At 32.0% G+C, this 508,418-nt stretch overlaps 63 protein-coding genes and 4 pseudogenes across 104 annotated transcripts in view; 34 read left to right on the top strand and 33 right to left on the bottom strand.

Moving 5' to 3' along the window:
• Positions 1-326: 326 nt before the first annotated feature.
• LOC102669148 (uncharacterized) lies at positions 327-2,056 on the bottom strand. Its single transcript, XM_006584934.3, has 2 exons — positions 1,675-2,056; positions 327-1,491 (listed from the first exon to the last, which is right to left on the bottom strand). The coding sequence occupies exons 1-2, from the start codon at positions 1,912-1,914 to the stop codon at positions 1,273-1,275; spliced, it is 459 nt and encodes a 152-aa protein (XP_006584997.1). The 5' UTR covers positions 1,915-2,056; the 3' UTR covers positions 327-1,272.
• A 9,007-nt stretch (positions 2,057-11,063) lies between these two features.
• Positions 11,064-16,302, bottom strand: LOC100806745 (uncharacterized). The gene is made up of 5 exons (XM_003532584.5): positions 15,004-16,302; positions 14,178-14,467; positions 14,005-14,094; positions 11,908-12,648; positions 11,064-11,805 (listed from the first exon to the last, which is right to left on the bottom strand). Exons 1-5 carry the CDS (start codon positions 15,107-15,109, stop codon positions 11,785-11,787), a joined length of 1,248 nt encoding a protein of 415 aa, XP_003532632.1. The 5' UTR covers positions 15,110-16,302; the 3' UTR covers positions 11,064-11,784.
• A 6,203-nt stretch (positions 16,303-22,505) lies between these two features.
• On the top strand, positions 22,506-25,758 carry LOC100806213 (uncharacterized). The gene is made up of 2 exons (XM_026129545.2): positions 22,506-23,757; positions 25,045-25,758. Exons 1-2 carry the CDS (start codon positions 23,161-23,163, stop codon positions 25,126-25,128), a joined length of 681 nt encoding a protein of 226 aa, XP_025985330.1. The 5' UTR covers positions 22,506-23,160; the 3' UTR covers positions 25,129-25,758.
• A 1,568-nt stretch (positions 25,759-27,326) lies between these two features.
• LOC100795213 (SEC1 family transport protein SLY1) lies at positions 27,327-29,777 on the top strand. Its single transcript, XM_003531015.5, has 2 exons — positions 27,327-27,489; positions 27,605-29,777. The coding sequence occupies exons 1-2, from the start codon at positions 27,459-27,461 to the stop codon at positions 29,440-29,442; spliced, it is 1,869 nt and encodes a 622-aa protein (XP_003531063.1). The 5' UTR covers positions 27,327-27,458; the 3' UTR covers positions 29,443-29,777.
• Positions 29,778-31,290: 1,513 nt separating this feature from the next.
• On the bottom strand, positions 31,291-34,297 carry LOC100805139 (pentatricopeptide repeat-containing protein At1g62260, mitochondrial). Its single transcript, XM_003532581.5, has 3 exons — positions 31,992-34,297; positions 31,823-31,878; positions 31,291-31,648 (listed from the first exon to the last, which is right to left on the bottom strand). Exon 1 carries the CDS (start codon positions 34,146-34,148, stop codon positions 32,205-32,207), a length of 1,944 nt encoding a protein of 647 aa, XP_003532629.1. The 5' UTR covers positions 34,149-34,297; the 3' UTR covers positions 31,291-31,648; positions 31,823-31,878; positions 31,992-32,204.
• A 9,014-nt stretch (positions 34,298-43,311) lies between these two features.
• LOC100804610 (probable helicase MAGATAMA 3) lies at positions 43,312-56,682 on the top strand. Of its 2 annotated transcripts, XM_006584933.4 has the most exons (21): positions 43,312-43,526; positions 43,703-43,842; positions 43,935-44,091; positions 44,673-44,806; positions 44,899-45,108; positions 46,524-46,715; positions 47,824-47,859; positions 48,684-48,769; positions 48,991-49,035; positions 49,686-49,797; positions 49,871-49,976; positions 50,402-50,499; positions 51,861-51,977; positions 52,066-52,158; positions 53,198-53,251; positions 53,652-53,710; positions 53,811-53,895; positions 54,784-55,152; positions 55,633-55,755; positions 55,847-55,933; positions 56,193-56,682. In XM_006584933.4, the coding sequence occupies exons 2-21, from the start codon at positions 43,738-43,740 to the stop codon at positions 56,409-56,411; spliced, it is 2,487 nt and encodes an 828-aa protein (XP_006584996.1). In that variant the 5' UTR covers positions 43,312-43,526; positions 43,703-43,737; the 3' UTR covers positions 56,412-56,682. The 2 variants fall into 2 exon arrangements, with proteins under 2 accessions (XP_006584996.1, XP_040873947.1); XM_041018013.1 differs by lacking the exon at positions 47,824-47,859.
• Positions 56,683-63,591: 6,909 nt separating this feature from the next.
• BZIP10 (transcription factor bZIP10) lies at positions 63,592-67,280 on the top strand. 2 transcript variants are annotated; one of them, NM_001248045.1, is made up of 4 exons: positions 63,611-64,211; positions 64,840-64,911; positions 65,316-65,345; positions 66,733-67,228. In NM_001248045.1, the coding sequence occupies exons 1-4, from the start codon at positions 63,678-63,680 to the stop codon at positions 66,814-66,816; spliced, it is 720 nt and encodes a 239-aa protein (NP_001234974.1). In that variant the 5' UTR covers positions 63,611-63,677; the 3' UTR covers positions 66,817-67,228. The 2 variants fall into 2 exon arrangements, with proteins under 2 accessions (XP_014633786.1, NP_001234974.1); XM_014778300.3 differs by lacking the exon at positions 65,316-65,345 and having other exon boundaries at positions 63,592-64,211; positions 66,733-67,280.
• A 2,229-nt stretch (positions 67,281-69,509) lies between these two features.
• LOC100794686 (probable U3 small nucleolar RNA-associated protein 11) lies at positions 69,510-72,964 on the top strand. The gene is made up of 8 exons (XM_003531014.5): positions 69,510-69,656; positions 69,737-69,827; positions 69,906-69,997; positions 70,090-70,183; positions 70,289-70,368; positions 71,332-71,415; positions 72,388-72,487; positions 72,577-72,964. Exons 1-8 carry the CDS (start codon positions 69,601-69,603, stop codon positions 72,667-72,669), a joined length of 690 nt encoding a protein of 229 aa, XP_003531062.1. The 5' UTR covers positions 69,510-69,600; the 3' UTR covers positions 72,670-72,964.
• Positions 72,965-75,080: 2,116 nt separating this feature from the next.
• LOC100794159 (sugar efflux transporter) lies at positions 75,081-77,631 on the bottom strand. Its single transcript, XM_003531013.5, has 6 exons — positions 77,455-77,631; positions 76,893-76,929; positions 76,518-76,731; positions 76,052-76,213; positions 75,649-75,768; positions 75,081-75,528 (listed from the first exon to the last, which is right to left on the bottom strand). Exons 1-6 carry the CDS (start codon positions 77,501-77,503, stop codon positions 75,286-75,288), a joined length of 825 nt encoding a protein of 274 aa, XP_003531061.1. The 5' UTR covers positions 77,504-77,631; the 3' UTR covers positions 75,081-75,285.
• A 7,268-nt stretch (positions 77,632-84,899) lies between these two features.
• On the top strand, positions 84,900-93,284 carry LOC100804082 (protein FAM135B). 5 transcript variants are annotated; one of them, XM_006584932.4, is made up of 15 exons: positions 84,900-85,528; positions 85,615-85,700; positions 86,995-87,149; positions 87,569-87,630; positions 87,779-87,973; positions 88,387-88,441; positions 88,591-88,806; positions 88,904-89,040; positions 89,459-89,651; positions 89,792-89,851; positions 89,937-90,182; positions 91,172-91,430; positions 91,629-91,732; positions 91,967-92,017; positions 92,434-93,284. In XM_006584932.4, exons 1-15 carry the CDS (start codon positions 85,344-85,346, stop codon positions 92,722-92,724), a joined length of 2,295 nt encoding a protein of 764 aa, XP_006584995.1. In that variant the 5' UTR covers positions 84,900-85,343; the 3' UTR covers positions 92,725-93,284. The 5 variants fall into 5 exon arrangements, with proteins under 5 accessions (XP_006584995.1, XP_003532627.1, XP_040873946.1 ...); XM_003532579.5 differs by having other exon boundaries at positions 91,527-91,732; XM_014778741.3 differs by having other exon boundaries at positions 85,501-85,528; positions 87,026-87,149; positions 91,527-91,732.
• A 2,455-nt stretch (positions 93,285-95,739) lies between these two features.
• LOC100793640 (protein ROH1) lies at positions 95,740-97,949 on the bottom strand. Of its 2 annotated transcripts, none has more exons than XM_003531012.5 (2): positions 97,775-97,949; positions 95,740-97,354 (listed from the first exon to the last, which is right to left on the bottom strand). In XM_003531012.5, exon 2 carries the CDS (start codon positions 97,242-97,244, stop codon positions 96,066-96,068), a length of 1,179 nt encoding a protein of 392 aa, XP_003531060.2. In that variant the 5' UTR covers positions 97,245-97,354; positions 97,775-97,949; the 3' UTR covers positions 95,740-96,065. The 2 variants fall into 2 exon arrangements, with proteins under 2 accessions (XP_003531060.2, XP_006584993.2); XM_006584930.4 differs by having other exon boundaries at positions 95,740-97,339.
• Positions 97,950-106,960: 9,011 nt separating this feature from the next.
• LOC100793109 (nodulin MtN21-like transporter family protein) lies at positions 106,961-109,783 on the bottom strand. The gene is made up of 7 exons (NM_001252813.3): positions 109,435-109,783; positions 108,989-109,051; positions 108,792-108,908; positions 108,121-108,364; positions 107,737-107,895; positions 107,416-107,567; positions 106,961-107,318 (listed from the first exon to the last, which is right to left on the bottom strand). Exons 1-7 carry the CDS (start codon positions 109,632-109,634, stop codon positions 107,171-107,173), a joined length of 1,083 nt encoding a protein of 360 aa, NP_001239742.1. The 5' UTR covers positions 109,635-109,783; the 3' UTR covers positions 106,961-107,170.
• Positions 109,784-111,193: 1,410 nt separating this feature from the next.
• On the bottom strand, positions 111,194-116,379 carry LOC100803545 (uncharacterized). Of its 2 annotated transcripts, none has more exons than XM_026129383.2 (7): positions 116,118-116,379; positions 114,620-114,682; positions 114,391-114,507; positions 113,025-113,289; positions 112,626-112,784; positions 112,014-112,165; positions 111,194-111,614 (listed from the first exon to the last, which is right to left on the bottom strand). In XM_026129383.2, exons 1-7 carry the CDS (start codon positions 116,309-116,311, stop codon positions 111,467-111,469), a joined length of 1,098 nt encoding a protein of 365 aa, XP_025985168.1. In that variant the 5' UTR covers positions 116,312-116,379; the 3' UTR covers positions 111,194-111,466. The 2 variants fall into 2 exon arrangements, with proteins under 2 accessions (XP_025985168.1, XP_040873945.1); XM_041018011.1 differs by having other exon boundaries at positions 113,064-113,289; positions 116,118-116,371.
• A 4,352-nt stretch (positions 116,380-120,731) lies between these two features.
• Positions 120,732-121,562, top strand: LOC100527608 (uncharacterized). The gene is made up of 2 exons (XM_003531010.5): positions 120,732-120,974; positions 121,266-121,562. Exons 1-2 carry the CDS (start codon positions 120,825-120,827, stop codon positions 121,368-121,370), a joined length of 255 nt encoding a protein of 84 aa, XP_003531058.1. The 5' UTR covers positions 120,732-120,824; the 3' UTR covers positions 121,371-121,562.
• A 900-nt stretch (positions 121,563-122,462) lies between these two features.
• Positions 122,463-125,988, bottom strand: LOC100792053 (aspartate aminotransferase superfamily protein). 5 transcript variants are annotated; one of them, XM_006584500.3, is made up of 6 exons: positions 125,854-125,988; positions 124,598-124,887; positions 124,273-124,504; positions 123,995-124,188; positions 123,765-123,901; positions 122,463-123,288 (listed from the first exon to the last, which is right to left on the bottom strand). In XM_006584500.3, the coding sequence occupies exons 2-6, from the start codon at positions 124,872-124,874 to the stop codon at positions 122,722-122,724; spliced, it is 1,407 nt and encodes a 468-aa protein (XP_006584563.1). In that variant the 5' UTR covers positions 124,875-124,887; positions 125,854-125,988; the 3' UTR covers positions 122,463-122,721. The 5 variants fall into 5 exon arrangements, with proteins under 5 accessions (XP_006584563.1, XP_006584565.1, XP_006584562.1 ...); XM_006584502.4 differs by having other exon boundaries at positions 124,598-124,865; positions 125,854-125,966; XM_006584499.4 differs by having other exon boundaries at positions 124,598-124,929; positions 125,760-125,904.
• Positions 125,989-130,332: 4,344 nt separating this feature from the next.
• LOC100791523 (vacuolar iron transporter) lies at positions 130,333-131,341 on the top strand. Its single transcript, XM_003531008.4, has one exon. The coding sequence runs from the start codon at positions 130,484-130,486 to the stop codon at positions 131,171-131,173; it is 690 nt and encodes a 229-aa protein (XP_003531056.1). The 5' UTR covers positions 130,333-130,483; the 3' UTR covers positions 131,174-131,341.
• A 2,735-nt stretch (positions 131,342-134,076) lies between these two features.
• LOC100803012 (vacuolar iron transporter) lies at positions 134,077-134,761 on the top strand. The gene has a single exon (XM_006586289.3). The coding sequence runs from the start codon at positions 134,081-134,083 to the stop codon at positions 134,759-134,761; it is 681 nt and encodes a 226-aa protein (XP_006586352.2). The 5' UTR covers positions 134,077-134,080.
• A 3,707-nt stretch (positions 134,762-138,468) lies between these two features.
• LOC100802489 (vacuolar iron transporter) lies at positions 138,469-139,692 on the bottom strand. Its single transcript, XM_003532576.5, has one exon. The coding sequence runs from the start codon at positions 139,488-139,490 to the stop codon at positions 138,825-138,827; it is 666 nt and encodes a 221-aa protein (XP_003532624.1). The 5' UTR covers positions 139,491-139,692; the 3' UTR covers positions 138,469-138,824.
• A 5,465-nt stretch (positions 139,693-145,157) lies between these two features.
• Positions 145,158-146,167, bottom strand: LOC100790996 (vacuolar iron transporter). Its single transcript, XM_003531007.5, has one exon. The coding sequence runs from the start codon at positions 146,029-146,031 to the stop codon at positions 145,339-145,341; it is 693 nt and encodes a 230-aa protein (XP_003531055.1). The 5' UTR covers positions 146,032-146,167; the 3' UTR covers positions 145,158-145,338.
• Positions 146,168-147,613: 1,446 nt separating this feature from the next.
• On the top strand, positions 147,614-148,352 carry LOC100527486 (vacuolar iron transporter-like protein). The gene has a single exon (NM_001249794.3). The coding sequence runs from the start codon at positions 147,649-147,651 to the stop codon at positions 148,279-148,281; it is 633 nt and encodes a 210-aa protein (NP_001236723.2). The 5' UTR covers positions 147,614-147,648; the 3' UTR covers positions 148,282-148,352.
• A 4,574-nt stretch (positions 148,353-152,926) lies between these two features.
• Positions 152,927-156,026, bottom strand: LOC100526902 (uncharacterized). 2 transcript variants are annotated; one of them, XM_014778335.3, is made up of 4 exons: positions 155,870-156,026; positions 154,857-154,973; positions 154,034-154,563; positions 152,927-153,071 (listed from the first exon to the last, which is right to left on the bottom strand). In XM_014778335.3, the coding sequence occupies exons 2-3, from the start codon at positions 154,965-154,967 to the stop codon at positions 154,144-154,146; spliced, it is 531 nt and encodes a 176-aa protein (XP_014633821.1). In that variant the 5' UTR covers positions 154,968-154,973; positions 155,870-156,026; the 3' UTR covers positions 152,927-153,071; positions 154,034-154,143.
• A 2,150-nt stretch (positions 156,027-158,176) lies between these two features.
• LOC100790476 (tRNA (guanine(10)-N2)-methyltransferase homolog) lies at positions 158,177-161,669 on the top strand. The gene is made up of 6 exons (XM_003531006.5): positions 158,177-158,545; positions 158,651-158,862; positions 159,479-159,796; positions 159,947-160,021; positions 160,141-160,215; positions 160,998-161,669. The coding sequence occupies exons 1-6, from the start codon at positions 158,329-158,331 to the stop codon at positions 161,550-161,552; spliced, it is 1,452 nt and encodes a 483-aa protein (XP_003531054.1). The 5' UTR covers positions 158,177-158,328; the 3' UTR covers positions 161,553-161,669.
• Positions 161,670-173,149: 11,480 nt separating this feature from the next.
• Positions 173,150-174,065, bottom strand: LOC100789948 (60S ribosomal protein L44). Its single transcript, XM_003531005.4, has 4 exons — positions 173,887-174,065; positions 173,631-173,810; positions 173,476-173,550; positions 173,150-173,382 (listed from the first exon to the last, which is right to left on the bottom strand). The coding sequence occupies exons 1-4, from the start codon at positions 173,887-173,889 to the stop codon at positions 173,323-173,325; spliced, it is 318 nt and encodes a 105-aa protein (XP_003531053.1). The 5' UTR covers positions 173,890-174,065; the 3' UTR covers positions 173,150-173,322.
• A 3,230-nt stretch (positions 174,066-177,295) lies between these two features.
• On the top strand, positions 177,296-181,055 carry LOC100789418 (uncharacterized). The gene is given in 6 exon segments (NM_001255638.2): positions 177,296-177,531; positions 177,608-177,683; positions 178,223-178,318; positions 178,646-179,162; positions 179,513-179,648; positions 180,549-181,055. Coding segments are annotated over 6 exon segments (1,143 nt in total). The 5' UTR covers positions 177,296-177,414; the 3' UTR covers positions 180,750-181,055.
• A 4,000-nt stretch (positions 181,056-185,055) lies between these two features.
• Positions 185,056-186,960, bottom strand: LOC100788893 (NAC domain-containing protein 104). The gene is made up of 3 exons (XM_003531003.5): positions 186,420-186,960; positions 185,836-186,107; positions 185,056-185,603 (listed from the first exon to the last, which is right to left on the bottom strand). Exons 1-3 carry the CDS (start codon positions 186,580-186,582, stop codon positions 185,466-185,468), a joined length of 573 nt encoding a protein of 190 aa, XP_003531051.1. The 5' UTR covers positions 186,583-186,960; the 3' UTR covers positions 185,056-185,465.
• A 10,924-nt stretch (positions 186,961-197,884) lies between these two features.
• Positions 197,885-199,885, top strand: LOC100801966 (L-type lectin-domain containing receptor kinase S.4). The gene has a single exon (XM_003532575.5). It carries the CDS (start codon positions 197,885-197,887, stop codon positions 199,883-199,885), a length of 2,001 nt encoding a protein of 666 aa, XP_003532623.3.
• A 468-nt stretch (positions 199,886-200,353) lies between these two features.
• On the bottom strand, positions 200,354-207,481 carry LOC100788365 (dynamin-like protein ARC5). Its single transcript, XM_003531002.4, has 15 exons — positions 207,076-207,481; positions 206,494-207,003; positions 205,342-205,475; positions 205,154-205,246; positions 204,981-205,044; positions 204,611-204,659; positions 204,374-204,456; positions 203,572-203,729; positions 203,406-203,466; positions 202,666-202,728; positions 202,186-202,286; positions 201,666-201,723; positions 201,154-201,486; positions 200,730-200,894; positions 200,354-200,633 (listed from the first exon to the last, which is right to left on the bottom strand). Exons 1-15 carry the CDS (start codon positions 207,391-207,393, stop codon positions 200,568-200,570), a joined length of 2,256 nt encoding a protein of 751 aa, XP_003531050.1. The 5' UTR covers positions 207,394-207,481; the 3' UTR covers positions 200,354-200,567.
• A 274-nt stretch (positions 207,482-207,755) lies between these two features.
• LOC102665928 (uncharacterized) lies at positions 207,756-211,290 on the bottom strand. Of its 3 annotated transcripts, none has more exons than XM_006584928.4 (4): positions 211,153-211,290; positions 210,299-210,904; positions 209,047-209,106; positions 207,756-208,968 (listed from the first exon to the last, which is right to left on the bottom strand). In XM_006584928.4, exons 2-4 carry the CDS (start codon positions 210,899-210,901, stop codon positions 208,645-208,647), a joined length of 987 nt encoding a protein of 328 aa, XP_006584991.1. In that variant the 5' UTR covers positions 210,902-210,904; positions 211,153-211,290; the 3' UTR covers positions 207,756-208,644. The 3 variants fall into 3 exon arrangements, with proteins under 3 accessions (XP_006584991.1, XP_025985327.1, XP_025985328.1); XM_026129542.2 differs by having other exon boundaries at positions 211,144-211,280; XM_026129543.2 differs by having other exon boundaries at positions 210,299-211,222.
• Positions 211,291-211,368: 78 nt separating this feature from the next.
• LOC102666151 (uncharacterized) lies at positions 211,369-215,956 on the bottom strand. 2 transcript variants are annotated; one of them, XM_026129541.2, is made up of 3 exons: positions 215,803-215,956; positions 214,641-214,792; positions 211,369-213,855 (listed from the first exon to the last, which is right to left on the bottom strand). In XM_026129541.2, exon 3 carries the CDS (start codon positions 213,512-213,514, stop codon positions 211,595-211,597), a length of 1,920 nt encoding a protein of 639 aa, XP_025985326.1. In that variant the 5' UTR covers positions 213,515-213,855; positions 214,641-214,792; positions 215,803-215,956; the 3' UTR covers positions 211,369-211,594. The 2 variants fall into 2 exon arrangements, with proteins under 2 accessions (XP_025985326.1, XP_006584992.1); XM_006584929.4 differs by having other exon boundaries at positions 215,700-215,858.
• A 12,191-nt stretch (positions 215,957-228,147) lies between these two features.
• LOC100787298 (N-carbamoylputrescine amidase-like) lies at positions 228,148-232,719 on the bottom strand. Its single transcript, NM_001253233.3, has 9 exons — positions 232,378-232,719; positions 231,434-231,482; positions 230,409-230,500; positions 230,077-230,228; positions 229,955-230,001; positions 229,800-229,833; positions 229,379-229,545; positions 228,952-229,048; positions 228,148-228,665 (listed from the first exon to the last, which is right to left on the bottom strand). The coding sequence occupies exons 1-9, from the start codon at positions 232,461-232,463 to the stop codon at positions 228,490-228,492; spliced, it is 900 nt and encodes a 299-aa protein (NP_001240162.1). The 5' UTR covers positions 232,464-232,719; the 3' UTR covers positions 228,148-228,489.
• Positions 232,720-233,255: 536 nt separating this feature from the next.
• LOC100786744 (beta-xylosidase/alpha-L-arabinofuranosidase 2) lies at positions 233,256-238,666 on the bottom strand. 2 transcript variants are annotated; one of them, XM_003530999.5, is made up of 7 exons: positions 237,813-238,666; positions 236,634-236,921; positions 236,335-236,504; positions 235,925-236,022; positions 235,287-235,637; positions 234,288-234,698; positions 233,256-234,016 (listed from the first exon to the last, which is right to left on the bottom strand). In XM_003530999.5, exons 1-7 carry the CDS (start codon positions 238,218-238,220, stop codon positions 233,445-233,447), a joined length of 2,298 nt encoding a protein of 765 aa, XP_003531047.1. In that variant the 5' UTR covers positions 238,221-238,666; the 3' UTR covers positions 233,256-233,444. The 2 variants fall into 2 exon arrangements, with proteins under 2 accessions (XP_003531047.1, XP_040873944.1); XM_041018010.1 differs by having other exon boundaries at positions 236,634-236,934; positions 237,813-237,949.
• Positions 238,667-247,230: 8,564 nt separating this feature from the next.
• Positions 247,231-251,504, bottom strand: LOC100786219 (serine/arginine-rich splicing factor RS2Z33-like; annotated as a pseudogene).
• Positions 251,505-253,699: 2,195 nt separating this feature from the next.
• LOC100801433 (BRASSINOSTEROID INSENSITIVE 1-associated receptor kinase 1) lies at positions 253,700-261,402 on the top strand. Its single transcript, XM_003532574.5, has 11 exons — positions 253,700-254,054; positions 254,819-254,948; positions 255,026-255,097; positions 256,770-256,913; positions 257,268-257,339; positions 257,431-257,502; positions 257,696-257,769; positions 258,972-259,106; positions 259,197-259,538; positions 260,012-260,406; positions 260,754-261,402. Exons 1-11 carry the CDS (start codon positions 253,949-253,951, stop codon positions 261,060-261,062), a joined length of 1,851 nt encoding a protein of 616 aa, XP_003532622.2. The 5' UTR covers positions 253,700-253,948; the 3' UTR covers positions 261,063-261,402.
• Positions 261,403-263,242: 1,840 nt separating this feature from the next.
• On the bottom strand, positions 263,243-270,001 carry LOC100785702 (F-box/kelch-repeat protein At1g22040). Of its 5 annotated transcripts, none has more exons than XM_003530998.4 (2): positions 269,759-270,001; positions 263,243-264,948 (listed from the first exon to the last, which is right to left on the bottom strand). In XM_003530998.4, the coding sequence occupies exon 2, from the start codon at positions 264,893-264,895 to the stop codon at positions 263,450-263,452; it is 1,446 nt and encodes a 481-aa protein (XP_003531046.1). In that variant the 5' UTR covers positions 264,896-264,948; positions 269,759-270,001; the 3' UTR covers positions 263,243-263,449. The 5 variants fall into 5 exon arrangements, with proteins under 5 accessions (XP_003531046.1, XP_006584988.1, XP_040873943.1 ...); XM_006584925.3 differs by having other exon boundaries at positions 263,243-264,951; positions 269,759-269,997; XM_041018009.1 differs by lacking the exon at positions 269,759-270,001 and adding an exon at positions 269,414-269,752.
• Positions 270,002-272,771: 2,770 nt separating this feature from the next.
• Positions 272,772-275,111, top strand: LOC100785162 (protein SODIUM POTASSIUM ROOT DEFECTIVE 3). Its single transcript, XM_003530997.5, has 3 exons — positions 272,772-273,267; positions 274,263-274,338; positions 274,661-275,111. Exons 1-3 carry the CDS (start codon positions 272,962-272,964, stop codon positions 274,783-274,785), a joined length of 507 nt encoding a protein of 168 aa, XP_003531045.2. The 5' UTR covers positions 272,772-272,961; the 3' UTR covers positions 274,786-275,111.
• Positions 275,112-276,988: 1,877 nt separating this feature from the next.
• Positions 276,989-277,791, bottom strand: LOC100784637 (J domain-containing protein). The gene has a single exon (NM_001254697.2). The coding sequence runs from the start codon at positions 277,634-277,636 to the stop codon at positions 277,049-277,051; it is 588 nt and encodes a 195-aa protein (NP_001241626.1). The 5' UTR covers positions 277,637-277,791; the 3' UTR covers positions 276,989-277,048.
• Positions 277,792-280,947: 3,156 nt separating this feature from the next.
• Positions 280,948-283,307, bottom strand: LOC100784108 (non-specific lipid transfer protein GPI-anchored 31). Its single transcript, XM_003530995.5, has 3 exons — positions 282,736-283,307; positions 282,004-282,030; positions 280,948-281,332 (listed from the first exon to the last, which is right to left on the bottom strand). The coding sequence occupies exons 1-3, from the start codon at positions 283,088-283,090 to the stop codon at positions 281,148-281,150; spliced, it is 567 nt and encodes a 188-aa protein (XP_003531043.1). The 5' UTR covers positions 283,091-283,307; the 3' UTR covers positions 280,948-281,147.
• Positions 283,308-292,989: 9,682 nt separating this feature from the next.
• Positions 292,990-294,328, top strand: LOC100783223 (chlorophyll a-b binding protein CP24 10A, chloroplastic). Its single transcript, XM_003530993.5, has 2 exons — positions 292,990-293,319; positions 293,628-294,328. The coding sequence occupies exons 1-2, from the start codon at positions 293,093-293,095 to the stop codon at positions 294,175-294,177; spliced, it is 777 nt and encodes a 258-aa protein (XP_003531041.1). The 5' UTR covers positions 292,990-293,092; the 3' UTR covers positions 294,178-294,328.
• Positions 294,329-294,489: 161 nt separating this feature from the next.
• LOC102664023 (3-hydroxyacyl-[acyl-carrier-protein] dehydratase FabZ) lies at positions 294,490-296,505 on the bottom strand. The gene is made up of 4 exons (XM_041018424.1): positions 296,392-296,505; positions 296,180-296,295; positions 295,937-296,081; positions 294,490-294,909 (listed from the first exon to the last, which is right to left on the bottom strand). The coding sequence occupies exons 1-4, from the start codon at positions 296,503-296,505 to the stop codon at positions 294,658-294,660; spliced, it is 627 nt and encodes a 208-aa protein (XP_040874358.1). The 3' UTR covers positions 294,490-294,657.
• A 1,569-nt stretch (positions 296,506-298,074) lies between these two features.
• On the top strand, positions 298,075-299,655 carry LOC100782682 (uncharacterized). The gene has a single exon (XM_003530992.5). The coding sequence runs from the start codon at positions 298,325-298,327 to the stop codon at positions 299,477-299,479; it is 1,155 nt and encodes a 384-aa protein (XP_003531040.1). The 5' UTR covers positions 298,075-298,324; the 3' UTR covers positions 299,480-299,655.
• Positions 299,656-308,903: 9,248 nt separating this feature from the next.
• On the top strand, positions 308,904-312,099 carry LOC100782147 (3',5'-nucleoside bisphosphate phosphatase). Its single transcript, XM_003530991.5, has 5 exons — positions 308,904-309,457; positions 310,024-310,148; positions 310,343-310,657; positions 310,748-310,917; positions 311,602-312,099. The coding sequence occupies exons 1-5, from the start codon at positions 309,107-309,109 to the stop codon at positions 312,015-312,017; spliced, it is 1,377 nt and encodes a 458-aa protein (XP_003531039.1). The 5' UTR covers positions 308,904-309,106; the 3' UTR covers positions 312,018-312,099.
• A 1,199-nt stretch (positions 312,100-313,298) lies between these two features.
• LOC113002495 (uncharacterized) lies at positions 313,299-313,434 on the top strand (annotated as a pseudogene).
• Positions 313,435-315,188: 1,754 nt separating this feature from the next.
• LOC100781612 (endoplasmic reticulum-Golgi intermediate compartment protein 3-like) lies at positions 315,189-324,561 on the bottom strand. Its single transcript, NM_001255116.3, has 13 exons — positions 324,245-324,561; positions 323,082-323,155; positions 322,533-322,616; positions 322,270-322,350; positions 320,804-320,884; positions 319,398-319,490; positions 318,924-319,103; positions 318,721-318,788; positions 317,546-317,597; positions 316,923-316,976; positions 316,729-316,815; positions 316,185-316,251; positions 315,189-315,709 (listed from the first exon to the last, which is right to left on the bottom strand). The coding sequence occupies exons 1-13, from the start codon at positions 324,384-324,386 to the stop codon at positions 315,618-315,620; spliced, it is 1,155 nt and encodes a 384-aa protein (NP_001242045.2). The 5' UTR covers positions 324,387-324,561; the 3' UTR covers positions 315,189-315,617.
• Positions 324,562-327,711: 3,150 nt separating this feature from the next.
• On the top strand, positions 327,712-331,517 carry LOC100780521 (uncharacterized). Of its 2 annotated transcripts, none has more exons than XM_003530989.5 (4): positions 327,712-328,136; positions 328,223-328,349; positions 330,607-330,775; positions 331,176-331,517. In XM_003530989.5, the coding sequence occupies exons 1-4, from the start codon at positions 327,909-327,911 to the stop codon at positions 331,396-331,398; spliced, it is 747 nt and encodes a 248-aa protein (XP_003531037.1). In that variant the 5' UTR covers positions 327,712-327,908; the 3' UTR covers positions 331,399-331,517. The 2 variants fall into 2 exon arrangements, with proteins under 2 accessions (XP_003531037.1, XP_006584987.1); XM_006584924.4 differs by having other exon boundaries at positions 327,721-328,136; positions 330,613-330,775.
• A 58-nt stretch (positions 331,518-331,575) lies between these two features.
• Positions 331,576-340,611, bottom strand: LOC100800895 (protein LNK1). 2 transcript variants are annotated; one of them, XM_006584923.3, is made up of 7 exons: positions 340,458-340,611; positions 338,685-339,038; positions 338,224-338,572; positions 336,546-337,235; positions 335,798-335,946; positions 334,116-334,251; positions 331,576-334,024 (listed from the first exon to the last, which is right to left on the bottom strand). In XM_006584923.3, exons 2-7 carry the CDS (start codon positions 338,900-338,902, stop codon positions 333,932-333,934), a joined length of 1,635 nt encoding a protein of 544 aa, XP_006584986.1. In that variant the 5' UTR covers positions 338,903-339,038; positions 340,458-340,611; the 3' UTR covers positions 331,576-333,931. The 2 variants fall into 2 exon arrangements, 1 of the variants encoding a protein (XP_006584986.1); XR_001389415.2 differs by lacking the exon at positions 331,576-334,024 and adding an exon at positions 334,449-334,533.
• A 2,268-nt stretch (positions 340,612-342,879) lies between these two features.
• Positions 342,880-346,422, top strand: LOC100800358 (adrenodoxin-like protein 2, mitochondrial). Of its 5 annotated transcripts, none has more exons than XM_006584919.4 (8): positions 342,880-343,019; positions 343,136-343,221; positions 343,337-343,383; positions 344,347-344,462; positions 345,267-345,373; positions 345,878-345,927; positions 346,046-346,128; positions 346,225-346,422. In XM_006584919.4, exons 2-8 carry the CDS (start codon positions 343,164-343,166, stop codon positions 346,337-346,339), a joined length of 576 nt encoding a protein of 191 aa, XP_006584982.1. In that variant the 5' UTR covers positions 342,880-343,019; positions 343,136-343,163; the 3' UTR covers positions 346,340-346,422. The 5 variants fall into 5 exon arrangements, with proteins under 5 accessions (XP_006584982.1, XP_025985325.1, XP_006584985.1 ...); XM_006584920.4 differs by having other exon boundaries at positions 342,930-343,049; XM_014778738.3 differs by having other exon boundaries at positions 343,013-343,055.
• A 340-nt stretch (positions 346,423-346,762) lies between these two features.
• Positions 346,763-352,709, bottom strand: LOC100799294 (pumilio homolog 1). The gene is made up of 5 exons (XM_014778737.3): positions 350,607-352,709; positions 350,358-350,520; positions 349,303-349,466; positions 348,410-348,668; positions 346,763-348,134 (listed from the first exon to the last, which is right to left on the bottom strand). The coding sequence occupies exons 1-5, from the start codon at positions 352,250-352,252 to the stop codon at positions 348,027-348,029; spliced, it is 2,340 nt and encodes a 779-aa protein (XP_014634223.1). The 5' UTR covers positions 352,253-352,709; the 3' UTR covers positions 346,763-348,026.
• A 9,699-nt stretch (positions 352,710-362,408) lies between these two features.
• Positions 362,409-364,735, top strand: LOC100779998 (ribosomal protein L32-like). Its single transcript, NM_001255842.2, has 4 exons — positions 362,409-362,628; positions 362,790-363,007; positions 363,194-363,267; positions 364,397-364,735. Exons 2-4 carry the CDS (start codon positions 362,792-362,794, stop codon positions 364,488-364,490), a joined length of 384 nt encoding a protein of 127 aa, NP_001242771.2. The 5' UTR covers positions 362,409-362,628; positions 362,790-362,791; the 3' UTR covers positions 364,491-364,735.
• A 575-nt stretch (positions 364,736-365,310) lies between these two features.
• LOC102663278 (pentatricopeptide repeat-containing protein At5g18390, mitochondrial-like) lies at positions 365,311-368,382 on the top strand (annotated as a pseudogene).
• A 1,298-nt stretch (positions 368,383-369,680) lies between these two features.
• LOC100779456 (uncharacterized) lies at positions 369,681-370,541 on the top strand. Of its 2 annotated transcripts, none has more exons than XM_003530987.5 (2): positions 369,681-370,131; positions 370,235-370,541. In XM_003530987.5, the coding sequence occupies exons 1-2, from the start codon at positions 369,786-369,788 to the stop codon at positions 370,366-370,368; spliced, it is 480 nt and encodes a 159-aa protein (XP_003531035.1). In that variant the 5' UTR covers positions 369,681-369,785; the 3' UTR covers positions 370,369-370,541. The 2 variants fall into 2 exon arrangements, with proteins under 2 accessions (XP_003531035.1, XP_040873942.1); XM_041018008.1 differs by having other exon boundaries at positions 369,735-370,157.
• Positions 370,542-372,424: 1,883 nt separating this feature from the next.
• Positions 372,425-373,996, top strand: LOC100798244 (heavy metal-associated isoprenylated plant protein 28). The gene is made up of 3 exons (XM_003532569.5): positions 372,425-372,868; positions 373,517-373,589; positions 373,685-373,996. Exons 1-3 carry the CDS (start codon positions 372,863-372,865, stop codon positions 373,879-373,881), a joined length of 276 nt encoding a protein of 91 aa, XP_003532617.1. The 5' UTR covers positions 372,425-372,862; the 3' UTR covers positions 373,882-373,996.
• A 2,433-nt stretch (positions 373,997-376,429) lies between these two features.
• LOC100778928 (serine/arginine-rich splicing factor SC35) lies at positions 376,430-380,600 on the bottom strand. Of its 4 annotated transcripts, none has more exons than XR_005892530.1 (11): positions 380,413-380,600; positions 380,248-380,326; positions 380,080-380,159; positions 379,928-379,994; positions 379,249-379,317; positions 378,224-378,433; positions 377,916-378,132; positions 377,671-377,809; positions 377,201-377,406; positions 376,934-377,094; positions 376,430-376,842 (listed from the first exon to the last, which is right to left on the bottom strand). XR_005892530.1 is itself a non-coding variant. In XM_003530986.5 (8 exons), the coding sequence occupies exons 1-8, from the start codon at positions 380,486-380,488 to the stop codon at positions 377,804-377,806; spliced, it is 804 nt and encodes a 267-aa protein (XP_003531034.1). In that variant the 5' UTR covers positions 380,489-380,600; the 3' UTR covers positions 377,528-377,803. The 4 variants fall into 4 exon arrangements, 1 of the variants encoding a protein (XP_003531034.1); XR_005892531.1 differs by having other exon boundaries at positions 376,983-377,094; XR_005892529.1 differs by having other exon boundaries at positions 376,430-377,094.
• Positions 380,601-383,631: 3,031 nt separating this feature from the next.
• On the top strand, positions 383,632-389,879 carry LOC100778388 (potassium transporter 7). Its single transcript, XM_003530985.5, has 10 exons — positions 383,632-384,191; positions 384,485-384,713; positions 384,803-385,051; positions 385,247-385,297; positions 385,689-385,949; positions 386,569-386,621; positions 386,727-386,841; positions 386,948-387,202; positions 388,017-388,539; positions 388,969-389,879. The coding sequence occupies exons 1-10, from the start codon at positions 383,925-383,927 to the stop codon at positions 389,507-389,509; spliced, it is 2,544 nt and encodes an 847-aa protein (XP_003531033.1). The 5' UTR covers positions 383,632-383,924; the 3' UTR covers positions 389,510-389,879.
• A 776-nt stretch (positions 389,880-390,655) lies between these two features.
• On the bottom strand, positions 390,656-406,070 carry LOC100777857 (copper-transporting ATPase PAA1, chloroplastic). The gene is made up of 17 exons (XM_006584918.4): positions 405,552-406,070; positions 405,408-405,461; positions 404,636-404,789; positions 402,415-402,489; positions 401,992-402,269; positions 400,868-401,101; positions 400,382-400,480; positions 399,938-400,087; positions 398,867-399,013; positions 397,203-397,253; positions 396,942-397,114; positions 396,085-396,217; positions 395,636-395,733; positions 395,140-395,380; positions 394,331-394,534; positions 392,727-392,807; positions 390,656-391,279 (listed from the first exon to the last, which is right to left on the bottom strand). Exons 1-17 carry the CDS (start codon positions 405,969-405,971, stop codon positions 391,058-391,060), a joined length of 2,814 nt encoding a protein of 937 aa, XP_006584981.1. The 5' UTR covers positions 405,972-406,070; the 3' UTR covers positions 390,656-391,057.
• A 2,244-nt stretch (positions 406,071-408,314) lies between these two features.
• On the bottom strand, positions 408,315-411,412 carry AOX2 (alternative oxidase 2a). The gene is given in 4 exon segments (NM_001248837.1): positions 408,315-408,589; positions 409,308-409,796; positions 410,579-410,707; positions 411,009-411,412. Coding segments are annotated over 4 exon segments (1,002 nt in total). The 5' UTR covers positions 411,333-411,412; the 3' UTR covers positions 408,315-408,529.
• A 1,221-nt stretch (positions 411,413-412,633) lies between these two features.
• On the bottom strand, positions 412,634-415,059 carry AOX3 (alternative oxidase 3, mitochondrial). Its single transcript, NM_001251531.2, has 4 exons — positions 414,651-415,059; positions 414,278-414,406; positions 413,279-413,767; positions 412,634-412,960 (listed from the first exon to the last, which is right to left on the bottom strand). Exons 1-4 carry the CDS (start codon positions 414,951-414,953, stop codon positions 412,901-412,903), a joined length of 981 nt encoding a protein of 326 aa, NP_001238460.2. The 5' UTR covers positions 414,954-415,059; the 3' UTR covers positions 412,634-412,900.
• Positions 415,060-421,527: 6,468 nt separating this feature from the next.
• Positions 421,528-432,800, top strand: LOC100797717 (calmodulin-binding transcription activator 2). Its single transcript, XM_003532568.4, has 13 exons — positions 421,528-421,790; positions 424,108-424,227; positions 424,661-424,776; positions 424,948-425,036; positions 425,338-425,380; positions 426,043-426,220; positions 426,370-426,495; positions 426,892-427,202; positions 428,368-428,874; positions 429,297-429,988; positions 430,425-431,004; positions 431,950-432,273; positions 432,358-432,800. The coding sequence occupies exons 1-13, from the start codon at positions 421,751-421,753 to the stop codon at positions 432,469-432,471; spliced, it is 3,240 nt and encodes a 1,079-aa protein (XP_003532616.1). The 5' UTR covers positions 421,528-421,750; the 3' UTR covers positions 432,472-432,800.
• A 1,263-nt stretch (positions 432,801-434,063) lies between these two features.
• On the bottom strand, positions 434,064-437,934 carry LOC100777331 (tobamovirus multiplication protein 1). 2 transcript variants are annotated; one of them, XM_003530983.5, is made up of 11 exons: positions 437,644-437,934; positions 437,112-437,202; positions 436,970-437,022; positions 436,094-436,186; positions 435,923-435,994; positions 435,732-435,804; positions 435,496-435,541; positions 435,350-435,413; positions 435,135-435,188; positions 434,973-435,050; positions 434,064-434,291 (listed from the first exon to the last, which is right to left on the bottom strand). In XM_003530983.5, exons 1-11 carry the CDS (start codon positions 437,809-437,811, stop codon positions 434,199-434,201), a joined length of 885 nt encoding a protein of 294 aa, XP_003531031.1. In that variant the 5' UTR covers positions 437,812-437,934; the 3' UTR covers positions 434,064-434,198. The 2 variants fall into 2 exon arrangements, with proteins under 2 accessions (XP_003531031.1, XP_006584980.1); XM_006584917.4 differs by having other exon boundaries at positions 434,184-434,291; positions 434,973-435,019.
• Positions 437,935-441,071: 3,137 nt separating this feature from the next.
• On the top strand, positions 441,072-449,242 carry LOC100776795 (probable protein phosphatase 2C 9). 2 transcript variants are annotated; one of them, XM_003530982.5, is made up of 6 exons: positions 441,072-441,394; positions 441,570-441,666; positions 444,051-444,290; positions 444,535-444,811; positions 447,335-447,489; positions 448,694-449,242. In XM_003530982.5, the coding sequence occupies exons 2-6, from the start codon at positions 441,631-441,633 to the stop codon at positions 448,832-448,834; spliced, it is 849 nt and encodes a 282-aa protein (XP_003531030.1). In that variant the 5' UTR covers positions 441,072-441,394; positions 441,570-441,630; the 3' UTR covers positions 448,835-449,242. The 2 variants fall into 2 exon arrangements, with proteins under 2 accessions (XP_003531030.1, XP_006584979.1); XM_006584916.3 differs by lacking the exons at positions 441,072-441,394; positions 441,570-441,666 and adding an exon at positions 443,234-443,332.
• A 3,513-nt stretch (positions 449,243-452,755) lies between these two features.
• Positions 452,756-458,292, top strand: LOC100796640 (metacaspase-1). 8 transcript variants are annotated; one of them, XM_041018003.1, is made up of 10 exons: positions 452,756-453,047; positions 453,154-453,300; positions 453,422-453,479; positions 455,224-455,265; positions 455,356-455,486; positions 455,596-456,165; positions 456,861-457,191; positions 457,282-457,399; positions 457,474-457,656; positions 457,935-458,292. In XM_041018003.1, exons 6-10 carry the CDS (start codon positions 455,619-455,621, stop codon positions 457,992-457,994), a joined length of 1,239 nt encoding a protein of 412 aa, XP_040873937.1. In that variant the 5' UTR covers positions 452,756-453,047; positions 453,154-453,300; positions 453,422-453,479; positions 455,224-455,265; positions 455,356-455,486; positions 455,596-455,618; the 3' UTR covers positions 457,995-458,292. The 8 variants fall into 8 exon arrangements, with proteins under 8 accessions (XP_040873937.1, XP_040873940.1, XP_040873934.1 ...); XM_041018006.1 differs by having other exon boundaries at positions 455,224-455,486; positions 457,489-457,656; XM_041018000.1 differs by having other exon boundaries at positions 455,224-455,486.
• Positions 458,293-460,461: 2,169 nt separating this feature from the next.
• On the top strand, positions 460,462-463,008 carry LOC100796113 (metacaspase-3). Of its 2 annotated transcripts, XM_006584912.4 has the most exons (5): positions 460,462-461,046; positions 461,154-461,487; positions 461,775-461,898; positions 462,016-462,198; positions 462,633-463,008. In XM_006584912.4, the coding sequence occupies exons 1-5, from the start codon at positions 460,608-460,610 to the stop codon at positions 462,699-462,701; spliced, it is 1,149 nt and encodes a 382-aa protein (XP_006584975.1). In that variant the 5' UTR covers positions 460,462-460,607; the 3' UTR covers positions 462,702-463,008. The 2 variants fall into 2 exon arrangements, with proteins under 2 accessions (XP_006584975.1, XP_040873933.1); XM_041017999.1 differs by lacking the exon at positions 462,633-463,008 and having other exon boundaries at positions 461,775-461,902.
• Positions 463,009-463,724: 716 nt separating this feature from the next.
• LOC100795586 (metacaspase-3) lies at positions 463,725-466,814 on the top strand. The gene is made up of 3 exons (XM_014778731.2): positions 463,725-464,861; positions 465,531-465,867; positions 466,320-466,814. Exons 1-3 carry the CDS (start codon positions 464,609-464,611, stop codon positions 466,369-466,371), a joined length of 642 nt encoding a protein of 213 aa, XP_014634217.2. The 5' UTR covers positions 463,725-464,608; the 3' UTR covers positions 466,372-466,814.
• A 1,226-nt stretch (positions 466,815-468,040) lies between these two features.
• LOC121172597 (spermidine coumaroyl-CoA acyltransferase) lies at positions 468,041-468,688 on the bottom strand. The gene has a single exon (XM_041017853.1). The coding sequence runs from the start codon at positions 468,686-468,688 to the stop codon at positions 468,041-468,043; it is 648 nt and encodes a 215-aa protein (XP_040873787.1).
• Positions 468,689-468,837: 149 nt separating this feature from the next.
• Positions 468,838-469,500, bottom strand: LOC100795051 (spermidine coumaroyl-CoA acyltransferase). The gene has a single exon (XM_026129845.1). The coding sequence runs from the start codon at positions 469,498-469,500 to the stop codon at positions 468,838-468,840; it is 663 nt and encodes a 220-aa protein (XP_025985630.1).
• A 21,327-nt stretch (positions 469,501-490,827) lies between these two features.
• On the top strand, positions 490,828-492,368 carry LOC100776258 (protein EXORDIUM-like 2). Its single transcript, XM_003530981.5, has one exon. It carries the CDS (start codon positions 490,931-490,933, stop codon positions 491,843-491,845), a length of 915 nt encoding a protein of 304 aa, XP_003531029.1. The 5' UTR covers positions 490,828-490,930; the 3' UTR covers positions 491,846-492,368.
• A 7,216-nt stretch (positions 492,369-499,584) lies between these two features.
• LOC100794527 (ABC transporter G family member 2) overlaps positions 499,585-508,418 on the top strand; it is a 22,669-nt gene continuing 13,835 nt past the window's right edge. Inside the window, exons 1-9 of the mRNA XM_026129538.2 lie at positions 499,585-500,643; positions 504,337-504,416; positions 504,533-505,003; positions 505,102-505,188; positions 505,326-505,457; positions 505,559-505,750; positions 505,875-505,961; positions 506,397-506,983; positions 507,104-507,111. Coding sequence (XP_025985323.1) covers positions 500,298-500,643; positions 504,337-504,416; positions 504,533-505,003; positions 505,102-505,188; positions 505,326-505,457; positions 505,559-505,750; positions 505,875-505,961; positions 506,397-506,983; positions 507,104-507,111 — 1,990 coding nt within the window. The 5' untranslated portion in view covers positions 499,585-500,297. The remainder of the gene's footprint in view (positions 500,644-504,336; positions 504,417-504,532; positions 505,004-505,101; positions 505,189-505,325; positions 505,458-505,558; positions 505,751-505,874; positions 505,962-506,396; positions 506,984-507,103; positions 507,112-508,418) is intronic.
• LOC121175251 (protein ABSCISIC ACID-INSENSITIVE 5-like) lies at positions 500,884-504,291 on the top strand (annotated as a pseudogene).

Genomic DNA, 508,418 nt, shown 5'->3' with positions numbered 1-508,418 from the left:
GCGTATGAAGCATAACCACCATAAGTAATCGCGAATCTAATTAAAAAAAATTCACTTAAACTTTACCTTCAAATTTTAGTCTAACAAATCAAATTATTATTTCAATTAAATATTTGTCAATGATACAAATATAAACTATTTATTTGCTTGCTCTATTAAACTTAAACTACACATTCATACTTTATTCTAAAAAAAATTAATCTAATTAAATAATTTATGAAAAATTCTTCAACTTTACCAAAAATTTCAGACACAAAATAAAAGGATTATAAATGAAAGGATTACACTTAAAAAAATTTTAGACGGAACATAATTAAAATTACAATTTTTTACACGGAACATAATTAAAATTACAAATTTTTTATTAACTTATACTATATTTTATAATTAAAATTACAATTTTTTTGTTGTTAACTTATACTATATTTTATCACAAGTAAAATGAAACTTCGTTTTTAACTCTAAACAAACCAGAAAATAGTTAAGAAATAGCATCTAATTAGTTTTTGTCTTAAATTAAATTATATTTCAAATAATACCAAAACAATTCTATATGTCAAATACGGAAATTAAATTCATTCACAAAAACAGTTAAAAAAAGGCTTACAAATAATTACTGCTAATAATTTCTAAATTAAAAATCTAATTTACAAAATTAATGCAATTTGACCTCCAAATTTTATTACTTCAAAATAAAAAATTTATACATGACAAATAAACAAAACTAAATAAGACTTATTTAAATAAATATAAAATACTTACTATACAATCAGCAAATTTCAAACTTCAAACGAACCTCTTTCTTCCTCTCTTCAGTTTCTTACTCTCTTTCAGTATGAAATTTTGCAAGTATTCAATGTCATTGCAAGTGTTCTATTTAAACAAAATTTACAAGAAGAAAGCTGAAGCTATCTCTTAATTTACACGCCATTAAACTGTATGCATGTGAATATGGTGTAGCATCTCTGAACCCCTAACCTGTGAACATTTACAGCTAGTTATAAGCCCTATTTCAGACCTTATGTTTAGTCTCATCATGAACAAGGAGAGCATGCGCAACCTACAGCTAGCTTTGAACCCTATTTCAGACCTTATGTTTAGTCTCATCATGAACAAGAAGAGCATCTGCAACTTCATACGTTGAGTATCATGCAACTGCTTTATTTAAACAAAATTTACAACAACAAAGCAATGCATGTGCCTCTTAATGAACAGCGCCAATCCCGCCAGAAGGGCTAGCGGCACCAGTCAACAGGGAGCATCTCGCCAATGCTAACGGCGAGATTGCCCTTGCCCTATCTCGCCATCACGGTCAGCGAGCCTCTCTCCACCTATATCGCCACTACCAGTAACGATACCAGCCTCTCTCCACCTTTGCCGCCATTGGCAATGGCGGGTTACACCCAAGAACAGACCCCCTCCGTCATTAGTTTTAAAACAAACCCCAATCCGTAAATAGTTTTTAAAATAAGCCCCCTTACGTAAATTTGCCTGCATATACACATAAACAAACACTGATAGAAATTAACATGAGAATATATAGAGAAAAGAGTTGGTCAAATAATGCAATTTTAGCTGTTGATTTACTCAAATTAAGGAGGTAGAAGGAGGTAAGAAAGTGGTTATATATGCTTTTGGATCTGCTCATATTGATAATGAAAAATATATAATTACCGCTTTTGCTTTTGTGTTATCTTGCAAAGATGTTTCTACCACTGATGCATCGTCTTCTATTTCACCAGCTGTGGCTTCATGGACTTCTAATTCCTTGTTATTATCTGGAGTCTGTGCCATTTCTTCCTCGTTATCCTCTTTCACTCTCTCATCTACTTCTTCATTATGCTCATCATCTGTATCTATCTTCAAAGAGAGATCAATTTCCATCTTTGAAGGTTTTTCTCGACTTCTACCCATGATCAATATTTGAGGCCAAGGTTGAGCTTTTGGAGAATCTCTTCCTTTGTCCTCTCTTGTGATTATATATAAAAAGTATATACGCTACTTTTAAGGCACCAAAGTCAATTCCCTCGTCCCAAAGACGTTTCTTATCTTGGACACACAAGGACGCATCTATGATTTGACTTTAGTTGGCTTCTTAATGGAACCTCCAATTAAATTAATCAGTCTATAAGCTTCTATTTTAAAATTTAATAAAATAGGCAAGTGGGCACCCTACTATAATTTGATAAATGAGCCCTCGCATTACCAAAAAGACAAAATTAACCATTGATACTAAGTGAAGTTGAAGGTGGGTCATTGACCTTTTTTAATTGCCCTTTGTGTGATTAAGAATCAAATCAAGGTCTTATATAAAATCTCCAGTGCACTGAAAAAAAAAAGTGAGCTAGAAGCATCACATCACCTTCAATTGTTTGGAATTATTATTTACATAAAATAACATAGGCTTTTTTATCCTTTTAGACCACGTAATTAAGCCGCCTAAGATCATGTTTAATTGATGCCATCGTGCTAATTCGCCCCTACTGCATCGTGATAATAATAAAAACTTTTTCATTTCTAACACTAGGGCATACGCTAGGGCATGCACATCTTGGCACTCCTAGCATGAATTGCATGCTTCTCATTTTATCTTGGCACTCGTGCTACATGTGCCTGCCTGCTAACGGAGAACAATTTGACGAGATTCATTTGAGCTTTTTTATAAAGTGGAAATAGAGGAAAAATATTCCAAGGCTTAACATGCAGCTGATTATAATATATGAGTTAATATGACATCATCTATTACCATGGAATATGAGCCCCGTACGAAAGCCCATACATCTCAACTCCTACTTTATAGTTTAGTTGTATTTGTATATAGTTGTATACTACCTCCCACGTTATATAGTTTAATAATGAACAAAAAAACCTAAAGAAAAAGAACCCATTTTTTCGTAGTAAACTCTTTCAGTGTGTAAACGAATTTGTTTATGTTAGAGTATTCATATTAATAGTCTAAAAGTTTATACAACAAATTCATACCACATTTTTTATGATATTTTATTTCTACCTCTTTTTATCACATCAACAACTATCGTATATACTCTGTTTTCTTTTCATCGAACCTTAACTGGAAAGAGAACTTTCCCTTCTTCTTTTGGCAAATTATCTACAATTAGTCTTGAGTAGGGATTACTTTAATTTCTGCTTTAGTTAATTTTAAATGCCGTAGACCCACAACATCCGAAGGATTATTATAGTTATAGGCTGCAGAAGTTACAAAGAATTATTATTTATAATTTCAATGATATAAAAAAAACAAATATTTCTCCTATACGTGGATGCATATTTTTATAAATAAAACTTTATTAAGAAAAGAGTACAAGGGGTATTCTAACCAGAATACATTAGTCTAACAATGCATAATAAAAAAGATAAGAGAAGTGTTTGCAACATATTTTTTAACAAATTCTTTTATACCACACATCATGCCAAAAAAATATGTGGAACCGGACATAATTATTTTTCTTCTTATAAGAGAGCCAAACGAAATATATATGATAAAATATAGGTTTAAATATGTTTTAGGTCTATAATGAATGATCGATTAATTTTGTTTTTGGTCCATGATAAAAAAATTGTTGCATTAGATATTTGAGATATCAAAATTTTTATTTTGAATTTGTGTCATCAATTAAATGATTACATGATACTATTTCAACAATTTATGTATTAAAAAATTTATTCACTAGATATTACATTATTACTTAATTAATGATAGAGACTCAAAATAAAAATTTTAATATTTTAAAAATTTAATGCAACTAAATATTTGTATTAAGAACCAAAATAAAATATTGATCCTTTATTAAGGATTTAAAACATATTTAAGTCTAAAATATGCCATTAGGCAAAGCCATGAAAAAATGACATATCATATCTAAAGTGTCACCAAGAGATAAAAATAAGTGATTAATATTATTTTTCTTAGAAGAGAAACACAACATATGTCTTGTAACTAACTGAGACAATATACTTTTCGTAAGCATTGGTTGACTCATGTTGACAACCTTGGCTTGACATTTTTCTTTGTGCAATGAGGTATTAGTTTGTTTGTATGTAGATTCATGTTTAGGTGGTTCTTGAGATTTTTTTGATTCAAGACTTTTGGCTTTCTAATGAAAAAATGTCTAATGGTTATATGTTATTATGTGCCAGAGTATTGAATTTGACATATTTTGTGCTAATTTTATGTATATTTTTAATAAGGTAGATCGACTTAAATATATTTTTTATTCTTATAAGTTGATATTTTTTCACAATATCGTTTTGATATATTTAATTTCATTTGAAATAACTTGATGTCATTTGACTTGAAATTAAATAAATGGGAAAATTGCATATTACACGACCAAATTAATATACAAATCACTAGGTATATGGATCAACTAACATAAGGTTATTTTAACTTAATTAAATGTCTTGAATTTGAGTTTGATATTAAACAATTGTATTAATTAAATATTTAGAGAAACAATTTTGTTACATATAATAATCCTACTCGACTTAAAATAAGATTGTATATGATAAAAAATACATGTATTCTAAAAAAAATCACAAGCACGTGTACATGTGGGTCATTGAATTGGTGTGTTTTAAAAAAAATAAAAGTGGGAAAGACAAAATGAAAGATAAAAATAATAGTTATTTATAATATGACAAATCTCTTTTTAGTGCATGAAACATCACATAAAATGAAAGACACGAGAATAAAGAAAGGATATTCTGTCATCTTTGGAGCACTGCAAACACACATGGACCACCATTCCCAGAGTCTTGAGAAAAGCAAATGTTCTCATTATTTTTGTTAATTTGATTCCACGTCTGAATGATTTCTTGGCTTAATTTCCTACTCATTCAAAACTCAAGGTAATTTCAAGTTCTATTTCAATCCTTGAGTACTTACTTTTTAAGGGCGGGCGTGTTTGTATGGGGATATTATCAAAATTTGTCCATCATAGTCCAGTAGAGATTTTTTTAATCTTAACCATTCATCATGAGAAATAGACCCTAACTAATCCAAAATTCAATCAAATAAAATCTAACAAAGAATTATTTTTATTAAGGATCGAACTTAGATAATACTCAAACAATTTAATCTTAATTTCAGCACATTAATTATTTGTGTCCAATCATTTAGTTAGTCTATTAGAGATTAACACAACAATATATAGGATATATGAGTAGTTAAGGTATTTGAAATATTGCACAATGCAAATAAGCATCTTTATATAAAAATTAGTTAATTTTTGTATTAATTATTTTTATAGAATAATTAATAAATGAGTAGTTAAGGTATTTGAAATATTACAATGCAAATAAGCGTCTTTATATAAAAATTAGTTAATTTTTGTATTAATTATTTTTATAGAATAATTAATCCCCCAATGGGTTTTTTTTTTCCTATAGTAGAAAGAAAACTCTAAAGAGAAAGGGACGGGAGTGATAGGAATGGTTGTGTTCAGAGAAGATGGGGAAGTCAGCTTTTGGGGGTGTATATTACACTAGAATTGATATTGACATGGTGAAAGAAAGAGACGAAGGGGAGATTTTTTTTTTTGCTGAGCAATTAATGGTGAAAGAATTTTCAAGGTTTTGGGGGATTAATCTTAATTGTGGCCAAGATTTTAATTTCAACATAAGTAAATCTTGGTTAATTATAAACATTGATTTTCAACATAGTAGATAAAATTGAGTCGTGAACATAAATTTTTCAAGTTTATGTGTAGATTTTTTTATTCAACTTTATAGGTTTCAACTTTCATTCGCCTTCATGCATGGTTGGGACCATCCATGGACTCTTGAAATTAATCTAAACATTGCCAAACTACCTTGACTTCGTTAAAGGGTTTTATTGGAAAACCTCTTCTGTCGGCAGCAACGAATAAGAGCTCGTATTGAACAGATTTTTTTTTTCCTTCTTCATCACACACCGTTGTCGGGGGTGGGAGGAACAACCAAATGACTCATACGACATTAAACAAGCTAAAAAGTAATAATACTGGGTGATTTTACCAGGTACAACAAAAGAATGTTACTCATGCAATATACAAGTTTGGCTTGATCTAAGATTCGTGAGGAATTATGGATTTTTTTTCCAGTATGGGTATGTGATTTGGACATATAGAAACCAAGTAATCTTTTAATTCTAACAGTGAAACTCTGAAAAATCTCACATTCGATTAGATATGAGTAGAAGAATGTATATCATGAGTAGAGCAACCTTCAAACATGAATTATTCCCTCTGGACATAAATATAAGTAAAATTAATTAATTTTGTATTAATAAAAAAATTAATTAATATTATTTAATTTTACTAATCATATTTAAAAATAATTCTTTTAGTTAATATTAGAGCTAGTCTTCCGGAAATCACAATTGTGTGATTTTTTATAAAAAAAAATTATACAATTGTAATACCTGTGTGTTTTATACATGTGTGTTTATCCTTGATCCATACACAATATGGTTAAGAATTATGTGGAGCTGATACGAATCAGCAAAATGAAATATTTTTTTGCTAACTGACTTGGTCGGACCTGTTAAAATTACAAGCTAATGCAAATATAGTATAAACCGATTGAGCTATAGTTGTATATCAAACTATACCTATAACCAATTATTTTCAATTGCTCCATCATAAATAATTTTAGTTCTTCCCCACCCTAAGGTTTACTTTATTTTATTAGCCAAAACATGTATTAAATTGAGTGCAAGGCTGCTCAATTCTTTTTCACACAAAAGTAAAAAAAAAAAAAAAAAAGTAACATTATAAACATTGTGAAAAGTCACTATTTCTTAAGCCAAGTAATTCCAATTTCGTTCAGAACGTAGCCAAGACTTGCTCATTTGCATGTACTTAGAAATGCCTGTCAATGGTTGGAAACAAGTATCAAACCTAATGTTAGCGAAACGCTCCAATCTTTTTCTTGAATATATAGTTGAATAACCACACAGATCGAAAAATTATTAAGTATTTATCAAAACAAAATAAAAATATTATTATATGTCACATATATGGAGATTAATTAAAATCATAATAATCTTGAATTACATATTAATTTATCTCACAAATCCGTTTATTAATTTTGTCTTTTAAGATTAAAAAATAATTTTTTATCAGACTTTATTTATTTTATAGTCAAATTCTGAATTAATTAATTGCAGTATTTTTCTCATGATGAACCGGATGGTTAAAAAAAATTATCAAATTAGAAGAAGAATTGTCTGCATAAAATATAAGATTGGATCAATGAAAAGAAAATAATTTTTTTTTATGAAGTGTTTAGATCGATTCATATACATCCCTCAAGACTCGATAGTCAAAAATAAGATCATAAAATACAATGTCAAGCAATTGAATAAAGCGATAAGCAAATATACTTGGGTTTTTTTTCCCACTGGTTTTATTTATATGTGAGGAGAATTCAGTTCATAAGTAGTATATATGAATAATGATGCAACAAGAGAAATGGCTGCGGCGCCGCTTGCTGCCATTGCCATATAAGTCCACGCATGCACGAGCTTATGAGCTGTGGTGATGAATGATGTTAAATGCCTCACATGTCATTGTATAAACCTAGCTACTTATACAAATAAACCCCACAATTTCCGTTTTTGATGGAGACTCTTCATTTAATTCTTGGTAGGTGATGAATTTCTTCTTATTATTTTTTTTGGTGTACATTAGCGAGATCTACGAATCCATAGTTTGTGAGGTTTAAAGATTAGCAAAAGTGAGTTTGATTTCTCTAATAAATATTCCTTGTATACTCTCCATCAAGAGTCGAATTCTAATTTAGAGAACCGACCAATTAACTTTGTAAACTTAATTTGTTAAAAAAATTAGACTCTATGCAAATAAAGTTAATGTCACAGGCAATAGAGTCTATATATGCAAATTAATAAAGTTAATTTTAATTTATTGAATGTGAAATTGGAAATATCATCATTAGATAGTGGGAGGAGGGAGTATGGTGATGGAGATGGAAATAGAGGAGATTAGTTTTCAAATGGGAGCTAGGAATAGGATATGGTGAATGGGTGGAAAGCTTGTTGAACACTGCAATATAAACATGAGTGAAATTGATAAGTGTGTTTGAAAGGTGGAATCCAGTGAGGTTTTCTCAAAAAATTAGTATAAAGTGTTAAAGAATTCTATTATGTTTTACATTATTCTTTAAAAATCTCTAGGAGAGGATTATGTCAACAAAGGTAGAGGAATTTGTTCGGAAGTTAGCTATAAATTGTATTCCCTCTTTGTTGAATTTACCTGATAAAGCTCGATCAAAGACATTGTGTAAAAGGTATGAGACAAAAGAGGAATTAATTCACCTATTTTTTTAATGTGATTTCTTAAGAATTTTGTTTGCAACACACAATCCAAAACTGAAGAAACAGATAAAAAAATAAAATATTATTAATAAATCTCACCCCTGTATCGGTTAGTTTCGAGTATCCTGGTTCCCATCCCGTCCCCGGTTCAGATTTGTAAAAAAGTTTTTTTATAAAAAAATTATATTGAAGATTTGATTTTTAAAAAAATATGATTGTTATACATTTATTTTTAACTATTTGTATTTACATCTCATTTGTCTACAAAAATTATCAAAAAAAGAATCTTAAATTATGTAAAAATTATAAAAAAATAACAAATAATTAATAAAATTTTAATAATTTCATTATCAGAACAAATACGGGAATGAATATGGGACGAGTGATGACATCTTCGTCTCCGACCCCAATTAAAAAGGTTGAGTAATTCCCGAACCCGAACCCATATCCGGTAAACTTGAATATTCTCCGTCAAAATCGGGATGAATTTAAAAGACCACAAATACGAATTTCATTGTCATGCCTAGGTAAATTAGGTAAATGAGGGTTTTAGAATTTGAATAATGTATATGAGATCCTAAATTCAATATTCATTATGATTGTAATTATTGTAAAAAAAAACAAATAGATAGAATAAACAGACCGTTGAAAGATATTGTATTTTCAATGGATATTTGAATAGATAAGAGTTGACTATACTAGAAATCATTTCTACAATTTGCTATAAATTGACTTCTAATTTCCACTTGGTTTGGTTGCGGAATGTTGACACGTTTAAGAGCAGTATGTAAGCACATGGTATGAACTTGGTTACTGCAAAATTGTTAATGATGAATGAGAAATTATTTATATAATTTCTTTATTAATTAAATATATAATAAAGAGAGAAAGAAAGAAAAAATATATAATAAAATAATTAATGTAACAAAAATAAAGAAAAATAATATTTAAAAATTGTATAAATAATGTAGCTTCATGTAAATTCACGTATCCCCACGGCCTCCACCCTACCTAATTAAAGAAGAAAATAATAGTTTAATTCAAATGTCCTTATATTCCCAGGTATAATATATATTCTAGATTTTTTTTTTACTTTTTAAGTAGAATATATGTAAAAATATAAGTATATCTCAATTCTCAACCCAGTAACCCTGAGTCCCTGACCTAATAAATCAGTTCGAGATCTGGATCGAGTTTTTAGTAAAATACTAATTTAAAAAAATGAATCCAATTTTGACCCAATTTTGTTATTTTTTTATGTTTCAACTATAATTTATTTGAAATATTAAATTGATCTTAAATCTCTACAGACTACAGTTTCATTAAATTTTATATTTTTGTTGATAAATCTTCATAAAAAATTTTCTTGACCTAGTATTTGTGACCTGACAACCTCTATTTCTTCCATCATCACTTTCGATCTCTCTCATTTTCTCACAACATTGTTTCCTGAAAGCATTTGTCACGAAATCCCCACATCCTTGTGCTTAATTTATTCACGAGAAAGATTCAGTATGCCTTGGTGTCGAAGCATGAAAATTGAAAAGGAATTTTTTATCTACAACACAAGTTCCGGCATGCTTCCTACATATTGCACACTGCTGGATCTTATTTGAAGATAATAGATTGCATTTATTTAAAGATGTAAGATACGTCAACATTTTCTTATTTCTAATTCTAAATTCATCATAAATACTTAAGAGTTAAATTAAACAATGAGATGATCATCCTAAAATATTTTGTCCTCAAATGTTGGATCTTACCTAGTCATCCGTGGTACTATATATATTACTGTATATACAATAATTTTTACTTTATTTATTTTTTTGTCTTGTTTATATACATACATTTCTAAAATATATTTTAAAAGAAAAAAGGACAACCATATATCACCCCATTCTAATGTTCAGAGAACGTTTTGCTTTACCTGTCCCACATCCATGTCAACGTGATTAGAGTCAATATTGGCATCAAACTACGGTTTCCTTGAATTATTTAATCCACTTTCATATTAAGGACACAATCACATATTCAATTAATTATACGTGTATTCAGTTCATTTGGCGGCTAACCAAAACTAGCAAAGTTTGAGTTCCCGGTCTATCATTGGAGAATAGTTTCTTATGGATAAATAATCAATTTTATGACATAAGCTGAAAATGGATCCACATAACTTGGTAAGTCTTATGGCTTTGACCGTGAAATGTGCTTTTGCAATCACGACATTGGAATTTGGAGGAGCAAATGGAATTCTAGTTGGGGTAGGTGAAACTCATTGTTGAGAAGCTAGTACCATACTTAGTGTACTATACATAAATGAGGAATAATTTTCATCTCACAATTTAGCTTTTTAGTGTCCAGTTGAGTTGAAATCTAAATTTTAAAATTGTGTTCAATTAGTTAGAGACATGAATTCAAGAAAATCTATTTGGAATATGATTCCAAGAGTGTGGCATAAGGTTTTCTTACTTTTGCTGTCCGAACACTCATTCCTTAGCTTCCCATTTTACATCAGATAACGAACATGCTAATCTGTGATTAGGTGGTTTCGTGCTCTAACTAACATCTTCAGAGAAAAGTAATTTAGTATACATGATGAATAAAGCAGCTCAGGAGTCTTACTTTTGGTAACGAAGCTTGTTTTATGGTAGTATTAATAAAATGATTAAGAAGGTAGTTCTGGTTCATGATATAAAGATAAAAATAAAGAAAACAAAATAAGGCACTGTCACCATAAAAGTCTTCCAGATATGGATAAGGTGATGGATTACCAAGAGTATTTCAGAAGAAAACAACAATAAAGGAGACTAAAGGCTAGGAAAGAACAAAACCACCGAATTTATTGACCTTTTTCCTTTTCTAATGATAATGAAGTATGGGAGTCATTTCTATGGTCCTACTTGAAACTGTAGCACAGTGTATATCTTAAAACAAATATCAATAATCAGTAATAATAAAAGGAAAACAAAGTAAAAGATCAGAGAGTAAGAGAAAAAAGAACTCTCATACTCTATTTCTTCTTTTTTGTTTCACTGTATACTATTCTACTAGCAGGGTCCTATTAAACAACAGGAAGTTCATCTTTGGTATCTTCATTTTCTCCTCATGCTCAGAAATTATATCCAGCATGATTATTTCACTAGTTCTTAGTAAAGAGTCTATGCTTTGCCTGTATATTAGTAGCTTTTTTCTGATAGAGCTTTCCAATTAACCAAAAGGAAAATCTCCTTATCTAACAGCCACCTTCGCCTAATTTTAACACTCATGCCCCTAAAGAGATATATTTAAAGCACATTTTTTGTCTCATCACTTTCATATTCCAAATCCTGCAATATCATAATTCTTAATTCTAAACATAACTCATGGAGCTCCAACACATCCCCCAGCATTCAAGTCAAGTGGCTGAGTAATGAATAATGTTTTTGACGTATATGTTGGAGAATATTTGATCACAGTTTCAATTTCATGTACTGCATGAGGAAACAAATGCATAGGTCATAAAAGCAATCATTTAACTGCAAACATCATTCCAAATTAAGCATAGCAAAAGAAAGTTCCAAAAGAATAATAACCTTCTCATAGAAGTCTTGTATCTCCTCTTCAGTGAGGCCTTCATCATATTCTCCAGCACTTTCCTCCCACCCAAGCGAACGTAAAAATGCAATCTCTTCCTCATCTGGATAAGGAAATGGGTTTCTGCTATCTTGCTTCTCACTGCTGCTTGAAAGTTTCAAAGGTTCATTGGCAGCATTGCCGTTCTCAGTAATTGTGGATCCGTAGTCAGTCAACATGTTCAAACCAGAGGTATCCACTAAAGAAGCATCTCTAGACTCCAGAATGGGACAACTAGAGACATTCCTCATGCTGGCTTCAGAATTCTCCAAGGCACAAGACATGTCAATAGACAAAACATCAGAACAAGGTTTTTCCAAGGAACTCTTCCTTGAAAGATTCTTGAAGAAATCATTCCTGCTCTGGATAGGAAAAGTAGGCCTCTTCTCCAATGTTATCCATGCAGAAGGGGTTGAATTGTTACCTAAGTTCCTAGAAGGAGCAGATAGAGAAGTGGATCTAGTGGCACCAACTGGACTAAGCACAACTCTACTATTGGGACTTAAGTTGTCCTTTGCAGCTGAAGAGACACCATTCCACTCTCGGGAAGTATTGACACTAAGGGAATTACCAGAACTAATTTTCTGTATATCTAAGTTCGGATGAGCACCATGTAAAGAATGATTGGGTCGACGTGAATGGGAGAAGGAATACTGCTGCTGCCCTGTCTTGACCTTTGATTTCTCTGAGGAGCTAGAAACCTACAAGATATATATGTATATTCCAAAGTTAGAAATATATCAAATACTTCCTACTATAATTAACTGCTAGCTAGTGATGCTAATTTTCCTTACAGCTATTGAACTTAAACTGCAAAGCAGGCCATAAATTTATGGATGTCCACAAGTTTTAATTGCTTAATTTCTTTTCTTTTTTGGAAAAAGACTTGTCTAAAAAGTTGTTGTTTACTTCTAAGAAATGAGTATCAATGCACCAAGTATGGGTCCTCAATCACCCTCTTCCAAAAATATTTGAAAGGTACAGTAATCAAATTTTCTCACCACCTCCATGCCTAAATAATTATGGCACTAAAACCTGTAAGTGCTCCCAAATGGGAGATTAGAGTACACCACTGAGTATTTGCCTTTATGCAATGGATAAGTTCAAACATTGCAATCCACACCAATAGCAAACATTTTATTACACAGAATTGATTCAGATGATACTCCTAAACTTTTCATGGTTAAGCTATTTATTGATTAATCTTCTAAAAAAATTCTTCTTACCTAGTGTTGATTGAAAATAAGCATATGCATCAAAGTAGACTGAAATTTAGAGCAATTACAATCCAACTGGCCCACATTGTCTTTTTAAGCTCCAACCTCAGTAAACAAATGTCTTTTGATGTATTATCCCATCATAGTTGGGTCCTGATTCCTTTTATTTTTCTTTCTTATTAATAAGTGAAAGGTGGGAAGGGATTAAGAAATGCAGGGCAGCCTTCACGTAGTCTTATTTATTCATTTTAATGTGTTTACTCTTTCTGTGCAAGTGTGCATTGAAATGAATGAAGTATAAAGAAAAAAAATTAAGGATTTTATGTCATGTAGACTACAACTACCAATTCCACAATAGAACAAAATCAAAGATAATTGTACAAGCCAATATCCATAGTATCTGACATCACATACTTCCCCTTACAGAGTAAAGAGAAGAATGACATCATCTATCCACAGTTTACTAATAAGAAAAATAATTAATTCTAGTAAGGCAAATGGCAATAAATTGAGTTAAATAAATCTGAACTAAAATATTCAAAAGTAAGCACCACAAATGGATACTTATGCCTTTAACACTCCCAAAATAATTCATCAATTAGTACAATTAAAACAAAGAACAAGAAATATACTTTACACATGACATGTTGCTAGTTTAGCAGATTCTCAGGAGGAACATCAATCATGAATCATGATGCAACATATAATAGTACCATGAAATTTTCTATAGCACATAAAACTCTTAAGGAGTAGAAATAATAAATCAATATAAATTAAAAGGGAATGTCTTTCATAACTATATTAATAATTAAGAAAAAAGAAGCAGAAGAAACCCCTTACCAGGGATCTTGGTGTGGATGGTGTCACAGGGATTAATAACCTGGATTGCTTAAGGGCCAACGCTTCAAGCTTTTGAGTACTAGCAGATAACTGTATGGAAAAATATACCATAAGAGTAATGAAAACATTTCAACAGAAAAACAATTTAAAATAGAATTCAACATCAAACACACTTGTGGTGAGTGAGAGCGAGGTGGACCCTGAGCCAATGTCTCAGCCATACTGAGGCCCATTGTGCCAAGAGTAATAGAAGATGTGCTTGTAGGAACATTATACCGATGCATCATCATAGCCTTGCTAACTGTCATAGGAATATCATGTGATGCTGAGTTCAGGCCATCACTGCCAATATCTTTCTCCCAATATGTATCCTGCCAGCTTCTCTCAGAACTACTATATGACCTTGAGTGGCCAGGACCTTTGCTACTAGAACTCCATTGGCGACCAGAATAAGTAATATGATCTGGCACAAGATGGATATTTGAAAACATCAGAACTGTTCATAGATGTTTATTACCATGATGCCATATATTGGATGACAATATTTGCCAGACACAACATTTGGTGACTAAAAATATCATACATTGATGAATCAAAGTACAAGATTTCACTTTTTGGTATAAAATAGGCCACACTTCGAAATAACATCACTCATGTGTAGGAGAAAAAGAAACAAATGTGCATAAAACCAAAATTTATATTGAAGAAAATAAGATCGCGACGAAATTTCCTTTCTAATGCCCTAGCAAGCATTAAAGTATTGTAGAGAATTTCCCTCTTTTTCCAACATGGCCGTGGGAATGGATGGAAAATTGGATACAATCATGAATCATACTTGAAGTTACTTCCCACCCCATATTATTTCTTTTATTTTTAACTAAAGGATAGAAAAGAAAAATGGACTCTCAATTTTGTCTTCCTTACTTTTCCTACTTTTTTTAAAAACAAAAGAAGATGCTATTAACTATCAGGTATTCACCACTAAGCATAAATAATTACCAGAGTATGACGATGATGTGAATTGGTTGTTTATACCAGCCACCCTACTGTCATTTCCACTGCCTTTCAGCCATTGTGGTACTAATGAATGATCACTTCCTTCCATTACTCATATCAAATACATCAATCCTTTTTCAGGGATGGAGTCAATTTGTGTTTCACGTTAAGCATCTGAATTATCCGAGCAATTCCTTTCTCTTTTTCTTAATGACCAATCCAATATTTCATAATATCACTCTGTTATAATCGTTGTTGCTAAAATAACCCACTTCTCAGAATTATTCACAAATTGAGGCCCTCCAATCCAAATTCCCAATTTACAGGTGATCAAAACTGTTGTTCTGCACACTGCAATAAGAACCAGTTCACTCTTTCTCTATGTACACAACTCACTGAAGGCTTGGTGATGATGATGGAACTTCAACCAAAAGCAACATCCCCCATTCTATACACACTTAAACAATTGTGCGCTCAAATAATCAAGGATTTGATTTCAGTCTCAAGTTCTTGTCACATGAAGCAATTTGGTTTACCAAAAAGAAAAAAAGCTAATGGAGATTTCTGAATCAGAGACACAGAATACAACAAAAAAATCATATTATATTATAAGAATTCCCTGCTCTATGTAATCACAAACCTAGTGTGTAATCCAATCTAATTAATCCAAAATTGAACCCCACAAAACCTTCAAACAATCAAGGTTAAATAAATCCTCCAAGAACCTAGAGAGAAGAATAGCAATAAGGAGCAGCAAGCCAGGTATAACAAGCAGAAAAACTGAACTAATAAACCAATAAACCGAAGGATTAAAAAGGGAAAAAGAACAAAAACAAAAGAATCAAACTTGTGGGAAACACAAGTCAAACGTTCTCAGCCATCAACAAAAACCAAGTAAGCACGACCCAGTTGCTCAATTTGAGGAATTAGACCAAAGAAGTGACATGGGGCACATATTGTACGGAGCTAAAGTGACAAAGTTAAAGCCTTTGGCAGGCAAAGAGCGAAAGAGGGCTAAAGGGGTGTCCCAGTTTCACGCAGAGGAGCACGCAGTAAAGAGAAAGAAGAAGGTTTTTTTATTGCTCGGAGAAGAGGACAAGGATATAATCAGAAAAGGGTGACAAAAAATTGAACTTGTGTGAGGCTGGGGCTCTGAAAACAGAAAAGTATTAAAAGGGCGGTGTTGAATTTGGTTTTTGGTTTCATGTGGTGTGCTTCTGCTTCACCCACCAGTCACTACTGCCACCTTGTATTGTTGTTGTGTTGTAAATTGTAATTGTAAACGTCGTTGGCTTGTGCATCAAGTATTGGTTTGGTTTAGGCCTTTTCCTTTCCGCCGAAAAGATAAGTACACACTAATTAATATCTAAACCTCGTGGACTTCGTTCCATCCGTTGTCTCTCAATGCATGATTAGTTCCCAACAAGATAAACAAAACGTTTGGTTAATAAGTTGGCCTTGCACCCAATTTTTAGTTTTTATATGAGTAATGTTTTTTTATTATGATATTGGTATAAAATAATGAGAACTTTGAGTGCATATAAATATTTTTTTATATGATTTATTTCATACTTAATTAGATCAGAATTCAAAACCTAAACCACTTAGTTGAATAGATATAAACTTTTTATCACTTATGTTAACTATGATTCATTTTATATTTTATTTTTTGTTGTTAAATTTTTAATTATATGAAATTGTAATGGAAGCATAAGATTAAAATATAGTAAAAATTATTCTTACAAACACTAAAACCTAAAAATTTTAGGTATATAGACTAAAAGAAAAGTTGATGCAAACATAAGAAAAAAAATCATTAAACCTAAACAAAATCTATAAGAGTGTATTTATTAAGATTTTGAAAGATTATTTTATGATAAAAATATGTTATGGTGTCTAACTAAGATTTTAAAATATTATGTTTTGAACTTAATATAGTGATTGGTAGGATGAAAATAAAGGAAGATAGAAGGGATAAAATGATTTTTTAAATTTTTTATTGTTTGGTTCAATAGTAAAATTTCTTTTCATCTAGTTTTTATTCCCCTCCAATAATGGGAGAATTTCAAGGGGGAGAAAAGGAAATTAAAACATTACAAGTATAATGATTACAATAATTTTATTTATGTTTTGAAATTTAAAATTATAAAGATTAATTTCTAAAATCTTTTTTCTTGTTTTTGTCATCCAAATATAATGTATAATCAAAATCTCTCTTCCTCCTTTTTCTTTTCCTCTCCTCCATTAAAATTTCTCTCTTCCTTTAACCTAATCAAGCCTTGATTTCACTACATTATTGGGTAATCATATCAAAATATTATTTGTTTTAATGTTAGTAGAAACTTTATGATTTGATCTTTAAAAGAAATCTAAAAGGATTAAAAAAACAATTGTATTTATAAACTACTATTGATCTTAAAAAAAAGTTAAGATTTAATATCATGTGAATTTAAAAAAAAATGTGACTTTTTAATATTAAACTTTAATATTTTATTTATGATTATACTATTCATATTTAATTATTGCATTTTCATATAAAATATTTTTTCTCATAAGATATAAGTTATATTTATATATAAATTGTGTAACGTGCTAGGTGTTGTTGTTAGATACACTATAGAATTATTTTTTATTTTTTAAATTCGGTCTTTTATTTTGTTTTTTCAATTTGATTTTCTTAAAAATTGTGCAAGATAGGGCCGCACCTAGTTTAAATTAAACATAAAATAAGGATAGATAAGTGTTGCATTTATCACTTTTCTTATGCTCAAATGACTTATGCATGACAGAGGATGATATGAAAGAGACATTCAACAATCAATCAACGTCATGCTTGGTAAGTTTGGACTTTAGTTTTGACGATGCTATAGCGTAAAATTAGTTTTCTTGAGATGCTTTAAGTTCATTCCATAGATAAGTTACAGCATTATATTCACACTTCTTATTTTGAAAAGATTAACTGCTGAATTAGGCCGGCCTTGACTGTTATCTGTTTTTTGCCTTTGACTCACCTAATGCTAATAGCTTCGTAAGCACTTTCTAACTCATAATTTTTAATCCATAGATCACTAAAGACAGGGAATGGGATCCCCTGCAGTTTCAAAATGAATTGCAGATGAATTTATAATTAAACTTTTAAAAGATGAATTTATCATAAAATAAATTAAATCAATGGATCAGATTGATGCAATTTTTTTCACAACTTGAGACTATTTTGATCCCTAGAGAAAACTATGTGTTTTTTAAAAACTTAAATGAAGTATTAATTTAAAATTGTTTTATATAAAATGGTGATAATAATAAGGCTAAATTGAAATTTTTGTTTCTTATAATTTCAAATATATAATTCTAGCCTTCTTATTTTCTAAAATAAGTAATTTAGGTTTTTTCATTTCTTGACCATAAAAAATTTATTGACATAATATGCAAAAGAAGATTAAATGAAATAAAAACATCTTAATAGGAATTAAACTCATAATTTTTTATTCACAGACAAAACAATAAATCACTAAGACAAATATTTTGTTTAGTTAGTTACATTAACATTATTCTTTTATGTATTATTAGTCAACAATTATTAATTTTTTTTAAGTTATCAAAATTTATAAATTAAAAAATATTTTTAAAAAATATTTTTAATTTTTTATATCAATTTATATATTTTTATTTTAAATTGTTAACATATTTTTATTCTTAACTTACTAATTTATAATTAAATTTCATAAATAAATATGTAAATTATTTACATAATTTTTTTCTAAATTGATTTTAACGTACACATTATTTTTACATTGATTGTTTACGTAAAATTATTCACAGATAAAACAATAAAACACTTACTTTGTTTACTTAATTATATTAACATTATTTTTTATGTACAATAAATCATGAGTTATTAATTTTTTGAAATGATCAAAATTTATAAATTAAAAAATATTTAATATATAAATCTTATTAATGTTATGTAAATAATTAGAGTGAAAATAATTTGCATATTAAAACCAATTTACAAAAAAAAGAAAATTATTTACATATTAATTTATAAAATTTAATTATAAATTGGTAAAATAAAAAATATGTAAACTATTCAAAATAAAAACATATAAAATGATATAAAATAAAATTAAAAATATTTATGATTTAAATATTTTTTAATTTAAAAATTTTGGTGATTTGAAAAACAAATAGTTCTTGATTAATGAATGATACATAGAAAATAAAGATAATATATTTAACTAAACAAAACAAATGTGTTATTAGTTATTGTGTTATCTATGAATAAATGATTATAAGTTCAATTTTTATTAATATAATTTTTATTTTATTTAATTTTTTTCCACATAAAGTATCATGTCAAAAACCTAAGAAGCCTTTTAGTGAAAGCATATATACTAATAGGAGTGTTTGCAAGGATCGGTTTTAAAGAAAAAAACCATTCAATTCAATTATTTTGGTTTTGTTAATTTATCATCCAATTAGTTTAGTTCAACTTTTAATTCAATCTAATTTAAAGTAGTTTGGATTGGATCAATTTTTAATTTTATTCCTACTTTAATTTTTTATTATAAATTATTACATAAAAGGTAAGATATATGATAAATATAATAAAAAATAATTTAAAATATCAAAAATTTTATTTATATATAATTATATAGCCAATAATATAATATTTGAGCATCTTAACTCAAACAATTAGTAAAAATATCTTTAGTTAAATACATTTTTCATAAATAGATATAAGTTATATATATGATAATTTCATAAATATAGAAAAAATAAAAATAAAAATGAATGATATTATAAATTTATGATTAAAAATATATACAAGTTCAGTTTGAATTAGTTTCTAAAATCAAATCAGAAATAAAAATTTTTGGTTTTACAATCTTTTGATCCATTTGATTTTTGGCTTTTTGGATCATTTTTTCGGTCCATGTTAAATTGAGCCAGTTTATGAACCAGTTTTCGGTCTTGGAACTTAAGTTGGAACTTTCAAAACTATTTAGAAGTTGCAAATAGAAAACAAGGAATGCCAAAAGAATGGGGCTTCCTTTTCACATGGAGTCACATTTATACATATATAAAAAAAAAAAAAGAGCTAGAAAGACGGCAGGCCCATTCCCTTCGGACAGACACATGTTTAATAGGTTCTTGCCCTAGTAATTTAGTAAACACGCTCCCCTCATCTCTTTCTCCACCTGTACCAAGTAAACATACTTCCTCATCTCCTCCCTCTATACAACTCGTTTCTGAAAAGAAAAAAAAACACTCCACAACGATCAAATTCCAGGTAATTCCAATCTCAATATTCCTCACTTGGATCCATGTTTCTCATTATCTCTGAATTACATTCTTCTCATTTCACGCTTTCAGTAGGGATGCTGATAAAAATTCCAATTGTCATAGTTAAAGTCAAATGAAAAGGAATACACGGGTTAGAGGTGTAAGGTAAAGAGTTGTTCAAGAGTCAGCTTGCTCATAGAGACTTATTTGCGCTGAAGGGTGAAATTAGAGGGCATGCAATGGAGTAAATTCAGGAAAATGGTATTTGGGGGTGGGGGGAGGGTATCAAAATTAATAAATTATGAAAGTTGTGTGTACTTAGTAATTGGGAAAGATTGTTTAGCAATTTCCTTCACTTTAACCACTATACATCTATAATTTGATTAATTTCTTACATCATGACATGCTTTATTTCTTATTTCAAATTATGGTCCAAAGATATCCATATTTACATTTTCGTGAGACTAAGATAAGTTTTTCATGCTGTGTTGTAACTTGATGATTAGGTAATTAGGTATTCCCTGCTAATTATTTTAGGTAGAAATTAAATATGGAAGCTTTCGTTTGATAAATTTTGAAACTGTCAAAAGTAATAATTCTGCATGATACAGATTACAAAGAAGAATATAGAGAAAATCAAATTGTATGAAGATCTTGTATCCTATGATCAAAATTTATGGGTAATTTTTACTTTTAAATCGATTTTGTGGGATTTAATTTAATTTAAACTCAAATTGTAAGATGATATCAGAATTTATTTTAATAATTATTGTTAGGTTTATATATAATCACTTACTATTAGACCATTATCAACTTACCCACAAATATTTAGTCTTATAAATTTTACAATTGAAATATTCCGTCCACAAAAATGTGATTTAATCCTTAAAAACGTTAAAACTTGAAGTGATTATCAAATTTACGTATACTTTAAGTTTTAATTTATTATGCTCTCCATATATGTTACATATATCATAAGACCATCTTTTGTAACCTTTCAGCCATTTACATACTTTTCCCCTTGTTTTCATATTAAAATTAAGGAGAAATATACAATTTATGCAAAAGAAAAATGCTAACAAGTGTCGGGCATTGATTAACATAATTAAAAGAAAAATATTATTATTGTGAAACATAAAATGCGTTTCTCTATGCCTTTTAAATACACTCTCATATGATTTTTAATAAATAAAAAAATTATCTTCTAATTTTTTATCTTGAATCTTAAAGATATTGATTAAAAAGATCCTTTGTAAACCAATAATAGTGAATCTTTATTTGACATATTTCTCTCGTTTCAATATGACCATGTTATATTGGTTAAGTGAAACAGATCAATAGCCTTATAAATAAAATATAATTTGTGGGTTATACACTCAATCAATTCTATCCTACAGAAAATTTAAATTATTCACCTAATAATAATCAATTCTATCCACTACGTAATTGATTTTGGAAACTGAAAAATAAAATGCCAAACAAAATATGATACCGTAGGAACTAGGAATCAATTCCCATTTCCCACCACTACTTCTAGCTTAATTTTGGAGCTAGCAAACCAAAGAGCTGAGGCACAAAGTCTTTAGGGCACAAATAGAGTTTCGAGCAAAATATTCCTCGGCGCGCCTAGTCTTTCCCTAATGGATAGCTTAGTCATGGAAGGTGCAAAGGCATCTAGTTCTTCAACACACCCTCTGCTACCCGCTCATGTAGCTTTCAATATACTTATGGGATTCTTTCATCATGCACGAGATGACACACAAAAAGAAAAGAAAAGAAAAAGACAGGAATTCTTTCATACTTGTATATTGATCTCATAGGTATGGCTTTAAATGTATCCTACACACACACATATGGCTTTTCCGGAGAATTCAATTCATTTCTTACACTTAATAAACTGAAAAAGGATCGACACACACCTTGGTCACGTTTGCATTATTGTTGGGTTTGGATTTCTATATATATGAGCATGGACTTTTTTTAGTAGGTTGCACGTTGCAGCCATATTCCTCTAGCTAGACCCAAAGGGTTGTGTAAGAAATAAGAATCAATGTTTTAATTTAGACCGGGGTTTGAAGAGGGGATGAGGTAATCATACTTTAATTAACTTAGAAAGCAGTCTAGAGGCAACAGGTGGAAAGGAAGAAAAAATGTCTCGCTGGAAAGTTAGAGAAGCCACATTATATCAACTGGCTATAGTTTCAGTCTATAAATCATTATGCACCTGTATGTTAAAATTGATACGACTAAAATTAGCAGGAAATTATAGCAAAATATGGAGTTGGCGAAGTTTAAACTCGTAGCTTCAGCTAGTCAGGCGCATTATGATGACACTAAGATTAGTATCTAAAATTTCGTGCAAATTATTTAAATCTCATTGTTAGGCTGACCCCATTTTATTGGACAATGATATTTAGATATTTTTATATATCAAATAGGATTAATGTTTTTTTCTTCTTCTTATGCATCATAAATCATACAATATTTATGTTTCTTTCTTACGAATTTTTCAAAAATGATTTGACACATTTAAAATATTTCTACAGAATAATTTTAACGGTTAAAAATATCATAAAATATAGTGCCTCATCATTTAGTGAAAAAACTTAGCAAGATGGATTAAATACGAGGATCAAAACTAGTCTATATTTTATTGAGAAACTTAAAAGAAAAATCGTAAATAGTTATTTTATAATATACGTTTGATGTTGCTCTTGTTTTATACCTTTCATTTTTTTAAAAGGATATTTCTTCATTAAATATCTTCACTCTTGATAGTAAGGTATCAGAACAGCAAAACACGTTCAGTTTTGTGGTTATTAGAGCAAAGAGCAGAAGAAAGAAGAAAGGGAAGCGCGCGAGTCATATAAGAAAAGTATGAACACAAGAGCGGGAGCTAACTCAGAATCCCAGCCACAGCCATCAAGACGACAACAGCACCTCCACTACGCCAGCTCCCCAACGACGTCGTCTCATTCTTCATGCTGCTGCTGCCTCTTCCTCCTCTTCTCCTTCTTCGCTCTCTTAGTCCTCGCCGCGCTTCTCGTAATCGTGCTCGCCATCAAGCCCAAAAGCCCGCACCTGGACCTCCGCCAAGTGGGCCTCCAGTACATGGCCCTCGTGCCCAACCCAACTCGCCCAGGCCCATCGACCGCGAAGCTCTACCTCGTGATCCGGTTGGTGCTGGCGGTGGTGAACCCGAACGAGGTGGGGATCAGGTGCGGCGAGTCCAGAGTCACGGTCGTGTACCGGGACACACCCTTGGGCAGGACCTCCCTGCCCGCGTTCTGCCAGCGCGCTCACACCGTGAAGGAGGTGGTGGCCACCATGGCAGTGGATGACGTTAACTTGTCCAACGCCGATGGTGCTGACTTCGCCAGAGACGCGTTGCTCAATGACAGGGTCGAGCTGAGGGTGTTGGCCCATGTCGCCACCAAGATTCGCCTCTTCAACCTACCATCTCCTCCACTTCAGGTACATTTTCAATCCTTTTTTTTTTTCTTGACCGTATCACACTGCTATACTCCTCTACCAGACTAAATCCTATTCAAGTCAAATTAATGAGATTATGTAGATATTTTGGATACAAGATATAAGATATAAGTATTTTTGAGAATTTTTTCTATTTAAACATACTCATACTATGTAATATTCAAAGAATTTCTAATCTATTTTAAATTAAAATACTTTTTCAAATTAATATATCAAGTCTTACTCTCTTGTTCTACCCTCGTGTGCTAATAGCTAGATTTTAGCAACCTCGAGCAAACTTTATTCAAATTTAAATTAAAGTAGCTTTTAGTATATTATTTGTGATGATTAACTTCTTCCACCCATTTCATAACATAACCATCACGTTTTTTTTCTCATTGTATTGGATGCACATTTTCTTCCTTTAAGAAAAAAACCTAGTTTCTGCTGCACCACCCTGATCAGTCATGTACACGTCCACATATTCTTTCATATATCCTTAATTCGGTCATATCCCTTTCCTTTCCACTTTATGTTTTTGGCTCGGTTCCTCTTGGGTTTTAATTTGTTTCTGCTTCCTATCTTTGGGTTTGTGGTTCTCTTTTGTGAATGGAATCAGAATTAGTTCATGTGGTGCACCCGGCTATACACAAATTTTTACCTTTTCATTATAATTTTTTCTTCACTCGTATTGGGTATACACATAATAAGTAAACTTCAACTTCAAGTTATACTTTCTGCAATATAAATTTATAACAATTGCGTTTTTTTTAATCAAAAGTGCACGTCAGATAGCACTAACATCTTTTTTGTTCTTCACTTTAATCATAAGATAGTAAGTTTCAGAATCAAATTCTAGATTTCTATGCAATGCTTTCTTTTCACGCTCCTTTATGCATTTGGTCTACAATATACCGTGGTGAAATATTCCAAATTTCTAATAGCCTCACTTCTTTACATTATTAGATTTTTTATTTTTACTTACCCAAATTTGAGTTTTTAGTTTGGTTATTTTAAGTTCAACTTCATACGGTTATATCTTTAATTTTAATTTTCAAATACTTACGTGTTAATTCAATAGAGAGGGTTAATTCAAATATTGTTTTCTTTTTACGTTGAGAAATGCAACTTTTTTTAGTGTTCTAAGTTTTTCTGGTAAGATGACTTAGCTGTGGTTTTGGTGCTAACTTATTTGCTGGAAGTTGTTGTGTTCTTCACAGTAACAACTTTTTTCTCATTCCTCTTTCTGTTTCAGCATTAGATCAATGATAATGAAACTCAATTTTACAGGTCTCAGTGAATTGTGTAATAGTGATAAGTCCAAGAAAGCAATCTCTAACTTACAAGCAGTGTGGATTCGAGGGATTGAATTAATGTTTAATGAGGGGTGTTCATCGATCTCATCTACTAAGACTTGACAGCATCAGTAAAATTCCTTATTTTTCACTCAATTTCTCATTTGACTCTCATTTCTTCCAGTAATTAACTTGAGGAAGATATTTGAATGCCAAAGGAGAAATTCAAAGATTGGATGGGAGAGGGGGAGGATTAAGGTGAGTTTGAATAGTAACTTAAGGAATTTACACAAAAATTGATTAACTGGAAAGGTGAGGAGGAAGATTTCAGAAAGGGTATCAAATGAAGATGTTCAGCAGTTGTCGAAGAATTTTGTTACTTCACTAGCTACTTGGAAGGAAGACCAAAAACTGAGGAAAGCTATGATGATGTGTATAATACAACCCAATGAATAGCTGAGGTATACTTTTCTTTCTTTATTTTGGGTCAGGCTAAGGCATTGCTGACTTTGATTCTTATGCTCTCAACTTGCTTGGACTCCTCGCTGAATGCCTTGGACATGCCCTCAACTTGAAGTATATTCAACGAGGAATCAATGTAAAGTTAAATGACTAGTGTTTATAATTCAAGATTAAATTTTATGTATTGTTAAGTGTAAAACATTTTAACATACACTTAATTGGAATTCACCTACTTTTACTTTTTTCTTACCGAGTTCTACCTTGTTCGATCTCCAAGATACTGGCCTCCGATGATTGGTCCAACGTGTACTCTCTGTTCTAATTCTCTTGCTTTGAGCGAGGTGTGAGACACCTGCAAGGGACTATGATGCATAAGTCTATAGGTGTTTAAATGAGTATTTGATCTATTGAATAGTACTTACCTTTCTCTTCTAAGAATGTCTTGTTTATAATGACAAAAGACAAAAGTTACTCAGTTGGTAACCATCAAGTAACGTTTATTATGAACGGTTGTCAGCAAATTATTATTGAGTAGTATGTGGGTCCCTTATAAAATATACACCTCATATTAATGAATTAGATGTGGTAAAATGATCAAATTTCACCAAATGTTTAATTGTATTCACATTAAATTTTATTGTATTTTTTATTATTATGAAATTAAAATAATTAAATAATATAGTTCTTGAATAAAAATATTCCCGTTGCAGCAATTCTTATTTAAGAACTTCAAAGCACAGAGGTTCTTAAACTGTTTTTTTACATAAAGTATAATTTCCAATAATAAATAATATTCATATAATGTGTAATGTGCAGTAATGAGACTCATTTAATGTGTAAAAAGTATATAAAAAAATGATGGGTTGGAGAAATTGAATACTTATAATAATTTACTTAAATAAAAAAATGTGAAAATGAGAAATATTTACAGATGAGAGATTCATTTAAGCATCCAAAGAGATACTCGGTTCGGATGCTCTTGGTCCCTCTTATCCATTTAACAAAAAAAAATGTAATGAGTTACATTCAAACAAAAAAATTGTCTAGTCCATTTTGTGATTTTTAATTTGACAGCCCAAAGTATGTTAAAAAGTATCTTGTTTGGTTTTTAGTTGAACCTGATTTTGAACTAAATTTTGTTACAACTTTATTTTGAAACTTGGTTTGAAATGGATGTAAAGAGAGAAACAAACTCAATTTGTAAAATGAATTTATTTCAAACTTTTTTCTAAAGGAATTTTATTCCAAATTTAAGTTTATAAATTTTAATCCAACAATAATAACAACAACGCCTTAAAAACTAATTACCAGCTTGAGAGGAGAATTTAAATTTGATCTTTCTAGAATATATTATTAAAGAAAAATGAATTTTTTTAAATGTGAGTAAATATCAAATTAAAAATCATTTCTTGAAATATGTAAGATTTATCTTGAGATTTGATATTTTCATCAAAGACTTGAAAACTCTAATGACAATATTTAAAACTAATTAACAAAAAAATAGATGTATTTATTAAAAAATTAACAGCCTATGTAAGTTAAAAAAAATTATTTAAATAGTATATTTCATCAGAGACAATCATATTCAAATAACATATAATCATTATGAGAAATATAATCCTCTCTTTAAAGAGATAAAGGTAAAGAGTACTGATACTTAATTAAGAAAAAATCTCTATAAAAGTTTAAGTAAAAATATACTTATACAACTTGTCTAAATTTTCTTGACTAAAAAAGTCTTAATCTGTAACAATATTTTAAAAGAAAAAAAAAAAGAAATTTCCGAATAATTGGGTGCTACTACTGTATTAGGAGTTTCATTGAGTAAAATTAAAATTAAAAAAAAAAAGATTACATATCTGAATCCCAGATCCACCAAACTTCACTGATTCACACACCACCGTCACCACAATCCCAATTCCCCATCGCTCCTCCAACAACACCGCCATGTCTCTGAATCTCCGTCAGAAGCAAACAGGTAAATAATCACTAATCTCTCTCTCTCTCTCTGCATTTCCCAAAACGCACCGTCGTTTTCCATATTCACACTAACTAATGATCCCCTTCCTTCCTTCCATTGCCGTCGTTTCCAGAATGCATCGCGCGCATGCTGAACCTGAACCAGCCCTTAAACGCCGCCGGAACCGCGAACGAAGATGTCTACAAGATCCTCATCTACGACAAGTTCTGCCAGAACATCCTTTCCCCATTGATCCACGTCAAGGACCTCCGCAAGCACGGCGTGACCCTCTACTTCCTCATCGACAAGGATCGAAAACCTGTTCACGACGTTCCCGCGGTTTATTTCGTCCAACCCAACGTTTCCAACGTGCAACGCATCGTTTCGGACGCGTCCAAATCGCTCTACCAGAGCCTCCACCTCAACTTCTCCACCTCCATCCCGCGCCCCCTCCTCGAAGACCTCGCCGCCGGAACCCTAAATTCGGATTCGATTCAGCGAGTCTCGAAGGTTCACGATCAATATCTGGAATTTGTAACCCTAGAGGATAACCTTTTTTCACTGGCCCACAAGCCTTGTTATGTTCAACTCAACGATCCTTCCGCTGGGGACAAGGAAATTGAGGAGCTTGTTGAGAAGATCGTTGGTGGGTTGTTTTGTGTGTTGGCCACTCTTGCGGTTGTGCCGGTGATTCGGTGCCCGCGTGGCGGTCCTGCGGAGATGGTGGCTTCTGCATTGGATCAGCGGATTAGGGATCATTTGTTGTCCAAGAATAACTTGTTTACTGAGGGTGGGAACTTTGTGAGCTCGTTTCAGCGTCCTGTGTTGTGTATTTTTGACCGGAATTTCGAGTTGCCGGTGGCGATTCAGCATGATTTTCGCTACCGGCCGCTTGTTCATGATGTGCTTGGGTTGAGGCTGAATAGGCTGAGTGTGCAGGGGGAGAAGGGTGGGATGAGGTCTTATGAGTTGGACAGTGCTGATTCGTTTTGGGTTGCAAATGGGTCGCTGGAGTTTCCGGAGGTTGCGGTGGAGATTGAGACGCAGTTGAATAAGTATAAGAAGGATGTGGATGAGGTGAACAAGAGGACTGGCGGGACTCATGGCGCGGAGTTTGATGGGACGGATTTGATTGGGAACACGAAGCATTTGATGAATGCTGTGAATTCTCTGCCTGAGTTGACTGAGAGGAAACAGGTGATTGATAAGCATACCAACATTGCGACTGTGTTGTTGGGCGAGATCAAGGAGAGGTCTCTTGATTCTTATGCTAAGAAGGAGAATGACATGATGGTTAGAGGGGGCATTGAACGGGGTGACCTGCTTGGTGTGCTCAGAGGGAAGGGAACGAAGATGGATAAGCTTAGGTTTGCCATCATATATCTCATTTCATCGGAAACCATTAATCTGTCGGAAGTGGAAGCTGTGGAAGCGGCACTGAGAGAGTCTGAGGTTGATACTGCTGCTTTTCAGTATGTGAAGAAGATCAAGTCGTTGAATGTGTCGTTGGCATCGGCAAATTCTGCCAGCAGAAGTAATATTGTTGATTGGGCTGAGAAGCTCTATGGGCAGTCAATTAGTGCAGTGACGGCTGGTGTCAAAAATCTTTTGTCTAATGACAGGCAGCTAGCATTGGCAAGGACAGTCGAGGCCTTGATTGAAGGGAGGACAAATCCTGAAACAGATGTGTACCTTTCGTTTGATCCTCGTGCTCCGAAGTCTGGTTCGGGAGCAAGTAGCAGCCATTTGAAAGGGCCATTTAAGGAAGCAATTGTGTTCATGATTGGTGGTGGTAATTACGTTGAATATTGCAGTCTGCAAGAGCTTGCACAACATCAGCAACCTGCCAAACATATTATATATGGAACAACAGAAATGCTAACTGGAGTTGACTTTGTAGAGCAGCTAACATTGTTGGGGCAGAAGATGGGTTTGGGTAATGTTGGTTCTAGTTCTACCCCAGCTCAGTAGTTCAGAGGTGAATGTAATTCACATTTCAGTTTGCCAAATTATTCTTTAGTGTGCAAAGAAAATCTCTCTGACATCGAGATAACACAGGCAAAGTCAAATCTGTGTTTGATGTTCATCGTCTAGAAAAAAACAATGAAGGAATATAAACCTTCACTGCCTTCTTGATTATAAAGTTAGGGGGTTGCTTCTTGGTAGTTTCTGGTAGCACAGTGGTCTATGCTTTATCTTCATTGTAGTGAAAAGTTTTTTGAAAAGCATGATTTGCCATTTATGCTTTATTTTCACTCTGTAAGTGAGATGTTTTGGTTATTGAAAATCATTTTGTATTAATTAAAGATAGTCTGTAATTGGAGATATTTTGCTGCTCTTCCTACCATTCTTGAAGTGTCTGGTACTCTGGTTTATAGATTGATCTATTTGACAGAATAGGGAGTTTTGCCTAAATCATTAATGTCCATTCAACTCTGATCACAAAGATTGTTTATCAAGCTGATGTCTTTTTTATCTTTTTCAACCTGAGCATGAAGTCGAACTCTATAAATCTCAATATCATATTGTTCTGCTATCTTGTGTGTTACCAGTTGTGGCATCAATGTGTTATCATCTTAAACAGGTGACTAGCTTTTAGTCACAGCAAGCATAAGATACTATGATTCCACAAGGACCTGTGGTTCGATTTGATTATTTCTTGAGTTTTGTCTTGAAAATGACTTGTGTAAAGGTCTTGTTTTGTATGTATTGAATGCCTTATAGTTAAATCAGAACTTCCTCTCACCCCAAAAGAAAAAAAGAACTGTCTGATTTGTTTGTTTAAATTATAAGAAATCTTTTTCCGTGTAAACATTTTCTAAGTGAAGCCCAATTTTGAAAATGCTTGTTTTCAACGTTGTCCTTGTAATTTGAAAATGAAAACAAGGAAAATGCAGCTGTAAATTTGTAATTAACGTGAAAAGCTTCAGCCTCCATCTTTGTTTCATTCATAACACACCAAACTCTGCTGTGGAGGATTCCTGATAGGAAAGGTTTTTTTCCCTCTGATTGTTTGAATTGAAATATGTGCATTTTTCTGATGTTAAAAAAAAAGAGGACAATTGCATGTTTTAAAGTTGTGGTGGTTCAGTGGTTGTTGCATTGCACTTTAAATAATAGGGAAAGGGTTTTGTATGGCCATCTGATTGATTAAAGGATGGAGATAGCTCAATCTGGGATTTGGTCCCAGACAACTAGGATTTTGAGTTAGGTTTTTAAATTAACGAATATTTCATGTTTGACCCCAAAAATAAGGCCACGCTTAGGTATGGGATTCTTTAACAGTATTCTCTTTCGTCTTACTTTCTTTCATCTATTACTCTTCTGGTTGGATCCTTTTGCTATAAAAAGAGGTAATCAAGTGTCCAATTGAAACTATTTTAAATCATGCAAAAATTAAAAATAAACATTTTCGCTTGACAAAGAAATTATGAAAAGTATTTTCGTTTGCGAAGGTCAACCGTCAATTTGCCTGAGAAGAGTGTGATGCTTATTTTCCATCCAAGAATTTACTATCTGTTATGAGCTGCGCACAAGCTTAGGGCGTTTTTAGTTTAAATGTTTTTATAATTTCTTGCATAAATATTTGAAAACGAGATACAAAGTGAAAATAATATAATATTTTTGTTATTTGAAAACAAAAAATGAAAATAGAAAATAGGGGTTAAAAAAGATTTTATCCCGTAGAATCTCAAATTTCGGAAGTTCATATAGGCTAAGTTCCCTTATTACCATTAGTTCTGTCTCCAATTTAAAGATCCCACCCCCTATATATTAAAAAAAATACCAGGGAATTCCTGTCAATTTCAAAAGCATATCTATTCAGTCTCATCATACTTCATTGATACGGGAATAGTAGTATTTGGTCGGGATACTTTCCCAGAAATAACATCGAGGACAGAGTAGTTATCTTGCAACTTTTTCTCTACCAAAATAATGAACCTAGTTGAAGAAAATTGTTCATTGCCCTCCATATAAAGTTCTACCATTTTATACGCTGGCAAATCTAGATTGTAGATCCTGTCACTGTGACCTTGTACCATGCTCCACGGGCAACTTCAGCTGTCTCCATTCTCCAGTGTCCAGTGATAACCCGGAGCACTCCATTCTTGGTCCAATGCCATGACATTCTGCATCTCTAAATCGATGCATGGGTTGGGATTTGAAGTTTGATCTCCTTCAAGAAGCAAAAATTGAGTGAAAAATAGTTCTAATAATTGGCATCATATTAGTAATCCATCCACTGACATGAAAAAGAAAAATATGCACAGGCACGTGCACACACAGTCACACACATATCTTAAAAAGAAAAAAAAAACATTTGAGGAGCAATTGAAAAATTGCAACTTACCAATCTTCCAGCCATCCAAGGTTGAAATCACGTATTGTTGACACCAGCGAATTGATCTATTAAAAGCAACATGAAACGAGCTATGAGATTTATGACAGTTGTTTGTAAGGTACAAATTCACAAAGTTATACACCCATCCAAGAATAACAAACAACTACTACTTTCTTACCTCTGAATGTTTGCCAGAAGACACAATTTCTTCCATGTCAATTGTCAAACCAACGGTTACAATTTTACATCAATACTTAACCAGTCAAGATCATTTTTCCTATCTGACAGTATAAACATGGTTAAGTTGAATGCAAGCATCTCTAACAATGGCATGATCTGACATATATTGCTGATTGAAGTCCTTCAAAAACAGCAAAGTTCTCATTGGCAATCAGTCTACCCAACTATACCCTGCTTGCTTCTTGACATTCTTTTCTTCCATCAACACTCTCACACTCTCGGCATCATCCCATTGTCCTAAATTAGCATAGATATTATATAACAACACATATGGTGCTGAACTTTCTGGTTCAAGTCGGATCAAAGCATCAGCTGCTACTAGGGCCAATTCTACATTATTATGCACTCTACAAGCACTTAGTAGTGCACCCCACACAGCCTTATCTGGTTTAAATGGCATGGTATTTATCAAATCCATAGCTTCCTGAAGCTGCCCTTGCCGTCCCAAGATGTCCACAAGGGAGGCAAAGTGCTCAACCCGTCGCTCAATACCATAGTCATTAATCATGGATTTGAATTGCCTCCTTCCTTCTTCAACTAATCCTGCGTGGGCGCATGCATTCATAACCGAAATAAAGGTTATATAGGTAGGATGAATTTTAAGCCTTTTCATCAGTTTGAAAAGCTCTAGGGCCTCTGCAGCTAAGCCATGAGATGCATAGCCTCCAATCATTGCATTCCAAGTGATCACATCTTTATAAAGCTTTATCTCATTAAATACAGTGCATGCATCAACTATTGCCCCACATCTCGAGTACATGGTAATTAGGGAATTATTTATTGGTGAATCTGGAATGACAATCTTTGTGACAAGCTGATGTATCTGCTTACCAAGGTAAAGATTCACTAACCCAGTACACACACTCATAACTGAAGATAATGTGTGTCTATCTGGCCTCTCTCCCTCAAATTGCATGCGAGAAAATAGCTGAATAGCCCCCTTATAGTCTTCATTTTTCTCGTAGCCAGCTATTATCGAGTTCCATGAGATCAGGTTTTTGAGTGGCATCCTCTCAAAGAAATCTTTTGCAAGATTCAAGTCACCCTTCTGTGCAAACCCAGATACTATCAAATTCCATGAAAGTACATCAGGAATTGGCATTTCCCTGAAAAGCTTTGAAGCCTCTTCCATGTTGGAGATTTGAACATAGCCACTGATCATAGTGTTCCAAGAACACGTATCCTGCTCCACCATCCTATCAAAGAGTTCCCTGGCTGAAACTATATCTCCCGCTTTCACATAGCACATCATCATCGAATTCCAAGAGACCACATTTCGCCTGAATCTCCTTTGACCTTCATCACCATCACCGCGATCATCTGGAATCCCATCAAAAAGGCGCCGAGCCTCTTCCACGTGCCCTCTTTGGCCATAACCCGCAATCAGGGTGTTATAAGCATGCACCAAATCATCATCCCCATTCCCACATTCACACAGAATCCCAGCAGCCATATCCAATTCACCATTCCTAACAAGCCCCGATATAAGAGCACTGAGTGAGGTTGAATAATGCTCAGGCATCGTCCTGAAAAAATCAACAGCTGAATCCACATCACCATTCAGCAAGAACCCAGTGATCAGAGCGTTGGAGGACACAGCATTACGCTCTGGCATGGCGTTAAAGAGCTTCAAAGCCTGGTCCATCCTTCCATTCTTAGCATACCCACTGATGACCGTGTTCCAAGAGACACAATCTCTCTGGGGCATCAGCTCAAACAGCCTTCTTCCTTCCTCCACAAACCTGCTTCCGCGACACGAAAAGTAACCCGAAACAATGAGGTTCCAAGACACAACATCCCTTCGGGGCATTTCGTCGAACAGTTGGCGCGCCCTGGCGATCTCTCTCCGATGCACGTACCCAGTAATCATGGAATTCCATGTAACGGTGTCTCGGTGCTTCATGGAATCAAATAGTGCTCTCGCTTCGCTTAGTCTACCACTTCGAATCAGATTCGATATTTTTTTGTTGGATCGGTTTAACGGTGACGAGTTATTGTACTTATGGGTTGGAGAAGCTGACGCATGACAATAGCGGATACGAGGTAGTTGATGGAATATGTTTCTCCTACTTAGTCTTCCGTACAAAGTTGCCATTAACAAAACGGAGATACTGTCACCGATTATTAGAGCTTCTCTGGTTTTCCTAGGTAACGATTGTGTTTGAAGTTTTCAGGTTTTACTAATACGTGTGACCAAACCGAAGAGATACTAGGCGTTCTGTTCCATATTGGACTGGACCAATCAAAAGTTTCAAATAAATTAATGGAATATTTATTATATCACAAATGACAAATCAAATCATGAAACTTGTTTAAATAACTCATTGATAAGCTTTAGCACTAACTAGTAATTTATTCAAATAAATTAAAACAAAAAATATAAAGAAAATACATATTGTTTTCATGTATTCAAATAAGTTTTATAAAATTTCATCTAAACATTTTCTTAATTTTATAGAAATTATTTATAATCTTTTTATAAGTTCTTTAAGGTTTATTTTTATAAGCTCCAAATATTTTTTTAATTTATTTTAAAAACAATCCCATTTAATAACAAATTATTAAATAAATGTTTGATTAAATTAGTCATCAAGATTATTCATTTTTTCTTTGAAATAAATCCTACTACAACTCAATTTAGAAGAAAAAACACGTGTAAAATTATTTTATATTTTTTTATCTATAAATGTTAATGATTAATTATTGTTTGAATATTATTAAGGAGATTAAAACTTGTAACCTTATTTCACTTCTTCCTTCTACTCTTAAACTTTTATTCTCAATCATCAAGTTAATTTTATAGTTTTATTTTGCCAAAAAAAAAAAATATTTCTTTGTTTTTTTCAACTTCAATGTCTCTTTGAATATATTATCCCTTACAGTTCAAGTTATTCATGTATATATACAGAACCTGTTTGACATGTTGTAATAGACATAATAAGTTAAACTAAATACAATATAAAGTAGCTTTATTCATTTAGCAGAAAAAAGTAACTTTATTCGTTATTTGTACGAGTATTATATTGTATAAGTTTATCCACAATTTTTTTTATATACTAAAACAATAATTCTGTAAAAAAATAATTAAATTAGGCATTGGACGGTGGAAGTAAGCCTAATTGATTTTTCATGTGTAAGTTTAATTACGTGCAAACTTTGCAACCCTAAAGGCTTAGCACAGACCAACAAACCCTCACACTATTTAATGGTCGGTGTGCAACTACTTTTAGAGTTTTAGTTTATAACACTTCATATTTCTTACCCTGTTGTTAGGTTATTTTTCTCCATCCCTGAGTCATTCATGGCATTTTTTTAATGGTTTTTTCATGTTGTAATTCAATGGTAATATTTCTCGTATATATTCATTTTAACGTTTGTGAATTAAAATTTCTAGTATCTTGTACATTTCCCAAACGGCATAATATATTCAAATCCTATATTTTTTTTTCAAGGAACTCACATTTAGAGTCAAACATTTTTTTTAATTGCACTAAGAAGATCGAGGAACTAAAAGTCTCTAGGAACAAATTTGAGTTATATCAGCTCATCCATTCTCAAGAACAAGTTAGAGATGAAATCAAAGACATGGAAATTAAAATCTTCCTCCATAGCGTGTTTTGTCATACCATTTACTACTTGATTGACTTCTCGAAAAATATGGTTCCAAGTGATGTCTCCTCCATTGCTGTGAATCTGTCCGATGAGTGCATGGTATGGATGCAACATACATAGTGTGCTTTGCCACACCATCTGCTACTTGGTTGGCTTCTCGAAAAATATGGTTCCAAGTAATGTCTCCTTCATTGCTATGAAGTGAGTGAATTTATCTGATGAGTGCATGACATTGATGCAACATATAACACCCTTTGGACAAAAGCTTAACCGCCAACTGTGAATCAGAGTCCACATGAATCTTCCAAAATCCCCTAGACCAGGCTAGAGTAAGACTAAACCAATTTGCCTTCAACTCCTCAACAAGGACTAAACAACCACCTAGATCAGCACCAAATCCATAGATAAAGGAGCCATTGTGGTCCCACAACACACCTCCACAACCATATTGCAATCCCCCTTCCTCGATAGATCGCAATTTAGAGCAACTTTCCCTTCTATTGAGAATTTCCACTTGATACATTCGATACTGGCCTTTACCTGATTCGAGTTAGCAAGAAGTTTATGAACAATTATACTAGTATTATATGAGCGAGCTAGATGACAAACTTTATCAATAACCCCCTGGATCATCGACTTCTCATCCTGGAACACAATTCTGTTGCGCTTCCACTGTTACGATCTTATTTTATATTAGATCCAACTTATAGGTCAAGTATAATTTAATCATGATATAGTAATTAAATTATTGTCCATGTTGTCTCCCAAAGAAATAAAAAAGAGATTTTATGTAATTATTTAATTAAGAACTAGATTTTTATATTTTTGTTTTGTGATTGTTACAAAATAAATAACATAAAATAAATTACAATAAAAATTAAGTAACAATAAAATAATTAAGTAAATATAAAAATACTAGACTTGGATGGTGACGTCGATCTTTGATGAATAAATTTTTAAGTTTAGACTTGAACTTCGCTCAATGCATTGTAACTTCACAATTCTCCACTCATCTTTCTTGTTCATCCTCAATTTATTGATGTATTCTACCCCCGTTGTCACATGGTTAAAGATTTTAAACTACTTGCCTGATACCTAATCCATTGAACATACTGACACAAGTAATCAATATTAATCAATATTAATAGTCAAGAATTAGTGAGATTTAATCATGATTATTCTATCCTTAGAGATAATTCTAATTAAGTACTTGATTCATGTTTGTGTTTTAACAAGGTTTGCCAAAGTGCAAGTCAATTATTAAATTCATCTATAAGATAACAAATAAAATAAAAACATTAAGTACGAAAATAAATAAAGAACTCAAGATGAAATATTGAATCGATAGAATTAAAGCAAAACAAGATTCATATTTTGCTCTCCTAAGTGGAAGAAATTACACTAATAAAAATAACATAGCAAAATCTAGAGTGTCTAATGGAATAATAGAGACATTTAGTAGGTGAAAGTCTAAAATATAATTTTAAGAATTGTTCTGGACTTCTACACTGTTAGAATGAATCAATATTAATAGTCAAGAATTGTAGTTGGATTTAATTAAAGAGATAATCATAAGAAATTACAAACAAATAATATCCCTAATTAATTCAAGTAATTATCTTTTTCTTTAGTTGATTTATCTTTGAAAAATATCTTGCTCTTGATTTTTCTAATTTTTATTTCAATTTTTGCAATTTTTCTTTTTAGAACTTTCTGCTAATTTTGGACATCTAGAACTCTTGTCATAATAACTTATTTTTGCTGAAAAACTATCAAAAATTTATTAAAAATAACTAAAACATAAAATTCTTTTAAAGTTATTTTGTTTCAATACAAAGCCTTAAAGTTAACTAAAATATCAAATAAATATCACAAAATACATATTAAAATCCGATAAATTTGACTTTTATCAACCAAATATAATTTAGAGCCAAACATGTTGATAGCAATTGAATAAGTTTGATTTTTAATTGTTAATTAATAGATATATCACTTTCTAGTCACATTAGAGAACAACAGCAAAAGTGTGTGAAGAACTCCTTAAACAGAGAGGCTCTATGCACTTCCTGCAACAATCTCTAACCATAAACATGAGGAAGGCTACACTTTCCTCCTTATATAATGGGTTCTCTATAATGATTTCGCTAGACATTGTCCTATGTTTCATTCTTTTGACGACACATCCATAGGGGATGTTTGTTGGTATCCTATGCGTCTCGTCAATATTCTCTTGCATGAACACTTTCTTATGTTTTTAAATAAATATTATTGGTGGTATATATACCACAATTTTGTATGAAAGTCTCTTGGTTATAGTATATTGATTATGATTAATTGGGAACAAAACCTTCATGTAATGTGCATTGTGCAACCACGTCAAAATTGTTGTTGTACTGCATTTTCTTATGTTTTTTTCACCGTAGGTAAAAAATATCTTATTCTATTTCTAATATGACTTATTGTTGAATTTGTGTATTTCAAATAGAAGGCGTTTGAATATATTCTAAGTCTTTCTTGAGGCCCGAGACTTTAATTTTTGTAAAAATAGGACCTTGACTCTCAAATGATTAGTGAAGAAACTAGATTCCAGTTTCTGATAGAATATGTCTTCATGAAAGAACTTTGTTAAGAAATAGATTGCAGAAAAAATATATCATATTTGTATAATAAAATTATATATTTTATATTTATAATATACCTTTTTATCTTTTATATTTTTCCATCACATAGTTCATCATATCTCACATGGAATGCTATTAATTTGCCGAAAAGCCGTAACTGTGGTATTCACGTGTGGTAGCTTAAACACATATACATGTATGTTAATACTTAATACTGGCTACGTGGCATGCATTAATTTACACCTTATTTCGTTGTAATTAAGTAATTGTTGAACAATTAATTACTTGAATTGAAGCCTTTCTCTTGGGTATTGGCAAAGCATTGTTAAACTTACATATCATAACTATAAGTGCTTTTGAAGAGGATTTTGAGTCTCGTTATATAAACGTGTTAAAGATTGTATCATTAGTGTGTCCTCTTTCTGACAAGTTAGTACGAGTCTTTTTGTAAGGTGTACTGTAGGTGATGATATCAATGATTTACACTTATTATCATTTTAATGTGATCTATTATGATTCCATTAGCATAAGAATATGGAACAGCAAATAGTGGAGTTTTAGTGCTCAAAGTCGATCCCATTGCCATTACCATATAAAAAGAAAGGTAACACTCTACTTTCTTGTATTAAATGAGTAACCGCAATGTCGTTCTCGTACAGAACCGATAACATTGAGATTTGGTAAATGTCAATTGTCACCCAACATTATTAAGCTGGTAAACGGTGGCGTTTAACGTGTGAAATCCGTAGTCTTTTAATTATCACTTGTACGACAACGATCGTAACTAGCATATCGACCAACAAAATCTATTCTAGCAAATTTTTAATAAGCAAGCTTTCGAACACAATTGGTCACTGTCCTAATCGCCCTCTTGAACTGTTCAAAACTCAAAATTGGGGGTTTCGATCCCCAATTACCCTACATAGAATGTTTTATTCTGATTTCTGAAAATGAAAATTCCAAAAGGATACGCGATAATAATAGGACACAAATACACAATGTTATTCACTACCCGTAAATTCTTTTCGGTAATCTTAATTGCATCCTCCTCTCCGATTATAGGATAGTAGAAACACACTTTTGTTCAATACCCAAAACAAGGTTAATCTTAACTAAATTCTTTTCTGCTATATGAATTCCAAAACGATTCTGAATTTTTCAAGGGCGATCTATCCCGTTTTCATGTTCAAATCAGCTATTAGATAAAACACTATGGACTTGATGAGGAATTATGATTCAAACTATAGTTGAAAGCATAGTATGAAAAAATTCAGATTAGGGTGAGACACACTTCTTTGTAAGGTCAAGGAAGATCACTAACTGCAGTTACGATTTATAGTGAAATTTACATATAGTGTATCATCAAACTCAAGTCACAACTAGTGTAAGCGGAAGACTCGATATGATATGCACACTAAAACAACTATTCTATTACTTAGAAAGAGAAAAAAAAAAACAGAATAAAATTTGAAATTTCAGCCCTACTTCTTGAAAATTCCAGAGCTTTCTCATTAACAAGCATGCAAACAGTCTTAAAAGCAGTGGAAAATTACTACGTACAACTTCACAACTTGCTTGCAACCTTGGACAGTTAGATTATAAGTTATTATAACACTAATCAACATGTTAACATCATCACTTCCTAGTTCCGACACACTTGTTCCTCTTCCTCTTCGCTTTCACCACAGGAGTTGTAGCGCTATACAAATCTTTAATACAACGATACCTCTTATTCTTTCTCGCAAAGCTTTCATCTTCGGACTCCACCGCAGTGGTAACTGCGACGGACGAAACATCGCCGCCGGAATCAACCTTGCTCTGTTGGGGTGGTTTCCCTTGCACCACGCTGTAGCTGCAGCTGTTGCTGCTGCTGTGGTGATCTTCCTCAGAATCTCCGCTGCTGAGTTGGATGAGTTGCTTCGCGGCTTCGATCTCCGATTGGGAAAACGGAATTGGGTTCTGGGTGGGCTTGATTTGGCGTGCAGAGAGAGATGTGGCCATGGTTTATGGAACAGAGAAGAGAACGTACGATGATGATGAATCGGAACTGCTCTTTACGAGAGATCGATGTTTTTATATTGTTTAAAACAGTAGGTCGGTTAATTGCTATTGATTTTTTTTATTTTTTATTTTTTGGATTCTATTTTTTTTAGATACTACTTTATTTGTATTTTTAATTGGGGCAATTTTTTTTATAATCATAATTAGGGTAAATTGTTTGGATTTATTTCATACCCAAAGACTAATAATTAAAAGTAAATTTTATGCACTTGATAGCATTATAAGATTCCTCAACTCAACAAAAAAAACAAATCAACATCAACCAATAATGGAGGAGATCAATAAAATCAATATTAAATCATTATTTATTACAAAAATTGAAGTTGTACGGCCAATATTAACCAAACAAATAGAAATTTTAAAATCATTACAATATGAAGAGGAAAAAAAATAAAAGGCAGCTTTAAGAAAAAAAAATATAACTCAAATCTAAGTTGTGCCAATTCACTTAACCGCATAAACTACTATTGTGTCACCACCATTTTGTGTTAGTTGGCAATAAAGTCTCTAAAAGATTTTGTTGAACAGTGATTTTGTGGTGATGCCTTGAGTTTAGGTTTTGTGGTTGTGTGTGGCATTGGTCGGCATGGAGCAAGATGTATCTCGTAGATTCATTGCTTCTGTGATTGGTTCGATGGAAAGCAATCTTGCTCAAGCACACTAGCTTTGCCACCACGCTCTTTCTCGTTGGCCCCCCACCATTGAACACCATGCACCATTGACCAATGATTGAAGCTCAGATCCACAAATTAGCAAACATCGTCACCATCAAAATATCATCGATTCTTCACCACCATCATCAGTTGTCACCAAAAAGATGGGGGAGGTGTTAGAGAGGGAAGGGTGGTTGGAAACTATGAAAGAGATAGGTGGATGAGAAAGAAAATAAAGTGATGACAAAGAGAGGTGGTGGTAAGAGTAGCCGAGGAGAACAAAGGTGGTGATAAGGTGTGAATGGTACACAAATTTTTTTTATGCAAGATCAATCTAAAGGTCGTTATTTTTTGTGCAACATGCACAAAAAAATTTACTTTTCCACTATATGTAGTCTACACTTATAAAAGAGTTCAAAATAATCAGTCAACTATTTAAATATATTCAACTTTAATTTTCAAATAATGTTCATATAAAATACCATTTTAAATATATTTAAATAGTTAAATGATCATTTTTAAAATTTTAAATAAGAGGAGGTACCAAAACAATTTTTTTAAAATATAAATGATCATTTTAAACCTTTTAAATAAGATAAAATATTAAATTGAATTTTTTAAAAATGAATAACCAAACTGAAGAAAAAAAAGGATAAATTACAAAAATAATCATTTATGGTATATTTGATTCGCTAAAAAGTAAAAAAGATGGACAACACAAAAATACAATTTCTTTCTTGTTACTCAATGGGACAGAAAATTGTCCCAGGTACAAACTATTAAAAGAGACAAATATCATTTTTAATTTCCCACTTCTCTATACTCTCTCCCCACTCCCTCCCCTTTCTAGCCTCCCACTCCCTGACTCATTCTTAATTTATTTTGTAACCGCTGATCTTGTGTTTTTTTTTTTTAACATAATGGACTAGAAGCCCAAACTTAAAACCACGAAACATCTGCCAACATAGCAATATGAATCCATGTATGAGGATGGAGGAAGACATGCAGACCATCCATCATAGACAATTTAATTATTCATCACAACTTCAAAAAAGACTAAAGCAATTCATAATGTACAATAAAGACTAAAGTGGGTGCATGTTTTTCCCAATAAATTCTTGCATCAAGCACCATTTCTTACAATCACTCTTGCGTCTGATTCTCCTTTGTGTTGGCGAAGTATGCTCAAATGGAGGGACCTTCTTTGTAATGACTCCTCATCCAAGGGTTGGACAACCGTCGTTTTGGTTCTTGGATTGGATAAGTATAGGAAGCCTTTGTTATGGAGGTTCCTCGGAATCCGAATGGTTGTGACATTGTTGCATGGCCAGGTGAGTCCTTATCATTCTACAAATGGTTGCTTAATGAGGATACTTTACTTTCGAACCCTTTGTGGAGGAGAATTTGGAAGTTTCCTATTTCTTTCTGTGGCAGGTTACACATGCAACATTCCAAACGAAATTCCAAGAGATACCATAATCATTTGTCAACCACTAGGACTTGCTCAGGGACTCAAGTAAATTAAGGTGTAGATGGTAGTTGGATCTCATATTCTTGTCAAATGAGAGTTGGAGGGGTCATTCAGGACTCATTGTTAGCTGAAATTCGGGATATCAATAAAGAGCTTCAACATTATTGCAAGTCATATATAGATAACATAAATGACTGTGTTGCTCTCTAGATTATTAGAACCTGGGTTTTGAGGGAGGGAAGTGAATACTGTGGTTGATTCTCTAGCCAAAATATGCTGCTGATATGGACGCTTTATAGTTGGCTCTGGAGGATAGAATTCTGGACCATTTTAGAAAGGACCCCTCTTTTAATTTTGCTTTGTTTTTCCTTTCCCATGTAAAAATACATAAATCTTGTACAATAAACTCCACTTTATGATTTTATTAATTTTAAGAATCAATTTAATCAACTATTATAATTACTAAACTAGTAAGTCACTCATTTAATTAATAACTATAATTCAAGCCTTATCTAACGTGAAGTAAAAGTCAAGGACTTATTTACAATAAAAAATATATTATAAATAATCTTATTATCAGATGTCTATATCTTTTATCATATATATTATTATTTATTTATAATCTTTCTTTATTTATGTTTATCTTTTTGTATCTTATTCAATTATTTTTTTATTTATAAATAATATATTTCTTTTGAAAATAATAAACACAATAATTATTCTCTTTAATTTTTTTTATTTTATCTCTATTATTTTTTCGAGTCATTTTATAAGAATAAAATTGTATTAATAGTATTTCTCCATATTAATTAAAAACAAATACACTATGTAAAATTCCATCAATTCACACGTAAAAATTCCCGTGAAAATTAATAAGAAGACATCAATATTCAGTACTACTTCTAAGACTGAAGTCCCGCGCCGTTGCACGACCACAACCTCCAACCGCCGTCGAAGCTTGGTCGTCCTCCCACCGCCGTCGCACGAGGGAGCACCCCACGCCACTGTACGTCGTCGCGCCAACCACCAGGCCGCCGCCGCCTTGATTTTTGCAGGTAATCACACTCTCAAGTCTCAGGAACCGTAGTGTTTATGTTGATTGCACGTACTGTAGATAAAAAAAAAATTCTTTCTTTTACATTGACAATAGTATTGGCTTTAGTTTTGTTTTAAAAGGGTGTTTTTTTTTTTTTTAGTCTTAAACCCTGTCTCTCTCTCTTCTCTCGTTCAGTGATTGTTACTGCTGCTGCTGCTGCTGTTGTTGTTATGGCAGTGGTGGAGAAGGAAAAGCTTCAGGAAGAATCTGTAATCCGCCGCTTCTACCAGATTATTCTTAGTTGGGACTACTTTGCTCTCCTCAAGGAATCTAAGGCAAATTCACTTCTTTCCCTTACTCTTTTTCCTTTCTTGGTTCCTTTGTTTTTTGCATTCAATAACAAGTCTTTCAAATTTGATGCTTTCAGAAGCTGAAAAACAAGGAGAAGAAAGGGACTGCGGTGTCGACACTCGTGAAGGTGAAGCAACGCTACAAAGATGTTGATGATTACATTGCCACATACGAACCCCTCGTCTTTGAAGAAGCCAAATCCCAGATCATTAAGGAGAAAGAGGAGGAAGAGGGTATTTTTTAATTTCAAGTTTTCAACTATTTTCGCATCTATTTTTTCAGTGAATTATTATTCATTCTAGCAGTAGCAATGTAGCATTGTCAATAGTTAATGGCATTGTAGCACTTGCCAGTGGAGAGTGGACTATTAAAGCTCTCGGCCAGTGGAGATATAGGGCTGGTTGGGTGGATAAGAAAGAAGGGAATGAGGAAAAGGTTGCGGGTTCGATTCTTCCAGCTAACAAAAACTAACAAACTAACAATTAACATTTGCCGATAAAAAAAAAAGCTCTGTCTAAATTGTGGTTCTCCCTTTCAAAAAATGGGTATTCCTTTCGATGTTTTAAAGTTTGGAGGGTTAACCAGTATGGTGTGGTATGGTTGAAATATAAGTATTCTGCTTTAGCATGTAGTTAGGAGTTTGACCTCAAGTCTCTGTGTATGTGAGAACACCTAATTAGGAGAGACTAGCCCCTTAAATAAATCTCTATATTAATCTCCAGCTCTAGGCTGAGATACCCAGGCACCAAAAAAAAAGTTTGGAGGGTCTCTTTTTGTTGTTGCTAAAGAACTTTTTTCGTTTGCCTGACTACAGTGACTGAATGGAAATTGGGGGTGGTAAAAAGTTGGAGCGAGGCGGACGATTTTCACTTTATAGAATTTCCGTGTGAAATCAATGAGGGAGAATCAATATCACAGAATGATCTTTTGCTGCTTTCGAAAGAGAAGGTACTACTAGTGATAAGAGATTTTTTGATTTCGGACTTTGAATTGTTTGCCTATTTTGAACTGATTTCCTATCAATATTTGTCACTGCACAGTTTTTGGATGACAAAAGATTACCTACTGTTTATGCATTTGCCTTGGTGGAACATGTGCGGAAATTTTTTGAAACAAGGCTTCTTCGAGTTAGACTCTATCTTGCCGGAGAGTTCTCAAATTTTAATACAGATAATGTACAATCTTGCCCCAGACTGTTTAACATGCGTTCTCATATATGCGAGACAGAGAGACAGTTATATTTTATGAAGGTAACTTGTTCTATCTTGTATTCTTGCCAGAGGAAAGATGTAGTCTGCCTATCAACTATGAATTTTAATGTTTTTATTACCATGACATTTCTTGGATATTATTATTTTCATTTAAGAATAAAAATATTCCTTTGTAGACATGTTTGCAAATAATAATATTGATGAAGTTCTGTGGCATTGTTCTTTGTTGTATATGCATTCTTTAGTTTTATCTTGAGCAGTGCAATTAGATGTAGACTTTACATGTCAGGTACTATTATGATATTTGGTTTTTGTTCTATTCAAGGGTGCTTGGAGTTTCACTTGATAAAATCAGGCTACAAATGGCAAAAAGAACATATTGATTTCAAATACATTCTTTTATTCTTGGCAGTTGCTTCCATTGACAATGTGTGTGTGTTTCAATTACATGAAAATAATTAAATTTACATTTTTATATATTTCAAATACATGTAAGCATTTTTACACATATTAGGTGTAATTTGAGGACCGAGAAGGAAGGGATTAGCTACTCTAAAAAAGATAAAATATCATTATATTTAATTCCCTCCTCCACTTGATATTTCATATTTGATTGTTTATTATATAAAAATGGTCGTGGATTTGATTGATCCTCCATTGGCAGGTTATTCACTTTTCTGTAAGTACTGCTATATGTCCTTGTTGAGGCTTGTGTTGTGGTATGCTTTGACATAGGAAATGGGGCAACCTCCCTTCCGACTTAACTTCTTTGTTCACATTTTTTTAAAATCTTGTCAGTATAAGGTTTAGTGTTTAAAGAAAGTGGAATTTTAACATTAACTTTTTTAAATGTTTATTTCTTTTTTTTTATTAATCAACCAATCACACACATATATTTCACATTCACTGATGTAGACTTGTAGCCTTTTTTTTAAATGTTAATTATTATCCCGGTGAGACTTGGTTGTTGTTGTAATGTTAATTATTATATTTTTTTTAACATTTAAAACACTTTGTTTTCTAGTTATTTCAAGTTTTCTCGTATTAGTAGCGATTCTAGCGAATGGTATTGAATACTTAGTGTGACTCCTTGTTCACTACTTCACTCCTATGTTATTATGTGACTCCTTCTTACCTGTTTCCTTCACTTCTGCTATTTGATAAAGTTTTGAAATTCATCCTTTTCTATTTAGCCGTGTTTAATTTTACAGGGAATAGATTCCTCAAGTTCATGTAGTTCCACTTTTTTGGTCTAGTTTCCCCCCTTTCTTTGTATAGAATTAAGTGATATCAATTGTGTGCTTTTTATACTTGGGGGTTTCATCCTTGACTAATGAATTGCTTTTATTAATTTATAAAAGAAGGTATAGAGGTTTTCATTATTTTTTTCTTAGCAGCAGAAAAATGGTTCTTATAAATTAGTTTGGCCTTTGATCCAATGTGAAACCATGCAGCTGTGCAGCTTATCTACCATTGCTCGTGAGTATTTGGCTGTACGAACTATAAGCTGTCTCCCATACAAGGATTTAATATTAAATGCAGTTGGAGAGAATTTTGGCACAGAAGCCGAGGGTTGGAAAATCCCAATCCCTTTGAAGGAATATGTTGAAAGTACTTTCAATCAGTACCAACGTGAGGCCATAACAGTAAGTTTTTACCTTTGAAGTTCAATAAAGTAACAAAAACTTATTCATCAACTGAGTTTCAGGTTTATTAATTATCTTTTTGCCTTTTTCTTTTTTGCAATCCAGTGTTCTTTATGTTTGTATCCTTGTTAGATGCTGATATATTGTTTGGAAAGGATAAATATAGGATTCTGGCAATTACTTAAGATGACATATTTTCAAGTTTGGATTTGGCATTCAGTCATAATTAAAATTCAGGATGTAGTACTTAAGTTAAGGATGCTATAATTAAAATTCAGGATGTAGTACTTAAGTTAAGGATGCTATAATTAAAATTCAGGATGTAGTACTTCAAGCGTATTATCATATATAACATCATTCAGAGTCCTGTTTCTCATTTTCTTGCTTCCAAGTTTTCCCTATTTGAACATGCTCCTTGTTTTCCCTCATTTTCTTTTCTTCTGTACATGTTAAAGGCTTAGATTCTACAATTTCAATCTCATCTCAATCAATTATACCAAAAAAATCTCATCTCAATTTCTTTTTGTTTTGATATAGGAGTTAAAAAACAAATGCAAGAGCAAGTGACCTCTAAAGCCAACAACCTAAAATCAATATTAAAATGAACAGTAACACAGAAACCTTTAAAAGCTCACCAATCTCTTCCCATCTTCGTGTGTGCTTTCTTTATCATTTTGTTTTATGAAACTCAGTGCTTAATTGAAAGAGAAAATACCTTTTTGTTGATGAACCTGTTAGAAAGATCTTTTGAAAAAAAGTAAAAGCTATTTTACATTTGAAAGCTATTTTACATTTGGATGCAATTTTCAAAAAATACTTTTTAATGCTTGAATAGCTTCTCCTTTCTCGATATTAACTTTTGTAAGGTCTTTCCAGAAGCATAAAAGTTTAGCTATTTTTTGCTTTTTTAGTTTAAAGCTCTTCCAAGCATGCTCAATTATAAGAAAAATCTCCACTGAATTATTTATTCAAACAACTAAGGAGAGAAAAAAGGACCAAAAAATCTTTATAAGAGAGTAAAGATCGATCAAAAGTTTTTATTCTTTTACAACACATAAAGCTCATCTAGCATTATTTATTCAACAGTAACATTTTATTTCTGTTGCAGGCTGGTCTATCATCAAAAGCCTTTGTCTTGATACAGGTTGGCCTCTATGTCTGGCTTTTTTTCTGCTGTAAAATTTGTTTAATGTTTTGCATACTTGCCTTTTCTTTTAGGTAATATTTGATGTTATGTTTATCAGTGTATGCTGAATTATTTTGTACAAAGACTTATTTTTTATAGTTGGGAATTGGGAGAAATTTATTACAAAGAACTGCCGATTTCAAGCTTTCATGCTGCCAGTTTTTTCTCTGATTTTAGGCAAAATTAGTTGTGATATTCTTTTTGAGCTTCAAAAAGCCTAAGCATTATTTTTTTAAAGTTCTGTAAGAAACAGACTAACTAGTTAGACTGGTTGAATTGTGAACTGGTTCAGTTCCTGATTTCTTGTAAAAAACTTCGTACCCCATTGTCTAGAGGCTCTTCGCTATGCGAAGGTATGGGGGAGAGATGTTGTACGCAGCCTTACCCTTGCATATGCAAAGAGGCTGTTTCCGGATTCGAACCCATGACCAACAAGTCACCAAGGCACAACTTTACCGCTGCACCAGGGCTCGCCCTCTCCTGATTTCTTGTAATGAATATAATTTATCCTTTGCTATTTTGTGTTTCTTATCATGCAAAGCTTGAAAGCTAGGCGATTGAGTTAGAGTTTGTAATTTTTTACTACACAAAAACAGGTTATAATGTCCATTTATATCATGTCACTAGGTCCTTTCCAGATTTTTTTGCTGGAGCATTATCCCCTTGCTAGATATCTATGAGACAGATATCTGGGTTGTTATCAATGTATAGTAGTTTTTTTTAATATATATATATATATATATATATATAATTGTAATTGAGCCTAACCAACTCCCATTCAGGGGCCCCCAGGGACTGGGAAGACTCAGACCATACTTGGGATTCTAAGTACCATTTTGCATGCTACTCCTACAAGAATGCATTCAAAGTAAGTATAATATTTTTATATATTTCTGTAGTCTTCTATGTCTAAAAATTCTGTTTTTGGTTTTGATTGTTGTCTTGAGCAAAGCATTATAAGAGTGTGCCTGGTAGAGGTGAGATTTTGAAGCATTTTTTGCTTCTACCAAGCAATTTATGGTCACATTTTTGCCTAATGTTTCTCTTTGCTCATACATATGTTTATTGATATTTGTTTCTTGGAAACAGGACCTATGAGCTAAGGCAGGGACCACAATTACCTATTGAGGAGAAGTAAGATTTGCTTTGAGAATATCTAGGCTTCACTTATTCTAGACAACCTCATGTCATGGATGTTGGTTATTTCCTGTGATTCTGATATGATATTTCTTTTTATTCCCCATCTGGAACATCTTTAAATTTTTTGTTCTTTACATTATTGGTTTCTTCTAGCTTCGTGTTGTACATGTTTCCTCTCTGGCTGTGCCTATCTTCCAGTAGTTCATATTTAAATAGTTTTAAATCAAAGTAGAAGTGCAACAAGGAGGGTAAAAATTGATATTTATATTATATCATAAAGTAAACATCAAGAAAATAGTTGTAATTAAGTGCACATTTTCTTGGTTTCTCTTCACATAAGTTGGTTTAACTTTACATTGGCATCATAAGAAGCTGGGAGGATTGTTTAAAGCTAAGGGCATGATATCTGGAAGTGATCTGGATGATTACTTATTTGATATCTAAAGTAGAGTTAAGCCAGTTGTTTTTCAGATCTTCTGTTATATTGCTGTACCATCTAGTCTTATTCATTTATAATCAATTTGGATTGTGACCATTCTTCCCCGAGAACAAAGATGGTTTTTATACTAGCTTTGTTGCACTTTTCATATTTCATCTTGGTAGAAGATTTTTTTGATTTTTTCTATTCCCTTTTCCTTTGGCAGACAAAGGCATTGGGCACTAGCGTCTCCATGGCTTAATGGTATTAATCCAAGGGATAGTTTGATGCCGAAAGATGGCAATGATGGTTTTTTTCCAACCACTGGAAATGAACTAGTAAGTACTTTTTCGTTGGCTAAAATTGTTGATTTTGCAAAATAATATCTTCTCTAATGATGGGTTTTATCAGAAACCTGAAGCTATAACTTCAAATCGCAAGTATCGTGTAAGAGTGTTAGTATGCGCCCCATCAAACTCTGCCCTTGATGAGATTGTGTTGAGGGTTTTCAATGGAGGTATGAAGTTTCTCTAATGCATTTAATATGGGGAAAAAGTTTTTTCTTTTGCAATACATTTCCTTGCATTATGCAACAATGCTACTAGAGCAAAAGAATGCCAAGGATTATTTGTTTAGATAGCATGCAGAATTTGGCAATTAGTCAGCTGAAAGTATTTCTGTAATAAATTTTAATGCTAAAAGTTCTGAAGCTTGCAGAATCGAGATTTCTTATATAAAAATTAAAAATGATGCATTTAGTGCAGTATGATGTTTGTCCCTCTTATTTTTCTATTTGGGGTGGGGGTTATAAGATTTCAACTGGGGCATCTTTACTAGGGAGATGTCATTGTCATCTTGGTTGTGTGGCCTTATTTCTATGCTATCTTAATCTTATAATGATTGCATACTTATTTTTTAACTGTTGTTCATGCATGTTCTCAGGTATACATGATGAAAATGACCATGTTTATTGCCCTAAAATTGTGCGGATTGGTCTCAAAGCACATCATTCTATCAAGGCTGTTTCCCTGGATGAACTTGTATGTGGAAGATTAGACTGAATGTGTTTTAATTAGCTATGCTGCCACTGTTGTTATTTAATCTTCCATACCACTTCTGTAAAATTTGGTTATAATGCCATAATCATGCCTGGCAGGTCAGAGGGGAGCTTAGCTGTTAAATTAATGGTTTTATTAACATCAACACTTGGGGCTGATTTATGCATCTAAAAGTGGTTAGTTTTTATTGAGAAAGAAAACATTTATTGATTTGAAAATATAAAAAATTAATGTTTTTTTTTCTTTTTCAATAAAAAACTTGCCACTTTTAGATGTTAAAAATCAGCCTAAGGGGATGCTAACATTTTCCTTAAATTAATGAAGAGCCGTAATATAATGCATGATGTAAAATTAGATGAAAAGGCTGCAACATTTGTTACTATAAAGAATATCGATTCTTTGGAGTTAATTATGCTGGTGAATGTGTTGCAGGCATCTGTGAAGGAGGTTATATTTCATTTCATTTAAGATTACTTTAGCTTCTCACCATCCTTAACTAGGTTAGATATCCTATTTCAGCCTTATTGTTAAGTGTCTGTACGGATGTCCAGAGTGACAGTGATAGATGACCCCATTACTTAGTTGTAGGTGCCAAGGGATGCAGTGGACTAATCCACGGAAACAAGGGCAGAATGGGGAACATGGAGAATAGTTGTGCTAATATAGCTGAGCCTAACAGATTGCTGATGTGGCAGGTGAGAGTGGGGAAGGAAATAATTTAGAATAAGTGAAAGGGAGAGAGAGGATTTTGATGGGGTGCATTATTCTGTAGGCTTTTGACCAATAGGTATCCATGTAGTGCATCTTAGGTCAACATTGAGAACTGTGCCAAAATTGCATTGGCACTTGAAGATGTTTAAGCTTCATCACTTCCCTAGGACTGAAAACTTATTTACATCTTTTGCTTTTGGCTAGGATCTCTGATCACTGAAATGATTTTAATTTGTGTTCAAGCTTCATATATCTTATAATTGGGCCATCCAATCATACTGTATAATTTACTAATTAACCCAAAACACATTAGTATGTAGATTTCAAGCCCAAAGCATATTCATCACCCCTAGCTTTATTTATGATGTGTATCAACCAATGAAGAGATGGTGATGACTGAAGAACTTTTATGACCTTTGAGGAAAATAATGTTGTTAAAGAAAATAAATTGAGCTTAATACATATTTCTTGAACTTGGTTCAAACCTGCCAATTTTGACTGTAATTTTTTACTAATGAATTAATAGTCTAAATTTTATTTACAGGGTATCTGTTTATATTGCAATTTGTATTGTTAATCTGTACTTAAATGTAATTTGGGTCAAATTTTGATGTTTAAAATTTTACGTGCAGATGAAACAAAAACGTTCCAGTGCCAACAAATCATCTACCAATAAACAGAGTAACAACGGTCCCGCAGGAAGTAATGATGATAGTCTCCGGGCTGCAATTTTAGATGAGGCCACAATTGTATATATTTCATGCTTATATTGATTGAATGCAAAAGGAATAGCAAAAAACAATTTGATTTTCTTAGTCTTTTCTTTGTGCTTGGCAGGTCTTCTCAACTCTCAGCTTTAGTGGTTCCCATGTTTTCAGTAAACTAAACCGCAGCTTTGATGTTGTGATTATAGATGAAGCAGCACAAGCTGTAAGTGTGAAATCTTCTTCTTCTTCAGTTTAGTTACTGAATCACTTGTTAGATGCTTGTATTATAAACTAACTTGACAAAGTTTGGTCTAAAGAAGTTTCTGCGGTTCCTGAAAACATTCCTGCAACTAATTTTGAATTGTAGTATGCTGATGGAATAACTGTCATCCACCATTCCTAAAACTTAAGCTATTAGGTGAAGACATATGATTAATTTTATGTTATAAATATAACTTGTCCTCAACCCCTCTCACAAGAGTCCTTTGGGCTTGAATCCTGGATAATGCATGTCCCCAGCCATATTGTGCTATAATTTAACTTTTTTATTAGAAAAGAATAGGGTAAGTCAGTGTGAGATTCAGGTGGGGACTAGAACAGGTGAAGACGCTTAAGCAGGAGATGAATCAATAGACTATAGAACAGGGGCAACTTCTGGAGGCATCTGATGAGGATGACACTGATAAGAAGTGAGTGGGCAAGGAGAGAACTGCTGTGGTTGGGAAGAGGTTGTTGACTTTTGAGGATTCAAAAGCTGAGGATTAAAATAGGGTTGCTTAGATAAGGCAGTGATAAGCCCTAAGATCTTGAATCTGGTTCCACTTGTGTACTGAAGAAAGGTGTATCCTTGAAAAAGGTGACATCAACAGAACTGAAGAATCTATTTGTAGGAGAGTTAGTAACTCCAGTCTCCCAAGTCAAGAAGGCCCAAGAAAGATATTTGATAATATGAGCAAATAATTTATCTTTACTTTGAGAAAGATCATACATGAAACAAGTAGAACCAAATACATGAGGAGGGACTTCGTAAAGAGATTCTTTAGGAAGCAGGATTTATTTCCTAAATTAGACTAATAATTCTAACACTTGTTTCCTAAGTTACAATGAAAATAGGCAATCTTGGAATGTTGAAATGATTTAATATTATGTGGTTTCTAACAGTATTCTTTACTTGTTATTATTTGTAATGAGAAGATTAAGGATTGTCAATATCTAATGTAAAACTGATGTTGCTTATTTTATTTCAACTCTTTATATGACAGGTGGAGCCTGCGACTCTTGTTCCTTTAGCCAATCAATGCAAAAAAGTTTTTCTGGTAATTTCCATCGCTGATCCTTGCATTATGGAGGCCTACACTATTTTACTTTTTACTGTATTTAAGTTGCAGCTATGTCTTAATTTACATGTTAACTATCCATCATTTATAAAATACGAATTTCAAGGGAAAAGATACCGTTTTGACAGCATCTGTAAAGAAAGCAAATTCATTATTCATTGTAACTCTCAATTCAAAAGATATGAAATGGTATACAGGAATGAGATTGATAATTCATGTCTATTGATTTACTAATTGACTAGACAAGACCTGGAAAATGGAAATATTATTTTAAAACAATTATTGAACCCTTTCAAAAACATGTTGGACTGAAACTTTTCAAATCATTTTGGGTGAATGTTGTCCTTATTGATGCTACATTTTCTTGCTATTTTATAAGGTTGGCGATCCAGCTCAACTGCCAGCTACTGTAATTTCAGACGTTGCTAAGAATCATGGGTAAACTATATTTTGATGATGGTTATCAATTAATACATTAAACCATTCTTTTGGCTAACATCAGATTTTTTTTTTTTGTCTTTTGTTTCATGAATTTAAGATATGGCACAAGCTTATTTGAAAGATTGAAGCAGGCTGGTTATCCAGTTAAAATGTTGAAGACTCAATACAGAATGCATCCTGAGGTTGGTGCATATTGTTAAGATGTTCTATATTGGTTAGGAATATGGCTAAAATACTGTTTAGAAGGCTTGGGCTATCCTTCCCCCCTGAATTAGGTTTTAGAGTTGAGTTAGGCCTTACTCAACCCATTTCTAATGCATATGCTAAGCAGAATCTTGCAAAGTTAATTTGTTTAATATGTGTGATCTTTCTGTGTCCAAATAAGTATCAAGAGGTTGAGACTCAAGGGAATTGCCTCTGAAGCAAGAGGTTGAAACACAACAGAATTGCCTCCAAAACTAACTAGATACTTCATACTTATAATTTATTTTTTGGGCTTGTCATTTTGTTGCATCAAGGTAAAAAATAGGGATTATATAATTCTCATTTGGATTTGAACCTTGAGTACTCAACGTTTTTCCTTTTATAATTATTTTAGATTTTTTTTCTCTTTTAAGATTATGATGCTAGGTCTATAAATATAAGTTCTTGAGATGAGAAGAATCACCCAACCTGAAGAAGAGGTCACCATCCTAAGTGAGAAAGGAGGGTCATGTGAAGGGAGGATTTACAAGTTTGTCCAGAAAACATGTGATGAGGTTGTTGATGTAGAGATGAAGGACCGCACCACGTTAAACAAATTTGTGTTGTGGATGTAGGGATGAAGGCCTGAACCACGTTAAGCAAATAAATCATTGTGGATATAGGCATGAAGGGCCGAACCACGTTAAATAAATTTTTAATCTTTTCTATTTTTCTTTATGGTGATGCCTTCTTAATTTTATTGTGTGTTCTTCAATCATTGTGCATGAAGTTTTGTGTTGTGTTCCTTTCTTCTATTACTGTTATATATTTTTTTTAATTTCCTATCAATTTTGCTAAGAGGGTTTTATCTTGTTATGATCAAACAGATAAGAAGCTTTCCCTCCAGGGAGTTTTATGAAGACTCCTTGGAAGATGGGGATGAGGTAAAATCACGAACAATACGTGCATGGCATGATTACCGCTGCTTTGGCCCCTTCTGCTTCTTTGACATTCATGAGGGAAAAGAGGCTCGACCACCTGGGAGTGGTTCATGGATAAATGTTGAAGAAGTTGACTTTGTTCTATTTTTGTATCAAAAACTTATTTCACTTTATCCGACACTGAAGTCTGGTAACCAAGTTGCAATTATATCACCCTATAGTCAACAAGTCAAGCTCTTCCAAAAACGTTTTGAAGAGACCTTTGGAATGTCAGCTGAGAAAGTAGTGGATATATGTACTGTTGATGGTTGCCAGGTAAACTAGCTTAATGCTATTTATATGATGTCCTTCATTTTCAATTTTGCTTTTAATATTGATTATTTAATAATAAATTGTGAAAATATTAAAATAAGGTTTTGATTGTTTATCATCTGGAATACAATAAACCTGGCATTTGCAAGACTAAGATTCTGAGTGTTCTAAATAGCTGGTTATGGATATACATCCACATGAACTGTTGCACACTTGCACTGCACCATAGACGACATTTTTTGTGTAGTTTCACATGATTAAATTATAAAAAAATTCAAAAATTGGGCAAATAAATCATGGTTAAATAAAGTGTATATTTTATAATACGATATAATATAATATAATATAATATAATATTTCTTTCATTTCAATGGGTTGCTACTTTAAGGATTGGCCTGTAACTTGGGCTTCTCTCTCTAAAGATGATTCTTACATGGTTGGCACATTAGGTTTGATATTAAAGAATACTCTCCTCTCTTTCAGGGACGGGAAAAGGACATTGCAATATTTTCATGTGTCAGGGCGAGCAAAGATAAAGGTATAGGGTTTGTGGAGGATATCCGGCGAATGAATGTTGGGATCACTAGAGCAAAGTCTGCTGTGTTGGTACTGTATCTTTTGGGGTTAATGTGATGATTTCGAGAATTTTATTTGATCCATACACCTGAACGTGATCCATTTTTTGTTGTTGATATAGGTGGTTGGATCTGCCTCAACATTAAGGAGGAGTGAACAATGGAACAAGCTAGTGGAAAGTGCAGAGAAAAGGAACTGTTTATTCAAAGTAAATGCGCTGAGAAATCTTTTTATGTCTACTATTAGCAATGCAGTGAATTTGATCCAATAAGCTAAGAATTTTATTTGAGGCCAATTGATCAAAATTTGCACGCTCTATTAGTACATGGTCCTTTTATCTATAATGTTTACATAAATATTCATTTGTTGGTCTACCTGAATCTATGCATAATACATTCATAATTAGATTATGGACCCAACAAATTTTGCACCGAGCTGAAGACCAACTAAACAACTTTCATCTGCAGGTTTCACAGCCATATTCCTCATTCTTCAGTGATGAAAGTCTGACATCCATGCAAACAAAGGTGGCTGAACCATCACAAGTGACTGGACCTGATGATATGGTAGATAATGATGTGCAGCCTGACAATGCTGCAGCATTTGATGCTCAAGCACAAACTGAGGACAATGACGATGGAGAAGGCGACATCGACATGAATGATGCAGGTTTTGACGACGATTAGGATTTAGATATATGTTTCACATTATTTGATCTGCATCCATTCCAATGCCTAGTGCTGTAGCTTCCACGTTTTTATCTTTGATTGGACGTGGAAATCTTGTTTTACGTGCATCTTTGACACCTGCCCAAACACACTTGTTAAATAGATGTGTAGTTGAGCAAACTGGTATAATTTATGTTTTTTTTTCCTGTAATGAGGACAAGGAAAATTGTAACCTGCACCAGCTTGAACAGTGGATACTGAGAAATGATAGCATGTCATATTTAATGCAGAAAAGGGTACCTGAAATATTGGTCACCAAAAGTAAGAAACTTCTCATCCCTTACCTCTGATGTCTACTGGAACTGGGGTTGTTAAAAGCAAATTAAACCAAACTGAATTGTTAAGAATTGAACCAAACTGAACTATAAAAATTTAATTGAGATCTTAAAAAAAATTGAATTGTTTTTGTAAAATAGTACGGTATTCATTAATTTCTTAATCAGAGCATTGATTAACTAAATCAGGTTTTGTTAATTTGCAATAATTGTTTTACGTTAAAGGTTAACCAAACATGAATTATGATGATCAATCATAATCATTTCTTTTCAACCTTTATTATTTTGGTACGAAACCGTGCTAAGCCTCACAACTGGACCTTTATTTATGGGTAAAGGAATTCTTTTTGTTATTGATGTGTGTGCTCTACTATTCTTTCCTCATGTTGTTTACTTATTTTGCTCAATCTTTGCATTACTTAAGTATAAAGTTGATATCACTTCAACATCATTTTCACATTAGCTAATATTCATAATACAAAGTTGCAAATTGCAACATCCTTTTTACTATTGAAAATGCATGCACTATCAATAATTCACCTTAAGATATATAATTTGTTCATTGATAATACTAGCCGTGTGAAGAAGTTTGAGTCATTAACCTAACCACATGATCTTTCACCTCTAAAAAGTTCCTTAGACGAATCAAATTTTAAATTGAAATTTGAATATAATTTAATGTATTTTTTGTTTTAAGATTTTAAAAAGTCTAGAATCACACTTTGGTCTTAATAATTAAGCCTGTGATTAATTTATATTTTAGCTGGCACAAATAGATGCGGCTTTTTTAAGGCAAATTCTTGCGTTTCAACGATGCTTCATTGACGAAAGAAATTCATCCTAAAAGATTTAATATATCGGCATAAAAAAGATGTGATATATAGAAATAATTTTGAATTTTTTAAAAATTTTGTAGTCAATATATATATATATATATATATATATATATATATATATATATATATATATATATATATATATATATTAAAAAGAATTTCTTAAATTTATTAAGTATCAAAAAAATATTTTTAAATAATGAAAAGTATTCACATAAATATTTTAAAAAAATGTTCAGTTTATATTCTAAATAAAATTTATTCTTTCTTAATAAATATAGAATCTTTAAAAATCAAACATTAATTTATATGCTCTATACGTAGTACTACTATTATTCATGAGAAAAATATTTGCGTGCACGCATTTTCATACACATGTATACATATATCTTGAAATCTTAGAACGTCTTGAACATAGACATAATAATTGGCTAAATACAAAGTCAATTATTGTGTTATACATATGAAAATGAAATTAATGTTTTTGTATTAGCATGTGTTTTTACATTGAGTTGCACAAGGCCAAAAGCAACCAATGGTGCACAGGGGAGAAAGTAATTCACAAGAATAGAAGCAGCATGAAGAGGAATACTCATGCATAGGAGTTTTCAAAAGAAGCAAATTCCTTAAAGCACGTAAAGTGAAAAGGATGGAAAAGCTTCACTAACTCTCTTTTTTCATTCTTTTGAAGAAAGGACAATATGTAAAATGCATTTATTTAACTACTTTTTTAATTAGGTTTGACATAAAATTAATGTGAATATGAACTTTCTTCGTGAGTAAGAATGCGAAGGTATGGAGGAGGGATGTTGTACGCAGCCTTACCCTTGCATATGCAAAGAGGCTGTTTCCGGATTCGAACCCATGACCAACAAGTCACCAAAGCACAACTTTACCGCTGCACCAGGGCTCACCCTCAAGGAGTGAGAAGAGATCATAAAAAAAATGATAAATGGGGGTTGTAGACACAATTTGCAGACTCAATTGAAAAAAAATATAATGAAAGAAGGAAGACACCAAAAATTTAAAAAGAAATATTTTGCATCGAAAAAAAAGAAGAATAAGTACTTAATTGAAACAAATTGATACGAATGGCGGTGTAGATGCATAAAATTTAATGGGAAAATTAAAGGAACACTTAATTGTTTTCTTTTTCTTTTCACATTTAATTTTGTATCTATAAACTTTTTTTTCAAATATAATTTTATAAATTTGATCGACCCATTAACTTTTGTTATATAAATTAATAATGATGTGAACTTGATAATTTGACATCATTACGTGACTTATAATGTAACTTATATATTATGTGATATTATAATCTGACTTATGATGTCTCACATAAAAAAAATTAATTACACTTTTATTTTTTGTGATTTCACGAATTTGATTCTTTTTATATTTTTTTAATTGTGCAAATACAGGTTAATTGTTAACTGTATGTTAACTGAGTAACAAAGATGATAATATATCATATTTGTCTTATGTGTAATTATGTGACGTGAATGTGTTTTTTTAAAATTGAAATTAAAATGAAAATTGACTGGCAGTGTCTCAAAGACAAATTTTATCCATCTTAAACTTTATTTAACTTCAATCTGACAATTTATCGGCAAATATAGGATCCTTAGTATTCACTTGTCCTTTTCTATCTTTGACATTGAAAGTTTCATGCAATATAACCATAAATCTTGAACCATACACCATGACTCATTGAACTTGTGCCATCACCTTAGTCAAACCAACCATACTCCATACACATTACCAGCACATACCATTCCACAGAGTAAGGCAAAACACAAAAATGAACTAATCCAAATCCAAAGGGTATTCATCCCTCAAATTAACTTGGATCCATGAAACCGCGAAGTTTCTCCCTAATATTCTTTCCTTTGAGTCATTGATTATAGTTGTTGATAGCATCTTCTCCTCATTCCATTTTTGTCCCCACCATTAATGACTTCTTCTTCCAAAATAATAAAATGGTATATGGCCAATTAATTAATTAAGGTGGACGTGATGAGAAGGTAGGGATCGAGGAAGAGAAGCATATTCTCTCGCAAGAATAAAAGGATGGAGTTGGTGTGTCATTAGGGTTTGTTCTCTTTCCAATTCTGTTGCATTTCCATAATTAAATATTAAGAGAGGATTCTCAAGCATTTTAAGGGTAAGGTATCCCTAAAAAGAATTGAGTATTTAACTGATGAGGTATCACAAGATTCATCAGGGTGAAATATAATGTCTTAATTGTAAAATTGATTATTTTAGTGGAAAATCCTAACTTTTTTTATTGGAGACTAAATGTAGTTCTTAGTGGAAGAATGAACTAGTGTAAAATCATTTTTTCAATTTTCTCTAAACTCTCATTCTAATATATTTCTCTATTTTTGTTGAAATTGATTCCAATCTTGAATTTAATTAATCATATTATGATAATTGGATTGATTATTGATATTGGATACATGTTGGTATTAAAATTGTGGTGATTGATTGTATTATTGATTATCTCATTGATCATATCATTCATATATATTCACTGCATATAATTCCTTTAAAGATCTTTGCATTTTAAAAAAAAGGCCGATATTCATCACAATTTTGCATTAGAACAATCATTAGAGGCTAGAACATACATTTTGTGTATCAATATCACAACCTAAAAAAAATTGTTTTATTGATCCATTTTTTATATCAATATCATGTTTTGGCAAGAAGGGTTTAATATTATGATCTTATCAAAAAAGGTTCCATGTGAATAGTAAGGATGAGTTGTTGGATATAATTGACTACTAGAATTATGGTTGGAAAAAGTTTAAGTTATAAAGACTTCATTTCCAAGATATTGCCTTTTTGGTTAATTATAATTGTAATTTTATTTTTTAAAAAACACATCCACCATGTCACATAATGCCACATAAGACAAATAAGACACGTAATCATCTATTCAACTAAGTTACTTATTTCACAGGCAATTAACAATTGACCTTATTTGCATTTTTAAAAAAAACTAAGGGCTAAATTTGCAAAAAGAAAAATAATAGAGAGATTGTAGCACTCCCTTCCCCCAATTTTGGATAACAAAAATAAGGTTATATTAAATGGTCAAAGATGTCTTTAGGTATTATTGATTATAGTTACCATTACATTAGGATTCAATATCATGATCTTATCAAAAAAGGTTCCATGTGAATAGTAAGGATGAGTTGTTGGATATAATTGACTATTAGGATTATGGTTGGAAAAAGTTTAAATTATAAAGATTTCATTTCCAAGATATTGCCTTTTTGGTTAATTATAATTGTAATTTCATTTTTTAAAAAACACATCCATCATGTCACATAATGGCACATAAGACAAATAAGATAAGTAATCATCTATTCAACTACGTTACTTATTTCACAAACAATTAACAATTAACCTTATTTGCATTTTTAAAAAAAAACTAAGGGCTAAATTTGCAAAATGACAAATAATAGAGAAATTGTAGCACTCCTTTCCCCCAATTTTGAATAACAAAAATAAGATTATATTAAATGGTCAAAGATATCTTTAGGTATTATTGATTATAGTTAACATTACATTAGGATTTACAAAAAATAAAACACTAAGATTCAATCAATTTCCACCATCAACATTAGGTTCGAGTCATGTGTTGAATCGTTTGTACAAATGAATCGGTAAAAACTAGTGTAATTTAGGCGGTTAGCTACCGAATTAGTGAACCAACGCGTTTTGTGACTCAGTCCGATTGTTGCATAATTCCAAGACCATCTCACGTTTTCCAATGTTAATTGTGATGTGTGTCGGTGCATGTCCTTTCATGGCTGATGTTCACATCCTTTAATGTCCATTTAATTGCTTGTTGCATCGTTACATGTCTCAATTAAGAAGGAAAGCTAAAAAGATTTGTGCGGCATAATTAATTAAAACTAAAAAAAAAGTACCATCAATGCCCCATAAGTTAAGTGGAGGACAATTTGCCATTAGACTACTAAGTTGTTGCCATAAATTGATAACACATGTGTTATAATATCTATACCATGTTTATTTTAATTTATTTAGCATCATGTAGTTTAATCCTATTTTTATAATATTGATGAATAGTGATGAGTAACTTAAAAAAAAAAAAGATTGAGTCATGAAATAGGAGATGTTCAAGAGTCTGAGAATGAGTAACATTTTTGAAATGTATAGTGAAAGTAAAGAGTGATGAGTAACTACAATCAAAATTGTCAATGGTTTTTTATGCATAAATTGTCAATACTTAAAAATAACTTTATGTCACAAATTAATATAAAAATATATTTATTCTATGTAATGTATAAATAAAATACTGAATATGAAAAAATAATTCAATCTTAAAAGAAAAATTCCTACTCAAAAATCAAAATTGCAAAAAAAGAAAGAAAGAATGAGACCCTGTTAAAAAAACTTACAAATAGAAAAACATTGAAATAAAAATGTATATCTGGTAAGCAAGATCAATAATATGGCATCTTGCAATACGGATGGAACATTAATCTTCAAGAATCTATTAAGATATCAAAATAGATATAATCTAATAAATGAACAACATTTACAATCTAAAAAAATAACATTTACAAAATACTAATATTTAGTAATAGATAGGAAGAGTAGTAACACAACAAAAAGGAAGTTACGTAAAGAGAATGACCGAGTAAATGCAAAAAAAATATAATAAAGGATGAATGACATAAGTAAAGAAAATTAAGTATTCATTAGTTTTGTTCTCTGATTTTTTATCATATCATTTGTGTTCAAAAAAGAGATCAAATTCATTATCATTCAGATTGACAAGTTATTAATCAAGATTTTAAATTATAAGCACAGTTACAATTTTATTATATTTTTTATACTTTAGAAAATTATGAACAATGTGATTATAACTATTGTCATATTTCTGTAAAAAACGCTACCTTGTTGTATATATTTAAAAAATATCGACGACAATAACTAAAAATACAATTATAGATCATTTTATAAATCTTGTTGACGACTAAAATAATGAGTTAGTGATTTTTTTAGTTTCTTTTCCTCACACCTAAAACTAAAATAGTTGGAATTCAATGAATTTTTTTTTCTTTATGTCACTTTAATCTAATCCACGGTGATAAAATAATCATCACATAATTTTAATAAATACTAACACAGTATGAATGGTAAACATAAAATCGTTATATTAAAGATACTGTTCTTTCACGTGTATATATCTTCATAAGAAATAGAAACATGTAAAAAAAGTATTAGTTACTCTAAGAAACAATATAAAGAGAATGATAGGTGAATCTAAAAATTAAAATCGAATGAGCAAAGTAGTAAAACAAACTAGAGAACTAAATCATTAGAGACATGTGATTGGAAAAAAAAAAGAATTAGAATAATTTATTTACGGTATATATTATTATGAATTTAATGCATTTAATAATATAAAAAAATTTACATAATTATTCAATCATATAATCATATAATGTGTATAATAAATTTGTTAATTTTTAATATAATTATTTTAAAATAATTTTAAGGATAATTTATGATTAAATTACCATATAAAATTATTTTACTTCTTTAAACACTTAAACATTAAAGTCTTATTATATATAAAGTGAAAGAAAAGATAGGTATCATTCATGACTAACTAGGAAATACTCCACGTGGTAGATGAGTTCCCGAGACTTGTTGGTGATGATGGATGGTTCCATACGTTTTTTTTCCTTTTCCTCAAGCCAAAACTAATACTCTTGGTTATCATACGAATTATCTATTAATTTTTCAATAATTAATCTCTTTTAAAAATTTATTTATTTTTAGTAAAAAAAATTCAGTAACATTTTTTATTATTCACGAGACTAAAAAACCAAAGCTTAATAATTATAACATCTTATTAAGAAGAACGTATTTAATATCATTAAAATCACCTACTTATTTTGGGAAACCCAAAACTAATATGAAACAGTTCTAGTGTGAACTCAATTAATAATAATAATAAATAAAAACGGAGCATTGGAGCTAATTCTTTGGTGACAGTTGAAGTCGAAGAAAAGCAAAAACAAAAAAGAAAAAGAAAAAGAAAAAAAGACGGCTAGAAACGCGGCATGGCGTCGTCGAAGGTTGTCTCGACGAATCCGGATCTGCCACGAAACTCTTCTTCGTCGTCGTCTTCTTCATCAACTTCTCCTATATCTCCCCTTTCTTCTCTTCTCTCCGATCTGCACCCAATGGACGACATTCTCAAGTCCATCAGCCCCAAGTCGGTCGACGACGTCTGGAATGACATCGTTACCGGCGCCACCGTCCACGACGCCGTCTCTGCCACCACTACCGACAATGCCGACGCCGCCATGACCCTCGAGGATTTCCTCACCAAGGCCATAAGAGAGGAAGACGTCAGAGGGGCTCCTCCTCCTCCTCCTCCTCCTCCTCCTTCTTCCTTTCTCCCCTTCCCTGCCGATGGCTCTTCCTCCTCCGTTGAGCCTTTCGCCAATGGCGTTAGTGCCGCGCCGTCGAATTCGGTTCAGAAAGGGAAGAGAAGAGCCGTGGAGGAACCGGTTGACAAGGCAACGCTTCAGAAGCAGAGGAGGATGATCAAGAATAGAGAGTCTGCTGCTAGGTCCAGGGAACGCAAGCAGGTGCCTAGTGCCTACTCTCCTCACTTTCAATTCAATTTGGTTTTTCTCAATGTGGGTTTCTAATTAAAGGGTTGGATTTTTCTCAGTTTTTAGTTGCTGGGGGGAACCAACTGGATTAAAGTTAGCATTTTTAATCTTCCGGGGTGTGGTTAAATTCAGTTTGGTTTTTCTCAATGTGGGTTTCTAGTTAAAGGTTTGGATCCTGAGTTTTTAGTTGCCGGGGGGAACCAGCGGGGTTAAAGTTCGGATTTTTAGTTTTCTGGGGTGTAGTTTCTATTCAGTTTGGTTTTTCTCAATGTGGGTTTCTAGTTAAAGGGTTGGATTCTCAGTTTTTAGTTGCTGGGGGGAACCAGCTGGGTTAAAGTTAGCATTTTTAATTTTCTGGGGTGTGGTTTCTAGGTGCACTTGGTGTTGTTCTAAAATCAAAATTAGACTTTTACCTCGGTAATTCGTATTTTATTAAAGTTAACTTAGATTATTGAGGTGAAACTTCAATTCTGATTCGAGAAGAATGCTGAAAGCATTTACAGAATTGTATCTAAGCTTTATTGTTCATTTAGTGTTTTTAATTTTTGTTTTATTGGATTTTCTTCTGGAGCTTATTGGTGGGGTGTTGTTTGCTTTACAGGCTTACACATCTGAGCTTGAGTATCTGGTTCACCAGCTAGAGCAAGAGAATGTGCAGTTATTAAATGAAGAGGTGAGACTTTAATGCTGTTGTTGGGTTGGGAATCAATGGTGTTAGTTGATGGGGTTGTAATTTTGCTGTTTTGGCCTTGTGGTTTGTGTTGGAGGAAGTGGCGTTAATGGTTGAAAGCATAGAATTGGTTTCATTGGAAAAATTCTCTTCAATGGGTATCATTTGAGTGCACTTGTGGATTGCATGATTTGGCGTTCTGTAAAATTGTCTCATTGCTGGTATTTGACTGATGATGAAAGTTTAAAACTTCCTTTAGTTGGTTAATGCAATTTTGTTTGTGGGCAGTCAATTTTAGTTACATCTTTTGTTGCAACTGTTTTTTTTTGCTGGTTGAAGATTTTTACATTTTGTTGCTGGAATCTGATTGTTTTATTAGTTTTTGAAACCTTGGGTCTTGAATGCAGGCTGAGATGAGAAGGCAGAGGAAAAAGCAGGTATGTACTGTGTAACATATCTGCTGTCTTTTTGACATGTTAATTTGCATGTTCATGTGTATTTGATCTGGTATACTTGAAACTATCCTGTAATGGCATGTCTTTAGTAAAGAAGCCAAATTCCATTTATAATTTTCTTTTAATAACGTGGATTTAATGATAGGCAGAAGCTCAAGCTTTAGATTAAATAAGTAGTAAATTCCAGCTTAATGATGTTATCAAACATCTAGTTCTGATAGACAGGTGTTGTTAAAACTATAGTATTCACACTGATAAATCATGAAAATTGGGTAATTGAAGTATCTTAAGAAGTGTTCGTGTGTTGTAGTCTTTTTTTTTATAAATAATTTTTGGGTGGGACCAGGGGACTCTACTCATCATGATTTCTCGGTTAAGTGCATACAATACAATATATAATTTGGATAAAGATACTATTTATGTCTTAAACATACATAAGTGTCACAAATAACAAACAAATTAAACATCACTTTCGAAGTGTCCTTTTTCCGAATATCTAGAAAAAAAGAGGAAAAATGAAGGAATACACTACAACTTGAATATTGAACTTTCTGAGAACTATCAGTAGAATATGTGCAGTGTCCAAAATGCCAGAAATAGTTTTTTGATGGTTAATTTATACTCCTATCGTAATCTCAATTACTTCTGTTACTATGATCAATATGTTAATTGCAATTTATGCTCTGTTTTGGGATGAGTTGCTTCTGAGTCATTCTTTCTTGCTTCTTGAACTTGTCCTTATGAACTAAACCCTCTAATACTCATTACTATTATCATTCATTACAGAGCATAATATTACGCTTTCTAGATTTTCCTGACTATCAATACTTGTTGAATTGTGCTACCTCACTTGATTAGACTTCATATATCCTTAAATTACATTTGTTCATGCCATTTAGTTGAACCTGCAGTTTGAGATATCTTGGGGAATCTTTTTAGAGCTTTTGGTGAACTTTTATGTTTGTATTACTTCAGTGCCTAAATTTTATAATCTTGGTTGAATTAGGAAATCAGTAGTAGAATTTCTATATATGAAAGGATCTGCATAATTCTTACTGTATTTCTATATATAGTCTGACAACTTTGTTCTATATCATCTCTTATGATGAAATGGTCTCGTTTTCATGCTTCTGTTTTGCTAGCCGAATTGGTCAGTTGTTTCGGATTACAAAATCAACTTGATAACATAGTTATTGCTTGTTAGTTGTTACCTCTTGATTGTTACTCCCATTCTTTTGGCACATGAACAGCCTCATGTACCGTGGATGGCCTCAAGTCTGGCCTTTAACTGTGTTCAAACCATATAGTTGCTTTTTCGAATACTAGTTGTCAATTCTAATCTCTATTTCTTTAATTTCATTTCTTGCAGCTTTTCGAGTGCATCATTCCAATTGAGGTGATGCCTAAACCGAAGAAAAAACTTCGAAGAGTAAATTCAGCACAATCATTGTGATCTGTTTGTCATCACTAATGGACAGACTAGGCTTTGTGGCCTGGTGTAGATATAAGGAGGGAAAGGTTTGAGAGATTGCATGCCATTGCAGGTTCTCGGAGTTACATTGTTGTATAGAGAAAATAGGTGCAGCCAAATAATTCCAAGTAATTTGATTCAGCCTGAAAGTATTCTATTGATCCACTGCTTGTGGAAGATCCATAAGAAGATCCATGGTTCTGGGTGTGTTTTGCCCGGATTTGGCCTTGTAGGAAAAGTTGAAATAATAATTTGTGTTAACTTGTGCAATTTGAATGCCATGCTTGATTTGGTAGGGGGTGAGGTACAGGTGAGAGGAATGGATGAAAAATGATCGCTAGATTCGACATAATCTGTTTTTAGATTAAAAGATCACCTATATGTCACATGATTCATTGTGACAAATTACTTTTATAAGTAACATGACTTGTGATTTAATTTTATCATGTTGAGCTCTCATATGATAGTTTAATAGTTTCCTGGAGTTTTAGAGTGGTTAAATCTTTTAATTTTTTCGGTACATTGAGAATATAAAAGCAAAATCTTTGAGTTTAAATATATATATATATATATATATATATATATATATATATTATTTTTCTTTTTTTGATTAATGAGAAAATTACAGGAACAAGCGGAAAGGAAGCAAACTGTTACATTATAAAATGGAAAATGGATTAGCAGTAAATAAATAAATAACTGTTACATTACTAGCGAAATAATAAAGGATTTGTTAAGGATTATATAACTAGAGAAGAAAAAAAAAGACTATGCAGTATTAACTTTAATCACAAATTATCATATAATAAGCTTATTAATTTTTATAATAAGTAGCTTATAAGTTATGTTGTCATGCTATTTGTAATTACATGTAAATATAAAATTTTACACTAGTGCATTATTATTAAATTCATAATGAATATATTTACAAATTTAAATAAGTAAGATATTAATATACAGCCTTAAATTTTTTATCTTTCATGTGCGATTTTTTGCTAGAAAGCTTGCTCTGCAAGAAAAACTTATGTATTGCTATCTAGATATCAAATTGAATGTTGGGTTTTAATATTTAAATATTAAAAAATTGAAGAGTGCTGTGATAATTTTTTTTTGTATACATATATCTCAAAAAACATTAAAAAATTAAACAGAATTTTTTTTAGTTCATAAAACATTACCCACTTTAAAAGTGACAAGGTTTTTGAAGAGTGCTGTGATAAATATTTTAAAAATGAAGTCATCGGGTTGAAAAGTCTTTTCTTTAAAAATCTTGATTTCTTATTCTAAAATTAATCTCTTTATATTATTTGTATTGTTGCTGTTTGAATTTATATTCGGTTAAAATAGTTTTTTTATTCCTGATTTATTTTTTAGATTCATTTTATTTTTTTGTTTAATTTGATCTTTTAATTTTTTTAAATCAATTTAATTTAATCATTCAATCTAAATCATAAAAAATCATATTTTGTAACAGTTTTAAACCGTTATTAAATAATTTTAAACATGTTTTTCATAAAGAATAATCGATTTTAAAAATTAGATAACGAAATTGAATTCAAAAAAATTAGGGAATCAAATTGAATTGATTTTAAAAATAAGATTATATAAAAATTAAAACAACAAGTTAAACTTAAATAATGAATTAGAAGAAAAAAATTAATTTAACCATTATAATCGCTAAAATTACGTTATAAATAAAAAAGTCTCTAAAATTATGTTCTTTCTGTAGTCTGTACTGTGGATAAAAGAATTGTAACTTTTGAAAAGATGAGAGTGAGTTGATTTTTCAGTTATTTATGCGGTACATCAATATGAAATTATACACTCACATAAGGATGCACAGGTACGTAGTTAACCTCTCAATCTAAAACTTAAGAACATGCGATTTTACTTTTTGGTCTTGAGAGGGGGGATTGGAGGACGGGAATGGGGTTTGGTGGTTGGTGTTTTTTTATATGTGGGGATCAAAACCATAAATTTAAGGGACATGAACCCATGAAACTATACATTGGTAGGATGGCTTAGGCCTAGAGAAAGGAATTAAAAAAAAATAAAAAACACCTGACAATAGGGGGAAAAATCACAAACAAATTTTCTCCCTAGTCAGTCGGGTATTAAATATGAAATATATTTCTTAATAGATATTTATATCTCAGTTCACTATATTACGAGAGATTACCCAACACAGCATAGCAAGATTCAAATTTTACATTAGAAAACATGTCCATAGAATATAATTGCCTTTGAAAAGATACATGTAAAATTGAGAAATCACAAATAACATAATACACACATGAAACAAGTTAATATTTAAATATATTTGTTGTCGTACTTTTTTATACTTTTAGTAATTAAATTTTATATTTTTATCTTTGTCAGCGGAATGAAAAGACTGAAAGTCAAAAAAATATTATAACAAATATGTCCTTAGGCTGTAATCGATAATTATTTCAGTGACAAATTTATCCTTTCGTGTTATATAAACTATTTTATTAAATATTTTTATTTTTTAGAACACATTACACATTAAAAAAACAAAAGTAATTATCTAACTAAAAGATTATCTCCCATAAAAAACAACATTGTTATATAAAAAAAATTAGGGTAACATAAAAATTTAAACCCAATGTGATTGGGCCGGCCCGTTTAACCCAAAGACTAATAGGGCCAGCATGGTTACTATCATGCAAAAAAGCAAACGCAGAAGCCAGCATCGCTTGCAGAGGTGAGAGGGAATCGCCGTCGACGAAAACAAACAACCCAAACATGTCTTCTCTTCGAAACGCCATTCCCAGGCGTGCTCACAAAGAGCGTTCTCAACCGTGAGTCTCTCTCTCTCCCTATCACGTCTTTGCTTGCAACTTCAAAATCGCTTATTCTTTTTTATTTTTTCATTCATTAGGTCGTCGAGGAAAAAATTCGGCCTTCTCGAAAAGCACAAGGACTATATCCAGCGTGCTAAAGCATTCCACAAGAAAGAAGACACTTTGCGGGTACCCTTTTACTCTCTCCTCTTCCTTCAACTTCTCATTCCTTCCCCTGTTAACAATTTTTAATTTTTTGTTTAACAGAAACTTAGGGAAAAAGCAGCGAATAGAAATGAAGATGAATTTTACTTCAAGATGGTTAGAACAAAAACCGTTGATGGAGTTCATAAACCAGAGTAAGTGATGACTTTGCTATATGCCTATATGCACTTTTCGATTCTCTGTTATTTGTTGTTGTTGTTTTACTCTGTTGTGTTGAATTGTGTAGGAGTGAAGCGAATAAGTATACTCAGGAAGAGCTTATGCTGATGAAGACTCAGGACATGGGTTACATTCTTCAGAAGATTCAGAGTGAGAGAAATGTGGGTCCTTTGCTTTGAATTGCTTTCTTGTTTTTATTGGGGTTTTGTGTCAATGTTCTAATAATAATGTAGGTTTAATTGTGAATGTTTTGATCTTTGTTGCAGAAAATTGAAAGGCTAACTGCCTCACTGCACTCTATCGATAATCAGCCGGCGAACAAGCATGTTTTCTTTGCTGAGGACAGGTGTGAGTTTCTGAGATATCATTCCGTGACCAGCGTTGATTCCTTTTTTTTTTTAAATGTTAATATGTAGTATTTGATTGGTGTACTTAGACATGAAAATTTGACTGGTTTGGTTATGCAAAATTTAAAGGATGATATTTCCATCGTGCATTAAGTCTGTGATTACTGCTTACTTGTTTTTTAGATGATAAATTATGTTGAATATATCATTATGGCTATTATGATACAAAAGGTATGTGGTTTCAATTCAAGTGATTGCATTGCAATTTGTGTGAGCAAATGTTATTTTTGATATATTATAGGGTATGCTTGGAGAAGTAGCTCAATGTAAGGTTGGTATTCATAGAGAACAGGGAGAGAGAATTGTGTTTATCAAATTAACAGAAAGAGAAAATGATTTTCATTCATTCATTTACCAGAGGGCATTACATAGGTATTTATACAGAGGAAGGAGTAATTTTAACTGCTTTTCCTTACTGAATAACTGAATGTGCTGACTTAGTACATTCAGTTTTTGATTACACGCAGTATACTAGCCATACTATACCCTTATATTTACTGAAGTGTTTATTCAAAACAAGCTTGTCACATGTGAGCTATGTTATAAGTGCTGAGTTCAATAGCTTGATAAGTTTTACCATAAAGCTTATTAAATAAGTTAAGTAGAGCTTATATGATGATCACTAACCTCACACCTTCAATTTTCAAATTCAGTCTTTATATGATAAGATAACCCAAATAAACTTCATAGGAGCTTTTCCAAATGCACACAGTCATTTTATAAGATCTATATGGTGCCATTTTCTATTTATTGATTGATATGTTACTTTTCCGTCCCTACTCCCATTCCTGATATTCTTTCTCTTTATAGTGTTACATTGTGTGCATGTAATTGTAGATTTCATCCTCATTCCACAAATTTATTCTGAATGGATAGCTTTTTTAATCATTGTCCATGTATAGGGAAGAGGCTAAAGAGTTAGAATCACGACATCAAAAAAGTAAAATTCCACTTACTTCTGGTGATATTCCTGCTGGCATTAAGAGGTACATCCCTACATTTGGCTTTGAAGACTTGGATCAATTCCCATCTTGTTTTGTTTGACATCTTGTATGAGATTAAACTTTTTTTGTTAAATGATATGTCTTGGCTTTAAAGGCTTAGATCAAATGCTTTTTTTTTCTTGTATGATGTCTTCTGTGAGATTAACATTTTTTGTTAAATGATTTGCCTCCACTGAAACTTTTTCAGGGATCTTTTGTATTGAATAATTTATAATTTATTTATTTTCTCTTTAATGTGCTTTAAGATTGTTAGTTTGAGTAAATATCTTTATTGTAGTAAATGCCAACCGTATTAAGATGTTTTGCAGTAATGTGGTGTCCGTGTCTTGGCATTATTTTTCATCTGTATCCCAGCCTGTGGGCTCATGGGAATGAATTGTTAACACAATTACTTTTGAAAATTTGTTTAGCTTAGTGATTTCTTTGGCAAAGAAAACATAGTTCTTTTGATAAAGTTCCACCAAGGATTTTAATTCAGAAATAAGATTACTATAGATCTAAACATTCAACAACCATCACCCTTTTATCCAAACACAAGGTTTGAGGATGTGATCATGGGTGACAAATTTAATGTTTATATATTTGCATGCATCTTATTGTGGCATTTTTTTTGACAACTAACAATCATGATACCTTGAAGTCTTGAGAACTGGAGTTCTATTTCAGTTGCGATGATTTATATTTTAACCCAACAAATAGAAAGAGAAGAAAAAATAGCAATGAATAACAATTATGGTCAGATTGACTGCTATTAGTTCGCTGCCATTTTGGCCTTATTGAAGTGTTTCTGTTTCTATGTTGGGTTGAATCTGTTGTAAAATTGCGTATGGAAAGCTGACATTGTTTTGTAATCTATTGTCATTTCTTGTCTATAGTACTACGGTTATCTCCATTGCTTTGTGCTTGATTTCTAGCACGATATCAGATTGATAGTAAGGTTTTTTCTTTTATCAGAAAAACAGATCGGTCTTACCAAGAGTTGGAAGCAAGGAGGGGTAGACTCAGCCAACTAGAGAAAATCTACATGGATATGACAATGCAGAAGGAGTTGCAGGTATTTTGATATTTTGCATTGCTTATTGTGTTCCTGTATGTGTCTTACAAATGTAGAATGCTCAATAAGGATATCCCATCTATGAACAGAAAAAAGGTAGGAAGCGCAAACTACGTGAAGACGAGATTGTTTGTCCAACAACTAAACCGGTATACATGTGGCGTGCTGAAAGAAAGCGTTGAAAGAGTTAATAATCCTGAGGTTCTTTTTTGCCTTTTCACAATTTTGCATGATGATTTAATACTACTGGGTTGGGTCCGGAGTTGGACAATTTACATGTCTTAGATGAAGCACCAACATTCCTAGCTGCAGAGTCGAATGTGGGATCACTGTCGTTGCCAACAACTGTCGCTTTCTTGTTTAGAATTCCTTTATCATGTAACCATTTTCTTTACTCTGTTGAGTATTCTTCCTTGTACCTCTGATGTTCTCCGACTAGATTTTGTAAGTCTTATAAATATATTCAGTTTTTTGTTATTTGTATCGTGTAACTGTTCTTGTGGTATCCTAGTAACCTAGTTCCACTGCAAATTCTCTAGACATGATTCCAGAACTTGTGCTAGTACAATTTACACGACAATTTTTTTTTTTAAAAATCATGTTTTTTAGACACAGTTTTTTGGTTCACAAGATTTTTAGACTTGAGCTCATTTTTACCTAACATGATGGTATTTCTGTATTAGTATAATTTGTTTTAAAATGTAAAATGCAAGGAATTCCTTAATTTTACTTTTATTTCTAAATTTTTTGCTATTTATTATTTTCCAAACATAATATTAAGAAATAAATAAATAATAAAATCAATTTATTATAAATAAATTAATATACATTAACTGATAACATTGAATGTTATATTTTTTATTTGTTAATTTCTTTACCAATGACTTGTTGCTATTAGAGTAGGAGTTTGAGTGATTTCAATTTTCAAATGTAACGTCAGGCAAACATCGACTCTAATTAGCATCAGTCAACTTTTGTTACTGTGCGCCGTTCAACAATTTTTTTTTTGTCCCTAATTAAAATTTGACTGGTAAAAGTTTTTTTTTTTTTTTTTCTGTTACAACTTGAACTTTTAGTTAAGTTCCTAGAGTGTGCAGTTGAATAATGATGTAGCTCATATGAGATCTCCACATCTCAATTTTTTAAAATTATTTAATAGGTAGAATTATAATTTTGATTTTCGTAGTTTTTTAAATTCATAATTTTGGTTATTTTAATTTTTAATTGTAATATTTAATTTTTTTAATTTTATAAATTTATAATTTTGATATTTCTGATAAATTATTAATTAATAATTATGGTTATCAAAGATTATGATTATTAAAGATATTAAATTAATTATAAATTAAATAAAAAATATTATTTATTTAAACACTTTCATAAAAGACTATTAAACTTTAATACTTAAGTTGAAAATAAAACTTGGAAAGAAAAGATCCATTCCCTCCTTCCAATTGTAGCTTCATTATACCTTATTTTCGGTTAGCAAAAATATCGTAGGAGCGGTTAGCTTTCCTAGGACACTGTCCCTAAAGAACATTTGCGTAGTAGTGTTGTCATCCCCATTGGGATATGGGGATTATGGTGGTGCTTGGTCTCAACAAAGCTTGGGAGAGAATGCCCTAACTTAGCCATCAATTGGAAATCTCTCTTATCATCACGCGAGATGTTTCTTCATTAAATACTAATCACTATATATTGATATAATTTTCTCTATTATTTTTGCACCTTCATTTATTCTTTGTACTCTTACGCCTTAATTATGTTAATTTAATTTAATTTTTAACTCAAAATACATTTTTTTTCTTTAATAAATTAATAAATTTTGTTTTAAGTTTCGATCTAATAATAAAATATTTATTTTTTGTTTTTATCCTTATTATTTTGTTATAGTTATTTTAATTTATTTATTTTTTCATCTTAGTCCTTATAATATTTATTCATTTTATATTAATTTTTTTAAAAAATATTTGATAAAAACTAAAAACAAATGATTTACATATTTTAGGGCCTAATAAATTTTTTTATTAGATCCAATTTTTTTTATTAATTTATTAGGGACCAAAAATATTTTTAAGTATTTATTTTATAATAAAACGTCAAAAAATAAAATAAAATTCAATTAATTTCAATAATTTATTTTTATGTACTTTAAAAAGATCTTGCCATTGTACAGTTAGATGTAACTACTTTTCGTGCAACTGAAGGTTTTTTGGGTAAAAAATTCTCTTATTTTTTGCATATGCATTTCTTAGTCCACCACATGATAGATATGAAAAACATATTGCCTTTACTTAACATCTTTAAGTTTTTAAAACAATTAATTTAGGATATTACACAGGCATTTATAAGTTGGGGTTTAAATTTAATTAAGGTAAAAATGTCATTTATAATTTATGACACGTAATTTATACAACTCCATTTGGTTTCAATCAATATTTGTGTGACATTGAGTTTTTTTTTTTTGAAAAAAAATATAAAGTAGTCAAGTTAACAAAAGGTACTGAAAAGTGAAAAACATTCAAGAATTTTCAAATAGGTCAAAGACAATGAGTTTAAAAGATAAATATCACCACATTTTTCTTGAGATAACTAGAGAACGAACATGATTCATAATAAATTACTAGAATATTTTAACATAACAGTTGATCACCGACATAAACGGGTATACACATAATATATCAATATTATTATAAAGAGAAAAACCATTTCCTAGTATGCTTCGAAGTGCTTCTGTCTGTAACAATTGCACTGAGCATATATATATATATATATATATATATAATATTAAAACCATTTCACACTGGGCATTCCTTCTCTTTGGCACCTTCTATTCCTTGTCCATTGTTATTCTCTTTATTGATAACTGGGTACACTTCACACGTTCCCAACGGGTTCACCACAACAACGTTTTTCATTATTGCCTCTAGTGCTTTCTCCTCCTTTGTAGCAACTTCCTTATTGTTAGTTTTACCATTTCTGTAAATTGCATAGAGCAACATCTGAAGCAGTCCCAATGTGAAGCCAAGAATATTTGGGATCTGCTCACATGTAAGACCAAGCAAAAAACAATGATAAAAAAACCCGTCAATATATCACAGTTTCAATGTTAAATTAACTATATGTCACTCAATATTAATTTTGTGTATATGTATACTTACAGCAATGCATATGTCCTTGAGTAAGAGGCCATAGAAAAACCACATTACGGCACTTAGGGTGAGGAAAAGTGACAAGTTAAACGGCATAAACTCGACATTCTTGGTTCGAATAACCTGAGCCTGCATGCAGGTCAAGAAATCAATTGATAAATTAAGAGAGTGGGTAAGATGTCAGAATGGAAAAATTATTAAGTAGTCTCTAACTACATTATGTTTTCGGTCTCAATCAATTTTTACACGACATATAATTAAGATGTTTCATTTATAAAAAAAGTTAATAACACTTAATTATATATCACATAAAATTAACTGAGACTAAAGTGTTTTAGAATTACATAATAATTTTTCGGGGAAATGGGACCGATGAGAGTTCAAGCACTCAATAATTAGATTTTTCACTTACCACAATGCTGAGAGGTGCCGCAAAAACACCAACTGCAATAGATACACAAACCCATCCAACGACTTGGACACGTAGGGAGCCATGTATAGCAAAGTAGGTGACGAGGAAGATCAAGGCGAAGGAACCCACGTTCATCACCATAAATAATTTGACGGTTAAGTTCTGCAGTTAAAAATCACCAATGCTAATCAGTGTTAGAGAATTTGCAAACAAAACTAATTATTAGTGGTATCCTAATTTTCTTTACAACTTCTTTATTCAATAAAATTTGTTAAAGATTACAAAATTATGAGTAAAGTATATTAAATAAAGAGTGAATTACCCAAGTAATTAAGTAATTTTATAATTTTTAATAAATTTAAACCAATAAAAGATTGCGTTAATTACTACTATTTATCGTTTTATTAATTTTATTAGATAAGATGAGAATAAAGTTAGTATTTGAGTAATTGGTTGGAGAATATACCCTGGCATCCTTGGTGGCATAGATTGTGAACATGACAATGTAAACAATCTCAATGACACATCCCAATGAATTAATGGTAATGAGGAGAGTAGCATCAGCTGGCTTGAGTGAGGCATAGTATAGCCAAAGCATGGAACTGAAGAGTGCCACCAGGTAAGGCAGTGATTGGAAACCTTCTGTGGATTTCTTTTTGTATATTCGGTAAAATGTTGGCCTACATTTAAATTAATTAGGAAGAAAAGGAAAACGTACATATTTAGTATTAACAATATAATAATTAAATAAAACAGGTTGTATATTCTTTTTATTGAAAGGAAAAATAAGAAGTGTGTCCCTTAATTGGGTTGAAGTTACACTTTGTGTTCAGATACTTACAGGGGTGCCAAGTACACCATGAAGGAAATGACGTTTCCTACGCATCAAAAGGAGGATATTTTAAGTTCTTGGATTTTGCAGAAATAAAAGAGGTTATAACAGATAAAACATTGTGCATGAAAACAAAAAAATGTTATAAGAGAAAATGATTAGTCAATTACTTTTAAAGGTACATTGTTAATTAAATCACCTTATTATAAATTATAACTCAACTATGATTATGTATGATAAAACAAACTACGATTATGTTACTGGAATTAAACATATTCCGTACTTTAAAAAGAACAAAAAGGGCTGTTAAGTAGGAATTGGTTGAAGGAAATGAAGCGAAAAAGTTGTTCATGCATTAAAATAATTAAATGGAAAAGGATGGAGGAAAAAGAAAATTAAGGAAATTCACAAGGAGAGAAAAGGCAGGAATATCAAGATCACGAAGCAGCAATTACATTTGCTTGAACAACTTTTGTATAATACTCGAATTAGATATGTTGTGGGGAAAGAAACAAAAAGAGAAAATTGTATAGCAACTGAAAGAGACCGATGAAGACCCTTATATGTTTACCTAGCATGCCAAAAGCTAAAGCCAAATGATTGTGACTGTTCAGAGCCATGACCTCTCTTTGTCTGCTTTAGGGTTTTAAGTAAAATTTGACCAGAAGGTTTAGGAGTTGCTTGGTTAAGAAACCTTTACAGGGTTTCTTGCTATCCAACCCCTAAATCACATGCAGACACTGAAGCTGGTGAAGGGTTGAGCAACATGCAAGGCCTATATATACACAAACGATACGTAAAAGGGGCAAGAAAATGATGAAAAAAGATTAAAAAAGACAAAGTTAAAATATTATTATTATTATAACCGATGAAGGGAAATGAGCACTTACTGCGCATGCATGTTTCATGGAGATCTGATTGATCTTTTTAGAAGGTAGTGTAGCACCAAACCATTTTTACTTTGCAAATTTAGAAACGTTCACATGCAACTTGCATCATGATTTTGGCATTCTACGAAATTGTTATTTTCACCGAATGCACACACTTAGCTAATGGACACGGCACGAAAGCTAAAGTTGCATATAGTGTACTTTACTGGACTATACCATATATGTCTGCATTTGCTTAATTAATTGTGTTGTTTTTGTTGACATGTGTTTGATATTGGTGTGACTCATTTTGCACAAGAGACATACCTAGAGAAAGGAAAAAAACGTGAGGTAGCTAGGAGGTAATTAACATTACCTAATTATTCATTATTATTAATATTGTTAAATATTCTATGATTCTAAAACTTTGTGAAGATTATTTACGTTATGTGATACGGTTTGGAAACTAAATTATGTGCTGGATATTAACGTGACCTTTTTCCAAAAAGCTATGTAGCGGTTTCCCTCGAACACGCCTTGCCGCATAGGGTCTTCAACAAACCGTTGTCATTTCCACGCCTTTCTTTTTGTTGTGGCACACTGCTTTGCAATTCCACTGTTACATTGTTTGTTTGAGCTAACTGGTTTTGGTGCGAATGAAGGTTTTCCGTGTTACACTAACATCTTGCTGACCTGCTCTATTTCTTGCTAATGCATTAGGTATTGCTTGAGATGTAATATAAAATTATTAATATACAATATGATTTCTCCTCTCAACACACACACACACACATATACATAATATGATTTCTATAACATTCTTTTGCAAGACTTCCTTACATCATTCACCTTATCCTATATTATTTTCTATTTTTCACCCTGTCTCTTTCTTTATTATAGAAATTATTGTGAAGAATAATGTGAGAATATTATTGCTTTAAACAGTTCAAGTTTGTTGTTTAATTTGTTTTGTTGTTCTTAAAAATTGAACCAAACTAAGGCTTGTTTGGATAAATTTACTTAGAAACACTTCTAAAACACAATAAGAAAAAAATGAAATTAAATGAACATTTTCATAAGTTAACATTAACTTGTGTGAGTTAAAATAATTATATTTTCGACACACTAATATGATAGAGCTTCAACAAAATAGCTTCTGTTTAAACTAATTTTAGTTTATGAAAAAACTTATTTTTTATTCTTCTTATTTTCTTCTTTTAAAAATATTTTTAGAAAAAATTATCCCAACAAATTTGGTTAAACTTAAATTGATTTAATTTGGGTTTTCAATCAGGTTAAAATGAAAACACAAATTGTAGTGTGTATTGTTTTTAGTTTATGCTTACATAATATTTTCTTTTCTAGTGTCTTTAAATATTGATTTCTAGAGTAGTTTTCATTTTTCAAGTGAACTTGGTTTAAGGCAGAATATAAGCTAGCAAACATAATCTTGATAATAACAAAACATATCAAGAACTGATTTAGTTAATTTACTCCCTAAACCGATTTTGGAGCATCCAAATGGCAACCCCAAACATACTCTTACTCTTCCATATCCTCGATAATCCAATTAATTATAAAGATATTTTTATTACATTTCACTAACATTTAATATTTTTTCTTTATTTTATTTTTTATTCAAAATATGATGATAAAATTGAATATTATAACACAAATTATTTAACTGAGGGGTGTAACTCAATCGGTTACACAAAGTGTTGTGTAAATATTGTTGTAAATCATTTGGTATATTCTTTTTTATTCTTACGAATAAAAATAAATAAAAAAATTATTTAGCATGATTTATGACTTCTAAAAATGTTAAAATAAGCGAGAAAGACCAAAATTGATGGGACAAATCATTATAAAAATCAAACTTTGAAAACTTTTATATATATATATATATATATATATATATATGTGTGTGTGTGTGTGTGTAAAAGAAAAGATTGGTTTACAATTTTAGGTCTCAGCTTGAAAAATAATAAATCCAAAAATATAATCAATAATAGTATTTTTCTATTTGGATATGAAACAAAATAACCAAATTAATTATCCAAAACAATTTAAAAATAAACATAATTTCGGTCCCTGGAAAATTTAGAATTGGTGATAATATCATCCATAAAAAAATAGGAAATCATGATTTCTGTTCTTGAAAGATGAAAATGTCAATTAATTTAGTTTTTTTTTCCTTTTTAGAATTTAATTAGTGTGGACTAATTAATTTGATAAACTTTTTTCATCTTTTTTAAACAAGACAATTTATTTATATAATTCGAGGACAAATGTGACTCTATAACCCCTAATTCTTGAGAGAGCAAAATTATATTTCAATCGATTAGTGTTTTGTTTGGACTACTGGTGTTATGAGTAGAAATTCTGCTATATGAATCCTAGTGTTCGAGAAAAATAAGGTAAGGAAAGAAATCGAATATTATTTCTCTAATATTTATTAGAAATTAAGCATCCCTTTATATAGGACCATGACCGGCAGTGCTAACAGGGAATAAAAGCTGCTAGAGAATAACAGAAAATGGGATATTTGCGATAATGGAATAAAACAAAAACGAGATGTGGAGTGCAGCGTTGCATGGTGCCGCAGGATGGGGAAGAAGGGCTGATAGTATATTTTTCAGGAGCCAATCCCTCCCTAGCAGCTCAGTATTCTTGTAACAGAATGGATTTACATAAAATCCCTTAGGTGTTGTGGTGGTCCTTTGATGCATGCTGGTGCTTGTCGCGCTTTCTTGTTTTATGCCTTCTTCATAACAACTGGTTTCAGATCAGTTGGACTTAATAAACACCAACATGATTTTTTTAAGATGCAAAAAAGAAGCAAAAGACAGCCCTCCAAAAAATAAAAATTATTTCCTAAAAACACATCCATCTCATTTGCCAATAGAAGAGCTCGAAATATAGTAGTTGGGGTCAATCGTTATTTAGGGTGTTTATTCGGATTTCAGTCTAACTGAGACCAATCTAAACTAAATCAATCAGAATTGATGGTGATTTGTTTAAGTATCAAATTTGTAATTTAAAAACCCAATTGACCAGAATTGATTATTATTACTTAGTTGTTGTAAACTCCATTTCATCATTCCTAGCACTCCTTATTTTCTATGATTAAATTGCACTTCATTCACCATACTATCATTCTCCTTACTAAAATCAGGGGGTTCAGTGTCATCCAAGAGTATAAGTTTAATAGGAGAACAACTTCAACATTCAAGGCAATCTTAATGCCACGAGGGTAACTTGTTGGTTATGGCTGCAAACCCATGTTTTGTTTTTCGATGTACACAACACATGCACTTATGCTAGCCATATCATACAATTTAGGTATTGTGGCTTCGTTGTTAAAGCAACCTACACAATTTAGTAGCTACAGTACAATTATTTTAAGAGATATAGCTTCAATTAATATTGAAGGAAATTTTAATGTCATGAGGATAACCTGTTGGCTGTGGCTGCAAAACACACGACTTGTTCACTATGAGCTCCCTTTACGTCATTGCCATCTGCATTTGGCGTCTCCTTCAGTGCCTTTGGAATCATGTATTGGGATGACTTTTTAGCTTTTTTTACATATAATATACACGTATAATTATAAGTTGTTCCTCTAAATTGAAATTTACTAAAAAAAAATTTCCATAATGAGTATTTCGCCCACAAATCCACTTTTAGTCTCACTCTTTTCATCCTCTCAGTTAGATATTTTCAATATTTTCTTTATTCTATTCTTTGGACGTGCATTTCACATACTAAATTCTTTTTTTTAAGAAGCAAAACGTTATATAAACATAACTAGATCAAAGCACAAACAGTGCCAACCTAGTTCATATATAAGAAATACAAGTGTAAAAAGTGATTACTCATTCAATATCACAGATCCAAAAATACACCTAAAGCTTTCCACTACCCAGTTTTCATAAAACAAACCCAAAGACCATATCCAATCAAAACCATGCTGCTTGTGTTCATCTTTAAATGATAACAACATTCCAAATACTTCTCTAGCAGTTATGACTAGATGCTAAAAGAATAATGGGTCTAAAAAAACCCATGAGTTTGGAGGTTAATTAAAGCTAAATTAAAGGGGTGAAAGGCAAGACATTATATATAAAAGTACATTCCGCAACAGAAACTATCCAGCAGATGATACCAATACGGCCATTTAAGTGCATTTTGCACACTATCTTGACAACTAGTTAAATAAGTTCTTTTTCCATCATTTCAAACTACCTTTTATTTTATCATTATCAGTATACTTGAAGTTTTTAATCATTTATCTCTTTGGATTTATTATTTTTATTTCTATCTCTAATTTTTGTTTATATTTTAATAGAAAATATCGATAGTGAAAAATAATCTTATATTTATAAATCTAAAATTTAATATATATATATATATATATATATATATATATATATATATATATATATATATATATATATATATATATATATATTGCCTATTACCCTTCCCCCAATATAAAATTTCTAAATCTGTCCCTGACTATGTGTTCATATTTACAAACCACATCTCTTACCCAACAAATGCAAGCCTTCATGCTCGATCTACATTGAACTGTGATTCTTGAACCAAATTCTTCCCACCACAAACTGGTTTAAATTAATTTCTACAGAAGCCCTGGTAAATTTTTCATGTGAATCATTAACAGTTCGAATATCGATTTTAATCGATTTAGCTACGACTGCTACAAGAGCCAAAAAAATTGCTTTCATCCTAATAGTCCATACATAGGCTTAGAAGATAAATCCATACCAGAGGGCTATCTATTTTGACTTTTTGAGGAAAAAAATCCAAGATCTATTGCTAGATAGTAATAAATAAAAAAATGATCCAAGGACCCTAGCAATAACTTAAACTCTATCCTCTAATAAATTAAACTTCACCATATATAGAAGAAATCAGACACAACATTTACAACATCCATATCTCTTGTAGGCTTCCACACCGCCATCAACCGATCTCTCATCATATAAAAGTTCATTAATATTGTTCCCATGCTAGATGGTGATTACTATCCCCCCTCAAAGAAAAAAAAAAGGAGGATATGAGGGAAGATGGTTTATTTTTTTTTGGTTTACTATATTTTAGGTCCTAAACTTTTTAAAAAAATTGTTTTTAGTTTTTGGACTTTTTTTTATCTATATTTAGATCCTTAATTATTTTTTGTTCTTTTCTTAAATAAATTCTCACTTTTAGTCTTTGTTAATCAAAGACCAAAAATAAAGATTAAAAAAAAGTTAAAGGAACTAAAACTACAAATAAAAAATTCAAGGACTAAAAATAATCTTTTTAAAAGTTTAAAGATTAAAAAGGAAGTAAACTTTTTTTAACACTAATATTATTGTATTAGACATTTTATATTGATGTGAAATAGAATTTGATATCCTCACCACTCTTTATTCTAAAAATAAAATAAAAAGTTGAATTAATTTTAACATAAGGTATGTCATGAATCAACTATCCGAACACTTAATTTAACTATTATACACAGATAACTGTATTACTAAACAATTGTGTTTAGTGACATAATTAAGCCGTTTAACTAGCATATTGTATCATGAATAGTGTGCATATGAATATGGCTGGACAAGCAAGATATATAGGAAGGATGAAGGCGATCATCTTTGTAGGGTAGGGGATGCTACCCAATTACGAGTCTTTCCTTGGTAGCGTAGGGATGTGTAGTTTGCACTTGTATTAGTAAGTGCCCTTTAATGGTTTATTTATATTGTGGCATATATATAGAATTATTAATTATAGGTACATATAAGTCAATTCAGCTATGATATTGTATCATGATTGGGCATGAAGATATGATTGAATATGCAAGGTACTTACTTAGGAAGGGGGAATCATGAAGAATATGATTGGATAAGCAAGATACTTACTTAGGAAGGTGGGACGATGATCTTTGTGGTGGACAATTGTGAATCATTCCAGTCAATCAAACACCAAATTAACATTTGAAAGCACAGTGAAAACAAGGAAAAAGAAAAGAAAATTTGATTTTATATATCCTTAGATTTAATTATTTATTGAATAGACATAAAAATATTATTTATTAAATAATGGTTTTAGAACCCTTTTAAGCTTAATATACAAGATGTACCAAAAAAGCTTAATATTATAATATTTTTCATTAACTTTCTTTAATATTATATTATAAAATAAATCAAATAAATAAAAAATAACCGTGGTTAACTATTTAAAATCTATAAAATGTATTTAATATTTTTAATTTAATAGATAAGAAAATTAGTAAAAATATGTTGTAAGAGAATTAAAGAATACATAAGGATAGTGTATAAAAACTCAAGATAGTATTATTTCTCAAAATCTTACTTTTAAAAAAAAATGCAAATTCAAATTGTATAAAGCAATTGGTTTGCATCACTCTACACGAGAAGGTAGAGAGAGATAATCGTTAAATGCAACTTACAGAAGCAACATTGTAATTGTCATTTAATCAAATTCGTATCGTATTTTCGTACAAAAAAGGATTACACTAATTTATAGTACTAAATGCATGCCTTCTCGCGGCTAAGTTTCAAGCAAATTTGTCTTATGATTTTATTACTTAGGAGCTAATTAAAAGTGTTCACACATTGTGTGAGATCAGTAAGTATCTGCATATGAACCCGGATGTGTACGTATGCTGCATGTTATTTTGTTTTATTGTTCAAGAGTAGCACCATGTATTAAATGGTACTTTTGATATTTTAAAGGATTTTCTTTTGTGTAGGAGAATTGTAAAAAAATTACACAAAAAAAGGTGATTTCATTGTTTTTTTTTTTACTTCCTCTTACACAATAAAAATATGATTTCATTATCTATTTTGTCAATAAAATCCTATTTCCATGAAACGTGTATTTTTGGAATAGCAATTTTTTAAAGCACATGGGGTGTGAGTAGCAAAAGTTTAGGTGAGAATAGTAGTAACTCCTAGATACCAATCTCAGCGTACATGCCTACATGGCCCATGGTTTTCGGCCTAAGGTCTTCACCGACACGACATCCCATGTTACCATTTTCCATTTTTTTCTTTTTACACAAAAAAAGAAAAACAAAAAAAGATTCATTAATAGCGGTACCTGCGAAAAGGTTTGACGAACGTGATATTACGCAGTGCCAACAGGCATATAAAATCATGAATTATTACAACTCATCATGAACAAAGTTGCGTCTTTGTTCTTCTTGTTTCCACATGCTTTTTCGATTCATTCACTTTTTATTATTTATTATTATATATTTTTTTCCATCTTGGTCCCAACTTTTTTCCCTTACTCCAACCAATCAATCGCTTCTTGAACCCAGACCCACGTCGCAAATGACTTAAAGTTTGATGCTTTCAAGCATGAGATAGCATTAATGGGTTTGGTCTGCATTGAAAGGAAGGTGGGTGAGTGAGAGAAAGTTCGCTCCTTTTGGGGTTCAGGACTTGTGGGTTTTTTTTGCTTTTGCTCCACTTTCCATTGAAGTGATGAGTGATCATTTGGGGTTTAAGTATTATTATTATTGCTGCATCGGTTGCTGCTAGTACTAGTACTACTCCTTATGTTTCGGAGACTCAGATGGTTTGTGGGTCTAAATCAGAAGAATTGGTCAACCAAAAGGTTGGTCAATGTTGATCATCAACCTGGCCCTGGAACGCCAAATAAGTTGTTGCCTGTGCTTGATGCTGTGCATGAGGTTGCAATTTACATTCATAGGTTCCATAATCTTGACCTTTTTGAACAAGGGTATGCTCCACTTTTTGATGTTCTTTTGTTTACTTTTCAGTTTTCTTTTTTAATTCTGGTCTTTTATTCTTATTGCTGTTATGCAGATGGTACAAAATCAAGGTTACCATGAGATGGGAGGATGGTGAAGGCTCCTATCCCGGGATTCCGGCGCGGGTTGTTCAGTATGAAGGTGACTTGTATTCCTGATCTCTTTAAGTGTTAGTGGTTAAGTGCAGCTATTTCTGTAGTTTACTAGACTAATTTACTTTATTGAAGACATGAATTTCGGGTTTATTGTGATCCTGTGGTTGTGCCATCAAGGGTGTGTCATGTGTGTGTCAGATCCGGGCAAAAACATGTTCTTTACATGGAAATTACAGTTGGTATTTCAAGGCAAACTTATCTTCTTTTCATGTATTAAGTTGTAATAAGCACGTGAATAAGTTTTTCTTACTAAATGAATGTCTTATTGATGCTAGTTTCCAGAGGTTGCAGAAATGGTTTATTTAGCTAATCTCAAATATTTAACAACCAAGTTGTCTATGTACACATGAATTTTTTGTGGAACTTGTGGCATTTGATATTTTAAAGCCTAGACAGTCATCCAAATTTTCAGGGGTTACATAGAAGTCTTACATCTTGATTTAAGTTCATGTGGTGCAGCTGCACTATACAATTTTTGTGTGGTGTTGACTGACATTAGTCAAGCCTTTTAAATATGAAGAATGATGCATACATATTCTTCACACTCACCATCCCCCAAAACAATAAGTGACAGAAATTTGGGCTAGGTGTAAACTCAAATTTTAAGTTTCAAATATTGATATAATGATATCTAATGAATTCTTTGTTGAGTGAACGATGCATTTTAGTAAACATACATTTCTAATTTTAGGATATCAGAAGACAAACTTGTATCAAATGAACATCAGATTGTTGTTGGTTATCTCTAATTCAGTCCTGGTAATATGGAATCAAACTCATTTTGAAGTTTTTCTTCTATTGTCTGCTTCTATTATTTATATATAATTTTTTACTATACAACCAAATAGGGCTTGAAATTCTGAGAATTTGTTTTAGTTGTTGTGAGAATTCTACCATTTTTCCCTTTCTATAACGAGTTTTCCAATGTTATTTGCTGTTAGCCATATTCAGAATTAAGTTTTCTGCAACTGAATGGATGCCTGTATGCAAAACAAAATTTGAGTGGACCAGTCCTTATGGTACATTTGCACATAGTTTTACTCAACTTTGTGGTTCTCAATAAAGTGGATTGTATTGTAAATACTTTCTTAAACTCTTAATCTTACTATTTTGAATTGCAGTACCCTTTCAGTATACGTGAGACATTGATACTTACAAGCTTGATATGCTGAATAATTATTTTGTTCTTTTAGTTAGTTTGTTGTATTGCTTTATATTTGTGTTTGATGTTTTAAATATAGAGTAACATCTTAGAATCCATCCTTTTCTTTGAGCTGCAGCTCCTGAAGTGGGTTCTGACAATTTATGTAGAGTCTGGATGATTGATGATACAGACAACAGTTTTTCAACACCACCTTTCCATATTAAATATGCAAGACAGGATGTGTTTCTTTCTATCATGATCTCATTCTACCTGTCTTTTGGTGAATGTGAGGTCAGTTTTCCTCGCTATTTTTATGATTTCTTTATATAACCCTTTAATGCATGTGTATGCAATGGAGGAGGTTCTTTTTCGTTTAAACAAACAAACAATTTAAGGATGTCTTGTTATTTCATAACTATTGGATATGTTTTCTTCATGAGCTCATGGTTATTTGAAATACATTTCTACTTCTGTCATGCAAAGAATTTGGACAAATTTGTTGTGTTTTTGAGCCACTTAGGATTATTTTCTATTCATTTGCTTTCCAAGGGGATTTTAATCCTTCTCCCAGTTATACTTTCTCTCCTTTCTTTCTAATAAATGTTTTATTAAAAAAGAAAACTGTTGCGACTTCTGCTTTATTGATGTGCACTCACTAGCTCTAACTTTTTTTTTCATGTGTCATAAATTTCTAATAACTATACACACAGGGACAATCCTCTGCTGTTATCTTGAAGTTTGAACTCATGCATGCTCCTATAATTGAAACTGGGTTAGTTGATGATTCTCTTTCCCGTTTTGGGTGCAATTGTGTACTAAACACATTAATATAAAATAATATTAATTTTGAGTTAGATTTTATTATTATGATAATGTGAATTTGAGGTTTTGAACTCTGAACTTATTGCATCATTGTGCAGGCCTGAGTTACTAGGTTCACTGGATGCATATGCTGCTTCAGTTCATGAATATAAAATCCCCCCTAAAGCTCTCCAGGGATTACATTCATATTGTCCTGTTCATTTTGATGCTTTCCATGCTGTCCTTGTTGAAACAAGCATTCACATCAGTCTACTAAAAGCTAGTTATCACACATCTCGACAGAAGGTATCCAGGTTTGTCAGAGTTCCAGTTTTTGAAGTTCAAATATATGCTCTAGTTGCATCATTACTGTTAGAATATCATGAATATATAACAAGAATCAGTTAGTCCTCTAAGTGAGGAGTAATCTTTGAAGTTGTTTGATTAGGGTTAGGTGTTTGATTGTATTATTTGGCTTGGTCTAGCACTACTTATGTTATACCTAATTATTAGTTTAAATAGGCATTGGTGATTGACTGCTTGATTTTGTATATACATTAAATCAAATCTAATCTCATATTTTTCATTAGTATTACCATGTTCTCTTCCCATTCACTATCTAAACCTTATAATTTTAACAGCCATAACTTATATATGTTTTTTTTTACTGTTGTACATAATACATTGTTTTAACTGTTGAATGATATGATTATTTGAATTATACCAGTGATTCCAGAGGTTCAGAAGGTGCTTATGTTGAAGATTATGTTGGGTCAAACAAGGTATGGTGTCTTGTGTATAGTATAAGTTACATAATCACAGTTTCTTGTTTTATCTATGTTGTTTTATGTTGATAAGCTTAATTTTTTTTTGAGAAATCTCTTTGCTTACTATTGTAACTTATTCTTCTGATTGTCAAAACTCAAATCAGGTTATGCTCATCAAAGCATTGATGGCTGCATATGATATCCTGCTTGAAGATTTGAGAAGAATAAGCACAGGCATTGGCAAAGCTATTGATTTGACTGAAATGACTTCTGAATCAGATGCTACAGAATTGTTTGCTTCTACTCCTCCAGCATGCGTGAAAAGTATTGATGTTCAATCATCTCTTCAACTGTCTGACAGGCCACAAGTCAGTGCTGAGGTATTTAATTCTGGCAATGTGAACATTTCATTATTTGCTTTAGCTTCATTGTGTTTTAGACTATTTGCTGATTTACTACTTTCATTGTTCTAAACAGAAAGCTGCTCATCATGTCAATAATCTTTTCGAGAAGTCGCCTCAACCTTTTTCTTGGGATGACCATCTGTTAATCTCTTTCCAGTCTTTAGGAAATCAGCTCTTATGTCTCTGGAATATATTTCTAAAATTCCACAGGTTTGTTCTGATATATAATTGAAGTAATTTCATGTCCAAATAATTATTTAAGTTTGGAAGCTTTAAGGTCCTTCTAGCCCCTTTTTTTTATATATATTAATGCTTCTACAGTTAAACATCCACTCTGATCATTATAGCATAATGAAGAACTATTTTGCTTAGTTTTTTCTATTTAAGGTTTAATTTTTGCCTAGTGTTGTTAGCTAAGCTTGAGCCTGGTTGACCAGCTAAGTGAGATTAGCTTGTCCAGAATGAGGCTGCTTTTAGTTATACGTATGTTGTTGTATGGTTTCTCTTGGTAATGTGAGTACATAATTAAACTGTTATGTTGTAGGAAAAGATGCACAATTCAAGCATAACATTTTAGCTGTACATTAAGTCGATATCATCTCTTTTTCAACCTTATCATTTTACTCAGGGAAAACAAAACAAAAATACTGGAATTTCTACGTAAATCCTGGGAGATTGATAGGAGAACTGAATGGTCAATATGGATGGTGTACTCAAAGGTTGCAATGCCTCGTCAAAATATGAGCAATGGAGTTGAGGGGACATCATTGTCCCATGGCATGCATAGAAGTTCAATAATTACAAGGAGGTTTACTGATGATGTAATAATCTATTATGCAATATTCATAAAATTCATCATTGTCTGCTGTTTTTAAAATATTGGTACTCTTGTCATATGGATTTTCTTTACTGAGTCATTTTCTTCAAATATGTTATATCTCTATTCTCTTTTTCTATTCAGCCTATTCAAACTGCAGCAATGCGTGCAGAACTTCACAGGCGAGGAATAGCTCAAATGAGGGTAAGTGATTGTATTTTTCTGGAGTGCTTTGTAATCTTATAGTTTTGGCTGACTGGGATTTATGACATATGTGAATCTCATGCAGATCAACAATCGGTCACTTCAAGATATGTATATATTTGGAGATCCTCTGCTGGTTCCTATTATTATTGTAGAACGCTTGACAAACGTGTACCATTCTGCCATTGTGAACTCAAACTTCATTCCTTTGGAGGGTGAAGGGAGGCATATCCTAGAAAATGGATCCAGAGCCACAAAGAAGTTGTGTGGTAGTAGTCCACAGAAAAATGAACTTGTTTTGAGAATAGTTGTTTTTGTTCATGGATTTCAGGCATGTTTCATATTCTTGCAGTTGCTTTTATCTCCTTGATCTGTTTTGGGTTCTGTCTCCTTATTTATTGTTACTTCTGGTCTTCAATCTTTTAGACATGTCATCATTCACTGTCACTGTTACATCTGTGTACAATTTTGAAATTTGAATCCTTAATCTTTACAAAAATTATGTATACAACTTTGAATAACTATTGATGCTAGACTTTTAAGAATTTCATGTGTTAAATAAGTACTATTAGCCTTGCTTTATTGTTATGTATGTTGAAACTCCTGAAATAATATTTATCATCTCGTGTTTCCCAAAAAACATGAATATTACAAGTTTTGTAGGATAATTTGAATTATCTATAGCTTAGTTGTAGAATCTACCATTATTGGAATGTGATCCTAGTAGTGGACGTATCCATGTGGTGACATATGAAGAACAGAAAACTCACTGTTCTAATAAAAGCTACCTCTGAATTAATCTTACCAATTACTATATCAAATATTATTATACTAATATGTGCATGTATTAGTAAGAAATACAGCTGTTTCCTTTAAACAAGCATTAGCTTTTGCTCTCAATTTCTAGGAGCTTCCTTTTGTCTGCTTCAATCATTCTGCTCAATACAACTTAATTTTCTGAAAATATTCAGCTTGTTTTTGTTTAGTTTCTCAACTATTTTTTATATCAACCCTGAATAGGTAACGTGGATCTACCTTCACAGAGAAAGGCAGATATATGCAATAATACAATGTCCTTTCTTTTACTTTCCAGTCTGGTCTGATTTATTTTTTTATTATGTTTTCCTCTTTACTTTTTTGTTGATTTATTTCTGACAACTTTTAACATAAGTTCAGTTCCAGTATAAAGAAGCTGAGTATGTATGCTACTTGTTTAAGTTAATGGGGTTCCTGCTCTAATGTGTTTCCTTGGATCAGTTTTGATGGTTACTGTTACTAACTAGGTTTTGTCTTGTTTTCCATCAAACTCAAACATAACAGGGAAATCATTTGGATTTACGGCTTGTTCGGAACCAATGGCTCTTAATAGACCCCAAGATACAGTTTCTAATGTCACAGGCAAATGAAGATAAAACATCTGGAGACTTCAGAGAAATGGGATTTCGGCTTGCCCAGGAAGTGATCTTGTTCCTGAAAAAGAAGATGGATAAAGCTTCAAGAAATGGAAACTTGAAAGATATCAAGCTTAGCTTTGTTGGTCATTCTATTGGGAATCTCATTATCAGGACAGCCTTGACAGGTATCTAAGCGCAAAGTTTTTAAGGATAACTACTATTCACAAAAATTAAACTAGGGAAAGTAACATGCTTATTTTATTTTATTTAAATAATTCCAGAGAGCGTCATGGAGCCATATCTAAGATACTTACATACATATGTCTCCATATCGGGTCCACACTTGGGTTATATGTATAGTTCAAACTCTCTATTCAATTCAGGGTTGTGGATATTGAAGAAGCTCAAGGGCACACAATGCATTCACCAACTTACCTTCACAGATGACCCTGATCTTGAGAATACTTTCATCTACAATCTTTCCAAGGTATTGAATGCTTAATATTTTGCTCTTGATTATAAGTTGTCTGATCCCTGACCCATTATCTAGGTCTCCTTTTCTGCAGTCATGAAAATAATGGGTTTTTTGGGCTTTGAAAATGGAGATAAATTATTGGATAAGTGGTTACAGGGATGTTTTGTTCAAATTCATTTGCTATATCTTAATGAAGGGAATATAGGGTCATAAGTGCTGTTCAAATGCTAGTCTTACTGTTTACAGGAGAAGACACTGGCTAACTTCCAGAATGTGCTTCTTTTGTCCTCACCTCAGGTAACCTTTATATGCTTATGATGGGAATTATCATGGTTTTTAAGACCTATATTTGAACTTCTAGTTCCATTGTTTCAAAATATCCTGTATTCAAATGCTGGATCATTTCCTAAAGGGTGAAGATTGTAACTTATGTATCAACCAGAGTATAATAAATTAGATAGAAGTCTACATGGTGGAAAGCTTATATTGATTAGTATTCAAGGTAATATGGATATCATGACTATTTAGTGACTCTCTCTGCCTTTCTGCAAGGGTCTATTATCTTTTTAAATTATTTTTGTTGACTCATGATAAGGGGTCCTGGGCAAGTGATAGGATCTTGTTATATTTTCTTCTGCATAACCTTTAATCTGGCTATACTTTACTTTTATTATTTCAAGTATATCATAATGCTTCCCTTCTCATTACATCAGGATGGCTATGTTCCATACCATTCTGCGAGAATAGAACCATGTCCAGCAGCTTCTTTGGATTTCTCTAAAAGAGGGAAAATCTTCCTGGAGATGCTGAATAATTGCTTGGACCAAATCCAAGCTCACACTAACGATAGGGTGGTCATGCGCTGCGACATCAACTTCAACACCTCTTCCTATGGCAGGAACTTAAACACACTTATTGGACGAACAGCTCATATTGACTTCTTGGAATCTGACATTTTTGCAAAGTTCATAATGTGGTCTTTCCCAGATCTGTTTAGACAGTAAAGAAGGAATCTACATTCAGGCAACATTATTGATTTAGATAGATAGTGAGATTGGGACAAGACTTTAAGAACATCCGAACTAAAAACATGGCACTGTAATCAAAACAGTTCAGAGATGCTTCCAACATTGAGTTGGTAAACTTCCAACACCATCTCCTCGGCTCCTCACAGGAGGAAAAAATGGTGAATCTCATCCCTCCCAAAAATGTGTCCTCATGCGAGGCAGCAAATTAGAGGAATTTGCAGAGCAGAAAACTTGCATGGGACCTTAACCATTGTAAATCACTTTTTTTTTTTAATATAGTTATATAAATTTTCTTTTCTCAGTTATGGATGGGGATACAGCCTTTTGGCCAGTAGGCAGGGTGTAGGCATGTATGTATAATTAAAAATTAATATTCAAAGAATCATGAGTTTACCATGTCTATTCAAGTTTATAGAAGTCGCTAGTTCTTTAGGCTTAGGAACCTAGAGAAAATGTTGTACACTAACAGATGATATTCTAAGAACTTTCTAGAGAACTTTCATCCTTTTACATCAGAAAACACTTTCATTTGTCAACTGTTTTGGCACGAATGATGTTGCTGTTGTCTACTGTTTATTTCTGTTCTCTCTTCCATATAGTTAAATGTTACTACGGTTAGTATTTCTATGCTAGGGTGCAGATTAATTACATCATACTGTTCTGATTCAATATAAACAGATGTTCAATATTAAATGAACTTGTGCTTGCACAAATAAAGATTTAAAATAACCTATAAATACTTGAAGTACTCTCTGGTTAACATGGAAATTACTTTTGTGGAATAGAGGGAGTAGTTTCAGCTGTTAACAGAAAGTATTTTGGGTGAGACATAAAAAAAAAGAAGAAGCAATTTCCTTAACACTAGTCGTGAGTATAAAGACACGATTACAAGAAATTAGACATGGTAACAGAATGAGGGCGGGTTAAGTCTCCCCACGCCCTGCCTCCCCCCCCAAGTCCTTCCAGTCCCCGCCTCCAATTCTGTTGGAATCCAAAAATTAAACCCATTCCTGCCCTCGCATAGGGATTGGATTTTCCTGTCCTGCCCTCGATCCTATCTTGTTTTTTTTATTGATAAAAAATTGATAGCTTTGAACAAATCCGAATCAAAGTGTAAGGCAAGAGCACTCTCTGCCAGATTTTATCAAACAATTTACAATTAGCTCACAGGAAATGATAACTTTGACAACAGTTTCCTTTTAAGCAAATCTATTAACATAGACAGTTTTCATTAAGCTGTCTATACTTCTGCCTCTAGTACATTCCTAATATCTTGCTATATTTGAGTAAATTGCAGTTTGGGAATAGTTGGGTTAGTTCAAAATAGTTTACCAAGCTCTCATGTATTCCTCAAAGTTTATCTTCCTCATTTGATTCAACTTTAAACAAAAGTAATTGTGGTATTAGTGAAAATGGCTAGTCTATTCACTGGACATGGCAAGTCTATTCTAGTTTATTCTGTGTTATTATTTCTATCAATATTGTTTTTTTGCACAGCAAAAGGAATATCATTAATAGAACAAGGATACTGTGTCACAAGATGTGTACACAGTCCCCTGCAAGAACAGAAAGACAACCATAACTCCATAAGCAGTGAAAAAATAGCAAGTATCAAAGTGAATAGCAACTGCAGGTTGCCTTCAAGGTTCAGGGAACCTTGGCTTCGAACCAAGCATATACCCTTGACCCTTCGTTTCTGCTTATTGTGTTGGTACATTATTATCAGCATGTATAGTGAACAGGGTTTGTTAAAAAAAAATATTCAGGACTCCAAAACCAACCGATTAAGAAACACGTATTCATCATCATCTTCCCGGAATGCCATTAGAACTTGTAAGCAATGAACCATCGGGCACCATCATCGACAAAACCACAGTGCCCTCTATGAACCACGATAAATTTCAAAGAACCCAAACAACTCAGTTAGACAAGGAACAGAAAGGTCATAGCTGGTGTCATTGGCGCCGGCGACGACGGGCTCTGGTGATTGCAGCGAGACAACGACGATGGCATCCGTGCTGCGGTGAGTCTGACGACGACGACGACGAGTGCAGAGACAGAGCCGCGATGTGGGTGCGTCGACGGCGGCGCAGGGAGTCTTGAGTCTTGAGAATGCGATGGATATACTATGATAGAGTTAGTGGGTAATAGTAATATATTAGAAATTCAGAATAACAGTGGGATGGGGTGAGGGCAACTATCCGATTTCATCCACAAACTCGACTTTTTTTAATTGGAAAAAATTTAAATCTAAATTCGATCCAATGGAGACCGTACACTTGCCATGCCTACAAGAAATCAACTTCTGTAAAATCAAATAAAAGCAACATTCTAGGGGCTATAAGCAAGTATAATGTCTATACACAACCATAATGAACAAACTGGAAACGTTTATCAAATAATGTCTATACCTTGGAACACCCCAACGCAAAACAATAGAGTAGAGGGAGCAATTATAACACGAAGCCTCCCTCCCAAAATGTGTTGGCATATATTATTTTACATAAATAAGAAAATTTAATAAATAGATGAATGCAAGTAATGATTTTACAAAATTAATCTTAATATTAACATTATATTGAAAAATTAAAATGACACTTATTTGAGATATTAATGAAAAAATAATTATTACATTGAAAAACCAATGTGATATTTATTTTGAGAAATTTTTTTCCCTAAAGATTGACCCTTATTTTATAACAGATTAAGTATTAACTATGCAAGAATATATGCATATATTCAAACAAATATAGAAAGATAAGACTAGTTTATTCTATCAGCTGCCTAAAATTCCGCTCGTTCCCCCATTAATTTATCATCATTCTTCATTTCTTTCCACTGTTGTCGCTATACTTACAAAAATATTGAATTGAAAAAAAAATGACAAGAGTATTAGTCAGATTTGTAACTCATACAAACCATCTAAATCCCTTCATTAGCATCCCCACGTCCAAGTTCCCTTCTAGTTTTGATCAACAACACGAAAAGACATACTTCCAAGGCATAATACAATTTCCTTCTAATTGAAGTTCTGCCTGCTGCCTTAAAAATTACCTCATACATGTGCAACAAAAACGCTATTTTATATAATAAAGCAAAGAAACTATGAACTATTTAACACGTAACCTGACCATTCTTTTTTTTTTTTTTTTACACAAGTACTGAGATTAATAATTTAATACAACGCATCACAAGAGTCCTAAAAGATTTGTCTGCTTATCTTGCCGAGTCACTCCTCAGAAAAAGATGGTAAGATGTAAAATGTACACAGTTCCGCAAATTTGTACATCTGATAGCTCATCAACAACCCACCATTTTCATTGCTCTGTATGGCTTGGCGTGCCAAGATAATCGAGCCCCTCAGTTCGACATGCCATTATCTTCTGGAAGACCTCCCTCACTTGGCGCTCCAACGGATCCGATCCATTTCTGAAAGCTTCACAAACACGCATCAGCTCCATCACATTGCGCTCAACTTCTGTTTTCTGGTCATCTGCCAACGGAAACTGAGCTGAATCTATCAGGTCGGTCAAGCGGCGGCTGCTTATCTCAACTTGATATATCTCCTTCAACAAACCATTTGAGTTTCGGCGCTCTCGCTTCTTTGACTCTTCCGTGATTCGTTCATGAAGTGAGGTAACCGGAGTGCTCCAGGATAATTGCCGTGGGACTGAAAAATGAATGTTTAGACCCCTATCCTGACAAGGAATGGCTGCAACAAGGGTCCACAAAACTATCAGGAGAATACAGTTCATTGTATAAACAGGAGTCGCAAGCCCACTTGTTGCAGCAACCTCAGTAGCACGGGGTGGAACAAGGTTATTCGCAATGGATTGTAGTTGCTTGGCTGCAGACCAGGAACGAGAGACACTCCACGAATGCGATCTTGAATGCCCTGATGAGGAGTGATGATCCTTGCCAGAGTTATGTCGCCCAAAAGACCTATTACGCTGAGAAAAAACTGATCCAGACTCTTTTTCATCAAGCATTGCCAATGCTAAATCCATCAGTGCCTTTCTTGCCCTCCGGAAATGGCCTTCAGTTAACGCTCTCTTACTCGAACCCAAGGCACAAAACACAATTTCCAGATGCTTTTGCCATGTGCGAATCTTCTCAATCCCATCTCGGCTAGCATTACAAATGTCAAGCGCCTTCACTGACCTCTCAAAGAATTCAGAAATCATGCGATCAAGGGGGGGTTTTGTGACCTGCTCTTTGTTATTCAACAGGATGGCTCTGAATTCCTCTTGGCAGCAGATAAATGCTCCGAGGAGCTTCTGAATCCAATCAATTGAGAGAAATTGCTCATCACTAGCTACAGAAAGGTCTTGAAATCGATCGGTAACACGCTTTTGGAATGACCCGAGCTCTAAATTACAGGAATCAGATTCATTACTTGCTTCCACAGAATGAACCTGCTCCTGCCCGACACCAAATATGGAACGGCCAAACGAGGAAAAGGACAACGAAAAGCCCTGATTTTCTGTAGAAGGCATTGTCACAGAGTCACAGCCTTCTGCAAAAGCCCCCTCAAGATCCTCAATAAACCGAACCAGAACCACAGAAATCACTTGAAACTCCTCAGAAACAGCTGCATTGAATTTCCCTGTTTCAGTTTTGCTTCCTTTAAGTAACTGAATCCAAGGAATTTAAAACACCCTCAACAGTCCAACATAAATTAATTAACACCCCATACCCACCCAATTGAAAACCTTACGACTATCAAAACATCAATCTGAGTAAACAGATCAACCAAATCCCAATACTGAAATCGAAGAAACCCAAATCACAAAAGATCCCAACTTTCAATAACATGACCCTCATCACCTTCAAATTCAAAAACTAGCAAAACTCAAATAAAATTTAAACCTTGATCTCTAACATAGATACCCATATGCTCAAACAACCTTAAAAACTTGTCGGGTTTCTTAGAACTTCATCACCACTTGAATAAAACAATTAAAACAAAAGGTGCAGGAACATCTTGTAAGAAAGCTTAAAGAAATATAGAGAATAAAGGAAGTACCTCTGAAGTTGAGAAGTGTAGAACCGAGAGAAGAAGATCATTGGAAATGGTGAATCCCCGAACCCTAGCGAAGGACCAAAGCCAGAGGGCTTTGGTTTACGCCAGTTCAGGGGAAGCAAAAGCGATGTAGTTGGAATATTATTATTGTGGAGAGTTCTGACAAGACAACTTTTTTTTTAAGGTTAATTAGAAAAATGTAGGAATGTAGAAGATTTTTGTCTGAAGGCGATGTTTTCTTTATACTTATAAAATTATAACACGTAATATATGTCTTTTTTTAAAAATAAAATCTAGCAGAAAATATTCCCCGTTTTAAGGGTATGAGAAAAATAATTTGGTATTAAATTTTAGTAGTGTGTATCGAGTCAATGAATTTGATAATTTAAAATTAAATTATTAAAAATAATTTTGTTCTTTTTAAATTTGAATTAAATTAATTATAATTTTTTTATTAAGCTTATTTTTTGAACTTGAATTAATCTTATCACCTGATCAATTATTTTAAATTTTAGAATTTAAATTTATATTTTACTTTTTGCCTTTTTTTTATTATTATTATCATAAGGTAAGTGTGGTAATCTGTACATGTTTGACATATAATATTTTTATCATATTTTGAATGAAGAATTTAATGAAATAACTAGCTGTTAAAAAATAAGAAAATGTTCACTTTGAATTAATACAAAGCTAGTATTTTAGTTTGTACACATGATAAACTTTCCAAAAAAAATGCACATCATAAATTGTTTACTTTATATAATTAAAATTTATGATAAAAAATATTTTTAAATATATGAATTATATTATAATTAAAATTTATGATAAAAAATATTTTTAAATATATGAATTGTATTATAATTAAAATTTGTAATAAATAAATAAATATTTGTAAACATGTAAATTATAGAATATTATAGTATTCTAGACTTATGAAAAATATTTTATATTACGAAACAAGTTTATTTTAAAATATTAAATTTATATTAAGAAGCAAAGATGAAAAGGATAAATTGAAAGAGATGAAAGGTTAAGAAAAAGGATAATTTAATTATTAATAATTTCTTTTATGCACATCTCGTCTGGTCTTTCTCTGCTGACAAATAAAAATGTTCGGCTGCAATTGTTTTTTCATTTTCATTTAATTTTCTAGTAACATCATTTTATTAATTTTTTTGAATAGACATCATTTTATTAATAACACGTTGTGATCTCACGTCACGTTTAAAAATCCAATTTAAATAATGAGGACTCAACCTAAAATAGAGGCCAGCACCAAAGAAAAAACAAAAATGGAAGGGGTAATGAATAACATTTTAGTAGTGCTTGTTAGACATAATTTGTCCTCTTATTAATGTTTACATCAGCACAGCTGCTAGTATTTAATTGCAACCCAGAACTTCTGTGAACATCTGTATTTTAACATGCCACGCATGTTAGCTTCAACAAATGATATATATAAACAAACCTTATCCTTGTGAACAACTGAAATGAATTAAAAAGTATAAACATCAATTAAAGAAACCAGAATGAAATTCCAGGCATCAATGAGTGTGTTATTGTCTGATGCGATAATTTTCCGTTTTTAAATGATTGCGTGAAAAATCATGCATTACCAACCCGTTGACATTTTATAGTTAAATCTTATTTATATAATACTTCTGTATAATTTCCTTATAATAACAAAAGATAGTCATGAAATATAATAAATAACGTGACAGAGGAATATAAATATAAATCATAAAAATATTATAAAAATTGAGAAAATAGATTATATGTTAACAGTATAATATAATTTTATATTATCATTTAATCATAATTTACTATATATAATAAATTATCAGCGTAAAATTATTTTATAGTGTTAGTTACTATATGAAAATTAAATTTTATAAAAATATGTGTAAAACTAATATAACGCTATAATTTGTTTTTCACTAAAAACACACATACTGTATCCAAAGAGAGAAAGAGATAGTCAGATACTCAATTTAGAAAGCGATCTTTTTATTTTAAGCCATTTAAAAATGGTGATTGAATGGTTTCAATCATTATAAAATTCTACTAATTCACTCCATTCTCTTTAGCTCAATTATGAGCAGAAATTAATTTGCACAAAATTATAATATAACAAAAAGATTAAATCTCCAATTTGTTCCTTCAATAAATTATTATCGTTAAATTGATCATCAAATGATATTTATTCATCAAACAAGAATATCAAATTGATCATGCGGTAAATAATATTTGTTTAGATTTTCTTGATTTTAAAAATTATCATGTAAAGATTAAATAGATAAAATGATATTTTATAGACAAAAGTAAAACAACTACTAATCTACTATAGCGGGGTAAAAATCTTTTAAAAAAAATTGAGTATCATTTATTTATTTATTTATTTATTAATAATGTTTTCCTTTATAATCATTATTGTTATTTTAAAAGTTATAAATATTTGTATTTATAACAAATGGCTCCATGCATTAACTTTCCCTTTAGTAATATATTTGATAATAAATTCACATATTTGACATTTTTTAGATATTAAAATCTCATTAAATAAGTTAGTGAGCCAGATGATACTCTATTCATCTAAACGTATATTTTCAAACTTCAACCAGAAATATCACATGGACCAATTCATCTTAAATAAAAATTTCAAAAATAAAAATAATTATTCACTTCCTTATAAAATATAAATTTAAAATTGGTTTAAATATGTTAAAGGTCTCTCATATATGATCGAGAACTCTAATAAATTTTAAGGTTGTTTTGAGTTCTTAAATATTTTAAAATTTTTATTTTGAATCACAGTCATTAGTTAAGTAATGACGTGATCTCATCACTAATGTTAAAAAGTTGGAATGATATCATAGACTTAAAACAAAAGTTTTCATATATCAAAAGCTCAAAACAATAACAAAAATTATTAAGGACGTAGAAGAAAATTCAACCATTTTTTAGGGATCTTAAATATATTTAAACATGTACATGGAGATGCTCTTAGATAGGATTAGTTAGGATGATTCAGTGGGTTAAATTTCAGATCAGGTGCCCCACTTTGTATCTAAAGAAAGTGGTCAAGAAGTCTGCTTAGACAGTTGCTTGTATTTGCAATTTGTTCAACTCATCTTAACACTAGAGTTTTGGAAGTAATTGTTTGTGTGCCCAGTTAATAAGGTATATACAACATAAAGCACAAGCAGCACCAATGGTGGTGATCATAAGCAATACCCAATTCCCAAACAAGCACTAGACAAATGTATCATGCACATCATCAGAACTAGTTAAATGATTCTCTGTTCGCAGGTGATATTATGTCTATGATCCATATGCATCCTCTGTGCATGAAACATATATAGCAAGTTAGCATCCATTACAAGAATTCAACAACAAAAAAATAGCAACTTTACAAGTTAAAAATACTCCAAACCCTCTTACATCAGCCATTTACTAGAGTTACAATGGGTGATATAATTGGCCTATGATGATACTGGTAACAAGACAGAAAAAAAGGAAGATTTTTTTAAAGACTCTTTGACATATTCAGAACTAGTTCTTAAAGAATGTTGAAAAAAAACTCTTTTTTCAATATTCAAATTCTATTGTTAATAGTCTTACATTAATCAAGAACCCTAAAGGAATAAAGTGAAGGCCACTATTAAAATAAAACATAAAATGTTTTTGGTGTACATAAAACATATAAAAGGTTTCTTAAAAATATATATATATATATATATATATATATATATATATATATATATATATATATAATGATAGCAATACTACAGCAACACTAGGCATGATAACAGCAACAACATGATGCCCAATAGCAGGCCCTAAAGATCCACTAGGAAGCCCACCGGTTTCAGTGATTACGGACAACAATGGATAGGCAGCATCCATTCTGTTATTTCCATTATGTATCCATTCTGTTGTTTCCCTTAGTGCTTATCCACTAATTCTGTTACTGCAAAATATATCCATTCTGTTACTAGTGTTAGCACAGCAGGACAATGATTGGCGGCCTTAGCCTTGAGCTCAAGTTCCAGTATAAATGTAAGATAATGGAAATAATAATACACAGGAGAGAATTATCCCGTACTTATCTTAGTGTAGTTTAACATAGCTAGCATAGTTTGGTTCTTAACATAAAAGCTCAAAACTAACTATTTCCTAAATGACTCAGACATCATTATTCCTTATCGTGATCTTTATTCTAAAACATGGACTACATTGAGAAGCTTGTGATCGATATTCCCTGCCCTTGTAAAACTTTTTTGCCACTAGATCTTTCCAGTTTCCAAAGCTGTCCTATAAGCCAACTCAATGCTTCTTTAATTCTCTTAGCTTGTGTAGTTATAACTAGCCAACTGCCGTATTTACTGACACTTGGATTACATCATTCTGGAATCATAACTTTGGGAAATAATTTTTTATCTTGATTTTGAAATCCCATGTCTTATCCACATTATTACTTTCATGGGCAGGTCCGTTAGGAATGATAACTTTAGGCACATAATCAATGTGATGCTTAATTCTTCAATTAGGTGACAGTTCACTCGGGATATCTTCAAGACATAGCTGAATTTTTTTTCTGCAAAAAACGAAATAGAAACATACTCTTTTTCCTTTATTTTTCTCTCCAAAATTTGTGCCCTTTTTTCTCCTTTAGAAGCCATAATAAAATCTTTTTATAGTGTAGTGTAGGTACACATGTAAATGCATTCTACAATTCAAATCAGTGAATGAATTAGTAGAGTAACAACGTATGAAAAGAGAATTACTCTATTTATAGTGCTCAAATGCAGATATGTTACAAATCATGAACATCTTAGTACAATTATGAGATTCCCTTCAACTATTAAATATTTTGGAACTTCTAGCGTGAGGGAGTCTGCAGGGGTTGAGGATTCTTTGATTTGTTTGGAGTAGGCTGAACGGCGTAATGAGCCATAGATTGGGTCCTCAGCCCAAGATGGAATGTTCTTGGGCTTGGTTTTCAAGTTAAATGGGCTTAATCATGTAGCCCATAAATACTATTAATTCTTGGTGTTAGTTAGGAAAAGCTTCCAAAAATAAGGAGTTTAAGATTTGAGCTATCAACGTACAAGAGTTGAGGATTAGTTAAATAACTAGACATAGACCCGCCTGATGCACGGGTTTATAAATAATTTAAAATATATTTAAATAAATAATTTGATTGATAAATAAAAATTAAAAATATAATTATTAATGATATTTTATATCATTCACGGTTAAATGAATTAAAAAAAATTATGCATAAATTAAGATAATTTGTATTTATCCATATATTTATAAGAAAATATTTTAAAATTGGAGTATGATCACTCAACTAAAGTTGAGTAACGTAAAAATAAAAGTAAGTGTTATGCATAAATATTATAAGAGTAATAAAAGAATAAAGTGAAATTGGCATAATCAAACACATAATTTTAAAACACATAATGTGAAATATATATAATGAAAGGAAAATAATCAATCATAATATTAAAATACATAAAAATTATGCTAATAAAACTTAAAAAATTGTTTGTTTAAATAGATTTTTTGTATTTATTTCCTTTTGTTGACGATCTGTTATTGAATTTTGTTTTTTTTTTTTGTGTGCTTCTTTTTAAACTTTGAAGTAAGATTGACTCTTCATCATCAGAGGATGTTAGAACAGTTTGTTTATTCGCCTTTCTCCTTAATGAACTTTTTGAGATTAAATAAACATTATTTAATGATGAAGATGCATCTTTTGACTTCTTGGATGCTTATAGCTTGGAACTTTTGCTTATGCAATTTTTTTTTCACATTTTTTTTAATGGACTTTCTTCTTCTTTTGATGATGAAGATACATCTTTTGACTTGGATAGTTGTAACTTTGGACTTTGAGTTGTGCCATCTTCTTTATTTGCCTTTTTTTTTAAATGAGTTTGTGAGATTTCATAAACTTCTTCATCAGATGATAAAGATGCACTTTTTAACTTGTAGGAAGAGACAAAGTTGTATTGCTACACTTGGACCTATTATTAGAATTTATGAAATTAAGGAGGTGAAATGAAATTTCATGAAGCAACATATATAATAAGCATGCGTATACATTAATAAATATGGAGATAAATAAATTAACAAAAATATATAATGACTTTATTTGTTAAAATTAGTGTATTTTAAGTTTCTGGGTGATATCTAATCGAGACTATTATCCTCCAAGACAAAGGCGACATTACAGGTTTGTTATTACATACAATGTTTATACTCACCTTTATTATGATTAAGGTCAATCTCACCAAGGGATAGAAAGTATAGGGATCGATCATACTGTAGATCACTTTATGCGTCAAGAAGCCGCAACAGAAGTAGGAGTTATAGCATAAGCAGGAGTTACAGTAGGAGCTTGAGCCAAAGTCTAGACTACTCTAGGTGATTAACTTGGTAACCATAGTGGTGGATGCGCTGGAAAATGCTTTAGTTTTTCATATATGCATTTTGTTAGAACAAAAACAAATTAAAAGAAAAAAGAAGGAGCATGGATACTAAGTTGCATACAACATGATCAAACATGGTCTAATGTTATGATAGCATTAATACTAATTATAAACAAAGTAGTGCATGCTTGAGTCCAAATTAAATTATAGACAAAATTACAAAATAATCATAATTTCACCTTTAACATAGGGTAGTGGAAGACCAATAGGCCAAACCAACAAGTGAACATCAACCACTATTAAGTATCATATGCCAAAATATTAAAATTAGATCATATTAGCAAGCACACCCATGATATTGTATATTCATTTAAAAGTAACATTTATGCAAGTCTTGTGTCATGCTTGTCATGGTTAAATATAATATAATGCACATTACCTTGCTATGAAAATAGAGGATAAAAAATTGACACTCAACAAGTAAATAATTTATTTGTATTATAATAAAAAAAAGAATAATTTAACCTATATCAAATAGCTACAAGATGAGAGGAGATTAATTACTTGAAACAGGTGTTCCATCAAATTATTCTCACAACTACTCTCCCTCTTTATGCTTATCCCGTTGGCTAACCAAATGATCAAACATCTCCAAGACCTTTTTCATGTTGGTCAATTATCTTAATATTGGGAAAAGATTATGATATTCATAACCAACTCCTTGAAGTCTTTTTTTTTACCTGTAGGCAACGAACAATTAAGCATATCTTATTTAAGTTAAAATTTATTCATAAATTGTGAAAAATATTGTTTAACTATAAAGTTGAGTTAGAAAAAAACTTCCTTATAGATTATAGTTGCAAGTCTGTATTAAGAGCATTCTCTTTTAAAAGAGGAAGACGAGTCTTAAGTAACCATGATTGTATAATTTCCTTGGAAGAGGCAAAGTTGTGTTGCTACATTTGGACCTATTATTAGAATTTATGAAAATATTGTCATATTCATAACTCCTTGAATTATTTTTTACAACGGAAAAATCTACGCATCAGAAAAATAAATATATCACAAAAGTGAAAATAAAAATCAACAAAACTCAGTATCAGAAGTCTTGCCTGTGTGTAGGACCAAAACTTTGAAGTATGTGATTGTGGAGAGGCTCTCACGATACAATGCAATATGCGATTGGGGGAGTGTCCTGCGATTCGGTCTTTCATCTGAACATGTTTGCACATCCCCAAATTCGTTTGACCGAGTTTTCGTCGAGTGACACGCGATTCGAAAGGTTTGACCGAAGTTTCATGGAGAGTTTGCGATTGGGAAAGTGTCCTGCGATTCGCTCTTTCATGTGAAGATGCTTGCACATTCCCAAATTCGTTTGACTGATTTTTCGTCGAGTGTCACGTGATTCGGAGGGTCTGACCGAGGTTTCATGGAATGTCATGCGAATCGGGGTTTGATGCGAAAAGGCTCGCACAACCCCAAATTCGTCTGATTAAGGTTATCGTCGATTGTCATATATGATTGGAGGTCCTGCGATTTGGTCTTTGATGTGAATATGGTTCACGAAATACTGTTGCTATAGCATCATCATCATCATAATCGCGAACATAGAATCTCTAATATTGACGAAAATCTAAAGAAAGCGAAACGCGAATGAGTGAAGCGATCGAATTTCAGAAGGTTCTTATGCGCTGAAGATCTGGGAAAGGACGTAGTTGTATGTAAAAAACCTTGAGATGAAGAGCAGGTACGTAGAAGGGAATATAGAAGACTAGGTCATTTGGAGATGAGTATCACTCAATTGAAATGTATTGTATAGGATTTTGGAAGATTGTGAGTATTACTTAATAGAATAATGTTTTTCTTCTTCCACATCATCATTTTTGCTGATGTGGCAACGTAATATGGAATAGCTGAGCTTTTATATACTATAAATGGATAGGCTTAATTGAAAATTTTACCATCAAATTTTTATTATTTTGTGAATTTTGTTACTCAAGTTTTATTTTCACTAATTTTACCGACTAATTTTTATAGTTTTTGCTGATTTTACCACCGAAGTTTTTTTTTTTGCAAATTTTACTATTCATTTTTTAAAATTTTTTTATGTATTTTTCCATCATGTCGGCAATAAAACAATGTAAAAAGTCATTTTTCTAGATTTTTGTTCATCGATTTTAGTTATAAATGATTAATCGATGTAAATAAGTCATTTTTCTATATTAGTTATAATTATAACTGATGTCATAAGTCAAAATTATCTATCTTTAGTAAATAGTTTTTGAGATCACCTAGTTTGGTATATAGTCTTACAATATCACATAGTTTTGTAAAAAAAGTCCGTCTGAGTGGTAAAATGCATAACAATTGAAAACTTAAGTGATAAAATTTACAAAAAAAACTTGGATGATATAATTTCAACATAACTAAAGTTAAATGGTAAAATTTGCAATTGAGAATAAATAATACTTTGATGGCTATGTACTAAATATATTGCAAATATTATTATTTTAGCTATGTATTCAAGATGTGAGTATCCTTCATTATATACAACATTGTTCGAGCCATATAGGACTATTACAAGTAATAAAATTCTTCCTCTCAATATGTAACACAACTGTATATCTAAGATTAAAATTCAAGACCATTGATTAAGTTTAAATAATCTCACCATAGTTGATCCATTTTGTTGATGTTATTGCAAATATTATTTAAATATACTCCCATTTAAAAGTGAATTACTGGAAGGCTCTACCATTAAATCAGAGTAGTAAATATCGAACTAATATGAATTGTTATCCTCAGATGTTCATTGTTGAATTTCTTTTTGTGGTACTAAAATTTCATGTAAATTACTCAAACTTTTAACAAGGCTGACCGTAGTGGTTCAATTGTTGAATTTTTCACATTAAGAATAGTTGCTACAATATATCTTCTCTTCATGCTCATTTTTACTACATGCCTAAGATGATGGGTCGGTATTGTGAATTGCTTCACATTGAAGAGTGCCTTTTGAGGACACTATATCACTATGTTCCATCCGTTTTTCCTTGCTTTTACCCCACAGCAACATGTACAATCCCCCCACAATTAACACTGATCCTGTTAAACTGCACAAGTACATCCACAAACCATAATATATATAAGGCATTGACACTTGGGAAAAAAAAATGAAGTTGAAGGTTCACAATTAAATAGCTTTTTCACCTTCCAACGCTGAGACACTCATCTAGTACCAATGTCTCGGAAAGGGTCACTATCACCAACATTAGAGGACAAAAAGCAGATGTAAACAGAGGTCCCTTCCTACGCACACACCATGCTAAAAGGGGGTAACACACTCCAGAGGCCAAGATACCCTTCAAAACAAAATTAGAGCCACCAATTATGTCTTGTTACTAACTTCATTTTAACAATGCATATTTTGGTTATATGTGTTACTTACTCATGACACATACAGCCAAATATGTAGACTCAAGCAAATTGAATACACATACTATTCTCTATGGAGAACATTTAATTAGTTACCGCAGAAGCTGCTGTTAGAAGCCTAAAGTCCCAACCAAGCTTCCACTGGCTCCAATCTCTCTCCGTAGAAAGAGCAAATATAACGGATAGGATTGAGGCCGTTGCAGAGGTTAAAGCTGCAATTGAATAGTGCCACGGAAACTTTTCGCTCATCTTTGTCTGGGCTTATCCAAATTCATCATGTTACAAAAATTCAATTATTGGGTGAGTTTAAGCAAAAAGTTGTCTAAATTTAGAGAAATTCATGTAGGGTAGCTTCAAAATTTAAAGGTTTTTTACTTTAGTAATGTCATTAAGAAACTCTCTTTTTTAAGTACACCATAGTTTTTTAACATTTTTTTATAAAATCATCAAAAAGTTAGTGAAGACGATTATGACTCTAACCTGGATTATCAACCACACAGAGTAACTCAGAGCGGCTGCAAAAGCTAGTATGCAGCCCAACAAGAGAGAACCTATGGGGGCATCGTGTGATGATGGCTCACGGTGCAACAAGGCAATGTTTGTTGACCAGAGGCATAGCCTTCTTCCTTTGTAGAAAGTGAGGATCATGGCACCACCGATTCCTGTTAAAGTCCCCAGCAACTTGGTCATCCCACCTGCTGTTCCAAGATTTGACTTCTCAAGTCTGGGGATGAAACCCCCACCATTGGGTCAAATGGTATTCAATATTATCAGTGGTGATTTATTGAATGTGGAGTGTTTGTAACATACTTTTTCTAATACACATCCTTATGAGTTAAAATTAGTGAAAACTACAAAATCATGAGTGTAGATCATTAAATAAGGGGCAAGACTCCCACAATATTGTTGTTTTTTTACAAATTGCAGTCAACAATAAAGAGTGTATTAGAATGAGTGTGGTAGAAGGGCAATTATTACATGATCTCAGGTCAATCTCTACATGCTATAATCGAGTATTATTAATTTTTTTCTCATAAAACACTCAATCATGTATCATGTAGAGATTGGTTAGGAGTAATAATTTCTCGAGATAGAAAGCTGTATTACTAGCATTTCTCTTCAATGATTAGATACAAAGTTATGGGGCATACCTTAGAGTAACAGACAAGATGTAGGTGACAGCGGGGATGAGGTTCAACATGGCTGTGACATATACTGCAGTTGTCAAGGCCAAGGATTTAACATAGAAACCTTGTAGTAAGGATCCCCTGCAAATTTTTAAATCATCATCTCACACTTATTTCTTAAATTGACTATCTTAAATAAATTAAGGCATTAAATATCTTACCCAAATAACCCACAAAGAAGACCTTGGAATAGAACTTTCCCAGTAACATATTGCAGGCTTTTCCTAGGGAAACACATGCCAAAAAATTTGCATATAGATTCAGATTAACATTAATTTTTGAAGGATGTTTGCAGCACACTCTCTCTCTGACAGACTCTTTTGAACACACTCTTTAGAATTGGTTGGAATTTATTAGAAATCACAAATTTTTGTAGGCCTCACTTGATATTTAATGAGCCTCTATTCTGATTTTTCAGCTTTCAATAAATTCTAATCAATAATAGAGTGTGTATGTGTGTGTTAAAAGAGAGTCTATTGCTACACCACTCTTAATTTTTTAATGTGTAATGTGCATTAGCTCTACTACATATGTTATGCACATGGGAAAGGCAACTAACTATATTTCCTAACTCTTTAATGGGAAACTTATGCAAAGAGAGAAACACCTTTCAAAGATGAGAGCAAGCGGAACGATGAAAGCAGAAGCAAAGAAGAACCGGTAGGCAACAAGAACACTTAAGCTCATTCCATCATCTGCCACAATCTTTAACATGATATTCACCACTGCATACAGTGTCTGGACCGCAATCATTAACAGTACAGGCTTCACATTACCTGTGGCTTCAACTTTGTATAAATTCTCCATATTTCAGTCCCTATGACCAAAATAAAGTACAAATGTTTTAGAAGACTTATCAATGCAGCATGGAGAAAAACAATAAGTAACAGCTTCTGATTCCCCTGTTGTTTTTGACAATTTAAACTTTAGCTTGTTATTGGAATGAAATGGGGAACAAATTCATGGACTCTTTTTGTGCGGCATATATATATGTATCAGTATAACTATTTAAGATATTTATTTGTGTCCCTTTGCTATATCAAGCAAACATGCAGTTTAGCATTGACAAGGAGGCAAATGACTTCAAGTTTGTGCTAGTTTTTTTAATTATTTTGTGTCCCTTCCTTTCCCTTTTTTGATCTTTTATATTTTTTTTTTCTCTTTTAATATCTGTAAGTGCAACCTATAGTTTGCATCGTGTAAAAGGAGAAAGCTTAAGAAACAAGGTTGCCTGTTAGTAAGTTTCAAAAGGTCTGCAGGCGACAGTTGTTGATTTTGCTAGCATATACTTAATTATTGATTTTATAATCGTTTAGAAATAAATTAAGCATATGAACCGAATATACTTGACAATTTACCTTTAATACCAAATCATACCAGATCCAATAAAAAATACATGGATTCTGATAGTCCAGGGGATTTACTTTAAAGAGCAAGATAAGAAGTCATAGGTGTTGATTAGAAGAGATGTAACAGAAGAAAAAAAATAATTAAAATGAACTTATAAACAAGTTAATTATGTTTTATATTCAACAAGTTAAATTTAAACTTTAAATTTAACTTATTTAAATATAAAAAAATTAAATATAAAGTCTTCTTACAAATCAAACCTAATTTTCAGGTGTTAGAATTGGCTTGTTTATAATTTATACTCTTACATACCATAATGTCCCAAACTAACTTGTAGGATTAGTGGCATCAAACATTTGCACTAGCGTGTAATCAGAGAGCTAGAATGATGTGTGTGGAATATTAAACCATTGCATCAAAAAATGGAGAATGCTTAAGAAACTGGGCTACCTGTTGGTAGATTTCAAAACGTTTGCTGAGGGAAGTTGTGGACTTTGCTAGCATACCATCTTAAAAATTGTCTCGTTAAGAATGATGAAGCTCAATGTGTAGCAAATCCCTATAAGTTTGGTAGTTGGTATACACCTTGAATTGACTTGTATCAAGCATTATTAATAATTAATTCTATAATGATGAATTCCGTAAAATATTGATTTATTTCTAATCCGTTAAAATATATTTTTATTCGATCTAATCCGTTAAAATTCAAATGTAAATATAGCCATGCATATTTAATTATTTTAAGCAAGGTTCACCATTGAAATATTTTTACTACTTATCTGTAATATCGTAAAGACGGAAAAATAAATATGGAGCCATGGCCACTTCTAATTAATGTCCCAACTTGGGGTAATATTTCCTCCGTTCACAAACTAGATGTATATATATATATATATATATATATATATATATATATATATATATATATATATATATATATATATATATATATATATATATATATATATATATATATATATATATATATATATATATATATATATATATATTTCCGAGAGAAATAAGAAGAGAAAATATAATATTCTTTCTAGCTTTAATACTTTAATCAATATTGACATGAAAGGGTGTAGATCAGAAACTTAGACACAAGCAATATCTGAAGGCGGGGGCAAGAGTAAAAGAACTTGCTATTGCTATCCACAATGTTAGCAAGGATGTATATCTTTCCCCCTATAGAAGAAAATAATCATATTGAATATCATGTTCTTCAAGTTATTCATTTTTCCATTAGCAGTCTTTGACCTTAGCAACATTCAAGGTTGTTGTGATCAAATGGCTGGGCTTACCACCCGATCATTTTCAGACTCTCCTCTGGTGTTTCCTAATGGCACTAACTGAGACTTCTTTTTCAATTCTTGGGCTGTACCCCAAAGCACCGTGTATAGACCGCACACAATTATCACTGCTCCAAGCACACTATACAATTTAACAAAATTGGAGAAGTCATATCAACTCATGAACATGACCAAAACCAAGACAAAATACGTCATATACTAATCTTATCCTCTCAGTCAATCATAACTAGATAAATTTGTTGACTTGTCTCAAATATCATACCCATAATAATTTGTGATTAAATAATTAAGTAAAATAATATTACATTATTTTTTTATTGACAAATATTAATTATTGATTTGTTAATTTTTGTTAATAAGAGAGATCAAATCTGTAAAAAAAAATTATCTTTTTTAACCACTCAATCAACCTTATATATATATCTTTACAATTTTATAATGTTAGTGTATGACCATTAAATTTAATAAAAAAAAATAGGCATATTTATGTAATTAATTATATGAATGATTTAGAGAATACCTTCCTAAATACAATTTCTCTTCCAACATTAAATAAGCAGCGATATCTACCAACAAAAGCTGTAGTGGATTGAAAACAGAAACAAATAGAGGGCCTCTCTTCTTTATGCACCAGGCAATGATCACGACCACTACTCCAGAGGCCACCATTCCCTGAATCAATAAACATTTACTCACATGAAACAAACTTCCTTTACTTTGAGCATTTATACACTTGAGCGTTCAGTGCGTCGTTGTTCTTTCTTTTAATTTAGAGTTAAATTTGTTTCTGATTCGTGTAAAATGAACAAATTTTGATTTTAATTTCTGCAGAAGTTTTTTTATTCCTCCAAAATCTAAAATCAATTAATGTTTTTTGTTATTAACGTTATATGAAATTGATTAATTAAATGCCTATGTGTCTAATAAAAAGGTGCTTAATATATATAATGCATAATGCATAAATTTTAATATTCATCTTATGTATTCACGATTTTTAATGAAGATTGATCACTTATGTCTTTTGATAAAAACTATTTCATATTATGGTGAGAAAAAAAATTGCGCCACCCTGTGTATATGTATGCAGTAATTAATTTCAATGTCCAAGACATAGTGTAATTGAAGGGCATACCGAATAAGCCACCGTTAGAAGCCTGATATTGAAACCCAGCTTCCATTGGCTCCAATCCCTTTCGACACAAAGAGTAAAAATATTGGCCTGTATCGCTCCCATTATGCTCATTAAAGCTGCGCTTGAGTGAGGGCTTGGATATTCTGCATTCATTTTAGCCTGTGCCGTATTAACATAAGAGTTAGGGCATGTTTAATTAATCTTCTCTACACTCTCACACATAAGAATAAGAAGAAAAAAAGTTTTCTTTTTAAGTTAAAATTTATATGTAAATTAAAAATATTTTTTTTAGAGAAATTAATATGAGAGAGCTTTATAAATTAACTTATAAAAAACTTTATTTTATTTTCTTTTCCTATAGATGTTTATTTATGACAAATTATATCTAAAGAAGCTGACCTGAGTGATGTACCATAAAGAATAAAAGCAGCAGCTTACTATGGCACATGGAATACCCAACAGTTTATTTCGAAACTCAGTGTGGTGAGATGCCACATGCCCATTTTGGTTCAGATGTGGATGCAGAAGGTTGATTTTATTAGACGACCAAATATTAATTTCTACGCCTTTGAAAAAGGTCATCAGCATTGCTCCACTAATTCCAATTATGGTGCCTATGACCTTTGCCCTTCCTTCTGCTGCTTGCAAATTTAACTTCTCGAATCTATATATAAAGTCAAAAAGTTAATTAAGCTAAAGTACTGTATATAAAATAAAATGGCAGTGCCCAACATATCTTTAAATTAAATCTCACTTCTTATAGTGCAATTTATATTATGAACAAAAACATTCTAAATTGGAGCAGTGTGTACCTTTAATTTCTATAATTTAATATTTTATAGCTACATCGCATGCCTAATAATATTATTGTATATTGATAACAGGCACAAGAAGTACCTAAACCCATATCCATAAAAAAAGTTTCTACACACACAGATGTCAACCAACATTATGTGTCGGTTTAAATGAAAGGAAATTGTTATTTTTTAAGCATGTAGTTCTTGATCATAGTTAAATCTCAAGGCTAATGAGGAATTTTCTTTTGAAGGGATCGGAGTTCAAGTAGAAGGTAAAGAAAAATGAGAAGTATTCAAAGATTATTTGGTGAAACTAACATTATAAATGATATATTTTGTTATTTGTTGTTGACAGTAATAAACTTTCAAACTTTGAAAATGACATGAAAAAATAAATCAAAATCATTGAGAAGGAGTTCCTATGCCTTTTCAAATATTGTCAAATAATTGGAATCAAATTGTATTTAAAAAAAAAATAGATGATCGGATAGTGAAGAAAAAAAGGTGGGAAAGTGTGGTTCAGTGACGCTAAACAATAAGAAGAAGTATGCATTAATTCCAAAAAAATTAAAGTATATTAAGGTCGATCATTTTCGAACATTACAAGCATGAATTAAAAGAGTTATTGTTGTGGGGATAATGAAAAATGGAGAATCGAAGTGGAGCATAGTTGTCCAAACTTGATTCATTCAATTATTAATACTTTTAAGATTTATACTATCATTCTTATAGAATCATCTTTTTAGTTGTCCTGTATTGTATTTCTCATTATATCTTATGCAGTAAGAGTCTTGTGTAATATAAATAATTATATACAGAGGTGTTTATAGAAGTAGAAAGGAAAAAAAACGTTATGACATATGTGTCTTTCTTGAGCCAAAATATATAGAATTTTTTAGTTCATCAGCTAAAACTTTTTAAAATAATATGAAGGCTTGTAAGAAGATATATGGGAGTGGTGTGAATACCCGAAGGATATGGCAAAAATGAAGGTAATGCCAGGGATAAGGTTGACCATGGCCAACATAAACGTTGCTGACGTCAAAGCCATGGCTTCGAGGTAAAGGTTACTAAATAAACTTCCCCTGAAAAATCAGTATCGTTCATTAGTTACGTACGTTATACCATTGAAAATATATAATCCTGAACAATCTAATTATGATATGACGATAAAGGTGAAGAATTCACGTAGCATACCCAAACAATCCACACAGAAATGCCAATAAAAGCACCCTCCAAGTAATCTTTGGTCTCTTCTTCCTGATGGCAAATTAAATAACTTTAGCAAGCCAAGTTAATTTGATGTGCAGGTTTGCATGTTCAAAGAAGCTACCATGCTAGTCTAGATCTCTCCTCTTAAACGGTTGAGAAATTTTTATTTTTCTTCAAATACTATAAATATTTGGTTTTTTTGAGAATGAAGTTGACAATATTTGGTTGTTAAAATATTAACAAAACATCTATCTATATGAATCAAACCATGACCTTAAGGTTGAACTTGGTTAATAATGCATGCTCTGAACCTAACCTAACAAACATATGCATGCTACCCTCGCCCTTTCTAGTTGTTACAATTTCATATCGGACTAAAAGGTATTTTATGAATTACAAAAACTAAGAAAAAATAATATTTCAAAGGATGATCTGGTTACCAATTTTTGCTCACTTATCTATTTCATTTTTTTTTAGTTTTATGGATGATTGATTTAGTTTAATCTAAAAAATAATATTTTTTCTGTTTCTTAAAAATCTTAAAAATAGTTATTTGCATTAAAATTATATATTAAAATAAAATAAAAACCGAAAAAATAGAATAAATAAAATTAAACAATTAAATTAAACTTTTAAGACAATTAATATCTATATTCACGAGTAATATAATACTAGTTTGAAAACAATTGTTGATCGTTCACGCTAAAATAAAATAAAATAAAAATAATTGTACTAGGGTTTACATGCTACCACAAAGGTTTTAATATTTTCAGCAAAAAAAAAAAAAACAAAGGTTTTAATATTCGCTATTGGTTTGACTGTGATAAATAATTGACAATCATGATATCAAGATTTCAGCAATTATATGCCACGATAGACGACACAGCCAAGGAAAGGGCGTAGTGGGATGATGCTAATTACTTATTTATGTTGTCAGTTTATATTAGATTTGAATCTTGTGTGATATGATCGTCTTGTTCAAAAGAGAGAAACATAATAACTTTCAATATAACCAATATTACCAATATTTTTTCCATTGCTGATGCAATATTTTTTCATTTTTAAGATTTTTTTTAATTTATCCTATTTACTAGTACATAAAATAGAAATTTGTCAATAAATATTACCTTACATAGACATGACCGTAAAGAAAAAAAATAATATATAGTTTAAATTTTTTGAATAAACTAGTTGTAATTGACTTGAGTAATGAAAAATAAAAATAAAAAAGATTATCATTACTATACTTTTAAATAATTTTTTAATACACTTTTATCATTAATTTATTTTTAAAGAAAATAATTTAAATATTTCACAAATACATTATTTTTTAATTATTTAAAATGTCAAAATTAAAAATATATGATATTTACTTTATCACATAAAAATTCACACAAAGGAGAAAATATTTCACAAACCAAATCCCCGTGAGTAACAATGTATTAGTAAATAAAGAAACTAAAGGCATGCAATAATCATGGACCTATCAAAGACGAGAGCCACAGGGACAGTGAAAGCCGAAGCAAAAGCAAGGCGATATGCAGAAGCTACCCTCATGCTCATTCCATCATTTATGGCCAGCTTGTACATCACATTCACAGCAGCAAATGCAATCTGCACAAACACCATTAAGATGTCTGGTTTCAACGTATGCAACAAATTACTTACCTTCTTCATGTTCGTGAATTACTATGCTAGCTAGCTGCATTAATATTTGGCAGAAGATAATTAATCTTATGGTATGGAAGCTCGACTCAAGGTTGAGCTATTTTTATATGGAGAGTAGATTCAGTTTCTAAAGTGCTTATCTCCACGTCACCATAATATATGCATATTATATTAAAAGAGGAATGCACATTTTTATTGTTTTATATAATATATAACTAATTATAATAAGTTAGGTGAATCAGGGGGAATTGTCAGTTTGACTTTCCGGTTTGCCTTGGTTCTTGTCCGCAAGTGAACAATTTTTGTTTTTTTAAATGCTACCAAAGGGAGCAATTGAGCTTTATTCAGACAGACGAGGGTGGAGGCCATATAGGACCACAATAAAGTCCATACCATAATGCATTATTATTCAATCAAATACTAAAATAACTATGACAAATTTATTGTGTGGCTAGGACCGTCTGCCTATAAGTGGCGGGTCCCTGTGTTACTATATTTATAAGTAAATAGTACTAGCTAGTATTATGGCAAGATAGCTTAATTTATCAAAAAAATTAATTTTTAAGTTAGAAATTAAGAAAAAAAATACCATTTTAAACCTTCATTAATTAACTAAAAATGATTATATAATTTACTCAAATTGAATTTCAATTCTATACTACATGTGAAGTTTAATATTCTTGTGTGTCTTCCTTCTCAAAACTTCCCCCTCATTATTACTGTCTTGAAAATGGTTTTCGCTTAACGTGGCTTCTTTGGATTCCAATAGGTGCTAGAAGGATTCTGATCACACTTAAGTCAATATATACAAGAGGGAATCAAGATATGAGAAAATTAGCAAATGAAAAACATGCTTTTGTTGCTTTACTGCTTTATATTGTGTTCATCCCACTGCTAGTGTCATTTTCATTGGCAACTTATTGATATGTTCTTTTCCTTGCCTCTTGTGATTTGCAGGAGGCTGTTATTTAATATTTTCAGTCTTGATTCAGTGCTTCTTATGTAATTGTTTCGATGCTCATTTGGTTTCTAAGAATTTGGACCCCAATGTTCAAGTCAATAGTGATTTTGAAAGAGTGGTGATATACAATAAATGCATATTCGATACTATTGAAGTTTTGTTGTCTCTATAAGGCATTTGAGATGATCGAATTGGATTGTCTAGCACAAGGCCTAAGGTTTCTGAAAGGCAATGTTAACCTATTACAGAGTACAACATTAACGATTTACCCCTAGAACAAGGGGTTCTCTCCTATACTTAATTAGGTGTATTGTAGTAGTCTTATACTTGGTTATATGAAGACTGTGGATTGTATTTTCGCCTTTTTTTTTAGCGAATTTTTTTCAATGAAAAAATAAAACATCTTTTAAAAGTATCGGTTAAGGATTGTTCATATATCTTATCATTCTTTAAGTATACTTTCATATATTATGTTAGATATTAAGGAAAATCCATTTTGATAATGATTTTGAAAATGTACCTAATAAATATAGTTCATAAACTAAATAAGTTATTTAATCATTTAGTATATATCTTAACAAGATCTATTAAATTTTTTATGATTTAACGAAAGCATGTGGTGAAAAGAAATTAAAACAGAAAAAATGGTTAGGTGGCCGTCATATTCCTTTTTTTCATTTTTTCATGCATGATGCAAGCATGATTTCTTGATGTTGTACTTTCGGATCCATTTCAAATTTCATATCAGCATGGAGAGATTTACATTAACGTACACATAAAAGAAAATTTGATATCACATCTTAATACAAAACCTTAAAGTTTAGGTTAATGGATTTTTTTTATATTTATACCGTATTTAACTTTTTTACTTTTACTCAATATGATCCGTCGAAGCCACTTGCAAGACGACATAAAACACCTAGCCATTCTCTTGCACAGTCAGCATGCGATGTTCCTATGTAGCCATTTTGATTTTTATTCCAAAGATTAATGTGAAAGTTCCAAATGTTTATTTCTGGCCCTTTGAAAAATGTCAGCACCATTGACCCACTAATTCCAATTATTGTTCCCAACACCTTCACCCTCCCTGCTGCGGTTTGCAAATTTAACTTCTCAAAGCTAAAAGAAGAATGAAAAAATTATTGGATGCAATTTCTGCAAGTTCAGTAATAATCTTTCTTTCTAAGTACCGAAAAAAAGTAATAAATATATAGCAGTGGTGACTACGTACGTACCCGCACAAAACGGAGAAGACAAAGGTGGCACAGGAACGAGATTATAAATGGAGGTAGCAAATGTCGCTGATACCCAAGCCAAGCCAATGAAATAAAGTTTTTGTGCTAAACTTCCACTGCTTGAAACAAGAAAAATATGAAATAAACTTTTTTTATAAAGTAACATTAACTTATATATAAGTCAAAAAAATATTTTTTTTGAAATAAATATGAAAAAATATTTAATTTTGTGATGTATAAGTTAATTTTAATGTATAGTAAAACATTTTTTTCTTATGTGCGTTTTAATTGGAGAAATTTATTCAAATATGCCTATATTAATTTTTCTATTCACTTTAATTAATTAATAGGTCGAAAATTTAGAAATGTAGATGCCAAATAAACGGAAAAAGAAAAATAAAAATAAATTACAAAGATCGAAAATCTCAGGACAAAAGGGTGAAGACTGAAAAATGAAGAGTTTACATCAAGTCGTCAACTCATCAACTGATCAACCATATACCCGAATAGACCGCAAAAGAATGACATCAAAAGCACCCTCCATGTCAACTTTGGTATGTTCTTTCTGTTTTAAATGTCAAAATATAAAAAGAAATTAGCATGGGTAAAAAAAATTCACAAATTTAATTCGGCTCTTAATATTGATAGAAAACATAACAAGTTACGTACGTGGCTGTGAATGAATAAATACCTTTCGAAAATAAGAGCAAGAGAAAGAGAGAAAAAAGCTCCGAAAATGAGAAGGTAAGTAGTGACTACGCTAATGCTCATTCTATCATTTATGGCGAGCTTGTACAGCACATTTGCAAAAGCATATGCAACCTGCACGTCAGCACCATCAGAATTGCAGGTTTCAACTCTTGCACTACTTTCATCTTTGCTTGGTTGTTTTGTAATAAATTGGTTTGATTTTGAATCAGAAGGAAATAGAGAAAGATATGGATATATAGAGAGAGGTTATGAACACCAAACAATTAGAGTTTAATCACTAGGGGATTATTGTTGATTAACCTGACATGGTGGTGTTAGAGAAGAAGAAGAAAAATAAGTTGTATTAAACAAGGATCCGTGCATGCATGATTAGTTGTAAGATGTAATAATAATATACTCCATCCACTCATTTTATTTGTGGTTTAACATAATGCACATATTGTAAGAAATTAAATAATTAATTATTTTCTCATGATAATGGATATTAAAATTATGTTAAAAGTATCTGTGTGTTTAGTCATTAGTGTCTCAAAAAATCATCATCTCTTTTTTATCTCTTGTGTTTTTAGATGTGTATGGTATGGTCATTTTGTTCATACAAAATAAGATTTAAATATATTTTTATTCTTAAAACATACTTAAATTTTACTTTTAATCATTGATAAAAAATTTCTTAACTTGTAGTCCCGGAGAAAAAAAAAACTATTTTGCATTTAGTACCGTTTACTACATAGCCTTGGTTAACCAATGACATGTTCGTGAAGTGGGCGTGTCACCGTTCAACATTGTTATGTTATTTTTGGATGATTTAAGAAAAATAATTTAAGAATTACTTAAAATTATATTATTGAAACAAAATATATTTAAATTGTTTAATTATGATGCAATATTATAAGGATCAATTAAAGTAAATAATTTAAAATGGGTTTCTTAGACTGCACCCACTGGACATGTTTTTACAACTTTTAAAATTTTTTACAAGACTTTCTATATCAATTATACAAATAATTGATCGAAAAAGTTACTTTTTAAATTGATATATATATATATATATATATATATATATATATATATATTATTTTTAAAAAATAATTTAAATTTTAAATTATAATTCTTTCAAATCAATATATTATATATATTTTTAAAAGTATATATGGCCTTGAATAGACAAGATAATCTCCGTCAACATTGTTTCAATTACTCCAATACACTATAATTAACATAAATAATTTATTTATTAAAACTAAAAATCGGTCAGAGTTAATAGAATATTTTTAATACTTTATGATAAAAAAATAGTAGAAGGTTTTAAATTCTAGTTTTAAAAATCTATTTTGAAGAATTATAACTCTGTTGATTGGTTCGTGGGGCCAAAACAGCTTTGCAAACCAGCAGGTGATTTACCGATACAAAATCTAACCCGTGCACAAAATGAAAAGCCAGAGTTGCTTGTGTTGGTGAATAAGCGTGTATTTCATTACAAGCCAATAGTAATAGCACCCCAAGAGAATCCAGAACAAACGTGAAACAACCCTTTATAAACCCTTTCAACAAGAATTAACTAACAATAACAATATTCCTTTTTTAACGTAGAAAGAAACTTGGTTCATTGAAGATGGGAAACTGTGGTAGCAATCCCAAGACCAATGAGGCAGTGTCTGAACCTGTGACCGAGCAGGTTAAGGTTGAGCAGAATGAGCAGACTAGTGAAGCAAATGTTCTTGAGACCCCCGAGAACAAGTCTCTAGGCACCTTGCTCAACCAGGTATTGCATTTTTCCTTCAAATTATATACTCTACATTAGCCTTGTGGGATTAGACAAGATATATACCTAGTTTTTTAAGTAATTTTAATATTATATTTTTGTTAGAATTTGAGTTTCCCTTCAATATAAGTAAAACAACACATATTTCATACTTATTAAGAAAATTAGTTAATTTTATTAAATTATGTTATTTTTAATTTAAAAAAAAAAATATATATATATATATATATATATATTCTCTGCCTAAACCTGTTTTATCTGCTTATTAATTTATCACCTATTTATTTGCAGAAAGTAGAGGAGGAACCAAAGACAGAGGAAGTAAAGGCTGAACCCAAGCCAGAAGAGCCTCAAGAAGAGAAGTCCAAAGCAGAAGAAGCAAAGAGTGAGGCCTAAAGCTAATAATAATAACGTGCAAGCGTTCTACCTGAGAGGGCTTTTATATTTATCTTAATATACATTTGTTGCTTTTCTGTTCAATGGTACGACACAATTTAACTAGTTCTGTTATCCAAATTGACTATTTGGATATTGGCTTCTTGGTTTCATGTGTTTTTATAAATTTTATCAAAAATATTTTGGCATAAATTTTTTTCCTGTTTTTTAAAGTTATTTTCTGTAGTGAAAAAAAATTATTTTCTAACTTCTAAAAAATATTAAGATCATTATTTATGTGTTTCATTAAAATATTATCTAATTATTACAAGAGTTTAATAATAAAAAGATAAAAATTCAAACGAAAATATTAACAATAAAAAGAAGAAGAAAAATTAAACATACAAATACTATTTAAAATATTTCTAATAAAATGTAAACATAAATAACAATAACTACATCATTATTATCTATTTATTATTGACCGAACAGTATTTTGATGTTCATAAAGACAAAATATAAATTAAATAAATAAAATATTATCAATATCAATGTCATTCACTTAAATGAAACTAGGTTTAAATCCTTTAAGAATTAAGAAGATAGACTCTACTAAAAGTTACAAATTAGATTTTTGACAAAAATTAATCCTCAATTATTTTAAACCAATATTATAATGAGCCAAAAAATAAATACAACAGCAGTCTAAATATTACTTTTCATTATTATTTTTTATTGAAAGTAGACCTTGTGTACTTTTTCATTTTTTTTTTGTTACAACTACTTTGTTAGTGTAACAACTACTTTTCATGATTTTTTAAAATTAAGGACATTAGATGTTTTCTTAAAGAATAAAAATCCCTGATTACAACATGTTTTCTTGTCGTATTAAGTGAAGTGAATCAAAAGGGCTATTCTAACTCAGGCTGAACAAAAATGGGATAAATGGATTGGCCTTGCCCGTGGAAAATTCATTTTGCCTCCCTCGGATCATGATCCAATTGCTTTCGATAGTTTTGTCGCTGATTTCAAAGTTTTTTTTCGAGTGCCTTCAAATAGAAAAACAAGCCTTTCTCATTTTTATTTTTGTCAAAACTCTTTTAGTTTCTTCTCTAAAAAATTCCAAAAAAAAAAAAGTCCACTTTAAAATCGGTCCTAGAAAGAGTAGAAAAACTATAAAGAACTTCTCCACTGGTACGAGGAAATGAGAAGATATACATCAGATAGAAACATTTCTAAACCAACAAGTGACTTTTAGCAGTTTTTATCCATCAGTTTTTATTTTAGCAATCATAACACTGATCAATGAAGACAGAAGCCACAAACACTCAAAAAAACACATTACAAATATAGTTACTTAATTACACACAAGTTACCTGTGCAGAGCACAGAGGCAATTTTCCTGTCCTACATCAGAAGCTATACAATAGGGTTGACAGTTCCCATCTCTAAACCACACAGCACGCTTCTGCACAAGCTCATTGAGAAAATCATCAAGTTTCTCAATGGTGACATTAGGCATCACCACAACATGTGCAACGTTTCCTTGGCACGCAAGCTGCCACTTGTGCACAAACCCTTCATCGTGAGGCCTCTCAAACACAACGGTGCTGCTGAGCTCATTCAGCATCGCTCCAATGCCAGCATCCACAAGGCGATCTTTGAAGTAGTGTGCATTCCTCAAACACTTTTGCACCTCTTTCTGGAAGCCTCTGTAGCCTTTCATGTTGAGGCTGTACCAGAGGAATATGGGGGCGTGCCCGTTCCTGCTTCCCATGATTGTGGCGTCCCTTGAAGCCAGGTATTCGACGTTTCTGGAAAGAGCGTTGACGTGCTCCAACCGTGTTATCTGCACGCCACAGGGCATGGGGCACCCCACGAATTTGTGGCCTGAGACACTCACACTACCAATTGGTTTCTTGAATGAAATTTTTGGAGCCTGCCATTTTGAAAAACATCATCAACTCAATCAATAATTCAACATGTAAACATCATAGAAACGTGACCAGATTTACATGACTAAAGGGACTAAGTCTTAATATTTTTTTATTCATAAAAATCAAATGAATATATACTTAACCAACTAAATTAGACTCTTTTGATTGAACCGATCTTAATTTGTTTGCTTTTGCAAGTAAACAATGATAAATACATTTTTAATTAGTTTTAATTTTCATAATTTTTTTTAATAGTCTCTATTATTATTTAATGACAATTTAACATGTATCTAAACATGTTACATAAGTGATCGCTACGACATGATATGTAATATGGCATGTATAGAGGAATGTGTCATGACATTGCAATACTCTTCAATTGGAAGGTTAACATGTAAGAATCGAAATGTTGTGTGTCAGAAAACACGAGGATAACAAGGAAAATTGAACAATAAAAAAGTGACATTTCAAGACTTACACGTTTGACAAAAGGCAGCATGAGACCAAACAAAGCCCCATCACAATGGATATAGAACCTGTCTTGTGAAAATCCTGCCTCTTCTAGTTTCTTTATTACCAGATCAAGGTCATCCACTGCTCCCTTCACAGTTGTACCTGCAATGTTTCAGTGTGAGAGTCAGAATCAAAAAGAGAAGAGAGAGGGCACAGGGAAGAGTCAGAGAGAGAAACAGAGGAGGAGAAAGTTACCTATGTTCACATTCACAATTGCTGGCTTGTCCTTGTGACAAAGAAGCTTGGCCTTAAAATCATCACAATCAATCTCACCAGACCAAAGAGTGTTAATCTTCACACATTCCATTCTGTACATTCTAGCAGCTTTGAAAACAGAATAATGTGATTCCTGTGAGGCATATAAAATCCCATCAGGGAAAACCTCTCTCCTACAAACAAAAAGTCATTTCACCACATTAGACCTATTTCAAGTTTTCTACAGCAACATACACAAAACTAGCAGAATTACTAACCCCACTAGGATGCCATGGAGATTGCCTTCTGTGCCACAGTTTGTTATATAGCCCCAATACTCATCTTTCTCGAGTTCCCACAACCGCGCGAACCAGTCCAAAACACCAACCTCAAACTGCCTAGAGTGGACACCATAATTGCTTTCAATGAAGGGATCCCCCAGGTTGTTGATGGAAAAATGCTGAAGCTGAGAGAGTGCATCATAGTCAAAATTCAAATTATAGGGGTATCCTGTAATAGATTTTTCATACACATTAGTATATGAGATAGAACATACTAATTCTAGAAGTTAAGGGAAGAAAAGAAATAAATGTTGTATCATACCTAAATGATAGTTGGTCCTTTCAGTCAGAGATTTTTTGTATTTAGCCAACACGCCTGCCATATAAGCTTCCCTTTCCCCAGTAACCTCATCATCTATATCAGGCTCAGTGACTTCAAGGCACGTGGTGTGAATATTTCTTCCAAGCACTATCTTTCTTTCTCCATTTTCTGTACCATTCTGAACAACCCCATTGCCAATGCCATTCTCTCCAATTGTGAGTGTCACATGATCTCTCATAATCGTCATGGAACTGAAATCTTCAGGCCACTGTTTCATTGTTCCATTAATGCTGGAATCATGAGCTAGAACATCAACACTTCCTACCATTTTGCTATTTGCAGCACAAGAATGACAGACAGAACACACAAGGGAATTATCAACAAATAGAAAAATCTAAGTGCAAACAAAATAAACTATGAACATAAAACTCAATTATCACTCTTTATCAAACATTTTTCTGGAAATCGCCATTCTAAAAAAAAGAAATGAAACAAGTCTAACCAAAAAGCACGAACTGCTATACATGTTGGTCTACACATATCCATGTTAGACATTTCTAATTGCATTGAATAGTATTCATTTCACTTTATTATTTTTTAAGCTTTTCCCGCTATCAAATCAAAGAGGCTGTTTTGTCAAAAGGCAACAACTGTATCCATGCGCCACACACCCTCAATCTGTAATAGCTCATACTTACTTTTAAAACAATAATTCTAACTTTTAATTTAAGATTTGTGTTTTATATTAATTTTATGTGTCGTATTATAAGCCCTTTCATGTCTTACAATCTCAACCAACTTTCATTTAAATATCCTCCACGAAAAAAAAAAGCATTTACCAAAAAAGGAAGTAAGCTCAGAAGGCTTGATTCCAAAGCAGAAGAAAATAAAAACAGATTTACCAGAAAAGGAACTAATTCAGCATATCTCAAGCCAAAACCAAAGTAACATGATGAAATGCTCTGTTTCGGAGATAATATACTCAAATAGTCAAATGAAAGAACAAAAATTCACAACTATAAGTAAAGAAGAATAGGCACAAACACAATGAACTACAATTTACAAGCAAGAGCAACATCTCTCTGACCATAAAACCAGAAAAACTCATTAAGTAATAAACGAAGCGTAGAAAAGTTCAAAAATCCAAGTATTTGGATCATACAGGAAGCAATCACAATTCACCAAACTTGCTTATGAAAACTAGAGAGCATGGAACAAGAGTTGAGTATATAAAACATTCAGGGTAGGAAGCACACCAGAAGCAACTAGAGTGTGAACTACAAAAGCTGATATTTTTATCTCAGAAGCAGCTTCTAATGAAATTGAGTGAAGAATCATAAAAGAATGAAAGGGAAGGCTCGTGTGGTTAATGAGGGAGCATGGCCCTCATTTATAGTTGCCACATTTCATGAATTTACATGCAAATTATTAGGAGTAATACAATTGCCCTCCCATCTTCTTATGTTCACATGAGAAATGTTAGTTACAACTTTCAACTAAAAAAGAGAAAGTGAAAAAAGAGAAGTATATGATGCAATAAATGAAGTAATAAATAAAATAAATGGAAAGAAATAAAAAATTATTGTATAACTTATCAAATATAAATTGTTACTATCTCTGTTCACATTAATTTTGGAGTATAAGATGCCTTTCAAAAAAATAAATGCATGGAATACAAGATACTCTGTTCACATTAATTTTGGAAGAGGCGCTCTTTGTCCAATTTTTAGTGCTTTTCATGCTTTGGAAAGGATTACTTTTCATGAGAGATAGATGTAAAAAATTAAAAGTTACTGCTTTATTTTATTTATAAAAAGTTATAACATTTATGTTATAAATGAAAATATAATTCACTTCAGCTTATTTTAATCTTTAATAAATATCTTAAGAAAAAATAATATAAGGGTGTGTTTGATTTGCATTTTTTATTATTTTTTGTTTTCATTTCTTGTTTTCATTCTCAAAAGATTAGAATTCTGAAAGACATTTTATTTTTTGCTTTCAAGAAATAAAAATACTAAAAATATGTTTTCAAAAAAAATGTATATTTATATTTGCTTAAAAACGATGTTTTTATTTTACCTAAAATGAGATTTCTGATTTCAACTGAAAATGAGATTTTATTATTTTCAGTTTTTGGTTCGTTTGAGAAAATATTTTATTGAAAATGTTTTCAATCCAATCAAACATATTTCTATCACCATTTTCTATTTCCAGTGAAAATGAAAACAGAAAACAACTAAACCAAACACCCTTTAAGTCTTTCAAGATTATTTTTTATTCCAAGCGAGTGTCATTAATATCTTACCATTTTATTTTTTATATTATTATCGGTCATTTATGATTAGTTAACGGTATAAATTTGAATTCTAGTGCATATATAATTATTAAATTGTTTATTTATTTCTTTAAACATTATATAATGCTCCTAAAAAATAAAGATTTTATCACCTTTTGTTATCTTTCTTTCGGTAATTTAATTCTTAAAATGCACGTTTTGATATCCCACAATAAAAAGGAGAGATTTTTTATTAATATGAAAGAAAAAGTGTAATAAAAGGTGGTGGGACTTATATTACCGGTAAAAATGGTTTTCGTTGGGGGCCATGGAGGAGATGCCTCCAACGAACGTGGGGCTACCCACGTGATTCTTCTGCATTCTCGAATCTTTCTAAAGGGTCCACTCACTCATATCTTCAATTATCCAATCACAATTGCTCACGGAATGTCTTTAGGTACAAACTCATTTTTTCCAGTTCAAATTATTAGTTTTGAATATTTATTAAGCACGTGCAATCAATCAAAAATAGTTAAAATAGTAAATTGTTCATAATTTGAGCAGGATTTATTTATATTTGCTTATACTTTATTTGATTATCATTATTATACATTTAATATGGCTCAAATAAATTGAAACAAAAACTATTGTTCTAGACATATATTTGCAACACAGTGTCCCCAGCTCGATTGAATAACGATCTCACCAAATTAAAGATAAAAAAATGTGATTGTCTTTTGTTAAATTTTTACATATGTCGGTGAATCTGAGCTAACATCATTAGTACTACAAGTAGGTTAACTGCTAGAGTTAGAGAGACAATGAGGTGAGACTATTGCAAGTAGTATGAATAAATAACTTTAAAACATATATATTTATAATATAAATAAATAGATTCAAAATATATATTTACACTAATATATAGCAAATTAGAGAAACTTATATATAATTAGTAATTAATTTTAAATTGCGAATATCCACTGGTACAAGTACCTTATTACTTGTCCTCGTCCCATTAATATATAAGTGGATACTGATTAAGATATTCATTTCTAATTGGTATTTACTCGCGGGTATCCCATGTACAATTTTTAATTTTTATTTTTCTCATCCCTAGTTGAAGCTTGTAGAGCTATATATGCACCAAGGCTTGAGCAACTTGTGTTAACCTAACAAAGAGCCATTGTTTGGGACTTCTAAGTGAGGAGGTCTTAATTTACGCTGTGTTGGGTGATGGGTGTCGAGCATTATTTAAAGGTCATATGACGTTGGTTTTCTTGGTCATTTTTGGTTTGATAACTATGGGAGGTGTGACACATGTTATCCCGTACCTAATTATTAAATAATACATTGTGAAAAAAGAATAATTTTTAAACTTTTATTAATCTTAAAACTTTCATATCATAAATCTCATAAATAATTAAAACTTAGCTCTCCAGAAGGCCATGCAAAATGTCTACAAAAATAAACAATCCAAACATAAGAATTCATATTATTAATCTAGCTTCCATGTCACAAACTATTAGAATTTTACAATCCCTAAATAAACAATAATAAAAGACATAAACAAATATTTATGTCTCTCTCTAGTGTCATCCACATTCTAGAGGGCATCACCTGCCACAAACATATACACAAGATAACATAATTGCATTTTCAAGAGATTATAACTTTAAAGGAATTTGTTAATGTACATGTATCTGTTAATTTTTTTAAAAAGTACATTAATTTATATATTTAATGGAGGCATTAAATTTGCGGTTTTTTCCTCCTTTCTTCTCTCTTCACTATTACTCTTAAATCTCATCCTCCTATAGGTCAATCTTATATCTAAAAAAAGTGTATTAGTTAACCAAATTATATGCACATGTTTATAAAATATGTTTGGTATACTAGTTTTTTAGAAGTACGTTAGCAAAGTCTTAACTTTAATTTTCTTAAAATACACCACCGAATACAAGATACAACATTCAAATGAAATGGATGTATGCTATATATATATATATATATATATATATATATATATATATATATATAATGACATATATGAAGTAACGGAGCGAGTAATAACGAATAGTGAGAATTAAAAACAAGCAAATAAATCACTACATATTGCATGTGTATTAGCTACTTCCACTAAAATGTTGAATTTTAATTTAGAAGTTGTCATTCGGGACTAGTTTATGCCTTTATGGGGTTAGAACTACTTCTAGAGGCCTTTGTAAATATATTAAATTAAATTTATAAATATATTAAAGGCACATATAATTTGACTTTTTTTTTCTTTCCCCATTCAAAATTTGATATTTTTCTTTACCACTAAACATTTTGACCCTATTTTTTGCCCATTCACGATGGCTTATGTATATAAAAATTTATAATGGTGAAAGGCCACAAACATTTAGTAATTTATTTTTAATTTACAAATTATTCCTAATCGGATAGATTTCGTCCTTTTGAAAGAGACTGACTAATGATGAGTTTGGATGAAAGAAAAAAAAAAATTATAAATAAAAATATATTTTCCCTTGTTTAATTAAAGAGAACATTAAACTGGAAAAATAGTTTACTTTTATAAATCAAATTTTTTTCTTTCTATTTTTTTTTTCATTTCAAGTTTTTATCTCTCTTACCACTTTCTTTCCTCTCAACCAAAAAGAGTCTAAATGAAGAATGATCTATATATAGCTCTATTTGGAGATGAGAAAACAGGTGAAAATTTATGTACGGTTGATATCATTTGCAATGTTCAAAGATTTAAGATATGTTTCTGTAAACAAAGCATTTAATATATATTATTTTTAACAACTTTTTAAGTATGAAGCTGCATATTTTTAATTAATCTAAATCTATTATCTACTTATTAAAATATACTAAACCTAACTCAATTGCAAAGATTTAAAAGGAAAAAAATATCTAAGCCTAGCTTATAATTAAAAAAAGTATTCTGATCATATTTTTAATTGATGCAAAAATATCTAACAATACTTCATATAATTTACATTTAACTTGTCTAATAAAAAATTTATTTAAAAGGGTCGTTATAGAAAGCATATTGCCAATATTTTTCTTCCCAATTTAAAATCAAGCTGAAAATTAGTTGTTTTTTTATCATATAGTATTGATAAAGAGTATATACTGATTTTGTCATTAACTTTTTTTCATCCGAAAACTTTCACTGTAGTGATATTATTATCTCCTTCTAATCATATTTTTATCTATAATATTTAAATTTGTAATTATATTTTTTTTATCTATAATATTTAAATTTAAGATTTTATTTAAAAAAATCAAATCTAAAATCACTTAGATCAACGAGTATTGGTAATTGAAAATTAGTTTATATTTTACTGTCAAGTATTTTTTACTTTTGCCCCTTCAAAATATCCAAATTATATACATATTTTTTTATCGTTTGGCAGAATAATAAGTACCCATGCAAGACAACGTGTAAACATGGCGAATCGTTAACTATTTATCCCTTTCAATCTCCATTATATTCTTTTCTTGTTGAGGAGCCTTGAAATCTCACTAGTTATATTTCTTTGTTCTAGTCTTGTCTTCATTTTTTCGCTCTCCCTCCTTTTTTGGTTGTTGTGCCACCAAAAATGGCTAATGCTACACCTAATGGTTCGGTGCCACACAACCACGTAGGAGCAGTGCTTCCAACAATTCCCACAATCAAAATTGATGAGAAGCAAACCCTAGCCACCAGCGAAGACCACACCAGCATTGACTATTTACAAAGGGCACAGTGGCTTCGTGCAGCCGTTTTAGGAGCCAATGATGGGTTGGTTTCGGTAACATCATTGATGATGGGTGTAGGAGCTGTTAAAAAAGATGCAAAAGCTATGTTAGTTGCTGGTTTTGCAGGGTTAGTTGCAGGGGCTTGTGGCATGGCAATAGGAGAGTTTGTTGCTGTGTGCACTCAGTATGAAGTTGAGCTAGGTCAAATGAAGAGAGAGATGAATATGAGTGAGGGAGGAGAGAGAGACTTGGAGACGGAGAAGAGAACATTGCCTAATCCATTGCAAGCTACTTGGGCATCTGCACTCTCCTTTTCTATTGGTGCATTGGTGCCTCTACTTTCTGCTGCTTTCGTAGCAGATTACAGAACTAGGGTTATTGTGGTTGTGGCAATGGCTAGTTTGGCTTTGGTGGTGTTTGGAAGTGTGGGGGCTCAGCTGGGAAAAACTCCTAAGTTAAAATCTTGTGTAAGGTTCCTTCTTGGAGGATGGATAGCCATGTCCATCACTTTTGGGTTAACTAAATTAATGGGTGCTAGCGCTTTAGAATAATAATGAATAAGGATGTGGATTTTAGTGACTAATTACCACTCCATTGTGTTTTAGGAACAAGATTAGTTTGTCAGCTGAGAACCTTAATTACTACTAGCTTTGTTTTCAAGTAGTTCTACATTTCTTGTTTGAGATAAGTCAATAAGAAAAGTTAAAAAGATTTATATATACCTCACCCATAAATGCCATTAAAATACAAAGATGAAGTGCTTTCTTTTTTGAAAGGAAGATGAACTGCTAACTTATTGTAGTAATTTGTAAGGAAATTATTGCAAATAAATTTGAATTTGAATTTTTAAAATTATCAGCTGGCTCGGTCATTTATGGATGAAATAAACAAATAAGTTAAAGAAAATAAAAAATTAATTTTTAAAATTATTGTGTCTCTCCTTTTATTTTCTTTTCAGTAAGAAAAAAATAATATCATTATTTATAATTTTTTTCTTTTATATTTTCCTTGAATAATTCTAAATCTTCCTATATCATCCTCTTTCTTATCCTATTAATTATTACTTCTTTTGTATAATAAGTCTTGAATGTATTTTATATTTATTATCATTATTTTATAATAATTTGTGGTATTTATGTTTATAGTTTTTTACGTGTTATACATTATATTATTCTATTACATATTAATAAATTATTGTAATTTCTTAAATATTAATTAATTAATACTATTACCTTAAATAATTTAAATTAGTATTCATTAATCTATTATTTATTTAACCATTTAGGTTTATAATTTACTTTTTATAGCATATTTGTCACTAAAGAGAACTATGTTATATATAATTTCATTTTTTTAAAAATATAATCAATCATTTATCAGTAATTATATTATATTATTATATTCTATCATTTATCAGTAAAAGATTTATATATATATACACTATAAATATTTATAAATTTTAATTATAACCATGATAACAAATTAAATATATAGGAAATATAAACTTATAAACAAAAAATATATATTAATGATATTAAATTCATTATATTATTCATTTATAAATAAAAACCTAAAAGAATTATATATATATATATATATATATTAAATATTTATATATTTTAATTATAACCATGATAAAAAATATATATATATATATAAACTAAGTATAACCCTGGAAATTAAACTAATATGTTTTTATATCAATGCAAATAGCACTTACAGAAGAGGCTGTCTGGCATGAAGAGGGCCAGAAAGCGTGAATTTCAAATGTCGTAATTTTTTGTTTTGAGGAAACTGGAACCGAACCTTGGTCAGTACCGTGGGAGATTACTATCTTACCACTACACCAGAGGCGCTTGACCCTGTGTTCATAATGCTGTTATGAATCAAAATAAAAAAATGAAGCGGAGGTTTTCATCATAATTACAGTTTTGCCACTGCGTTTCATCGTTTTCATTCTCCCAAGTTTAACAAAGGAAGCCCTGAAAACAACTTTTGGGCGTTTTCAAAATCGGACTGGACTTTAATTTAAAAATGTTTTTAATAAAAAAATTCTCTAAATTTTAGATAAACATATTTTATTTTTATTTTTTATTGAAAATGATCAAACCAAGTGTCATCTTATTTTTATTTTTATTTTCATTCAAATGAACGAAGGACCATAAGGATGACCTTAATAGGCTTATTAAAATGACGCCAAAACAAAAGCTACAAGGTTTCTAGGCTTTGGATTAAACCAAAGCCTAGAATCAGAACTCATCTCACTTTTTTATACTTACTCGAGCCATAACTTTATGTTCTAACCCAAGATAAAGTTCAATTGTCTCACATACTTTGTTTATGGCCTAAATTTAGTCTTTTTTTTAACTCATTAAAATCCTAATAATTAATATCAATAATGACTAACAATTAAAAAAACACCTAAGTGTCCTAATTCCCTCATGGTTGTGACACCCCCCATACATAGCCAATCAATTTTTCATTCAAATTTTTAAGTATCAACTGCATTCCTAATAATCTCTCAAATACCTTTATCAATTGAAATTAACTTTGTTTGAGCATTTACAACATTAAACCGATAAATATTAGTTACTGATGAAAATTACAATAAACCCATATATAACTCATTTTCTCTCTAAGGCCGAAATTACATACATGCCAACAAAGTCAAGATTTAGAAATAGACTTGGATTGGTATTAGATTTAGAATAATTTGAGAGCAAGAAGGTATATTACTCATATATTTGACGGAGTGTGCACTCCACATGATATAGTGACAATTAAAGTGTGTAATTAATAAATTTGAAGGGAGTGTGTAATCCACACTGCCAAAATAATTAAATCAATCCATATTAATATACTAAAATAGTTGAAAATTTTGACTTCTTGAAAGCATTTTGGTTGGACCAAAATTACTTCATATTTAAGACTAGACGGTTGTAAGATAAAGATTAAAAGAGTTAGAGTCGCACCGCAAGTAGTAAAAAGTCATTCAAATTTTGATTGTAGGCACCGTCTGAGTCCACTAAATTGAATTGAATGCAGATAAAATTCAGTTTGACACCAATTTTATGAATGAATCAGTAAATTGAAGTTTGAGAGAAAAAAATTATTCTTCTCTGACTGTCCGCTGCATCTTTGTGCATTGAGTGTGTGTAGTGTGTAACAAAAAATTATTCTTCTCTGACTGTCCGCTGCATCTTTGTTATGTTTTTTTTTTGGGTGTCTCACTAATATCAAACACGAAAGCACAAACAAACAAAACTCGGCGGTTAAATTTATCTTTTGGCCGAATGAAGATAATGTCTAAACAAGCGAATCTTTTACTATTTATCCCTCTGAATCTCCACACTTTTCTTGTCAAAAAGCCTTGAACCTTCACTAACACTCTTTGCAAGTTTGCTTTATCCTTGTCTTCTTTTTTTTTTGCTCTCTTTCCTTTGTTGTTGTCACCAAATATGGCTACTAGTACACTCAGCCATGCAGAAGAAGCACTTCCAAGTCCAGCAAACCAAACCGATCAGAAGCAAACACGAGCTATTACTGAATACCATAGCAGCATTGACTATTTACAAAGGGCACAGTGGCTTCGTGCAGCGGTTTTAGGAGCCAATGATGGGTTGGTTTCGGTTACATCATTAATGATGGGTGTAGGAGCTGTTAAGAGAGATGAAAAGGCTATGCTACTTGCTGGTTTTGCAGGATTAGTTGCAGGAACTTGTGGCATGGCAATAGGAGAGTTTGTTGCTGTGTGCACTCAGTATGAAGTTGAGCTAGGTCAAATGAAGAGAGACATGAACATGACTGTGGGAGAGGAGAAAGACTTGGAGATGGGGATGGAGAAAAGAGCATTGCCTAATCCATTGCAAGCTACTTTGGCATCTGCAGTGTCCTTTTCAATTGGTGCATTGGTGCCTCTACTTTCAGCTGCTTTCATAGAAAACTACAGGAATAGGGTTATTGTGGTTGTGGCAATGGCTAGTTTGGCTTTGGTGGTTTTTGGAAGGGTGGTGGCTCAGCTGGGAAAAACTCATAAGATGAAATCTTGTGTGAGGTTCCTTCTTGGAGGATGGATAGCCATGGCTATTACTTTTGGGTTGACCAAATTACTTGGTGCTAAAGCTTTAGATAATGAATAATAATCATGTGTGGCCTGTGGATTTTACTTAATTATAAGAGTAGCCATGCCTTTATTTTGTGTTTTATGAATAAGTTTAGTTTGTCATCTCTAAGAACTTTACTGGCTTTGTTCTCAACTAGTTGTACATTTCTTGTTCTCAATAACAGAAGTTCAAAAATGTTTATATTTCACTGATAACTGCCATACAAATACAAATTAATTCTGAAACAGCTAGCTAATATGTGTTGTTCTTGTGTCCATAATCACGATCAAACACGAGCTACCATCCATCTCAAATCAATAAATCACTGACCACGATTCATCTTCAAATTACACATTTATTTTATGACAACAAAATTAACTTGAGATATTTTTATTGTCTTCAAAGAAGTTGTCTATGTGGTGCGATGGTCCCCAAAATATAGCAGACTTGTTTCAATGGTTGGGGCAACAGAAATACAAGTTTCTTTTGTTTTTTTTTTATCAACAAACAACTTTTATATGTGTATAACAGGCATCAGAAATGCCATATTGAACTTACAAATATAAAAATATAATCCATCCATTGAACTGCAAGTTCTTTAGTGAGAATTAATATATATAACGTACCGTTGAACTCAAAGAAAGAAAATTTGTTGGAGAACTCTCTAAAAATCATTTATACACAAAGTAAATTAGAATATAGAATTTCTAAAATTACCTAACATCAAGTAAACTAGACCGAGTCAAATGAAATATTTAGTTTTTTAGGATAAACATGAATAAAATTAAAATGTTTTTTATATTTAATTAAATCGATATTATAGCATTTTGAAATATAAAAAAAAATATACAACAATGTCTTTCTGATTTCTGAAAAAACAAGTTAACGGATTACAAAGATGAAGTGGGTTATTTAAGTATTGTTCTAATGAAATTGTATAGGCAGAATGATCTCATTTTGTTTACATGCTCAAATTAACAGAACATATGCCGCCTTGACCTTTAATTAAGTAGCTTGCGTGAGTGAATTGGGCATGGTCGTGTGGCCGATATCAATTGTCCAAAACAAAAAAGTCAGACAAAAGAGAAAACTATCCTAGCTATCATATTACATTTAAACTGACAAGTAAAAACAAAAAGGAGTTAAAGATGCCCAAAAAAATTTAGAATTGCGAAGTTATAATATTTCTTTAATGATGAAGACAAAGCAATAGCAAATTAACAAATCTGATATACCATTTGGGCTTTGGGAAGTTCAATAAAAACGTACTGAAAGAGAAAGTAGCACCACCCAATCGAGTATCGATCGCCACCTCGGTGAAAATTTTGTTTTTAGTAAATTAACAAATCTGATATATACCATTTCATTTGATTAAGAATAGATGAAAAAGATAGACATGAAAGGGTAAACAGATAAATGTTTTTAGCGTTGGTTTTAAACATAAATAAATCTCAACTATTTTTACTTTATTTAATAAAATTATTTTTAAAATACTCTTTTTTAGTTGAATATTTTCAGATTTTTTCTCTCTTAATTTATTCTTAATATCAAATTTCAAAGAATAATAGTTTAAGAAAGAACGTTTATCTTCTAAGAATAGTGCAATTAAATTGATGCTAACTAGTTTATTTTTTAAATAAATAAATAAGCTTTCGTTTTTTTCTTTCTTTTTTGTTTATATTCAAGATAAAGAAGAGGATCTGGGTATAATGACCGGGTAACCTTACTTTAAAGTCGAGTAATGATTTACTGTTTATGAATCTATATTAGGAATCTTATATATAGATGTTTTCAGTTGATATTTGCAATTTGGATTGATTTGGGCCAAAGTAACCTTTTACATGATTTGAACTTTGCGAAACAAATAGGCAATTGTTTTGGGCATCCATTATTTTTGTTGAGACACCCAACAACACAGATAAAAAGATTAAAATATTCTTCACTTTTTCTTTAAATACAGATTAACAATCCATATGTCTTATACGGATTGATAATCTATAAGGTTTTTTTAAACTTATACGTATCATCAATATGTATGATTTAAAAAAAAATTAAAATCAATATTTATAAAAATGTTAAAATTATTAAAAAAATTACACTACAAAATAAATTAAAAAAATATATTTATAATTTTATTTTTAAAAAAATAATCATGTGATCCGTATGTTTTTTTTAAAAAAAAATTAAGAGAATAAGATTTTACGAAAAAATGACACTACAGACTTGAAAAACAAAATCTGTTATTTATAACCAAAAATACTCATAAAAATATTTTGGACATTTTGAAAATCTGTTAGATGTTTCGACAAAAATTTATTAGGTTGAATATACTTTCTAAGAGTATATATATATATATATCAGAATTGCGTGAATTAATAAACTAAATTGGCGTCAAATATATATCAGAATTGCGTGAATTAATAAACTAAATTGGCGTCAAATTGGCCAAGAAAAACGTTTGTCACTGTTCTGTCGTTAATTAGAGACGGGATAATGAAGGCATCTGACTCACTCGTTAATCCCCACATAGCTGGGAAATAATTTAGCGAGGAAACGTTCCCTGGCAAGATCCTCACTAAAGTGAAAAAAATTGCAAACACAAAATTGATTCTTGGCAGGGACATATTTCTCCTGCTATTCCTCGCCAAGTGACAAAGAACATATCTGTCGCAAATCCGTCACAAAGTACATCGAAAAAACAAATTGTTTGTAACGAGGGAGCATTTCCTCGCAAAGTTGTGAAGGATCATTCGCAAATACGTCACAAGTAGGTTTTCTCAATTTGTGAGAAATATTTACCCTCGCTAATCCCTCCTCACTCCGTTGCTATTGAATTTTGTGAAAGTTTGATTGTTTTGTAGTTAGATCATATCATAATTTAAAAATTCAATTTAAATTATGAAATATATAAAAGAATAATATAAAAAATTTCGTATATAAATATATTTATATTATTATCATTTGATATAATACATATGGCACTTAATAATATTATAAAAACTGTTTTTGCAAATATATATATATTAGAAAAAAGAAAATAATCCATAAAAATATAATTTCTAATTTGATTAAGGAGGTCTTAATCTGTATATGTTTATATTTGAAAATTTAAAAGCAACGTGTTTTATTAAAAAATCTGGACTAACTAATTAACTATTGTTTTATTAAATAATTATTAATATTTTTGTATATTTCCTCAAAAAAAAAAAATGTGTATACGCATATGCATAAAGGGTGACACTTGAACAACCATTCATAAGCAATAATATTCTGAGCTTAACAAAGTCTATCAAGAGTAACAACAACTTATATATTTCCTGGTTTTTTTCTATTTTAAGTTTAATTTTGAGTTGTAGAATATATGTTTTATGGCGTGTGGGAAAGTAATTTCCCTCTATTAGATCTTTTTATTTTTGAATCTATGGCTGAAATGTTTCTTCTTCTTATTTTTCTTTTTATTTTCATTCTACTCTTTCCTCATTTACGATCACTTTTATAACACTATTGCTAATGACCACAAGGGAGGTTTCTTACAGCGGTGCTCCCCTTTATCCGAATTGCACCATGAACCTTGAGGTAGAGGGATGGGAAACAAAGGGAGACATAGACTTATTTTTAAAATTTGTTTCATAGTAAATCTGATGCCCATATATTCTACGTACTAAAGGACTTAAATCTAAATTTTGAGATGATTATAGAGTATAGCTAGCTAGAGAATTAAGATATATTGATACAAAAATATATAATGCATTAATTCTTTGCATATGACAGTTCCACATGCACGTTTTACACTTCTATTCGGTAAAAAGAGACACATACATGACAAACACTCCAAATACAGATCTAAGATATCTAAGAAAACGCAACGAACCCTAAAATCCCTGGGGACAGCTATGTAGTGTGAAAACACACTCATGTTCATCACTTAAACAAAGCAGCCACAATCTAGTAATTAAAGAGTAATACTAGCATGAGTAAACATCACAACCAAAACCAAAATGAAAAACATTACTAATAATTAATATGGGATTGCACTTAAAACTAAGGTACCCAGTGCATATGCAAGAGACTTAAATGACTAGTAATTAGTTAATGACACTCAGAGTTCAGCAGAGCCAATCAATTTGGTGAGACCAAATGTTATGGCCATTGCCATCCAACCTCCAATAAGAACCCTAAGACAAGACCTCTTCACTGGAGTGTTTCCAAGAACTGCTCCTACCCCTCCAAACACCAACAATGCCAAGCTAACAGCAGCAGCAACAACTCCCATTCTAACCTTGTGACTCCTTATAAACACAGCTGCTAGCATTGGCACCAAAGCACCAACAGAAAATGCCAGTGCTGATGCTAGTGCAGCCTGAAATGGTTTTGGAAGCTTCTCCCTTTGAGCTTCTTCATTCACTCCTCTATTGTTGTTTGACTCACTCTCTCTTTTGAGCTGAGCCTTCTCTATGTCATACTGAGTGTACACAGAGACAAACTCTCCAATTGCCATGCTACAAGCCCCAGCAACTAGTCCTGCAAAACCAGCAAGAATCATTGCACTGATGTCTTTCTTAACAGCTCCAACACCCATCATCAGTGAGGCAACAGAGACTAACCCATCATTGGCTCCCAACACCGCGGCTCGAAGCCACTGAGCCCTTTGAGAGTAGTCTATGTTGCTCTCTTCACCTTGTTTTGGCTCCACACCATTTACATGCATAGGAATCTCAACTTGATTTGATGAAATTCCATTAGTTCTAGCTCCAAGGTTGGCCATGAAGGACAATTAATGAAGGTAAAATGAAGTTGGGGGAAATACTGAAATGGAAAAGTAGGGAATTAGTGGGAATTGTGTGATATTAAGAGCTTGTGGAGAACACACGCTTCTGATGAAGGATATTTATAGTGAGGGATGGTCAAGTTTGAGGTGTCAATATTGGACCTAAATATTGATAAAGGAGTGTGATGGTGATTAGTACAGCACTAGCTACAAATTAGTGACTAGCTTCTTACAAAATATATGTGCTTCAAGTTTAAAAATTCACCACCAAAAAGTGGATCCAATAGTCTAGATAGATATTCCGCTTTAATGTAATGTATATTATTCATCTTGGTTCAGTCATGTTTTTTGGTTTATTAAGTTGAAAGTTATAATGAGGAAGATTAAGAAATGAATAGTTGTAGGTTTAGCTTACATGTGTTCAGAGGTATAGTAAATAAATTTGTTCCTGTTGGTTAATTTGAAAATCAAGACAATACTGAATAAATCTGAAGTCGTGTATAACACTTTCAGATTGAATCAAATTTCGGGGTTCAACCAAAATTGTTCAATCGGATAAAATCAGAAAATTATAATTCAAGAATTTTGTTTTGGTCTTGTATGTTTTGTCACCCGTAATACTTTCTGAACCAGAATGATTATTTATAATCAAAGAATAGGTGGTTTTTGGCGGTTGATGAACAGGTGGTTTTTGATGGTTGATGGAAGTTTTATCTTTTTAAAAACTGTCTTTTCCTGAAAGTCACTTCCATGTAATTTCCAAAATTTGTCTAAACCGAACATCTCGTTATTACATTAAAACAAGTATGCACTCTTATTTTAACATAATAAAGAGATCAATTACACTAAAATGTCCAACAAACCTCTCCCGTTTTAGTGTAATTACCGATCAAATCACCAAAGTCATAATAATACATCAAACTACAGCTCCCTATACACCACAACAGAATGGTGTAGCCGAAAGGAAGAATAGAACCTTGAAAGAAATGGTGAATTTCATGTTATCCTATTCGGGTTTAAGTGAAGGATTTTGGGGTGAGGCTATGTTGATAGCCTGTTACTTGTTGAACCGAATTCCTAACAAAAGGAATAAGGTTACCCCATATGAAAGAGATCAATTACACTAAAATGTCCAACAGTTACCATAGATATACAAGTTTTGGAGCCATTTGATCACTTTTCTTAATGATCCCATCTGACACATGAGATGATCATAGGTTGCCAACTTAAGGCTATGGGAGTTTATATAGAAATTTTGTCTATGTGAATATTCACTGCAAGTGATTTTGCTGCATATTCAATGTCTAAAGGCAATAGATATGGTAGTTAGCCAAAGATTCGTTTCTACTTGGGGGATATTTAGTGGAAGATTGAAGTAAGCTATTAATTTTGATCATATGACCGTATGTATTAAGATGTTTAAAATTATTGTATTTATAAATAATTAAAATTAAATCTTCTTCTTGTCAAAAAAAAATAATAAATCTTTATATGTTTATATTATAATGTATATGTATGTCATATGTTAAAGTGAAATTAAATGTGAAAGTAAAGTTACACATTAGTTAAATATAAACAAGTTGAGTTATATACAAGTGAAAAAATCTATAAATCTAATATATTTTGGATTAAAAAGTAATGTCAAATTTATGGTTGTTTGGTATATTCCTAACCTATCGGTAAACATTTCCTTGTCCCCCTCACATTTCCTAATTAACAATATGTATGGAGAATGTCGACTTAATTATCATTTCTCATCGGTAAGACTTTCTTTGATTTCGTTGCGTAAAGATATCAAGCCTAGAAACAATAACGATAAAATTGAAAAAAAAACTTTTTAGTTTTCTAAATGAGAAATAATTTAAAATAAACTAAACTTGTTAAAATTATAATTATTTTGTAATCGAGTGAATGTAAAAAAGATTTTCATACTTAAAGATACAATGACAATTTCAATTCTGAGAATATAAAAAACATGTGTACAGAAAAACAGGCACAAACAAAAGAGTCAATCAAATCGAAACCTATTTAATTAATGTTTATGTCTAATTGTCTATATATGTCTTTCTTTACATAAGATCACATACAAATTTCATGAGAAGATCCATTACTGATAATTGTTCCACTGTACAAGCCAAACGTAAATTTTGAATTTTTTTTAGTCTTCGATGAATATATATAACTTTAGCAGTACCAGAAGCAAATGATATATGCAAAAAATATCTCGGCAGAAAATGAAACACTAGGCTTGATATATATTAGCAAATTAAAGATTCCGGCAGATTTAGAATTAATGATTTGAGTCTTGAGAGAAAGAGGGTATGTATATATTAGTATATTTGATGGAGTGTGCACTCCACAGGATAGTGGCAACTAAAGTTTGTAATTAATAAATTGAATGGAGTGTGTAATCCACACGAAAGCTACTGGCTGCCCACTTTCATGAAGCGAAAACAACCAAAACTCGGCGGTAAAATTCATCTTTCTGCAAACTTTTCCCTGAAAGTGACTTATTAAATAATTAGTGTGCTATCATTATTTTTTGTAATTTTTCTATATTAATAATTTGGAATGAGTGACATCCATCTAAGTGTGGAGTCATATATGCTTTTATTAAGTACACACTAATTTCTTGAATAATATCCTCCCTATACTTGTTTGGTTTAAATGTTAGTCTTATTATATGGTTACATTAGATAAGAGGAGGTTAGACCTATATCATATGTACTTATGGCTTTTGCATCTTGATCATTAGGGTAACTCCACTAGAAAAATGCCTGGATTGATTGTGGGAGAGTAACTAGTTTCATTTAGGAGCAAGAAAATTATAATTGAAGTCTACATATTGTAACATATATAACTTATTCAAGATAATTATGTACTATGAAAGAAAGTATATATGTATTAATATGGAAAGCTAAAAATCAAAAACATTGATTTCTCCTTAATATTCACAGACGATAAGCCTTTTCTGTTAGTATAATGTTAACCAGTTACTCAATTGGCCTGAGATTGGTTTTGAGCGTGTGGAGGCCATCCCAAAAAGAACTTGTCACAAATATGGCTGTGTGAAAGGAAAGAGAAAGGAATTCTGATATCAGTGTACGTACCTAACAAAATGAAATTCAACTCGTCAAAAATTTAAAATAGGAGAAATTTGAATTGGCAATTTAAGTACAAGATCACTCTATATCCTAAAAGCAGAAAAAAGTACAATCAGACAAACCCACTATGGAAAATTAAATTAACAATAACAAAGCAATAATGCGCATTTCCACTTCAAAAAAATTTCTTATTAGAAGGAACTGCAAAGAGAAGATACTGATTTTTTTTCCCGTATTCAGTGGGTATGTGGCTTTCTTGTGGAATACACACTCCCCTGAATTATTTAATCTTAAACATTTGGATCCTCAAATCCATAAAGTTATGTTCTATTATTTACTTTTATTAATCAATAGGAAGGCTGCTACTAACCTAGCACGTGGAATGAAACTCTCCCTAGTCCCTCCTATTAGATAATCCCGGAACATTTACCAAACCATCTGTATTCGCCAAAATCATTCAGAACTTTTGAGTGGTGTCTGCAGGCATCAATTTTTTTTTAACCCTCTGGTTCATTAGAGAAAAGGGACCCTGATTAATTTAAAGTTCGACTGGGAGATAAACAAAGTCTAACTGTCAAAGATCGAACTCGGATAGTATCTGAACAATTCAACCTTAAGTTCAGCACATTAATCACTTGTACATGCTCAATCACTTGGTTCTAGAGGCACCAATTTAAATTTAAACACAGCAAGAAACTTGAATACAGAACAAACTTACTGTGAGAATACATGCAGTATTATATCAATCTTGAGACTACAAAAGAGACTTAGGACAAGTTGAATGAAGGAGGAATTCTAAGGGAGTGAAAGAACAAAAAAAGAAATGAAGGTTCTAAAAGCTAGATTGGTACTAAAAGGTTGTTTTCAGCGACATGGTGTTGATTTTTTTGCACATTTGCTCCAATCACAAGGCATGATACAATCAAATTGTTTGCGGCCTTGGCAGCCATGTTGGACTAGAAAGTATATCATTTTGATGTAAAATTGGCATTTTTAAATTGTTTGCTTGAGAAATACCCTCTATGTTGAACAACCTGAAGGTTTTCAAGTTCTAGAAGATGAAAACAGTTTACAAGCTTCATAAAGCTTGTTGTATGGTATAAAACAAACACCAAGGACATGGTATAGCAAAACTGATAATTATTTTTGCAATAAGGCTTTACAAGAAGTGAAAATGAAACCACTTCGTATGTGAAGTGGTCAAAGAAAGAAGTTCATATATCAGCTCATTATTTCCTTATCCAGTTGATGATTTATTGTTGATAAGGAGTAAATCAAATTTCCTAAACTAATTCAAGAATGATACAGAGAAAGAATTTCAGATGATAGATTTGGGCCGGGTGAAATGAAATATTTTATTGCAATGGAGATTTTCCCGTCAAATGCTAGAATCTTTATTTCACAAAATATATATGTATTGGAGATATTGAGGAAATTTTACATGGAGAGATGCAAGCCTATAACAACTCCAACTGTTGTAAAAGAAAAAATATCAAATAACAATGATGATAGTGGAGCAAATGCTTTAGTTTGTTGTGTCTTCGGCTACCAAACCAGATATTTAATGTTTGCTGTAAGTTTACTATCTAGGTTTATACATTCTCCAAGTCAAATTCATCTTGGTACTGCAAAGAAAGTACTAAGATATATAACAGGTTCAACTAATATTATAGTTTGTAGTTTTTGAAAAATAAAAGTGGAGAGCTTCAAGGATATACAAATAGTAATTAAGCAGAAAGCTTAGTCGATGCCAAGAGTACCTTGGGATATGTTTTTTCTCATTTAGCAGTTGTGTTTTCTCATGGAATCTGAATAAATAAGATGTGGTAGCCCAATTCGCAGCTGAAGCTAAGTATATTTCAACTGCAACAGCAACAAATTAAGTCATTTGGCTAAGGAAAAAATTTATCATATGTTGAGCAAATTTAAAATGCAATGATGCTGGCTGGACAACAAGTCACTTATTGCTATAACGAAGAATCCTGTTCATCATAGAAGGACTAAGCACGTCAAATTGAGGTATCATGCCATTAGTGAAGCAGAGTCAAAGGAAATTAACCTGAAACATTGCAATTAATTCAAAAAATCAGATTGCAAAAATTACGACAAAGACCCTTGCGAAGAGCAAGTTTGAAGTGTGGACATTAAAGCTTGGCGTATTGAAGAAAATTTTCAAGGAGAAGTATTAGAAATTGAGATAAAGGTTGGTTGAAGGTTGTTTGTGCTAAAGATTAGCAACTGGATGTAGGCTAATAATGTTTACTTTTGCATATTAGTCATTAATGATTTATGCTTTGCACAATCAAGGCCTTTTATAGCATTTGTATTTAAGCAACTCGTTGTAACACTTATTTGTGTGCATAATTGAAATACAACATATCAGTTTTTGCTCCTTTCTCCGTTAGTCTGTGTAGTTGTTCTGTTTACTCCTGCACCATTTCTAAGAAGTCCTATATCTTTTCATTTTTATTTGTCCTATAGCCATATCTGTTCAGTCTTATACCATGTTGTATGTTCGTTCTTATAACAAAAGCACAAAGATAAAAAAGAAAACACGATGAACTCCAAAAATCCTTGTGGAGAATTAAGCAGCGTGAAATCACACTCATGTTCACTTAAACAAAACAGCCACAATCTATCAAAGAGTAATACTAGCTACCGTGATTACTCACAGCACAACCCAAAAAAAAACATTACTACTAATATGGGATTGTACTTAAATAACTAGTAAACAACGGCATTCAAAGATCAGCAGAGCCAATCAATTTGGTGAGGCCAAATGTTATGGCCATAGCCATCCAACCTCCAACCAGAACCCTAAGACAAGACCTCGTCACCGGAGTTTTTCCAAGAACTGCTCCTACTCCTCCAAACACCAACAATGCCAAGCTAACCGCAGCAGCAACAACTCCCATTCTAATCTTGTGATTCCTTATAAACACAGCAGCTATCAGTGGCACCAAAGCACCAACAGAAAATGCCAGTGCTGATGCTAGTGCAGCCTGAAATGGATTTGGAAGCTTCTCCCTTTGAGTTTCTTCATTAACTCCTCTATTGTTATTTGCTTCCCTCTCTCTTTTAATCTGAGTCATCTCTATGTCATACTGAGTGTACACAGAGACAAACTCTCCAATTGCCATGCTACAAGCCCCAGCAACTAATCCTGCAAAACCAGCAAGAAGCATGGCACTGATGTCTTTCTTAACAGCTCCAACACCCATCATCAGTGAAGCAACAGAAACCAACCCATCATTAGCTCCTAACACTGCAGCTCGAAGCCACTGGGCCCTTTGAGAGTAGTCAATAATGCTACTACTCTCTGCAAGTGCAACCTCTTGGATTGGTTTTAGCTCTACACCATTTGAAATATGGATAGGGATCTCAACATGGTTTGTTGAAATTCCATTATTAGTTCTACCTCCAAGGTTGGCCATGAAGGATGATAAAGGTAAAATGAAGTTGGAAAATACTGAGAGATGGATCAAAAAGGAGGGAGTTAATGGAAATTATGTGATATGAAGGGCTTGTGGAGATCACATACTTCTAATGAAGGATATTTATAGAGAGGGATAGTCAAGTTTGAGGTGTTAATGGACCTAATATTGATAAAGGTGATGAGACAGTGATCACTGATCAGGATGGCACTAGCAACAAGTTAGTGACTTCTTAAAAAATATATATATATTGTTCGTGTTTAAAATTCACTGCCAAAAGGTGGATCCAGGTCTCCGATTTTCCACCTTAATGTGTATGTAGTTATGTATATTATTCATCTACTTGGTTCAATCATGCTTAGAGTTTTGGTTTATTAATATGAAAGTTATAAGAAATGAATAGTTTTGTACGTTTAACTTACATGTGTTTAGAGGTATAGTAAATAAATTTGTTTGTGACGTTTTGCTTTAAACACTCGTACAGTCACAGACAAATCAATATAACTTAAGCTAGCAGTAGAAGCAATTGATATAAGCAAAAGATATCCCAGCAGAAAATGAAACATTTGGCTTGAAATTAGCATTAACTAATAGACATAGATTTAGAATGATTTGAGAGAAAGAAGGTATATATTAGTATATTTGATGGAGTGTGCACTCCACAGGATAGTGGCAACTAATTAAAGGGTGTAATTAATAAATTGAAGGGAGTGTGTGATCCACACGAACATTAGAAAACTGCCTGGCATGCATATGATTGTGGGGGAGTAATTAGTTTGACGTTGGAGCGAGAGAAAAGTACGTCCAGACGAACCCACTATGGAAAAATTAACAATAACAAAGTAATAATGCATGGACATTTAACATTTTTTTTTCTAAATTAGAAGGAACTGCAGTGAAAAAATATTAATTTTAAACTTTTAATTTTTTCATGTTCAAAGTTGCTTGTGGCTTTCTTGTGGAATACATACTCCCCTGAATTATTTAATCATAAATACGTAGATCCTCACATCCATAAAGTTATATGTTTTATTATTTATTGTTATTAATCAACAGAGGGGATGCCACTAACCTATTAAATAACCCCGCCACTACATCTGCCTTCCTATCTCTATTCTCCAATATTATCATTCAGAACTTGAGTTTGCATGATGTTTACGTTAACAGTAGCCTTGATTATTTCATACTAACTAAATAGTGTTATAAGTTATAACCTATTAAGTTAAAGCATAGTAAGAAACTTAACACAAGACAAACTTTCATTATGAGAAATTGAGAAAGAGCTGAACTGATTCTCCCTGATTAATATAAACATATACCATGCTACTTAGCAAAATAAAGTGAATCATACCAAACATCCATACAGGTCCATGAAATAGTTAATTCATTGTTAATTCAAAGTTTGAGGAATTATTAAAACAGATGGCCACCCTTTATAGTGCTTTCCAGACAATCACCACTGAGGTCCATTATCATCAAGCTTACCTAACTGTAATCTTACTTCTATGTTCTATGATTCTATCTATATAATAATATCCATGAGGGGAGTGTGTCCTCCACAAGCAATCTTTTTCTCATTTTTCCCTTTATCATTGTACCTTACAATTCTTGTGCATTATGGCTTCTCTGGGCACTAGTAGCAATGAAATGTCAATTGACCATATTGAGATTCTCATCATACATTCTAATGATATAGAAGCAAAGCCTAGCCAATACATTGAAGAAAACAATATTGAGTACTGTCAAAGGGCGCAGTGGCTTGGAGCTGTGTTTGGAGCCAAAAATGGGTTGGTCTTAATCACCTTATTGATGATGGCCGTTGAAGCTTTGAATGAAGACATCACAACCATGCTTCTTGCCGGCTTCGCAGGACTAGTTGTTGGGGCTAGCGGTATGGCAATTGAAGAATATGTGTGCGCTCAATTAGACACAGAGGTAGCTGAAATGAAAGTCCACAATAACAAACACAAAGAAGTGGAGGAAGATGACGAACAACTTAACCCTTTTCAGGCTTCCATAGCATCAGCAATTGGATTTTCTGTTGGTGCTGCTGTGTCAGTGCTAGCAGCTGTTTTTATAAGGGACTATAAGATCAGGTTATTGGTTTTTGCTGTGTCCATCTTGGCATTTTTCGTATTTGGAGGTGTAGGAACAGTACTTGGTGAAAGTAAAACACCAGTGAGAAGGACTTGTGATTGTGATAGTGCTGATTGGAGGTTGGATGACTATGGCTATTACTTTTGGCTTTGACCAAGTTTATTGGCTATACTAGACTTTGAATGTGATTACTATACAAATAAATAACTTCAGTTGTTTTAATTTCTCTTCCTTTTTCATAAACTTCGAAAATAAATGCAGTAGACTGTGGTCAGCTTGTATATATATCCAATAGCTAGGGAACTCAGGAGACAAAATGACCATAGACATACCTCATTTTCTCTAATATGCAAAATCCATGGTTAATAATTAAGAATCATTTTAAGGCAAGCACATTTGGAATCAAGTATTAAGTGAGTCAATATGATGGCCACATGACCAAACCAAGAAAGTGGAACATTTATGCCTTCGGTAAAATTAAGGAAAATCGAAAATTATTTTGAATTCTTTGGTATTGCTCTTTAATCGAAAATATCCCTAGAACAAATCAATTCGACAGTCCTGAATTTAACTATCTATTTTTGGTTTAAGAATCAATCTTGAACTGCAGTGATATGTGAACTATAACATCAGACACATATCATCAGTAAAAGATTATACTAGAATTCAAACTACCCTGTTCTAGATGTATAGTAAGTATTATGGTATACGACGGAAGGCTCAAGATCACCCCCATGAAGAGGACACGCATGGATTAAGGCCCAAAAGGCTGAATCCAGAACAGAGAGGACTATTAAAAAGACCTTTGTCCTGTGAATCTGACCTTACTCTCGTTTTCACTATGAAATAACCAACTCACTTCAAAGACGATTCTGGCGTGAACTCATTCTTGGTTCTCACATTACACCACCATATCCGATATCACACCGCGGTATCGGAGCTCGAAGTCAGATTGCTCGAGTTAAGATCACATCAGTAAGCAATATTGTCAAAATGATACTTGAATAAGGACTAAACTAATACTAATATACGTTTAGAGCTTAATTCATGCATTGTTTTCATTTTCTAACACTGAATACAAAACCATTTATATAGATAGTCGCAAAGTATAGCTGAAGATGTATTTGACAAAGATGAAAATTGGCCGAATAGATGAAGAAATGAAAATTGATTTGCATATTATATTTGCTTTACTGTATGGATTTACTTTCAATTTTAAGATATTTTGCTCTGTCATCAAATCATTTGTTGTTGCATCATTAAAAGTGTCTGACAATGATAATGCTTTCAGTCTTTTGTATTACCACATCGGTTTAACTAATATATTGTCAGTGTAAAATATATTTTTACAAAAAAAAAAAAAAAAATTAATAAGATGAGCAACCAACCAGGTTTGGAGGAAAAATTTTATCAAAAGTGGCCAACTAAATTTTTTGACAAATTAATCATCAAACTAAGTTGATAAATGCTTTACACTAATAATCATTTACTTTCTAGATGTTATATTAATAAATAAAAATTACACTATCATCAAACCATTTGTTGCTGCATCATTAAAAGAGTTTGAGTATGATAATGCTTTCAATCCTCTGTATTACTAAATGCATTTATTTTATATACGACTATCAAAGTAAAATGTTCATTATCATATTATATTAGATATTAGTAAAAAAAAAAATGTTTTATATTGAGAGTGTATACAAATTAAACTCTTATTAAATCACTATTACTTTTTCAATGTGCATTTTCAACTAGTTACTCTAGCATTATACTTGAGACGCCATAAAACTGTCATGTTACTTTCCTTTTCCTTCATTCACGCCAGCTGAACTTATCACATATGACAAAGCTCCATGCATTAACTAGCATTTCTATTTGCACTGTGTTTAACAGAATATATGGTTCTTTAATTTCAGGGTGTTTAACCCTTAAGATAAGCCTTAAAAGTAGAGAAGATAGAAGTACATTAAGACCAAGTTAATAAGCAATGACCACCCCACCCAAAGAAAACTAACAATGCGATAACGCATGTATACATACACTGAGTGGAATATTTCTAAATTATAAGGAATATTGCATGAAGAGATTGCTACTTTGTTTTGTTTATTGTCAAAGTGGCATGTGCCCTGTGGCTTTCGCGGTATCATGTTATTCTTTTTTTTTTTTTAATTTGTATACTACTCTTGGAAAAAATTGAACTCAAGACCTTCTTTCATGATCACAAAACTCTTTAATTGGTCGGCCACTACAATTCATGTGTCATTTGCCTTTTTTTGCATAAACGTCCCAATTCATCCTGCAAAATTTAGGGTCGTTACTTTGAGAATAATAATTTTTTTTTCACTTTCTATTTTTTTTTCTAGATCACAAGACTCAGCAAAACTCTCTCCTTCAATGAACACAGCTGCATATCTGAACTCGAACCGAAACTATTGGTTAAGCTAGAACAAATAAATCTGAATTGTTACCAAAACACGCAGGGATTTTTCATAAGTTCTCTTAAATAAAAATAAATAAATGATTATTTCTCAAAAACAAGTTCAACAAAACACGCATGCACCCGTCATCGATTATCTCAAATATTAATCTGAGAGTTGTATACCAAAATAAAGTTTAATTACTTCACGTCGTCCATAAACTAGTTATAATTCGGTGTTGGGTTCATTTCTAAATTCTGATGAATTATTAAAAAAAAAAAAAAAGAGTTAAAGAGTTACACATATCCTCACAGCTAGTTCTCTCCACATTATCACCATTATTTTAGGTCTATTATCATCCAAAGAATACCCAATGTCTTCAAAATCCAACCTAAACGTTTAATGATGAATGATTAACCTTGTCGAAACTTCCACAAGAAGAGTGTCTTGCACAAGACAGATCTTTTTCTTATTTCATCCTGTATCTGTTGGTTGTTCATGGCTTCCCCTGAAGCTAGCAACTTCGAAAGGTCACTTTATATCTAGTGCTGGTTGTTGTGGGAGTTATTTTGGCATGAGGCTGCAAGGCTATATAACCTAACTGAGTTAACTGGATTTATTTTCATTTTATTTGATATTTCTTCTATAACATGCAACATGTTCCTTAGCTACTTGACGTTGCTTTCTTCGAAATATTTGGTTTGGCTCTGTACAACTTATGGTTTTTTGTTAAAAGGTGTAAATATGATTGACATCCAGTAAATATAACAATTTTTGTTAGTCTTTTCGTTGTAAATTCACCGTTAACAAGTTTGACATCCCTACAACCATATTTACACCTTTAACTTAGACTTACTTTTACGTCCCTGAAAAATATAGTTTCTGCTCTAAGCCCTTGCTGTAACATCGGAGATCAAAGTAAGGGTTCATTAATATTATAGGGATCAAAAACTCAGAATATGGAAATTCAAACCATAAAAAAAACATTATTAAACCGAAAAAAAAGAAAGACAAATTTAAGTTAACAAATCATAAATAGATCCTTACATGAAATTGTGTTTCTCAGCACAGCAAAAGAAATTTAAAATATGCATAAATCTATTGCTTACTAAAAACTGTATTTTTTATAGCTAACAAGCATCTAAAAATTCAACCAGGAATACCAAGGTTCAAAGTAATATAACATCTCCCTGATTAAAAGCATGAAAAGGCGATAGACCAGAAAAGATTAAAGCATGCAACAAAACCAATTAATAAATCACCAAATCAATTCAACTATGAAAATCGGTCAAATATACCACATGGCAAAACAGAAAGTGAATGAACACAATTGAATAGAATTTGGCATTCAACATGATGACAACAGATATAGAAACAATAATAAATTTTAGCACACAGACCATGATAACCGAATTATAAATATCTAAGGGTAAACACAACCAATTTCCTTTCATAACCTTAGTGAGAAGGTTAAGTAAGGCAGCAATCTCAAATCTGATACTAGCGAGCCCAACCTTGAGGCTCAAGAGAATGCAAAATTGGGACCAAACTTGGTTTTCACTATCCCTCTCCTATGGTAAGGACAAACTGGATCTCAGCAAACAAAACATCACATGCAGGCAGGTAAAATGTTCGATGAGAGCAATCTTCCACCACATAGAGCAACAATGTAAAAACAGCAATGGATCGTAGTTGCTCAACGCATCAAGATCTCCCAAACAAAGTGCCACAATCATAGAAAATGGAACCCCTTCAATCAGTGCCCCCCGTGAAGAAAACAAGAGTGGTATGCATATTTGAGTGCAATTGTAGGTAAGCCATTTGCAGCTGAAAAGATTTTTTAAGTTTTAAAAACCATGCATGTCCAGTTAGCAACAAAAGAACCCAATGATGAATCCAAAAAGACCACATTTAGCCAAGCATCCTGCCAAAAGGTCAATAACATTAATAAAGAGCAGGCCAGAGCAGATATCTAGCAAATAAGAAAGTAGGTATACGAGACAAATATTTAATAATTTACCCGCTTGACTACTTTTTACTCAAAGATCCTGAGACGGGATAATAGCCAAATGGGCATTCTACTTTTAAAACTTCCTTCTCCCAACGAGAAGAAGCAAAACTCCACATTTGGACCTCCATCTTGGACTTTCCAAAACCCACCCATCCAACACCAACAAAACTTTCCAATAGGTCTTAAACTGAATCAGGTAATCCAGCAGCAAATATGTCACATGCAACTCCCCATGCATGAAAGTCACAATTCACAAGATACCCAGCAGCAAATTATAGATAGCATAGAGCACAACATCGAATTTGACCTCAAGTCAAGCATGCATAAGATTTCACAAGACCAAAAGATCAGCATTTAGGAACATAAAGAGTTTGCATAATGTGCTGAGTATTGCATATCAAAATACTGGTATCAATGATCCATCCAAACAACAATCCCAGAAGTCCACAGAGCATTGTCAAGTGCGAATGAAAAGGAAAGTTGAAGCATTAACAGCAACCTCTTCAATTTCACATCTGCAAAAAATCACATTACAACTTCATTAGAACCATAAAACATGGTTAGCGAATCGAGATTCGAATCGTGAATCGGAAAGCTATTTTACGAATCGTAAGATACATGATCAATAAAATATATGACATTTTTAGGTAAAAATGAGTGACTTGAAAAAAATAAAATAAAAATATAACCTAATATATCATATATTCAAGTCATAAATCAAAAGAACGAAAAATAGTAACTACCCAAAGTGTTCAACCTCTTCTAAAGTAAAACCAATAAGAAGAAATAAGTCTTGTACCTCAAAAAACTGAAAATGAAAGTAACAAATAAGAGATGAGAAATTAAAAAAGAAGAACCCATAAAGCTGACAAAAAGAGAGTGAGAGAGGAAATTATAAGTTACAAGAAATAGACTCATGGGACATCCACAAGAAGACAAAAGACAAATAAAAATTATAAAAGGCACAAGCGGTCAAGCAGCAAGTGACTTTGCACAGTTGCACTTCTCCTCACGATGAAATTGGTTGAAAGATTAATAAGTTAATAACAGAGCCTCTCCTTCGAATAAAAAAATAGGCAATTGAAAATTGAAAACTAAAATTAAGTATTGAAATTTTAGTTTGGGCACATGCAAAACTGAAAGTGGCAGTTCTCCTCTTTTTCCTGAAAAAAAATTTGCAGAAAAAGTGATCTGAAATGCTTTTTCCAAAGTCGGATCCCGCAAACCCGACCCAATTTGTTAGTGACCCACGTTTTTGGATCGTGCAAGACAGCTCCAGAATCACAAATCATCCGATACAGAAGCAATTCATGCGATACAGAGAACAATTCTAGCTTAAAAACGAGTCATACTATGATTTGTATCGCTGGACATGATTTTTGTTTCAAATAGGGATACGATTCATACAATACTAATAACTACGCCATAAAACACAAGGACAGAAAGCAGAGACAAGAGATCATTACATGATGCATACCTCATTGAAAGACTACATGATATCAACGAAAGCCTCCTGATCCCCGTCGCTCTCGCTCATATGGTCCTGAACGATCACGATAAAATCGATCACTTCCAGAATCTCCATGACTACCACCATCCCCTGCTGCGCCCCCCTGAAGAACGATCTGCTCTATCTGGTCCATAACCACCACCACTGCTTCCACCATATCTACTTTCCCTACCACCATACTTTCCTCCCCTGGACCCTTCACTAGGGCACTCCCTAGCAAAATGACCAGGTTTTCCACACTTAAAGCATTCACCACCATTAGATCCTCGGCCACCTCCACCTCCATGATCTCGGTCACGATCACGACCACGATCCCGGTAGCGATCACCATCACCTCTAGTTGATCCTTGTTGAGGCTGAGCTCTATCAACAGTAATAGTTCGCCCGTCTAAATCCATCCCATTCATAGCATCAATAGCCTCGTCCATTGCTTTCTTGTCATCAAATGTGACAAATCCAAAACCACGAGAACGCCCAGAGAACTTGTCAACAACCACCTGTTTCAAAAATATGATGAAAGAGAACATTAACAATCTCCAAAAAAAATAATGCTTAGATTCGTAATCATATTACACAAATTTCTTTTTATTTTGTTTACTTGATTTGGTTATAAATGAGTTCAGCAGGTATTGCAATTTTTTACTCCAAAAATAAAAGGATAAACTGTAGATCTAAGCCAAAAAGTACAGCATAAATCAACTTCTACACACAAACATGAAATGCGATACTGACAATAATAAGCTTCGCCTAGAATAACTAATGATTACAGTCATAATACGATACTGATCACCTTTGCCTCAATAAGCTTGCCAAACTTTTCAAACGTATCCTTTAACTTTCTATCAGATGTTGACCACGCAAGGCCACCAATGAAACAACGATACTCTTCCACGTCAGACATTTTAAACTACATAAATGCAGGAAGACAAGCATTAGCACATAACGTTTGAATTAACTATGCAGGATAAGCCATCCCACCATCCACACAAATAAGTGGCAGAACTATCCCCTGTTAATAAAAACAATTAACTTCCAAAATTTTAACAAATGGGATTCTTTCTTTATGAAACAAAAGACAGCATAACATAAGGATTAAAAGTAGAAAATAGCAAAGAAAGCAAAGCTGCCACCCAACTTCCTGATTATTAGCATCTACACTTCAAAGGCATAAAAGTATGCAAGTCCATGTCCTAGAAGCTAAATGATAAAATATTTGGCCCATAAAGCAATTTTGTGTATTCATGTATTATTGATAAAGGTTAAAGATTGATGCAAGAATTCTTTCTCCATGAGATATTTTAAGGGTACGGTTCGTCACTCAGAGTCAATTACTAACCCTCTTTTAAAATTGGGGATGAAAATTTCAGATACAATTTTACATGTAAAGTTTATCACTAACCCTCGGAGCAAACGATAGAACACAACTCGGGCAAAAAAAAGGTACACCAGGCACACCTACTACAATTAGAAGCAGAAAAACTAAGCAAGACATAACAAAAATTAAAGAATCAGTGAAATTAAAGATAAATTCACATTCTCCCTTAATTAAATTTGTGAATATTAGGGTTGGTCCGGAATTGAGGCAAGCCCAACAACCCCATGACTTCAAAACACGAAATTGACTAAACCCATGACCATATCTAGCTTCTAATCGATGTTGCTAAGTGAATTATCACAATTTAAAAATATAAAAAAATCAATCGGGAACAGGGCGAATGGTGAAGATCAATTGAATTGAGTATACGAAAGAGGAAGAAAAACGTGGAATGATAGACATCAGCTAAAGGAAAGGGAGAACAGTACCGAAGAGTGGAAGAGTAGTTCCGAGTAAACGCACGGAAGGAAAACCTAAAGGAGCCGAAGCGAACAAAAAGAGAAGAACGGAAAGCTAGCGAAACATAAGTACTTCATATACACAGCACTAGCCACTTCTCTAGGTCACCCGCAATCTGACGTATCATTCTTATAATTATTTTATATTTTTTCGTAGCCGTGTACTAGTAAGATATTTCTATTTCTAGTATCCTATAAACATGACTGATTATCTTTGATAGTTTAGTTCTACTCTTTTAATTATATTTTCTATCAACAAGTTTTAAATCAAAGACCTACTTAAGAGAATTAAATTTACTACTCAAACCGAAAATTTTTTGGTTATATAATTATTTTATATTATAAAATTGACTAATAAGTATTAAAATATATTTTTTCGTCTTCATAAATATAAAAATATTTGAGTTTAATTCGGCAAAATTTTGAATATTGATGTCATACTTACATATCATTTCTCATTGGTACCATCATTAGATATGGGAGCAGATAATTTTTTAAATTAAAAATTACCACAAAATATAGAAAAAAATTACCAAAAATTTTTTAATTCTTCTTTTCTAACATTCTTCATCTTCTTTGAACTCAGTTAACCACCATAACCAATAAGAGAGTACTTTCACCGGCACAATTAAACACTATCAAATCTAGCAAAAATAACATACAAAATCTCCCTAACAATAACAAAAATAAAAAATCACTATGCAAGTAAATTTTTAGAAAGTTGTTCATTTTAGTTCTACTACCTAACACAAACACATAAATAAGCGAGAGAAACTCAAAATTAGAATCAATGAGAAAGAGAAAGGTAAAATACACTAGTCAATCTCAAGAAATTTCACATAGCACACTTGTATGTATAATTTATAATTTGTACAAGCTATAGTTAGGCACTCATTTATCTTACCAAAGTCAGGATTATGCGCACCAAGTACCAAACTAATGACAATATATCAAATTCTCACACACATCCTACCTATGTATAGGTTGTCATTATTCAAAATTACATTTTACATGTCTAGAGTCAAGTCTAGACATTTTAAGGCTTAAGGCAAAATTAAATAAATGAGAGAAAATAATTTTATTAATTAAAATAAGGGTTTCATAATATTAGAAAATAAATAGAGTAGAATGATGTTTAAAAAATAAATGAATGTTTGAATTGAATATTTATTTAATGAGAGAGTAAAATATTTTTTTTTATAAAATAAAAAAAATAGAGTAAATAATAGTTTCAGAATACCCTAACTATAAATAAAAATATATTAGGTTAGTTTTTACAATTACGATAAGTTTTATACTCTTTCTTCCTCAACTAGTATGAATGTTTTGATAAGTTTTATACTCTTTCTTCCTCAACTAGTATGAATGTTTTGATTGGAAAAGAAAATCGAGAAGGAAAAGTGGAAGAAGATCATGAATCAAGCAATATCAAATTTTGGCGGCTTGGAAACTATGAAGGAAGAGAAATAGGAGAAGTGCAAGGGGCGTGTGCTTATATGGTGTCGTGGATTAAAAAAAAAAGACATTGTGTGTTGCTCAGTTGTGGTATTGCTTACAGTTTGTGGAAAAGAAAAATTATAAACCGATGTGTGTCTCATGTGGTTATGTTAGCAATTAAACTTATATTGAAGTGAGAATGTTGGTTATCTTTAACTCAATTTATAACATTCAAAAACATCAATTTTTAATAAAATAAAATAAATTATTTTTATAAAGATCAAACATCATATATAAACCATCCTAATTATTTTTTTTTTCTGAATGATCCGGGGAAAAAAGCCCCAAAACCAAAATCCATTCCAGTTAATATATACATAGAAATAAGTACAATTGTACTAAAAAAAATACATTATTTATTAGGTTAAAAATTCAAAAATCTCATCTCATGTAAAAAAGAAAGACAAAATTACATTTTTATCCTCTATTTGTCTCTAATTTTGATTTTGATTTTCCTTTAAAATTATTGACGCATTTAGTCTTTTAATTATGTTAAATCCTGTAAATGGTCTCTAAGTTCAAATTTAGACACGATTACAAATGAATGTTGGATGTCACGTGTCACCTTCTGATTATGTGATATGTGTCGGTCATTATTCAATCAGAATGTGACGCGTACTAGTCAATATTTTTTGTAACTGTTAACGTTTAAATTTGGACTTGGAAATCACATTAAGTAACGGAGGATTAAATACGTCAATAATTTAAAAAAAAACCAAAATTGAAATTAGAGATAAGTAGGGGAAAAATGCAATTTTGCCAAAAAGAAACAATAAAAAGTGGAAGCATTCGAGGGTTTTGGACTTTGGCCTGGGTTTAGCACTTTCACCTTCCTTCTCTTTCTCTGTGATTTGCTCTCCGCTCTTCTCCAACTTCCTTCACTGTCAAACTCGTTTTTGTGTTGTTGTTGTTTTCCGAAGAGAGAAAAAACCATGTGGTACTTGTGCGTTTTCTTCCACAGGTTATTGGATTACAGAAAACCCGAAGTGGAATCTCTGGCACAACTCTTCGGAGCAACCGAGGACCCCCAAAACGGCGACGTTTCCTCGCAATTGCAATGGAAACTCCCTCATCACTACCACGCAGATTCCCCTTTCCATTTCGTCAACCTCCCTTCGGAACAACTCGCTCGAAACATCGCTACCCGAAGTCGGTTATTTTTCCCTCGAATGAAATTTTCGTTTTTGATTTGTGGGTCTGTTTTAAGTTTTGATTTTTAATGGTTTTTGGTTTCTGGGGTGGAAATTTTTGCAGGCATACTTGTGAAGGGGATGTATGAGCTGTGGGGTGAAGGGAGTAGCTATGAGGAGTTGAAGGAGTCTGTGTTGAGTTACCCTGATGAAAGGAAGTTGCCGTACTTGGATTCTGATAGCACTTTCAAGATAACCGTTGATTGCTTTGGGAAGGTCATTAGCTTGGAGGAGCAAAAGGAGCTCATTCAAGGGCTCTCTTATATCCCTTTCAAGGTGGGGTGTTCTTTTAATCTCATTGGTGTGAAAATTATGATCTTGTGAATAGCTTTGGTTGGTATTGGTTTGGGAGTGTTGTGAAATTTGATATGTGACCTTGAATGTGGCAAATTATTAACTTTATGCCTGCTCTTGTAGTTACGTGGTTCAGCAGTGCTTTTTTAGTGTTTGTTGAGTAGGTTGATTATAAATAATCTCTTGAAATGGAATTTGTATCATTGCTGTTCACTGCCATTTCATTGGAATGTTTTCTAATCTGGATGAGCATGATGGAAACTACATTGCAGCTTCTGCTAGATTTTTGTCTTTTTTGACTGGATGCTTTTTAATATCTACTAAATTTTCAACAATATGTACCTAGATTTTTTTTCTCTGATTTATAATTCATCAAGGTTTTTGAACTTTTCTAATTCATTGAGTATCGTTTTACTTTTTTCATATGGGCCCCTTGTCTTCCCCATTTGTTTTCATTCAGGCTTGCCAGAGTCGTTTTATTTTTTAGCTTATGAAGTCAGATGTGTTACAATGAATGAAATTTCTTGTCATTTATTGAACGGATACTATTGCAAGAATGTATTCCTTATCTTTCATTGTTTGGTCACTTTGTTCTCAGGGCCGAGTAAAGTTGAAAAACCCGGATCACAACTTCTGGCTTATAGAAGTTGATAACTATGGAGGTAATAATGGTCTTCCTCCAATTGTACAAAAGAGAGTCTTCTTTGGTCGCGAAGTTGGTGGGGCAGATAGGAAGCTTTTACCCACATATCAGTTGAAAAGCCGTACTTATCTTGGGCCAACAGCCATGGATGCTGAAATTGCTTTTCTAATGGCCAATCAAGCACTAGCTACTTCTGGGAAACTAGTTTATGACCCTTTTGTTGGAACTGGAAGTATTCTTGTTGCAGCAGCTCATTTTGGAGCAATGACCATGGTCTGGTTCTCCCTTCTTTTGGGTGATCTTTTTTGCAACTTATCCAGTTATCCTACTTTATATTATTTTTACAATTTATTACTTCTAGGAAAGTTCATGCCAAAACACATTCTGAAGATTTTCTTTTAACAACTGAACTAAATTGTTTAGGGTGCTGACATTGACATTAGGGTAGTCCGTGATGGACGTGGTCCCAACTGTAATGTTTGGAGTAATTTTAAGCAGGTAAATGTGCCGAAAACTATAACTATTGTTATTTGGTTTTGTATGAAACATTGTGTTTGGATAGTTGGAATTTAGATTTTAGAACCACTTATGGTAACCTGAAATTGTACATTTTGTAGTATGGATTGCCAATGCCTGTTGGTCTTCTAAGAGCAGACAACAACCTTCCTCCCTGGCGTTCTACGCTGAAAGAGGTGATTATTTGAAAAGAAAAATCTTGCCCTTGTACTTTTGTTCTTAATGATTTGTTTTATTTTTTTCAATCTGAAAGGAGAGCATCCAGCTTGCTTCTCGACTCAATATTTTTTCCAATATCAGCAATTTTACTGGTGTTTTTGCTATCTAACTAAGATAAAGTATAAAATATGTTTTGTGGTTTCTGACTTTCTTTTCAGTAATTGTGCTGCTGATTCTGGCTTTGTGTTATTTTACTAAATTATGAAGTAATAGATTGGTATTACTGGTGATTTGAAATGCACCTTGTGTACTGATAGTTAGCAATAGATTGAATCATGGAATGGGTATCCCACCAACCCCAATACTTTTTTTTTATGACCTGGCTCTCTGTAAGCCTGCCAGATGTGCTTGGGGGCTTAGCATTTGATTATTGAATCCTGATCAAACTTCAAAATTACTGTTTAACAACAACCAAGCCTTATGCCCTTATCCCCCTAGGTGGAATGCAATCTACCAAATCTTAATTGTTTCTATTACCACATGATAGCAGTGGACATTAGTAGGAGGTGAATAGTAATATCTGGATAAGATGCAATTGGGTATTAGATAGAATTATATTAATATGTTTGACTGTCATGTTCTGTCACCAGTTGATATGTACTGGATTTGGCAAGATATCTGGGAGCATTATCTCTAATTTTGTTTAAAAGGAAATACTACAATGTGAAGTTCAAAAATAATTGCTGGATGCAAATTTATCGCTTTTACAAAAATTGTTGATATATTTGGTATTTGTTAGGTATTTGATGCCATAATTTGTGATCCTCCTTACGGAGTGCGAGCTGGGGGACGCAAATCTGGTGGTCGGAAGCTGCTAAAGGGGGCTGTGGAACCTTACACTGTTCCTGATGAAAAAAGAACAAATCACATACCATCAACTGCAGCTTACAGTTTAGTTGAGTGCGTGCATGATTTGCTTGATCTTGCAGCCAAGATGCTTGTAATGGGGGGCAGGCTTGTGTATTTCTATCCTGTATTGAGAGAAGATGGTTTTGCAGAAAACCATTTCCCAGAGCACCCATGTTTTAAACTGATTTCTTCATCGGAGCAGATCCTTAGTTCACGATATAGCAGGGTGTTACTGACAATGGTCAAGACAGGTCCTTACACAGAGGAAATAGCTGAGGCGGCTAGGGAAAAACACATTGAATTTAAGGAGAACCATGTAAAATGGTTAGAAGATGGTAATCTTCATTCTGCAGTTTTCAGTCCTGCTGATGCTCAGTTAACGGAGGCTGGTGATCCCAAGTTAATTAAGGATCCAAAGCCTAAATACAGAGGAAAGTATGTTTAGAGTTTTAAGGTGATGGTCTTGTCCCTCACCATTACAATAGACAGCACTGTATTTTTCAATGTCCAAGCGGAAAACGTATTTCACTCTATGGAAGCCAATGTGCCCTTTTTAATTCAATCTAGTGATATTTTTCAGATGTTTTTTTTTTAATATTATTTCATAGATATGTCCTTTTCTTACATTTTAAGCAGTGTAAACCCCATTAGGTCTCAAATGCAGTGTAAACAGTCAATAAAACATATAGTTCCAGCAAAGTTGAGAATCCTAATAAAAATTCAAATTTCAACAGATTTCAGAAAAAAGAAAAACAGATGTCTGAGCTCCGAAAGAGTGTTAAAAAGGAAGTAGAAAATAATCTTTTTCATGAATCAATGGAGACTTGTATATCAGAACTAGTAATGATATCAGAAACAGAATTCTACTTGCTAATCTTTCTATCCGGATCGATATTAGTGTGATAGCATATTAAACAGATTGGTGTGCACTAAATTTACTCTCTCAATTCACGTTGGAAAGGCAAATTGAGCACTAAATTTACTCTCTAAATATATATATATATATATAGTAAGAGGGAAAACTTTGCTTTCATGAGTTGCCTTACGCCCTTACCTGCTGCAGTTTAAGATCAGTAATAAATCAACAATTTAAAACGATGCAATTTATTTACAAAGTATTTAAAGATGGCTATAACAGCGAGAAGTAAGTTATATTGCCATGAGGCTTCCCTTTCTTGCTGTTACTTAGTGTTCTTGTGCTTTCTTATAAAAGATGCTAAAAAATAACTTACGTAAAACCAGAAAAAAGGATAAAAAGTAATTATAAAATATTATTTTATATAAAAAAAAACTAAAAATGAAATTTAATAAATATTCAAAATCGACAAAAGAAAGTAAATATAAAATGATATTAGGTAATGTTTAAAAAAATATTATTTGAAATAAGATTTTAATAAAAACATTAGAAAGTTATTAAAAAACAATTATGATCAGTACATATTAATTAAGATAATTCAGATGTTTTTTAATTAAGTTGATATGGTTAATTTAAATTAATTAGGTTGATTACAACGAATATATATATTCTTCTTCTTTTGCTTCAACAATCTTTGCATGTTAATTTTATTATTTTGTGTTTTTTTTATCCCTATTATTAGCTCTTTTGGAAAAGTTTATCATTAATGACCAAAATTGAGGAGACATTAAGGTAAGTTGATGTCTTCAAAACTATAAAAAAAAATAAAAAATAGGGAAAACATTTTTTATTCTTCTAAAATTTTAAAAGTTCTTTTTTTTGTTCGTTTTTATTCTTTCTAATTTTAAAATGTTTTTTCATCCCTCTCTATCATGAAATTTGAAATATATCATGTTTGATCCTCAAAGTGTATTATGAAGAGGTGAAAATGGTTTAAACAGTACGTAAAATGAAAAAAAAAAAATAAACATTTCCAAATTAGAGAAACTAAAAATAGACAAAAAAAAATTTAGAGGAATTTTAGAAAGATTAAAAAAGAATTACAAAAATTTTAGAGGAACTGTCCAAATTTATATTTTATCCAAGAGAAATATTTATCTTAAAAAATTAATATCTTCATAAAAAATGTTACAAAATCAAGTAAAATATTTTTTCCAAAATTAAAATTGATAAATAATGCTTACCAATATTATTTCTACAATTACTTTCTCAAATAAAAGTAACTAAGGATTATAGGGTAAGGGGCAGAACTGGCCGATAGGGACAGTCACCCCTTTAAATTCACAGAATTTCCCTTACATTATTTTAATAGTTGTAATAATATGATAATATATATTGGCCCCGCTCCTATTACACCAGTCAAATATGCTATGTCAGGAGTATTTTTACAATATATTTTTTTTGGAGTAAAAAAACATTTCAGGTCTTTAATTTAATGAAAGATCATAATTTCGGAACTTTATTTTAGTATATAAAAAGAACCCAACGATATTGCCTATTAGGCTGTCAAGTGTATTTTTCTTCTTTCGCTTTTTTTCATTTTTATAAATTATATTTATAATGAAAATTTTATAAATATACGTTAATTGCTTTTAATTGCTCATATCACTTTTAGCTATAATTATTTTATTTTATGTTAATTGATTTCAAGTGTACATTAATTGTTATATAAATTATTTTTTATATTAGTTATTATAACTATTTTTTTGTCATATATAATTTTAGCAATCATATGCCTTAATTGCTTTGCCTTTCAAAAAAATATATACGTTAATTGCTTTTAATTATGTTTTTTTACAATTTTAATTAAATTTATTGTTTTCAAAGAGGTTTTCTCATTTATGTGTTAGATTTTAAATCATTTTTCTAATTTTATAGATAAACTAAATTATACATAAAATAATAATTTTAACTATAAATCATTATTAATTTAGTGTTAAATTTTGGCCTCCCAACTCATTTTCCTGATTCTACCCTTGTATGGATTAGCTTAGTGGGAAAGTAAGAAAGGAGAATAAGAAGGTTGTGAGTTTAATTCTTGGAGTAACAAAAATTAATAAATCAACAACTCATATTTCTCCATAAAAAAAGATAATTATCTATTAATAAGATATCATTTAGATTATTAAAAAAAACAATAACAGGGAAAATCAAATTCTAATAAGTACGTAGTCCTGCACCTATGATTTATAATATGATAATTAGCATAAACAATGACAAAAATGATTTGGTGGTTCATTCCCAATAACTTTGCAATGGCCACCTTTGATGCAGTTGATTTTACAAATGTCATCACAAGTCTCGTCGTCACTTGAGCCAGGAACGCAGCTCCCTATATGGTTGTCAAAGCAGCACTTTACACTATTTGTGTTTTCTATCAACCCAGTAAGTAAATCTACAAACAATATATAATATTGTTGTCATTCTCTACTTCACCATGAAATACAATATGATTATTATAATTGTTGAACAATTTTTTAATGCAAGATATATGCATATACCAGTTTAATTGATAATTAATCTTCACTATACAATCTAATGCATTTGTCATTACTTTTCAGGTACCATCAACTTATTGGTAAATATATATATATATATATATATATATATATATATATATATATATATATATATATATATATATATATATATATATATTTCAACCACAAGGAGTTGCATATTGGATGATCATAAAATTTGAGTTTCCATTCGATAAAATAAATGTAACTAAGTACCTGTGAGTGATATTTGAACTTTTAGATTTTTCCTGCCTTGAACTGAGATGTGGTCTTCTTTTCCTAATTTTTTTCCAAGGAAAAATGAATACAATTTTCAATACTAAATAAACATAAAATATTAATATATACACTAATATATGCAATATAAAGAAATCCGTGCATATATGTTCATCAGCAGCATATTCAGATTAGAATGAAATTTGAATTTCCACTCGATAAAACAAATGTAATTAAATACCTGTGAGTGACATTTGAACTTTGAGATTTTCCCTTCCTTGAACTGATATGTGATCTCCTTTTCCTAATTTTTGTCCAATAGAAAGGAATACAATTTTCAATACTAAATAAACATAACATATTAATATACACAGTAATATATGTCACTATAAAAAAATCCGTGCATATATGTTCATCAGCAGCATATTAAGATTATAATGAGTTTTCTTAGAGGATGAACCTATGAATAAAATGATGATGATGCAGACAAGGAGACCAAGTCCTCCCACAAATCTGGCCATCTTGATATCGAATTGGTTTAATTAGATAACAGGTAACCTTTTTATGCACAATTTGAGGGGGAGTTTCCTTTCATGAAATAGAGGAAATTTAATGGCTCGAAACGGAAATTTAAAATCCTCCATAATCACATGAAAACTGCAAATTAAATCTCATTTATGACTTATATAAAATTTATGTGTGTGCATAAATAGAATCACAAATCTCAATTATGATTTATATGAAATTTAAAACTTTAAAAAATAACCGCTCTCGATCATCATGTGGCTTTGCGATTGCTGTAACGGAAACAAAATCATGAACACTCTGTGTCTATGCCATTGTTATATAGTAGAAAATTGTAATTTAATTAAAATAAAATCATAAAACTTTGCATAACCCCATTTTTGCATGGACCAGGAGAAATCAGTGAATTTGCTAACAAAGCTTATGCATGCAAGACTTTCTTATCTTCAAAGTCACTTTAATAGCTCATATTATAAAATGACATACAAACATATGAGTCCAGCTAGCTATCTTAAACAATATGAAACTTAATTTTTTGTGATAGCCTTCAAACTACAACAATGATTATTATCTTCTTTTTTAACAAATCTATATTTTTTTATTACAACGTAGCTAATGTGGTTTATGTTGAATTCAAATTTCTAATATCAATTTTTAGGATGTTTTAGATTTTAAAGATACTATCCAATCTTTTTAAGATGTTTATTTTAGAAATTAATGTGTTTTTTATGTTAAGTTTATGATTTGTTATAAAATAGAGGTTTTATAAAAAAAATTATCAAGCATGGAATAGATAGAAAATTTACAAATTTTACACGAAATATTATAAAAAAAATAGGCTTAATTAAATATTTTTTAGTCCTTCAATTTGGAATAAATTTATTTTTTTGTTTTAAATTTAAAATTGATTTTTTAATCCCTATAATTTGAAAAAAAAAACTCATTTTAGTTCCATTGTTCAATTTTTTTATGTACAAATGACTTGTAATTCGTTACTTGAGTGAGCAAAATATCTAACAATGTTTGGATAGGGAGACTAAATCAAACTTTTTATAAATTATAGGACTAAAAAAACCAATTTTAAATTTCAAGACTAAAAATAATTTAATCCTAAATATTTTCTAAAAAAATGTATAGTAAATAAATAAATTGTAAAAACATATTCAATAAGTTTTAACAAAAAACTATATGCATGAAAGGAAGTAGACTACAGGGACAAACTTACATACTTACATAGAGGCATGGGGGCAATATTTTTTAATATATTATATATAATATCAATTTTTATTTTTTTAGAGTTTGATTATAGAAAGAATAGCATGTAAGTACTAATTATCTATTTTATTTTATTTCTTGGCAAAATATTGTGTTTCTCTTTTTAGTTTTTATAGTATATATTCATTGTAAAAATAATGACATCCCCTTTTAACAATATACTTCTTTTTATAGATACTATTTTTCTTTTTATAGTCTTCATCATAAAGATAATAGGATTTCCCCCTTAAATTCACAGAATTTCCCTTACATTATTTTAATAGTTGTAATAATATGATAATATATATTGTCCCCGCCCCTATTACATTAGTCACAATATGCTACCCATAAGTATTTCCGCAAGAAATTTTTTGGAGTAAAAAAACATCTCAGGTCTTACATTAATCTAATGAAAGATCATAATTTCAGGATTTTATTTTAGTACCTGACGTACTAAGAACCCAAAGTTATTGTCTATTAGGCTCTCAAGTGTATTTTTCTTCTTTTGTTTTTTTTTCCATTTTTATAAATTATATTTATAATGAAATTTTTTAACATTAGGAAGTAAAATATATGTTAATTGCTTTTAATTACTCATATCAATTTTAGGTATAATTATTTCATTTTATGTTAATTGATTTCAAGTGTACATTAATTGCTATATAAATTATTTTTTTATATTAGTTATTATAACTAATTTTTTTATCATATAATTTTAGCAATAGTATGTGTTAATTGCTTTGCCTTTCAAAAAAATATGTGTTAATTGCTTTTAACTATGTTTTTTTTACAATTTAATTTAAATTTTTGTTTCAAATAGATTTTCTCATTTATATGTGATTTTAAATCATTTTTCTAATTTTATAGATAAAATAAATTATATAAAAAAATAATAATTTTAACTCTAGATCATTATTAATTTAGTGTTAAATTTTTGCCTCAGGTTCTAACCTTGTATAGGATTAGCTTATTGGGAAAGTAAGAAGGGAGAACACAAAGGTTGTGAGTTTAAATCTTGGAGTAAAAAAAATTAATAAACCAACAACTTATATTTCTCCATAAAAAAGATAATTATTCATTAATAAGATATCATGTAGATTATTAAAAAAATAAAATAACAAGGAAAACCGAATTCTAATAAGTACGTAGTCCTCCCACTATGGTTGATAATATGATAATTAGCATAAACAATGACAGAAATGATTTGGTGGTTTCTTCCCAATAACTTTGCAATGGCCACCTTTGGTGCAGTTGATTTTACAAATGCGATCACAAGTCTGATCGTCACTCGAGCCAGGAACGCAGCTCCCTATATGGTTGTCAAAGCAGCACTTTGCACTACTTGTTTTTTCCATCAACGCAGTCCGTAGCTCTACAAAAAATATATAATATTGTTGTCATTCTCTACTTCACCATGAAATACAATATCATTATTATAACTGTTGAACAATTTTTAACTAATCTTTACTATACAACCTAATGCATTGGTCTTACTTTTTAGTACATCAACTTGTTGGTAAGATAATATATATATATATATATATATATATATATATATATATATATATATATATATATATATGCACTATAAAGAAATACGTGTATATACGATTATCAGCGGCATATTCAGATTAGAATGAAATTTGAGTTTTCAATAAAAAAAATATAATTAAATACCTGTGAGTGACATTTGAACTTTGAGATTTTCCCTGCCTTGAACTAATATGTGGTCTCCTTTTCCTAATTTTCGTCCAACAAAAAGAAATACAATTTTCAATACTAAATAAACATAACATATTAATATACACACTAATATATGCATTATAAAAAAATCTGTGCATATATGTTCATCAGCATCATATTAAGATTAGAATGAGTTTTCTTAGAGAATGAACCTAAGAATAAAATGATGATGATGCAAACAAGGAGACGAAGTCCTTCCACGAATCTGGCCATTTGATATCAGATTGGTTTAATTAGCTAACAGGTAACCTTTTTATGCACAATGAGGGGGGAGTTTCCTTTCATGAAATACAGGAAAGTTAATGGTTCGAAACGGAAATTTAAAACTCTCCATAATCACATGAAAATTGCAAATTAAATCTCATTTATGACTTATATAAAATCCATTTGTGTGCATAAATAGAACCGCAAATCTCTATTATAATTTATATGAAATTTAAAACTTTAAAAGATAACCGCTTTCCAGCCGTGCAAGATGCGAGGCAAATTAGACGCCAACAAAAAAAATAATTTTTTTATGTCCCTATTTTTTTTATTATTAACTATTAACAAATTTGAACTGATCAAAATAAAATAATTTAAAATCTCTTTCTTCCCTAAAAATTAATCAATCAATATCATCTTTTTAAAAATTAACCAATATCACAATTAATGTCATTTAAAATATTTTATTTATCCCAAAAAAGTAAATCCCTATTAACTTTCCTTTAATATCACAACTGATCAAAATAAAATAATTTAGAATCTCTCTCTTCCCTAAAAATTAGTCAATCAATATTATCTTTTAAAAAATTAACCAATATCACAATTAATGATATTAAAGTATTTAATTTATTTCAAAAAAGTAAATCCATATTTTATTTAGAAGACCCCTTTTTATATTATCCCAAAAAAGTAAAATCTGACAATGTCATGTGCTAGAGGCACTCTACATTTGCGCTCTTAGTTCGTTCTGTTACTTTGTTTTATTTTCTGACTCATAAAAAAAAAGTCGATTGAGGTACGATTCTAACCTTGCATGAAAATTCTTGTTTAAATACATAAAAATTACACATATAGTCATTCAGTTGATAAGAATTTCTCTATCATGCCTATATAGATAACAAATTACACATATTGTCTCACTAGGGATTTAATAGGAATAAATATTGATAGCTATATGGTTAGATAATTATTCAAACCTAAGGACATATAAGAAATTTATTGGGCTGTTTATACTACATTATTTGGTCTATATCCTTTTCGAGAAAGAGAATTGAGTTGGCAATATCTTATATATATATATATATGTGTGTGTGTGTGTGTGTGTGTGTGAGTGATAGAGTTGGATAATCATATGTATTTTCTCAAGAAAATAAAAAATTAATTATATTTTTATTTCTTAAAAATAATGATTTTTTAGGGCCCCTAAGGAATCTTATTTAACCAATATCACAATATGCAGCTAAAAAAATTAAAAGATTAATATAAAGATTGATATTTTATATAATATATTAAATTTCTTTAAAATTCTTGTAAAAAAAAGATCCCTTTAATATTTTTGACTTAGGCCCCAAAATGTCTATACACGGCTCAATCTCCATCATCACGTGATTTTACCATTGTGGTAACGGAAACAAAACCAAGAACACTCTGTCTCTCTGCCATTGTTATATAGTAGAAAATTATAATTTAATTAAAATAAAATCATAAAACTTTGCATGACCCATTTTTGCATGGCCGAGAGAAATAAGTGAATTTGCGAACCAAGTAATCCAAGCTTATGCATGCAAGACTTTCTTATCTTCAAAGTCACTTTAATAGCTCATATTATAAAATGACATACAAACATATGAGTCCAGCTAGCTATCTTTTTAAACAATATGAAACTTAATTTTTTGTGATGGTCTTCAAATTACAACAATGATTATTATGTTTTTTTTTAACAAATCTATATTTTTTTATTACAACGTAGCTAATGTGGTTTATTTTGAATTCAAATTTCTAATATCAATCTTTAGGATGTTTTAGATTTTAAAGATAGTACCCAATGTTTTTAAGATGTTTATTTTAGAAATTAATGTGTTTTTTTATGTTAAGTTTATGATTTTTTATAAAACAGAGGTTCTATGAAAAAAAATTAAGCATGGAATAGATTAAAAAAATTACAAATTTTACATGAAATATTATTAAAAGAAATAGGCTTAATTAAATATTTTTTAGTCTTTTAATTTGGAATAAATTTATTTTTTTGTTTTAAATTTAAGTCCTTATAATTTGAAAAAAGAAACTCACTTTAGTTCCATTGTTCAATTTTTTTTACGTCCAAATGATTTGTAATTGGTTACTTGAATGAACAAAATATCTAACATTGTTTGGATAGAGAGACTAAATCAAACTTTTTAAAAATTATAGGACTAAAAAGACCAATTTTAAATTTAAAGACTAAAAATAATTTAATCCTAAATATTTTCTATAAAAAATGTATAGTAAACAAATAAATTGTAAAAACATGTTCAATAAGTTTTAACAAAAAACTATATGCATCTAGGAAGTAGACAACAGGGACAAACTTACATACTTACATAGAGGCATGGGGGACAATATTTTTTAATATATTGTATATAATATCAATTTTTTTTAGAGTTTGATTATAGAAATAATAGCATGTAAGTACTAATTATCTATTTTATTTTATTTCTTGACAAAATTCCTCTTTTTAGTTTTTATAATATATATTCATTGTAAAAATAATGACAATATACTTTTTTTGTAGATACTATTTTTCTTTTTATAGTCTTCATCATAAAGATAATAGTATTTTCCCTCTTAAATTCACATAATTTTCCTTACATTATTTTAATAGTTGTAATAATATGATAATATATATTGTCCCCACCCCTATTACAATAGTCACAATATGCTACATCAAAAGTATTTCCGCAAGAAATTTTTTGGAGTAAAAAAACATTTTAGGTCTTACTTTAATCTAATAAAAGATCATAATTTTAGGATTTTATTTTAGTACCTGACATACTAAGAACCCATTAAGCTGTCAAGTGTATTTTTCTTCTTTTGCTTTTTTTTCATTTTTATAAATTATATTTATAATGAAAATTGTATACATTAGGAAGTAAAATATACCTTAATTGCTTTTAATTGCTCATATCAATTTTAGGTATAATTATTTCATTTTATGTTAATTGATTTCATGCGTACATTAATTGTTATATAAATTATTTTTTTATATTAGTTATTATAACTAATTTTTTTGTCATATAATGTTAGCAATCACATGCGTTAATTGCCTTGCCTTTCAAAAAAATGTGTTAATTGCTTTTAATTATATTTTTTTTACAATTTTAATTAAATTTATTGTTTCAAATAGATTTTACCATTTATATGTTAAATTTTAAATCATTTTTATAATTTTATAGATAAACTAAATTATATAAAAAATAATAATTTTAACTATAGATCATTATTAATTTAATGTTAAATTTTTGCCTCCCAACTCATTTTCCTGGTTCTACCCTTATATAGGATTAGGTTAGTGGGAAAATAAGAAAGGAGAAAACGAAGGTTATGAGTTTAAATCTTGGAGTAACAAAAATTAATAAACCAACAACTTATATTTCTCCATAAAAAAGGATAATTATCCACTAATAAAATATCAGGCAGAAGAGAGAGGGAGGAGGAGTCACGGACAACCCACAGTGGTGACAGTGGCACGGCAACTTGCAAGAATGGAGAACCAAGTCAAAAACAAGAGAGAGACACCACAAGTTTAAAACTCACCTCCCAAATCCTAAAACCCATCTTTATTGTTTTGTAAATATAGTAAAAAGTGTTTTAAAAAAACATTAACTCAACAAAATTATCGGAACAAGTTTTGGGTTAAAAATAGCTTTTCAAAACTGAAAACTTACCACCACCCTGAACAAGACCTACATTTCCTTTTCCAAAGGAAAAAGCCTAAGGTGCGATTCACTGGTGCACTTGGTAGAAAGCAAACTCGATGGAATTGCAACAATTGAAGGTAAGAAACTAGTCACTGGTACTACAATAGTTCTCAAACAAAATAAAATTGCAAAGTTAATGTGACAGCAACAAGGAGTGGCATTCACAAAACTACAACCCTAACAATACTTTCATTTTAACAATATCAATTTATATGATAGTATCCACAAAACTACGGGCATTATTAACATTAATTAGAAAAACTCTTCCCTTAGATTGCAGTTGCACTGACCCATGTTGAAATGCTTGTTCTAAACTCCTTGCAGTTTAATCACTCACAAAAGTGTAATGTAAACCCCCACAAAAAATAAAAGAAAAAAAATCAACCTATTGGGGTTTGATTTCATTTCTTATGCGTTTAATACTGCATTATTTTTCACAATGCCTTGCTTAATTGAACTTTTAGGTACTATTGTCAAAATTAAACTTTGATCCCCTCATTTTTATCACAAATTTGGTTCACTAACCGTACAATTTTAAGTCTATTCGTTAATCTCTAATATTAGTCAGAAATGTTCACATGGCAATACAATAAAATGCAGCATGTATGTGCATTAATGGAGTAAAATGTTTCATCAAGTTACAAGAGAAAAAATAGGGAACCAGATTTGAATTTCGTCAGATGAGACCAGAAGGGCAAATTAAGGCATTCCCTAAATTCAAGAGCAGTGATAACTGTTTCATGGCAACAACAAAGCACAACTCAAATTTAGAACAAATTTACACAAAATCAATTGATTGAAAACCATTTACCAACAGCTAAATTGCCATTGCCATTTTCTAAACGAAGAAGCCTAAGGAGAATGAGCATTCACTGGTATGCTAAAAATAGACGAAGGAAAACTCGTTAGAAAATTGCAACACTTGAAGGAAAGGAAGAGAAACTAGTAATTAATACTATAATCAGTGCTTAAACAAAACGAAATTGCAAATTCTAATATCCTCAAACACAAAACATTTCTGCAAAATCAAAAGCCGAAGATGACAATAAAAACTGAGAGAGGTAGAGAGAGTGTGTGAAATGGCAAATTCTAATATTCCATCTAGAACAGAGAGGTTCCTTTTCCCTTCTTGTCACCACCGATCTCAAAATGCTTGCACCTCTGCAGGCAAAAACAGAAGGAGGAAAGCAAGCATCAGCCACGCGATCAAAACGACAAAAACAAAAACGAAACGACGGGAAGAGACGCTTATACCTTGATAGCGTGCTGCGAGACATGCTTGCATCCCTGACACTGGAGCCTCAACACAATTTTCTTGGTGGTTTTGGCCTAATTAATTAAAGGTAAATTAGGAACAAAAATCAAAAGGCAGTGTTTGGGGGAAGGGAAACAGTAGTAAGGCGACGTACCTTTTTGTGGAAAACAGGCTTAGTCTGGCCACCGTAACCGGACTGTTTGCGGTCATAACGGCGTTTTCCCTGAGCGGCGATGCTGTCCTTGCCCTTCTTGTATTGGGTGACCTTGTGGAGCGTGTGCTTCCTGCACTCCTTGCTCTTGCAGTAGGTCTTCTTTGTCTTCGGAACGTTCACCTGCAAACAAACAAACCATAATTGAAATCAGAAATTGTGCAATCAAACGGATGAGAGTTGAAGAAGATGAGGTTACCATTGCTGCGGAGATCAAGGCGGAAGCACAGTATAGGGTTCAATGGCGAATTAGGGCTAGTTAAATGCGCTTTCTATTAGGTCGGGCCTTCCAGTTACATACTTGTCCGGGTCGAATTTTGTGGCCCAGATCCTTAACCAATTTTATTTTATCAATATCAATTACTCATTGTGTTTTTCAGAGCATGGCTGTCAAACACGAATTAAAATAGATCTCACATTTTCTTTAAGTTTAAAATTTTGATAAAAAAAAGAAAAATATTTTTAATTCATATCTATCCATCAATCAATATCGGCATTTAATTAATATATATATATATATATATATATATATATATATATATTATTTATGTATTAATCTTATCATAATAATATTCTAATAAGGTGATAAAAAAAACTTTGAAAATATAACAAGTTAATATTATACAACAAATTAATTTATTAATATTTTAAAAGATAATATCTTACCATAACTTTTCATTTTATATTCTTAAATAAAATTATATATGATATCTTTTTTTTTTACATTTTCAAACAAAATCTAATATAATATACTTAATACTATAAAATTTGTGAATAATTTTTTGGCTCAGTGCCTACATGATGATCAACCAGATCTCCTAATTTAGAATATATATGACGACTAGAAAAAGGCTCGTAGTCTCTAATTACAAACTATATATATTAATTAATATTAATTTATGAAAACTAATTACACTCATGAGCTATCAATCAATCACCTATATTGTTCCAATTTATAAAGAAATTTAGTAAAAAATTAATTTAAATTAAAAAATTATAACCTATCGAAATTAATTTACCAAAAATAAGTCATTGAAATTTATGTAATCAAAATTCCCTTGGACATAATTATTGATTATGTGCATAAAATTGTAAATCATCAAAATTAATTTCCAAAATTATAACCTATCAATCAGCTCATTTCAAAAATTCGAAAAATGAATTTTACTTGTAGATCAGTCACATATATATTGTTCTAATTTATGAAGCAATTGATTTAAACTCAAAAATTATAACCTAACAAAATTAATCATTTAAAATTCTATCAATCAAAACTTACCACTGCATCATTTCTTCATTTTTTTTTATCATAAATGGGTGAAAAAATAATTTAAATTCAAAAATTATAACCTCTCAAAATTTACCAAAAATAAATTCTACCAAAATTTACATGATTAAAATTTTCTTGCACATAAGTATTGATTAGGTGCCGAGAAATATAACCTACAAAAATTAATTTACTTGAACATAATTTACCAAGCTTTTACCGAAAGTGATTGAAAATTTATGATATTAATTAATTTAATAGATTGAATTTATATATATATTAAAAAATTAGTTATCACCAATTTTATTTGTATACTGGTCCATTAATCAATCAATCATCAACAAACACTCTTTTTATTCTTAATTGATTGATGTTTGATTGAATCATTCAAATTTAAAATTTTAGGAAAAGAATAGAATTATTAATTAATGTTCAATTAACTTTTATTGTTCAATTTTTATTGCCAGATAATTAGTGTCCAATCAAAGCACATAATTAACGTATATAAACTATAAATTAACATGAGAGAGAAATAGTAGTCACAACTTCTGAACTTTTGGAATCCATAACAATACTTTCATGCTGCAACAATTTTTAAACCCAACCAATACTCGAGTTAACAGAACCTAAATTACTATTTCCATTTGTAAAACTATGTTTGTACAATACTTCTGTATTGCTTGGTTAGCCTTATGTTTTTTGTTTCTTTTTTTTTCTGTTGAATTGTTGGTTACCCTTATGTTTAATACTCTACATATAGGCATAGTTCTGAAAACCATGGCTTTTGAAGTAGTGAATTTATTCATTTGACTTCAAAATAGGAAACAACAGATCATCCTGAGATATGGGAGGATACTCATAGACAAGTTGACATATATTTGTTATAGGTATAGGTAATGGTGGAGGCACATCTATCGACGGGATAATATCTTAAATCCAAAAGGACTAAGGTTATGTTATTCCAACTGAACTGTTAGATACACTCATCAAATCCCTTTAATTGATTTTGGTTACATTAGGTATAGAGTGCAGTCAAGTGAAATTAAGTAATGTGGTATATGGTGGTAGCCCATGCTTTTTTTAAAAAAAAATTACTTTTTATATGATAGTTTCTTCTTGAATGTTATAAAATTAAAAAGGATGGGCACACAAGACTCTAAAAAATTTCTCCAAGAATTGGATTTCTTGTTCAACTGTAAATTAATCATAAGGTGCAAAATATCAAAAATTATATTTAATATTCAAGTTGACAAATGAACTCAAAAGCAAGGTGCCACAGGAGTGTCAAAAGCAAGACCCATGGAACTTGTAAGTGGTACAAAACAAAATAATAGGATAGAGGAAGATGCAATCAGATATTGGGAGCTACCTTATACTACTGTTAGAAATAGCAATATGTAACAGCTTTTGATCTGAATAATTATATTTTAATGTCAGTAACAGTCAACGTATAACTAAGGAAACATTACAAATTGTATTGAATTTTATTTATTACTATGTAATTAAAAATACAGCGTCTCTGTGGTCTGAAATATTCACAAAATTCCATAAACCTTTTCTTTTACATGTACAAACAGCCAAAATTTAAAGAAGGGATTCTAAGCAAAACGAGTCATGATGGGGATGCATAAATAACAATTTTTTTATGACTTTTCTATTTACAAGACTTAGGAGTTGGGTATGTTGGAGATTATTTCGTTTGCTATTTAGCAAAATCAAGTTGCACAACTCATTTGTAAGTTGTATTGACCCACATTGAGCAATCTTCATTACATGAGTAAAATAAAATAAAAATGCATGGTTTCCTTATCAAGTTTGTTGACATCTTAACAATTCGTCGGTTTGAATTTGAATCCTATTTAGCCATGTTTTTTTTTTCTTTGCATGAGTTATCTTTATATAGATCATTCTCTTTTATCTATCCCTTTCATGCCTGTTAAATGACTAAAATTAATGTGGACAAAGAGCTATGAGACTTACTTTAGGTGCATTTATGCACTAAACTAATTTAGATCGGGGAGTTTAAATGAATATCATATTAATTTTCATTATGTGTTCTAAATATTTCATTGATTTCATTTTTCATTTTCTTGTAAGTCAAGATAATATTTATTTGCATAAATTTTAGGTAATTATTTTTGTTTAGTTGCCGCACTCAGATCTCAAACAACAAATCTCAAATCTATTCTTCTATTTTTATCAAATTAAAAGGTAAATCTATTTATATATTTAAAAATAAATAATCATTTTTGTCCAACATGTATAATGTAATAAAAATTTAAATTTAAATTTTCAAATATAAAAAATACTACAAATTGATCCATGTCTTATCACTAATTCCAACCCTAGTTAAAATGAAGAAGCAGAGAGTATGTAGGGTTTAAGATCGCGTTCCGAAACTCTGGCGAAGTTTCTCCATTAATTCTTCTTGTGCGTTTCTCCCACACTTTAGATGTGAAGATGAAGGAGTTATCTCAGACCCAGAGTGTTGTTGTCCATGGGATTGCTGGTGCTGGTTCAGTGGCTTTAGCCACTGCCTTCACTTATCCTCTCGACAGCATCAAAGTCCTCATTCAGGTTCTCACTTTTACTTCATTTTAACCACTACCTATCTATATCAATTACTTCAATCTCGTGTTTTCTTTATTCAAAGGTTGGTTCCAGCACCGGTAAAGAATTGGACCCTGCCCAGGCTTTGACGAGACTACTCTCTGTGTCCGGCAATGCAGGTAATTGTAAAGCTACTCTTTTCTTCTTCTTCTGGGGACTTAGGCTTAGTCCATTGTCTGGACAAATTTCTTCGTAAGCACTTATTGAAGTAGAAAATACAGTAAGAAAAAATAAATGTCTCCCTTGAGTTAAAATTAGCTTATGCATTTGTTAAAGTCAGCTTTTTGGATAAGCTAAATGAGAGAAGCTTCTCCAAAAAGCTGATTTTAACTTGTGCATCTGTTAATTTTACCTTATTGGAGAAACTTATCCAAACAGGCCTGTACTGAATGATAAGTTGCTTAGGAGAAATGCTCAACCTTAGATGTGTGTATGCGTAATAGACAAGAGGATGCAGCGTGATGATGGACACAGTTTACTAATTCTTAGTAGTTTGTGCACTGGATTAATAGAAAAGGGCTTTGTTTTGGCGTTTAGATTTGGTCTCATGGTACAGGTTTTGTGAAGCTAACTGCATGTTTCTGTTGGTTTCTTGATGCACAAACTGTATATACACGGTATGTTAACTCAGTTGTCTTGTTGTATTTGGGCATTTTAGGTTTGTTTAATGGTTTTGGCTGGTTGTTGGCTGGAAGGATTTTTGGTCTGGGAGCACGATTTGGGGTTTACGAAATCCTGACTGCCTTTTATAAAGGTAATTTCTAAGTTTTCCTTTGAATTCCTTTGTGATTTTTCATGAAATAAAGTGGTACTACTTTGTTTTAAATGCTTATGACATGTTTCTATTTATATCAGTCATTCAAGATTGAAGTTTCGGAATGTCTGTAGATTGCGTGGCATTGTGTGATTTTGAGATGACCTTTTGATTGTTTGACCTAAAGTTCATTAGTTTTTTTTTTCATTTTGATTTTCTCTATACCTTTTGGAGTCTGTTGTTTGCAAATTACAATTTTATAGTACACTTCTTTTTTGGTGGAGAATGATTTGGGTGCTCAGACGTATATTTTTTGTCACTTGGCAGATGGTCGGGAAAATAATTATTTGTTTGCTTCTGAGGCTCTTTTGGCTGGCGTGGTAGCTGGTGCCGTTGAGGCAGTCATAAGCTCTCCATTCGAACTCATCAAGCTTCGTATGCAAGTTACTGCTGCTTCATATGTTCCAAGCTCCAACTTTGCTTTGGAAAAGGGGGCTCGTTCACCTTTAATTGCAAGATTACTTCATGGCCGTTATCCAGACAAGAGGGCATTGGACCTATATGTTGGTCTCATCTCCATCCTAAAAACCAAAAATACAAACGTGACCAGTGCCTTGCTAGAGTATCCATGGACAATGACAGGATCTGGGAGGCCACCATCAGTTTCCAATGTCAGGAGACCATCTGACATTATATCTTTGGAAGGATGGAGGACATTTTGGAGAGGACTCCGTCCTGGAATTGTCCGAGATTCTGTGTTTAGCGGCATATTTTTTTCGACCTGGCAATTTCTGCACCAAGCAATGCTAGATTGGAAGGCTGTAGGGATGGATCCTCCACCCAGGTTCATATCTGATTCAATAATTAAATGGACATTTATTTTGTATTATTCTCCCTTTTATTGTGTTTTAGTTATATTTTTTAGGAAAAGTAGCTTTGTGAAAAAAAAAATTTATTGTGTAGTGGTCTAACTACAGCTGATTACTTGTACTTCCAATTAAATGAGTAATCTGCATCAAAAGAACCAATTAGGAAATTCCACATGCTCTGTTGTTTGTTTGATTGGGTTTCATGTGATACTTGATGCATTAAATTATATATTTTGTCATCTGCTAGTACTTTTAGATTAATTAGTTTAATTGCAAGTGAGTTTAATTATTGTTTTTTGGTCTAAGCGTGCTTGTCCTGACCCAGGTTAAATGAAGAAGTCGGTCCATTGTCTCCTTTGATTGTTAGTCTTACTGCTGGATTCTCAGCTTCAGTTGCTGCTACTGCTTCACATAGTTTTGATACTACAAGAAGTAGATCACAATGTACTGTGCTGCCGAAGGTATGAGTAATGCTGGTTGTTATTGAAAAGTTTGAAACCATGTGGATATTGTCTTGTTTTGATTACTCTTACATGTCAAGGCCTTGGTATTAATTAGAAAATAAATAGTTTTTTGTTTTAATATTTTCTATAGATTTCAGTATTTTACAGCAATATCTTTCACTGAGAATTGCTTTTCTTTTCTGACAAAAAAAAATATATTTGAAGGACAGAATGAGTACAAAGGACAAGGAGGCTAACATAGTCTACTTAAACTAAAGAAAAGTTAACACAACTTGAATACAGAGTAACTCTTTAAAGTTTAATCCATGCATTTCAACCAAGGTGAAGAAAACTGTATGCTGATGATTCTGTAAAAAAAATCATTCTGTCCCATATTAGGTACAATGTCAAAACTGTTTTCTTTATTATCCAAGAACTCAATGTGTTATTAAAAAAAATTCTGTTTTGCCTTATATAGGATGAAGTGTTTTCCTCTTTCCAGAGATGTTCCTCTATAGTTCCCACAATTAACTGTAGGATTTTGTCCTGACAGTCATCAAGCTTTGTGTTTCCATTCTTGCTGCCCAAAAATTTGGTACTGATATCTAGTTGGTAAAGTCACTTTAAAACTAAGATAGTGGGGGCAAAATGCTTGAATGACGTCCGACTAACTACATTAAGCATGGCGTGGGTAGGTTAGTTTGGGAAATTTGTGTCTTCATATTTCTGCAGTGACCCACAACTCACTTGTGGATCATACCAGTGTTCTTTGCTTAAAGTATATATGCTAATTTTTTACGTTGTCATGCAAATTTTGATTAATATTAATATCTCATTTAAGTAAAATAAATACAGTAATTTCATGTATTTCCCAATTGCAACCAATCTGATAGCAATTCACACTTTGTATGGTTCTAGTACATCTCCATGGAGAGAAAGATTCTGAAGTGGAAACGACCAGGAACCAAGTTTGAAAGAATTACTGGCATCCATCCTTCTGACAGAGGTGTCTTGTTCCGTGGTATTGGTTGGCGAATGGCTCGCTCTGGGCTGGCATCATTCATTATTGTAGGAAGTTATTTATTTGTTGCTGATCAGCTTGGTTCTAGTTTGACTTAATTACCACATATTCATACCCCGATTTTGGTTAATAAGTAATTGTAATGTTTAATATATTTTTTTCTGGAGAAGTCATGTAATTTGGGATGCTGCTCTGTGCTAGTTAGTAAAGAAAAATAGAGCGGAGACAGTACTTGATGTACCCGGATTGTAGTCCAGATAGAAAAAGATAATTTGTTCAATACATATAAATGATCCTTGATGTGGGGATTCACAATGGGAATTTGATTTTTTAATTCTCTTGTACAAGAGTTTGTACCTTCCAATGACTGGTAATTAAATAAGAATATACATTTTCTGCTTGTTCATGTATTATTGCATCCCTTTCTTACTTTATTTGTTTCTTTGTTTCTTTGAGTTCGAATATGAAAGTAACAGGCTTGATGTGGTCAATCTTTAAATTATACACTGACCTTCATATTTTGCCTATTTACACCACCCACCCACACATCCGTTTTTTGGCCCTCTAAGCTATTGTTGTATACTTGAATCTAACCAAACTTGTATTTATACAGCATGTTCTAGTGTTCTGGTAATACAAAAGACAAACTATTTGCTTATGAACTTCATATCCCTATCCCGTTTATGTGGACCCTTAACTGGTTAGCTTTCTCTTGAGCCCTCATGGTGCAAAACCACAAGACACTTTTTTTTCTTCCTCTTTTTGTTTCCTTCATATGTTAGGACCTTTGTCCCTTGGGCGACAAGTTCTCCCCCTTTAGCACATTCAATTCTCACTCAGAATTTTCACCTTTGAACGCCCTTTTCCCTTTTGAGTAATCCCTTTCTGTGGGGTTGACTTATTTTGAACTTTTCTGTTGACTTGTGATGGTTGCATGGGTGGGTTGGTATAATTAACTTCACACAAAAGCTACCAAGGTATTGGCCTCACAATCATGGTCTCTTGTTGTACTTTTTGCCATTGTAAGGGGGAGAAAAATAATTCCTAGAAAACAAGCAAGCCAAATGGCCAATATGGTTGGGTTAGATGAGTACTTTCTCAAACACCTGCCTTCCACTTTGTGGCTTTCAAAACACATAAATTTTGTTGCAATTGCAAACAACCAAAGCTTTATGAACAAGGTGAAAACCAAGGCCCATTTGAGGAGGGTTTTCATGACAGACAATCATAATGACTTCCAATTCCATTTGGCATTTTCAACTTTACAGGTCTAAATATAGTTTCTGTGAGATTGAGAGCCACAAAGTATAATTATGTGGTTCTTCTAAGTAAATGACTTTTGGTCTCTTTGAAGTTGCCACCGAAAATCACACCTCTTTCTCTCTCACTCAAGTCTGTGTTATGTTGATAAGCAAGCACGAGTGAGATGATTAGGAGGTTCAGTGGTTACGAGCTGATTAAGCAATGAAATAGTATTAATTATTATTATTATTATAAGAAACAGTGGAGGGAGGGTAGAGTTGTTTCGTAACCGATGGACTCGTGGACACGAAGATCGAAGGGAAACATACTTTAGATAAGACAAAACCTCCGCTCTTTTTTTTCTTTTTTCATTTAAGTAGTACTAAGTTTCAGATGATGGATTCTATCTTAAGATTTCAAACCACGTTATGACTTGTGAGAAGAGCCACATGACTTTAAATTACCATTTTAATCGAAAACCAGGAAATATTTTTTTACAATAAGATTGTGCAAGATTTTCTACAGCCATATAAGAGATAACAAAATAATATTATAAGAAAGTGTTATATGAATAATCAAACTAGTTAAAAAATCACTTCACAGGGTGACTTGAAAGAAAAGGTTTACTATATAGTTGCAGCTTTTAGTAGTAAGTTAGGACTGTTTTATTCCTAATTATGAAAGTGTAAGAAGACAATCCTAGTATGGTATTGTGGTTTGGTGCTGCCAAGTACTTTTGTTTTATTTCTAACTAAAAGCAGTGACTAAGTTGTGGAACAAGATTGCTATGAATATTTTGTTCCTATATATGCAGAGCCATTTGGGTAGGAGAGGTCGAAGAAGAAAAGTTATTAGAGAGAATAAAAATGACTAGATGTAGTAATTGATTTTCTCTTGTTAGTGGATTTAATACACCGGTCAAATAGTTTCATCCTTTTTCTTAGTAGCTTTGAGATGTCAGTTATTACATTACTTTAGTTAATTAGTATAAAGCGGAACATAAAGGTAATGCTATAAAAGCTTATGTCTGTAATATCATAATCTTGAACTTTAAATGAATATATTTGTCGAGGGGAAGTGTGATAGCTTTTATTCTTACCAAAGCATTTCGTTTTTGTATTACCTTTTGTTTAGTTTTGTATTTGTTTTTACTTTCATATTTTATTTTATTTTAGTCTTAACGCTCTGATTTATTAGAAAAAAAGATTTTAATTAATTCAAAATTCGATCAACATATAAATAAAGTTAACTTGATAGTATCTAAACAATTCAATATTAATCAATTATGTCATTCATTTGATTCTTTCATATCTTTTAGCATGACCATAACTCAGGTTTGAATTTATAAAACCTACCCATCAAACAAACAATGGTTGTTTTTTCTAAGTGTTAAATGTCATGCCATTTTAAATATAAAACAGACAAGCTATTAGTATCCGCTACACATCAATATTGTATCTAGCACGCCATTGCAAAAAGAATCATTGCAATAAGTTGACTTCAACGATGATGTTGTTTATTATACCATTTGTTTCACTAATTAACTAAACATACTACTGGAAATTATTATAAGTATTATATATTCTAAAAAATAACCCTTTTTATTTCTCAGAGTATCTTTTTACTCTATATATGAAGGATTTTTTTTTTTTTGGAATACATGACACTAGTTAAAGTGAGGACTCCTTTTTAACAGTTTTTCTTCCATACATAAATTTTTTGGAATCGAAACAACATACTTGAATGATTCGAGTTCTTTCTATTTGAAAGAATACATGTATGACAAAATCTTATTGCCCTTTTTTTTCCTATTTGAAACAATATATGTATGATAACAAAAGCTATAACTTCTATTTTTCTCTTATTGACCCAAGCATTTTTACCATTAACTACGGCGTCAAATCATGTCAACTATAAGTAACCTTCATCATATCATTTTGTATTTGAGATAGATGCTAATTAATGACGAAGATACCCAATAATGGAGTTCTAAAATTTGTGATTATTGATTTTTATCCATCATTGTATTCGAAGTATTATGATAAAACTTACAAAGCTTCTGGTCATTATCGTGTCTGTTCTAGTGGATATGTATGGGGAGAGAAGAAAGAACCTCATGAATGAGGTAAGCATCATGAACTGGTGTCTCACTCTTTTTGTGATGACAATATATGGATATAATATAGTGCTCGTGTTGGTGCTTTAAAGCATGCGAATGCTTGCATCACACATGACTTGATGCTTCCCTAAGCAGGAACCCATATATATGCCATAAAAACAGAACAAAATAAAAGAAAATAAATAAAATAAAATGTTCCTTAGCATTGTGACACAAGACAACTAGCTAACAAATACCATCAAAGTAGGCAAAAGCTATAAAAGCCTAATAGGACTATTGCCCAATGTTCAGATGGAAGCATTCCCTTACAGTGCTCTATGGGCTCCACAATCCTCCTCAAGTTCCATGAATATAAATCTCATTTATTCTCTCAACACTACCCTTGCACGTGAGGATCCCAACTCCCAAATGAAATAAATCTCATGCCTTTCAATTTCACCACTCCCCCTATCCCAAAAGATTTTTTTTTTCATTTTGTTCTATATAAACATAATCCATGAATAGTATAACAACTAATTTACATTGACTTCTGAGAGTCTATATAATATCATCCATGTAGTTAACTTCATCTCATGAGATAAAACTGTTTTTTAACCAAAAGAATTTGCAGAAGTAACAAGGTAGGAGCAAACATTCCAATTACGCTAATACCCTTACCTCAACCTAAATTCTGCCGCACCACAAGATTATAAAATTATGGGGCATCACAAGGTATGAATTCAATGTGTAAGCACTCATAGTATAAAACAGTTTTACACAATCATCTAATCACAAATTACTGTTTGAATTATTTTAAAATAATTATTTTAAAGTCAACAAATTTATCATACATAATAGTTATAATTGAATAACTGTGTAAAACTCTTTACACCATCAATATATAATTCTTTTTTTCTCTATATAAGGAAAAGAAATATTAGGTATAGGAGAAGGGTTTTTCGTTGTTATTCTATGAAAAGATTTTAAGTGCACAAAACTTTCATGCAACAGTAGTAAAATGTAGATTATATGCTAAATTAATGATACTTGTAAAATTAAAGAAACGAGAAATAGACCTTTTGCATATCTTATCTTGAATTGGAGGATTAAAGACTCCTATATTAATGGCTGAGAATAGATACTAGATATGTGATTATCCACGTGTTGGAATAAGGAGTAAAGAGCATAGAATTTTCCAAGATTGACCTGTGCTGCTAGTGAATGGGATCTTTGAAAGCATAACGTCATATTGCATATTGTTTGGCCATGAATTTCATCTAGTGCCCCACTTGAAAGGCTGCTATATAGAAATCTAGCTATAGCGACTTCACTGATTACAATGGCAGCTAAAAACTGCTAAAGGATTTAACTACAACCAGTAAATAACAACATTAATAATAATGATAACAACAATTAGCTTAAATTAATATCCTATTTGGATATATAATGCAGCTAACTAGATCAGTTGCATCAACTAATTTGGCAAACTTATTTCGTCAAGATCATCCAATGACAAGAAAACTTCATCCAAACAAGAGAGCTCTGTTCCATCACCATCATCTTCATCGTTATCCCGTTCATAAACTCGACATATCACCCATTTACTATGGTCCTGAATCAAACAACAAAGTAAAAAAATTTAGAACATAATCAACTATCAAAGATAGCTTTACACATCTGAATTTATTTTTTGGGGTAAAATTTTCATTTACTATATACTGTGTGCATTACGTTTAGGGAGGAGAGGAGGAGAGAAGGTGGATTTAAATTCCTCCACTAATATTTCAATAAAAATTAACAATTAATATTAGCTGATAAAAAAAATGGGTGCACTACGTACTAACCGGTTTAGGTTGTGATCTTCTTCTGGATGATATGCTAGAGGAAGCAGAATCTAATAGACGATACTCTTGCATTATCCAATTGGTTGTGTTGCCATCAGGGGCTTCTCCCAAATGGAACACATAATATTTCTTCATGCCAACTCTCTTGTTGCTAGAGTTTGAAATCACTGGCTCTTCCATTCCCATTGGCATCCAATAGCCATTGCTAGTGACCCTATTTTGTGTCCTTCTGCTGTAGTAGTACCATTGCTTTCCCTCTGCCAAAGCTCTACCTGCAGCAATGCAACACCACCACAATTGATTAATACACACCAACTTCAATTTAATAATCTCTACCTATTTGTCATGTCAATCTGCCATGAATTTTTCTCTATGTATGTATCGAGACTTTTTTTTTTCGCTCCAAAGTTATCCTCATTCAGAAACATTCTTGTTCAAGACACTGTTGCGCATTAAACATAGGCATCTCTCTCATTGGAAATTTGAGCATTAAATATAGGCACCTCTCTCATTAGAAATTCGAACCTTGGTTACTAAGACATAAATTAATAAAGAATAGTAGATATGCATATATATAGATGTACCATGAAGTTCCCAAGGATCATAAGGGTAGAGTTCAAGATCAGGGATGACATCTGGATGGCAAGGAAGAAGATTTGCCTTTCTTTGAAGGAAATGAACAACAAGCTCTTCATCTGTGGGGTAGAAGCGAAACCCGGGTGGGAGGTTGACATTGTTATCTCCCATTTTTTGGAGCAAACAAGGAAGGAAGGAAGGTTTGGAGTGAAAGAGCAATGGAAAATGAAGGTGGTGGGTGACAAGGTATATATGGTGTGGTATTTATAGAATTGTGATGCAAAGAAAGAGAGGGAGAGAATAAAGACTAAATGGAGATATAAGAGACTGACGTGAAACTGAAGTTGGTGTTTATCACATACAAATACAATACCACAATACTTCTTATTCATATCTCAATATTTTATCAAGTGTTTGATAAAAAGTTTTGAGTACTTTCAGCACTCAACATCAAGCAAGCCAAGGCGGCGGATAACGGAACGTGATGTACCACTTAGCCAAAACGAGATCTCCAAAACTATGTTGGAGAGAGAGAGAGAGAAAGAGGCTTATGTGTGAGAGAGAATGTTGCAGCTGATTCTTTTAAAGTTTTTTATATTGTTTTTTTCATTTTGGAATTGGCACAGTTTTATTCCAATTTTTAGAGAGGAACATGTGAAAAATTCTTTTAGGATGGTATGTTAGGTAGATACCCTTATATGCATTATTTTATATTTATACTGTTACTGTTTTTAGATATAAGTTTAAATTTTGAATATATTTGTATCTTAATTTTTCATTATATTTTTTTTGGTCAACTAGAGTTAAAGATTAATTTTTTGAAATATCAAAATTTATTTGAGTTAACATTTCCCAACATATGTTTTACTATAATACGAATCAATAATAAAACGCATAATCACATGCTTAAAAAATAAAATTATCTATTAATCATCATGTTATATATTTATTTGATTATTTGTATCTTAATTATTTTATCTTTGTATTAAGGTCATATGGTGTATATATAGTTGAAGTTTGTAAGACATTTATTCTCTCTTTTGGGTTATCATCACACTTCATGCTGATATCATCTATGAGCATCATACACGTGGCACAAGAGTATGGTTTAGGTATTGGGCGAATTGAATTGGGGTGTGACCGACATGTTGGAGTATACCTATATATGCTTCATAATTATTAGCAATTATCATAGGATTTTTAGATTTAAATAAAAGGTCTTTTTGTTTGCTTTCTACCCATATGCTTTTGCCTTGCTTTGTAATCAATGGGTTAGTAGTAGGAGTAGCACAGTGGGAACTGCACATACATTCCACATGAAACAAAGCAATCAAGTGAATCAGCTAATTTTCTTTTTTTGAAGGCTAAGGGGCCACGAGTTTAACTGATTTGCTTGGGTCATTGGCGGGGCCGAAGAAGCCCCCACATTATTTATATAATTAATCAATTATTAATCTTGCATAAGAAAGAAACAAACATATAAAACTCTACTAGGAACGAACTACTTTGCTTATAACTTTTCCAACCATAAATTACATTTTGCAGCTCTATTATTATATAATTTCTTCTGATTTAGGAGGTCAGCAATTATAATTCTTCCATTAAAGTAGACAACATTATTCTGTTTCTGATGGCTAACCTTAAATTTTGTAGTACCATTTGAGTCCAATTATAACCATGTTGAGATATAAAAAATGTTTGAAAGTTACTATTTGCAGTACAAGGTGTTACAGTGTCTTTCTTTTATGTCATTATCTCCCTTTAAGGTGGTACCAACTTCCGAGAGACTACAACCAAACTATAGGCATCAACAACATAAAACATCAAGTTTTAGTTTCAAAATCTTGGTGCCATATCATGTTAATTTAAATTCCCAAGGCTTGGAACTAGGTTCGAAAGTTACTTGCACCAATTTTAGGTGTAATCTATGATCCCCTCCCAAGAAGAAAAATTGAAAGAAAAAAAAAAGATAGAGATCCGAGTATATTTCAAGTGGATGTAAAAGCACTACCATCTGGTAAACCTTGCTATCTATGGCCCATTTCTGGGCTCTCGTGGACCAAGATTTCAGAAGCAACCTTCGATTTGTAAGGCAAATTTTATCCATCAGGCCCAGTAAGCAACATTCCCCAAGTGTATTATGAACTTAGTTTTTCATCCCCATTTCACATGATTGACTTTGGTACAGGTACTTTTACCATAGTCATCAGATTGGTTGTCGGTGCTTATTCCACAAAGAAATTGCTCATGCATGTTGAAAATATGCATAAATATTTAGTTTAGATAAAGATTAAAATCTTATTCTTATTTAAAGTTATTATCATTTTTGTAAGACTGATATGTTGATATTTAAATTTCATATTATACTTTAGCTCTATATACAGAACTTAGTTTTAAAAGTTTAACAAGCTCATTGGAATAATAGATCTTCTCTTCGTTTAAAAATTGATTTTTTTTTTCTAACAATGCACGCCATAATGTTTTCTTATTTACTTATTCATCTATGCAAACAGAAATAGTAATAATACCAGTGAAAAAAATTAACTTGCAAATGTTGCAATTCTATTTCATACTTCTGCAAGTGTTAGCATATTAACACACTTTTCTAATATTTTTTTTTATTATTTGTTGAAATTTACTAGTATTCATAAAGTCGTGTATAAGACTCATTAAATAAAGTGATCGATTTCATAAAATCTAATAATTTTTAGTCAATAACAAGTACTTGTGTAGTTGTGTTTGTAAGTATATTGTTAGTATTTCTCTCCATTCCATATATTGGAGGAACATATTTCAAAATCAAACGGCACTGACACATAGTTGTGACATTTTGTGACCTAAAAGTTGTGAGTATAGCATTTTCCTAGAGTGGAAGATAACGTACACAGAGTGGTTCTATGGTGTGGGGTTTTCATCAGAAAGAATGCTAGTAGGTTTTAACAAGGACAAGGACTAGAAAGCACATAGCATCCATCTGTTCCTGCTAAACTTTACTAGGAAAACATCAATCCTTGTATGAGAAAGACACACACAACAAAAATGGATAATTGCTGGAGCATTCACAAGTTACAGTCAGATTCATAATGCAAAAATTTCGGTACATTTCCATTTCATTTCCACATTCTGAACTAATTAGTCACTTTTTAGATGATCGAGACATCCAAAAAATCCCCAATTATATACTAATACTTTCCTCTTTTCTTTTTTAACTGTTATATAATACACTTTGAAGCTCAATTAGCAGCAGTGGAAGTATGCTAAAAGAGCATTATCATGCTCCAAATGGAATATAAGCACGCAAGTTTTGCTGACTAATATGATGGTGTTACGGTAATTGAGTGGTGGGTCTGAGTTAGGCATGTTTGGCTCTCATACTATCTTATTCCTTTATCCTTTTCTTATTATTGGCCAACACCAAAAGGGTAGGGAGAAAAATTAAATAGAATTATTTATACATACATACCAATATTTTAGTATTTTAGTGTGTCCAGTAGTAGTTGTTACATTGAGTTGTGAAGTACTGCACTACCATCGGACAAGGAAACAACTTAAGAGTCTTTGTCTCAGATCTTTTTTCACCTTTTCAACAGCAAACCGTTTAACATCTAAAATATGTAATGGGGAAATCTAAAATATGTAATGGGGAAATGAGAGTCTTCTAATTTTCAATTCTTTTTGTATTAACCACAAGGATAAAATACCATTTTAATTTCTGAAAGTATAAAACATTGTCACATTAGTCACTGAAAGTATGGAATTCAACATATGTCCCTTAGATATCAAATTAGTCCTTAAACTTAAGGGTAAATAGTTATTTTTGTTCTTGAATGTGTAATTCATTGACAAATGCGTTCCTGAAAGATAAAAATATAAAATTTAGTCCCCAAAAGTGTAAAAAGTGTTGGCCGTTAACTTTCATCCGTCATCGTTAATAAAATAGCTTATGTGATATAGAGGGATGAATTTGTCACTGAAATGATTGTTAATATGGTCATTTCTAATTGTCAACATAGGAACATATTTGTCATATAATATTTTCTTGACTTTTCGTCTTCTGACTCCACTTCTGGTAATAGGAATGGGTAGATAGTCACTTTTGTCCCTAAATATGTAATTTGCTGACAAATGCGTCTCTAAAAGCTGAAAATACATAATTTAGTTCCTGAAAGTATAAAAAGTGCGACAAATATATCTGGTTGTTAACTTTTGTCCGTCACCGTTAATAAAATAGTCAAGTTTCGAATAAGTGAAATATGAGATATATTTATCTTTTATTTATAGTAGATTATGACTAATTATTATAATTTGAAAAAATTTGTAATGATTGATACACTATTACAATGTTTATTTTTGTGAATTGGTACAATGTTTATTTTCGATAATCTATTGTGATAGACAAATTATGATTGATAATTAATATTATTGTTATTATTATGTTTGTTTTAAATTATATTTGACAATATATTTTTTAAGTGATTATTGTAATGTTATGTTTGTAACGATAAAAAAATGACGAAAAATTATCTTAAAATTATATTTTACCCTTGAATGAAACAAAATTTTGAGTCTAACAAATTAGTCCAATAGAAACATACTGATATTTAGGTCCAACAAAAAATTACTGATATTTTCATCCAACAATGATAACTTATTGATATTTTGGTCCAATGGAACGAAATGATATTTAGGTTCAAAAAAAATTACTGGCATTTTTTTCAATAAAAAAAAATAGTCATCTTCGTCCAATAAAAAATTATTGACATTTACGTCCAAAAATAGTATTTTATTGACATTTTCATCCAATCTAATTAACATGATCACCTTGGCAATCATTTCAATGACAAATTTGTCTCTCTGTACCACGTAGACTATTTTATTAACGATGAAAAACAGAAATTAACGGCCGGATATATTTGTTGTACTTTTTACACTTTCAGAGACTAAATTTTATATTTTTATCTTTCAGGGACGCATTTATTAGTGAATTACACATTCAGGAACAAAAATAACTATTTACCCTAAGCTTAACTATTTAGTTTCACTTTATTTCAACATGTGTTAATATTATCCCTTTTAAGTTACCACTTTTTGAATTTTGGACTATGATCAACAGATAGTACCTCTTCAAAGTTTTATTTAAGTTCCTTATTTTAAGAGACTAATGTGATAATGCTATATACTTTCAATGATTCAAATGTCATTTTACCCAAACTAGAACCACTCATTTACAAATAACAACTTACTCTGTTCTATGTAAAAGATCACTGGATGTACCAAATTTTCTGTATGAAACACAGCCTTAATTTGTATTCTTCCCATCATTTCCCACCTTAATAGGGTGGTATTGAAGCATAGCTCTAAAGCAACAGTAATTTGACTAGTGAAGCTTTAAACGGCTGCATGTGAACTAAAAATTATTTTGTTGTTAGGAGTCAATTTTGAAGTGTCAACATATAATGGTTTTGGGGATCTGACTGAGAAAGAAGGAACTTGTAAAGTGTAGAATAATTCACTCAAGAATTCTTTCAAATCCACTTCAACATTAATCAGCAATAACAACCAATAAACAATTTTATTTTGACCGTAACAACCAATAATATATTGTACAATATGTGTGTTTGATATTTTTATTGCTTGGATCACCGCCAAGTTTGGACTCTGGCCGCTACATTTGTTGAGAAAAGAAGCAATGGCAAGCGTAATTTAAAATAGCAGTTAGGCCATCTTTATCATTCATCAAACCTTGTCGTGAAGACAAGACCATTAATAGTACTATTAATAGAACATGCTGAAAGCCAAGAACAAAAAATAACATATGCATGCTCTAAGAAAAAAAAAAAAATGGGAGGAGAAGATCGTACATGTCTCATCAACATCTTGAGGTGTTAGTGTCATTGGTATTAGGTTGAAAGCGATCCAAAGTGCTACACTTGTTTGATTGACACCATGATTGTGTATGCATATCTCATACCTCCATCTAATGCTGAAATTTGGGCCGTGGATTTTGACCCACTTGACATACTTTGACTCACAAAAATACTCTAGCAGTGATAGCTACGCAACCATTATTACAACACAGGAATGTAATAGCTCCAATAACACCGGATTAAAATTTGAGTTCAATCAGAATGCACGGTCAGTGCAATTTTTTTTTACTCTCAACCAGTCAAAAATCACGTTCAGTATGACTTAAGGTAGTTAATATTAAAATCAATAAATTTATCATACATCATATTTTATAATTGAATTATACTATAATTTTGTAGGCACATTAGATTTTATCTTAAAATTTTGAAACTTGAGGGTAGTTTTGATGTTAAACCTTAAAAGTTGGATTCTTCACTATATAAGTATCTTTTTCCCCTATTAAAGTGTTTATAACTCTTATGCAATAAAAATAAAATAATTACAAGTGGAACATAAAAGACAGAAACTGGTCTTAATATTAATATTACTTAGAAGAAAAAAAAAACTATATTTGTCTTGCTACTTGCCTTAAAATTATTACCATAGTGACCAAGATGATCTTTTAATTAGTGTCCATCGCTTGCTCCGCGTCTATGGCTGCGTGTTGTTTAATTTGTACCTTTGAAAGTTGAAACATGCTGATCCGTTACAGGTTCAATAATAGGAAATTAAAGACTATTATCCACCACAGATTTTGAAGGAGGCAAAGGAAGAAAAGAGGTTGATTGATATGACATGGGAAAAAACTTAAAAGGTATGCCATGCGTTTTCCTTGTGGAGGGCATGTGTACCAACTTGAGAAAGAAAAAAAAACTGCTCTGTGCCAATATCTATAATCCTGCAGACAATTTTCCACTGTGTTTTCTTGAATTATCAAATATATTGGTTGTTATGTGTAGATAATGAAATTGAAATGATAAATAAATTCCAATGGTTCTCCTTTTTTGGTATTAATTAATATCATAATTAAATTGTTCAAAATAGGGCTAAAAGATGTTAGCAATGATTAAGTTTCAACATTTATACCGCAGCTTCACTTTGTTTTTAGTTTTGCCCAAATCATTGTAACGGGAGCGTTTGATTGCTTATTTGTGCACCAGTGTTAATTATTTAGAATAGACTCTTTGAATTAAGTTTTTGGTAGTTGTTATTGTAAATATTAGTTGTTAATTATTGTTGGTAGTTAAATTTAAACCCACAACTTTTTTTTCATTCTCTTTTCATTTCAGCAGCATCAGTTAATCTTATATCTCCTATGATCAAGAGAAAAGGTAGTAGGTCATGAACAAAACTTTTTTCTTTCAAACTCGATTCCTAATGCTTTATTCAATGAAAGTCCAAATTCTTTGTGCATATGTTTTGATAATTGATTAGGTTGTTATTAAAACCTTTTTTTGTGTATATGCATAATTTCTTCCATGTCAAATTTCTCCCAAATTTGCAAACGTTTGTTAAAATTGATAATAATTTTGTTTCTGGATAGAGTTTGCCTAACATACCTAAATTTCACAAGATTTCGTTGAGTGGATTGTGAGAATTGGTTAGGTCATTCATATATAACTCATTTGTGTAGGTTATAATTTTACTTGTTTTTTTTTTTTATCGCTGATGTAACTATATTTAAAAAATAAGATATTGAAAAGATATCTTTAGTTGACTACAGATGGTTATTTTTTGGGGAAAAGAATTAAAATTTTATATAAAGTTGTCGTGACATTCAGTCTATTGTTTTTCGAAGGTAAAAATTGCAAAACTGTATTTGATAAGTTTGATATATGTTGACCCCTAAAGCCAGAGTGCTTTTAAGTGATATATTTTTAAGGTGTTGTAGTAGCAAAGAAATGAAGAACAGAATCAAAGGTATTTTTGTATTTTTCTGTGTAAAAAAGGATATTTTTATATTAAAAATAAAAAATATATATACCAAACGAAAATTAATAAATTTGTTATCTCGTTTAATTTAGAAATTTACTAATGAGTATGTGAATTTTATGTTTCAAGTTTTACAAATGTTAATACATGTATACTTTTTAACATTCTTTTTAATATATTTTTTATTATTAGATGAAAATTAATAGAAATTACAAAATTTTATTGGTATCACTTTTGATTTAAAGAGTTTTAATCAAAATTATATAATTTTGACACTTTTAATCCTTTATATTTTCAATTATATTATGTTTTGACTTTTTATCTTTTAAAAAGATTGATTTAATCCTTTAAAGTGCATCAAAATAATCATTTAAAAACAATTATTATTTTCGATTTTGAGATATGATTTTAAACTATTTTTTGACTGATTCAAGAAGTAAAACTTTTATATTAGATTTATATACATGAAAATAATAGAACTCAAATGTTGTTCAAACATAAAAGATCATAAGTATAATAAAAATCATGTGAAAAGTAATCTAATGAGCAACCAAAAAATTAAAAAATCAAATATAATATTCTTTTTCAATTGTTTGTAAGATTTATTCAAATGTTGTTCAAACATAAAAGATCATAAGTATAATAAAAATCATGTGAAAAGTAATCTAATGAGCAACCAAAAAATTAAAAAATCAAATATAATATTCTTTTTCAATTGTTTGTAAGATTTATTTTTTTTCATGGGATTTTATCATTTTTAGGTCCTTTTTAAATTCAAATATCAATTTGATTCCATAGTTTTCTTATACATGAGTCAATAAATTAATATGAAATATCTTCTATAAATTAACTTATACGTAAGCTCTTTTTTTCGAGAAACTTTTTTATTTTTTTATTTTCTTTTTCATAAATATTTATGGATTTTTTTAAAAAAAAAAAACTCACGATTTAGCTAACTTCACAGCAAATCGATGTAATAAAGTAACATAACACATTTGTATTTGGTTTTTGTATGCTTTGATAGATGATAAAGGTATCCCTTTCCTTTTAAAATAGCTGCATCGAAAGAATTGAAACCTATGAATAAAGTTTAATGTGAGCTTTGGGATTGAGAAATTGGAAGAAATAAAATTTATTTATTTTCAACGTCTCTAGAAATCTTCAAAGCTTCCAAGTGGGGTCTAATTTATAACTCGGTTAGCCCATTTGTATCCCAAAAGCCATACATTGGGGTCAGCTATTCCTCTTTCACATTGAAGCAATTGAAAAGACTATCTGATTTGAACATAATTATAATTATGCGTTTGACATTAGTTGTAAATTGGAACATAGAAGATGATTTCAATCATAATTTTTTTGTAATCATGCAAATATCAACTTGATCATGCAATTAGAAGCAATAATTTGTCTCGAGGAACCTAATTTGCTCACATAGCTCTTATTCCACAGTGTTCTTGTTATTCTTAACTAATGGGAATTTGCCTCCGTTTAAAGCCTTCTAAACAAGTTGTAAGTTGTTAATATAAATATCCAATTGCTATCGATTTAGGCATTTAGCTACCTTAAATGGATAAGGTTGAAACTAACTAGAAAATTGTAAAGGAGAATTGGAGAAACAATTCATTGAAGGAAATGACGTGAATACCACCCCTTTCTGGTCAACATTTGAATATCAACTTGTCCAACCCATTTGTGCATGGTTTCAGACTCAAGCTCCATAGCTGCCACTCCCCAGTGGTAATAATTCATTGAAGAGTCATAACTTCTTTTTTTAAAACAAATTTAATCCAATGTTTATCGACGTTCAAGATTATAACTGCCTACGTATGAAGGTAATATTGTAATGTCTTCTTACGGAATGTTGTAATGTCATTGTCACTTATCTTGTTTTTTTTTTCCTTTTTTCTTCTTCTCCAACACTTAATCCACTATAATAAAAGGATATGTTAGTGCATGTTTGATTTCTTAGAAATGACGTGACATGTATTCTAATACAAATTCAACTGATATATACAAAATGAACACAAAAATAAAAATTCTAATTCGTTGATAAAATTACACTTATTTCCAACAAATATTTGCGAGGATAACACTTTTACTATAATTCTTTAGATAATGAGAGGTTTAGATGTACAATTGATAAGTTACTTTATTACTAGTATTATTTACGATCTATAGCTATTATAATGGTAATACACACTTTTCATCTCTATATATTTTAAATTATTTCTTCGCTTAACTAGTATTATAAACTATATCACTATTATATTTTAACATCATATATAAAACTATTTCATTATTTACATATAAAGTCTAATTTTAAAATAATTATACATTCTCATTTTTTATTTAACTTTCATTATCTCTATTCTATTTTATTTTTAGAAACATATAGAGAGGCACGTTCCTTGTTTCTCACCACCTATTTTTACTCATTTCTTCTCTGTTCCTATTCAACTAAATACCTTTCTTCCTCACTTTATTTCCTACATATTTTCACTCATCCATTTTATTTCCATCCATCTTTGATCTATGAGCTTCTACCGGGTCAGGTTTCTCTCTCCAGGAACATAAGGCCCGTGATCCTAGAAAATTACTGTTGCCTGGTTTCGGTACAAAAGAACATCTGACACTTGAATAACCATACTGCTATTCCAGAGGTCCCAGATGGATTTAACGTGCTTGCTAATCTAGGACTATATGTATATGGATTCAAGATGTTGGTGTGTGTGCAAACACACAAGTATAAATAATTCATCGACTATTTTGTTGTCTACTTTAAACCATGTGTTCCTCTCAGAGTTTCTAGGTAGCAAGTCGCTTGAATTTGGCAGATGCAGAATCAAATTTGAGGATATTTATCTTATTAGGAGGAAAGTTCAAAGTAGTAATAAACCAGAAGTTTAACTGAGTTTTAATTGAGTATTTTAAGAAAATAAAATAGAAATTATTGAAAAAGAGTGACAATAGATAACAATAAAGAGTGGTAACACTGTATTAGGCACTTCTCACTTGGACTTTATCTTGTTTATATAAGTATTCAAACGTTTTTTTTTTTTTGGTCGGCTATAAGTATTCAAACGTGATTGATTAAATTTGTATAAGTAATTTATGACCATTTTGTACATTTTTTAATTTATTAAATCGCGCTGTTAATTGTTCTAGATGGTCTTCACATACATGTTTTACCGGTATCCTACAATAATCACGTGATCAAACACGTGTTATCTTTTTCTTAAAGGTTTTATTTCAATTCTAACTTCATCCCTTGATGTATTCATTTTTAATCTTATATTTTTATAAGATACATTTATTCTTTTTCTCACTATTCTAATGAGCTACACTTAATATTTTTTTACTTCAATAGATTTTTATTTTAGTACTGGTAGGCATTTTTCCGTTACAAATCATGTCTGAAGCCTTTCTTTTCTTTATGTTTATTTCATTAATATCATTCTGAGTTATAAAAATGATACTCGCTTCCAAGGTGTATAATTCCAAATGCAGTATTTATAGGCTCTTTCTGCAATGCTGGCGATGCTGTGTACCACCAAAACTCCAGAGAAATTATAATCCCTTTCTCAGAGTGCAGTGGTCTTATCTTTTTCAGCAACCAAAAACCAACTTCACAAACATGGCAATGCATGCATTTGGCATCCTTTTGGGTGTTCTTTACTCTCTCTTGAGCTTTGTATCCTCAGATATCAATTTTGTAAAATATGGGTTTAAGCAAGCAGGCTTGAAAATGGATGGAGCTTCTTATGTGAGGCCGAATGGCATACTTACCTTGATAAATGATTCCCCCAAAATCCTTGGCCATGCATTCTATCCATCTCCTTTGCCATTCAAATCTAGCAAAAACAAATCCATTGTTGCAACCTTTAGCACTACCTTTGTGTTTTCCATTGTTCCCAAGTACCCAGAACTTGGTGCACAAGGCTTTGCATTCGTCCTAATATCCACCAACAAACCAAAAGGGTGCCTCATGAATCAATATTTAGGCCTCCCAAATGTGACAAGTAGCCTAGAATTCTCAACCCGGTTCCTAGCCATAGAGTTTGACGGGATACAGAACCTGGATCTTCATGACATGAATGATAATCATGTGGGGATAGACATATCCAGCCTCATCTCTAACATATCTAGGCCAGTGGCATACTACTTGTCAGATCACAGCAAGAACATTTCTTTCAGTCTGAAGAGTGGAAAACCCATTCAAGCATGGGTTGATTACAATGAAGGAGAGATGTTGATGAATGTTACAGTTTCTCCTTTTGGCATGCCAAAGCCATATTTTCCTTTGATATCATTTCCCATAGACCTATCCTTGGTGTTGAATGACTACATGTATGCGGGTTTTTCTGCTTCCAATGGTTTGCTGGTAGCTGAGCATAATATACATGGTTGGGGCTTTAAAATCGGAGAAGCAGGACAAGAGCTAGATAAATCAGCTGTTCCACTTATTGGGTCAAGTACTAGTACTTCTAGTAAGGTGGTGCACAAAAAAGACTTTGCAGTAGGTATCACTTTAACAAGTGCAACTCTTTTTATCTTGACAGTTATAGGAGCTTTTCATGTCCTGCGCAGATTAAGAAATGGGGACGAGATATTAGAAGATTGGGAACTTGAATTTGCCTCCCATAAATTTAAATATTCTGAGCTCCATTCAGCTACAGGAAAGTTTGGGGATAGCAACCTTATTGGGTATGGAGGATTTGGTAAAGTCTACAGAGGAGTAATCGCAAGCACAGGACTAGAAGTAGCTGTAAAGCGAGTTGCTCCTGATTCAAGGCAGGGAATCAGAGAATTTGTTTCAGAAATAACAAGCATGGCACAACTAAAGCATAGAAATTTGGTGCAGTTACATGGGTGGTGCAGGAAGAAGGATGAACTCCTCATTGTTTACAACTATGTACCAAACGGGAGCCTAGACAAGCTTCTGTTTGAAAATGAACATCAAAAGAAGAAACTACTAACTTGGGATCAAAGATACACGATCATTACTGGTGTTGCTCAAGGGCTGCTGTATCTCCATGAAGAATGTGAACTGCAGGTTGTTCACAGAGATGTAAAGCCAAGCAATGTCCTTATAGATGAAGATCTCCAACCAAAGCTTGGCGATTTTGGTCTTGCAAGGACTTACGAGCATGGAATTAATCCACAGACAACGAATGTTGTGGGAACACTAGGGTACATGGCCCCTGAGCTCACAAAGACTGGGAAAGCAAGAACAAGCACAGATGTATATGGGTACGGCATACTCATTTTGGAGGTAGCATGTGGAAGGAAGCCAATAGAGCCACAGAAAAATCCCGAGGAACTGGTATTGGTAGACTGGGTTAGAGAACTACATCACCAAGGGAAAATCAGCAGGGCTATTGACCCCAGTTTAGATGAGTATGACAAAGATGAAGCTCGGCTTGTGCTTAGTCTTGGGTTGTTTTGTGCTCATCCCAATCCTGATTACAGGCCTAGTATGAGACGGATTGTCCAGTTCCTTCTGGGAGAAACCAGCCTTCCTCCGCTTCCTCCGGACATTCACTGTGAAGATCCAACAGCAATAAGAAAATGCCCAAACAACTTTGCAGATGATTCAGGCTCTTCAAGTTCTATGGTGTCTTCATCAAAATATTGAAGTCTTACATGCTTTGATGAGGTGGTCTCAGCTACTGAAGCCACTGGGTTGACTTCATAGATATTGTTGTAAATAGCAAAGCATATTAAAGAACCACATTGTTTTGGATAATGATATCTCTACTCAGGGAAAGCAATCCCAAATCTTGCTCATTCTATGATTCTATTATCCATGATTTTTTTATATATATAAATATAGAAAACCACTCCCCTATATACCACGTTCTATTCATTTTGAGGTGGATAACAGACATATTGGTCAGTCCAAATCTTTCATAATCACAACCTAGTTTAGGGCTAGAATCAACAGCATACATGCCATGATTACTGATTCAACTCAATATGTGCTGATCCAATGTAATTTGCTTCTGTTAACTTGTAGGCATATCTTAAAATTATTCTTGAAACTCTTGAAAACCAGATATTTGTATGTGTAACATTCAATAATAAGAAATTCTAACCCACAATCTATTCTACAAGCACAGGAACTGACTTGAGACTTTGAGGAAAAAATATTCAGTTAACTACAGCAAAGAGTCCTCATAATGAACATCTAGTCATCCTTCTTCTACAATAAGCCATTATGTAAGCACGAATATAGGAAAATGAAAAATCATAAATCTATAAACCTCATGCCTTTTTCATTTGAAAATTATACTCAGCAGTTCCAGCAGCTCACATATTCACATGGTTTGATTTTGAATTAGCTGCTCATGTATCATTCTAAATTTCTCTTTGAGCCTCTTGATCTGTAAAACCAAAAAAAGTTTAACATTATGGACAACAAAGTTAGCATATCTGGAAATTGTTCATGAGAAAACCATGTTATATGAATTAAGAAATACCCTTTTCAGTTCAATTTCTGTCTCTCTCTTTTGCTGCCCAAATGAGTGCTGCAGATTGGTTATGTCAAAAACATTATCCAGGTCATCTTGAAAAGCAGATTCTAGGTCTTCCCGGAGAAGAGCAGGCAATTTGTCCACAATGGGCATCAAAAGGAAACAATTGAACTGCAAAATATTAGGTATAAGTAGTGCATAAAAGATAGAAGAAAAAAACGGTGAGTCTAAATTATTTTATTTTTATCATAATAATCAATAGCCCCAAATTAATGTATTGTTAGTGTCTTGACATATTATTATCTTGTAGTTGTTAGTTGTAATCAACCTGAACAACAAACATAAAATTTGAAAGAATGAAAAAAAATACATGTAAAAGCAGGGCAGGAGGAAATTCATAGGCCAACCACAAAAAAGAAACATCAGAGACCTTTAATTCTGTGGAAACCAAGAAATATTCTCTAATGCCATGAAATATCTGTTGTACCAAGCCATAAACAATTCTTTCAGATGAAGGTGCAAGCCGCCTATTCCAGAGTGTACTATCTAGAAGATCAGCAAGCTTTGTTTCTGTTGTCTGAATGGATGAACTAGAATCAGTGCCAGAGGCCACATGGCTGAGTTTTACATCCGGTTGTGACTTTGTGTCTTCTTTCTCATGTGCACTTGTTTGTGATAGAACAGTTGCTGTAGGATTATTACAAGCATTGGAATGTTCTGTTCCACCAAATGAATCTAAGAACTGACGTAACCCAGCCCGACTCTACAAAGTTGACAGTGACAATAGAATGAAATATAAAATGAGCCATGAAAACTTAGCTTAGCAGATAATATATTATTCATTTGCTCTTACAGTTTAAGTGGTGGATATAATTATACAAGCCTAGCTAAAATTCAAAGTAGGGAGCATGTCTCTGTAAATGCCCCTTAAATCAAGTATACCTTATTGTGGAGAGACCATGAAACATATCTTGTGGTGCTTACCAAGTCCTCCATACATCTGTAGCAAAGAAGCATGGAAAAATGGAATTTAGAAACTAGCAAATTAACAAGCTGCAATACTAATATTTAACATGTATTATGAAAAGGGATAAATTATGGATGAGAATGCGAAGATGAAACATATATGATTCGTGGTTGCAAAGTTAAGTTTGGCAATATTATCACATCACATTTGGTACAAATCAAGTTCATTTTTTAAGATCAAGGGAAAAAAATGCACCCTAATATCAAAAAAGAATAAGCGTGAAAAAAATTAAGCGGAAAACACAAAATCATGATATAATGCAAGACTTCCATACATTACACTTGATGTTCTCTTTTAAAAGCCAAATTATGCATCATATTCCTCATACTCAAATTAAGCCCATGATTATTTATTTTGTTTTTTTTTTTTTCATTAAAAGACTCATTTGCCATATGGAAACAAACTTGTAGCAAATGGGGACAAGTGGTGGTTAACTTTTCACGGCATGATTTTTCAGTAGATTCTGCAAAGTTGTTGAAGGCAGAGGCAACACGCCTGAGGAACACCTCATGGCCACTTAGATATTCACTATCTTTCTGTCAAACAAAATACATAAATAAAATAAATTTAGGAAAATGACAAACAAATAATTGCACAAAACTCTTAGGATATTGCAAAAGCATAAACAACTGATTCATAAAAATTGTCAATAACAGACTATCTCAAAAGCATAAGCTATATACACCCCATGAAAGAGCCCTTCAAAATTGAATAACTGATAATGAGCAGACCCACCCCTACCTTGTGCTAAAATGCACTTTTATTTAGAATAATAGGGCCGGCAAGGATCAAACTTTAGGAAACTTGCTCGTGGATACTCTTGATATCATGTCAAGAACTAGGTATCCTAAAAGCTGAAGCTGTTACGCTAAGATTCAAATATTTTATATCTTACAAAAAATCCAAAGAGAATACCTGAAGAAGAAAAACAGAGATCGGAAGCAATCTCTTGAGTATATACAACAGTCTGGACCCCAACTGTGTCAAGAATAGAGAATTAATCAATTAGTTAGACTTGGAATATGAGGAAAAGTGAATATTTATTTTTCTGATAATTCAAAGAGTACAACAAGGATCACTATATATACAGCTTTGATCATAAAAACTATGCTATAATTATTGGTGTCAAATCAAACCTGATTACTATAAATAAGGAAACCTTGACCAATCAATCTAATTAAATCATGTTGGGAGGGGAATATCCATCTTGTGTGCTCTCAAGGTCCCCGACAAAGATTTGTCACTGCTTTCAGCGGGGACAACTTCGTACCAATATCATGGTTACAAAAAAAAATCTAATTAAATCAGTACTAAAAGAAATGATGCACATGTTTCATATTGTATACATGTAACAACACTCTCCCTCAAGCTAGTGAATGAATATCTAATATCTATCATTCCTAGCTTGCCAGTATGATCTCAAAATTGTTCTGCAGGTAGTCCCTTGGTTAGAACATCTGCCAACTGACATCCAGAAGGAACATATGCTATCTCTATAAGGCCATTGTCTAACTTTTCCATAATGAAGTGTCGGTCTATTTTTATATGTTTTGCCCTATCATGCTAAACCAGGTTATGAGCAATGCTACTGATGAATTTGTTGTTGCAAAAAAGCTGCATCAGAACGTCATACTTAATTTTTTAGCATTAATCACCTGATGAAGAAAAGGTTCAAATGTGTCACGAGCCTTCGCAACAGCAATTACACAAGCAGTCCTGGTTACTCAAAATAAAAATTATTTTAACATTTAACAATTAGTAGTATACAAGAATGAATAGGTAAAATACACACAAGAATGAATAGGTAAAACACAGAATTACCTAGAGTAGTTTGTTCCATCATGAATGTCTTCAACTCCACATGCGTTTACAATTTCTTCCCGAGTAATTGGGGGACACTTGATTCCTCCAACCAAAAAACGAAATTCAGCCATTGCCCGATGATATTGTGCACCACCATAAAGACGCATCCCTGCATTCTGTATGCATGGATAGACTGGCTTGTCAGATTATAGAGACAAAGTAAACTGAAAATATAGGACTGTGAAATGTATGTATTATTTATGTATACGGGCATGACCAATGAAATCAGAATCCCGTGTATAAAAGTGTTTTCAGTAGCAGCAAGAAGACAAATCTCTCTTGGGTCCCAATTCTAAATTCCAGCCCCCCCCCCCCCCCCCCCCCTTTTCTACCTCCCCTACCCTGCTTATACCTCAATTCTGTAACAAATTTACCCCCCACACTCCCTCCCATCTACTGCCAACTAGCCAGTTAGTTGAGCCATTCTCTCTCCAAGGTGCATTGCTCCTTTTAACTCTCCCAACATGCACCTTAGTGGTGGACTTTGGGCCTGTATCATCATATGTTTGCTAAACAAGATTCTGAGAACATGTTCACCCACGCACAAATATAAAATTCTTACAAAAGTAGTAATTAACAGACATAACTCCATAGGTTATATAAATGAAATCATCATCCAAATGAAAAATAAAATGGCAATTATGAGTGTTTTTAATAAAGGAAAATAGTAAAATCAAGAGTAGTTAGTTTGTTATCCTGTCCTCTGCAATGAAAAACTAATGCAGCACATAAGTACAGTAAAGAGTAGGCCAAAACTTACAGGTATTAGCTTGTGAGGGAACTGAACACCATCAGCACCAATAAATGCACCTCCATTAATTCGTTCGTCTTGCAGTGTTTCACCTGTAAAAACAATAAATAAAAAGTCAAGCAATTTATTTGCCAAGGGAAAGGGGATATCCAAATATGGTAAGCTTGCTTTTCAATTACTGTGCATTATCTACTGTTGAATAGCTTATCCATAAAAAAGAGCTAAGGTGAAAAATAGGAGATTTACCAAACTTATCAGGAGGTGCAACAACTGTCCCTTTAAGCAACAATGACAACTGCATAATAGAAAATATGCAAGTGAGGGAGGAAAATATAGGAGTACATCTTCAAGGTTCATGCATTGTGTATGAACTCAAACAGCTGGAAAAAATTAATTAAAAGCATGCATATGCAACTCCATATTGAATAAGACAGACAAACAGTTCTGCTCCACAAGCTAAACATCCCAAGATTAAATGCCCCTTCCCTTGGTAGAAGTTCTAATATCCACCAACAAAGTAAATTTACCCAATAAAGAAGGGTCAGATACAGATACTGACAATAAAAATGAATGTATGACTATTAGAGTATAATATATAGAAAGCATATTAAGAAACCTTGGTCAAGAACATATCATGGAAGGCTCTTCCTTTCTCCTTCAGTTTGGCTTCATCAAGTGTGCTGTGTATAATGTGAAAAAAGAATAAAACAAGTGATGAAAGGAAGATAGATAACAGTTATACTATGCAGATCAAGTACAACAGAAATAGTATTTAACTTTAATACATACCTCAATTCTTGATTAATGTCACTTAATTTCCTTGTCACACTCCGGTACTCCTTCTCGAGAAGTGGAATGATCAATGGTACATTATTTATATACCTAGCAGGATCATTATTAAGGGCTCGGCCATATATAATATAAAAAAAAAAAAAAAAACCAGACAAACATAAAACCAAACTATAGTGTATATGAACCTCTTTTGTAGCAATTCTTCCAGAAACAGCCTAAGTTTGCTCACGCCTATCCTACTCCTTTCCTGCTTTGACAATGCCCTGCCCAACTTCTCCTCCAAAGATGCAACATCTTCTATCTCTCTGAAGCAAACCGCCTGCATCCATAAGTACAACTAAATAGATCAAGGAAATGAAATTCTCAAGTATCAATACACCAAACTTCTTAACTCATAAATTATGAATTCCTCCAAGGGAATTACAAACAAATAAAGAATGAAATCTAAGGTCTAAGGCAGTGGCATTATTCTGTTTATTTATTATTTGTTTTAATTACATTTTTAGTCCCTTAAGTATCATGATGTACAATTTTAGTCTTCTAGGTTGCAATTGCACCAATTAGGTCCCTCTATCTCAATTTCATTCAATGTTTAAGTCATTAATTTGCTCAAGATGGAAAAAGAAATTTATTTTCTTGTTCATTGTTGTTATATCATAGCCACCTCTCTAGGTCATTGTAATTCATATATTATGTGTTTCTTAGCTTATACATTGTATTTACTCATTGTCATGCCATGTCAGCTAATTTTGTTCGTATAATTGCATGGAATCGTGACAGGGAGACTTGATTGTAAATGGGAGAAAACTTGAGGAACCAAATTACTGTAATTGAAACATGGGGACCAAAATGGCACCTCACGATACCTGATATACTAAAAATGTACTAGTTACCTCTTTTACCACATTATCCGCTATTTTTTTTAGCCATTGGACAGGCATGTAAAATAATGTAATAAAAAAAAGAAAAAATGGTATACACTCGCAGAAAAGAAGATAATGCACAATACTTTTTCTTTTGTCTTAACCCTCTGATTTATCGGACAAAAGAGACCCTGACTAATCCGAAATTCGACTGGGAGAGAAGTAAAATCTGAATAAGAATTGTTTCTGTCAAGGACTGAACTCAAGCAGTACCCAGGCGATTCAACCTTAACTTCACACATTAACCACTTATGCTCATTCACTTGATTATAATGCACACATACTTGACACCCAAAATATTAAAACGAAACAAAATAAAAAGCAACTTGAAGGGAAAATGAGAAATCCTAGAGAAACCATATATATATATATATATATATATATATATGAAGGGAAAAGGAGCATAGGCTTAACCTGTTTGAACTCATCATTGGAGCTATGGAGATAACCACTTCCACACCCAACTCTTCCAGAAGGCACGGACGTGAAGAACGGAGAATCACCAAGAATGCAGCCGTCGAGCGTCGACGGCGGCGGCGAGAGGAAGACCTCAACATCAGAAGGACGTGCAAACTGAGGAATCCTGGTGTCCAGCTTGGTGGACACGATGACTGTCCTGGCCAATTCGGGATCGACCTGCATGACGACGCGCCTCGTGGTGGCGTTGCTCCAGTCGCTGCAATCTTCAAGGCAGAGGATGATGAACTCCTTGTGCTGCATCTTTTCCCGCACCAGCGACTCCACGGCACGCGCCTGCGCCTGCAGAGCACGGTTCTTCCGGCCCGGAGCCGGCGCGATGAGGCCGGGAGTGTCGATGATGGTGAGGTTGGGGCAGTACTTGTATTCAACTTTGATGATGATTTCTTTGGCAGAGAATTGGCTCGTGTCCTGCTCCAACCTCGCATTTTCCGCTTCAATATATGCCTGCAATGCAATTAAGTAACTAGTTTAAATCAGTTAAGTTCTTACTAGTCAATGCGAGATTAAGGTGTGGACCTGGATTTGGGGGAGGGATTTATGGTGGGAAAGAGAAGGGTCGGAGTCGGAGACGAGGTGGCAGGAAGGGGACTCGCATTGAGGGTCGTATTTCATGTGGAGGGTGATGGGGCGGCGGGTTTTGGTGCCGCCGCCGACGTGGTTGAACTGGAAGCCCATCAGGGCCTCGACTAGGGCGCTCTTGCCGTCGGTCTGGTGGCCGACGACCAAGACGGCGGGGGCGTCGAAGGGCGTGTGCAAGTCCTGGGCCAGCGCGTGGAGCTCATTGTAGCCTTCGTATAGCCTCCACTCGCGCTGCTCCTCCTCCTCTTTTTCCATTTCCCCGCTCAATTCAGATAAGTGCCCACCACACAACACACTGCTTCATTGTGTTTTACTTTTTTGACTATTATTCTATTCTGTGTTCCAATTTGTTATTTACGATTTTACCCCCTATAGTAATATGATGGACTGTATCTTTGTGCCCTAAATTCCCAAGTGGCGGGAAGAGGGAGCCGTGATTGGATGCGTCACCAACAGTCAAAAGAGTAGCTGCGTCATTCACGTGGGATGCTTGTCTCTCTGTATAGAAATCATTAAAGCAAACCAAAACAATATTCTTTTTATATATAATACAATTGGATTAATTATATTTCGAGTTAAATTCGATTATGAGTTCAAGAGATTGGATTTGATGTATGTATGTAATTGTATATATAAATCAACTTAACTCAAGTCACTTATAGTATGTTCGGTAAGCATTGGGAAACCTTCAAATTCAAATTTTTTTCACCAACCAAAAAAAAAATAGACACTTGCAAGTTACAACTCTTTAAATTCGATGAAGAAAAACAAGTGGTAGTTAAAATATTATTTGTGACATTCCCTTTTAGATTTTGCTGATGGCAATTCTCAATAAGATATGCGTGATCAACATATATTACTAGCTGCTTGGCACAGTTGGCAATGTGGTTTTTTGTTTCGTTTGTTTCTGACGCCCGTTACTGTCCCTACTTATCCTTAATGATGAGTTTCGATTGACCATGGGAATTACTATAAAGAAGAAAGATTTTCTTCATCGTATAGTCGTTATCTCAATTTTTTTTCAGTTTTAGAATTTTTATAATTACACGAACCATATATCTCAGTGATTCCCACTCATTCATATGCAAAGTCCAATAAATATATTTTCAGTTTTCTAATAAAACAATATATATTGCAACTATTATTGTTAGCAATTAGTTCGTGAAGCATTATACATGAAAACCGTAGTATATACATCACTTACTGACGACTAATTAGTTCATGAATAGGTTGAATTTCAAAAAAAAAATTGTAAAAATTAAATTTTGATTGGATTAAGTTTTAAATTTGATTAAAAAAAAAACGTTAAAGTGCACTAGAGCACGAGGCAACAGACCCAAAGGGATATGGGCTCCATTTGAAAGGTTATACTTTCCAAAACGCCCCAACCATGACTTTATTTATTTTAAAATTGGGAAAAATTATTTAAATGGCAGGAAAAAAAAAACAGGGTTTTACTTTTGAGTAACTTGGATCAGTGAAGAGGCGTATTATGAATAATGGGGATCAATCCCCCTTGCAAATTGCTTCAAACACTGGTAATCTCTTTTTACCAGTCCGGCCATGCTGAATCCCAGAAATATAAGCATCAACTTCTTCCCTTGATGGAGCTTTATCCGAAGCTGGCAGAACAACCTCAGTAATATCATCTAGGGGTGACCAGTCATTGAAAGCGTTGGAATCGGTAAGGGCATTATGAGGTTCAGCTGAAGTTGGTTGGGATGTTACGACTACGGGATCAGATTCAGCTGCTGCATAGTGCTGATGAACATGGCTGCTTGGGTCATGCATGCTTGACCCTGCTCCAACAGAAGAGCTGCTTGTCTCTTCCTACACAACTCATGAAGAAATACTCAATAGCTGATTAGGTGTTTATTATATATTGAAGGATATCTTTTGATCGCTTACCTCAGATTTTCTTTTCCTGGCCAAAATAATGCTACGATACTCTTCTGGTACGCGTCCATACTACAAGATATTGATACTGTTAAGCTATCAAAGACCACCAAAGACAAGCAATTTATTTCCTATGACTTTTAATCAGACAGGGATGCTACTTGCTTGTTTCTCAGTAATAGTCCAACTTACCAAAATAATAGAATATACTGTACACGTTTTCCATAAAATGCAATTCCTTAGTTGTACTTTGCTACCCTTTTTCTTAATTTTTTCATGCCAGACCAATATCAGAACTTAGAAGGATAGAAAGAAACAATGAAATTGACGGAGTAACGACAGAACATAACAGGAGTCAAAGATTTTAGCATAGTACATTTACAACAAAGATTTTGACATTCCTCATCCAAGAAAAGGAACCAAAACGGAAAGAAATCACACGGGTTGCAGAATTTCAAACACTCCATTGGTTATGGTAAAGAAAAGTAAGAAAAAAGGCCTACTACTTTCTTTTTTTTTCTTGAAAGAACCAAAGAAGCTATTCTATAATTTGAATATTTACAATTTCATTAAACTCAGTAACCCAACTGTGCAAGAAATTGGTTTGGAAAGTTTCTTGGATTATAAGCCAACCCAAAATCAGAAATACTCTACCAACGGGCGAAGTTTACTAATCGGACTCAATTAAAGATAAAATTAGAGATATGTACATAGCTGAAAATCTTGAGATCAATCAATAATCGTATGTACAACTTATAGCTCTAGTGGAACTTTTGCTAAAGATGCCTATAGATAAATTTTCTAGCAGAAGATAAAAACAGCAAAGAACAGCTATTAACCATGACTTACCTTGATTACATACGTAAAAAGCCAGTCTTTCGTTGTAATTCCCATCACAACCCACAAAAAATTATCTACTACGGCCAACCAGAGAATTCAATGCGGAAGCATCTTGTTCAATAATTACGACTTGACGAATGTAATAATTCTAACGTTTTCTTTACAAATCTTCTTATATATATATATATATATATCATGCGAAGCAAGTATTTCTAAAATATTAAATTTATTTACTTCTTCGTTTAATAGAATATTAGAAGCATAAAATAGAAGAAGTAATAAGTAACCTACTTAATAGATAACAAATAATAACTAACTATGCAATTTTTAATTAGCCTAACTTCAATTTTAAAAAAGTTTCATTATCATATGATGGAGAAAATATCCGATTTTAAATTCGTAATAGTGTGGTTATGGCGCGAACCTGGCTTTTGGAGTTGTAACGACTGTTACCAGATTCTTCTCGCGCTTTGCAAATCTCCGTCTTGAACACGTTCTTCCCCGTCGACGACGACGATGAGAAAGAGCCGCGGCCGGAGGAAGAGGAAGACCTTCCGCTCTTTCCGCCGGACACTGGCCTCACGAGAATAGCATCCATCACGATGACGTCATCGTCCCCCGTAGACGGCGTTCGGTACACCGGAGGCGACAGGAGCGGCGCGAACTCCATGTTTTCGAGTGACGAAAGCGGCGAAGGCGTCAACCTACCGCGAGAACCGAAGCTACTGCTTCCTCCCGAACTGGTGCCGCAGTACTGAAGCGCTTTCGCGGTCCTGGCGCCAAACTTCGGAGAAACAAAGGCCTCGCTGGCGGCGGCGAACTTGCCAGAGAGCGGAGATCCGGCGAAGAGATAGCGCGTGAGCGGCGAGCCGGCGTCGACGTTCTCGGCGAACGGTTGAAACCGTGGACTCATAGCGGTTGGTTGGAGATAGCGTCCTCTTCTTTCCTCCGAATCGATCTGCAATGGAGGAACGTTCTCGTTCAAAAGCCTCGACTTCAGAACCTTCTTGCTGTTGCTCCTCTCCATCGCCTATTAACACGAAGAACACGAAGCTGTTACGACGAAAGCTCTATCGTTCGAATCACGACGCGGAAACAACTTTCCGAACGCGATTGTGCTTTCTTTTAAACAAAATTTCGAACGCTAGTTTCGTTAATTTCTTACAAAATTACAGAATTGATTCGGGGTTAGGTAAAATGCTTGAATCAACGCACGAAATTGCAGAGAACAAAAATATGCTGAGAAAGAGAATCGGAGAGATATTACACGCAACGTACTAATGGCGATTCAGTGCGATTCCAGCGTTGCTTACGTTCCTCTGCATAGAGAAAAACGAAAAAGTGAGGGAAGAGGCGCAACTTTTTTTATCTCAGAGAAGCCTCTAATTTATAGTTTGCGAAACAAGGCCACAAAGCAGATGTGGTCTTCAGTTTTCACCGCTTTTATTTTTAAAACAATAAAAATATATGTTTAAGAATATTACAATGATTAAATTGCAGCAAGTTCACCATCTTAGAATGAATAATGAAAGCCACCTTACAGACAAAGCACTACAAACAATAGGAAGAGCCTAATGGCTAATAATAATAATAAACACCCAACTATACACAGTTATTGAACAAGCAGCAACAAAGCATTATACAGAATTCCATGATGGAAATGGTCCCTAATTCCTAAAATGAATCTACAACTTGCGCGACACCGGCTCCCTCTCCCATTTCAGATGCCGTCAAGTGCATTTTTGAGATTCCCTCCAAAATACAACATGAGGTCGCCGCCGTGGACCCTGCCCTCCGGGAGATTAAAGTCAATGCCTTTCTGAGCACCACTGCCGCCTGCGGCCAAGCTTTGGCAGTTTCTATCTTGGTCCGACTTCTTGGCAGCCAAGAAGCTTGAATAAGATGGTGATTTCATCGAGAGCGGAACTAGCACCTCCTTGGGTATCAGGTGCTGTCTTTTTGCTGGAGTTTCCATGGAATCGTAGGAGTCGGACAGAACACTGACACCTGAGGAAGAATTGTTCTCAAAACTGCTACAGGCAGTGGAAGCAGAAGGTACAAGACCACGGAAAAGTCCTGGCGCAATCAGACCGCCCTTGTTCATTTCCCGCTCCTGCACCAAGCTGCTGTGAGCAGCACAGAGTCCACTCTTTCCCCTTGCAAATTTCTCACACTTTCCATCTCCCCAACTACATCGCTTTCCTCCACCATGTGCCTTGCAGAAATCTGTGCTCCCTTGAGCACTCTTCCCACAGCCTTCATACTTGCATCGCTTCCCCCCACCATGCCTGACACAACAGTCAGTACGGCCACGTGCACTCTTGGTGCAACCTGCAACAGCACACCTCTTTCCACCACCATGAGCAACACAGAAGTTAGTGCCTCCATGCACACTTTTTGGGCAAATGCCACCTCCATTGAAAAGGCAGCGCTTCCCCCCACCATGTGCCTTACACAATGGGGTGCTTCCTTCAGCACCTTTGGTACACCCTGCAAATGAGCATCGTTTCCCACCACCATGTGCTTTGCAATACATAGTGCTCCCTTGTGCACCCTTATTACATTCTTGGTACTGACAACGGCGTCCACCTCCATGAGAGATGCACAACCCAGCCTGCCCTTCAGCACTCCGAGTGCAACCTTCTATTCTACACCTCTTACCCCCTCCATGTCTAATGCAAAGTCCTGACTTACCCCGTGCAGCTTTGTTGCACCCACCTGGATACCCACATCGCCTACCACCGCCATGAGCAATGCAATAATCCGTCTTCCCCTCAGCACTTTTAGTACATCCCAAGTGTTGGCACCTCTTCCCTCCACCATGGGCCTTGCAATAAGCAGTTCGGCTCTCAGCACCTTTGTTGCATCCAGGTTTCTGACATCTCTGTCCACCACCATGTCCAATACAAAGCCCCGAAGCACCTCGAGCTCCCTTCGTACAGCCAAAAAATCTACATCTCTTAGGGTTGCTTGTTCGGTTCTCTGGAGTTATCCCTGTATCCTGGGGCCCAGATACAGTGCCAAGTGAGTAATCTACACCATTGGATGGTTCTGGGCACGGTTGAGGTTTACTTCCAACAATAAATTCTTGTGTCTGCACTGAACTTTCAGCGCTATCCATTCTTGGAGCTAAAAGAAGTGATGGCATATAGCCACCTGATTTCTTTGCTGAGGTAGAACCCTCATCAACAACAGGAATCCTTGAATAATAATTTTCTGAAGAAGTTTGGCTTGAGAAACATGACATATTCACATCAGTCTCAGTTGAACCTGAGCAGTCAAGCACACTTGATGCCTCATTTGTTACACCCGAAAGACCAAGTTGAAGGATTGATTCACATTCAGATGGCACATGCTGAGTAAAAAGGTTGGCTGACTTTTTCTTCATATTCAACCCCAAATTGTTGTAGTCATCGCCATATGCCATAGGGGTTGGGCCCAATCCCAGAACCAATCTGCAGCCATCATCAGAAACATTGGAAAACTTCATCCCAAGATTGCTCTCAGTACATGTATAACTAGTCTTACTTGTTTCTCCAAAGCCAATGCCATTCAAGCATAATGTAGTATCACCAAAGTTGTCATCCTTCCTAAGTTCAGCATCATGAGGAGACAGTAAAGCTTTCATGTTCAAATCCATTATCCAGATGTTGTGCACAACAGCTACAGAGGGTTGAAGTAGCAGAACAGTTCACCACATGCTACTACAATACTCACATAACTACCAGAAGTTTAAGGCTAGAAAAACAAATTCCAATATACAGCTTCCACCACTTACAAAGCCTGATGTATCTGATCTGTCCATTTTCACTATATCCCAGGCAAAGTTTTGCAAAATCTTTCAATAAACTTAATTTTACCAATTATATCTTATAACATCTCTTGGAAAGAAACCTTTGATAAGACTGCTTAATACTGATGTAAAGAGTTCTCTGGAGCTTCTCGTGCTCCTAGTGAATAAACCATTAAGCTTCATTAACCCTGACAAAGAGATAAAGAAATAGGTTATTAATGAATGAATTAATACTTAAAAGAAAAACTATTTTTGAACCCACAATGCACCCATATAAAACACTTCACTGCCATGATTGAGGGTTCTCATGATTAAAAAAAAAAAAGAAATGTCAAGTTTTCATGTCTCACCCCTAACATAAGCAAAAAAAAAATCCAATTTAACGAAATAACACATCAGAAGGGAGACGGTACAATATATTAGTGAGAAAAGGCATAGAATTTCTAAACATATTGACACAGAACTACAAATGAAAAGTATCATATTCCAGCAAGAATTTCGGTCTAATTGTTCCAAGGGTTCAAACAAATTTAAACTACACCACACCTAGGTATTGCAACATGAAAAACAAGTTTCCATACTATTTTTCTGCTGTCCACAGTAATCAGTTAACTTTTCTGCAATATTTATGAAAGATGGGTCTGCAAAGATATGAAGTTGTAATAAGCATTCTCAGCCAAAAAAGATCGAAATTTTGATTATCAAGAAAAAAATGAAAACAAAAAATTGTTTTATGTTACCAGAAAAAGAAATATTAAGAGACAAAATACAAAGGGAAGGTTAGAATATGGAATACCAAATTTTCATTTCATGAAGAAAGAACCTCAAATCTATTGTTAACAAGAGAATATCAAATATAGCTTGGACTAGAAACAGAATCAAAGAGAAAAAAAATTAAAATAAAGCTTGTAAGTTGTAACAAGGAAAAATAAAGGAAACTGAAAACATCATAATTCATAAAGAGTTCTCTGACCTTGGCCAATTCAATAGGGGTCGGATCCATTCTGATTCTGGTTGTATTGAACTCCCTATTCATAAAGCCCTTTCAGTATATGAATTTATTTGCAATATTTCCAGCAGAAACCAATTTTCCAAAGAGAAGGCCAAAGATATGTAGAGTTGCTCCTGCATAAAATTAGAGCATAACAAGCAATTCAAGCCTCAAGGCTAGGAAGTAAAAGCAAAATATTAATTCTGATCTAGAGCAGAATAACCAACATAGCATACTGTGCTACATTACTTTAAAGGCTTCAATTATTCAATCAGGGTAAGTTAACAATAAGATGGATATACAACCAGTATATAAATTATTCAATCAGGGTAAGTTAACAATAAGATAGACATAGAACCAGTATATATGTTTATAATACATCACGCTCATAAAAATATTAGCATTCAATAAGAACACATGATGACTATAAGGAGTTAAGACAATCAGCAATAAGTGGATATGCAGAGCAGTAGATCCAAGTATAATTAAAAAAAAGGCACCAAATTCACACATTGTTTTGAATCTTAGTCTAAAGAAGACACTAAAAAGAAGGAATATGCAGAGAAAATCAATCAACTGGAAGAATAACCAGTTTGCCTACACCATACCCACATCAGAAAACAAGACAACAAAGCAAAATATTAACACAAATAGATCGAAAATTATCATAATTTCCCGAAATTTTACTGAATTAACCAGTAAAACACAAACAAACAGAGAGAGCAACCCCTAAAACCAAATCTGAAAAATTCCCCCCAAACCAAAAACAGAAAAGAGTATCATTTCACACACAAAGAACCCCCCCCCCCCCCATCCCACCCCCCACCCCAACTCAAAAAAAAAAAAAAAAAGAACCATTACCATACCCTGAATTCCATAAAAAATAAAAGCACAAATTAAACATAGCACCAGCAACCGACACAAACATAACAAAGAACAAGCTATAAGAACACGAAAAATCAACGGAACACGGAGCAATTGGATTACAGAAACACAATATTGAGGCAGAGAAACGAAAGCTGGATCAGATTAAAAATTTACCGATGGAAACTATAGAGACTTCCAGATCTGAAAACCACTCAAAACCCTTAGGACTTGAAAACTAACGAAGAATAAGAGGAGGAAGAAAAGACAAAGGAAATACCGAAATATTGACGAAAGAAAAAGAGGAGGAGGAACACGAGCCAGATAGAGAGAAACTCGTTACGTAATAAAGCAACGCTAATAAATAAAGTAAGGGCGGCTCTGTTTTTTCTTCTTTTTTTTTATGAAATTTTGTCTTGGCGAGTAACGAAATGAACGCCAAGCAAAAAAAAAATATCGAGGTTAAAGAGTGTCCGGGTAAGTCTCATGCCAAGGATTAGTGTTATAATTGATCCTATCCAGAATAAAATTATTGAAAAAAAATTAAAATATAATTTTCATTTTCTTATTTTTTAAATTCATAGTTTTTTTTTGTTTTTTTAATTAAGATATTTTGTCTTTTATTTTTTAAAAATTCATAATTTTAATTTTCTATTTTTTAATTAAAATATTTTTTCTCTCATTTTGTGACTTTAAATTATTTTTTTAATTTTAAATTTAATTGTGTATTTTTTTAATAAATTATATTTATTATTAATTAAATAATTTTTAAAAAATATTTACCAAGTGAAGGATAAATAATCATATCATAATCGACATTTATAAAATTCATAAATCAACATTTTAAATTGATCATAAAAATTAAAATTATAAATATTTTAAAAATGAAAAATAGAATGTTTCAGTTAAAAATTAAAAACTAGAATCATCAACTTCTTAAAAATAAAAAAACTAAAATTACATATTAAAAAATATCATGTTTGAGGATTTGACGAAATGACAAAATTGCCATTATTGGCAAGTGGCTGGAACAAGCGTCACATGCTGGCGGGACATGCATACTTTTGGTCGAAAAAGATGGCTGGGAAATTTCTATAGTGCCCCTGGGTCAGTGTTTCGTACGGTGAAAACGAAGGGTGGTTTTGAGTTTTTGCACTTTGTCCACTGTGGGGGTTGGTTGTCTGTCTTGGGTTAGTGGAAGCAGGAGCTGTCGCGGCGCGCTCGTGTCTACCAACATCGAACAAAATATATTTGGAGGTGTAATCCGCTGCGGTAACGGTGGTTTCACGACCGTTGATGTAGTTGAAGTCAACGACTTGACGAACGCAACGAATCTACGGTTTTGGTGTAACGTGAAGATCCTTGTCGCCACAACGAGGGAAAATTAGGTTTTGCATGATAACGCAAACTTCGGTTTTGGGTTAGGCAGCTTAGGTAAGCTCATTGAAGTTTCTCTTTCCTAGTACACAATATTACTACTATTTAGATTTTAGAATAAGAATAATTTTAAATTCTCTTACTTACAGGTAAATCACTTTTTATTTCCTCGAAAAGTGTTAAATATTATCACATGAGTAAACTAAACTAAGAAAATTTTAAACAATTCCTTGAAATTTCAATACTATATAGTTATCTAAATATCCAAATTTAGTTATTTATTATATTTTAGTCTTTAAATATGTGCTAATAACTGTTAAATCACAACATCACATAAAAAAACTTGGATTAATGTGATAGATGAATTGTACTCTCAAGAATTTGCTCAAATTTTCTTAATTTTTAGGAACTATAACACTATATACATTGAGAATTAGAATTGTTTTTTTTTTGCCTTATTAATTCTCTTATTTTCTTTGTATATAGTAATTAGTATTCTTAGAATCATTTTACATTCTCTTACAATATTTTTTCATTAATACTTTTCTTTTTTAAAAAATAGTACATATTAAATGTATTCTATATTTAAAGATATTAAATATTTTTACTTTTTTATTCAATACTTTTTTATAATGAAGGAGAAGAACCTATAGGAGAAAATAAGAGAAGAATATAATATTAATCTACTGTTCAATACCTGAGAAACTTTTTCCCAAAAATTTGGCTTTAATGTTTCTTGGATTTGAAAAGTTAATAGATTCATACTTAATAGTAAAAGTAAAAAGTAACTTGGTTGATTTTGACATTGAGCTTTTTTGTTGTGATGCTAACCGGTTGAGTTTCGTTTAGAGGTAGAGAACAATTGACAAGAAAGGTAGGTGGGTATTGGAGGAAGCTTAATACAAAAATTAGTTAGTCCTTAAGATGACATCATTGACAGAAATTAATCTAATTAATCAGTTTGCCACGCTATTCAAATCCAAAATAGCCAATTGGCTGGACCGTGATTCTTATCTATTCTCCAACAAAAATCCTTATCCCTGGTGAACCTTTAATAGACATATGTTATAAATTAAATTCTTTTTTTTTTGAGTTAGATATCATGAGACGTTCATTCTTTGTATGTATAAATTAAATTCATTATATATATATATATATATATATATATATTACTTATTTACTTAGTGGTAATTTTTTTTAGGTAATAATGACATCATTACTTTTCAATTTTTATGATCCAATCATTTACACCCTTGTGGCGTTAATATGTAAAAATGATTTATTTTTTTAACGACAAAACTCATTTTAGATTTCGAATTTTAAATTATTCTGGTGGGGAATACGACACTGATTCAAATAATCAAAAAGGCTCTAATATTAAATCAATATTTAGTCTTTTAAACACTTTTTTTATTAGACAAAAACTCATAATTGACTTTATATATTTGTCTCAGTAAAATTATTTTTATTTCTGGAAAACTTATTTCTATCAAAGTGAGTTATTGAAATTGTTAACATTACCCCGTGGGGTATTTGATGGAAGATTCTTTTAAGTTTCTGAGAATCTTAAGTTGAGGATGTTCTTTAAAAAAAGGTTGAGAATGTTAAATTCTTATATTGGATATAAATAATTTAAATTTTTTTTAAGAATTTAACTTTTTGAGAATTTTTACAATTTAGACCTATTTATTTTAAATTCTTACCGTCTAATGTCTTTCATTTCTCAAGTCTATAAAAACTAAAATTATTTCGTTATATTTTAAATTATTCAAATTTATTTTAAAGCGTGGTAATTAATCACTAAAACTATTACGTATAAGAAATAATCACATTATATCTGACTTCTAATTATTAAAAGATTTTACAATTTTAGTATCAACAATCTTATTAAATTATTTCTTTGTGAATAATGGTTCTTTCATGAAATTTATATTTTATATCCGTTTTGTCATTTACAAATTCTTTGCCATAGATCATAACATTTTCAAATATATTTTTCTATGTTCTTCAAAAATAATAATAAATTAAGCTCATCAACAATTAAATCATTTTTAAAAAAATATTTATCATATAGATAATAAATAGATATGTATCGTATAATATTTACAAAATGCATAAATTAACGTTTTAAATCAATTATAAGGATTAAAATTATAAATTTTTTTAAAAATGAAAAACAAAATGTATCAATTTAATATGAAGAATTAAAATCCTATAATTTTTAAAAGTGAAGAATAAAATAACTCAATTAAAAGACGAGAAGATTGTAATTTCAAATTTTTTAAAAATAGGAGAACAAAAAATACATGTTAGCCCATATATATAAGTATTAATTAGGAAATCAAGTGTTGAATTTATAACTAATTTTAGATTTTTATTATATATGTATGTATTTGATTTTATCACAAATCTCATCGTTGATTTTTTAATTAGTAGTTATTATTATACTTTATCGAGTGTATCCCTAACTTTAGTGCAGTCAAACCCTAAATAGTGTGTTCTTAATATCTGTCATAAAATAAATGTGTTTAGATTTTTTTTTTTGGCAAAAATGTGTTTAGATAAATAACTTAATCAAATACTCATTTAATAAATTATTATTACACAAAGATATATTATAAATTTGACCATACGGTTTTTTGAAATTAGCTAAAAAAATATTTTTTTAATAAATTTAAAAATTATTAATATAAGTTATAACAAATAAAATATTTTTTTTAGAAAAATCAAATAAATAAACAATAATTAATTGCTTTATTGCACCCTTCACAAATTGCACTTCAAAGCAAGTTAGTTAGTTGTCTTTGCTTTCTCTCGTCGGTCATCAGATCAAGATCGATGGCAAAAGCGGGCAAACTTTATACTTTCTAGTCCTCGAACTTGCTAATTATTAATTGGAAAATGATTGCTATAATACTTTACAGGTATACCTTAAAATAAGACTCCTACAAATACTTCTTCTATCAATCAGCAGGTTTTGTTTATTTTATAATATTCCTTTGGCCTTCCGAAAAAAATAACCTCCTACAAATACTGATGATGATATATATATATATATATATATATATATATATATATTAGAATAACCAAATTAATAACTTACTTCCACAAATTTGGAAATTTCATGTTGGGCAAAATGTTGAGAATTAATTAATAAATTTATACTAATGAAAACACAATATCAAGACAGACCTAAGGGTTACATATGTTAAAAAAATCCAACATATAACTTTTTTTTTTTCAAGTGAAATTATTTTTCTTTAAATTTGCTTTAAACATCTCTTTATTACATTGGGTCGGTCCAGCATAATATACAACAACTTAGCAAGTACTAAGAAAAGTCCAAAGGTCCCATGATGACAAATTCTCAACTCCTTGTTGAGTTACAAAACCTTTAACAAGCATTGTCACCAAGTCAAATAATTAGTTATTATTGGTACTTTAATTATGTATATATTTTAGGGTGTATATGTATATCATTTTATATGCCAGTTCATCTATGTACAGTAATAATTTAGTTTTTATTATTATTTATTAGTGTCAAATAAAAATTATAATATTATTACTATATTAATATAATGAAATATAATTTTGTATGTTAAGAATATATAAACCTTCAATTCATTAATATATATCTCAACTTGTTTAAGTCCATGCAAATATTAATAGGCAAAAAAATAGTGATTGAAATACACTGTGAATATAATTTTCTTACATTTTCTATATATGATAAGATTTTTAATTTGTATAATGATTAATTTAGCATCATATTATGAAGAGTAAATTTTAATTTGTTGACAGCACATGAGACTTAAACTTATTAACAATTTAATAAATTTAACTTATATGTAACATCAAAAGTTTTGTATAGTTATACAATGATGCGTGTTAATAAGCTTATTAAGAAAATCGTCCGATCGTTAGTTTGATTAATATTAAATTGAGATTTGATTTTCTTATATAATGTCTCGATTTAAATTTGATGGATAAAAAAAATACGATTAAAAATAAATATTTTTATATACTAACCAATATAATGATGAAAAAGAAAACTCATTAATTATTTTTATAGACGCATTATTGAATGACATCATAGATTTTTATATACTAAGCATTTTCTGATACATGTTTGTCTGTTTTTTTAACATATTTTTGGCATGAGCCGAGCCAAGCCAAAGCCAAACGAGGAGCCACGCCACTAACATCTTCCTCGCTGAAACGACGACAATTAAAATTATCTAACCTTCAACGCCAGTTCGCTGCATCCAACGAGAACAGCGCGACTACAATTAGATCCAACCAAACCAAAGTAGCCACGTGGCGCTTCAGCGTTGCCTGGGATCAGAATCAACGGCCACAACGGCCCGTAACTGAACGAAACGAACCGTGAAACATTTTTTCAACGCCACTGCGGTGCACGCTGCGTCTCGAGCGTGTGGGGCGCGCGTGTGTGCGGCCCGTAAATGCACTCTGCTATGCGACAAAGGAAGGTGGGCCCCACTCGGGTGTCGAAATCTAAGGCGCCGGACACGTGGCTTCCTAAGAGTGGTTGACGCAGGTGACAATAATTGAATGTGGGGGAAGTCTCTAAGGAGATCCGTGGACCCCACTATGCTGCAAGAATCTCCTCTATTATTTTATTTTATTTTTAGTAATAAATTATATTGTCACTTGCACGCTTCCCTATTTTTGGTTCGAAGCAAACGAGGAGCGATGATCCTGTGTGACAGCAACCACGTGAAAAATCTTATGTCATCATGATGAAATTATACTACTTTTGTGTTGTGGGCACGTCCCTTCCCATTTGTGATGCTCTGGTGCAAGAATCAATCTGGATTCCGGATCCAGGCATTTTTGTGTTATTATAAATGTATATCTGATCCATGGAAATATCCAAGGTGGACCGCAACTTTTTTTTCAAGTGAATTACTAATTTGTCTCAAGTATATTGTAAGTTTCAAGTTCGAATTCTCTTCAAATCAATCTTGATTTCAATACAATTGAGATTGAGATATTTTTAAACGAAAACATGTAATACTTACAAAAGACTTTTGACATTTAGTAACTATTTCTGAGATGAGAATACACGACCTTAGCTACCTATGAGATGTAAATGGTTCTGGGCACAATTTGTGAATATATATATAATATTTTACCGAGTTAAAAAAAGTAACTATTTCACTATAATGACAACATATATTAAATGTTTATACCATAAAATGACATTTTTAGTACTTATAGGAGTTATAGATGGATTAAATTTTTAGTGCAAGACCTATAATCTTGACTGTAATAATACTTTGCATTGGTGTATCACAAAGACAATTTTACTGCAAGACAAGATAATAGATGCTACAAACATTTGTGTGGGTGTATCACGGAGACAATTTTACATTAAGACAATACACTAGACGTCACAAAAAAATCCCCCAAATTAATTATGTTTTAAATTTTTCTATTTATGTTGGTGAAATTTGTTCTATAACTTATAACTGTTTATACTCTCAAGTTAATAAAATTCATTTTTTCACATAAAAATTTTCCTTTTTTCAAATTTAAGATACTTATACGTTTAGATTGATTACTTTTATATCTATTTTATAGTATATAATGTATAATCTTTTAAACGGAATTTAATCTTGAGAGAACTTTCTCACTAAAGAATGACAAATATGTTTTAAAATTATAACTTTTAATTGTTTTTAATTAACTATACATTTTTCATGATTTTTCAAATTTTTCTATAAAATATATCTTTAACATTTAAAGTATTAACCATATATATTTACTCTCAACTTTAAATATTTTTCTTTCAATTATATTGTAACATTTTAAAACAGTTGGACCTTGCTGATTTTACTAATTAGATTATTTCATAAGAATTATACAATTTAATTGATATTTTTAAAATTTATTTCATTCATTTACTATAATTATTATTTTTTATAAGAAAAAGCTCATTGATAATTACATAATTATATGAAAGATATCTAGAGAATTTTTATGTTGATTTATAAGAACATCTTTAAATCAATTAAGAATCTAATTAAAAAACTATATATTATAATGTTACGTCGGTAATTGAGTGGTTAACATTTTTTTATTAACGGTCAATGTCATGAAAAGTAACCATTTAACTAAAATTCTTGATTTAAAAAAAATCAAATTCTTTGTTTTAATATTTTAACCTACATTTTAATATTATATCATTGCAATGTCCCTATTTTAGTAGTATTTAGCAATGGTATTATTGGGATATATCGTTGCATTATTCCTTATTTATATTATTCATATAGCCTGGCTAACCGATTCTTGATTAATAATTTCAAATTGGACCACACTTTCATGATGCCATCGCTGAAACACTTTAACTTTAAAAAAAATGTTTTAGAGGAGTCAATAATTTTCTGTCAATGAAGCAAAAATACATTTGGGCGTTAAAACCAACAATTCCTTTTTTCAAAGATAGTGACTAATACGCGTATGTACATAAAATATGCTGTTAAATTATACTACTAAGTAGTATGATATATATATATATATATATATATATATATATATATATATATATCATAAGTAGTTTCCTTGCTTATAGTAGTATAATATTAATCTATGTTTTCAGTTGGAAGACCTAGAAATGCACAAACCTCGACAAGGTGGAGCTTCCTATAATAATGTAATTAAACTAATCTATAAGTACTAGTTAGTTCAGTTTCTTTAATTATAATCAATCATAGTTTAATATCATCAACTTGTTTTGTCTGGTGCGTTTATTAAAAACAAATTTTTCATATAAATTTTGTGGCAATTATTGAGTGCAATTATTCATTAAATTACTAATTTGTTATCGTATTATTTATTAACAGAGAAAAAGGATTATGCACAGAGTGTGTGTAAAATTTTACACTATTATTTAATCATAATTAATGGTAAGTTTTTGACTTGTAAAATAATTATCTTAGGGTGTGTTTGATTCGCTAAAAAATAAGAAATTGAATATCACAAAAATATTTATTCAACGTTTGATTTTAAAAATGACTAGTGAACACTACAAAACAAACAATAATAGACTTGACAAATATCCAAAAAATTATAACTCACTAAATCATCATATAACTTTTTGTCCAATGTCTAACAAAAATAAAAATACAATATTATTTATATTTTTTTACTTTTCATTATCCCATACTTTTTTTTCCATATGTGTCTCTTTCTCTAAATCTTATTATTCAAATGTTGTTCCTTGACCACATGGCATAGGCACCTCAGTCCCAGACGAGGGCCATATGGATTTTGTTGTTCTCTTTTTGTTCATTATTTTTTTCTTTTGATTGTTAATTTATTCAAATGTTATCATCATCATCTTTCTCATTCTCGCTGCACAAAATTATTTCTTTCATGTTCTGTATATCTTATCTTTTTTAGTAAATTAAATACACACTTAAAGTAATTCAAATGATGATTTATGATTGGATGTCGGTATAATACTATTTTACATCGTCCGTTCATAAACATTAAATTCTTATTAGTATTATAATTAGAAATTGCTTACACTTAATTAATATTTACAACTCATTTTATGATTAAAGTAACTAAAAAAATTGAAATAAGATAATTTTAAAATAAAAATATAAAAAGTGATGTATTAAATTTTGAATAAAAAAGATAACGAAGATAAGGTATATAATTTGATAATATATATATATATATATATATATATATATATATATATATGTGTGTGTGTGTGTGTATAAAAGAAAAAAAGGACTTGCTGCTGATGAAATTTAGTGATCTAATTATGTGATAAATCTTCCCTTCGATGAACTTGTCAGTATATTCGAGTATGTTGAGAAAAAAATTGGCTTATGTGATATTCCAAGGGACAACTAGGTTTTTATAATTTTCTTTTGTCTAGGTTTAGTAAATGACTCCAGAAGGTTCAGTGAATAATATAATAAGTACAAAGGCTTGCTTTTGATTAACGCTAAAAGGCAAGCAAACATATTGATATCATTTGTTGACGGTTAAACTAATATGATTCCTTTGTAATTATGGATTACTTTTCCAACATGATTATATTATGAATTGAACGACTCTGACATTGGTATTAATATGGAATAAATTTTGTTAAGAAAAATATTAATTTTTTTTTGTGTTCATGATTTCTATAAAAATTAATAATTGTTTCAGACGATACATATTATGATTAGCAAAAAAATATGATTTAAATTCATTATTTATTTGTTATATTTATTTCCTCTGAAAAAAGATCTTGAACTAAATTAACCTAAATGACTAGCATAGACGTAAGTATCCGATCGAAAAAAGTTGATTAAATTTGTTAAAATGTAACTCTGATCCTTTTGATAATGGTTTGTTCATTTTCTATAATTTAATAATCAAATACTAGTGGAGTAGTGGCGTTACATCATTTTCCTATCTTTATAAGAAGAATACAGATAATTCTGTTAAAAAAAAGAAAAGAAAAGAAGAATACAAATAATTAATAAGTTAAAGAAGGACTCACATATTTAGCGAGACTTATATAAATCACACTTAATAATATATATATATATATATATATATATATATATATATATATATATATATAAATAAGAGTATCATAAATATTTCTCATGAAAGAATTATAGCCTTCAATATTTTAGGACCAAAGACACACGCACATATATTCATATGTAATTATATTAAAAGAAATTATTAGTTTTGAATTTATTTGCTGAAAGGAAATGTTAAATAGAAGGGAATTGGCGATAGACAAAATCGATTAGTGGTGTGGTTGGATTAGGTCAAATTTAAATGTCTAAAAATGTAAATCAAATAAATAGTATGAAGTTGGATTGGTTCGATTTTGATTTATTATTGCTTTTGGGCAGGTAGGCAACCCAAAGTGAATGAACCTATAATCTCTACCGGGGTAGTTAGAATTGGTTAATTAAGGCATGTAATAAAAGAGTGATGGATAGACTTGGTTGCTATAAGGGTGCAATGCAGGTTAGGATCTCCAATGTCATGGTCTAGAATTGCCCTAGCACAAAGATCTTTCACTACCTCCATTGCATATTCTTGGCTTAATTGGAACTATTATAACGTTTTGCCACAACAACCACCCACGTATGGGGAAGACTCATAGGACCTCAACATAAACAACTACACATAAGGGGCTGTAGTGCTTTTTCTTCAAAGCAAGGCAACTAAAAAATCACTTGTTTTTTATAAGGAAAAGTTAGCTAAATTTATCTTATTTAATAAAATTATCTTTAAAATATTTATTTAATAAGATAAAAACTTTTTTATGTTGGATATCAAATTTTAATCAAAAAAATTTTGAGAAAAAAATTATTTTTATTTTGAGATTAACACAATTTAATATAATTAATTATTTTTTATGGAAATTAATTAATTTCTTAATAAGTGTGAAATCATTTATTTTTCTTATAATTGACCGGAGGGAGTACTTCGGTTTAGATTCATCTATACTCTCGTATACCCCAAAATTGATAATATATCTCTATTGATCATTATTTATATGAATGGAAATTAACATTATTAATTAATGGATTTGACTATATCCTTACACTTGTCTTATTTTTACTCGTATTTAAGTGATGAAAATATTGACTCTAACATATGATTTAGGTTGGGTTACTATATATAAAAAAATTAGGTTGGGTTTCTTTAAGAAAAATTATCTTTCTGTAAAAAAATTCACTTGACTATATTTTTTTTTTTAAAAAAAGAAGCCGTGGCACTTACTTAATCCACTTTTTAAAGAAACGTCACTCAAATATAGTCCACCAAAATATATTTATATGTGTGAAAAATAATTTATTATTTTAATATAAATTTGAAATAAATAAAGTGATCAAGAAAACCAAGTTGGATAAAACAAAAAGAAAAGTGTGTGGATACAAAATATAACAACTTTGAGTTAGGATTATGTTCAAAACCAAAGGAGGGTTTTAAAAATATTCCAAAACTAAAATAGTTTTTAAATACATGATTGGCAAAAATCTTAAAAAATTCACAAGAATTTAATTACTCTCCCAATTATAAAAAATGACAATGATTTTTAATTTCAATCTTAGAAATTTAACCTCTAACTCCTCTGTAAATCATAAAATAGCAATAACAATTTTACTATATTAATTTCACGATTTATACATAAAAAGATAACCTCATTATCACACCTATAATGAAATGATTAAATTAATAATATTAATTTTATGAGAACATCCGATTTAATTTAGTTATATCTATATTTTCGATAAAATTGTAACTTATATTTTTGAAATATTACAAAATTTGTATCTATTATATTAATTAGTACGCTTATAAAAAAAATAATGATGTTTTTATATTTGTGTGATGATGAATGATCGACGTTTCTGAAATATAAGTGGAAGATATAAAAAATAAATTTGAATGAGATGTCATGTTATATAACCTAACAAGTTTATATACAGAGATTTATTATTATTTATTATTTTTCAATTAATAAAAAAGTATTAAACAATGATAAATAAAAATGTGTCTCGGAGTGAATGAATGGCAATAATTAATAACTAATTTTATAAAAATTTATTAAATAGACGGGTACAATGCTTGTAACTAATAATTTAAATGGTTAGTACAATATTGCAATGTAGAGGAAAATCTAAATAAATAAAATAAAATAAAAGATTTAGCTTAAATTTAATATTTTGTGAGGAGGATTGAGTCAATTCGTGTTAAAATTACATTTTTTCAATAATTGTTTTATATAGTTGAATTTTATTAATTTAATCATTAAACCAAAACTTCTTATTGAATACATAGAACTTTAGGTAAAAATATGATTTGAAGTGAAAAAAATAATCTCACATAATAAAATAAAATACAATAATATATCATTCATCTCTCTTTTAAAAAATGATTCAATTTTAATATATAAAGATAAGTTAACTGACAAATTTAATTTCAACAATTGCATAACAAAATCTTCTTACAAATTTACTTGACAATGGTGCGTGTGATCAATGCCTATGAACAACAAAACATTCAAGTAGTTCATCATTAGCTAATATCACTGGATAGCTATGGAGTTGTTTATTCAACAGTTAAGAAGATTCATAATGGTTTTGGACATATTTCTAATGCCATTAAAATTAAATGTTGTTTTCTTATTAATAGAAAAATAGTCTTCTTAAAGAAAAAATTAAGGTATATGGACTGGTCTTGGTCCATAAGGCTTTGTAAGCCTTTTATTGAAGGCTTGGAGAACTGAAGAAGTAACATGTTTTCCTCTTCTGAAAACTATTGTATAAAATGAAATATAATGTTCATACATGGTGTCAAATGATTCAGATGATTTGTTTATGCTTAAAGTGCAATACAAAACATCAAATCACTTTGCTGATTGATCGTTAATTCCATAGGATTTATTGAATTAGATGAAATTAGCAGATAATACATTTGTGTTATCCCTTATTCTTGACTTCTTGGTGAGTAAATAATTGCTCTGGAAGTTTGTAAAGGCTTAAACCATTCCAGGTAACATTCTATAACAATTACAAGGTAAAATGTTTATCTATCACTGGACGGGATTGATGCCATCTAATGTTAAAAGCACCTTATATAGATCTGGACGCCTATCACGGAATACCCCCCAACAATGTCTCATGGATTTGATCTTGTCCAAATCAAATTGTGCAATAAGAACAGCTTCGTCTTTATCGTCAGCAGTTGAAATGATTTCTCCAGTAGGTCCTGCATGTTGATAGAGAAGACAAAAATAGAAACACAACTCATGCTTGCAGCTAAATCTTTCCAAGTGTATATCAACAAATGAAGAGAAAAATTCATTAAAATATATAAAAAAAAAACTGGAAAGTGAAAATGCTAAACATCAAGAAAAGATTGGTTAAAGGTTGATATGATCATCATATGAATATGGAAAAAGTATATCATCTTTTAATGAAAGGCTTCCCCTCACTGCACCGGTCAAGTAAAATGTGCTTCTGTGTCAAAAAAGAAAACACTTAAGTCAAATTACCTGCTATGAAGGAGTTTCCATAGAATGTTATCTCACTTTTTCCATGCTCAGTCTCAATTATCTCCTTTCCTATCCTATTTGATGCCACAAGAGGTACCTGCATTTTCCAAAATTATTTGATCAAATATGTTGGGAAGTTTAAGCATTAATGTTGACACAAGTGGTTACATCCTTGATATTTATAAAAAAAATGACGAAATGGTAATTTCCCTTTCCTCTGATACAAACTTTAGCAAAGTATATCTTGGATTTTTTTATCCAAGAACTAATGCTAAAGGAGTTCTAAATTAGGAAATAGAAACAGCTGGGAGCATGGCATACATACACAGATATAAGAAAGAGAAAGCAAGATATGCACCATATAGACATACAGTATAAATGATAATATATGTGGATGGATAACTACTAACTTGTGTACAAAACCTACCAAATTAGCCCCAGCATGTCCTTGCATTACTCGTTTCCAGTGGTCACGAGAGTCAATGCTTCCATCTTGAGGTTCAGACCCAATAGCAGTGGGATAAAATAAAATCTCAGCACCTTGAAGCACCATTGCTCGGGCTGCCTCAGGAAACCACTGGTCCCAGCAAATAGCTGACATGAAAATTAATTAAAATATTTTTTTTTTGGTTAACTTCAGTTTCCTATCTGGAAGAAAGATGAAAAATGCAGCTTCCAAAATGTGTATGGTTGCTTTAGCAAAGCTAAAGTCAAAATAGGGCAAATGTGTTTTTATAGATCCAACATTTTTCTCTGTCTAAAGATCTTGATACAACCACAATAAATAAAGATTTGACTACAGGCAAAAAAATAAAATCCATACAGTTATAGTAATTAAAAGTTCTTACCAACTCCAATTTTTGCTAATTTAGTCTGGAAAACCTGTTCAGCAAACGCCTCAATGTTATATGATGTTCACTAGTCATAAGAAATAACTATAAAACCAAGGTCATTCGAAGCAGTGAATATCAAATTATCAAATAAGCCTACCTTAAGCACCTACCTTGAATCCAGTGTCACCTGGATTAAAATAGAACTTTTCCTCATAACCTGTAGGGGAATTTGTTGGACGAGTTAGGATGTACGCATACTAAATGACACATAAATGACCTGAATATTGCATACCTGGTCCATCTGGAATATGGGACTTTCTATAAATCCCAAGATCAGTTCCATCAGCATCAATTATGGCTATTGAGTTATAATGTGCATTGTTTGCCTCCTCAAAGAAGCTAACTGGAATGACTACACCTAACTCTTTTGCAAGTTTCTGCATCCTACATTATGAACATTGAAACAAGAATAAGATTCACTACAGGATGATGAGCATAAAAGACAAAGCCAATATTTGTTTCTCTGCCCCTTAAACAGCAACCTTATATGGTTGTAGTCCATTGAAAAGCATGCAAGAAGTGACTGAGAAGTAGATCCCAGAAGCCACTTTTCAATTATTTTACCTGAGGATTGTGGGATGGTCCTTATGTGGCTTAGCTCTTTGAATGAAATCCTCTCTTTGTGCCTGACAGAAGTAATAACCTTCAAAGAGTTCCTGAAATTAGTCATAAATCATTAAATATGATCCAAACAAAACAACCCATCAGAGTTTTCTGTCAGAATTAACAAGTCCAGTAAAATTACTATCTGCACAATGATAGGATAATGAATCTTTTTTTTTTCTTTTTTCATATGAACATCAAAAGACATAAAAATCCCTTTCAGTCAGTAGTTTCAAAGATAAATAAAATTCCAGCAAAAACATTGCTGTCAATGTCAGCAATTACAGTCAAGAATCATCAGCATTATTAGAAGTCAATGCCAAATATTTAGTGTAACAAAATGCATATTAGATTAATAAATAATGCAGAAGTAAACAGTAATTTATTCAAATCTAATCAAAATTTCATTTACACAAGCACATTTCAGAAGAACAATTCTTCTCCCTGTCTAACAGATTCTCTCATAGCCTCAATAGATTTTTCATCTAGCATATCACATGGTTTGACTCAAGTCAAAGTCCTTTGATCATAACATGCTAAGATTTGTAATATAGTATTGTATTATTCATGGTAAAAAATAGTTATACCATCACAAAAATGGTTTTATACAATCTACTCACTGAATTATAAATCAAGGGAAGTCGTCTTCAAGTAAATGGATAACCAAACCAGATATATGCTTCTAATCCACAACCACAACCTCAATATTTGCATTGCTACGTTGGAGATTGCTCCTCCACATTTTGCTTAAAACAAGATCATTTTTAGTTGAAGCGGTGAACAGATAATCATAAAGTTTTGAAACCCAATGAATGAAAAATACACACACAATCCATTTGTGCACATACCCTACTTGACCTTAATGTTACCAAACAATTAAAGAAGTGAACAAAAGATTGTATGAAATTAGATATTCTATAATTGATATGTAACACAAGTAGGAAGCACTATCAGGGAAGGGCATCCCAGGTTTTAAATATGCAGACCTGAATGAGAATGATGTTCGCACCCTGTTTATGTGCAGCTCTAACTAGCCTGCACAAGAATCAAAGCATCACATAACATGCATAGAAATTTCATTTCTTACATTGATTAATCTACAAATTATCTCTTGTATACTTAACCAGTAATTAGGAAAGTAAAGGTGAACCAGTAATTAGGGAAGAAAAGGTGAAGCTCAAAGAGCTTCAGTTAGAAGCAGAAACAGAATCCAGAGCACAACTGAATTAGGGCCTGCTTGATTCCCTTCTCACCTTTTGGTTTTAAAAATTGTTTTCTAAAACAATTCCACACCACTCAGTAATTAATTTTTCATCCAAATATTGTTTACAAAACATGTTTTAAAAACCAAAAAACAGAAACAGCTGAGAAATGTTTTCTCATCTTTTTCTTCTGTTTTCGTCTTGTTTAACCTCTTCCTCAATTCCACACTCTGCTTTGTACCTTGCACCGCCCTCCACCAGTTTGTCTGAACAACCTTGTTTAGTTACATTTTGAAAACTAAAAACAGTTTTCTCAAATATAAATCAAACACACCCTTAAAGGTCGCAGGTTTGACCCCCTACTAACAAAACTAATAAATTAACATTTGCCGATAGAAAAAAATCTTCAACATATAAAAAACAAAACAAGGGATCAAGCCCAATAGTAATTAAAAGAAACTTGCACAAACAAGACACCAATTTCCCAAGCTGCAAACTTTGATTTAACCACGGTCAGGGTTGTCTCTGTGTGCTAACCCTAATTGAAAATTATCATATGAAATTCCATTGTAATATATTTCCTCTGAATGTGAGCGATATTCAGTGCAAGCAAGAGTGAAAAATGAAATCTTTTTAACCTGGGCAGCTCATAAACTTGTGACAATAAAGGAATTTGAAATGAATTGAAATTGAAAGTGGGAAAATAAAGGAAGATGTGAAACTGTTACCTCTCGGCGGTGGCGACGTTTGTTGAGATATCATCGGTGCAAGCAAACTGCAGAGCGGACACCACCACGGTTCTACCCTTCTCCATCTGTAGCAGCAACAACACTCGTGTCCATCACCAACAAATTAATTTTAAATCCTTTTATACCATCTTTTCATTAATTCGGCCTAAATCACCTTTTTTCTTCTTCTCCCAAATGGTTTAATATCTTGTCACATGAGTCACTTGAACTAAAAAGATATTGAATAGTTTTTTGAAATTTCTATTTATTTTATCTGAATTTTTAAACTTAATCACGGTTGTTATTGTCATTTTGATCATTATCATTCAAGTCACACATTATATAATAGTTGGATCAATAATGGATTTTTTAATGTCAATGTGATAAATTTGATTTTTTTTCTTCTTTCTAAATCACATGTATCTTTTTACTAAATACAATCTTTTTTTAGGTTTCAGATATTACAATTTGATATATGGATCTTAGTTTTAAGAACTTTTTTTTTTAATTCTCTTTATTTTGGCTAATGGCTTTTGAACCTCATTAAATTTGTTTGTTTGCTTAAGGCCACTGGGCCATTCCCAGTTTGCGGAGAATTTGGTCGTTTCCACCATTAATTAGTAGGGGTTGATCATAACAATGCAGAAAAAAAATAAAAGAAAATGAGTTTGATTTGTTAAATATTGAATTCAACCGTGAAATCACGGCGATCCGTGAGGTTGGCAATCATGAGAAGAGACTCATTTTATGTGATTTATATGAACATCAAAAAAAGAAATGGAATGCATGTTTGTGCCTTGTGTTTAAGGGTTTTCTGCCATATGATTTAAACGATAATTAGTGTCTAACACTTGAATAGTGTAACAAATACCGTAATATTAAAAAAAACTTTTGTGGCCTTACTTAAAAACTTGTTTTTGATTTCATTTTCTTATTTGAAAAAGAAATCAAAAAATTTGTTACAATTACCTCAGAATTATTTCTTGTCCCCTTTAATTTTTTTTAACAAGGAAACGAACTAGGAAAAAAAAAGAAAAGACTGAATGCTGAAGATTTGACGGCTTGTTTCAAATCATCACACTCAAAGGATGCTTCAAGTCCCCCACATGAAGCAGATGCTGTCCTAAGGCAACTTTTCTGTTGCCAAGTTCGTCAACTATACTCAAATCTTTACAAACATCTACTTTGAAACTAACCAGTGCTTCTGATTTTCCTATCAGGTGAACTTTCTCAAAACCCAGCAAGTGTTTCTGTGGTGCATTGTGCACTGCAGGAGGAGTAGAGAACAAAAACACTGTATGAGCACTGCTCATTTTCCCCTTGTTCTTGATCCTAAGGTGAATATCAAACACCAAGTTTTGACAATGTTCACCAACAACATCAATTGACTTGCATTCTGAGGAACGGCACACATGATCCTCAGCTAGTTGAACTGACACCAATTGAGGCGCTTTAACTAACTTATGCACGATACTGGAGTAGCTTAATCCATCTCCAAATGCGAAAACAGTTTCCCCTTTGTAAAACCTGTATGTTCTACCAGGGTAACCTGTGGCAGGATCTGGCCTCATGTTCATGTTGGTCATTGGCACTTTGTCTACATATGATTGTGGATACCATGTCATAGGTAGCCTTCCACCTAAATCAGAAAACCATCCATGGGTGTCAAACTTGTGTCATCATTGGCATGAAAATTGTGTGCTATGAGAAGAGACCGTGAGACTGAAACATGATTCAACTCTGTTTGGATAAACTTCTCCGTAAGCATTTATAGTAGACGAGAATCAGAAAGTAAAAATGTATTAAGTAAGCTTATGGAGAAGCTCAATGTATTTTATCTTCTTATTTTCTCTCTCTCCTATAAGTGCTTATGAATAAGTTTATCCAATCAGTGCATATGAGTGACTTACTTGGATTGTGAAACCCAAAGATCACATCAGCTATGGCAGCTCCACCAGCTTCTCCGGGGTAGCCAACCCACAAAATGCTTGTGATTTTATTGTTATTTTTAGCAAAGGACACATCCATGCCTCCTCCAGACATTATGACAAGAATCACAGGTCCCTTGGATGCATTTGCAACTTCAGAGACTAGAAGTTGTTGCTGTCCTGGAAGAAGAATGTTGACTCTGTCTAGACTTTCTGCCTCAATTGCTAGACTTGCACCGACTACAATCACCGTGGCATCAGCAGAGGCAGCAATCTTTTTGGCATCATCTAGTACTGGATTGGGGCAGCGCACATCAAGACAGCCAGCAGCATAACTTGTTGGAGCAAAGGCTGTTAGGCCTTGCAAGGGTGATATATACTTACATGGGATGCCTGCAAAATTTTTGGAGTTTGTTAAATGAGATTTTAAGCTAAAAGGGGAGATAACAAGTGAACTTATGACATCAAACAATTTGATCCATTTTGCCTATAGTTGTTTTGTGAGTAAACCCCTCAATTTAGTCTCAGTATTTTCATCTAATAAAATCTTATTGGTCTCACTCTCAATAAACTTGGAATATTTTTACCTAAAAAAGATTGTTACTCAAGAACCAAAGGGATGTAACAATAGTCTTCTGAATACCAAATGAATAATTTAGTTTTTCCTTTTCTGTGTAAGACACTCGTATTTTGGATCCCAACTAATTTTAGTCCACTCAAGTGAACTCATTTAAGAGAACAAAGCTCTTTGAGTATTTATTTTTTTCATTCTCAAGACTTGAATGTGAGACCTTACTTAAGGAGAATCACACTTTTTTTATGATGAGACTAACAGTAACAGGTATGTTAACTTGAGAATTTACTTGTGTTAAAGTATGGTGCTTCAAAATAAAATTACTTAATAAATGACTAAATTTGACACCTTTCCCTAGTTGATATCATTATGGATGAGTGGTATGCATAAAGTTGGAACTTTGATACCTTCATAGTTTCCAATCATGACCCTAGTAGCATTAGCATTGGGTCCAATAACTGCCAACGATTTAATGGCTTTGGCATTGAGAGGCAGTGATGCTGGACTATTTTTCAGCAACACAATCCCTTGCCTTGCAGCTTCTCGGGCAAGTTCCTGGTTTTCTTGAGTGCAGACATCTTTTGGACCAAGGTTTCCATAAGGTTGCTTTCTTGGATCACCATCAAAGAATCCTAGACGCATCAACGTGGCGAAGTTGTTGGTGACAGCATTGTTAATGGATGCTTCATCTATAAGCCCTTGCTTGACAGCACCTTCTGTGTATTGGCCAAGAAATCTTCCACAGTTCAAATCCAACCCTGCCAAATCAAAATTTGTATATAGCAAAGATAAGTAAGGGATTTCTTATGTAAATTGATAAAAATCACTCTTAAAGAATTTCACACTACCACTAAACCAACCATATACCTTGTCAGAAACAATAACGCGAGAAACTTAGATGATACAACAATGTAACACATAGCAGTAGTAAATGAAACTCAAATGAACCCGAAATCCAAGACTTTTTCCAGCAACAATGTTATAATTAATCGGCAATTCAACATTTGTCTATGAATATGTGGTGATGATTATGTAGTCTTTGTACCTGCCAGAATGGATATGGCTGCAGCTTCTTCAGGAGTCTTGGTGTAGTGCTGATCTTTGTAAAGCACTTCTACCGAGTCACAGTCAGAAACTATATATCTGCTTAGTCCATATATTCATATTATTGTAAAGACAACATTGACAACAAAAGATGGCAAATAAACAATTAAACATCATTATATATTCCTTCTGCTTCATTTTGTTTGTCGTATCAGATGAAGTACACATCTTAAGTAAACAATTGATTATACTAATTCCATGATAAAATAATATTATCCAACTAAAATATCTTCATTAACTACACTGTAGAGTTACAATTATACATCTACCAGTGCATTGATTTCTTAAGGGACAAAAAATATTTCAGAAGTGACAAATAAAATGAGAGAGATAGAAGATTTAGAAAGGTACCCATTTAGTTTCCATTCACCACGGACAACACCCTTTAGGAGGTCAGGGTCTGCACAAGTTGGCTTTCCATTAACCTTGTTGTAGGAACACATGACACTGGCAACATTGCCATCAATCACACAGCTCTTGAATGGTGGTTGGAATGTGTCCTCCATATCTTGCTTAGTCACCTTAACAAAATCAACACAGCTAAAACATCAAAAACCATGAAAATGATTCTTTTCCATCCCATCCTTAAGAACTTGCACAGGGAGTTTTCATCAGACCAATTGTAGATTATTTGTTATCATTATTATTACCACGGCATTGAAGGTGTAACGCTGAATTCCTTTCCAATTATCCACATCATAGGCTGTATAGTGTTTGCAACAAGCTGCAACCTTGAGCTTGTTGGGGTCTCCACCATCAGTTTGTTGAAGACCTTTGACATAGCCTGCTGCATATTTGCTAGTGAGCACAGGGTCTTCCCCTGGCGTTTCAAGACCTCTTCCCCATCTTGGATCTCTGAATATGTTAATGTTTGGTGACCAATATGTCAAACCAGCAAGGCCAACATTGTACATTGCTCTTGCTTCCGTTGACACCACCTGCGAAAATAGCCTCAACACCACTTCAAAGTTTAGACTCTTTTTTTTATGCTATGGTGCTTGATGTTTTCAAATATCATGAACTCTACATTTTAATTCAATCTAAATGCACGCCATCTGAGAATTGAGAGTTTGATTAATTTTTAAATTTTGCCACTGGTAATTAATTAACATAAAGCACTCTCTTTTATATACTTTCGCTTCAAAACATTAGCAAGAACCTCAGAATGTCTGCTTTGAAATTCTGCAGATTCCCTCCAAGAACTCACCTGCTTTTTTGTTTGATTTTATTATTATTCAACTACAAAAATTTGTACCCAAAAGATTTCCAACCAAAAGCATTAATCAATAATGCCTTTAGCTATCCCACCTTCTTATCTTAACCAATAATCATTAGTTGCAGCATCATTGCATAAGAAAAAATGTCATACAAAATTATGCATTTACTGATTTGTTTGTTTTTGTTTTGTACAAAAGATGTCATTCATAAGAGTGCTTTTGATAAACTCCAATTCAAATTGGAGAATAAAGCAAAAAACATTTAATGAACTGTATCTAACTTTTGTCCCTTTTTATTTGCAAAAATGAATTTTATACACTCAAAATGCTAGTTGACACAGATAAAAGAGAAAAAAAAAAAACTTAGGAATGATAAGTGATATGATAGGAAGAGAAAAATGAAGAGTACTGCAAAAGTGTTATGAAAAAAATTGGTGTGTTAAAAGATCATTACTCTTTTATTCTGGCTTCATTGAATCACTAACAAACTGCATTGTGAAATGTGAATGCAATAGAAAAAAACATCAAACAGAATCAAAGAGCTTCCACATATGTTTAGTAAAGAAATAAATAGCCACACAAGAACAACAACAACAACAAGAGAAGCCTCACCCTTCCAATGACTTCAAACAACGAAGTGTTGAAAGAAGCAGCAGTGAGAATAGGCATGGGAAAGCTGGTTGCACCAGGAATCACGTTGGAGAATCGCGTCCCGGGGCCAACGTTGGACACTCCATGAAGTGCTTCGGACCACCATTCATACTTTGGAATCCCAAGCCTACTCACATCCACAGCAGAGTTCACCAAGTTCCCTATCTTCTCTTGCAATGTCAACCTCCCAACAAGGTCTTTCACCCTTGCTTCCACTCCCAAAGACTTGTCACAGAAACCATAACCTGCCACTGCAGGGCTCTTCCCAACATCACAAGCGAATGTCTGGCCCCAAACAACAACAACAACATCACAACTCAACAACGTTGTCACAAGGACACACAACAAAACATGGACTTTGTTGGCCATTGTTGTGGCCTTGAGAGCAAAATGTTGTATCTGACTCTAACTCTAACTCTAACTATCTATATGTTGTTATATACATAGTTAGAGTCCTTACGAAGGAAGGAGATGGTAGATTTGAATATTCGTGCTAACAAAAATTAACAATAATATTTACCGAAAAAAATAAATCTATATGTTGTTATAATATGAATGAATGTGGCTAGATATATTATTATGTATCATATAACATTCATGCATCTTATAAAAATGTTAAGGTGTTGGAATTTAGTGGCCCGTGATGGAAGAAGGAATGGCCTATTAAATGGGGTTGCTTGCTTTTGGTACAGAGACAAAAGCAAATAATAAGCGAAGAAGGAAGGAAAGGAATCTCCTCAGTGAGACATGGATGGAGCTTATACCAGTCCGTGAAAAACACTGAAAAACCTTTTTCTATGTTTCAGAGGTAGGTACGTGTGTTCTTTGTTTGGAAGCTCAACTTGCAGCCTACATATAACTTGGAAAATCCCACCAAATCTGAATATTGTACACTTATTATTCAGATTAAACTTAATAAAAATGGAGCCGTGAAGGGATTAGAGTAAATAACTTTTTAAAGGTTACGGATAACAACAGTTCAGAAAAATTATATATTTAAGTGCTCATACTTATTTTTTACAAACTATCATATTTAAAAATATAATTTTATTTGATTCAAATAAGATTACTGCAGACTAAATTTTTTTTATCAAACATTTAATACATGTACATACTCAAAACTCAATTTAAAACGAGTGATTAAACTAGAATAACTTTATAGAAGTTGATCATACTTTATTATCACAAGAGTTTTTGTTTATTCATGCTATTGATATTTACAGTATAATATTAAAAATAATTTTACGAATTATAAATAAGTCTCAGTCATTTAACCTTTAATATTAAAGAACTATGTGTGAAAAAATATCATATCGTCACATGATGATGATAATAATTTGTTGGAAGGTAAATTTTCTTTTTTTATCGAAAATTGGAATACTGGGTCAACAATGTGCAGTGCCTAGAGAGGGTAATTCACGTGAGGGAACTATGACGGCTAGCTTAGGTTCTTGGGAACATAGGGTAAGCCACATTGCCAAAAGTGAAAACAGAGAAAGGGCCTCTTGGAAAAATACTAATAAATGCATGTTTAGAAATTTGATGTAAAATTATTTTTGATGTAAAAGTTATTCTATAAAAAAAATATAATTTTTTTATCTATTAAATTTATATTAAAACGCGCATCGTAATAATTTCATTTGTAAACCAAAAGTGTGGTAAGTAGTACTAGTAAAGAAAACAAATGAGGACAAGTAAGAGAAGAGAAGTATGCAGAAATTGGCACAAATATTGCGTGGGAACAGAACAGAACAGGTTCTGTATATGTGACCCAACTGCGAATAGGGAAAATGAATCTTGTGATCTTCTGCAGTTTATCTACATGGGGATCACATGTCCCAACTCCAACCTGTGAAGTTTTTAGCTAGCCTTGATTAAAATATATCATTTGGGATTGCACCCACTATAAGAAAGTGATAATTAAGAATGATTTTGTGCGATCCGATCTAATAATTCACTTAATTATTTAAAGAGAAATGTTTATTGGAGTATTTTATTTATTTAATACTAGTACTTTTGGTTTATATGTAGACAAATATATCGTTAGTGTGGTTGTTTTGTCATAAAGATGTACTAATGTTCTAATGTTCTGTTCATGAATAATAAGAGGTTCTCAAAGTTTCAATGGATCTTAGGCGTAGTTTCCTTTTCTGACTTTATTTGGTTGTTGTGGCTTCAAATCTTGTAACGTGAGCAAAGGAACCAAGGATAAAAGATTTAACTGTGTTATAAAACATTAATCAATGTTTGATGTTAACAGTGATGTGGATGGTTAGCTAGTGTGAAGGACACCTTGATATGTAGGTTATTAAATATACTGGTACTTCCTTTTTTTACCATTTTCCAAAAAACTAGTTTTCTTTGTCATATGCGTTATCAAATGAACCTGTACCAAAACAATATAGGAAAAGAATATTTTTTTTTAATAAACAAAGAATGCAAATAATATGCAAAAAGCATTAAGTGTTTGTAAAAGAAACCAAATGTAATATAAATTTAATGATGGGATGGATAAAAGCATATTGTAACCATGCATAATAAATATGAAAACAAATATAATGTATTTCTTACTGCATATTTTTCATAACAAATTTTGCAAATAAAAAATATAAAAAGAGAAATATTAATGGAGACAGATAAAAAGATATTTTTTAAGAAAATTATATAAGTTAAGATGAAAAAGTCTGCATTTGATTGGTGGATAATTGCTTGCCAGTTCAACTGCAGCTAAACAACGTGCACACTACTATACTGATTCAATGAATTGATTTTATTTTATGTTTTATTTTAAAAAAATATAATAAATGATGTAAAATTTTTTTTTTTCCACATATTCATGTTTTTACTATTCTAATGATTGATTTCGTTTAAACTTGAACTTAACTGCGGAACTTAGTAATATTAATATTAATAAAATACAAACACTATATTTAAGTCATTCTTGATGCTGATAACTTTATAGATAAACAAAAAAGTAAATTTAGTATATAATTATGGATGAAACTAAATTAGTAATATTGAAATGTAGTTTTAAGTATTAAAAAGAGTTACACTTACACCTATTAACGGGGGCTTGATTCTCGCAACAGCAGTCCAATGCTATGCCAGAGATTCTTCATACTATTTCCCGCCAAACACATCACTTATGGAGCCATCGACTGACTCAATTATTCATTATCCTAGTAGAAAATGGGATAGTATAATTTTAGGCAGAATAATAAATTTGTTTCCTGAAATTAAAGTATATGGCCGTGTCAAGTTAGTTTCTTAATGTTAACAAATTTTTTAAAAAAATCTTAAAAGTAGTTTTTGTTCTTCACATTTATCCTTTATTTTAGATAGGTCCTTACGTGCATGTTATTGTTACATATAAGCACTAAATTGTATTTCAATGATAACATATAGGGACTAAATTTTAATGATAACATAAGGGACTTATATGAATGTCTTAAAAAAAAGGGACTTATATGAAATAAATGTCAAATATGAGAGACGAAAACTACTTTCAAAAGTCATGCTTGCTTAATTAGTTTTTGGATCATCTTTTGAAATTTTGAGAGAAGTAAATTTGATTGAGTAAAAAATAACTATGATATTATAAAATTATTTTTAATAATTTTTTATGCATAAATAGATCTTAGTATTTCAAAAGATTAATATTTGCTTCTCAGCCAAAAGATCCCATAATTTAACCAAAACTTAAATTATAAATTAACCTTATTTAAAGAAATTCAAATATGCGTCACTTAAGTTAATTACCCTTTAAAGTTTGGCGGACATAATTTTATGAAAACAAAACTGTTATCTACATCGGTCATGTTCATTTTGCTACAATTGACATTATATTTCTAATTATGTCTTGGGACGGATTCTACTGCACAAGCCGCGTAGGTCTTGCACCATGCGTGAGTGAATATTGACCCTCAGATCGATGTTTATACAAAAGTTTTGTGGCTACAGATTCAATGAGTAAGCTGGATACAAGGTACTGAATAATCACCCTGATTTATATATATATAAAGAAACAATAAAACACGTTGACCCATTTACTAAGGTTCCGCTTCCGCTTACTTGTAACGCTTGTCAGTGGGTGCTGAGGTTCCTATCCCCAGACACTATAATTAGTAACAAAAATTCATTTTTAAAAAAATAGTGATATATAATATGTTTTTAAAATCAATTAAATGATATATAATAGTTTTTTTACATCAATCATTTTAATAAACTTGTAATTTTATTATATCATTTTTTATTTAATTAAAAGAAAGTATAATTTAGTTAAATAAACTTAAATTATTTAAAATATTTTTTAATATTTAAATAATTTGCTAATAATATTGATTTAAAACAAAAAAAATTCTTTATAATTTTCATTTTTCATCAATTTCTTGTTTAATGACTAGATATTTCAATTAAAAATAAATAAATGATGTAATAATTAACAGTGGAATGTTGTTAAGAAATAACAGAGTAATATCGTAAAAGTAATAAATAACAAGTTGATTGTAATATGGATGGAGTGACAAAATAGGTCAAAATCATGTTTTAAAATCCTGACTGCAAATCAAAGATATGTGTAGGTCCATTTGATTATCGGATCAGTTATGCAGTTGATTCAATTCAACTTGGAATCCTTCTTATGTTGGGTTATATTTTTTGTTTTTGACAATGTTTGGTTACATTATTAAAACTCATCACCTATACTATGTCAGGTGGTTGACAAATCACAACGTAATTTGTTTAACTAGACCTATTAAACTATTTATAGTTAATAAAGTAGTAGCAATTAATTATTGTACTCTTTCTGTCAATTTTTTTTATTGTACTCTTCCTCTCTCGATCCGTAGTCCACGCATGTCAACTCCATGTCACTCAAGTTACTTAAAATCAGTCCAAATGGTTAACACATTTTTTTTTTTTATAAATAAAACAATATATGAACCAAGACATCATAGATAACATTATCTCAAGCGACTATCAACAAGCCAGAAAAGCATATAATATAAAGTATTGTATTATTACATGCAGTGTGTTTGTGCATTATCAAAGCTTAACTACCTTCGTTGTTAGTGCTGAGCCTTCAATGTAGGTTTGGACTTCACACATGGCACTCTTTCGTAGAACAACAGGCTGTCTTGAATTTTTAGTTCAACAATCATGTTGATGTCTATTTGTTTGGCTTTGCATGTTCTGCTTCTCAAAGTGTACGTGGACTAGTCCTATTTTGATTTGGATTATTGTAAGGCAATTTTGCCCCATATGGGGTCCAACAATTATTTAAGTTGAATAAGAATTAAGCGTGATTAGCGTATTTCTTTTTCTTTTGTCTGGCAATACGTTACAAAATTAGCTGTATGTGACTCTTACAGCCAATCACTATGATAGTATTTATTAGAAGTATGACTATAATTGAAAACGAGACAAACTACTACGGAGTAAATGGTAAGGCAACACACAAAGGTACACAGATGAGTGGGTTAATTTTCAGTTGATCGTGAACTTCAAGGGAGGGGGATATTTTCTCCTAACTTTATTACATTTTTTGTTCCTATACTTTAATTTATTTGTGATTCTATGTAACAAAAAAGTTATATGAGACTCTAGTCTTTTTTATTTTAATAACTCACATTTAATCTTTATAATTTTTAGTTGTCAGATTAATTTTTCAATACAAAATTCCATTTAATAACTATTATAAATATAACAGAGGTGCCACATTGATTTATATAAACCAACAAATTAGATTAATAATGAAATGTATAAATTATTTAAATAACATTTTTTTTTGTTTTTATTCTGTTCCTTTATATACTTCTTTTACAGATATTCTTTTATTTTTATTGATTAAAATGTATTTGAATTTTGAGGAGCTTCACTTTCATCTATACAGATTAGATGTCCTTTGTGGCATATATCCTTAGTATAGAAGTATCATCTCAGAAAAGTAACATCATCAACTCAACTTTATGGCTAGTCAGAATTTAAGATAAGATTCAGAGTTTGTTAGAAATCACTATAATAACGTCTTTTGTCATATTCCTGTATGTCCTTAAAATATGCATTTGTTTTAAGAAAAGTTGTAATAGTGTGCTTTAATTATGGCAAACGCTAATGTAAGCCATAATATTATCATGTATCCTCCTCTTGATATATACCATGGAGACTCTCAATTATATCCATCGAATAAAACCCGTGTTTGTATAATCACGAGTTCTCTAAGTTTCTTTCTTCACTTTGAAAATCTAATATAATGTTTGATCTCCTCTTCAGATATGCAAGTACGCTCTATACCTACCCTTCTAAAGAATATTGTGTAATAGAAAGCTTCTTACTTATGAAGCATAAACCACGATCCTCTTTATCTTTTAAGAAAACCATTTGTGTGAGAAATTGGATTGAGTCACGATAATTTTGATTAAAAAATAACATCAAAACACAAAGAATTAGAAATACATTTAAATTTCGTTATAGGATTTAACTCATAATTGAATTGGACTAAAATATTTTAACATATGACAAATGTTAAGGATACTATGACGAAGTTGAATCCCAATCCTCTCACGTGGGGTATACAGTTTACAACCTTTTTCCTCTCATCCATCGAAACGCTCATATTCAATGACAGAAACCGTGGCCAAAAATCATTGCACGAATATGCATGGCGCTTCTGTTCATTTAAATATATTTGGTTTACATAAGATGTTACTTTAATTAGTTAAGGTGTCACGGGTCACCTTCAACATCTTTGTTCCTCTGTAAATTCCTCCATCCACAGCTTAAGATAGTTGCAATGTTGCATTAAGGTTGGTTTGATAGAGCGAAAAAAATAAAAAATAAAATGAATTAAGATAATTTTTTTAAATTAAAATAAAATGTAAAAATATGACTTTTACATTTTTCCCCCCAAATAAACACACCCTAAAGGCTATATACTAAAAAAGGGATTAGAATATTAAAACACATGCGGAAGGTGAGTACATTACATCAAAGTCAATTGAGGACTTTAGAGATCTAAGCAGTGAGAAACACTGGGCCATGCATTTTCTATTATATTTGTACTTTGTAGTAATATGCTATGCTAAAGGAAGTTGCCCACGGGCGCAATAGATGTATAATTCTGAAGGCTGTCAGTCACAGTTGGCATTGAACAATGATTAACGACGTACTTGTCATTGAAGATACTTGGTCTGCCTTCACAATCTCACTTGCTCTTTCTTTAGTTCCATCATTGCTTCTTAATTACTTTTTAGTGCTTGTGAGTGTGATAGTTTGCAGTTCTTCGACCTCCGTTCATTTCTCGGTTTTTGAAGCTATTTGAAGATGACATTGAGCAGGGTCGGGTGCAGGTTAAGTATTATGGGCAATTGCCCCAAGTAGAGTTGAATGTGTGGGTAACTTCCCTTGCGAATTTTGTAAACCGCAAAACTTGCAATATGTGAAATCTATCCTGTCAAGTCCACATTTTTAAAAGAGTTCAATTCTAGGAAGTCTGCCTCCACCTCGCATAGCATGTAGGTTTAACGGGTCAACCCGCATTAGGCCAAAACAATTTTAAAAAATAGATAATTAAATGTTAAAATATAAAATTTGACCCATTTTAAAAATTAACTATAAAATGTCTAATAAAAAAAATATTTGTCCAAAATAGTAACATAATTTGCATCTTAAATCACCTAAAAAATATTTCTTTATAACATGTTTACTTAATCTATAATTATATACTAAATTAAAATATTTTATCATCATTCATCAACCACTGAACCATATATAAATTACTTAAATTTTATATATATTTTTTAATTTTATTTTTACTCGGTCTATATCCCTTATTTATTAGTATTCTGTATTTTATATTAAATTATAAAAAAGTCTACGAGACCCGCATAACCCATGAGTTAAACAGATCGAGCTAAAAACTCACAATTTAAACGGGTTCTAAAAAATAAGATCCATATACCATGCTGGTTGTGGGTTTTGTAGGTGACCCGCGGGCTCAAACCCGTTTACCGAGCTCTACCCATAACATAATTATTTTTTTTAAAATATATTTGATAAAAAAATAATTGCTCCCATAAAAAAACAAGTATTGTCCCATACACAAATTATTTTTAAATGAATGTAAAAAGTTATAATTAGGAGATAAAAGAGAATAAATTAGTACTAATTTTACAATTTTACTTCTGTAATACTAAACACATGTATAGTAAGTCAATAATAAACACACACTTTTACTCAATTATAATTTGTAAAAGCTTATACATGTAATTTGTTTTTTTTTAATCATAAAATTATAATATTTTTCTTCTGTAAAAAGATAATATATTGTTTTATTGTCTCTATTGAACAAATTTTCTAGATCCCCCCTTGACATTGAGGATGAGCTCAGCCTTGACACTATAATATAACAGCAAACACAATACCTCCTCTACATTGTATAAGAAAAAGGATGAGAATAGAATTTCGATATATTAATTCTAGTGGGTTGTTCGGGACTCAAACCCGGAACTAGTATTTTCTTGTTTGACATGCAACTTATACTATAAGAGATAGTTGTCAAAGTGGACAACAGTGTTATTGTTCATATTACATGTACATACTGCACATTCTGTTTTGGACTTCATCCGACAGAAATCTAGTAAAAACTAAGGTTTCATGAATTCCTCCATCTTCAATTGAGATTAAGAGAATACATTATGCAACTTATGCACGTGTGTACCTCTATCTGTGGAACTAAGGCCTAGATGCTGATGTTGGTTAGGTACTGTGATCTGATGGAGTAGATTTTACTCGGTCATGATGAAAAGGAATAGCAACTCTTGAATCAATACTTGAGGTAAATGAGAGGATGCTAAAATTTAATATGGTCTATACTAGAAAGCGGAAAATAAAACTTCAACACAAGAAGCAGATGAAAATTTTATGAAATGCGGAGAAAAAGGTTTATCCTTGAAAATTATTGGCAAAATAGAGAGCCCTCATGAAATTCATGTGTTTGTTTCTCAATGAAAGCAGATTTACTCGCTGTCTCAAAGTCAATCCAAACTAGAAAGGTAAACTGATTGTAATTAACGAAGTTCCAATTGAAGATAATGCGAACTGGTTCTCAATTTTTAGCACTGAAGCTATAGGTTGTTGAAAACTGGATACTCAGCTGCAATGTTTATGTGAGTGGGGATCATTGGCCGTTGGAAAGCATTTTCTTGTGATTAATTAATTATGCAATACTTGAGTTGAAAGGATTCAAAACATGCCAGATTTAAATTTCTCACAATAATTCATATAGGTTTAAATTATGCCAATACTTGAATCAAATTCTGGCAATCCATATTATAGGTGACCTGCACATGTTACTTGACCAGCAAGAATCTGAAAAATACCATACACAAAACCGTTTTCATAAACAATTGTCACAGAATTAAGCTGGAGTGCATTTTATATACAAAGCAGATACAAACTGGGTCACATCCTGACCCCATTTTATCAGAAAGTGCTTTTCAAGGTGACAGTGAGCGACGGTGGTTGTCATCATCTTCATCAATGGGGCTCTTGTCATCATCCCTAAGGCTACGGCTATGCCCATTAACTTTAGGGCTATCATAGCCGCCCTCATCACAGTCCCTTGCAGGGCTCCTACTTTTCTTTCTAGGACCACCACTGTAGTCAGACCCATCTTGCCGGGTGGCCAACCTATCACTGCCAGGAGATGTGACACCTCTCTTCTGTGGACTGCTTTGGTCAAGTGATGCACTATGCTTTCTTATCTAGGAGGGTTGAGGACTCTGATCTATCTTCAGAAACTGGGCTTCGTTCTCTTCCGACAGGAGATATTGATCGACTGGCAAGAACAAAGGTAACCAAAACTCAGCTTACAAGCGAAGATATTACAAAACAATTCTGACTACTGAAACTACAGCCAATTTTATTGAAATTGCAGTGTCATTGCATCAGAACCATAAACATTAAGATTAGGGACTATTAGAATCCAACCTGTAGCTGCGGTCTCGGCTGTAGCTTCGATCCCTTCTTCTGCCATGATGAGCAGAATGTGACCTGAAAGACTTCATCCATGTCTGCTGCTAGAACAATTCAAATTGACAATTTGACACCAATGATTTAATGCTCATAAAATCTATTAGAAAGCCATAACCATGCTAAGAGCAAATCAACACAATGTAGCAGAAGTTAGGAAACTACATCATGGCCTACCTCAACTTTTTGGGACTGTTCTTACAGTTCTTTTCTATATGACCTCTTTCCCCACTAAGGAAACACTTGTTCTTCCCATCCCCAGTTTTGCAATCTCGGGCCCAATGACCATCAAGCCACAGTCAAAACATCGTCCAGGTCCAGTAGGTGGACCCTGACCCTGACCTGAGGATTCCCAGGAACCACGAGGACCCTGATTAATTAGAGATCAGATGAAAAAATAAAATTAGAAAGCACTCAAAAGCTAACAGAATTTGTTCACACACGTCAAAGAACAATAGCTATGAAATCAGAAATGCCAGGGTTCAGAAGAAATTGAATGACTATGTATAAAGTATTTAAGAAAACAGTTAGTACAGTAATAAAAGCAAATTAGAAAAAGGTATACATAAGTGACCATCATCATCAAATTTAAATTTATTTGTACTTTTTACTTCAATACAAAAAGGATAGGTTGATGATACAAAAGCCAACAATGAAGCCAAAAAACAAGTCACAATTTAAATACTAAAGTGGGTACTCTTCAATCAGTATTCAAGGGACTGTTTTGATTAGAAAGGGACTATCTTTTTATCTAATCAGAAGAGATACATTGAAAACAGAACTAATGTTATAAAAATACAAGAGTGAAAAGAAACTAGAGAGAACAATGTGTGCGATTAGAGCTGAGGCACTAAGGACATACAAAATCCCAATTAACAGATTATATGGAAAAATCCCTATATGCAACTGTAAGATCCAACAATTATGCAAATATATGTCCACGTAGCAGGCACTTTCAGATGAAGACTGAACTCATTACAGTACATATGCATTAACCCAAGACTATAGCACCAACGGAAAACATCCCCTTTGATCATAAATTACAAACAAGATAACCAATTCTAAAATAAATCTTAAGTAGATAAACCGTGAAGGGAAGTAATTCCTTACCCCCTTGGCAAATTCCACAGTAACGTGCCTTCCTTCAACTTCACGACCATCCAAGTTATATCTAGCATCATCAGCATCTCGAGGATCGCCAAAGTCCTGTTCAAAATATGTCAGGAACAAGCCAATAAAGTAACACCAAATCTTACCATCATTTACAACTGAATTCCTCCAAGCAGATACTAAAAGCCACCTTGGAGCAAAGGCATGACGAGAAATTGAAGTAAGAAAGAAATAAATGAAGACAAAGAAAGGGTGACAACTTACAACAAAGGCGAAAAAATTCTTCATATCCACACCTTGAACTCTGCAGAAATGGTATCCAGAAACAATAAGGCCATCATTACTTTACTACTGGAATTGTATGATATAATACAGCCCCTCAAAGACGAACTAAACACCAGTTTGTGATTGTTGCCATTTCCATAAAAAAACATGCAATGACACTACAGCAAGAATCGCCAAAGTCAACAGTCGACAGGAATTTCCATCAATTCCACCAAGCCCAACCTCCCAACACAGACCTCCAGGTTTAGAGAAAACCTCAGAAACGTTCAACAAGATCATTCAAGTTAAAACATGATACCTAGGTGATTTGGTTCCCGCGCATAACATGACAAATAACCAATATAAATCCAATCTCAAAATGACGCCCCACAACAACTTATCACTAATTAGCTCCATTGCAAATTTAAACAATAAAGATGAATCAAGGAGGCTCGACAATTTCAAACATAAATTGATACAAGTTAAACAATTTAAAGTGTGATAGAACATAACAATGGACAATATCCTGTCGTCTCTATCCAAGAAATGAAGTACTAATAAAAACATTCATCCAAATCCAAATAGACACACAAGCAAGCATGTTATAATAAAATAATCACGAAAAAGATTAAAGATTGTGACTAAGCTTCAGCCCCAATTTAAAACCTTGCAAATAAAAATCTTATCATTTTTTTTTGGAAAAGGCTGAGAATGCACCGAGCAATAACAAAGACTGCGTTCTTTGAAGGATAAAGGGGAATTACCTTCCATATCTGCTGAAGACACGCTCCAGGTCACGGGAACGAGTCATCGAAGACAAGTGTCCAACGTCGAGGCGGGTATTACTATATTTATCATCATGGCGAGGCATCGTTGATTTCTTCCAGCTCTGCAAAACAAGCAACTGAATTTTGAAATTCAATTCAAGAAAAAAGGCCACACAGAGACCCCTTCTTTCAATGGCAATAAACGATTCATCGTATGAGCATATAGCAAATAACGTGAAGGGGAATGGATGAATTGATGGATAAGAAAATTGAATTTCAAACATGCAATCAATTTTAATCCTAATTTGGAGAAAGACCGAAGCCAGAAGTGAAAAGGTGAATTGAATTGAAAGGGAAGAGAATAGTTAGTTACCTCAGAGTGGATTGGAGTTTCTCCGTAAACCGAATTACCGAACCCTTTCAAAGTGAATTGCCGCGTCCACACCTACGATTTATTATTTATACAACACTGCCACATATCTCCGTAGATTTTTGGCAAATGCTATTTCCACTCCCCCCTGTTACTAATACACTTACTAATACACTCCCCATTGAATTTTTCCCTAAACTATCCTCACAAATACACTCCCCTCCTCTCTTAATTTCTCCCTTACATATAACTATTCTGAAAAAAAAAAAAACCACTCCCCCTCTCTAAACCAGCTCTCAAAGTTGTGTCGATAATGAAAATTGATGAACCAATTGAAAAAAGGACACTTGGGAATGCATAGAGAAGTCACACATCTTAGCAGATTTTTTTATCGAAGCAATCAACCACAAAATTAAAATTTTCAACCATAAAATCAGCAAAAAAAGGGGTCAATTTTGAAATTAGAGCAAAAACTCTGTTAATAAACTCAATATATTGGCTCGGGTGAAGGAGTGCTTAAGAAGTGATGAAGTAATACTAGTGTTTGTTTAATTATGCAGCAAACAAACACACCAGTACGTAAGTTTGTATTTCATGGAAGCCAAGAAAATTAAGGAACATTTTTCAGATTTTCAGATTTAAGTTGGAAAAAGAGCAAACAGATGGTGGGCACTTTGGTTTTTCAGCCGCTAAGAACATCTTTTAGATGCGGAAGAGGGTCCAATTTTAACAAGTATCAAGAAGCACCGGCCCGAGCTTGAGTTCGTCACCGCCGCCACTCTCGCACGTGCCACCCTACCACGCTTCGGCGCCGCACATGCTTCTAGCCCTTATGCCTATTCTGCTGCACCCTCCGACGAACACCAACACCATAAAAGCCTCAACTTTTAGATGATGAGGAGCGAGAACCCCGCCGAGAAGAGGTACAGAACCAAGTTCAGCAAGGGGGAGGTGGGCGGCGGATGTCAGGGTGGGGGAAGATCAGTGCCCCCATTGTCGCAACTCCATGCGAGGCTCACAATATCAGATATCGGAGGGAAGGGGAGGGTGTATTTCTTCCAGAAGAGATGGGACGGAGAACGATTAGGGGAGTGTACTTACTAGGTAGTTTAGGAAAAAAAATCAAAAACAATGGGGAAGAGGAGTGTACAAGTAATAGGGGGAGTGGAAATAGCAAATGCCAGATTCTTTTGGTTCTTTTATTGAAAAGTCCAATTGGGATTTTGGCGGCATTGCAAGGCAACTACTTAAGCCACCTCATTTTTTGCTTGGTGCATCTCCTAAATTTTTAAACTACCCATCTTACCCTTCTCACCTCACTCGCTCTCATCTTCTCTCCATCTTCTTCTTCACCGTGGGCAGCACCATCACCAAACAAAACCTATCCATGTCCTTGGCTTCACGATGAATGGTGTTGCTAGCGTGGCAATTGTGGCCGAAGAGCATGAGGTGGTTTGCTGTTAAATTGAGTTTGAGGAGCTAGGAGAGGTAGTGGTCTAGGTCGGGAACAATGCTGAAGCAAAAAATGGTGTGTATTATGGATTGAGTTAACCGTAATACAAATGCATTACAATAACTCAATCCGTAACTATATTATGGTGGTGTGATGTGATGATGAGTTGAGAGCAATGTGAAGGTTCGTGGCTCAACAATGTGTGTGGTGGAGGTGGGTGGTTGGTTGGGCGGGGCATGGTGGTGGTGTTTGGGTGTAACAAAACATTGATTCTTTAGCTTATATTTTAATTACATGAATGTAAAATGCTTGTGTAATTCATGAAATATATTCTAATTTAGTAAATCTTGCAACTTATTAATAAAAAACAAAAGTCTAAATTATAGTTTGACATGTGTTGTGTTAAAAAATAGTCATTATGTGGAAAATCTAGACCTTTGCCTAACTGCCCTAACACTTACTTTAGCTATTATATTATCCCTCTATTCACATCACCTCCAACACCATTGCCTCGATTGCTTCCAGTCTCATTAGCCTGTCTACCACACGTAACTTCAACAGGCACGGAATGAGATTTTTTGTATAGTTCTTCCTCAAAGTCAACAAAATGTAACTAGTTTACCATTATCATTGTTAAATTTAGAGTTTTATAAAACTACACAAATGTGTTGTGTGTGTAATTCGAACCACTAGAGTAGTTCGGATCACATTTAACATTGTGTATATTGTCTTCGTCTTTATGTCTGTGGTAATGGATAGATGTTTCGAGTTACATTTTTCTTTCGAACAACAGTGACGAAAACAATAACAAACACTCCCTTCAAGAATTGTTCACCTATATGAAACAACTACCTTTCAAGTCTCATTACCGGAACTTCTCTACATTATTTGCGGGAGCCACCATGTGATGCACTTTAAGCTTTGGTTGCATCATCAACTATTTCAATTAAGCTCCTTGGCAACTAATTCAACAAAAATTTAAAAGACGATCCATTTTGAAAAGCAAAAGTTGGGGTTGCGGTAAGTGGTAGGACAGCTAAATCCCACCACCACCATATCATGAACCAACGGCTTAGATTTCCAATGATTTTTAGGGTGTTAGATGCTACACAAACCCTAATTGATCAAATATTTGAAAGCGACTTAAGTATTTTGATTTGGACATTAATTTAAGGATGTGTAAAGTAGGCTACGCGGGAAAAAAAAGTGAAGAACTCGTGTCATGTGTGGATAGGATAAAGTTGTAAATATCAAGTTATTTTTTAATTTGTTATCGATTAATATATTATGTTAAAAACTTTAAAAATATTATTTAATTATTACTATTTCAATTGTAGTTGAATGATTTAACATTCAAATAAAAAATTAACTAAATTTTTAGTCCATGAATTTTTTAAAATTTTAGATTTTAGTTGTTAAACAAAAGTTTGATCGATTATGTTCCTTCAATCTTTTTTTGTTAAGGTTTTAGACTTTTAGTCCTTACTGTCTATTTATGCAGCTAACCATGGCATAGCTTTAATTTTGACATGTTTCCTAGGAAAGGGAAAGGAAAGAGGAAAAAAAATGGGAAGCATGAACCACATGAAGGGATATGAAAGGAAGGAAAAATTATTTAAATATTTTACATTAAGGTTAGGTAAACTGTTCTGTTCTTTTATTTTCTCTGCTTTCTCGTTTGTTAATAATTATAAAGTAAACAAAATTGTGAAATTATTTCTCTGATGGGAGTGACAGTAATCTCCCAAAAGTGACAATTTCCAAATTCTAACCCACGACGGAGAAATAAAAAATGAAAAAGTAATATTAAGGATATTAAAAATTAATAAAGCCAAAGAAAAGCAAAAGCAGAAGTAGTTGATAAAATGTAAAGGCAACAAAAGCAAGACCTACTGCTGACTAGGTGTATGTATGATCACAAATCAGTATATACATTCCATCATGGTGGGGACAGTCGTAGGCTAATTAATTATTTGTGCTATGACTCTAAGTTGACTGCTATGTCTATGAATTTATTTTGGTCAACGAGTTCATTAATTTGCTTATGAGTTATGAGCTTCAAGAGGGATATTCATGTGCATGTGCATGTGCATGATTGAAGAGGATGACCAACATGGAGCGAATGATTTCATCTTTCATGTCTTTGTTTTTTATTCTTTGGATATTCGTGGTGCTTGACTTAGTTCTCAAGGTTTATGGCCACGCAGAAGGTGATGTTTTGTGCTTACTTGGTGCTTCAATTTATTATTTTCGTTTTATTTTTAGTTTCCTATTTTTTTTTTCTTTTTTGAATTGTTGACTTTCAGATTTAGTGTTTCTGGCTCATATGTTTGAATGAGAAATAAAACTGGGGAAGGAGTTAGTAATAGGCTTTTATGTTGGAGATTGGGGGGTAGCTAGCATTTGAAATATTATTTCACCCCAGTTCTCGGCCTTTGCCTGTAATATTTTTGTTAATATTATCTTATCAAAGAAAGTGAAGATTTTATGAGCTATATATGGAGAATCAAATGGGGCTAGATGACCCAATTTGGTTTTCTACCAAAATCCTAGTGTTTGGTGAGGTTCTGGTGAATTAACTGTGAGATCTAATACTGTTATAGTGGAAGGACAAAGTTTGTAATGTGAAACACAAATTAAGAGATTAAATTGAACTGAATAAGTTAGAGGAGCAAATTGAAACCAATCTTTGATTTAGAGGACAAAAATGCTAATTTTTCCTTTTAAAATTTTCTATGGTGTGTTGGGGAACTATACGACTAGCTTGGGTTGTTTGTAGGCTGTAAACTTAAAAATGTTTGATGTTATGATTGGGGAGTTCTTGAGGAACTTGGGCTTCATGTTTTTACTTTTATGTATTTCACAAATTTCATTAGAGCAACATAAATTTTTGACACCTGTTGATTTTGTACTCCTATCAATTTAATATGTTAAGGATGTTTGTAATTGTACTTGAATATTACTTCTATGACAGGTGATGCCCTGATTGTATTGAAGAACAGTATGATTGATCCTAACAATGCTCTTCATAATTGGGATGCTTCCCTTGTCAGTCCTTGCACATGGTTTCATGTTACTTGTAGTGAAAATAGCGTAATTCGTGTGTAAGATATCTATGTTATTTTTACTTGTAGTTTTATGAAAGTTTGTGCACATGGTAAAAAAAAAATTGTTTGCCCAGTGAGCTTGGAAATGCAAACCTTTCGGGTAAACTTGTTCCAGAGCTTGGTCAGCTCCCAAATTTGCAATACTTGTAAGTAACGAAACGGATACGATATTGTTGGCTCAAATTTACATCTTCTTTTCTAATTAGATTTTGCTTAACTTGTAATTCTTGATTGTTGGCTGAAACTGATATGACTAGGCAAGGTTATTCTAAAAGTAAATATGATAGCTGTGTTATTCAGAAAATTTCCTGATGGTTCTTTTATGTACTTATGTTAATGATATGTTGATTACATCAAGTAACAAGTCCTTGATCAATAAGTTAAAAATTCTACTCAGCAATGAGTTTGAAATGAAAGAACTGGATGCAGATAAGAAAATTCTTGCTATGAATGAATTCACAGGGATGTCAAGCAGGAAGAGTATTCTTATCACAAAAGAAATATGTTGAAAAGGTTCTTGAAGGTTGAATTTTTAATACGAGTAATTGAAAACCTGTTTTTACACCATTTGCTGCACATTTTAAGTTATCTTCATTCTTCAGACCTGTGCCCACAAACGAATGAAGTGTATGTAACACATTCCTTATACTAGTATAGTTGACAGCCTTATGTATGATACGGTGTGCACTAGACCTAATTTAGAATATGTTGTTAGCAGGCATAATCCTAGTTATGATCATCAAGAGTGTTGTAAAATAGATTTTTTTGGTATCTAAAGGTACTTATGATATCAGTTTAGTATTTGACAGAAGTATGGCTACAACCAATGATATTGCAAGTTTTGTTGATTCAAATTATGGTGGTGATCTCCATCGAAGTTCTCTTTCCAGCTATATCTTTACTCTATGCAGATGTGCTATAAGTTAGAAAGCTACACTCAATCTGTTGCTAATTATCGATGACTAAAGTAGATCATATTGCAGCAACAGAGGGAGTGAAGGAGGCTATTTGGCTTTGAGGTTTGGTTAATGAAATTGGTCTGACTCAAATGTTATTGCTGCATTTTGTGGTAGTCAAAGTGCCTATTCACGTGACAGCGAATAGTTGTTATCAAGACAAGACCAAACACATTTGTGTATAGCATCACTTTATACAAGATATGGCTGTTATCGGTAAAGTTGTAGTTCCAAAGATTCACATATTCAGTAATCCAGCAGAAATCCTTAGTCCTCGTATGCCAAGTTTCAACATTTTACCACACTTGCTTGCCCCTTAAGGCTTTATATGGAAATGAGCAACTAGTTGAATTCGAGTGAAAGTGAAGATTGTTAAGTGAATGATTCAAATTCATCCACTCTTTAAAACCATTGATACTAATGGTTATAATTTCATATAAACCACAATTCATTTGAATGGTCCAAAAGCTTTCTTGTCATCTATAAAGGTGGCTAAGCTATTTGAATTTTTTCATTCACTCATAAGCTCGTCACTTCTTTTTATTTCCATTCTTTAAGAGAGTTTTGTATGTTCTTTATCCTCTTTGTTTTAAGAGGATTTGTGTTACTCTCCTTGTCATAGTGGAATCACATTGCTTTCGTTCCATTTGCTCATAGTTCTCCAGTTGATTTGATTCTGCACTTTTGCATAGCACATATACCTTGACATTTTGTGTAGTTCAATTTTTAACATATTGACTTCTGTTAGATTTTAACCACTGTGATAGCATCGATACAAATGTGTTATGCCATTTTTAGTTATTCATAAGACTTTTTTCTCTGCCCAAATCTAAACATTTTTTTTCCGTCTTTTCAATGACAGGGAACTTTATAGTAATAATATAACTGGGGAAATCCCAGTCGAGCTTGGAAATTTGACAAACTTGGTGAGCTTGGATCTTTACATGAACAAAATTACTGGTCCCATTCCAGACGAATTGGCCAACCTTAACCAACTACAGTCCCTGTATGGCATGCTTTCCTTTATTTCTTATCTTTAATCAACAAAACTTATCTAAATCAGTTTCAATTTTGTTTCTTCATTAGCATTCATAAGTTTTGCTTTCCCACATAAAATGGTGAAGGATTATACAACCAAAATATGAATTTCAGTTCCAACACATCTTATAATATACTTTGAGCACTTGCCCAAGAGAAGTATCATTCTACATAATCACATGAAATAGATGTTTATGTAAGTTACCAACTAGTTATTATGGCACACACACACCACACTTGCTACTTATTGATTATTTGCTGTCATATCTTGTTGTCAATAGTTTATTATATGCAAACTAAATGGTTCTGCTCCATGAACTAGGCGTCTCAACGATAACAGTTTGTTGGGAAACATTCCTGTGGGTTTGACCACTATTAATTCACTTCAAGTGCTGTGAGTTTTACTCCTACGTCTAGATGCATTACTACACTAGTGTTTTGTTATTTTTTGTGTAACCTGACACCATGATCTTTATTGAATTTAGTGATTTATCAAACAACAACTTAACAGGAGACGTCCCAGTCAATGGTTCCTTTTCAATTTTTACTCCCATCAGGTTGGCACAAATTTTTTTTATAAGCTCATTGAGCAAACCACACTACAACACTTGGCTAATGGCCATATTATAGTTGGAGAGCCCATTATAAACCTCACATCAGAATCCCATGTTTCTTATGTGAGACAGATTACAATTATTAACGAGAGATGAGATATAAATTTTTTACTAATCCCTTTATTCGTTGTTACAGTTTTAACAATAATCCTTTCTTGAATAAAACCATTCCAGTTACACCAGCTGCTACACCGCAACAAAATCCTTCAGGTTTGTTGATAATTTTTTTATTGTTGATATTTGATAATGAAATTAATTTTTCAAAGAATAATCTGACCTAAAACCATAGGCTGAAAGTATAGCTCTTAAATTACTCTCACTTTGAGAGTGCACTAGGCTTGAAACGCGGACAGAATATAGTCTTGCAACTAAAATTAAAAGCAAAACAACTTTGTTTTAAAATTGTAAGACTGGGAGCAACAGCCAAACCCTACAAACTAGGTCAACTGGAATTTGATACCATGTAATTTAAACCACTAAGACAAGAAAAGGCTCAATAACAGGGTTATACATCTCGAAATTGATACCATGTAAAAGGTTTTCAATTTTGGTGGTATTTACTGTTGTTTCTTTTACAAGCTGCATCCACTCCATTCCTTTCCATACTACCAATATTTCCTTCACCCTTTGCTGCCAAAAAGGCAAGGAGAAATGAAGGCATTGATAATGGATAGGTTGCATGGTTTTTTCCCAAATGTTTATTGTAACAACATGGGTTATTGTAACAACGTGGATAGGCTTGTAAGGTTGAGTCAGGCTCATAACCTACGTTGCTAAATGGTATCAGAGTCTATTCTAGTATTCTAGATTCATTGACGGGCCCTCTGTAATTTATCACTCTCTACGCGGGTAGCCTTGAGCGTGATAAGGAGTGTTGAAAAACCACTTAATTGTGATCACCCCTAGCCCACCTTAACTGTGATAGGTAACTGTGGGCAAAGAGGGGTGTGTTGAAGTCTCACATTGTGGTGGGTAGCTGTGGACAAAAGGGAACACGTTGAAGTCCCACATTGGCTAGAGATAGTGTCGAGATAGAGTATATAAGTAGAAAGTAATCCTCACCTTATAAGTTGATTTTGTAAGGTTGAGTTAGACCCTTGATCCACCTTGTAACATGGTATCAAAGCCTGGGGAAGAGTTAGTTGGACTTGGTGTTGGTGAGGCATGATGTTAGTTATTCCCTTAGAAAAGGGAAATACTCGTGTGATAGAAGAGGGAGAAATGAGAGGTGAGGGAGAGAGAAGAGTTTTCCAATTTGGACAGAGTTTCTCCTCTTAGGCTGGACCATTATAGATTTATAGTTATTACTTTTGTTTGAAGAATACCACACTACATTTTTCAGTCTATCCAATGCGAATCAAAGTTTTGGAATTTAGTTATAGTTTGCCATTTAATTCTGTTAATCCTTGTAGGTAATGGTATCAAAGCCATTGGAGTCATTGCTGGAGGAGTTGCTGTGGGTGCTGCACTGTTGTTTGCATCCCCAGTAATTGCACTTGTTTATTGGAATAGAAGGAAGCCACTGGATGATTACTTTGATGTCGCAGGTTGGTTGGTTAACAGAAAAGATGGTATACATACTGATTAAAGCTGCTTATGCTATCCATAACTGATTTTTGTGTGTCCTCCACTGGCAGCTGAGGAGGATCCTGAAGTTAGCCTTGGTCAGCTTAAAAAGTTTTCACTGCCTGAACTGCGAATTGCAACAGATAACTTTAGTAACAAAAACATTCTTGGTAAAGGTGGATTTGGCAAGGTTTATAAAGGACGTTTAACCAATGGTGATGATGTAGCAGTAAAAAGACTTAACCCTGAAAGCATTCGGGGAGACGATAAGCAATTTCAAATAGAAGTGGACATGATCAGCATGGCTGTACATCGAAATTTACTTCGCCTGATTGGTTTCTGTATGACATCTTCTGAACGCTTGCTTGTGTATCCTTTAATGGCTAATGGAAGTGTAGAATCACGTTTACGAGGTACCCTTATTAGTCTACTCTATTGAGGAGGATTAATGTGGCATGCATTGCTTTTATTTCTATTTTACCTCAATATGTCTCTCAAGTAAAAAATCTTTTCTCTTGTATGTTGTCTGGTAGTTATGAAAGCCTTACTTTTCATGTCAAATTTCTTTCAACTTTGTTTATTTTTATTTTTTTTGTAAAATAAAAATTATGTATGTGAGTATGTCTGACATGTTATCTCTAGTAGGGGCACAATCACACAACAATTTGGAGATATATCAGTAGCTTAAATTGATCCTTTGTTTGTGCCAGTTTTTTTAACCCAATTATCCAATTTTGTTTGACCACATCATTTAATGTGATCAAAACAGAATACAAATCAACCCTTCTGCAAAAATAGTGTAAAAGCAATTAAAATTTCTTGTAGTTAAATTTCAACATTTTTTTTTCAAATTAAAATGTTTTCATGTATAATTGTATTTTTGTAGAGCCTTCGGAATCACAGCCACCACTTGATTGGCCAAAACGGAAGAATATTGCTCTAGGAGCTGCTAGGGGGCTTGCTTATTTGCATGATCATTGTGACCCAAAGATTATTCATCGTGATGTCAAAGCTGCTAATATATTGTTGGATGAGGAGTTTGAAGCTGTTGTAGGAGATTTTGGTTTAGCAAGGATTATGGATTACAAAAATACTCATGTTACTACCGCTATATGTGGTACGCAGGGCCATATAGCACCAGAGTATATGACAACTGGAAGGTCTTCAGAGAAGACTGATGTTTTTGGATATGGTATGATGCTTCTTGAACTAATAACTGGACAGAGGGCTTTTGATTTAGCACGATTGGCCAGGGATGAGGATGCCATGTTGCTTGAATGGGTAGGTATTATTATTATTATGTTTAGAGTAAACCATTATTTTGCTTCTTGATTTCTTCTGAAGGTGTAATTGATAAGTTTAGTAGAGGATGAGGAGTTCTTGTTTATTGTTATGCATTCCCAATTGAAGTTTTGAAACCTCGTTTGTTCCCTATTCTGGTTTTGTATTGTCGTATAACTAGCCTTTGCTTTGAAACTAAAATACAAAATTGATCTGGTAGTTCTTATTTCTGTTCCCAGATTATAGAATCTCATGTTTCTTGTTGCTGTTTAGTTTCAGCAATGTAGATGTTAGCACCAATGATGACTAATGGTTTTTGTTGGCAAATGACATTATTTTGATTCCAGGTGAAAGTACTTGTGAAAGACAAGAAGTTGGAGACACTGTTGGATCCAAATTTGCTTGGAAATCGTTATATAGAGGAAGTAGAGGAGTTAATCCAAGTGGCCTTAATATGCACACAAAAATCTCCTTATGAGAGACCAAAGATGTCTGAGGTGGTGAGAATGCTGGAGGGTGAAGGTTTGGAAGAAAAGTGGGATGAATGGTTGAATATGACAGAGGATATACAAAATTTCACCTTCAACCTCTGCACTCCTACTCCTAATGACTCAAATCCAAATATTCAACCAGATGTTCTGTCAGGTCCTAGATGATCTTTGAACACTAACTTTTTAAATACTGAGACGTTTAGCAAAGGAAGAGAGACGCTTTGTTGAAACTAATCGCTTCTCTCACAGCTGAAAAATGTTGGTTTGGTGCACCTTATAAGTTAGTGAGCCATTATTCAGTGGTGAATAAGTCTTGTGTCTTAACATTTCCAAGTCTTTGATCACTGTTGCTTCAGTGCATGTTCAACAAGTGTTTGTCCTACATTTTGAATAGGTTTTTCATGAACTGTAGATTCTGGGTTATAGTAGTCTCATATTTTTTTACGTGTAACCTGGCACAGGTAAATGGTAATTAAGGGTTGTGGAATATAGACATAGTGATTTATTTATGAAACTAACAGTTAAAAGGAGATGTCCGAGTCCATGTTATTATTTACTCCCATCAAGTTGGTGCAAATACTTTTGTTTATAACTAGTAACTAATAATTGGATTTGGACATTTAATTGTGTAAAGTTGGCTACGCGGAAAAAAAGTGAAGAACTTGTGTGGATTGGATAAAGTTGTAAATATCAAGCTTTTTTTTATTTGATATTGATTAATATGTTATATTAAAAACTTTAAGAAAAAAAATTAATTATTACTAGTTCAATTGTAGACTTATTGTTGAATTATTCAACCTTCTAATAAAGTCATCACAACCCTAAAAGCAAGCGATAACAACAAAAGCTTTTCAATAATCGGATGTTCCTAGAGGCACCACTTTCTAAATTAGAGAGACGCTTTGTAGAAACAAATATGTTTCTCTCAAAGCTGCAAAATGTTGGTTTAATGCACCGTATAATTAGTATGCCATGCAGTGGTGATAACAGCTTGTGTCTAAATATTCCTTAGTCTTTGATCACCGTTACTTCACTGCATGTTCAAGGAGTTTACTACAACATTTTGAATAGATTCTCCATGATCTACGTAGATAGCAGGTTATAGTAGTGTCATATTTTTACGTGCAACGTGACACTGATCATTGTAGAAAAAATATATATATAGTGATTCATGAAACAACCAGTTAAAAGGATATGTCGGAGCCAATGATTATTATTTACTCCCATCAGGTTGGTGCAAATACTTTTGTTTATAACTGCTATTATAGAGGGATGAGATATAAATTTGTCGTAATATATGAGTTCTCTATAGTAATTGAACCATGGTTGAATGCACTTTTTTTTATAGTAATATTTGTCATAATTACAGAATTGTAATATTTTAATTATTGTTTTTTACAAAATTAGAACTTATTCTATTAATTTTAAGATTACTGTAATAAGTAAATGAAAAAAATAATTGCCAGTATTCACTACAATATTATTAAAAATCTATTTTAGTAATTAAAATATATTTTATTCAATATATTATAAATATATATTATTCCCTTTGCATTTAAAATTGCTTTGACAATGGTTCCCAAATCACGTACAGAAGTAATAGTGTATAGGCCTATTAAGTTAGAGTTCACATATAAGCTTGAGTAGAAAGTTTGTTAAAAATAAGCTAATTTAATATTTTTTTATATAATTTATTAAAATAAGATGAAAAAAAGTTATAAAACAAAATTATATAAAAAGGTAAACAATATAAATTTGAAATTAGTTTAAAACTTATAAAATTATGACAATTTAAAGAAAAAGATTATGGAAAAAATAAATTATTATAGTAATTTTATAAAATTATTGTGCATATAAGTTCTGTTCAAATGAAATTGAATCAATTTCAAAATTGAATTCGAAATTTAAGTTATTCCAATAAAAAAACTAATTTATTTATTTTATTCAACTTTTACAATTTACATTGTATTAGAGGTTTTTTTGGCGTACTTTAGTATTTTTTCTATTTTTTATTTTTGGTGTAGAAAGGTTTACCAAAATTAACCTAGATGAGGAGCAACTACCCACGGGGATGTTCTAACACTGACAAAAACTAACAGTGGCTTTCACTGGATCAGTTTATTAATCATGTCATGTGACAATTTTGTGATCGACAAAAATGTACAGATAATGCTATTTCTCCAATTCGTAAATGCCAAATTGCGTAACAGACAAACTGAACTATCTTACGGACAACTAAGGTGAGTGGTAATTTACGAAGCTCGATTGATAAGAGGAAAAAAAAAAAGGAAACTATCAACCCGTTAAAGTATCATCAAGTGACCAAATGCTACAAAACGGTGATATACCCAACTTAATGTTGAAAACCTTCATTTATTTTGTAGTGTGTTTGAATGATGTTCTTGCTAACTATAGTTTTAATTGTGTTCTTGGTTACATATTATGAATAATTTGTAAAGGAAATCATTTACAATCATACCAACCAACAGAAATATACTCACAAATCATAACCACAAAAGGACTCTAAACCACCCCTGCCCCCATTTTTACTTTCATATTTTAAGGGATTGACAGTTAACTAGTTCAGCAGATCTACCACTCCTAGTTGCAAGAACCTTCCAAAATTCTCCCTGTGTTTCTGCAGAAGATTCAGCATCTTCACTGATCGAGTTATCTGGTGATGACAATATTGATTGAGAGAAAGCTGACTCAGCATGTTCATTTTGCATGTCAGCCTGCAACACTGTAATGTTGTGATTAGCATCTTTAGTTATTACATGAAGTTTTCCAAGTAAACCAGCCAAGAGATAAGGAGATTCCGATTCGGTGAAATCATGAATAGGAACATCTCCTGCTGCAACTTTCCAAGTATCACCTTCATAATCATATACCTTGATCTTTGCACTGTCAAGAGAATTTGAAGGATCAAGTGCATATAGATCATCATCGACCGTAACACTCAATTTCGTTCCAGCTTGCCTTGCAGGCCAGCCTTCACCCATACCAATTGGCATTTCAAGCCATGAATTTAAATTTGGATCATAAACTTCACCCCCAACATCAACAAAAAATGGCCAGCAATACAAACTCTGAGGAACAAATAACCTTCCTTTGTATGAAGCCATTCCTGTGGCAATAGGCTTGAGTAAGTCAGCCAAAAAAGCAGTTGGCAACACTTGAGCTCTTGCAAAAGGCATGCTAGGTAACAGGGACCACATGCCTGTATGAGGGTCATATACTTCTGCAGATTGCAGAGGGCTTAGTCCACCACGACCCCTAGTAACCCCTCCAACAACATAAAGCTTATTATTTAATATACCTGTCTTGCAATAGGCTCTGCCAACTGACATTGGACTAGCCTCAGCCCAAGAGTTTTTAATGGGATCATACTGCCAAACATATTTCATTGCTGAAGCTCTTGAAAATCCTCCTAATGCATAGATGCAACCATCAACAGCTCCTATGGAGCAACCACAAAAAGGCATCCAGTCCAGGGCATCTCTCCTCCCAAGCCAGCTCATTATGACATCAACAATTCGAATACTTGAACCCATCATGCTCCACATCCGAAGGGGAAAGGAAATCAAACCTTTCTTTGTTTCATCTTCAAACCCAACTTTTGGCATTGGCGGCAACTTTTGCCATCTTCTGGAAAGAGGGTCCAAGGCATACCATAAAAGCTTATCATCGTTGACCTTTGTCAAAATGTAGAGCCATTCCTCCATGCTTCCAAGCTCTTTTCTCACACAAAATAGTTCAGAACTAACAAAGGTTTCCTTCCAAGCACGACAAACTAACTTCAGATTCAAATAATAAATCCGAGGAACTCTAGCTAGAATCTGTATTGATATCTCATCAGGAAGGGACGGAATCAGTCTTGGGTTGTCCTCACAAGAGTTTGGTGACAACCTCTGTCTCTTGCAGGATTCACCTTGCAAGACCCCATGGGAATCATTCCGTCTAGTCTTTGAATTGTTTAGATTCAGTATATTCCCCATTAAAACCACTTCAAACCAAAACCAAGCAATCACATCAAACTTCCAAGATTAATCTGCTTCATAACATCATTACAAAACATGTCAGTACATTCCAAGAAATGCATTGATGAATTGAAATAATGGATTTATCTCAATAGGCATAAGCTTTTGACCAAAGCACGGCGTCCATTTCACAAGGATTTCCACAAGTAATCAATCAAATGGCAAAGAAATATTAGAATAGATGGATGCATAAGTTCTGAATATATAAGAGACTAAAGAGAGATAAGATAGGCCACATTACACATACAAATATATATATATATATATATATATATATATATATATATATAGAGAGAGAGAGAGAGAGAGAGACTGTGTAGAGTTACACAAATAAAGATGCTGAAACTATATTAACAAATGCTTAAAATTTAATTTAACATGTGTGAGCATTGTGTGCAGATTACAGAATATGAAATAGACTCAGAATTTTGAAAAGGAAAAATGAACTATATTGGCTGTTTTGTATACACTCAAAAAAATCAGGGGCTTAAGTCTCCATACCTCCACCTACCAACTAGCACAAACTATGATAATTGTTATGCATCCGTAATTTGTGTATTTAAATCACATCAATTATTTAATTTTCCTCACTTTTATTGCTTCTTTTGTGTCTAAACATTAGGAATTTAACATCTTTTGAGTTTTTTATCCAGTAGATGCTAAAGTTAGTAAATTTATAGTATTTTTGGTGGTATACTTTTTGTAGAGATACAACAGAAGGCATGGAAGAGAATTGAAGAACTAGAGAGTGGCACTCAGCGCGATAGCCTCGTTTAGCGCAAGAAGCCACATGGGAGGTCAGCCATGCAGGTGAGTTTAGTGCATGGTGCGCGCTTAGCTCGTGGTCACTTAAGCTAGCTGGACTTTCTGTGCCGCGCTCAGCGCACCATCTCACTTAACGCGCAGTCAATGTCGAAAAACATGATTGTGCTGTGTTTTAAGAAGAAAAAAAAGGAGGGAACAGATTCATATTCATTCTATTGGGCAACAGAGAGCTAGGGCACGACCAGTGGAGAGAGAGCCATTCATTTGGAGCATTCCACCTCCATTCTTCTCCATCTTCCTCCATTTTCTTCCACTTCCTTTGCCCCTTTTTGTATTTGTAAGTCTTTCATGACAATGAGAGGTTAAACCTCCCATTGTTGGGAGCTTACCAACCAAACATTCTTGATGTAATGATTCTAACTATCTATTTAATATTATTTCGATATTATTGTCTCTTTTTTGTGCTTATATTGTGTTTATGGCTTGATCATCCATGCTCATGTAGTGTTATAAGGTTTTGGCATTGGAAAATGTTTATTTCTTAAGAACTGAAAAAGAACATCTAGGTAATCCATCTCTAGGGATAGAATGGTGTTATTTAGCCTAAATTATGCATCTTCGTTCATAATGCAATTTGTCTGATTTAAGAGTATGCAAGTGAATGTAGGTAATAACTGAAATAATATTTAATAGAGAAAAATCATTAATGTTGCATCAAAAGTAGTTCTGGTAGGCCAAGCACCCAACATGTTTGTAATTCTGCATCAATTGTCACTTCACTGCTCCGAGTGTTTGTTTTCTCACCCTTGCACATGCTAGCTCTGTAGTTTAATTTATGGAAAATTTACATTTATGTGTCATCATGTTACAAACATTCGATTCAATTAATTAATTGTCTAAAATTGGACATATATAAACCCAAAGTACAGTCAAAGTCCCTGTGAACTCGACACTCGATTTTACCGTTTTAAATTACTACTTGGACTAATTGGTATACTTACCAAGGAGTTAATAGACTACAGAGAAATTTAAAGTAAACCAATTCTTTTATAACTACAATAGGAAATTTGTTTGAGATGGTGATGCTATTGGGAGCCTTATGATCAGCACAGAAATGCCAACTATCAACCAAAAACGGTTGACACAAATGATAGCGATTTGTGTCCCTTAACAAAATGGTTCAGTGTTCAAATCCTGATTGCCCCTTGGGTATGGAATAAATTGTGTTAGGAGGGGAATACCCATCTTGTATGCGCTCACGGTCCGCGACGAAGGTTAGTCACCGCTTCCGGCAGGGACTACAAAGAAATTTAAAGTAAACCAGTTCTTTTATAACTGCAATAAGAAATTTGTTAGGGATGGTGATGCTATTGGGAGCCCTATGATCAACGCAGAAATGCCAACTATCAACCAACAACGATTGACACAAATGATAGTGACTTGTGTCCCTTAACAAAGTGGTCCAGTGTTCAAATCCTGGTTGCCCCTTGGGTATGGAATAAATTGTGTTGGGAGGGGAATACCCATTTTGTGTGTGCTCACGGTCCGCGACGAAGGTTAGTCACTGCTTCCGGCGGGGACTACTTCGTACTATTACCATGGTCAGCTAAAGAAAATGCCAACTATCATGTTTTTTCTTGATCAAAATGAGTGGGCTTGAATAGGAACTAGTGCTAGGCCTAATCAAACCAGCAGCTAACATATTGGAACAAACTTTCAATATCTTGTTCATCATCCCTAAATCTACATAATAGGCTTCCCCTCACTCCTCAATTTTTTCCTAATGGCTTTTTAAGACGTAACCATACAAGACAGTTGGATCCCCCTTAATATTTATGACTTGCTCATCTTTGTATATTTCAATCAAGTAGTTTCTAAAATCAGCACTGAACTTACCCAAACTCGAGTCATTCATACCCCAAAATCACATCCACACCCATCAAATCAAATAAAAGAAATCCTAATCAATATTAAGGTTTGGTAACTGCAATTCAGCTCCCCAACGCACTTCTTGACTCCTCAAACACTGACCATTCTCATCTGTATAAAAAACCCAAGGTCCAAATCCGATTTTTGATCTTCCACCTTCCACACTAGCATCATTAGTGCATTCAAGCTTCTTGCACCCATCATTTTAACTTCAGTTTTAATTTCCTCTTCCAACCCATTCATAAACACCCTTCTCATTAACTCTTCATCTATGAAGCACAATGGAACAGAGAGAAGCTCAAACTGCTCCCTGTATTCCATGGCTGACCCCCCTATATTTCAAGCCAATTAAGTTCCCGCATGGATTCTCTGATGAAGATAACTGAAATTTACCCAAAACAACTCGTCAAAAAATCAGCCAAGTCATCATCACGGTCACCCTCGCAGGGCACAAGCAGCAGTTGCTTGCAGTTTGCACTTCATAGAGCCAAAGAGGAGGCAGCAGTGGCACAGGGTAGAGGTGGGGCAGTTGAGGTTGGCAGCAGCAAAGAGAACATAGGGTTGCTGAAGTGACAAGCATAGAAAGAGATGGAGTCACGTATGGACCTATGAAGGAGAAAAGGGAATTAGGGGTTTTTAAAAGCCAGGTCAAAGGGGATCTGACCCTGAAATCCAGGTCTTCTTGCCGCACTGGGGATCATCCCACAAGAAAAATTGCAACTCTATTCTGATCCCTCTCACGACAATCCCACAAGCGACACAGCACAAAACTCAACTCATACGATCCAACAATTTAACTTATGATCCTAACAATCAGGAACTCTAATAGCAAGCTGATAGGAACTACATTAATTACAGATTTGGTAAGGAAAACTCAGAGCTGGCTCTGACTACAAGAGAACTTCACAGCTCAAGTATAACAGAGAAACAAAAGAAAGAAATTTAATCATAGAAGGAAACTTTCTCTATCCCGTGGCACAAACCACCTACACTACTCCAGTGATTGCCTACCCTCCCCACCCTCCATCTCCTCATTCATATTCACTCCCCTAACCACTGATTTGAGCATCCCCCATTCTCCTGCCTAGCAACGACATGTCCTATTTGTAAGGATTTTCCACATCATTTCATATACAGCCCATATCTATCTTCTCCCTTCTACGATACACTTAAAAATAAGCAGACAAGCTAAGCAATGCAATGCATCATAGGCATATAAATGCGATAAATTAACTATAAGGTCTAACTTCTAACAAGTCCTTGTGTCACATGGCTAGAAAGCTAAAGAACCTCCACCCTGCCCAAAAAAAAAGTGAAGATAGAAACACATAACAAGTTACCAGAAATGTCATTGTATTTCCATTTTCCAAAACAAAACCACCTAACAGGCTTGTAATTGAAATTTGAAAAACCAAAGACCCAAATTTAAAAACATCACCATTCAGACAAATTCAACATACAAAAGAACACCAAAAATTTACCAGAAATAAGAATTCCATAAAGTCGGCAGCAGAAAAAGGGCTAAAGCAAAAATTGGTTTTACAAATAAAATCAGACAGAAAAAGGGAAATTAAGAAAAAATAAATCACTCACATCACATAGCAACGAAAGTGAAATAAGCATCTTATACTCCACTACACTAGAGAGTCTCCCTCCAGAAGAGAAATTAAGCACTAAAACAGCTCAAAGAACAGGAATACAATTCCCACATTTATACCCAGAAAAAACAAAATGCATACGTGTAAAATAAAAATAAAAAAGACCCAGAAGTCAATTAAGCACCTCACAAGTGAAACCACTTAGAAACTGATCGAAAAAATCGTAAATTTTGTTAAACACATGTTTGGGACCGAGGAAGGTACACGCATAACTCTGACACGTAATGGATCACAGACACAAAAGACTTGTTTAATCAAGCAATTGTTCCTTTTTTACATTAAAATAAAAAAATAGGGCCAAATTGCACACTAATAAATCCAAAAACAGCATTCGAGAGGTCAATAATTGAAGAAATCAAAATCGGTAAAAGTTAAAGGATAACAAACAGAGTGTCATTCATTGGAGAAACATAACCACAAAATCCCCCTAACCCCCCAAAAATAAAAATGAGCTCTGATGCAATAATACCAGAAATCGATTCCCACATGCAATCGCAGCTCAACACAATAGGTTCCACGAAAATTCTTAACCGGTGCTGCAACAGAGGAATGATGCAGAAGAAGAAGAGTTAGAGATAAAAATAACGACGCGAAAAAAAAATTAAATTGAAGACAATGAAATGAAATGAATGCACCGTCGAATTGCCCCCACGACGACTTCGAAGATGACAAGGACAAAATAAAAATGATAAAAATAAATTGTCACATAGCATGATTAGGAATTAGCATCATTGCTTTTTTTGCTTTTTAATAAATTAAATAAATGTTTGTTATTGTGTTTTTATAGTAAAATAAAACAAGAACTAGCATTATTTTTATTATTTACTTTGCAAAAAGAATTAAAATAAACAAATAAATGTGATGTATTTTTAATATATTATATACATTTTCTTTATTTTTATTTTCTTGAAAATAAAATAAAATAATAATCTAAGTTGAAGTAAAAATAAATATTTACAAGATGTAAAGATTTTGCATCATTAGTTTAAAAACTGTTTAAATATAAAAAGGAAAAAATAATATATCATAATGAGACTCATATAACATAGAAATTGTTTGAATTCTTTTGCTCGAATAAAATTATCTTTTTCGTCAAAAAATATATAATTGTTAAAAAGGAGTTTTAAAACTATAGCGAATAATTATCACGCCCGAAAATAGTTGTTACTTGTTAATATAGTTTTTCTGTGTCTCCTCAACACAAGTAAGGTCATTGCAATGAAATGACCATGCTCGTTTACACGGTTTAGACTTTAGACAACCTATATACTAATAATTTTTAGACACATGTGGCCCTTTCGATATGATTATTATTATTATTACTAGGTCTGTGCCTCTAAACTTTTTAAATAGTAATAAAAAAAGTTAAATACAGTTAAAAAAAATAACAGAATAAAAAAATAATATAAAAATAATGGAAAATTAATGTAAGTTAAAAGACAAATTTAAAATTTAAAAAATAGTTTAAGGATTAAATTGTCTAATCAAATATGTACAATGAAATAATTTTGATTATTAATAATTATAAATTAAAAAGTTACCATTACTTAAGGCCAAATGCCCAATGCAATTTGCCATTACTAATGGTACGACTTCGTCAATAATCTATTTGTTCATCAACAAAAAACCTTAACCAATACTTACATAAAAATTATCTAGCCACCATTTATACTCACAGATGTCAACATTCTATTAAATTCAGCTCTGTACTTCCTCTCTATTTTTTTCTAACTCACATGTTAATAAGAAGAAGAAGGGTTAAATTTTAGTTTTACTCATTTATTTTATTTAGTTGAGTATCTTGTTTTTTTTATAAAAAAATACTAGTCTTTTATCCTATTAACAAATTTAAAATAGTTCTTACCATCATAAAAGTGTGACTTTCATAGAGATATAAAATTGGTTTATAATATACAATAAAAAAAGGATAAACTGTAAATTTAAATCTCTCACTAACAAAAACTAACAAGCTAATAATTAATATTATCAATAAAAAAACTGTGACATCTATCATCGGAAAAGATGAGATTGAATATATGACGCGAAACGATATTAATTGGGTTCAAATTGATCATACAACTTTTAAAATAAACTTAAAACAATCATTCAGTTATTTAAATATATTGAAATTAACCTTTCAAACAATATTCAGATTGTTGAATGTGTAGTGGTGGATTCAAAATCCTGAATCGGTAAGGACAATTTATTTAAGGAAAATAAAATTAATAATAATTTTTATCATACATATAAATAAATGTATTTATATGTATAAATCATCGTGTGTAGGCATGGCAAGAAAACTTACCCGTTCAAATCCATCCTGACTTTGACGGGTAATACCCGAGTTGATTGGGTATGGGTTCAGGTTTGAATTTTCTCCGATAACCAAAAGTCTGGTATAGGATTACTACATTCGTCCCAACCCAGAATCCAGACCTGCCCCGCCACTTAATTTTTAGAATTTTTGCATAATTTAATCAAAAGGCCTAAAATTTTTGTTACTAGCTAATTTTATTTTAGAATTTTTACATAATTTAACATTTTTTTTTTAACGATTTTTGTTGACACATGCACTATAATAAATTTATTAATATATAAGTAGTTAAAAACAAATATTTAACAATCAATTTATTTTTTTTAAAATCAAATTTTTAATATTTTTTTTACAAAAAAATTATTTTTCTAGTTTCAATCGGGTACGGGATTGGTCGGGAATACCTGATACCCAACGGGTACGGGATGAGATAATAAATTTTAACCTTGTCAGATATCGGGTACGGGTATGGAAACATGTTGGAGAGTAAGGATCGAGAATTAGGGAGACAATATGTGTCCCCGCCCCGCCCCATTGTCTTGTCTAATCGTATGTGTGTATGATATTTCATTTATGTAATACACTTTTCTCAAATTAAGTTAATAAATTTTTTTGGGAAACATTCTAAATGAATTATTTGATGGATTTCATTTACCATCAAATGTAAATGCAGTCGAATATCTCAAGAAGTATTTAAAGGATGAAATAAATATCCAATATAACTAACAAAGTGATTGGACATGTGTTAGAAATTATGGTTGAATATATTGATGCTATCCGAATTCAATATTGAATATAAATAATTTTTAATCAAATTTTACTTACTTTTCTATTTAACTCTAGATTAATCTGGATCTATTTTCTTTAATGGATGTGAGGGGAAAAAATTTTATATAACTTTTGAAACTCAGTTTGATTATCCAGTAAAAATATTTTTTTTCTTTTTTTGTTAAAATAAACACAAACCCCATGTTAGTTATGTTTTTTTCCCTCTAATTTTCACCCTAATGAATCAACTTCTGTTTGATGAAGTCCTTTTCTTCATAGCAAAAGAAGGCTGTTGTCAATTTCTCTGCATTAATCAATGACAAGGACATGATTTTGGACACTTCCACGTCCTAGGTATATGCATAATAGATAAATTGCCAATAAGATATATTTCTACACTGGCAATAACCTATTTTGTTGGCTTATGACAGCATGTGTGTCACTTTCTCCTATTCTCTCCAAGTCAGAAAGCCAGCATTAGCATTGCAATAGTATAATATTTGCACACCAACCCCATCTTTTGTTGTTGCCTTCAAAGCTTCCACACTTTCTAGTTTCTACTCTTCATTTTGTGTTGTAGTAAGTAACTTATGACGAGCCTGAAAAGCAGTGAAAGGAAAATGATGAAAAGGGGTTTCATGTGCCACTCTCGGGCTTCAACAGCTGTGTGCATGAGTACTCGTGACCCTCGATCTGTAGTTGTGCCTAAGAAGCTTGAAAGAAGAGTGTTTCTTGATGATACAAGGTTGATCAACTATGCCAAGTACTCCAAACTTGTTGAGCCTCCAAGGTCTAGTCCAGTTCCAAAGATCAAGCTTAGAGGGCAGGAACAAGATCAAGCCAATAATGAACCTAGGGAATTTCAGAAAAAACAGACAGATAATAATGTCTTTCAGGTTTGTTAAGTTCACATATGTGTTCTTCTTCACTAGGTGTAGGCTTGATGCAAATGTCATTTTGGGATCAACATGTTTTTTTTTTAGTTTCTCTTACAAATATATGGAGTTTCAGACATTGCACTACTTCATGTTTTCTGTTTTCACAACACCAATTTATCATGGAAATGGAGTAAATCTTGCGTAGTAGTAGTTCAAAGTTTTAAATTTAAGTTGTTGAAACAATCAAACAATATACTTTCTTTATGTGACATAACTACATTTATCTGATAAACAAGAAAGCAATCAAAATAAAATAAGTCATAACTAAAACCAGGACCATAAAGAAGCTATGAAAGTAGAGTTTGGATAATGATGATTCATAAATGTTGGTATTGTTGGCTTTTCAGCTACAGCTGCTATGGGGTCAACACAACTCACTAGAGTCTGATCCATTTTTCCCGTTTAATTGATTATTAGTTAGATTCATTAAGAGCAATAGCTAGGACTATACCAACCACTAGTGTCAGGTGGATTCAGCAAGGAAACAAATGATCTCCATTATTTGTCTTCCTCATATTTGTCATTTGCATAGGTTTCAAGATGTCTCACATGCATATTACTTGACCGTGTCCCATGCATATTCCATAGAGAAAGCAGAATGATTATGTGATTTATGTCTTTTTTATGCAAATGGGAATTTTATTAGGCAATAAACATGAATGTGAATGGTGTTATCAGAGGACACGTCGTTTGATTTTGTCCCTTCTACATAAAATAAACCTTCTACATAAATGGTCTGTTTTTTTTCCTATATAGTTTGCCACCGAGGAAGGTATGTGTGTCTTACAGTTATATGGTCACACTCACATATTAAATTTTGAACGGAATAATGGAATCTCATATTCAAATCTCTTAAAGATTGTAAGTGACACGCACGCGATAAGAAAATGTTTTACACTTCACGTGTACTCTATCATATTTGAAATTTTATTATTGAAGAGTGTTAAATGCAGGTGGTTGTGATGCGGGTTGCAATTCATTGTCAAGGATGTGCTGGAAAGGTGAAAAAACATCTGTCTAAGATGGAAGGTATTCATCAAAACTAGTTACATACCCTTATTCACCGGGTAAAAGTAGGGAAAAAAAAGTAACACTTGAATAAATCATATATGTTTTGTATTCTAAAATAAATTTTATATATATATATATATATATATATATATATCATATATGTTCTAAGAACACTAGATTGCCCGCTTTAACTTATTTGTTGGAATTTCTGTTTTGTACTTGAGCAAATTTGGGGTTCAGCCAAATGAGTAAGTATCATAATTGAGGTTCCAACATTTTTTTTCTTTTGAGAAGAAAAAAAAGGTTCTGACATTTTTAAACATACAATTTCCAATTTCAGGAGTTACATCATTTAGTATAGACGTAGAATCTAAGAGGGTGACAGTGATGGGGCACATTTCACCAGTGGAAGTCCTTGAGAGTATTTCAAAGGTGAAAAGGGCAGAGTTCTGGACTGCTTGTTAAAAGCACTTCAGAGTACCTTATAAAGGGCAGCACAGAAGATGCAGAACTAGAGTCAAAAAAAGTTAGAAAATTGCCTTAGCAATCTCATTTGTTAACATCTTTGTATGGTGGTGGACCTGGTGGTCCTCAACACAATAAAACTAGGGAATGGGGTGGGTAGAAATCTGCTCAAGTGACTAGGTTCTGGTGGTGATGTTCAATGACAATTTAATGGTATCTACCCCCCTCCCCCCCCCGTTCCACTTTGCAATTTCTTTTTTTTCTTTTATGGCATTCTAATTATAGTTGCAATGCTTAAAACCACTGTGAGCAAAAGCTGTTTCACTTCTTGACTTTGGATTTTCTTTTTCGTCAAGTTATATTTTCCTATTTCCATAAAAGAATACCAAGAAAGATGACAAAATATAGGTGTCAGTCTCGGTTGTTTAATTTGTCTTATGTCAAATACAATAATCACTTGTGGTCATACGGCTAAATAGACTTGTCATACTTATTCACCAAGGACAACCTTGTTAGATTTTAGTATTATGTCATCAACATGAAACAAGGGTTTATGTGGCAATTGGTCTACAGTCTACAGATACCTTTTATTAATTTAAAGTTTTAGGCGTAGAACTCTTTTTTTAATATAGTGAAGTAGTTTTTCCTAAAGTACCAATAATATGGCCATCAAGTTGTTACTTAAGTAATGACTCATAAGATGGGTGAATTGGGGAAAGACATGAAGTGTAGTGTAATACTCAAAAGGCACTAATAATACAGTAAACCTTATGATTGACACGAATCATAACTGTGATAGGCCTTAAGTTTTCGAAGTTAACAGCCTCGAGTCTTAGGTATAACAGTGATTAGAGTCTCATTCAGCTCACCAATAGTAGAAGAATTCTCGAATGCCTCTTTTATCATTCTGCAAAAGGAAGGCTCCACAATATTCCACTGACTATGCTAAAAAAATACCAGTGTTTTCTTAAAAGAATATGAAATTGAGAACTCAAACCTGTTCATAAAACACGTTTAGCCTAAATTCTAAAACTCAATCCTATAATAATTAATTAATATTCAAGGCACGAATCTTGAACACCCCTTTTATCTTCCTCTACCATGTAATATTTCATCATCTTTTTATCTACTTTTAAGTAAGACTCATTGCCTTGTCATTCTTTTTGGTGAAGGAGATAGGAAAAATATTAAAAAAGAGGCAAATCAATACATTACTAGTAAAGGTGAGAGTATAGATGTCCCAGTCCACAGATAGATCTGCATAACTTGCAAGCCTCACAAACTTGGATCAGCTAAAACCTTTGCTATTAAATTGCAGGCCTACTTGAGTCCTTTTGTGAAAACGGGTTAAACAAGTTTAATTTACGAGTTCACATAGGAGACATTTTTGTTCAAGTTAAATAGGACCACTATAGACTACAAACCTCTTGTCTTGAGTATTTAATATAGATACTAGATGTATACCCAGAATTGGATTTCAAGATTATTGGTTAAGTTAAAACAATTCTACAATAGTTAACTCAATTTTTTTATATGTAAATAAAATCATATGGGACTAGACCAAATAATCCGTTAGTCCGCTCAGAAATCAAACGTATTTGCAAAAGAAAAAGTTTAACAGATATGCAGAGCAATTTGTGAATAGACCATTTAAATGTGAAATTATGCAGGTTCATTCAATATAAACTAATGCAAATACGGGTTATTCGAGTTGATCCATTCAATTCAGGGTTAGGCCAGTCCAATCCGCATGCTCACTTATATTTGCTGAAGTTTTGGATATTTGTGCTTTCTTACATATCTTCTACCAAGTGAACTAATTGAATTGTAGAAATTGAACTAGTAGTATGTGTGCTATCCTTACATGCCTCATTACCAAACCTTACAAATATAAGGACTTTTTTTGCCTAGACTAGAGGTATCTTCAACCGAAGGCAATCCTGTTTGAGTAAGGTAGGATTATTATGAGCGGCAAAACTCCTCCTCCATGTATTTAACCCAGTTACATATCCAAAATTCAAATCCGAGACCTCTGATTAAACTAAACAATCTCACATTAGTAGATTCACGTGTTTGATGTTTGGTGGTTGCGAATAGAAGAGATTGAACTTGCATCTAATATTTAAATCATGAAATAAAAATGATTGGCTTTGTATAGTATAAAGAATGGTAGAATAATTGAATTGGCTTTGTAGAGCATATATAGTTAAAACATGAAAGAATCAATCTATCTATTTCAACAAAAATACATGACTGAAGAAAATCAATTCCTGTCTCTCATGTTTTGTGTCCTCATTCTGCTACTACCCGATGATCCACCCTGACCCTTTTGTCCCATACGTCTACGAGACCTTGTCTTCAACTCAATCATTTGCTCCTGAAACCTACTTTCCCATCTCTCATGTTCACTACTAACACTCACACTTCCCCATCTCTCATGATGATCACTACTAACAGTACTCATCTCTGTGCTTCCCAAACCCAATTCACTGTCATACTCTTCTCGAAGCCTTGGATTGGACAAGGTCTTGTAAGCTGTGTTTAGCTGAACAAACATCCTCGTTGATTCCTCTTTCATGGAAGGATCATGGCACACATCAGGGTGGTACTGAAGAGCCATTGACCTATAAGCCCTCTTGATCTCATCCATTGTTGCACTTCCTGGACACACAGACAATATTTTGTACAAGTTTTCTTGGGTTAACGTTGCGGCTCTGCATGAAACACCACCAAACTTCACACTAGAAGCTCTTTGATGATGTTTACTTGAGAATTGAAACGGCTTGGACATGCTTAGGCTTGAACTTGAGCTTAAATATAAAACATTCATTGCTCTGATTTTTTTAATCATAAAAATGGAAGACAGATATCAGAAAGTTTACAATAACTCACTCACACACTTGCTGAATCAATTGAGCTAAACCTCCTTAGTATTTGCTCCGGTGAATTGTATTGTACCTAGCTAGCTATATTTGAAGTTTGATCTATGAGAAATTGAGAATGAGTATGGAAAACGGATATGGAATTCACTTATATTTATATCTGTGATGGACTGAGAAGGAACCTAGATGTTGCTATGAAGAAACCTGGATGGTGCTTTGAACACGTGCTACTACTTATTATTTTATGTTGATTATTTTGTATGTATATTGGTGGACGTACGTTGAATTTTCAAAGAAAATTAAAGTATTGGGTTAGGAATAAGACTTTTCTGGACAAGCCCATATCATCATACGGAAGATAGGTATGATTAATGTATAAAATATGAATAACAATTAAAAATGTAAAGGTAGTAGCTAGCAACCATGCTTGATTGGTACCAGTCAATGTGCGTGTTTATTTCTGAATTAGTGAATTTGGTATAGTCGACTGGTAGGGTCAAAGGTGAGCACTTTTTATTTATTTTTTTATATATCAAAGGTGTGCATTTCAGTTGGATAAAGTAGTCCAGCTTGCATTTTCCTAGTGAACAACATGATAGAGACAGAAACTGTGTCGTATGGCTGCAATAAGGGTACAATAATGAACCAAGTTTGAGTGAAACTACCTCGATTAAATTGGATTGGTTAGTTGAGTTGAATATAGTTGTACATTTTAACAAAAAATTGAAAGAAATATAAATTAGGGAAAAATAAGAAGAAAAAAGTTTATTCTTGAAAATTAGTTACTTTTCAGCATATATATAGGGAAGCCAATGCTCCTGCCTCCTGCTGATTATTTGGCTAACATGGGTCATCAAAGGAGATTTTAGCATCTACTTTTGTCATGTTTTTGGTTCTGCTCTAGCTTCCCAATGGGCCACCTTTAGTATTGCCCAAACCAAATAATAGATTTTTCTTAGAAAATAAATTTGAATCGAACTAAATAAATTCCTTCCAGAAAAATAAATCTGAATCGAAATTAAAAAGATGTGTAAAATTTACCCTATATTAGGGTAGTATTTATGTTTAACATGTACAATATTTTATTTCTTAATGTTATGTATTAATTGGGCTTACATTATGGCTGTGTCTAAGGCTTATGTGCTAGGTTTTGTCAAAAAAAAAAAAAAAATGGCTCATGTGCTAGGTGTATGTCTATGCAAATATTTCTTGAGAGTTAGAATGTCTTATGTATGTTATGTATGAATTGGGCATGATAAAATCACCATTAACTTCAGCGTTAAAAATATATTTTAAAGATTTTTTTAACTGAGCATTTCTCAGTCGATCTAGAGTTAAGGCACAAATCCCTCTAAATACGAAGATTAAAAACAAGATTATTTGTCATCTATATCATACTATTTTGCTCTTCTTTTAAAATATTTCATCTCTAATTTACAACATCTTAACTGTCCTACAATAACATTACCACAATTAAAAGACCTAGAAATTGGTCCACTTAGAATACTCTTCAGTTAGTACAGTACAAAAATTCAGTCAAATTCAACACTCGTACTCATAAATTTATCATGTAAAGTAAAGTTGTAACAACTATAACAGCCAAAAGCATTTCGAAAACAAGCATAGTGTCTTCAAATCCATTGCTTAAAATACCAATAAATTAACTAATAATAATACTACAAATAAGTACTTCAAAATTTCATTAATTCAACAACTCAAATAAATGTTCTCATCGAGTAAATAAAGTATACAAATTTTTTTATAAACTTTTAAAATTAGTTGATACTTTATGAAATAAATTTAATTTAATGTACAATAGACCTTTTAAAAATATAAGTAAAGCTGTAAGCATGCATAACAAAAATGATTGATTTATCTATAAAAAAATATATGCACATTATTGATAATATCAACATATTTAATAGTTAGATTAATAAAACAATATATACAAATTAAGAATTATTAAAAAAAAAAACTTGATTCCTTCTCGGAGAGAGGAAAGATTAAATTATTTTAAGAATAACTTTTAATTAATTCTCATTTAACTATTTCTTTTCTTGAAATCTAACAAATAAAATTAATTATTCTTTAGAATCATTAGATTTAAGAAAATAAATGTACAAGTGCAGAAGTTGTTAGATACTTTCTTTCTCTATGACCTACCTATATTTTCTTGTTCTTATCCTTAGTGTTTGACCTTCATCTTTTATATGTCCATAGAGGTAAGCACCAACATAGTTATTCCTACATCCCACAAGTACTTGTAAATATATTTTGATGCTCAGGTTAGAATAGTGCACTAAAAAGCAATGTAAGAGAATGAGTGTTAGAATAGTGCACTAAGAAGTAATGTAAGAGAATGAGAATGAGTGTGTGTTTGAATGAACGTTGATAAAATTGATTTTGAATGAAATAGATTTTAAATAAAATTGATTTTGAAGTAATATGATTTATATTTGGATGTTTTATTATAAAATTAAGAGTAAGTTTCAATCCAAAACTTTGAATCTAATAAAAAAAATTTAAAGTTACTTCAACTTAAAATCATTTATAAATTCAAGATCAATTTTGAATTATCTTTTAACCAAACATGTAAAAATATATCTAAAAATAATTTCAAATTCAGAATCAATTTCAAAACCAAGGATGCCCTGAATATCATACACTTTAAGGCTCAATTTAGAATGGTGCACTAATAATGCAGTGCAGCAATTTCTTCTGTTAAAGCTTTGCGAAAAGAAAAAATCCTGCACTGCATTGGCTTTCTTTTTATCAAGCACGCGCCGAAAAGCTACAAACAGATCAATACAACAATGCCTTTCTGCCCATATAAAGGGTCGCCGCATGGCAGCAATGATTTGCAAAGCTTCTAAAGGTCATAATCTCTACAGCACAAAAAGGCAATACCAGTTGGTAGAGCAAAGTATTTTGCTTTTAGCAAACTTCAGTTTAAAAAGTACAAACCAGAACACAGTAATAATTTTAAGCTTATTCTGCGCTTAAAATTATTAGCTTTTGAGCTTATTCTGCGATTAAAATTAAACAAGGAACTAGGACCCATCATCATGAGGGTATCCCCTAGTTAATAATTTTGCAAAGAGGGTTTGGTTGTTGTGACTATGAAAACCATGATTGAAAAGAAGTCTCCAGCACTAACTGGTAGTGCTCATACACCATAGCATGTCGCTCCTTGTGACATTGGCACATGTACTTATTATTATCAATTGTCAACAAAGAAGGGGAAAAAAACAATAGTAGTAATATAATATGGCGACTCAAATTGTTATAATAAATAGACTCATATATAATATAATGAAAATGCGGGTACAACCTCTAAATAGGTTCAAGTCACTCCCAAAATGAATGGTATCTACTTCAAAGTCAAACATAGAATAGAAGGAGCTCCAATGGTAAGAAAACACCAAAATAATAATCCCTCATGGCACCTCTCTCTACTCTTAAAATGGAACGAAACTCCTCTCAGAAGCCTGAGAATGTGGCTACCAATATGCCAAGAAGCAAGGACCCAGCAGAAATTGGGAATAATGCTGATGCTGTGTTCCCTTGGGCTGGTGCTGGTGCTGGAGATATCTCATTTACAGGACCATTAGTTGAAGCATCTGCTTGTTGAGGAGATGGAGAAGCTTGTGGAGAGAGGCCTCCAGCTATAAAAATAATAATAATAAAAATATTCAATTAGAAGCACCAGTAATTTCCTAGTCTAACCGGTTATCAAAATGGTCTAGATTTTTCATAGAATTAAAATGAAGTATCAATGCTTAAACAGTACAAGAGGAAACTATAATTATATAAGATATTGATAATAACTTCTGGTTTTCAAATTTTATATTTCTTTGCATCATCTTTAAGTCCTTACATTTCAGAATTAAAAAAGAAAATATAAGTCTTGTTGTCTCCAAAGTCCGTATAATAGAAACATACGTAGAAAATCAGATCGCTCTCAATATAGTCAAATGCATACAAAATAAATCCTAAGCGGTTAAACGATAGCAGCGTGGCAATAAGTCCATATCTCTGTAAATTATCGAGAATTCTTTAAGCCGGCAATATCATTAGCATAATGATAAGAAACAGACCGTTAAAATAAACAGCTATGATATAATTATTATTTACTTTAAATTATCCACAGCAAAAGAAATAAACAAAACCACAAAATCAGATATGGCTCTTATTTATTGAAGTTCAATTATGGGGCAGAAAAAGACAAAACATGTGACCCTTTTCGTAATTTGAAAGGAAATTCTAACATGAAAAAACACATCAAAATTTGTATACAGCAAAGTAGAAAAAGAGTACGGTAAGTGGTAAAACATACCAGGAGCAGCAGCAGGCGTTTCAGACACTGCAAAAAAAAAAAAGAAAAAAGAATACAGTTACTGACCTAAAACAAAGGGAGAAGGCTGATGTGTGAAAATTAAGACCAATATCCAAAATCAAATGTACACATACACACATAAAAATTCAGGGCACCCCATGTACCACCATTAGTAGAGTGTGATGTTTCAAAAAAATAAGACAAATAAAAATAATAGACATAAAAAAATAATGATGAATCCTATTATTAATAATTATTATTTCAGTATATTTCTCACTAGTAACACAGAAATCGCATGAAAATGAAAGACAACGTGTGATCCATCCATCTCATACATCATGCATAAAAAATGAAAATTTTCATAACACAACAGAGTAAAAAACCAAACTTTATGCATAAATGTTCTCACAGGAACATGAAAAAACATTAAAAAGAAAACTTCCACCAACACAACAGTCTAAAACAACAAACTTGATCCATAAACGTTCTCGCAGGCACCAACAAGTCGTTGGAAGGAACGGCTGATACTTGATTCAAGATTCAGTTTCCTTAAACAAGATCTTGATTCAAGGATAAAAAAAAGTAGGAGAACCCCACTAAAATTAATCAGATTTTCTGACGAAGAACGAAGATTAATCATCAACGAAAAACAACGAATACTTGGTGACAACAGCATCATAAAAACATTGAAAACAAAGGAGGAAAGTTTAGTAGTAATAGTAATAGACTGACATCCACAGTTGGTGGCAGAAGGAGCAGAAACTTTGCAGGCGGCGGGGAGAGAGGTGGCCTTGGTGACATTCAAAACGACGCCGAACTGAGCGCTGCTCTTGAAAGCCTCGCAGAGGCACGCCGGAGCAGTTTTGAGAACAGATTTCAAACCGGAGCAGCATGTGCCCTCTGGCTTGGTGACGGTGCTACCGTTGGTGACGAAGGACAAGCAGTCGGCCATGGTGAGGACGAGGTTGGTGCAGTCCACGGAGGGCGCTGGCGCGTGAGGGGAGGATGCTGATGCGCTATGGGTTAGATCAACGGCGCACAGGGCCACCGCGAGAACCAACGCAATGAGGGTCAATTTTGATGCCATTTTTGGGTTGGGGAGAGAGAAAGGGAGTGGGAACTGAAAAGTGAATGTGAAACACTGAACTGAACTGAAATTGGGGTGTTGGTTAAATAATGGAGAGAGAGACCAAGTGTAATTGTGTAAATAACGTGTTCCGTTCTGGAATATCTTAAAACCATGGGCTTTCTACTTTGAAGATAGGAAGGAAGTACCATTGAAAATCTTTTTACTAAAAAAAAAAAAAAGTACCATAGGACTGGAGTAAGAATGTGTTTGATGGAGCAGAAAAAAGTGGATTTCAATAATTTTCTTGAATTAAAATAAAATGTAAAAAGATAAATATTATATTAATTTATTGTTATTTTTTTCACTTTCTTTCTCTTCAAACAAACAATTGACTATTTTATGATTTTGTGTTCGGTTGAATCCATGAGTTCTATCACTTCTATGAGGGATTCATAGTTTTATATTTATTTTAATTTAAATACGTTTTTCTACTTTTATCCTTTTAACTAAACTCAACATTAAATGTGTAATATTTAGTTGGAATAAAAAAAAATGCTCTAGTCTTTAAAATGTAATAGTTTCATGTTGTTATTATGTTCAAGTATTAATTTAATATTAAGTTGTATTTTTAATATTAAAAATGTTATATTTTTTTAGATATTTAGAGATTAAATTAAAAATTTTATTCTTTCATTAACTAAATTATTATTGATTTACAAGTTTAGGGACAAAAATAATTATTTACTTCACAAATATTTGTTGAATAAATTGGGAGAAAAATAACAATAAAGTAGAAATATTATTTTATAATATGAGAAATCTTAATCTCATTACTATCTAGTATATTTTTAAACATGTTTTCTATTATTAGCTAAATTTTATTAAGAGAAATATAAGTTTAGTGGATTTTATTATTTAATGATTTTTTAATTGTATAGTATTTATTGAATTGAGTGGATTAAATTTAATAGAGTGTGCTAAAATAATATTAAGAAAATGTATCGTTAGTATATTTTTTAAATATTTATCTTTTGAATAATAAAAATTATTTTGTAGTATAATGTATTGAATGTTGGTTCAATAATAAATTATACATTTATACTACAAGATTGATGCTTTACCGGATTTTTTGAAAAGCATTTGAAAAAAATTGAAAAGTTTTCAACTTTGCGAGAGTTATGGGGGAGATAGAGGGGTGCTTTTTTAAAAGGAGGTGCGGAGGGGGAGTTACATTACCACGTGGTCATGGCATTGAGTGGGGTGCAAAAAGCAAGTAAGCACATGTCATCTTCACCTCTTCCACAAAAGTTTATTAGAGTAGAATCTTTTTTGTCATACACTCATACTCCTCTTCAAATTGATCACTAACAATTAAAATATAGTAAAAGAGAATTTTTTATTTTTTTTACTGCAAAAGTGAAATAACTTTGAAAAATTTATAAGAACAATGAAAATACAAGAATAGAAAAATGTACTGTAATTTATTTAAATTTATTTATAGTTGATGAATGGTATGGTGCTTGATGCCAAAGAGTTATGCGACGTAGAAAGACGCTGGAGAAGATTTTTCTTAATGCGTTATGCCTTTTGAAATTGACCTTATTTAATTTAATTTTGAATACTATTTTTTATTTATGTTTAATTATTTATTTATAATTAATATACAGGTAATTAATATTTTATTGTATTATTATGTTTATGTAATTAATATTTTATATAAAATTTTGTATTCATAACCATTTAGTTTATAATAAATATATTATGTAATCATCAGTTTTATATAATTTATATAATATATAATTAATATTTTATATAAGTTTTAATTATTTTATATTTATTATATTATACAATTAATTTAATATATAATTAATATTTTATTTAATTTTATTTATTCATATGTTTAATTATTATTTAATTCCTATAATTTCATCATTTGTACTTTTTAATCTTATAGTTTACATTTTAATTTTGGTCTTGAAAGTAGTTTTTTAATTATTATAATTTACATTTTAATTCTCTCTTAGTCCCTATATTTTGAAAGTGATTTTTTAGTCTTTATAATTTACATTTTAATTCATTTTTAGTCCTTACTATCAAATCATGAATAATATTATCAATTATAATTAACTATAAAAATATTAGCAAGTAATTTGTAACTAATTTATCGCAAAATAATTTGTGATAAAAAATTAGTTGATAATTTATTACTAATTTGTAGCTAATTATTTTAATTTTTTTATAGTAAAGACTAAAAGATAATTAAAATACAAATTATATACACTAAAAATATCAGATTTAAACTATAGAAACTAAAAAAATATTAAAATATAAACTATAAAAATTAAGAATATCACTTTTAAATTATATAAATTAAAAGATAATTAAAATATAAACTATAGGACCTAAAAAATTACTTTCAAAGGATTAAAATGTACGAATAGTGAAATTACAAAAAAAATAATAATAATTTAGTCTTAAGCAAAATATCACCCCTTCTCATGTCTTTAGATGTTTAAGATTAATATAAATATATTAACAAAATTATTAATAGAAATTCAATATTACTATCATATTTAGACTAACACGTCTTTGTTTGATTCCTTAATCTTTGATGCATGGTAGTGGTGAGATATTAAAAATGGATTTATTTAAAAATAAATTATCAATTAAACTTTAAAATTTCAAAACATATTATTTTGAGATAAAAAAAAGGTTAAACGCCTAAATATATAGAAAGGTGGTAGTAAAAGAAAAGTCACGTGATATAATAACTATTGTTTAATTGATCAATTCTGGTATAACATGACAAAAATAAAGCCCACTTTTATAAGGTGTTTCAAAATAACCTCATTTTAGTAATTTACTTTTAATTTTGCATCAGCTTAGTCAATTAGTTTGTGGTATGTTACAAAAAAAAAAAGAATAGTTAGTGGTACTCTCTGATGGCTTCGCGTAATGTGGAATATAACACTAGATTAATTATATCAATTAATTTAATTTTAAAATCATAAAATATTATTTTATTTTTAAAATCCACGAGAATTATTTATTTCTCAAATCTGAAAAGTAAAATTTGAGAATTAGATCTTATCTGGCAACTTTATTTTCATAGATAAAATTTGCTTTCACTAGGATTGGATTTTGAATTTTTCTTTTTTGTGGAAGTGTGGTCAAGTTCGGGAACCTCAACCTTTACTATGCCTAAAGATTGGTGAAAGAACCTCTTTATCGTAATGTCAGGATTAAATTACACGAACCATGCAAGATTTTTAAAAGTCGCATAACATTCATTTTGAGTTCTGTAGTTTCTATACAGGTGAATTTACTGAGGAAAAAAAATCATGTCTTAAATTAAGAAAAAAATCACAAAATCGAAAATAATACTCCCTTTGTTTTAAAATAACGATCTTTTAAGATTGTGACACAATGATTAAAAAACATTTAAGTGATACAAACTTATAATAAAATATCCTTAATTTTTTAACTATTTTGTCATATATTATCCCACTAACAATCAACAACAATACATTTTAGGTTAAAATATAAATGATCCTTAACTTATTTTTAGTTTTAAATTGATCTCCTAACTTTTATAAATTCTAAAATAGTTCATTTACTTGTTTAATTCACGACAAATTAGTTATTTTAAAAAATTATTTGTTTTTTAATTTTTGGTACAATTTTAAATATGTTTTTATTGATTCAACACGTGATTTTTTTTGTCACATTAGATCATCTACTAAAGACTATGAAAATCAATTAAGGTTCGAATTAAAAAAAACATAAAAAGTAAGTTTTACAAACAACTAAAAAGTTATTGTCACATTCTTTTCTTTTCTTATTACTTATGATACTCTTTTTTCATATGATTTTTACTATATTTATGATTTTTTTTCAAACATTAATTAATTTATATAGTTTTATATAAGTAAATTTAATAGAATAAGTTTCAGATCTTAAATAAATAAATAAGTTGAAAATCATATTCAAAAATAAAATAAAAATGTATCATTTTTTAAATTTATAATTATTATAAATTAAAAAAGTAAGGAGATCATTTAAGAATTTATAAAAGTTAGAAAACCAATTTACAATAAAAAAATAAGATAAGAGACCATTGTTATATTTTAGTCTATATTTTACTATATATTCATCAACTTATTTTTATGACAAATATCTCTTTAAGATGCAAGTCTTAATTGATCTTCGAAAAATAATTTTAAAAAAATTAAAAGGACTATTATTTTGAAAAAAAAATTAAAAAGATCATTATTTTGGAAGAAGGAAATAAGAGTTTGAGAAGGACAACATTAATTTAAATATGATACTTAAAAGATCAAAATAATTTTTTTACAAAATAAATTTTAATTAAAAAAAAACAAATCATATTTATCTTTTTTTATGATTAGGACTTATTATACCCGTATCTCTTCCTTAAAATCTATTACTTTTTGTGAGATGACCTACACTAGTTGGAAAAGAAGTAAACGTTTAGTCTCCACTGCTTTCCAAAATTGAGTAATGCGATCCATTAATTGTGCAAGAAATGGCGAGAATCTACGAAGTCCTGACCCCAATTTTCAATGTGAACAAGGAACAAGGCAAAAGACACCGAGGCATTTCAAGCATTAATAATGAGGCATATATATACCCTTGTTTGCCACCTTCAACTTCGACCACTTTGGATCCAACGACGGACGAAGAGAATGCGAGAAAGGAAATTACTCCTTTATATACGAGACTAATTTTATATGAGTTTGGCTAACAAATGCTTTTAGGATATTTCTTCTTTTAATTTATTATCCAAGAGTACTAATTAATATTTGGTATTTTATATTTTTAAAATTTTAGGATTCCAAAGTATTTTGTTTCAAGTTATTTGTATTATTTTATACTAACTGTGTGGATTTTAAATTGTATTATTCATTTAGGTAGGATTTAGAATGGGAGGAAACAGAATATACAAATTTTAATTTATGCCTATTACGTTTTAGAAATAGAACACAATAGAACCTAAAATTAAAAAAATAGTTCATTCTAATTCTAATAAAAGGGGGTGAAACCAAAGATAATAAAATAGGACGTAAAGTTTTATTCTGTTTAATTTACTCTTCTAGTGCTATTTTAATGTGAGAATTTGTGTGAAATTTCCTCTTACAATAGTAGTAATTAAGAATTTCATCTTCACTCTTGGTTGTAAGGAACATCGAGAAAAGTTAGATGCTTGGAAAGTGGAGGATTCACGATTCATATAGTCATATAGACACAAGAAGACATGGATATAGAAAATGGAATCTAACACACGTAGCAATTCATATAGCCACACAAAGAGATGATAAAGAAATTGTGCATTCTCACCAAACCGTGTTTTTGAGGAATTGCTAGGATTGTTGTGGCTTCATTGGGCCTCTTTTGTGTCCTCATGGGCTTGCTAGGTGCTGCTGTTAGGATTGCTATCACAATAATTCTTTCGAGAATCCAAGGGCTTCGGACTATGGTGGGTTCTTGAGGAATGAAGTTGGCCATTGGCTCAAAGGCTTCTCAAGTTCTTGTGGCATCACAACAAACATGAATGCTGAGTTACATATAATTGTACATGGTTTAATCATGGCTTGGGATGTTTGGTTTCAGGAATGTCATTGCGAACCTAATTCGCTCGTGGCTCTTCAACTTTTGGATCAACAAGATATTGGTCTTCATCCTTATGTTTCTATTGTTAACATGATTAACAATTTGAAATTGTTGGATTGTAATATAACTTTCAAGCATATTGGTTGGTGAGGCAAGGTTCTTCTTCAACTTCGTTGATGTAGTTCTTTGATGCTTGTTTGGTTCAAATGAGGAATATTTTGCTAGTGAATGCTAGAAGCATAGGAGTACATCCTTCATTAGATTGTAATTTTTCCTTTTTCTTGTTTTTGTTCTTTAATTTCTTCAATCATAAAAAATGAATACAACTTTTATTATTTAGTTGGTTTAATTGTAGTGGTAATTAAGGTGTATTTTTTTTTTCTTGCTTGTTGCATGGGGTTCATTTTGGTTGAGAAAAACAATTTTTTTTAAGATTCCTATTTTTTTTTTGTTTCTCTCGCTCAATGTTTACTTCAGACTTAAAAATATCTTGAGTGGGCCCTAAAATTAACTGTTGAGAAATTAAATCTAATCACATTTGACTGAATATAATTGATTTAGTAGTAAGAAGTTTAGACAATTTATCCGAATTCTTAGATTTAAATCTCATTATTATCATTGGACACCAGAAAAAAAAGAGTGTTTTTTTGGATAAAAAATAAAGAAATTAAGCTAAAATTATGTGTTATTGAATAAATAGTGGAAATTGAATTATTTAATCAGTCCACCAAAATAAATCAATTTATACACTAAAAGAAATTAAAACAGAGAACCTAAAAAACCCACTCAAATCCTGTCCTTACTTATTATGAATGTCAATCAAAGCTCAGAAAGTAAAATTTCAAAGCTACACTGTTAACATGAAGACATAGTATGAAACATATGTTGGATTCATTCTTGATCCTTGAATTCGTGCACCGGCCAAATGAAACAATAAGGACAGAATTACAATTCACATGCCAAGACTAATGAAAAGCATAATCATTTCTTAAATTGAGCCCATCTCACCTACTACTTACTACTTAGAGCATAGTTATCTCATAGCGAGTTTTTCTTTGATATCTTTTAAAAAAAATTATAGAAATCACTCTAAATTAAAAACTTTTTAAATAATGCATTTCAATTAATGGAATTTCTTTTCTAAGCAACATATATTATTAAACATGTGAATCAATTGGGGTGTAATTATTCTAAATTAATCAAATATATATAACTATGTTAAATATTTGAAGAAAAAATTTATCACTTATAATAGTCTTATTCTAATATGATTACTTCCAATCAAATATACTTGTGGTATAGGAAAAAATGATATATATTATTAACTTTGGACAAATAAGAAATGTATATTTTTTTTATTGAAAATAAAATAGAGTAAAAAGGAGGAAAGTGATATGAAGTGAGCCTGAGCCGTTCACATGATGATCATCAACTTGAATGATAATTTGGTCTGGTCCCCTAACTAAAATGTCTCCCACGTTAGTTTTCAACCATGCTATATGGATTATGTACTACTACATATTATTCGTATCTTTTTAATTTGTTGAGCATAGACAGGCCTGGCCACACATCGAAGCCGAAGGAGGACATCAAACAAAGAGTGCATGATAGAGAATATGGAGAGAGAGAGAGAGAGGAAAGGTGTTCAAACTCCAAATTTGTTGCATATGACTTCCTTGGTCTGTAAAAGATATATACTACGTTGTACACTGCACAGAATGAAAGGGAGAGATCAATTTACATTTATACCTGAGAAAATTATTTCTAGCGAGAGAATTATATTTGATTCCTTTAATAAAATTAATTTTTAATTAAAAGGATTAAAAAATATCTCGTGGTCTCTGATAAAAAAGAAAAAGGTGAGATAATTACTTGATAATTTTCTTAGTTGATTTGTTGAAAACTTTTTGACTTGAAACCTTTGAAAAAATGGCACAGTGCACATAATTATGAGATTGGGTCCGGCGAGTGCAAATGATTATAATGATTTGGAATCACAAGCACGGGAAAAATTAGTGACAATTATGGAAGCAAATTCCACGATACTCGCCAAAAGGGAACACACAACACTTATTATACTTTGTGCCGTTGTGTGCCCCCGAAAGCAAAAGAAAAAAGATACACATTGATGCATGCAACAAAAAATGAAAAAGGTATAAATAGAGTTTTGGACGACCTGGACTTTGTGTTATTTTAAGTCGTTGCATTGTCAGCCAACAACTTCCCATAATCATTCATGGGATTTATGGGAAAGCTCCCAATTGGGTATTTAATTGATCAAATTATATGGCTTAGTTCTTGATTTTCAAACCATCCCATCCCATCCCATGCATGAATAGATGACAGTGATGATGCATTAGTTTGATGATAGGGCCATTTCATACTTAGATTATATTATTACAACTAGAATAATGCTACTTCTAGTTCACATTTTACAATCATTTTTGCAACTAGAGAGATAGGGTTGGGAAAAGTGAGAAGTGTGAATTAAAAACAGTAATTATAAAAAAGTACTGTGAGATATGAAATAAAAATAATTTTATTAAAAAAACATATTAAAATTTTTACAAGTACAAATTCCAAATATTTTAATATTTACATGGATAAAAAATATATTTTAATCTAAAAAAATATCATAATTATTTTTTTTCCCGATGGTAAACATCATAAAACTCTATTTAGTTACACAATTGTAATGCTTGTGATTTGTCCTTTATTGCTTTGTCTGTTTTTAGCAAGAAAGAGTTTAAAGGACGTTATTTAAAGGGTCTTGGGTTTCAGTTATGAACAATTATGATTGTATGATTTAGTATTTTACTAATTATCCATTCCGTAATACACTTTTTTCTCGAATGTTCTCCATTTCACGATGGCTATTCTTCGATTCTTTCTCCATAGTGCGTCTCTCTTCCGCTACACTGTCTCTGGTGGCAGTGAGGTGGGGAAAACCACTACCAAGGGCATAATAGTCCATTTTGATTCAAGATCTTAGTCTATGGGTGTACCAAGAAAATAATGAGATGCATTAAGTAATTTCCCTAAAACACCTTATGACTCACAGTTTGGGCCGCATAAGCGAATGGATTAATGCGATTGATCTTAGAGTGTTGCTTCCTGCACCTCCATATCATGAGAAATGGAGGAAATGGATCAGAATAGTAGAAGACGGACAAAAAATGAGTGGTAGAATGGATCGGTTTCGTTAGCACAAGGTGAGCCAGATATTGAGCCCCATTGTCTGGTTATAAATTGTGCTTGTTTGCATAGAGCATCGATCTTTGAAAAAATGCTATCTGTTTCTCGTTGAGTCCGTGTGTGTGTGTGTCTTTAATTAACCTTATATATATATATATATAAAATAGAAAATTGAATTGTGCCTATAATATACAACCCTATCTTCATGGCATGCCAGGTGTTGGAGAAAATATTTAGCCCAATGAATTTCTTCACCTTTCATTACATGGATGCACTACAAATTACAAAGATGAACTAACCCGAAGCAAAAGAGAAAGGCAAAGATGATTTCAACATGGTTAAAGCCAGCTTGTAGTGACTTGGAGTTGGATATAATTGAAGGTACTTCTTATCTGTGAAGAATGCCAAATTAAAGGTCATCATAAGCACGGCATTTTGTTTCTCAGAATGAGCTTGTACTCTTGAAACACATTTTATATCTTGAGTTACTATTTTTTAAAATCGCATGTATCCAAGTTTTTTGGTATACAATGATGACAACGAGAATTAAATCTAAATACTCGTACATTTACCCAATCCATCTCCACTAACTTAATCCCAGTAGGTTTCATGTATCCAAGTTAATCTTGTTGGTTTATTAGAAAGTATGTTTGACTTAAAATACATTTTCTGTATTTTCTTTGCAATTTATTGGATTTTTTTTTTAGATTTTGAAATTTCATAATACGGGTTTATTTAATACTTATATAGTTCTTTCAATAACTTAAACAGAGATGACATACTGTGAAAATAATTTTTTATAATAATTTTTATATAGTACTACTATTATGTAAATAAAGCAAAAAAAAAAAAAAGATTCTCGTTATCTTCATCAAATTAGTTTTGCTAGGAACTATTCATCTTAAGAAAAAGATGGACACTATAAAACATAAAATGGACCAAAATATAATATGTGGTTTGGAGGTGATCCACGTGGATGTATGAAACATGGGAATTGGGATGGAGACCAAGTTCCAATTGGTCCAAAATCTATCCAAGAGAGTTTGAGATTTCTTCTATAGATTTCATAGTCCTACATGGCATTCTATGAGATCACCCTCAGATTTTCTCCCACTTCACATATAAGAACAGAGTGTGTTTTTTGCAAAGAAAACTCCAAACTCAAGTAGGCTATACTAAGGTGAAAAAGGAGAGATGGCAGCTGCAACATCTAGTGCTGTGTTAAACGGGTTTGGATCTCACTTCTTGTGTGGAGGAAAGAGGAGCCATGCCCTTCTTGCTGCTAGCATTGGAGGGAAAGTTGGTGCTTCTGTTAGTCCTAAAAGAGTTATTGTGGCAGTTGCTGCTGCACCAAAGAAGTCATGGATCCCCGCTGTAAAAGGTGGTGGGAGTTTCATAGACCCAGAATGGCTTGATGGCTCGTAAGTTCAACCATCTATCTATTCAATTTATCTCTTGTTTCTCCTTTCTTTCTTATATTCTTTGTTGGAAATTCAAGTATGAGTAATTAGTCTCACTCACATTAGTCAGGAAATGGCTCAATGATAGTGTATTTTAAACTGTAACTTGTTTCTTATATATAGGACCAGAAGTAGTATGTCTTAAGGTTTTGGATAAAGAAATAGAGTTTGATTTTCTTGATAATCATAGTCATTACATTAGCCAGTTAAGCCTCCAAGAGTGTTAAGAGTTTGATGGATTCATTTTTTGTTGAATGTTGCAATTGTAGGCTACCAGGTGACTATGGTTTTGACCCACTAGGACTAGGAAAGGACCCGGCATTCCTGAAATGGTATAGAGAAGCTGAACTCATTCATGGGAGGTGGGCAATGGCTGCAGTTGTAGGCATCTTCATTGGGCAGGCATGGAGTGGAGTTCCATGGTTTGAGGCTGGAGCAGATCCTAATGCAATTGCTCCTTTCTCATTTGGCTCTCTCTTAGGTACCCAGTTGCTCCTAATGGGGTGGGTTGAGAGCAAGAGATGGGTGGACTTCTTCAACCCAGATTCTCAGTCAGTGGAGTGGGCCACTCCATGGTCAAAAACTGCTGAGAACTTTGGCAACTCTACTGGTGAACAAGGCTACCCTGGAGGAAAATTCTTTGACCCTTTGGGATTTGCTGGAGCTATCAAGGATGGCGTTTACATTCCGGATGCCGACAAGCTAGAGAGACTGAAATTGGCTGAGATTAAGCATGCTAGGATTGCTATGTTGGCTATGCTGATTTTCTACTTTGAGGCTGGCCAGGGCAAGACACCCCTTGGTGCTCTTGGCTTGTAAGCAAAATAATGTACACTAGGGAGACAACTTGAATCATTGTCCTGTACAGCCAGATTTCTCCCTTGAGAAGTTTCAAATTTTATGCTCTAATCTTGGATGCATTCACCTTGTATCTGCATTATACATTTATAATATCGACAACTCGTATAAATACTTGCATCTATATTTCATTTCCAAAACCAGATGGAGTGAAAGGGACAGTGATAGTTGAAAATTGCAAGTTGGGCCATGTTAATTGTAATTTCACACAAAATATCTGTTAGCTTTATCATACCCAGTTGCAACATGGAAAAACACACATGCAAAGGTAGCTTGGACTGCCATAAATAATTATTTTGCAAGAAATCTGAGTTTGAGAAGTACATGAGATCGAATGACTCAAATGGTGGTGATCATGTTCATCAGTAAAAAAATAATCTAGGGTTAAACTAAATGCAGCAGAACCAGCTCTTTCTTTTTTGGTGGAGAAGTTTGTCTTAATTATTCGCTCCCAGTTGCCATCAGAAACTCACCCTCACACACAACTTCACCTCCAACATATGCCTTCCCTTCCATCTTTGCTATTCCAAATCGCTTTTGCAGTTTGATAAGTGTCATTCTCATAACTAAAGTGTCTCCTGCAATCACTGGCTTCCTAAATCGCACTTTGTCTATTCCAGCAAAGAAGAAATTATTGCGAGAACCTCCAATTTCAGGTTGCAACATAACCAAGCCACCAACCTGTGCCATTGCCTGCATCAGAGATAATTCAACAGAACCTTTAGAAAATTACAGGCACCTGTTGTCAATGTTAACACAAAAGCTCTTCCATTAGTTGGATCTTAAGCAGCAGGGCAGTAAATGAGTTAAGAAGTCTAATGAGAAATTGAAGGTAACATAGTACCCTGACCTAATCAAGATGAAGGGGCAATATTAGCTTTATTTAGAGATCGGGCAGATATTGGAATCTTGCTGATGTTTTTCTTGCATTCAAAGCCTAAGCTAGACACTACGCCGCTTATTTCATGCCTATGAAGCATAAGTCATAAATGAAAAGCAGAGGAAACTTGACGCAACAAGCAACAATGTCACCTTTCACCAATATTCATATCATATTCTGTTATTCACAATCATTGAAATTATGTGAAGATTAACTTAGTCAAAATTACGTATCAATCTCCATCTCCAAATTTTGCATTTGAGTGGCAAGGGTCAAGATACATTACTCCAAATTTAAATAGTAACACCATTCGTTTTATGATATTCAAACAATAAAAAGTGTGGGAAATTCAGTAAATGCGATGATCTACAATCTTGTAGATTCTATTTTTACCCCCCAGTGGGAAATTCAGTAGATGCGATGATATTCAAAAGACTAAGAATGTCATAGAAGAGTCCACCTTGCCAAAATTGACAAATCGCTTGCTATTGCTCCAAATTTTCAAAAACAAGAAATCAGACCAGCATTTTTACAATTTAAGATATCTTTACTGGAAACCAAGTTGATCTAGATTGAGTTCTTAAAGTTTCGAATGAACTACTACTGGGAGGTTGTATTGTATCCAAAGTCCAAATTAAGTTATCAGTTTTCACTTCCCAACTATACAACTGAAGTACCATGTAAATGTAAATTATCATAGACTGATATTCAAAGTTAAAACATCAAACAGATATTTTATTTAATTAAAGCACAGAACTTACACTTTCACAATCAAATAGTTTCAGGCAAGAAGACAAGAGAAAAGGAAAGGGAATATAAAAGGGTCAGCATAGTGTTTACCTCAACCAGGAGAACACCAGGCATGATTGGTCTTTCAGGAAAATGCCCAGGAAAAAAGTTGTCATTTATTGTCACATTCTTTATGGCCACTGCAGAAACTCCAGGATTGTGTTCAATCACTCTATCCACTAGAAGAAATGGAAACCTGAATAAAGAAAATGGATTTAGAAAAATAAAACAAAATCGAAAAACACGGTCAAAGGATGCATTCGTAACTCAAAAAACAGAAAACTAAACACTTACCTGTGCGGCAGAATGTCACGAATCTTATTGATGTCCAATGATGTTGGAAACGCAGGGTACCCAGCAACAATGGCAAAACACGAAAACCACGTGGGTAAGAAAATGGAAGGTGAAGACTGAAGAGAGTCCAAAAATCATGAGAGGAAAACAAAGATGCATACTTAATTCAATTGGGGTGTTTTCTTTTGGATCATTTGCAGCATCCAGAGAACAAAATGTTGTAGCAGGTTGTTTTCCTCAACTGGGTAGCCAGAGGCTGAAATCTCGAGCTGGGAAATCTGAGAGATGAAGAAGGTGTTGGAGAGTGCAGAGACTGTTGTTGTCATTGTTTGAACTAGGATGCATTTATCGTTATGCAAAGATGTTAGATGGGCGAAAGTAACAATGCTGCAAGTGCAAGTGTGCAACCGCTAATGGAGTAATATAAAGTAGGTTCTGCTCTCCTGCCACCTAACACTAGTGTAAAACTTAGAGCCCCATGTTTGTTACTTAATAGAAAAGAATGAAAACTTTTTAAATAAACAAAATGGGTCTTCTAAATGGATAAAGATATGAAATCTTCTAAATTTAATGGGTCTTCTTCTTGCATGGTTGAGGCTATATGAAAAATAGCAATAAAAATAATTTTAATGCTCTAGTCAATAAAAATTCTATCATAATAAGGACGTGTATTAAACATTTACTTGTTGCTTTATTATTGGGGTAATGTTATAAGGGGTCTAAAATGGTTTGAATCATCTAATACAAGACACAAAGTCTTTTAGTGGCAATAATATTTTGTAGTGAAATGATAACTTTGCTGTTTGTGATTTGAGATATTGACTTCTTTTTTATTATTGAGATATCGGTCGATTAAGTTATTTTAGTTAATTTTTTTTCCTTTAAAAATTTGTTTCACTAGTGTTTAATAAACAATTTTTTAATAACTTTAGTGTTGTTTGAAATGGGTTTTTAGTCTTTTATATTTTTTTCATTTTTATCTTTAATAGGTTTATTAAACACTTTTATATTTTTTTTATTTTTATCCTTAATATATTATCAAATTTCTTGACTAACATTTTAAAATAAATATTTTTTTTTCATTTTATACTTTTTGTCCACTTCAATAATTAATTTTATCAAACATTTACAATTTATTCAATAATTTTTTTGGTTTCCAACCATCAGTTAAGTTTCTAGTTTTCAACTAATTTTTTTTAATTATTTTAACCAAATATAACCAACAACTTTGGTAAACTCAAGGACTTTGTATTAATTTGACCATATAAGACTAATTATTATGAGAATGGGATCTTTGTAAGAAAACACTTTATAAAATTAAAAAGCAATTTAGATGAAGGGTGAAACTAATACAAATTGGGTAAGATATTGTAAAATCTGATTCCTATCTTTACGTATATAAAAATATATTTTTTGTTTTTTAAAAAAATATATTTTTAATCTTGAAATACAAAGGTTATGTTTAATAAAACTAATTAAAAAATTAGTAAAAAAAATTGAAAAACTAAGTGATAATTGAAAATTTTGAAGCTAGCTTATTAAATTATAAATATTTGATAAACTTAATAAAGAAAGTAACGGTAAAAGGATATATTTTAAAAAGGTAATAAAAAAAATTAAATAAATATTTTAAGAATAAAAATAGAATAAAAAATAACTGAAAGTACTTTTCGAATATAAAAAAACGAAAGAACACAACGATAGCCAATATTTACACACACACGTGTATATATATATATATATATATATATATATATATATATGTTGTATGTTTGTATTATTTTTTTGAAGGTAATGGTGGTTGTATCTATTTCTTTAGAAAATTTGAATTTACTTTCCGCGAAGATGTTCCAAATTGGAATAAGTAGTGAATATTTGGATTTTTTGTGTGTGAATTTGGATTAGAAAGATGAGAAGGAAATTAGGAAGAGGAGAATATTTTACTTTGATCATCCAGCAAATTCCAGTTAGGAAGAATTGATGATGAAGGAGCAAAGCGTTAAGGTGATTTATTTGGATGAGTTAGTGAGTTACTACTTAAAATTTATTACTCGAGTTAAATCTATATATAAATAAATTGTCGCGAGAGAGAAAAGTAAAAGAAGAAGAGGAGTGTGTGTGTGGAAGAAGAAGAAGAAGGAGCATATGGAGTTCCACCGCAGCGACTCATCATCGTCCCCGTCTTCATCCACGCCCACACCCAACAACGCCGATCCCAATAAAACCTCTTCTTCAGACCCAATGCATTCATGGTGGGAATCCGTCTCTAAAGCCCGTTCACGAATCCACGCCCTCGCCGCCATCCTCCCCTCCTCCTCCTCCGACTCCCTCTCCTCTCTCGCCGACTCCGACCGCCCTGCTCTCTCACTCTTGTCCTCCCCCGCTGCCTACGCCGCCGTCTCCTCTTCCCTCTCCGGCTCCCACTCCGACCCCCTCTGCCACTGGCTCTACGACACCTTCCTCTCCTCCGACCCCCACCTCCGCCTCGTCGTCCTCTCCTTCGTCCCCCTCCTCTCTGGCCTCTACCTCTCCCGAATCCACTCCCCTGAACCGCCGTCCCTCGCCGGGTTCGAAGCCGTCCTCCTCGCCCTCTACGCCGCCGAGACCAAATCCCGAAACGGCAAACCCCTCGTGGTCACAATCCCCGACCTCTCCCACCCCTCCATCTACCATGCGCCCCTCCGCAAACCCCAATCCCAAACCCTAACCCTAGCCTCAACACCCTCGGTTGGACTCATTTCGCCCCCTTTAGAACCCCAGCTCGGCGTCAAATCCACCAAGCGCGCCTCCATCGTCGGCGTTGCGCTACACTCCTTCTTCTCCCAGATCTCCCACATGCCCGCCTGGTCCAAGCTCGAATTCTGCCAATTCGCCGCAGCCTGGGCCGGCTCCGCCCACTGTCCCTGCCGCAACGAGCTCGACCGCGATGGCAAAATCGAGGATTTCGCCACCGCCATTGAGAACGTTCGAATTCGCGATGGCGATTATCTGGAAGAAGGGAAAGGGGAGAGGATTCCCTTGCCGTGGGAGATTCTGCAGCCTTCGCTCAGAATCCTGGGGCACTGTTTATTGGGGCCTTTGAACTCTCAGGATGTGAAGGATGCTGCTTCCTTTGCGGTGCGGTGCTTGTACGCCCGTGCTTCCCACGATTTGGTGCCGCAGGCAATACTCGCCACTAGGAGTCTCATTCAGCTTGATGTGAGGACTAGAGAGGCTGCCAGGGCGAATGCCGCCACTAACTCGAATGCCAATACGCCCACCAAGGCCAAGAAGCCGGAGATTCTTCTGGTTTCCAAGTGAGGAATGGGGAGGAGGTTGCTGTTGCTGTGTACTATTACTGTAGGTCTTCATACTGTAAGCACAATTTGTGTTTGTATAATAGAAACTTCATAGATGCCAATTTTATTTTATCTTTTATTATTTTTTTGCTTGTTCTGGGTTATAGTATACATATATATATTTATTTATTTTTTCTACCGAGTGATTGGGTAGCTGTATTGGCTTTGTTTCTTGATGGAAATATGCTGAGCTTCCTTTGTGTTTGTGTGTGTGCCATTGTTTGATTATAGTTGTGTGGTCTTGGCTTTGAATTATTGTTGTACTCTGGAGATTGAGGAAATTGAATGGGTTGTTCTAAATGAGTTTGTGATTTTGCTGCGGTTGGTTTTACTGGAGATTTCAGTTTTTCCCTAGACTGTGAATTTACGACAGTGTGGTTGGTTTTTCCCTAGCATTGGAAGATTGTATATGAATCATCATATATGAATGTGTAGTATTCCTGTGGCAGTTGTTGGTTTTTACAACCATAAATGATCTTCTGCCTTTAGAATCAATTGCATCAAATTTTGAGTATGATAGTCATCCTAAAATTACCAGGTTTTCTAAAGTGTATTTTAGGATGAAAGGGAAAGAAGGGAAGGGAATTTGGTTAACAACCTGATGCACGCACCCTGCTGCAAGGCCTCTATGTGGCAAGGGGCATTTGATTAGAATGGAGGGATTAAAAAATAAGAGAGTAGAGAAGGGGCATTTGATTAGAATGGAGGGATCAAAATTTCCTGTGCTGTTTATGTTTCTGTTACTGTTTCCAGATTGGGTATCTCTTCAATTTCTGATATCATAAAATACAGTAGTACCTATGATTTTCTTTTCTAACAGAGGATGTTGCAAAGAACTTTTAGAGTTTCTTTGATTTTTGCCAGTAGGTTATAGTGGAAATTTACAATGTCAAAAAATTACTGTTGTACTCATTACAAGAAATATTATGAATAATTCTCCCTGGGATAATTTGAATTTCATACTGTATGGAAGTTGCAGATCTAGAAGTGTTAAGTTTAAGTGAGTAGTCAGTTTGATGACAGTTTTTTGTGATTAAGTAGAAACTTTGATTCGCTCAATTCTGCTACCCTGTTATCCATGGAGGTTGAACTCTTGTATTCAGTATTGCAGTGTGGATTGGCTTCTAAGCCCTGGTACAACAAAATGTTTTTCAGTCCTTTTGTCTAGCAGTGAAGGGCACACTTTTGACTTTCCTCCTTGTTATCAGATGCAATACCAGTGCTTAGGTATTAAAATGTAGTGTTATATTGTCTCTTGGTTCACTATAAACTAAGATATAGATAGTTCATTCATGCAGTTATTGGTGCTGTTTGTGCAAGAAAGGTATATACTAGAAATGGATTCAGCCAAACTTTATCCCAAAAGTTAGCTCAAGGGGGGTAAGATTATGCAAGTCTTGTACCTTGACCATATTCTTGGCCTGTATATGATCTTAGCATCACTCATTCTATGCCATCAAAATCAAAGATGGGAATGGAATGAGAACACGGATGTTAGAGGGGATTGTGTGATATCAACAATAGAAATGTGAAATTTTGAGAATAGAGGATCTTTGAAGTATGGTATACATTTTTACTAGACCAATCACTGGTTTTTATAATACATATCAATGCTTTTTCCAACTAAGTGTGGTCTTTTATATTTAGAACAAACAATGTCATTATGTTCTATCGAAAACCAAGTCTCTAGAGGGGCCATTTAGATCTAAAGTCCATATTTAATGTTCTCTTGAAGAGTTTTTTCCCCGATCTTCCTCTACCTCAATTTATTAGGCAATCTACCAAACCATCATAAGCATGATTCTACCATCTTTTCCTCAATAAGCATCATTCTGATTTTCTTTTGCCTCCTTATTTGACTGTTATCCTATGCAACATTCTTGTATGACCACTAGATGGGTTGGATAAAATATGGCAACTGTTTCTAATTTACATGGATTTCATTGGATGTGTTGTTGCTGAGGATGCATTCATGATGTGTTTAGTTATCGGAAGCTGGATATTTTGGGGGGTTTGAGGCCTTACGACATTTAAGAAATTGTAGACATCAGTGAGGACACTGTCGAGGATGATTGCAGTCATCTTATGCCAGTTTTTTAGTAACAAAGTGCAGCGAATAGTGTCGACATTTGGTCTAGTTATGCCTACATCTTGAAGGTTTATGGTAGTAGACAGTGAGCTAGGAATTAATGTAACGAGCTTGTTACTGCTATTTTCTCTGCTCTGGAAAGTTGATGAGAAGGAAAGATCAGACTACGAATATATCACACTACGGCAGACACAATAAGATAAACTGCATATTACTCTATGTACGTGGTCAAGGTCCTATATTTTCTTATCAATAAATTTGGTTCTCAAACTTTAAAAAATAAAAGGATCTTGTAAACTAGTGCTCACTGATTAAGAAATTTAAAAAGGAAAGATTTTATTAGAAATTATATGAGAACGCATTTAAAACTCATGAGGGAAATGCATTTTTGTTTCCTAATAAAAATATTTTTCCTTTTATTTTCCTAAAGCATTTGCAAAAAGAAATTACATGTGAATTTAGGTCTCAGCCTTGTTTTTACTGGTTAACTGAGAGCATGTTGTGAATTTCACCATCGGTCCCATTTCCATTCCAATGTGTTGCTCATTCTCATTCTTCACTATATTTTCCAAATTTTACATTAAATAAATGTTACTCCAGCTATATCGAAGCAAGATGCATGCGTCACTTGATTCGAAGTCCACTATTTGACGTAAAAAAAAAAATAATCCACTATTTTTGCGGGCCTAGTGCTTGTACTTGGGGAAGGAATGAAGAGTCGGTGAAATTATCAGGGCCATTTCTTCCATTGAAGTTTGTTTTGGACTGGGCTTGGGCTAAGTCCATGTTACATAATGAATAAACTCAACTTTCTTGTATAATGTTCCCCTCGTCTAAATACGTGTAAAAACATTTTTGCCTCATAATATAACCATTTCAGTCGTATTTTATAATTAAAAGCTCTTTAAAGTTAAAAGTCAATCTAAGAAGAATAATCCATTTAATAGTGTTAGTTAGTCTCCACCCTGTGTCCATGCATCTTGATTCAACTACGTGTGAATTATCAACTTTTTACGTACCAAATAATAATAATAATAATTTTGTTACAAGGTGCCCTTGACTCTTGAGAACCACGCACATTGCCATAGCCCATATGTAGCATTTAAGTCTGAGAGCTGACACTATTTTTCAATTATGTAATTAGATATAATAGTACATAAGTGCACTAATTATAAGCAGTAAAGTGTTTTTGCTTGATTAAGTAGTACCTATTTCGTCAAGGTTTTGTTCTGTTATGTTTATTTTAGTAATGAGTATTTTTAGTTGTAGGAATCAGACTCAAATACCATATTAAGAGGTATATAATAACTTATACACACTCCACCAACTAAGTTAAACTTTTTTTATAGTAATAAGTATGACTTATGTGATGATAGTACAATAAATGCATATATTTTTATGAAAAATGAATGGATATTTTACTAATAAACTCTAGAATAAATTAAATATATAATTAATACATTTGAAAAGTAGTCATATATTTTTATATTTAAAAAAAATGCTTCTATTTATTTTTTTTACATTAAATTTGGAAGTAGTGTATATATTGCAATTGCATGTCATGCACTTCAGTACTTTTTGGTGTTACTCTTCCCTAAAGCCGAAGTACTTTTACTGGAACAGAACCATGAAAGTAGAAATTAATACTCTGATGGTTTGATTTTTGAACTTATCAAAGGTCTAGCTGCTTAGCTAGGGTTTTAAGAGCTCCCACATGCATACAACTTTTAACATGAAACAAAGCTGATATATGATTCCTACAGAGTCAGTGTATGCAGACTGACTTCAAAAATCCTCACATCACAAGCAAGCAACTAACTCCTGTCTGCCAAGTGCCTACAAAGAGCTTGCGTTTTAATGTTCCATTCTCCTCTTCCATCTTTCAACAGGTGCAGGTTTTAAACCAGAGGACACTATAATGTTCCTTGCCTTGATTACCGATCCAGGATATTCCCAACCTGAATCGGTACATCACAAATTCACTCACATACAAGCAAATGCCAGCTATGCATCCTATCATCACATTGTCTCATCTTCATGAAATCATCATCTTAGACCATCTACAAGGAATGAGAACTTGGCATGCATTTGTTTGATAAAAGTAAATTAAGTTGTGTTCAGATCGATGTTTTTTTCTAAAAAAATAATAATAAATTTTAATACCAAAATTTTGATCAAGTTACTTTAAATTATTTTAGCTCAAAATTTAAACATATAAACATTACATAAATTACATAATAATTATTTCAATGTGATTTAAAATTTTATAACATAAATCTAAACAATCACTAATTAAATTGAGATGAGACCATTGTCTTACATGAAAAGACAATTCCCAACAATAAAGAAAAAATATCCTCTCCATTTACTCAAGGATCCAGTAGGAGATAAACGGACACATGTGATTTGTTAGACTTTTATAAAATGCTTGATGAATATACTAAACCTCAATTACAAAGTAGTTATAATATGCTAATATTAGGGGCGATCTATTTGTCTTGATAGAGATATATAATACTATTCAAAATTCAAACTTTAATCTAAAATAACTTTGTGATCTGCATTGCTGAACGGAATCACTATTCTTCTCTGTGTGTGTGCATTGCATTGCAGTATGCAACCCTCATGTTGTCCAATATATATGCCCTAGATGCCTTCTAGTACTGAGACACTAATTGAGTATTGGCATATTATATAGAGATCCTAGATCTGATTCAGATTACTCAACATAGTGATGACATGGTACTTTCAGCTTTTTTTTTTTTATAATGGTAAATATGCTTTGCACAAGAGAGCTGTCCAAGGTATATATATTATGCAAAATATCCTTTCACAAGAAAACAGTCACGTTCCCAACGGTTTTGCATATAAATTAGACTGCAGCTATAACATGTCACGCGCATGATCATGAGGAGCTGTATGTATTAAATAGTATTGATTAAGATTCAGTCCATATAGCATAGCAGAGCACGTGATAGAGTGAACATGTTATACATATTTCATATTTCTGGGATGGTTGTACTTATTATTTCCCTTCATTTTTGGGATTTCATGAGCTTGATAAACAAATCATTGTTCTTCCATATATATATATATATATATATATGAACAAATCAGATTATATCAATATAATTTTGATAATTATTATAATATTTTTTTAAAACTCAACGATAGATTAAAAGTTTCATATAAATCACATATATAAAATTTCATATTAATCCAAAATTATTTGTTATCTCGTTTATATAAATTCAAATCGACGTAATATAAATATTTTAAAATATACTAGAATATGAATCATTTGATTACTTTTTTATTGTTCTTCAATTTTGACAAGATTTAACACAGATAATCTTGATAATATATAGATATAATTCAACAATTAAATTAATAAAAATCACATTTTAGATCAAGTTATAAAAATAATATAATAGTTATCAAAGTTACATGAGTATAATTTGATTTCTCTCTCACACACACACACCCACATATATATATAACATGAACAAGTAAAAATAAATTATGAAGAAGAAGAAAAACAAATAATAAAAATATTATTTGATGCAATTAGAACTGATTTGAACGAAAAAAACAATAGTAAATGGAAATAGAACAAAGTGTATTAGAATAAACGAAATCCGTAAAAAAGTTCCTCGATGGTCATACAAATTTATTGACGAATTGGAACAATTGAAGGGAAAAAATGAAGCAAAGAATTATCAAATTCGTTCTAGAAAAGCCAAACGTGTAGTCATTTTGACTAATAAATCTAAATTTTTAAAGTATGATACTTATAATCCTACAAGAGATACTGATAACGCTGAGAAAAAAAAATGAATTGCCTTTAATACGTTATTCCCAACAATTAGATTTTCGGCGTGTATATATATATATATATGTGTGTGTGTGTGTGTGTGTGTGAGAGAGAGAGAGAGAGAAATCAAATTATACTCATGTAACTTTGATAACTATTATATTGTTTTTATAACTTGATCTAAAATATGATTTTTATTAATTTAATTGTTAAATTATATCTATATATTATCAAGATTATTTGTGTTAAATCTTATTAAAATTGAAGAACAATAAAAAAATAATCAAATGATTCATATTCTAATATATATAGATATAGAAATATTGTTTCTTCAATCAGAGAAAAGAAGGAAATTCATAAATTAAATGGCATGACAATAACACCCCTATCCAGGACTGGTCCAATGGTGAGAGGAACCTAAAACAGATTTAAAAGATAAAAAAGTTCACTTTATAAAAAAGAAGTATATGTTGATCCTTTTTGTCAACATAAGCAAAAAATTTTAACATATGTGAGCCTTTTTACTTTACAAAAACAACAGAAAATATATTTTTTTATTGATGGACCTAAACTATAGGTTTTTCTTGCTTTACCCTTATCTGTCCAGTTCCCCATCTGAGAAAACTTGTGTAGGTTGAATATAACTATAATTTTAAAAGTAATTTTTGTACTAAATATGAAAATTATCTATATAACTACTTAATATAAAATAATAATATATTGGTTCGTTTATATTGCTCAAGATCTCACATCATCTTGATATATGATCAAATAAATATATATAATTGAATAATAATCTTTACTTTAGAGACTGATTTATCAAATAAATATATATAATTGAGGAATAATCTTTACTTTAGAGACTGATTTTGTAGAATAGTTATATCCATAACCTATGTTTTAAAGGAATATAAATGAATTGAAGGTAATATTTAGTACATGATATATTTTTTTTTCTTTTTTAACAAGTCACATAAACATAATTTAAAAAATAAATATTAAAAATAAAAGTGGATTTTTAATAAACAAAAACACAAAAAACAAAAACTTATAAATACTACTTAATAGAGACCGGAGAGTTGAACTATAAATCTGTTTCACAAGATAATCGATTGCGGTCCACACACACAAAATCAATATTCATGATGAAGTGTCCTTTTTTCTGGAAGGCAAAGATACCACTTGTGTCCTGCATGCACTTCATTGGCCCTAGCTAGCATTGTGTACAAAATTTTGATCCAAAGAAAGGAAGAGTGCAGCTTTGTTTGACATGAGAAAGAGAAAGAACAAATGGCTTCTTTTGAAGAGAGCATAAAGAAAGAGATAAGAGGAGGGGGGGGGCTACAGTGTACGAAAAACTGAGAAATACTGGAAAAGGCTATAATGAAAAAAGTAGAATAGAAAGGAGAGCTAAAACGACCAAGACATTGACTCACATGCACAGCATCACTTACAAATGAATTTGAGAAAAAAAACAAACCACAAAGCAAAATCAATCTGCATGCATGTATCATGATGAGGATCTTTTGAATGAATAATATGAACTACTTAAAAATAATTGTAGTGTTTTAAAATAATATCATATAGTAATTAATTAATTATAAATATCATTTTTTTAAACAAATTTAAAGAGAAAAACTGCTAATTATGGAACTATATATAAAGACTGAATGAATTGAAGGCCATGAGAAAAAACAATATCAAGAAGATCGAGATAAGCCTGGACCTGGTAAGAAGATCGAGAAAAACTCTGGCCTTATACAATTTTAAAAGTTGAGTTGTTGGAGTCACAATCATTACATCTGGGTTGCCACTTACATGCATTAGCGTTCAAACAAATAATATAAACCTGCAAAATTAAACCAGAATTTGTATTATACTACTGTCCTAGGGGAAAAGTACAGACATAGAGGGACCGAAACTATATGTTTTTGTTTAAGCTAAGTTAAAGAGTTAAGACACAAGCAGTTTAGTGGTTAACAAAAACTAACTCTAGTTTTCTAATTAAGACTGTACTGTCACTTCATTAATTAATATCTTTGGTTCGGCTTTAATTACAGCAGTTTAGCTATAATTTCATGTCAAATGTATTCCAACAAGACCTAGAAGCTACTTCAAGAAACTTGAAAGTGACACCCCACTAGTTGCCCTTTTTACTACTTGGGAGAAGCTACAATTCTTATCTTCTGTGTTATTTCAATTTATTGGCATGATTTTGATACTTAACGTGCCTATTGAATCCCAAAACAAGCACAGGAAAATTAAGTTTAATTATTTAATTCACTTGGAATTATCATTTTATTATTATAAAATATCTATCAATGGTTTTTTACACAAACTTCTGTCGTGTTATTAAGGGTATATATAGAACTTGTTTATAATTTATTCTTAATAAATCTCACCTTTTTATATTTATTCCAAAATAAATTAATGTAATCATGTAATAAAGATAAGAGCAAAGCATCATTTGATCCTTGAAAGATAAAGATATGGTTAAGTAGGTTTTTAAAAATTAAAACCAAATCTATACGAAGAGTTAGTCTATGAATCAAATTAGTCTCTTACTTTTAAGTAATCGGAGTTAATGATTGAATTTTCGGTGGTGTTGTCGGGAAGTGGTTTAGTGACAAGGTGGACTTTGCTCATAGGAGGTGTGGGGGCGTAGGGAGATTTCAGTGGCAGTGATAAGGGTGCTGATTTTGTGTTTGATATATATATATATATGAGAGGAAGTTATATTATATATCAATGAAATAATTAAATTTAAATCATATAATTAAATATAAATAATTAAAATTTAATATCATATAACTACTTATATGTAACTTTTTCATATTTAATATTAATCATTTATATATGATTATATGATTTAAATTTAATCATTTTATTTTTATATAAGAATAAGTGCTATCAGACATCGATGGAGACGTCAAACCAGTCACTAGAGATGGGGAAGGATGCTAGTGGGAATTTAAGCGCCGGTGGCGGGGAGGTTTGTGCTCAAAGGAAGATGGGGTCTGAGAGAGGACGTGGAAGAGAAGAGATACATGAGGAAAAGGTAAGGGTTAAGAGCAAAGAAAGTAAAAGGTGAATGAATTAAACAGGCGATGCATGATAGTTATCTATCTCCTATGATCTAGTTTTTTTGGGCAATGAGTAAGAAATGAGTTTGGTTCAAAGAGGAGTAAAATTTGGACAATCAATTTTTGTGAACTTTGAAAAAATTGGAGAATCATTTAATCTTAAAAAATAAACTACAATAAAGTTAAAAAAATTGACACTAGACAATATCAGAAAATATCACATCATCATTTATTAGTGTATCTTAATGATAAGAAAGAAAAGATGTGACAAAAAAAATCTTGATTGGTCAACATTTTATTCAAAAATTAAAAGTTAAAATTTAAAAAAGTTGGCGAAGTAAAAATTTAATTAATTTTTTAAAAAATAATTAAAAGAGAAGGCACCATTAATTAATTAGTTGATTGGAAATTAGTGGGGAGAAAGAAAGAAAGCAGAGAGTATTGGGGTACACCTGTCTCTGTCTGATCATAACCTTGAGGACACCTGTGACCTGAACACTACCCTTCTCTCTCTGTTTATGTTACTACCCTAACAAGTTTGACAAACCCCAAAAAAGAATCAAACTTTCCCTCAAATTTTCACTCTTTTCTGCACCGCCAGTGATGGGAGATGGGTGCGCGGTTGAGGGCACCACGGGGAATTCCAATTCTAATAACAATAATAACAATAAGAAGAAGAACAAGAAGAAGAAGAACAGGGGTGGGAGCAAGAAGAAGATGACCCACGAACAGGTCTTGGCCTTCAAGTTAGTGAGTGAGTGGGTTTTCTTGGATCACCCTTCTGCTTCGTCTTCATCTTCTTCTGCTGCTTCCTGTGTTGTCGATGATTTTGGTGTTCAGAAGCCTCTAGGGAGAGGCGGGGAAAAGCTCCTCTTTGAATTGCATTCGCACTCCAAATTCAGCGATGGCTTCTTCTCCCCTTCTAAAGTTGTTGAAAGAGCTCACATCAACGGCGTAAGTTTCAATATTCTCTCTTCTATTAAAGTTCGTGTTTTTTATGCTTAGCCTATTGGAAAGTACTCTCTCTTTTTTTTTTTAACAAAGCTCAAAAACAGTTAGTTATTTTGTTCATACATGGCCAGAAACAAAACAAAATATTATAATAAACTCAGCAGAATAAGTGAGTTTGTTATTAACAGAAGAGAAATAGGCCGCCCTCTTAATTTCGTTGTTTTTTGGTTTAACTTCTCATTTTGGTATTATCCGCAAATCAAAGAACCAGAGTCAGACAATGGATCAGTGTTTATTTCTTTATTTGAAAATTTCTAGAAATATGTGCGTTTTCAACCAAGATGTTTTGCTAATATCCCTGCCATTATTTAATGAGAGATGATGGTATGACTGAAATTTAAGGTTATTTTCAATGTTTTATTATGGATTGTGTTTTTCAGTTAATTCAAAGTTGTTGTTACCCATGATGGTAAAAGAGGATTGCCCAAGGCATCAGCTGCTGTGCATAGGGTTTCCTTTTTTAGTGATAGGCTCCTTTTTTAATTAATACTATTTGCTCATAATAACAGGTGAAAGTTCTTGCTCTGACAGATCATGACACTATGTCAGGCATTCCTGAAGCTGTAGAATCAGCTCGTAAATATGGCATCAAGATAATCCCAGGTGTTGAAATTAGTACCATATTTTCTCCAAGGTGATTTTTTTTATAAAAAATATTACGTATTCTTGATGCTTTTTAAATGAATTGGCACTTGTATTATTGTGTTGCTTCACTCTGTTGAGAGATGGAAAGCAGGTAATTTATAAACTATAATTGTCAAAATCAATTAATGCTTAATATCCTTTCTCTACATGCAACTAATGTTGCAATTGCAAATTCACTGGCAGAGGAGACTCTGAAGTAGAGGAACCAGTTCACATTTTAGCATACTACAGCAGTATTGGACCATCAAGGTTTGAGGAGCTGGACAAGTTTCTATCAAATATAAGGGATGGACGTTTTCTTCGTGCGCAGAACATTGTCTTAAAACTGAACAAGCTCAAGTTGCCTCTTAAATGGGAGCATGTTTGCAGGATTGCCGGCAAGGGGGTTGCCCCTGGGAGGCTTCATGTCGCCCGTGCCATGCTTGAAGCTGGTTATGTAGAGAATCTCAGACAAGCCTTCGCTCGGTATCTCTTTGACGGTGGACCTGCTTACTCCACGTAATATTGCATTGCTTGCTCTTGTTGGTTGTATTGTAACTATTTGTGTGGTTAGGGATAATTGTTAAGGCAGTGACAATTGTGTTTCAGGGGAAGTGAGCCTCTGGCAGAAGAAGCAATAAAAATGATTAGTCATACTGGGGGTGTTGCTGTTCTGGCTCATCCATGGGCATTGAAAAATCCAGTTCCCATTGTTAGAAGGTTAAAAGAAGCTGGTCTTCATGGGATGGAGGTCTACAAAAGTGATGGAAGGCTGGCAGGTAAATGCTCAGTTGAATAATTTTTCATTTGTTTAATCATTAAAATGATGTTATTTGTGTAGTTTAAGATTATCAATCTCCTTGTAAAACCTAACCTAGTACCTTTGTCAAAACTCAAAAGTTGAACAATAATTCTATTCAGATTATTCCAAACAGAGACCATAATTGTTCTAATTGTACTGCATGCCTTTCCTCTGCCTCCTTCCACTTACCCTATTCAACTGTTTCGTAATCTGAATTACCTATTATAAAGTTGAGTCCACTGTGAAAAAAAAAAGCTCCTCAGCACATTAAATTGTAGACTTGAAGATAAACTGACGGTGGAGTAGTGCTAGTAACTCATGCTCTAACTCTTCTATTGATTGAAATTTTTTGGAAACTACTAAATCATGAATAAGAGTTCATTTTAGGACCCATATAAATTTGTGATTTCAAATATAGTTCAGTCAATAATCAAAAGTGTCTTAAAAAGCATGTATTAGAAAGAGTGTTGCTAGCATTTCCCATTGAAGGTTTATCCATATCTAGTCATAAAGTTAATATGCATGATGGAAGCATTCACGCATGTTGAATGAATCTTATCCAACTGCATTCATGAGGTTACAATTGTGTGATGGGAAATTATATCATTAAGAACAAATAGAAACAAATTCTTGCATGTTAATTTTTGCTTTTGGTGTGCAGCATATAGTGACTTGGCTGATGCCTATGGACTTCTAAAGATTGGAGGGTCAGACTATCATGGGAGAGGAGGGCACAATGAATCTGAGCTGGGAAGTGTGAACCTTCCAGTGATAGTGTTGCATGACTTCCTTAAGGTAGCTCGGCCTATCTGGTGCAATGCCATCAGGGAGATATTAGAGTGTTATGCTGAGGAGCCTTCTGATTCTAACCTAGCAACAATTACTAGGTTTGGGAGAACCTGGAGTTTTAAGGGAGGTTCACCCTTTAGTTGTGGACAGGACTTGATTGATCATTGTTTACCTCTCTGGTTGTCTAGCCAGGAGATGGAAAATGCAGAGTTTGAAGCTATCAAGTTAAAGCTTTCCAATGTTTCAGTTAGTCAGGGAGGAATTCAGGTTCTCATAGAGACTAAATAAAAGTTGTGTAACTTGATATGTCACCTTAAATCATTCTCAGTATTGTTGGCAGCCAAATCTTAATATTAAATTTGTTAGTCAAGTTCAAATGTCTATTGATTCTTTTTGAAAATTTTCTATGACCTTTGAGCAAACATTTCTCATATTATTGTTTTATCTTCTACACTGATGTATTTTTCTTTTCTCTATTTTTTCTTAATGCAAACTTGTCAGAAAAGGTTGTATGTACAAAAATTGAAACAGGAGGGTTTCCTTCTTCAATGATTGATACATGTTTCGAAATTTGGATGCCGTTCTTATTGAGTAGTTTGTGTAAATCTTCTAAAGGATTCGAGGGCCACAAGAGAACTCACTTTGAATCAATACGGAAGAAAAAAGTTATCGAAGTTTTACGTTCAAAGTACTTTAAAATTGTACGAATTGTTTGTGTAATCTTCTAAAGAATCCGATGGCCACAAGAGAACTCTGAATCAATACTCTAAAGAAAAACTAAATGAAATTTCACCTTCAAATTACTTCAAAATTTTACGGAGTTCTATCTTGAGTTTTACGCAAGTTTCTTTTTAGAAGGTAACATGTTTATGTTTATACAGCTCCTCTTGGTAGTGATAGAGAGCAATTTAGTGAGTTTAGATTGCCGGTTAGGCAACCACAAATGGAAGTTGGAGAAGCATGTCCTTTGTTACTTTTGCGCTGGAGTTGCCTTGTACTTCATGCTATCACACTTTCACCGGCAGAGCAAACAAGCTCTTAGCTTGTGCTAGCTAGAAGATTTGACAGGTTGCATCTCTATTCAAATATTACAGTTCTTATAGTCTTCATATCCCCATCACATATAGTGGTGGAGGAATCAGACTCTATTTGAATCTCTCCCATTTACAATTAAGCTACCCAAGCATTAACATGAAGGAGCCTTGTGTAAGGGAATTGAAAATCGAAGTCTATCTTGCATGATAAGATCCTAAGTTAGAGTGGGAAATTTCTGAAAGGTCCTAGATGTTGAATTGCTGTGGAAAACATGCTGTTTTCAATAATGGCATTTGATTATGCTCAGACAAGGACACCTTGGAGTGATTGGATGACACAACTAGTGTAGAACGAGTATTATTACAAGTACTGGGTTGCAAATGTTGAAGAATAATAAAAAAAAGAGCTTTTTAGTCCCGCATCGATGTTGAGTTGGTTGCAGAGTAAAAGAAGTCACTTTAGTCCCATATCGAAGACGAGACAAGTTGTTAAACATGAAAGTGTCCTATATAATGAAACTCTCGGGAGAAAAGAATTCGTCTCTGCGCAGTCAGTGAGGTTCTAACAGGAGGCGCGTCTATTGCTGGTTGAAAATTATTTCCAAACTCCAAACCCCCTCGTAGGCCTGGTGCTGCACAGGCTTTCGAGAATTTCTGGAAGGATTTCATTTGGAGTGCGTACATCTTTTAAATTTTTAAAATATTGATTGGATATTTTAAATTTTTAAAATATTGATTGGGTGTGAATGTAGAAAAATATTTATAATTAATATATTAATTATATTTTTTTTCATCTATTTTTTATTCTTATAATTTTAATTTTTTTATTAAAATACAAAATTTTGAAAATAAAAATTTTTTATTTAAAATTTAAATTTTTCCATCCAAATCCAAACACACTCTTGGGATAAACTTTTACAATTTTAGTTCCAAAAATTAAAATTTAGTTTGTTTTCGTTGGGCACAACATGTTGGTTTAGATGTATATCTTTTGTTTTATTGGTATTATTAACCGTGCTAAACAAGGTTGAGATAGTCAATTTTCCTTTTATTTTTTGTTCGATTCATCTTTTTCCTTTGAATCAATCATTTGAACTCGGCAGGTCTTTCTATATTACACGCACTCAATTAGATTTAAATTAAAAAAGGGAGACAAACTGAATCAAATTATTTTGATTGATTAAATTGTCTTCTTTTAAAAATAAAAAATCATTTTTTCTCTTAAACTAGATTAAACCAATTCCCTAGAGTACCCTAATTTGGAGAATATTAACAAAGTTTGTAGAGCATGAAAGAGAGGCTTTAATTATCTATATTTAATACCATAATTGCTTAGCTATATTTTGTTTGGTTAAGTTTTTTACTGTTGTATTCCTTAAAAAAAAAACTTTGTATAATTGATTATCAATTCAAAATCACCATTGCTACCTAACACTATTAACAGGAAAACTTCTAGTTCGAACTGACGAATTAATGTGGTAGTACTTTATTGGATAAATCCTAAGTTAAAAGAATTAAAAAAATTATGTGGTAGTACTTTAAAATCTTAAGTTAGAAGATAGAAAAAATCAAAAAATTTAACATGGATAATGCAAAATCATTTTGTATAGTTTTTGCAAAAAAAAAAAAAAAGAAAATTATCAATTTCTGCTAATATTTTTTTTACATGTGAAAATTGAAGGCAAGTTTACAACAATTTATATATACTTGAACATTGATGTATAAATTTGATTACATTTTAAATCACTTTACTTTGACCAGCGCAAATTCTTCTACCCAAAACGCTCAAGTTATTATTTCTATTCAAATATTTAGGAACTTACAATGAATTCAAAGTATGGGATAATTTTAAGTATTTAGAGGCCAAAGTTTTAATAAAGTCTGATATTAAAAAAATAAAAAACTCCAGAATATAAAGTTAAGATTTGAATAGATGGTATAGAGGTCAAAATATAAACCTATTAAAGAAGGAAAATTGAGTTTCCTTTTTATTTGAAGTAAAATATGATGTTTTAATTGGTAAATTTAGATCTGAAGAATTAAAACTTGAATAGATGGTTTAGAGGTCAAAATATAAATCTATTAAGGAAGGAAAATTGAGTTTCCTTTTTATTTGAAGTAAAATATGATGTCTTAATTGGTAAATTTAGATCTGAAGAATTAAAACAACTTATTCAATTTAATTTGTAAATATTTTAAATAATAAATTAGAATGGAGGTTTAAGATAAATATAAAAAGAAATAGATGGATGGGATTTGTCTATTTTTTATATAAAAAATAGAGGAACTTGAATCAGCACAAAACAAAATTAACGTAACAAAATCATGCATAATCCAAACTAAATGGACCATAAGCACAGTGGGTTAAACGAAAAATACTGAAACATTTTTCATCATATCAAACGAATTTGCTGCCCTTAATTGTGAACATTAACTAAATTGATAGGAAATGCGACAAAAGATTCAAATTCTTCAACTTCAATGAAAATATTGGCTAGATTACAGCACGGAACAGCAACACAAGAACCGTATGTTACGCATAATCAATCATGTCATGTATTATGCAGCAAAAATACCTAAAAAGTTCCCAACAACTCTTTGTATTCCTCATCTTCATCCGTATATTAAAAAGCCACCAAAGTAGCAACTGAATTGAAATTGCTATAAATGAAAGGAAAAATCATGATCCAAAAAATACACTTCATGCATCAACTGAACCTACTGCTCTGCTTACCCTTGGCATTATGTGCATATGCTACCATATTATAAACGATACTCAATGCACCAGCCAACCAAATACGTCAAAAGCAGACTCAATTAGGAAATTAGAGCACTCATGCTGAATTTGACCACATCATGTAAATTTTCCAAGCTCCATCTTCCTCTTGATTGTTCTCTGACCATAATATATCGATGAATCTATTATTCCCGCAACAGTAAATACACCTACAGAAAAAGATTGAAATTCAATTTCAATCAGTAGTGTGAAGCAAAACTTAGAGCTTAATTTTGATAGACTGTGCATTGTAAAGATTTTAATACTATCAATCAATTAGAGATCACTTTAGATATAACTTTTTAAGTAATTATTACAAAAGTACGTAATTTTCAATTATATGACAATCTATGATTGAATGATAGTGTAAAAAATCTTTATACTCGTACATTTCAGTTAAATTCTTTCATTTAACTCTGCACAGGACTATCCATATAATAAAGATTTCAACAGGTTTATGTTGGTTGTCAACTACTGTCCAGCACATCCCATTCCCACCTCTTTTATCTGAGTCGGGGCCAACGATGTATAGATTTGCAACAAAGCATGACATCAGAACTATATTCATGTAGTTATTTGATAAGAAATTAATTTATCACCCTTATCTTTTCCAGGCTGGAGTGGATAGAGAGAACAAGGAATTACCTCCAATAATTGCACAAATATTGGTCAGGAAATGTAAAAATGGAGTATGTTCCTCTTTAAAGTTGACCTGCAACATAAAACATATCAATTTACTTGAGATCCAATCATAAAATGCACTTTTTCTATAACTTGCACGACAATATGCATCAACAGAACTATGATGTTAGGTCCTTATATCAACCGCATAATAAATAGAGAGAAGAGCATCAAAAGTGCAAAACAGAGCCCAAGAAATTCACAGGATGGAAGAAAACATCTGAAACGCAAGTTCATGAGGGGGAAAATAAAATTCGGGATGCAGAAAATTAACCATTCATATACAGTGCAAAAATGTTCAGCACTCAACCCCAATTCCCCAAATGTGCCCCATTCACTATATGAGGAAATGTTTAAAAGGTTATCTTAATAGGAAAGACCAAGACTATTATGCATGCCCGGCTGTATCAAACTAAAGTGGGAAAACACAAACTTTGAGTGCAGTTAAGGGAAGAAGAAAAAACATCAACATTTTATGCAATATGCTAGTAAAATTAGGCAATTTTACCTTGATTGGAGATATGTCATAAAAGAAGAAAACTCCAGGAACTGCAACACCCAGCTCTGAACTCTTGAAATGCTCCGTCACAGAATACTGTGCAATAACTTGTATTATGCCACGGAAGCATTATCCCACAAAACATGGAATGAAGGTATAAAACAAAACATGAAATGACAGTATGTTCATGATATTAACAATACCTGATTTGAATGGATAACACGACCTCTAATGTCTGTGTATATTGTAGGGACCACCTGCAATGTGTACACAAGCCCAAACAAGTGTCAACCTGGTGCATAATTGCATGCACAATATTCAAACAGTAGGAAAGCCTAAAAACAACATTGGATGCATATTTTGAAGCAAATTCAAGATGTTTTTGCAGGTTCTCTCAGATGGCTTTGGAAGGACAAATACTATAATAGACTAGAGTTTGTAGAAATGAATGCAGTATACTAACCATAAGAAAAGAGAAAAAAATGCAATATGATGTTATAAGAAGTGCACCTACAAGAGATAAAAGAGTAATAACATAATAGAAATCCATAATAGCATTAACACATCAGAATTGAATGCAGTATATTCAACCCCCCCTCCCAATCCCCCCAAAAAAGTAAAGAAAAGACATGAATGCTGGATGCAGTATCATCATGAAAATTCAATATGTTTATGTTTCCATCAAAGTAATAGTACAACCAAAATAGTGAGATAAAAATTAAATATATTGGATTTACCATCATTATCAAGCAATTAGTTAATAAACTTAACATGCAAACAAAATCTTTAATTAGGAATATATTCCCTGATAGTACCAACTACCAACCTTTATGAAATACTGGTACATGCCATGAGTAGGTCCTTGCACCCACCTTACCCTGCAAGGAGAAGAAAATGAAGAGACTTTAAATGGTTGAGTGTGGAAAAATTTAGTCACAGCATTTTTTTTAAAGGCTATTCTTAGAATTTCAACTTGGACCCAACTCAACCACACAAAACCAGTTTGTAAAGTGAGCATTGCCCAAGCATTATAAGCTCTCTTAAAGTCATATCTCTACTCAATGTTGGACTAAACACCACCCTTGAGGATGCAATTAAGGCAGCCCCTGAAGAAGCCAACTAAGGCAAGCAAGGGTTGACCGCAATTAAGACGACTTTCCAACAGCTATCATTCATTGAATATATAATACATGACAAAATAACTTTGCACTCGTGGCTAAATCACATGAACGAGAGTAAAGAGAAAGTGGAAAATAAATAAACAATTTACAGCTTCTGCAAAATTTCATTGCAGCAATAAAATGAAAATTGAAAAGTATGTTAAAAAAGTGTACTTTAAAGAGATATAAAACCAATCTTATGCCTTTACCTAACAGCTTAAATTTTAGGTAGAGTTGCTCCTTAAAATGTATTACATGTGTGTGTGTGCATAATAGATTTGAAAGTGTAGCTATAAGCTAATGGATGTTTTGCACTCAAGTCTTTCTTTCAACCCTATATATTGAGAGAATGGGAAGAACACATTCATTTGCTGTAGCTGAGTTAAAGGTTCATCTTCGTATCCAGACATTTGCATGCTTCCTTGTTCTCAACAAATAGGGTTGAATAAGGGTAACAAATGGAAATTGGCTGTACTTTATCCATGAAGTTACGGCTTATTCATCAAATCTGTTACAATCTGTTTGGTTATGATTTCTGAAGCTCTCCAATGACCATTTGGGAGAATGAGAAAATATTTGCTTTTCATTTTAGTGCTTTGCAATGGAAGGAAACATGCAAAACACTAAAATAATTTAAACCTTACAAGTTATAGTGTTTTTACTTATATAATGGAAATTTGATTTAAGTTTTATTTTATGATAGAGGGGAAAGTAATTTACTTTAGAATTTCAATCAATGGAATTAGATTCAAATTTAAAAATCCCAGTATATGAAAACATCTATGTGGCATGCCATCCTTGTCACCAGAAAATAAAGGCATCTGCTGGAGAAGAAAATTACCCATCAAGAGGATTTACCAATCCAGGGAAATGGTGACCAAAACTTAATTTGTTGATCCGATGGCTAATCTGCATCATACACCATATGTTTTAAAATCAATCATGAGATTACAAGCAAAAGGGAAGCATCGAAAATTTATCAAAGTTTTCAGAATATGATACACAATTCAGGCAATGAATAATAAAAAACCAGTTCTGTCTTACATTATAATGATTATCCTGTAAAGCAAGCACATCAGCCAGAAATATAGCAGACTGAAGAAAGCTTTTCCCAGTTGCAAAATGAAAATTTCCTGCTACTTTATTAACTTCAAGAGATCCTTGAAGATTGCATCCTTCACCTTCTTCATCCTTTACCCTTTGCACATAACCCTCTCTTTGACACTAAAAGCAAAACCAAAGTGTCAGAATGCAATATACCTCCTACAAAATTCCCACTACAAATTCAACATCAGGGCAAAGTACACAAATCCAATATAATTAACACACATGTCAGACTTCATTCAGCCAAAAGCTCAAAGGTACGGTGGAGCCTTCTCAAGTTCTTATAAATTATAATAAATATGCTTCAACAACAACATAAACAAAATGTGTACAGCTACAGCCTCATAATTGTGGCATTTGAATCCACAGAAAGTTTCAGTGTTTATTGTGCAATACAAAGAGTATGAAGTCAACCTGATCAATCAAATCCATATTTGTCATTGCCCAGCCTTTTTTCCTATATGCTTCACGCACTTCTTCGCAAGAATTACAACAGTGTTCATCTGACTGCATGAGAACGAGTGAGAGAAAAAGCATAGACGTATAAGAAATTAAGAAACGATTGGAGAGTATAAGTTGCACTGACATGAAAGTGTACAAATACACAGTAAAATATACAATTTAGCCAGCATATTGGACTACTCAAATGAAAGCATTGATGATAATAATTAAATTTAACTTCAGCATAATAATAGCTACTAATAAACTTCAGTCACGATTCTGGGATCATTCAAGAAAAACTGCTGTTGCGTTAGTCAAGCCACAAAAATATTATCCAGCATCCCAACCATGTAAATCAGTGCTATTAGAATTTATTATTGTTATTAACATTGTTACTGAAAAATAACAGTGAAGATAATTTTGGTGTTTAAGAATAAGCACACAGAAATAGTATATCTTTCTACTTTTTCAACTTAACAAACATGGGAACATTGATGTGATTAGACATATGAGGCATAGAACAGAAATAGAATACACCAAGGCAAAACTGTCACTGATGGGTAAAGTACGGAACAGAAAACACAGTTAATATACAAAGATGAAGATCTCAGAACATGTTTTCCAAGCAATTTTCACAAGAACAGCCAAACAGTGTTCAATAGCAATATCCTTTCCCGCAAGTATCCAGTATCCATCCTTTGTCTTTGGTTCATAATTAACCCTCACAAATGTCTAGTTGTTTTACATCCAGTGTAGTTAAAGGTGGCACAAAGTGTGCCTCAATGGCACTTTTACATCAAAGCAGAGGCAATCCGGGTGAGCATCTTACTTACAATGCTCCATGAGAGCCCTTGGGTTTTCGTATAAAGAACAGTGGCATACCGGTCAATCACCTCTTTAAACGAATTGAGTTGTGCATAATAGAGTAAAACAAAAGACACATGCACTGATTTACGTTTCACGTCCATAATAGAGAGAAACAATTTTTTTAAGCAAGACAGTTAAATATTTGTGGTTTTTTAGCATCTTTCTTTAATGAGGCTTGGTCCTTTTGGACTCTCTTGCCACAAGGCATTAAAAACTCAGAGCCTTAAGGGCAATCTTCACCTTTGATTACCCTGTTTAGATCTCAAAAGTTGTTCTCATAGTTAAATCTCACCAAATTCTGTCACCACTACCCTTGATACTTAATTTCTCCTACTTATTTTTTAAAGCCTTAAATTCTTCAGACCAATTTTATTTAAAAAAAAGATATATCTATAAAGCATCAAAGCCTTAAAGTTTTGTCAGTCCACATTGACACCTAACACATGTTATGGTAGTTACAAAATCATAAGAAAACTAGAGCAAATTTAAGTGTAGTAAATGGTCGAAGGTACCTCTTCTGCACCAAAACATGAACCACAATACTTTTCATCATGTCCAAGTCTGCCACCATGTTTCTGTAAGGGTCTCTCAATCTGCATTAAGAAAGATATACAGGAAATGAAAAAGTCAATTCATTATAAATGAATATTGACCTTATCTTTCAAATGACAACATAAAAAATTAGTAGAAACATGACGAAGAATAGAAAAATGGATTTCAACTCCTTTTAAAGAAACAAGGGGTCTGAGACAACTAGCCTTATTATAACTAAAGTCTACCCATCAGATTCATAGGTATCGACAACAGTTGCCTTCAAATTATGGCAATCATTATTGGTAATGAAGGGACCAAGATCCAAAAACAAATTCTCATCAAGGCAAACGCATCAGGTGATCAAATGCCTTATGCAGTCTTTGCAAATGTAGACAACTCAATATTGTGTATAATCTTTTAAGTACCACAAATCAAATAAAAGAACTAAAACTAGACTAGAGAACCTTATATTTCCTTTAACCATCAAGAAGCAAGAACAACATTATTGACTTGGGAGAACAAATATGATGCTGGAAAAGCAATCTACAAGAAACATGATCATAGAGATTCAGCAATACAATGCCAAATCCAAGCAATAAGAGTCTTTTTTCAAAAACTTTGAGCAATGAACCAGTTACAACCATCCAACCTAAAGGTTCTTTTTGGGAGCAGAAGTCCAAGATCCTCACAGAAAAGTCTGTAAGAGCTTCATTGATATGCAACAATTATGCTATCATCCATATTTTCATTCCTGTCTTAAGTAAGAAAGCTTATAGTTATGCTAAAATTCTTTCACATTAAATATCTGAACATTACAAAGCTGATAGCTAACACGAAGTATCTAACTGGCCAAAACCTCTATTCTAATATCTTCCATTTCATGTTTCACCAACTACTAGTCATCCCTATAGATATAAGAAACACAAACATAAGACCTTTCATTCCCAAGAAGCTCAGTGCAACATTTACTAGTCTTCCTATACATCTTTTAGCTGGACTATCTTTCCATTTGATTAACTTTTCTCACATTACCAAACCACAACCACCTTTAGTGAGTTTTAGTCATCGCCTCAATGGGTGCTACTCCAACTTTCTCCCCCAATACATTTGTTCCTCCTTTCTTGTATATCCACTAATTTACCTCAACATTCTGATCTGATCTACACTTTTCTTTTAAGCTCCTGCTAACACTTTACTACCTAATATTCACTACTACTACAGTGAATTATAAATTGGTACATTAGAAGAACTCCTCAGTGAGAAGCTGCACTCTTTTGAACATAGATATTCAGTTGAAAACATACAAGACATAAGATGCAACCTTTAAAAGTAAATAGTAAATATTCTAAAGGCAATTTAACAACAAAATAGATAAAACTCTATAGTAAACACAACGCAAGCAACTGTAATGCAGTAAAAAAAGTGCCTGAGTATTTCAGCTAACCTTTGGTGCACCAATTCCATCCTTCCTCTCTTCTATCACATTACCATTAGCATCAATTCTTTTCTTCACTATATTATGTCGCTGCAAATAAAAACAGTGTAGTGTAAATAATAATTAATACTTAACAAGAACGCTATGAACATGAGACTTGGGGAATGATAGATAATAAGAAAGAAAGCAGTGAATAATGAAGTATAAATATGCAGTTAGAATTACAGGAACTGAAAATTAATTGATAAAAAGCTAATTTAAGCAGAACATACTATGTCAAGATGCTGCTCGCCACTGATATCCATTGCATCTAAACTGAGTATTGAACATCGAACAGCAGGAAAAGTGACATCAAACTGCATTTCCAAGGGCAGAAAAGAATCAAAATTTTACTCTGAAAATGTACAGTTTATATTAAGGCTAACGCTGGCAAACCTACAGGATATATGAAGGAACACGGCCAATCAAACCCTTGCATAATCATTTGAATTTTTTTATAAAAAAAAATGGAATAATGGTTTTTATACAAATTTTACCAACAACAAATCACCAAACTAGTTTAATGGTCATGCACTGAGGGTTAATATGACTTTTAAAGTAATTATCATAAAAGTCAACAATATGATCATACAGGGTGGGCTATGATTAGATGATGGTGTAAAAATTTTAACACTGTCAGTGTACAACCTTTTTTCTCTAAATTAAATCACAAAATAATATTGTACAATCCATGAATCATAACATGGTCCATAGATTGGACATGGAATATGAAGAGCTAAATAAAACTATAAAAGTTACACTGCAAATATAACAATAATTACATTGATGTGCAAGGTATCTCCCCTTGAAGTATCCACCAAAAGCTTACTCTCCGTAACTGTATAGAGGTATAAACCTGCAATCAAAGGTAACAGATAATATGCTGAGCAAAAAAAAAAAGGTAACAGATAATATTATTGAAGTTTAATGGGAAAGGCAGTAGTCAAAGCAAGGTAATGATTCAGACAAAAGACTGTCTCAGCTAACTATGTTTTATTGAAGATAAATCCCACGCTTTTTTTAAAGACTGGGTATATACGTTTTATCCCTAAAACTAGCAGCAATTAAATCTCCACAACCAGAGCAATGACCACATCATATGATTATTGCAGAAAAATATGCTTAAGGGGATAAAAGTGTAGCACTAGAATTAGAGCTTCACTGATTGAGTATGGTCCTAAGAGGATAAACTTCTCCATAAGCACTTATAGCAAAAGAAAAATAAGAATGTCAAATGAATTGAGCTCCTCGCATAAGCTAAAATCAACCAATGCACTTAGCTTTTATAGAAGCTCTTTTCATTTAACTTCTCCAAAAGCTAAGGTGCATAAGTTGATTTCAGCTTATGGAGAAATTAAATGCATTCTACCTTCTGATTTTCTAGTCCTACAAGGGCTTATGGAGAAGTTTGTCCAAACAGAGTCATTACTCAAGTCATATTATCAGAAAAAAAAATTCTGTCAGATGAATCAATGCACCCAACAGAAAGTCCAAACAAACCCATCTTAATGGATATCCCTAACATGCCATCAATTCATTACATGATTGAAACAATGGATCTAAGCCCTCATTGCCTTGGAACTCTCAAGTCTCAACCATCAACTTATTATAAACATGATAATGCCTGGAAGAGAAAAGAGGGTGAAAAGACTCTCATTCCACCCCCCCCCCCCCCCCCCCCCAAAAAAAAAAAACATTCATTTCTCAAGTTCCCTCACAACTCGATAAAAAGATATTTCAAATTCAGCTCAATGCAACAAAATTGTCAAGCACAGGATACATAGATTATTGACACAATCTTCTCAAGACCTCAAAATTAAAAATCCACGAAATTCAAATCCCCCCTTTTAAATTTCCCACCTTTCCCAACCAAGCAACAAAAAAAAAGTTCCAACAACATTCAACAAAAAAATGAAAAGGAAAAAGAAGAAGATGGGGGCCATACTTAGCTCGGAGAAGAAGAGAAACAGCATGACAGCGGCGGAAACGACGGTGACGACGCCGCCGGCGAGCGTGCGGTTGTAAAAATCTTCATTGACTTTTGGGTAAGCGTCCAAATTGCGGAGCTTGTTGAAGACTTTATCCATCACGGGCGGTCGCCGAAGCCTTTTGGGGAAATATTAAAGCGGTAACGGCGCTCCGTCGTGGACGGTGGCCGGAGAATGACGCGTGGGGAAGGAATGGGTTGGTTGAAGAATTGAGAAAAGACCCAAACAAACACGGGATCATATGAATGACCCCTTCCTTCTTCAAGGTCAATTCAGTCCAACATGCCGTCTATAGCACCTTTTTCATTTTGTTTTTCTAAAATAATTTTCGATTGATTGGTAATTTTGAACATTTTAATTTTGGAAATGAATTCTCGAAATTAAATTTAAGGGATTATACGGATCAAAAAAAAAGTATCACATCTGAAAGTGGATAAAAAAGACTTGTTGAATTGTTGATTACGTTCAATAACTGTAAATAGCATATTAACTAATTTGTCTGGTTTCTAAAAATAGGTTGTTTGCTTGATTGGTGAAAAACGAATATTTAGAAATCTATTGGTTTAAAGGTGGAAATTTCTCCAAAAATGCAATGGTTTGATTGTTTCATAGAATCATTTTTAGGGGTAGGTAAACGGGTCCAGATCCATGGATTGATCCGCGAGGTCTACCGTCCGCGCAAGTTATGGATCAATTTTTTTAAACGGTCTATTATTATGTCATATTTTTGGGCCCGCGTCGCTTAACCCGCATACTATGCAGGTTTGGCCTCTGGGTCCGCAAGCTGCCCGTAGTCCGTATTAAGTTTAATTTGTATGATCCTCAATCAGTTTGATTTTTTCTTTTTCACTCTAAACTTTTCTTTTAATTTAACCGATAAATAAATATATTAGATAAGATAAAGATATAAAGATAAAAATAAAAGATGATAAAGATAAAAAAAATAAGATAACAGAAAGAAAAGATTAAGATAAAGAAGATAAGTGATAACTTGCTAAAAATCTTCCTTTTTATATTTTCTTGATCTTTTTCTCTTTTAATTAATTATTTTCATATCTCAAAGTCATAAATAATAAAAGTATCAATTTTTATCATTTAAGTAAAAAATAATTGTTAAACAAATATTTTTAAAGATATTTCAATATATTTTTATTATAAAAAATAGCTCATATCTAGTCGTTATCATTATAGCATACTAAAAATATTTTTTCTCCTCGCGTGTGCTAAAAAATATCAAACTAGGCTTATTATTGACAACGTACAAACCTTGATGTATACTAAAAATTGGTTACTAGGATTTGATATACAAGGTAAATAATATGTAATAATTATTGTCTTTTAATCACTTAACTTGACTTTATTCTAATATTTATTATTATTTCGAGTTTTAGGAAGAGAAGATGAAGATATGGAGACAGAGAAGACTCAAGCTACTTCAAGTATGGAATCATTTGTTGTTGAAAATGTTTAAATTTCATATTTTAGATTTATTGCTTGAATTTTCTTTTGTTACGACATTATTTATTTTATTGATGTAATTGACTAATTATTGAAATTTTATTTACATTTATATTGAACTTAATTTGATTATATTATATTTTTATTAAAATTGAAATTCTTTTAAAATTAGGTTCACAATTAGGTTTACGGATCAACCCGTTTGATTCGTGGGGTCCGCGGGGTGAAGTGGACCAATTTATTTGGTCCGTGTAAGAAGCGGGGCGGACTGACCCGGTCCGCTACCAATGCGGACTTATGCGAGTGGACCTTACACAGGACGGGCCGCCCCGCTTACCCACCCATATTCATCTTACATCGTTGAAAATATGAAAGTAAAAATATTTATTCTTATATTTATTAGAAGATTATTATAAAATATTTAAAGGTATTTTTCATTTCTCAAGAAAATTATATTTTATATTCACCTGATTTTTATTCTAGTGTTAATGGTGAAAAAGTAACATTTGCATTGAAATATGACAAATTATTTTTTAATTTCATCATAAGTTTCATTTTTATTTTTATTTTTCAATTATTATCATAAAACTTAAAAAAATATTTTAAGGAACGTTTTAAATTAACCAAACACATTTTTATATATGAGAAAAAAAATAACATTTTTAATTATAATATTTCTGAAGATGTAATTCTTGGGAATGAAAAATAATTCGATAAAACAAATACTCTCAAAATTATTTTTTCTTTATGTATACACAATGATTAGATTAAATATTATTTTTAAATTAATTATTGTGAAATTCAATGAACTGATACAAATGATAATTTCTTTGCCCATCTAATTGTTAGTAGTTAAGATCTAGAACAATTTTTCACTTCCCCATGGGTGTGCCATGTGTGCTCATGCCCCCATATGCTATTTTCTTTTTTGATGGACGATCCTCTTCAAGAAAAAATCCTCTAGTGCTAAGAGCTAATTAAGTAACTGAAACCCAGTAAAATTATATTATATGTGGTTTCGAACTGTAGAGTAATCCTCTAAGTGGACAATGTAGGTTGTTCTAACATGTTATTGACGTTTTGTTTAATATATTCCTATTAGGTTATCTTTCATTCTACAATTTTTAGACAAATAAATTAAATAAATTGAAGACCCCCTAATGTGTAGAGCAACTAATGCACGAGTTGTTTTCGTTTAATCAAAGATATCGAGAATTAGAGTTTAACGCCTACTTTTGAATTTTTTTTTTAATAATTAGCCACCTTATTAGACTTGTTGAGCTTGTTATAACCAAAAATTGTATTTCCATGCAATGTTTTTATTCTTTTCTTTCACACCGGAGGAATCGACAAAAACACGAATCCACCATTCACACTTTTCATAAGCTTGATTTTTAGAACCAATTATTATGGTTAAAAATTCTTTTGCAAACCAACATGTGTCAATTATTCATGTGCGTACCTAAAAAAAATTAAAAACACTAAATACATTACAATATCTAAGGCAGAAACAAACCTAATAAACTAATGTTGTATTGCAGCAAATTTAATCATCCATTTCTTTTATCCTAGGTAAGCCATTATTTTTTCCAAAAGAATACGTGATTTTTGACAGTTATTCACAATATTTGTTAAGAAAATGTTTCTTAAAATTATTATGCAAGTGTCTAATAAGATAAAATCATTGTGACAGGTTTGATAAAATGTCATCAATTATATACATTAAACCTTTGTAACTAAAGTTTAATGCGCATGTATTAATAAATTTTGGTGTTAATAGTGATGTGAGAAAATTCAATCATAAATTATAATTTAAATTATATTTTAAAATAATTATTTATTATCTACAAAACTTTTTATACTGACCAATAATCATTTTCCTCTTATAATTATTATGACTAAAATATAATATTTCACAGAAGAAACAAGTGAAAGTTTTGAAAGATATTCAAGCTTAACCCAGCAAAATGAAAAAACACTAGAAAAAAAAAAAAAAATTTGTCCCTGCAATGTTACTAGAAAATAAATAAATCAACGAGTGCCAAATCCGAGACAGTCACATAGCCATGTCCATGGTTGATGTATTGAATTGGGTGAGAACTGAGACTGTAGTGTTACAGCAATAGAGGAGTAGGGTTCGTTCGTTCATTCGAGTCAAACACAATGAGCTTGTCTCTTATTCAAGGCTATTCTTCCGCAGAAGAGGAACAAGACGAAGACCAACCCCAACCCCACAATTCCGACCTCGAAGATTCCGACGACGACGACGCCGCCGCTGGCACCATCACCGCCGCAAACCACCCTTCTCTTGGCGACAGATCCATCTTCGACCACGTTCCGAATCCTCCTTCCGCCTCGGGTCTTCCTTCTGCATTCGATGCTTTCTCCGAAGTAACTAACTTCCATCTCATCCACCCCTCTTGAATTGCTGAATTTGCCCCTTCGTTATTGAATCTTCTGTTGTTGCCCTAACGAAGATTGCAGGACCGCCCCAATTTCTGAACAATAGTGTGGAAGAGTACAAACCTTCAAGAGACGCTGATGAGCAACAAGGGAAGCATGCCAATAGGAGGCGCCGCAAGAACAAGAAGGATTTACCCACAGGTTATATTCATTGCACCATTTTTTTTTTTACTTGGGAATTTTATTTTATTTTGTTTGGTTAATGAGGATTAGGGGAAATTAAGAGCTTAGAAGTAGAATCCCTGTCCTTTTTTATTAAAAAATTATTAATTTCTCTAATATTGAAAAGATTTAAAGTGGAGAATTTAAAGTGGAAAATTATTAATCCCTGGCCTCTTGGTGTAAAAGGGTATGCTTGATTTGGAGGGTAGGTGTAGGTGTTATGTAAGCAAAGCAAGAATTCACTTTGAAGTCTCAAATTTTTTTTTATCAACGTTACATACATTCTGCTATTCATGGGACGCTGGCACTTGGCATTGATTTTTGGGAAGCTTTTCCTTGCATACTTAGAGTTAGATCTGTTATAGTGTACAACTAGAAAGAGTATTCAGTGAATTTGGTGTGGCTATTGACACTTGAATTGCAAATATTTTTCTGGTTTGTCGAGTTGTTACTTGATATTTTGTTAATTCACTCACTTGTATAAGTTCAGCTGTTGAGCCTAATTTTCGGTTGGATTGAAATAAGGATGCATGTGGAGATACAAGGCTGACTCGGTAGTGAAAGGAGAAGGGAGGGGAATAAAGGTTGTGGGTTTAAATCCTCCTGCTAATAAAAACCAACAAACTAACAAGTAACAACTAACATCGTCGATAAAATAAAAATAAGGAGGCGTGTCCGTGCTATAACCCCGGGTTAATATGGTCATCTATGTGAATGGCAGATATAGTTTCCTGCTGTACAAATGTACAATTGCTTCTAAAGAAAATTGTTTATCGTGTGGATTTAACTTTGTTGACTGGCACATTAATTGATCACTTCAGAAGTCACACAACAACACCAGTCAGTTCCGTAAAAGATGTTGATTTTTAACATGGCATATTATTTGATTGGTGTCCTCTTGTGCAATTTTTGTCATGAATGGTACCGGGATTAAAATTAATAAAATCCTTTTTTATACTAAAAGTTTCTCTATGTTAGTCTTTGATTTATATAAGTTAGGTTTTAAGGTTAATGATCATCAGATTCAGAACATCAAACTTAAATGTTATATAAAATAGGGCTTCTATTGGGTGCCCATGGACACATATTGGAAAGCATTACATATACCCTATTAAAATGCTTCTAATTACTTAAAAATCAAACATTGAATGATTGTTGTGTTTTCGATATAATAGTTACTTCCTTTTTTAATAAAAACTTGTATTTTTCAACTTCTTGTCATGTGCTGACCCCCCTGTAAAAAATTGAGTGCCCATGGACACATATTGGAAGTAATGATCATCAGATTCAGAACATCAAACTTAAATGTCATATAAAATAGGGCTTCTATTGGGTGCCCATGGACACATATTGGAAAGCATTACATATACCCTATTAAAATTCTTCTAATTACTTAAAAATCAAGCATTGAATGATTGTTGTGTTTTCGATATAATAATTACTTCCTTTTTTTTAATAAAAACTTGTATTTTTCAACTTCTTATCATGTGCTGATCCCCCTGTAAAAAATTGATTGTTGAGCCTTCCATCATCAATTGAAAATTGAGACTTCTGATAATATAAAAAAAATTAAAACAAGTGCCAAGGATTTAGGTAGCTCGACTTTTTTGCTGTTTCTTTGTGGTTTTTTTTTTTAAGAATATACTTATACAGATCAGTGTTGTTAAATGGCAGCGCCGTGGCTGATATATCGGAATGGCGTGGCAGATTTTTGCCAACCACCATAGGCAATTTGTGAAGGGAGGCCTGCTATAGCGGTGCCATTGGCTGCAATTGCGTGTCTATAAGGCGGAATTTTTGGCCTTCCGCCATCTGCCACTGATAACATTGATATAGATCTTTTCCTAAATAAATCACCCTTTTACATGCACACACAAAAGATAGAAATGTTTCTGATTTTGGCTTTATTTTTTAAAAGAAAACTAAATAAATTAATTGCATGACTGCCTATCAAGTTTAAAAGGCTGTTTCCCTTTCAAAAGGCTTCTGGGTGTTGTTGCTTCAGTTGACATCTTAAATGCACTTTTACCAGGGAAAACAACTAATGGGCAGTTAAAATCATTTTTTCTTAGGGATTATTACAGTGCTGTGACATGTTAACTCAGCTGGTAATAAAGTGAAGAATCCTCATTTTTTTTTTTTTTTGCTTTTTGCGGGTTTAATCTTGTTCAATAAGTATAGATTTACATTCCCATACATTTTGAAAGACTATTCATTTATGATACATTTTATATAGGTGCAGTGGTAGAGGCAAAACCTCAACTGGTTGGGATTCATGAGCGAGTAAGAAGTGACATCAATGGTAGCCAACCACCAACATCAGCTGCCTTGGGCACATCAGAAGGAGGCAAGCGGGTGCCGACTGCAACAAATCCTAATGCTGAAGATGCTGCAGACCTTTTAAGGTATGCATTATTCCTTATTAAGTAGTGCTGTACGTAGGTCTGTACATAAAATAAAAGCTCCTTTGCGAGTTCACAGTAGGTGATGGAAATAATAACAGTTAATGCACTTAGGAAATGGTATGTTCATGTATCACTAAGTGTCTTGTGAGTTGCATTCGATTCATATTAGTCTAGTAAACAGTCTCCACTAAGTCTATCTAGGAGTCTATATATATGGATGATTTGCAGAACCTATGTAAGACATTTACTTGAATGGTAAAGCATTCTCATTTCCTAAATTCTCTCTAAAATATTCAGAGTTCTATCTTCCTCTAAATTCAACAGTTCTACTCTATCTCATATTCATGGATAGATTTTTCTTTTTGCTGCTGGTAGTCTAAGTACTTCACTTTCTCTGCAGAATGTGTTTGCAGTGTGGGATTCCCAAGACCTACTCCAATGCACGCGGAATGGTCTGCCCTGTATGTGGTGATCGCCCTCCAAAGGATGATACAAGCGCAGAATCCAAGAAGAAAGGATCAACTGTCAAAGATAAGGAAAAATCTAAAAGGATGAAGGGTCAATCATCCCATGCAACCTGGAAAAGTGAAACAGAGATGCATCTAAGGCAACAGTTTGATTAGCATTATGTGTTCTTGTATGTTACCAGTTACCTGGTAGAATGTGATGTGTTTAGGACTATGCTGTTAAATCAACAAATTAACTTCGTCGTTATCAATGCCAGCAGGTACAAGTTGCTACATATGGCTCTAAAATTATGGTATTATTAGTAGCTGAAGTTAGATTTTTGTTCGATAAGAGAGAAATCTCTTTTGACTCTCTTGAATCTAAACATGACTACTAAATGTCACTATTGTTTTTATGTGTTGTAATCATACAAGAATTGTTCCTTCAGAAATGCAATTTTTAGGGCATGTTGCATAATTAAAAAAAAAAACTTAAAAAACATTTTTAAGATGAATTTTAAGAAATATTTCAAAATTCATTTCAATTTTTTAGTTATTTTAAATTAAAAAAAAAGAACAACTGTCCTATTCTTCGGCAAATATTCAAATTATGAAGTTTGTTTGGTGTGTGCATCCTTGCATGTGTGGACATAACACAAGACGAGATTACCATTTAAGTGTATGTTTGGTTTAATTTATTTTTAAAAATAATTATTTATTTTATGACGATATCTAAGGTGGATTACTTTTATAAGTGATCCAATGTGCACCACCAATAATAACTTAGATAAACCTATGGTGCAAAGTCGTCTTATATACCATCTGTACTGAACCTTTACCCTTCTTTCTCCTGGAGTCCTCCACGTCTCCGGCCACTCTTCCACCACCTCCGACGACTCCGTCGAGACGCACCCATCACCACCCACCAACAGCGCCCTCAGTACTAAAACTTTATCCTTCCTCCTTCTCCGCCCACTCTTCCACCGCCCCCAAACGCTACAGGCAGCGCTCCTTCCCCAAAATCAGATCCAAGATTGTTTTAGATGAAACAAAACAACAAATTAGATTCATAAAAGCAGTGATGGAAATCAGATGGAGAAGCCATACTCAAATTCAGAAAGCAACCCAATTCAAAATTAATAACAGAGAAGAACATTCAAGCCATCAAAATTAAGATGCAACCCAATTCAAAGTTAAAGAAATTGCACAACACAATCAACTGAAAGAAATTGTGGTTCGGAAAAAAAATAATGTACAAAGATTCCAATAAGAACCACTCCTTTACAATTCAACACACAAAATTTCTATTCCTTTCTCAATCACCGTAGGGAGTATTGTGCCATCATGTTTGCATTCAAAGAAAACATTGGTAGGGAAAAGTGGGTTTTTATGTTAGGGAAATTGGAGAGAGACTGTGGTTTGTGTATCTTTGAAGAAAGGGTCGGAATTTGCATGCAACCCGGCGTGGGGTTCAGTGGAGTTCTTCTCTGCTCCACATTCTTTTACCATCGGTGGGGGTGTGGAATTTGGGGATGAAGGCGGAGAGGGAAGTGGAGGAGGGTTGGTGGGAGACGGCGACGTTTGTGGGCGGTGGTGGGTGCGTCTCGACAGAGCCACCGGAGGCGGTGGAAGAGTGGTCGGAGAAGGAAGAAAAGTAAGAATGATGAAGTTTCGGTACAGAGGCTGTATAATAAGACTCTGCATCATAAATTAATCTAGAGTCATTATTAGTTGTGCATAGTGATCCACCTTAGACATCCTCTTATTCTATCAGTTTTCTGAGAGAATATTTAAAATATGAATTTTTCTTTCCAAATTTAATCTTTAACGAACAAGCTATTAAGAGGATTAAAAGTAGTTGACATAGACGAAAGCTGTGCAGGCAATTTATATATAGGTCAGTTGAAGTGAAATTGAGAACTTATCATTGGCCAAAATGCAGTGCCTAAATACGAGATTTGGATTGTTTATAAAAATCTACATACGAAATACAAAAAAATGGATGCTATTTTTGAATTTACTCCCCCTATCTTGGAATAACTGTTATTTCGTTTTATTTATAAATTATGTCATTTTATAATATAAAAAATATTTATTATTTTTTTTCAATTTTATCCTTCCCCCTTCTATTAGGGGCTGTATAGTAAAATTAAATTTCTTTTTTGGCAGATGAGTTATTAATTTATTTATTTATTGTAAATAGCAAATGAGTTATTAATTTATTTATTTTTTGTGAATAACAGATCAGTTATTAATAGTATATTATTTCAAGAAAAGGATAATTTGTTCGAAAGAATCAAAATAGAAAACCAACTAAGATGAATTTACGATAATTCATAATCAACTAAGATGATAAAGTCTCATTATAGTCTCTTTTTTTTAATCCGTGAAAATTGAAGATAATATTATAAAAATTACGATAATTCATAATCAACTAAGATGAATTTCTTTACTGATAAATAAAAGAAACCTACACTAGAAAATTATATCTTTCAGTTTCACGTGAAAAAAATCTCATACGCTCCCTTTATATTGATGATCAGCCCCATTTATGCACCAATATAATGGTATCGGATGCAAAAAAATGAATCACTAACAAAGGGATCTGAGCAAGTCTCCGAATAATTATACATCATATATGATATGATACAATGACTAACTTTAAAATAAGACGTAAGACATTGTTTCTCTTTTCAGAAGATGTTACCCTTTAAGACGACTTTTCTAATCCAGTAGAAGATTCTTCCTGAAAAACCTGTTTCTCAGTCACTTCTACTGCTGGATTGATCACCGATCCATGTAACTGTCAGTTAAACCAGAAAATGAGACTACCAACAAAAAACAATTTATCTACTTTGTTAGTTAAAGCATGTTAACAATTGATTAAAGAATACCATGGAACTGGATTTGAAAGGTAAAGGATCATTATGGGGCAACATTGATGGATCTGAAGGCCTGTGAAACAGTAAGTGTGCTATAGTTCGATCGATGGGATTCGTATCAGTTTCAATATTCATGAATCCCGTACACCTGAAGATGTTATAAAAAAGATTAATAGATAAAAATCGTATTTCTACAGATATTAATACTGGATAGGAGCTAAGAACAAAGAACAAAGAACGGAGGGAAAACATAAAATTGTGTTCTTCCTCTCCTTTCTATTAAGAAACTTCATTGTCCATCGTAACAATAAAAAAAAATTATATATTTTTTTAAATATAACTCACATCCTAAGACGAACTTCCAAGTTCAAGATAGGTTGCAGAATATTTCAAGTGAAAGGAAGAGCAGAAGTTTCAAATAAATGCAAACCTGGATGTTTTAAAAGGCTCCAATTAATTCACATTTAAATTTTAACCAGAGAAAAATAAAACAAAACTTGAAGGAACAATTTCTGAATATTATTACTTTATACATAAAGATGTGCAAAGCATCAAATTGTAAAGGCTAAGCATAAGTTAAGCAGATTAGTCACTTTCTAAAGTAAGACTAAAAATTTGGTAATTAAAAATAGGCATTAATTTAAAATACCTACAACACAACCAATATGAGATTGTTAAAACTTAAAACACTCCCCTTACTGGTGAGTGGCTATTTATCATTCCTAGCATGCCAGTGAGATTCCTAATAGCATATGATACCAAATATGGTCTGGTAGTGCCAGATATATCAACTTAACTACTTACTAACATCTAGTATTGAGCTCTGTCAATCTTGAGACTTTTTATATCATCTCCCATATTCCATTCTTCTACAATGCACTCATTTAAAACCCGGTACTTTTACGTCAATGCTACCTGTACTATTGTTGGGATTCAAATCAATGGTTGAAATGAAGTTCTAGTGATGTAAGGAAAGGTTTTTAAAAGAAACAAACTAGGAAATAAGATGCAAGGCTCTGTTCCTTTTTCTTAGTGCAATAGGTAAGACATTTGAGTCGAGACTACAAGAATATTTCAGCTGTGTGCCAAAATGTCTGTAATTGATATAAACTTGGGTTGAGAAATTCTTATGCTCAATGTAAGTTTCTGTTTGATATAATTTAGCTTATAAAAAAAATTACAAGAATATTTAAAGCATTAAATTCAGGAAAAAGAGAGCATGTGCCTTCAGCATTTACCATAGGTTCAAACACTTGAAGTTATTTGGCCAGAACAGTGTTTTCATATTATGATATACCAATTTGGGTGTATCTACCTAGGCCGTAGCCAATTAAGGTGGTTAAATTTTCCATGCCTTGAAAAGGGGGTGGGAGGGAAAGGGCAGCATGGATATACTGTAATAAAGGTTTTATCTAACAACATATGTTAACTCACAATACTGTCCTTTCACATAAAAATATTTTATTTTCCGTTTCATGAATATTTCACTTTTCACATGTCCATATATAAACCTGATGACTAAAAATTAAAAAGAATATATTATGTGTTTGAGTACATTAAAAGTGGCATATAAGCAAACAACAAGCCTACTCAAAATTACGTCGCACCAGCATTGCATTGTGTCTATGGGGGTTGCCTAGAAGTCAAGACCCAAGAGAAATATCAATTTGAACAAGAAATCAATGGAGTGATACCTGGTTGAGTCCTGTATCATTACTGCTTTGCAGGCTTCAACATCATCACCAATTTGACCACTTGCATTGGTATCATTATGTCTTTGCTCAGCACTTTTAGCCAAGCGGTATAGACTGTCCCTTATGCATAGTTTAGTTCTAATATCCAACTGCAACCAAGTGAACTTTACGTTATGGAAAGTATTTTTTAATCAATTGATAAATAGATTTCCAGCAATAAGGATACATAAGCATTAACTTTCTTAGCATCACAACATAGGTTTAGTTCATTAGAATGAGGGGTGTACTGAAGAATAAATAGTGCAAAGTAATAACTGTTGATTGGGAAATCATGAGAATAAATTTAACAATAGTTTGTTAAACATGTGCATGTAGTTTATCTCAAACACAGCCATTGATTTTCTAATCAAAGGTTATAACTCGATACTTTTCCCTTTAACGTGCATTCTAATTTTTGAAAAACCAAATCCCACTGCATGAAAATTTTCAGATAAAAAAGAGCCAGATCCCAGGATTTTGGTTGACACTGGCAGCTACCTTCCTATCATACGGTGTTTCAGTAGCACCAAATTTACAACATTTATACGGCCAAGCAAAATTGGAGATGTTATGTTAACACAGCCCCGGCAAGAAAATCCATCATGATGAATAAACCAAAATTAGCCAGTTGCTGGTAAGTTAATTTTGATTTCATAGTCCAAGAAAATAATACAGAATCAAACTTTAACATTGCAAAATATTAAAATACCTGATCCATGACCTGTTGCAGTTGGCGAAAGCTAGTTGCTTCAAGTGAGGCTTCGTCCAGTGCAGAGCTCATAGATGAGCTTTCCTGCACATTTGATGAGTCTATTTCTTGTGAAAATCTTATGCTAATTTCTCCGACTTCACTATGGCCTTCATTCTCATTTTCAAACTGATGGCCTACCTTCTGAGCTGAACCTGGACTTTTGAATGGCACGGGATTTTCCATATTTTCACTTTTAAACCTTGGACTTATTAGCTGTGCATCATGGCAAAAATATAAATTTTCTCTCTCATCTTTTGTTGTCAAGGAAACAGCATCCAAATTATGAGCATGAGAACTCTCCATGTTTGATGCAAATGACGATTCTTTAAAAGAAGGAGATGGATGTCCATCATGTTCAGACCTAGATCCAGACAAGGTTGCAAAGAGGGAAGTGTAATTAGAAGTATGACAATAGTCTGGGTCCATCAGGTCAGTTTGTATCTGTATATTTCCTAAAGAATTAGAATCCATGTCTGGTCTGTGTTTGTGGATGCTATCCTGTGAAGTGACCCCACTGGAAGAGGCTCCAAAAGATTGCTTCAGATTTACATATTGCTCCACTTGAGCATAAGGAAGATCAGAATCAGCATGTTCTAAGTAGCCAGTTTTTCTCTTTCCTGCGGATGTTTTTGACAGGTTTCCTTGCATCTGTCATATAAAGAGGCTGTTTGTGATATCCAGATTAAGAGACAAATTATTTGTTTAAGTTCACCTGAATTAAATAGACTGGCCAGTCAGATTTGTTCACTATTACTAAAAACCATATGTCAGATGAATGCAACAGATCACTCAAAGAATTAAGCAGCTGAAATTGAGTATTGCCTACTGGTCAAGGCCAGTTTTCCATTATTGAAAAACACAATTTACATCAAACAAAATAAGTAACTACTTGATTCCCTTTGTTGCACACTTATTATTGGTTACAACTCAAATTAGGATACAAATTCCTAGAACATGAATATAAACTAAAATGTTTAGGGATTTCAATTTCTATAGAATATCAATTCCTAAAATTGTGGACAAGCCTTGGTGCAACGGTAAAGTTGAGCCTTGGTGACCAATTGGTCATGGGTTCAAATCCGGAAATAGCCTCTTTGCATACGCAAGGGTAAGGCTGCACGCAATGACCCTCCTCCATACCTTTGCATAGCGAAGAGCCTTCTGGGTTCTAGCACTGACATACGTTAGTTTTATCAATTCCTAAAATTATGTTTTAGGAGTCAACGATGATAGAAATATATTTGAGTTTATACAGTATAAACCTTTTTTGAAGTGGTAATTCTATGAAGAAGCTATTTGAATATCCACTGAATTGAATTTGAGTACATAAATACTGACATTAAAGCATTGAATTGCCGAATGCAGTCAGGTCTAGTGCCTACATCATAGCATTTTCATAATATCAGACTTCAATTACTAAATTCAATGGCATTAATACTTTCACAAGGTTAGAGGCAAATATCAAACTTATTGCGTTATATGCCTTTGAGGGGTCAATTTTATGAGTTTATGTTTGTCTCCATGTGTGTATTTTGATAAAAGAATCCACAGAGAATTGTCACAACATAATTTCAAATTCAGAACCTCAACCCAATTTGAAAATCAAAATAGCAAAAAAAAATGAGGGGTAGCCAACCTTTAGTTTCGCCATCAAGTCATCTGCATTACCAGATTTCATGGCTGATTCATGGAATGTTGATAGTGAAGAAGGAATTCCATCATGATTGGCATTCATTGGAGACCTCAATTTTTTATCAATAGGAGATGCTTTAACGTTCCCGTCATTAATTGGCAGACCTTCCATGTTTTCATTTGTGTCTATATTATAATCAGATATACTTTTCAACGGACTTGCTTCAGCAGATGAAAACTTGAACGCAGACTTCAATGCATCATCAGATCCTTCAGTTCCTTGCGAAGACCGGAGCCAGCAGAACTCCTCTTCATTATTGAGGCTCCCCATTCCAAATGTCAAGTCACAGCTTCTGCAATTTTAAAAATAAGATTTAGATAGTTATGGTGATAATGATGAATTGATTAGCATATCATTCAAAGTGAATGGTGAAAATACTTCAGTCACATAGGAGAATTTCTTACAACATCATCCTATCAACATCTTCAAAGTTTCCGATATCGAGCCACCCATCATTATCAAGAAAGCTGAGTTCATTGTCGGTTTGAGATATGTGATTGATTGAATATTGAGACACACTGTCATCCTCCACCACACACTTGTCTCCTAAGATGGTATCATCAGCACAAAGCTCACTACTACTAGAATCTACTTTGCTGCTCTTCAAACAATGATCAGACATCCTTGTATTATCTGATGTTAGTTAGGTTTTTATGTTCTTTGCATGAGTCACTATCACATGGAGAAAACAGATCTTCAGGTTTATTAGCCTTCTTTGTTCTCTCTTTCTGGTTCAGATTTAGCAAGTCCTCCCTACCCTGAGACATAATGTAACATCAAGACAGATAATTAGAAGATTATATAAGATAACCTGGCATCAAAGGACATAATAATTAATCCTCACAAAACATATCATCAAACCTAATAAATAGTGTAACAAAAAAGGTGATAATCATTTCAGAGATTTCAATAACTTACATAGAGAGGTAAAACAAAGTGATGCAAGTAGAATGGAAGAAAAATATTTTTCCTTTAATGACAATATTGAGTAAATATATTGTTAATATTCCCTGGAAATGATTGTCATATCATACCAGACAACATAGGTTGCCTGGTATGATATGAAAATATGTTTTTCCTTTAATGACATCATTGTTCATCATCAGTATAATCTTGTCCAATTAGGAGAGTTCAGTTCAAACAGAAGGAATTTGTCAAATAGTTCAATTAAGTGCATGTTAGGAGATCCATTGGGAAGCCTGCGAACAGATGCTCACCAACGGATCTCCCCCCCTCCTTCTACGTACAGCCGTTGGATGGGCCTTGTAATGCATGCTGCCTCAAACCCAACGAGAAAACAAATGTAGTCTAAATCCTCTACCCCTTTTCAGTCGAAGAAACACTATAGCCTTAACTTTTGGTACTTTACAAAACAGGACCCAAACTGTTCCTATTTCAACACCCCTACAAACATAAAGATGCTTGTCATTCCTAATGATGCCAACTTAGCTTTGACCAATAACAAATGTGTTTAACAGAACAACAAATTAGCCGGGGAGATTTATATAACCATACCTATGCCCTATCATCATATGCTATAACCAAACATAGGTGACCATGTCATTTGCCTATAAATCACATTCCCTTTCTCATGAAAGAAGCCCCTCATAGCAATCATAACTATCCTCTTTTGTTTTGAACAACCAGAACCCTCAAAATCCCAGAAAGCTGAATTTCTACTCATTTATGATCTTATACCACAATATTTTCCAGTAAGATACACCACAATAAATTCCCAAAAATAAAACACAAACAAAAGAGGCAAACGCTAAAAGTTGAAGATCTAGAACGTAGAAGCTCATCCCAAGCTCAAGTTCACAATAGACAGCGAATTTAAATAGAAGAAATTTCTTTGGCAACAAATTATAGCACCAACTCTATTGCTATGCCACATCATTAATAAAATAAAATCACAAAAACTAAACTATGCAACCATTACTGGCCTGTTGCCAGAAGAAAAAAAATGGGAAAAAAAATCACAAAGCATATCATAAATCAAAAACAGACAAATAGCAACTCTATTCCAAACCTTAAATTACATAAATCAAAGAAATTAAAAAAAAAAAAGCTACGGAACTAGAAGAAAAGAAAAAACAGAAATTAGAACTATTTTAGCATCCACATCCAGCTAAGCCAGGGGTAATCAGAGAACCAAATTTTCGGAGTTTTCTGTTCACCTCTGCGGTTGGGATTTTTAGGACTTTCCAGAGGCTTCTTTTTCCGTCGAACTCAACTCTGCGGCACAAGTTTTCCTTTTTTTCTTTAATTAATATTTTATTTTATGTTATGTTATTTGGAATTGCAGCGAAAGGTATCGCGCAGAGATCGACACGTGGACATCAAACTCTGAGTTCGTGGATGGGAGGTAGGCACTGAGATCTGATCAGTTCCTGCGTTTCTATTCGTCCACGTACCCTTCTCCATTGGTAACAAAACTCCGTACTAGACTCCGCACGTGCCGTCTTCCTCATTCGTTCTTCACTCTGTTTTTTTCTCCATGTAGAATATTTTATTATTATACTATTTCTTTTATTTATCCACTCTGTTTATTCCTCGTGATGGAATGGAAATAGAATATTTTTTTTATTAGTTTAAATACATTTTTCTTTTCCCTGGTATTCTTCTCATTTTCGTCATTCAATTTTTTTTCGTTAAACCTTTTATTTTATTTTATGAGTGTATGCTGCATTAAGTTATTAATAAAATCGCCACTTGGATGTTGGAAGTTGAAAGATATTTCATTCCTTTTTCTCAACCTTTGAAACCGCCTAGTGTGATGATGTCTATCATTCAATATACTATATGATTGGGAGGAGTGAGGACAATATTGATCAAAATTCATTAAAAAATATTAATTTTGACAAATTTTACTTCTAAATCAATAAAGAGTAATTAAATGAGAAACAAAATCTATCACAATTAGAGATTCTAAAAAAATCAACTAGAAATAAAGAGAAATTTAAAAAGAGTGAGAAAAAATATTTCTAGTATTTCTCTTTATGATTTGATTTGAATTTATAGTGAAAAGAATTGGTTAATCATATCAATCTAAATAAAATTTATTAATTTGATTTAGATGGTTGGATTGGTCAAGTTAACTTAATTTGATTTGATGAATATTTTAAACTTTACAAATATTGAGTGATACCAAAAATGAGTGGAACATGACAAATTAATCCATTAAACCCATCAAAACAAGGTTGGATTAGATTATGTGTTTCGATGCTTTAGTTAATATAATAACCTAGCTCACATAGCTGGTGGATTCAACTAGTCAAAATGATAGATTAAATTGAGTTGTGTGTTGCTGGGTTGAGTTTTTTTTTTTTAATGTTTTGATGGATTGTTTGATTAAATATGATTTTGTTTGACATGATGTTTGGTGGATTACATTATGAATTTCATTTATTTTTCTCTACATTACATTTATTTAACTATTGATAATAACTTAAAGAAACATGTATGGGACAATTTAGCAGGATGAGATTCTTATGATTGTGATATTGAGTCAGTTGGTTTAAACTTTTAAAAAATAATTTTTTTATATGAACGTTTATTTAAGAAGCAAATAGAATTTATTTTTAAATAAGCAAAAAACTATTTTTTTTAAAAACAAACAGTTTACACAAACACACTTAAAAATAAAATTATTAAAATAATCATCTATTTCAAAAAAAAAATAAACATTTTCAATAAATTTTTGTGTTTAAATTATGTTTAAATTATTTATTTGACATATCATCTTAATTAAGAATCACCCATTTTTTTAATAACTTTTTGTGTTTAATTCTGGCATATTAAACCAACCCCACCCACAATCAATTAGGAATAAATTGTGACATTTTCAATCTAATATAAAAAATGAATCCAATTTAACCCAACACATTTGTATGCCAGTTTAAGACAAGTTAAATTAATCCATTTTGACATCTCTACAAAGATCTGAGGATCCAAATATGAAAAAATGATTTATAAAAGGAGCTTTCAAGCATATTCATGTCAAGAAAGATGGTTTTGAATGGGTTTTTTATACGAGATCAATTTTAGATTTTTGCATAGGATGTTACCATCTGTCTTGGTTAGGAAATATTCCTCAGTCTTCCATTTGCTCGATGGGGAAAATCTCATGGAAAAATAAAAAGGAAACAATTTTAGTACTTCTTCAACGAAAATAAATCGTTGCTTTAATGAAATCAATTATTTTTTATTTATTAACGTTCAACAATTTGTTTCCTTTTTCCAATTATTTTTTATTAGATTTAATTAAAGCAATAAAAGTGACATGATAAAACATAATTGATTGTCTGTGTATAAGATATTTTATATTGACTGTGTATGGACATTTTTTCTTTCTCTAACTAAAATGAATAAGTTGTTTGTTGTGCATAATTTCATGGTTGGGCTTTTGGACTTCAAGTGATTGGACTTTTGAAGCGTTCAAGAAGTGGGTGTTGCTATTGGCTACTCCCTGAAATATACAAAGAAATCAAATTTTTGTGATACATTAGACAACCAAATGATAATTTCGTTGTATTGAGGGAGTGTAAAAAATGGTTAACGATTTTATATATTTTATTCAATGAAATCAGGATTCGGATAAAAAAAAAAGGTCAATATCTTAATAAGGGCAAAAAGTAATTGAAATGGGGCAAATAGCAACACCCTGTGAAGTTGTTCCCCCTGATTTTACAACTCATGCTTTGTGGCTCTTCAGGCTTTCTCATTCTTCTTATTAAGTGGTGCCTTGTTTTGTCTGGTTTCTCTTGCCTGTTAGAGTTAATTTTTCAAATTACATATTTTTTTTTGTCTTTTTTTAATATATCAATTTATTTATTTTTTTCCTCTGCAATTTTAGGGTTTCTTAAACCCTGCCTAAAATCACAATGCTAAATTCCAAACTAGCTAGAGTCGGAGCTTCGATCGCTAAACACCTCTACACAAGTACTTCTTCTTCTACTTATTAATATTCTCCCATAGTTCATAGCATGAATTGTATTGAACATATTCTACTAATTTTATTCTTCTTTTTTGTATTTGACATCCTTGCGTGGAGTAGTTGGATATATTCGAAGCGCAAGATATCATTACAAGCAACGTACGGTGGTTAGTCATTAAATGAAATTATAATTTGAGTATTCAATTTCTGTCAAGTTTGACAATCTGGACCAGCTACATTTGTTTTTAATCGTTGTATTAAACTATTAATTAATTGCGGTTTCCAAATTGTATTATTGCTTTTTACGATCTCAAATAGATAGAAACAAATAAGTTTATTTGCTTGATGGATGTTAGCATGGGAGACAGACACTAGTCTGAGATTTTTAGCTTTGTTCGAAAGAGAATCTGGATGTAATCTGTAGTTTAGTTTTTTTTTTATTATTATTATTGTCTTGTGAAAAGGTGAGTGTTCGTGTTTTTGAAGTGTGATGCGACCTGTTCTTTGATGAAATAAGTACTATTAAATACGGGGGAGTATGATAATGGCATTAACCTTTCCCATCAGTATAAGGGACTCTCTCCACTCTTTAGCTAAAATAGCCAACAAGTTTGTGGTTAGCAGAGGATTGGAAAAAATGGACCCCAACCTGTGCAGTGTTTTTCTCTATTTCTGATTCTGACTGTTCTGAAGATGTAGATAAATTTAACATTGTTTTACAGTTTTGTCTACAAGCTTATTGGTTGGTTTCTATATTGATCTTAATAGGTAGGTAATTCTAGAAGGGATTTGGTTGTCTCTGGATTCTTGGACAGACCAAAATTAGCATTTAGTAAACCCAAACCCAGAAATCTGGAAGTCTTTCTATCAAAATTAGTTACTAGATTGGAGTGAGGAGAGATTATATTACCGAGGGTTTTTTTTATAATAATTGGCATTCTAAGTATTTGTCAAATTCGCAACTATGTGGACAAATGCTTGTGCAATCCAAATTTAGAAATTCTGTGCCCATTTATTTGGTTTAGGATTACTGGAGAAATTGTTTTATTAAAGTTTTACTTTCTTGCAGCATTGGTTTATGCTTATCTCTGTTTTTATGAGTAATTATTTTGTGCTTTCTTTTAAAATAGTTTCAACAGCATTCATTTACTAAGTTATACAAGGGAGCCATGATAGAAAAGCATAATTTCCTTTCAACAATGACTACTAACAACACTACTGAGGAAGGGAGTGAACAAGAACAAATGTAAGTTCTTTTAATTTGAGATGACAGATTTTTTGGACTATGCGATCCTTTTATAAATATGTCACATAGCATATAGATCATTTCTCCATTGTTTGGTGAAGATTATAGGCTCTTAAAAAATAACCATTTATTATAAAACACCCATGCAAAATTTGGTAATTTTGACAGGCAACACTTTGCAGACTAGATGTTAACTGCTGATTTCTTGTTTCTAGCTAAGCATGATTTGGTCATTGAACCTAGATAAGTGGTTGTTGAGAGTACAATCTATAAGTTCAGTTGCTATGTAGCTAATTTATCATACAGCATATGCAATATTTTGATCCCCCCAAAACGGAAGACTTAAGAGCTGACATTATGTACTTGAGCTTGTTGGAAATTTACTTCTATATATTTTTCTTCTAATGATTAAATTTTTTAAGGTAGTTGAGAACTTCAAAATGTAGAGAATGTTAATGTTAATGTCAGGTGAATATTGAGTTTAGCACTCCTCTAAGATTTCATGTTGTCTACCATGGGTGTATGATATGATATCTGAACAGGAGTTAGGTTGCTGCTTGACATTGATACTTTAACAAAAATGGCAAGAATAGCAAAATCTTTAAGCCTCAGTTGTTGCGGTAGGTCATATTTCCTTGAATAATCGACCTGCTTATTAAATGCTAACCTACATATCAGTGATCAGTTCCCCTTGAGACAGAATGCACAACTACTATTGTACCTTGCTTATATCATGTGAGTTTATTAAAAAAAAAATGCACAGTTGTCATTCTGCTCCTTACTTTTTGAGGCAACATTATGCAGGATATCTGTAACTTTTATTGACAAGGATGGTGAGGAGAAGCATATCAAAGTCCCTGTTGGAATGTCTATGTTAGAAGCAGCTCATGAAAACGACATTGAACTAGAAGGCAAGAGCTTTGATTTTAGAATTCTATTACTTCGCCTCAAGATTTTGGTATTCTGAATACTGCTCTGTTTTTTTTCTTTTAAATGTTTGACATAGCACGTTTGTTATATTTGATCCCCATCTAGCCACCCCACCTATTGGGATAATCTTTTTAGTTTTTTGCTGTTACTTTTGCTAGAATCACTTTTCATTGTGGTAGTTTGTTTTGGGTGTTGCCTTTGCTTAGGAAAAAGCTCCCCGAAAATGAGACTGTTTTTAATGGGTTTAGACTCACTACACTTTTAAATCAAATGAAGGCTGAATACACTTTTACTTGCCTACTCTAGAGACAAGTTCACTTGAGAAGAACATTGTCTTCTTTCTTCTTTGCTTATGAAGTTATGCTGGATATGCTGACCCATCTCGTGTGCCACATAATATTTCAATTTGCTCATAGCATATTCATTATTGATTTAGCTTACTTGTCCTTTTGCCTAAGCTGATTTCTTACTTGATGTTATTGCAGGAGCATGTGAAGGCTCGATTGCGTGTTCAACTTGCCATGTTATAGTCACGGTACATCACGAGTGATCTGATCTATGTAGTGAAATGTTGCTTGAAATTAACTTTATTTAATTTTTTTGAAATACCATTTTCCATTTACAAGAGGGTTGAATTACTGAATTTTGTGCAGGACTTGGAACAATACAATAAATTGGAAGATCCAACTGATGAGGAAAATGACATGTTGGATCTAGCTTTTGGGCTTACTGAAACGTGAGTTTCCTGTCCATGAACTTAGGATTTGAAATTTTGGTTTTCCGTTTTTGTCCCCCTCAAATTCGACCTTGACTAATTTTGGGAACTATGCAGATCACGTCTGGGTTGCCAAGTGATTGCAAAACCTGAACTTGATGGAATTCGTTTAGCTATTCCTGCTGCCACTCGGAACTTCGCTGTTGATGGTTATGTGCCGAAACCACATTGAGTCATTTTTTTGGGTTCAATGCAAAGAGTGCCGCTTTCAGTTTTGTATCCTTACCGATTTAGATAAATTAGCATTTATTGATATCATAGGCATTATTTTTGTATTTTCCGTGTTCACGGAGCACCTCTATATATATATATATATATATATATATATATATATATATATATATATATATATCAATTTATAAAGAGATCATGTTGTAATTTTGGACGGGCTACACTTTTGCATGTCAATAAATTACTTGTACTGTGTTATTTTTTCTTAACCAATAATAAGGGTATTTTTGCTGGTTTGTTTCTGCCTTTTTTTTTTCTTCCGAATTTTTAAAATAAAAATAACGTAAAACAAAATGATATTATTATAATTGAGTGAAAATATGATATATCAACTAAAAATGGAAATAGAAAAAAAGGGGGAAATACGTGGATACAACAGCAGTTTGGACTTATAGATTGCTTGGTATCAATCGAACCCTCTCAACTCAACACAAAACATCAGACAGTGGTAAAATTCATCATCCTTGACCAGGAATGCTCGAGAACAGCGTGATCATAATTCACATATGAAGTTATAGCAAACCGAGTTAAATGAAGTTGAATAACCGTAACAGCAAGCAGAAATTAACACGCCGTCTTGTGCATAAGTAATTGAATCTGCGACCTTGAAACTCATTCCAAAGTCCGTATGAAGCACAATATCGGAGCGTTTAAGAATTTCACAAAATTGATATTATTCTTTTACATCTATGAAGGTTAATTCCAACCAAATGACTACCTGTAATGAGAATCATTGAATTATGTGTGTTTCAGCTAAGCTTTTTGAGCATCTTGGAAGCCCACATTTAACTCGTCCCCTGCGCGAGTAACCAAAAACCGCTCCAGCAACAAAACAAAATGCACAAAGCTTTGAGCATGTCCAGTATGACACTGCTTGTCTGCAACAAAATTACAATTAATATGCCAAGTTAAGAATCAAAACCCTAACATAAAAGAACAATGAAAACATGTGAATTGATAAAAGGTAAGGTTAGGAACAAAGCAGAAAGAGAGGGAGAGAGATGCCTGGGAGGTCTGGTAGCCAAAAGAAGGCCAGAATCAGGAGGCGACAGTGCTGGTCGGACCCGGGCGAAGCTTGATGACTTGAGCTCACTGGAAACCCACTGACAGCACCAACCATCGATACAAAATGCAATAGGCGCTCAAACCAAATGATGCCGTCATAAACGTGTACCCCGGTTAAACAGTAACAGTGAGGATATATGTTTGTATTTTAAATTTGTAACCATGAAAAGAAATAAGGTTACTGGGAACGTTCTTCATATTATTATACAATCAGAGCAAAAGTTTAAAGTTCTATACACTGTACATTCTCACAGTGAGAATAGCATAACTAACATGATAAGATTATCCAATAAGTTTAAATACAAGAAATAGTGCATGCAAAAGATCTAAAATGTGAGCAAAATTTCTGCTCTTCTGTTTTTCTCTTCCCATTTTTTCCATAATTAGCTGAGCAGATGGACAAGCACTTGTAAACAGACTTTAATTCATTTGTATGGTTATCATCATTTAACTTACAGTTAAATAACCATCCAAAACATTTATAATACGTTGTTGTGGCAGACCTAGACAAGATTTCTTTGACACAGAACAAGAACCCTTCTTGCACAAGGGGAGATTGTACATCATTTCTTCAAAAGCTTCTGCGAGAAAATCTTCTTGGAATACGGGCTGTTTCGAGAAATGGCTTTGTGGGACTCAATTGCTTCAACTAGTAAATTGTGCAGACGGCCCTAATTTAGAAGGAAAAGAAAAAGAAACAGCAATGTCCACTAGATCAGGATCAAAACTTTCATTTATGAAGCCCATAAACTGCTAAAATATGAGTACAAAAATTATATGCACTTTTTACTGATATAAAATAGGAAGTGTAGTATCACAACATACTAGTAGATGACAGCAATTGTTGGCTAAAGAGATAGTATCATAACAAGATTTTGAACTGATTATTATACTGTCATTGATTTATCAAAAGTGAAAAGCAAAATAAGGTGGTCATGTAACAAACCTCAGAATGTCGAAGAGCTGATTGAACAACATAGTTAGCATGTGGATCTTGAAGCAAGTGTTCAAAGTGAGGCATGGAGAGCAGTTCAAGAATGACTCTTGATCGATTCTCATCATTGAATACAGCAAGACATTTTTCAACCACATGACTACCAAACTTCTGTCTTGATAGGTGCGCATAGTTGCCTTCAAATTGCAACCTTATGCATGCTGTGGCAGATGGAATCTTTAAGTCCAAGATAAATTGAACAACATAATTTCTGCAGCAGGCAAAAAGAACAGAGAGATGAAAGGGTAGAAAAATCAGAGTGTTGGAGGCAGCATTTATCTCATAGTTCCAAAGTAGGTCAACACAGAATTGGTGCTTTATTAGAAATGATCAAACAGGCTTGATTTGTTAAACATGAGTCCCATGCAAAGACAAAAGCAAAAATGTGTGCAGAAAGAAATCTGTTCAGAATCAATAGAGATGTTAAAACTGGTATAACAACATATGAATTTCAATTTGAATTTTATAAAAAAGAAAACACAGTAATTTAGATCCAGTAGTTATTAACAGTTTTGTTTCCTAGTGTACTATTCACTTTTTCCTAGTGACTCACCAGCAGACCAGCCTAGCACTAGGAATGGACATATCTAAAAGAAGAAAATGTAAAAAAACAGATACTATGTGACCACCACATTTTCCAGTCCCCACTAAACTTGGCCTCTGGTAAAATGGCTTAAAATCATCTATACAATTGCCAAAGACATTTGACTACAGCAAAGATTCTTGCTTCTGGAACAGAAAAGAGAAAAAAAAATTGTGGATGGAAAAGTAGATATTCAAAACAGAAAAAGAAGAAGAACCATTGAAAGGAATCTTGTGCTTTATAAACAATTATGTTTCGTTACCCGAATTGATCTTGAGCTAGGAGAAGTGCATTAGCACATATTTCTGCAATCAGTTTTTCTTGATACTCCCCATTTGAATGGCCAATGCATCTTTGCAGAACACAACATCCATGTTGGTGAGTTGCGATGTCAACACAATACTTTGCAGCAGCAACAAATATAAACTGCGGAATGCAAATAATAGGGTAAATATAACTTCTGCAAGGAGATATCAATTTGCATATTTATTCTACATTTCATCACACTCCAATAATGAGCCACACCAATTCAATCATAGTTCACAAGCTCTTTATCCCAGAATCCAGATCATTACAAGCTTATTTCTTTTTGTTCATTGATCCCTATTCTATAATATTGGTCTTTTTAACTAACCCTGTAGATATTAATTTCACAATGGATGTAAAGGCCATTCGAAATCTAGTTGTCTAATTTTTTATAATTAGCTAATGGACAATTGTACTAGGATACTCTAGTTGATAAATTCATAACCCTTCACAAGCAATGTTTCTGCTGACCTAAGCATTAGCAGTTAGAGTGGTGTTTGTTTTATACATCATTGATCAATTCAAATTTTTCTCCAAAACAAAATCGGAATCTTAGAGCAACACATAACATTTATATAAATTTATATTCATTCTTGGTGATAAAACTTGAAGAACATTTAGTAAATTTAGTCCATGGTACAAATAAACTCAAACTTTGGTAGCTTAGAAACTGCAAGCATAGCATGCTCAATTTATGGTGGCAAAAGCATGTCTTTCACATAATGACATTTAAAGTTTATATACGCCATTTTTAAAAGCACCATTATTGTTATCATAACTTAGACAAGAGTGTTGCATGTTAAGGAAGAAAAGCTTTCAGAATGAAATGAATATGTAAGAAAACAACGAAGTTCTATTTCACATGAGATGATCAGTTATCATTGATTAAAAGGTTTATAAAATAGAAACAAGAGTGAGATGAGCATACAGATTTCTGTTCGCTCACAAAAACATCATGCACAAGATTATTATCCAATCTATAAACTTTATTGAGAAAGATAGAATTCATGCCTTGTTATCTTCATTGCTTAAACATAGCAAACAACGCTGAACCACATGGTTTCCATTTAGATCTTTGATGAGAGCCAAGAATCCTGGTTCAAGAGCTGAAACAGCTAATGAAATTTGCTGCCTGGTTTTGAGAGTCTCGATTAGCTTCTGTACCACACGAGTGCTGATAAAAAAAATAAAGAAGTCATGTCAAATTCAATATAAGACAAGTATATAATATTGCAGTAGGTTCACAAGTTGTGCCATTACCCATGAGTGTTTAAAGAGATTCTGACAAGCTGCCCGGGTTCTTCAGTAATTATTAGTAGGATTTGCATCCTCTGTTCTTCATTGCATACATCCAATAACTTCTGCATAAGGTAATTTCCAAAAGGATTCACCATAGGTTCCACTACATGATCAATTATCTCATTAAATATCACTTGAACATCTTCTGGTGTACCCTCATCAAACATTTTCTGCAAGAACCTACAGCCATGCTGATCTTTGGACATTAAATATATATAACCTTGAGCTTCAGCTAGGGAACTATACTTGGGTAACAAAGGAAAGGAGCAACCTATCCTAGCACCCCTATCATTGTCATAAGTTCCTACAACCTGGTATGGCACGTCTAACTCTGATCTCTTCAAATGCCTGGCGAAGCCAGTGTCTCGCACCACAGCCTTACTACGATACATAGAACGATCCAAACCTATGCTAGCAGCATAATTTACACCTTCACCTTGTATGATGAAGCTCTCCTCTCTTGCAATAGCATCTATATTTCCTTGTAGGATTCTAGCATTTGAAAGAGGCACAGCTCTTGCACTATAATTAGGCAGGGAATGGCTATACTGCAGTAAATCTTGAACACCCAAATAAGGTCTTAAATTAATACCCCGGGAAGAAGAGCTAGGCGATCTCGACATGCCTGTTTCTTCAGTTACATTCATTCCATTCCTCTGTGCATTAAGTAAAGCATCAACCATTGGGTTTCTGCTCAGAGAAGCAGTACACTCCGGTGGCTGATTTCCACTTCCTCCACGATAGTAGTTATCCACCAGCAGCGGCCTTGAATGACGATGATGATCCATTGAACTACTAAAGTCATGTAATTGAGAAAGCATTGTCTCATAAGACATTTTGGCACACTGTCTTGATCCAAAAAATTTAGCCATTAACGCCGAATTTATCTCGGCATCGTGATTTACAGGAGTCCAAGAAAGAGGGGACTGAACACCACCAACACAATCAAAAGAACCTCTCCTGAAACTGTAAGAATCCCCATGATATTGAACATTATTGCTTGGACCATTTCCAGTGAAGGAAACACATTCAGGAAATGGAGGAGGCCTAGGCCTATGCATGGCCATTGAAGCATCCTTGAAATCACAAGGGCTCTCCTGCTGATTGCTGATGTACATTTGACTCAAATTGGCACACAGGCCTCCAAGTTCATCAACAAAACCTCCATTGGCATTCCTCATAAGAGTAGTTGAATCAGGTGTGATGAAACGGTTATTAGGGTGAGAAGAAGAAGGCATGGTGGTGGATTTAAGATCCTCCAATGGAGGAGGGGTTGGTGATCCAGTATCAGACAAGGCATGGCCAGAAGAAGAGAACAAGCTTGAGGAAGAGCCATCGGATTGCAGAGAAAAGCCACTCACAGGGGATGAAACAGATGGATACTGAATCTGAGTGAAATCATCACACATTCCATGAGACACAACAAAAGAATCATGATGGCGATCATGATCATCATCACCACGATGAACAACAACAACATCATGATGATGATGCGATTTCCCATGGTAAAGATTGAGTGATGTTGCCTGAGGGATCTCATTCAGCAACATCTCGAGCTCCTCGAGCCCCCCATCATCCTTCACGTTCTCCAACATCTCTTTGCCCATCTCAACAACAAACAAGTGACAGAACAACACAAAAGAAAAAAGAAAAAAAGAACAGAACAACAAATGAAAGAACAATCAGAGAGAGGAGTCTATGCTATGAATCAGAAAAGAAAAACCCCATTTCAGATATTGATTAAAAGAGAGTGAAAAAGACAACCCATTGAGAAATTAAGAGTCTTTGGCCATCTGGGTTGGGCTCAGTGGGTGGAGAAACTGGGAAAGTTGGGTCCTTTTATTTTTGTTATTAAGAATAGAATTGGAATTGCATTTGCATTTGCATTTAGAGAAAAGAAAATCATAGTATTGTTATTTGGGTAATGTCTGAGGGGAGTTGGTGAAGCATGCAAATATTGAAGATTTACATGCGGTCACTGGGAACCGTAGGCGTACACACTCAGCGTAGTCTCACAGGCCATTAAAGCTGAAGCAAGAACAGACGCTACGGGATTTCCATATTTATAGAGAGAAAGAGAATATTAATTCCAATATATCTGTCGTGTATGTGTTTGTGCTGGTTTGTAGTATAAAAATCATAAATTATTCACGGTTTTTACCATCGTCATTTTAAAATTATATTTTACGTGATTTTTTATTGGTCGGCAGAGTGAATATTTTTACAATATGGATTAATTAAAAATTATTTTAAGTATGATTTTTTATATAGTTAATATAAAATTTAATAATTTTTGGTTTTTACTTATATAATAATTTTTTAATAAATGATAATGTGAAGTTTACATTATTTATATATTTCAATTAAGTTATACGTTGCTATTTTGGGGGTTTTGTAAATGCATGAAAGGTATAACTTACTAATACATTTCTTTTACAAAATCAACGGCTGTATATTAATATTCTTTATTGTTAATGCACACCTGATTATTCTTTTAAAGAATTATCTTTCATGTATTTTTTATATAAAAAAATTATATTTTCAATTAATTAATGTAAAAAAATGTACTTATATTTATAAATTTTTTTATTTATTGTTAATGTAAACTTATACACCTAAAGGTATAATTTTCTAAAACATTATTTATTAAAAATAATTGAAAGTATATTAGGACACATATATACTACATTTGTCTCCATGTGTATATGAATATTTTTACTTTATTGTTTGTTTTTTTTATTCAAGATCATCTTCTAATTATGTGGGGTATTAATTGTTTTTCTATAATATCTTTAATTAATTATAGTATATTTCCTTTGGTCTCAAATATAATTAAAAAAAACATATTTTATTGGTCTTGAATATAATAAAAATTTAACTATTTTTATTTTATTTAATGTTACTATTTTTTAAAATATTTTTTATTTAATCGAGATGTTAGTTTCAATAACTTTTTCATATCCTTGATATCAAATTCTAATGAAGGATAAGTTGAGAAAAAATATTTTTTAATTGAATTGATATGATTAAAGGTAATTAATTAAATTTCTTAGTTAATGTGTCATGATTTTTTTTACTTATATTTGAGACCAAAGAGAGTTTGTAAACAAAACATAATTAGTTTGATGAAATTCAATGTATATAAAAAGATACTAAGTGAAGTTAGTTAAGAATAACCTAAGTTTGAACCTGAGTTGAACAAGACTTTACTTAAATAGACCTCACTTACTTAAGAATAATCAATACTTAAGCCTAACTTGTTACCTTCAAAAACTTTTTTTTAGGTATAATCTGACTTTTTTTAACACCTAACTTGACTTCTAGATTACTTAGAGTCTTATTTCATATTAAAGTTTTTAGATAGATATCTCTAAATTTATATTATCAATTAATTAATGTAAAAATATATATACTTATATCTAAAAGGATTAGCTTTTACGTATTTTTAATGTAATGTTTTTGTTACACCATTTTTAATGCAAAGTTATACACCTAAAGCTATGATTTTCTAAGATATTATTTGTTAAAATAATTGACAATATATTAAGTTACACATATATATTATATTTATCATTAATAAGTTATTGAATCAAGTAGTATTGTATTGGTTCCCTTAAACAAGATCACCCTACCAAAGGTGATCAACTAGATTTTCAATAGAAGTCAGTCATAAATAAATATGATGGATATTTTATATATTGTCACAAGCGAATAATTTTTATTATGAAAAATGACAATTGTCTTTTCTGATATTGTTTTTAATCAAATAAGATAAAGTTAGATATTAAAACTTACAAGCACTTATGACTTTAAGGAAGCATTAAAAAAATTATGACTTTAAGGATTATGTATTTCCCAGGGTTGTCCTTGATTGGACAAAACATAATTAGATTAAAAAAAAATCAATGTCTATAGAAAATTACTAAGTGAAGTTAGTTAAGAATGACTTGGTCTTGGGTAGGGGTAAAAATTGGCTGAATTGAACAAGACTTTACTTAAATATGACTCACCTGTTTGAAAAAAATCAAAGTCTAACCTTAATTTGTTGCCTACCAAATAAATTTTTTAGGCCTAATTGGCTTTTAGATTGCTTAAAGTTCTACTTCATATCAAAGTTTTTAGGTAGGTATGATGCATCTTTAAACAAGAAATGCTAGCAACACACAATTTGACACATTTTTTTTAACACAATATCTCTTATTGGTTGAAAGTTATGTTTCATATTAAAGTTTTTAAATGGGTATAATGAATCTCCAAATGAAAAATGTTCAAAACACACTATACACTTTTTTAAATACACTCTTCTTGATTAGTTGAAATTTCTTGAAATTATAAAAACTTATGGGTCTCACAACTTATTTAAGAACTCTTTTTCATTAAATAAGATGTGAGATTTATATTTATTTTTTTTGTAATTTTCAATAAATTTAAATCAATTATAGAATGTGTGTGTGTGTTGAGGTGAGTGTATTGCTAGCATTTCTCACCTCTAAGTAGGCTAATAGACTAATAAATCAATAAAAAATCTATATAAAACAAACTTAAAACTATGAAAAATAAAATCACAAGAGACCAAGCTTGGGCCCTTTAAACACATGACAAGAGTCGGATTTATAAATTTGCAAATAGGGTATGTAGAAAGGAAAGTTGTCCCTTGTATTCTACTTCTCAAAGATTTGACTTCTAACAATGGAATATTATTTTCAATATAATAATAATTAAATATTTTCTTGTGGCATGTTCAATTATATAAAAAATGAATCGTATTAAATAATAGATGATATCAAGATATTTATGGTTTTATTTTAATATAATATTAAATTTGATTTAATTCGATCAGATATAAATAATATAGAATGAATTGAATAAATTATTTTTCTTATTTTTATTTTACTAGTCTTCCAAAGCAAATAGTCATTTACAAAAAGACAATGAAATTAAGCTGTTCATTATTTAGCTTCATTATCTTTCTCTTTCCTAAATAGATGTTGCATTATTAAGGAAGTCCCATTTCTATTGGATTAAATCATTTTGAAGGATGTACCTTCTCTTAATTTGTGTTTCTTAATAAAATAAAATATCAGGTGTTTGAATTAAAAAAAATAAGTATATGATACTAACAATCAACACTATTTCACAAACATAATCAATATATTATTAATATAATATTCACATTACACTCTGTATTATTTCAACGTAAAAAGAATATTATTGTATCTTTTTATACCTTTTTAATTAAAAAAACATTTTTAAAAGTACAATACAAATTCAGATTTTATCCAAACTAGAAAATTCAGATTTATAACTAATTAACTCGATTGGTTACGTTCTCTCGAAAAAAAGAAAACAAACTAGATTAGTCACGTATGAAGTCAAGCTCTCGCAAAAACTGGAAGGAATTGGCCATGAATTCAGTTATGTTGGACTCACTATTACTAATTTGTTGGTTTAAGTGGTGCTAAATTTGATTCCATGAAAGAAGGTCAAGAGAGTTTGAGCTTTAAAGATAAAAAAATGCGATTAAAAAATAAAAAATCTATTAAAAGTAATCAATTAAATTTTTTGACGAGAATAATCATTAATAAAATCGTAAATACTTCGTTCCAACCAAATAAGTTATGGCCAACTCACTAAGCGTGTGAAGTGAAAAGAAGAATAATTCAAGAAAAATTGGTGTTAGAAATTGCGGGAAGAAAATTGCTTTTGTACTTGTTTAACATGCTAATTGTTAGGGACTTTTGGTATGTTTTAATTTTTTTTTTCATAGAGATAAAAATTGATTTTGTAATAAATAAAAATTCTTAACTTTTTCATTACTAAAATAATTGTAGTTTTGAGTGTAAGAATCATAAATATATTTAAACATACTTAATTTTTCTTTAAAACAAATTAAACTTCATGAGACGTATGTTTATAATAATCTACCGTGTATTGAGTTAATCACGCATTTAAATATATAAGGATCAGGCTAAGGTTTGAAATAATGTGTTTAGTACACATAAAGTTATAAAATGTCGAAAGTTTATAAATCATAAACTACAATTTACCTATAAATATAAGAGTTTAATCTTATTAGTAATTATTAGTAAGAGTCTAATCTTATTATTAATTATTAATACTACAAATTTCTATGTATAACCCAACTATATTTTAACATGCTTATCATCCCCTTCAAAAAAAAAAAATGCTTATCATCAGACTCACGCAAAAATCGATCCATAATTATAAGTGTGGTTTATCATCTACGGTAATACTCTCCGTCACTTGAAAAGAATTAAATATCACAAACACGAAAGACAAGCTTGGAGTTTCATAATTATATCAAATGTGTAATTTTTAGAGGTCTTATTTAAGACCGCGGTAAACTAAGTGACTGGTATTTTATTTTTATTTTTTATCAGTTAGAATCAAAGATAAAAGTGTTTATCATATTCATATACATTCAAATTAATCAACTGAATTAAACCTACTCAGTAATGATTGATATTTTTTATGATCAAATACAGCAATTCACAATTATATAATTATTTTTTTTCTCTCTCAAAAAAGGTGTATCATTAGTTGGACATGCATTTCAAGCTAGTTTTAACTTTGGAAATGTTTGTTCTTATAAAGCACATAGTAGGACAGTTGAAGTTGAAATTTTCACGCATTCTAAATTCATCAATTTTATGTTCATGGTTTTCAAAATTAAAATTTATATATAGTATTAATGTTTATTTTTAGCAATATTAAAGTTCTTCCATTACACATGACATTTTTTTAATTTTATATTTTAAATTTAGTTATTTATTTTAATTTATTTTACTATCTTTTCATTTATTTCCTGTATATTTTTTAAAAATTTCAAAATTTTAATTTATTCATTGTTTAAAATATATATAAATTGAAATTACATTAATTTGTAACAAACTAAAAAAACTTATAGATCTTAAATAAATAAAAGTTATCTCTCTATGTATATGTATATATATTCATGATATTTATTAATTATTATTTTTACTAACTTATAAATTTTATTCTGTTTTCATTTTTCACATAGAATATTTGATTTTTTAATTTTCATGTTATAAAAACTTATAGGTTATTAATTAACAAAAAATAAATAAAACTCTTTCATTTCTCGTGTGGTCAATCTGTTAGTATTCCGTTAATTTTTTGTGACTTTATAATCTCTCAAAATATTAAATATAACAAAATTTTCATTTAATCTCTCTAAACGTGACAAGTTTTTCTATGTAGTCTTACAGTTTTTAAAACTAGATAGACACTTAGCAGGCAAAATATTAAGGTATCTCTGGTACCTTCAATAATATTTCTTCTTCGCCCATTTAGAAACAAAAACTGAACAAACAAAATAAACAAAATGCTAATAGAAAAATTACACGAGAACGAAATTATTTTTTACGACTAAATATTTATTTTTTAAAATGAGAAACTAAAGTTATATTTCAACCATGTTTCATTATTACTTTTTAAAAACGTGACTAAATAAAAATGTCAATTGTGGCATTTTGAGAAATTAAAATCACAATTTAACCATGTTCCGTCTAATAGTGATGGAAAATATTAATGTGACATAATAGTTGAGCATGTGATTTTAATTATTGCCCAGCTTCATATGAATTTCAATACCGTTAGTTCCTTTAATAAAAAGGTAAAAATAAACAATTTTTTTAATAGATCTTCAGAAGATAAAAACAATCACGAAATCTATTTGTAAAACATAATAAATACTAAAGGATGAGATATAAAAACATATTCTTCAAATCATTTTTTAAACATATTTTTTATTATTATTTAAAATTTATTAAAAACAACATAAATTTACGTAAATCTTACTTTTTATTGAATAAATTTTACTCTTGTGATTTTTGATAAATTTTAACTGATATAATAATCACAAAATAAAGGACATATATACCACCGTACATAAATAAATTAAAGTGAGATACTCATAAAAAAATTAAAGTGAGATTATTTTATATTAACCATTAATTTTGAGTTAAAAACTTAAATATACAATTACATTAAATGTTTAAATAAAAAAAATTATCATTAATAATAATGATATTTAACTCAAATAAGATTATCTGAAGGACACGTTTAGCAATATAGGATTTCCAAAAGGGCAAATTATGGACAAGGGAAAGTTTGAAATTCTGTTGGGTGTTTTTTGTTTTAATAATGCGAGAAGGTGGCAAAAGTCGTTTTGTTCATTCCCTTTGAAGGAAAGCTAGAATTTGCACTGCCCCGCATGTGCCGGCTAGTCAATAGCAGTGTAAAGTGTTATATTTGGTGAAAATTTAGTGCGTGCACAACACCACATTTTTATTTTCACAATTTTTACCATTTCAATTTGAAAGACAACTATTATATTAAAAAAATATTATAGTGATGCACTGATAATAATGTTAATTACTCTTAAATTATTGTTCACTCATGATTTGTCATTAATATAATTTTTATAGTAATTATCATAAAACTTAATAAATTTATTATATATAATTAATTATGATTGAATGTTCGTTAGTGCATAATATTTTTTTCTTGAAAAAATCAATTTAAAGGGAAGAATTTTGATAATTGATTAGAAAATGTTTGTATATCTATATCATGCTTGGTACAAGATGTGAGCTTGAAGGATACATTTTAAAGAAGAAAATATGAAATAATAATTGTTAGTAAAAAAAGTAATAGATAATTTTTTATAATTTACTTTTTACTCATTTTATTATAATTTAACCGTTAATATTTTAATTAGCAATTATGACTTTACTTCATCGTTTTTAATGTATGTTTACGCTTTTGAAGAAATAAATTGAGCTAAATTTGATGTGTTAACTAGGTGGAAAATGCAATGAGGATATTTTGTTAGATATGAGAAATTGAGAATGGTGTATGAATTCATTTCATTCAGAAACTATAATATGAACTATTAATTTCTTCTCTACCGTGTATTCGAATCTTCTCGTCATATTAATTTGTCTTTATAAATAATAAAATATAAACATTTAACTTCACACCTTAACTACAAGATTAAATTTAATTTTTTCCTGCATGTATGTTCACAAATTTATTTGAAGTATTGTTAGATACTGGTATTGGTCTAACAAGTATACTAAATGTTAATATATTTTTTAACCTTAATGGAGATTTAAATATTGGTTCACCGTATTAATTTTTTTTTATTAGATCTGACTCTCGTTGATGAACTAATATTATATATATATATATATATATTAAGAGATTTAATAAATATTTTTAAAAAAATAAAGAATAAATTAATATATGATGTTTTTTATAATCAACTTTAAGTTTTATATGTAAGGAGAAGTTAGCAATATACTCTCAATTATTTTTTAAAAATTATTAGAAATCATAAAATTATAAATCACATTTATTAAATAGCTAGGAAGTTAAATTCACCTTTTTTAATAAATATTAAAAAGTGTATTGTTATTGTATAATTTGTTATTTGTTATATATAGAGAACGAGAAAAAAATATTCATACAAAAAAAAAAGAGAAGAGGAGAGGAATGAAGAGGTGAGAGAAGGAGAGAGAATGTTAACTAGTTACCCATATAATACATGATAGCATGACATTATACATGACCAATCCAATACTAGGTAAGACCTAAATTAAATTTGAAGAAAAATATTTGATTTTAAATGAGATAATTATATAGTAAATTATTTTTTCGGCATATGTAAACTTTTATTAGTATATGAGACTTTTATTTTACAAAAATTAATAATAAAAATAATTTTGTTGATGGACCTAAAGTTTAAGTTTTAATTATTTTATGATTGAGCTGAAATTAATATTACATGTGTGTTGAAAATAGTAATTGACCTTAAGGTATAACAATGCATTGTAATTGTAATTTTCAATAAAAACCTATTTATTTCCTAATTAGTATATATAAGTATCTACCAACAACATCTAACATAATTGATAAATAATTTAATTTCTTAAAGGCTTGAATATGTGAGAATACTGCACACCATATAATACACAGGGGCGAATCGAGGATTTAACAACTGGGGGCCCAAATATAAAAATTATAAACTAACATTAAAAATTATATTATGTATTCATACTTAAGTGTTTTTTGAATTCATCTAAGAACATATAAAAAATATAGTTATATAAAAATAAATTAAATATTTTCTTAAACGACCCAAAATTATAAACAACAATCATCAAATACACATATTTTTAAGAACCCTAATGAATTTATAGTAAGAATTAATATCTATGTTAGGCATTATTATTTTTATGAAAAATCTTATTATGTTCAACAAATCGACTAAATTAGAATAAATCATGTTGTTGACTAAATTATCGTTTACAGTAATAGTACCCAACAACGTTGAAGAATAAATTATGTAAAAAAAATATTGAAAAATAATTTACTTTCAAATAGTTGAAAAATAGAAAAAGAAAAATATTGTCTTGGTTGAAAAATAAAAGAAGAAAAATATTGTGTCATAACAAAGCTTTGTGATAGACCTTTGGCACAACTTGATATATATGAACTCTTGTACTTGAGTAAGAAAAGTATGTTGGAATCTCTCAAACATCAATAAGAAGAATAAAGACGAGAAAAAAAAAATAGAATATAAAAAATTTATAATTAGAAGATAGAATTTTTTAGAAATTAACTTATCAATTCCTTATATAGTGTTAGTAAGTTTGACTCATTGAGATTAATAAACAATCTTTAATTCTCAAATTATTTATAACTTTTAAAATAATAACAATATATTACATATTAGAAAGAAAATATATGATACTCAAATATTTTATCTAAAATAAGAAAAATACAATTATTTTTACGATAAATACTATAAAAGAATATAATATATTGTTTAAAAGTAAAATAAATAAATAAAACTTAAGTGACTTTTTTATGTTGTACTTAAATGATATTATTTGTATAATTAGACCTTTGGTTAAAAAACACAATTAAACTTATATTATTTACATAATTAAATTTGTGCAACTTAATATATGATACGTTATTTATGCAACTTAAAAAAAAGAATTTAAAATTTGTAAACACTAAAATCACTATAATTTTTTAAAAGACTAAAATATAAATTAAGTCATTTATGAAAACCATAATATATTTAAACCCACACACAAAGAGAGAGAAGCATTTTACCAAAAATAAAAGAGAGAAGCTATGTGTTTGCTTTGAGACTCAAAAAGAGAATTGGTCCACTATGTCATGAAATTCTTGTTGCTAGTTGCTAGATATTATCAACGTGGGGATATCGAATATAATATACCGGTTGAAAGCGACAATGTTTCTGCATAGGATATGAGATTTTCATTTTCTTTTAAAGGTCTAATCAAATAGGTCTTCTTTGCAATTCGCATTAACTTTTTATGAAGTCAAAGTCCATAATGTTTTTTAATCGACGTGAGTGACTTTTATTTTTGGAAATTGTAGTACCATATTGAAATGGAATTTTATTCTCGTTTGGACTGTATTAAAATTGCACTAATTTTAGGAACTGTGCTAATTTCTTTTATGTTTGAATCTCCCAACATAATAATTTTTTAATCGATAATTGTTAATTATTAAAATGTTATTTTTTCACGTAATAATATTTTATCACATACGTTTGTTTTTGTTTTTGTTTTCAAAGAGTCCAAATTATGTATTTTTTTATATAAAATTAGTATAAATTACACTAAAAATAGAAAGAAAAACAACCCAATAAATGTCCTTTTAAAATATTATTTAGGCTGGACATGGGGTTTTTGTGTGTTTTTTGTGTTTACCCCGTTATCTTCCTCCTCTGTAGTGTTAGGGTTTGGAGAGTGGCACTTAATTTGCAGCAATCACGAACACCACCTCAAACTAATGCAGCTTCTCGATACTCACTCCATTCTTCCAAGCCCTAATTAAGTTCGCTTAATCCAATCAGCAATTACAAGCATCGAAGTTCCTCCACAGTTTTAATCTGGTAACTCCCACTCTCAATGCTTCCTCTCTCGTGTTTTTTTTGGTCGATTTGTCAATATTTTTTTTTATTCAAATTCGCGTTCGCTTCACTTCCTCTGAAAATCTTCACCAATTCATGGCTATCTTCAACGGCTACATGTTGTTGATGTTGTTTAACCACAGCTATGGCAGCGAGACTCGCGATTGAGAGGAGCACCAGATGGAGATTGAGCAGCGTTTTAGGGTTCAATAGGTGGATTCAGTCGGTGCCCCAATCTCCTCCTTTAGCTGGAAGCATTGATCTTGGGGTTCGGTCGCCGCAACCCGTTTTGCCCGAGTTTTCCCCCCCAAGTTTCTCTTATGGGAGCTCCATGGAGCTCATGGCTGTCCCAAAACGCAAGGTACCCAGTTCACTTCTCTGTCGTTTTTGAATTTTACTTTTGGGAATATCAATAGATAGAGTGTGGTGATGTGATGTGGTGTTTTAAGCAAGATTGGCGTGAGTGTAATGATTTGTGCACTGTGTTATTGTTTCCATTTCGTGTTTTTACATTTTTTAAAAATGGTTTTGTTTGTTTGGCTTGCAGGTTTCTCCCCATAAAAGAGGAATAAGGAATGGACCAAAAGCTCTAAAACCTATTCCTGTGATTGTCCTATGCAAGTAAGACACTTTATCCTTGATGCTTGTACTACCCCAAAGTTTGAAGTGCAATGAAACTGTTTAGAGCGTGTTTGGAAACAAGTCGTGGATACATGTTAAGGCAGGCAGGAAAACCTCGTCAAAACATTAAAATGATTCAGAAGCAACAATATGACGTGATGCGATTTTTTTTCAAACACGCACTTAGTCTTCTATGAACAAAGTCAAACCTGCAAATAAACAGTCTAGAAAAGAGAAAATTATTGTAACACCCGGAGGAAGCCTGAATGAGTTCCTACACTGCACTCCCCTAAACTATTATGCTTGCTTAGTCACATCGTTACCCTCAAATCACATTAACTGGGTTCTATCTTGCAATGTGCGACCACTTCAAAAGGAATTAGTCTATAAAGTCACTAATATGCTCTAGTTTTGTTTAAAAATTGTATGAAGCTAGCAAATAACTAAAATTGTTTTTGTTTCTACTGCTACTCAAACTGTTCACTCAAGTTAGAAAGTTGCTGACAATATCATTTTGTTCCAAATTTTCTTGACACATAAGTTGAAGGAGGACAACTCTAAATAGTAGTTGAGAATCATCAAATCAAAGAATTGGTAGCACTTAAACTAGAGTACCTATATGTAAAATATTTAATCACACTTGGTTTTTCTTTTTCACCACGTGTTGTAGCCTTGTAGGACAATGGATTCCACTGTAAAAAGAGCTTTCAATATCTATGTGGGAGTTTCAAAAAAATTTCTAAACATTAGAAAATAGAGTTTGGACTTTGCTTTCAACCTGGCTCATGACTAGCCCCGTCCATGATTTCTTAGGCCATCTTTTAGCTGAGTCAGCATTATCAAAGAAGCTCACTTAGTATTTCTCTGAACCCGAAGGAAGGGAGGGTAAATTTTAAAATGTATTTCCCATATATCTGTTATGTGGGATTCCATCATCTACTGCCTGTGAAGTATTTATGACATGCTTGCACTGATAAAATTCAAAATGCATATCTATTGTCTACATATGACATGCATAGCTAGGTTAACTAACCGTATGCCCATCGTATACTGTTGCCAAAACATTAAAATATTATACTTAATTTTTCCACTTCAGACGTGAGTAATTAACCTCACGTTTATTCTGCAGGAGTTGTGGTCGTGCTAGGCTTCCACACTTCTTTTGTTGTGGTGGGAAACCAAATCAGGGTAATACTGGTGAACAGAAAGGTAGTACAAGCTAAGCTAATCAAGCTGTTTGTGAAACTGCAGATGTTAGTTCGTGTGCAGTGCCACCCGTAAGTAGGTCCATTTGGTAGTAATGCTTTATTTCCTTATTTCTTAAGCAATGCCATCATTGGATCCGGGGATTTTTTGCTTTAGAAGATAAATGAAGAAGTTGGTGGGTAAAATACTAAAATTTATGAAGTTTGGAATGATACGGTATTTTATTTCCATTGAAGAATAGCAGTTTTAGTGCTTTACAATTGATCTCGTGGCCTATTTATTTTTCATCTATAAAAGAAATTGTTCCTTTGAAGCTAAATAAACAATACTCATTCAGATTTATACTATCATTTTAAATTAAAGGATAAATGATAAAAACCCGTGTTATGTGAGCTGAATCCACTCCAGTTTATGCATCAATGGAACACCAAATACTTGACAAAATCTGCTAATTAGTGAAATACACGAATTTGAACCAAGTTCCGTTGTGATTCATTTTCTTGGATACTAAAAGCCTAGTCTTATTCTTATCAATAATTTTATTTGGTATTCAAGCTTTAAAAAATAATTGGTAATTGACAATTTAGAAACTTCATTTATTTTTCTTCTTCATCTTTGAATCATTTCGAATAAATATATTTGCAAAATTCAGCGTTTTCTTTTCTAATTAACCAATTTTCCTGAAGAATCACAAAACAGCTCCAAAATGATCTATGATTTCATTCATTTGCCTAGTCAGACTCAGAGCTTCAACCTGGAGAGCAAAATTGTTGGCAAAAAAAAGAGGAGATATACGATTACGAGGGCCATCCTTAACGAATTCGACTTCCACGGTTTATGAGCAACTACAACATAAATGCATGGAACAATCTTTCCACTGGAACACGAAAAAAAGGTTTGGAGAAGAGGGATATCATTATCGAACGACCCTGGATAAAAGTGGAAATTTTTAACTAAAGAAACACTATCATGAAGTTGTGTCTCTCTCAAAGTATCATGGGGAAATTCACAATAAGTCTTATCATATACATCTACTATGTATCCTCTTTCACATCAAGCTATTTTCCCCTTCCATTCTGTCTTTTAGTATGAATCACTTTTTTGGAGTAACAACTTTCGGTTCAGTGTTTTCCTTAGCGCAAAAATGCTCCGCTATGAACAAGCGAGAAAATTAACGTAATTTAAGCCAGTAAATTGAATAACGTTAAAAATAACAGTCCAAAAGACTACTAGGACAAAAAGTTGTTTTACAAGACCAGGACGTTTTAAGAACGAGACTATACATCTACCAGTCTTCAACTGGGCTCTCAACCGCCAAGTCACCCTCCACCACCGCCTCTCCCTTTCCCCCTCCGCCGTCCCCGCTCCTGCTCAACTGCCCCCAGACCCTCCCCTCTCTACAACGCCCTCCGAAGGAGATGATTGGTAGCACAAAAGTTCTTTCATGTCCGAGAGAATGAATCATGAGAACGAATAAAATCTATAGTTGAATATTGAGAACGTTTAGATATATTTTTCCTAGGAATTAAAGAGTCATAATATTTTTATCAGTTATTTTACTCATTCAACAAAGTTTTAATGGAAGACTAGTAAAAATAAACATATTATTCTCCAAGAATTTTATTTTTCTAAAATGAAAAACTAAGATTCTCAACCCATAATTTCGACAAACTCATAACTAAGAATTTTATCTTTCTATTTTCCTTTCATTTTTATTATTAAGTGAATCTTATAACTTCTTCCACAAGTCTCTCAACCACAACAAACAAACTCTTGCATGGCACCTACGCCCTCGTCCGCCGCAAGGGCCTCTGTCCGGACAAAACCACCTACGCGCTCCTCATCAATGCGTGGTGCTCCAACGGGAAACTTCGCGAGGCCAAGCTATTCCTCAGGGAAATGAGTGACAAAAGAAATGGTGAGGAGCATGATCAAGCAAGGGAGTGTTCCTGATGTTGGAACCTTCAATGCTGTGGTGGAAACGGTTTCTAAAGAGAATGTTCAGTTTTGTGTTGATCTATATCATGAGGTTTGTGCTTTGGGGATGGCTCCTGATGTTAACACTTATAAGATTCTCGTTCCCACTGTTTCGAAGGATGGGATGATTGACGAGGCGTTTAGGTTGTTGAATAATTTCGTCGATGATGGCCACAAGCCCTTTCCCAGCTTGTATGCGCCTGTTATTTAAGGCTTTGTGTAGCAGGGGGCAATTTGATGATGCTTTTTTGCTTCTTTGGGGACATGAAGGCCAAGGCGCATCCTCCTAACCGCCCTCTTTATACTATGCTGATTACCATGTGTGGTCGTGCTGGGAAGTTTGTTGAGGTGGCGAATTATATTTTTGAAATGACAGAGATGGGGTTGGTTCCCATTTCGCGGTGTTTTGACATGGTTACTGATGGGTTGAAGAACTGTGGCAAACATGATTTGGCTGGGAAAGTGCAAGAATGGGAAGTTTCTATACGTGGTGTTTGATGCCTGATGTCTGTGCCGCTGCCATTATTTCCCATATACAGTCAGTTACAAGCTCAACAATCCTCTACAGAATTGAATATAGGTCCTAAATCCTTATTCTTGTGTCTCTTTTCCTTTATTTATTCTTTCTGCCTGGAACTGCAGTTCTTAATTAGTTATATTTGATTATCAATTGCATTGCTAAACATGATGAATTTCCTGTCATACATCGTAGCTTTCAGAAACTTATTGGAGGCACTGGTGGTTGCTCTTGTATCTTTCTGGAAGCCTTTACTATTCAGCAGAGTAACATACATTACTTAGCAAATAGTAAATGAATGTCCTGGGAAAACCTGAGCAAAATAACATTTGAAACATGTGCATGTATGTGTGTGTGTGAGAGAGAGAGAGCAAAGAGAACGCCTACATTGTTAAGCAGACTACCTGCATATATTACTTAGCATTTAGCACATGAATATCCTGGGAAAATCTCAGCATGTAGCATTTTAATTATATGCATATCTGAATAAAGAAAGCCATTTTTTTCTCAAGTTCCGATGCCATCAAGTGAAACTTGTACTTTTTTAAGAACATTACCATGTGCATTGAAGTGGTTTTCACCAGCATCCTCATGTTAGAAAGTATTTAATCATATATGTATTCTGTAGAATAGGAAATTAAAACCATCAGAAATGAAAAATTTCAGAATTGCTGTTCACTTACACAATGTATTTAATCAGGGAAAGAAAGCTTTTTCCTATGGAAAATCATTCATATGGCCAGTCTCGCATAAACTTTTCTGCACTTCTGAGTTCGAACCTGCTTGGCTGCTGCATTTTTTCACTGACTGATGGTACAGTTATGCTGCGGGTGTGGAATTTAAGTACAGAGAGATAAGTACCAACCCCCAACTTCCACCCCCATCCCAAGCAGCAAAGTAATGTTTCCATTACAGATAAAAGAACTCATGTATATATTTTTTTAAATCTCAAATTTCTTCAGCATATCTTCATTTTACTCTTTACTAATGTTTTCTCATAAATCCAATCCACAGATGCCTGGAGGGAGCCTGAATTGCAGAGGGAGACACTATATTTCGATGTTCATACTCATAGACGTTGCTGTTTTATCCTGGGAGTATTCTGATGGTAAACTTGTATGGCTTGGCAGCTTTTGTATATAGCTTCGGAAATCCACAGCATGTGGAAGGTATCCTTATGCCTGTAAATTGAAAATTTGTTTTTGTTTCACATGTCTTTATTATACAGAATTACAGATTGAATTGTCCTATCTGGTTTTTATTTTTGGTCAACTCTTCAGAAATCTCAACAGGTTCAGGTTATAGAGTAAGAAAAGATCGGACATGTTGATTCTGAAGTAGGAACTCCAATGTCAATTCTTGCTTTGTTTCTCTTGAGTCTTTGTAAATGAAAGGAAAATTTTGTTCGTATTTTACACACAATTAAGCATGGATACCCACAAATTCTACTTCTCTCATTGTTCTTGTATGGCGATTGAGATCAGTAATTTTGAAATTGCTTCAGATTTTCCTGTTAGTGTGTTTGGAACTCAGTTGAGTTCAACCGAATGCCAATTCATTAGCTCCATTCCTTCTACGTTTTCTTTTGCATTGGAAAGTGAAAATTTCCCTTTACAAGACTTCAAACGGTTTCCAATCACACCCTAAGTTGGCTCCAACATCATAGTTTATCTTTGTACTGTTGTAAGAAACTAAGAATGTACCTCAACTTCAAAACTTGTCAACTAATCCTCATTTTCAAATGCTGTATTAATGATTAATTTAACTCAACCCATTGAGTGAAAGATATAAAAGGGAAACTAGAGATCAAAATTTTTGGTTGAGGAAGTAAATTTTTTATGGTCATTATATGTGGAAATTTTTTATACCAATTAATATTATTTCAAAATGCGTGGGTGTTCATTTTTAAGTTTAGGTTGAGAGCCACAATGTAAATATGCAAGTTTTTTAAGAACTATAATTAAGCCAACTATCATTAAACGAAAACTACAACCTATTTGGTGAATTTTTTTAAAAAATAAAATAAAATGAGGGATAAAATGTAAAATTTACAAGTGTTTTTTAGGAACTATAAAACTTAATTAAACCTACTATCAGCAAAAGTTTTTTCTTATAAAAATATAACAACGTTTATGGTGTTACTTTACTTTGATTAAAAAATTAAAAAAAAGGGAAACATTGAAATTACATTATAAAAGTCATGTCCTTTTCCGTAATTATAAATCCTAGGACGGTTTTGATTAATATCATACAAATAACATTTCTTTTAATACAATCACTTTGGTGATAAATTATCCAAACCTAAATCGTGTGCATACTTAATTTTAGTCAAAATCAAATTTGCAAAATAATGTTAATTCTAAATCAAGTTCAATTGATAAATAAATAATAAAGTGTACTAACTTTAATTCAAACACACAAATTATCATTAACTCAAATATTATCTTTTGCACTAATGAAATTAATATTTAACAATGTATGGATGAGATTTATTTTTGTTTCTCCTTTTTTAAAAAAAAAAAATCACTATAAGAATGTTTTTTTTTTCATGATCTCACACGTATTAATCAAATCTCTTATCACTAAATCGATGTTATTTATTTTTAGAAAAGTGACACCACAAACAAAATGCATTTTTTAAAATTTATTAAAAAATATAAAATCATAAACTAATTGAATAAGTATAAGAAATCTCTTAAAAAAATATAAGAAATAAAATCCACCAAAATTTGGAGTTTTTTAATAAAAATCCAGGAGTGTGAGATTCATTGCAGCAGAAAGTTAAAGTGAATTAACGAGTGAGAAGAAGGCAGGGTTGATGTTGGGCAGTGAGACGATGGGGGAGAGCGAGAAAGGAGAGCGATGGAGCGGAGCGATGACGAATCTGACGGAGATGGCCTCCAATCTCGACTCTCTCCAGAAGCTTCTCCTCACCAAAGCCGTCTTCGTCGACGACGACACCTTCTCCAAAGCCTCCCTCGCCGCCGACCAAGCCCGCTCCATCAAGCTCCTCCACCAACGAGTCCAAACCTTGGAGAGAGAGGTCGACGCTGCCATCACCGCCGCCGCCCGCGCTCGCTCCGAGAAGCGCCAGGCCGAGGCCGCTCAGAAATCCGCCGAATCGCGCGCTCAACAACTCACCGCCGAACTCGAAAACACCACAAGTATCATCATCATCATCATCATTTAGGTTTGGAATAGTTCTGATCTGTCATCTGTGATCGAAAAAACTAATCGTTTCTGATTTTTTTTTTTTTTTTGAAACAGAGGTGTTTGAGTTGCACATGGAAGAGCTGCGTGCGAAGCAAGAAGAGATCGAGAAGCGTGACGAGGACATTAAACTTCTGGAAGCTATAATTCGAACGCTTGGAGGAAAGGAATCGCTCTCTACGTCTCAGTAGAAAGAAGTCTTTGTTTTGAAGTGTGGTTAAATATTTAATACCCTAACCATTCGCCTCTTTTCTTACTTTGTAAATTGAATTATACGCTAGTGAGTGAAAGATTCTTATCTTAAGACTGTAACAAATCTTGTTTTTTTTCCTATATGAATGTTAATAGGAGTAATTTTTTTTTACATGATTAATTTCTCTGGTGATTCACTTGTGCCAAATGAAGATAATGTGGGAAGTGCGAGGTAAATTGCAATTTTGCAGCAGTTGAACTTTTTTTTCTTTTCAAAATAGTATTAGAAATTTATAATAATTTATGCATGGTGTTAAATTAATTGAGATAGATTCCATGCTGGTGTTTAACTGTTTGTATGAATATATCCAATACATCATGATCGATCATATTGCTTCAAATTTCAGAACATAGGATACAAAGTTTCCTCGCAACTTGTGTGTGTGTGTGTGTGTTTGAGTAAATAATTTAATTAAGCTCTTGTGGAATCAGTGTATCGGGAAAATAATTATATATAAGTTGTTTTTATTTAATCAAAGAAGAGATGTACTGTTTATATTTAAATTTTAGGTTGTTTTTGTCAGTTATCCAAGATTTTTTTGGAAATAAGCTGAAAACAGGTTATTGACATATCATAAGCTATTTTTATGAGTGTTTTCAAACATTTGTAAAAACACTCCCTACAGTCTTCTCTATGCTTTTCCTTAAACTCTACTAGGAGAAGAGTTTAATATCAAACCATGTGGATTAATTAGTACATAATTGTTGCTATTTAATTTCTGTCTTAAATTTGAGTTTTGGATATGGATTTTTTTTTGTGTGCATTATATGTATCTATTTTGCCAGTCGTAATATATTAGATATAATTCTTCCCCAAGAGAAAAGAAAGAAGCTAATATTGTTAATATTTCTTTGTATTAAGTCACCGAAATCCAAAACGAAAAGTAAAGCAAGTTAATGGAAATTAATTTTAACTTAGTCCTTCACTCTTACAACTTTGCTAAACGATCTTCCTTGACTAGTAATAGCAGCTAAAGAAAAGTATTGAGCAAAGGAGAATCTTATGATAGACATTGGAAGCATTACAATGAAGTAGTGGGACCAGGATCCTTTAGAGTTGGAAATTAATTGCATGAAAGTTAGCATCGAACGGTTTGTAAATTTGTATTTATTTTGTTATGATATAATATTATTTCCATAACATAAAAATTTCTCTTGTAACGGGTGAGAAAAGACCTCAATCCAAAGTTCTTGTGTGAGAGAAATCTCGTATACCGAGCATCAACATCAATATGGTGTGGGTTAAGCAAAAAAGTACATCAACTAAATTATATACCAAACTTGCTGCTTGGTCTGTTTCCTGTTGTCATTCTCATTGTCTACATAGACGTTTCTATTCTCTTTTTCTTTTCTGATCTGTACTTCTTTTTCCTATGTGCTCCACATTGAAGCAAATGAAATACCATATGTCAGATAACAAGAAAAGAATTGATCCACTTTATTCATATACCAAGCCTGCTGCACACATTGCAGAGTAAGCATTTTACTGTCCACTTTTTTGTTTCTCCCTATATGACAAATCCTCTCTCCTTACATTACTAATCTTCATATCATTTATTTACATCCATCAAAATTTAAAAAAGATAAAAGCAACGTAACCATAGTAAATAGTTAAATATCACTAAGAAAAAATAAAAATAACATTTTTTTATTGATAAATGTTAGTTGTTAAATTTTATTAATAGAGAGATTTAATTCCACAACCTCTCTTTTTCTTTCTTCTTCATTCAACGTCAAGTTAACCTTATAATCTTATAAAATAAAAATAACATTGAAATAACGCTAACACCAAATCTTAGCAAATGGCTAAGGTTTAAAGAACGTATTTACAATTTACTTGAATTTTCTTATGTTTAAAGAATCTATTTAATATGGGTATGGACAGATTCGAGATATAAGTTACGTTTAATGTGCCAGGTGTTCAACATGCTGAATGCACTTGTCATCAAATCCAAGAGTTCTTTGTCTGATCTCTTTCTTTTTTTGGTTTCCTCTCTGTCTGAGTAAAACTTCGGTCAAAAGGAAGGGAAAAAAAAAAGAAGCCATGTTGGACCTGTCAAAGCCAATGATTTCAAATTCTCATACACTCATTGCTTTTCGTGGATCCAAAACCTCGAGGCTTGTGTCGCATATTCTAAAGCTTAATGTGTTTGTGTCCTGAAAAAGCTTGTGGTTTTGCCTTATATTACTAGTTTAAGCAGCCAGCAGACTCAAAACCCAAGACATTCCCCCACTTAATGTTTCTTCTAACTTTAGTTGATCTTGTCTTTCGGTTTAACATATAAATAACCTTGTGTGTATGTCTCTGTCTCATTGATTAACTCTCATTTCAATTGTTTCCAAATCATTCTATCTCACTTTATCCTTCACTCCTGGTCAGTCTTCCCTCTCCAAATCATCATTCTGTAGCATCATTTCCTCACAGCAGTTTCCATGGAGGTATTATTCCCATAACTTTTAATCTCATTACTGTTACACGGTTTGTTCAGATGTTATCCTTCATTCTTTCATGGTTTTGACACATCTTGTCACTCTTGTGCTCAAACCTATGCTCTTTATTTAATAAATTTTACTGTGCCTTAAAAAAAAACTCTAGTTCTTGCATATTTGACCTTAAACAATTATGCTGAAAAATATACGATTGGGTGTTTTTTAGGTTTCATATAAGCATCATAGATTACAAGGTTTTTAAAAAATAATTATGGATAATAAGGTTTTAAAAAATAATCCACAACTATGATTTTGGCCGAAATATTAAGGTTTTTGAAATGTCTGTGATTGTCATGCGACTGCAATTGTGACCACATGTCCACAATATTAAGGAATTCAACGAAATCATGATCACGATTTAAACCTTGATAGATGATTCTATTTATTAAATTAATAAATGAAATCATGCATACTCTATGAAAAAATGATTACCAAATGAACTAAAAAGGGTATCATCATAGCCTGATTAATTGGGAAATAATACTAGTCTCATGTATGCAATTAGCTAACAAAAGGGTAGTCTAACCTCCGCAGAGTCTTTCTTAAATTTGCAACCAATTCTGTTGAATAATGTTCAATCACTGTTTTGCTTTGCAGGTTGTTGAGTTAAAAGTGGAGATGGTTTGCATACATGAGAAAAGACTAAGGAAATGCCTCTCAAAATTAAAAGGTTGGTTTAATTGAAACGGATTTTGCTAATCAGTGTCACAATAATTCTGATTTCTGAGTTGGTGGTTGTATTAATGTGTGGTACTGTTTATGCAGGGATAGAAAAAGTGGAAGTGGATACTAATTGCCAGAAAGTAGTAGTGACTGGATACACACACAAGAACAAAATCCTAAAAGCAGTTAGGAGAGGGGGTCTCAAAGCTGACTTCTGGTCTGCTCAGAATGAGTTGCTCAATGCTTATGTCAGCTCCAATTATGCCAACTTTAGATTCAACCCCTTCAACTTCTTCTAAATTTGATATATTCTTTTTCTTTTGGGGGGCTTTTTCTTTGGGATTTAATATCTCATGTTCTGTGTGGGATGATAGATTTATACGTTAGTTTGTATTCTCATTTCCATAGAAATCATGACCAATCGCAATGTTCAGTGAAGATATTTTAGAGTGTAACAGAGACATATCCAACTAAGTTTTGAGGCCTCTAGACTCTAGTCTTGCTACAAATTTGAAACTCGGATTTGCATTCAACTACAAATAACTCCTGAATGATATCATGCCCTGGAAGGATAAATTGAATTTAAAAATTATAACATAAATTGTGCACTTTGAAACCTCGTTTTAACATAAATAGTTCCTAGTTCCAACAAGTCATGTACCCCATATACAGGTGTTTGTTCTCCCTTTTCTTGCGGGTAAACTTAATACAAGTTTATTTAAGAATTTGCTTACAAAATTATAAAATAAGTATGAAAATCAAAGTTTCTCCTAAGAACCTTTTTTTAGGGGCCTAAGAAACTAAAATATAGGTGTACAGTTAATAAAAAAATAATGTACACCAACTCTTCGGTTAGTACATGTTTAAAGCCGTATGATAGACACTCCTCACAACCTCTTCTTTAATTCTATTTTAAGTGTCTTTTTCCTTCATAAAAAACTCATCAAGTTGAGAAGTATTAATGAATCCATACTATCATTTTTTACTGTTATATTAATGGTCAATAGATTTTTTTTTTCAATCAGTACAAAATATTCATCATCTTTGCCGATTAATTTTCACATGTAAATTTAGTTACCTTTAGTAGAATTTTTTCTTTTAATTATATTTTTTTATCATTAAGACTTGAACTTGAAGCTTTGATCAAGGGAAGTTCCACTTGGAGTTGTTTATAGATGGTTAGCAGATGTGTCAACATTTTTTTTATACACAATGATAAATTTATCCAAAACCCCCCACTAGATGAGGTAACTGCTAGGTAATTTGTGATACGTTTTTGGATATTACTCCTGTTCTTGGTTAGACGATGAATTGGTCACTACTCAATCAAATATAAGAATACTTGTTTTAAAAAACTGTCACTATTCGGGCATTTCGTGCATATTTCTTTCGTGCTAACGAACAACACTTGGTTGGTATATATTCGTTATGCAGTTATCGGTGATCTATGCTTGAATATGCTAATGTTAGTAGCCGGAATCTGTTTGAAGTGCATTATTCTAATTATAATGTTACCATCAATAAGACAGCAGCAATATTTGTTATTGGATTGATGCATTTAGTTAGAAATTCGGACATTTAGTTAAGCATTTGGTTAATGAATAAACAACTATCACGTTTAGCAAAATGGGGTTTATAATTATTGTAGCCCCATTTGCTCACCCATTCAATCATTCTACGTAGTCATTACAACTTAACCCCTACAATGAGTGAAATCATAACATACTGTCACTCCACTTAATCAGTCAAAACTACATTCTCACATCCCTACACTCCCATTGGCATCTTTTTTTGCAGCCTAGAAACCTCTATCATGAACCCATGTCTCTCCAACTTATATTTTCTTGGTATTTCTCAAGCTCTGACTGACATCTATATCTGGATATTCCCATCATAGCATTTCCCTAACGTAAATCTTTTTTTGATTAGGTAATCTGTAATTGTTTTCTCTACCTTTTTAAAACTACCACGTCCTTTTTTCCTATACTTCCTTGATGGTGTTATTTTCATCACACGCCTTTTTTAATTTCCTCTTCTTCCAATATTTAAAACACGACTTTTATTTGGCTTGGGTTTAGCAGTGTTATTGAGATTCACGTGACTCTTTTAAGACGTGCAGTGGAACTCAGTTACCGTCGCCACTACTATATGGTCAATAACATCGAGTAGGATTTTTCAACTAGTCGGAGGGGACTCTCCACACATCCTCGTCCAATTGATAAGGCTAGTGACATTCCCTACGTAGATAACAAATCTGAGTCTCAATATTCAATACATCATCTTAAGTTAACTAGTACAGGATATTAATCTATTTCCTATTCTCGTCCAACATACTCTGAAATCTAGAAAGCAACGCAACATATGCAAAAATCCAATAACGCTGGATCATAAATCAAATTGATAATGGGTATTTTCATCCCACTACAATTTCATATAGCTTCCCCCACTGCTACAAAAATATGAAGCCATTAATTGTCTCCACTAAAGAAAATAGAACATTTCATATTGGTCGTGTGCTGAGCTTATCAACGAACTTAACAAAATAATCAATGCACTCACTTGACTCCTATACCAAGAATAAGAACACAATAATCTTGACAGAAAAATTAGCCTAACGAGATTTCAATATCCTCAAAACTAAACCTTTATCCAATTACCATAAAGCAAACCCTAAAATGTTTAAAATTAGCTTAACAAGATATTAATATGCTGATTAGTATGCAAGATTTGGCAGCAAGCACCTCTTCAATACTTCTTGTGACATATAACAGTCAGCCACTCAAATGTAAAAGTTTGAAATGATCACCAACAACCCAAGAAAACTTGTAAATTTAAAAGAACCTCGTCTCTAAAACACATTGGTTATCATTTCAGTTGCAAAACAGTAAACACAACACAATGTTGCAATAGCTATCACAATATCAAAGCAAAAAAAGACAAGTGTGATAACTCTGTGTCATAAGAATTAATGAATAACTGAAATTGAGACTACAAAACCAAATCACTAATGAAAAACAATTCTGTCACACGGCTTTGGAATCAACAGAAACCAGCAGCACAGCTAGACAGCCATCATCAGTACCAACCGCTAATACCATTGCCAACCCGATCCCAGCAAAAAGGGCAGCAACAGTCAGCTACAGTAATTGGTTAGTGCTTCAAATTATTCACGAACACATGCATTTCATATTAAAGATGCATCAGCTACCACCTCACAGCTACAGTGTCATGGAGCAGTGTGCTACAACAATTGTATCTCACTACATTAAGTAGCAGATGTTATAATCTTGAAAGATCAATGTTAAAAATTATTGATTAAAATACCCTAAAAATAAACCATGAAGGTGTTACCACTGTGACTAGAAATAAACACCAGCACATTAAAGTTCATATTTAGTACCCCACAGGTCCAACTCTACAAATGACAGGTCCAACTCCTACGAGGCATCAGCTACATGACAAAATATGCTCAACTCGTGTTCATCACAGCATCAAGAATCCTTTTCAGGAAACTTTTTCCCAATGAAAACCAAACACGGATATGAGATCAAAGATCAGAATTCTCAATGGATATGAGGGATCCCAGAAGAAACAAGAATGTAAACCAAAAGAGCTTACCAATGATCAGATCATTCAGGAAAAAACCAAGTCAACTAATTGTCTGTCTAATCAGCACACTGGTAAAACAATCACAGTCCTAAAACCAGCATACTCTTGCAACCAGCATCAAATTCGCGACCAATCATCAATGACATAGAAACAGCATCAACAGCAACAAAGTCAACATGCGCCTATCATGCTCTCATCACTTTTCCCGATCATAACTATAAAACCCAATAAGTTGTTCAACATAAATTAACAGAGCTTTAACTAGATCACAGCCATTCCTTACTATAAATTGGGAAATGAAAACGGAGATATGGAGAGAGAAAAATGCAAACAGTATAACAAAAATAAAATGGCAAAATCCCTCAAACTGAGAGATTAACCTGTCAACTGCAAGGTCTAATAGTTACCAAACACCGAAGTAGACGACATAGCAAGTCAAAATATAAAACCATTCAAAACATCAGGAAGTCTGACCCTACCAAACAGCACTTAGATCATAAAATCCTTCAATGACTCCGATAAGATCATTCACATAGACTAAAAGATCCAACAATAGCAAAACAGCTACAGGTGCAATAGTCCGGCGTCTCCAGAATTTTTCATGAACATAGCTTATTCCTGCAAGAGAGCATAATTAAAAAAAGTCACAGTATGTACAAGATACCATGTTGACTAAAAAGTTGATCATTTTGTTACTACATTCTTTAAGACAAACATTACTTACATCCCCATTTGAATTTCGAGGGGAAGGGCTTCGAGAAGCATCAGGGCGACCGCGTGGTGAGACACTGCGAGGGGTAGGAGAACGCCCATCGCGGCTACGATTTGCAGGACTTTCACCCCGTGGACTCTTCCTAGGGGAAGGACTCCTTTGAGGGGAAGTGCTCCTCTGAGGGGAAGGACTCCTTCGAGGACTAGGACTGCGCCGTGCAGGGGAGCCGCTACAGAGAATAAAAATGAAAGAGTCAAATAATAATAATAATAAATGGGGAAAAACACAGTTGAAAGAGCTAGCTATCAATGATTGAAGACCTATCAACTGATCTGCTCCGGCTTCTACTATTACGCTCATCATCATAGCGTCCCCTACCACGACCCTTGTAATCAAGACTGGCACTACGGCTCCTGCTTCTGCGACGATAATCTTTGTCTCTCCCACGGTGCCTGTCACGTTCATACCTATCATAACTTCTGCTGCGACTTCGCCTCCTATAATCTCGATCTTTGTAATCATCACGATGCCTGCAAATAAAGACATCAATCAATCCATTTCTCCAGCCTGTTAATTAAAAAATGAATGGCCAAACTATATTGGCTATCAAATATCCATTTTAATTACTAAAAGCAGTTTTCAAGGTGATCAGATAAATGGCATTTGGCATGTTTGATATTGTTTGGAGAATAATAGCTTTTTTCGAGAAAAAAAAATTATACAAAATTATTTGAGAGAATATGATAATCCAAACACAAAATTCTATTGAAAAATCTCCCAAACATAATTTTATACTAGCTACTGTCTTTATAATGGCACAAATGATAGTTAATGGGGGAAAAGCATTCAGGCATTCACAAAGGCTAATCAGCAAAAAACTACCTGCTTACTTTTTAAAAAAATATAGGAATTGAGTGAAATATACTATAAGCATGGTTCAACACAGCAGCGAACATAGTTTATTTTATGCTGTACAAGTTCTTCTGATTAGAAAAGTTAAAGAGCTGAAATCAGAAAAGTAACATAACATCTCATTGAAGTCCAAAATTAGATTGCATGAAAACATAGCTTGATTGTCACAAAAACATAGCATTCGATGTACCATTGAATATTTCAAAAGATGGTTTTAGCTATACTGTGGACATCCATCACAACATAAAAATAAAAGCTAAGAAAACATGTGTAATTGAAACATAACACTCAACTCATTACACACAATCAAAACATGCTTGCCCAACTTGATGTATCAACAAGAAAAGTAATTACACAATGGTAGTTTGACAGTTCTCAAGACACTAAAATCACAACACTTTAGAAGCAGCAAGGAAATTTAAAAACAGCAAACCTTTTCCTTGGGCTACGGCTCCTTGATCGCCTTGATCTCGGGGATGTTTCAATAATCCTTCCTTTGTGACTGCAATTTGAAAAACTCAACTAAGTAACAGATAAATGCGTAAGAATCCTTGAGAAACATACTTCATCATGCATTAAATGAAGAAAGTCATCATATTGAAGCAAAAGGCCGGCATGATTATTGTTCAAACTTTTTTTTGGTTTTTATAAAAAAGTCTATTTTGGGAGCTTTTCTTAAATTGATTGCTTTGAAACTTGTTTAGTAAAGGATTATTTCGTTTTCTTCAAATCATTGCAGCTCTCATCTCAAACCCCACATAATATAGCAATACCTTCCTTCTCCAGGCATTCCATTCTCACCCCCAACAACAACAACAACAACAACAACAACAACTGGGAGTGCAAATCCCAAACATACCAGCAGTAAAATAGATTTTTAAATTAAGCTATCACCATGGTGATGGTCTGAGTAGCGGAGAACGGCAAAAACTTCCAAATAGAAAAATGGTTTGCAAAACAATTCTATAAAAATAATTTTCATTATTCAGAAAAACAAAAGCAAAATCCACCCAACAATAGAGTAAACAATGCGACGGTAAAAATTGACAGGATAACAATTACAAAATGAACAAACAAATAAACAAATAACCAAAGACAAGTGAGGAACTTACATCCTCTCAGCATTAGGCCCATATTTCGCAAACTGGACGGTTATTTCACGACCATCAACCATTCTCCCTGAATAGTTAAAATTCGTTCGTTCAAACGAAACACATTCAATCACACGAAACCATTCGTTCGTAAAAACCACAAGCATACATACCGTCGAGCCTCTCAACGGCCTTCTGAGCCTCATCAGCATACTTGTAACGCACGAATGCAAAACCCCTTGACTCACCAGTTCTTCACGACAAAAATTAAAGTACATAATCATCAGATAAACAAATAAACAAACAACGTATGAATAAATGGAGGGAAACAAATTGAAAACCTTCGATCCTTGGGGATGAAGATGTCGACGACCTTCCCGTACTTGTCGAAGAGAGGGAATAGGTCGTCGGCGGTGGTACCTGAACGAAACGATACCGAACGTTAGATTAAGGGTTTAGCAGAAAAATTGAAGTGAAGAGAAAAAAGACAGAAAGGGTGAGCTTACGGAAGGTGATGTTGAGAACGAGAAGAGAGTAAGTGTCGGAAATGTCTGGGGGACCCGAACGTCCGAAGTGAGACATTTTTGTTTTGCAGATAGAAAGAGAAGAAGAGAAGAGAGATTATGGATTAAGAAAGAGCTAGCTAGGGTTTCGGCTAGGAAACGTTTGGCCGCAGAATCTTCTTGAATACTCGCTCTGCCTATGCCTCTATTTATATTTTATCTTCACACTCAACTCTTTTCTTTTCTTATCTTTTTTACATTTTTTAAAATGTTTTTTTTTTACATTTAAGAAATAAAAAATAATCTCATGATTTTTGTAAGGTTTAAATAATTTTTTTGCATCTTTTTAATTTATTTATTTTTATTTTTCATATTTATATTTTTTTAAATCCTCATAAATTATGTTTATTTTATCTTTCGTTCTGATATTCATTATAAAAATGATGATGTCATCATATTATTCCATCATTAACTTATAATTACAAAAATTTAAAAAATTAAAACAAAATAATAACATATTTGCAAGACCACAAATAAATGTTTCACATTAATTTATCCACATCATAATTTTTACACTTCTTTTATCTTCTAACTCATTTATCTTATCTCTCTCTTTTATCTGTTGTCTTCCTTCATGTTTCAACCTTCATCCCCTTCAAACAAATAATTGTGGCAACAATGATAATAGCAATGAAAGTGAAGATAACGATAATAATAGTGGTGGTGGTAACAACAATCAAAAAAGTAGTAATATTTATGACAATGACAACAATGATTGCGATAGAAAGCAACAATAGTAATAATAATGATGTTGACTACGGTGGTGTTCGCAACAATGTAATAATGACGGTGATTGTAATGATAATGTATAAATGGTGATTGAGGCACTCACAATGGTGGTAAGTAAATTTTCATAATAAGAGTTACAAGAAAACTTGATAGTGTTAAGTGTATTACATTATTAAATGTACAAATTTTAATATTTAACTTGAGGGTTGTTTTAATATTTATGCATTTATTATAATATTTAGTTTGAGACATATTTTTTTCATCCCAACAAAAATGTCATTTTTTAGTTTTAATCCTTACAAATTATATTTATTTTTATATTAGTTCTTGTAGATCAATGATGACATGACACTCTATGCTGATATGACGAAATGACTTTATCATTTTGTTTGCCATATCATAATTTTGTTAATGGAAACTAATGCCAAGAATAAAAGACAAACATAATTGATTGTCAACATAGTCATGCGGAATAGATTTGACCAAAATGTGAATAAGTTATTATTATTGGACCTAAATGTTAATAATTTTTTGTTGGACAAAAAATTTAGTATTTTTTTGGACAAAAATATCAATAATTTTTTTGCACAAAAATGTCTGTAATTTTTATTTTGGACCAAAACATTTGCATGTTTCAACTAAACAATAATGTCACTAAGTTATCATTATTAGACTAAAATATCAATAATTTTCTATTGTATCAAAATGTGAGTAATTTTTTTGGTCGTAAATGTCAGTCATTTTTTGCTAAAATTAAATATCAGTATGTTTCTATTAGATTAATTTGATAAACTCCAAATTTCATTTTATTTAAGCGTAAAATATAATTTTAGGATAAATTTCTCCAAATTTTTAAATTTAATCATTGGGAGAGAAATTTTGTCATCTATTTACACATCTAGAAACAAAAATGACTATTTACTATTTTTTTATTGGTAACTGATGTGTGACTCACTCGGCTTGAATTTGTGGAACTAATATGATATGCACTAAACAAACTTGGAAAGAATGAAAAGCCTTAATTGTAATTATATTTTAAACAGAATTGTAATGATATTCTTTAAAGAATAAGATTTATTTGTGCATAAAAAAATTGCCTAAAAACAGAAAAAGAAAACAAATAGTTTTAACAAATTTACATTTATTATCATTTAGGATGCAAATATACTTATTTATTTCAGGTAAACTTAAATGATAATTAAAAAATTGCAAAATTTAAACATGAATTTAATATATAATTACTTTATGAATTTATCTCATCCTAAGTCTGTTATACTTTCATTTGAAATAATATATATATATATATATATATATATATATATATATATATTTGCTTTATTAAAAAAAAAGAGTGTTGTTTATGTAGATATTGAGGGTGTGTTTGATTCGCTAAAAAATAAGAGACTAAATAATACAAAAATATTTGTCCAACGTTTGATTAAAAAATAACTGAGGCTTAGTACAAATCAAAGAATAATGGACTGAATAAATACTCAAAACTTGTAATTTACTAAATTCCGATACAATTTTTTGTCCAAACAAAAGTAAAAATACAAATCGTGTACGGTACGAAAAGTTATTATGTGACTCAACTATTTATCTGTTGTTGTCGTGACTATCCTGTCTTCTTAACAAACCAAATGCAACCTTAGTTTTAACATCTATGTATATATCATATAATTTGTTTCAAAATTTACAATAATATAAAATGCCCAAACAAAAGTGCTTGATGACGTTAATTGAAATTTTATTGGAAGAAGTCTCTTATTAAATTTTTAATATTGTATCATATTTTAGTTTTGTGTTGATTTTTTGAACGTTTTATGTAATCATATTAGTATGTTTGTTTTACTAATAAATAGTTAAGATCTAACAAATTAGTCTAATAGAAACATATTGAGATTTAGATTCAACAAAAAATTATTGACATTTACATTCAATAAAATGACTGCATTTGGATACAATAGAAAATTATGGATATTTTGGTCCAATAATGATAATTTATTGACATTTTTGTCTAATGTAAACTTATTGACATTTTGGTTTAAAATAAAAATTACGTAAAAAGAATGACTGACATTTTCATTTAACAAAAAAATTATAACATTTAAGTTGAATAATGATAATTTATTGACATATTCATTTAACTTATTTAGTATGACCACGTTGATAATTAATTTTGTGACAAATGTGTTCATCTGTATCACTTATTTCATTAATGACAACGAACAAAATTTAACGACCAAATAAGTTTATGGTATTTTTTTATTTGTTTTTACTTTTAAAGATTAAATTTTAAATTTTAATCATTTAAGAATAAATTTATCATCTATTTATCTATTAAAAGATAAAAATAAATATTTATACTTAGTTAATTTGATTTAGTTGGATGGGTTAATATAGATTGATTGAAATAATACCTGTGTGTAAAAGGGTGTTTTCTTTCCCCTTTCGTATTCTCAAAAAGGGAAAACATCAAAACAATGGTACCTTTATACAATTATTATTATTTAATAAAGATTCACAGTCAATCAATAGATTCGATTCTGGGTACGTGAAAAATTCAATTCGTGCTTGTGAATTACTCCATTGCACCACAAAGCGCATGTTGCAGTTGTTGAATTTCAGTTACGACTAAAAAACACCTTCTTCTGCAGTTCCGCACTGCATTTCATTCCAATTCCAATCAATAATCATAATCATCATCAGCACAATACCCATTTTCCATGGCAAACCCTAAAACGAAAAGTCACCATTCGCTAGGCGGCGAGGACGATCTCGACTCGACCGAATCGCGGTGGGTCTTCCAGGAGGACGAGGAGGATCCCTCCGAGATCGAGGATTTCGACGCCGCCGATTTGCGCCACCAGGCCATGTTTGATTCCGACGACGAGGACAATGCTGAACAGAGACTCGTCCGCACCGGTCCCCGTATCGATTCCTTCGACGTCGAAGCCCTCGAGGTTCCCGGCGCTCACAGAAACGACTACGAGGTCATTCCCAAACTTTAAATCGAAGAGCATTGCATTGGATTAGTGATTCATTAGTGATGTCACTGTTGAGCATTGTTTTTGTGTTGTTTGGATTCTCTTATTGCGGGATGTTAGTGTGGGGAAGGGATTGTGCTGGCTTTTCAAGCTTGATTAGTTGATTTCCACAAAAAAAACAACTTGATTCCCTAGCTTAATTTCCACATTGGAAGCATTGGATTGGATTAATTACGTGTTATTAGTGATGTGCTGTTTTGTGTTGTTTTTATTCTCTTATTGCTCGTGTCCTGTTTCAGGATGTTAGTGTGGGAAAAGGAATTGTCTTAGCTTTTCAAACTCTCGGTGTTGTGTTTGGCGATGTTGGAACAAGTCCTTTGTATACCTTCAGTGTTATGTTTAGGAAGGCTCCTATTAATGGAAATGAAGATATTCTCGGAGCCTTGTCGCTTGTTTTGTACACTTTAATCCTGATTCCGTTAGTGAAGTACGTCCTTGTTGTTCTGTGGGCCAATGATGACGGGGAAGGTATATTAAATTGAGTGTTTTAAAGATAATTCTTCAGTATTGTTTTCTGTTCTGCACTCAAGTTTATGGTTGTTTTAAAACCACTGCAGGTGGTACGTTTGCATTGTACTCGTTGATTTGTCGAAATGCTAAGGTGAGTCTTCTTCCCAATCAGTTGCGATCGGATGCCCGAATATCAGGCTTTAGGCTAAAGGTGCCATCTGCCGAGCTTGAAAGGTCTTTAAAAATCAAGGAAAGACTAGAGACTTCAGTGACTCTGAAGAAGATTCTACTATTATTTGTTCTTGCTGGTATTTCCATGGTGATGGCTAACGGGGTTGTTACACCAGCAATGTCAGGTTGCTTACTGCTGTTGTGCATGTATTCTATAACTTCTTCAGAATTTTTTTTTGTTGTAATGTGTTTGGACTGATACTAAATTACTAATATCATACTTGTAACGTCATCTTGTTGCTTGTGTACCTGGCCTCTGTTGTTTTTCAATAGCCATTTCTTCATATTAATTCTTACTTTATATCTTTTTCATTCTGCAGTACTATCATCTCTTAATGGTTTGAAAGTTGGGGTAGATGCAATTAAGCAAGGTATTGTGCTATCCTATTAGCAAATGTATCTTTAATAGTTATTAATTTTCATGTTATCTACAGACAAATCCAGAGAACTTAGACTTCTGTCTTTCCTCTTTGGAATAATTTTTTGTAGCTTTTCCTATAACAGTAATAGCTTTTAGGCTTCCTTTTTGTATTTAATGTTGTCTGAGTTTTCTGGTCCTAGCATTGACCAAATTCAGTCTTGTGTTTGTAGAATGCTTATGCTATGTATGTCAATCCAACCAAAGTGTGATAATATGGGATGTGTTTCCTATAGTTTAGGTAATCCTGGTGGAGTCTGTAGCAGAATCTGGCTAAATATTGTAATTTTAGTATCATTTTTGTAGTTGGATTAATCTTTTCTTCTTTTTCCTTTATTATGCAGATGAAGTGGTGATGATTTCTGTTGCCTGCCTTGTCATTTTGTTCAGTGTACAGAAGTATGGAACAAGTAAAGTGGGGCTTGCTGTAGGACCTGCTTTGTTTATATGGTTTTGTTCTCTTGCGGGCATTGGTATATACAACCTTGTCAAATATGACAGCAGTGTCTTGAGGGCATTTAATCCTATTCATATATATTATTTCTTTGCAAGGAATCCAACCAAGGCATGGTATTCTCTTGGGGGCTGTCTTCTGTGTGCAACTGGTAAGCACATATATGCAGGGTCATGGATATGTTGAATTTAGTTATACATGTTCTGCTTGTCATGTATATTTTTGTATTTGATTCAGTTGGTGTGTCTGTTGTTCTGTATTTATAAACCAATTCTTTGCTAGCAATTGCAATGGCCAATGCCTAAGTACCCAATGTTTTAAAATTGAGTAGAATTGATTTTGATAGGAATGATTTTGAACTGTTGATTGTAATTGGGATGTGTGTCAATATTAATCACAACCACAAATTTAGCATCAGAAAATGTGCTCGGTGTGGGAAATTGATTCTTGATGTAAAACAAATAGGCCTTAAGTTTCTGTTCATTATCTATCTGAGGTGGAATAACATTCCTAATGAGTTTTATCATAATTTGAGGGTTCATTGCAGTATTGGATCTTCCTTTATGTGGTGTAAGAGAAAAAGATTACTGTTGAGGCTTTATTAGGCATATTCCCTGTGAACATCTAACACTATCACAGTATCCTCTGCTCCCCAAACCAAAATCTCTTGATATTGTAATGTGGTGAATATGCAATTTGCATTTAGGTATTGCTGGCACGTACAATTTTTTTGAACTGCTGATTAACATTGTTACTGGATCCTGTTACAGGCTCTGAGGCTATGTTTGCAGATCTTTGCTATTTCTCTGTACGATCAGTTCAGGTAATGAATGATGTCTATGTTATAATTGACAACTTCTGTTTCCGTTTTACTTTCTGTATCTTATCAACTAATATTTTGATGTAACTGATGGTGGTTTGTTTGTAGCTTACATTTGTATTTCTTGTTTTACCGTGCCTACTGTTGGGTTATTTGGGTCAAGCTGCATACCTTATGGAAAACCATGCTGATGCTGGTAATGCCTTTTATTCTTCTGTTCCAAGTAAGTGTTAGTTTATTTAGTTTCTGCACTAGCCTTTATCAATGTTTTCAGTGATATGTCTTTGCACTTTACAGAATCTTCATGTAATACTATTTTGTGCTTGCAGGTGGTGCATTCTGGCCAACTTTCCTCGTTGCTAACATTGCTGCATTAATTGCAAGTCGTGCTATGACAACAGCCACATTTTCTTGTATAAAACAGTCAGCTGCACTTGGTTGTTTCCCTCGTCTTAAAATAATTCATACCTCTCGGAAATTCATGGGCCAGATCTATATTCCTGTCATAAACTGGTTTCTCTTGGCTGTTTCTTTGGTGCTTGTCTGTTCTATATCCAGCATTGATGAGATTGGAAATGCATATGGTAATGATTTATTTCAATTTCTCTATTTTTATTTACACAGATAATTTTGTTAAATTTATCAGCCATATACACATATTGCATGTCAAATTGTAAATAATGTCACATTTTCAATGGGACCAACTGTATATAACAGGTTGCTTATAGATACTGCAATTACTTGGAAAGACATTGAGCTTCTCTCTTATGATTTCACTTGGATATTCTCAACTATAGTTGAAGAATAGTAATAGTGGAGGTGGAGCCTTGTATAAGAGGAACCGATTTTCTTTTAAAAAACCCTTAAAAGTGTATGAAAATCATCATTATGCTGTTTTTCAAAACTGACTTTATTTTCAGAAAAATGTCATTCTTTACAAATAAAGGTATTTTTGCTTGCATTCACAACACTTTTAAGAGGTGGGAACTATCATTTTATTCCAAATGGATATGATCAAGCATTGCTCTGTTTTTTTGGTATTTAATAGTTGGGGGCAGGCAGGTTACCCCATTTCAAGGTTAGAACATGTCACAAGTTTCAACAAGGGCATACCAACTGATAGGAATCAAAATCCAAGAACTTTATGTCTATGCTGTTTGATCCTAGCGGTCAAACCAATCCTCATTGAAAACCTACTGTCTACTTCAGGAAATGCTTTCACCTTTAAGTTTAAATTTGTAAAAATGAATACATCAATAATAATTTGATTCTTCCATCTTAGACAGGAGGAGGGAGTTAATATTTGATTGTTATGCACTGAATTTACCTTTATTATTATTGTACTACATTATATAAAATATGCATTTGTTTTCAGCTTGTTCCTTTGTCGTCTTTCAGGCATTGCTGAGCTGGGGGTGATGATGATGACCACTATTTTAGTAACTCTTGTTATGCTTCTTATATGGCAGATACACATCATTGTAGTGCTGAGTTTTGCGGTAGTCTTCCTGGGATTGGAGTTGACTTTCTTTTCATCAGTTTTGTGGAGTGTAACAGATGGAAGTTGGATTATATTGGTCTTTGCTGTAATAATGTTTTTTATAATGTTTGTATGGAATTATGGGAGCAAGCTCAAGTATGAAACTGAAGTAAAGCAAAAGCTGTCAATGGATTTGATGCAAGAATTAGGCTGCAATCTTGGGACAATACGAGCTCCTGGGATTGGTTTGCTCTATAATGAGTTGGTAAAAGGAATTCCAGGCATTTTTGGGCATTTTCTAACCACACTTCCAGCAATACACTCTATGATCATATTTGTGAGTATTAAGTATGTTCCAGTTCCCATGGTGCCTCAAAGTGAAAGGTTCCTTTTTCGGCGAGTTTGCCAGAGAAGCTATCATATATTTCGCTGTATTGCCAGGTAACTAGCTAAATATTTTACATTTTGAGATATTGTGTATTGTGTACCTTTGCTAGTTCAGTTGAGGTATGAGCTTTTGAAAAATTGAATGGATTGTGAAAAAGAAGGCCTACGTATTACTTTTGGAAATGTGCTATAGCTTTACATGGACATCTCTCGAGGGAATAATTTAGTCAAATCATACAAGGAAAAGTCACAAAGATGTGATTGTTGGTAAAAGTACTTAGTTCAGGAACAATTAATAAGTGGTTAACTGAGTTGATAAATGGTTGCTCCTCAGCCACTCTTTCAAGTCATAAACTGGAATACTTTTTACTAAGATGTCTTTTTTGTAATTTTCCCTATAGTATATGCTGTCCCTGTAATTAAAGTGTTTTTTTTTTTTTGTCAATCCTAAAACCCTGATCAGAAATTTTATATCTTCAACAGGTATGGTTACAAAGATGTTCGCAAAGAAAATCACCAAACTTTTGAGCAACTGCTGATGGAGAGCCTAGAGAAGTTTATACGTCGTGAGGCTCAAGAGAGGTCGCTTGAGAGTGAAGGGGATGACGATACTGACTCTGAGGATGAGTACTCTGGTTCTAGGGTTCTCATAGCTCCCAATGGGAGTGTTTATTCACTTGGTGTTCCTCTTCTGGCTGATTTTAATGATACAACCATACCCATACCCAATTTTGAAGCAAGCACATCGGAGGAGACAAACCTTGAATCTCCTAAGCCCGCAGTGGTTGATGCTGAGCAGAGTCTTGAAAGAGAGCTATCTTTTATACGCAAGGCTAAAGAATCTGGAGTTGTTTATCTTCTTGGTCACGGAGATATAAGAGCAAGAAAAGACTCATGGTTTATCAAGAAGCTAATTATAAACTATTTTTATGCCTTTCTGAGAAAGAATTGCCGAAGGGGGATCACAAATTTAAGTGTACCCCATTCACATTTGATGCAGGTTGGCATGACCTACATGGTTTGACCATCAATTTTCCAACCCAAACAATTGACAGGTAATATGGAATTATAGTTTGGTAGCAGTGAGTTGGTCTTGGAACTCTCATTTTGCAGTGCTCTTTAATTGCTTGATTGCCAATTTTTTGGCACCTCAAATTGCTGAATATCTTTCCAGCTCATAATCTGGAAATTGTTTCAAGGTTCATGGTTGTGAGCTTGCACTGTAGATATAAGGAATTGGCATACCTTTGTGTAAAAAAGAAACTGATAAATGTAGATTTGTCATAAAAAAAAGAAACTGTAGATTGTTATGTACACATTGTGGATGTGTCAAATTCCACTTCAACATGATGAACACCGAGTTGTGTAATCCAACTATCTTTAGTTTGTGTTAACTGTTTGCCTAATCTCATCTTTTACGAGGCATTTTAGTTACTAAACCTTAAAAGAGATTACACTTCCTCTTTGAAGATTGCATCGTTGCAAGTTTCTCTTGTTTTTTTATGAGAAGATAGCTTCTGCATTGTAATGCAAGTTTACATTATTATTTAATCACAATCTACCAAATGTAATGATTTTTATAATAATTATCTTAAAACTTGTACTAATGATAATTTTTTATTAGTTGATAATTTTTTACATTGACAGTTGATAAACATAAGACTTTTTGATATTTAACACTAAAGTCACTAGTTTGGAAATTGAAAGTAAGGAGGAACAAATACATTTATTAGGAAGTTTCACATCCCTTGCCTCAATTTTCAGGTGTAATTTATATATTTATTGGACAATTTCACTTAATGTCAAATGATTGAAATCTAACATAATATTTATAGTCCTTCTAGGTAGGCTTGTTGATTCTAAGAGACATCTTGAGGTGTTAAGAAGTCTCGCATCGTTTGTCTTAATTCTCAAGGTAGCTTGTATTTGTTGAGAATTTTACATAATATCAATTGATTTTAAGATGAAGTCAAACAATATCATCGCCCTCCATGGCTCACCCCAATCTACACATTTTAAAGTTTTATTTAAAATTATAGGTGTATTCTAGAAGTAAATTGACTAGACTTTGAGACATTTAAATACAGAAATATAAACAGATCTTAGCCCAACATAAGTCTAGTTCTAATTCAAAGATTCATGTACTAGAAAGACATTTAAAACATGAATCAAGACTTTAAGATCTAATTTATAAACAATAAAAGGCCAACGGAAAAATGGGCTTGTCATAAGTGAAAAGCTGCCACAGAGCTTATGATTAAAGAAGACAGCAAGAGAGCTCCTAAAGAGAGACCTTTGAGAATCAAATAAAGTATCCCCCAGCAATGAGTTATCTAATTTATTCTCTTACATTACATCAGTTACTTGAACCCCATCTCACTTTATGGTGTGATTCTTGCACTTCTGTTTTGTACATCTAAATTCTCATCTGTACTGATTTCTTTTCATCCTTGGGTGATTGATAGCCTCAAATCAAAGGTTAAAAGTGTATACTTCTGTAATGTTCTACCTGACCCGAGATCAGGAGGGGAACTTCCTTTCCATTGCGTTGCTGTGTGCCTGCATCCAACATCTAATAAGGGTGGTTTGTTTTCTGATTTTGGGCCACATGGATTTTGGTCTTTGGCGATATGCTATGTATTTGCTTCTGCTTTGACGAAAATTTGAATCTCAAAAGTAACGAGTTAGTCATTACGCCAATGGAGCTCAACCCCATGAGTGCCCCTGCAATTGATGGAGTTAGCACAGTCCCATTTATGGGAAATAACACTCCAGCTGCAATTGGAATTCCTACCTGTATAAAGATAGAGGTATAAGTACACCATGACGATTGAATAACAAATAAAAAAGTATTTCAAATGCTCCAAAATCACAAATAAGAACAGAAACATTGAAACAACAAAACAAAAAGTATCAGTCCTAAAAATACAGTTGAATTTGGTATGAGAGAAATCAACTATCGCACAAGTCGTAACTCAAGTTCCTCCAAAATCAGCACCATGTTTTTAAGGAAAAGACAACCAAAGTAAACGGGGAAATCATGCATGGATTAGTTGATAAGTTATGCCTAACTGTTGTTGGATATGTTTTTGTAATGTTGGCTTCTAGTATCTGATGCCAAAAGAAGGTTCACAATCCATAAAACAGAAGAAAAAATGTTCATAGGTTTGACAAAAGAAATAGCACTAAAGTTGCCTATTTTGTTGCTGTCCTTTTCTAGCGTGTTTCTGAGTGACTTCTCTCTCTTCGTTGTCACTTTATGATGATTTCGTCTCTTCAGTTTGAATAACTGGGTCTCCACACTTCGTTTGAAACTTCCAATTCTTGGTTTTAAGAAAATTAGAATTTGCTTTGGATTTACTTAAGCTGTTGAGTGTTTCAGCTCTCTATTCCTAGCAATATTCTCCGATTTCATTGAGATCCTTGAGTTGTCTTCAAAATATTTGATTGAAGCTTCCAAATGTGGTTTTTAAGATCAGAATTTGCTTTGGATTTACTTAAGCTGATGAGTGTTCCAGCTCTCTCTTCCTAGCAATATTCCCTGATTTCACGAACATCCTTGAGTTGTCTTCAAAATATTGGTTTGAAGCTTCCAAATGAGGTTCTTAAGAAGGTTGAAACTTGCTTGCTTTGCTTGCCATAAATTTCTTTGGCTGATGGTTATTCCAGCTCTTTGGCAATGCTATCTTTCTAGCAATACTCCCCGACTTTGCTAACATCCTTGAGTTGTCTTTCAAACATTGTTTTTTGGTGGAACTCAATTTTATGTTTTTATTTATTAGTTGGGAACAATAAGCTTTAACTTGAGGGAGAGTGTTGAGAATCAAGAATTTTATGTATAATGATGTTATAGGATAAGATATCTCATTTAGAGGATCTGATTTAAAGGAAACTGAATATCCTCTAATTATGTGTAATCAATACTATGTGTGTATATAAACAAGCATCCGTCATGTACTTTGACACACGGTTTCAGTCTATTATCCCTCTATATTTTCTCTCATTTTACAAGTTATATTCTTTCATCTGGAAGGTTCTTTTGTTGATCATCGTAATAGAAAATGATAAGAACATTTTCCACGTTTCAGCAAGCCAACTTTTCTATGAGAAACAAAAATCAAATTTTATAAAAATGTAGGCCGGAAAGTATGGCAATGAATTAAGCATGTGGAAAATTCTTAGCCATACAAACCCCACAAACATGCCGATCAATTTATATAATTGGACAGCAGAAGACTTACAATGTTGTATATGAAAGCCCACCAAAGATTTTGTTTTATAGTATTCATGGTCAGTCTGCTAAGCTCCAAGGCATCAACTATCTGCAATTAAATAAACAGATTAGTCGTCTAATAATATATACATTCCATTATCTAAATAAACATCCAAAAAGTATTGTGGGTGCACATATAGTGTCCATATAAAAGTAAAGGCATTGAGAACAGTACCAAAACATTCATTTGCTATTGAAGTAAACATCCCACATATTTCATGTAAATCAACTACTTTGAATCCACTCTCAGATGTCTCTAAGGATATGAAATGTACTGGCAAAAAGTGGCTTCCAATCCTATATATTATATTTGAGCAACGTTCTGAGGAATTTGTCATCTAAACTGTTAAAAGTGATTATAAGCTAAGGGATTCTTTGACAAGGTCAACAGCTAAGAACAACATATTTAATAAGTAATTTTAAAATAAGTGCCTTTTAAACTTAAAATAAGAAAGTGACCAGTTTGTTTAAACTTAAAATAAGTAATTTTAGAATAAGTGTTTTTTTTATTAAAATCAGTATTTTTTTAACAAATAAGTTTAAACAAACTGATCAATGTCACGTTAAGACATGAGAGTAAAACAATTCTAAAGATATTTAACTATTTAAGAGAAGAAAATTTTCTAACATCTAAGAATAGCACAACACTCTTTACTTTTTTTTCTTCTTCAAAGCTTTGAGCACTCCTTTTTTTTACCCATTTCTTTTAGGATAATGATATTCAAACACTTCAATATTTCAAACACTTCATTAGCACCTTTCATTTGTTTCAATCTCTCTCTCGTCATATCAAATACCTATTATATTTATAACTTTTTTCTATTATTTATTTTTCTCTGAGTGTTGATTAGCATGAGTGTCCAAAAATTATTTTCGTTCTTTTTAATAGACCATGTACAACCAACTTATGCAACTCACATCTCTTTTGTCACTTGCTAAGCTAAGCAACCAATAGGCTGAACAAAAGTTTTTGTTTTCCCTTTAGCGTGTAGTATTGTCTCGGGCAAGTGAAACTTTGGCTTCCCAAATACTTTTTTTAAAATAAAAGCACATTTTATTGTATTTAAATATACGTGTATATTAATATAATATAATATGAAAAGGATTCATATATATTCAATTTTACAGGTTGGCTAAATCTTAAAAAGTTATGTTAACTTTTTTATCAGTTACATATTAAAAAAATAATATTATATTAATGAGGGGACATGATGTTAGAAATGTCTACATATATATATGTTTTCCAGGAAAATTTGGGGGGCCATGGCTCCCCCTCGCCCCTTGTATGTTCCGCCACATTCATGAAGATCAGCTCATGTATAAGCAAAAGGCATCCAGATGCAAAAGTATCATGATAAAAGCTCAACCTTTCTGTATTGAGGAAAGGATTTTTCACATGCCATTTTCACATAGTAGATTTCCTTTAAACATAAATTTTATGGTTGACAGATGAAGTCAAATAAAAAAGTACTGCAACAATAAATTGAATATGATAGAAACAAGATAGTTTTTGAGAAATATAAGAGTATTTTAAGTAAATTTGAGGAAAAAATTAAGGTAAATAATAATGACCTGTGAGAGCTGGTTGCGCATTAATACAATAGAAGACACCTCACTAGCAGCCCCGACACCTCCACCTAATGCAATACCAACATGTGAAGAAGCCAGGGCAGCTGCATCGTTAATTCCATCACCAACCATTGCTACAATGTTGTTATCTTTCTGTAGTTCATTTATGAACTTCTTTTTCTCATCTGGTTTTACTTCAGATAGCACCTGCAAATGGTAAAATATCTAAGACATTGAATAAACAATTTTCTTTCCATGTTTTAAAAATTAAAAAATGATTAACAAGCATAATATATTTTTTTGGTACACGAGAATTCAGACCCAAGACATCTATCTAAACATCTAAGCTAAAACCCAAATAGCCAGCAAATTTAGCTCACGAGCTTACATACGGTAACTTCAACTCAAATGGCTGTTACTTTCAATATCTGCAAGCTTGTAATGAATGGAATATAAAACTTCATGTGTTTAAGCATGGGAGGGTTATGCACAAGATAGAGTTTGTAGCTCCACCCTTGTATCTTATCATCAAAATTCAAAAGTGAACAAGTAAAAATTTCTGACTAATCAAGCAATTGATGATTCAAAGCCGCTGAAGATCATTTACAGCAGGGAGATTTGATTCTATAGAACAAGCAACCATCAGTTCTCAGCTACCCTTCCATGGAGGAACTCTTCAATGTGGCAATGAGCATATGTAGACTGTCGTTTCTAACAGTCGCCTCTAAACGTTTTGAATATTGCACCAAAATCTCAGCCGTAGAGGTGACCTTAATATAGAAAGATTATATAATATGTCGAAAACACTTTACCTTCTCTTTGGGAATTCCAACAAGGGACGCAACATGCTCAGCAGCATTCCTCTTGTCTCCTGATAGCATGTATACACCTATATTTTGCTTTGACAATCTATCAACAACGTCTCTTGCGTCTTCCCTTATCTCATCTTCAAAATAAATTAGGCCAGCTAAAGTATCATCAACTCCAACATAGACAAAGGATTGATTATTACTCTTCTCCACTTCTTGATGTATACTGTTAATAACTCCATGCCTGCACAAAGTAAATCACCTGCTGAAGGTTTGAAATTTATATAAAAAAAATTCTTCACAAATATAATAAATATATTTGTTAGAATACAATGAAAGCTGCCAGTTTCTTAGTGAAGTGGACTAGGTCTTAAGCAAGCAAACACTGGTATGCTGCAATTGTTTGAAGGAAATATCCTCTTTATAATAAATTAATGAAAAATATTAAAAAAAAATTGAGGAACATACTATATTGTGTATCCTTGGACAAACTAAGTACCTGGTAATCCATTCTAATGTCCCAACAGAAACCTTTTTGTCATAAATTGTTGCCACAGCACCAGATCCAGGTTCTTCCAGGAATGTTCCATCTTTTACCTGTAAATTTTGCTGTAAGGCATAAGATAGCAGTTTTATCTTCACAAATTTCAGGACAAGAAGCTAATGCACTTGAAATGTAAAATGCATACATTAAAACTCCATGGTTTCTATTCTACAATACATGTTAATTAGCCAGACTACCAAAATACTGACTTTAAAACGGTAGTAAAACAAAGTGTAGCAGTACCCATTGACACGTCTTCTAGAAAAGGATAGTAGTTCAATTGCTAAACAGATCATAAAATGTTCATGTCAACAGGGAAAGCACAAATGCTTGAATAAGGCAATAAGATAAACCCCAAATGCAGAGAACATAATTGAAACATAAACAAGAAACAAAATGAGAACCTTAGCATTATGACAATTAGCAGCCTGAGCAGCATCCACAATCGCTTTACCAACTGGATGTACTGAATTTGTTTCTACTGCAGCTGCTAACCTTAGAACTTCAACATCAGACAAAGCATTTTCTTCAGTTTGGCTGCATAAGAAAGGCAAGGTTATATTACCTTTTAGTTGCATTACTGTAAGTCTGCAGCAAAAGAAATCATGAATTAAGAGTACAAATACTACTTAACCTGATATGATTTCTCACTATATTCGTGTTTCACAAAACACCACATTTCTTTTTCTTTGTGTTTATCACGCTCTAGGTGGATAGCCTTGAGCATGTGGGGAGTGTTGGAAAGCCACTTTAATTGTGGTCATCCTTAGCCCACCTTAGTTGTGGCAGGTAGCCGTGGGCAAAGAGGGGTGTGCTGAAGTCCCACATTGGCAGGTAGCCATAGGCAAAAAGTGGGTGTGTTGAAGTCCCACATTGGTTAAAGATAGTGTCAAAATAGAGTATACAAGTGAGGAGCAATCCTCACCTTACAAACTGATTTTTTAAGGTTGAGATAGGTCAAACCTACATTCTAAGATTCTTCTTAAAGTTTTTTAGAAAAAAAAAATGCTCCCCACTTATTGTTATGTCTAACTACGCTTTTTCCTGTAACCCATTTAGTTCCTCCTATCCAGAACCTAGAGCTGATTCTATACAGAAAAACTAGACAGTTTTTTCTCTAACCCGTTTAGTTATCCAGGGCAGAATGGATATCTTGTGTAAAATGTAGAGGAAAGATAGACAAAGTTCACATATTTAGAAAAGAATCTTTCCAAATGAAGTGATTATGATAAATGAACAAATATTTCTTGCCCTACACTACCTTGAAATTGCATTTTTTATGCAAATAGGAATGACAATGTTTGTCACAACAGGTCTACCAACCGTGAGGGTCCCTGTTTTGTCAAACACAACAGTGTCTACCATGGCAAACTTCTCTAGAATGTTTCCACCACGAAGAAGTAATCCTCTCTTAGCTCCCAAAGATGTTCCAACCTTTTAAACACAAAAGTGTACAACATGGCTTAGTTCAAACATAATGATAACTAAGTGATAATAAATGTGGTCTCCATGAAAATGTTACCAGCACTGCAGTAGGTGTGGCTAACCCAAGTGCACATGGACAAGCAACAACCTGCATCAATACACTAAAGGCTCAAAATAGGCTCATTTTCTCTTTTCAATTAAGGAAAATAAGAAAGAGAAAGGGCAGCAAGGCTGAGTTTCAAAATTAATTTTGCCTTCCAATTCCCTAAATAAAAGGAATCGGTTACTTGGACAAAGATGGTGCTTGGCTGTGCTTTTTCTTTTCCTTTTTTCATTTAAAAAGTTACTTTAAAGTTTAAGTTTAAAATAATACTTTCAAAAATAAAGCTAAAACTGTTTGGCAATTGTTAAAAGAGGAAAAACAGGGATAATTGAGTAAAAACTGTGTAACAGAGTACACAACGGATGTGTGTTTATATAGGTTCATTAAATTAATTAGAGGATATTTTGTTTCCTCTAAATCAAAGGTTATGTTCCAATAAACCGCTATTATTAATAGAATCAGAATATTATATAATGATTTTCAACAGTAATTTTATATTTTTTTAGCTTAACTCAAACTTCAATACAAAAAAACACTTGGCAAGCACTCCAAACTCATCCACAAATGAAGATCAACCCAAAAGTTCGACATCCCATGCACTCTGAACTAATTTGTTCACTACCTAAATCTCTGACATCCTAGCCTATTTGGTAATTGGTACCAAAAATGGTTGATCCACTAAACCACACGTGACTGTTTCTTTATCCCCTCCCCTCTTTCATTATCAAGAGAAAGCAAACAACACAAAGAATATGAGATACCTAAAACATTTTGCTAAAACTGGCAGTACCAATAACATTGTGAATTATGGCAAACATTTTGCACTGTTGAAGAACATAAAGGGTATTGGCAAGTGAGAGAGAGACAATAGTAGGCATGCATGTCCTTGAGGGAGTAGAAGTTTTCGGAACAGAAGAACAGAGACCACTGCAATCAGCTTTTGCGGAAGCTCCTTTTTTTTTTTAGAGCTTCTTTAAAATTGTGTTTGACTTGCTGCTCCTTTTAAGGAGAAGAAAAGCCCATAAAAGTAGAGCCAAATGCTATCTAAGAACTACTTTTGATCAAATGAAATCCAAATGAAATCAGTATTTCTTGTATGCTATTCTGTGCAAGCTTTTGTTTCCTATTTATTTTAAAATACAGTAGAGGTAAAAAAAATGGAAAAAAAACCGATAACAAACAATGCTGCCTAAAAATTCTTACAGAAAAGAAAACTAAAGAATTTTACTTCTCCATAGTGACTTGTGTGTTGGAAGGATGAGTTATCAATTCCACTAGCACCCATGGTAGGGACAGCCCATCCAAAACCAACTTCACCATCTAGTAACAAGAATAATCTTTAGATTGGTACTTCATATTTAGGATGGGTCCATTGGACAGGACTGCTGCAGCAAAACACATTTTTGGGCTGGGCCAATTATGTTAATCAATACTACCTGTCTATATAAACAAGCATTCGTTGTGTACTCTGACACGCGGTTTTAGTCTATTATCCCTCTATATTTTCTCTCATTTTACAGTTATGATTTTCTAAAATCATAAAGATGAAGGCAAAATATGCTCAAGCTGCCTAGTGCCTCAACAGTAAACATACACATTGGAATATATATATATATATATATATATATATGGCTCATGGAAAGCATTTGAAAACATACCAGAACACTGCAAGCAAGCTGCAAAGCCAGTGAAACTGCACGTCCTTGATATAAAGCAGGAGGTAAAATGTGTGTGCCATACAGACTCCAGAATGTGAATGTGGCAGCAGAGGTTGCCATCACTCCATAAGTGAAGTGTCCAGCCACCTGGATAAACACAAAATGATGTTATTCAATTTAGTGAAAGATGTATGTAGGACTGTAAGGGTAACACTACTCAGTTTAGTAAAGCAGAAGAACAAAGGAAGACAAATTAATAAGAAGATTTCAACCACAATGAGGGATATTAGTATGACAATGCTTGCCATTGCTCTAATGGAAGGCACATGGTTTTTCAGCACCTAAGTAAACACATGCTTCAACAAAAAAGGGAAGTCAGATGAAACAATCCCACAAATAATGTGGTTGCAAATATAAAGACATCCATGGATAATGTTCAAATGTTCCATGTCTACTAGGAATACAACCAAAGTACACCTAATAAGTCCATTTCTAATATGGTAGTAGAGTCTCTATTACTAGAGTTCAATCCTTGCTGTCCCCATATTTCTAATAAAAAGTTGAGTATCGGGAGAATGTCATTGTTCCTGCCACCTATACATTATTCAGAGTCTGGAAGGCTACTATGTGAGGGGGTGTGTTAGAGATGTAATATAAAAAACATTCATGTATCTTCACCTAATGGCTTAAGTTTTTGAAATCATAGCCTATCCAGTCTTTGATGTTGCACCACCAACAGACGTCTAATTCTACAAACTTCACGTTCAAGATGTCCAATTCATGGCATGGGTGAGTGTGCTAAGATATCCCACAGTGGGGTATTAATTCTAAAATAAATTTATAAAAATAAATCAATGCTTATATACAAAATCCTGCACAGACTTCAAGCTTTACATCTTATTTATCAAGAGTGGATATTCTTCCAATCCAGAAGAGAGCATCAATTACAACGCTAAATCTGTATATCTGCATTACTATTTGCAGAAACTAACTTCAGCAACTAGCCAGACCACTTGATGTAGAAACAAAACAAAACTTGCTATTAATTAATAAAAGATTCAGTAGGAGAACCTTGTCAGCCAACCGCTGCACAGGAGCTTCCCTACTTTGTGCCTCTTCAACTAGACGAACAATGTTTGCCATAGCAGTCTCACTACCTGGTCTCTGCACTTCCATTGTAAGAGTTCCATTAAGATTTATACTCCCAGCTGCTACCTCACTCTGCAGAAATAAAACCCATCAATCAGTCGCTAAAATCAACTGTCCGGTACTGCCACGGGTACAGAAATGTGAAGGGGTCAATCATATCTACAGAAAATGAAGTCTGCCCATCATGCATTAATATGTAAAATGGTTTTCTTGTTTTACTGATAAACTGCACACAATGCACTGATGAACTTAGAATCAATGATCACAGCATCCGCATGTGCTCAAAGGAACCAATAAAAGCTACAAGTTGTGTCAAAAGCCAAATAAATCTCAAATTATAAGAGAATATGTTGAGATAGAAAGTACCCCAGGTACTTTTGTTACAGGCAGTGGTTCACCAGTAAAACTTGATTCGTCTACAGTGCTTCTACCAGATCTCACAACTCCATCAGCTGGAATACGATCCTAGGAAAAAGGATATATGGGTTAAAAGGAATAGCTACATAGATGTGACATTTTATGCATATTACTTATCAAAATCTAAGAGTGAGTTCAAACTTCAAAATGCTGTTAGCAACGGTTTTGCAGCACAAAGATCATCATAGTTTGCAAATTTGAAAACAAAGAAAGTGGTTATATGGGTAATGTCTCTTTCCACCTTTACCCAATTGTGGACAAAATGTGTATCACTGTTACCATATTTCTTTTCAATAGTTCACTTGATACTTTTATCCCACTACTACAAACATCCATTTGGAAAGAATACACAACTAAAGCTTCTTCTGAAACTAGAAAAGGGTGAAAGAGCTACAGGGTTGTATCCGATAATATGTAGATTCTGATATTACTCACTCCAGGTAATACAATAATTTGGTCTCCAACAGAAAGACTGTCAGAAGGAACTTCAACAACCGAGCCAACCTCTGTTTCCCCATTGTTCAAAAGAAGGCGAGCTTTTGGTGGCAATAAACTAAGAAGTCCTGTCATATCACTGGCTGCTTTAATCTTAGCTCTCTGTTCGAGATTCCTTCCTAACAAGACAAATGCAATTAGCATAATTGGTTCCTCAAAGAAGGCCTTCCAACCCTGCATAAACATTAAAAAAGATCATTTAACACAATTAAATTTATATTTACATACACTATCACAAATCCAACTGCATAATTTCACAAAACAAATATACTTTCTAGCTTCTAGTTAATATGTACAAGCAAGCACATGCTGTGCATCTAACTCTAACCAACAGTTGGTTTCCACTCATGACTGTCAAATGCGAGGGACTCCAACCACTCCATAAACATGTTATTCTTTTTCTTATATGAGAATAAGATGAATAGAAGTATAGAACACTATTCAAACAAAGTAGATAAATAAGCATCAACCTAAGTCACATCCACCATTATTTAGTCTTTAACCAAAATGAAAAAGAAAAACTATAGCATTGTAATGTAAATAAGATGTAGGCATGGGCTAAAACCAAACCAAATGATGACCATGAACATGGACTATGGAGGAACAGTATGCTATTATTTCTTTATTTATGGTGAACAAATACACAGTTCATTGGATCAATATAACTGACTCTATCAACTTGCTTGAGCATGAGCAATGCATGCGTGAAAGCTGGGGACCAACATGTGTATAGACATGTATCTGTGAAATGATAAAAGAGATCAAAGAGTATTTTGCCCAATCCAGAAAAACAAACCAAAAGGGAATTTACATATTATAGTAATCGGTGAACTACTAGGGAATAGCAATCTTGCAAACAATAGCTACATAGCAATCATAAATTTGGCATAACTGTATAGTCATATAACTAAATGACAGACCACAACAAAGCCAGCAACAAAAGAAATTTGAGTGTTCTATTTTCTTTAATTATTTTAAGATAAATGTGTTACTAAATGTAGCCAGCAACCAATTGAATCCAACATTACAGGATGGAGATAACAAACTTCATAAAGGCATTTTACCAATTTTGGCAGCAAGGCAGCAAATGAACTGACTGTAAATGATGATAAAGCCCCGAGACCAACTAAGGTGTTCATGTTTGGCGTCCTTTTAAGAAGGCTTTTTAAGCCATCAAGGATAAGTTGGCGGCCAGGACCAAGCAACGTAAACAAAGACAACGAAAGATGAAACCCAATGGAATGAAATACATGGATCCATGGTGCCTTTGCTGCAAAGAAATGAGAGAAATGGCCAACAAGGCAGACAGCGCATAGAGCCCAAGAAACAGCTAGCTCACGACCTTCGAACAGCATATAAAAAAGAAAGGAAGCACATCAATTAGCCTCAAAAGTCACAACAGATGAATCATCAGAGAACCACTCAGAAATATCATAAGCTGGCTCTTGTTGCAACATTAATGTAGAAAGATTTTATTAGATGATTACCACTTTCTCTTAATTGTCTATGTCTTTCCTCCATCTTCCTTTCAAAAATTTGGAGGAAGTTGTCTCTTGTTGAGTCTGCACTTTCAGGAGCAGAATGATCAGCAATCAAACACATCAAAGGAAAAAGCTGGTGTGATTTAAACTACATATACAAGCTTTAAGCTTCAACCTAGCAGAAGAATTTAATCACTCTGAAAATTATAATCTGAACCAAGATAAAGTTTATAAATGACTAGTATCTGATTGCTTTCTCCAAAAAATATTAGGAAAATTACCATTAAATAATTATTGGTAAAAATATTTCAAATTTAGGAACATTAACCACTCATCTGGTTAGTGGTTAATAAGCACCTACCTAGTATTGACCTCATCAGAAAATATTTTTACCAAGAAATTCCTTTATTTTTGTAATTTAATCAATATTTTATTCACTCAAGTAGCAGAATAAGCTATGATTCCAATCAGGCCTTCACATGAACAAATTCGGGGGGAAATGTTAGAATATATGAAAAATCTAATATTATATATTTTTTTAGAACATATTAGATTATCTTTTAGGATTAGTTTCCCTTTTTCCTCATTATCTCTTAGAATTGGTTACCTTGTTTCATTATCTCATGAATTGTTTCATATTTAGTCAGGATAATGATTGGTACAAATAAGGGTTAGTTCTCTAGGTTTTATGAATATCTTAATTGAAATACATCACATTATATCAAGTCAATATCAATCTCAAAATATTTAGTCTTTATTCTCTTCTTTTTCCCCCTTTATACCTAAATCCCCATAATTTCAACAGAAAATTTGAATCTCCTAGAATATACCGACTACTGAGGAAAGATGTGCACCCAGGTAATCAAGAATGAGGTGGTGGTGATTCATGCCATTTAAGGTGCAAAAGTAACAGTTCAGAATACCCACCTTACCCTTCAGGGTGCCCCTGCGCCCATAGTTATATAGCCTCTTAAGGAGTAAGGACCCAAAAACAAAAGCAAAATAGAAGCAATTCATAGCAACAGACAAGATTTACACCAGATTCTCCTCAGACACTTGCAATATATTCTATCTTGATCTTCCCAATCATTTGTTCGCTAGTAAGAGTAGACTAATATGGACAAGGGGAATATGGCCTATAAATAAATAAAAATTTCTCAACGCTACAAAACAAATAGCAGAAAAGCTTGAATCGTCATTATCTTAATACATGATAAAAAGAACTCAATGATGAGGAGAAAAAACACATCATGAAAGGAGAACAATATAAGTTATAACAATAATAAAGGTGTTACATGTCTATTATACTACAGCAGGTAAAAATAAAATACAGCAGCTGGAAACATTAATTGGGTACAATACAAAACTATAAATTCCAACTATCATAGAAGCAAATAAAAAATAGGAGTCCTCAAAATTCAAGATAACTAGAGGATTGCTAGTATCAGATTCAACATCAGCAAATTCTTCACCATGGAGGGGCGCCTGAACATGGACATGGATCTCCAATACCCATCACAAGAAGCCACGGAGATTCACCTACTGAAGTGAGAAATTATAACATGAATAATGGTTTTTAAATTATCCTATATATCTAAGTAGGGTGGATATAGGATTTGAAAACAGTTTACTCATACAAAAGGTAATGTGTTAAAACTTAGAACCTCATGAATTGAGGGCATACCATTGACTCCAGACAACCACTTTTTGCATTTATATGGTGAAATAAATCCTTCAGTAGCTAGCTTCTTCACCTGCCACTTAACCCGCCAACTTCATGTAAATCAAATGAAACTCTACAACACGTGGTAATATCTAATCTCATTTGAAGTAATGACTGCAAAGTGGACAGCCAGAGGAGTAATGTGTCCAATGTTGCATGGTACGTCTATTAAACAATTCAAAAGGTATCCCCATGCTTATAAATCTTATTCTTACTCTAGAAAGAGCTTAGCACAGATTGTTTCCAAATTGAAGTTATGTAGGAAGATCAGTTGCTGGTCATTTATATTCACACAAATTTAAGAATTTCAAACCAAAATTATAGCTTCAACTTCAGTCCATGGAGTACAATTAAACCGTTACAAATTAACACTAAATACTAATATTAACAAGGACTAGGAATAATAACAGCTAATAATCTTCAGAGATGATGAGAATTTGGAAATATAGAAATGGACAATAATGAGGTGTATATAATCTTAAACTTGTGGTCTTGAAAATATACCTCGAAGGCTAGAATTATAGCCACAACTAGTTAAATGCTCAGCAAGTGCCTCCCCTAATTGCTTTTGCCAATTTGGTGCATTTTTTGCTTCAGATACAGGCCAAACTATTGCTGTCTCTGTTGTTAAATTTACACTAGCAGATGACACTTGTGGCTGTGCAACATCCATTTGCATAAAAAAGTAAAGAATCATGATTTAGATTACTGAAAAGGAAAAAAATAAAATAATATATATATATATATATATATATGTATATATTCTTTTTCTCTTTGTTATCCACCTTAACTTTTCTCTTTGTTTATATTTTTTTTATACAAACTAGCTTTCAGGTTTTTTTTTTCTTATAAACGAGTGTAATAAAAAGCAAGTTAAAATTAAGAATTATCAGACACCAAACTACTAAGCCTAAGCATGATTTTTCCAGCTTAATGCTAATCATCTCCAACAACATACACAGACTATTGAAATGAAATGCTCGTAATATCCACTTTACTAATGGATGGTGTAAACGTGGCAGAATGCCTCCATCACCACCAACATAACACCAATTATCATGCAAATAAATAAAGAAGAAAAAAAAAGTTATGCATTGACCGGGTAAAATCATCTAATCGCAAATTATCATATATGATAAGTTTATTGACTTTCATAATAATTATCTTAAAAGTCATAACAACAATCTGCAACTGGATAAACAGTTTTATAAAATAATGGAAGCATCAGTAAAGTTTAGATTGTAAGCCAAGTCAAATCGAAATTTCAGTAACTTACTTGATTTTCCAGTATCCTTTTCACAGTCGCCGCACATCCCCCACATACCATTCCCTATCACAGACATAAACAAAACTAAATTATTATTTTACTAAAAAAAACAATAATAACATAAAAAATCTACTCAGAGTGAACAGTTCACACCGAAACATCGAGAATGATAACATCAGGCGAAAGTGCGGAAAGCTCCTGAGACGCGTCTCCTACCAGTTTGAGATTAGCATCTCCAGACTCACCGCCAGAACCGCCACCTCCGTCACCGTCGCCGGTTCCAGCGCCGCCATTTCCACCGCCGGCAGGAGAAGCAAAGGAAGCCGCGGAGCTCGAAATGCAGCGCGGCGTTCGCGGGAGCAGTCCGCGGAAGGATCGAAGCGAGGACGGCGACGGCACGGAGCCGAAAGAGCACGGAATGCGGCAGCAGTTGCTGCTGCTGTTATAGGAAGTAACGAGGCATTTTAGGTTGCGGCGGAGCAAGGCGCGTTGAGGAGCTCGGTGGAGATGACCGTGGAGCGCTCTGAAGAGCGCCACTTGCGCGGTGGTGTTGATGGAGAACGCAGAATCCATTGGAATGGGAAGGACTTAAGAGAACAGAGAAGAGTCCTCACGCTTCCCACGCTTTGTAGTTTGTACTAGTTGCCTATCCTAAATAATAAATAGCAAGTCGTCCACACTAGTATTGTTTGGTAGAGACTTTTACTATCGTGAGAAACGTTTTTGTTCACACTCGGCGCCAGCCGGGCTTTTCTTATTCATTTTTAATTAAATATTGTTATTTATTACTACTAGATATCATTGATATTCAGAAGAAGAAACATTATCATTAATATAAAAATATGTCTAAAAAAATATTGATATAGATATGTGTATTATAAGAGTATTTGTATCACAGATGTGGATTTTTTTTGTTGAATATTTGAAATATGAAAATGAGAATATATATTTCAATTTTTGTTAGAAGATAATTAAAAAATATTTTTTATTTCTAGGAAAATGAAATTCTTGTGTTTATACTGATTTTATATTGATTGATTTTATTTACATAAAATGAGGATGAGAGTGTGATTTTTTTTTATTTAATACTAAGAATATGAATTTTTTATAATGTGGTAGAAATTATATTTATTGTATAAAAATTCTATTATACCCATGTTATTAATCCTCGCTATCTCGTTACCCATCTACTAAATAATACATACCTTTTTTTTCACACGTATTGCTTATGTAAGTGGCCATGGTACCCAAAGTTTGTTACAATAGACTGAAATATAGCATCTATGTCTAAACAATATTGTACATATAATTGTCCTTAGATTTATTTGTTGCCTGTTTTTTAATGAGTTATGCTTATTATGCTCACAAGTTTTTAGTTATGTGTGATGTATACGTATTCTTTGCATCGAGTCGTACGAGAACCATGTAAAAATTGAAAACTTCGGTGATTAATATAAAATATAATTTTTTAAATATAAAAGATATTTTAGTAACTATAACATAAATTTCTAGGGGAAAAAAATGTGAATCAAGCACATGTTTTAAATATGTCTAGGAATATTAAAAAGATTTCCAACGGGTATTTCATAGAAAGCCAATATAATTTTTTTTAAATACCCAAAAGTTACATTCTTATGTAATATTCCCTAGAATAACACATTCTCAGAAATACAATAAGTTGGTGCTTAATTTTGGAGTTTTTTGTTTTCATTTTAAAAAAATAAGAATAAGAATAAGTTTGTTTAAAATTTAGAAAACAATTTATTTTAAAATATTTTCAAAAATAAATCCAAAACCAAAAATAAAAAATCAATATTTTTAGTTTTTTTTAAGAAGTAAAAAATACACTGACACCTTAAGATACTTTTTTTCTCGATATATATTTTTTAAATTTTGAAAGTTTAAAAATAAAAACAGAAAATAAATATTCAAATCAAGTGTCCATAATTTTCTTTACTCTTCTTATATATATTTTTTAAAAAATTAATATATTACTGAAACTTATAAGAAATAAATATTTTTAAATATAAATTATATTTTGAATTTATAACAAATAAATTGAATGGTTTAAGAATAATTTTAAGTTAAATCGAATAGGCGATTAAAAATATTAAATATACTTGTAAAGATATAAAAAATCGATGTCAAATAGTTGAGATATATTTTTCTAGTTGACCAAGTATGTGTAAAATGTACTTCCAAGTGAAAAAGAAAAAAAAAATTAAGAATGTCTAATTGAAAAAAAAAAATATTAAAAATATCTAATTGAGATAATAAGTAGTAATCAATAATAGTCAAACAAATCATAGTAGTTTGTGTCTTTAAGTAATTGAAGACATTACGAGTTTATGAATCTTTTTAATAAAAATTTTGAGTCCACTTTATAATAAAACAAAAATAACCGCAAAATGACATTTATATCTAAAGTTACAAATATCTTTTTCGTACATATTCAGTACGAAAATATTCAAGTAGCTTCACTACTCATCAAACAAGCATATATGCGACTGAGGTGCAACTGCAACCCAACAAACAATGCCCACATAACTCAGACACAGTCCCTCTTCAGCACCCCTAGTATCCTCATCTCATTACCTCTTTGAAGATCCATCTAAATCTAATATTAAAAGCATGCAAATCCTGCTTTCTAATAGATAAAGCCCATTAAAGATTAAGAGGTAAGTCTACAAACGAGAAAAAAAAAAAAAAAAGTCTACACACATAAAGGAAGTGAGAATGAAATGAGTCCTCAAATGTAAAATCATTGCCAGCATCAGAGTTTTATTCCAGAACTTCAAATCACACCTTATCAATCATTCAGTTACCTAAATTACTGTTTCCATTCCATACTTGGCAGTTCATCAAATATAATAATGAACAGCAATTCATCATTCTATGTCATTGTCCTCAAACTTTCCGGTTGCGGAAAAAGTACTTAACTAAATTGTTATCGTATCACATTAAACATGGTTCTCAGATGAGGTTGTATTATAGAATCATTGGTATATAGTATAACTGTTATATCCAACAGCAAGATTGAATTAAAGGAATTCTGTACTAAGCATACAATCGTACTTCTAGGTTTCTAATTTCACACCAAAGGGGTAATTTCATATCCGTGGCAATAAAGACTAGTGATAACCAATAGGAGCCGGTGCTTCCCGTAGTTCTTTACCTTGAAAGTGGATATCCTGCATGAAAAACATAGTTGTATTAAAAAAAGAGGAACACTAATGCAAAAGCAATGTCAACCCGGAGACACATTTGATATGATAAATAAAGTAAACTGTAAACTAATTAACCTTTGTTTTAAAACAAATAATGTACCAGCTCACTTTCTTCTAAGTTCTGATGAACACAAAACATAGCAGTACTAGATCGGCCAAAAGAACATATCAGAACTACAAAGCATATCTTACATATAACATCTTGTCCACTTAGGTGGTTACCGGGTCCCACCGAAAACAATCTTCATTATGTGAATGTAGTGAAAAATGAAACTATACTTTTTGTCTCTATTCAACTATGTATGACAACAAATGTATGTTCTCTGGCAGTAATAAATTTCTGCAGCCAAAGCTGCTTGCACACTCGTCGGCTGCATGCCCCTCGTATTGAAATTATAGGCAGGGTCAATTAGAAGATTGTGGGAAGAATTCCCATTTAGCTGTCAGCCATATTATTATTCTTTGTGAGTTTTACCTTATATAATGTACAATTTTCATGATTTCTGTTCCAAGAAATAAAATTCAGTATAAGTCAGAGAGAATATGGAAATGAAAGAAGTATAAAACAAATATATCATAATAACAATTTTAGTGGATAAGTTGGTGGAGCTGAAGAAGCATCGCTGTTTTAACTTTTAAGACAAGCAAAAAGATGATTAAGCGAGTGAGAAAGAACACTCACAGAAGCAAAATGGTTCACATCTCGATGGTGAGCCTCATCAGCACGAATGACTGTTATAACATCTTTCAATCTGGCATCCTTGGGAAGCCTCCAATAGTCTATTGCAATGGCAGGGGCAGGAACATTTTCAATTGCACCACTTTCAAGATCCTTCAAGTACTCAGTGTAAGAATGTATAGCCTCCTCCTCAAGATACCCAACTATTCTATGAGCTACCTTCGGGGAGAGTATGTAAAGCACGAAAAACGCATTGAAGAAAACTCCCTGTACAGCAAGAACCAGCAGTCTTTCGTACCATTTAGGCTTCACAAGTTCCACCATAGTCATTAGGTGCATTCTCTCATTCTCTGCTTCCTCCAGCAATGCTTTGATCCAACCACCACTTTGCTGAAACTTACGGAGTGACCTGAGGTGCAACAGCATCCCTCCTACCATGCCAGGGACAGCTGCAACTGTTTCCAGCATCATTGCACGGCAACCATACCGTCTCTGAAAACATGTATGGAAAATAATGAACGACAATAGACACCACCACCAAGAAGAATATGAATATCTTGACAAAATTTTCTAAGGAAGCTGCAACATGTACAACTCTGGTCAGATAAATTTCTACAAAAGCACTTTTAGGAAAAAGAAATAAAAAGGAAAAATGAAAAATGTTTATTCAGTTAAAATCAGCTTATGGATTAGTTAAAATTAGGTTTTGGAGAAGAAGCTAAAATCAATAAAATAATACTCCTTTTGTTTAAGATTATATGGCAATTCAGAGAAAAAAAAATATTCTAAAATAGATGTCATTTTATAAAATTAATATTAAATTAAATATTTTATTTCAAGATTACCCTTAATGAATATTGCACCTAATGGGAGTGTTGTATAAGAAGAATAAATAAGTAATTAGTTATAGAAATGAAGAATATATGAGAAAGTTACCTAATATTTTTTATGAAATTTAAACCTTAAATATCATATAATTTGTAATAGAGGAAGAATAAGAAAACAGAAAATATAACGGTATCAATAAACATCTTACTAATAGCCAAAATAAAAGTATACACGCAAACACTAAACAACACCTTACTCAGGTACAAATGACACAAATTTGATTATCAAATCAAGAGTCAATTGAGCGGTTCTAATTAAACTAAACAGATCAACATGACTTAAGAACATATAATTTTAGCAACCCTCAACTATTTCCTTCTTTTTCCTTTAGTTATGAATCAAGTCATAGGATATTTCAAAATTGAGTGACATTGCAATTTACACACCTTAAAAAACAAATCTGTTGGAATTCTCAGGAGCTTCACTGTCCTGTAAGCAACTTTATCCAGAACATTCTTTGGCACATGATGCTTAGTAAGATCTATGGACACGTTTGAACGATAACTCTCCCACGGCTACACAGACAAAAGAAATCAAGCTCATAAGCATTCAAAGAAAATCATAGCCAGGTCATTTAATAATCAGTAGATTTCTCAAAATATAAAATAAAATAAAATATTCCAAGAATCACATAATTCATAAGCATAACACAACAATCAGCAAACATCTACTCTCATAATCGACAATTCAACATCAAAATCCGCATACGGAAATTCTCGATGATAATGCATTTGTGATAAACATAAACATAAAGTAATCAACGACGCTAAGAAATTGAGTTAAAAATTAATTCGTAATCAGAAACAGAATCCTCACCATGAAGCAGTTCCAAGGCCACTCCGTTCCGTCCTCTCTCACAACCTTCGGCCTCGAAATCCCCCAATAACTGGACTCCACCACGCTCTTCTCGGCCTTGGCCTTCTCCTTCTCCTTCTCCTTCTCCGGCAGCTTCGCCTCCGCCGGCGAAACCATCGTCCTCTTCCAGTAGAAGAACCATCCGTTCGCGCCTCCGGCGCAGAGGAGCCTCGTTTCCGCCGCCGCATACGGCATCAGCGCCGCTGAACCGAGGCGGTTACCGTTTTGGTTCCGGCCATTGAGCAGAGCGCGGCGAACCGTAGAATTCAGTGCAGTGAGCTTCATCTCTCGACAGAAGAATCGATCGCGTTTTGCAGAGACTTCGTTTGTTTATCACCGACTTTTCATTGAACCGTGTAATTGCGGTTACTGAAGAAGAAACGTAGCGCTCGCACATGGAGGGAAAAGAAACGATAAGGAAAGTTAGTTGCGGTCCCATGCGTGTCTCGTGAGCCGTGAGCGCGGCAAGAAAGGATCTTGACCGTTGATTAAGTGCATGTGGTATATCCAACGGCTGTGATGTTGATGGGAAACGAGTGAAGGTTGTTCAATGGCCATTAACGCGCCCAGATTTTTGGAAAAGCAGTAAAACTGTAAGAGCATCTTCACGAAAATTTACTAAAACATAATTAAAATGAGCATCTAGTTGGAGTGAGTAAGGCGGTAAGAACGGGAATAGATTCAGTGCAACGCAAATATCGTGGTCCTCGGTCTTGACCGATAGCTTGAGTGATGTCTGGCTTTGAGTCTTTGACTACCTTGAGCAGAATATGGATAGTATAGGATATGGATAAAAATTTAAACTGTCCTACAATATCTTTGTACTAATTCTATTATCCTATTGTTTGTAGGATGATATTAAATTTATTTATAGATTATTATTTGTTGAAATCATTAGGGAGTTACACAGTATAATATGATTTGATACATAATCTTATTCTTCAAATATGGTATTATGTGTTTGATTTTTAATTTGTGTATATTAAAAAAATATATACTAAAATTGATTAATCTCTTGAATAAATCTCAAAATTTTGAAAAATTAATTCTTGACTTTCGATCAAGAAAACTTCGTTCATACTAAAAAAAATAAAATGGCGAGCTCTCCTCTCGTGTTACATAAATGGCATAAAAAAACACTTACGCTTATATTACAGAACATATTTATTTGGGATTCCTAACATTAATGATCTGTCACTTGCGTATAGTTGAAAAAAAGTCTTTGTTTAGCACCAATTTTTCTCTGACTCTCCCCACTTGCGTTATGTAGTAGAATAGGCAAGGTTTGGTGTATTCCCAAACAGTGATGGCCACTTTCTCTTTATTAATTTAGTTTTTTTAAAAGATCAGGATGCTTTTATTAAATTATTTTCCTATTTTCAGTCTACCATAAAATCAAGAGGCTTTTAAACCCCTTTGAGTTATTTATGTTTTCATTTGGTTATTTTTCTCTTTGCCTTTTTCTGTTATCATTTTCATGCCAGCTATTTGCATTGCATTTATCTAAAATGATTATGCTTATTCTGCCCTGGCTCTGTTGATAAAACTTGATAGCCAGGTGTTTTTATCTAAAACTAGAGCTATTTAACTATAGAATCTAGGTGAATTTATTGCTTATTTCCTGTTCCCTTTTGTGATCTTATGAAACGGGTAAGGTGTGCAGGTGAAGTACAAGTTGTGTGTATGATGTCTCCAAAGTATCACCTACTATTGTCTATTGATCTCAATAAACTTTCTGGTTTTAAAGTGCTCGCTGAAAATAAATTTTATTGAACCAGATGGTAAAAATAGCTAGAAAGTCTCGAGACAGCAAAGGCTAGATATCGTTTTGTTAAAAAATTTACAACAATGACTCAGTGATAACCAATAGGAGCTGGAGCCTCTTTTAATTCCTTCCCTTGATGATGAATATCCTGCACGAAGAAGAACACAAAGCATTCAGAAGACTGAATCAGAGCAAAGTGAAACAAACCCAATGAAAAGGTACAAAATTAGAAGTGTTTGATGAAAAATGCTAACAAGATACTTTTTCTTATTAGTTGGAACTATTGAAAGTATTTCGTGGATCTCAGGTGATATTTAATGAACTTATTTTGGGATCTTATAGTTTTCAATAAATTATATTCCAACTAATAAGAAAATATGTTAAATTTCTTTAAAAAAAATATGTTGAAGAATGTGTTCCTAACAATTTTTGTTGTTGTCCATTATGAGACGAAAAGGAAACTTACAGAAGCAAAGTGGTTAACATCCCTGTGATGAGCCTCATCAGCGCGAATCACAGTGACAACATCCTTGAGAGTTGCATCCTTGGGAAGCCTCCAGTAGTCAATAGCAATGGCAGGGGCAGGGACATTTTCAACTTTACCACTCTCAATGGCATTCAAATGCTGAGTGTATGAAATCACAGCTTCTTCCTCCAAGTAACCAACAAATCTATGTGCCGCCTTTGGCGAGAGGAGGTAGAACACGAAGAAGGCGTTGAAGAAAACACCCTGCGCGGTGAAAATCAACAGCCTCTCGTGCCAGCTGGGCTTCACAAGCTCCACCATGGTCATCAGGTGCATCCTCTCATTCTCCGCTTCCTCGAGCAGTGCCTTGATCCATCCACCACTGTGCTGGAACTTCCTCAGAGACTTTAAGTGCAGCAGCATCCCTCCCACCATTCCTGGAACTGCTGCTATTGTTTCCAGCATCATAGCATGGCACCCATACCGTTCCTAAAAATATAAGAATTCAAAACAAACCATTACTCAAAAAGTTCTTCTATAATTTGAAGCAAGTGGTCAACATTGAATTAGTGAATCAGATTGTTAAGTTACTTCGAAAGAAATTCGTTTCCATAAGGGGCCAAAAATACTCTTCTACAATCACATGTGCATTCAAAAAAATCAGATTGTTATAATTTTTATAGTTCTTTTTTCAGTCAAATTGGTTTACAAATTACAATCCAACATTAATATAAAGGACAAAATCTTTGAGTATTTTTTATGTCTTTTTCCTACTCAAAATTAGAGCTTCTCCTTATAGTAACTTATGCTAATTTTAATGTGAACCTTGAATTTCTATAGTAAAACTCTAGTTCTGAATCTAAGTTTTGTCTTAATTAGGAATACTAATGATTATACTTCGAACTTAGCTTAATCAAGTAGAAATACACATGTTTATATAATTACTATGAATATCAAATTGAAGAAACAATTCTTATTAAACATAGCAGTAGCACATACCTTGAAGTAGATATCAGAGAGAACCCTTAGAAACTTGACAGCCCTAAAAGCAACCTTGTCCGTTAATGACTTTGGTGTATGATGCTTGGTCACGTCTATTGACACATCAGAGTGGTAACTATCCCATGGCTGCGAGCAACATCATGGAAACAATGTTCAGACTTCAGGCATCATCGACATCGACATATATATAAACATATCATAATCCTAGTCAATCTTCACATAACATAAAGTTGAGTTTTTCAGTTTACAAAAAAGAGTTGGCTAGAACTCAATTATATGTCGCGTGTGAATTAACTGGAAGTAAAGACTATCCGAGATCATGTAATAATTTCTCTCGTATTACACAGTTGTTTCTTTCGAGGATTCTTACCATGAAGCAGTTCCACGGCCACTCTGTCCCGTCCTCCCTACGAACCTTGGGCCTTGTGATTCCCCAGTAACTCGTAACGACGGCGTTACTGGTGTCGTTGACCTCGTTCTTTTTCTCCTCTGAGTGCTGATCCTTTACCTCTGGAAGAGTGGACATCCTCCGCAAGTGGAAGCTTCCAAACGCGCCGCCACCGTGCTGGTGTCTCTGTTCCACGATCGCCGCCGTTGAGAGCTGGCGGTAGTAGCTCCGCCCACCGCCGCCAAGCAGAGCTCGCGCAGCTGACCTTACTAAAACATTCTTCATGTTAACGTTGGATCTTGATAGCTCTATGTGAAGAAATTAACCAGGTGATTAGGAATTGGAGCTAGATTTATGTGTACAATATTTTATCAAACCTTGATCTATGATTGAAAGTGGTTGAGGATTGGAGGTTTATATATACACAGAATATTAAATATTTAATTTTGGTGTTCAATTCTAAGTTAGCCGCCGCCAGAAAAGAATGAGAAGGGTCGGGGAAGCTTACAACCACATGCCCATGTATTTGGAGTTTTGAAATTTTTTGTCTTAATTTTTTTTATCCAAAAATGTTATCTATTAATGTTTAGTTATCTAATTGATACAAGGTTAAAATGGTTAAACAATCTCATCGGACCAACACAATTTTGATAGTTATCTTATTTTAAATTCAATCATGAATATAATTATTTTTATATTTAATGTTTCATTTTTCTCTCTCATGAAGCTAAAAAATCATATACAGTTAGTTACTTTGTTTAAATTTATTTATTAAAAAATATTTATTTTAATAAAATAAGTAATTTTGTATTATTTTAGTGTATTTATTTAAATTGTTTTGACTTAAAAAATCTATTTATTTAAAAATATATTATTTCTGATTAAAAAACATTTATAAAAAACATTTATTTAAAAGTCTAAAAAAACTCATCGAATAAAACAAATAGCATATACCATACACTCTTTTGTTATTTTTATTTTATTTATTTTGCAACATACATATAATATTTTTTGCAACATGCTTATGAACCGTATGATTGATTAATCAACTTGGACTGCAATTACTAATTACGCGCATTAAGTGCTACTATGGACGAAGTGACGGTGGACTTTTCTTTTCTGTTATGTTGACTATTATTTTGTTCAAGGGTGACTTGCTTCCCTGGACCAATTGAATCTGTCCCAATAAACGACAACGTCTTCTGCTGCGGGGAGAAAGAAAGAAGTCAAGGTAAGGAGAAGCCAAATCATACATGGCCAACTTTCCCAATTTCAAAATATTTTAAGGATTGATAAGAGATTCTTTACATACCAGATTAATTTATGACGGCGGCTAATGAACCAATGCCTATTACTTTAAGGTTTTTATAAAACTTTGTCGAAAAAATTGTCTCTGTGTAGATCCATTCCTAATTGGTGGTGTGAATAGTAATATTTGACATTTACAATTGGTGACATTTGTGGTGGTGGGATAACATGCTATCAGTAACAATTGTGAAGTGGTGATGGTACCATGTTAGTAATGACAATTATAATGAAAATGATAGTAGAAGAATAATTATTGTTAAACATAAGAATGAAGTGTTGTTTTAAAACAAATAAATGAGAAAGTAATTCAAAATAAAATTAAAAATTATTTTAATTAACTTCATTTTTATCAAATGTATATTATTTTGAAAATTATATTTAAAAGTCAAAAATAAAAAATTCACAATCACCCTAAAAGGAGCTCTGTAAAATCATTTTCTCAAACAAATATTTTGCACTTCCATCGATCAAGAGAAGAAAATGGAAGGAGAAAAAAGAAGAATGTGGAATAGTGGAAGCTTTAAGTGGAGAGGAGGGATAATTATCTATTTTTTAAAAAATATTTAAAGCAATCAATAATAACTTGTTGTATCTAATTAATCATTTGGTTGCATTTGATACATATTTAGATACAGGATAAAAAGTATACAAAAGTTATAAACAAATTTTTATCCTTTCTATTGTTTGACGAATATGAAATGTACTAAAATATTATTTTAATGTTGATTAATTATCTTAATATAATTATATTAAATTTGATGTGTTTATTGAAATAAAAGAAATAATAAAAAAAACAATCAAATGTTTTCTTTTTAAGATGATTACGTGTATTAGCAAACCTACAAGAAAAGACCAAGGATATTGTGATCTCTTCAGCTTGATTACACAAAGGGTACAAAAATGAGTCATTTGATAACATGTTTATTTTCCTGAGATTATCCTTTGTCTGTATGCGATCAAAATCATCAAATGCCATATTCTTGAGATTCTCCTTTCATATATACTTATTCTATTCTAATTATCTCTTCTCTTCTACTTCTTTCTGCTATACTTTTATCCAAACAAAACATAAAAGTAATGATCTAGACCATATCGATCATTAGTTGGACCACCATGTATGTTTAATATAATTTTTTTATATAAATATATTCAATAAAAACTTATCTCATGATCACTATCGCAATATAGTAACAAAAGAGACAAAGAAATAATTTATAATATTTTTATAAAAGAAAAAATATTACAAATTCCTAGAAAATGCATAATGTCATTGCCCTCTATATATTTCCTATTTTAATGAAGTTATATGATTTTTTTCATTGTTAATAAAAAAAAAGTAGAAAAATAAAGTGATAAAACTACTATTGTAAAAAAAGAAGTGGTGAAACTACTACCAAGTTATTATCTTTTTTATTTCTTATCATTTTTTACATTAATTTGTTTTTAAAAATTATCTTAGGGGATAAGTTTAAGGGTAACTACAACTCAAGTATCAAGTTTTTTCGAAAATATAATTATTGAGGAATTGAGAAATTGAAATAGTCATCAAGAGTTCAAAACATAAAGATGTGGAACATGTGTTGACATCTTAACAAAGTAATTTTCACTAGTAGAAGATTACATGTGTCTCCATCATATTATTTTCCGTTATTTGTAATTTTTATAAATAGGTAATGCCACGTAACTATTTTTAATATTGATTTCATGGTTAAACAACTAAAATTCAAACTCTAGGCTCATTAATAAAAATTATTTATTATTATTTTTCATAAAACAAAAAAGTTACATATGTTAATAAACAAAAGCCAAACATATAATTATTTAATTTAAAGTAAAATGTTTTTTTCAATTTACTTTAAATCTCACTTATTATTAGGCCAACTCTAAGCATTTTTTTAACAACACTGGCTTCTCGTAAACCAAATTGCCACACACAATAGCTAACATTTTTAATTAAAACATGCATGTTCTTATCCATTTTTATTTTTCTTTTTTCGAGCAGTGTAGTTTTTGATACTTTTCATCTTATTTCTCAATCTTTTATCCTTTGGATGATTCTCGTTGATGTTATATTTATGATTATATCTGTTTATGCTTTAAGTTAAATGAATTATATAAACAATCATTGTAAATGATTTCTTTTTTTTTTTTACAAATTTGATTATATTATCAGGAGTAATATTTTCCATTTATGTGAATTTTGAGAATATTATCTTTATTGAAGGTGTTTGGTAAAAATTTATTATTACTTTAAATATTTTTAAATTTATTTCTATTTAAAATAAAATATTAAATAATAAGTAAATGAGATCAAATAAGAATAAAGTGAAAAATTATTTTACATTATTGGGTATACACAGAAATAACTTTCGTCCCTACAAGATTATAAATTTTTCACCTTTTTAAATGAGAATAGGAAAATGGAAAATCATGTTCAGTATAAATTTTGGAAAATGAATTAAGAATAATTTTTTTTAAATAATCATTTTGATAGATAAAATTAGTTTTGAACGGATATAAATGTGATAATTACATCATAAAACTTTATATTGTTCCCTATCTAGTCTTTTAAAACCATTCAACAAACATATGATTATTATATTTCCATAATTAATATTTATCTAAGAGGTTGACTTCTTTTAAGAGATGTTTTTCTATATATATAAATTAAGCATCAAACTCATGATCACATATTTAAAGGATAAAGTTATTTGTCAATCATATCATATCATGTGTGATTATGAGAAAATATTTTAAATATATTTAATTTTTATAACATTTCATATTTCTTCAAATTTTAGTTATTTTGAAAAGTTAAAACAAATACATAAAAAATTAGAGTAAATTGTAGAAAAATGTTAGAAACACACTCTTTTTTTATTACCTTAAAATGATTGAAAATAATAAGATTTTATGGATTTCACATCTTATTTAATAATTTTCTATTCTTATTTTATAATTTTTAATAAATTTTAACCAATTAAAATGAATATGTTTGAAAGAATGTATTCCTAACTTTTTTCGTTGATTAGTAAATTATACTTATAATTCCTAAATTTTCATGAAATTAAGGTGCATATTAAAAATATTTCAAAATATTCAATTACTATAAATTACAAATTATACTTATATAAAATAAATATTTTTGATTGAGTAAGGATGTCCCAGTGAATTCACTTATATTAGTTTTGATTTTCATGGGTAAAAAAATATTGAAATACTATTTTTATAATTGACTTAAATATATTTTTAATTCTTTAAATCCGAGTAATTATTTTTTTAGTCCTTAAAAAATTATTTTTATTAGTCCCTGAAATTTTTAAAGAGTTATTTTTAGTCCATCTCATTCTTTGTGTTGACGGTATCATAATTTGTAATTATTTATCACCATAAAAAATAATTTTTAATTTATTTTTTAAAAATAATTTATGACAATTTAAAATCGTCAAAACATGTAAAAATTATGATAATTTTATACCTATTTATTTTATTTTTTTCTTTTTAATCCACAGAATATATAAAATAACGGTCACCAACCCATATTAATCAAATATTTTGATGATTTAAAATCGTTAAAAATCAATTTAAAAAAATAATGATTAAAAATTATTACAAATAGTAAAATCATCAACATTAAACGAAGAAGGATTAAGAGTAACTTTTAAAAAAAATTAAGACTAATAAAGACAAATTATTTTTTTAAAGACTAGAAAATAATTATCTTTAAAGGATTAAAAATATTTAATTTTTTTATAATTTTATAATAAGAAACTAAAAAACTCTGCAGACTGCGGAATCAGTCCGGTATGTGGCGGCATAAATCGGGCACTTCTTAATTATTTTTACTTTTCTTAAGAGAGAAAAAAAAAGGCCAAGAGATGCATGTGCATTCTTTGAAAGTTGAAAACGGACGGTTCCGGGTATCCACCTACCCGATCGCCACGCGTCCAAGAATGATGGGCTTCAAAAACATTTTGGGAATAAATAATTCAATTTTTTTTTCGAGACACAATAATAAATTAAAATTCTCAACTTAGGAAACGATTTTTTTCATTATTTTCACCTTTCCTATTAGATACTCCCATTTCAACATTGTTCCTTTTATTTATCTTCAAGATACATTTTATACATTGCTCTTACAATTAATTAGAAATTTTTTATTAAACATTTTAAATAAAACCCAATTTTACTCATAAACAAATAAAAACTGATTTTATCTTTATTTATATACTTCATTTTGTTAATTATATATATTTATTTTAATGTAAACTCTTTTTTTTATTTCAAATTAAGTTCTAATAGTTTTCTTAAAAAAGTATTAATTATTAAAAGTAATCTTACCATAATTTAAATTATTTATTATGAATTCAAAATATTATGAATTATAATTATATAAAAATATTTATTCTGTATAATACGCATGTTAAAATAATACTCCAAGTATTGATGAATGGTATTGTATCATTATTCTGCACCAATCAAAAGTCATTTTCTACGGGTTTTATAGAAATTAAATTTATCTTATATAATGCCTTGTGTAGGCTAAATACTGCTTTAAAGTATCGATTTTTTTATTTATAAATATTAATTATTAATTTATTAATTTTTGTTAATAGTTAAGAAGACTTCAAACCCACTTATTTCTTTCTTCTTCTTTCTCTTATCATCAAATCAACTCTATTAGAGGGTGGGTGGTGCTGCTTTGTTTGTGCCTTTTTGCATGTATGTTCTTTTTTGTCTTTCTCCTTTTTATAAGGAGAGAAAGATGAGAGTGAGGTGATATGTGAGTTTAATTTAATCATACAAAATCGGCTTGTAAAGATTATTCTTTATTTATATAGTTTATCTTGACACTATTTTTATTTATCATGAGACTTGAACATGTCCCATCACCACATCTCTCCTCACGCTTATCAAGGCTACCTTCCTAGAGCGCGATAATCATAAGAATCTTTTCACAAAACTAACTTATCAATATTGCCGGTTAAGATAAAGATAAATTCATTCTAACCTATTTTATATATTGTAGTACAAGATTGTTGGATAAAAATACAAATAATCTTATTAGTATTGTGTGATAAAGATAATTTTGTTTTAAATTATTTTGTATATTATATTACAAGATTTTTTGTTAGATAAAAACACAATAATCTTATTAATATTACATGTAAGATAAAAATAGATCTATTATAACCTCTCATATATAATATTTAAATGAGTTAACTTGAACTCATATTATATTCAATTTAATCAATTTTGAATTTACATAAATAATCTTATCAACATTTCATATTAGACTATGATTCAAATAAATAATTTTTTAAGAATTTTATGGAGGATAAGAATACAAATAATCTTATCAATATTGCATGTGAAATAAAATCAAAGATAAATTCGTTCAAACATGTTATATGTGTTATACTACAAAATTTTATACCAGATAAGAATACAAGTAATCTTGTCAATAGTGCGTCATAACCTCTTATGAGCCAGATAGAGACCAAGCTAAATTCTTTATAACCTCTTATATATATATAAAATAAAATATGATAAAAAACGGAAGAAGCAAAAATATAGGTGGTAGCTGTCCCGCCTGTCCGGGTTATTCACTTCGTCACGTCACTGTGTGAAAAGAAGCTGACTGGAAAGAGCGAAAGAAAGTAAGAACGAACGAGCGAAAGCAAAAAAGTGTGTGTTGATTGAGATACTGCTAACTCCTTCAACGTTTACGCGTGGATCTCTCTCTCTCTCTCTCTGATTCTTCGGTCTTCGCCATGTCGGAGCGTTCGTCTTTCGGATTGGGACCTCGATTAGGTCACATTTTTTACTGATTCATTCGTTTGATTTTCTGCTTCTTTTTGTCTGAATAGAGTTTAATATTTGATTGAGAGTTTTAGAATGCCTGATCTTGCTGTTTGATTCTTTGTCGGAACGATTCGCCTCGCATAACCTGACTTCGTGAATTTTTGATTATTGGTTGTAGGATTATGGAAACGAGTTAATAGATAGGGGGTTTATTTTTTTTGTGCGTGAAAAATCCGTTTAGGTTTTTTTATTGGAAATGACTTGGTTAGTTCAATTAGGGTTTTTGGGTGAAAATGAAGAAGCGTCTTTGATGGCATCTATGTGACTTTGTCTATTAGGTGTGAATGGCTTGGACTTCGGATTAGTATTGGTTTGCATTGGATAGAGTATATGCTTCAATGATGAAGAATTATAGAAGCTATTATTGTTGTAAATATGTATGGTACTATGTGCTAATTGGCTGAAAAGCCAATATGTGTCTGCTACAAATTGGGTTTGTATCACAGTAGCAGTTTGCATCTCTATTCCGAATGCTATAACAAACTATATTCTGCTCTGCTTTCTCAATAGTAACAAATTTATGTGGCTTAAAGAAATTCTTCTATGGCTACGTCCTCACTGGATTTTCACTATGCGATGAGAGATATGCCTGGCAAGAGATTAGACACCTTTCCCTTTGACAATTTCAGAGAAGAATAAGCTGCGTAATTGCTTTTTACCCATTTTCTCTTGGAAAAGTTTTGCTGCAAGATAATCTCTTTGCTTGCTTTAGCTTTACTGTCACAGGGGTGAAAATGAGCTGGACTGGGCCGGGCTGGGCCTTACCTAAGCTCGGCCTGGCCTGTTATATATTTCTATAGTCCAAGTCTCGGCTTGTTGCCCATCACGAGCCTATTTTTTAGGCCAGGGCCTGGCCTTTATGTAAGCCTGTTTGTCCTGTTGGTCTATTTAAAGGCTTGTTTCATATTAAGATGTGTAAAAATAATTTTTTCCTTTAACAAATCCAAAGGTTTTCATTAAAAATAATAAGGTAATTTTAAACACAGGATGTGGCCAAAACTTACCTAAAAACATTACATGTGATACGCTACCAAAGCATTTTAAGCCCCACCAAAAGAAAATAGTCCTTATTCCTGCTATACCTGTCTATGCTTATAGAAATTAACTTATTTTAAATATTAAAATGATTCAAATTGTCAAACCACTAAAATAATTTTATAATTTCATTAAAATAATAATAATATTATACATCATATTAATAATAATATTTTTATAAAAAAAATTTGTTGCTAAATAGGCTGGCCTTAACTGGGCTGGGTCATTGGCCCTCGACGGGTGTCCTGGCCTACTTCCACCCCTACGTGAGCAACATACTCTGCTTCTGTGATAGGAAGAGACAACAATATTTGTAGTTGAGATGCTCAACTTAAAGCCCTTCCACCCAAGGTGTAAGCATAGTCAATAGTGTTTCTTCTGTTATCAAAAGCTCCACATAAGTATACTTTAATGCAACCTTACTGAGTGTCCCTTTTTAAAACAACGTGACTATGTATTAGCTGTTACCTCTCAATTGCCAAAGGATCCATTTAAGTCTCTTGATGTTGCTTCCCTAATTAAATATGAACCTGCTCATAACTCCACATGCTATAGTGACTCAGATAGAACCAGTTGCATGCTTTAGACTACCAACTGCTAAAGCCTCGAAACTCGAGACATGAAATTATTTTCTTCTTATATACTGGGTAATTGATCTGTAGCCTGAAGTGACTTTATTCTCTTCTTATATATTGGGTAATTGATCTGTAGCCTGAAGTGACTTGCCTCTTAAGTGCTAACAAGTTTTGAATCTTACGTTGTTAATTTTCTCAACATCTTTTCAATATTACCAGCTTGTAAAAGCTTCAAACTGAAACTACTTGTCACTTTCTTCCAAACAGTTCTCATCCCATGAATTTGATTTGTAGCTGCCTATTTTTTAATAGCAAAATCTTTTGGTAGTTGTTGTTTTAGCGTGTTGACACTGTGGTTGCTAGATCCTCTATTCATCAATGCATCAAATGAATAGGATAATATGGCATTAAAATTTTAAACGAGCAGCAGCAGTAATCTGTATGACATCTCCTAAAGTGAATTAGTCATAGTTACACATGAATAAATCAAATTTCTTATGCATGTGAGATTGTAAGAATTAAAGTTATTATTGATATGATTAGTGTAGCTGTAGTTTGATTCTTAAGGTTTGCCTCAGTCATTGCATTGTGCATGTGATGATATAGCAGTCCAATATTTAAGTGAATGCCATGTTCTATTATTTATCAATATGCAGATCTTCAGCAATTACAACTTGAAGCCCAGCATAGGTGGTTGCGCCCTGCAGAAATATGTGAAATTCTTCGTAATTATCGGATGTTTCAAATCACATCAGAACCACCTAACAGGCCACCAAGTATGGTTTCTGCATATGTTACCGATCAATTTATTAATGCCACCTATGCCAGTCTTGTCCATATATGGGTAGATTGAATTGCTCAAAAGGCTTAAAATTACTAATCCTCCATGAATTGTTTGTTGCAACTGGGTATTTCTGAGGTTGTCTGGCAACCTTATAGATGCCATTCATGGAGGTTGGACATATCTGTTTTTCTCTTGCAGCAAAAATATGAAATACTTAAATATTTTGTCTTTCTTAAGTTGTTTGACAACCTTATACATGCCAACCTTTTAGATCCCATAGGATCTTTGCTTCACTGCAAAGGGCACCTGATACATTGTAATCATGCCTGTATTTTCTAGGGTACTATTGATAGTTTTGTTGCTCATGCTAAAATCTTGCTTCATTGTAACTTTAATTCATCTTTTCATGTATTCGATGATTGCAGGTGGTTCCCTTTTTCTATTTGATCGGAAGGTTTTAAGGTACTTTAGAAAAGATGGACATAATTGGAGAAAGAAAAAAGATGGAAAGACTGTGAAGGAAGCACATGAAAAGTTGAAGGCAAGCATGAAATTTCTTTTGTTGAGTTTGTGATTGATAAAATCTTTATAAGATCATATATATATATGTTATAACTCCTATTATTTCAGTTTGTTTTTCTCTAATTGGAAAACAACTCTTTATACCCCAAAAAATTACTTGCTGAGATTGTAATTTCCTTTGAACAATTAGGTGGGAAGTGTTGATGTGTTACACTGCTACTATGCCCATGGAGAAGAAAATGAAAATTTTCAGAGGCGAAGCTATTGGATGCTTGAACTGTGAGTGCGATGAACTGGTTTACATTTCATTTTTGTTTATTAATTGTCGTTGAACTTGAAGTACTATATTATCCATGGCAGTTGCTGTCTGAATTTCTTACTAAGTACTGCATTACTACTTAGTAGCATAAGTATATTTGTAATTGTATTTGGAGTCAGTTAATAGTTAATTTATAACAAGTATATATTACTGGACTTGACTGTTTTTGTGTTTCTCAGAAAATTTTTTAGTTCCCAATATTCTACTGAAATAATTTATTTTTAATAAAATTAATTAGAATGTGAATTTGTTTTGCTGCAGGGATATGATGCATATAGTATTTGTCCACTACTTGGATGTTAAGGTATTTTGTTTGTTTTCTTTATTTCGCACTTTCTTATTAAGGTATTTTGCTTCCTTACTAGAGCAAGAAATATATCATTGCACAGCCTTGTTGTTGGTGCAATTTTAACCCGAGTGTGTAACTGTGTATGACATCTAGTAGCTCAAGCCTAGTCTTTGGAGTTTTTTTATCCTTAAGACTTCCCTCTAAACTTGATGGAGGAAATAGAGTACTAGTGTACTACTGTACAAGTACTATTTTCCTTCCCTTAAACATTGAGTATAATGTGAACAGATAATCTATCTTCCATCTGATTTCCTTCTCAATTTCTTACCATCATGGATTGGAGAATGTGCTTCATAATTGTAAGCCTGGATAGCAATGTTTAAGAACATCCACCAAATGCATACTAACATGCAATATTTGTTGCTGGTCTGCTGCTAAATTTATGTTTTTCACTTTTTACCAAGAGAAGACATCCTTGATTTTTAATCTTCAGAAACCCCAATTGATGATATTGAGTAAGTTGCATAATCATTTTGAAAAGATCCTGAACTCTGTTTCTATAATATTCTTGAAATCAGGCAGAAAACTTTTGAATCCAATATTGATTCACTTGTTTGATCATTGATGACCTATTGACTTAATATTAATAGGTGTTTTCTGGGTTCTTCGTCTTTCAGGTTAACAAAACCAATATTGGTGGAAAAACATATTCTGATGAGGTTACATCAGATTCCCAGAAGAGCAGTTCTTTGTCATCTGGCTTTCCCAGAAATTATGGTAGTATGCCTTCAGGAAGTACAGATTCCATGAGCCCAACGAGCACTTTGACATCTTTATGTGAAGATGCTGATTCAGGTAACTCTGATATATTTAATGGTTGTTACACTTAATTCTTTTGATCTGAATTTAACGTGCCAATGCTTTAAATATCATGGTTTACTATTATGCCATACTCAAGTGTTTGGTCCATTTGGTCTAACTGGTTTAATCAAACTTCTTCCTAGAGGATATTCATCAAGCAAGTTCAGGATTACACTCCTATCGTGAATCACAAAATTTGGGGAATGATCGTCCGATGGATAAGATTCATGCTCGTTCAAATAGTTCCTATCTTATGCATCCATTTTCAGGTTATCTCATCTTTTTATTCTTATTGGTCTTAGTCTCTAAGATGATTATGTTGTTTAAATTCTATAGTTTTATGCATAGAGGGAGGAAAAGGAGATCAGGAGACTGAATACATTGATACTGATATAAACTTTATTTGATATGATGTTTTACCTGTGTTCAGAAGTGATACAAAACACAAAATACTAATCCCTATTTAAATAGGAAAACAAATCACAAGAAAATAAGGAAATATGGAAACTAGTCTTTAGATGCTCTAAATTAAGATACAATCAAGATATTGGATTTTTTTTTTTTGTATATTCTCACATATTTAATATCTTAAATAACATCTGATTAATAAGCTTTTCCTGGGATTTGACATTTGAATTTTGTTGTATGTTTTGAAACGTTTTCAGATAATCATGGGCAGTTACCAGTTTCTGGAGCAGAATATATCCCACATGTTCAGGGGAATAAGTCTAGAGCTAGTGATACTACTTACATTGAGGGTCAGAGAGCACATGGCATTGCATCCTGGGACAATGCCATGGAACAGTCTGCAGGAAAGCATGCTGATCCTTCTCTTGTATCATCTACGTCCATTCCATCAAGTGCAATGGGAAACATACTTGACAAAAACCATACTGTTCCAGGCAACCTTTTAGGGCATAAAATTGCCCTCACTGAAGTGGAAAGGGGCGCTCAGCCTGTCCAATCAAACTGGCAGGTACTTACTGTTATTTCTCGCTATATCTTCAGTAGTGTACTCTTGCTTGCATGCATATATCTGATGTCTCAGCATAAATATGAGTATTCTTGAGGTTCTCTTAGGAACAGTTGTGCTATCTTGTTGGATGGGACAATTTATGGAATTTTCTGTCCCAGAAACCATAGTTTCTGCAATTGTGGTGGAGCGGCACCCTGCTCCTCCTCCAAGGGCAGTCATGGTGTGGTGTGGTGCATTTCACGGCAAATACTGGGCACTTTTCAGAGGAGGCATCGAATCTTTATGCTTCTTAGCAATCTATTTATAATTTTGTTCTAGAGCACCTGCTTCTGTTTTGCACTTCTGCAACACTTCCTGTCATGAACCTCTGTTTTGCAACTTCCAGCAGTGCAAAAAATAGAGTGACCATCACGCTATCCATTATCCGGCTATAGCATTTTTTCCCGGGGAGGGGGGGGGGGGGGGTTCTCTGCGCTATTACCCGCTACTGACTACTATGCTAGTTGATTAAGTTTTAAGTGCATTCTGTGTTGTTGCTAATGGACTTTATGCTTGATGAGGTGTGTATGGTTCACCTATTCTTTTATCTTTGAAAAGAATTGCTTGAGGAGGGGAAGCTAGGGAAGGTGAGAATTTGTGGGAGCTGTTGCTTCATATCAAAAGAATATTAAGAGATTCTAGAAGATGGATTTGTGGAAAAAGTGGCCTGGGAATATACAGTTTCTTTCCAGGGAGTTAGTCATTTAGCCATGTATTTTAAATTTTTATTAAGTTGCAATACAATAGAATGATGAATTAGGATAGAGCTTATTCGTAACTTCTTGTTACTGGTGTACATGTGTAGAACTGAATGTTTTGAATTGTTTCTGAACTTGTAGAAATGCTAAAGAACATAGTAGTGCTTATCTTAAATTTTTGCTAGACTTTCTTTTTTACTTTATGTTTGTCCTAATGTATCCTTATTTAATCTGCTGAGATGAGAATTTAGTAGTTTGATGGAGGGAGTGGCCTTGCATTAGTTTGGTGTCAATTTTATATTTGATCTGTAACCCTGATGTTTTAACTTGTAGTGGTATCTCATAAAAAAATTTAATCTGCACTACTTTGTGAGATTTAGCAATGACGTATAACTATTTTCATTTTGTTATTTTAATTGTTGATTCAGATTCCTTTTGAAGACAATACTGGAGAATTGCCTAATTGGGGCTTTACCCAATCATTGGGTTTGGAATTTGGATCTGATTATGGTACTAGTTTACTGGGGGATGTAACTAATAATGCAGGCCCAGAAATTGATCCTGAGCTGTTCACTTTTAATGGTGAGTTAAAAGAGCAGTATACACATGGGCAATCTCAACCTGCACTGAAATCCAATTCTGCGTATGAAGTTCCTGGTGAAGCAAGTATCAATTATGCCTTGACCATGAGGCGTGGATTATTGGATGGAGAGGAGAGCCTCAAGAAGGTTGATAGTTTCTCTAGGTGGATGACCAAAGAACTTGCAGGTGTGGATGATCTGCATATGCAGTCTTCCCCTGGTATTTCATGGAGCACAGATGAATGTGGGGATGTGATAGATGATACATCATTGCACCTGTCCCTGTCTCAAGACCAGCTGTTTAGCATAAACGATTTTTCACCTAAATGGGCTTATGCTGAATCAGAAATTGAGGTAATTTGTCTGAGATTCACACAATTATAATATATATTTTAGCAACCATTTATGGTTGTGCAGTTTGTTTTCCTTTTCTTGTATGTCGTGAGCATAAGTAATTAAATATGTATGGCAGTTGGATTCTACTTTAGATTTATATCTTTTTGCCTTGGATATTGACAGCCTTTTTTCAGGTCAGATGCATATAGTTTTGTTCTTTATTTATTTGAATATTCCCAACATGTATCTCTTCTCGTTGTTACTGAATATTTTTTGTATTTCATGGTGTATCCAGTATCCTGTTGATATTCTTTATTTGCTTTGGAGTTTTATACATATTAATGGTTCACTCATTTTTCTATGGGTTTCTACCAAAATATGAAATGAAGAGAAGTCAGCTGTAATTTGACTTATATCTTATCCTATTCAAAACTATACAGGTGTTGATTGTTGGAACATTTTTAAAGAGTCAACCTGTGGTGGCAAAATGTAACTGGTCCTGTATGTTTGGGGAAGTGGAGGTTCCCGCTGAGGTTTTAGCTGATGGAATTTTGTGCTGTCAAGCTCCACCTCATAAGATTGGACGGGTTCCCTTCTATGTAACATGTTCCAATAGGTTTGCTTGTAGTGAAGTTCGGGAATTTGAGTACAGAGAGGGCTTCGATAGAAATATAAATTTTCCAGATTTTTTTAACAATTCAAGTGAAATGGAGCTTCATTTGCGACTGGTGGGGTTACTTTCGTTAAACTCAATGCACACTTTAAATCAAGTGTTTGAGGGTGATATGGATAAAAGAAACTTAATATTCAAGCTTATTTCACTGAAAGAGGAAGAGGAATATTCAAGTAAGGAAGAGACAACTGCAGAGATGGATATATCACAACAGAAGTTGAAGGAGCATATGTTTCACAAGCAGGTTAAGGAGAAGTTGTACTCATGGCTTCTTCACAAAGTTACTGAAACTGGTAAAGGGCCTCTTGTATTAGATGAAGAGGGGCAAGGCGTGTTACACTTAATTGCTGCTCTTGGTTATGATTGGGCTATAAATCCTATCATAACTGCTGGAGTCAATATCAACTTCCGTGACGTGAATGGATGGACAGCTCTACACTGGGCTGCATTCTGTGGCCGGTAAAGACCTAATTTCTTTTAATTGTATTGAGTTGATTTTGTGTATGTTGGAACTAATTATCTGGGTGAAACCTCTTTTGCTACCCTGATTATTTCCTTTTTCCAGAGTTTTGGAATTTTGGATTTGATTAAATATGAAACCATTAGGTGGTATGAGAATTCTAGCCCCTTTCCTTTAGGAAATGTCTTCTCTTTTTTTTTAATTGTTAATATTTATTTTATTTTGATGCCAAGGTTGGTGGATTTTTTATACATGTGAATTTGTTCAAAAATAATTTTAAAGCAATTGCTTTGGTTAGTTACAGACAAATTTAAAGCTATATTCTGTGATGCTTTCAGCATTAGAGTATTCCTTTTCAAAATGTCCTCAGATATATTATCTTCATTCAGCATAACATGAATTGGTTCCTAATATTATTATTTGTCCTCTGCTCAGAGAGCGAACAGTTGCTGTCCTTGTCTCCATGGATGCAGCCGCTGGTGCATTGACAGATCCATGTCCCGAATTTCCTTTGGGTAGAACACCTGCAGATCTTGCTTCTAGCAAAGGCCACAAAGGAATTTCTGGTTTTCTTGCTGAGTCATTATTAACTAGCCACCTCGAATCACTCACAATGGATGAAAATAAAGATGGTAGGAAAGAAACTTCAGGAATGAAAGTAGTGCAGACAGTTTCAGAGCGAACTGCGACACCTGTGCTTAATGGTGATATACCTGATGATATCTGCCTTAAGGATTCTCTTAATGCTGTCCGTAATGCTACACAAGCTGCTGATCGTATATATCAAGTATTCAGAATGCAGTCATTTCAGAGGAAGCAGTTAGCTCTGTATGAAGATGATGAATTTGGATTGTCAGATCAACAAGCTCTTTCTCTCCTAGCTTCTAAGGCGTGCAGATCTGGTCAAGGAGAGGGTTTAGCCAATGCTGCTGCAATACAAATACAGAAAAAGTTTCGTGGTTGGACGAAGAGAAAAGAATTCTTGATTATTCGCCAAAGAATTGTTAAAATCCAGGTTCATTGTTCTGCTCTCTTTATTTTCCTGTCTGTATTTTTAACAAGGCAAATTATAAATTTAGTTGCTACATTTTTGTTTGTCCCTACATGAAAAAAAACTACATTTTGGTCCCTACGTGAAAAATTGCTTACATATTTGTCCTTAACTGCCTAATGAAGTCCTAAAGGTGTTAGTTTTTTCATATAGGGACCAAAACTAAAAATGGATCTGTCCGGTGTAGGGGCCAAAATAAAGTGTAAAATTTTCGTTTTATGACTAAAATGAAAAATGATGTTATTGTGTTAAGTAGAGAGGGGCAGTATCTAATACCGTACCTCGATTTACTATTTGTACCTTGCATATTATTATTTTTATTTTTATTCTTATTTATATTATTATATAAAGATAGTCTATAATCACTAGAATTTCTATATATTTATACTTAGTATATTGTAATGTTGCCAAACAGCAGGGATCAAATCATAAATGTTTGTTCATGTAGGAACTAAAATGTAGAATTTATGGAAGGTGTAGAAACTAATGTTTTCTCATTGAACATCCTATCAACTATTCTGCTATTTAGTTTCACCTGATAACATTGCATTGGAGGGTTCAATTGATGAAAACTTCGGGAGGAATGCTAAAATCCTTTTTTATCAAATACTTCCCCATCTCTGTTTGCCCTTTATATATATATAACTTGCACGCACATAGAGATCACGTTGGGTGTCAATATTGATAATGATTTCCAGTTGTAAAGAAATCAGAGGTTAATAGAAATCATGTTTTGCGGCCGTTCATTTCTTGTTGATGTCTTTTCCATCTCTTCTTTCTGAAGTATTTGCAGTCTGGTTGCCGTAGAAGGCTGGAGATTGAGCTCCCTTTTTCTGTGTTTAATATTTTATATGTGCTCTTGGTACATTTTATGCATCCTTCTACTGACTTGAGTCCATGGTGTTCAAGGCCCATGTAAGAGGTCACCAGGTCAGGAAGCAGTATAAACCAATCATTTGGTCTGTGGGAATCCTGGAAAAGGTTATATTACGCTGGAGACGCAAGGGCAGTGGTTTACGTGGATTTCGACCAGCTTCCCAGAACAAGGTCCCCGAACAACCAAGCGAATCTCCGAAAGAGGATGACTATGATTACCTCAAGGAAGGAAGGAAACAAAGTGAAGTGAAGTTCAAAAAGGCCCTTTCACGGGTGAAGTCCATGGTTCAGTATCCAGAGGCACGGGCTCAATATCGGCGGGTGCTAAATGTAGTTGAGGACTTCCGTCAAACCAAGGTATTTTCTAAGTTATGTCTTGCCCTACGTATAAACTCATGATCAATACTTGCCTTAATGATATGTTCTTTTGATGTCTACCAGGGAGGTAATTTGAATTTGATAAATTCGGAAGAGACAGTCGACGGTGTGGAGGATTTGATTGATATTGACATGCTTTTAGATGATGAAAATTTCTTACCTATAGCTTTCGATTGATTCTCTGCTGTTGCTCCACCCACCTCCCCGGTAAATAGATGGCCAGTTGGTTTTATTTGGCATTGGAGAGATCCTAACATCGTGTGCTGCTGTATATATTTATATTTATGTATAATGTACAATCAGAATTCCTTGGATCATAGGTCTTCCTGTTTTCTAGCAAAGAACTAGTTAGATCCAAGGGTGGGTTATAATAGATTATGGAACCTAGAATGCGTTCAGGTTTGGTAGTTCGGATATATAATATACATGGTTTAATTTTATATATGGTGATTATGTATATGACAGGATGATTTCATTTAGATTGAAGTATGTTTTTAATTCTTAAATTTGTATCATTTTTTAAAAATTTAGTCTTATTATAATTTCTGTTTTGCTTTTGGTATACTTATTCCATTTTAAATAGTATTTTAAGTACCAAGAGGGTCAAAAGTCTAACGGAAGATATTAGCCTCTCAAAACGTGGTGAATTAAGTTTTGAATTTTCATTAGAAGGGATGTTTACATTTAATCTTTAATTAATGAGAATTGGATCTAATGGAAAAAATTGCATATGAAAGAAAAGACTTGTGAGAAAAAAAAACAAAAAAAAAAGGTAATCTTCGTTAAAAGAGATATCCACAATTAGTGTTCGATCGTGTTTGCATATGAAAGAAAAGACTTGTGGGAAAAAAAACAAAAAAAAGCTGTTTTATATTAATTATTTTAGAATGTTAAAGTAAAATATAATTTATGAATTAAAAAAAAATTATTTTTCCTGAATTTGCTTTTGAAAAAGGTAATACTAAGGATCTGAGGTAAAAAAACATCAGATTTAATAAAAAAGAATTCAATTTTATGAATACTTATTTTAAATAAGAATACTCTTTCCATTTTAAAGACTATGTGATTATAAAATCTGAGTTTAAGTGATGATTTAACACAAGAAACTTTTTTTGGTAATACTGTATGTACCCAAAGAAAATAAATCATTGTATATGTTTTTTTCTTCTTATTTCAATCAACCGAGGGAGAATACTAATACTCTTTAACAAAAAATAAAAAGAATCTAAAACCATTTTTTTTAGGATTAATGAAGACTATAAAATCCCAAATCACTTAATAGTTTCTATTCTAACATACTCCTTAAATACATTATTTATTGTCCTTAAATACATTATTTATTGTTAAGTAAACTTTATTAAAAATATAAAAAATGTAATTCTCACTTTTTATTATTACCAATCATATAAAGATTAATATATACTATTTTTTGGTAGAATTAGTGAAAACCATAATAATCCTAAACCACCTTATAATTTCTATCCTAACACATTTTTTTAAACAAACTCTTTATTGTTAACTAAACTTGATCAAAATTGATTTTTACTTTTTATTAAATGTGTTAGTCGTGATTTTGCAAATTTTAATTTATTTTAACTAATATTAGAAAATATTATGTTAAAAGGAGATCTATTTTTTTTTAAAATAAAATTAAGTGTTGTTGGAAGAGGTGCAAAGTTTGGTGGACATTTGCTGTTTAAAATACTACTTTTCAGCTTTAGAAAGACAAAAATCATCTTTCTCCAAAAAAGGGAGAGAAAGTAGATGTATTTTAGAGAATAAACGGCATTAGTTGAACAAATGAAATTATGGATATACAGAACAGTTATGCACCAACTCAGATCTATTGAAAGGACAAAAAAGGGAGAGATTGCTGGCTTCAGAGAGGATTTAAAATGCACAACTCATTTAATGGGGTGGTACTGATCAGAAACTCGCCTCGGGGGCAGCTTACGCAATATGAAGAGCACCAGCGCTGATGGAACAATCTCTACCAACTGCACTCAAGAAAGAGAGAACCATTCAGGCTGAATTAGAATAGAAGGGACTTTTAAGCATGAAATATGATAAATATTGATCTTTATATCAAGTATATGAAGTCCCTCTCGCATATTGAGAGTGTCAAGAAGTATATTCCTAGAGGAACACTTACACATGATACTAGTTCCAATGCATTCTTAGTTTATATTACTGGAAATCATAATTGGTAATATAAGCTAAGAATTACATTTTCGGATCTATCCTTAATCATATTTATTGAAGATGGTGCACGTATTTGAATTTAAGAGTTTTTTTTTTTTAAATAATAGCATTACAAAAAGTTGAATTAGTTAAAATTTATTTATATTTAAATCCATCAAACTTATATTTGAATCCAAAGACAATATAATGACAATATGATTTTTAAGGTAATTATTTAATAAATTAACAAACTTATAAACTTATACATATATGACAATCAAATTGTGATTGAATAATAATATAAAAATCTTGACTTTAATGCATCGGCTAACATTTATTTTTTTTAGTAAATCAAATGATATTTTAGTACACCATATAAAGCAGTCATTATTTTAGGAGAGCAATTTAATTTAATGTGCAGTCACATGATATATAACTAAGCACGATTCCCTATTCCTCCCTGGCTGACTAAGAAATACAATACGATGTTGACTTACCAAATAGTACATTAGGTTAAGAATGGGATGGTCCAAGACATCAAGATCTGAATTCTCATCAAATGCAGAAAGTGCAAGCTACGTTAAAGGTGAAAACAAAATCTTTTCAGAAAACAAAAATATTCAAATACATGGAATAGTTTTAAATGTGAAGGAACTCACCAAAGCACATCTTATCAGGAAACAAGTGCAACAAATACTTGTAACAGATCCAACCTGCCAAGGTGGAAAGTTAGGCACCAACTGCTTTTGCCAGAGTTTTTAAGTCATCAAACAATTTTTACCTCACTTGGAACATTGTCTCAATGTGATATTTAAGGATATACTTCCTCTCTAAGGTTGAAAAACATAAAGCAACTCATACTTTAGCTACAAACCTCGTAAAGTTTCTTTTGACGGCCTCTGGATTCTATGGGAAAGCGTCTCAACAAGAAAAACAACCTACAACATTCTGAGCAGGTTAGTGTTCATTTGTTCAATATGACCTAACAAGGATTGTGCCATCTGAAAGACAGCAGCTTACCTTCCACCATACAATAAAAATGCAAGAGCCGCAAAGAATGATATAACTGCAAAAGAACATTAAAGCAAAGGTCACAATACCAAACAACTATACATGAGAAGTTTCTGAGTAGTAATAATTCATTATATATACTCATTCTAGTTTTAATTTTAAGATCAATGTATGAGGGCAAGATGAAAATTAAATTTTGACACAAAAAGTCATCAACTAAAATAATTAATGTTGATAGAAATAACCTGCAAGGAGGAGTTTTGCAGCTTCCAAACCAGCTGCAGTTTTGCTTACACTCATGTAAATCCAGAGGCAGACCTATTATTATCAGGGTGAGAAGATTAAAATAAAATTATTAAATTAACTAGTAAGAATTCTTATTTTAAGGACTAGAATGGTGGAATGGTGAACAAGGAAATCAAGATTGTGCACTTGCCTGTATCAAGTAAATAAAACCATTGATAATAAAATAAGATGGCCTAAGTTTCTGTGCCGGTTCACTTCTGGCCTGAAACACATTTGAGGCACATAAATGGAATATAACTTACCACATATCAACAAAAAAAATGACTGTTAATGTAGTTCTCTCAAAAGAAAGTAAACATACCTGGTGATATATCTCAGCCCAGAACAAGACAAGTAATGTATAAGTAGAAAAAAACAGAAGACCAGGAACCTCCATTAGCACCTGCTCTAGTGCCTATAACACGATATGATAATAGGTCAGAACATGAGCAGAAACAAATAAGGTAGATATAAGTTGAATTGTCAACGGGAAAAAAGAAAAGGTGGAAAAAAAAAGAAAAATGAAGTGCAAGCAAAGGGCTGTCAATTTGTTATTTTGCAGGTAATCAGGTTATTTACATATTTCCTTATGAAACTGCTTGTTTTTTTATTCTTTTTGGGAGGGATCATCAAGTGTTTAAGGTCCTAGGCAATCTCAAGGTAACAAGTAGATGAGTTTTTCAATTTATGAGAAAGAGTTAACAAAAACTCACTTGTTTTATAGATCATAGTGGAAAACTGTAAATGTGTAATGGACCTCATAGACTCTGGTAAGAAAATACAATTGACCGAGAACTCTAAAGTCATGCTCTTTTGTTCTTTACCAACACAACATAAAAAAATGTTGACGAAACTAAAGTATTTTCATAGTCACGTCCAATTGGACTATCCTTTAAGGGAGTTCTGGGATTTGAGACTTTTAAATGAAAAAAATATGATTAGAGAGAAGTGACCAATTGAAACGTAATCTACAAAACACTACACTCTGTATCAATAATATGGTTAAGAAAAAGTATTTTCATAATCCATATTTCATTCCAAATTTAGACACCCAATATCCAACCCTAACCTAAGACACGATATGCTCTATTTTTATCCTACTTCCCTAACCTACCAAGCACCAACGCAATAAATGAAGTGGGATTAATGCATAAATTCCAGTAGGTGAGATTTAACTATTTAAGAATAGAAAAAATACCTTTGGTCTAATTGCAAAAACACTTCTGTAAAAACCGAAAAGGACAGCCCTCACTGCAAATGTAACAAGGATTCATCAAGCATAAATTCAAAACAAATAAGTTAACAGAGCTGTTTATAGAGTATTCACTACTCTTACTTACATCCATTGACAACAAAATTCATCAAATGGAAAACCTTCTGCGTTGTCCACCCATACTCAGGTACCCTCCTTTGAATTCGTACCAGTTGCACCTGAGAATAAACAAGTTATGATTATTGATTCCTTTGACAAAATCTGGCTTGGAAACAAACACCCATAAGCACACATTCTACCAAGTTCCTCACTAAATTCACATCTCAAGCTGCAAAAGATAATAGTTCATATTTCGCAAGAGAAGTCTATGTTTTCTAAGCTAAACTGGTTCATAGGGGTTGCAAAACAATGACCCTGATGGAGAAACATCAGGGCTGGATCATCAAAATCTGGTCAGTGGTTAAAGTTCAAACCTTGTTGGGATTTGATGTTATGGGGTGGTGTCAATTGTGTAGTATATATAAGTTCAGACCAAAGCCAAAACAGATAAAGTGATTAAAAAACAAACAATGCGTATCCAAGGCCATAATGAAAAAAAAAACTTGTTCATTTTTCTCAAGGCTCAAGATTTTCCATGAAAATGAAAGAAGAATACCAACCAGGGCAACAAAGGAGACCAACGTATAAGCGGCACAAAGGGCATAGTAAGTGCCTCTCTGCCATTGATCTGAGTCATCAATCTGGTTCCACCATTGAAGTGCACCCACAAACTCATGAGCCTCTCCTTCTATGAACCCAAAGCTCTTTGTCCTGAGTCCAAATGCCATAATTGGATTTGGAACAATCACAAAGGAATTATTAATTACTCTAATAACAATGAAGAATCAAGAAGAAGAAGAAGAAAGAAGCAAAAGGGGAAGTTCTTTTCGGTGTACAACATGGGAAGAAGTTAATGGAATGTCACGTGGCTATGTCCCACATCGTACACGTAGGTGTCCCGTCTTACACGTGTGACGTCGTGGCATATTCGTTTATTATGCAGAGGACATGGTACTATGCTTTGCTTTGTTTGAAGGGATTACTACGATGATGTTTGATTGATGCCAAGTTGCCAACAACAACTTTTGGTTTTGTCTCATCAAAAGGGTTTATCTTTTGACTTGACTCTATCATATTCCTCCGATCAATCAGTGCACATATGGTTGACCCTTTCGTGCACCAAAGTTTTTTAATTTTTATATTCCTAATGTGGGTGGGTTAATTATTAAAATACTTAGGCCTTTAGTGGGTTTTTTCCCCCTATAAAAACTCATCTTTGAGTCAACGGTTCAGAAGTTTAAGTTAATTAAATAAAATATGTGAGTCGTTATAAATTATTTGCTATTATTTTTAATTTTTACTGATAAAAAACTCATCTTTGATATACTTTTTGTGAAAATGTTTATACAAGTATCTATTAATATGTCATTAAATCGAGTTAAAAAATGTTTTCTTTGCTGAATAAACAATGTGTGCGCTTATAAAATTTAAAATGAATTTGTTTATCTCTATACTATCATCTAATTAAAAATGATAAGCCTATAACACATGTAGAAAACATTCCTATTCGCAACAAACTCACAAAAATCTTAAGGTTTATAACTCCAAACCTAACATTCGTAACAGGAGCAAAGTAAAATTATAACATATAAAAGATATCTGTAACGAATGGTCTTAAACCAATTAAACTGGGTTATCTTATTGTTCATATCTATAAAATTTTAAAAAATTCATTATTTACATTATATGTTTTATGTTTTTTGAAAAAATATTGTTATCTTTTATAAAATTATTTTACACTAATAAGTAATTTTTCTTATAAGATTTCTTACTCTTTTGAGTGTAATTTTCATTTAAATACTGAAAAATTGTAATATTTTCAGATGCTTAACCTAAAAAAAATGATACTGAAAATACTCCTCTCTACGTATGTTATTTATGTGCAATTATTAGAGTTCGATATAATCATATTTTAAGTCCTCCTTCTGTCCCTTTTAAGATGATTTTTTTTAATAATAGTTGAACCACATGAATCCATGTAAGTAATATATATATATATTAATTATGTCCTTAGTTTTATAATTAGTTATGATAATTTGATGGGATCAAATAATTTTCAGGTTTTTGGTTCAATTCTGGGGTGTATTATCAGACAGATCGGTTTAGTTTTTAAAATTATGATTGAATTCACCCAATAACAAAAAATTAGCAAACTAAATAATTCTGATGAAAAATTACAAAAACAATTTTTCAACTAAAGTAACTAGAGTTACTACGGATAAAAAAAAACTAGAGTTACTTGCCACACTGTAATTCTTACTGGAAACGCATGGAGGCGCTAAGGGGCCAAACACGTGTTTTTCATCAAATAGTTTTAATATAATGCAATTTAATCATTTAATTTTCTCTGGTGATTGTGTAGGGGACCTATTGTAAAATGGATAAATAATCACTTTAATGCTACAAATTATTGTTATTTTGATTTTTAAAAGTATTAAAATTTTAAAAAGGTCTCTAAAAGTATAATTAAGAAACTCAACAAAAAAATTATTTTAATTGAGTTTCTTAAACCAATTAAACTATCTTTACATGTTGATGACAAGTTATACTTCAATTATTATCATTTTAGTCTTTGATCTGATTGTCATTTGTATATTGCCGGTTGTTATATATGCAGTGGATTGCACATATACATCATTAACTATCACATAAACAAATAGCATATCACCCAAGTATAAATATTAATTTTAATGAAAATCTTTTAATATTGAAATTTTTATACTTTGAAGTACTCAAGTGATACTAAATTACACTTTGGGATATTGACAATTCACCCATTGTAAAGTTTGAAACATACAGAAGTAATGGGAAAGGTTGAAGAGATATAAGATAAGTGAGATGATTAAGTTAAAATGAAAAAAAAAAGAAAAATAGAGAAGTTGAACTAAAGTTTATGAGAAACTGATACCAGTGCCTATTATTATAGGAATGAATCTAGCATGCCACCATCTTTTAACTGCATCTAAAATTAACCCACGAGACTTGACATTTATTTGTCGTCAATTGCAGATTTGTATACTTTTGTATTTAGACTTCAGAGGTGGCAGGGAGGGCAGGAGAATTAATGACCCGAGCGAAAAATCTAACTTGCATCTTTGACCAGATCCAATCTTTTCTAAATATCATTATATGGAAAGATACACTATATTGCAAGAACCAAAAGGATTCGTTTTTTAAGTGTATTTTATTTTAAGAATCATGTTCTCGTAAATATTATCAATTTTATAAACATGTGTTTTAATTATGAATTTTATCCTTAATTTATTTTAAATGAATCAATTTCGTATTAAATTTTAAAATTTTTAATTTGATTATTCAATTCTTAAAAATACATCAGTTCCTTCGGGTAAATTGGTGTGGACAATATTAGGATAAAATTTTTTATGGTTTCATTTACAAATAGTAGAGTGACAATTATATTTTTTGCTGCACTTCATAATTGAAGTCATTGTTGTAATAACTTTATACCACTCCACTAAACAAAGGGGTAATTTTTTTTCGCACAATTCATATTGTAAGCGTAAAATATTTATAATTTCACCAACTAATTTTTGTCCAAGAAATCTTAACTGAATACTTTTTTTTAGCAAAATTTCATTTTTTCAATCATATTTTTTGTCCAAATATAAATTCGAGACTTTATTTAAAAAATATAAATTCAGTTTTATTCGAATAAATGAAAATGACTTGTTAGTAAACAAAGGAGTATTGTTGTGTAATTTGCTTTGTATGTGCGGCAAGAAAGAGAATATATGTAGGTTGAAAAATTTGGCCGAACTCCCCAAGGCCAGGGGTGAGAAACTCAATAACCATTAACCAATGCCAAAACAAAACGAAAAAATACTACAATACAATTAGGCTCGTTCGTTGTTGGGTTTATAGGAAGGAAGGAACTAACTATGTTATGAAGTGAAGGTGAATCCTTCAAAACAAAAACAGCTGTAATAATCAAACAAACAGTGTCAGCAATAAAAACAAAGGACACTCAGAAACTGCAAAAGTCAATAAGGGCAACCTATGCCTTTTGGCCCCTATTCATTCATTCCATTGCACACAACACAACACATCACAAAGACTTTCTCAAACAAAACCAGACGGTTGTCTAGTCTTCCAACCTTCCCCATATTCCTATTCCTATTCCTATTATATCAAAAACAATAAATAAATAACACTTCTTCTTCTTTATATATATATATATATATTTTTTTTTTTTTTCTCTTCCCCTCTTTTTTCACCCTTCAACACTAAATTAGAGACGACCCACTTTCCTTGCAGATCTTTTTCCAGGGAAAAGTTTGGATTTTTTGATCGGTAAGAGAGTTTTTTGATTACCATGTTCGGAATTTCCCCCCTTTTTTATTTTTTTTCTGGGGTGATTGAATTGCTTGTTTTTTTTTTTTTTTTATTGATCGGCTTTTTTTTTTTGGAATTTCCTTTTTTGGGAAGTTTTGGACTTGCTCTCACGTTGAGTTGTTTTTTTTTTCAGTTTTGTGATAAGAGTTAGATGTTGAGTGATAGACGGAAAAGTTGAGGTGGGGTTGGATTATATGGATAGTCTTTGTTGCTTCAGCTCTTTCAGTCAGGTGAGGAATTCTCTCCCTTTGTAATATTTTCTTTTTTCCTTTTTCTTTTTTGCTTCTCTTTTTATATAGGAAATAATCAATCTCCATGTAATGATGTCATGTGCTTAATGGCTGCTTGAGAGTTGAGAATCAAGTTCTGGTGATGTGCTTGTGAATTGACTTGGTTTGAGACTTTTCCAAATTTTATTTTCCTAATCTTACTTGATGAAAAATGTTTTGTTTATTGATTGTTTTTGTGTAATAACAGTTGTCTAGAACCCTTGTAAAAGCTTAAGCTTTTGAGTAGAGGCATAACAATGGTTTTAGACAGTGCACATGCCTTCTTTACCTCATGCTGGCATTTAGTTATAAAGAATAGTGAGGTCTTGAAGAATGTTCCTACAATACAAGGATTTTCTTTCCTTGTTTTTGGATGTACATGTACTTAACAAGTATATTTAGGAGCTGGTGACTCAATGCTTGCCTTTTGAATATGATATAGTCCTAGTGAGAGAGTCAAAATATGAAATGAAAATTGTGGAGAGAAGCTTTCAAATCACATGATTTCCGATTAAGCTAAAGAAAGAGTATATGGAATACAAATTCTTGGACACGTGCTAGCATTGACTTGGATGTGAAAATTGGCAATCATACTATACTAAAAGGTTATGTGGTTTTGGTATCTTCTATTAACATGCAAAGAGACTGGAAAGTTGGAGATGTAAAACATGAAATTTAGATAGAGTGGATGAAATGGATAAATGCCTGTTATTTGTGATCAATAGGTGCTCATCAGGCTTAAAGGGAGATTTGGCTAAATAGCTATAAGACCAAATATGTTTTATGGTATGGTATGTTGGGTGATGAAGTGCCAACCAGAGCACAAGTATTGCATGAATGAGAATTGGAGGATGGATGTACTTGCTAGATAAGATGGGATTAATAATGGATATTATAGAGAGAAAGTAGGAATACCTCCAATTGAGGAAAATATGACACAATCTTTTGCCTGACGTGGTTTGTCCATGTGTGGAGGAAAACAATTGAAGCCCCTGTAAGAAGCATTGATTAGATGGAGGATAGACCAAAAGTGAGGATAATGGAAGACCAAGGAAAACTCCAAGAGAAAACATTGAAAAAACCTATATCTAAAAGGGCTTTCTCATAATTTGGATTTAAAAAGAACATATTTGTATTTTATGATTCAGGTAATTGACTTCTTTTGGTGGGAAGAGACTTTTTTTTTTTTGTTGGATATGTAATAGAGGTTGCACAGAATAAACTCTTGACCACTTGGTCATAGGAGCACTAATTCCGAGTAAGATCATCTTCTGTTTCTCTCAAAAGATTGAACCAATATGATCTTCACTTCTTATGAAGTATTTTTCACTTCAAAGTTCAAAGTATGTTTCTGCCTTGGTGATCATTCCACTGGATCTTCCCCATTAAAGGTGGGCAGTTCCACTTTCTTAACTGTCATACAATATGTATCCAAACCTTGGAAATTTGAATCTGACCCCTGGTTGGAAGAATTTTTTTCCTTATGATTGGAATTCTCATTCTACTCCATTGTTTTCTTCCCAAACAGACTCACAGAGGTACTGCAAAATGATGATGGCTGGAATAATGTTCTGTCAGAAGAGCTACTGATGGTTGGCATGATGCATGTCCATGAGAGCAATTGATGGTTGGAATGAGAAAATTTGAATCTTCTGAATTGGCTTGATAAACAGATAGAATCATCAGGAAGAGGACATGATGAATGACATACCAATAGAGCTAACAAATTGAGACAAACAGCCAAAAAAATACCAACCAATTTAGGAATAAGAACCAAGTAGCTATAATATAGCCTAATGGACAGAAATGAGCCCAAGAAGGCGAATGCAGATAAACCCATTTAGGAAGGAGTTAATTTGAGGAAAAAGAGAGAGAAATAAAGCTAAACACAGGCAATAAAACAACACCCATTGCAGGAATAAGACCCAAACAAGTCCGTTACAAGGTGGAGAAGTGCAACCAATTGGATAATACAAATGTTATCAAACAGTAGGAGTGTCAGATTCTTTGACTCAGCAGCAGATATAGTGATGCAGTCAGATTATCAGAGATGATGCCATGTCAATTAACTGTCCTAAAAGCTTAAGCTATTAAGTGAAGGCCTAAAAATGACTTTAGTTTTTTTTAAGTTAACCTGAAAACAAGTTGGTTCAAGTCAACCTAGTGAATATGAGATCATTAATTTTGTTTCTGACTTTGTCTTAGTGATATCTTCCAACTTATGTTCTCTTTTGGTAATCACAGATGTAAAGTTTTTCTTTCCTTTAATATATATTATTAAAATGTTAAAAAAAGACAAGACCAATATATTCTCTGTTATTGTATTTTAAATTCTCTATTTTTAGGTGGTTGGAGGGCGTTCTTCATGTAACTCTGGCAAAGGCAAGAGCAGTCAGTCCTCAGTCAAGTATGGCTATAGCCTAGTTAAAGGGAAAGCAAACCACCCGATGGAGGACTATCACGTAGCAAAATTTGTCCAGTTCGAAGGGCGAGAGCTTGGGCTTTTTGCTATATATGATGGACACCTGGGTGACAGTGTACCAGCCTATTTACAAAAGCATCTGTTTTCTAACATCTTGAAGGACGTGAGTTGTTGAATCAAACCAAAGATATGCATTTATTACCTTGATCTCATCTGATTTATCTGGAAAAAGGATTTTGCGTCCTTCCTATCTTATACTGCATATAGCATGACAATTATCTTTCTGTTCTCAACTTCACATACTTTTTTTTTGCAATATCAACCATATAAAAGGATAAGTCATTTTAGTTTTAATGCCTTTTGCTGTAACTATGTTTATGATTGCGAATTTGTGATTCATTACCCAGGAGGACTTCTGGAATGATCCATTCATGTCCATTTCTAATGCATATGAGACAACAGATCAGGCAATTCTTTCTCACAGTCCTGATTTGGGGCGAGGAGGATCAACTGCAGTAACTGCAATTCTCATAAATAATCAGAAATTATGGGTAGCCAATGTTGGAGATTCACGAGCTGTTGTTTCAAGGGGAGGGGTGGCTGGACAGATGTCAACTGATCATGAACCCAATACTGAGCGGGGCAGCATTGAGACCAGAGGTGGCTTTGTCTCAAACATGCCAGGTTCTTCAATTAACCCTGTGTTCTATGAGCTGTTGCTTTGGATGTTACAATGCTGATTTATCTTTTCATACTATGAGATTTCATACATATCTTAAATGTTCCCTGAATTTTAATTTTTGAAGTAATTGTTTTATCCAAATAAGCTCATTGGTAGCTATGGTCATAGCTTACCGTAAACAATTGATCAAATAATGATATTGTACTTTATGCATAAAAATATCCTAGTTTTTGATTGTTTCCTACTTTCCTTTATTGTCATACAATAAACTTTGATCCAGTGCTTTGTTAGTATATCTTAAAACTCGAACAGCAGCATCCCAGTTACTAGTATATGGGGATTGTGAACTGACTTGTTACTCCCATGACAAAAGGGATGTTTAGTTTGGTCCTTTGTTTTCACCATTTTCTACACAAAAATTTGAAAACAGGAAAGAAAGCATAGCAAGATAATAATTTTGCAATTATTAGTGAAAACAAAAAAGAAAATTCCGCAAACCAAACCAATCTCTGATAGGCATGGCAACGGGGCGGGTCGGGGTCGGGTTTTGCTTACCCCACCCCCACCCCCACCCCCGACTCCCCATTTCCCTCCCCGCCCCCGCCCCCGAAACCCAACGGGGGTGTATATTTACTCCCTATCTCCGTCCTCGACGGAGTCGGGTTTTCCCCGCCCTGCCCCGGCTCAGACATATTTATAAAATTTTATTAAAAAATATAATTTTTCATAACATGAAAAATATAATTTTAAATAACAACCATAACATATTTTTAGATTGTACATGACAACATAAAATTCAATCCAACACTAGCATAAAATTCAATCTAATAATTTCATGTTTTAATGTGTTATATATATGTAATGATATTTTTGTGAATTAATTATTAGCGGGGCGGGTATTAATAATTCCATCCCCGACCCCGAACCCAACTCTGACTATCGGGAAAACCCGATCCCTACTCCGATCCCGACACCGACCCCGGTCAATTCGGATTTTTCCCGTCAAAATTGGGGCGGGTTCAGGGCGGGCCCCACGGGTCCGGGCCCTGTTGCCATGCCTAATCTCTGATAGCTTTAAGGATTTGAATATAGCCACTGATCAGGTAATAAACAAATAAGTTACTATTTGGCTCCACAGGACTATTGGTTGGATTAAATGCAACATCCCAGTCCCTTTAAGTATATTTAAGGTGTACTTCCTTTATGAAATAACAATAGTCATCTCTTGACTAGGCAACATCAGTACCATTAACCTTTCCAAGTCCTTTTGTCGATATTACTGATATTGTTCCTGATTTTAATACTTGTCAGAAGTCATATTTGTATTCCTTCATATGATCCAGTCAGGATTTTGTCCCTTTAACCAGATTTGATTTGTTGCTAAACTTGGTGAATTTGGACTCTAAGTGTGATGAATAAAATGGAGAATACGTGTGTGGTGCATACTGTGAATTTATTTCATTAGAAACAACATTTTTCTTGTGGATTAGGGAAAGCCACCATTTGAGGATTGTTGGAATTACCTGAAGATTTAGCTAGACAGTGCTAAGTTGTGAAGCTTATAAAACGGAGAAGAAAGAAGGGGGTATGAGAAGGTCCATTTAGGTTTTGGTTTAGACTTTTAGTTCCCAGTTTATGGAAAAGGCAGAAGAAATATACTGTTGGGACAATTAATGCAACAATACAAAATTAATGGAAAGGTCCACTTAACGTTTCCAAATGGTCATTGTTGTTACAAAAATGGTTATTGGTTCTTCACCTCTAATTTCGTATTCTTAATGCTGATAAAAAAAAATAAAAATTTCGTATTGTTAATAGTCCTTCCCATTGTTAGCCCCTTTTCTTTTTGTGTACTATACACTTAATCGGTAGTGATTGTAACTGAATGTGATTGCCAACTTATGAAAGAGAATATGAATGCATACAAAATAGTAATTTCATTATGCCAATTTACATTTGAGTCACTAGCATTTCTCTACCTCGGTTTATTGATTGAATAAGATTTTATCCCATATTGACTTGAGATTATGTAACAGTTTTCATGTACAAAATTTGCAAAAAGTTATAAATATTCAGATTTGCTAACTCCAACTAGAGTTGCTTCTGAAGTTCTTGGTTGTAAGAACCGAACTCAAGGAAGGTTCATGGTTGGAGTGATCTGACATATAAGCAATTATATACATATATATATCACAAGAATAATTTTTTATATGATAACTTTATTATACAATTACTATCAAATTAAAAGTTCTTTATCATATAAATTATATCTATAACATTACTTTGAAATGATTTAGTATTTTTGACATAAATAAAGAATCATTTAATCACATTCACAGGTTAAGATAAATAATAATAAAAATTACATTCTATAGGAAATTATTGTGTAGTATAAACAGGTGTGTCAAATTTACACCAAGGTCAATTGATCACGCAATATAAGTGTGAAAAATACTGTAGTGATTCCTTTTTGTTTGAATGCTTTCTATTTTGTAATAATTTCTTCATGTTGTGGGTTATCTCAGGAGATGTTGCAAGAGTGAATGGGCAGCTAGCAGTTTCTCGAGCTTTCGGAGACAAAAACCTCAAAACGCACTTGCGATCTGATCCTGACATTCAGTATACTGACATTACCCCAGATGTTGAGCTTTTGATACTTGCTAGTGATGGTCTATGGAAGGTTTTTGATTATTCTCTTTGTCTATTTTTTTGTGAAGGCAAAACTGCACTTTTCATTCCTTAACTTTACCGTAGATTTTTTGTGTCCTACAACTAATCTCATTTCATTTTTATTCCAAATTTTTTCTCTGATCCCAAAGTTTGTCCCAAGTCCCAACTATCATCTAGGATTTCATTTCATTATCCTCCCAAATATTTTCTCCAAGAGAAAGGCTAATAACATAATATTCCAAACACACTATTATTGTTTAAAATTTATTAAGAATCACTAAATTATGTGGGTCTCACTCCTAGTTTAATGAGCCTTATACATGATTTTGTAGTTTCTAATAAATTTGTCAGTAATTGAGAGTGTGTAAAAAAGAATGCTAGAGTGTGTGCTATTATCACTTCTCTTTTCCTCAAATACTAATCTAAAAGGAGTGCACTGTGATTTGTGCATGTGCTCGTATTTGATGTCATACTTGCAAGTTCCATTAGCATTTTCAGTGGGTTAGTGATTGGAATGGGTGTTGAAAAGACTAAGGCCTTGTCTGGATAAACTTTTTGATAAAAACTTGTAGGAGAAGATAAGAAGGAAAAAAACTTCCCTTATAAGGTAAAATTAACTTATGCATGAGTTAAAATCAGCTTTTGAGAAAGCTAATTAAGATAGCTTCTAAAAATTAGCTTATGCATAAGCTATTTTTAGCTTATGGGAGTAACTTGCTTATTTTTTTTTCTCATACAATGGAGGAGTTTATCCAATCACGACCTAAGAACAAAAATGAAACAAAAAATGATAATGTTAGGGCATGACAAAACTTAGATTCAGTTTCTTAGGTGTTGTTCTTCAATCAGAATTAGAGTTCAATATTGATAATCTACATAATTAAAAGTTTGCATCAAACAACACAAGCATGCATTAAACAACACCTAAGGAACTCTTGAGTTTTGTCCATTAGGGAATTAGGCAAGTAAAAAACCATTACTTTTTTTGTAAATAACTATTTCATGCACTTAAGATTTTCATTTGGAAAATGCTCATTGGTGCGAATTTGTACTTATACAAATATTTTGATAACCACTCACCACCTTTGATCAAAGGCTTTGTTTTTAAAATTTCTTATTTAAAATCAACCGATTAGATTTAAGCATTTGTTTTCGTACAGTTCGTGCAATTAATTTTCGCACAATATAGCATTACTGTTTTTCATTTATTCCAGGTAATGGCAAACCAAGAAGCTGTTGATGTTGCAAGAAGGATAAAGGATCCACAAAAGGCAGCGAAACAACTAGCCACTGAGGCATTGAACAGAGACAGTAAGGATGATATTTCCTGCATTGTAGTTCGTTTCAAGGGTTGAAAAAGGGAACATACATACTCTCTAAATTCAGGGTATATATATTCTACATATCAAGATGCAATTCCATACTCATGAAATCCATTATCATTTTGGAATTTCCTGCAAAAATAGGTTTTGTCCCATCCCTTCATATGTAAAAATATAAAATTTAAGTTCTTGAATTTAGGCCGTGCCGATTAGTATTTATTGATTTCCTCGTTGTGTAGAATCATACCATCATAATTTTTCTTTCAAATATGCATTGTTATGTCATGGAGCAGTGTGAAGAAGATGGCAGCAGTTTATACATTGAACATGGGATTTGTGCATTTGTTTTAAACTGAGTGTATGCTATAGTTGAAAATGACCCTAGCTTGAGTTTGCTTGATCTGGCTACAATTCAAGCGAGTATAGCAATTGTTTGAGACATAAAATTGTTATTTTGCTCCCATTTTCCATTTTTTCTCCTCTTTTTTGAGGGGTATATTTGAAAGCTCTATCAATTCAATTGTTCAAAGTATTCAGCTACTTGAATTAAATCTAGATGATTGATGAACGTTACTTCTTGAGATGTTTGCCGGGAAAAATCGTTGCTGGTACTTCTTATTTCTTGTATTTACAAATGGAAGACTAACTATTGATTAATTTTTAAGAGAAAATAGCGCTTCATGTGTACTGATGATGCGTGAGTGTCGATTTCATTTTATAATTTAGAATTTAAAATTTAAGGACTATAGATATTTTATATTTTCAACTAATTAGAGATCATCATTTGGTATGATTTTTTAAGGGAACTAAACTTACCATCAAAATTGACAAGATTTTTTTAATAGGTATAAAACCGAAATGATCGCATATTACAGGAATTAAGTGAATTAATAGACCATTTAGTTCAATTGAAGTGGTGAAAGGAGAAGAAAGTGAAAAGATTTTATTAGACATTTTGTTTGATTAAGAAGACAGAAGAGTTCAAATAATCCTTTTTTTTTGTTTAGGTATAACTGTATAGATACGGAATTAGGAAAAAGAAATGAGAAATTAATAATTTGTATAATTAATATATGATGTGATATGAAAATAAAAATAAAGAGTTAATGATTCAAATAAATATAACTAAATCGATAAAGTTGGTATAATAATATAAAATTTTACAGTATTCAAATGTGAAAAAATGTTGTTTTTTTTATTAAAAAAAATGTATTTGATATTTTTTATTACAAAATTTTCAAACAATAACAAAATTATTCTATGACCCATGATTGAGAAATGTCCGTGTTCTCTTATTCAGAGCAGAAATATATAATCAAAAAGGGCCCACATAAACAGTCTGGTGATCCCACTTCTTCCTTGAGAGTTGTGTTTTCTTTTCTGAGCTATGCACCCGCCACCACCAATTCTAAAACCCTCTCAAAATCCCACTATTCTAAACCCCTTACTCCCCAAACTCTGGTTGGTCATCGGAATAGGAGTTGCCGGAATCGTGGTTCCGATATTAACAACTTCTAATGGTAGGGATTAACGGAAAAAATGTTTTAGGGATGTTTTTAAAACAACTTTTTTACAAATTATATGGACTTGGGTGGGTGCACACCTATATTTGTCTTCTTTTTTTGTTTTTATCATAAATAAGTGAAGGAAGGAAATATTTAAGCCCGTTTATTATAAAACAAAATAGTTAAGCTGCCGCGTTGCTATGCCTAACTAATTAATGTATATATGAAAATGCAAAAATGACTATAGGCGGTGTTAATTTCTCTATCTAACAGGGTTGAACACACATTTCTTACAAGAAGTGAACAAAATGACAACAAAGCAAATGCATCACATCGTCGTCAACGTACATTGGTTCATCTCTTTTCTCTTCTTTCACACTGAACATAAGGTAGTGCCAGAAAGGAACTTGATTAACATATTTTCACAACTTTTAGACAACAAAACAGAAGTAATCCAACGCAAAAATCAAACAACTTTATTTAAGAAGGAAAACCAGCCAAAAGGATGGGAACATAGAAACAATTAATACACGTGCATTTCTTAACTTGTCTCCGATTGCAATCCTACGCATTTTTGATACTGTTATGAGCTTTCATCTCTTCCTTGAACTTGGACATGGCAGCCCTAGGTAGGCATACATAAACCCTAGTTCCTCCACTCATTGATGGATCCAAATTACTAGGAGGCAGGATCCTGCACAAACCCGCAAGGGACTGGCATGCTATTCACTGCCTCCTTCCACCCAAAATCAACCTTTTCCAACATAGCCAAATGTCTCCAATCTGTCAAAACAGTTATTGCACCACTTTCGTAATTAAATTTCATTGGTTTCGTTTCTGCAGTTTCTGATATAATCATTGCTAAAAGAACCCTTTATGCTGTCTTTGATGAGTTTCACAACCTCCAAGAGTGGTCTTTCGTTGAGCTCCTTCACTGTTAACGTAACAAATGCCTGCACGATGGCATTCCCGTATATCCACGGGACAAAGGATCCTGTAAGCGTGGTCTCACCCCCACTATGATAATCAGCATAGTTTCCCCATCGTAGCTCAGTTTTAAGGCTCTGGTTCTTGACCTCCAGATGTACGCAGCGAGGGTTTCAAAATTAGTGAACCCTTTTTTCTCCGTACTTTCTCCATTGCCACTTTCTTTCATCAAACTCATCTTGAGTCTTGCTATGCTCTCTCTCTCCACCTTACAGTATTCATGCAAAAAATCCGTGCTTGGCAGAAATGGTGAAATTGCAAGAGAGGCATTGTCCATGGGATTTTTTATGGGTTGACTAGTAAATGTTCCCACTAGTCTTTCTCTTTCCCACACAGGCTTCTAAATTGATAAGTGCATCAATGCGTAACAGTTCCTAATAGATAGAAAAGGAAGAACCCCTATTAATGAACAGCGGGTCCCACTATGAATCAGAGAAGCACTGAACTCGCACAAAGAACAAACAAAGAAAAAGTGCTTGCTGCGGGTGAGGATGAGGACTTTTCATTCTCAAGGGAAAAAAAAAACGGAAGTTAGAACGTTGAATACACAGAGATCTCGTTTGTTCTTAGTAAATCAATATCATATTAATAAAAGAAGAGAAATTAAATAAAAATTTAAATTAATTAATTAATGATAGAAAAATATGAGAAAATCTAATATTATTATAAAAGAAAATTTAAAAGATGAGAATGTTAGAAACTTAGTTTATTAGAACTATTCTTTGATGTAATGTTAATGATTTTTTTCTAATTATTATTATTCTAATTTATACTTGTACCTATTAATATACTCTAGTTTTGGTCTTCTGCATGAAATAACTTAATTTATCTATTTTTTCTTTCAAATCTCTTTGCAAAGCTAAAATAATAAATTGCATTAAGAATAAAAATACATAACACGCTAAACAAAACCTGATGACTTTATTTAGATATCTCAATTCTATTAGAAAATAGTATTTCTTAATGTTACCTCTACAACTTATCATACAAATAGGTGATCAAGTCACAAACAATAATATTATGCACACACGAAAAGAATATAACTGTAATTCACAAATAGATTGAAAGAGAAATTACATCAAGAATAGTTGACGATGAAGTTTTCAACAAAAGAGGTTTAGTCTCTCATTGTCATGAAAATTTTATAATTGCAAGAATAAAATATTTAGTAAAAAAAAAAAAGATAAGAAAGATAATGAAGAGAATGAATAACTCTTGATCTTGATGTTTGCTTCTCCTTCTTTTAACATTTGTCTTTTATAAAAAATTATATTTTCTTGAAATTATTAATGTGTGTTTTTTTTCTTCTTATCTCTTATCTTTTATAGGTGCATATAAGTAGGTTTTTTTAGTAAATTTACATTTATTTTCCTTAATTAATCATGTTTTACTTATTATTCTTTTTCACTTACAAGTTCTGCCACGGCTCGTAAGAACTGAGATACACCAGTCCCATCACAAACATCGTGAGACCACCCCACTATAAATATGAAAACTCTACAGAGGAATTTAGTCACCTTCAAAACCAAAGGATATTGGTTTCCAAATTCATCTTGAGAAGGAAAATCCATCGCAAAGTGTTTTGCGATTTTGACGTCTAGGTAATGAAGAGAAGAGAGGTTGCAGTGACAAATAGCCTCTGTGAATGGAATTCCTTCGGAGGTGCAGTTGATTCTGAATTTTCCATCAGCATGTCTTACTAACTGTCCTGCAAGAGGATAATAGTAAAAGAGAGCCTTGGAATTCCTTCGGAGGTGCAGTTGATTCTGAATTTTCCATCAGCATGTCTTATTAGCTTTCCTGCAAGAGGATAATAGTAAAAGAGAGCCACTGAGAGGGCTTCTTTGATCACTTTTGCAGGGTCAAGTTTGGTAGTGTTAAGGGAATTGCGGCTTGCGAGAAGAAATTGTTCTCAGAAACACTCTCAATGGTAGACAGTGAAAGAATTGTGGTGGGAGTGGGCTTTGAAGGTTTGATGAATATAACATCTTTGTTTTCAACAGTGAGGTAACATTCTCGTATGCCATGGTATTGAGATAACATATTAACAGTGGACAGAAATGTGAGTTTCCCTTCTTAGCAATCACCTCTAAGATCTAACTCCTTTTTCTCTCACTTTCTCACTCAGACGCACCAAGCAACACAAGAGAGGAAGAGTTCCTTCTCATGCAATTCTATCTTTATAGGTAAATACATATAACTTGTCTAAATTACGAAAAAGTTTCTACAAATTAACTTCCCCATAAATTAATCTGAGCTTATAACAAAAACTCTCAGATCATTTCTTTCTTCTTCTTATTTTCTTGTTCAAGCACCAATAAGACTTGCACCTAGACCTAGAGCCAACGCATCCCCAGTTTTCGAACTTGGCGCAGAAAAGTGGTGCCTAGCGGCTTTTTGTAGTCCATAAGCCGCAAAATTTTGTTTTTATTAAATAAAAAAGATTATTGGATCATTCATTGACATCTTATGTGACTGGAAGTGAGAGAGAACTTGAGGATTCATCATTAGACGTTAATAATTGAGGGAACGGTTTTTGAAGATTTATGCACACTTCTTATTCCCTGCTTCCTTTTATTTCCTTGTTGGCTCTATGTATTTTCAATTAAGTTTCTTAGAATTAGGTTAGGATTAACCCTAATTCAAACCTTTTGTGATTGATTTGTTATCTGAATCCTGAATCTTTTTATGTGATTTGAGTTATTGAATTTTCCCTTGACTCTCTTCTGGATTGTATTTTCATTTTCATTTGTAATAGAAAGATTAGGGTTTAAACCGTGTTGATTCAATAATAGCATAAATCTTGCACCTAGGAATAAGGTTATATTATATGAATTAATATTCCTTTGTGATTTCTTAACCTTGGAGCTTATTACTGATTATGCTCGCCTAAGAAATTAGGATCCGTAATTGGGAAATAACGAGTGTACCTACCAAGGAATTTAGGGTAAACTATATTAGAGAAATTAAATGTCAATCATAAAATAGAAAGAGGTTTAAAGAGAAAGAGATTATATTAAGGGAGAGCTAAGAGGATTCCGATACTTACTAAATCTTGCCTATTATATTGAATTTTCTCTTTAATCTTTTTGTATTTGTTCTTCTTCTATTTTAATTAAATATCAAAAAATAAAATTCAAATACATTATTCTTATTTCTCAATCAACACCATGTACTCAATTAGATGCGACTTGCGTAGTTGTTAAACTAAAATCCTTCTAGAGATAATATCGTTTTTTTCTACTATAATACGATTGGTACACGAACCAGTATATATTCTTAATTAACAGTAATCCAGTCTCAAGTGACTTCATACAGAAGAAATAAAATCTTTAATCTTTGGCACACCTAGAGGTAGGTGAATGTAAAACGTGAGTTGATAGATATGCTAATTTGTAGTCCAAACGATTTCTTTTTCTTCTGATGCATAAAACATCACTTATATACTCAATCATATATAGTGAAACGTCTTTGTTAAAGGTTTTAGTATTATAGAAGCCAATGGGTCATACCAAGTTGGAAGCCAGACTGTTTTAGAATTTTTTTTTTTTGGTGTTGAAAGAAAAAGAAAATTATACTATACCAATTTAAGCAACTTAAGAAATAAAAGTTAAGAGCATCTGGTTCTTGCTGCTATCATTGTGAGAATAAAGATCAGAATCATATCTTTTCTCAGACGCAAATGAGATACGGCATTCACAACACATTTTCTGATTTCCCACTCATTTAATTTTCAGTTTCTATTCTTTTAATAAAGTCCTTAACTCACTGTGTGGGGTTCTCCTACGTTGGAGAATTGAATAACAACCTTTAGACTTGTTAAAAGTAAGCAAGCATCTTGCAACTTTCAACCAACAGTAGGATTGGATTCTATATTTGTCTCTCTTTTTTAAAAGGAAAAAAAACATTAATACATTGTCAATTATGTAGAACACAATTTTCAACCATTGGAAAAGTTTACTTAAAGTCAAGGTAAGTGGATGAACATATATGTCAACAAAGGTTGGTTCACTTATCAAACTCGAATATCCTATAAGAACGCGACTTTGAATTCCGCTATAGGAGATCTTGTTGGTGGATGATCCCAGTGAGTCTTGAGACATGTTGTAACCCTGGTAAATCCCGAAGATCTAGTACACCATAACTTTTGAGAATAAAAAGAAAAGTGCAAGAACTGATATATACGGTGAGAGGTAAGAGCCTAGTCTGAACCACCTATGCTGTTCATTTCACCATGTCTAATGTATATGCCTGCAAGTCTGCATCATAAAATTTGATGCTGCTCACATGCTTGGCCTACAGGGAAAACTACAACACCTTCAGCGATGGAAGCTACATCTAAATGCAGAGGTTACAAAAAGGGTGTTTTATTTCCCACAAGCACTTCTATGCATGGTTGCTATGCCTCCAAAAATATCTCTATTTCTCAGCCAAATGGAGAAGCAAAAGCTATCTGCATGGGTTGCAAAGAAGAGTGTCACTGTTTAATGCCCTCAAGAACAACCTTACACCGTTGTTCTGTGTGCCTAAAGGTTAGCAATTCAACTTTGGGACCACATGGTTTAAAGAAAGAATGTGCAATATGCCGTCCAGTGAAGAAAATTGGAGCCAAATTGTTGAAACTTGGAGATCTAGGAAGTTCAAAGAAAAATGGAAATTTGCTGAGTGGGTCATTATTACCTCCTTCAATGCCCTCTTCTTCCTTAGCCTTGCCTAGCACTAGCAGATATAATAAACGTGCGGTTCTCTGTGGAGTTTCTTACAGAAAAAGGAAATTCAGACTCAAAGGAACCATTAATGACATTAGTAACATGAAGGAACTGCTTATCAAGAATTTTAAGTTTCCAAAGGAGTGCATACGTGTCCTCACAGGTCTATTATTACTAGAAATTTATTATATGTTTCTGTTCATCTTGGTTTCTCACTTATTCAGTTATTCTTTATCTTTTCTAGTTAGTATTAAGGCTTAACAAATTAAAATTGAAAGCTCGTACACACAGTAGAAATTGATTTCTTAGACTAGTAATTTGACACTTTATAAGGAACAATATATTTCTTAATTAGACTATACTATAAAAATTAATTGAAAATTTAGTTAACAATAAAATTTGAAAGGTTACGGTCAACAAATTAAAAATAAGAACAATTTGAAAGGTCCCTATCAAGAAATTAAAAAAAAAACAATTTGAAAGGTTTATTAATGAGAGTGCAATTATTAATATAGTTGTTGTTGCACCACTAAGTTGTTCCTTGACAAGTATCTAATGGAGCTGTCAAACTTTTCCTTAGTAAAAATGAGATTAAATAACTTGATCACAGCTTATTGATTCTATTACGTACTTTATTGTAAGTATTAAGTACATCAAATCAGCAATCACCAATCAGCAATCAGCTGGGATATGACTGTTTTTTTTTTTTTTTTCTTTTTATCGGCATGTGACATGACTGTCAGTTAGAAAAATCCTGAATCTAATACCTGCATGTTTTCAGTTTCATGTTCTAATTAATTAACACCCCCAATGTGTTATAATTTTTTTTCATTTAAAAAAATAAAATGAATATTGCAGAACAAGAGCAGAATGCCAATTTAATACCAACGAAACACAACATATTGGAGTCCTTAAACTGGCTTGTGAAGGACTGTCAGGCAGGAGATTCATTGCTCTTTTACTTCTCGGGACACGGTTTGCAACAACCAGATTTCAAAGAAGATGAAATCGATGGGTTTGATGAGACTCTTTGTCCTGTTGATTTTTTGAGGGAAGGAATGATCATTGACAATGAAATAAATTCTACCATAGTTTGGCCACTAAAGGAAGGTGTCACACTTCATGCTATTGTTGATGCTTGTCATAGTGGAACAATTCTTGATCTTTTGTTTGTTTATAAACATGAAAGGTAAGTGCACTTTTTTTTTGTTTTTTGCTATTTGAATTTCTGTTTGCATTGCCTTAAAACAATTTGAATCTGTCTATTGTATGCTTGTAGTGGCATTTGGGAGGATAACAAGCCCCCTTCAAAAGAACCCATCAGAAAACATACAAGTGGAGGAATGGCAATTTGTCTTAGTGCTTGTGAAGATAGTCAGACAGCTGCTGATAGCTCAGTAAGAATTAAACTTTGGAGTTTTTTTTCTTTAACTTGCACCTCATGGTGGGTTTTGACCAACCTAATACGTAGGTTTTTGGTGGAAAGGGAATGAATGGTGTTCTGACTTATCTTTTCACAAAAACAATCAGAGAATACCCTGGAATAACTTATGGGGGTCTCCTAGAAAAGATGCATGACGAAATTAAAAAGATTAACCGAAGCAGATGCAATAACCGCATATTGCAACATATCTTCAATCGTAGAATTGCACAGGTTGGATTCCATCACCATTTATTGTCACTAATTTCTAAGTAAGGGAATCGTGATATATATTACTTACCAAACAAAACATTAGAATACACATTGCAGGATCCTCTTTTATCAACATATACCTACACGAGGCTCATCAAGCATATCTCATATATAATCTTTTCCCCCATCAATTGTGATTTATTATATCCCTAGCTAATCCAATTATTTTTATATATAAAGTGTCATAAATAAGCAGTTCGAGATATAGTTTTAATGATGAAACTGAATACACATTGCAGGATCCTCTTTTATCATCATCAGAGAAATTTGATGTTTCTACGACAATGTTCAAATTGTGAGAATGCAAGTTCGAAAAGACAATCTTGCTATGAGTTAATTGGTTGCAAGGACTTGAATTGAGCATTTCCACCTAGTATATTTTCTGATAACTAGGAGTTCACAAAACGGCACTCCGCACTTGTATGTACTACGTTTAATTCATTGGTCTGGATCAGTATTTGTATTCAATTTCAAGCGCAGCACCAATGGCTGTGGTATCGTAGAATATCGGGATTTTACTACACCAAAAATGAACTTATTAGGGTTCATTCGAGGCCGATTTTAATTGTAAGTTTAAAATTTTTTAAAACTGCAACCGGTTTTTAATTTTAAAATTCAGTTTAGTTTTTTCTTTAAATTTTAGTTTCAAAATATATTTATTTTCAAAGCTTTCTACAGATTAAAAGTAGTTTAAAGATGTCTCTTACTAGTGATCAATAACGACAACTACACTGTCAATAATAGCATAGAGTGTCATTGATTGTTGGTAATGATAGTTGGTGGATAGCACAATGGTGATCAATGCTGATGTGGTGGTGTAATAATAGGAATAATCGCTATCAATTTAGTGAGAATTTGCTTTTTTGAAACTAAAGAATTAATTTATAAATCCTATTTTGTTGGTTTTGAAACTAAATGTAAAATAATTTTAAATTTGAGTTAAAAATTATTTCAATTTTGTTTTTGTCAAAACACATTTTATTTTAAAAATTATATTTGAAAATTGATCAAAAATATAAATAAACCATAGCCTTAAATAACATTTTTAGGAGGAAACATTGTCTTAGGAAACACAACTTTAGGGAGCGTCGTTTTCACTTCTTATTTTCTGAATGAAAACTTTGAAAATATGTTTAGTTAATTCAGTTTTGATAAAAAGTAAATTACTTTTATATCCCTAACCCTTCCCCTCTCCACACTCCCCACCCCCCCTATTTAACTTTCACCCTCGGTCAACTCCTTTTCTCTACCTCCTTTTCCTCCCAATAACCCGTACGTCGAAGACTACCACAAACGATAAGCTTCATTTTTTTTTTTAATGTCACGCACTAAAACCAAAATACATATTTGTGATTCGTATAGACAACAAAATATGTTTTAATTGTGTATATATCCCACAAAAACATATTTCAAATGCAAAATAGAAATGCAATTCCAATTTGTATGTATTTCTATTTTGCATGCATACAAAATGCAAAACGAAAACATGTTTTTCATGCTTTGCATTTGTATCACATTTAAATTTTTAATATTAATACTAATTTTAAAAATATTTTTCAAATGATAATAATATATTTGTAATACTATATTTATGATATTTTCTTACCCGAGTTATTATATTTTTTTGTGATATGATAATTTTTATTTTATGATAATATAATATGTACTATTATTTTTGTGATATTTTTTACCTTATATTATATTTTTTTATTTTTGTGATATTATAATTTGTTATTCTATTATTATTATGTTTTTTACCTGATATTATATTTTTATATTTTTTGTGATATTATATTTTTATTTTATAATATTATGATTTGTAATGCTATTATTTTTGTGTTATCATTATATTTTTTATCTATTTTTAAATTGCTTCCTTTTAGGTATGACTCCACCTATGATCATTAATGGCCAATGTTTTGGTCACCGTTTAGAGCCTAACCAAGTACTACCTACAACTTTCAGTTGTAGAGCTAAATAGAGAGGCAATGGGAAGAACGACAGTAGTGCTTGCATCAACCAGAGCGATCAACTAGTTCCAATGAGAGACTCTTGCTAGTTTGACTCCACCATGACGATAATTAATTACAACTTTGTTTCAGTTGTTCATTTTTGTTATTGCCACTAGTTTGTTTCTAACGATAGTAGTGCTTTGTATTGTTTTATGTTATGTTAGACATATTTTGTTGTTGAATTTACAATGCCATTCATAGCAAATGCACTTGTATCATTTATTTGCATTGGAAACATGTTTCCGTTATATTTTGTGATCAATGGATATGTGCTTCTGTGAGGGGGTATTTTTGTTAAAAATAAACGGTATACTTAGTTAAAAGGGGTGTGTGTTAAACAATTCCCTGAATGTATTTTTGGATTGGTGTTTGAACCGGTGTGGGCTTTCGTTTTCCTTGTTTTATTCAAATAGTAATTATATTTGACTTGTACTTTTAAGTTTTTCACTTTTATTCAAGGGAACTTCACATCACAACTTAACAAAAACGCTTAAATTTATGGATTTTTTTTACTTATATAATATTTAATTTTTTCACTTATACTCATGCGAGATTTCAGCTTACACTTTATTCCAACAAGAATCCCTAACCCTACCAAAGAATTTATTCGACATTGAAGCAAATTAGAAAGCTACATTTCATTATTGGTTCCTTATTCCTGATTCTTTAATTTATCTACGGTAAAGTCCCTTGGAAAGAAAAACAAGCAGCAAGTCATATATTTATTCTCCAGCAAAACAGTAATTGAAATCCCTATATATCCATCCAAAATAGATAGCAGAACCTGAACTTCATAGACGCATTTGGAAAGCCACCGTTCATAATTAGTTTCCAATAATACCCAAGTCATTCTTTCACAGGCCTCATCACATATCTCTAACAGAAAGGGAAACAAATAAAATGGCAAGTAGACAAGTAAGATGTAACCAGTGTGGATCAGTATTAATGGTTCCGGCGGCAGCGGTCCGTGTTGTTGAGTGCAGAGTGTGCCATGGCATGAACCAGATTCGACCCTCCACAGGTCCATGGAGTCAAGTATACAACTCCTTTCATCAGTTTGGAGGTCGTCTCAGAAGCTTTGTGAATACCATAATGCCTGGTTCAGTTAACAGAAATCCGGGTTATTATTATGGGACGACACCTCAATTAGGGTATTATCCTCAGCCACTAAGGCCATCATACAATGTATTTGGCCCAAAGAGGGCTGTCCTATGCGGAATTCGCTATCATGGGCAGGATAGCCAGCAGCTAAACGGCACCGTGAATGATGTTAAAAACATGAATATGTTTCTGGTTAAGTATTGTGGGTTTCCTAGGGAATCCATTCTCATTCTCACAGGTGTTTCCATATACTTTCTTATGATATTAACATTTTGAAACACATAAATAGTATAGCTTTATTCATTTCTTCATTTTCATATCTGAACATTCAGAACCTACTGACAGATGATATGGAGGAGAGAGACCCGCTAAAATTCCCGACAAAATATAACATTCAAATGGCCATGAGGTGGCTGATTGAGGGTAGCCAGTCAGGGGATTCATTGGTGTTCCACTTCGCAGGGCATGGCGCTCAGGAACCGGATATGTCTGGAGATGAACTTGATAGGTCTGACGAAGTAATATGTCCTGTTGATTCCAGAGAGCAGGGAAATATACTTGATGATGAGATTAATGCTACAATTGTTAGGCCACTACCACGCGGTGCTAAACTTCATGCCGTTATTGATTCATGCCATAGTGGGACTGTTCTTGATTTAGCTTATGTTTGGAGCCTGAGGTCAATTTAGGAATTAATGCTTCTTTTATCAACAGTAAATATGTATCATACTCTTTAGACAAATGCTAATCATTATTTTCAAGGTATTGGATAAGTAATTAAAACAAGAAATATTTTTTATTGAATAAGCAAAATTAATTACTAAGTTTTTTTTTTTTTATGTTTTTCATAATAAATACTTTTTCTTTTAAATTTCTTAATCAATATCCTTGTACTGATTAACAAGACCATACTCTTTAATATTTGCCTTTGTGTGTGTATTGAATGTTTTTCTACTGTAATAGCAGGGAAGGCTATTGGACATGGGATTATCAATACTATCGAGTTCGTAGACCTAATAAAGACACAAGTGGAGGGGTAGCAATTTGCATTTCAGGTTGCCACGATGATCAATCGTCCAAAGAAACCCCTGTATGTAAGATTTTTCCCGGTTAATTGTAATTACCATGTGAATTTCTTTCATATTATAATTGTGTGGAGATAATTAAATATATTAATGCATGAATTCATGTGGGTTGGTTTGTGTAGGCCTTAAGTGGTGGCTATGCGTTTACTGGCGCCTTTACTTATAGTTTCATCTATACCATGCTAAATGAACCTGGACTAAGTTATGGTCGCTTGCTCAGTGCCATGCGTTCTATCATCCGTGGGATACCAAATGACCCATATGCTTCGCTCTTTAATACAGATTTTATCTTTGCCTCAAGACAGGTATTACTCTCTTTCACATATACATTGATATAAGGTTAAAATAAAATTTTGATCCAGTTTTTTTTTTTTTTTTAAGTTTTAATTTGATCTCTTAAGTTTTAAAAATTTCACTTTGTCCTTCTAACATCCATGTTAAACTATGACACTAAAAGTATCAACTTTGCCTGAAGTGATGTATGCTACAGTTTAAGTTGTCCAAACTAATGCGATAAATTCACAGAAGAAGAACCAATTTGATCTAATAGAAAATTTTAAGGGACTAAAGTAAAAAAAGAATTCAACTCAAGGGACTAAATTAAACTAAAGCCTCAAATATAAAAAAGAGACCGAAATTTTATTTTAGCTTAATATAAAATACGCGAGGCTCATAAGCTTCATATTGGAATACTTACTATATAATGTATGAAGTTAGTGTTATAAATGGCTTGGAGCAGGATTTGCAGGAGCCACAGCTATCCTCTTCCATGGAGTTTGATGTGTATGCAACCCGGGTTGTACTATGATGGTAAATTCACGTTGGAAAATAATTATGAGATTTTAACAGTGTAGACTGTTGACAGAGATTAAAGATGTACTACTGTTCAAAATAAATTAAATGAAGTATTTGAGATTCGTAACATATTTAAGAACCAGAAATTTATGGTATATTAGAACATGTGAAATGAACATGTTGAAGCCAATTCCAAACTACAAATGTGTACCCCCTGCTTTGCTTACATACAACATCTTGAAATAATGTTGTATAAATTATTGTAAGAACTGTTATACATATCCTAATTATTAATGATATCAAATTTTAGGAATTTTTTTCTTTTATTTTTTTTGAAAGACAAACACAAACATGATTCAAAAGGCACAAAATGTGACCCAAATAAACTGTCAAACATTACACCAGGTAGCAGAATAAAAACAAACTAAGGGACAATTACATCAGCTAGCTACACTAACTCCAGGAGAAGAAGGTCCTTTATACTTGAACCACACCCCTAAAGAGCATCATGTTTAATTTCATATAAATATACGTGTTTTTGAGGTACATATTAATAAAAAGCGGAGGTAATGTCAGTATGAAATGGAAATTAATTAATTTGTTAAAGAGAAACAAAGAGTTCAATTAAAAAATCTACAGCATATTTTTTTTCTACTTTTGGAAACTATATTTGAAAAAAAACAAAGGAAATCGGCTTCCATGCAGTGAAAAAATGAAAAACTATTGAACTAGTTCCACTGTACAAAAATCGCAGGAATATGCTGGTATTCTTGTCTATGTATCATCAAATATTGCAACAAACTCCCTCTTCAGATAAATTTCTATGTAATCTCTTAGAAAACCAAATGAATCAAACTTCGTATACTATATGTTAAAACTTAAAATCAATTTACACACCTCATTGGAGAAATTATACAAAAAAAATAAGATTAATCGATGTTCTTCTCATGATCTTTTTTTTTTCTTATAATTATTTATGAAAAAAGGTGTAATTAACTTGTGGATACGAGCAAATTAGAAAGCTATATTTCATTGGTTCCTTAGTCCTGATTCTTTATCAACGGTAATGTCCATTCGACCGAAAAACAAGCAAATCAATATATTCACTCTCCATTAGAAAAGGAATTGGAATTTGGAATCCTATTCTGCATTGTCCTCTCCAAATAGATGGCGGAAGCTGAATTTCATAGGCGCATGCATTTGAAAAGAGTCACCCCACACATTTGAAAATACCCTTCGTAGCTAGGCCTCACCATTCTGCAATAGCTTTCTAACAGAGGTTCGTGTCTTTGAGTGTCCAGTGTGCAGTGGCATCACCCACATTCGAACCGCGGCAGGTCCATGGAGTCAAGCCTTCACTCCTTTCATCACTTTGCAGGTCGTTTTAGAGGTTTTGTAATATAGAATTTTAAGTCAAAACATAGTATATGCATATTGAAAATTTGATTTTTATGATTAAGGTTTAGGTGACTTAAATGTAAAGTAGAATATTATATTTTATTAGATGAACCTTAGTTGAATAAATGCATTAAAAGTTATTTTTGTTTCAATTTTTCAGAAAGCTTATTTATTATAGTGAGTGTGTGAGAAGAAAGATTGTGAAACAAAGTTACTTTGTTGAAAGAAAAGTGTCTTTGTGTGATAGTGTTATCAATTATTGTAACTATCGAGTGAGATACTTGAATTGTAAAGTGATATACTATTTAGGGTGTGTTATAATCTTGTAATTATTTTTGTAATAATGAAATATTTTTTGAGACGGTTCAGTGAGTGTAGACAAGAGGTGTTGAACCACCACGTTAAATTCTTGTATTTGTTATGATTTTTCTTACAGTATAATCTTTGTTGTGTTTTTATGATCCTTTGTGAGGGTGAGTAATTTTATTTATAGGAACATTGATTTTCCAACATGTAAATACCATGATGACTAGTTCGGTTAACATCAATCAGGGTTATTATGGGACAACTAATCAATTTGGGTATTATCCTCAGCCTCCTCAGTCACTAAGGCCATCATACCATATATATGGCTCAAAGATAGCTGTGCTATGTCGAATTCGCTATCATGGAAAGAGTTACAGACTAAAAGGCTCCGTGAATGATGTAAAATGCATGAAATACTTCCTGATTAAGGAGTTTGGGTTTCTTAGTGACTCCATTCTCATGCTCACAGGTGTTCCTATATACTTCCTATTAACTTTTAAAAATAAATTAGTTTAATTACTCATTTAATTTTTGGTAGGTTTTAAATTTCAATTACAGTTTTATCACGTTTGTTGATATGCAATAATTCATGAACAAATGCGATCCTTATTGCAGTCATGTTGTGATTGTGAACAGTTAAAAAAACTTTGATATTGTGGTTCATATCACTATACAGATTATTTTTTAAAATCTTAATTCCTATACGAATCATATATATAAACTGTACATAGTTCATTTAAAAACTACTCATATTAGTCCTCATATATATACTTTTGAATATGTTTTAATTACTTTTTGTATCATCAAAATGGTAGGAACTAAAATAAATTAAAAAGTATATTTATAAAAGCTAAAACAAGTTAAAAAGTATGTGTAGAAATTAAATCGAGTATTTTTTTAGGTGTAGAGACTAAATATGTAAAGATTGATTAGTTAGATATAGAAACAAAATGAGTAATTAATCCAAATAAATATCAATATCCATATGTTTGTGATAATGGGCTGCAAGTAAGGAATTAAGGGGAAGATCAAATATGGTAAATATATCCTTATTCTTTTACTTTACACATCTTCTAAAGCACGGTGTACCATTTTATTTTCTTCATGCCATATCTAAACATTCAGAACCTATCCACAGATGATAGAGACGAGAGAAACCAGTTAAGAACCCCAACGAAATATAACATTCAAATGACCATGAGATGGCTGATTGAGGGTAGCCAATCAGGGGATTCAATGGTGTTCCACTTCTCAGGACATGGCACACTGGAAATGAATATGTATGGGGATGAGATTGATGGGTTTGACGAAGCAATATGTCCTGTTGATTATGAAGAGCAGGGAAAGATACTCGATGATGAGATTAATGCTGCAATTGTTAGGCCACTACCACGAGGTGCTAAATTCCATGCCTTTATTGATGCATGCCATAGTGGGACTGTTCTTGGTTTAGCTTTTGTGTGCAAGATGAATAGGTCAGTTTTGGGAATGCTTGCTCTGTGAACAATGAAAACCTCTTTAATTTGCTTTTTTTTTTAATTAAATTACCAAGTTGGTTCTTGAAATATTTAAAAATTTCCAAGCAGGTTTTTAAATTAAAGTTTTTGTTAGTTGAATTTTCCATCTTATAAATATAAATATATATATATATATATATATATATATATATATATATATATATATATATATATATATTTCAATTTGAGTCTTTAGCTTTTCTAAAACAATCATAAATTGTCATTTTCCGGCGATTTCAAATTATCATAAACTAATTTTAGGGATATGCTTTATATATATATATATATATATATATTAGAGACTCAATTAAAAAAAATTAAAAACTCTTGACAAAATTTTAAATAGCTTAGGGACCTACTGAATATTTCACTCTTTTTTTTAATTGAATTTGTTTCTTGGGTAATAGCAGGGAAGGTTATAACACATGGGAAGATCAAACCTCCGTAGATACCTGTATGTAATTAGCATGCAAAGTTCTTACATATAACTGTGTGAAGATAATTGAAGATTCATGCATGAATTCATGTGGGCTTTAAGTGGCAATGAAGTAAGCTATGGTCGCTTGCTCAGTTACATGCGTTCAACCATCGGTAGGACCAAAACAGGCATATATAGTGCAACTAAATGGCCCAATTGCTTCGTTGTTGAATAGACAGGTATTACTTTCTCTCATAAAGCTTCATATCGGAACATCCTTACCATAATGTGTAAAGTTTGTACTATAATGGATTAGCAGGAGCCACAACTATCGTCTTCCGAGATGTTTGACGTGTATACAAAGCGGTTTGTACTATGATGATGATAAATTCTATCTCATCAGAAAATTAGGAATTGTGAGATTTTATAACCGTGTAAACTGTTGCCAGCGATTAAAAGATGTAATATTGGAAATAAATTAAACCAAATATAGGAGATTTGAAACATCTAAAGTTAAGGATCAGAAATATTTTTGGTTTTTTTGAAACAGAGAATGACCACTCAACTTAAATATTTTAAGCGTGTGTGTTTGGATACAGAGAATCAATTTTGGGGGAAAAACTATGATATCAGAATTTTTGAGAAACAACAATGTCTTGTTGCTGCTCTACCATGGAGTTCGCATAATTTTTTTTCCACCATTCCGTTACCCCAAACACATACTAAGTCGTCTTTCAACTTGGATATATATATTCTTTGCTTTATTAAACACGTGCTTATATTTTTGGACACCCATAAATTTCAAACTTCATGTTAACATTTTTTTCTATTTCTCCCATGAGGTAAACACCTAATAAGAGGGTATCCAATAATCATTTTTCTTAGTAAATACAGCTTCAAATTTAATCATTGTTGCCAATATTAGTGATATCACTTTGTAGGTCTCTTTGATTAGCATGGCATAATTGTGTGGTAAAAAAAAAATAAGGTGAAGAAGAAATAAATAGAACAGAAATTAATATATGTGAGATTTAAGAGTTATTTTTATTTTATTTTCATCTATTATATATTAACAATTTTTTATAACTACTGTAAATTAGGATATTTAACTTTCTAATAGATTTGAAGGTATATCAACAAACTTGAGTGAATCTTTTGCACCAATTATAAGATCACTTTTTAAACATATAATAAATATGGATCATAATTTCTTTTTATCTTTGTCGTCATATCATAATAACATAATACTTAATATTTTTTTCATTTGTCTCGTTTAATCGTACCTTAATTTATTTAGGGAGGTGGTTGGGGGGTATAGTTATTGATGAATGAGTTTGATGTCCCAACATCACATGCGATAATTCCAGAGCACAATAAAACTTAATTAAAGAACACGCGTGAACAAAAAAGAAAAAGAGCAAAGCAGATGCAGGGCATCGAAAAACACGGGTTCATCTCCTTTCTCTTCTTCACACTGAACTGAAGCTAAGTGAGAGAAAGGACCTTCATTAACATATTATCACAACTAGCTACTAGACAATAAAACATATCAAATGCATTATTAATAATCAAACAACTTAATTAAGCATGAAGATAAAAATGGAAAAGAAGGAAACCAGACAAAAGGATGGATACGCATGTTGGATAGAGTTATTTTAGTACCAAGAGAAATCTGAGAGTTCTAATACAAAACCTTCAATTTTTTTTAGAGTATCATAGAGAACTTCTCTTTTGGATACGTGTAAGAGCTTTCATGTCTTCCTTGAACTTGGGCATGGTAGCACTAGGTAGGCAAACATAAACCTTAGCTCCTCCACTAGCTCTCATTGAAGGATCCAAATTACTAGGAGCCATGATCGACCAAACACCTGAAATTCCAAACATGTCGCATGGGACTGGCATTGTATTCACTGGCTGCTTCCACCCGAAATCAACCTTCTCCAACATACCCAAATGTCTCGCATCTGTCAGAGTCAATATTGCACCACTTTCGTAATTAAACTTCATTGGTTTCATTTCCATACTGTTGATCGAGTGTCTCATATAATCACTGCTGAAAGCAACCTCCTTTAGGGTCTTTCTGATGAGTTTCACAACCTCCAAGAGTGGTCTTTCGTTCAGCTCCTTCACTGTTAACGTAACGCATGCTTCCACGGTGGTGTTTCCGTAATATCCAAGGGGCAAAGGATCCTTCAAGTGTGGTCTCGCCCCCACTATGATAGTCAGCATAGCTTCACCATAGTAGCTCAGTTTCAAGGCTCTGGCTCTTGACCTCCAGATGTACGCAGCTAGGGTTTCAAAAGTTGTGTACCCTTTTTTCTCAGTACTTTCTCCATGGTCACTTTCTTTCATCAAACTCATCTTGAGTCTTGTGATGCTCTCACCGTCCACCTTACAGCATTCATGCGAATAATCTGTGGTTGGTGTTAAGAATAGTCCCACATCGGGTAATTCATGAACATGATAAGTGCTTATATAGCTGGATAAACCACTCCTTTATGAACTGGTTTTTAAGGGGACCTTTCGGGATTTCGCAAGGGTTGACTAGTGAATGTTCCCACTAGTCTCTCTCTTTCCCACACAGGTTTCACAGAGGGTTCAGCTTTTCCGCTTGCAAGTTCTGCTACGGCTCGTAAGAACTGAGATAACCCAGTTCCGTCACAAACAGCGTGTGAACACCCCACTACAAAGATGAAACCCCCACAGAGAAACTTAATCACCTTGAAAACCAAAGGATATTGGTTTCCAAATTCATCTTGAGAAGGAAAATCGATCCCAAAGTGTTTCGCGATTTCGACGTCGTTGCCATCTAGGTAACGAAGAGAAGAGAGGTTGCAGTTACAAATAGCCTCTATGAATGGAACTCCTTCGGTGTTGCAGTTGATTCTGAGTTTTCCATCAGCATGTTTTACTAATTTTCCTGCTAAAGGATAATAGTAAGTGAGAGCCTTTGAGAGGGCCTCTTTGATCACTTTTGCAGGGTCAAGTTTGGTAGTGTTAGGGGAATTGTAATTTGGAGATTGGTATACATAAAGGGTTTGCATGAAGATATTGTTCTCGGGATCATTGTCAATGCTAGACAGTGAAAGAATGGTTCTAGGAGTGGGTTTTGAAGGTTTGATGAATATGACCTCTCTGTTAGCAACAGTGAGGGTTGCATTCTCATATGCCATGGAATTAAGAAAACAGCCACAGAAATGTGAGTTTTTCTTGAATCGATAGCAACTATGAAGAGAGGAATAGTTTTATTTTCTTCCAGTTCTTTTTCAATTGAAATATATAGCTATAATCTAAACATGCATCAAGTAAAGTTGGGAATTGTGACTTGCAAATTCCAATAATTTCTCAAGTTAAGAAAGTTTAATTTAATTGATTGAATAAGATATATAAATTATTATAAACTGTTTGATATTGTTTTTAATTCTTGTTGATAAAAAAGAATATAATACATTATAATATACATACACATATATATCTTGATTAAAGGCAATAAGCTCACGTAAGTACAAAGACACATCTCCTTTGTCATTATAAAATTTAATTAATTAATTTATCAAAATTAATTAAAATTGATTAATTTAATTAAAAGTATTAAATTTATCCTACATTGTTCTTTTTCTCTTAAACTATCCTAATGAAAAAATTTAACAATCATTGAATTGTGTTTCTCTCACTTTTATATCATTTTAAGAATAACTTTAAATAAGGATATTTTGTAACAATATTATAATTACTGAACACATTTTAGTTTGGATCAAGTCACACCATGCATTTGTTCTTTATAATAAGCACCAAATGTAATATTTAAAAATAAAATAAAATATATGGTTGCAGCATGCACAAGTTCTATAGACATTCGGCTTATGTTTTTCTCAAAAAAACAATTAAAGGAAGACACCTTTAATAAGAAATTCTTTTAATATTTTTTAAAAATTACGTAAAAGTATTAATATTAAAAAAAATGGTATTAATAATATAATATGAAGCTGAAAATATGAATGTCAAAATGTGATAAATATCTCATATATAATTTTATGTATACATAATAATATGATTAATATAACAGTATTAATAATATAATATTATTTATTTACAGAAATATAATATAATATAACAAAAAATAAAATAATATTAATAAGATAATTAATATTTACTGTATAATTAAAAATAAAAAATGTAGAAAAGGAGAAAAGAAAAATAAAAATAGAACATATCAAGAGGCTTCTCACCATGTATATATAATAGGTCATGCTTTGATTCTTAGAGCATCTTCAATTATAAGATTACTCTAAATATTTTAAGTCATTTTTTGTGTTTCACATGTGATTTCAGCTCCTAAGATCTCTACAAATCTTTTATTTCATCAATGATCTCACTAAAAATTTCGATTGGATCACAGATGTTATCCCATATATTTAAAATGTCATATTATATATATTTTTATTTAAATGATAATTAATTTTTGTAATTTTACGCAACTATATAGCTGCACTCTAGTATATTTTTTTGGCATTCCCACAGCTACGTGTCCTTGCACTCTCCAGAAGCTTCAATTAAGAAGCCTTCAACAACTCATCTGCCATCCAAAAGAAAATCAAAGGCTCTTTCTCTCATTCTAAAAAATGAACACGCTCCACCTTTTTAAATTCACCCGCACTTTTTATTTCTTTATCTCTTTTAATATTTATTATTTAATAGTGATATTTAGACATTCAAATATCTTAATTACTAATTAGGCATTTCATTGAAACCTTTCATGTTTATCTATATCTTCTTATTACATTAAAGATAATTATTCATAAAATAAGATGAAAAAGAAATTATCAATAAGATTATTAATTTTATAATAAATTATTTAATAATCATATCAATCCTATTTGATTGAAAATGTAAAAACTATTATATAATGCATAGTTGTTAAATACTATATATCAAATAATACAATAATTTGATTGAAATTAAATGCTTCATTGAGAAGGAATAAAATAATATTTTGAGGAGAGAAAATAAATTAGAAAATTATAAAAAAAAAAATAATGAATTTAAAATTAAAGATCTTCCAAGTAAACACACAAAAAGCTTCCTAGCCCTGGGTAAAGTTATGGTTTTTATGGTGAACTGAAATTTGTTGGAAATCTCTTAGGAATAAAGGACTTTGTAAGCCTTGTTTTGAGGACAGGGGACCTCCTTCTACACTAATGCATTCTGACTCAAATTCATCTCCCTATTGCCTTATTGTTGCGTCCTTATATAGGCTATTACATTCACGCATTATTCAAATACAGCGAGCAAGTGTCACTACTAACAAACTATGCCACTACTAACAGCTAAGACCACTACTAATAAACTATGTCACTACTATGCCACTACTATGTCACTACTAAAAAAACAGATGTGGTATTCTTCCACACCACGGATAAAAGGTATTTAATTACCACATATATTATTTCTCCGATTAATAAAGGGAAAAGAGTCAAATTTGCAATCAAATACTTCTGGCAACATATATAATTTGTCTACCATAATTAACTCATTTATAAATAACACAACATACCAATGTTATAATCTGCCTAAACAAATTCAAGAATTGAAGCTTTCCTTTGTGTAATTTGAAATGATTAATTCAACCATCAAGATTTTGGGTGTGATTCTCTTCTTTGTCCTCATTTCTCAAAGTTATATGTTTCTTCCCAATGTGTGACATTAAAAAAACTCATAAATTGTGAAATAAAAGGTGAGTTTGTGAAATAAATAAGAGAAAGATAATTATTTTATTCAAGAAAGAATAATTAATTAACTATTCAAAATTAGTTAAAAGTAGGTCATTAATGATATTTAATTTTATTGACCAACCTATTATGATAATTAAATTTTACTTTTAACCCATTTCTATGAAAAAGGCCCAAAGATATGACCCCAAACAAAACCGTTGGCTACATGAAAAATAAAACATTTTTACTAATATTTATAAGTTTGTAATACATTTTTTCGTACTATTTAATAACTTTCTAATAATTTTTAATAAAAATTATTTCCAAAATTAGCTAGTAATATTAAAATTATACTAGTTAAAAAAAATTATTTTTAACCTATACTTGACTATAAATGAAAAGGCATTGATTTTTATGTAAATAGAGTAAAATGATTTTTAAAATTTTAAAACAAATATAATTTTTGTCTCACACATAAAATTATCAATAACATAATTAAATATCTTTTTGCAAACAAAATAATTTTATTTATGATAAATTAAGAGTTCAATGTCTATTCATATACATACTCTAAAACAGTTTTACATGATCATCCAATCAATCATCATTGTTTGAATTATTTTAATATTATTATTTTAAAAGTTAATAAACTTACGTACATGATTGAATAATTGTATAAATCTTTTTATATTTTTATATTGTTAGTACATAACATTTTTTTCTTATAATAAAGAGAAATGGTAGTATCACTCTCTCTTAACATGTACTCTCTATATACTAGTTGAAATCTATTAAAAAGTATCAATTTTAATAAATTTTACCTCTCATTTAATGACTTTTGATTTAGAATTGGAACCGACCAAAACATACTTATGATTTCCAACAAATTTCATTTCACCATAAAAAGCATAACTTTACTCAAGGCTAGGAAGCTTTTTTTTTGTGTGTTTACTAGGAAGATCCTTAATTGTAAATTCATTATTTAATTTTTATAATTTTCTAATTTATTTTCTCTCCTCAAAATATTATTTTATTCCTTCTTAAAGAACCATTTAATTTCAATCAAATTCTTGTATTATTTGATATATAGTATTTAACAACTATGCATTATATAATAGTTTTTACATTTTCAATCAAATAGGATTGATATGATTATTAAATAATTTATTATAAAATTAATACTTATTGATAATTTCTTTTTGCATCTTATTTTATGAATAATTATCTTTATTTTTCTTTAAAATAGGATTTCTAGATTTCTTAATTTGCAAATGCAAGGTTCAAAAATGTTGTTTGGATGATATAGAAAGTAGTTTGATCAATTTTTGGATCAATAAATTGTACTTGTTATTGAATGTAGTTTTTTGATTCAAATGGCTTTCCCTGTCCACCTCTCCATAACCCTTCTGATCATTTCTTGCGGATCATAAACAAAGATTTCAAACTGGTGAGAACTTAAAGATTTCAATGCTTTTGAATTAACCTCAAACTTTTGTGGCAACAAAACATAGTTGATTTATCTTTGTTATTTCCAGGATGATGAAAAATGCTTCCACAAAACAGTACCCAAAGAAGTAGTTGATATCCTTGTAGAGTTCTATAAATCTTCTGAAATTAGTAATCAAGTTCAGAAAGAAGTAGCAATAATAGGTGAAAGTGTAAGTATAATATCACATTACTCCCTTGGTGAACTCAAGTCAATGAGATAACTAGTATAGAACAAGTATTTTATACATGAAGGACTAAGTTTTGGATGAATTTAGGAAATTGGTTTCATGGAGAGGAACAGAACACGGACTGCATTTCTTACTCAGTGTCACATTCTTATGAGAAGATCTTCTTTGCATCTGTTTCGTGATGTAAGCAATTATTGGTTACGTCTAGCTATGTTTGTTCTAGCAGCTATTAGTCTTGGCACTATATTCTTTGACGTTGGTTCAGGTGATGCATCTATCGAGGTAAAGCAGAATAGCACATAAAGTGCACCAGAGTGTGACATTTGAAGTATAACTCATCACTCATTAGAATAATTATCTTTAAGCATATTTCGGGCTAGAGGGGCACTGGTCTCTTTTGTTGCTTCAGTTCTGACTTTCATAACCCTTCTTGGTGGATTCCTTCCATTTGTGAAACAAATGAAGGTAAAAGGCTATTGCTGTTTATTCAAAATACAATTAATCAAAATAATTAGTTCCAGGCACTATATACTCTCTTAAGTAATACTTAAGGTATTGAAATTGTATAAGTAATCTTTAAAGTATTAAAAATATGCTGCATAATCCTTCAAGTATTGAGAAATCCTTCAAATTAGTACCTTATCCTACGCTAGTAAAATATATCAACGTAAGGACTAAACTGATGGATTGTCAATATACAATTTTATAACTTTAAGGATTATTTAGGAGAGAGTAATACTTCAGGGACTAAATTAATAATTTACTCTTTATTAGGATTGGAGAATACCTTTCATAAAAAAAAAGTGTTGGTTTTATGGTGGTATGGTGCGTGTTGATCAATTACTAGGATTTGTTTGCAGTACCTATAGGGGCCTAGCTTTTGTTAGAAGCTTTTAATGTGCAGAACTGTGTATTGGTTTTATGTGCCTCGGTTAAAGCTTCTTGCCTCGGCATATCTTGATTAATATTAGGCTAAATGCACATTTTACCACCGAATTTTAATAATTTTGCAAATTTTACCACTAAAGTTTTAATTTTGTGAATTTTACCACTCCATTAAGGCTTCTCCACTTGTTTTTGGTGACTGATTCAGGTATTTCAGCGTGAGAGATTGAATGGGCACTATGGTATTGCTGCTTTTGTCATTAGCCACACATTATCTCCTATTACATACATGGTACTAATGTCACTGATTCCATGAGTGATCACTTATTACCTTTCTGGACTTCACACAGGACTTGAACGTTGCCTACACTTTTCTTGTGTGCTACTTGCATGCATATTGTGGGTTGAGAACCTCATGGTGGTGGTGGTTTCAAGTATCTTCCCCAACCCCAACACGGGCATCACAGTCTCTGGTGGAATCATGATCTTAACTGGTGGATTCTTTCGCCTTCTAAATGATCTTCCAAAACCATTTTAATTGGAAGTACCCTATGTACTATGTTTCCTTCCACAAATATGCCTTCCAAGGATTGTTCGAGAATGAGTTTATTGGCCTGAAGTTGGCTAGTGATCAAGATGGAGGTGCCTACATAAGTGATATAGAAATACTAACAAAGATATGGCAAGTGGAAATGGGTCACTCGAAATGGGTTGATCTTGCTATCTTGGTGTGAATAATTGTTTTGTATAGACTTATGTTCTTGGCAATCATTAAGAGCAAGGAGAAGATGAAGGCTTGAAGCTCAAGAGTTATAATTAAATAATTGGAAGTAAATATAGTTTACTGTTATTAAAATTTATATGGATTGGGATATTCACTAGAATCACTACCAAATAGGCAAATGTGGGGCTATCTCTGTGAAGTGTGAACTATTTTCGTGATCTCGTTTTAGAGAAACTATCATAATTTTTTAGAGAAACTAATACGATAGAGTTTGTATAAATTAATTTTAATTTAAAGAAAAACTCGTTTAATTTTTTTTAAAAGAAAAATTTATCAAAACTTATCCATTACCTCCTGCTGTAGTCATTGGACTGTACCAGCAAACTTTTCAACTAGCTGCAAACAAGACTCGTTGGAGCAAGACATCAAAATGTTAAACAATGGTTGCGAGAAGTCCAATTTAAATTGAAACTATCATGTTGGGCAGAGCAACGAGGAACGCATATTCATCTAATCTTAATTTTATAACATTAAATGTGTGAAAGATCACACCATTCATGTTCAATATAATTAAAAATAAAATGATAGCACGATCACAAATTTACAGGATACATTTTTTCTAGAAAGTTTGCGTTTGTAGTGTACACTAATGCAAACATCAATAATAGTTTTTAAATTCTCAAATAAGTCTGAGAAAGAAATTTCAGAACAGAAGAGAGTCATTCAGCTGAGCTACGCATTCAATCATAGGCTAAGGGTAGAGCCAATCTTCTGGGCTTTACCGATACTTAACGCAACTCATTATTTAATTTCATGCACGTAAAGTGCATTACAGATTGGACAACATATTTGTAATAAGTTGTATTACGGATTTTTCGATTCATAATGCACTTGGGGTTCACGAAAATAAAGAATAAGGTGTGTTAAGTAATTATCTTGAGTTCATGTTGGGTTTTTAATGTAGGATTTTTTTTAATTATGTTATTGGTATAAAGTATTCATCGATTTTGTTAATAATTAATCCTTTTGAAAATTTTGATTGACTACCTTTTGATAAAAAATTTCTTTTTAGTCACATTTTTTTATCCACATCTCAAACCTGAAATCTTATAATTAGTCATAAGTTAATTGAATATTTCTTTTTATTAATAAAATACATCACCGCACAAACATTTTTTAAAAAAAGAAATTCATAATTCTAAGTTCTTCATTGTACCAGAGATATGTAGAAGTAAGCATTTTTCTTATCATAATATATTATGAACACATGACATGATGAATGCAATGCACAATCATTGTATTTAGTGGCGAATTCAAGATCCTAAGTCAGTGAGTATAAATTATAAAAAATAAAATTAATGGATTTAATTATATAAATATAAATAAAATAAAATATAAAAATATAAGATTTTATTTACAAATTTGATAAATTTTAAAAAATGAGGGGTGCAAGTGCACACCCTCACAGCCATGTAGGTGCATCAATGGTTGCATTAATTAGCAAGAAGCGGAAAGAGAGGGAAGGGAGGAAAATTAAAATTCAGAAAGAGATAATGTTGTTTTCCTTTGTAGATTAATTAGAAGCAAACCAAGCAAGCATCAAAGATAAGACTCGGATTATTCTAATAATGTAGCAACAATCGAATCCCCAGGCCCCAGCCAGGCAGCCATGCGTTAAAAACTATAATAGGAATAGTATTTTCTTTTGCATTAATTAAGTTTGGTGAGCCAACAAATGTCTTAATTTAATAATGTCTGTAAGTAATAAAACAAGTCCACTTAATTAATTATATTTTACATGCTAGAACTAGGGTATTTATTGGACTAATAATATATATTGTACGTCTGTTGGTTGCAAGCCAAAATAAGGGTCATAAGAGGTATAGAAAAAAAAGAGGTCAAACAAAAGAAGGTAATGAAAAATACATAAATAAAAATACACAAAATACTTTTAAAATTTAAGGTATTAACTATTTTCAATAATTTTTAGTTTAATTCTTTAATTTGTATCTTAAAAATGACATTAACAAAATTCATAAAAGTAAATAATATTATAAGATTAAATAATTACAAGAAAAAATTATTTTATGAAAAAAAAAAATACGTACCCGTAACTCAGCTAAAATAATTTAGCACACAAACGTCAATCACAGCTCTCTATTCTTCTTTTTTAATATTTTTTCTTATCACAGAAAGGTGAATATATCTTGAGAGACAGAGAGGGATATAAAAAAAGAAGAAGATAAAAGTAATACTGTGGTAAATTATATACTGAGAATAAAAATAATAAATAGAAAGGAAAAAACATAAAATGAGTGAAAATTTGGGGAGTAAAATATTTTTTTATTTTTATAAATGGATTTCTCTCATTTTTATTGTTTGTTTGTATCTATAATATTTTAATTTTGTATATACAAGTGATATGATGCATTCAACTGAGATCTCATATTCCTATGGTGACTCCTAAGAAAGAAGAAGAAGAAACCAAATTGGGGAGCTTTTAGTTTTTTTTTCCTAATACAATGTGTGTGGCCCCATGGGTTGTTTACTCTCATTTAAAGACTTTGATTTCAATAGACCAAATTAAAAGACTTTGATTTTAATCCTTTTCCGGTTCATAGAAAGAAGAAGAAGAAACCAAATTGAAAGTGTAATATAATGGGTCCTAAATAATTATTTTAGTTTGAACCTCTCCGCACTCCCACAACTGCTATTTATTCTAATTAATGTTCAAATTTCACTGTTATTAAGCACGCTGTTTCCTGAAAAAAAAAAAAAAAACATTGCCTTGCTCATGCATGCATGGTCTTCGAAATCACAAAGGTAGAGATATCTTAGTTTTGAAAGATCACTTGATTAGATTAAATTAATACATAGATAATTACGTCATGTGATTAATTAGTCCAAATGTCTGCCCTTGGCCTAACAAAAAAAATCCAGTAGCCATCAAAACATACTGGCCAGTGATGATCTCTTAATCAGGAAGCAGCTGACAGACAAAAACAGTGTGACTAATCAAATTAAAAAATAAATAAACAAGTCAAATTAACTGCTTATTATGGAGACATAATTAAGTTTAATTAATTTAAAATTCATATAATACGAATTGGACTTGTGAGCAACTGAGCAAGCAAGTGGAAAAGTGCGATCAGTTTAATTGGTGTTTTAGCTGTCATTTCGCAACTTGCTTAATTAAGCTTGACTCTATTTTCAAATACAGCTTCTTCCATGTTGATGGGTCATTGACACTCAATTTCCTTTCAATTATGAAGCTACCAGAGTATGTTGTAGGGATATTCGAGGTTTGATTTTTCAAGAAAAAGTCATCTGAATTAAATTTAAAAGATATATATAATTTGGTTCAGTATGATTTTTATATTTTTTATTAAAATATTAGTTTTATTAAAACTTATATATATATTTACTTTTATAAATTAAATCATATTAAAAAATACTAAAAACAAACTACAAAACTTATTAATAGGTTAAATATTCTATAATAAAAATGTTTTAAATCAAATATATATATCTTTAAAAAGTTATCTAAAAAATAACATATTAAATAAATTTCATATACATAACACTATGATATTCAAATTATATACATATAATACTAAAATAACATAATTGTTATAGTTTTGTTTAGTATCAAAAACACAAAGTTGAAATCTAATCAAAATAATTAGTTTAAAAAAATCATTTAAAAAAATTAAAGAAAAAAAAATTAATTTGATTTTTAGATTATTTTAGCTGTTTTTTATTTTCATTTTGAATGGATTTGAATTTAAATATGCTTTAATATTACACCATTCAATCATCCACGTAACCGAATCATTAATGGAATAGACTTGTACCCTTCCTCCTAAATTTCCCTCTTTTTAACTATAAAAAGTAGTTCAAATAAACTTAATCAAGTTAACAATGTTGATTAATTTGAAAAAAATGAAGAATGAAAATATTAAATGATAAATAAAACATATAAATATTAAAAATTTAATAAATTGTTTTTATTTTTAGTTTTTGTAAAGTAGCTTTGGGTACATGTTAAATTGACATCCAAAAAATGTGATGTCGGTCGTCGTAGGGGTGACTAAGCATTTAGGGTCTCAAATCTAAATTATTGGCTTACTGTTTGTGTGCATCTTCAATTTTCGCAACTGTTGTTATGATGTATGTTTCGCTCATTGCATAGCACTGCATAGTGCTTAGCGCTTACTACTTACTACACATACTGCACACCTTTAAAAAAATAGTGAGTAATGTATATATTATTTTGGATTAAACGTGTTTTTAATTTCATTTACTTTTTTGTAAAAATAACTCGTCTTAGACATATACTTTTCCTTCGTTTTGTTTGTAAGCATTGGGTTCCCCAATCTTTTTGTTATGTTTTGTTTTTTTTTTTTTTTTGTTTAAATATCTTTTTTTATATAGGAAAGAAAGGTGCGCTTAAATGTTATTTTCATTTTTTTAAATTAATATTTTTTTACTTTTGTCTTTATTTGTTTTGTTTTTCATTCTTAAAATATTTTATATAATATTTTTTTTACTTTTAAAATATTTTTTTTACTATTCAAAGCACTATCTAAAGTGCTTAGAGGACAAAAAATAAAATAAATACATTTTACAAAGACTAAAATGAAAAAAAAAATTACATAAAAAAAACACTAAATTACAAGGAAAAATATATATTTAATCTTATTTTTTGGAACGAATTCTTTGATATAGGGTAGATAATCAATTGGTTTTGAGGTGTCAATATAGTTAGTATGTTATGATCCATTGTGATGTTTTCATATCAATGTTTATCGGAAAAAGAAAAGTCATATACTTTTCATTATTTGTTAATTTTTTTTTGTCGGTCATCAAGCATTATTACTAAGTATAGTAATAATGTGATAGTCATATTGATTCCTCCGGATTGGGTCAAAAACATTTCTTGAATGAGTTATTCAACTCCAGGGATGAATCGAAAAATCACTCTTTATTGGTTCTACCTCCTCTTTTTTATGAAGAGAATGAATCTTTTTATCGAAGGATCATAAGTTGAAACGAAAGTCATCTACGCTATCATAGTATTATGTGATCGTCATGTGCAAGGTTTTAAATATCGGTCACAGTTGCATTGCAATTTCATCATGTTTGTGGATATTGCAGCAAAATCACGAACAAATGCAACCAATGGGGTCCCAATTGCAATTGTGAACATTTAAAAATTTTGATGATGCTATTCAAATCAGAGTGTAGACTGATATTTAAAATCTAGCTTAGCCATGTGTAATATTTTTGTATAAATTATTTTTAATCTCTCATCTTTTTACAAAATTTACTTTTTGTCATATAACATTTTTTTCCTATCAATTTTAGTTCCTTAACTATTAGTCACATTCTTTTAATCATTCACATCAAGTATCATCGAGCTAAGCAATAATGTGATAATCACATTACCTGTCATCTCAACTAGTTTGATATAACATTTATGTAATAAAATTATTGATTTGAGATATTTTTAACGATTTTAAGGTGTTTCTACAAACTATTTAGCAATATAAAACCGTCAAATAAAAGGATGGGTGAAGGAGGTAAAGACAAAGTTGTGATGATGAAGTTTGGTTGCAATATTTTAGTGTGAGCATATTATTTTTGCTTTGAACACTTCCCAATTTCTGGTAGATATATAATTCTTTGGATAGGGTGAAGGAGGCAGGGACAAATATTTTAATTATAATTTAACTTTAATCTCGACCATTGATTTAAATTTTTAATAATAAATCTAAGGACGGTGGTCCACTCAGAGAACATTTAATGTACTTCTTCGATCACCTTAGGAATAGGCCAATTTCAGATGTTATCTTCTCTAAAAAAATCATACATTATAGAGGAGAGTTAAGTGGTTCTTTCCAAATCAACATGAATGAGATTATATTCAATATGATTTCCAAATACTAGGCGTTTAAAAAAAAATCCCTAATTATCTTTGATTTAAAAAGTACTTGATTATTTTCTTACAACTTAAAATAATTAGGGATTGATTCGCTGCTCTTCTGAATTGAACAAAGAAAAAAGGAAGACAAAAAGAGAAAAACAAACCAAAATCGAAAGGTAGTAGAACAAGTCCTCAAAATTATGAACAAGATAAGCTTTTCTCTCAAGTTGTCTTGGCCTTACTACCACCACCACCTCAACAACTTCGTCCAATTGTGAAAAAAGTGGCCGAAAATAAAGAATTGGACACTTGCAAGCTTGCAGTTGTATTGGTTAGGTGACGCCCAAAACTTTTTAACTTGTTTGACCCTTTTTTGCTGAGAATAGATGCCATGGTCCCCCCAAAACCAAAGTCTCAATTGGACACAATTTAAATGTGAATATCACCACGCATAGCAGATGAGAAGAAAGCCATAGGCTACGATAAATTGTACTTCAAAATGCCTGAAATTGTAAGACAGCTGGAGGTGCCCATTTCCTGCATTATTATAAGATTCACTTTGTTCTTTCAATTTAATTTGTTTTCTTTCCCCCTTAAGGTCACAATGGGTGTGCCAATTTGATGTTGGTGGGTTTCATTTTTATTAAATATTAAATGCCTCTCCCTCTCTTCCAATGATAGGAATGTACAATAATAATATTGCACGTATTGTAGACCCCCTTTCATAAATGCAAAGCCGTAGGTCATGAGTCACAATGCCCTAAAATAATGAGCTACACAAATCTGATCACTTTGCACGCCAGACCGCAACCAACCGGGCGATCAATTTAATGCACAAGTATGATTTTGATTGGAAGGAAAAATAATGTCGATAAAATAAATGTAAAATGAAATTAAGCAAAATTTATATGTACAAATTGAAGAAAGAAGAGATATACTATAAAATCCAAAAATGAAACTAAACAGATAATCCAAGATGTCCCGGAAAAAATTCTTTTCCAAGGGAGCGTTTGTTTCACTAATTATTTTTTTATTCTCAGAAATATAAAGATAGAAAAAAAAAATTATTCTTGTTATGAGATAATAAAATAACTATTATATGATATATAATACAATTTTTTAAAACACTCAAAACTAATATTCGTATGTTATATTTAAAGGAAAAAAATATTCTCGGAATAATTAAATGGCAACGAAATAAAGTTAACTCTTGAAAGTTATGGAAATCGGTGTTGGTGGTATAAATATCAACTCGGTAATATTGCCCGCTGGCATGCAATAATTATCGTATCACAATTAATAAATGAAGGCTACTATTTTCAAATTATGAAAGTGAAATGGACATATCCAACACAAGTGCCATCGGCAGTGAGGAGTGAACCTTGTCACTAATTCAATATCATCCAAGTCTCTCAGGATTCTAAACTGAGATTTCTCACATATATTGTGAGGTAACTTTTTGCGCAGATAAATTTGTTGCTTATGGTGTTATCATTAATGGTTTAGTTTGGTGAGATTTTCTTCTTCTTCTTTTTTTATTCCGGAAGAATTTTTTAGAAATAAATATAATTATTCTTATTTTAGACTCTGATGATTGTACTTAGGTTTTGATTGATGATCTTTATTTTTTTATCTTTAATATAGTGGAGTGTGTTGTTTTAGTTGTTTGAGTTCAGTGTCAATTAATCCAATTGAGATTGTACTTCTCAATTTATCGTAGCATAATTCTGGATTTTGATAATTAAAAAAAAAGTATGAGTTTAGTGATTTGGCATTCACCTGTTTGATAATCTACCGTTTGATTTATATGTTTGTTTTCTCTTTTTTGGACGAGTAAAGAGAACCTTATAACAATCAAATTTTCTACTCAATGTTTGCTACTTAACGTCTGTACTTCTCAGAACTTGTGTTTTAAAGTTTTTTTATGTATAAATTTATGTTAAAAATGTTTGTTTTTCATTATATTTGGAAGCAAAAAAAAACTGTAATGGTGGGAGTAAGTTTTCAGACCCTGATGAGATATGTATAGGGTTAGGTTCCAATTTTCTATTTGGGAAAAAAATTGAGGCAATTATGGAGAAGTATGGTTAAGGAGGCTGAATATCCCACCCCAATAATTTGGAATTACCTAATTGAGAGAGATGTTCTCAAGTTATCTATATCCAATAATTTGATTTTTCTTTTAAGAAATAAAATTAATTGTTAGTACCATATAGTATTATAGAAACTCACAAAATCTATATAAATTTATATTTTGACTCACAAAATTTATATTAACGATTCAATAAAAATGGGAGCAAGTCTAATAAGAAGCTTTTAGTAAATGATTTCTTTTTTAGTGATTATTCAATATAAAAGAAATTCCACTCGATATGTAAGGATGTTATTAAGAATTTAAGATTTGGGTCTCAATACAAGTTATTTAATGTAATTAATTTGAACGTACTATTATGAAACAATTCTTTACTCAAATATTTACACACTTTTTTTACAGCAAATATTTACTCACTTATAGCCCAACTATATTGTTTTTCACCACACAGTAAAATTGCAATTGAATTCAAAATTCTAATTTTATATTTAATTCTCTACATAGCCCAAGGCATAAGACTTTTAATTCTTAATCAACACTAAATCTGTCAAAATTAAATATCAAACCTAAATTCAATTTCATTATCATAAATTATATATTGACATGCAATTTGATGATAACCATTTTTTATATTAAAATTATATTAGACTTAAATTCTTATATATAAAAATAACTAAAAAGACAAGACATGCAAGAGCTATATATTTTTTTCACAAAAAATTATCGATTCAACATATCTTTTCAAATAATAATAATAATAATGATGATGATGATAATTTATATAAAATAATTCATATGTATTTATTTTATAAGAAAAGAAACCCTACAATAACAAAAAAAACTATATGCTTTATCATTTTAATATATTTGTTACTAATAATAGATGACTATTTCAATTTCACTGATGAATTATATTTTCTTACTTCTTTTACTTATTTTTTTTTCTTTATTTTGTCTTTATTCTTTTATTCTTTTTAATCAGAAATAATTTTCCTATAAACTCATCCTTTCATCCTTTGAATATTAAATTTGCCTGTTAATTGTATAGTTGTTTGCAGTCAACTTGATCCTCAACATAATTTGTAGACTTGAGCATGCTTTATATATCAACTATATGTAAGAAATTATCTTACCCCTTCACTTGAGGAAATTGCTTCAATACTGATTTATATTTTTCAACCTCCCTTTTCTATAACAAATGAATAAAAAAATTCTTTTTTTTTTTTCAATTTTTAATGTTGCAGGACCCAATTTTGTTTATTGTGATTTCATGCAATTTCAGGCATCACATCTAATCATATACAATTTTTTTATTTTTATCTTTTAATTTATTGTCACTTTCTTCTTAATTTATATTTGGGTTTTTTGTTTAGCCTTTGGATGTGAAATATTTTTACACGGTGTGATACAATTGTTTTTAATTATTTATATATCCATTTTAATTTTTTTTAGTATTTTATGTGCATTTCAGGTTTATCACAACTCCATAATTTTAAAAAGGTTGCTTAAGCAATTGATTAGAAATCAAATTCAAAGGAATTTATAAGATTTTGGGGTAACTTTGATTTTTAAGAAATTCATTTATTTATTTTATTTTATTTCTCTCTCAATCTTACCTTTTTTCTCTTATTTTTTAGTTTCCATTTTATATTATCCTCTCAATCTTATTCTTCTTGTTAATCCACCACAAAACCCCCTTGCATACATAATTCATTTCAAATATATTGTCAACCTTCTATTTATCTTTTTATATTCTTTATTAATTTACTTTTTGCATTAATTTAAGAAATATTTTTTTTTAATAGTTGATATAAAATATGGATAATTTAAATACTCAAAAATCAATAGAACAAACAACAAAGAAAAACATGAAAAAAAAATACAAGAAATAGAAGATGAAGAATAACCATGGAACAAAGATAAATGAATTATCTAAAAGACAAACAAGTTATAGAGAAAGAAGAAACAATACATTTAACATGATTTTCTATTTTTTGTTACTTTCATGTATCCATTTTAAGTGTACTCTATATATTAATGATTAATCATATGTAAAAGAAAATTAAATAGCACTCCATATTTTTTACTTTAATTCAAATAAATGATTTTTTATACAATTGTTAAATAATTATTTAATTGATTTACGTTTAAATTTAAAAAATAGTTAATTGTAATTTTAGTGGATACAATCTTATCGCATCTTCATAGTTTGATCTTGTAATTTTATTTATTGAAAGTTTAAAATAATTGTATCACTAAAAAGAAAATACTGGATGCAATGAAAAATAAAATGAAATAACACAAAAGTAATTTACAATTTCACAGGTTTATTTCCTTTTTTATAATATAATTCAATTTTTTGCTCAAAAAATTAGAAGATGATTCAATCAGGTAACAATAACACCTCTCTCCCCTCTCTTCTAAGTTTTGTTACACCTCTAACACTTTTTTCTTCATAATAAGTTAATAACTTTCAATTTATTGTTCTCTCTCCTATAGCCTTCTTTCTCTTCATTTGTTAACACATTAACTCTTATTGGTACCTAACCTAAAACTGACTTTAAGTTTACATATAATTGAATTTAACGTGATTATATATTAATAATTTATTAACTTGACTAAATTAAGGTGAATCATAAACTTTTCACATTAAATTAAAAAAAGAAAAACCTTCAATCAATTATACATATAGTCAATTTTATATGTTTTAAATCAACAAAGGAACATGTAGAAAAATTAAAACCAAATTAACTAATTTGTAGGCTTGCTTTTTTATACTTTTTATTATTTTCTAAAAAAAATAAAACTGAATTTCATTGAAAAATAAGTAATATTTTTTAAATTAGTAATGTATTATGTATTCAATATAATGAATTTCAAAAGACTAACATATTACATTAGCCATGTGTTTGGATGGAGATTTTTTTAAATTTTTTATCCAAACACAAAATTTAAAATAATAGATATTTACTATCTTGTTTAAAATGAATTACCCTCTTTACATACTATTGCAACACACATTAATGCACAATATGATAAATTGAAAAAAAAAATTAAAGCAAAAAAGGTGATAACAAAATAAAAATACGGACATAAGTGTGATAATGCTTGAGTTTTCACTAGTAATAAAAAAATATTTTTATTAAGTGTACACATTTCACTAGATCATTTTATGTTTTGTCAGTTTTTAAATTTATATTATTTTTCTTCTAATAACTATTATTCTTATGTTAGTTTTTTTATTTTAATTATTTTTAGTTAAAATAAGTAAAGAGACATGAAGTATCTCTCTTCACTAATAATAATGTTGTTGTATGTTCGCAATAGTTATCTGAGTGTTTAATTAAAAAACCATTTAACATATAGTGAATTTAAAAATCAATATTTATATTCTACACTTAACAAAATTATTTAAAAGCTAGTTAAGAATATTAAGACTACTGATTATGATAATAAATAAAGAGATTCAGATCACTTGATATCTACGTCACAACTTAAATGGGACTTGGACATGATAACTGTGCCATTCATGCACTTATTTTTTGTTAAATGAACCTGTCCAGTTGGAGCAGACATTTTGTGGCTGAGTATCAGTACTAAGTCTGGCAAGGCAATGACGCGTAGATGTGGCTGAGTATTAGTACTAAGTCTGGCAAGACATTTTGTGGCTTATCCAGTGCTGTGGTGTTCAAATGGGTCCTAATTGGTTCATTGCAAAAGAAAATTAATTAAATTGTTATTCTCATCATTATCTTTTTAACTAGGATGCATTTAGGATTTTATATTTGACGTTCAGCTAATTTTCTTTTATAGTATAAGTGTGTAACAAAAGTTGAACAGTACTGAATCGACTTATGTTAGTGGTAAAATAATATCTTTAATTACAACTTCATTAGTAAATAAAAAATCAAACACAAAATTCTGATTAAAAACTTAAATTTGGAATCGCTTGGGTGAACAGTTTCTTTATACTATTCTCTATTCTATTCAATGGTTTCAACTTTGAAGCAGACCCAAACCTTTGTCTCCGTGTGCTGCCGACGACGTGTTTTCTTTATTTGGCTACTCAGTAACGCAACACGTGACCCTTTTCCTTCTGTTTCACTCTCCACTTGCTCTCCTTTTTATCCACACAAACTAGCTAGCTGCTACTATTTCTTTCTTTCGTGTCCCTTTTACCTTTTTCTTCGGGAAACTTGTTCTTATTCTCTCTTTTACTTACAACATGATAATTGATAGAGGCTAAGAAAAGAAAAAGTGGAGACTTGACTTCAAATTCAAATCCCCTTCTTCACCTTCCTTTTTTCCAAGGATGTGAAATTTTTAATTAAGAGCAGTGCTTACTAGTATACTACTAATGAAGCATCCACCTTATTAGCCTCCTTAGCTTTCGTGCTAGCTGTTGTTTGCTTTAAAATCGGGTCTTATATATGTGTCAGTCTCAAAAACCATGGAGCTCAAAGAAACCAACTTAAATTCTCTTCTTTTTTTGGCTAAACTTAAGATATGTTAAAGACGGTAGTGTAATATTAATTTTTATATTAACATCCATTTAAAGAACTCACATCGTTTAATATATGTTTTAATTTTTTATATACGGAAACCTAAAAATTGAACTTTTGATCATGTAATTAAGAAGCAAAATTATTTTTCAACTATAATACACTATGATCAACTTAAATTTCCTTAGAATCAACCTATATCTACATCTAGTGTCCTATAAATATGCATTCAATATGAAATTATTTTGAAGCAGCACTACTTAAAATACTAAGAGTATACAATATTTATTAACACATTGGGGTATGTAGCTTTTTCCTATTATGTGTGATACACTTAGATACTTTATTTCCATCCTCAAAATTTCCTTCGTGTCATCGTCATCTCCTCGCATGCATTAAATTTTCTTGCTTCATGCAGTGCAGATTGTGATGGAATTTTTGTTTTGTTTCATTCAATTCTAACAACAACAGGCCATCACAAAACTTTTAATATCCATTTATTTCCTTGTGACATGCGTGGGCAAATTCATGGAGCCGGCACCGTCCCACACATGTTCTTCGAAGTTTGCAAAACGTTAGAAGAAAAAAAGTAAAGAGAGGAAAAAAAAAAAGGAAAGTGTCGTTGAAGAAAAGAAAAAGGCAACCCAAATCTAATCAAAGGGAAAAAAAAAGATGGAAGAAGAGGGTGCTAGAGAAAAGATCAAAATGAAAATCTCATTTTTTTTAAAATTTTTTTTTGTGGTGGGAGGACCACCCACCATGCTCAATATCACTATTAGTTTGGAGCTACTTTGCCAAACATGACTATAATTCAATACGCTGACCTATTTAGGATCTTCGAATCAGCTTCCTTCTGGCCCCCCACGACCTACCCCTAACTCCCTAAGCTCACAGTCTAACCCACGGGCATGGTTTTGAAAGTTGAGATAACCTCGGGAATCTATTATTAATTTTATTATTATTTGAATTTGATTATTAAGTTTTGTTTAAGAAAGAAAATGGAAAGCAAAGAAATTAAGAAGAAAGAATGTAAAAGAAAAAAAAAATAGAAAGTGGAACAATTTGGTAGACTACAAGTATTTGATAAAAATGAACATGAAAGGAAAGACATATAAATACAAATGACATAAATATTCATAATAAAAAAGAATTATCTTTGGTTTTAATTATAAGATTTTTTTAAAAATTATTTATTTATTTTTATAAAATTATTTTTAAGTTATCTCATGTGTTAATTATTTTTTGAATAAAATATTGTTAATTATTTTAAGATAAATGTTATACTTAATTCTCTTATCTCTTTTTTTAAGTGTAAAATAATAAGAACAAAGTTTATATATTAATAATATACAATAATTTTATAATATTTTTTACGAAAAAGTAATTTTATAATTTTATATTGTCATCTAAACAAAAATATATGTATATGATAAATTTATTTATTTTTATAATTATTTTAAAAATTATAGTAACAATAATTTCTTTATTAATTGAAAATATAAAAAATTATACTTTATTTGGTCTTTATCATAAGGTTTAATTAATTAATTCATTAGAATTAAAAAATAATTAATTTAATTAAAATTGTTAAATTTGTGTTAAAATAATATATTTTTCAAAACTATTCCTACAAACAAAATTAATAAACATTAATATGTTATGTTTCTTTTATTATGATGTCATTTTAAAATAAACTATAACTAAAAATATTTAATAAAATAATAATTATTAAAAGAAATATTTTAAATTAAGCTTTATACAAATATTAAGCACACTTTTAATTTAAATCTTATTATAAAAAATATTTAAAATCACATTATAGATTTATAGTGGTATGCTATGCATGCAATATTTATTTTTTATGATAATAATAGCAATTAATTTTTTTTATTTAATGTATTTGGTAAGAACGGACAAACAGCTTCAGCCTTCATGCGCGCCTATGTTAAATTTTACTGAAACACTCTTCCTCGAACTCTGCATATGATGTCAATTTCATCAACCCCGATGCAGACTGCATCATACTGGAACCCATTCCAATTATATGGCTCCTATCTCACCGTTTATTCATATCCTAAGGTTGATATTGCGTGTAAAATTCCCCATGGGACCCACGTACTCAGGTTCAAATTTGCGCTGAAATGCATGCTAAAGCATTCTCGGGATTGAGAAATCAATTTTAGAGTAAGGTCAAATCAGTAATCGCAATAAATAATTTTAAACTTTCTTATAATAGTACGAGTATTTTATTTTAGAAATATTCATAAGGTAAAAGTAAATAATTTAAATAGTATTTTTAATGACACTAAATATAAATGAGAGATAACTTATAATTAATAAATGTATACTATATTATTGATAAAACAATAGTTACATTCACTTGTGTTAAGAAAAACATACTAGTATTTTATCTTTATGGTAAAGAACTAAAGAAAGTGTAAGAAATATCAAATAGTTTTGTGTGATTTAAAATACTTAAATACAGTCACTTTTTTTTTTATATATAAAAGTATCTACGGAAAGAAACTATTTTTTGTAAGTTCCTTGTTCCATTCGGATTTAAATTTGACATATACTATATTTGTTGTTATCTTTAGAAATCTTTTATAAAAAGTTGTGGTTGTCTTTTTTATTATATTCGATTTAAGTTTCTCTTTAATAAGTTCTTACTTTGACAACTTTTTATTAAAACAACCTTAAATAAAAAAAATATATTAATAATTAAATAATTCTAAAAAATGCACAAATTATTATACATTTAATAACGTTACCTAAAGTTTTTGATTAGTAGGGTAAAAATGGCCAAAAGCATGATTAAAAAAGAAAAACCGGTAGACCGCGGCGTCATCCGGTTCAAAGTTCAAACGTTGACAGGCTGGCACGAGAAGGCCCAATGAAAAAGCTCCACGTGGAGGCTCAAGATGTTGACACATCCTTGGCCACAGCTGTCCCCCCTGACCAGGTATATAAATAGCCGTTTCCATCGTACTCTCCACTCGTGTCTATCGTCAAACTTGAGTTCAAACACTCTCATCTTCTTATTCTTCTGCTTTCACTCTCTGACTCAATCGTTCTAATCCACAAAAAATGACCTTAAATTACAACATTGCCCTCGCCTTCTCTGCGGTGCTCACGCTGCTCCTCTTTCCCCTACTGACCGTAGGGGAGCTCGTGGAGGAGCAGCCACTAGTCCTCAAGTACCACAACGGCCAGCTCCTGAAGGGCCGCATCACCGTCAATCTCATCTGGTACGGCACCTTCACCCCGATCCAACGGTCCATAATCGTGGACTTCATAAACTCGTTAAGCAGCGCGCCAAACGCGCCTCTCCCCTCGACCGCCACGTGGTGGAAAACCACGGAGAAGTACAAGGTGGGAGGAGGATCCCCTGCGCTCGTCGTAGGGATGCAGTTCCTACACCCGGCTTACACGCTAGGGAAAAATCTCAAAGGAAGAGATCTCCTCGCACTCGCGTCAAAGTTCAACGAGATTAACTCGATAACGGTGGTTTTAACGGCGAAGGACGTTGCCGTTGAGGGCTTCTGCATGAGCCGCTGTGGCACCCACGGCTCTACCCGGAACGTTAAAAGTAATGCCCGAACCGCATATATCTGGGTTGGAAACTCCGAAACACAGTGCCCCGGGCAATGCGCGTGGCCATTCCACCAACCGATTTACGGGCCCCAGACGCCGCCGTTAGTTTCTCCTAACGGCGACGCCGGGGTTGACGGAATGGTTATTAACTTGGCCACGCTTCTCGCTGGCACAGTTACCAACCCTTTCAACAACGGTTACTTCCAGGGTCCCCCAACGGCGCCGTTAGAGGCCGTTTCGGCTTGCACTGGTGTTTTCGGAAGTGGGTCGTACCCGGGTTATCCGGGTCGGGTTCTCGTGGATAAGGCAACCGGGGCGAGTTACAATGCGCATGGTGCGAATGGAAGGAGGTATCTCGTGCCAGCGATGTGGGACCCGCAGACTTCGACATGCAAGACCCTCGTCTGAAGACTGCCACGTGGCGAGGTTGTGTAATGGTTGTAGATATTGGTCGATGGGAACGGAAGCAGGGAATGGATAATAGAGGTGGTGATGGATTTGGTTCGGACTTCGGAGTGTTTCTAAATTTTCTATATTCTGTAAGCCTGCTTTTGTCGTTTAGTGTGACGTGTAAGACGTGTAAATTCTCTTTTGCTAAAGACTATAGAGGAAGAAGAACTGGGATGTTGTATAAATAATAAATTATGAAAAACGAGGAATAAGATTTTAAAAAAAGGGATATCATGAATGTGATATATTTTTATTTTAAACTGTGGTGTGAAGTTAGGTCTTTGATTAAAATTTATAATAGCTTTGTTTTTATGTAATTTTTAAGAATGGAATAGTGGGATTTTTATGAATGAATTATTATTGTGTTTGGGTAAAGTAAAGTAAGGTGGTGGTGGTTGAGGAATGAAGCGGTGTTGGATTAATATGGTTGGTCCTTTTGTTTGTTTATGGTAATTGAGAATAAAGATGGTGATTTTTTTTTTCTTGTGGTGTTGGAGGGCTAGGAGACCATTATGGCGAGGTATCTATCGGTAATGATGATTTTGGCTGGGGTGGTGAAGTGAACGAATTTCACTAGCTAGGCGTAAAAGGCTAAGGGGGTGTCGTTGTTTAGACGGTTTTGGTGGGTCCTTTTTTTCTCTGCAATTATATTTCAGATAAGCTTTGTGATTGTGAATGTGAAGATTGGGGTGAGTGAGGTAGCTTTTGCTATTATTTTGTTAACAAAAAGGTGAAAGATTGGTGGTCTAATACGTAGAAAGGAGATAATGGCAAGGCCTTAAGCAGAACACCCTGATGGGTGGTGTTACATATGTCTCTTTCTGTTTCCCGTCCATGCCAAGCAATTTCTATTCAAGAAAAGTGAGAGTATCTTAAAATATGAAAATTTTATAATTATGAAGTTTTAAATATATAATTTGAGAATTGGGCGTTTAATACTTTATACAGGTTAGTGGTTTATTTGATTTTACCCTCTCTGGAATCTATTATAAATCATTACTATAACTTGGGACTGGTCTATGCCTATAGATAACGTATTTTCTTGAGTAGGTTCTTTCACATTTTTGAATGTTTTTGTGAGAAAGTTGGCCAAGTTGGTCATTGCTGTTTTATGCATGTGAAGGAAATTAATAGAATGAATACCTATAATCTGATACACTCTCTTTGTTAGTTGACTGTCTTTAAGAAGGCTCAAGCTAGATACCACAATCTAATGTGTAAATGTAAGTTTTTCTAAGATTCAGTGTAGAGAGTCACAGTATTAGCCTATTAGGTCCCTCCAAGGAATTGAAATTTCAATATAGCATTAAGCCTCAGATCACAACCAGTTCCTACACATTTTTATTAGCAGGAAATAGTATATCCAAACATCTAAGCAAAAAACTCCGTTAATGGTAGAGGACATAATTGATTAACGATAAGTATCATTCTCTTTTTATGTTTTATCCATAACTTAAGCAAACAGAAGTGGACAATTCTGTAGTCTTTCATTACAATAACAACTCATATCAAAATAATATAAAATTTTAAAATTATAATAATATGAAAATATTTTTTTATAATAAATAAATTTTTACATAAGTAAAAATATTATTCTCAAAATATGAGTATCTAAACTAAATGAATACTAAAAATATAATATAAGTGATCACATCTAGCATCTTATTCTGAAATATTAATTAAGCTCAAATAAATGTAATTAAGAAAATTATGTATTGAAGTCTCTTTAAACTTAAACAATTTTTTTCTCTTGTTCTGAAAATAACATTTATAATGAGATGATAATATTAATGAATAAAGAATTAATAAGAGTTCACAAATAGTGTTATTTTCAGTCAAGTGATAATATGGAAAATCAATCATGATATCCGCAATAAATTTAATATAAGATTATATATGTATATATTTACACACCAATAAAAAATCATATTAAACAATCACAATTCATGAAATTCTAAATGAATAAAATATTTAAATAAATATGCATAATTTAGTGATTCTTAGAATCAAAAGATTCAATTCTTTGATTCTCAAAACTAATATAGATTTTATATTTTTTAAAGGGTCTATGAACTCATATTTCATACAATAACATCTCACTATCTTATCCATCATAGATAAAGGTATCAAAAATCTTTTTCCCATCCTAAATGGGATATCTATAGATAAATATCATTCTCATCCCAGATGAAAATATCTAACATTATAATCTTATGATAAAATGTACATCATCGTCTATTTCCAATGGTGATTCTCAGACAAAAGACTCAATTCTTTGGTTCTCAAAATCAATGTAAATTTTATATTCTTTAAAAGATTTATGAACTCATATTTTATGTAACGATATCACACTGTCTTCTCCGTTATAGATAAAATATCTAACATCTCTTTCTCATTCTAAATGGGTATCTATAAAAATTTGTGCTCTTTGATATTTGTATTCTCCTTTTCAATTGCGTTGAAAGATTTTTTTTTTTTTTCTTTTTTTCTCTCAATCCTTAAACAATTCATTGATACCAAGAGAAACTGTTTATATGTGTAATCCTAAGATAACAAATTATTTACCCTTATATAAATATGTAATATGAAATTTATTTAACTGATTTTTCTTTATCTATTATTCCTATTATCTTTAATTATAATTATCTTTAACCAATCCAGTGTATTATTATACTAACATCTTTTTAAAATAAAAATAAAAATGAATATTTTTTAAAAAATAATTTAATTTATCTTTTTTCTTACTATAAAATATATTTAGATATTCTTATCTAAATAATTATTAGATTATTTTTTGGATGTTATATTTTCCATATCAGTAAAGCATTTTATGGTAAATTGACATTTATTCAGGGGATGGGAAAATTTATTGGGAAGTTACACTTGAAAAGCAGTTATGATAGCCAAATGAAATAAGAATATGTTTAAAAATTCGTTAGAAAATTATGTTTAAAAAGCAGTCATTATAGTCACAGCATTTTCAGTTGGAAACCAAACATGTAATAACTCTTTGCAAGAAACTGTTGCAGTGGTTACCTTAGGATATTGTGTCTTCATGAGTGAAAATATTATTTCATGGAAAAGTAAATAGTAGATTGTTGCCAAATTTAGTACAAAAGTTGAGTATGAAGCAGGACTGAGAAACGCAAATGACCTCTTTTGACTAAACATATACTATATACCATGTAGTTTTGCATAATTGTAACATTTAGGATGTGTTTTTTTAGAGAAAGAAAGTGAAAAATGTGAGAAATGAACACTAATGTCAAATGCAGGTTTTTATATTTCAATTTAATTAAAAACTTTCATTTTAATTTATTTATTTTTAAACTGAACTAATTTTATTTTTTATTCTTTAAATATGTTTTTTTAATCCAAGAAAATAAGCTCATATGATTAGAATAGTTTTTTAACAACTGTTATCCAAAAAAAATACAATTATTTTCAAAAGTAATATTTCTTTTAGAACTTATTTATTTAAGTAAGGGGTTTTCATATATGAATCACCTCCAAATCTAAATTGATTAAACTAATTCAAACAGTTTACATGGGATATTTTTTATGTTTGGGTTAAATTCGACCCAATCCAACCCATTTGGATTCACTAATGTATAAACTCATTAATTTATATTTATTATTATTATTATTATTATTATTATTATTATTATTATTATTATGTAGATTTAAATTAAAAATTTATTATTATTATTATTATTTGAAAAATAATTTAATAAAAACAAATTATACATGAACGCTTACGTGATAAACATTTATTCAATAAGTGCTTAATCTAGTTATTTAGCAAAACATACCCTAAGTTGTTTTAGTTTTTCTGGCACTCATGATCTTGCTTGCTTTATCTCATCTTCTTTCCATACTTTTACTATTTAATAAGTAGTTTTTGAAATTTATTTTACACAATCGTTTTTTAAACCCAAAAAACAAAGACATACACACACTCTTGCCTGCCTTTCTTCGTTTTGGTTACTGGAAAAAATATATTGTTGAACCATGAATTTTGCCAGTAAGTTACGTAAAGTATCTCCAACTATCAATTAAATTAGAGTTATTTTACATAACTAATTAACTTTTTTTATGGGTCCTATTGTTTTTTTTAAGAGCTATATGGGTCCTATTATGTCATATCAACTTTAAAAGTATAACAATTTTCCACTTCAATAATGTAACTCATAAGAACTTAGTAGTTGGCCGGCTTGGGGCTTGGGATTGTTGGGCTTAGAGGAGTCTAGGTGCTGGACTTGCCGGGGTGAAGGAGTTGGGCTTTGGGTGAATATCACTGGGCCCTAGCAAGCTTGCACCACATATTCGTGGGTTATTGGAAGCAGTGTTATCAGACTTGAACTGATCCAGTTATGCCCTGGATCAAAACCTGTAACCTTGAAAAATATAGTTGCCATCATACCACTAAGCTATCATAACTATTTGATGAATAAATGCATAAATTAATATATATCATAAATGTATAATTTTTTTATTAATCATACCGAGTTATACAAGTCAATTAGTGACTTATGTGGTCGACTTTTGATCCAGTACCTCAATCGAATTAATGATTAATTTGAGTCTAATAACTATGATGGTCACAACAGAGAAAAGTTGGTGGGAATTGCTATCGACACTACCTAAATTATTATTGATAGTAGCACATCGTTATAAATTGCTCAGTTAACCTCCTCACCCATGTCCATATCTGCAACGCCTATCCCACCCACATAGAGAGTACACACAAGGGCGAATAAGGGAGGGGGAAGAGGGGTTGCAAATGAGGGTTACGATGTTGTCAGCGTCGCAAGAGATGTGGCAAACAAGGTGCAAAGGGAGGGGAATGAGTGATTGTAGTGAGGAGAGGAAGGAATGAGGATTTTCAACCAACAACAAAAGTACAATTTCATTAAACAATGTATAACATAATCTTATTTTTGTTGCACATCTTGGTGTGAAAGAAATAAAAACAACAAGAAAAAATATAATTTCATTTTGTAAATTTCCAACTGTGTTCCATTACGTAAATGAGGGTGAAGAAAATAAAACATAATGAAAATATAATTTTATTGTTTTTTTAGCCCAATTTACTAATGAAAACATGTTTTCGTTGTGTCTCCATCTAAGGGATAATTTGGAAATACAACTAAAAGATACCCTCATAGGTAATGTCACTAGTAAAAGTGGTAGTACCAATATCAATACCCAACTAGGTGTATTATATTTTTGATCATATTTCTTTATATGTGTCTTTGGTTTCATATTTAAAAATTGATTCAATAAAATTAATTTTAGACAAATTTTCATATGTTTGATTTTAAGTTGGATAAGAGTTTAGAATTGATTAAGTCTATAATTGATTTTGGCTTTGAATTTTTTTTGTTGAGAGAATAACTTTTTTTTACTAAGTTATTTTTGACTTGATCTTATAATAAATACACCTAAACATAGATCATGCCATTTCAAAATTAATTTTGTAAATCAATTTTATTAATATTCATTTAAACACCAATTTCCATAAGCAATCGACAATTTCAACATATTTAAATAAAATTATCTAGAAACACTTTAAATAAATAAATAAAATAAATTTCTTCAAAGTGAAATTAATTTATGCATAAATTTATTTTTCTAAAAGATAATTTTTAATCTGAGTTAATTTTAGCTTTAAAAAATATTTGTTTTCTTTTCTTTTTTCTTTTAAGGTGTTTTAAGAGAAAATTTATTCATGTCCTTGTACAACTTTACTTTCGATTCTTAAATTTAAGAACTTGCAAAGCAAAGAGGAGCGAAGATGCTCTTAAGTCTTATCAGTCTTAAATTTTCTGTCAACAATTATGTCAGCTGTTATGTCAAATGTAACATTGAACCACAAATTTTGCGGGTACGTTATTTATTGGGTTCTAAATTTACGACCTACAATTACGTGTGGGCTCATATAAATTTTAAATGCTGGCATATATGACAGTTAATGCGTCCATAAGAACTAAACAGGCCCAAATTCTTGTTCATACTTTTTTATTTTTTCCGTGGGATTGTATTATTTTCATTATGGTCATTTCATTTGGTTCCTTTATTTATTTATAATAGACTTAACTGTAAATTATGTCACCAAATTTTTATTATTTTACCAATTTTATCACTCCATTTTTTATTTTTTAAATTTTACCATCAAATTTTCATAATTTTTTAGATTTTACTACTTAATTTTTTTTTCACAAATTTTATCATTCAATTTTTTTATTTTTATATATTTTATCATTACATCGGTAACAAAACAACGTAAAATTTTTGTCATAATATGAGAAAATATGTCATTTTTCATTTGGGAAAGAAATCACAACATCAACACGCAATAGAAATAATAAACTCAAATAGTGTGTTTCCATAACCCGGAAAAAAAGTCATCCACACCCGTATAAACACACAAAAAACGTACTTGAAGAAGAGGGCAATATAGATTGTACAAAAAAAAACTATGGAGAGGAAGGATACTGCAATAATGGAGAGATATAGACAGCAAAAAAACCTTCAATGATCCATTGAAACACATAAAAGAATCACGAGCAGATTTTTTATGGCAAAAAAGTTGTCAGATTTTTTGATTTCATGGACTCCCCTTTTAACAAGTTCTATGAGAAAATTAAGGGCATAAGTGTCCAAATATTTAATTAAACAACCACGTGCAACGGAAATGACACATTTTTTTAATGGATTGAACTCTATAATGACGTAGGAAGTGCGAGTATAACCAATTTTCAAAAAATTAGGGAGTATTTCTCTAAGGTGAAAATAAGGAAGAAGCACGATAGTGATAAACGCTATTCTCGGGAGAAAGAGGAGTGTAATTTGTTCAATATTATTTAATCAAAATCATTTGTGGCAAATAAGTAAATGCTGGTAATTTGACACGTGGTGTACCTGCGTCACTTACCTAATAAGCTTGTGTTTTTTCATTACTTAAAGCGTTTTTTTTTTCCATTACTTCAAACGTTAAAAATTACCCACAGCGAAGATGGCTCTTCATTGCACTTTCGAACCTCTTCTGGTTGTGCTCTGCCTCATGGAAATGGGAAAGATTTTTAGATTTTCAAAGAGACACGTATTAGAAAAGAAGGCAGAATACGTAAGCAACAACAGTTACATCTATCTGTCTATCTATTTAGATCAAATAAAATGGTAAATTATGTATTCATCCTTTAAAATTTTTTTAATTCAATTTTAGTTTTTTCAAATTTTTTTTGACAGGTTTTAGTCTTCCTAATTTTAAAATACTCAATTTTTTATTCTCAATGTAACCCCAGTTTGCTGTATTATTTTTATTTCTAAAGTTAAGAAAAATTCAATAAGTCCTACAAATTTTAAGGATTTCATTTAAGTTTTTAGAAACTACAATGAAAAAAAATAAGTTAATTTTATAAACTTGAATGAAAACTTTAAAAAAATTCAAAAAGAGACTAAAATGACAATAAAATATAAACTCATAAACTAAATATTGATCATTTACTCTATTTTTTCTGAATTGTTGAACTACAAGGTTAATTTCGACATTAAATGAAAGTTCATATTATTATCATGCATGACTTGATGATTAATCCTGTCCTGAATTTCGCAAAATTTATCTTTGATTCCCGTCATGCTTTTTAAATGCTTGCTATGCACTCCAAACGAAAAAAATTAAAATCACACACACACAATAAACTTCATGAAACTGAAACTCTGACAATCACATACTTCTATCACAAGCACTTCAGATCGATTAATCTGTTTCCACAATAAACCAAACAAAGCCTTAACTTAACACTTTCTCTATTATATATTGTTATTGAATATTATAGATTTTAGCTGATCTTACTTTTTATTTATCATTCTCTCTTAATATAAAAAATGACACTCACTAAAATTTATAATTTGTTTTTTATAAATTTTAATCAAGAGTAAAGAAAGAATTAGAAAGAGAACGCTGCTAGATAGTGTTGATAAAGTTATAAATGCCAATAAAACTCATTATTTTACTCGTTGAGGTGATTTTTTGGGAAACAAACAAGAGAACGTGTGGTGTATGTGCTTCCTGTCATCGAATTAAAGCCACATGCTGCATTTTATATAGTACAATACAGATCCTTAAATGACTAGTCATTTTGTTAATTTATGTATTTACCATTTCAACTTACATATTGTCGATCGAACTTTAAATCCTTAAAAACATGTTGAACATATTTTTATTTTATTTTTCTTAAAACAAACAAAACATGAGAAGAAAATTTTGAACCGCACATGATAATTAAAATTCCTCACGCAGAATATCTCTCTCTGTATATATATATACAGTATTTGATTTGATTTCAGACAAATCCATTCAGAAGGCTAGTCTATACTGCACTTCCCTTGTTGCCGACCAATAACAATGGCGTCCCTTCTCTCATCTAATTCACCTGCTCTTAGTCATTATGAAATTAACCCTAGCTCAAGATTTGAGGCTACTACTTTGGAGATAGAAGAAACATGTAGTGCTCCAAAACCAAAAGGGACCAAAGGAGGAGAAACTTCAGGTAGTTGGAATAATAATGAGAGAGAAGAGATGGGTATGTGCTTGACATGGAAGGATGTATGGGTGACTGCTTCTGTGGGAAAGAATGAGATGAGCAAATCAATTCTTGAGGGTCTAACTGGTTATGCCAAGCCAGGGCAACTCTTGGCCATAATGGGTCCTTCTGGCTGTGGAAAATCTGCACTTCTTGATACCTTAGCAGGTATGCATATATCAAAGTGATGAAGCTTCTGAAACTTTATTGCATGATTTTTTTTGGAGGTTAATTACCTCACCTGTGAGAATTAATGTTTTCTCAATAACTTAAAAATAAAACTTCAATTTTTTTTTGAGAACTCAAAATGTTTGATATTTAATTTCTTGATTGAATGACAAGATGATCATTATAATATATATATCACCACGAGTCAAGGTTATCAGACTCGCGATTCTACATAGAATCATGGAGATTCCGTAAACTCGGCTCATAAAATCGAATCGTAAACTCGTAAGAGTTTATTCAAATAAAAAAAATATTACCAATGATAGTTAAAGTTTTTGACTCAAATCATAAACTCGTAATGCTCAAGATCGAGTGAAACAAATGTTATTTTAAATGTTACCAATGACAGTTAAAGTCTTTGACTCTTTGTAGTTTGCAGTGTTACCATTCCTTCCCTTCTCTTCAGTACTCCCCCTTTCTTTCACTCTGTTGGTGTTCCTTCTTTTCTCTCTAATATTTTTTTAATTCCAATTCCTTATCTCTGTTTCAAAATTCAGATTCTCCCTTCTGTTTGTGTTCAGGTACCCTTGCTTTTAGTTTTATTTTCCTCTTTCAATTCAGATTCTCTTTTCAAATTTGTATCATACTTTTATTTTCTCTTATTCTTTCTTTAATGTTCTTTTGGGGAAAGGTGGGTTGGTTAAAAATTCATGCAGATTTGTTGAAAATTAGAATCAAGTTATTGATTTGATGCACTTGATTTAATGTAGATTTGTTTCTCAACTAAGCAAACAAAACTCAATACTTTCACTCACCCTTGATGAGTTCTATTGCAAGAATGTAAAGAGCTTAGGATCTATGAACATGGATGAATTCCTTTCTAGCATTTGGAACTCTGATGATAACAACCAAGTTAACCCACCACTACCCACCCTTGATGAAGCTGCAAAGGGTAAAAGTGTAGTAGCATCAGAACCCACCAACATTTCCCAGCCATTATCTGTCCCTCCCCCAATTTGCAATAAAACTGTGGATGAAATTTGGTTTTAGATCCACAAAAGCCAACCACACTACAATGAAGCTAACAATAGCCTTGCCATGAATGAGCCACTACTCAAAAGGCAGCAAACACATGGGGAAATGACTTTCGAGGATTTCCTAGTAAAAGCTGTGGTGGTACATGAATCATCATCACTATTCAAGTCTTCATTATTATATTAGAATCAGATTGGTAACATTGCAAGTAATGGAACATTGAGTGCAAGTTATAGGTTCAGCCGTTTAAGCATGTAATAGGGACAGGATCTAGTGTGTCTTGTAATGGGCTTGAAACACAAACATGTTGGCACATAATAACAAATGGGAAGGGTAATAGGAAGAGGATCATTGATGGCCCTCGTGAAGTGGTAGTAGAGAGAAGACAACGCAGAATATTGAAGAATCGAGAATCGACGGCACGTTATATAGTGTTTAAAGGTTGGTCAGAAAGACAATTATGACATATAGGATTATGCTTCTCAACAAAGAAAAGAGTGTACATAAGAAACAATTATGCTAAAATTATGCAACAATGGAAGAATCATTCAAGAATTTGGAAAGGAATATTAATTGTTTTTCAAAAAAAATAATTAAGAAGACTCTAACATGCATAAAATTCACTTCATTCACCAGGTTCTAGTGATATATAGGGTTGTTTGCAACATGCTATTCAATTACTCCCTTAATAAGCATGGTTTCAATTAATAGAGAAACTTTGAGAAAGAAAATACCTTAGCGTCGTGGAGCAAAGCTTGGAGCTAGGTCATGAAATAAGGGCTTTCAACAAGTGAGGGCTGTCAAGTTTCAATCTTTTGCGATGACGAGGACCAGTAGTCCAACATGGAAACACGGCCACACGACAGCGATGACAAGGATCACCACGATGCGAGTAGCTCACCACCCAAACCAAACTTGAACAAGACAGAGTGAGTGAGTAGACAGAGTTGCGAGAGTCATTTTTGGGGGGTTTTCGTACGACGCCGTTTTAGATTTTTGTAAACCTGCAGATTTGGAGCAGACTCGCGATTCTAACCAACTCGTCCGAGACTGTGCTAAATCGGATGAGTTTACTCCATTTTCTATTCTACTTTCAATTTAACTCGTCGAACCTTAGTAGAATTGTAAAATCATATGGTTTTACAATTTAAATCGCGAGTTTAACAACCATGCCACAAGCAACCTTGTTGCTTAAAGTTTAGAATAAATATTATATTTTTAAACACAAGGGCTTAACTTTTTTGGGGTTTGTAATATGTCTGTGAGTAATAATTAAGAAAAAAAATAGAAAAAAAAATATATTTAAATATATTTATTACATAAAACATACACAAGTCTTAATGTTTTGACTTTTTGGTAATTAAAGTATTTAATAAGGGTAACACACATGAAAAAATGATATTTTCTTAATATAATAATCAAGGAAGATATTATGTGCATAGGGTTGCCAATTATTTTTTTCTGTTAATTAGTTAGTATATACTCTTGATTATTGGAAAAAATTCATGTTATACCTATTAAATGTGAGTCCACTCTGAGTCATATTCTCAATTTAATCGATTTCATGTAAAGAGTGTACCAAAAAGAATTTGTTATTGTAGCATTTATTCTTTGTTTCTTCTACATAGAAAGGAAAATATAGATTTGTATAGTAAAAAAAATTGGAAAAGACATTCTACTTGTTGCTTCGTCTAACTAGTCTTCAGCTGCGAATATTATGCATCATGTTCAAATTATTTTTCACGCAAATGCTTTTAAACATAAATTAATACTCAAACAATTTTTTAAATGAAATTAAATTAAATAAACTAGCTCTCGTTCCTTAACAAATTACTTTTTTTAGAGGAACAAATTACTTAAGTTCTCCTAAAAAAGCAAATTACTTAAATTACATCATTCTCTCTTTGAATTTCAAAATTTAACTTTACAAACTCTAATTTAAAGATGTAATTATCTCTTTTGACCTTACACTTAAATGATTTGAGTGAATATTGAAGTTTTTTAGGGGAGGTAGAGTGTCAAATCAGAAAACCAAAAGTCAAAATCGCCTCCATAACTCATACAGTAACATTTGAATGATACTACTAGCTCCGTATATTTTACGACATTATTTTCTCTCTCCATACTAATTATCTTATCTACTCTATCTTATCTTTCCATCCCTCTTTTGCTGAAGAAATATTTCCCTCATACATGCATCATACTACGATGACGGACGCGTTTTGCTACAAATTTCCATTTACCGTTTTTTCCTACAAATTTCCATTTTCGGCCAAACAGATTCATTATTACAAAGGAATCATATGTGAACTGAAGGAACCAAGCCAAAATCCGCGAGGGAGAAACACTCATATATATAACAATACCCTCACTTCTTTCTAATTAGAATATGTCTCTAATATAATAGTTCCTTCTTAACTCACTTTCGGTAGACATCATATATATTTAACAATTTTAACAACTTTTTACTTTATTAATTAAATTTATTACTTCACATATTTATATTTTGTACTAGAAAAGTAATATTTTTTAATGTTCAGAAATAAGAACTGTTGTTTTACCATATCTGGCAAATCAGTTCTCTTCAATAATGCTCCCAACTAAGAACTGAATCTTACCTACAAGGTTTCAACTATTATACTCTTTCAACTATTCTAGGGAGACTAGGTTCCAACACAAGGCAAACGGGGGAGATTCTGATCAACGGGAGGAAACAAGCACTGGCATATGGAACCTCAGTACGTACACAAAATCTAAAATTCTTCAACAAAAACAAATAAGAATGTTAATTAATTAGTTTAAGTATCCACATGATCAATTAACACCATTCTTTGAATCCATGATGTGACCACAGGCATATGTCACACAAGATGATACATTACTGACAACCTTAACTGTTGGAGAAGCAGTGCACTATTCAGCCCAACTCCAATTACCAGATACCATGTCCAAAGAAGAGAAGAAAGAGAGAGCAGATTTCACAATCAGAGAAATGGGTCTTCAAGATGCCATTAACACAAGAATTGGAGGGTGGGGTGTTAAAGGAATCAGTGGGGGCCAGAAGAGGAGAGTGAGCATTTGCATTGAGATTCTAACACGACCAGGACTTCTCTTCCTTGATGAACCAACTAGTGGACTTGATAGTGCAGCTTCCTATTATGTCATGAAAAGAATTGCTACCCTTGATAAAAAAGATGATGTTCACAGAACTGTTATTGCCTCAATCCATCAACCTAGTAGTGAAGTTTTTCAACTTTTCGACAACCTTTGTCTTCTGTCTTCAGGTAGAACTGTTTACTTTGGACCTGCTTCCGCTGCAAAAGAGGTTAGGAACTAGTCCTTTTTTTATGTGCTACTTTTTTGTTCGTTTCTAATTTTAATGTTCTCTTGGCTCTTACTAATTCTGCTTTTGTTTCAATGTAGTTTTTTGCTTCAAATGATTTTCCTTGTCCTCCTCTCATGAATCCATCTGATCATTTACTGAAAACCATAAACAAGGATTTTGATCAGGTAATTAACTAAGTTGAACATGCTTCCATGAAATTGGTGCTTTTTTGTATTTCAATTTTTCTGCACCGCAACATAATTGTAGTCAACGAATTAACTCATAGAAATCTGATTCAAATACCTTTTTTTTTTTTTATCAGGACACTGAGTTGAATTTACAAGGAACAGAAACAATACCCACCGAAGAAGCAATTCGCATCCTTGTAAATTCATACAAGTCATCTGAAATGAACCAAGAAGTTCAGAAACAAGTGGCAATACTAACTGAAAAGGTATCCTTTAATTACGGCTAAGTAGATCTCATACCATGTACCTAAATTTGATTCAAAGTTAATTATGAATTTATTAACATTTAACTTGCATGGGTTTGTAGAGCACCAGTTCAACAAACAAGAGAAGGCATGCTGGCTTCCTTAATCAGTGCTTTGCTCTAACCAAAAGATCTTGCGTTAACATGTATCGTGATCTAGGCTATTACTGGTTTCGCCTTGCCATTTATATTGCATTGGCTATAAGTTTAGCCACTATTTTCTGTGATCTGGGTTCAAGTTATCGCTCAATTCAGGTAATAGTAGTGGAAAAGTAACACATGATATATGACTAATTATAGTAACTCACTATGCATTATTTAGCTTTTAGTTTAGCTAATTAATATCTTCTAACACAAAAGTCACTTTTCATTTTGTCAGGAAAGAGGTTCATTTCTTATGTTTGTGTCTTCATTCATGACTTTCATGACCATTGGTGGATTCCCTTCCTTTGTGGAGGATATGAAGGTAATTCAAACATTTAATTTGTTATTTCTCAAATGGATAAGATATAATTTTGTTTCCTCATCTCAATTATTGGTTTTAGTATCTCTTCTAAATTTAATTTTTATTTTAGTCTCTTAAAATAATTTTTTTAGTCCAAAATAATTCTTTAGTAAGTTTTTTTGCACTACTTGAGGTAATTTGACTAAACGTGACAAATTATTTGTTGTATATTATCAAGTTGATCGAATTACTGTGTAAATCATAAAAAAAAAAACTAATTTGATTTAATGGAAATATTCTAAGAGATGAAAGTGAAACTTTTTCATTTTAATATTCCATGAAACAAAAAATCCAAATGAAAGAGCAAAATTAAATTACATTTAATCCTTCTCAATTTTATAAATATAGGTAGTTACTGGATTACTTATTGTTTTATTCATTTTGCCATTAGTCCAGGTGTTTGAACGAGAAAGACTAAATGGACATTATAGTGTCACAGCATTTGTCATTGGGAACACCTTTTCATCAATCCCATACTTGTTGTTGGTTTCAATCATTCCTGGGGTTATAGCATATTTCCTACCTGGTCTTCAGAAAGACTTTGAGCACTTTGTATACTTCATTTGTGTTCTCTTTGCTTGTCTGATGTTAGTAGAGGGCCTTATGATGATAGTTGCAAGCATTGTCCCCAACTTTCTAACGGGTATCATAACCGGTGCTGGAATTCAAGGAATCATGATTTTAGGTGCTGGGTTCTTTAGGTTACCAAATGATCTTCCTAAGCCATTTTGGAAATACCCTATGTTCTATATTGCATTCCATAGATATGTCTATCAAGGAATGTTCAAAAACGAGTTTGAAGGACTAAGATTTGCTACGAATAATGTTGGCGGTGGCTACATTAGTGGTGAAGAGATTCTAAGAGATGTGTGGCAAGTGAACACGAGTTACTCAAAATGGGTTGATCTTGGAATCGTGCTAGGGATGATTATTGTGTATCGTGTTCTCTTTTTGATTAACATCAAAACTACTGAGAAGCTAAAGCCAATCATTGTATCATTCATGTCATCATGGTCTTCTCCTAAGCGAACAATACTTATCATGCAGAATCCCAACGCCACTCCTTTGCAAGAAGTTAAAGTTATATAAAATTGAAGAATCAGGTTCAAGTGTGGAGGAGAAAAATCATTTTCATCTTCATATAGATATGTGAGAGATCGAGATATTAAATAGTCTATCGTAGTCCAACGAAACGAAAGTAGAGAATATCTAGATTAATTTGTATCTTCGTTTATATAAATGACTAGTGTTCTTAATATTTCTGCTTTCTGAGCGTTATCCTCAGCGAAATTCATGTGGTTAAAATGATGATGATTATGTGGCAGAAATAGAATCTATATTTTCTCCTTAGAGTTTAATATTTAAAAATAAATTCATTTTTTATAACAAAAAAATTAATTATTCTTTAGTACATTTTAAAGGAGAAATAATATTTGGTCAAACACAACAATAACTATATATTGTGGACTTTCTTCACCAAAAAAGACAATATAGTGTGATTCCAATTTTATTAGTGTTAACGTAATTATGTAAACAAGATAATTGAATTTTTTCTTTTTCTCTCTAAAATTTGTATATCTAATCTCGTTAATATCCTTGTCACCATACCATTTGTGTCCTCTCACAATCAGTGCCTCCTTCTGTCTATTCTCTTTAGCCACTTAATTTGTGTCTTGCATTGTCGTTGAGGTAGGGGCTTCCCCCATTTCAGAACAATGAGAATTAAGATGTAGATCAATGATAGAGGATAGCAACGGAGTGTTTTCACCATGTTGTCAATCACGATTCGTGACCTAGCTTTATAGGTCTGTTGGAATCTCAAACCAAACTATATATGGACCTTCATCCATCAGCCGCCAAGAGATTCTCTTGACAAGTCACCATCAAAATCTGAATTTAAATTAAATTCTATATTTTTTTTAATTAACATTAGGTTATGTCTTTTACCAAATGAGAGAACAAGACAAACTTATTAAATTATATATATATATATATATATATATATATATATATATATATATATATATATATATATATATATATATATATATATACTTTTTAAAAAAAAATGGTAAACCAACAAATTAAATTTCGTTAAATAAAATGATCATTTAATTAACATTCATTTAAGTCTATATATTTTACGAGGAAAGAGAAAATAAATAAAAAAATTAGTGCACAATTGATACAAGGTCATTATTTGCCACTTTTTGAAAGTTGGGGGTAAAATTTCTGGAAAAAAGAGAAAATGATAAAAAAGTCAAAGCTAAAATAATAATATAATCTCATCACTTATTTAAATGATAAAAATGATAACACAATCAAAGTAACAATATTAAAAAAGCAAAATATGGGTCACAATTCTTTACAGTCGTATATAGAACAATTGCAGAAAATCTGGATCATAAAAATGTGCCT

The sequence above is a fragment of the Glycine max genome, chromosome 8 (genome assembly GCF_000004515.6).
Source record: "Glycine max cultivar Williams 82 chromosome 8, Glycine_max_v4.0, whole genome shotgun sequence".
Taxonomy (NCBI): Eukaryota; Viridiplantae; Streptophyta; class Magnoliopsida; order Fabales; family Fabaceae; genus Glycine; species Glycine max.
This window is presented reverse-complemented; position numbering and strand designations above follow the sequence as displayed.

Coding starts and splice junctions, on each gene's coding strand:
- LOC100805139 (XM_003532581.5), bottom strand. CDS start 34,148: ATGGCAACTTTGTACGGAAGACTAAGTAGGAGAAACATATTCCATCAA.
- LOC100799294 (XM_014778737.3), bottom strand. CDS start 352,252: ATGGGCAAAGAGATGTTGGAGAACGTGAAGGATGATGGGGGGCTCGAG. Junction 349,467..350,357: donor TAAGCAATGAAGATAACAAG/GCATGAATTCTA, acceptor TGCATTCCGCAG/TTTATATTTGTTGCTGCTGC. Junction 348,669..349,302: donor CTAGCTCAAGATCAATTCGG/GTAACGAAACAT, acceptor TGCCTGCTGCAG/AAATTATGTTGTTCAATTTA.
- LOC100779456 (XM_003530987.5), top strand. CDS start 369,786: ATGTTGGGCAGTGAGACGATGGGGGAGAGCGAGAAAGGAGAGCGATGG. Junction 370,132..370,234: donor CGAACTCGAAAACACCACAA/GTATCATCATCA, acceptor TTTTTGAAACAG/AGGTGTTTGAGTTGCACATG.
- LOC100527608 (XM_003531010.5), top strand. CDS start 120,825: ATGGGAAACTGTGGTAGCAATCCCAAGACCAATGAGGCAGTGTCTGAA. Junction 120,975..121,265: donor TAGGCACCTTGCTCAACCAG/GTATTGCATTTT, acceptor ATTTATTTGCAG/AAAGTAGAGGAGGAACCAAA.
- LOC100786744 (XM_003530999.5), bottom strand. CDS start 238,220: ATGGCCAACAAAGTCCATGTTTTGTTGTGTGTCCTTGTGACAACGTTG. Junction 236,922..237,812: donor TGTTTGAAGTCATTGGAAGG/GTGAGGCTTCTC, acceptor CTATTTTCGCAG/GTGGTGTCAACGGAAGCAAG. Junction 234,699..235,286: donor CATGATTGGAAACTATGAAG/GTATCAAAGTTC, acceptor AAAATTTTGCAG/GCATCCCATGTAAGTATATA.
- LOC100784637 (NM_001254697.2), bottom strand. CDS start 277,636: ATGATTAAAAAAATCAGAGCAATGAATGTTTTATATTTAAGCTCAAGT.
- LOC100781612 (NM_001255116.3), bottom strand. CDS start 324,386: ATGGATAAAGTCTTCAACAAGCTCCGCAATTTGGACGCTTACCCAAAA. Junction 319,104..319,397: donor ATATGGATTTGATTGATCAG/GTTGACTTCATA, acceptor TTTTGCTTTTAG/TGTCAAAGAGAGGGTTATGT. Junction 318,789..318,923: donor TACAGGATAATCATTATAAT/GTAAGACAGAAC, acceptor TGTATGATGCAG/ATTAGCCATCGGATCAACAA.
- LOC121172597 (XM_041017853.1), bottom strand. CDS start 468,688: ATGAGTTTGATGAAAGAAAGTGACCATGGAGAAAGTACTGAGAAAAAA.
- LOC100795586 (XM_014778731.2), top strand. CDS start 464,609: ATGATGACTAGTTCGGTTAACATCAATCAGGGTTATTATGGGACAACT. Junction 464,862..465,530: donor CTCCATTCTCATGCTCACAG/GTGTTCCTATAT, acceptor ACCTATCCACAG/ATGATAGAGACGAGAGAAAC. Junction 465,868..466,319: donor TTTGTGTGCAAGATGAATAG/GTCAGTTTTGGG, acceptor GGGTAATAGCAG/GGAAGGTTATAACACATGGG.
- LOC100526902 (XM_014778335.3), bottom strand. CDS start 154,967: ATGTCTGACGTGGAAGAGTATCGTTGTTTCATTGGTGGCCTTGCGTGG. Junction 154,564..154,856: donor GCAAGCTTATTGAGGCAAAG/GTGATCAGTATC, acceptor TTTTTGAAACAG/GTGGTTGTTGACAAGTTCTC.
- LOC102664023 (XM_041018424.1), bottom strand. CDS start 296,505: ATGACAACAACAGTCTCTGCACTCTCCAACACCTTCTTCATCTCTCAG. Junction 296,296..296,391: donor ACAACCTGCTACAACATTTT/GTTCTCTGGATG, acceptor GACTCTCTTCAG/TCTTCACCTTCCATTTTCTT. Junction 296,082..296,179: donor CGTGACATTCTGCCGCACAG/GTAAGTGTTTAG, acceptor TTCTTTATTCAG/GTTTCCATTTCTTCTAGTGG.
- LOC100787298 (NM_001253233.3), bottom strand. CDS start 232,463: ATGGAGAAGGGTAGAACCGTGGTGGTGTCCGCTCTGCAGTTTGCTTGC. Junction 229,546..229,799: donor ATTAGCAAAAATTGGAGTTG/GTAAGAACTTTT, acceptor TTTTCATGTCAG/CTATTTGCTGGGACCAGTGG. Junction 229,049..229,378: donor GACATGCTGGGGCTAATTTG/GTAGGTTTTGTA, acceptor TGGAAAATGCAG/GTACCTCTTGTGGCATCAAA.
- LOC100791523 (XM_003531008.4), top strand. CDS start 130,484: ATGGCTAATGCTACACCTAATGGTTCGGTGCCACACAACCACGTAGGA.
- LOC102665928 (XM_006584928.4), bottom strand. CDS start 210,901: ATGGAGAGGAGCAACAGCAAGAAGGTTCTGAAGTCGAGGCTTTTGAAC. Junction 209,107..210,298: donor GTTACAACTCCAAAAGCCAG/GTTCGCGCCATA, acceptor AATATCTTGTAG/TATGGACGCGTACCAGAAGA. Junction 208,969..209,046: donor CCAGGAAAAGAAAATCTGAG/GTAAGCGATCAA, acceptor TGAGTTGTGTAG/GAAGAGACAAGCAGCTCTTC.
- LOC100777857 (XM_006584918.4), bottom strand. CDS start 405,971: ATGGATTCTGCGTTCTCCATCAACACCACCGCGCAAGTGGCGCTCTTC. Junction 405,462..405,551: donor TTATCATTCTCGATGTTTCG/GTGTGAACTGTT, acceptor TGTCTGTGATAG/GGAATGGTATGTGGGGGATG. Junction 399,014..399,937: donor TGCAGCGGTTGGCTGACAAG/GTTCTCCTACTG, acceptor GTGTTTATCCAG/GTGGCTGGACACTTCACTTA.
- LOC100784108 (XM_003530995.5), bottom strand. CDS start 283,090: ATGGCATCAAAATTGACCCTCATTGCGTTGGTTCTCGCGGTGGCCCTG. Junction 282,031..282,735: donor TTCTGCCACCAACTGTGGAT/GTCAGTCTATTA, acceptor TTTTTTTTGCAG/TGTCTGAAACGCCTGCTGCT. Junction 281,333..282,003: donor AACGCCTGCTGCTGCTCCTG/GTATGTTTTACC, acceptor TTATTTTTATAG/CTGGAGGCCTCTCTCCACAA.
- LOC100806745 (XM_003532584.5), bottom strand. CDS start 15,109: ATGGAAGGAAGTGATCATTCATTAGTACCACAATGGCTGAAAGGCAGT. Junction 14,468..15,003: donor CACATCATCGTCATACTCTG/GTAATTATTTAT, acceptor ATCTTGTGCCAG/ATCATATTACTTATTCTGGT. Junction 11,806..11,907: donor TACAAGACTTCTATGAGAAG/GTTATTATTCTT, acceptor TTCCTCATGCAG/TACATGAAATTGAAACTGTG.
- LOC100804082 (XM_003532579.5), top strand. CDS start 85,344: ATGTTTCGGAGACTCAGATGGTTTGTGGGTCTAAATCAGAAGAATTGG. Junction 89,852..89,936: donor GAGGAATAGCTCAAATGAGG/GTAAGTGATTGT, acceptor AATCTCATGCAG/ATCAACAATCGGTCACTTCA. Junction 92,018..92,433: donor TTCTTTTGTCCTCACCTCAG/GTAACCTTTATA, acceptor TCATTACATCAG/GATGGCTATGTTCCATACCA.
- LOC100795051 (XM_026129845.1), bottom strand. CDS start 469,500: ATGGCATATGAGAATGCAACCCTCACTGTTGCTAACAGAGAGGTCATA.
- LOC100788893 (XM_003531003.5), bottom strand. CDS start 186,582: ATGGGAGATAACAATGTCAACCTCCCACCCGGGTTTCGCTTCTACCCC. Junction 186,108..186,419: donor TGATCCTTGGGAACTTCATG/GTACATCTATAT, acceptor GCATTGCTGCAG/GTAGAGCTTTGGCAGAGGGA. Junction 185,604..185,835: donor GAAGATCACAACCTAAACCG/GTTAGTACGTAG, acceptor TGTTTGATTCAG/GACCATAGTAAATGGGTGAT.
- LOC100790996 (XM_003531007.5), bottom strand. CDS start 146,031: ATGGCCAACCTTGGAGGTAGAACTAATAATGGAATTTCAACAAACCAT.
- LOC100798244 (XM_003532569.5), top strand. Junction 373,590..373,684: donor ATGCCTCTCAAAATTAAAAG/GTTGGTTTAATT, acceptor CTGTTTATGCAG/GGATAGAAAAAGTGGAAGTG.
- LOC100792053 (NM_001255932.2), bottom strand. CDS start 124,925: ATGGTAGGAAGTGTTGATGTTCTAGCTCATGATTCCAGCATTAATGGA. Junction 124,505..124,597: donor AAGGACCAACTATCATTTAG/GTATGATACAAC, acceptor AATCTATTACAG/GATACCCCTATAATTTGAAT. Junction 123,289..123,764: donor TGCTGCCTTTTGTCAAACGT/GTAAGTCTTGAA, acceptor TCAAAATGGCAG/GCTCCAAAAATTTCATTCAA.
- LOC100797717 (XM_003532568.4), top strand. CDS start 421,751: ATGTCGGAGCGTTCGTCTTTCGGATTGGGACCTCGATTAG. Junction 429,989..430,424: donor TGGGCTGCATTCTGTGGCCG/GTAAAGACCTAA, acceptor TCCTCTGCTCAG/AGAGCGAACAGTTGCTGTCC. Junction 432,274..432,357: donor AGGACTTCCGTCAAACCAAG/GTATTTTCTAAG, acceptor GATGTCTACCAG/GGAGGTAATTTGAATTTGAT.
- LOC100783223 (XM_003530993.5), top strand. CDS start 293,093: ATGGCAGCTGCAACATCTAGTGCTGTGTTAAACGGGTTTGGATCTCAC. Junction 293,320..293,627: donor CCAGAATGGCTTGATGGCTC/GTAAGTTCAACC, acceptor TTGCAATTGTAG/GCTACCAGGTGACTATGGTT.
- LOC100802489 (XM_003532576.5), bottom strand. CDS start 139,490: ATGGCCAACCTTGGAGCTAGAACTAATGGAATTTCATCAAATCAAGTT.
- LOC100806213 (XM_026129545.2), top strand. CDS start 23,161: ATGAACACAAGAGCGGGAGCTAACTCAGAATCCCAGCCACAGCCATCA. Junction 23,758..25,044: donor TACCATCTCCTCCACTTCAG/GTACATTTTCAA, acceptor TCAATTTTACAG/GTCTCAGTGAATTGTGTAAT.
- LOC102669148 (XM_006584934.3), bottom strand. CDS start 1,914: ATGGGTAGAAGTCGAGAAAAACCTTCAAAGATGGAAATTGATCTCTCT. Junction 1,492..1,674: donor ATAACACAAAAGCAAAAGCG/GTAATTATATAT, acceptor GTGTATATGCAG/GCAAATTTACGTAAGGGGGC.
- LOC100803012 (XM_006586289.3), top strand. CDS start 134,081: ATGGCTACTAGTACACTCAGCCATGCAGAAGAAGCACTTCCAAGTCCA.
- LOC100782682 (XM_003530992.5), top strand. CDS start 298,325: ATGGAGTTCCACCGCAGCGACTCATCATCGTCCCCGTCTTCATCCACG.
- BZIP10 (NM_001248045.1), top strand. CDS start 63,678: ATGGCGTCGTCGAAGGTTGTCTCGACGAATCCGGATCTGCCACGAAAC. Junction 64,212..64,839: donor GGTCCAGGGAACGCAAGCAG/GTGCCTAGTGCC, acceptor TTTGCTTTACAG/GCTTACACATCTGAGCTTGA. Junction 65,346..66,732: donor GAAGGCAGAGGAAAAAGCAG/GTATGTACTGTG, acceptor CATTTCTTGCAG/CTTTTCGAGTGCATCATTCC.
- LOC100801433 (XM_003532574.5), top strand. CDS start 253,949: ATGACCAACATGGAGCGAATGATTTCATCTTTCATGTCTTTGTTTTTT. Junction 255,098..256,769: donor CTCCCAAATTTGCAATACTT/GTAAGTAACGAA, acceptor TTTCAATGACAG/GGAACTTTATAGTAATAATA. Junction 257,770..258,971: donor ACCGCAACAAAATCCTTCAG/GTTTGTTGATAA, acceptor TAATCCTTGTAG/GTAATGGTATCAAAGCCATT.
- LOC100778388 (XM_003530985.5), top strand. CDS start 383,925: ATGGCAAACCCTAAAACGAAAAGTCACCATTCGCTAGGCGGCGAGGAC. Junction 384,714..384,802: donor GGCCAATGATGACGGGGAAG/GTATATTAAATT, acceptor AAACCACTGCAG/GTGGTACGTTTGCATTGTAC. Junction 385,298..385,688: donor GGTAGATGCAATTAAGCAAG/GTATTGTGCTAT, acceptor TTTATTATGCAG/ATGAAGTGGTGATGATTTCT.
- LOC100785162 (XM_003530997.5), top strand. CDS start 272,962: ATGACGAGCCTGAAAAGCAGTGAAAGGAAAATGATGAAAAGGGGTTTC. Junction 273,268..274,262: donor CAGATAATAATGTCTTTCAG/GTTTGTTAAGTT, acceptor TGTTAAATGCAG/GTGGTTGTGATGCGGGTTGC. Junction 274,339..274,660: donor ACATCTGTCTAAGATGGAAG/GTATTCATCAAA, acceptor TTCCAATTTCAG/GAGTTACATCATTTAGTATA.
- LOC100777331 (XM_003530983.5), bottom strand. CDS start 437,811: ATGGCATTTGGACTCAGGACAAAGAGCTTTGGGTTCATAGAAGGAGAG. Junction 437,203..437,643: donor TGGTCTCCTTTGTTGCCCTG/GTTGGTATTCTT, acceptor GTTTATTCTCAG/GTGCAACTGGTACGAATTCA. Junction 435,542..435,731: donor TGCAAAACTCCTCCTTGCAG/GTTATTTCTATC, acceptor GTTCTTTTGCAG/TTATATCATTCTTTGCGGCT.
- LOC100803545 (XM_026129383.2), bottom strand. CDS start 116,311: ATGAAGAAGGTAAGTAATTTGTTGCATACGTTGAAACCAGACATCTTA. Junction 113,290..114,390: donor ATTTTTGCCATATCCTTCGG/GTATTCACACCA, acceptor CTTTATATATAG/ATTCGAGAAGTTAAATTTGC. Junction 112,166..112,625: donor TTCTAACGGTGGCTTATTCG/GTATGCCCTTCA, acceptor TTATTGATTCAG/GGAATGGTGGCCTCTGGAGT.
- LOC100527486 (NM_001249794.3), top strand. CDS start 147,649: ATGGCTTCTCTGGGCACTAGTAGCAATGAAATGTCAATTGACCATATT.
- LOC100785702 (XM_003530998.4), bottom strand. CDS start 264,895: ATGGGGAATATACTGAATCTAAACAATTCAAAGACTAGACGGAATGAT.
- LOC100779998 (NM_001255842.2), top strand. CDS start 362,792: ATGGCAGCGAGACTCGCGATTGAGAGGAGCACCAGATGGAGATTGAGC. Junction 363,008..363,193: donor TGGCTGTCCCAAAACGCAAG/GTACCCAGTTCA, acceptor TTTGGCTTGCAG/GTTTCTCCCCATAAAAGAGG. Junction 363,268..364,396: donor CCTGTGATTGTCCTATGCAA/GTAAGACACTTT, acceptor TTTATTCTGCAG/GAGTTGTGGTCGTGCTAGGC.
- LOC102666151 (XM_026129541.2), bottom strand. CDS start 213,514: ATGGATTTGAACATGAAAGCTTTACTGTCTCCTCATGATGCTGAACTT.
- LOC100793640 (XM_003531012.5), bottom strand. CDS start 97,244: ATGCCTTCTACAGAAAATCAGGGCTTTTCGTTGTCCTTTTCCTCGTTT.
- LOC100795213 (XM_003531015.5), top strand. CDS start 27,459: ATGTCTCTGAATCTCCGTCAGAAGCAAACAG. Junction 27,490..27,604: donor TCTCCGTCAGAAGCAAACAG/GTAAATAATCAC, acceptor CGTCGTTTCCAG/AATGCATCGCGCGCATGCTG.
- LOC100780521 (XM_003530989.5), top strand. CDS start 327,909: ATGAGCTTGTCTCTTATTCAAGGCTATTCTTCCGCAGAAGAGGAACAA. Junction 328,350..330,606: donor CAAGAAGGATTTACCCACAG/GTTATATTCATT, acceptor CATTTTATATAG/GTGCAGTGGTAGAGGCAAAA. Junction 330,776..331,175: donor GATGCTGCAGACCTTTTAAG/GTATGCATTATT, acceptor CTTTCTCTGCAG/AATGTGTTTGCAGTGTGGGA.
- LOC100794686 (XM_003531014.5), top strand. CDS start 69,601: ATGTCTTCTCTTCGAAACGCCATTCCCAGGCGTGCTCACAAAGAGCGT. Junction 69,828..69,905: donor AGAAAGAAGACACTTTGCGG/GTACCCTTTTAC, acceptor TTTGTTTAACAG/AAACTTAGGGAAAAAGCAGC. Junction 71,416..72,387: donor ATTCCTGCTGGCATTAAGAG/GTACATCCCTAC, acceptor TTCTTTTATCAG/AAAAACAGATCGGTCTTACC.
- LOC100782147 (XM_003530991.5), top strand. CDS start 309,107: ATGGGAGATGGGTGCGCGGTTGAGGGCACCACGGGGAATTCCAATTCT. Junction 309,458..310,023: donor AAAGAGCTCACATCAACGGC/GTAAGTTTCAAT, acceptor TCATAATAACAG/GTGAAAGTTCTTGCTCTGAC. Junction 310,658..310,747: donor GGTGGACCTGCTTACTCCAC/GTAATATTGCAT, acceptor ATTGTGTTTCAG/GGGAAGTGAGCCTCTGGCAG.
- LOC100793109 (NM_001252813.3), bottom strand. CDS start 109,634: ATGGAGAATTTATACAAAGTTGAAGCCACAGGTAATGTGAAGCCTGTA. Junction 108,909..108,988: donor CTTCTTTGTGGGTTATTTGG/GTAAGATATTTA, acceptor AAAAATTTGCAG/GGGATCCTTACTACAAGGTT. Junction 107,896..108,120: donor CTGTGTGGTTGATAATCCAG/GTTAGAGTCATA, acceptor GGATAAGCCCAG/ACAAAGATGAGCGAAAAGTT.
- LOC100778928 (XM_003530986.5), bottom strand. CDS start 380,488: ATGTCTCACTTCGGACGTTCGGGTCCCCCAGACATTTCCGACACTTAC. Junction 380,327..380,412: donor CGTTCTCAACATCACCTTCC/GTAAGCTCACCC, acceptor CGTTTCGTTCAG/GTACCACCGCCGACGACCTA. Junction 378,133..378,223: donor CGGAGCAGATCAGTTGATAG/GTCTTCAATCAT, acceptor TATTCTCTGTAG/CGGCTCCCCTGCACGGCGCA.
- LOC100789948 (XM_003531005.4), bottom strand. Junction 173,551..173,630: donor AGCCTGTTTTCCACAAAAAG/GTACGTCGCCTT, acceptor TTAATTAATTAG/GCCAAAACCACCAAGAAAAT. Junction 173,383..173,475: donor TCTCGCAGCACGCTATCAAG/GTATAAGCGTCT, acceptor TTTTGCCTGCAG/AGGTGCAAGCATTTTGAGAT.
- LOC100788365 (XM_003531002.4), bottom strand. CDS start 207,393: ATGGAAAAAGAGGAGGAGGAGCAGCGCGAGTGGAGGCTATACGAAGGC. Junction 201,724..202,185: donor GAAAAATCATGCCGTGAAAA/GTTAACCACCAC, acceptor TCTTTGCTACAG/ATGTATGGAGGACTTGGTAA. Junction 200,895..201,153: donor TGGTTTCCACAGAATTAAAG/GTCTCTGATGTT, acceptor AATATTTTGCAG/TTCAATTGTTTCCTTTTGAT.
- LOC100776258 (XM_003530981.5), top strand. CDS start 490,931: ATGACCTTAAATTACAACATTGCCCTCGCCTTCTCTGCGGTGCTCACG.
- LOC100794159 (XM_003531013.5), bottom strand. CDS start 77,503: ATGGCTCTGAACAGTCACAATCATTTGGCTTTAGCTTTTGGCATGCTA. Junction 76,732..76,892: donor ATGGTGTACTTGGCACCCCT/GTAAGTATCTGA, acceptor ATTTAAATGTAG/GCCAACATTTTACCGAATAT. Junction 76,214..76,517: donor ATGCCACCAAGGATGCCAGG/GTATATTCTCCA, acceptor TTTTAACTGCAG/AACTTAACCGTCAAATTATT.
- LOC100796113 (XM_006584912.4), top strand. CDS start 460,608: ATGGCAAGTAGACAAGTAAGATGTAACCAGTGTGGATCAGTATTAATG. Junction 461,047..461,153: donor ATCCATTCTCATTCTCACAG/GTGTTTCCATAT, acceptor ACCTACTGACAG/ATGATATGGAGGAGAGAGAC. Junction 461,899..462,015: donor AATCGTCCAAAGAAACCCCT/GTATGTAAGATT, acceptor TGGTTTGTGTAG/GCCTTAAGTGGTGGCTATGC.
- LOC100796640 (XM_041018005.1), top strand. CDS start 455,619: ATGGAAGCTACATCTAAATGCAGAGGTTACAAAAAGGGTGTTTTATTT. Junction 457,400..457,473: donor AGACAGCTGCTGATAGCTCA/GTAAGAATTAAA, acceptor CCTAATACGTAG/GTTTTTGGTGGAAAGGGAAT. Junction 457,657..457,934: donor TCAATCGTAGAATTGCACAG/GTTGGATTCCAT, acceptor TACACATTGCAG/GATCCTCTTTTATCATCATC.
- LOC100800358 (XM_006584919.4), top strand. CDS start 343,164: ATGCTAAATTCCAAACTAGCTAGAGTCGGAGCTTCGATCGCTAAACAC. Junction 343,384..344,346: donor ATTACAAGCAACGTACGGTG/GTTAGTCATTAA, acceptor CTTTTAAAATAG/TTTCAACAGCATTCATTTAC. Junction 345,374..345,877: donor AAACGACATTGAACTAGAAG/GCAAGAGCTTTG, acceptor ATGTTATTGCAG/GAGCATGTGAAGGCTCGATT.
- LOC100790476 (XM_003531006.5), top strand. CDS start 158,329: ATGTGGTACTTGTGCGTTTTCTTCCACAGGTTATTGGATTACAGAAAA. Junction 158,546..158,650: donor TCGAAACATCGCTACCCGAA/GTCGGTTATTTT, acceptor AAATTTTTGCAG/GCATACTTGTGAAGGGGATG. Junction 160,216..160,997: donor GGCGTTCTACGCTGAAAGAG/GTGATTATTTGA, acceptor GGTATTTGTTAG/GTATTTGATGCCATAATTTG.
- LOC100801966 (XM_003532575.5), top strand. CDS start 197,885: ATGGCAATGCATGCATTTGGCATCCTTTTGGGTGTTCTTTACTCTCTC.
- LOC100804610 (XM_006584933.4), top strand. CDS start 43,738: ATGGCAGTGGTGGAGAAGGAAAAGCTTCAGGAAGAATCTGTAATCCGC. Junction 51,978..52,065: donor TTTTAGATGAGGCCACAATT/GTATATATTTCA, acceptor TGTGCTTGGCAG/GTCTTCTCAACTCTCAGCTT. Junction 55,934..56,192: donor AAAGGAACTGTTTATTCAAA/GTAAATGCGCTG, acceptor TTTCATCTGCAG/GTTTCACAGCCATATTCCTC.
- AOX3 (NM_001251531.2), bottom strand. CDS start 414,953: ATGAAGAATGTTTTAGTAAGGTCAGCTGCGCGAGCTCTGCTTGGCGGC. Junction 414,407..414,650: donor GGCCGTGGAACTGCTTCATG/GTAAGAATCCTC, acceptor TGTTGCTCGCAG/CCATGGGATAGTTACCACTC. Junction 413,768..414,277: donor TCTCTGATATCTACTTCAAG/GTATGTGCTACT, acceptor TTATATTTTTAG/GAACGGTATGGGTGCCATGC.
- LOC100776795 (XM_003530982.5), top strand. CDS start 441,631: ATGGATAGTCTTTGTTGCTTCAGCTCTTTCAGTCAG. Junction 444,812..447,334: donor CTTTGTCTCAAACATGCCAG/GTTCTTCAATTA, acceptor GGGTTATCTCAG/GAGATGTTGCAAGAGTGAAT. Junction 447,490..448,693: donor CTAGTGATGGTCTATGGAAG/GTTTTTGATTAT, acceptor CATTTATTCCAG/GTAATGGCAAACCAAGAAGC.
- LOC100800895 (XM_006584923.3), bottom strand. CDS start 338,902: ATGTCTGATCATTGTTTGAAGAGCAGCAAAGTAGATTCTAGTAGTAGT. Junction 334,252..335,797: donor ATGATACAGGACTCAACCAG/GTATCACTCCAT, acceptor TAACATCTTCAG/GTGTACGGGATTCATGAATA. Junction 334,025..334,115: donor CTTTCAAATCCAGTTCCATG/GTATTCTTTAAT, acceptor TTTAACTGACAG/TTACATGGATCGGTGATCAA.